Source organism: Pantherophis guttatus, chromosome 1 (genome assembly GCF_059756535.1).
Source record: "Pantherophis guttatus breed Tessera chromosome 1, ASM5975653v1, whole genome shotgun sequence".
NCBI classification, from domain to species: domain Eukaryota; kingdom Metazoa; phylum Chordata; class Lepidosauria; order Squamata; family Colubridae; genus Pantherophis; species Pantherophis guttatus.
The window spans coordinates 96,961,993-97,538,708 of NC_142063.1; the positions used below are offsets into that span (position 1 = coordinate 96,961,993).

The following is a 576,716-nucleotide window of genomic DNA, read 5'->3' on the forward strand; positions in this document are numbered from 1 at the left end:
CATTTTCTATTATTGAAATGTTTTCTTAACCATCTTTTATCCACTGGAGTTTTCAGTTAATAAAGTATGAAAATGATTGATGCAATCATATAAATAAAATACAATGGAATTAATAATTGCATGCAAAAATATTCAATTTAATAACAATTAAACAAAAGTAGATGATGCATGTAGTTTTCTCCATTTAACATCTGCTCTCTTCATGGACCACACCAGGAAGGCAGATCTATAGTGAGCACTTATTCCTGGCTTTTTAGGACTAATTAGACAGAATCTCAGATGAAGCTTTCTGTGAAGGAAAAGTAAATGGGAGTATTGATGTAATGAAGCCCATTAAACCACCCAGTAAAAAAAAAAAAAAGAAAAATCAGCAAAAATGTTGGCTCATAAAGTTCATGGCCTTGATTGTTTATACAGTAATGCTCAGAATCTGAGAAATAAACAAGATGAGCTGGAATCTTAGATAGGAAGGTTAATGTAATTTGGTAAGACCAAAAGACTTGCTAAGACATTTCCTAGGACTAGAATATTAAAAACTGAAACATAGAATCTGTTCAGAAGAAATAGAAATAATGGGGGTGGGGTGAGGTGCAGAAGTCATGATAAAAGTTTGCATGCCTGATCAGAAATCCAAGTGAATGAGTGACACAAGGTCTGTAAATTAAAAAAACTGGAGGAATGAATGAAATCAATGGTATTATTAGTGTCTAGTATTACCTGCCCTGGTTTATACTTTCAGAAACAAAAGTAAAGTGTTTAAGTGGGCATGAAGTAATAATAATAATAATAATAATAATAATAATAATAATAATAATAATAATAATAATAGTAATAGTAATAATAATAATAATAATAATAATAATAATAATAATAATAATAATAATGGATAAGTATGACTAGTATGACTTGATTGCTTATTTGTACCCTATGACTATCATTAAGTGTTGTACTTTATGATTCTTGAAGAATGTATCTTTTCTTTTTATGTATACTGAGAGCATATGCACCAAAGACAAATTCCTTGTGTGTCCAATCACACTTGGCCAAGAAAGAATTCTATTCTATTCTACTCTGTAATCCATCTTGATGTAGTGGTTAGAAACTGGATAGAAACTGGGAGAGTGTGAATTCTAGTCCTGCTTCTGGCATGAAGCCAGCTGATTGACTTGGGCCAGTCACTCTGTTGTAACCCTAGGAAGGAGGAAATGACAGACTACTTCCAAATCCTACCAGTAAACTTCATGGAATTATCTAGGCAATTGAGACTGACTCAAAGGCTATGTGTATGTACTGTATACATTTTGTTCAGAAGGCAAAGGAAGGCACAAAAAGATCAACTGTTCTTGCATTGATATTAACCAATAATTAAGAATTAGTCAAGTAAGGGAAAATAGCAGTACATTAGGAGTAAGTGATTGTATTATGCTAGAATTATTGATCTTAAGTTAAAAAAAAGCTGAGTATAGATGAATGTATACCTTGGACTTCAGAATTTTTTTTTCTAATGAACTCAGAACAAGGACAAGTATCAGCCCATGGCAGGAAATGGTTGTCAGCAGCACGGGCTATTTGTTTGTTTATACACATATATACACAGTAAGTGTTAATCTCTGCAAGCATGCAACTCTGAGTGGTACACAACAGCACAAAAACAAGACACCTGGTTCATACTATCGTATGTTGTGGACAGGTCAAAAAGCGAAAAAATATTGGACAAAAACACATACATGGCTGGAAAAAATGATAAAACAACATATAGATTTGAAACCAGAGACATTTTTGTTGGGCATTTTACCAGACAAGTATAACAAAGGGAATGTATATCTGATTTTGCAGGTATTGACTTCACCGGGAATAGTATTTACACAAAAATGGAAAAGTGAAGAGATCCCAACAGATGAAGATATGATTAGAAAAATATTAGAATGTGCAGAAATGGAAAGCTAACACTTACAATTAAGGAAAAGAAAGAATTAATATTTTTTGACTTGGGACTTATTTTATCAATGGCTAGCTGACAAAAAACAGGAGCTAGAAACAGGGAAATATATATATGGAAGGATCAGTGATATAAGGAAGATATGTTAACTTGATTAAACAAATATTATGATTATTATTACTATCAATATTATTATAATTGATATTAATGCAATGAATATTGTTGTAAACACTTTGATTATTATTTCCTAAAATGATTTGTACTCAGACAACACGCTGTTCAATTGAAATTGGAATTTTTGTACGTTATAAAATAAAATAAAATTTAAAAAACCAAAGAAAATATAAGTAATAAAATAATAATGAAACACAAAGATATACATATGGTGGAATAGCTATTTGAGGAAGGAGAAAAGAGGGAATGGGTTAAGGGGATTTCCAGTCAGTCTTTTCAATCAGATTAGAGCTGGATGAGACCTTGGGGGTCTTCTCGTTCAGCTGCCTGCTCGAGCAGGAGACACTATACCCGTGATGGCAAACCTATGGCACGCGTGCCACAGGTAGCACGTGGAGCCATATTGGTGGGCACCTGAGCGTTGCCCTAGCTCAGCTCCAGCACGCATGTGCGCATTGGCCAGCTGATTTTTGGGCCTTTTGGGCCCAATGGAAGTCGGCAAACAGGCTTTTCTGGCCTCCGGAGGGCCTCCGGGGAGGTGGGGAAGGCTGTTTTTGCCCTCCCCAGGCTTCTAGAAAGCCTCTGGAGCCTGGGGAGGGCAAAAAACAGGCCTACCGAGCCCACCATACCATCACATGCCAAAAGCAGGGGGAGCATGGGGGGGCCACGCACGCATGCGTGGGGGGGGCAGGGCGCATAGAATTATGGGTGTGGGCACGCACGTGCGTGACCATCCCACACTCCCCCAGCTTTTGGCATGCGATGGCAAAAAGGTTAGCCATCACTGCACTATACCATTTCAGACAACTGACTGTCTAGTCTCTTCTTAAAAACCTCCAGTGACGAAGCACCCACAACTTTTTTTTTCCCAAAAAAGCTTTTATTTTTATTTCTCATAAACACATTTACAGTCATTTATCCATCATTTTTCATTCATCTTATCTTTTAACTTTCATTTTTCATTTTTACTTTTTCGAGGCTGCTCTTTTACCATTTACCTTTACCACAACCTTTCTTCTTCTCCTCCCCTTCTCTTCCTTTCTCTTCCTCTTTGTACTTTCTTCATTCTTCCTCTCCTTCTCTTTCCTACTTCCCCTTCCCTTCCCCCACTCCTCTCTTCTTCTCCCCTTCTAGCCTTCTCTTCTGCTCCTCTTTCCCCTCCCTTTTCTTCCTCTCCTTTTCCCTTTCTTCTTTCTCCCCTTCTCCTCTCTTCTCCCTTCCTCTCTCTTGTTGTTTCCCTTTTCAGTTCAATCTAAAATGGTATTCGAGCAGCCCCGATTTTCTATTTATCTTTATTCTCATTTCAATTTCATATTTGATTTGATTAATATTTATTTTTATTTCCTCATTTGTGTACATTTTTATAACATCTCACTTTTTTCCCTTTTAAACCTCCTCCCTTTCTCCTTTTATTTGGCATCATCTTGGTGTCTCTACAATTTCTGAAGGAAAGCCATTCCGCTGATTAATTGTTCTCACTGTTAAGAAGTTTCTCCTTAATTCTTGGTTGCTTCTCTCCATCCATTGTCTTGGCTTCTGGTGCTTTGCTAAATAAGTTAACTGCCTCTTTGTGGCAGCCCCTGAAATACTGGAATACTGCTATTATGTCACCCATAGTCCTTCTTTTTTCTAGGCTAGCCATATCCAATTCCTACAACTGTTCTTCACATGTTTTAGTCTCCAGGCCTTTAATCAGCCTAGCTGCTCTTCTCTTTCTTGTTCCTCTTTTCTTTGTAGTTGCTCTTCTCTTTCATTGATGCCTATGAAGATTCAAAAACAGATCATGAAGTGATTGATATGCGAGCAACTTGAAACCAAGGTGGTAATTAGTGAATTCAGCATGCCAGATTAACTTTGAGTTTTGATCAGATAGCTTCTGTTTGTAGATATTTCGTAAATATAGTGTTTAATTTTTTTTTATACAGTATTATATTTCAGCAAAGGATTTGACAGCATACCTCATGACATTCTAATAAGAAGCTAGATAAGTGTGGGTTGAATGACATGGCAATGCAGTGGAAAGCCAGCTGGCTCAAAGAAGGCTCATTGATGGTTCCTTGTCAAATTTGAGTGAGTTATTGAGAAGGAGGCCCCAAGTGAGCTGAAGGCTGAAATGATCTTTCCACTCTGCAGGGCCCTTCCAACTTTCTATGATTCCATGGTTTTTAGTTTTTAAAGTTTTGCCAAAATGAACATCCTATAGATCAGCATTGAAATAAGATGCAGTAAATAAAATAATACAACCATGTAGATAGAGCAGTAGACCTTTTTTCTTGCAAATAACTCTCATAGAACTACATGTTTTCAAATTCTTGGTATTAGGAAGGGAATAATTTTCCTTCACACTGACCTAAACTTTTCCTCTTTTTAAATGGAATTTTAAATTTGGTTTTAATTTATTGGGGTTTTAAAATGTCTCAGCCAAATTTATTTAACTAGTTTTATTTCTATTTTAAATTTTGTATCTATATGTTTTATTTATGGCTGTTCACCGCCCTGAGTCCTTCGGGAGTAGGGCGGTATACAAATTTAATAAAATGAAAATGAAAAATGAAATGAAATTTACAGTATGGAGAAAAAGATGGAGAAAAAAGATAAAGTTAAAGATTTCCTTTGATTCTTTATACAACAGATAGACAGGTAGTTTTCTCTATCAACAGTACGGAAGTTACTAATTGGAGAGAATACCTGTGGCTCAGGATGGAACATGGAGTCCTTCATGCTCTTTGAGCTTGGTTGTTTTCTTACAGACATTTCATTATCCAGCTAGGTAACATCTTCAGTGTCAAGTTCAGAATGGAGCAAAGACTCCACGGTATGGAAGTTGTTTAATGTTGCCTTTTTCTAAGATTTTTAGCAATTTCCAGTCTGGTTTATAACCCTAGGATTTCCTAGTCACATCCTATTCTAGTACTATTCTAGTACTATTTAGGTCCACTCCTGGTTAGCTTTTTGATTGCCTAGGTTGGGTGACAGCAACCTGCAGCTCTGGAGCCGCATGTAGCTCTTTGGGCCCTCTGCTGTGGCTCCCTGTTGGGTGATCCCACCACTGGCTGCCCCCTCTCCTCGCCTTTCCCTCCTAGTCACTGCTCACCTGGCCTGAGAAGATAAGGGCGACGGTGGGGGATGGAGAAGCGGCTGGGGCAAATAAAGAGAGACAGGGAGAGAGAGAGACATACAGAGAGATGGGGAGAGAGAGAGGGAGAGGGGGGGAGGGAGAGAGAGAGAGAGATGTCAAAAGGGTTTTGTGGTTCCCAGTGCTTTTTAACAACCGGTTCTCTGCCCTAATGACCTGCTGGGTAGGCGTAGCTAGGGGTGGAAGTGAGTGACAAAACCCACCCAGGTTTTGTGGCTCCCAATGTTTTCTTTTCTGTGGGAAATGGGTCCAAATGGCTCTTTGAGTGTTTAAGATTGCAGACCCCTGGCCTAGGTGCTGGGACTTATAGGGAATGGACAATTTCAAATAGTTTTTCAGCAGTAGAGGATATTAAATATATCTGGAAATAGGATTGACCCCATATATTTGGAAAATAACAATATGGAAAAATGCACATCTTCTGGACTAATAAATATTGATATCCTTTACTTTCTCTAAATATTTTCTACAAAAAGGGCAACTTACATTTTTATACAGTAAGTACTGTATTTTTCGCTCCATAAGATGCACTTCTCCCCCCCCAAAAGTGGGTGGAAATGTCTGTGAGTCTTTGGTGAATAGCATCCAGGCTGCGGCGGTGGGGTCCTTTTATAGTGTTGAACTCTGCCTCTTCTGTCTTTGTCATTGCCCACCTCTTCTGTCTCTTTTCTGCAGTGTAGGAGTCAATAGGCAGAGCTGGCACATGAGAAGACACCTATCTTCTCAGGTCCTCTCAGGCTCCACCTGAATTTTTTTTTGGTCTTGTTTTCCTCCTCTAAACCTCGGTGCGTCTTATGGTCAGGTGCGTCTTATGGAATGAAAAATACGATACATTATAAATACAAATAGAAATTCCATCTAACATGACATTTCATGTATATGTGGTTTTCTCTTCAGGCTAAATAACTGTGATATTTTAGAATTCTTTTTAAAACTAGTAAAATTATCAAGGGATTTCATGTTTCTATATGTGGTGAATTCAGAGGTTTTTCTATAACCCAAGATGAATAGTGCAATTTTCAACAAGGTCAAAGAGCCATTATTAACTGAATGAAATTTCTGCTCTGGTCGAAGGAGAGTTTGAACATCCCTTACTGTTATAATGCCTGTTGCTTTTCAAAATTTATCATTCAGCCTTCAAAATTAAACTGCACATAATCAGTCTCCTTTCTTTTAGTGGTTCAGTCTTAATTTTACAGAACTTCAGGTATCTTGCTGTTAGTCATCTTAATACTTCATCAGAATAAATATGTTATCAGATTTTAGTTTCAGGAAAAGGAAAAGTATGCAGAATGCCTGCATTTTGGTTTCAATAGATGAAGATGACAAAAATAGTAGAAAACTCCGTGAGCTGTCAGATTCAATGAAGGATTGAATTATTTTTCTATATCTTTTTACCATCTGGAAGTATGTATGACTGTAGAACGCAAATCTTTCTCAATGAGCTCAATAATATTGATAGTTTTCAAAATGCCACCTTGAAAACTAAATAATAGATGAGCTAAAATTATAGTCTTAAATTCAATCTTCAGATAAAAAACCATTACCTGCATTCCCATTTTGAGTATATAATGCTTTCTTCACTCAGTTCTTCAAGCCATTTAAAACACCCAATCTAAAGTAATGTTGCTTAACATTTGATCTAATACGTTCCCAGGGATTGAAGGTGGAAATGGCTGGCTATGGAAATTGGGTTAACTCATTTGGAACTAAGTGGAATTATCAGAAGGAGCAGGTTAAATGCTTTGGGATTCACTGTCTTTCGGGTGGCACCTCTTTTATCAGCAGTTCTATAACCTATTGAAAGTTCCTATTCTTATGCTATATTTATGGGGGAGGGGGTTAGGTTGCTGATTTTTGTTTGGTCCTCTGTTTTAAGAAGTTCAGGTCAGAGCCCTCAGAATAATGCATAAATGGATGCTGGTTTTAAGAATAAAATCGGAACAGAGTTGAAGTTGAAATCAGCAGGTAGAAATCAGAGGCAAAGAAAGACATTATGGACCCATATGAATCTGGAAAGAGACATGACAGAGAATGTACTATTTGCCATAAAATCGCAAGTGAAAATTTCCCATTTCTTAAAAATTGTTATGGGGTATTTAAAGGAGTTGTTTAAGGACAAAAAAAAAACCACTTTTCTGCCTCCCCCACCCCCCAAAAAAGAGAGAAGCCAATGCAATTGGAACTCATTGTCTTAAAAAAAAACCTATATTGTTACTGATGGATTTCACTTTGCCAATAACTTAACAACAGTGTAAATCAGTTAAGTCAATGAAATTCTATTGCACTTGAGTCAGTAGTAAATCAGGACCCATTATCTCCTGAAATAACTTGGTTTCATAATTACAAGAGAAACAGGAACATCTACACAAGTGAAATTAAAATGTAAAAGAACCGAACCACCAATGAGAGTTTTCAAACAGTAGCACAGTAAGTAACAGCATCCAAGGTTAAAATTGGCAATATAAAAAATGTTGTATACTACAGAACCAAATTATTGTTTACCTTCAGGTTTACTCAAACAAATTTAAAACATATCCAACTCAATTAAATATCTCTCCAGAGTAGATCTATAATTTATATACACAATGTGCTCATTGTTTATTCATTCTTACAAAAACCTTTATTGTAAGTTAACGAAGTGATTGCTGATTCACTACTATTTTTCTGTACCCACAAAGAGCCAAGTGCTCTGTCTTCTCAGTTCTGCTTCCATAAGGGTGATGATGATGAAGATGAAGATGATGGAAAAAGAGAAAATATAAAAGAGAGAGACCTGACAATTAAAAGAGGGAGATGGAAAAGATCTTGCGAATCATTCCTGTAGTTATTGGTGCAGTAGACAAAATATCAATAGCTTAAATAAAAATTTACAAGAACTTAATATTCTAGCTGTATCAGCTGCAGATTTACAGAAAACTGATTTTGCAGAGTGTATGTTATGTCTTATGACATTATTTGGATAATTTCTGGGCTAGAAATTTCCAAAAACACCAGTCAAATATTTGATTTTTTTTTGGTGTGAATACAAGATAGTGAAGGAGGAGGAAGAGGAGGAGGAGGAATAAAACAAACTGATAAACTTTGAGCCCATAATAAACCAAAAATACTGTACGTTGTTACAAAGAAACAAGTTTGGGTAGTTTGACATTGCAAAAGGAGGATACAGAAAGGTCCATGTCCCAAAGGTGCTTTTTCAAGAGGCAGTTGGACTTTCTGGTTTTTCTTTGAAGACATTTCACTTCTCATCCAAGAAGCTTCTTCAGCTCTGACTGCATGGTGGGGAATGGAAGGAAAATCCTTCCATTTTCCTTCCATCCTTCCATCCAGTCAGAGTTGAAGAAGCTTCTTCGATGAGCAGCGAAACATCTTCGAAGAAAAACCAGAAAGTCCAACTGCTCTTGAAAAAACTTCTTTGGGACAACCATAACTTGGATGACTGAGAATCTCCATAGACAGAAAGGTCAATGAGAAAGAACTAAAAAAGTATGAAACATGTGCTCAATCTCTATTTGAAAAAAATTATATTTTCAGATAGAGATTGAGAGAGAGTGGGGGGAAAAAGTCACATTAATGTCAGTAGTGGTCAGTGTGTTTGGTACCATACCAAAAGTTCTTGGAGAAGCACTTGGACACAATAAGAATAGAATTTTTGCTTATCATTTACAAAATGTTGTATACCTCGGAACCACACATTTATTATGACAATATTTTTAAATATCCCAGATCCTGGGAAAAGAGTTTGATAGTTAAAAGTACCAAATTTTGTCTGACGTGGTGTAGGGTTTCCTGCCTAAGCAGGGAGTTGGACTAGAAGACCTCCAAGGTCCCTTCCAACTATTCTATTCTATTCTATTCTGTTCTGTTCTGTTCTATTCTATTCTATTCTATTCTATTCTATTCTATTCTATTCTATTCTATTCTATTCTATTCTATTCTATTCTATTCTATTCTATTCTATTCTATTTTCCAGTCAGAACTATTTGGTAGGCTGTGTGTAAACTGTAATATAACAATGACAATAAAAGTAAGATAGCTATCGTCAACTTTGTTGGAGATTACAACTTCAAACAATCTGAATCAGCATAGCCATAGAACAAAGGTAAGAAAATGGTGGCTGGAATAATATCTGCTCTTTTAAGTTGATTATTTCTTACAAGATAATGACCATCCCAGATAAGAGTGCACAGGTCAAAGGTAAACTCATAAATCCATAAATGATTGGTTCACAATCTATAGGCTCATTACATGTGAGGAAAACCCACATATGCATAGGAAAAGGAAAAGGGTTGTACAGCCTACTCTTCAGTCTGCCTTTAGCCTACCCTTCAGTCAAGGATATATGATAGATGTGTTCCCCTGATAGACTCTTCAGTCAAGCTCAAATCTGCTCTTCTGATTATGAGAATAGACTTTCTGAAACTTGGTTACTAAAAATTACATACCGTATTTTTTGTCCATAAGACACACTCCCCCCCTCCCAAAAGTGGTGCCGGTCCTTTGGTGAATAGCAGCCAGGCCGTGGCAGTAAAGTCCTTTTACAGTGCTGAACCCCGCCTCTTCTTTGTCATTGCCCGCCTCTTCTGTCTCTTTCCTGCAGTGCAGGAGTCAATAGGCAGAGCTGGCACATGAGAGGACACCTATCTGGGGTCCTCTCAGGCTCTGCCTGATATTTTTTGTCTTGTTTTCCTCCTCTAAACCTAGGTGCGTCTTATGGTCTGGTGCGTTTTATGGAGCAAAAAATATGGTAATCCCTGAACCAAAGAGAATAGAAGAAACTCATCTATATTATCATAATTATCATCTACAATGTAAATCAAAGCAATGTTGGCCTCTTACACATTTTCCTTTAAAAAAAAAAGGAGTCAAAATTCAGTCAATTAAAGTCCAGAAATGGAGATCAGACAGCTAATAAGAGGAATGAGCAGAAGGCATTAGCAAGAATTAATGCCAAATCTCAGATATTAGAAATCTGAACATGAACTTTCCAGTAAGCTGCGGAATACAACATTGTGACTTCCATGGTGTTAGATGAACATGGATATCAAAACAACCTTGAAAGGGATTTGAAATAGGGACTGTTTTGGGGGGATAAGCAAGAGCCAGACAAGAAACATGCTTTGTATGTGAAATTAAAATGTAGCAAATTGATAGAGTTAGATTAACAAGCCAGGTCCTAAAATAATGCTATCAAATCTGTACTGCAAAAATCAAGTGGCTGTCAGATGACAGCAATGTTAAAGAGGTTTGTCTGCTTTTAAAGAAGCTGTCATCTAGTGGTCATCAGGATTTTTGCAGTATCCATTGGATACTAGCCCAGGCCTGTCAAACTCGCAGCCTGCAGGCCAGATGCGTCACGTGCTGGCCACACCCATGACTGGTTTAACTAAGGGGGAAAAAGTTACGATACATCATGTGATGACCCCATGACGATGCGAGTTTCACACCTCTGCGCTAGCCTGAAAGTTAATTAGTTATTAATTGATTGATGAAATGATTACCTGAAGGCTTATTAGCTGCTACTAATTTACAGATGAAATATTTGTCTTGCAACTAAGTGGCTGATTAATAATTCAGTTATGCATTGATTTGTAGCTACTAACATTTCTATTATGAAAAGAAGAATTTAAAAATGTTTGGGTCTGTAAACTTCTAACACTTTGGGAAGGAAAGAATGTCTGTGAAATATGAAGCCTATTCTAGATAGATGACTGTTCGTGCCACTTCCTACTTTTGAAGTCATTCTAAATCTTGTCTTACCAGCACAATTCCAGGTAATCAACTTTAAGACTATTAAATTCAGCAACAGAATGATAATTTGGGGAAGTCTGCAGCTCAAGGATGAAGCCAATCAGTTGAGGCATCTTCCCAGACCCTAAACCCATTCTTTCTTCAACTGAGCACAGGGGTCTAGGATAATTCTCCTCTGGGTTCTGCCAGATTGGTGGCAGAAGGTGAAAATGGAATTGAAAATTTAAGTACATGTTTTATTCCATTTTACTTATTTAGATTTCTATGGATTCTTCTTACTTTATCTACAACAACACTGAGCAGCTCACAGCAATAACGCCTGTGTCTTTTCCTTTGTTGGAAATACAATAAAAATCATGGCAGGGCTGTATCAGATGGTTTGCTATTTATCTTTCTTGTTGAAAACAAATCTTCAGATGAGATTACTGTACTGTGTTGTGGACTAGCTTTAATAATGATTTGGGAACTCATGTAGAATGGGCAGCAATAAGACTTTCAGCGTTCATCAAGTGAAACACATTTCATGGCCTTTATACTTGTTTTACTGGTTGCCTGATGGTTTATAGCATCTATTTAAAGTTTTAAACTTGGTTTTTGTAGTGGAATCAGACAGAAAATGAACTGTAGTGGAGTGTGCCTCTTTTCCTATGCATATGCGGGTTTTCCCCACACATATTGAGCCTATAGACTGCAAAACAATCATTTAGAGATTTATGGGTTATAGTTTGTGAGTTAATGTTAACTTAAATTCTTAATCTCAAGGATCGCCAAGTGGTATAGAAAATTAGACTGTCAGGTGTGTTGTCTTCATTTATGTATATTCTTTATCTTTAGATTGTCCTTCACATATATACCAGTGCCTCAAAATTGGCCGTATCTTTTACTTTCTTATATGTTCTGCTTGTAGTTGCTTTAAAAATGATTTGGTCATTGATGTAGAATAGGCAACAAGGAGACTTGCAGGTGCTCATCGCATTAATTGTTGATATTACAGAGGAAAGAGTGTAAAATAACATTATTATATAATTATACTTTTATAATATGTCCTGCAAGATAATCAAAATCATTCAATAAAGAAAGATAAGCTGATAATTTTTTTAAAAAATCATTTTTCATCTGTATCTAAAACTTGAGTAGAAAAACCTAGAATTCTACTACCTCATTTTGCACAAGGGTCAGATCATCCTAACCCAAATTTAAGTATTCTGTAACTGCATTCTTTTCTTAATTTTAATATACATGTGTAAATATTTTAATCACCCATCTCAAGTATTCTGCAATGGTGGGATCTGCTTACCAGCAATCTGGCCACTGCATTTTCTACTAGCTACAATGTCCAGGTTCTAATCAAAGGCTGTGCCACACAGAGCACACTGCAGTAACCCAGCTGTGTGCTCATCAAGGAATCAGTCACTTTTGCCAAAGACTCTTGAATGCAGGTAAAGATGGATTCTTTATCCCAGCCATAGCACCCACTTGCTACATAAGCAAGAGTTGTCAGTCCAACAGTACCTTGGACACAGACTGGTCTTTCAGGGGAGTGTGATCCTGTATTTCGTGTAAGGCAAGATGTTTGTGCATGAACAACAGCACCATGTTGCTAGGGTTTAGTGTGAGATTATTCCTTTTTGGGTAGATCCTAGCAGCATCCATGGACCAATACAAGACTGTTCCAAGCCATGGTGGAGATATAGAACTAAGTATCATCAGTATACTTATACAGAATTTGAAAAGAAATGGGCATTAATTTATCCATTTTTGTAGAATATCAATATTGCCACAGAAGTCAAGCGAAGGAGTAAAGAAGGACTAGTGGAAGTTAGTAAAGACTAAGTAAGTTTTTTGGATACTAACATTACTAATACTAACATTTAGTAAAGATATTCTTCCTTCAAAAATATTCCATCAAGTTGTTAAATTTTCTAAAAAGGTTAATATTATTCCAATGCCACAGTCTCCCCATCCACCCTCCCCCCACCCCTCCATTCCATAAATCCACCAGTGAGTTGCTTTCAAACTGATTTAAGCTCGGTATGTCAAATTCATTGATCATTCTCTTAAGCACAGAAGGAGACTAGAGTTAGATTACATGACCATGAGATATTTCACTGGATTGCTCTAGAGGAGGAAGAAAATGGCTAGAGTAAGTGTCATCTCCCATCTGGAACAAATGATGAAGGGAGAAGTACTGGGAAGTTTGAAGGTCATAATACAGGAAAGGATGCCATAGTTATTTCAGATAAAGTTGCAAAATTCTAAAAACATTGATATCTAGGTATAAAACCCAACACCATCATGAATGTTTAAGAAATAAAAAAATCAGAAAAGTATAAGCTGATTGTGAGCTTGACTAATTATAACTATAGCCGACCTCTCTTCTTTGAGTTATAAATCTTGCACTTTCTGTTGTTAACCCCAATACCTTGTGTTTGAATCCTCATCCTTTGTGCTCTCTACTTTGTAATGATACTCCCATGTAATTATTTTATTTCGCAGAATTGATGTCATGATCAAATGTCGAGTTCTGCTCCTGCATCTGGATTTGGGATTTGTGGAGCTTTCTGACTGTAATAAATTTGGTCTGGATTAGACAGATCTGATTGGAGAGTTCTTGTAGCTTTCTGAGTTTGCTTATTCAGTCACAGACTTTTTATTCATCAGTGTGAGTGAATGTGAGGTTTGTAACCTGTTTATATATAGTAGCTTGCCCTGCCAGTTTTGGTGGGAGTATGGTTTCCTTCTGACTGATTTCTTAATTAAACTGTTGTTTTCTGCCTCTTTTATTATCTGGTGTTGTTTGCTACTTATTTGAGTAGTGCTTGCCGGAGGAGATGTATTCTAGTCTTTTTGTTTCCTTATTAGGTTTTTTATTGTTTCTTTGAAGGCAATATTAATGTGGTTTATTCCTATGCATCTGTTGATGGTTGATTTGCCTGACTACCAAGTTTCCAGGATTTCCTAGGCATATTTGGACTTGATCTAAAATGCTAATGGTTTCCTGGTTGAAACTGTGCTTTATTTTGTCAGTACGTTGTGAGTCATGTCTTCTGATTGCTAGTTGATGTTTATGGATGGGTTATGCTAGTCTTTTGTTTACCCGGCCTACATAGTTGGTGTTACAGTACTTTCATTGTATATTTTAGATGACTCCTGTTTCATTTTTTTCCAGGTTACCAAGTCTTTTGGTTGGCTTAAGATGTTTTAGAGGGCTTCAGTTGATTTGTGTGCTGCAGCCATTATGATAGTCTATTAGTTATTTCTGTGATGTTTTTGATGTATGGGAGTGTTTTGTTTCATAGGTTGTACTACTTGTGCTGTAGCAGGTTTTGTAGTAAAGCTCTTTTTGATAAAGTTGTGTGGATATCCATTTTGTTGGAATATATTGTATTGGTGATCTGTTTCCTTTTTCCATTGTTCTGGGTTGATGCAGTGCATTGTCTGAATAATGTTCTTAAACACTTCCTTTTGTGTAAGATTGAGTTATTGCTTTGGTCATGGAGGATTTGGTTGTTGTGGGGGTTTTTTCTGATTGTCTTGGGTTTCTAATTTATCATCATTTCATCTGCTATTGAGGAAGGTCTGATTGCCTATTGATCACCAATGACCTGAATAGGAGATAAGGGTTACAAATGAAACATGGGAACGGAGATCAAATACCATCTATCAATCTGGATTCCTGTCCCCTTCTTCACTATACTCAGATTTCATGCCAGGCATGCCGATATATTCTGACTCTGAAGATACTTAGCTCTACAGTCAGGAAATTGCTTACATGAAGAACTCATAGGCATAACAAGACTAGATTAATTGCTTTATTGCAGACAAGATGGAAGCCATATTTATGCAGAAATTTAGCCTATTGCAGAGCACAGAAAGCAGCTCTTTGCATATGTAAAGTTTAAATTCCAGTCTCTTCCATCTCTTTGAGTGAATAGAAATTTGGCTGGCCTTGAGATTTGGGTACATCTACACAATGTTTACACAATTATTCTGCCTAGCTTAACAACTGATGTTTCTTCTCTCCCCAGCTTCAGGGTTACATTTATGCAGCAAAGTCATACAAGTCTTAAAAAGCAGGGCTTAATCATAATAGCTCATCACATTCATAGATATATGAGTGAACTTTAGCTATTCAAGAGCCATTCCACATTATAGTTATTTTATGATCAAATGTATCTGTCTGTATATCATAGGCAACCATCCGCTATACCATTCATTAGTTACTTAAATAATATTTAATCATTTTGCCAGAGTCTTAATTTTACCTTTTTAATTAATTATGAGACAGTATGAACAAATCTTGCAGATACTTCCTTGTCGTGTATTATTTAAACCCTAATTATAGCCATTTTGTATTTTGCTCTGATAAGACAGTGACTCAGCTTCTGACAGCTTCTTTCAGAGCCTGGGTTTTTATGATTTCATTCTTTGAACTGTATCTTTTGAAACACCATTATGAATGCAAGTTAGTGTCTTGTGGAAAACGTCTGATGAATTTGATGTAAAAAGAAGGAGGTGGGGTAAAAAAGCTACCTGTGAAAGGGAAAAAAGAGAGCTAGAAAGAAAAAAAGAGAATGTTTTCAAGGTACAGGGGGGAAAAACATTGTCTTTCCCTACCGACCAAAGGGTTGAAGGGTTGAAACCCACATCCAACTTTGCTGTTGTCTTTATTTAAGATTCTTTAGTTGCCTGCAATCATTATGAAAGCAATCATCTAAAAAGAAAACTTGATAAAAATATACCAGTGTCTCAAAATGGCTATGACTGACTCATCAGGACTAATCAAATTGCTATGAGTCATCACTACAGTAACAACATCATTGTCTGATATGCATTCATTAAAATAAATAATTAGTACAAAAATGTAAGTAAACAATGGAGTTGGCTTAAGAATACTAGAATTTTTATATTTATCTCATTGTTAAAATGTTGTGAGCAACATTTGTTTATCTAGCCATTTATCTATCAATCATAGAAAAATCTGTAGCACAAAATGTTTTCTTTCACATCGGTGTCTTATGTCATACTTTCTAAGTTTGATTCTTAAATAAATATTTATAGACCTTGAAGAGTTTACTTAAGTTAGTGTTTTAATAAAATGGATGTTTTAAAAAGCCAGCTCCTTCAATTTTTGTCGGAGGATATTATTTGATAAGGTTATGCAGCATTTTGAGGACAAAAATATTGCTTGGAACATGTTACAGCGCTCACATCCCATCTCTTTGTAACCTCATAAACCTAATGTATTGTTCTGTCCCCCTTCCCCACACAGGCAAATACACAACCAGGCACGCCTGCCAAGATTTTATTAAGCAATCAGACTAGAAACCCTTGCAGATAAGAGTTTTGGCAGTAAACTGCGAAAACTGCCTGCCAAGTCAGTTTTCACTCACAGTAAGCAAGAGAGAGTTTATCCTCAGTCCGGTTCAGTAGCAAAAATTAATCCACGAAGCAAAAGTTAGCCAAGGTCCAATCCAAATATGCACAAGTCAGATTTCAGGCAAAGCGATGTGACTCTCAGGTTTTTAACTTTGACCGTTACAAAGCCTGAAGAGCAATCACACCCACTTTTATTCCTTGTGGGATGTGGCTCAGTGACTCAGCTCAATCTCTGGCCCTCCCACACTCTTTCGTTGCTGTGCACGCTTCTCCCTCCGATGCTGCCTGGGATCAAGCCAGGATTCACCATCCTCGCTCCCTATCTGTTGTTGTTCCTATATGCTTTCCTCCTGGCATATCCCAGGCTGTTCCTCTTGGCCTTCGGATGGAACCTGAGGCATTGCCAGAGAGGAGGGTTCTGGAGAGGGAGGCCTTATCAGTTCCTCCCCATCACCTTCTGATTCCTCTTCCTCTGTTAGGAAAGGCTCGGGAGTCGGGGTCACAACATGTATCTTTTCTCAGGTTCAAAATAACACTGCAGAGTGCCCTAACCTATCCCAGAAAGAGGCAGCTTATAAACCTTATAAACCTCCAAGTGGCCTCAACGATTCTCAGAAAGAATGCTAACAACCAGATGACTGCAAGGAATATAAATCCTTCCATCTTCCACCATTCAGTCAAAACTGAAGAAGTTTTTGGGATGAGAAGCGAAACGTCTTCAAGCAAAGACAAAGTCCAGTTGCTTTTTGAAAAAGCACCTTTGAGACAACCTTGACCTGGATGACTGAGAATCTCCATAGACATTTAACCTCATGATGATGCTACATGAGATCCAAAGCATTGCTTATTATTTGATGTTGTCATTTGGTTATTTAATGTTATTCCACAGGAAGCCAAAATCAAGGCAAAGCGACATCCAGTATGTCATGACAAACAAAATAAAAGTTTATTTTTAGGACATTTCCTCCTGATCTTGTAAACATGACAGGGGCCAGATTCAGTTTTTCACATTTTATTATTTTATTTTATTTTATTTTATTTTATTTTATTTTATTTTATTTTATTTTATTTTATTATTTTATTTTATTTTATTTTATTTTATTTTATTTTATTTTATTTTATTTTATTTTATTTTATTTATTTTATTTTATTTTATTTTATTTTATTTTATTTTATTTTATTTTATTTTATTATTTTATTTTATTTTATTTTATTTTATTTTATTTTATTATTTTATTTATTTTATTGTTTTATTTATTTTATTGTTTTATTTTATTTTATTTTATTTTATTTTATTTTATTTTATTTTATTTTATTTTATTTTATTTTATTTTATTTTATTTTATTTTTTAATTCATTCAGTTCTGACCCCAAACAGAGGAATGTGAAAAACACCTTAAAAAAACAAATTGAAACTGACCAAAGGTAGCAAAGAATTCACCCCATGTTATTGTCCAACTGCAGACCTGGTGAAGAAATTGCAGTAATGTTACTAGGCAAACCCCACAAACATTCCATTCCAAATTTAGGACTCATGTCTAAACCTATCAACATTCCATGGCTTGTTAACATAGGAACGATGTGCATTTACAATAGCATTGCCACTTGGAAAAGTGTAGCCTTTCCTAACAACGAACATGACTCTATTTACATAAGCAAAAACAATCTTAGGATCCTTACATCTCTTAAGATCCCCAAAGATTGTCAGTAAATCAGTGGCCTAGAACTTCCTGCTCTGCAAAGTCCTTATCTTTCTATGATTCTCTGCTCCTCTTATTTTGAAAAGTGGAACCCAACAATCCTTGTTTCGGTATAATTTTTCTCCTTGGAGTTGCTCTTCGTTCTTTGCCATCCATAACAAGAAAAATATTTTTTCTGATTATCTCAGAGCATATAGGGACTGATGTTCCATCAGGTTTTTCATAATGCAGAAGTGACTGATAAGTCCCTTACCTGTCTTGGTGGCAGATCTTGCTCTTCCTTCAGGCTATTCTTGGGCTGCTCCAATCTTTGTACATAATCAAGTTGTTTTTTCTAACTGTCAGGTACATTTTTATTTTTTATGACAGGGGCCTTGGTTCTGCAGAAACACTTTTAAAATTTAGTTAAGTATAATGAGTTTTTTTTTATTAAAAAAGTATGATACGGAGGTTTACATATAATGTACCATGAATTATGACTGAAGCATCTGTAAGAGATATTGTAAGTCTTAAAATACACACACACACACACACACACACACACACACACACACACACACACACTTATCACACATACTTCCAGGGATTCCCCCCTCCCATTGGATAATAGAGTGATCTGGCAGTTCAACCATTCTCCATGATTTCTTAAAGTAATACAAATGGGGTTTGGCCACATCATCAAGTAGTTCCATATAAAGTCTGTAGTCCTCTAGGTATTGTTGCACTGTGACCTCAATCCTTGAGCTAGTCCTGAGACAGTTGGGTTTAAGCTCCTCACTATCCAACTAAGATGGCAAGAATCAAATGTGTGAAAGCAGGAAAAAATGAGGCATGAAGAATGTGTAGCCCGCCAGGTACTGTCAGAGCACAGTTTCCACATCAAATGTCCAGGCTGACTGGGACTGACAAGAATTGAATTTCAGCATTGTTTGGAAGTCCACAAGTTCCCTGTCCCTGTTGCAATAGATTCAAGAGTAGATCATTTATTATTAGCACGAATGCATTTTTTCCCAATTGGCAAATGAGCTTGCCTAGTTCATCAGTCTGATTTCTTTGTAACAAAAGAAGACATCTGGCAGGAGATGATGGATACAGTGAATCGAGACCATTTTTAATGCACTGTTTCTCATTCTCAAAAACCACATGTTCAACCACAGCTGTCAGAAACCTGCCATATCAGCCTGTGACAGATTCATGCTTACAGCTTTCCTTTGGTTATTCAGAGAGCTATGGCAAGATTAGAACTGAAAAAAGGCAGCCCTTTTAAGATGACAGTCTAGAAGCAATTTATTTGGGACAGCATCTACTAAAGAGATCCATCAATGCTAACTGCTTTGTTTTTGGAAAGGATTCTCTGCGTTTGTGTTTTCTTCTAGTGATCACTGACTGTTACGAGTTTAAATCACACTGAGACCTGCCTATCTCTTCGATTCTCTCCCATCAAGAATTTGGAGAGATGCTGTGTTGTAGAAAAAGGGGGCATCATTAGAACTTGCAATGTTTTTAAAGAGTTGTCATTCCCAGTCTTTCTTTCAAAGCACCCCATCTATAAAATAGATTTAAGGATGCTTCAAAGTATGTAGTGTAAGTGTGGGTGCAAATTTCTCTAGGCATGAAGATGAGAGGCCTTTGTTATTTCCAAGCAACTAGGGAAGACGCTGAATAAAAAACAGAGTGCCACTAGGCACCTTTTTATACAGTATTTGCATTGCGCCAGGATCAATTCTGCACTCCTGTGATCTCATGCCATTATCTTAATTGGACAACTGAACCAATTTATTGTTGATTTAGCTGTAGTGCCACAAAAATCATATCAGCCTCAATGGAGCAAATCACAGGCTTATCTAACCCACCATTGGCCAACTGGGTGCATTTGCGAAGCTCACAGCCTTGGACAGAAGGGCAATGGCTCTGTTTATTGTCTTTTTCCAGCAAATAGCATTTAAAGCAGCCTGCTTATAATTTAGGAGATTTTTCATTTAAAACCCTGGAGTCTGTAGAATTGAAAGATAAGCCATTTAGCAGAAAATTCCCAGTTTCTGTGCTCTTCCTCTTCCTGTAAAAGTTTAGTCAAAGTGAAAGCATACTTTTATTACTTTTATTACACTTATTTCTTTTCATTGGACCAAAAAGGATGCTGTTCATGTTGATAGTCCATCATAATTATACTGATTTTTTTGTTTTGTTACCTATCACCAAACAAGCAAACACAACAGGATGGTAGAAGTTGTATGATGGATACTGGATATAATTTTTACCCTCTTCCATTGATTAGTAAGAAAGAGCTCTGATTGGCTCAGGAAGAGTTCTCGAAGTTTCATAGTTGGCTGTGATGCTGATTGTCAGAAACAGTTTGGGAAACAGTGCTGTGGAATAAATAAATGGATGGATAGATATAGATTGAGATCAAGATCAAATGGGAAAGCTAGGGACTGGGAAACATGAGTCCTAGTCTCATCTTAGACACAAAACTAGATGGGTGACTTTGATCCACTCACTGTCTCTCAGCTCTAGGAAAGTGCCAATGGCAAATAACTTTTGAAAAACTTTGCCAAAAAACCCTTGCATGGACTTGTCTAGGCAGTCTCCAAGGATTGAACATGATTGAATGGGGGGGAAAATAGAGATATAGATAGACAGATAAGATCAATATGTTTAAGGAGTTTATTCCTGGCCTCCTTAATTTCTCTAATTGTGTTTCATGTCATTTCCTCAATAGTGAAGCTGCAATATAATCAAAGTAATTTGATTTAATTACTTTTGTTTGAAAAACAGCTTCAGGGTGTTTGTCCCAAAGTAGTAGGGAATCTTCCCAAACTGTGTGTTGGATTTCATCCTTGGAACTCCTGGATTAAGTTTGTCAACAAAACCAATTCTCCACAGCAGTGCCTCCCAAACCTAGGTAAATTACCCAACATTGGGTCAAAGTTATTTTGTCTTTGCGTAACAACACACAAACCCATTACTCAATTACAACAGGGACAATTAAATTGACTTAAAGTGCTTTACCTAATGTACTTTGGGTAAAAAGCACTTTCTGATAAGTAGTTTTGGATAATGAAGAAAAAAGTTTGGGAAGCACTACCTTACAGACTTCTGCCTGAACTGTTACTAAGGAAGACTCCATGCTGAGTGAGGGTTCTGCTATTTTATTACAAGAGAATTCCACAGAGGTAGTGAACAATACACAAAGACAGGCCTGCTTTCTGGAAAACTAGCATTCAGGATTTTCTAATGCAGCCCCCCCCAAAAAAAAGTTAGATGACTTATTCCCACCCCCCTTTTGACAGGACTATCATTCATTATTTAATTTATTCATTAAATTAAATATTAAATTAAATATTCCTTAAATATTAAGGTAGAGTTGTCATTCATGTGAGTAAGGGAACCTCTTCAGACAGTTTAAAGACACAGAAAAAGCATATAATAAACACGTTTTTGAACTCTTCCAGTTCAGATGGCAAGACCACATTGCAATGTTCTTCTACATGCAAATAAAACCAGAAAATCCTCCTCTCTGACATGCTAATTTTGCAAGTAAATGCAGACTACTTGCTTGGAGCATTCAAGCATTCCACTTCTGCCTTTGAAGTGGTATGTTCCAGAAACTGTTGAATTGTGCCTTTGTTTTGAAAGCATGTTTCAAAAAAATTCTCAAAACAGACAGAAAATGACTGTGTTTTTCCCCCCAAGTCATTTTAACTATATTTAATGTTCAACTATGTTCATGATGACATTAAATTCATTAGTGGTTCATAATTTAGGTTGATCAAGAAACCAATAACATTTTCCAATTTAAAAAAACCCAGTGAAAGCGCTTCTATATGACATTCGTAACTTCTATTTTGCCCATGCACAAATGCAGAAACTTAGTTACCAGTTTACTATATCAATCATCCGTTTATCCATGTCTAGCATAAAAATCTGTTCCATCAGCTGAAACAAAATACTCATTAAACACTTGTTATGGTGTTCTACTGAAAGAACATTTAGCCTGCAATTAAAATAATAAATAAAGTCCAAGCAGCTTCCAGCTGTGTCTGCCATGGTGGTGAATACTGATCACCTCTTTGGAGGAAAAAGAATGAAATAAATAATCCAAATGTGAAACATTTGGCCCACCTTTCATTTTGTAAAAGACACACTATCTCCCATGGCTATCTATGGATTTTCCAGTTCAGTTTATTTGTTTTGAGATAAAATATCCATGAGTATTGCTATCTCAGCATTGGAACTAATATGAAGTATCATGAAAGCAAAGGAATTTTCCTAAGAGAGTTTTAAATGTTCCATTGCATTTGAACAAAAACAATAACATCAACCAAAAAAAAAAAAAAGAAGAAGAGCTAAATGTAAGAGCCATATCCCAGTTGTTATGCTAGTGTTATGTCACTGAACCAAATGGTCCCAGAAATCCTCTGGTTATTGATGAGCCAGAGTTTAATGTTTTATGACTGGGTCTCATCTCTGTTTGGAAATTAGTGCCTAAATATGTGCATACATACAGTATATGGTGCCTAGAATATATCTTTCTTTCTGACTTTCTATTAGAATAATGGCTCTATCAGAGACATTGTCTGTTGCCCATAAATGCCAGAGAGAAAACATGATAGAAGGAAAACTCAATGTTAGTATAATTTGTAAGATCTGGCATAGAGTCAGGGTGAAAAAATAAGACTCAAGATTAAAGATGGAGCAGCATTAGATCTGAACTGATGAGCATTAACAGAATGTCACATAAAAAAACTGAAGAAGGGTTTCTTCTGTTCTTCCCCACCTGTGAGGACCGGGTGGGAGGCCGAATCCAGTCAGTCAGAAACAGTGAATAAGCTTTTTGAGAACTTGGGAATTTGCTAATTTATTTTGTGACCTTTAGTTGGTGTGTTTTGAAATATTAAAAATAACTTAATCATAAAAGGTGTCTCTGTGCCAGTCTGTGACAGGACACTCTGTTTTTTATGGCATGAGAAAAGGAACCAATTCAGCTGGAGCAGCTCTGTGGATGATTGATGACATAAATTGAGTTCTCCCTTTCAAACAGACACTTCTGTTATGTGCTTCTTGATTCCTCCTGTCCTCTGTAGCACACACACCAGAGAAGACTTTTCAGCATGTGTGGGTTGGAATATTCCAGTTGCACTCAAAGAAATGCACATTTAAGCAACTGAAGCTATCCTGGCTGCATGAGCTGGCATTAAATCTGTCATTCTTTTCCCAACTCATGCCATCTAGTGGATTGAGGCTGGATACAGATTGAGTAGATTGAGAAAGAGTGTGAAAGAGGCCAAAACTTTCTTAACCAATCTAAATTTCTGTTAAACTCTGAACATACAAGTACACTTTCACAACTATCAAAAATGGGAATATGAAAAATGATCTGTGCATCAACCATCTCATGTATTGTACCTGAGCATTAACCATCTCATGCACTGTACTTTTCTGTATTTTGTTGAACCTTGGAACAATCAAAATGTTCAAGGCTTCAGTTCAGCTGGACCACAACTCATCTGGACTGGTTTGGTCAAACTTCTGAGTCATGAAAGAAAACATATTTCCAGTTTGTTTACACCTTTAATAAAAACATACAGACATAAAAGAAGCTTTGTTGGTTTAAGCTATCATACCCTGCCCATTTCTACATGGTTTTCCACTGCCCTTTGATTTCCAGGATGCTTGCACCTCTCAAACGTTTAAAGGAACTATCCATCTGGGCCTTTATTAGTACAGGGTGTATGCTGAAGCTATCCTTGGTCTGAGACTGCACTGAACTCATTCCTGTTTTCAAGAATTCTCTTCTTGATGATTCCCAGCACTTCTGGTTCCTTTCTATTGGAAACCTTTGACATCTGAAGCCAGTACTATTGCCATATGTGTCCCTGACCTCCAGATGAATCTCCTCTGTCTTCTTCACTGGCCCATGTATCCCCAAATGCTCTTCTCTTCACTGCAGTGTTGCTGCAGAATTCTTTGGCTTTTTCTAAAGACAGTTGAGCTTCTCTTCTATTGGATGCTTCCAACATCATCCATAGAGGAAACAACGAATAATGCAAGCAACATTGTGACATTATAACACAACCCCAGCCATTTTCTACATGTGTCACAACATTGCACGCATGCCCCAAAGGGAGGCATGCAATGGTGTGATGCTGCTATTGTCAAAATGTTGAAAGTAACACAAACCTATGGATGCCACTTATTTATTTTTATTTATTTATTTATTTTATTTTGTCGAGTACATATTAGATAATATATATAAGTATAAGCATGAATTGAATACATAAAATGAATATAATTAAAGGGAACATTAGGACAGGGATGGTAGGCAAGCTGGTGCTCTTATGCAGACATTTTAGGAATGGGGTGAGGTCAACAACAGAGAGTTTTAGGTTAAAGTTTTGGGGGTTTTGGGATGAGACCACAGAGTCTCGTAGTGCATTCCAGGCATTAACAACTCTGTTACTGAAGTCATATTTTCTGCAATTGAGTTTGGAGTGGTTCACTTTAAGTTTGTATCAATTGTGTGGTCATGTATTGTTGTGGTTGAATCTGAAGTAGAAAGGGCTTTTCTTTTGTTCTTCTTTGTACTAAGTCCTCTTCTTTCAGCTTTTTTCTCCGGCTCTTTAGTTTTTTCTTGCACCACCAGCAATCCAAACCAGTACTTCCTGTTCATTCACACTCTTTCTGGTGTAAATCTAGTTCCACAATGTTCTGATGTTAGCTTTGTCTCTAATTAAAGCATTGTCTCCTTAGGATGCCTCATATATCAATAGCATGACTTATCAATGACTTTCTATACCATCCATAATAATATTCTTCTGGATTAGGGAAACTAGGGAAATTCTGGATTAGGAAATTCTGGAGAGAGGGAAACATGGCGTTGCAGAGCTACTCCTCCTTCTCTCAGGCTACTCCAAACAGAATGGAAGTGGTGGTGAGGGAGGTGCTTTTTGGTGCTCCATCTGCAGGGTGCCTCAAGGCTCAACACTTTTGCCTCTCCTATTGAGCATCTTAATGAAACCTCTGAGTGAGGTCATCTACCAACATAGGATCCAATGTCATCAGTGTATCAATGATACTCAGTTATATATGTCAACCTGGAACCAATCAATTTATGATATCAAGATCATGTCCTAGTGACTAGAAACTGCAGAAATCTATACAGGAAGGAACAAGCTTAGATCCTGACAATGCAAACAATACTCTAGTTCTTGGTTGCTTCAGTATCAAGGATTTGACATTTTTAATTTTGGATGGCGTAGAATGTCTCCAGCCAGAATTGATGTGCAATTTGGGGGTCTTTCAGATTCTCAGCTTCTGCTTGAAGAAGCAGGTAGCAATTGTCACTTGAAGGACTTTTGCCCAGATTCAACTCACAATGCATTCTATAAGGGACTGCTTACTCAACCCACTCAAGAGGCTGCAACTAAGCCTAAATGCAGCCATGTAGGCACTTGTGTGACTGCCATGTGGACCTTCTGCCATGTGTCTTATATTGGTTGCTGGTGTGTTTCCAGATGTGATTCAGAAGCTGCAGCTGATTCAGAATGCTTCAAATCAAAGGTGATACAAATGGTGTGGCTCATAATAATACAGACTTCTTCCCTTTTGCTATTTTCTTGATGTAAATGATCCTTCCTCAAGTAATCTCTGTTCTCAGTAGAGGAGATTTTGTAAATGTATCACGACTAACCTCTTTTTTTACTTTTCAGCTGTGATGCAAAGTGAATTTGAGATAGCAAATTAGTTCAGGGGAATGGCAACCTTGAGAAATGTTTGAAGGAGAGAGTAAACTGCCCAAACAAATATATGAATAATTGACCTACAGGAATCTCCCATGATATATATTATGGGCATTCTAGTAACATGCTGTGAAAAGAGAAGCAGAGTTGGGTTTCATGACTTAATAAATGAAAGAGCTCTTTGCATCATGTATGGTGTTTGGATTTCTGTTACTGCATTCCCAGTCCTTCTACACTTTGATATTCCTTCTGAAGATACTGTGAATTTCAGAATTATTTTTTCCATTGTGAATATGTTTTAAGTCTCATCATTAGGAAAGGCCAGAAATTCTTGTAAAGCAGTAAAGGCTGCTTTAGTGTAATGGTTGATATGCCAGGCTAGAAACCAAAAAAACCATGAGTTCTGACATGCTTTAGGAACAAAGCCAGCTGTGAAACCTCAGGCCAATCACTCTCTCACAGCCGTAGGAAGAAGAAAGCAATGGCAAACCATTTCTGAAATCTTGCCAAGAACACTTGCAGGGATTAATCCAGGCAGTAGCTAGGAGTCAATAATAATTTATTAGACTTGCATGCTGCCTGAATCTGTGTGTCTCAGTACAATCAAACAAAGAAATTACAATGAAATCAATAAAAGGCAGAAGAGAAAGGCAGACCAGATGCAATGAAACGAGAACTCTCACTCACGCTCACCAAAGGTGTAGGTCTTCACAGCCTTTCTTAATAGCTAGATCTTCACAGCCTTTCTTAATAACAGCAGAATTTGGGTCATTCAGATCTTGGGAGGAGATCACTCCAGAGAGCAGGCACTGGTACAGAGACATTGCATTTCTGGGGGGTTCCTATAGATTTAATTGTTTAATTGATGGAACCTGGAGCACACCAACTCTGCAGGATTGAATTAGGCTGGCAGATACTATGGGAGACAGGTAGTCCTTCAAGGACCCAGGCTCTATGTCATGTAGAGCTTTATAGTTAACAACCAGCAATTTGAATTGTACCTGGAGCTTGCAAAACAGAGGCATTACATATTGCATCATTGCTGACACTCTACATTATGGACTAGTTGAAGCTTTTGGATTGTCTTCAATGGCAGCCTGATCTGGAGTGCATTGTAGCGGTCAAGCCATGAAATGACAAGGGCATGAACAATTTGAAGGGCCGCCCCCAATCCAGGAATCAGCACAACTGGTTACCAGATGGAATTGTGCAAAAGCCTTCCTGGCCATAGCTGACACCTGTTCTTCAAGCAGGAGGTATGATCCAGAAAGACCCCCACAGACCTTGAAGGGGAAAGTGCTACTGCATCCAAGGTCAGAGATATGGAGTAACCCAGATCTGGGTGGCCCAAACATCTACAGTCACTTGACCTTGGTACGACTGAGTCAGACACTGACTCAAAGAACCCACCTGTTCTGCCCCAGCTCCGGATTTCCGAGGATATTGACATACACCAACAGTCCTTATCAAATTTATTAAGTAGCAAGAATAAACAAGACCGGCAAAGGTTGGCAACCAGCCCAGAAAACAAGATATGATAAACCAAAATACTCTGATAATAAAATACGAGTTGTTTCCAGCAAGAACGCACTAGCTGTATGCGACTTAAATAGGCTAAGGGAGTGGCCAATTATCCTCAAGCCCTACTCTCGAGTAGACCTCCTCCTCCTGAGTAGCCACTCCTGCCTTTTGGCAGTCCTGCGTGCTCGAGCATTGAGGAGAGGCTCCTCCACTTCACTCTCTCCACTTGAAGGAGCCTCTGGAGGTTCTGAAGGCCCTGGCTGAGTCTCTGCCTCTGGCACCACATCCTCTTCAGCCTCCTTGCTGTCCGACGCGAGCGCCGGCTGTGCAGGCTGCTGGCGCGACCCCACACCAGCCTCCTCTTCGTTGGGATCAGCCACGATCCGCGCAGGCCGCTGGCGGGCCACAACAACCTTCAAGTCTCTCAATGCCTTTTAAAAAAAATAAAACATTGCTCTCAAAAATGCCTACACCATTCAAAAAAAATATCTACCTGAATTAAAGAAGTACAAGGGGTAAGTGCATGAGTTTATTTCCAAGCATATATTCCATAGTTATGATTACAAGTCCAGAAAATGGCTGATTTATAAAGCCTTTTAACCACCATTTGTTTCCTGAATTATCCCCAAGGGCTCCATATATCTCACACAATACTAATGATCGAAAAATTTGTGTAGGTCATTGGTCACAAATGCATTCCAAAGCAGCAGCAAATCAGAAACTTTACAATTCCACTGAGGTCTATTTACATAAGCAAACACAACAAATGCCAAGGGAAATGGTTCTTGAGGGCTAGATGTTTCTTCAGGTATTCAAAACAAGGTAAAGCTACATCTAATCACAACAGTAACATTTGGCATAGCAAAGCAAAGAGAAATATACTGTAGAACTTTAAAAAAAGAATGGCAATCAAAATGGATCAGCCAGAAAGGAGATGATATGGTTTACAACATACCAAAGTTATTTTGTGGTCAGATTTATTGCATTCTCTGAACGTGCTTACATCAATCATGGCTCTGCAGGTTACTGAAACCCAAATAGTTTGGATAGTTTGGATATAAAATTGCTGATAGAAGCAGACACAACATGGAACCTTTTGCAGAAATATTTGTGAAAAGAAGCTAGGGAAAGACACAACATTATTTAGTTCTGTGAAGGGTGAGCTATTAAATGACTGTATTTTTGTTTGGCAGTTAAAAATATAAACCAGTCACTGCAAAGTTAGCTGAGATGTTGACTAGAAAGATGGAGATGCATAAAACTCTCTCATTTGCATTATTGTTTGGAAGGTGTGTAATGTCCCCTTCTCCCCCCTTCCCAATTAACATTTAAGCTTGTGAACGCATTCAGTGTGCAGAGCCCTAATGCTTTTGGGTAAGCAGAGATTTCAAAAAAAAAAAAAAAAGATATACTAAGACATTGCAAGGTGTGAAAAAATTGGTGAGATGGATTTTTCTCCCTTCCTCAGAGTCTTAGAATCTGGGGCCTCTAATCAGGGGTGGAATACTTCCGGTTCGGACCAGCTCGAGCGAGTAGGTAGCGATAGATGCGGGCAGTTCGGAGAACCAGTAGCAAAAATCCCTGCCCCAGCCCCCCATGCCCAGCTGAGCCAGGTGATCATCAGAGGCTTTTTTTCTTTTAAATGCCTCTGACGATCCAAGCTCTGACGATCCAAGCTCTGACAATCCCAGCTGAGTTGCCTGCCGATCAGGCAACTCAGCTTGGATTGTCAGAGCCATTTAAAAGAAAAAAAACTTTTTTTCTTTTAAATGGCTCTGACGATCCAAGCTCTGACGATCCCAGCTGAGTTGCCTGCTAATCAGGCAACTCAGCTTGGATCGTCAGAGCCTTTTGAAAGCATTTTTTAACATGGTTTTACATGTAAAAAATGGTTTTAAAAGTAAAAAAAAATTGGCCACGCCCACCCAGTCACATTCCCCCCCCCACTAAGCCACGCCCACAGAACTGGTAGTAACAAATTTTAGATTTCATCACTGCCTCTAATCAAGTTGAGAGCTCATAGGTTCAGGAGAAACAAAAAATAACACGGCTTTTACACAATCTAGAGCACAGGTGTCAAATTTGTGTCATCACCTTGTCACATGATGTATCGTGATGTTTTCCCCCTTCACAGAGCTGGGGTGGGCGTGGCCTGCATGAGACGCATCCGGCCCACGGGCCACCAGTTTGACATCCCTTTGCTTCATCAGGGTGTGACATTGACCACCGAGCTGAGGAAGGGATTAGACAAATTCATGAAGAATCTTGCTATTAATGATAGCTCATTAGCTGCTGTGAAATGCTGTCTTCTTACTTTGCATGTCTCCTTCCATAGCCATCCAATCAGTTGTCTATAAAAAACAAAATGGGTTAAAAACACAGCAAATCTAGTCCATGCATTTAAAGGTAACTTGATGTTCTGCTTACTATCACTTCTGCCATATTACTTCATGGATACTTGGTTACTTATAGTTTATCGCAGGATCTATTTTTCTTCTTTCCAACTGCACATCCTACTAATTACAAGAGTAGCCAAGTATCTGACTTTAAGAGATATTTAGACTATTCCACTGTTACTGGGTTTTTTTTCTTTTAAAAATATTGGCTTCTCACAAGCTTAATAAAAAAAAATCCATACTCAGTTTGAAATTGAAGCTTTTTGTTATATGGAATGGGACACTTCATCTTTGAATTAACCAAAAAAACCCAGAAAAAAAAATAATTTGGCTGTTTCTTCCCATATGTGAATAGCAGTAGTAAATGGGAGCTTGTCTTGAATAGAAAAATCTCATGCCAAATCTGAAAAGACAGATTCAATTTTATTCAGGGGTTTCATATTTTTTCCGCCAATTGTTTTCAGCAATACTTTAACCTCTAGTTCGATGAAGCAGAGAAGAATCTTTATCTTTATTTTGGGAGATGGAAGGATAAGTCAATGCGTTACTAAGTATGCAAGATACGCCTTCAGGAATTGTTCAACTGTTTATTTTAGAGTCCATTTCAAAATTAGATATTCTGGACAGCCAAATAATTTATTTTTAATTAGGACAGTTAAATCCTTTAAAATCCTATTAACAGAAATGGGAAAATTATAGAGTTTACGTATCATTATCAGCATCGGCCAAGGGCATGGAGGGAGTCAGATAGGCCAAAGTAGCACCAAAATGTTGGAATGGAAGCTCTACCTTTCTTTTACATCCATTGTGACATCTGCCTAAAAGGAATGTCACACCATGCTGCCACCCTGCTTTCATTATCCTGAGGAAAGCAACAGGTTCTTATGATATTCTATGGCACTCAGTTCTCACACTGAAATGACTTTACAATTTTCAAGAAGCCTGGCAAGGCGCAGAACTGATGAGTCTTGGTGGCTCAGCAGACTAAAGTGATGTTAAGTAACCCCAGCTGCCTGCAATTACTGCAAGTTCAAATCTTACCAGGCTCAAGGTTGACTCAGCCTTCCATCCTTTCAAGGTAGGTAAAATGAAGACCCGGATTTTACAAAAGTATGAAGGCTATTGCTTAACGCATTGTAAGCCGCCCTGAGTCTCTGGAGAAGGGTGGCATATAAATCGAACCAATAAATAAATAAATAAATAAATTGCCCTTATTGGTCCACTTTCATTTCCCAACACTTTGCAGTTAACAGTGTCTTTATTTTTAACTCAGGAAAAAGAATATCTCTGCCACGAGAACCTTAAGAAACACAAAGCTTCAGTAGAACCAGTGGTGAATTTCAAAATATTTTACTACCGGTTCTGTGGGTGTGGCTTGTTGGGCGTGGCATGGCTTGTTGGGCATGGCTTGTTGGGCATGGCAGGGGAAGAATACTGCAAAATCCCCCTTTCCTTCTGATCAGCTGGGACTTGGGAGGCAGAGAATAGATGGAGACGGGGCCAGTCAGAATTTTTACTACCGGTTCTCCGAACTACTCAAAATTTCTGTTACTGGTTCTCCAGAACTGGTCAGAACCTACTGAAACCCACCTCTGAGTAGAACCATAGGGATACAACCATATTTTATTTATTCATTTGGTTTTTATCCCACCTTTATTACTCTTTGTAGTGATTCAAGGTAGTGAAAACTATTTACTAAATTTATATGCTGCCCATCTCACTTGGGTGGCCCACAGCAGCAAACCTGTAAGGAGATTGAGCTATTTTATTTTATTTTATTTTATTTATTTATTATTTTATTTTAGCTAATGCTAGTTTGGAATGATATTTTCCTCTTGTTTTTGAAAGGGAGAGTTGTATATTCTAGCTAGATCTAACAGAGCAGTTGTTAATAAGCAAAATATAAATGGCTTTAAAATATGATCAGTCTTTAAGAAGCAGAATTATGTTGACTTCAGTCCTACGTAGGGGATAAAAAACAGCAAATCCCATTAAATGTACTAGAATAAATGGGCTAAAGTGTATTAATTACAGCAAGGCAATAACTCTTGTAGCATTTCCATGAACAGAGTACCTGCTAAGCCTCTTACTTGATGGACTGCTCCGGATCAGTATCCTTTCAGCCTTTGCTACTGCACATTATATAATCTTCCATCTCCATCTGAAGTCAGGATCTCAAATTTATGCAGTCCTTCTCATCTCAAAGGAAGATTAAGATGTAAGAAATGACAGAAGGGCAACAGAAGGGAAAAGAGGAAATCAGTGATTGTATATACTGGAATCTGGCAGCTGCTTTGATTGGCTGGATTTCTGAGTTGTTTGCAGGGCTGGCCAATCACAATTGTATAATGAATGGAATAGAAGATAAAATAAAGCTGTGGGTGTCAACAAATCACCCTGAGCCACCATCACAATAGAAGTAAGGAACAAGGACAGAGGGCAGGAGCCAGACTGGGGAAGGAAGATGGGCACCCAGGAGTCAGATTGCTGGACTGCATCAGTCCAACGCATTGCTGGATGTGCAACAATGCACATTCTATCCCCTGTATGGCATATTCTGAGATGGTACATCATGGAAAACACATCCATTTCAGCGTATAAGTACAGAATTGGATAACTTGCCATAGCCAGCTTGCTGCAGCCAACTTGCTGTGGCCAACTCACCACTAACTCATCGCAGAACAACTCACCACAGCCAAGTCGCCCAGGAACAACTTGCTGTGGGATAATTTAACAATTCAATTTAATTATTTAAAATAAATTTAAAAACTATTTTAATTTTTGTCATTCACAGTGCATTTTGTCCCTCCTTTTGCATGGTTCTGTTCCACCATTTCTTTGATATTAGTGTAACTCTTGTCCCTCAGCAAGTTGTCCTGTGGAGAGTGGGCCATGGCGAGTGGGCCATGGTGAGTTGGCCATGGCAAGTTGGCTGTGGTGAATTGTCATAGACCCATATGGGTGTGCCACTTGAAAATGCCTCCCCCATTCCAGGTAAGAGGGACTGTACATTTACCCTAGGAGAGCAGTTGTCCCTAAGACTGCTCTTCCTGGACATGGAGCCATTTTCTTCTCAGCCTGGATCCACAGGGCCAGTGAAATCAGGGGTGGGTTGTACTTACCTTTACTACCGGTTTGCAATGGGGCCACGCGCACGTGCTTATTTTGCATGCACAAAAGCTTCCTGATGACGTCAGGGTTGGTGGGTGGAGCCTCCCGCCGGTTTTACTACCGGTTCTTACGAACCAATCTGAACCGGGGGCAACCCACCACTTAGTGAATTCCGCAACTTCTTTTGGTTATTATCCTACTGTGTATTCAACAAATGAGTCACTTTCTATTGTTCTGGGACACCTCCAAAGCAGCCTCCTTCTTTTCTTTTGCTCTTTGGCTGCATCAGGCACGTATTTTAATTGTAGATCCCTGAAGATGCACTTCTGTTTTCTCCTGATCCATTGAAGAGCAAGTTGGCAGTTAATAAGCAGGTCTTAGCTTTTCGATTTCTTTTATGCATCTTTCTTTCTTTAAAAATAAAACTTTAACCATTGAGGAATTTATACAAAGATCTCTGCTATTATATATTTGGCAGACAAAACCAAGAAGCTTCCTCCTCCATTATTCATTTCTTTGCCATTATACGTTATCTTACTTTCCTTTCAAACACATGGCAAACAGCTTTTTTAAAAATAAAAATAAAGTATGACATTAGTCTTCAATAAGACATGGGTAGCAAGCTGCTGCATATATTGAATTCAGTAGGTTTCACAAATATTTCCCAAACAGCTCTGCAGAGTCCACTGTATCAAACAGTAGCCTAGTAGCATATTTATGGCATCAAAACCAGGTGTGAAATCCAGCAGGGTCTGACAGGTTCTGGAGAACCGGTAGCAAAAATTTTGAGCAGTTCAGAGAACTGGTAGTGGAAATTTTGAGTAGTTCGGAGAACCGGCAAATACCACCTCTGGCTGGCCCCAGAGTGGGGAGGGAATGGGGATTTTTCAGTATCCTTCCCCCGGAGTGGGGTGGGAATGGAGATTTTGCAGTATCCTTCCCCAGCCATGCCCACCAAGCCACACCATGCCCACCAAGAACCGGTAGTAAAAAAATTTGGATTTCACCACTGATCAAAATAATTTATTGGGAAGAAATCAAGTTATGTGGGAAAGTGTATTAAAGGTCTGGACTCTAATTAGAAGAGCTGAACAGTTAAAAAAATATGCCAACTGAGAGCCCCAAACTTCAATTTTAGACTCAAATCTTAAACATGTTTCCAACCCCCATGATGTGTAAACCTAGTCTATCATGAAATAAATCATAATGGTTGAGGGACTGTTTTAATTACCTAGCTGAAGATGGCTATGCTGAGGGGAAAAATAAAAATCAGAGCTATGAAGCTGAAAGAAATTGAGATGTGCAAAGATAAACAGGAGATAGCTAAACTGGCACAAAAATAAAGCAATATTCTTGCCTTTTGTCAATAAGTTTTTGCTATTTATTTGTTTACAAGGAGGAAAAAATTCACTCACTCCTAAAGATTAGAAAGGGCTTAAGCACTTCTGTAATTTTAATAGCCCGAGGCATTTCCTGGTTTTGTAGAATACACACACACATGCATACATAAGTCCATCAACAAGCATACTTCAAAAAATGGCTTTAGAAATATACAAAAGCAGGGACTTGCAAAATGCTGGAAAATGAGTGGCAGTGTTCTTTTACAAGGAACCAGACTACAAAAGTAAAAAGAAAAAATGTCAAAGTAAAAGAAGAGTTCAGTTCTAGTTCATTTGACATCATGACTCATATTGGTCCAATGAAAACACAAAAGTGTCAGTAAATAGGCTAATATGTTGATGATTTAACCTAAAATTGAGACAGAAAAAAATTGATTAGGACTTTCTAAGTTCTCTCTCTTTTTTTCTCTATTTCATCTACCACCTATTCTTTCTTTCATTCCCCCCCCTCTCTCTCGTCTATCATCAATCTATCCAGTGGTGAAATCCAATTGTTTTAACTACTGGTTCTGTGGGCGTGGCTGGGTGGGGGTGGCAGGGGAAGGATACTGCAAAATCTCCATTCTCACCCCACTCTGGGGCCAGCCAGAGGTGGTATTTGCCTGTTCTCTGAACTACTCAAAATTTCCACTACCGGTTCTCCAGAACCTGGAAGAACCTGCTGGGTTTCACTCCTGATTCGATCTACTTACAGCCAGGAAGTGTAAGAAACACTGAGCCTGTTTTATAAGATAAGAGTGAAATTTCTGGTAATTCAGATAACTAAACTTTCTCAGGATGCACTCAAGAAGCCAGTGTTGGATTTCAACAACAGTAAATATGGGGTCAGCTGTGTAGATGCCAAGAAAACTGCTGATGCCAAGGTATCATGTCCTTTGGTTTATTAGACAGCAAAAGGTCAGTTTGCTAGAACAATTCCTAAATTTTCAGTTACCTAGATAACAGGGGTGTTATCTAAAATTTTTTACTACCGGTTCTGTGGGCATGGCTTATTTTGTGGGTGTGGCTTGATGGTCATGTGACAATTATTTAGGATTTAGTAGAGGTATTGGTCTACCAGGCTTTTAACTGCTTGCAGAGCTGTACTGATCTACCCATTTATTTTTGCAGGCACTGATCTACTCATGTATTTTGGCAGGCACCGGTCTACTCATTTGTTTTCTTTTAACACTGATCAGCTGTAGGGCGGCCCTTTGAAGCTCCCGGCAAAAGTTTAAACAGTTTTTTTCCCTCTAGCCATCAGCTGGGACTCAGGAGGCAGCAATAGATTGTGGGGTGGGGACAAATAAAAGGTAAGAATAATGCGGGGGGTGGGGGGCGGGGGCCAAGGGGGCGGGGGGCAGTTCGATGACATCATATCATCACCGCTACCGGCTCGGGGGAACCGGGCCGAACCGGGAGGAACCCACCACTGCTAGATAACTAATCTTTTCTCGTAGGGATTCAGAGTAGCATCCTGAACAAAACCACATCCCCTTTCTCTTTTCATTCCCAGGCAAATAAGGGGCATGCATAAAAGCACCAGCATGCCTACCGTCCCTGTCCTAATGTTTCCTCTATTGTTTAACAAAATCCCCTCTGCCTATGCTTTGTTCAGTAGGTTATGTTCCTAGACATAAAGTATCACCTACACAATAATTCTCTAGACTTTAAATCATGGCTCAGTCTGAGCCCGAACAATCTGATATAAAAAAAATTGGTAACACAAAAACTAATTTTCCAGGTTTTTTAAAAAAACTCTTCAAAAAATTATATCAAAATAACAGTATATTCTTCTGTTAAGGAATGAAGGAAAGCTGGCCGGCAAGCAGCTGGCAAGCATGGCCTCTGTGAGGATATAAAATTATGCATCTACAATTCCACAATATGTTATCAGAGAAAAGAGGACATGGCTTTAAAATATGGCCCACAAGGAAATGTATAAATAATCAATGAGTATAAAGATTGAATGTATTCAGTTTTGGATCAACTGAATGTATATTCAGTTGATCCAAAAAGCTGCCCCTGTACCTGTGGGAAAAATGCTAGGAAGAATGTGTGTATAGGTATAGGTATATATGTATATCTATATGTCTGTATAGGTATATGAATGCACATACACATATACAGTATATACAAACACACATACACAGATACCTATACGCATACATACTGTATAATAGTTAATTCTCATGTGCTGATTTTTGCAGAATAAATCTCATTTTTAGTTAAAAAACTAAAGTAGCTATTATTGCACTAGGAGATTAACCACACACAGTGTAATATTTTAATAACAATATTAGATATATAATGTGCTTTTGGTTCGGTACAACCAGAGGTGGGTTTCAGCAGGTTCTGACCAGTTCTGGAGAACCGGTAGCGGAAATTTTGAGTAGTTCAGAGAACCGGTAAATACCACCTCTGACTGGCCCCGCCCCCATCTATTCTTTGCCTCCTGAGCACCAGCTGATCGGGAGGAAATGGGGATTTTGCAGTAACCTTCCCCTGGTGTGGGAAGGGAATGGAGATTTTACAGTATCCTTTCCCTGGAGTGGGGTGGGAATGGAGATGTTACAGTATCCTTCCCCTGCCACGCCCACCCAGCTATGCTCACAGAACCAGTAGTAAAAAATTTTGAATCCTACCACTGGGTACAACTGTTTCAAAATTTGTCATTTGTTATTTCTTTCTTGAAGTCACTATCAGCCCTGGAGGCCATCTTTTTTTGGGGGGGATCTTCAGGGCTGCCACATTTAGGGCTGTGGAAACGGGGAGGAGGGATTGCATGGAGTGGTGGAGATATCTAGCCATAATAACATTCCTTTCTTTGAGAGTAAAGGACTTTTGGACTGCACCTGGAGTGGTGTGAGTGGGAGGCATCTTCAGTTGGGACAGTGCATTGATTGGACCATGTGATGGACATGTGGGTGCAGGGGAAGGGACTTGGACTTTCTTTTGGGTGGGGAAAACCTCGAAGCTTTCAGATTCAGGTTTTCCCACATGTATCAATATGACATCTCTAATCAAATGGAACTTTGAGGAACTTCTAGCCTTGGAGTTTTCTTTCATTGGAGGTGTTACTTGGAACCCTGACAGTCGCTTTTTATTCTTCCAGTAATCTGTAAACACATGAACTGTGAAAGATTTCGGCCTTCACCTGATAAGGCTTGTGCTGTCTTTAATCTGTTTCTGAAGTCTAGATTCACTATATCCGCATATACAATTACATTTTTCTTGTAATAATTATCTTCAGAATAAAAAGTATTTGAGTGTGAGGTTCAAGGTGAGATTGCTAGACTTATTATTATTATTTTTTTGTAGAATTCCATGTTTTCATCAAGCTCTGTCTTATAAAATGTCCTTCCATGTCTTTGTCTTCTTTTGCATCCTTATCTCATAAATACCTGTGAAGACCTAGGTTGACACTTTCTAATATTGACATTCTGCTATCTGGAGATTTTATCTATTCAATTATCCATGTCAAACAACCTGCACAATAATATAATTTAAAATCTGGAAGAGCAAGTCCACCTCTATCTTCTGAACCTTTTAACATTTTTTATTTTACTCTGTTTTCCTCCCTTTCCAAATAAATTTATTAACTGTCCTCTCCCAATCTTGAAAGTTTTTTTTTGTCTTGGATTGAAATTGATGCCATTTGAAATACAAGAATTGTCTTAGGTAATATATTCTTTGGTAATATATTTTAACAGCTGCAATTAATGGTTACCAGGAGAGTTTAATTTTTTTCCACCTTTCAAAATCTTTTCTCTCTCTCTCTCTGTAATTTGGTATAATTATTTTTAATTATTTTAAACATTGATGGATGATAGCTGGTTTTTGGAAGATGACTTCTACAATCTAATAATAGTGTATGAAGTTGCAAGATTACCTGTAATTATTTTATAATTTGTCTTGGCCCAAGGTGTTTCTCTATTTGAAAAATATTGGAAGAAAAAGGTATTTTGAGCAAAAATCTTATATATGAGGAAATCATCTGTTTATTTTAGTTGTTTATTTTAATCCTGGGTTTATCTATTTCCCCACTTCTGAGTCACATCTGAAACCAATTCTGTCTCAACTTCTTACCTTCCATTTGGTTAGCACTTCAGAAATGATAGTGGCAAACTAGTCTACAAGATTTAAAGGCATGATGCTATACATACACTTTACTTCAACTGAGTCAGTTGGTTGTGCTCACATGCCAAGCCAAGCAAAACCAAACTATGTTTGGGATAAATAGTTTAGTGTTAGAACACAGCAACTGTATGTCTTCAAGCAGGATTAATTTTTCTTGGTCATATGAGTTACCAGGACTAGCTATCAGTAACGGCTTCTTTGAATTCTTGTAATTTCATGCTTGTGATATCAGTGATAGAATTTAATCCCCTTATATTATGCTTTTGTTTCGCTTTCAGTTTTTCCAAGCACAAAGGTCTTCCCCAAAGGCTTTTGCTTCTGACATTATATATATTAACTTCATAATGAATGCTTATAATGTGCTGCATAGTATTATTTCATCAATTACAGGTAGTCCTCAATTTACGTCACAATTGAGCCCTAAATTTACGTTGCTATGTGACAAATTTGTTAAGTGAGTTTTGCCCCATTTTACAACTTTCCTTGCCACGTTTGCTAAATGTAGTTCTTAAATTAGTAACAGTTATTAAGTGAATCTGGTTTCCCATTGACTTTGCTTGTCAAAAGGTCGCAAAAGGAGATCACATGATTCCAGGACACTGCAATCCTCATAGGTATGAACCAATCGCCATGTAAACCACGTGACTATGGGGATGCTGCAAAGATCATAAGTGTGAGAAATGGCCATAAGTCACTTTTTCAGTGCCATTGTAACTTTGAACTGTCACTAAATGACCTGTTGTAAGTTGAGGCCTACCTATTTCATTATTATTATTTGTTCTTGCTGTCCAAAATATTCTCCTTGCATTTCTTCAGCATCTCAATTCAGAGGCATCAACTTTCCTTCATTCAGCCATTCTGATAGTCACCTTGCACAGCCAATGGTCATTAAGAGAAAAACCAGGGCCTTAATGATACCTACCTTTTTTTTGGCAATGTGATATATCTCTATTGTTTAATATTTTGTCTAAATTTGCCATAATCTTTTTCTCAAGAAGCAGAATCACCTTTTCCATGGTTATTGACCAGTGGTAGGTTTCAATTTTTTTTACTATCGGTTCTGTGGGTATGGCTTGGTGGGCAGGGCATGGTTTGGGCATGGCTTGGTGGGCGTGGCAGGGGAAGGATACTGCAAAATTCCCATTTCCGCCAGATCAGCTGGGAGGCAGAAAATAGATGGGGGCGGGGCCAGTCAGAGGTGGTATTTACCAGTTCTCCAAACTACTCAAAATTTCCGCTACCGGTTCTCCAGAACTGATCAGAACCTATTGAAACCCACCTTGTGTTATTGACCAATCTTATTGAAGTTTGAGCCCCAAAAGATTAAGTCTATTTCTACATCCTCTTTTGTTCACTTATTTGATTTGTCCTAACAGCTGACATAGATATAATTTATCTATGTCTATTTTTTCCTTTTTATCATCCTGTAGTCCCTTCATTTGGGATAGAGTCAGGGTGACTGAATGGAGCTGAGTATTTATTGGCCAAATGTCCTTGCTGATGCCCATGTAATGTACATCGACATATCCAAATCTTCTATATGTCATCTATATTATATATATATTAATATATAGGTATGTGTTTGTGCATGAATCTGCATTATTATTGTTTGTCTTCCAACAAAAATTCCTTAATTTTTTTTTACTAGCATATCTGAGATTGTTAATATCTTTTTTCAGCTTTAATTGTAGCTTCTGTTTCCTCTAGTTTAGCATTTCTCATGGCCTGTTCTGCATATCAAAGCAATTTCTCAACAATATGAAAGATGTTTCACATTGCTGAATATGTAAACATTTAATTACTTCAAATTACATTTAAAGATCTTTTGGTAATTATTCTGATTAGATTTCTGTGGAAAATTCAGAGACAAGCCATGAAAAAGAAATTGATCTGATACTGTGAATAAAGGAAATGATTTAAAGGGTTTTCTATTCAAAAAGAATTATTAAATATAATTTTTTTCTTGCTTCAACAAGTTCAAATGGCCAACCTCACAGGGGGCCATGGAAGTGGCTTTAATGATTGTGTAACCAACAACAGATAAACATTCCTGTTTATGATAAATTTAGTACTTCTAGTGAGTGATTTTCCTCTTATACTAAATTAATGACATGCTAAAATATTGTTTAGAACAAGATTTGTGAATACATTGAATAAAGCAACATTTTCATTAATATTTTTTGATGTTTTCCAGCTGAAAGAGTGTGAGTGTGTAGAAGTTCCATGAGCAATTTTCTTGAAGAAGTTCAACATTTAGAGTGCAATCATATTCACACTTACTGATGATTAATTCCCACTAAACACATAGGGAAGTATTTTTGAATTAATCAGCCTAATATTCTCCATTCTCTATGAAATGGCTGATTACTATAACAGATAGGGCAATGTACTCCATATTTACTCAGAAATATGCCCCCAATATGTTTAATGATTCTTACATGTGACAGCTGCATTTAGGATTACAGCAATTGTGAAGTCCCAAGCATAATTATTGGAATGAGTTCTTAAATTCTATGACTACTAATCAGAGACAGTTCCATTATTATGACTGTGGACTCTTTCCTATTCCTGAAGAAGTTGGACTTCTGCTGTTTGCTGTTTCATCCCTTTCTCTTACTCACCCTTATTGTCACTGGGGCAAGGAAGTATTATGTATTTCTGTAATAATTAGCTTGGAGGGATTCAATTTCTATACCTACTGTTTATTGAAAAAGTTCAACTTGGTATCAACTCTTGCAACCACATAGAGTTGGCCTTAAATTGTGCCAATCTTCTGGAGATGTTGGATGCCCAGTTTTGTCAGATACCTGAGCTGAGTATGATATTGTGATTCTGAAAAAGTGGATAGGCCATTGAGATTCTGAGTTCTGCCACCTGTGTGTTAGGCAAATGCTCCTCCCCCCCGGGGGGTTTTCAAGACCGCCCAGTAAATCCCATACAGAGGAGTCCAAGCAGTGGTAAATGCTTATTTGACTTTGAAGGAAATGGGGTTTGCTCCCTCCTCAAGAGGCATTCCTTGACCCAACAGTACTAGACAATTTCTGTCCAGTCTCTAACATTGTTTTCTTGGGAATGCTGTTGAGAATACAGTAGGCTTGTAGCCCCAAATGACTCTGGAGGATGTGGATAACTGGGATCTGTTGCAATCAGGTTTCAGAGCAGGATATAATACTGAAATGGGACTAATTTTGCTCAAGGATAATGTCCAGTGGGCTCAGGATGGATATAGTATATGGTTCTCCTTGATAGCTTTTGAAATAATTGATTACAGTATCTTTTTGGATCAGCTGAATGGGTTGGTAGTCTGATAGCTGATCCAAGTTAAACCTATGTATATATACTTTTAGTATATACTACAATAATTTGGCCCTTGAAGTCAAACTAATGCCATATCCTAATTACCAAAGAAAAAGGTTAGTTGGTCTACCAAAACAAGTTGGGTTTTGATGGACAAAACAACTATTGTTCAAAATAAAATCTCAATTTAAATACTATTTATATACTACATAACATAATACCGTAAGGCAGGGGTGTCAAACTCACATCGTCACGGCAGCATTGTGTGATGTATCGTGACTTTTTCCCTCCTTGCTAAACCGGATTTGGTTTAGATTTGGCTCCCATGTTAGATTTATTGTGTGCGTCCAAAGGAAAGCATGCAATCTTTTAAATGGCTCTGCTAAACCAAGAGGAAATGATCATAGGGATTAGTAGTATTAAGCCACTCCGGTGGCCATCTGTGGGGTTTTTCCTTAAACCTCTTCTTTGCATTTTCCAGCAAATGGAAAATTAATTCATATTCAGTAATACTTTGCACCAGGTTCCATCCAAAATGGTATTAAGTCATATTTGAATCAAAAGAAAATGTTATCTTGTTGTGTGTCCCAATATTCACTATAGGTATCTTGTTTTTATTTATGTATTATCACATGGATGTCAGTGAATGTATGCCTGTTATATAACTCAAGAAGTCCTTGACATATTTTAGGTTTAGTCATGTTTAGAAATATTTGCTTAAGCCTCTTATCCTAGAAGAGAGAAGAGGTAGCTTGGCAACCTATCGTGCATGTTAATACATAATCATCCAAACTAAGCTTTGCTTTTTTTTTTTAACTGTTGCTTTAACTTGAGATGAATGTAAGTGAAAATTCAAAGGACAAAATATTTGCTGCCTGAGATGAAGAGCAGAAAATGAATGCCTGTCCTGGGACTGTTGAGGAAACTCTGCTATTTGAAAGAATTGAAAATAAAGGGGAAGTGCCTAGCTCTTATCAGAATGTGATTGACCAGAGAATCGCACTCAAGAACTGTCTCTATCTGATCTAAGAACACCTAGACAAGATGCTGTCTTACACTGATTTCAGCCTGGTCAGGCAAAAAAATCTAGGATGCCCTGGATGTATAAATAGGTATGTATAAATGGGTTGACACTCAGTATTCGGATCTAAGGTAGGGGAAAATGGCCCCCTTGCCTTTCCTGACACAGTTTTATACCTGTGAGGTTCAGAACACAGGAAGTAAAGGAAGTAGGGGCTGGTTTTTCCTGTTTATTTCTTGAATAGGTAGACAAACTATTTCTTAGCAAAGGTTGAATGATACTTAAAGAAATGAAATTTATTGAACATCACAGAAAAACCGAAACAACTAATGAATAAATAGATCTATAACAATAAAGAAAGCTTTTGAAGCTATACTAAATGCCAAAATAAGGTAACTGTCTGGACCAGATGGTTTACCAGCTTCTTATTATAAACATTTTGAAGGCAAACTACAATTTTTGCTAGACATAATGAATTGTATTTTATCGACTGAAAAGATATCAAACAGTTGGACAGAGGCTAATACATTTATATCTAAAGAAGGTTAAGATTACTGCCTGATATCATTACTGAATAATGATTGTAAATTATTTACCAGGGTTTTAGCTGAGAGACTGAAGATGGTTCTATTGGACTTTATTCATGAAGATCAGTGTGGGTTTTTACCTAAAAGACAGCTAAAGGATAATATTAGAAATATGTTCAGAACATTCCATACATGGAACAATATAATGTAAAAATGAGCATTGGTTTTTCTTGATGCAGAAAGACCTTTGACAGATTGAACTGGACTTTCTTGTTTAAAATTTTGGAGGATATGGACTTTGATGAGAATTTTAACAAATGGGTAAAATCAATTTACACTTCACAAAGACACAGATAATTGGGAATGGGGAATTACCAAAAGCTTGTGAGATACACAAAGGGACTAGACAAAGACCTCCCTTGTAACCATTCCTATTTATTTCCGCTGTGGAAGTATTGAATAGAAATATAAGATGAGATGATAGAATTTCACTATTTTTTTCTTTTATGTCTTTTACTTTGTTAAAAAATGTCTTCACTAAAATACATAAAAATAGATAAACTACATTGCATAGATTTTTAGCATTACTCATTCATTTATTAATCACATCCTTAGGATATATTTTTTTTAATTTTCTGAAAGAAAAATGGAAATAGAAAAATTTACTCTGTGAAAGAACAGAAATTCTGCCAAAGATAAACATCATTAATTGTTTCTACTTAAATTAAAAGCTTTCAGAAGTTCTAGTAGATATAGATAATTTTCTTGATAATTCTAAACACTGGCCCAATCCAACTGGCATTTTCTATACCAAATGAAAGTCACTACTGGCCAGTATTTTATTCCATTTTTTGCTTTACACCAGGGGTGAAATCCAGCAGGTTCTGACAGGTTCTGGAGAACTGGTAGTGAAAATTTTGAGCAGTTCGGAGAACCAGCAGCAGAAATATTGAGTAGTTCGGAGAACTGGCAAATACCACCTCTGGCTGGCCCCAGAGTGGGGTGGGAATGGAGATTTTGCAATATACTTCCCCTGGAGTGGGGTGGGAATGGAGATCTTGCAGTATCTTTCCCTGCCATGCCCACCAAGCCACACCCACCAAGCCACGCCCACAGAACCGGCAGTAAAAAAAATGGATTTCACTACTGCCTTACACAGTATAGATCACAGAGAGTACCAGATTTCTTTAGGATACATTTCATCTTTGGAATAAAACGGATGAAAATAATTTCCCCATAAATATAGATTTGTTTTGCAGTGCTGGTAATGTAGTTCAAAAGCCATATCATTACACCTGTCAGCCTTTTGCAGCTTAACTTAATGAGTAGTGAATTCTGAATTATATATTTTGCAGGATAGTCAACTGCGAGATGACTGACATGGTTATGCATCATGATTGCCTTGAATGCAAGTGCTCAGAAAGGAAATGAAGCATATCATGAATATGATTTATAGAACGCTAAAGAGACAAAAGACCAAATGTTGTCACTATCAAGGCCAATAAGGGGATGGAGGCCACCAAAGTGTTTTAGAAAAAAAATGGTCTGATGAGTGTCAGAAGACAGGTGGTTTTTTTTAAAAAATCAATGAATATTGTTGTTGGATCTCTAAATCTGATAACCGCTGTTCAGTCAGAAGACTCCCCGAGGGCTTTGCAATAAAATAAAAACTACAATGAAATCAATGCAATGAAATCAATGCAATACTGCAAAACAGATCAATCATAATAAAGCCTGCAATATAGCAACAATTAAAATTGGTTTAAGACACAGAATATTAAAAGCCCGAAAGAACAGGAAATGTGTATGCTTGTCTAGTGCTTAAAAGGTATCAAAGGAGATGTATTTAAATAGCCCAGCATTTAATGGCTGGAAATGGAGACTGAAATCTAATGATTCACAGAAAGCAGAAACCCATGGTACTGGGAATCCTGTAGCTGAGGGATTTAGAGGGCTGTTACCAAGACAAATACACCAAAAGTTTTCCATCTACTAAAAGAAGTCACAATGAATTTAATCAGTGCTGTCACAGAACATGAAAGAACCTAATTTGACCAGTGGTGAAATCCAAATTTTTTTTACTGCCAGTTCTGTGGGCGTGGCTTGGTGGGGGTGGTGTGGCTTGATGTGGTGTGGCAGGGGAAGGATACTGCAAAATCTCCATTCCCACCCAACTCCAGGGGAAAGATATTGCAAAATATCCATTCCCACCCAACTCCAGGGGAAAGATATTGCAAAATCTCCACTCCTTCATCACTCTGGGGCCATCCAGAAGTGGTATTTGTCGGTTCTCCGAACTCAAAATTTCCACTACCAGTCCTCCAGAACCTGTCAGAACCTGCTGGATTTCAACCTTGAATTTGACCCAATTCTTCATATACACATGCACATCTTGGCATAGAAATTTGTTGATGATCACTTAGGATCACTTTTATGACTTGTGGACTTCAGCTCACAGAATTCTGGGCGTTGAACTGCTCAAGTCATAGTGGGGCCATCGTTCCCCACCCCGACTTAAGAAATAGGCAAGATATGACCCTTTTCTCATTTTAATCACTACTTTTCATGGCAAAGTTATTTACTACTTTATGTTGCCATATCTATCATTACTGCAGCTAAGACAGTAGTGCAACCTTGCAACAACTTTCAAGGGCCTGCAGTCCAGGGATCTTTTAGAGTGGCAGGTGATAGAACAACAGCAAACAAATTCAGTGATAGCATTTGAGCCAGTAGGAGTACGAAACAAATAACCAGATTTCACCATAATATCATCTCTTCAGGTTTAACATAAACACCTGAGCCCAATTACAGATAATTCTTTCATTATTTTATTATTCCAAATACAAAAATGATGCTTATGTTCCTTCTTTAGCTTCCAGATAGCAGAAAGCAACCCCTTTTTATACTAATTTTTAAAAATGCATTTATAAGTGAAAGTGCACATATTTGGAATCTTTGTTATTTTTATTCCCTTTATTCCACCCAGCCCAATTTCAAGAATGCAGAGTGGCTGTAGAATAAAGAATCGAAGAAGGGAAGAGGAGAGATAAATGATAATTACATGCATCACAACTGAAATAGCACCCATGGGCATCTAAATAGGACGGTGATGGTAGTGCATAAAACCATTCAGGCCAAAGTGTTAAATTAACTAGCTCTATTGTTTGCGATCCACACATTTAGAAGCTCTTCATAGAAATAACACTTTGTGGTTGACCTTTTAAAACAACCTCCAATAAAATCCAAACGACTCGTTTGCTTTCTGAATTTATTTATCTCAGTTTATCCACTTATAACCTCTTATTAAAAAAAAAAGCAAAATATTGAGAAGGGTACTTTTTGCAAAAAGCATTGAAATGTTGGATGTTAGGAAATAATATATTGTGATGCAAAGTAACTTTTAGATTAAAAAGAAAAAGAAAGAAAAAATCCCTACTGGATCAGAAAAAGAATCTTTCCGAATCTTGTTTTCCCTGTGGCTCAGAGATGCTTATAGGAAACTAGAAAGCAGGAAAAAATTCTCCATCTGCTCCACTGACCCCAGCAATAATGGCCAGATGTTTTTGCAAGAACCACAAAATATAGGGAAATGGGGGAAAATATAGTTACCCAACAATGCTTGTTGAAGCTTTGTTCACTGTTTTCCTCACTTTCTGGTAACCAAAGGTGTACCTATGAACGGGGAACCCCATTTAGTAATTGCAGCTAATAACTGTTGACAAGCTTAAACTCCTCTGTGAATTTCTATAATCAGTTTTTAAAAGCTATCTCAGCCAGTGGTTGTCATCACTACATCTTGTAGGAGTCATTTCCACAAACTAATTAGATTTTAGAAGAAGTTGTTTCTTCTGTCTCCTGAAAATCGGTTTCACTGGAAGATCCTGATTTTTATTATTATGAAGAAAAAGAGTCAGTGAAAGAGTGTATCTCCTTAATCCTGTCTCCTATACTGATAATTTTACAAGTCTTCTATTATTTCATCATGTCATAATTATTTTCGTTCTAAACCGAAAACCCCCAAATACCGGTATATACCAAATCTGAGTAAGGGTACGGCTAGCTGATGAAAGCTAAAAAGCTTGAAATAGATCTATACTACTCTCCCTTTATTTCTTTATCAGCAAAATATAAATTTGGTATAAAATGGTTTGTCGTGAATGCGACTGCTTGAGGGCTCCTGGATTGGAGCTGAAAGGCGAAAAGGAGCAGAATGCCCCCTCCCACATGTTGGGGTAAACCAGATGTCTCGATAGAAAAACACTTAATCTTTCCCCTGGCTCAAGCTGATGAAGGGAGGAGAATTTGTGGCTCAGAAGGTTAATTCAACTGCCTAACATGCAGGAAGCCAAAGTTTGAATCTGAGTAAGGGTATGGCTAGCTGATGAAAGCTAAAAAGCTTGAAATAGATCTATACTAGTCTCCCTTTATTTCTTTATCAGCAAAATATAAATTTGCATCTGTATATATATTCTAACTTTATTCTAACTTTAAAACCATATTTCTATCAGTTCTTCATTTAAAATCTGTTTTTTCCTTATTACAGGTATATGAAACAAAAGAAGGTTGGAAAATATTGCTTCTTCTTGACCAAGAGCAAGAATTGCTTCTAATTAGCACTAATAATCAGGCTGGGCAAACACAACAAAATTATATCCTGTTTTCATTTGTAAAAATGCTACTTCTCCATACTAGTCTAATATTTTGTAGTGGAATAGTGAAATATTAAACTTCTATTAATTTCATTTCATTATTTCATTATTTTATTTTAATTTATGTTTTGCTATAAACGAATACTCTAGGCTTCAGCTGACTAACTAAAAATTTATCTTAATGGAACTGAAGCCCAATACCAAGCTTTTACGAACTTATACAATCACATAAAATAACATAGACAGAGGGATAGTAATATAAAAGCAGAACTGTATGAGCTAAAGCAATCATCCTGGAATTAGCAGTAATGAAAAGCATGATCAAGACCTCAGGTATTAAAATAACAGCATCTTAAAAGACCCAGGAGACTGAAAAGAAGAAATGAAATCTCACATGATGGTGCCATTATAACAATATGGATACCAAGTGAGTTTTTCTAGACAAGGACCTTCTTTCCCAAAAATTTTTTCATATGTAGACGATCCCCAAACTTCAGTCTGAGAGAGCACAGAGAACAATGCTGACTGGAAATTTGGGGGGGGGGCGCTTATTTTGTACTTATTTATTTTGTTCATTCCAACATTCAAGGCGATTTACAATAAAAAATAGAGTATAAATGTTTTAAAAATATATAGAGTGATGCAGTGGTGGGTTCCTCCCGGTTCAGCCCGGTTCTCCTGAGCCGGTAGTGGTGACGATATGACGTCACTGAAATGGTTCTGCCCCCCTGCCCCCACACCCCCACATTATTCTTACCTTTTATTTGGTCCCACCCCCAATCTATTGCTGCCTCCTGAGTCCCAGCTGATGGCTAGAGGGAAAAAAACTGTTTAAACTCTTGCAATGGGGCTTCAAAGGGCCGCCCTACAGCTGATCAGTGTTAAAAGAAAACAAATGAGTAGACCGGTGCCTGCAAAAATACATGAGTGCATCAGTGCCTGCAAAAATACATGAGTAGATCAGTGCCTGCAAAAAATAAATGGGTAGATCGGTACAGCTCTGCAAGCAGTTAAAGGCCTGGTAGACCAGTACCTCTGCTAAATCCTAAATAATTGTCACATGACCATCAAGCCACGCCCACAAAATAAGCCATGCCCACAGAACCGGTAGTAAAAAAATTTAGAACCCACCCCTGGAGTGATGATTTCTTAAACTATATTTTAACCTGCCTTTATTATTTATTTACGTGTTAAACTTTACTGTCGCCCATCTCACTGGTGAGTCTAAATGGCTTACAGTCACTCAGTAAGTATCCTGTTTTTCTGAAAATAAGACATCCCCTGATAATAAGCCCAATCGGGCTTTTGAGCGCATGTGCTAAAATAAGTCCCCCACCAAAATAAGTCCTCCCCAAAAATATTTAAATGCATGTGCAGCCAGTCCCCGCCATTTCTTCTGGTTAGGGTTAGGGAGACAGAGCTGGAAATCAGGTAAGACGGCAAGAGGAGCCCCATCTTGCTCAACGTCCCCCAAAATAATAAGACCTCCCCGAAAATAAGGCCAAGCGCTTATTTCGGGGTTCAAAAAAATATAAGACAGGGTCTTATTTTCAGGGAAACATGGTATATCATATAAAACATTAAAACAATGAAGACCATAAATTCAAAAATCAGTTAAAATTGAATGGACCAAGATGGAGAGGAAGGAAATAAAGTGTGCACAGGGAGGAGGTGGGGTCTGTTAGTCCATTAACCATCACCAGGATGCTACTCCCTTATTGGGGAGCCAGGCCAATTGGCACAGCCAAATCTTCATGCCCTTTCAGAAGGCCAAAAGGAGGATCTCACCTTGGGGGTACAATGTTTTAGAGCAGGGATGTAAAACTCAAGGTTTGGGGGCCAATCTGGCCCACAGGGTACTTAGATCTGGCCCTGGGGCCACCCTGGAAACAGTGAAGGACTGGCCTGCAGTGCTTCTGCCAGTGATAACGGAGCTCGGGAGCGCCACATTTTCACTGGCAGAGGGTAGCAGGAGGCCGTAGCAGCAGAAAACAGAGTTTGGGAGCCCTTTTTCACTGACAGAGCACTCAAGCTACCACAGGTGCCCCTGACATGAGTGATGTTGAGCTGGACACGCCCACCCTGGCCACACCCACCCTGGCCCCCGGAGGTCAAACAACCCTGATGTGACCCTCAATGAAATTGAGTTTGACACCCCTGTTTTAGGGGATGAGCACCATGGCAGAAAAGGTTCTTCTCCTGGACCCCACCAACAAAACTTCCTTGACTGATGGGGGTCCATTGCATGCCTCTTCTGGTATGGGGGGGGCAGACTGATCCCATTAGGGTGAGATGGTTTCTCAGATAACCTGGACCCATATCATGAAGGGCTTTAAAAGTGATAATCAACACTTTGAATTGAACTTGGAAGCAACCTGGCAACCTGTGCAGCTTGCAGGACAGCAGTGTTCCCAGGCTACCCTGGGAACTCCAAGAACTGCCCACATGTTTGTGTTCTTACCAGCTGATGTTCCTTCAAGGGAAGCTCCATGTAGAGTGCTTCGTAAGAGTATAAATAACTCAAGGCAGTGGGCATACCTAATAGTCCTTCTTCCTCCTATTTTTCCCACAACAATAACCTGCATAATGAGTTAAACTGAGAAAGAATGAGTGCCCCAAAGTCACCCAGCTGGCTTTCTTGGCTTAGGCAGGGTACAACTCTCAGTTTCCCGATTTCTAGCATGGTGCCTTAACTACTAGATGAAACTCGATTAAATCAAATCATTCAAAACCAAAATCAACAAAAACCAACATTAAGATAAACCCTTGACAGCCAATATAGGTTTGTTTTTACTATAGCCATCATATAATCCAGCGTTCTATAGCCTGGGTATTGCATTTTGCACCAACTGCAATTTTTAGACCCTTTTCAAGAGAAGTCATCATATAAAGCACACTGAAGTAGTCAGAAGTACTATAACAAGGCATTGATAAATGTTGCTAAGTTTAATTCAGAAAGGGTGGCAGTTTATTTACTTTTACTACTACAATGGCAAACATGCTCCCTGACATAGATGCCACTGAAACTTCAGTGAACATATTCCCAAAAATGAACTTTTGGGGAGAGTACAACCCTATCCAGAACAAGATTTACCTCAAATCCCTACATCCAACTTTCTCTTTATGAAGAGTATCTCCATATTCTGTCCATGCTAATTTCAGCTTGTTCTCCTTTATCCAGCCATTACTGAGGCAAGCATTTTCAAGAATACTGATTGCTCTTTAGAGCCTGAAAGAATGCAGCAGTAGAGCTGGCTTTCCATCACATACTGATGTTATCCTTCCGTGAAGCTGTCAGTGACCTCCTCAAATGGCTTCAGGTACAAGTAATCATTGTTTAACAACTGCCTCATTAAATGACTATTTGCAAATACAAGAGTAATAGTACAGGTAATCCTCTATGTACAACAGTTTGTTTAGTTTGAAGTTACAATGGCACTGAAAAAGTGACATGACCATTTTTCACACTTATGAGCATTACAGGTCTTTCTTTTTTTAAAAATTAGATTTTTATACCGCCCTTCTCCTACTGGACTCAGGGCAGTGAACAGCCAAGAATAAAAACATCACATGCAAAATTTAAGATTAATTTTAAAAGAATTAAACAAGGTCATGTGATTTTGAGTAGTTCGGAGAACCGGTAGTAAAAATTCTGACTGGCCCCGCCCCATTTATTCTATGCCTTCCAAGTCCCAGCTGATCAAGAGGAAATGGGGATTTTGCAGTAACCTTCCCCTGGATTGGGGATGGAATGGAGATTTTACAGTATCCTTCCCCTGCCACGCCCACCAAGCCCTGCCATGCCCACCAAGCCACACCCACAGAACTGATAGTAAAATTTTTTGAAACCCACCACTGATCACAACCTATATTATGTGTGAAGATCTGAAATAATATGCTGATAATTTTGGTCCTATTAGTATTGTCTCTGCCTTATTCAGTGTATGAGGGGCCACCTTTGAGACAAACTCCGGAAACTTCAGTTGATGCAGAAAAATGCAGGAAATAAAAAAAGATTGAAATGATTATGCTCTTGATGAAAATTATCCACAGGGTGACTAAGGTTGTTATGGTGTTAAAATCATGCCTACATTCCAACTGAAATGGGTACTGAAGGTAATTTTTATTTATGAAATATAGTTCAGATTAACTATCATGTACTCAAGTACCTACCAATTTACAATTGCCAAAAGATTCTGAAGCCAAAGTAGGCTAGTTTTGTGGTTAATGATAAGCCATTGTCTTTTCCTTGAGAAATATAAAACATAATTAATTCAAAAGAAAACAAAAAAACAAAAATTCAAAGAACAGACTCAGTTTTCTATGTTTTTGTTATGTAGTCAGGTTCAATGAACAAACCAAAAAACCAACCAACCAACCAACAAATCACTGGCCAAATTCTAGCAAGCAGTTTCTCATCTTCACACAACATAAAATGAAAGTCATTCATTATATTGAATAATTTATAAATTTTAAAGAATCAGAAATTGTTCTGGATAGCTATATTGACAAGAAATGTATGAATACATGAGATAGATAGATAGATATACGTTATATGCATCCGTCTTGCCTCCAGACTGTATGTGACATCAAATAAGTTTAAAAACCTTATAAGAAAAAACTCAGTTCAAATCTTCAGTAGAAGCAGACAACACATTAATAATTCAGTATGGAAACTGCTAAGTGTAATTGATGCTACATCATAAATATATACCACTTGTCATCTGTAATATGGATGATCAAATAAGTGACTAATACCTAAAAATCAGATAGAATATTTTTCAAGCCACAGAAATCAATGGCACAATGTAAAGATGGAAGATTCTTCCAGAAACTAGTATCTAACTTTACTTTACAAATTGCATAGTTTCTCAGCTGCATACAATATTATTTATTTTTTTAAAAAAAACTTCCTTCCTGTTTCTTAGGCTGAAGGTTTAATAGTGAGAATATCATTGTCATAGAACATAACTTCTAAACCCATTCCCAGGTTCACTATGTCTATAATAAGGAAGAGAGTTTTAGTCAAACACATTACATGTTCTGATAGACTGCAGTTTTGGTGAATCTTCTAGTCAAATTTTGTTGCCCACCCCAGAATTCCCATTCGTCAAGAGATTGGGGAAATTGTGGTTTTAAATAATCTTAGGCATTATTTCAACTTCTGTTTAACTATTTTAGCTTCCATTTCATTTTGTGAAAAAAGATACATTGTATGATGCTGTATATATATTGTATGTATGTATATATTGTATGATTCAACTCATTGGGAATTATTGGCATATTTTTAAGGAACCAAATATTACTGGAAATATTTTAAAGACATAACAATGGCATTTGTACACTACGCTAAGTTTGATTAATTTAATCCTTATCCTGTTATCCAAAGGTAGACTAGTATATAGTGAGAGTCCAAAGATTTGAGTACTGTAATAGACAAGTTAAGCATGTTGTATGAAAACAATATCTGTTATCTGGAAATCTCCAGGGCAAATAACTTGGATACTTGAGATGATTTTTTTTAAAAAGTTGAATGTAAACTTTGCTATTATTTCTTGTTTTCATTTTTTCATTTCATTGTTTTCATTTCATTGTTTTCATTTGTAAACTCATTTAAGTCTTCAGAGACACAAGATGATAATAAATGAAATAAATAAATAATTACATTTGGAAAATAGCAACAGCACTACTGTATAAGCACTCAAAGAATTTGAACATTATGAATATAGAGTGAAGAATTCAACCCAACTCACCTCAGCCAATAAAATTATTAGCTGTCCAGTGTATAATAGAGAGAGAGAGAGACCAAATAAACAATTTAGGATACTTTCATTGGCAGTACAATCTTGAAATTTTTGACATTATGAAAACAATAGATTAGAACTTGTCCTAGACATTAGTTAACTATATTGGTTAACTACAATGTTAACTAACCCTTGCGAAGGGGTGTAACTGAGAAAAACACTCAGAAGATCCCTTACCATTGAGATTCCTGCTGCTATTGATCTCTTCGGATAGACTCCCACCCAAAACACGTTTGCTGAAATCAGGGCAAATCCTGTTTGAAGGACTGAATATTCAAGCACCTAAGCATTTTTTTTTCCTGGTACAGAATGATATTTAAACTACCTTGAAACAGGTCAATTTAATAAATAAAATTCCTACTTGTTCATGCAATTCGTTGGCATGCATTCACCAAAGCTAAATTCTGCAATACATTTATGTAAGCTTAAAGCCATAAACAGAAATGCCAAATTTAGGATTTTCCTGTTTTTGTGCAGTGCACTAATAGGTTAGCCAAGCCTAAAGGTTCAGACTAATAAGGTACATATCTGTCCACTCTAAAGTGAAAAGCTTATTGTTCCATTTTTGACACTGATTGGCTTTCGGTTTGCATTTCCTCTGTCAGTACTTGTATCCCAGAGAAAGTATTGCTGTTCATAATAAATATCTCCAATGACTTAAAATATACGATCTTGTTTTTCTCTCTCACACCAGCTTGTACTCTTCAAATTATCTAGAAAGCATGGTTTGTCGCTTCAAGATTATCCACATTTAGATGTTCAGTGTGTGGACTCAGAACAGATTGAATTTTTGGGGGGGTGGGGGGAGGGAGGGAGGGAAGGACTTTGTTTTTCCCCAAGGCAGGGCAACTTAGTCAATTTAACAGAGAGTATCTCATTATTCAGCAACTATAAATACTCTTTAGGCCTTCAAATAGCATGCATGCATGTGCCCTTACAGACAGATGTTCAGAATGGCCTACATTCTGCAATCAGGAAAAGGATTAATTCTGATAAGTAAGAGATTTATGAACATTTCAGAAAACGTGCAGGTATATATGCTTGCAAATTTCCTTAGATATAGATTAAAATGAAGAAAAACCAATCTCCAACCCTTAGAATTTCAGAGCTGAATAGTAATTGAATCTTTGGGGCTGGCTGACCCACTTCAATTATTTTTTAATCAGTTGTTCCAATACTATCCTGGGAAAACAAATATTTTGAAAAAGTAAGTTTTCCTTACTAAGAAAATCCTATAGCCTAAACCAGGGACGGGCAAATATGGCCCCTTTATGACCTGTGGACTTCAACTCCCAGAATTCCTGAGCCAGCTTGGCTGTCTCAGGAATTCTGGGAGTTGAAGTCCACAGGTTGTAAAAGGGCCACAGTTGCCCACCCCTGGCCTAGACCGCACGCTATTTTTATCCAATACAAAAGCAAAGTGCAGGTAGTTCTCAACTTATGACCACAATTGAGCCAAAAATTTACGTTGCTATGCGAAACATTTGTTAAGTCAGGTTTTTTTTCAATTTTATGACTTTTCTTGCCAGAGTTGTTAAGCAAATCATTGCAGTTGTTAAGTTAGTAACATGGTTGTTAAGTGAATCAGGCTTCTCTATTGACTTTGCTTGCCAAAAGGCCGCAAAAGGTGATCATGTGACCCCTGGACACTGCAACCATCATAAATATAGATAAAGAGCCTTGGTAGCACAGTGGACTAATGCACTGTTATTAACATCTGCTGCTTGCAATTACTGGAAGTTCAAATCCCACCAGGTTCAAGGTTGACTCAGCCTTCCATCCTTTCAAAGGTAGGTAAAATGAGGACCCAGATTGTGGGGGCAATAAGCTGACTTTGTATAAAAAATACAAAAGTATGAAGGCTATTGCTTAACGCATTGTAAACCTCCCTGAGTCTCCGGAGAAGGGCGGCATATAAATTAAAGCAATATATATATATATATGAACGAGTTGACAAGCATCTGAATTTTGATCATGTGACCTGAGGGAAGCTGCAATGGTTGTAAGCGTAAAAAACAGTCGTTAAGTCACTTTTTTCACTGCTGTTGTAACTTTGAACAGTCACTAAATGAACAGTTGTAAGTCGAGGACTACCTGTATATGGAAGGCTCTTTGCCAACTCAGATCAGGTTTTTCATACCATTTGTTACTGTATCATTTACTTATTTTTAATCATATTTATGTGGCTGCCCATTTCATGCAATGTTACCACTGACAGGATACAGTAGTTTGTTGCCATGGAAAAAATAAATAAAGATAATAATTAAGAAAAACACACTGAATGCAGCATGTATTCCAAAAATACAATTCCCAAGTCTTGTCTTAAAACATGTTAAAACTGGAATAGAAACTTTATTCAATACTAAAGATATCCTAAATCTTTGTCAGAAATCTATCTCAGCAGATGCAAAAGATACTTCTGTTAATCATTTGGATGCATAAGGTAATTGGGCTATTGATCCCATCTAAGCCCATTCACTCTTAGACGTGCAATTAAATGAGCAACAAATGAAGCACAAATGGACCATTTTAAACCAATCTCTGTCAGCAAATTTAACTGGGGAAGAAAATGATTCACATGAAATGGTATCTGCACACACTCTATTGATAGGAAAATTAGTGAGGAATCTTTTCTACAAGGTAAAAGTTATTAAGTAAATGGTATCCAACATCAGAACTCAAGCAGTCAATTTAATAATTGAATTAGAAATACTAAAGAGTAAATGAGAAAGCCTGTTAGAAAAAATCAGCTATCTCAAGATGAGTCCAATGTAAAGAATTGTCCATCAGGCATTTCTTGGCTGGCATGGCAAAATATTGCAAGAATATATTTCCCAGGGCACAGATTCAGATAAACAGATTTATCATATGAAGCCATTTAAAAGAATTACAGCAACTGTTCTATACCAAATAGAAGCTCTATTTATTCTATAACCAATGCTAATTTTTTTGTGTTTCTTTCTCTTTTCCACTGTATCTAACAGGCTAGAAATAATTCTCTTTGGGCAGGAGGTATAGGCTATTCATTTCTTGTTTGCTAATAGCCTGAACTAATATCAGTTTGCTTACTTTTGACCATGGGAGTAATCACTGTATATTATTCATTCAAATTAAAACTTAGTTTTATTTCTCCCCAAATTAGGACATCATTTTAAGGAGACTAAGTACTAGATTGTCATGGCAATGTAGTCTTGGTAAAGTAGAGTTGGGACAAACTCTTTAGTTGAGTCCAGCAAATTGAAAATTCCTTTGTGTGTGTGAGAGAGAGGAATTCAAGCTTCTTTAAAAGAGGCAGTGTCAAGATTCTCTCGGCTAATAATAGAATTGGAAATTGTGCAGGGAGTAATTCAAGGAGGCAGATACTCTGACAAGCAAGTTTACTGCAAGAACTAGGAAAGCTGGTGAGAAAGAATTCCAGTGATTTCCAAGTATATAGACAACATAGGCTTAATAGTTGATGCTCTTTCTTCTGCCTATACAATGCAACAGGGTTAAAATCTCTCATTTTTGGGTGGGAATAAGAATTGCCATCTGTCCCTATTTATGGCAAAAGCATTCTCTGGCTTCAGGTTGTTTGTTTCAGGACTTGCCAAAAGTAGCTCTCACAAGACATCATCACACTGCTGAAGAAATCAAATCTGGACCTAGAAAATGACAATAGCTATTACTCAGTCATTTAACTTCCTCTTCCTGGACAACATACTTAATCATTTTCTTGCTGATAGATAGTAGGTTCTTAAATGAAAAACGTTTGTCTAGATTAATTTCAGTCTGGTTGCAGGCCTAATTTTGGAACCAAAATGCTCTATGGGATGACCTTTTTGAAAAATAGGTATTCAAAATGTAATGTTCAAAAGGGATAGAGTTTGCATCATGATATCAACTATTTTACTTATTTTTATTCACACCCGCCACAGTCCCTTCTAATTCTTCCTTAAAAATCAGTGACAAAATATTGAGAACTATTAGCATGGTATTTTGTGTTATTTTGATATTCTAGAATAGAGAATTAAAAAATAGAATATAATTAAAATACTTGTTACAACATTCCCTTTCAAAGCCTAAAATGAATTTTAAAAGGCCCAAATCACAAGTTTGCTCACTTATTCAGAGTGTGAGCCCTTCCTACCCTTGAATGCAAAATATATGGCCTATCCGTGATCCTGTGCTCAAAAATGAAAAAAATAAGTCCCAGTCACTTAGTAACTACTTTTTAAAAAAGGAAACAATTATACAAATTATAACTTATCTAATAGATTTTTTAATTTGTATCATTAAAGTTAAAGGTACTGTCCATGGGGTCCGTGGCAAAGATGCTGGAGTGGGTTGCCATTTCCTTCCCAGTTGCAATGTATGGCTGTGAAAGTTGGACCATAAGGAAGGCTGAGCGCTGAAGAATTGAGGCCTTTGAACTAGGACGCTGGAGAAGACTCCTGCGAGTCCCTTGGACTGCAAGGCAGTCAAACCGGTCAGTCCTAGAGGAGCTCAACCCTGACTGCTCTTTAGAAGGCCAGATCCTGAAGATGAAACTCAAATACTCTGGCCATCTAATGAGAAGGAAGGACTCACTGGAGAAGAGCCTAATGCTGGGAACAATTGAGGACAAAAGAAGAAAGGGACAACAGAGAATGAGGTTCCTGGATGGAGTCACTGAAGCAGTCGGCGTGAGCTTAAATGGACTCTGGGGGATGGTAGAGGACAGGAAGGCCTGGAGGAACATTGTCCTCATGATGGGTCGGACACGACTTCACGACTAAGAACAAAAGTTAAAGGAAAATACTGTTTCTAAGCTTGGAAGTGAAGAAATAATATATTCTACATCTTTTCTTATAAATCTGTAAGGAACTGTCAGATAATGTTGTCAGAATTCTAAATAAAATAAATAAATAAAACCACATATTACAGATTACAGATTTTCATAAGCTGGGTTTGCAGAGAAAATTGACCTTGTCTGCTTCTGTCTCTGCTAGGTTTGTTCTGGTTTTTACTCAGAGTGGAAAAATAAAGTGAAACTTTTTTTTTTGAACTTTTTTTTATTTATTTTTAAACATAAAACATAAAACAGCATCTTTTTAGAGTAAGGGTTTGATCCGGTATAAAATAAGTATAAATTCCAAATTTCATCAGTTAACATCTTAAAGGAAAAAAAAGAAAAAAAGAACAAATCTAAACCCAATTTTTATAATTCAATCTAACATATTATTCTAATATTTAATATTTTATTATGTAATCACCCTAAATTTTAAACTTCAAATCTAAACATCTCTATAATATTCATTTATCATTTTAACAATCAGTATTTCATATATTTTCCTTACTTCAAAGACCCAAATCAAGTCAATGTTTCTTTTAACTCACATCTAATAATCAACATAAAGTATTTTATTCCTCTCTTAAGAACATTTCAAAATCAGTAACCATTCTTCAAAAATATCCCCTTCACTCCTCCTAGGTTTATTTTTGACTGGATAACAACTTTTCAGCTGTTTTCCAGGGATGCTTCCCTTCACTCCTAACCTATATTTCGCTGGTTCACAGTTTAGCTTTAACTGCTCCCCAGTATTGTCTCCTCCTCTCCTCCTAAGTTTATTTTTAACTGGTTCACAGCATAATTTGCTGTTTTACAGGGATGCTTTCCTCCATTCCTTACCTTATATTTAGCTGGTTCACAGTTTAGCTTTAACTAGTCCCCAGCATTGTCTCCTCCACTCCTCCTAAGTTTATTTTTGGCTGGTTCACAGCTTAATTAGCTGTCTTCCAGGGATGCTTTCCTCCACTCCTTACCCTATATTTGACTGGTTCGCAGTTTGGCTCTCACTACTCTCCAGCATTGCCTCCTCCGGTCCTCCTAGGTTTATTTTTGGCTGGTTCACAACCTAATCAGCTGTTCTCCAGAAATGCTTTCCTCTGCTCCTAACCTTATATTTGACTAATTCACAATTTAGCTTTAATCATCTGATCCCCAAAATCACACTTCTTTGCCAATTTAAACTAATAATGTGTTTTAGTATATATCTTCTCTCCTACTCTCTCCTGAACTATTAATTTTCTTTAAATTTCTCCCATTTCTTATTTGTTTCTTGTTTTTCTATGTAAAACAACATTTTAAACCATTTTAAAAACCCATTTACCATAGTTATAAAATCTATAAACCAGTCTTATTAATATTCAAAAATTCATTCCCATTCTCTTATTTACTGTAGAAAAACAACATTTTAAACCACTTTCAAATCCATTTTCTGTAACCATTGGAACGCTTAAAAAAAATAAAAATAAAGCGAAACTTTTAAGTCACTGGGAAGGGTCCCCATCTCCTTTTTACCCTACATCACCTCCCTGCATAGTTTGTTGGCACTAAGACAGACTATCTACAGAAATTACTAGTCTCATGCCTCTATTTCTGGCAGCTGGAGAGAGATATATTAAAAGTAAATATTTCCTCACAAAAAAACCCATCTTCTGTAACTACTTGTACGTATCTCAGTAGCTTTCTTGCAATAAAACAGAATCTTTTGGGATTTTTCTTCAATTTCCGAAGATAGCCTGCAGCTTTAGTATTTCCTGGTGGCCTCTCCAGATAGTAACTAGATCTAATGCTGTTTACCTCCTTTTGAGATCAGTTAAGGTCATACAATACTGTCACTTGTAAGTCAGGTGCTGCATTAAGCTATATTAATACACTTTTTCATGTTCACACTAATATGGCAGACTAGGGAAATGCTGTTATACCAAAACAAGACCTTTACTATCTTATCTAGTAATCCATTGTTAAGGAAAACCTATGCCCATTTATGTGGAAGAAAACTTGATAACGATTGCAGCTTGATCCGTTATAAACAGAGGTGGGTTTCAGCAGGTTCTGACCAGTTCTGGAGAACCAGCAGCGGAAATTTTGAGTAGTTTGGAGAACTGTAGTAAAAATTCTGACTGGCCCCACCCCCATCTATTCTCTGCCTCCCAAATCCCAGCTGATCGGGAGGAAATGGGGATTTTGCAGTAACCTTCTCCTGGATTGGGGTGGGAATGGACATTTTACAGTATCCTTCCCCTGCCATGCCCACCAAGCCACACCCACAAAGCCATGCCATGCCCACAAAGTCACACCCACAGAACCGGTAGTAAAAATTTTTGAAACCCACCACTGGTTATAAGTCTTGGAACCAAATAAACAGAGACTTGGGAAATGGAAACCAAAAATGGAGAAATGTATTTTATGAGGAATATTGAGTTGAGGTATCAAGCCCTGATGTAGGAGATCAGGTTTCATTTTTCAAATGCTGGAGGAGGCTGTTCTGTAACTGGTTCACAGAAAAGGATGAATGCAAGCAGAGAAGCCTTTCCCAACATCACATCATCCAGTAATATTGGAAGTACAATTCCCAGGAATGCTAAAAGTTGTGGCCTTGAAGCATCTGGAAACTGCCAAATTGGGAAGACTATTGAGAAAATCAAAATTCATTTTAATTATAGAAAGGAATTAAAATGAATTTTGATTTTCTGAATTTAGGTGAAAAGTTGTTACCAGAAGCTATCAAGTCCAGTAGAAGACGTTGTGACATTTTATACAAGAGAATGATTTTTCCCTCATGTTTTCAGAAATTAGGGAAGCTGTGGTGGGATTTTATGTGCACTGGACTCTTCAGAGGCTTAACAAACTTATTTTCTTTCATTACTCTCAAAAAAACCCCAATGACTTTTTTCAGGAATGAGCAACTAGCTAAGAGCCTTGGTGGCACAGCAGACTAAAGTGCTGTTAAGTAGCACCAGCTGCCTGCAATTACTGCAAGTTCAAATCTCACCAGGCTCAAGTTGACTCAGCCTTCCATCCTTTCGAGGTAGGTAAAATGAAGACCCAGATTTTGGGGGCAATAAGCTGACTTCGTATATATATAAAAAAAGAACACTGCTTAGAGGGGGCTGAAAGCCCTACTAAGCAGGTATATACAAAAAGTATGAAGGCTATTGCTTAACGCATTGTAAGCCGCCCTGAGTCTCCGGAGAAGGGCGGCATATAAATCGAACAAATAAATAAGTAAATAAATAAATAAATAAATAATAAAGTATCATGATGAGCTACAGAATGTACTATTTATTAGTCCTTTAGGGTAAGTAACACCAAAACACAGGACATCATGACAGGGTATTTTGATTTTCTTTCTATCTTCTCATGCTTTTCTCTTTTTCAAGGCCATGTCATCTTTTCTGAAACTCCTTCCTTCCTTCCTTCCTTCCTTCCTTCCTTCCTTCCTTCCTTCCTTCCTTCCTTCCTTCCTTCCTTCCTTCCTTCCTTCCTTCCCCCTACCAAAAAGATTGAGGCCATCCATATATCTCAGGGGAGGCAAGCACCATGACAGAGAAAACACTAAGTTAAATATACAGTATTTCTATTAAACAAAACTTCCCATTCTGAAGCATCAGTAGAAATTAAAGAACAACAAGTGAGGAATAGCTACTACAGTATTGTCTCCCATTTACTTAACTTTATGTACATTATATCCATCATGAATTCCAATAAAAGCAAATTTTTCAGCGTATATATTTTCATATGAATTCCATTTTAATGTATCTTGATGGCATAGTCTACTGTCTGCCATGCAAATTGGATTGAAATAGTTTTTATGGGATTATGGAGTCATTTATCAGACAGAAAACCGACTTATAATCTACAATAAGAGCAAAAAAAATTAAACATGGAAATTGCCCACTATGTCATTAGTAATCAGTTACAAGTAATGGAACAAATCCAGAGTTTTAATAACTTGGGTAGCCTTATTTCATGGGTGTCAAACTCACCGTGTCACATTGCTGTCACGTGACGTTTTGTGACATTTTCCCCCTTCACAGAGCTGGGGTGGGCATAGCCTGCATGTGACGCATCTGGCCCATGGTACGCCACTTTGACACCCTGCCTTATTTGATGAACTGTTGCAGCTAGTTGAAAACAATATAGTTGGAATTAAGTCAAGCTAAAAAAGAGGGAGATGTACTTGGCAATTTTTTTCTTCATACTGATCAAGAAATTTTTTTTAGATGGAATCAACCATTTGGCAATTTGTGCAATTTTCTTAAAAGTAATTCCAACAGGAAGGCTAAAATAAGTCTAGATGATTATTGCAGCTTCATGATTGAAGTCCCCCATCTTTGTATCTGTGTATGACATCAACACAAATGCAAAAGCACTGAGGCTTTGATTGCATCGTCCTGATTGCATCTTTCTTTAGCCTCCTGTTTTCCTCCAAACCAAAGCATCCACTTTTCATATACGGTAAATGTGCACTGAGTCCATCCCTAATATTCATTCACTGAGTGGGAAAGTATAAAGGAACATTTTAGTTGCAATGGAGCAAACATGATTTATTACCATCCTTGTCTGGTCAGGTTTCCTATTTTCTCTACCTATGTTTAGTCGAAAGAATTACAGCTTCTGCTGTGCCTGGGGACACTTGGGCTTTCCAGCTGAGGAGGCCCTTTTTGAGACAAATGTGATTATACTCTCCCTTCAGGCTTACTGTGATGGAGACATTTGTGTTTCCATCTCCTTGTATAGTTACAATTTATGACTCCCAATTGAGACTTTTGTATACATGACTCAGAGCTGAAGAACTGAACCATTGCTTAACTTATTGCCCCAGATTTGCTGAAAGAAACAAGAAATTGACATCTAGATTAAAGCCATATTTGAAATGTCAGTGATTAGTACTTGCATTAGTCAGATGTATCCTATCTAAATTAGAGGAGTAACACAGATGTTAAGGAGAATGTTGGAAGGTCTAGTGAAATAATGATTAACATACCTTCTGTCTAGAGACCATGTTAAGCTTCAGTGTGGCTCTTGCAATTTTTGTTTTGCTTTATGGGCCTGCTACTACAATACCTGTTTGGAATATGAAATAAAAGTGTTAGGAGCCATGGTGGCGCAGTGGTTAGAATGCAGTATTGCAGGTAAATTCAGCTCACTGCCAGGAGTTCAATCCTGACCAGCTCAAAGTTGACTCACCCTTCCATCCTTCTTGGATCGGTAAAATGAGGACTCAAGTTGTTGGGGTCAATATGCCAACTCTATAAATTGCTTAGAGAGGGCTGTAAAAGCACTATGAAGTGATATATAAGTGTAAGTGCTAGAGCTATTGCTATAATTATGGACTATGAAATGATATTAGTAATGACTGCAATCACAAATATTTATAACTCATTCTTGTCCAGCAGTCGTGGGTTTCAAAATTTTTTACTACTGGTTCTGTGGGCGTGGCATGGTGGGCGTGCATGGCTTGGTGGGTGTTGCTTGGTGGGCGTGGCAGGGGAAGGATATTGTAAAATCTCAATTCCCTCCCCACTCCAGGGGAAGGTTACTGCAAAATCCCCATTTCCTCCCAATCAGCTGGGATTCGGGAGGCAGAGAATAGATGGGGGTGGGGCCAGTCAGAATTTTTACTACCGGTTCTCCGAACTACTCAAAATTTCCACTACCGGTTCTCCCGAACTGGTCAGAACCTGCTGAAACCCAACTCTGTTGTCCACCTGTTTAACTCAGCAAATGCTCAGTCTATTTGTTTAATAACAGTCCTATTAGGACTTCCTTTAAAGAAAAACACGGTTCTTATGTTCCTTTTGCAGTTTCTTTGCGGCAGAAATAGTCAGATGTCCCAAGAGGAGCATTAAGTACAGAGTCAAATTTCCACACCTAGTACCCTGGGCAGGCCTGGGCAGAAACACAAATCAATTGCAACTTCAGAATACAGATATGGAAGTCGCAGGTCAGGAGTGGAGAGTTTGGAAACGTAACAAAACTGCAGCTGTACGACTAGACTGAGCTATTTGTTAGGTGCATTTTGAGAATGCCGTGGATGGAATTTATCCTGATTGATCCCGATATGACATTTTAATTGAGTTAAATTTGAGCTAGCTAATGAAGACCATCAAGTGGTTCTGTGGTTGGAAAAATGATACTAGTTACTATGTAACTGGAGAGAAGGCTGTTCAATGATTTGTATTCTTCAATATTCTTTAATTAAGGAATTATTAAGAATGGGGGAGATGTATTGTTTCTGCAAATGGAACAGAACTGTATCCAATTGACACAAAAAATAGTTTTTTAAAAATTATTTTGAAAAATAGAAAGTAAAGCTGATACTAATCTAATACTCATACAAATACTAATACAAAAATCAACAAATACTACATATAGGAAAAAATCATCAGTTCAAGTGCACTGGTCAAGGATAGGCTATGTCTAGCTTGGTGTTTGTAGAAAACAAAGTAGTACTGAGTTTTTAGTAATAAGTAGAATTATCTGTATGTGAAAAAAGCAGTCTACAGTTTAGGCTAAATTAACAGAACTATTGCTTTCTAATCAGGGGCAATAAATCTCCTTCAGGCATTGAGCAGAACATCTGGAGGGGTTCAGTTTGCTCTGCCCCTTTTCTCTCAGAGCTCCCTGCATTCAGCCAAAGTTTTATTCACATACCGCTAACTGCAGAATCGTATTTTATAGCAGCCCTTGATCACATGGAGAGCAGCACTCAAGTTAAAACAAATATAAGTATGAATTTGGGACTGAATTTGTGAAGTGGGATAGGAGAGTGCAAAGTAACATTATTTACGTTCCTGTTCTCTAGTTGTCTGAAACCCTTCGTGCATTCATGTGAAAAAAGGCCATAACTTCATTTTATTACGCACTAGCCAGCTGTTACCTAAAGGACTGTGTCCTGTTCTGAGAGTCATATTAAAAAAATATCTAGATAAATCAGAATGGATTCAAATGTGTACAACAAAAGTAACTAGAAGTTAGGAATATAAATCCTGCATAGAAGAACTGAAGGAACTTGGTTTACTTAACTTGAGAAACCTAAAGACTAAACCAAAACAATAAACAATGTATTGTGCAGATCAACCAATTTTCTTTTACACCAGAATAAATAAGCAAGGGCATGATCTTTATATGGACCACAGCTTATAGAAAAGATAGGGAGAGGCCATTTTTTTTTCTTTCTAGCTCTTCATGTATAAACCTTTCTGCATGATTCTTTGTTAGCATTGATGAGATTTTTAGTTTTAAAAACTAAAAACCTCAATTAGAGACAATAGTGGTGAGGTTTTGACAAATAAAGGGCCTAGGTAAAGGACTATTCTTCTTCCCTGTAGATGGACATCATTGTTTATATGTAGAGGGGTTCATCTTCCCTGAATAAGAGCCTAATTACATTGAATAAATAAAAGCCAGTCAGAAATGTTGCTACACAGGGTTAGGGAGGGCTAGGGAGGACGGGAAGTTTGGGGAGGGAGGTGGGGGGGTGAAAAAAAGGGGTGAAAATGTAATTGTAAAACTTTTGCAATTAAAAAAAAAAAAAAAGAAATGTTGCTACATAAAAATATGTTACTGTGTATTTTCCTCCAAAAAAAATGATATGATTTCAGCCTTTCAGTTCAAAATGAGTTGGTACTTGGAGAACAAAATTATTTGTTCTATCCAGTGGTGGGTTTCAAAATTTTTTACTACCGGTTCTGTGGGTGTGGCTTGGTGGGCATTGCACGGTTTGGTGAGTGTGGCAGGGGAAGGATACTGTAAAATCTCCATTCCCACCCCACTCCAGGGGAAGATTACTGCAAAATCCCCAATCCCTCTCCGATCAGCTGGGACTTGGGAGGCAGAGGATAGATGGGAGTGGGGCCAGTCAGAATTTTTACTACCGGTTCTCCAATCTACTAAAAATTTCCACTACCGGTTCTCCAGAACTGGTCAGAACCTGCTGAAACCCACCTCTGGTTCTATCTCAGAAAGCAAGAATACAGTATATCTAATAGATATAACTTTCATAAGAGATTTTATTAGAACCTTAGGAGAAATTTCTTCAAAGGCTGCTGGAATGAAATACTTGCCTTTCCAGTTGGCTTTCTAGGTATGCAGATCTTTTGGAGATGGTATTCTAGAGATCAAGTCATGAGAGAAAAGATGTCTGGGATCCTTCTAGTCAGCACTATTTGGCTAAGGGAATCTTCAGCACCCCCACTCTGTCTGAACTTGTTGGAAGAAATATCCTTCAAGGTTCTGCTCCAAGTGGGGAAAAAGATACTGGAAACGTGGAGACTGCTTGGAAAGATGGTTTAATGGTGGACAGGATCACATGGCTTGAGTTCCTGAACAGAAAAGTGCAGATACAGTAAATCCTCGGGTTTTTATGCTCTCTCTGGCTTTACATTTCCTGGGCCCCCGAAAGAGTATCCTGATTGGTTGTCAGACTCCCAGGGGGTGGGGGTCTTAGCTAGCCTTGCTGGCTGATGTAATCTTCCCAGGTGCCATGTGGTGAGTTTCTGTTGCTAGATGGGTAGAGGGCTAATCCTATCTTTGTTGGATCTTTGGCAATTCCTACTATGGCTCTGCCTGAAGGAGGTAGATCTTTGTTATGTAGAATAGATTGGCCCAGGCCTTAATGGCCCATTGACAAAGGGTGGGGGCAGGAAGATGGGAGCTGCTTCAAACTATGCTTATCCATTTCTCATCCAGGGAAATATAATATTCTGCTTTTTTCATATTTCCTAAAATATTTCACTCTTCCAGGAAAGGGGTGGGTGCTAACGTCCTACAAACTCACTGATCTAGTAGAAACCACCAGAGACAGGCTGTCCTTAAAATATGTTATGGAGAACTTTATAGTGTGCAACCTCCAGCTGGAAGGCAACTGGCCACCGATGAAGCTCGAGGTATGCCCATTACTACCTGTGTGGCTGCATTTGGAACAACTGTATTTTCCCACTGTGGTCTTCCAGGACAGCCTCAGGTAGAATGCGTTGCAATAATTACTCATATTAGGCTGCTGTTCAACAGACAAGAATGCAGGTATGGAGATTTAATCAGTAGCAGAAGAAATCATTACTCTGAAATTTATGACAGTTTGAAATGAGCATGGAAGACAATTTATTTTATTTTATTTACTTATTTTAGGAAATTTATATTGCCTCCTCCTCGCACACGTCGACTCAAGGCGGCTTACATGAATATATAAACTTCATATAAAAATAAAAATAATAAAAGAAAATAATAAAAGAATCGGTAGGCAAATGTAGAATTGGAATACATGCAATATATTAAAAAGTAAGTGTTAAATTAAAATGGTGCAGCCACTTAATATAAGTAAGATTAAATATGAAGGATTCTGTCAACTGCTGTTACCTTCATCCCATGCAATTGAGCTTCTAGAAATATCTGGTCAGTCATCAAGGAAACAGAATAGTGGCTCTGTTTGAATCTGAGTAAAATGGTGTTATGTAATTTTCAGCTATGAAACAAGGGTTGTGATCCAGCACAAGCCAATGAGTGAAACTGTAAGACTGAGGCTTCTAATATTTATTGTTAAGGTGTATACAGGTAATCCTTGATTTACAATCATTCATTTAGCAACTGTTCAAAGTTACAACAGCACTGAAAAAAATGATTTATGACTGGTCCTTGCTCTTTTCACTCTCATAGCATCCCCATAGTCATATGATCAACGTTTGGGCGTTTGGCCAATCAGGATGTATTTATGATGGTTGCAGTATCTTGGAGTCATGTGATCACCGTTTGCGACCTTCCCAGCCCAGTTTTAAAAAGCAAAGTCAACAGGGAAAGCTGGGTTTGGTTAACAGTCTTGTGATTCACTTACAACTGTGGCCAAAAAGGTCATAAAATCAGGCATACCTCACTTCCAACTGCCTTGCTTAGCAATAGAAATTGTGGTCTCATATATTAGAGTTGTAAATATAAAACATAACAATAATCCTAATGCATCAGATCAAGGCACATTGTAACCCAGAATTTTGTTTTTCTTAATGGCCAACCAGATCCCTCTGGTGTGCTCACAAATGACTGATGGAAGCAGTGGTGAAATCCAAATTTTTTTACTACTGGCTCTGTGGGCGTGGCTTGATGGGCATAGCAGGGGAAGGATACTGCAAACTCTCCATTCCCACCCCACTCCAGGGGAAGGATACTGCAAAATCCACATTCTCTCCCCACTCCTGGGGGAAGGATATTGCAAAATCTCCATTACCACCCCACTCCGAGGCCAGCCAGAGGTGGCATTTGCCTGTTCTCCGAACTACTCAAAATTTCCGCTACCAGTTCTCCAAATTGCTCAAAATTTCCGCTACTGGTTCTCCAGAACCTGTCAGAACCTGCTGGATTTCACCCCTGGATGGAAGTATACTCTCCCATTGCTGTTCCAATGCAACTGGTATTTGAAGTTATACTGCCCTGAATCCAGCAATAACATTTACCTTTTAAAGACAAACAGCCTTTGACTGACATCCTACATACCTATCACATTATTCTACTTTGGAATGAGAAAATTTTTGCAAAGCACAGAACAATAGTAAATATTAACAGAAAAATAGTAAATATTAACAGAAAAAATATTTTAAGAAAAAGAAAATGGAGGCTAGTAATGAGTTTAAACCACAGCACTCTCTGTATCATGTCTTTCTGACCTTGAAAATGATTGTTGCTTCCATCACATCCATTTACCAAGTTATACAATTTGTTTTGCCTTTAAAAACATGTCATTCTTCTCTTTTTAGTATCTTATCAACACATTCAAACCCAGAATTTTAGATCTCCTCCTGCCACCTTATTTATTTCAAATGGCTACATTTTTATATTTCTGATACACCCAACTCTTTCATTCTCACAATGAAGTGGCCAGAAGTGCACTCTTATACACATATTGTTTACTACTTTCTTTCATTCCTCCCAAGAGGAATGAAACTTACGCCACTTACCGTACTAATTTATTACTTTTCTATCAATATTTAAAATTTCTTCCTTTTCTTTAATAAACATGTTATTAATATACACAAATTAATGTAGTTACTCTAGGTTTTTTTGCCATTTATATTTAAGCTGCAATTGTTCACTCCATCTCCCTGTCAAACTAAGTACTTTGATGCTTGGTAGATTTAATTTTCAGCTCTGTACTCTCAGTGCCTCATACAGTGTAACTTTCCCTGAAAATCATTTCATATGTCTGCCAACAACAAAGCATTTTCTGAATAAAAACAACAAAGCAAATAGGAATCATTTATTATAAATGATTGTAATATTATAGTTTTAAAATTGTAATATATGGGATGACATTATTACATACCAGAGTTTATTGAACAGCAACATTCCAAAGAAGAACAGCAAAAAGAAATATTAAGCCATACACTAAATAACTAATTATTGGGTCTCTAATGGTACCTAATTTTCTTTTATCTATTTATAGGTCTAGCCATGAGCATCTGACAGTATTAAGCATAATATAATGAATAAGCCTGTTCACCTTGGTATTTGTTCAACTGTTTTTTGCTATGTAGAACAGATTACCACTTTTTAAAATTTCAGACAGAATTTGAAACTGCCACAATTGTAAAATATCCTCTAGTATCCTCAGATGCCATTATGTATATTATGTTATTTCATTATTAGTTTTAACCTTATGTTAGCTGTCCAGAATTGCTTTTGCAAGATGGGTGACCATATAAAATGTGAATGATGATAAGAATGATGAGGATGACGATGAGGAAGATGATGATAGACAAAAAAGCATATTAAAATACAAACAGTATTTGTGTCATATCCAGTACTGGAACTTTCTATCTTCTATTACATGTTTTTATCTCACAAGCATCAACTCAATACAGCTTGAAAGTAGCATTTATATTTTGTCTGGACAGCACACAAGCAGTCTTTGCTTGTAGAAATCAGCAGAATCTGGTAGAATTATATCAGAATCTATCAACAGTAATCATGAGCCCAACAATGCTTCCTGTACCTTTCTAAATTCTGTTCAGTTTCAATTCAACTCTTACTGACCTAGGTATAAACTAAAAAGGTAAAGGTTCCCCTCGCACATATGTGCTAGTTGTTCCTGACTCCGTTTTAAAGCCGAAGTGCCAGACGCTGTCCAAAGGTGTCTTCATGGTCATGTGACTGGCATGACTAAATGGCAAAGGCACACGGAACGCTATTACCTTCCCACCAAAGGTGGTCCCTATTTTTTTTATTTGCATTTTTTATGTGCTTTTGAACTGCTAGGTTGGCAGAAGCTGGGACAAGTAACGGGAGCTCGCCCTGTTACACGGCACTAGGGATTCGAACCGCTGAACTGCCGACCTTTCGATCGACAAGCTCAGCATCTTAGCCACTGAGCCACCACATCCCTCTAATATAAACTACATGTTTATACAAGTATAAACTACATGGTGTCCAATTCCCAGAAGAAAATACAACCAAATTTAACAAAAAAGATAGTCCACAGTTGAAAGTTCAAAAGTTGTTTTTGCTATTTTCCTCACTATTCAGTTTTTTAAAGGCTAAGTATGAAAAGGCCTTCATATGCTTTGGGCATTTATGCAGTTGCTTTACTGTGGAGCCAGTGCACAGAGTTCTTCGGAACAAGAGATGAGCCAAAAGAGTGTTTAACCTTTCCCTACCAGTTGTTTCTCACTGAAGATTTATTCCAGAAACTTTTAACTATCCTGTTCAGGCTTTTGTGTATCTTTTAAACATGGCAAGAAGATAAAGGTTAAAGGAACTGAAAGGGCAGGAGGAGAACATTTGAGGTGGAAATAACTGGCAGCATGGAATGAAGCACATTCTTCCTGCTTGTTTTCTCTCCAAAGTGAATTGTATAAGCCCGAGGATACTTTAGAAGGGAAAAGTTAATCATGGAACATTTTTAGAGCTGAATAAAATGTATTTTGCACTGAAGCTAAAAATATAAAGAAGACAAAAAAAAAAAAAAAAAAAAAAAGAACAAACCCAAATCCCAAACCAAGCTTCTCTTCTATCAGGGTTTTTTTGAGGCATTGCCTGGTTTTCAGATTAAGCAGTAAAGCACAAAAACAGGTTCAGGAAAGTCTTGGATTTTTTGAAATGCTGTTTTGTTAATATAGAGGATGTAATAAGTGACGTGCACAATGAGGTTTCTCACTCAAACCTCCCAGCTTTAACAGTTTATGGAGTCTGACACAGGAACAGACAAGCAGAAACTATGGAGCCTGCCAGGACGATGTGCATGATGCATAAGTTATTAATTTATACCCTAGCAGATATCCACAACTCCGTATAACACATGTCAAAACATGCATTTCAGGGGTATCTCTTTCCACTTCAGGGAAACTCAGTCTTCTCCTAAGAACAGAGTGTATGCTACAGGGTTGCACACTGCCAACTGTTACACAAAATTATGTGCCACAGAGATTGTCAAATTGCTAAGTTAAGATTGGCTTTAGTATAGTTATTGCCAAAAATAATAGTAATAATACGAAGAACAAAAAGTCCACCACATACATACACATATTAAAATGCATAAAAATAATAACATGCAGTATTAAAAATTCATCTAATGGTATTTATGCATTCTTATAATTCTGTAGAGCTACTTTTTCAAACAGCCTAATTCTACCATCTGAATAATTCATAGGGGTCCAATTTGCAGTAGTCGTCAGCTTATCAGCTTTGGGAGGTGGTTCTTATTCTTTTTTCAGTTATGACAGACTTGGCATATCATTCATATAGCAAAATGATTTTAATCTTGCCCTTACGCTAGAGTATGTATTGAAAATCAAATCCTCTTGAAAGGTATATTGTTTTCTCTGAAACATTCACTGCTTTCTGTTCTGTGCAGACTAGTTTTAACAATTAGTTTCTGTAAATCTAGTTCCAACTGCACGAGATATACGAACAATGAATGTAGATTTGTTTATTCATGCTTTTGACCAAAATTTTAATGTGATTCAGAACATCTTACATTTTGTGTTTTTTTTCTCTTTTATATACAAAGGGGTGGAAAATAAGGCAAAATACACAAAAGGATCCAAAAGAGAGAGAGAGAGAAAAAAAATGAGTGTGTGAGCAAGGGGGGAGAATCCCCACCCGATGAATACTATATAATATGGTAGTCCTCTGAGTTTGAAGAAAACACTGTTGTGCAGTTCTTTGGTAAACACAGAGGGGTCTCTGAAGCAAGTACAGAGTCTAGACAGTGGGGGCACTGGAAGTCCATTATTGTAATGGATGCTATTCTATGACACTGCTCATGTTTTGAGGGGCACTTGTCTTCAAAGTCTGTGGAGGCTTCTTAGCAGAGAGTTCTCCAGAAGGTTCTTTCAGCAGCTCCAGCTTCTAGTTCCCTTGGCTAGATGTTACACTGGTATAGGATTTCTTTCACAGTGTCTTTGTAGCGCTGATGTGGTCAATTTTGAGGCTTTTCCCCAGGCTTCAGTACACTATAGAGCAACTGGTGAATCAGCCATTCTGATGAAATTTCTGGGCTCTGAAAACCAGAGACTCAATGCTGGTGGACTCTGCACTATCCAAGATCGCCAAGCTAGAGACATGGTCTTAGCCAAGGAATGCCAAAGATGGAATGGGGTGTGCACATTTGAAATTTTTCCAGTTGTTTGATGAGCAGAGTCAAGACTACATCCTTACAGGAGATAGCTGTATAGCTCTGTAGACGTTAGCTTTATGGAGATATGGATGTTGTGTTGATTGAACAATCTGGTATGCAGCTGCCCCTGTGCATGGTTGGCTTTGCTGATCCTGGAATCAATTTCTTTCCAAAGACCCATCACTTGAGATGCTTCCCAAGTATTTGAAGCTGTTCACATTTGTCAGTTGGATGCCATCAACAGTGATTTTTTTGTTCTAAAGACTTCGTATTTTCTATGAACTGGTAAAATACTTCAGTTTTGTTGAGGCTGATATATGAAAATACATTCTGTGTTAAATAAACATGAAAATAATATTTTGTTTAATCAATAATTTAAGGTCATAAGAATTAATATTTTTAAGCTCTTTTATTGTTGATCCATTAATGTGGGATATTCTCACTTCTAATTTCAGAATTCTTGCGAATATCTAATATTCAGTTTATTGCTCCTATTTAATTTATTTTTGAGAGTCTCTGGTTTGTAGTGAAGTACAAATGTAATAAATACATATATGTTTACTTTACAGCTGTACACTTAGACTCATCTAGAGTACTATACAGTATGTTCTCATACGGTAATTTGAAAGTTGCTGACATTGCTAAATCATCTGGACTAATTTCTGAAATCAGGAATTGTTATACAAAATCATATTTTTCTAAATGTAGCTTGCCACTTTTAATGGAGGAAATATAATAAAGCTGTGCTAAAAACAGAAGCCAATTTCTGCCATGATTATAAAAGAATCATATAATAAATCTTTTTTTTAACTTGGTCACTTGTGCTCCTTAAATAAATTCAAGTTATTATGTATGGTTGATGTGGTATTGAAAATCAGAAAGTATAAGCCCTTATAATATCATAATCATAATTTAGACAAAGAAATTGTAGAGTTCATCCTTTTAAAAAGAAACAAAAGTGATATTGTCACTATGCTTGAAAAATAATGTAAAGATACAGTATTGATACAGAAATAACTCTAGATATATTAATTTTGACAATATGCATTTTTAATACTTTCTGCCATAAAAAGTGAGGTTTTCAGTCATCCGCGTGTCAATTTCAATCTGTTTTAATAATATATTTGTAGCTATAAATGGAGAAATCTTTAGAACTACTTCCAAATTGTTTTTAAAAATTCAAATAGTGATAAATTCTCCATTTATTATATGCTTTCATAAATCATTAGAGCCTACATGAGACTTATTCAAATAATCTGGTAGATTATCAAATGGTTGTACAAAATCAATAACAATAAATTTTGATACAGAATATACGAAATAGACATACTATATTATCAGCATAAAATAAACATCTGTGTTCAGTTCCAGCTACTATTATACCCAGAATATCTCTCATTTGTCAAATAAAATAAGCCAATGATTCCTATATGAGATTAAAAACAAGTGTCAATAAGGATATCAATGATGAGTTCCACTAGGCAGTTTAATAGATGAAGAAATAATTTCATTTATAATTATCCTAGCAGAGGGATTAATATGTTCACTGTAGCTGATTTAATTTTTCTGAATCTGTATCCATAATATAAATTAATAGTCTAATATTATCAGATGCATGGCATTTTTTATTAAAAAGTTTTTATTTAAAAAGTTTGTGTGGGATGGATAATTGAAGATATTATCTGCAGGCTATAAACTGGGTGTGATAACAAGGATATTGGATAATTGCTTAGGCAATAAGTAGAATATAGGGTAGGGTAGGGTAGGGTAGGGTAGGGTAGGGTAGGGTAGGATAGGACAGGATAGGATAAGATAACAGAGTTGCAAGGGACTTTGGAGGTCTTCTAGTCTAGTCCAACCCCCTGCTTAGGCAGGAAACCCAATACCATTTCAGACAAAATATATACCAGCCTTTAAAATTATAATTATGTAGGGCTCACCAAAGGAGGCTAAAAATAAAAATAAAAAAGGCTTAATTGTACATTTCCAGAATAGTGGGGAAATCCTCAGAATATGCTTTATTCCACTCCATAGGACAACTACATTAACTGGGATTTTTTTTCTTTCTATGGATTTAATAGTATCTACTTTTTACATACTTTGGATATGTCTTAATGAGTTTAAAATGGGACTTAATTGCATCTGAGAGATTTAATTAACATTAATTAGAGGTTAGAATACTAAATCCATTTCATATAGCACTGCTGTACCTCTTAAAGCACAAGTTAATTCGGTCCTATAAGAGATAAATCTAGTCCTTGCGGCAGTCAAACGATGCTAAAATCTGTCTTTACAATTTCAAATAATTTATTTGTGAACTGATTGGCCCAATTATAAACAGAGATCAGTTTATCAAATAAAAGTGATCATAGATTTATGTCACAATCCAAAGGTGATTAAGGTCCAATCCATCCTTCTGATAATTCTAGTACCCTGTATTATGACTTAGAAGCTCTTCTGAAATCTTTGGTGCAAAACTGGGTTTGCCAGAATACAGCCTGGTCCAGACAGTTCCAAAAGGATGCCATTCCTACAATAAAATTGTAAGGGCTTGCAGAGATATAGTTAGAGCTATGAGAGTGTTGGCAGTGGAATCATCAACATCTGGAATATTGTGTACAGTTCTGGTCACTCTCAAAAAGGTTATAGCAGAACTGGAAAAGGTTCAGAGAGAGAAACTGGGATGATTCGGTGGGAGAGGGAGCAACTTCCATATAAAAAAAGGCTATGACATTTGTGGCTTTCTAATTTAGAAAGGAGGCAAATGAGTGTACAAAATTATACATGGTGTGGATAAAATGGACAAGAAGCTATTTTCCCCTTTTCCAAAATACTACAACCAGAGGTTAGCCAGTGAAATTGAACCTTGGAAAAATTGAGATATACAAAAGGTAAATTTTTACACAGCACATAATTTTCTAGCATCCAAAACTTAAGAATGATAGTTGAATACATCGTTGGTCTGTACTATCCTTGCTGGTTCAACATCAAAGTAAAACATTCCTGGATTGAAGCCCACATCAGGTATTGTTCCAGTTGCAGCAAGTCAAACTGGGAAAGAAGGCTGTAGTAGATGCTGTTTTACCAACCATTCAGCGCTCAGCATGGTACACTTTCAGTGAAATGATAGTCCAGATACTCTTGTGTTCAGATGACATTCAAGAGAGGACAGCTGGTGTGCAAAATATCATTGACTTGAGGGGTGCAGATTATGAAATGCTGGGAGATTTTTCTGTACATGCAAGAAAAATGCCTTTAATCAATGCCAGGGCATTTATTCTGCTGGAGTTTATTGACTGGTCTGAAGGTTTATATGAGCCACCTTTAACCTTCTGCAAACTGACTATAGCAGAAATAAAGAAGTTCACTGATGAACCAATGCAAGTACCACGGTGGCCCTGTCATGCCCAATCAATAGAGAGATGTGTGAAACAGGTCACAGAAGCAGCAAGCAGAGAGTATACACATGAGAAACATGAGGGTTATATCAGAGGCCAAGAAGCAAATCAGCAGCCGATGTAGAAGAACGGATCAAAACAAGACTTGATAGAACTCACTTAAACATTTTTGTAACTCAGATAATTGCTTTCTGATGTTAGTTTATGATTGCATGGATTCTTTTTTTTTTTTCTTAGCTAAATAAGATTCATGCAGAAAAAAACCTTTAATTTTTGTAGCACAAAGGTGTAATTTTGTGAAGATAAAGTTAATAGTATTTGGATTAGAAGAGACTTTTCTGGGGTATATGATCAGATGTGGATTTACCATAACAAGCTAAACATCGTACAATTGCAAAAATAACCACAGATTTGAATTCTTGGTGTAAAAACACATATTTTTATCCCTCACTGGAAAAAAAATGCAAAAATTAATTTTCACCCCATTAAATGACATGCCCTTCATGCTTGGTCGTACACAACAACTGTGAATGTGCAGGTCACACTGTATCATATTACCCAGATGTTGGAACTGCATTCATTTTTGTGGCAAAGTAACCAACTCAGGTACTGATGTGGAGCACAATATTCTGGGAGCTCTTGTAGAACTGGTCCGAACATGCCACTGGGTTGTTGTCTAGGGATAACAAGTTGAGCACAACTTAAAAGGGTTTTAATTCCGTATTTTCCAGTTTTCAGTTTCAAGGCTGTGGTGTGCAATGTCAAGTTATAACCTTGACATTCAAATGCGCACATCTTGTTTTCTGGCCCATTGCCTTTGCATTCCAACAGCCCACCCACATGAGTTTCCCACAATAGCAAAATTGTTTCTAGACAAGCAGGTATCTTGGATTTTTGCTATTCTATTTTGGAACTTTTTGTGCCTTCCTACTTGAAGGTTATTCCTTCCTAGCTTTTTTTTTTTAATGTGCTGCACATTGTCCTACCATTTTATCATTTACACTTGCTACAATTGCAAAGGACCATGTTGAAAAAACACAACTCCAGAATAAAGAATTTTGGTTTGAATGCCTGACCATGGCTTCATTGCATGATTGCTGAGAATCACCTGGCTGAATTTTATCTGCCTGGTGACTTTAACCTTTCAATGACAGAGCCACTCTATAGGTAGTTAAACATACATGGCACACAAAAGGTAGTTAGTGATAACCTGCTGATGTTTTTAATTTTGCTCCATATCCATCTCTGTTTCTTTGTGTGCCATGTATGTTTAACTGTGGGTAGGGATTGGTCTGTGAAATTTGTGTGGCCAAATGTTCTGTGTTGCCTCAGGGATGGAAAACAAAATGAGATCAGAATTTGGGAAGTGATGTTTTCTATGGACCTTGGATGGTGATGTTGTACCATGCTTGGGGGTGATTCTGACATTGTTAACTATTACAGTAGACATTTGGTATCTATATATCTACAGAGATTCTCAGTCATTCAGGTCACGGTATCTATATGGAATCTATGGTTTTATTTCAATAGCTATTGCTTTTATAGCCGTTTTTATGTCTATATTTGCCAGGGACACAGGAATTTGTAAGGAATTCTGAAAAAAAGCAGTGTTAATGGTACTAGATTGACTCCCAAACACACTTAGGGCTGATGAACAAAGTGACCGGTGCATTGTCTAATTTGCCTTTGATACACTGCTTACATATGAATTATGGACACAGGGGAAAGGAGTAAACACACTTGATTATGACCAAGTTCTATTGGAGTGGCATTTGTGGCCTTCTCTTCCTGACTGGTTCATACCACTTGGAAAATCCAGACAAAATCCAGAAACCCCAAGATCCAGAGGAGCTATTGCTCCTTCCTCCCCACCACCATGCTAATAGACCCTATAATTGGGTCAAGGTGCACTACTTATATTTTGATGCAGGGCAGGGCAGTGGTGGAATTCAATTTTTTTTACTACCAGTTCTGTGGGCGTGACTTGGTGGGGGTGGCAGAGGAAGGATACTGCAAAATCTCCATTCCCACCCCACTCCAGAGGAAGGTTACTACAAAATTCCCATTCCCTTCCCACTCCTGGGGGAAGGAGATTGCAAAAACTCCATTCCCACCCCACTCTGGGGCCAGCCAGAGGTGGTATATGCCGGTTCTCTGAACTGTTCAAAATTTCCATTACCGGTTCTCCAGAACCTGTCAGAACCTGCTGAATTTCAGCCTGATCCAGGGCTGTAGGCAGGATAAAATGTCCCAAAACTGAAACCAGGGCTGCACTGGGTGCTGCATTTTAACTCCAGTCAGAGTCTTCTGTCCTGTCTTGAAGGATATCTTCAGTAGGTCTATATCAGGATTAATAAGGCCATGTGTTTTCCATTCCTAGATATTGTACCATTGATACCATGCAGTAGAATGTTGTCTCTGCCCTTAAGAGTTACTGTGTAATATTTGGATAAGGGAGACTTCCCCCTCCTCCCGCCACCTTACCGGCATGATATAATGATTTGAACTTGGGATCCTTTGTATATGAAGGAGGATCTCTGTCTTTCAGCTATGGTTTGCTGTGTGAGAGTATGTGAAGACATACCAGAATGCCCTGGTTTGAAACAGTACATTGAAGTTTATTTTATTGAAATCTCTTGGTAGCAAAAATATAGCTACCCCTGCTTTACATACTTAGTGTGCTTTGCTCTGAAGCTTTTAAATAGGTTTGAGTACAGGAATCAAATTCAGTGAGTCATGTGATTTACAAACTTAACAGAAGGTTGGATTGCCACACAAGAAAATAAGTCATTACAATATTAGCTGCCAGATTTTCTCTAAGAAACCACTGGGAAAGTAAAGTTCATCTCTCTTTGAACCAATATTTATTCCAAGTCTGGGAGACGGCATTGGCCAAAAAATATAACTTAGCAAAAAAAGAACAAGAAATAACTTTTAAAGAAAATATTGTTTTATTCAGATGTTGTCTATGTTCTTTCGTTACATTGACCCAGCAAATCTCAATACATTATCTGTATCCATAAATGCATTTTTGTACCTAGAAATGTTCAATGGTTACAAGAGACTATTCCCAAGTTAAGATTTCAGAGCAGTTTATCAGAAAAATACCATAATTTTATTGCTAGTGGTATGTTTAAAAACTGTACATAAGTCAAATAAAATAAAGGCAGTGTTGTTCATTTTGAGAAACTTCTGTGTTAAAATCTGAGGTTCTCAAAGATTTACTTGGAAATTATTTTTGTATAATTATGTACGATAAATTCAGTTAAGACATGGACATGGAAGCCTCTCCATGCAGGCATCTTCCTTACTGTTTCTTCCTTAGTGTTTCTCTTGCTTCCAGATTTGCTGGATAAATTGTATCCTCTCTGAGCCAACACTTAAAAGGCCACTCAGTTTGGTTACTTTGAATCGAATCAGACTAGAGCTGGATGGGGCCTTGGAGGTCTTCTAGTCCAGCCCCCTGCTCAAGCAGGAGATCCTATACTTGACTTACCCTTTCTTAGAACAATAACAAGAGGAAGCATATGAACTTACTATATGTACCAGCTGGCGTTTCCAAATTATTGATTAGAAAAACAAAAATTGGGTTTAAGATTTGATTTATGTAGTTTCCATTTTTTCTTTCACAGTTGACTTCTATTATATACAAAATATAAAGTCAGTTTTTAATAATTTAACTCGTATTCCATTCAAAGCTATCCTAAAACATATTATAATGACTACATTCCATTGCAAAGCACAATTCTATGAGGGTACTGTTTTAAACAAAATCATAAACAGCATACGGTTTTAATCATGGTTTATCAAACTAACTCTGCTTGGATGGCACAAGCGCTGATATACAAGGAAGTCTATTATATACCTTGGGCCCAGTTCTTATTTTCATATATGATGAGATAACAGTGTACATACCTTCAGCTCTTTGTCCCAATCATGGGTTACAGCAATTTGTGATCATAATCCCAATCTGGATCTACTCCCTCAGTTGGGAAACTAACTGGTGTGAAATTCAATGTACACCTATATCAGATCTTATACCAGGCATAGCAACAAATCCTGACACCCTGTGTGCAGTCCATAAATTAATGTAGTGGGAACACAGGGAGCTATTACCACAGTCAATTACACACTCTCTCAAGGATTCCACCCCAGCCGTGAACTGAGCCATGCTGTGCTAAGCGATGGCATCACTAGCCAATAAAGCCCAGCCATGAATGCCTTCTCCAGATGGTAGGTCAGCAATGCAAAAGCTGCTGTCTTTGGCTTCCGAAGGTGGGCTGTCATTATTTCTTCTTCTTCTTCTTTTTTTTTTAATTTGATTTATATGCCGCCCTTCTCCGAAGACTCAGGGCGGCTTACAATGTGCTCAGCAATAGCCTTCATCCTTTTGTATATTTATACAAAGTCAGCTTATTGCCCCCACAACTGGGTCCTCAATTTATCTACCTTAGAAAGGATGGAAGGCTGAGTCAACCTTGAGCCTTGGCGAGAAGAGAGCCTCTTCTCTCTTCCCCAACAGTAATGGTGGCCATTCCACTTGGATGGAAATGAAACCAGAGCTTTACCTATCTTTCATGCTTAAGGTATTTATTTAAAAAGCAAGTGGCTACATGTGCAGAACATCTTGCACCTAGTCAGTTTAAACAATGCAGGATTTATTTTGTAGGGGAGTTAAGACAGTTATGGGAAAAGAGCGCATTTGGTCAGTTAATGGTGCTGTGTATTGGCTGATCCCAATGGCTATCAATCTCTGAAAGAAAGGGAAGTGGAAATTGTACTGCAGTACAGGCTGCTAACAATCTGTGCCAGAACTACTTGTCTGAATACAGGGTGATGTTCTCTCTGAAGGTACTACCATAAAGAAACATGAGTTAGAGGAGGGTCTGGAAAGTCTCTAAAAGTCTACTTTTGGTGGGTATCCATCACTATCCTGAACTAGGGTGGTTTCATGAGATAACAACCATAAACAAGCATGTCCTGGACTAGATACTTGAATGTATCTTGAACTGTACAACTACTCCCCACAACTAATGTTGTATCTGGTGAATACAACAGCAAAAGGAAGCTGTTGCTATGGGTAAGAATTTTTGGATGGTTGAGAAACTAGCACCAAAAGGGACTATGCCTCATCATGACATGGCTCAGCTGTTGGCAGCCTGCCAATATCCAGGTTTGACTGTTTCTTCAAGGAGAGCTGGTATTTGGAGCTGTCTATCATTAAAGCTGGGTTGTGTCAGTGGTTATATATTAGTGCTAATAGAAGCGCAGCTCAACCCTACTGATCTGGCTGGTCCACCACAGCATAGCTGACTGGCCCACCAGAGCAGCTTCAGAGATGCTATCACTCTCCTGTCTCCTCGCTCTTCATGAAGTTTGGATGAAATAGATGTGGGTTGAACCACTACTAAAGGAAGAAGTGGAAGGACTGGCTGGCAGGAGAGGGCTAAACTTTGAGAAACTTTAGCAGTTTTGTTTGGAAAGTGTTAACAGTGATTAAACTCTAGAGATTCTACCTGGCATATATAACAACTGAACTTGGCAAGAATGCCAAGCATTAAAAAAATCCACAATGTGGTAGGGAAAGATCCTCTGTGAATAGAAGGTATAAGTGTAGCCAGAAACAAAGCATACGTTAATTAATGAGGATCATGTGAACCATACAGAATAGCTTAATTAATGGAGACTTTGCAGTATGAAATGATAATGAAACTGTAACAAGTGAAAAGAAAACTGAAATTTTGAGAGGCCCCTTTGGACTATGAGACCCCAATGAGACCCTAAACTGTAACTTGCTTAGCTTGTGCCTAAATCTGGCACGGTCAGCAGGTTGCCACGGGAACAGTAAGAAAGTGGTAACTGCTGGTGCCCATATGGTACTTTCTGTAAGGTTTAGCCCCAGCAGTGGAACTCTAGCAAATGCCCCTCTTAGGCTTACCAGAATGAGGTAAATTCTTGGCCCAGCATTTTCCACCTCCTCTCACTGCTCTTCTTTCTCTTCCTACTCCTCGCAGTTCAGTAGAGTTTATGGCCCATGAAGCTGGTATGACACAAGACAAAAAAGCATGCCAGGCTGTAGCAATAACAAGATCTTACAGCAGCACAGCAATTCTATGCAGAATCCTCCTCCAGCGACCACTCTGTGTTAGGTAGATGAGAACCTGCTCCAAAGAGAGGAAAGGAAGAGAAGGAAGAGGTTGGAAGGGAGCACAAAGTTAAAACATCCAGAAGCCCATGGAAAGTAAGTGCCACCTGTGAATATGGCATAGAGAACTATTTGTCTTCCAGGGACAATTTCATGGCTGGGGCTGCAGGAAAGGCTGCTCCAGTCATTTATTGTCTGAAGTAGCGATGGGGGAGGGGAGGAGGAAGGAGATTTCAGTGGTCCCGCCCTCAATTGTTGGAGGAATACATAGTAGAGAATCTCTGCCTCGGGGAAGAGAAATGAGCACAAACCACACATCATCCATGAACTTCAAGCAGCAGGTAACGTGCATTGGGTCTCATGGGCGGCTCTAGCAGGAAAGGCATCTGCAACAGATGAGATTGCCCAAGGATATGCCTGGCTCCTTGCCATATCTGGGCTCCCTGCCAAAAAACGCCTGGCCAGCATTGTTGTCATTCCAGAGCAAGCGAACGGGAACCCTGACTACAATTCCTTGATCTGGCTTAATTTGACACTATTACACTATAAGAGATGCATAGGTTAGGTTGCATTCAGTTATATAGCTCAGGAAGGCTCAGCAACCTTAATTCCATACATGTAAAAATGGAACATTACAGAACACAGATAATGGAGCTAATACACTGGCCTGGCAGGGGAATGAACACAAAAGTACTTCCTCTTTTTTTTTCCTTACAATAAAACAGCAGGCTAAGACAGCTCCCATTAAAATCTTTTCTCCGGTGACTTTATAGCTATCGCTAGGCTTTTAACACTGAAGACCTGCCTATTGAATACTTGGGAGTCAAGCCACCAAGCGTTTACAGGAGCAAGGAAGGCGGGCGGTTGGATTTTCCCCCTCCCCACGTTTTGAATCCATCAGGCTCTCTTTGATCGTTCCTAATCGACTACTAGACCATACAAGGAAAAGCTTTAAAACACCTTTACAGAATCTATGGGGATTCTCAGTCATCCAGAGCTGAAGAAGCTTCTTGGATGAGAAGCGAAACGTCTTCAAAGAAAAAAAACCCAGAAAGTCCAGTTGCCTCTCGAAAAAGAAAAGCCCCTTTGGGACACCTTACAGAATCGATGGTGGTATTGTGGGCGGCTGATAACAAATAGGAACAGATACTATACTAATAGCGAGGGATAAAAGAGGGAAGAATATGGAAGGAAAGCCAGACGTGGTAAATTACCTGTGGAATTTATCCACGCAATTTTCGCTGCCTCCTTTGACCTCCGCTGCAGATTCCCCCGGGAGCCGCCGATTTACACGGACACAAACACACTCGCCCAACGGGAGCCTGACGGCTAGAGAAAGCCGGATCGGCGAGCAGGTGGGCCTCCACTGAAGCTCTCCCCTCCGAAGTCCCCCGTTGGCCAACCGCTTGGCGATGCCGCGGAACTCTGGACCAGCTCTTTCTCTTTATTGGACGAGAGGCTTGTCAATCCGCCCCCATAACACACCCGACTCGCCTGCTTGCGGCTTCTAAGGGGCGGCTTAAGGAGCGGCGGCTGCTGTGAGCTGTGCGAGGCGGCACGGCGGAGAAGAAAGTTTTTGCAACACTTGGGCACCTGACTCTCCGCATCTCTCGCCCGTGCGCGCTCTGGAGTGAGGCTGACCAAAGGGAAGCAGCCGAGCCTGGGAGCGGACAAAGCTTCGGAGACAAAAGTTTTCTGCTTCTTTCCTTTGGTTTTTCTTGGATTGGTTTACAGCCGGGAAGATCCCAGCAACCGAATCAAGCTCTCGTCTTCACCTTTGCTTTTTGGCCGGGGGAAGAAAATGTCCCTTGTCTGTGAAACAGGTCGCGATTTAGATGGAAATTCGCTGACTTGAGCCTCGACCCTTTTTTTTTGCAGAAAGTGAGAGAAGGGTGTTTAATTACGCACCTAATTATTGACTTTTTCTTTCTTTCTTCTTTCTTTTTCTTTTTTCTTTTTTTCTTGTGCTGCCGCCTGCTCTTCTCCCACCCCGCTTCTTCTTCTACCGGAGCCCCAGGTTTTTGTTTTGGAGCTATATGGAGGGATCTCAGAATGGTTTGCAACAGGAAAACCAAAACTTTAGTGTCCACATGCGTGATTCTCAGCGGGATGACTAACATCATCTGCTTGCTCTACGTGGGCTGGGTAACCAACTACATTGCCACGGTTTCTGTGAAAGTTCAGGAGCCGATCTCGGAGAAAAAGTTAGAGGAAGACAAAGGAGACACTCTAAGGATTATAGAAAGGCTGGACCACTTGGAAAGTGTCATCAAGCAGCACATCCAAGGTACAGCTCTCTCGCTTCCGCGGTCCCGTTTCTCTCCTTCGACAGATCGTCTTCCCCATTTTCCAAGTCTCTCTTACTCCCTAACACCCCCCCCTTTAAAAAAAAAAACCCCAAAAACCAAACGTTGCACAGGTTCCGTTTATGTGGAACATGGGTGTTTTGAGGTCACATTCCTGCTGCCAGAGGCGGGATGGTGGACTCTGGTCCGAGGGGAGGATGCGCGGGCAGGGAGGAGGTGGGGGGTGGGGGGGAGAAAGAAAGAGCGGATAGTTAAAGGGGAAAAGAGATTCGTTGAGGAGAAGAATCGGGAGCTTTGTTAGGGACGGGCTCTCCTGGATCGGGCGAAGGTTCTTGCTTCCTGGCTGCCTCCTTCCCTCTCAGCTAAGTCGCTGGGTGCTGCCGGCTAAGTCGCTGCCTGCCTGCCTGCCTGCCTGGCTGGAGCGAGAAGCTGAGGCGGTGGGGGCAGCGCCCACTGCTTGCTAGTTTCCTTCCTCCGTGTAGCTCGGTAATTTTGAAGCCTTGGGGAGGGGGGGCGGCGAACGAGCGACAGGCAATTCCTGACAGGAGGCGGTTTGACGGTGTGTGTGTGTGTGTGTGTGTGTGTGTGTCCCCTCCGTTTCCCGCCTTTCCGAGAGAACCGGCGATTGCGAAGAAGCGGCTGGTGCCCCCCAGGCAGAAGCTCTGCCGGTGGCTGTGGGTAATCTGGCGCTTGACAGCTGGCAGTTTCGCCCGAGGGAGGGAAGAGGATATCGGGGAACCTCTTTGCTCGGCCAGAAGCCCGATCCCGGCGGAGGATCTAACCCGATTCTCGGCGTCCGAGGAACGGCGTCTCCTGAGCGGGTGGGTTGGGCTCTCGCTGCCTCCATCGGTGTAATAACCAAACCGGCTTTCGAGCCTGTTGAAGTTGCTCCGTCGAAAGAGACCTCGGGAGATCTTCTCTTGGGAAGATCTTGGCACGATTCGCTGGCATCGGATTAAGCGTCTGATCTTAGTTTTCGTTCCCACCAGCACTTCGGGTTGTGCTATGGCTATTTATTTTTTTTTTATGTGTCGTGTTCCCGCCCCCACCCCCCCTTCTCTATCTCCATCTCTGCTCCTAAAAAAGCCTGGCCTAGTTGTGTTAATTGCCTTTGTATATATAGATTGCAGTTTATTTCGGCGTTTTGTTTCCTCCCTGCTCCGACTGGGAGGAGAATAGTTTGGGAAGACAATCTGAGATGATTCTCAATCTGGGTAATGGCATTTTAATTTGGTCGCTGTTTGACTGCTTCTGCTTTAGAAAGGGATGCTGGGGAAGAATAAGCAACATCATTTCCTTGCCAGATGTGGTTCTGGACCATCTCTTCCTTTTTGCTTCTTAATACGTTATTAGTTACAGAAGGCATGATATATTGTCTTTGTTTATCCTCTGATGGAGATGGGAGAGGACCACATGCCTTCAAAATGTTTTAAGGGCTCATGGCCAAGTGGGGGTTACATTATTTCTGTCTTCCCTCTTTCCCATTTTTTAAAAATGAATTTCCTGGAGGGGAAGCCCTTGGCACATTTTCAGAGTCCACACTGCTTTTGTTTCTCAATATTTTGCCCAGTTTTAATCAGATAAAGAGACCAGGTTCTGTTATTAGATTTATGCAGAGTTTGTCCATAGGGCGATCACAATGAACAGTTTTATTCTTATTTTTGTAATTGTGACATCTTTTCTAAGGGGAAAAAAAGGTCTATGAAAAATAAGAATGTTTGATAACTTTGGTTACCAATCTTTTGGGCTGAGGTCCTGCAGTATTCAACTCCTCAGTCCATCCAGACAGAATTTAGCTAGTTTGCGACAGCTGGCAAATGGATTCCTTTTCTCCTAAATCAATTTTGCCAGTCTGACAGAATGCTCCAGTTAAAAGCATGAACTTCAGTGGAAACATATTAAAGGCATACACAGCACACATTCATTAGCAGATTTCTATGTATAAAGGAGGCTTTCCGAAGTCCTTCTGGTTCCTTGGTGTAATATGAATGTAAATACAATGTAGACTTCTTCCCCTTCTGTCTATTTACTGGCTACACCTGTGCAAAGGTATTTCTTTTTCAGAAGGTGGAAATATCAGTCCTAAACTCCCCCCCCCATCTTGGAATATGGCCTTGTTATAGAACTTGTGCTACTAAAATGTTAAGCCCACTGTAAGTATGATGTTTGTATTCTGGTTATGGCTGTTTAGAAGTAGAATTCATTCCTTGGTTTTCCCAGGCTTTCCCAGAAGAAGCCAAGTTAATGGAAGTTTTGATGACATCACAAAGTTTTCTTTCACCGTTGACCTGGCCTTTATTCAGCAGCACAAGTTGAAGTCATGATTTTTGATACCTTGTTTGTGCAAAGATTGGGCAGACTCCATGATAGAAAAAGTGCTTTGCATGTAGGATTTTCAGCTGGCGCTCTCAGATGTTAAAGAATCTATTGACAACAAAATTGAGAGTTCCAGCCATAGCTTAGAACTGCCCTGATTTTTATTTATTTATTAAACAAATATATATAGTGCATAATGTCATAAGGGCACCTTATAAGTTATGTGCTATTGAAAATGTAGGAAAATATAAAATGGGTCTTTATTGAGATGAGCCCTAAATAAATATGCAATGCAGATCTCAAAGCAACAGCCATGTTGCTCTTGGCTTAAAATTCTGAATGGGGATTAACTAATGACTTGACAAACTTGGGTTGGAATTCAGACATGACATCTGATAACTGCTTAAATTCCTTTTGCCTATTTTTTTAAAAATGTGTCGTCTTAAGAGGGAATCATTAAAATTAATTAGCTGAATATAATTTTTTAAAAGTAAATCAAGACAGATAACATTGTAGTGTGACTAAGTGGATGATCTTCAAATACTGCAAGTTTTTACTGTGAATTTGTTAAATACAGTAATTATAACTGTAGGCGACCACTTGCTAAAAAAGTGGTTTACTAAATAAAGTACAGCGGGCTTGGTTGTGCCACACCATTGAAATTGAAAGCAAGAATGACTAGGTTCACGCAAAATACAAAATCATGTTTGGTTGTTTTCAGTTTAAGGAGGTGTACAAATCCATCTAGAGACTAGGTACTTCAGTCTTCCTATTTGTAGGGTGGGGGTTATAAGATCTGGGCTTTGATTTCCATGGTGTTATTAGAGTTAAAGCTGAGAAATAGCAACCTATCTATAGCTCTCTAGAGTAGCCAGTAATATGGTACCTTTCCAATATGGTGGTTGGGAATTCACCTGAAGAGCAGTGATTTAGGGGGAACAGATCTAAGGAATTGATAGGTTAGCTGCTTTGGTTCGGTTTTTGTTTTGGTATGTGTGTACCTAACTTAAAAAGTTATTGACAAGGTTTTTCAGTAGGCATTTATGCAAGTTGAATTGGACTTCATTTAAGTCAGAGTGGAGATATGAAATTTGGAGAAAGTACTTTGATATTTAAGGATGAGTCAATGACCTTTCAATATTTTGTTTTAAATTATCCATAGGTTAGAATAAGGAATTGTCAAAACACCTGCATCTGCTTCATTGTGGAACAAAAGTCTATGAACAAAGCAGGAATTTTATTTATTTATTTGTGTTCACCTTTATTTTTTTTAATAAATAACTCAATGTGGCAAACACACACAATACTCCTTCCTCCTCCTATTTTCCCCACAACAACAACCCTGTGATGTGTCTGGGCTGAGAGAGAATGACTGGCTCAAAATCACCCAGCCAACTTTCATGCCTAAGGCAGGATTAGAATTTATTATCTTATTTCTAGCCTGGTCTTAACTGCTTTACCAAACTAGCTATGAATGAATGAATGAATGAATGAATGAATGAATGAATGAATGAATGAATGTTAGATTCATCATGATACATTATCCTTGCCAAGGATTTCATTGCAATGCTTTAAAAAAATACTTCTACTGCTTTTAAGGCAGAGATATCAGGCTTAACCAAAGGTCTGAATAGCAGCTTCCAAGTTATCCACCAAAGTTGTGCTTACTGAATCAGTGTAGTAGAGTATTGTAAAATAATTTAGAACTGTTTAAAAAAATTCGTATGCTGTTTTCCATTTGTTTTCCTATATTTCCAAGTCATTGAAGAATGACTTGCTCCTGAGGTTGATCCAGCTTTGGTTCTTCGGTGCAGTGCAAAAGAAGGTTGATACAGCTAGTTGATCATTGCAGTTAACATTTTGAATTTTTGAACCACACTGCATATTCCCTTGCCTGGAATCAGATCAGAACTTGTTCTCTGCTTTGCTTGGATGGAGCTATCAGGCCTGTGTACATTACAGAATAAAATCCCAAACCCTGATTTACCTCTTTTTTCCAACTCTGCTGCCACCATCACTGCTGTTCTTTGTTCAGTCAGCAAAATAATGAGAAGAACAGAAAGTGGAAAAAGCAGCTGAGGGGAAAAAAATAAGCCAAAATAATTATCACACTGCCCCATTGCACTCAAATTTGCTTGTTACTTCTTGGCCTTATGACTTGAGATTGAGAAACTATATTGAGTAGATAATACTATGGATGGATTCACATTATCATGTAAAGCCATGATGCACTGAGTAGTATTTTGGATTAGCATGCTTGTTTAATCATGTAATTAGTTTGTAGGGCACTCAGTTACTAAAGTGGCTTTAGGCAAAGTATTATATATTAATACTTAACACCCCCCCGAAAAATAAAAAAACTGATAAAAAATAGCATATTAAATTTTCGGGGAAAAACCAGGGGTGGGTTCTACTTACCTTTACTACCGGTTCACAATGGGGCTGCACGCATGCGCAGAAGCATTTTGATGACGTTGGGGTGGGAGGGTGGAGCCTCCTTCTGGTTTTACTACCGGTTCTATAGAACCGGTCCAAACCGGGGGCAACCCACCACTGGGAAAAACATGAATACCATGGAATTAGATTACCGAGTAAGAATATCAGTGAGATGAGTTGCATCAACTCTGCTAATAAGATTTCTGAAATATAATTTATGGGTTCACTTATTTATTAATCAAATATACATAGTGGCCCATCTCAATATATGACTCTAGGCAGCTCACAAACAATTAAAAACAATATAAAAACAGCAAAAAGTACAATTTAAAAAATAAAAACAAAATGAATCACAAAACCATACCGCAAAATTCACAGTCAAAGTGAGTGCACCTATGTATAACAGACAATGCAGCCACTTCACAGGCCCTTCCACACTGCCTGTTGGCAAAACAGGGCTTTGTGAAAAGCCAACAGAGTGGGACCACTTTCTTCTCCAGAGGGATGATGTTCCAGAATGAGGGAGCCATGACAGGAAAGGCTCTCTTCCTGAACCCCGGTGAGATGGCACTCCTTGGCTGACAGGACCTGGAGCATGCTGCTCCAGCTGGACCTGATATAGAGGTAATAGGAGAGAGGCAGTCCCTCAGATGGAGTTAGTGTTGTGTGAACCTAGTCTGTGCCCTTTTTTATATTCTCATGTAAAAGTGAAAATATTTTTGATTTTAATTTAAAAGTAGTTCCTCTATGTAATATGGGAGGGAATCAGTGGTGGGATTCAACTGGTGTAACAACTGGTTCGCTGAGCACTATAGGTCAGTATAGTGCAGGGGCAGGTGGGGGGCACCTGATCGTTGGAGCGAACCGGTTCACTCTCAGCTGATCATTGGAGCTACCGGTTCGCCTGAACCGGTCTGAATAGACTGAATCCCACTCCTAGAGGGAATCCATGGATTGAGAGGGAGGAGGAGGAGACTATCATCAACTGACCTATTGAGGCAACCAAAGTGAAATTTATTCACAAGTATCAGCAGCTTAAATCCACAGTAATGAATGAAATTGACACAAATTATCTGTTGGAGTTCTGAATAGCTATATTTTAAAATAAAAGAAAACCAGAGTTTGATTTTTAAAATATCTGAAAGGAGATTTTCCTACGATGAGCTTTAGTGAAGTTACCTAGTTTGATAATAAAACATCTGCAAGAAAACAAGTTCAGAGAGTACCAAGGACCCCGCAGTTCAACTCTGAGCTCATATATTTTGATTCAAAGCACAATTTAGTGATTATCAGTTGCCAAAAAGAAATTTTCTCTTCAGATATAAATTATGTGAGCAAAGAAATAGGCTGGGGCATGGTGTTCCTCATATAATGAAATGTATTTTATTGGTAACTGTAAGTAATTATTGTTTGCTTATTTTGCTTTAATTTTCCCACTTTTATCTATTTTAAAAGCATTGCAGTTAAAGTGGTGTGCAATTATGTACAAATAAAGAGAAGGGAAAAAATAACAATCAGGCACCCAAGCTGTAAGCTTGAAAAGAAGAAAAGACTACTTGAACATGTTAATAGTGTGTGCAAATGTTAAAATAGATGTAAATCTGTTTTGCAAAACAGATCTTTGATACAAATTAAAGTGTGTTTGTAAGAAAAAGAGAGGGGAGTCCAGTTCCAGTGATACAAAATCAAAGGGATGCAAAATCTATGAAATTAATTATCCCTCCATAATAGAGGCTAATATAATAGAGACTTCCAATGGTTTTCTAATGCTACTTAGCATGCTGATCTCTCTACTCCACCTTTCTCATTTCTCATTTTCCATTCTCCCGTGATAGCCACTGTGACTAGAGCAATGCCAAACCCAGTCTGTTTTTTAAAGATTGTGGATGCTGCTTATCAACCTTCCCATAGGGCTAGTGGACTTTAGGAAATTTGGAGGCTGGCAAAGGTCACCATGTCTTGAGGGAATCTACACTGTTCAATATATTCCAACTGTAATCTTTCCTATATTACTAGTCCTTTTAAAGCCTTCTGTGAGACTCTGCTTTTTCAGAGTCCGACTTTTTTCCATAAAGCCTTTAATAGAATCCCCTATTTGTCATGTTCTCCATAACTGACTCTGTAACTAAGACTAAGGACATTTAACTGTCTCAATGGTGTATTATTTCATTGCTTCTATTTACGTTTGCTTCCCCTGTTATATTTCTTGTGTCAAATGTTGGGATTGGAAGAGCCTAAGGAATACCTGTCCCCTCGTATTCTCTGGAAGTGCACATTGACAGCACTGACGGAATAAAATAAACATGAGGTTGATCCGGTTGTGAAGCATCCTTTTATGAGTGATAAAATGTTGGAATTGTTTTGTATATTAACTTGGAATGACTTGGATAAAAGGCTGCCTAATATATGAACTGAAAAACAGTCCCCATTGGATTTCTTCAATTTTATTTGTTCTCCGTGCGGTATTAGTCTGTTTTTACTTCTAGCAGCAAAACTAGAATGTCAAGTGAAGTTTACAACCTAGTTAGAATTTTTAGTAACAAGGGAGTTTTTCCCCACATTCTAAAGATGTAAAATGTCTCAACGTCCTTCTCTTCCCTCACACCTCACATTTCGACATTTTTAGGCAAGCGGGCAGATCAAGATTTGCTTTAATAACGTGAAGCACGATCCAGACAAAGATACTTTGGAACCTGATGGATTTCTCTGTGACAGAGGAGTGCCTGCCAGTAAAATAAATTATCTTTAAAATAAATTGCCTTTTTTGTTGCAGCTGCAGTAATGGAATCTAAATGTTATTACCTACCTGCAGGGATGTGAAATTCAAGGTATCTGTACATTAATGACATAAAAACCTTTTAGTGTTTTCACTGAGTACGTGTAGAAGAACTTTGTGTCAGAGGTAGGTCTGCAAGCTATGTTCAGCTGTTCTGTGTTGCATGTATGTGACTTTGAATCAGTATTGACTCCCAGTGACTGCCTGGACTAGTTAGTCCCTGTAATTTTCTTGGCATGGTTTTTCAAAAGTGGTTTGTCACTTCCTCCTTTCCAAGGCTGAGAGAGAGTGACTGGCCCAAAGACACCAAGCTGGCTTAGTGCTTAAGGCAGGACTAGCATTCTTAGCCAATTTACAACCTGGTACCTTAACTTCTACACCAAACTAGTTTTCTTTTTGCCTGTTAACATAAATTATTATACATTCTTTAAGCTGGTTTGCAAGTTTGAGAGATGCGTTTGTTTCAAAAATGTATGACTTTATTAAAAGAAGAAATTGCTACAATGTTTTCAGATTTTCAGTGTTTTTGTGTTAGGTTTATGTGACAATTGAGAGAAAAGGGTATTTAGGCTGTTGGTTTGAGCTCAGAGCTTGGCAATTTGGTTGCAAACATTTCATCACTATTCGAGGAGACATCGTTAAGTGTGTTTTGAATTGTGCTTCTCTGTCAGAATACAGGTCTTTAAATACCTTTTTCTGAGATGCAAATTAATCTGAATGTTGTTTGTTCAGGTATTTCTGAGTCATGGTCTGATTTCAGAGGTTTGATTGGCTGGCTGTTGTTGCTGGGCTGTAGTTAAGTACCATCTGTGTGATGCAGATTGGGATTAGAATTGTTATCTAATGCTTCTGAGTCATGGTCTGGTTTCAGCTTGTTTGATAGTTTGAGTGGCTAGCTGTTGCTACTGAGACATGGTTTGATCAACAGTCCAAAATCAGACCATGACTCAGAAATATCCGAACAAACAACATTCAGACTAATTTGCATCTCATAAAAAGGTATTTAAGGACCTGTGTTCAAAACAAAGCACAATTCAAAACACACTGATGATGTCTCCTCGAATGGTGATGAAACATTTGCAACCAAATTGCCAAACTCAGACCTCAAACTAACAGCCTAACTACCAACCCAAGCTACTAATATTCAAACACATTTCAGAAAAAGGTATATTTTTTATAAACTGTTCTCCTTGGTCAGTCCTTTTTGTCTTTATCTGAATCTCTTTGTTCCGAATAACTCGTCTTGTTAGGACATGACAGCCTAAATAAATTAAATGGCAACTATGAAATCCTAACCAGTTTGTTAACAAATGCTGATTAATCATGAACACTACTGTTACAAGTGTGTTCCCCCTGCCAGTAAGATTAAACAAACTCAGTTTTGTCTGTAATTTACCTCATGCTATATATGAAAACTCTGGGGTGTTTTCAGGTTAATCTGAATCATGACAAATTTAGCTTTTGATTTTCTTGTTCAGTGGTTTGTTTTCTGATAATTGTAAATTCCTTTATGACAATTTACTTGTGTGGAGAAATACTGATCTGAAAATACTTTTAATTTACCAGGTTTTGAATATTGGATGGATATATGTACAAATATTTTCCTGTGCTAGTATTTAACAATAAACCCTTGAGTCGTGAAAAACCCAAAAGTATAATAGTGATTTCTAGCCATGTTTGCACGTCACAGTAATCCATAGTTTAATAAACTGTGATTTATTATATTTAGCCAATTTTCTGAGTTTGACCTTTGACCTTTGAATTTTACACATACATTTCAAATATAAAATGCAGCTGATTAGTTTGTTGTTTCCTGTGAATCTAACTATGAATAGATTAACACTGAATAACAGGAAGACGGTTTGTTTAGGTTTTCATTACCTAGTGCTCTTTTATCTTTTTGCTTGCATACTGTGCTTTTAATAGCAATGTAAGAAGGATTTATGAAGCATTAATCTAGGAAAATGAACCACCTGGTGCAGAGACAACATAGTTTTTAAAGCTTTTCAACTAGTCTATCAAGTCATAACTTGTCATAGACATGTAAGAAGATCTGGCAGTCCCAATATAAAACGGATGTATTCCCTTCTATCTTTAGCCTGGAAATATCCTTCAGACTCTGCCTGTGCACAGTAGATCAACAAATTGGCTCTCTTACCAATGTTTTACAAATATTTAATTAAATTTACATGCCACCCATTTCGCTGTTTGAGGAGACTCTTGATAGTGCATTCAGCATATTCAAGGAATACCAAATACTGAAGTAAATTCATATTGTACAATTCTTTTAGTGCTTCTTACAATTACTCTGTTCAGCTTCTGTGTCTCTAACCAGTGTTTGTTATGCAAAAAGCAGGTATGAAAACATGTCTGGAAATGTAAATTTCATTACAGGTAGTCCTTGACTTATGATCACAATTGACCCAAAATTTCTGTTGTTAAGTGAGACATTTGTTAGGTGAGTTTAGCCCCATTTTACGATCTTTCTTGGCACAGTTGTTAAGTGAATCACTGCAGCTGATAAGTTAGTAACCCGGTTGTTAAGTGAGTCTGGCTTCCCCATAGACTTTGGTTGTCAGAAGGTTGCAAAAGCGATCACATGACTCTAGGACACAGCAACGGTCATAAATATGTGGCCAAGCATCCGAATTTTGATCACATGATCATAGGGATGGTGTAAAGTTCGTAAATTTGAAAAACAGTCATAAGTCACATTTTGCAGTGCCATTGTAACTTTGAATGGTCACTAAATGAACTGTTGTAAGTTGAGGAGTACCTGTATCTACCAACAGCTACATGAGATGGTATAACTAATATAGATGGGCTGGTTCATAGGATGAGAATGTTAAGTGGGCTGTTTATTTTCCTGCATTAAAGAGGCAACATACCATTTAGACACAGTCCCATGTCCTCCCATTACCTGTTATTTGCATCCTAATAACCATAAAATCATATGCTAACACAACAGACCAAGAACAGTCTAAGAGAGCAGTGAAAGCTATGGAAAAGTAAAAATGTATTTAGGTAAATATCTTATTCAGTACAGGTAATCCTCGATTTACAACCATTTGTTTAGTGACTGAAAAAAGAGACTTATTCACACTTATTACCATTGCACTGGGGGTGAAATGCTCCTGGTTCAGACCGGATCGCCCGATCCAGTAGCGATGGTGGCGGGTGGTTCGGAGAACCAGTAGCAAAAATCCCTGCACCCCCCCTATGCTCAGCTGAGTCGCACGATCATCAGAGGCTTTTTTTTTTTACTTTTAAAAGCATTTTTTCTACAACCTCTTCTGACGAAAAAAAAAGCCTCTGATGATCGCGCGGCTCAGCTGGGATCCTCAGAGGCTTTTCAAAGCATTTTTTTCTGCAACCTCTTGGCCGAAGCGTTTGGTCAAAAAAATGCTTTGAAAAGTCTCTGATGATCCCAGCTGAGTTGCCTGATCGCCAGAGGCTTTTCAAAGCATTAGAAAAAATGCTTTGAAAAGTTAAAAAAAAAAAGTTGGCCACGCCCACCCAGTCACATTACCCCCCCCCCAAGCCACACCCATAGAACCGGTAGTAACACATTTTACATTTCACCCCTGCATCGCACCATTCCTATGGTCTTGGGATCAAAATTTGAAGGTTTGGCAACTGGGTCATATTTATGATAGTTGCAATGCCTTGGGGTCATGTGGTCCCCTTTTGTGCCTTTCTGAGAAGAAAAGTCAATGGGAAGCCAGATTTACTTTGCAACCACTTTGCAGCCATAGTAGTTACAGTATGGTAATTGAATTACTAACTGAACAACTGCAGCAATTCAATTACTGTAAATACTATGGCAAGAAAGGTTGTAAAATGGGACAAAACTCACTTAACAACTGAGCTCATTTTGGGCTCAATTGTGGTCGTACTTAGAGGACTATCTGTATCATGTTTTGGACAGCTTTCTAAAACAAGGATTACTTCCCCCCCCCACCCAATTTTTCTCAGGGACAGTAGAAGCAAAATAGTTCTGATTTAAGTTTTAGCCTTAAAATTAGGATGTTGTTGTCAGTTAAAATATGCTATCATTTGAAAATGTCTCAAGTTTGGCAGGGCATGGAATCTTCTCTTTAATACAATGCCTTGGTTCATACCCACAACCATGTTTTGTTTAATTGTGGCATATTGAATAACGGACGAATACAAAAATTTAAAGAGCATTTTAAGCCATAAACATGGTTTGGAAATTGAATCTGCTGGATTCACCAAACATGCTAAAGTCAAAGTCAAACAAACTAGAGTACTTTTGTTAGTTTATTGTATTTATGCTATAGATGGTTGTTTTGCCCATAATTAAGTAAATGGGGGAATGTTTGGGGATGAGATTGCTAAACAATTTGAAGAACAAAAATAGCCCTATTGTGAGACAGTGCTAAACAGCATGTATTTAAAGAAAAGCAAATGTAATTATAACAATTCCAATTCTTTGCACACTAATATCGATATATTTTTGTTTTTGGACAATACTTAGAAAGTCTCTTTTTTTTAAAAAAAAAAGAAAAATGTAATTCCTTGCCATTTTTCTTCATTGTATTGATTAAAGCTTTTTTGCTTCATCTGAAGTAGTCAAGTAGAAACCCATCTGCTAAAAGCAGATGGCAGATTTCTGACAATTCTCTCTCTTAATATTAAAAAGAACAAAAATTATTTTCTAAACATCCTTCTTTTTGTAGTTGTTTTTCAAAGGTCATAAAGGGTACAAAAACCTAGGATATTTCAGCTGTAGATATTGACACACAAAAAGCAGTGCAACCAATAACACGGAGTTAAGAACTATTTCTACAAATATTAGCACAGCCATCTCAACCTCTTTGTACTTGTAGAAATACAACATCCACCATTACTATCCAGTTTGGGCAACAGTCAGACTTGATGGTATTGATGTAATGCAAGTATCTGGGCTGTACTAACCATTTCTTCCTGAACAACCATTAAGAGTTGGGTCATCAGTTAAGATTAGTTCAGTGGCTATTTCCTTCAAGATCAAGATAATTGCATACTACTAAAAGATAAGCCTTAGGTGCTAATAGTTCTGTGTGAGAATAGAAGGTGATAAATTCTTTAATGGTAAAGGATAGGCCTATAATTCATTGGTAAAAGCATTGGGCAGGCAAAACCATCCAGGTTCAGCTCCTGGCATCTCCACTTTAATAAAATTTGGGGTAGCACCATTGCCAAACATCTTATTATGCCATGGTTTAAATAAACCATGATTGATTGGGTTCGCACACCACACTAAATGGAACCAAACCACATTTCAGTTTATGGTCTGTGGATTGCAGACAATGCAACCCAATCCAGTTGAATTAGTGATTTTGGTGTTATAAAAGCATCTCTGCTCAGAGCTGGTCTTCTGTCAGTCTATAGGAAAGGCCTTGTGGACAATTAAAATTTGCCCCCTACCCTGGGGTCAAAAATAACCCAGACTGGAATTACACTACTTTTTGGGTGTACAATATTGGAATAGTTAGCAAGGTGGGCTGTTGGTGAAACAGATATTTAGGATGTTTTAAAAGCCAAAAATCCAGTATGCTTAAGGGCAATAATAAGAGAGTATATGAGTAGACAGCACAGGAAATGGTGCTTGCTCTTTAAGAATAATTTTTCACTTTAGACCATGGCTGTCAAACTCCTGGCCCATGGGCCGGATGCGTCATGCGCTGGCCACACTCATGCCCGGTTTAGTGAAGGGGAAAAAAGTCCTGATACATGATGTGACACTGCCGTAACGACGTGAGTTGGACACCCCTGCTTTAGACTCTCTCAACCCTTCTTATCTCACAGAGAAATAAGGAGGAAGAAAGTATATTAGACATATTCACTGACTTGAATTAGTTATAAAAATAATAAAGGAGGGAAATGAATGAATCTAAAGATGGCTTGTTCATATTACAGTTGTATCCCATGAATTTAAATATTGGATCTGCTGACATATTGCTAATAAGTACATATTACATAAGTAATATGTACTTATAGGTACATCTGCTCATAAGTCAGCTTTTGTCAGCTTTACCTTTGGTAAAGGAATGTTTATAGGCAGCATTAATTCTCTTAAAGGAACTCACTTCTGAGAAAACAGGTGGAGAATCTGCTTAGAATGCTGGAGTGCTGCATAAAATTAGGATGCTTACATCTTCTTAATTTCATTTCATGAAAATTAAATCATACAACCTTTCCTAAACATAAAGCTGGGAGCTGGGATTTTTCACAAAATCATATTGCGAATAATACTTTCATGATCCAGTATTGTTGAATAATGTAATGGAGACTTTCTGGAAAAGTAGATGGCTTAAAACCATCTTGAAATATTTGTATGATCAGTTTAAAGGAACTATAAATATGTGTGTCAGAGATTGGAGAATGCCAAGAGGCAGCTTTTTTTGTATGTTTGACATGTTTTGTAATTCTTGCTCTTCTGACTGTTAAATAACCTTATGTTTGCAACCTCCATTTAGTTCTTGCTGTGCCTCCGGGAACAGAGAAATTTCAGTCATTGGACAGCACTGCATAGCCTCTCTGTGACTGTTTGATTTAGTCAGGGCCAGGTTAAGATACCATTATGTTCCTGGAGTGACTAAGAGTGACTGTCCACTTTGCAAATGATTTTCAGCACGGAAGCTACAATTCCAAGTGTCAGCATATATTCTGACTTTGTTAATAGGAAATGCATTTTCATTTCATTGGCATAGGTAAGAGTTGCATAACTCTTTCTGCTTTCTCTGATGAAAATTGGTGTTTGATGAGGGAGTGGAATGGAGAACTCTCTCCTCAACTGGAGAGGAATTCTGAGAAAAAATATTAAAAGCACTCAGGGCAAATGACCAAAAGTTTTCTTTATTTGGTGGACAATTTAGGGCTGGTTGATATATACCGTGTTTTCCCGAAAATAACACAGGGTCTTATTTTCTTTTGACCCCCCAAATAAGAGCTTGGCCTTATTATCGGGGGGGGGGTGTCTTATTATTTTGGGGGTGCAGGAGGCAGTGAGCGTTGGACTGGATGTCCTGTCGCTGCCGTCGCCTCCCCTCCCTGTTCTTCATGCCGGCCAAGCGGCCCAACACGTTCCACCCCACCCCAATGGCAACAGCTGCTTCCCTTCCCCACCATCTCTTTATCGAGAGGGGTGGCAGGTGGGGTGGGACGCGTGGAGCAAGACATGGCTCCCCTTGCCATCTCTTCCTCCCCCTCACTGTGCATTGCTTAGCCACCCGCCCCCTTTAGGGATACAATTTGGGGGTGGCAGGTGGGGCAGGCGAGAAGCGGGATGCAGGTCTTAACTCTGTCGCTTTCCTTGCCATTGTGTCCAGGGAAACACGCTGTAAAAGAAAACCTTCTCGTGAGTTTAGTCAAACTTCTTGAAGAGATGGCAAGGGGCGCCACATCTCGCGCTATGCATCTTGCTTCTCCCTTGCCCCACCTTCCACCCCTCTCGATAAAGAGACAGCAGGGAAGGGAAGCAGCCAGGCTGTTGTTGCCATTAGGGTGGGGTGGACATGTTGGGCCGCTCAGCCGGTGCAAAGAACAGGGAGGGCATTTCCCCCCTTCCCCCGCTCTGGCCTCACCTCCTCACATCATGTTGTTTGCATGGCACGCAACCAGAGGAAATGGTGGGCCGGCTGCACATGCGTGTAAGTTGTTCGTGGGGGGGCTTATTTTGTGGGGATTGCTTATATTTTCGCATGCTCTGAAAAGCCCGATTGCGATTATTATCCGGACATGTCTCATTTTCGGGAAAACACGGTAGAGATATAAAAATTGGAAGTTAAAGAGAATATACATCATTTTCTGAAAAACATACTATACATCCTTTTCAAGAACAGATGTGATTTAGATGTTAAAGAATGTGACTGGTAAGGTTTCTGAAGACTTTTCAAGTTTGGTTTACCAAAGGAAATCTAATTCTTTTAGATGAAGACTAAATGAAATATTGCTGAACCGGTAGAAAGAAGCAACAATGAAGGATTCTAAACAGAAATTCAATTTTTAAAGAAAAATAACTTAGGTAAAGACACTGAATTTAACAATGGTTTGGGATGGAAGTAAAGCTTTTATTAAAAGTTATTTTACACAGCATAATAGTTATCTTAGAAGAGTCAAGAGAAAATTATATGAAATAAAGAGAAAAGAAGAATTAAATTTGCAGAGAAAATAAATATTTCTCAACAAATCAAACTATTATAACAACAAGTATTTATGTTGACAGTAAGAGAAATGGAAATAAAAATGAATTATGTAAAGAAAAAAAATGAGTTTGGAAATAAACTAGGAAATTCCCAATTTATAAATTACAAAAATAAAAATAAGAAAACAAGATGATATTGAAATTACAAGAGGGAGGTACTGTACTAATGGACAATATGGCCATACAAAAAAGCATTTCATCCATATTAGGAAATGACTTCTATTTAGACAAAATAGATGAATATATTAAAAAAAACACAAAAATTTTCTTACAGATGAACAGAGAGAAATTATGACTTGATCTATAACAATAATGGATGTTTCTGATGCCATAAAAAAAGATTAAACTAGGAAAGCTGCCTGGACCAGGTGGATTTCTAGGTTGTTATTATTAATGTTTGAAGATGAACTTTTACAATCTTTATAAAACACAATGAAATCAATTCTACAGGGAGTGGCCAATAAAGCATTAATACCAAAAGAGGGCCAAGATTTTATTTTAACAAGAAACTATAGGTTGATACCATTATTGAATGATAACTAGTTGTTCACAATGAGTCTAACTAAAAATAATTTTGCAAGAATTTATTCATGAAGATCAATGTGGAATTTTACCTAAAAGACAGTTAAAGGTCAATGTTAAAATGTTAAAAACGTGTTGGACATTTTGGAATATTTGGAGCAACGTAATAAAAGCCAAGCTACTTTGAACTCAACTTTCTTGTTCAAGGTATTGGAAGATACAAATTTTGGAGAGGATGTTATAAAATGGTAAAACTAATCTACACTTCACAGAAAGTTCAAATAACAGTTAATGGAGACTTCACAAAATCCTACGGGGTACAAAAAGAAACAAAATAAGGATATACATTTCTTGGGGGGAGGTTGGTTCTTGAAATACTGAATAGAGATATAAGACAAGATGAGGGGATTGTGGAAGTAAAGATTAAAAACAGCTATGATAAATTAAATGCTTTTTGCAGATGACTTGTATTGGTTCTAGAAGATCCATTAAAGCAGTTTAATCTACTTACCTTCCTTACTGGTTCGGAAGCGCACGTGCCCATGCGTTACATGCATATGCAGACCTTCTGTGCATGCGCAGAAGATAAAAAACACATTACTTCCTGGTTAAAACCAGGAAGTAATGACACTTGGGCGGGTGGGCGGAGCTTTGCTCCACCATTGCTACCAGATCACCGAACCACTGGCCAAGATCGCTACCAGATCGGGCAATCCAGTCCGATCCGGGAGCAATTCACCTCTGCTTTAAAGGTTTTTTTTAAATACCTTTAAAGGTATTTTTTGATGCACTAGCAGGTTTCAGTATTCATAAACAAAAGACAAAGATGTTAACAAAAATGTGACAATAGAAGATCAAACAGAATTAATGAATAAAACAGGTTTTAAGATTGAGAGGTGGGTAAAATATCTAAGTCTCACTATGACAAATACGAATTGTATGTTATTTTAAATAATGATGTCAGGATATGGAATGCAGTTAAAAGATATGTTAAGATGGGCGAATTACAACTGCCATTGCAGAGGAGAATTTTTGTCATAAATATCTTGCCTAAAATGATGTGTTTATTTCAGACAATACCTGTTTTGACAATTGATGCACCATTTAAATAGTGGCAGAAAGATACATCTAAATTTGTGTGGCAGAGGGGGAAAAAAATCCAGAAATTAAATATAAGCTGTTACAAAATGCAAAGGAAAGAGGAGGATTGTGTTTACCTGATTTGAAATTGTATTTTGCAGCTTTCAACTACAAGAGGAAGCAGAGAGATAAACAGTAAATATATTTGTGATAAAATGTTATAATTAAGTAAGTCTTATCCAAATTTTTCAGTACTGGAGATAGTAGCAAGACAGAAGCATTTGTATATTTTTAGTATAATCCAAACATTGTTATTTGTAGATCAACTGAGATTTTGCTTTATTTCAAGTTTGGGATTATTTCTTGTTCTCTTTTGCAGTTTATTGGACCCTGGCTCAAGTGTATGTATTTTTAGGTTCTGCAGCTGCTCAGACCGAAGTTGAAGCAGACAGGATATTAAATATAGTCTGCTCTTCTTTTTGTGTCCCAAATCTTGAATGGCTGCCAATGGTAAAATGCTACTGTTCTCCATATTGCTGGAAATAGTTGTGGCAGGAGAGCTTGTCCTGTGGCAGCGGATAAAAAGAATGTGGATGTGGTGCACTTATGTGTTCTACATCCAGGCTCTTTGGCTGACATGCTTTTTGTGTAGACAATTGGGGTAAAAACGATCTAATGCAGCAAGCAACAAGTTACATGTATGATGCAGTATTTTATGGAATGGGATAATGCCTTGAATTGTCCATTAACTCTTATAAATCCATCTAAATAATTTGCAATAAGATACGGAGTTATTCAAAAGATTGTAAACATAGTTTATGGAATCACCACGCTCTTCAGAAGAGTTCAATCTATTTTAAACTATCCTGACAAGTAAAAATGGACATACATGCTGCTGAACTTGTATTCAATTACAGTAATATAATTGCCTGACCTTCGCTGCTGCTTGATATACCATATATCTAGGCTATACAAGGTCAGCTCAACACAGAAATCGGGTACATGCAAAATATGTTGCATTATTAGTTCCTGAAAAGCTTTTGCAAATATGTCTGCAGTCGAAGTCTATTATACTTTGTACTGACTTTTGAATCTGGAATAATGAAAGATAAATTTCCATGCATTTCTACCATTTTTCAGGAAAGATCCATGTAAGTGAGGCATCCGACCATATATATGTTTCTTTAGCTTTCCTGTTGCTTCCACACAAAGTTTTAAATGGGCAATTTCCCTGCCTCATTAATGGAATTCGATCAGAACTACAGACAATGTTATCTTCCATTTTTAGTATTTCAGTGTTTCCACCAGGATTAATGTCTTCATTGCGCAAATGTCTGTTTTAAGAAGAAAGCTATCTTTCTCCAGCTCTCAGCCAGTTACTCAGGATTATCCGGGAATGAAGTACATGCACATAGTTGCACAGGTTCTGTTATTTTCCTCTCAGTTTTTGCAGAGAGATCTACTTACAGGGTTTAGGGACAGAGTACTGTACCTTCATGTATAACATTGCCCTACTTGGCAAGGTAAACAGAGTTCAGCATCACACATCTGCTTTGGAAAATAAGACATAAGAGTAAAAGGTATGTGGAAATTCCAGGTCATTGATGCTAAGTATAAGACATTGACACAATTTTTTCAGCCTTCCTTCCTTCCAGTATAAAAGAAACTAATGCATTTTGGATTCAGAGCAATTCTACAGGAAAAAAAAAATCATATATAAAATATCAGCAAAAGAAAATCTTTTGAAGATTTCCTGGCTGTCAGCAGCTTATTTTTCAGAAACTCAGAAGTGGACATTCTTCTCCATTGTATATTTTTAATTTTTTGTGTTTCATAAAACTGTTTATGTTTTAAAATTCTGTTTAAAATTCACCCAAACTGATCAGTGAAACAGAAAGTCTGATATACATACAGTATGTATATCTATATATCTAGATCTATAATTCATCTGACTTTATCTGTAACCATTTTTATGGTCATCCATAATATTTTTTGTCTTAAAAAGATGCCAATAGTATAAAGAATCTTTAATAGTTCTAGTCATATTAGCTTTCATGTATCGGGGCCAGATATTTAACTAATTCCCCATCTTTTAATTGAACCATGGAGTTCTGGATTTTATATTAACTTATTTATGTTTTTAAATTATATAGTTTCTATTTTTTATGATTGCAAGTCGCCCAGAGTTACCTTGAGGTAAGATGGGTGGCCTATACATTAATTAATTAATTAATTAATTAAATAAATAAATAAATAAATAAATAAATAAATAAAAGAATGATTTGCTCTCAATCTAGTCTAGCAATATGTTTTACCTTATAAAAGTGTTAATTTTAAATCATAATATATTGTTCACTGTTAGGCGGAAGTTGTGTCAGCTAATAGCTGTATTTTTGCTTATTTGGGATTTTTTTTTTAAATAAATGGTTGAACTTGAAAATTTGTATAAAATTCATATCCTGGAGAATTCTTGAAAATTAGTTATTTGTCTGAAGTTTGGGATGTTAGGCTGGGTTGATAAGGTGATAGTTCTTTAATGTCAATCTAGATAGAGAAATTATTTCATATTATCAATGTTGTTCTTGTATTGGTATTTTATTGATAGCACCTTTCCCACCATTTGGATCTGAAGTGAGGGTCCGGTGCTTCTCCAGATGTTTTGAACTACAGCTTCCAACAATCTCACCATTGGCTGGGACTGCTGGCAATTGTCACTCAACAATCTCTGAAAGACAGTAGATTTCAGATTTACCCAGATTTATATTTAAAACACCTCTGTAGTATTCTTGGCTTTAATCCATCTTGCATTAAGTGATTTAGGAATATACTTGAGGATGAACTGTGGTTTTGATTCAGATGTGATCCAGGGGTGGGTTCTAATTTTTTTTACTACCGGTTCTGTGGACGTGGCTTATTTTGTGGGTGTAGCTTGGAGGTCATGTGACTAGATGGGCGTGGCTAGCTGGTCAGAGTCATTTCTGGAAGGTCCTCGCACTTACGACCAGTCCTCGCACTTACAACCCGACTCATTTGTTTGCTTTTAACACTGATCAGCTGTAGGCCGGCCCTTTGAAGCCCTGCGGCAAGAGTTTAAACAGTTTTTTTCCCTCTAGTCATCAGCTGGGACTCGGGAGGCAGCAATAGATTGGGGGTGGGACCAAATAAAAGGTAAGAATAACGTGGGTGGGTGGGTGGGTGGGAGGGCGGGGGGAGAACCGGTTCGGTGACGTTATATCGTCACCGCTACCGGCTCGGCCGAACCGGACCGAACCAGGAGGAACCCACCACTGATGTGATCCTGAAAAGAAATCAAATTATTTTAGAATTTTAATTAAAAATGTAAGAGACTCATTTTCCCCACCAGTTTTTATATTAGAGCTATTACCAATACATAGTATTCTATGTATATTTAAATGACACATGAGCTAAACTCTCCTAGGTTTGTTTAGAGTTTGGATTATTTTAGATGTTCACCATCCCCTAATAAATTTACCTCTAGTTGTTGAAAATAAAACAGGTTTATAACTTGTAGAAACAATGATACAACCATTTGGCAGCTTACTGATTTGATGTAGCCAACAACAAAATCTTAATTGGTTCTCAAGAGACCTACCTGATTGTATATGACAAAGTTTAAAAAATTGCCGGAGCTCCAGTAACTATAGCTTAGCAAAGCATGAGTAGATATCAACGAGAAAATGAAACATAATTTGTGTATAAGCCTTTGGATCCCTGAAGAAAAACATCATGGAAGAATAGTTCAGAGAACAGGCAAATACCACCTCTGGCTGGCCCCAGAGTGGGGTGGGAATGGAGATTTTGCAATATCCTTTCCCCAGGAGCGGGGAGGGAATGGAGATTTTGCAGTATCCTTCCCCTGCCACGCCCATCAAGCCACACCATGCCCACCAAGCCACGCCCACAGAACCGGTAGTAAAAAATTTGGATTTCACCACTGGGAAAACATGTAATGGTAATTTGACACCGCAAGTTTGACATCCATAATCTAAAATATTCTTTGGAAATAGTTATAGGAGACAATAATGTTGCATTGTTCAAGACTTGTAGATAGAATAACTTACTGTTGCAACACGTGTACGAAAGCTTATTTTTCTGTACCATACTCCGTGACCCCCCACCCTCCCCCCTGATCCAACAATACCATGTTCTATCAGATAGATAATATTGGGAAAGAATAGAATCAGCAACAAAATATTTGATAGCATAAGAATTTACAGATATTTTACTTGGTAGAAGTGGAACAGCTGAAAAATGCTCATGTTCAAAGTATAGAACTTCACTGTATCCATTTCAGTAACTTGGAAGGAGTAGTATTTATTTTTGTTGGGTATCAAATCAGATAACTTTCTACATATGACATAGGGCACTGTTGAAGAGCCTTGGTGGCGCAGCAGACTAAAGTGCTGTTAAGTAACACCAGCTGCCTGTAATTACTGCAAGTTCAAATCTCACCAGGCTCAAAGTTCCATCCTTCCATCCTTTTGAGGTAGGTAAAATGAGGACCCGGATTGTGGGGGCAATAAGCTGACTTTGTTTAAAAAAAAAACACCGCTGCAGGGGGGGGGGGAGAAAGCCCTACTAAGCAGTATATACAAAAGTATGAAGGCTAATGCTTAAGGCATTGTAAGCCGCCCTGAGTCTCCGGAGAAGGGCAGCATATAAATCAAATCAAATCAATCAATCAATCAATCAATCAATCAATCAATCAATCAATAATCCTCTAGGAATCAGGTAGATGGATGGCCCTATTTGGTTAAATGTGATTAAAACAAGAGCTATGCCTTCCTTCCATATTGATTTGTCTGTCAATATTGTCTTCCCAATATAATTTATATTATTAATAATACAAATAAAAAAATCACAAAATATAAAAACCTGCAAATAGAGGTAGAAGGACTATGGCAAAAGAAAACAAAGGTAGTTGCAATTCTAATTGGTGGCTTTGGTACAACCCCAAAACACCTGGCGTACCACTTGAATACTATTGGCATTGAGGAAACCTTGCTTGGAACAGCTTACATTCTGTGACAACACCTTTAAAACCATCAAACAAGCACATCTGCCTATCCCAGCTCTTTGGGAAGGATTTGATAGGTTGATGAAATCCAATGTAAATCTCTGGCTGACTTGCAACCAACCATATGTATATATTATAATATATATAATATAAATAAGTGTTTGAAAATGCATAGATTTATATAAAATGCCGATCTAGAATGTTGGGTTTTATCTTACTTTTTATGAACTTAAAAGTATTTACCAGATTCACATATACAACGAATATTATATGTACATTGTAAAATGAGATTATCTGTCAGGTATGTTTGGCTGCTAGTGGTGATCCTGCTCACACGTCTGTAGTTTTCTTAAGCACAATTTGTTCAATAAGCCACAGTTGGCTTGGTTACTATACACACTTAAGCCAAAAATTAAGATTTAATATGCTGTGTAAACTTTTTCCCTGTTGGCAAGCTCCAGACATGCTTTCCAGAAATCCAGAGTTTTCATCAGAGAGATAGAAAAATATATCCCTTTAGAGCCATGGGCCAGTGAATGGCAATTATTAATCATAGTCTTCTGGTATTTTATAACTGGCACAAAAAGAAATGGTTCAATTATTTTAAACAAAACCCCAAGGTAGTATTTCTGCCTTAATCCTTCGAAGGAAATAACCTAGAATACATTCTTGTTTTCTCAGTAGCTGGGTCTCTCCAGGGCCAGCATTTCACAATGTAATGAATGAAAGAAAGAATGGGGAGGGGGAAGGCTCTCGATGAAGCTTCATTGTATTTTCAAGGAAATTGAAATCATGCAGCCCAGATGTTTTTCAGTTGTGGAAGATACTAGTTTCCGTTCACTTGATTATGAACAGCAGTTTTACAACCTCATACTGAACATGATTGAGAGGCTATCAATTTTTTTCTCAGGTAGAACAGGTAAATCTTTGAACAAGAGAAAAAAGTTAGCATCCCATATGCTTCTTCTGCACATCATTTTGCACTGTACGTTGTATAGTTATTAGCAATAAAAATAGTGGTAGTAGTAGTAGTGGTAAGTGGAGCATTGAAGCAATCCTGACAAAAATATCTGAAAATAAAGAGCAAAACATACATCATATGGACTTATGAAAAAAATTATCGTAATATGGAAGTGTACATGGGCATTGATAGAACTTTGTATGAAATTAAACTTGCTGTAATATGCTGGGTAGGTTGTCCCGATGGTGCTTTTTCCAAAAGACAACTGGACTTTCTTGATTTTTTTATCTTTGAAAATTTTTCTGGACTGAAGAACTGAAGAAGCCTCTTAGACGAGAAGCGAAACATTTTCAAAGGAAAAAGAACACAAGAAAATCCAGTTGCCTTTTGGATAAAGCACCTTTGAACGGGATGATTGACAATCTCCATAGACATCCTGGGTAGATGCCACCACAAAGTGCACAACCATTTCCATGCCTTATATCTAGTCCTGGAACACACCAGTAACTTCTACCGAGGTTTATTTCCTGCCCCTCCCCCTCCCATGCACATTTGGGATAACAGTTGAATCCCACCTCTTGCTATGTTGGTTCACGACAGTTCCATTTTCTCCTGACAAAACCCCCCATTTTCTTCTTTTAGCTAGCACTTGGGTGACGGCCTGATTTCCCTTTGATTTTTCTATATTATTTTTAGTTCCTTGACAGCATTATAACATCCAGGCTTCAGACGTAGCATGCATTTACTGCTGTTTGTCTCTTGACAACTGCAATATCAAGTATCAGCTTTGGTTTGAGAATGATCTGTCAGAAAGACAAGCTTTGCATCTTCCGAAGCAAGAAGTTTGTGGAAGGGATGCACATATCCACAGTGCAATGTGCATATTGTCAGGCTTGATTTGTGTGAATCAAGTCCCCCATAGTCCTCTCAGATATTCATATTAGAGTGCTATATCACAAAGAAAGCTACATGTTCATTTCTGATCTGCATGCTGTTATCCCTGACTATAGGTCTGCAATAAAATGCAAGATTCAGCTTTGAGCTAGCATCAATAATTTAAAATGTACTTATTTAATGTCAGGAAATTCAAAAGTAAGAATAAAAGATGAGCATTATGGAATACAGATATACGGTGAAAAGAATGTTAATTTTCGTAAAATGCAGGGTAGATGAGCTTTAGTTTTTACCTAGCATGTGATATGTGGGTGCAGAACTGAGATGGTCATAGCTTAAGAAATCAGGAACCCTATTCACATGAGAGGAAAGGGATGGGGAGACTAAATGCAATTTGTTAGTTTTAATGGTATTTCTTGATAGCTTTGATTTATGGATCATTTTTTTCTAATACATTTTTAAACAAAAACTCTGGAATATTTCGCATTTGGAATATTTATTATTTATTTTTATTTATTTTGTCGCATTTCTATGCTGCCCCACTCCCAAGGGACTCTGGGCAGCTATTTGACTGTTTCTTGCAATCATTTATCCGTTCTTGGTTATGATCCCAGTGCTTTAGCTATGGATCTACTTCTCTGCTATTCGTTTTTTGGGGTTTTAATGAGGATTTGAGGAGATCAAGGTCATACTTCTAACAATTTGTTCCATCAAAATACATAGTTGTTTTCTTTTGGCTGGTTTTTTTTTTTTATTTCAACCTGCATGTGGCTTTTAAAAATAATTTTCTTGAAAGGAAATGAAAAATGTTTTTAGGCAGTTCAACATGGGTACATATCAACAATGTGCCATCTACTGGAAAGATTTTTTTTTTATCAATCAGTATGGTCAGGGCTGAGAAAGAAGAAAGAAATCATATGAAAAAATTCACAGTGCAATTCATATTCATCAGATATTGGGAGATTATTTTAGTCCTTTTTATCAGGCACAATGCAAACTACATAGTAGCTCAGTTTGTCAAGAAACATTCCTTATCCCAAAGACCCATTAATGTGTAAACATTTCAATACAATATCTATTGAGAAGCGGTATACACTTTTACCTTCTGCTTTTTCTTAGCTAAACAGAGGATTGAAACTGGCTTGTCTCACTTGAAAAACATTTCCATTTCTTTTGAAAGATTAGCTGCGCGTATATGTATATTTATGTTTTGAATGTGCTTCTTTGTGCCTTTAAAACTGCTGCAGTTCCAGACGAGGGTTCAGACTGTGCTTTTTCTTGCAACACAAGCCAAGTGTGCCATCAGGTTCTCACTCCATTGCCGCCAAGCTGTAACAGAGGAATAAGATCGAAAGCAGGACTGTTCCATCTGTATTTCTGAAAGATCAGCTTGTTCAGATCCATCTTCTTTCTGAACTATTTTCATTTAATTCATGTTTACCTATGGATGACAGCTAAACTGAGCTGCCTCACTGAAGACATACACAAGATTCTATCCCTCCCCTTCTTATTCAGATGTGTATGCATTTGAGAGCCTTTATGGTGCAGTGATTAGGGTGTTGGACAAGACCCAAGTCTGCAGTTCACTGCAGCCAAGGCAGTTTACTGAATGACTTTGGGCCTGTGGTTCTCTCTCAGTCCAATAGGCAGTGGTGGGATTCACCGGTTGTAACAACTGGTTCGCTGTGTATGTGCTGCGCGCGTGCACATTACACACTTCTGTGTATGCACATTACGATCGAAAGTTACCTTCTACTGAATCCAGAGTGAGTAAAACAGCTGAGGCGCAGCAATCCGCTCTGCCGTGCCTATCAGTTGGGCTTAAAACAAAAGAAATATAGTTAGGTTATAGCGCATCTGATCATTGGAATGAACCGGTTCGCTCTCAGCTGATTGTCGGAGCTACTGGTATGCCCGAACCGGTCAGAACCGGCTGAATCCCACCCCTGCCAATAGGTCTTACAGTTTTGCTGCTGTGGAAACAATTAGGAGGGAGCACTATATATTCAGCCTTGAGTTCCTGTAGAAAAGGCAGGATATAAATCTAATAAATAAATAATTATTCACATATCAAAAGTTCCATACAGCAAGAATCCCATGAGTAAGAGGGTTTCGGCTGTGTTGAACATCTCCAGCCCTATCTAGGTACATGCTATACACATAGGGCTCCTTGGTATAGCCTATTTCTGAGTTCTTTGTTTGAAATAATGCCTGAATAGTCTCTGGCCATAATAAGAGCCACTATGCAATTTAAGAACTTGTAGTTAAATTTCCATTTCTTCCCTTTTTAATTTCTTGTTCCTTGTTTCTTTTGTGTTATGGCACAGTCTTTCTGCATCTGGCATCTTGAAGGTTGTATACATAATTCCCATGTCTATAAAACGTTAACTGTGAAATAAAATGTCAATAGTTTGGCAAATGGGAGACAATAGAAATTCCAAACTATGAATTGAAAATTGCCAGCTTTTTGTGCGCTTCTGAAAAATATGGCATTAGTCGCACTTCCTTCCCTTAACATTAACAAATACTGTACAGGTAGTAATATCTATTCTGTTCTGTTGAAAGCCTAATCTCTGTGTTGTTACATTTCAGTCAAAGCCATAAAAACAATTATTGGCTGAAAACTTTGAAATACCATTTAAACTATGCAGTGAGAAGAAATAAATGTCTTTTAAAAATCCAACATACTGTGCCCAATAGCTTAATTTATCCATTACATAGCATCACACTGACAGGTTCCCAGTTCCCAATATGGTACAGGCTGGAATTATTTTGAGTTCAGCAGTTAGGCAATTTCTCTCAGTCCACATGTTTTCCTTCCAACCTCTTCTATGTTACAAAGTACCAACACTCTATTTAATCCTACATATTCCGAAAAGCATAGTTTGAGAGGCATAGATTGTTTTTATTTAGGTCTGTCTGACATCTTGATAAAGAATAATATTTTTGTTATTCTTTAATATATCTGCAAACTATGCCTTCCTGGATTCTATAGGATTGAATAGAAGAAAAATTGTTTGTCAACTGAATATATTTGATTTTGGGATTATTTTGTACAGTTTACACACACACACACACAAATAAATTAGTGTCAAGTGCCTCTTTTGTCCCTCCTATTTCCATCTTAATTTTCTTAATTCAGAACAGAACCTGGAGTTTATTTATTTATTAGATTTATATGCCACACATTGAGAGCCTTAATATATACCTTTGACAAACAAAGCATCTTTCTTCTGTAGGCCAGACTGCACTTTCATAATACAGGTAGTCCTCGACTTACGACCGCAATTGAGCTCAAAATTTCTGTTCTTAAGTGAGACAGTTGTGAAGTGAATTTTGCCCCATTTTATGACCTTTATTGCGACAGTTGTTAAGTGAATCACTGCAGTTGATAAATTAGTAACATGGTTGTTAAGTGAATCTAGCTTCCCCATTGACTTTGCTTGTCAGAAAGTCGCAAAAGATGATCACATGATCTTAAGACACAGCCACCATCATAAATATGAAACAATTGCCAAACTTCTGAATTTTGATCACATGATCATGGGGATCCTGGAAAGATCGTAACTGTGAAAAATTATCATAAGACACTTTTTTCCAGTGTTGTTGTAACTTTGAATGGTCATCAAATGAACTGTTGTAAGTCGAGGACTACCTGTACATATTTTGACCATGGGAGAGAAGAATAAAAAAGACAAGTTGAATCTTTTTTTTTCTTCCAGCGGCTGGAAACTTAGTCTATGGTTTCTTGTCTAACCTCTTATTCAGGAGTTAGTGAATTGAACAAATGATGATCAGCTTTAATTTGACATGCCACAGGTTGTGGCTGGTGTCTTCAAGACAGTTTGGACCATTTATTTTCATAGTCAAATCATTTAAAAGAAATGCATCGTAGCGCATGAAAACATGAGTGTTGCCCCCATCTCTGAATTGTTAAAGTAGCCATGTAGTTATTCCAGGTCAAAATAGAAAGTGGTGAGACGTACACTTAGATAAGTCACTGCTTAGAGCAGAGATGGCTAACCTTTTTGCCATCGTGTGCCAGGAAGGGGGGGAGGTTCACATGTGTGCATGCCCACACCCATAATTCTATGCACCCCACCCTGTGCATGCGCATGCGACCCTCCCCTCGCCCCCTCTCTAGGAGTCTCTGGAGGCTGGGGACAGCAAAAAACGTAATTTTGTGTCCAACCGGAAGTTAGGAAATGGGCCTCCGGAGGGCGTCCAAGGGAGTGGGAAAGGCTGTTTTCGCCCTCCCCAGATGCAGGATCTGGAACCAGGTGAAAAACAAAAACGGGCCTCCCCCCACCCCCCAGGCCCTTCAGAGGCAGGAAACAGCCTGTTTTCCTACTTCTGGTGGGCCCAGAAGGCTCGAAAATCATCTGGCCAGCGTGCACATGCGCACCAGAGCTGAACAGGTATGCCCATTTATATGGCTACATGTGCCACTTGTGGCACGCGTGCCATAGGTTTGCCATCACGGGTTTAGAGAATATTTAAAAAATGTGTCAGCATAATAGCATAGTGTTGTAGTTACATCTCTGCTAATCCCCTGCTTTCGTTAAGAAATTAATTATAGCTGCCATAATGAGCTGTGGAGCTGGGACACCAAGACTTATATAAGCCCACTTATACATAAGTATTAGATTCATAATGTATCACATTTGTAATAACTCAACAGGCTCAGGTCAGGCTGCGATGCGTAAAGTAGTATTATCCAAGTAAGCAAGAAGGATACTTCCATTCAGATTGGGAGTTATTAATTTGTATGCTTTTGCTCTAAAGAAGTAGAGCAAATGATTCTTTTACCAGTTGGGAATACTGAGCAATAAGCCATTATGAGCACACAAAAAGCAATTTATATGAATACTACACTTCTTGCCTTCTCTTTAAGCCCCTGGCTCTGTCGGGTATTGGAATATTAAATTGGTTTCATTCATTTAGTGAAGATTTCATTGAGTTCTTTTAGAGAACTGAAGCAGACCATATTCCCAGCATGTCCTTGTAAGCGTCTTGCATTTCCATACAGAAAACTGGAAATGTGTGAATGGCATTGGAACAAATTATCTTTTCTTCATAATGCCAGAGGCTTGCTCAGTACATATACTAAAAAAAAAATGCTATGCTTCTACAGCAGTTAGTGAAATGGAGGATGTATTTTTGCATTGCAATTCTTATTGTTGGAACATCATTCAATTAGAATGGCCACCTATGCCTTGTCCAAAAAGATGATAAAAAGTCATATATGTGGGGAATTACAGGTACAGTATTGCTGCACATTTTAAAATAATCACTATTACTACAAATCTATAACATTATTCTGTGGCAGGAAAGCCTGTGACCAGGGACCAGGAATTTTTCATTTTACGTATCTATCTGAATTGGACAATAATTAAAAAAAAAAAAAAGATGTTGAGACTTTGAAAAAAGTGCAAAGAAGAACAACTAAGATGATTAAAGGCCTGGAGACAAAAACATATGAAGAATGGTTGCAGGATTTGGGTTTGGCTAGTCTAGAGAAAAGAAGGACTAGGGGGACATGATAGCAGTATTCCAGGGCTCCCATGTAACACCTCTCCTGCGCGAGCTGTGCGAGCTGCACTGGCTCCCGGTGGTCTTCCGGGTGCGCTTCAAGATATTGGTTCTCATCTTTAAAGCGCTCCATGGCTTAGGGCCCGGATATTTACAAGACCACCTTTTGGCACTGATAACCTCCCACCAGCCAATCTGCTCCCACAGAGAGGGTCTCCTCAGGGTGCCGTCGGTCAAGCAATGTCGACTGACGACCCCCAGGGGGAGAGCCTTCTCTGTGGGGGCACCCGCCCTCTGGAACAAGCAACCCCCAGGAATACGACTGATCCTGGACCTCCCTACTTTCCGCCGAGCATTGAAGACCTTCTTATTTCAGCAAGCCGGGCTGTCTTAAAATTTTAATGGGCTATTTTATGGGTAAAGGGTTTTTAAATTTAGGGAAGCCAAACTGATCTAATTCTGTTTTAATTTATTTTAATTTTTATACTGAATGTATTTTAATTTTGGCTGTTCACCGCCCTGAGTCCTTCGGGAGAAGGGCGGTATACAAATTTAATAAACCAAACCAACCAACCAGTATTGCCACAAAGAGGAGGGGGTCAACCAGGGGTGAAATGCTCCAGGTTCGGACCGGTTCGGTAGCACCCGATCTGGTAGCAATGGCGGCGGGTGCTTCGGAGAATCGGTAGCAAAAATCCCTGCCCCCCCCCCATGCCCAGCTGAGCCGCACGATCATCAGAGGCTTTTTTTTTTAACTTTTAAAAGCATTTTTTCTACAATCTCTTCTGATGAAAAAATGCTTTTAAAAGTAAAAAAAAGAGCCTCTGATGATCACGTGGCTCAGCTGGGATCATCAGAGGCTTTTCAAAGCATTTTTTTCTGCAACCTCTTGGCCGAAGAGGTGGTAAAAAAAATGCTTTGAAAAGTCTCTGACGTTCCCAGCTAAGTTCCCTGATCGGCAGAGAGGCATTTCTCTGATGATCCCAGCTGAGTTCCCTGATTGGCAGAGAGGCATTTTTAAAAAAGCCTCTCTGATAATTCCAGCTGAGTTCCCTGATTGGCAGAGAGGCATTTTTAAAAAAGCCTCTCTGATAATTCCAGCTGAGTTCCCTGATCGGCAGAGAGGCATTTTTAAAAAAGCCTCTCTGACCTTCCCAGCTGACTTCCTGATCGGCAGAGTGGCTTTTCAAAGCATTAGAAAAAATGCTTTGAAAAGTTAAAAAAAAAAAAAGTTGGCCACGCCCACCCAGTCACATTACCCCCACCCCTACCAAGCCACGCCCACGGAACCAGTAGTAACAGATTTTACATTTCATGCCTGGGGTCAACTTCTTTTCCAAAGCACAAGAAGGCAAGACAAGAAACAATAGATGGAAACTAATCAAGGATAGAAGCAAGCTGGAATTAAGGAGAAACTTCCTAACAGTGAGAACAGTTAACCAGTGGAACAGCTTAACATCAGAAGTTGTGGGTGCTTCATCACTGGAGGTTTTTAAGAAGAGACTGGACAGTCACTTGTCTGAAATGGTATAGGGCAGGGGTGTCAAACTCAAGGCCCGGGGACTGGATCCGGCCTGCGGGGTGCTTAGATCTGGCCCGTGGGGCCACCCTAGAAACAGCAAAGGACCGCCCTGCAGTGCCTCTGCCAGTGGAAATGGAGCTTGGGGGGCACACACAGGCCCTCCCAAGTTCCATTTTCACTGGCAGAGAGCGGTAGGAGACTGTCGCAGTTGAAAATGGAGTTCTGGAGATTGTTTTCACTGACAGAGCTCTTGGACCACCACAGATGCCCCCGACACGAGTGATGTCAAGCTGGCCACACCCAGCCTGGCCATGGCCACCCCGGCCCCCGAAGTCAAACACAACCCTGATGCAGCCCTCAATGAAATCGAGTTTGACACCCCTGATATAGAGTCTCCTGCTTGAGCAGGGGGTTGGACTAGAAGACCTCAAAGGTCCCTTCCAGCTTTATTCTGATTGGTTAAAGGAGTGCCTCCTTTAGCAGAGAAAGTAGGGATTGGAAAATAGTAGTCCTCCAGTAGTTGCTGAATTCCCTCTTCATTGGCTGGGCTACTGAGTGGTAGAATCCAAGAATCTCTGACAAATGGATGCTTTTAAATAAAGTCCTCCCTAAATTAGGACGTCCTCAAATTCTGTTTCTCTTTCTGTCTCTGTTTTACTGCAGAATGTTTCTCAGTGATAAATATTTGATTGATTAAGAAGATGAGAGTCTTAGCTGTAGATCTTAAACTGAATGTGGGGATATTTCAGTCAAAGAGGTCCAGACACATAAAAGGAAAAAGGAAAGTTAGCTGAATGGTCCAGGAGACTGGGAGGGCCAAATTATGGGGAAATGAGTTTCTCTCCTAAGGCAGGCTTTGGAGAAAAAAAAAGGAGAGAGTAATCTTGATTTTATCTTTGTTGGGGTTTGAATTGTCTCCTAATTAACAAGAGGAGGGGAAAGGCCAGCAGCCACAGAGCTGGATCCCCAGATAGTCCAGTTGTTTATCAATCATTCAAAGAAGTAGCTGCAGGCTACTTCTGCTGACTGCCAGCTGCCAGCAGTTTGGCAGTTCAAATCTCACCAGGCTCAAGGTTGACTCAGCCTTCCATCTTTCCGAGGTGGGTAAAATGAAGACTCAGATTGTTGGGGGCAATATGCTAACTCTGTAAACCACTTAGAGAGGGCTGTAAAGCACTGTGAAGTGGTATATAAGTCTAAGTGCTACTGCTATTGCTAATGACCACAGTGATCACAACCACATGTTTGCTTAACAACCACTGCAAAAAAAAAAAAAAAAAAGCTGGAAATTTACTTCTGGTCTTGTGAATGCGTCAGCTTATGACCATAATGACTTAGGACCATAATTCCGTGGTCAGTTACAGTCGTGAGTCGAGGACTAACTGCAATAATTTAGTCTGGAATTTAGGATGAATGAAATTAGTTGTGCCACAAATTCTGCTTTATTTCATGCACTGAGATCTGGGCTGCATGCACTTATTTAGTGTGTTGCGTTTGTGAGACATCCTGGGACCATGGAAGCACACAGTCCCTGGCTGATCATGACTAAAATCAATTTCATCAGCAAGCAATTGTTCCTTATTCTAGCCTTTAAAAAAAAAACAACCCAACAACAACTTTCCTCTATCTGATTTATTATATGGAAGAAAGATTTAACTACAAAGGTGCTTATTTTGGGAAGGAATCTAGCCTCCATGTCTTCCTGCCAAGTCGAAACCACTGCCACCTACCTCTTTCTTGGAAAATAGGTGGCAGGGCCAGTTTTCCTGTAATGAAGGGCCTGATTATAGGCTACTTAACTGCATTTCCTTAATTTTGATTTAGACTTGTCCACACAGTGGTGGGTTTCTACTGGGTCACGTTGGTTTGGGTGAACCGGTAGCGGTAATTTGGCCTGGGTTGCCAAACCAGTAGCAACCGCTGGCTGGCCACCCCCCTGAACAGGTAGCCCGGTTGCCGCTCACTTGCCCTGCCCACTTGCACGACTGCCGGGAGGCTTCTCGCAGTCGCATCGAAAAAGAAAAAGCCTCCCACAGGCTGCCGAAAACTACCGGAGGTCACTGAAAAAGTTGCTGCCATCGTATCCCATTGCCTACTGTGTCGTACTCAGACTGACGCATCCCATTGCCTGCTGTGTCAGTCTGAGCATGATGCAGCAGGCAATGGGATGTGCATGTGTGGCTGGCACAAAGAACAGGGCAACGACAGCAGCGGCCTTATTGACAACTCTGGTAGTTTTTGGCTGCCTGCGGCCAGCTGCCTCCTCTTTGAGAGCCGCTTCCTGCCTGCTGCAGCGATGCAGCAGGCAGTGGAATGCGATGGCAGCAGCTTTTTCGGCACCCTCCGGTAGTTTTCGGCAGCCTGCGGGAGGCTTTTTCTTTTTCGATGCGACTACGAGAAGCCTCCCAGCCGCTGGCTCTTTGCCAACCGCTTCCCAGCAGCAGCAGCTGTCTGGAGGCCGCTGAAAACTACCACTGCCACTGTGGGAGGAAGGTAAGCAGCCCAAAGAAAGAGATGGTGGTGGGGGAGGAAGTGGTGCTAGGGCCTGGGCTGCTGAAGGAGGGTAAATGGGGTGACATGTGCGACTGGCAAAGGGAGGGCAGGGCGGCATGCAGGAGGAGACCTTTGATAGATTAGGCCAGGCCTGGGTAGAAAATAAGTAGGTAGGTAGAAATTCAAAAAAAATTTCCTACTTTTTTCTGGGGGCGTGGCTAGGTGGGGGGGGGTCATGTGACTGAGTGGCCGTGGCTATGAGTGAAGTCAAGTTGGCCACATCCACTCAGTCACATGACCACCAAGCCACACCCATCAAGCAAGCCACACCCACAAAACTGGTAGTAAAAAATTTGAAACCCATCACTGTGTCCACAACTGTGTGTAGGCATTGACACATACCTACAGTGCAAAGGGATTGATGGGTAAGTGTAGGTTTTAGATGGCTGCAGGCGGGCTAATGTGCACACCTTCCAAATCTCTATACATTGTGAGGAGATGCACGTCTCCCAGGCTGACTGTTAATGTCTTCTACGTTTTCTGTTTTTGTTGTTTGAGTGCACATTAAGACTGAGTACATGTTAACATTCGCAACAGCTATGTAACTGTCTCTGGATGACAGAAGCATTCGGATATACAGTGACACAGAAGTCTAAATCAAGCTTTAGGGGAAAGTAATTTCCTACAGGTACAGTAGAACTGAGGATGCAAACTATGGGAAGCAGTGGAAGTCTCCAAAGTACCATACTTCATGTATGAGTTCTCTGAAATTAAGAATCAGTCTAAAGATTTTGCAAAGGAAATTGTGATTAGGCTTTGGAATTATTGCTCTCACAATGTTCTCTGGGTTTCTTAGACATTGCCCAGCTTTCCATGTCCAATTTGTACATTATCAAATTGCTGTTTGGTTCCTAGTATTTTATTGGAGTTTTACAAGGACGAATATTATATTGGTTCACTCCTGCAGATGGAACCAATTCTCACCTTCAGTTAATGCAGAATTTCTCAGTTTATTCTTTCCTGGGTGGGAATTAAAATGCAAAGGCCAGATCCCCTCTTAACTAAATCCCAAGGACAAAGTAGCGCTGTAGTTAGAGACAGGCTTTAACAACTTGTTAAATGTAACATGCATATGAAAGTTTTAGGAACCTTAGTGCACATATCATAAATGTAGGTCCTCTGCTATATAAATATGCTGACATAAAATGGCTTCACAGTGAAAGACACTGAAAAATTAATGTGTTGGCTTTTTTTGGATCAGAGGATTTCATTCTAAATTAAATAATCCTGGAAGATATAATACATTATAAAATGGATGAATTAAAATTTAACTGAATAGGTCTTGCTAGGGACCAATAGGATTTGACTAAGCAGCTGGAAGTTTTTGTAGAGCCTGAATATATACTGTGTTTTCCCCAAAATAAGATCCTGTCTTATATTTTTTTGAACCCTGAAATAAGCGCTTAGCCTTATTGCCATGCGCTCAAAAGCCCAATTGGACTTATTATCAGGGGATGTCTTATTCTGGGGGAAACAGGGTAGGATATGTGTCTTGCTGTAATTCCGTTTTATCAACCCTGGTTATACCTAAGGTTATTTCATTTTAGTAAATTACCACTCAGGTTTCTGCTAATAGAAATAAACATTTAGGAAAAAACGCTATTGTCTGGTGGTGTACATTATTATACTGCTAGATAGTGTTTGTTATTATTGTGAAATTTCAGATTGATATGTATACAGAACTATTTGTTACAACAAATCTGTCACATTTCTCATTAGACATCCATTTCTGTACTTTGTATGATACAAAGCACAGTATTCTTTTGTGTGACACAGAACTAATCAGATCGAGATTTTCTGTGAAAAGAGTATACAGACCGAAATAGATGAATAGGACCTGAAATCAGCAACCAGGAAGCTGATAATAGTGTATGGTGCAAAGAGAAACTGTGACTAAGAGTCAGTAAAGCCAGGATTTTGCATTCACGTGGATATGTTGTGGAATTTATGTTTAAATTCCTTGTTTGCAGTATTACTGAAAGTTATGATGTGGTTTGATGACTTCCAAGAAGTTTTTAGCTAGTTCATTTGTATGTTATATATAGCTATTTTATACAGTATTTGCTTTGAATTCAAAGCAAGCAGAGATGCTCACATTAGTAACGACTTAGAACAGAGTCATTTTTTTTCTGGGATTGCATGGCTATTTCTGTAGGTGCAATACAATCCAGAAACAGATGCACATGTTGTTTGTGGTCCTCAACACATGTGTGCCCACATATGCTCCTAAGTAGCTTGACAGCCATGTGTCAAATTAACATTATACGTAAATCCAAATGGGGGATACAGGCTTTTGGCGGCTTAGTGGTTAGACATGCACCTTATATTTCAAATACAGTTGCATCGTTCCTAAAGACTCCTAGCTTGAAATTTGCCCTTGAACTTCTCTACAATACAGTAGCTGCACTCTGGGCCATTTTCATTAAGCTATTTACTGTTCTGGGCAGGAATGATGGGAAAGTAAGTCTAATGCATCTGGAGGATTTCAGTTTAGGCAAAAGCTGATCAACTATTTGCTGTGATATACGATGTCATTTCGGCTTGAGTTGAGAAGGAGAAGTGCCTGGAAATTAGAGCCACTGTGCTATATAGTTAGAGACTTTTTAGAGGAGAAATAACTTACAGTTAGAAGTGCACAGAAGAATACAGGTAGTCTTCAATTTACATCAGTTGTTTAGTGACCGTTCGAAATTACAATGGCACTGAAAAAAAGTGACTTATGACCGAAAGTGACTATAGGTAGTCTATGACTTTCAAGGCCTGGCAGTTACGATCGTAAGTTGTGATGGTTGTAAAGAAGGTGGCCAACCCAAATTTATTATCTGTTTTGTGGCCATCGTTAAGCAAACACCACGGTCATAAAGCAGACACCACAGGTGTAAAGCAAACATTCTTAAGCAAATCCATTGTTTGCTATGGATGTTTCTTTTCTAGAAACTGCAGGTAAATGCTGCTTCTCAGCAAAAATGTCATAAATTGCAGTCATATGACCATGGGATGCTGCAGATGGCTGCCACTGTGGATTGGTTGCCAAGATCTCAAATTGCGGTCACGTGACCATGGGGGGGGAGATGGTGGCCATTGCAACTTTGAACCTGGGATATAAGTATCTTTGTGGGGGGGGGAAACCATCATAACTTTGAACGGTCAAGGACTTTCTACATAAAACAGAGTCCAGAACAATCTGTTTCAAGGTTGGCCATGGAGCATTTCCAGAAAAGTCAGAATGATTGTTGAAATGTTGGAATACTGTTCCAAGATGCTTTGGATTTGATAAATTTTTACCTGAAAATGTTTTGTATCGCAATGGAAATGGGATGAGATGAAAAGAGGGGTTGAAGGAGGAGACTGGGGTCAGAGTTTCTTCCCATTCTTCTCCATCTCTTCATGTAAGATTTGCAAATGAACACTAAAAATATTGGGACGCCAAAGTTACCTCCTGCCTTCTCCAAGGCTTTAGTTGTTCTCTTCTCTGTCGGCAAAATGCCTAAAAACTGACAGCTTTTGAGATGCTGTAGTTACCTTGTTTTTATAACATGATACAACATGAAGAAAAGGGATTTTGCAGACAGATTAAACCGAATCATTTTATGCAGTGGATTTTTCTGTGGTTTTATTTTTCCATCTTCCACCCTCCTGCATAATAATTAGAATGCCTTAGGCTAATGTGTCTGTGCGTGTGCACGCAATCACATGTGCATGCAGGCGAGAGGAAGGAAGAAAGCAGAAAGGAATTTTCTGCAGATAATGCTTTTACCTTATCCCTTTCCCCCTTACCTTCTGCTCGCCTCTTGTCACTTTCTAGCAGTTATTGCAGCAAAATATTTGATGGCAAACCAAGTCTCAACCATCGGAAAGTTAAAGACTTTGAGTTTCTCTACTGATGTGAAAAAGGTGTCCTGCAGATAAAAGACAAGCCAAGGTGAATTCTGTTTTGGGGGTCTTCTGAAGGAACAGGAACATCCTTCCTGTTCCCAAACTAGTCACCCTTTCTCAGCCCGATCACTTCAAAGGGTGGTGTGAGGTGATTGGTGTGGGAAAGAATAGGAGGAGGAAGGAGCATTAAATATGTTCACCCACTTGTGTTACTTATAAAAACCATAAAAGTGTGATTTAAAAAAATCTGTTAAAATCTATTATTAAATATATTTTTAAAATATAAATATATTATTAAAAACTATTTTGTAGATGTTTTTATAAAATGGAACATACTGTAATACAATAATTAAGTGCCCGCTATTTGATTGTTTTCAAATTAAACAACTTGCATTCATTCACCGGTAGAAGCAAACTTTCCAATATGAGACATTTTTAAAATACAGTTAGTCCAAATTTACCATCACAATTGAGCCCAAAATTTATGTTATTAACTGAGAAAGTTAACTAAGACATTTCTTAAGTGAGTTTTGCCCCATTTTATGTCTTTTCTTGCCATATTTGTTAAGTGAATCACTGCAGTTCTTAAATCAGTAACATCAGTGGTGGGATTCAATTTTTTTTACTACCGATTCTGTGGGCGTGGCTTGGTGGGCGTGGAAGGATACTGCAAAATCCCCATTTCCTCCCGATCATCTGGGACTTGGGGAGTGGGGCCAGTCAGAGGTGGTATTTACCAGTTCTCCGAACTACTCAAAATTTCCACTACCGGTTCTCCAGAACTGGTCAGAACCTGCTGAATACCACCTCTGAGTAACATGATTGTTAAGTGAATCTGGTTTCCCCATTGACTTTCCTTGTCAGAAGGTCACTGCAACCATCATAAATGTGAGTCTGTTGTCAAGCTTCCGAATGTAAATCACGTGACCATGGGGATGCTGCAAAGATCATAAGTGTGAAAAATGGTTATAAGTCACTTTTTTCAGTGAATGGTCACTAAATGAACTCTTGTAAATCAAGGACTACCTGTATTGCACACCAAGTTATTATTATTAGTCATATTTCTATGCCGCCCACTCTCTGAGGACTCTGGGCGGCTTACACCAAAGACAGTATACTAAATAGCATATTGCCTCCTAACAATCTGGGTCCTCATTTTACCCACCTCGGAAGGATGGAAGGCTGAGTCAACCTTGAGCCAGTGAGATTTGATCTGCTGATCTGCTGAACTAGCAGTCAGCTGAAGTAGCTGCGGTACTGCATTCTAACCACTGCACCATAAATTGAAAGTCCCTGTAAAAAAAAAGAAGAAGAAACAGTACATATACAGGAATATCCTGCATGATTTTTTTTTCAAGCGTGGCACATCAATCAAAGATGATTGCATATTTTATGTGGATTATTACTAAAGCAAGATAAATAAATACCATTTTCATTTAATTTGGGATTGAAATTGTTTGTCTGGAAAATCTTTGTGGTCACTTATAATGAGAACATAATACTGGGCAGATTACAACTCAGGCATCTGGAGGATACAGAAAATGCTAATTATAAATATTTGTCTGATTTTATCTAATTAACTCTAAAATTATACATTTTGGACTGTTTATTTTACTCATTAGCTTCTAAAATCCCATTGTAATGAAATCTCTTAAGACATGTTTTACTAAATTTCCTCAAATCCATAATCTTCCCCATCTGATCAATTAGGGTTATCCATAGGGAAGGGTTAAAAAAAATCAAGATGGCTGCCATAACTATGTGACCAAGCTCCTGATTCCCTTTATGTTTGTCATGTACAAAAAGTTGGGTCTTTGTTAACATGGTTGTGGCTGCCATCTTTATTTTTTTTGTACTCTTCTTTTTGGATAAACTTGTGGTTTGCCATTGGACTACCATAATCATCCCCTTAGAAAAAACCTGAGATAAACATTTATGAAAATTGGTCTGCATAAGTTGAAGGTAAATATATTTAGAGCATATATAATCAAGTAACAAAAAAAAGGTGGGTTTTTTTTTTAAAAAAAACTGTTTTTAGAAAAGAAAAAAAGATTTATTTGCTCAAAAAAATTAAAAGTTAATGGTGGTGCAGAGAATATTACCCAGGTTATCAGTAAGTTGGAGCAAGTCTCCTTATGTACTTAAAATATAGGAAAGTATATGATTGGAACTGGTAATAAGAGAGAAATAAAATACAGAAGAATTCATAACATTGGCATCCAGGACCATCCACTGAAATTAACTGGCAGGCTGTTCAAAGCAGATAAAGAAACCATTTTTCTCTGTATCTACTATGAAATGTAATGACTTTTAAGGAAGAACAAATTCATAGAGGATAGCATTGGTATTAATGTGATAAATTCTCTCATGATAAAAGTTCTAAGAGGTAATATAGCATCTCTGTATTATCAGGGAAACTCTATATATTGTTTTGATTGGTGCCTTGGACAAATTAATAAATAATCAAGATTTGAAAGATTGTTCATCAATGAGTCCTTATCAAGTAGGAGTGAGAGAGTGTCTGGAAAGCTGCAAGCTTCATCCTTGGTCATTCTACTTTTCAACATTTTTATTAGCCAGTGGGATGAAAAGGTGAAGGAATGCTTATTTCATTCAGGGGTACAAAATTGCACAGAAAAATTTATACCCAGAACATAGAAATAAAATTCAGAATGACCTTGATAAACTGTCATAACAACATGAATTTTAATTGAAACAGGTTCAAAATTCCTTTCTTAGGGAGCAAAGATCAAATGTTTAAATTAGTCTGGGGATTATATGAAAACAGTGCCTGGCAAGAGTAATTGATGGCAAATTAAATATAGGTTAGTTGAATAATAGGTCTCCAAAAAGGTACTTTTAGGCTGCAACAACAGAAGTATAATGTCTTAATCACAGGAAGTAAGAGTTCCCCTTTATTCTACTTTAATTAGATCCTACATCCAGTTCTGGCCACCACATTTTAAAAACACTTTAGAAAACTGACAGAATGTTACAGAGTAGAAGGTCAGGATTTGTTTTTAATCATTCCAGAAAGCAAGGCATGGATTAATGGATTAAAATTACAGGAAGGCAGATTCTGAAAGAATATTAGAAAAAAAACAATTAACTTTTTTATTACAGTGAAACCAAAGAGCAAATGAAACAAAGGGCTTCAATGTACTGGATGTTTTCAAGTAGAGGCTAGACAGTGTATTTGGATTTAATTTGAATTCTTGCACTGAGCAAGGGATTGGACTAGATCTAAATACTCCTTTCAGTTCTATAATATCAGTCACTTCAGATTTCGGTGCCATATATTGTGACAATTTGACGAGCATAGAAGAAAATTTAGGGTGCATGACTATCCTGAAATGGGTTAAAACAATTTCCCAGGGGGGAAAAACCCCAAAGGAACATCTTGGATTAAAAAAAAATGAATAAGCTTTTGTGATGAGAAGTAGTATTTAAAGAAACATTTATTAATTTGTTCATGTGTATTTCATGCAAAAGACAAAAAGGTGATTCAGGTAAAAGGATGTGCATGTGGATAAGAGGTTACTGAGAATCATGAATTAAAATGGAAAGTTGCAGTGAGAATAGAATAGAATAGAATAGAATAGAATAGAATAGAATAGAATAGAATAGAATAGAATAGAATAGAATAACTTTATTTGGCAAGTGTGATTAGACACACAAGGATTTTTTCTGATGCAGACGCTCTCAATCAGTGGTGGAATTCAGCCAGTTCTATCCGGCTTGGGCGAATTGGTAGCAGCGGCTGCAGGAGGCTCCGCCCACCCACCCGGATGTCATCACATCTTGTTTTTGACGATCTGCGCATGCGCCAAAGGCCCATGTGCGCACGCTCATATTTGCGAACCGGTAGTGAAGGTAAGCGAATACCACCCCTGCTCTCAATGTACATGCAAAGCAACAGAGTAATAATAATCATAATATGATACCAGTAAGAGTAGGAAGTAGAGAAGATTAGAAAGATAATAATACTACAGCCATACAACATGGGTAAATATACTTAGACAGAAAACAATACTGTGAGGATTAGATATTCAGCAGAGTAATGGCACAAGGGCAGTGGTGGGTTTCAAATTTTTTTACTACCGGTTCTGTGGGTGTGGTTTGGTGGGCGTGGCATGGCATGGCTTGGTGGGCATGGCTTGGTGGGCATGGCAGGGGAAGGATACTGTAAAATCTCCATTCCCACCCCACTCCAGGGGAAGGTTACTGCAAAATCCCCACTCCCTCCCGATCAGCTGGGACTTGGGAGGCAGAGAATAGATGGGGGTGGGGCCAGTCAGAATTTTTACTACCGGTTCTCCGAATTACTCAAAATTTCTGCTACCGGTTCTCCAGAACTGGTCAGAACCTGCTGAAACCCACCTCTGCACAAGGGGACAAAACTGTCCCTGTGTCTAATTGTTTTGGCATGCAATGCCAAAAGTTAAGAAGTGGGTTTTCATTAGGATCTGAGGGTCAATAGGCAGGCATATTTGTGGGTATTCTGAATAGAAGCCTCCATTTTTCTAACCTCTTTATGCTGTCGATTGAATTGAATCTCGGTTTTGCAAAGATGACTGGGGATAATCTACTATCAGGAATAACTGTCTTGTGTCTGTCTGCCCATCTCTTTTCAGATGTTCTGAAAAACAACCAGCTGCAGTTTAAATAAAACATTAAAAAATGCTTTGTGTCCCAGATCTAAAAGTTACCTTAACCATATTTTGATAGTTCTTAACTGTTCAAATCAGATTTGTAGTGAAGGAGAAGCATGACTAGACACTGACAATGTTATTATCATCTTGGTCTAGTTATGTTGCTAGCCTGATATCTATCTGTCTGTTTATCTATGATCTGCCTATCTGTCATCTGTCTATCATTATATATACTTAGATATCATTTAGGGATGTGGGGTTTTTAGTTTTGTTTAATTGCTTAACTGGATTTAATTTTTAATTTTCCAAGATCTTTAATTTTCTTTGTTATTTTCTGCTCTTCACCTCCCTTCCCCCTCTTTAGGTAGTTACCTTAAACTTTTTTTCTCTTTTTTCACTATATTTTGTTATATAACATGCTAGAGTTTTTTTAAAACTCAAATGGAAAGATGCTCAGCTGTCCTGTTTAACTTTATCTAGAGATTTTCTTAAATCCCAGGTATCCTGAAACCAGCTTTTAATTGGTAGGTTTTGTGTCTTAACTATTTGAAAATATTCAAATTTGTTAGCAGAAGTAGACCATGTATCAAGCTGTTAAGATGCTGTTATGTGTTTGGATTGTACTTGAATTGTTATAATTTATATTGCATTGGTCTTGGATCATAATAAAGAATAGTGATAATAATGATGATGGCAATGATGATAAAGAACAAAAAGGATAAAAATATTCTCCACAAAGTAGAATATTGAGATAGCACAAATAATTGACATATGAAGACTTTGATACCTCCTACCAATTCATAAATCCTGAAGCTATAAATTTTAAGTCTAATACCACTGTAACAGGCATATAGGTTTTACACAGATGAGCACATCCATGGAGTTTTAGGGGGAAGAACAATTTCTGAGTGTGTTTCTCTCATTGTTTCTTTCCTTCCTAGAGAATGTGCATATGCTTGCACAGGAATTCTTATGAGTTTTTTCTAGTTTGATGAACATGTGTTAGCATGTTTTACAGAAATAGCAAGAATGGGATAGCTATTGGCCAGATGTTTACACCTTACTTCTCTCTCAGATATTTATGTCTTAAGGTAAATATAAAAACATCAGGTTGTCAAGAGGTCTTCTCAGAGATATTGTTTATTCCAAGAAATACCATAGCAATAGCACTTAGACTTATATACTGCTTTACGGTGCTTTACAGCCTTCTCTAAGCGGTTTACAGTGTCAGCATATTGCCCCAACAATCTGGGTCCTCATTTTTCTGACCTCGGAAGAATGGAAGGCTGAGCCAATCTTGAGCTGGTGAGACTCAAACTGGCAAATTGCGGGCAGCCAGCAGTCAGGAGAAGTAGCCCTCAGTACTGCATTCTAACCACTGCGCCACCACAGCTCATATGGTGACCTCTTATCTCTAGCTGAGGAAACCAAGATGGCTTAAGAGTTGTTCTTTTAGTGTTCTCATCTGGTCCAACTAAGAAAGTCCAATAAATTGTCTTTTTCAAAAATGTATCCTGACTTTGCAAAATATAAAATCAGTTATATCAAATACAGCAGTACCCAATCAAGAAGCATTACCAGTCCCTAATCAAGTAGCCAACCTAACTTAAGTCCCTAACCCTAACATTAGTTAGCCCCTTTTGTGAAAGTTATATTTCCTTGAATCATAACTTGCTTATGCTATATATACAAAAGCAATCTAGCTGCATTTTTATTTTTATATTTTTAAATTTTTTTTAAATTTTGGGGGCCCTTTCTCAGAAAGAAGCAGCGTGTTTGTTCTGGACTGGAATGTTAATGCTGGATATGAGTGCTTTAAATGTGTGCTCTTCCTTGGTGCATGTTGGTTACATTGCTGAAAAGGTAAACAATAGTATCTGCTAAGTGTGGCTTGTGAGCAGGCTACGTCTCATTCCTTTTTTGCCAAAACTGTTCAACAGAACAGTCACTGTTGTATCCTGACTGTTGAACTGTCCAGATAAATGTTTATCTTTCGTTTTTGTTTGATACAGAAAAGAGAAACTTACATTTGCAAAACTGTTCTGAAATTAGACCTGAATAGCAAGCAGATGCAGTAAACTTGCATTGCGGCGCTATTGGCTTAGCCCTTTGAAGAGAAGGCTGCGGAAGAAACACATTTTCTTGGCTTTTCTATAATGGCCAGAGGCTTATTCTCATTAATGCTTGTGCAGAACTGGGAATTTCACAAACTGCAGAAATGCCATTTCCTGGATAAATATTAATGATCAGGAGCCCTGATCTTCTTTGCCTTTAGCCACCCTCTAACTCCCAATTCATGTCCCCCCATTTGTGTTTCATGTATATTTAAATCATTTTTCCCCCTTGGTGGCTGGGTACCAATAATATACTTCTTTTTCCCAGCATAGTCTCATGATTTACAGAGCTGTATGGTAGATTTAGGTTGGGTTAGCAATGTGATATTTCATTATCTCATGTGGGTTTTTTTTTTTTCTAAAAAAAATACATTTGATGAAAAAGTATTAAATAAGACCTTGACATGCCTGCTACAACACCAAGAATCTTAGTGGTTTGCAGGGATTTATTTATCTGCCTTCAGTAAGATCCCACTGAAATGACAGAGACCTAGTTTGACTTCTGGTAAATGAGTGGTTGGTGACTGGACTTGCATTCCATGACAGACATTGTGTGAATTGGCAACACACACCGATTGTTTTGTGAGTAGGGCCACCATCTGCTGTTCACTTTTCAAATCTGCCCCTGGCTCAGAAGGGTTGTCTATTATGTTTAGGCTGTTGGTTTGAAATAAATGGCAGTGTTGTTGCAGCACAGGGACAAAGGGACAATAGCAGCTGCTACTGTAGCCTCCGTTCTCTTGCTCACCAGCCCTCTTTCATTTACCCTTTGGAAGACAAACAGGGCTATGAGAAAAAGTAGCCGATCGTACCCGTATTCTGTGGGACTAGAATGTGCAAGGAACGGCAAACCATCATGACTGCAGTTGTTCTTGCAAATTGAGCTGAAGTCGTATATTGCGGATGGAGAAAGAGATGGAGAAGGGGCCTAAAGGAAAAGAGCAGCTGCGGTTTGATAAGGGGAACTTGGATATGATGCACTTAACATGGTAGGACCTTTGCAGCAGGAGTGGGTTCTAATTTTTTTTACTACTGGTTCTGTGGGCGTGGCTTATTTGGTGGGTGTGGCTTGGTGGGGAGTAATGTGACTGGGTGGGCGTGGCCAACTTTTTTTTTTAACTTTTAAAAGCATTTTTTCTACAACCTTAAGAGGTTGCAAAAAAAAAAAATGCTTTCAGGAGCCTCTGACGATCAGGCAACTTAGCTGGGATCGCCAGAGGCTTTTAAAGGCATTTTTTCCCCTACAACCTCTTCGGCCAAAGAGGTTGCAGAAAAAAATGCTTTCAGGAGCCTCTGGCGATCAGGCAACACAGCTGGGATCGCCAGAGGCTTTTAAAGGCATTTTTTTTCTACAACCTCTTCGGCCGAAGAGGTTGCCGAAAAAATGCTTTCAGAAGCCTCTGACGATCCCAGCTGAGCCGCGCGATCATCAGAGGCTTTTTTTTTTAACCTTTAAAAGCATTTTTTCGGCCGAAGAGGTTGTAGAAAAAATGCTTTCAAAAGGGGGGAAAAAGCCTCTGATGAGGTGGGCAGGGTAAGCGAGCAGCGACGGGCCGGGGACCGGTTTGGGGGCATTGCCAGCCAATGTTATTACCGGTTCTCTGAACTACTACAAATTTTTACTACCGGTTCTTGTGAACCGGTGCGAACTGGGAGTAACCAACCACTGCTTTGCAGGTGTAAGACTTTAGAGCTTGTATCCATCTAGTGCTGGATTATTCAATCTGCAGATCCAGGGTTGTGTGTATTCCCTTCCCCTCCCAGATAAGCTTTGGGTCTAGCCCATAGTTTTTGTTTTTAATGTTCCAATAGGAATATTATTAAATATATGAAGAACAATCCCATTGACTGTATTTTAATTTTGATTAACCTTAAATTAGGTTTGGTCTGTATCTCTTCCGTTTTGAATACTATTCTTGGCATACTATTCAAGGGGTAAGTTCTGAACAGCCAGAAAATTTCTGTAAAATGTCAAATATTTATTTAGAACCGTGACCTTCCTTCAATCTGGCACCCATCAAATGTGTTGGATCAGTGTGCGGATAATTCCCAATTGGTTCAGAAAATCTGGGAATAGTTGAAGAATTTTGCAGTTTCATGGAGGAACCTGGACTGAATTTCAGTGCTGTGGAAAGCTCTGGTTTATTTAACTACAGTTTATTAAATGAATTATATCATCTGGGTTAACACAAACTAAAACATAAGCAATAATTTACCAGCTGTAAAGATTATTCATATTACATATTTGGCAAAAACAAACAAACAAAATTAACAGGTTTCTCCTTCTCTTTTTACTGCTATTACTGCAGGATAAGCTATTATCTGAGAACTTCTAAAAATTGAAATACAAGCCATCTAGTTGTGGAGTTCAACCGCAACTACTTATCAAGTGCAGACTATTTATATCCTTAGAAAAAAATATACCTGTGTGCTTGTTAGATGAGGGCAAAGTATTTTTATTCATCAAAGGCCTTATCAAGATTCATATTTGGGAAACAACAGTGAATGAACAGAGGCATGTTCTGCTAACTATATATTGTATTGTTGGCAGGCAAACAGTATACTGTATTATATTCTGTTTCCAAATTTTGCTCTTTTCTAAACCAAATTTGGCAGGGCCGTTGGATGTAAAATACCGGGTGGGAAGTTATTGACATATCCCAGGTAGTGAAATTTGCTAAACCATTAATACTGTTAAGTCTTTATTTCCATTCTACATATATAGTTACAGATTGTCAGTTATAACTACAAGTGTAAAAATATCCAGGGGAAAATATGTGGGTTCCCAGAAAAATGTGTAATTTTTCTGCAGTTAACTGTGGAGTTCCTTGCAACCAAAATAGATGATAGCTGTGAAGGCTGAACAAGTAATGAGCCAACATACTGCAGTATTGTTCAATTAGATATAGTCAAGTTTGTAAAGTGCCATCAAATTTAGATATAAAGAAAAGAATCAAAAGGAATCCAAATCTGTATCCAGTCCAGTCCAATCTGACTGAAAATGCTTTGGGAGGATTTTAAATATTTTACTATACTTCTTTAACTCAGTTTACCAACTACTAAAGTTATTTATTTTATTTATTTATGTAGTGTATTGCATCTACAGAGGTCATGCAATCACTGATATACAAATTTAGTTTAAATACAGTATGTCAGCATAGATAGATGATATAGATAGATAAATAGATAGATAGATAGATGGATAGATAGGACAATATAATATAGGAGATAATATATTAAATTAAGATAAAACCATAATAAAATCACTATATTATGGAGCCATGGAATTACAATTGGAGAGATGTTATAATTCAGTATCTAGGGAAGCAAACCATTAACTGCTTCTGGTATGGATGCAATGAGATGTTCCCAGGTGCATTGAAATTTCCTGAGGAGACATTCTTGAATTATATGAGCCATGGTGGCGCAGTGGTTAGAGTGCAGTACTGCAGGCTACTTCTGCTGACTGCCGGCTGCCTGCAATTTGAATCTCATCAGGCTTAGACTCAGACTTCCATCCTTCTGAGGACCCAGATTGTTGGGGGCAATGTGCTGACTCTGTAAACTGCTTAGAGAGGGTATATAAGTCTAACTGCTATTGCTTTAGCAACTGAAGTGTTATAGTTTGGCCACATACACTAAGTCATATACTATGGTCCTATTAAATAATGTTATTTCAGAGTTTTTTTGTACTATTATTTTTCAAACTGAAATTTAAGTTGTAAGCCACATTATAAAGATACTGCCCCTGAAAAATAGGATCACATACTTTATCTATAAAATAATACATCTCAGTACAACTTATAGGTGTCCTTATAAGGAGTCACTACATCAACAACCTCCCCTTGTTTAAATGCTCAGTTTGTCAATTTTTCTTCTCCACACTCTTCCCTTATCCCACAATGTTTCATTTCTTGGCTATCTGAGGAAGGTGATTCACTTTGGAAAAATAGATTATGAGCCACAAAACATGTTCTTTTTTAATTTACATATTAGAATGAGGCACTTCAATGAATTTTTTTATATTTGTGAACTTAATTTCACCCTTAAAACTGTCTGAACTGCTATCTGTGGATAATTGGGATAATTAAATAAAATGGAACAGCAATGTTTTTCTCCAGGATCAATCTATGTTTTTCTTTGAATCCTGTGTTATATCCAATCCCCCCCAAATCGCTTTTAAAAATCCTATAATTGTAATTTTAAATTTATTTCACCTCTTTAATACTATTTGATTTTTTATGTAAGCACTAAGGACAAAATAAAATGCTAGTGCTCTGCTCATGAAATTGCTTCCATTAATATAACCAAGAGCAGAATTCCTCCCATTTCACTTGTTTTCAAATCTATTTTAGATGATTAATTCCTATCCGAAACAGGACCCTGTAAAGCAGATTTAAGCGAGGGATGCAGAGTTGCAGGAGAAAGTGAATGGAGGAGTCCATACAGCAGGGTGTCAAACCTGTGTCGTCATGATGTCGTCACGTGATGTATCACAACTTTTTCCCCCTTCACTAAACTGAGCGTGGGAATGGCCAGTATGTGATGCATCCAGCCCGCAAACTGTGAGTTTGACACTCCTGCCATACAGTAATGGGTTCCATTTTATTATTGATTCTAATTTACAAAGTTTCATCGTGCAAGATGGATTTCAATTTATGCTAGACTTTTTAAAACTTACATTATTTATTTCATAGTCCTGAAAACTTGTTTAGGTTTTTTTTTCCACTTTTAACTCTTAACAGAATGAATTATATCTGCCACAGATAAAGGCATCTTTGTGTGTGTGTGAAATATCCCATCAATAGATCACATTTCAGCATTGGGATATTTTGATGAGAAAAAGTTCAAACAAATTCAAATTCAAATCTTTATTTTCAATGCACAACGTATTTCCAATGAGATTGGTTGAGCTTCTGGAAAGTAAGCTCCTCCTTACTGGATATGTTCCAGTGTTGCAATCACTGAGGTTGGCCTTGCTGAGGTGAAGATCCAAATCCAATAGCACAAATTCTCCATCACCTCATGATCTATTGACCAAAAGGAATGGATATGATAGTTAGGAATTTGTTCTATAACTTTTTGAGAAAGTTCAGGCAGTGTGACAGACAATGAGACTGCTAATTTGAGGTCACTTCCTTCTGACTTCCTTCCCAGGCTCAAACACATGGAGTTCACATTCTTTGATCACTTTATGATAAGATGTAATCAGGGGCGGGTTTCAAAACCCATCACTACCGGTTTGCTCATGGATGCTTGTGTGCTTGTGCTTGCGCACAACACTTATGCACATGCTCAGAAGCTTCCAGGTGAGTGGGTGGAGCCTCCTGCCGCCACTACTACCGGTTCACCCAATCTGGGGCGAGCCAGTAGCAACCCAGCACTGGATGTAATTAGCTAGATGATAGGCATTGCCTATTTCAATAATCCTTGATCAGGTTAGATTCCTGCTTTCAAAAATGTTCACATGTATACACAAACTATTTACATCCTCAGCATCAAAATATACTGGCAGAAATGGACTGGTCTGAATTTGAACCAAGTTTTCTGAAATTGCATAACATTTTGGAATCAGTTTGATTCAAACGCAAAATATTTTGCATACCCCTAATGTGCATAGAATCTGAAGGAGCAAAACCTTCCTTCTTGTATAATTTTTTTTCTAAAATTCAGCATGGCACTTCCACATTTGTTTTTTCAATCTTTATTAACATAAGTACAAACTGTGTTTAACAAGTCAGTCCATCAAATTCTTACTATGAGCAATATATAAGTTCAGAGTAGTATTAATGTTAAGATTCACAATAGCTACCTTATTGATTATATCTTATATCTTATTATTCTGGTTCTGTGAACATTCAGGGAAATAGAGAAAAAAGAAAAATAAATCATTAAAATATCGCACAAAGCTATGTTCCAGAGTTAGTCTTTCCAGAATATGTTAATAATTCTTGTATATTGTATGTTCTGTCTGGAACATTGCACCCTTGCTCTGTATTATTATATAAAACCGCTTTGAGGTATCTCTTAAAATAAATTTATTTTGACTGACAAAATGGGCACTAGCAACAAGAGAAGAGTATAGATTTAGTGTGTTGCTACTTTTGTAATTTATTCTAACAAGTTTCACATTGCTCATCGTTTTTCAAATGTTCAGTGATTCAGAAAAAAGTAGTTAAATTCAACACCTCATAATGCAAGCACACAATTGTAAACAGAATATCCAAAGCAGGCTCTATTACCAGGATCTGAAGCAAAGACACTTATATACTCTACATATGTCAACAATTCCAAAACAGATTTATGTTGTGCAGTGCATTTGAGAAGGCTATATGAAATGCTGAAGGGAAACGCAAAAGTGATAGAAAGTTAAATAATGCAGTGATTTTGCATAACTTTTTAGAAACCAGGGATTGTATTATTTCCTGAAATGGCTTCAAAGGAGTGCTTTGCCCAAAAATCATTGAAGTGAATCACCTCTTTGAAGTTTTGACTACCCTAACTCATGTTATTCAAATATGACTGCAACATAAATTTGCATTATGGTATTTTATTCCATCCTTTCCCTAATGATCCCTAACATGGGATTTGCCTTTTTTATATAGCAATCACATTTTTGATATCCTAGATTGTGGTTGAGCTTTCATGGTAATTTATTAATTAATGAAGCTGAATTCCTTAGTAAATGTGGCCACCTTTCTGTTCACTCTAACCCCAGATCATTTGTAAATGTGCTAGTAAATATTGCTCTAATTCTAGTCCTTGAGGAAATTAACTGGTTACACATTTCCACTGCTAGAGTTCATCATGTATTCCCTTTCCCCATTTCCTGTTTGTTGAGTAGTTACTCAATCCATGAAAAAGAATATTTTTGTCACTACTTGCTTAGGAATTTTAAGTCAGAGACATTATTGAAAGCCTTCGAACTTCCAACTGTATATTCTCAGCCACTACAACTTGATGTTGATTGACTAATTAGATGCCATTGTGGGAAGCCCTCCCCCTAGAAGAATGAAATATTTTGAGGAATATTAAAAAGGCAGGATATTATATTTCCCCAAAGGGAGAAATGGAGAAAAATGCTCTTAAGGGAGACAGAAACCAGCCCCAGTCTCCCTGCCCCCAAGCAGAAACTGAGGAGGCCAGCTTTTGGAAATGCAGATTTGGCAATCCATCCAAGACAGGATATTTTGAAACTCCTTGGCAGAATGGTAGAATTAGAAAGCAGCCCCTTACCCAAAATCCAACCCAGAACAAAAACCATTAGCCACAATAGGAATTGCCCAACACCCTTTCAGAACACAAGGCCCTTCATTGCATCACCCCCAGAACAATCCAAACAGAAACCTATGAAGATCTATCCACTCATTCAACCATTTTGTCAGCTGCCCAGAATCACATGTGGTTGGCGGCTCTGCTTCATCAATAAACCCTTCTTTCCAATCAGCCTCCATGTTTCCAGTGTCTTTCTCCCAGCTTGGAACTGAACCAGACTGATTTTCCTTCCGACACCATCAAATAGTTTTCGGATACTAGTGACCACACAGATAGATTATACTTATTAACTAAGGAGTCTAAAATATTCTTCAGATAGCATCCAAATTCTTTTCATCAAGGCTTGTCCTTCCATATGCTTTATATTTTAATATTTAATAATGTTTTGGACTGTACTTTGTAAATAGCTGGTTCTCAATCTTTAAGTGTTACGACTTGCCTTCTCCCCACCTGTGCCTTCTTGATACATTTCAGAAGGCAAGTTTTATTTTCAGGTCAATGATCAGACTGAACGAGTTAACTGCATGCCTTTCTTGTTCTTTCCCATGTCCTCCTGGTGAAGTAATCTTTTAATAGTCAGCCTGTGAAGTGTCCTTAGAAAACCATATTTCTCTGGGGGACAGCTAGAAAATAAGCTGCATGGACAGTACATCCTACTGAATATACTTTACTCCGGTATATGAAAAATACATATCTATTTAGAGAGGAAAGAAGACCAAACTCTCCTCTAGTGGAACACATTGTTCCAGGCCTGTTCTGAGGCATGTCTCTATTCAAAGGGTAGGCTGAGCGCCAAAGAATTGAGGCCTTTGAACTATGGTGCTGGAGAAGACTTCTGCGAGTCCCTTGGACTGCAAGGCGATCAAACCGGTCAGTCCTAGAGGAGATCAACCCTGATTGCTCTTTAGAAGGCCAGATCCTGAAGATGAAACTCAAATACTTTGGCCACCTAATGAGAAAGAAGGAATCACTGGAGAAGAGCCTAATGCTGGGAAAGATTGAGGGCAAAAGAAGAAGGGGATGATAGAGAACGAGGTGGCTGGATGGAGTCAGTGAAGCAGTAGGCGTGAGCTTAAATGGACTCCAGAGGCTGGTAGAGGACAGGAAAGCCTGGAGGAATGTTGTCCATGGGGTTGCGATTGGTCAGACACGACTTCGCAACTAACAACAACAAAAAAAGTAGCATAAGAGGGTTCGGACCACTGCTCTCCACTGTCAGAAATCACCACATGGGACTAATCTCTATTAGTCAAAGGCATCTTTCCATTTTCCTATGGTAGCAATGGTGAACTGCAATATCCCTTCATTTAAAGAATGTGTAGCTAGGAAATATTTTGTGGGTAACTAATACAGAATGGGAAGCCTAGTCAAGTTTTCATCTGATCTTTTCTTTTATATATAAAAAGTAAACTATTACTTTTGTTGTTGATCTTAGTTCAGTTTTTATTTGTTTCCTGGTTTTCTTCTTACAACTGAAAATGGCACACATCATAATCCCTCCTCCTATTTTCCGCATGACAATCCTGTGAGGTGGGTTGGGCTTAGAAAGAGTGACCGGCACAAACATTGCCACCTGTGTCTATGTCTAAGGGAATGCTAGAACACAATTTCTAGTCCAGCACCTTAGCGGCTATATCAAACTGGCTCTCAATTTATATTTAACAAGTGGAAACAGATTTAAGATTGGCATGTGCGTATGTCTGAAGAATCTTCTTCTAGATCCTTCAAACCCTTCTACTGCCTTATAACCCCAAAAACACAGTGACTTTGTAGTCAGCTGCCTTGTGACCGTAGCTCAGCTTGTCTTCATTCTGGGTTGGTTTCAATCTGTACTGTGTGGGTGGCAAGCTGAACTTGGCTGGCAGCGTGGTTTTGAAGGTGCTTTGAATTCTCAAGTAGCAGCGGTTGTTTGATTGCTATTCTCGGCTCTCCTAGCCCAGCAGGACTCTTGGAATGTAGATTGGTGGGCCAGCATGCTGAAGAAGAACAAAATGTTGGCACTGTTTTCTATGTGCTATTAGCCTCTACCTCTGGATTCCTGCTCTGTGCCAATTCATGCATTTTAGCGGTAGTTGGAAAAGTCATCTCCACTCCATGGGATAAGTTAAACAACAGAGCTGCTTTAAAATATGGCCACTTCCTGAAAAGCAGTTATTATTTTTTGTTTCACTGAAGACCGCACATTGGAAATTAGAAATACTGTTTGTTTCCTGATTTCATTTATAGTGTAGGCAGGTAGCCATATTCAACACCTCTAAAAAGAAATTAGGGATAATAAGGTGGGAAGCAGAGTGGGCCCAGGAAAAAGCATCTTTGCATGGGCAACTCCATGGGCTCTAAACCCTCTTTTCCCCTTCAGATCCCAAGCACTGCACAGCCCTAGTTATAATATAAGCAAATTAAAGCTACCAGGAGCAAAGCCTAGCTGGTCTTGTGCTCCATTTGCTCTTGGCTCTCTTGGGCATTTGTGTCAGGAAAGCGAAGGCAGTTTTGAGAAGCTGTTGGGTTTTATTGACAAGTTTCTGTGCTGCAATTATGACATTATAACTGCGCAGCAGCCAATCTCCCAAGCAGCGATGACACATGGAAATTGTAAGGCAAAATATACTGACAGCGAATTAAAAATAGTAAATGTCTTCCAAGATGCATACTGACATAATTGGAAACACAAAGGCATTCACAGATTCATCTGGAATTTTACAGCCAAAATCTTGAATGCAGTGATTTTTTTTTTTTTTTGGGATGAGTTGACTTTGATGATTTCTGAAACACAAAGATAGATGAATGTCAAATCTTATTTTTACTTTGGATCTGGAGGGTATTGCTATAACTTTTTTTTGTCATGGGTCAATCAATTCCTGATTCAAATGCAATTGAGGTCCATCCATAGTTCCAAGCCATTTGAAGGTCTGTCCCAGGCTCCTTATGGATCAAAATGGTTTCCAGAAAGCATTTGGGAAATACCCTCAAAACCTGAGGGATATATCTGTTGCAGGCCTAGTTCCTCATTGGCAACAAAAGACTACAATAAACCAGACCTTGATGGAATTACTTCTGAGCTCCCTCGCTATAAGCAGCTAATCCTGGAGGGCTCTTTGATTGACCAAGGGAGTCTGGGAGATAAAACAGGAAAAGCAACATTTAGAGAATTGGTGAAGAAAGACAAAAAGTGAATAAGTGTAGATACGTGCCATGTTTGGGCTTACTCCATGGCAGCAAGAGAGGCAAAGCATCTCACCATCTCCCTCTCCCTGCCACTCCTTTATAGGGAAGAGCTGACTGCAAGAGCTCCCATCTGCTGCTGTGACTACATAATCTTGAGTGCAGAAAGTCACTCAGATTTGCTTAAATCTTGACTCCACATGGGCAGGGCCAAAGAAGGGAAATGGGACATTCTTTTACCAGTATACTTGGGATTCTTTTTTGTTTTCTTCTTTGATCTGTGGCCTCTGATGGATAGTGTGCTCACTAAAATGTGCTCTGCCTTCTATTGGACAGACCTTTGTCACTCCTTGGTTCTTCAGGAAGTCAGAGGTAGGTGGGGAACAGACAGTGGAGGTATTCAGCCAGTTCTATCCGGTTTGGGTGAACCAGTAGCAGTTGTGGGAGGCTCCACCCACCCGCCCAGACGACATCACATCCTGTTTTTGACACTCTATGCATGTGTGGAAGGCCCTGGGCATGCATGGAGGTGGCGCATGTGAGTGAAGAGAGAGAGTGCACGCACTCACATTTGCAAACCAGTAGCGAAGGTAAGTGATTACCATCCCTGGGTACAGAATGCTAATTTTCTGAATCTGAGAGAATGTTAACTTCCTCCTTAGAGGAGGAGGTATTTGTTTATTTATTTTTCATTTCGGTTTATAAAGATTCCAATCTTAAATATGTGTTTCTGGACAGCTCCCAGCAATTAAAAACAATATAACAAAACAAAATGATGCAATCCCCCCTTAGTATAAAAACAATAGAAAAATAATCATATAAAAAGTGGGCAGTGATGCAATCAATAGTTGCTAGCCCTCTAAAGGAGGTTACGGTGCTACTCTTCCTTAAGAGGTCTGGATGCAGAGATGATAGATGGACCCTCATCGCCTCATCTCTAGCCTTCATTTTTGGAGAGAACATTGTGAATACAGTGGTGGGATCAATTAGAGAGCACTTTAGAGGAAATGGATGGGACATGGTGGCTCAGTGGCTAAGACGCTGACCTTGTCGATCAAAAGGTGGGCAGTTCAGTGGTTCAAATCCCTAGTGCCGTGTAACGGGGTGAGCTCCCGTTACTTGTCCCAGCTTCTGCCAACCTAGCAGTTTGAAACCGCATAAAAAATGCAAGTAGAAAAATAGGGACCAGCTTTGGTGGGAAGGTAACAGCGTTCCGTGTGCATTTGGCGTTTAGTCATGCCGGCCATATGACCATGGAGATGTCTTCGTACAGTGCTGGCTCTTTGGCTTTGAAATGAAGATGAGCACTGCCCCCTAGAGTCAGGAACGACTAGCACATATGTGCGAGGGGAACCTTCACCTTTCACTTGAGGAAATGGATTGTCCGGACCCTCACTTTGGTTAGTACATGATTTGTATTAGATGAGAAGACTGTACTATCGACCATGGTATCCTTCTGAACATCTATGGGGATTGGGGATTGGAGGCACTATTTTGTAATAGCTCCACTCCTTCCTCAATGGATGAGATAGTTGCGGAGGGTGGATGAAAGGTTGGCCTGGCGGCTGCCCTTTTATAATAACAGAACGTTGCAAATCTGATTGTTTTGTACCTCTCTTCCTTGTTTTACTCCAGTAAATCCTACAGGCATTTGCTGAAGCAACTTACAAATATTATTTTGCTTTTGCATATTTTTGTCAAGATCACCTTTTTTACCCTCTAAACCTCCTCTGTACTCTTTAATATGAGGCAACTGAGAGAGATCATCCAATCATTCAGGGTTTAATACTATTTCAGCCATCCGAAGTTCTACTGGAGCTATGGCTGAAGTCTTGTCCTGGTGCCTGGTGGCTTGAGGGTCTGGATAGAAGAAACTGGTTAAAAACTGAACGCTATGAAGACCAAGTGACTGGTGTCTGTCAAGGTTCTCTGTCTACTCCAGTAGTTTCTCTTGATGTAGAAGTACTGGATTGGAAGTCTTTCTGGATTTGTGGCCTTCTGGAGCAGCAGGCAGAAGCTTCAAGGGATGGAGGGAGGCTGCCAGGTTTCAGCAGGCATGCCAGTTATGGCCCTAAAGTCTTTTGATTTCCTGCTGGGCTTCATATAAAAGCTTTAAATGTTGCTTCTCATAGTGGGATTTAATGAGTAAACTGTAGTTAAAGCTAGTAAAAAACTATCTAGTTTTATTGATAGAAATCTTTATCTTTTAAATCTTCTTAAGCCGTCTTTTCTCAGAATTAAGTCAGTAGAGCTTAAATATTGAAGTTCTCCTTATTGTTGTTGTAATTACAAGAAATTGGTTGCTTCTTCCTATTGTACTTGACCCCATAAATGAAGTGCTTCAAACTGAAACCATTTGAAGAATATTTCAAGAAACTCTTCAGGTAATATATTCGATGTGCTGAAAATAGATACATGTGCATGTATAGTAATCAAGGGAATAAAACTATTTGAATGGGATTAAATTGACAGGAAGATAAAGTAACTGTTAACACTGGTACCATTCTCTCTTCCTAGCGTATTGGGACTCACGTGTAACAGTAATAGCTGAAGTTTGAGTATATTTGTCTAAGAAGACATTAAGAATGTGAGGGAAAAAAATCAAACCCCCCCTCCTTCATAAATTAAGCTGCTGCATGAGGATGATAGCCATAATTTTTATGAAAAAAAAAAACAGAAGTATTTTTGGAGTAATTGTATTCCTAGTGTTTCATGCAGTGGAAACCTGATTCAGTCTAGTTCTGTTCAATAGATCAGGCATCGTAGCTTCTGTGTTTGTCTCAGAACACATATTGGGACTTACTTGTTTTTCATGTTCAGGCTTTACATTCTCTTAAAGGAGTACCTCATACGTCTTTTCCAGCTTTCATACATTCTTTTAGAGAAAGTTACAGAGAAAATCATTTTACAAGTTTTGTAATTTTGGCAGAATTCTAAATTAATTTCTGAGGTGTATTTCTGTTCTCTCCCACTCCTTCTCTCCCTCCTCCTCCTCCTCTCTCCATGTGTGTGTGTGAGTTGACATCTTCTCTACAGTTAAAGCATAATAGGATTGATGGCTTTTAATAGCATCTTGTCTTTTGCTTGCCCAAGTAATAAGTTTTCAAATTTTGGGGGAAATACTGACCTTGTAGAATTTTTTTTGTTTGCATCCCACTTTTGTTATTTTTACAAATAGCTCAAGGCAGCAAATGTATCCAATACACCTTCCTCCGCCGAATTTCCCCACAACAGCCCTCTCAGGTGGGTTGGGCTGAGACAATGTGATTGGGTCAAATCACTCATCTGGCTTTTGTGGCGAAGGTGGGACTTGAATTCACAGTCTCCTGCTTTCTAGCCTTGTGCCTAGACCAAACTGGCTGAACTACAAATTACATGAAATACATGGAAATATTAAAATTGTCCTGGACTTTACGTCTTCTTCCACACACTCCAGACTTAGATTATTATTTCAAGATGATTCATTCATTGTATAACTGTCTTGCTGCATCCATTAGTTTCCTAAAAGATATCCTTTTTGTCCAAAGGGAAGACTGGACCCATTTTAGTTGTTGATACCTAAGAATGTGTAAGTCTTATGATTCAGATGTTGCTTTCCAAATGGGACAATGCCGAAAACAAAAACTCAGCTGGCTTGTTTTGTAAAATAGATATAGAGCTGGGTAGCTTAATTAATCTTATTTTTTTCAGGTGTTAATACTACAACCTCGTTTGGATCCATTGTGCTATAAAAAGTACTATAGTCTATTTTGTACTCTCTGTTACTGTAACCAGGATAATTTTTCTTCCTCTGTGTTCCAATGCCTCAAGTCTTTCCCAGATGTTTTCTCTGATGTGAAGGCTACTTGATGGGTATTTGGGTAAGAACATGAAGGAAAGTAATAGTGCTAGGTGATTGCAACTTAACAGGAGATTGATTTAGCTGACACACTACAATGAAGTCTTTTTGTGCTTATTAGGATTTCAATGGCCTGTAGTAGAAAACAAGAGTGGTAATCAATTTATAATTATACAAAACATTGGGCAGCAAGAATTGGATAGTACATTCTGCAGAACATATCAACATTTTGAGGTTCATTGCAATTCTGCTAATATACTTCATTGCAAATACATTTTGGGGACATAAGGGATGTTCCACAGAAACTTGAAAGAAAAATAAAATTGCTAAGAGGTAATTTCTATGTTTCATCCTGGGTTGACTTCCAGTTAAAAAATAGTTTGCTCTGTGAGGAGATGAAATTTGTGTGGGCAATCTCTGTCAAAGTACAGCTGGAAGTAAAAGAAAATTCAAGGCAAATTTTAGAAGCCTATTACTCATAAGCTTAAATATTCTGCAATCATTCTGCAACTTGACAGGAATATGATGTAGATTCTATTCAGAATCTGCAGAAATGGACTCTGAAATGGCCTGAGTTGCAGGTAGCTAGAATGATTCTTTCTGCCCTGGCACTCCATGACAATATGCAAAGGTAAGTGGTATGGTTTGGTCTGCTGTTAAATATTTCAATGTGTATGTTTGCCTGCAAGCTGGTATCTTAAAGTTGACCAATTCTTCTGGCTTAAAGGGGAACTGTATACAAATATCAATTAGCATTAAAGTGCAATAATAAGATCAGGACCATGGCATGAGGACATACTGTATTTTTCAGAGTATAAGACGCACCTTTTCCCCCCAAAAAAGAGGGTGAAAATCTGGGTGTGTCTTATACTCTGAATGTAGCCCCACCCAGTTTCTCAAACGAAGGTTCCAGAGGCTGAAAAAAGCATCAGAAACGAAACTTCAGAAAAGAAGCCTCCAAACAGAACTTCAGAGGCTTTTTTTTTTTTTGAAGCTCTGTTTTGGAGCTTCAGAAGCTCTGTTTCAGAGGCTTTCAGAGGCAGAAAAAAAAGTTTTTTCTGAAATAGAGTTTCAGAAGTTTCAGAGGCAGAAAAAAAAAAGCAAAAAAAAAAAAAAAAAAGCAAGACACAGAGCTCACAACCAAGGAACCTGTTGCCAAAATTCACCTCTGGGAACAGCTGATTGGGGGTATTCCCTGCGGCTAATCCACCTGCCAATCAGCTTTTTTCTTATTTTCCTCCCCAAAAACTAAGGTGCGTCTTATACTCTGGTACATTTTATACTCAAAAAAATATGGTATGTCATAGAATGGTTGCTAGTTCCTTGATTAAGGTATTGTTTTCTGCATTGTCCTGTGCTAATCCCTGTTTAGCACTGGATTTATAGATGTAAATAATGCTATGACATTGAATGAAGCCATCATTTCATCATCATCATCATCTTCATCTATTTTCAGGTCTGATTTTTCTGGAGGCACTGTAATGGGGAGCCACCATTGCATTCCTTTCAATGTGTATTCCCCATTGTGTGCCTGCTTGTGTGCCTTTGTAATCCCTTTCTCTCCAAATAATGTACATACAGATATTAATTCCGTTCTTACCAATTATCCCAGCACTGCCAGAATGAGCATTCCAAAGGTTGGGGGAGTGAAGAAATGGAAAGCAGAGTCATGGTCATATGATTTCCCACTTAGCAACCCTTTTAATAACAGAGCTGCAGGACACAATTGTGGTTGCTAAACACAGACCACTTGTACTTTATTTAATTGCCTCTCTCTCTGTTCTGGGGCATTAGAAAAACTTAAAATGCTTCTATTTCTCTTTCATTATCAACAGTTCTACAAACTATTAGTTTGCTTGGCTTTAAGAAATAGAGGGGCTTAGTGATATTCTTTGCTTCATTCCTAGGTCAATGTGCAATTATCTAAACTTGAATGGCAACTATAAGTAAACAATTCTTGAAATTCCTGTTTTACCTCCAGTTTGCTATGGGCTACGCAAGGAAGATTAAGTGCCTGAAATGAAATCTAACTGCCAAGTAAGAGCTTTCCATGTGCAGCTAAGAGAAATTAGGCTTACTCAGCTCACTCTCGGCATGCCACTGTGAATTCTAAATTTATGATTCAAATCTGCACAACTTTCCATCATGGTTTGCTTTCCTGTGCTGAAATTCTGTTTACTAATGGTTATAGTTAAAATGGAGAAAGTTCACTTCTGTCCTCAGTCCAAAAGTTTTCTCTTTTAAAACTTTTTATTAAAGTTGACATCTCCAGTGAACATTGGTATATATGTACTTTGTCAGGTGCATTTGGTCTGAAGCTGGGTTCTTGCACATCACATTTTGTGTTCCTTTGAGCTAAGTCTTCAGCGCTTAATCAGTGTCATTTAATCAGTGGAAAGGTTTGCCTCCAAAAATTGTGGAGGTGTAACCATCATTAGAGGTTTTCAAGAAGAGACTGGACAGCCATTTGTCCAGTATAGTATAGGGCAGTGATGGCTAACCTTTTTGCCATCATGTGCCAAAAGCGAGGGGAGCGCAGGGGTGTCGTGCGCACGCGTACCCACACCCATAATTCAATGTCCCCCGCACATGCACGTGCGACCCCCCCATATGTGACTCTTGCTTTTGGCACGCGATGGCATGGTGGGCCCGATAGGCCCGTTTTTTGCCCTCCCCAGGCTTCATAGGCTTTCTTGGAGGTTGGTGAGGGTGAAAATGGCCTTCCCCATCCCCCCGGAGGCCCTCCGGAGACTGGAAATGGCCCATTTCCTGACTTCCGGTGGGCCCCAAAGGCCCAAAAATCAGCTGGCCAGTGCGCACATGTGCACTGGAGCTGAGCTAGGGCAATGCTCACGTGCCCAGAGATATGGCTCCGTGTGCCACCCGTGGCACTCGTGCCATAGGTTCACCATCACGGGTATAGGGTCTCCTTCTTGAGCAGGAAATTGGACTAGAAGATCTCCAAGGCCTCTTCCAACTCTGTTATTCTATATTTTATGTTAACAATTTGGTGCCTTAGCAAATGAAGGGAAATTCTGTTTTTCATATGACTTTTATTTTGGAAGTTTTCAATCACAATGTGAACTTGGGGGAAAAAAAAGTGATTCTTCAGCAATTTTATCTCAAAGGGAGATTCAGAAGGTTGTCTATAGATTATTCTTGAAATGCTTTCACAGCCTGAAGCCAAGGGTTCAATGTATATACACATACTGATTATATGACTTTCAGTCTGGAAACGTTCAGCTGTAATTGCCATCTGGAATCACATTTACTGTAGATACATTCCTGCAGATTGCATACTATGTAAATTAAAGATACACATGATGATGAAAGATCTAAGGAAAGTCTTATACCTTGAAAGATCACAAAGAAAGCTCCAAAAAGTAGTGATTTCTTACAGAACTTAAACAAGATCAGAACTTACATTCAGAGGAATTATACAATACATTACAGATATTACTAAATTAGGGGCATTAGAATCGTACATAAAATTCAGTAGCATTGAAAAATGCAATAATGCAGCTAAATTTGGTGAAAGGAACACCGAATTTATTTGGTGTTCTCAAGTATTTGAGAGAACGTTTGGCTAGAAATCTCTGCTTATAACAGGGGTCTGCAACAGGGGTGGGTTCTACTTACCTTTACTACTGGTTCACAACAGGGAGGGGCCCCGTTGAGCCACAAAACCTGAGTGGGCATGGCCAACTCGATGTCACTCACTTCCACCAATCACATGACCCCCTAGCCACGCCTACCCAGCTGGTCATTAGGGCAGAGAACCAGTTGTTAAAAAACACTGAGAACCACAAAATCCTTTTGACATATCTCCCTCCCCCCTCCCTCCCTCCCTTCCCCCACATCTCTGTATCTCTCTATGTCTCTCTCTTTTTCCCTCTCTCTGTATCTCTCTGTCTCTGCCCTGGCTGCTTCTCCATCCCCCACCATCCCCCTTTCCTTCTCAGGCCAGGCGAGGAGTGACTGGGAGGGGAGGGTGAGGGGCGGCCAGCCAGTGGTGGGATCACCTGACAGGGAGCCACAGCAGGGGGCCCAAAGAGCCACATGCAGCTCTGGAGCTGCAGGTTGCTGACCCCTGGTCTATAACATTCCTAGTAATGTTTTTCATCTGACTCCTTTTGAAAACCAAAGAGTTATAGAAAAGAGAATTGCACAGCCAAGAATTGTCAAATTTTGTGAAAGAGATGAGAAAAAAAAAAAAGAAAGCCTGGGAGTAACCTACAAGCAGGCTGGAGAAGAACAAAGGGAAAGAATTGAGAATAAATATCAAATGTAAGCCTTGGAAAAATTTGCAAATGTTTTGTTCATAGCAGAAACTTAAGAAAAAGTCACAGAGTTAATTTTATTTATAGGTCAATTAAGAAAAAAAAAAAAGACTTTACTTTCAAATATACCTTGTTCTTGTTTGCTCATCTGGATCCAACCAAAGCTTTCTTAAGCTTCTGCTGATGAAAAAGGAAGAGAAAAAGGAGAGCTGCTTATGAAACAGCAAATGTGAAGATTACCTCTTGAATTAAGGTTATCAGATGTCCTGCAATAAGAGGACATGTCCCGAAATAATCTCCTCCTTTTTGTCCTCTTATCTTCTGCCGAGTAGACTCAGCCTGAACGTCGAATATTGTCCAGCATTTTGGGTGTCTTTTTAAAATGCTTTTATTTTGGACAGCTTTCACAACAGCGGTCACTGAAACTTTCATGTATTGTGACCTTGTAAACTGTCTGCTTCTTTTTTCCCCTTGTCAGTTGTCAGCCTTGACAGCTTAGATTTATGTTATTTGATTTATTCCCCGATTCCGGCAATTGGCTTCAATCCAGCCCTTCCAATCACTGTAGTTTGTACATCATATGACTCGTCAGACATTTCAATGGTGAAATTTGAAAAGTGCACCATGCATTCTATATTTTCGTTAGCATGTGTTCTTGAAAAAAAAAAAGATTTGTTGGAAAAATATTGTGATTGACAACATACATCATCATCTCAGAGAGCTCCAAGGACTCCACGGACCGGAGCTCTCAAAGATTAGCATAATAGCAATAACCATAGCACTTAGACTTATATACCGTCCCATAATTCTTTACAGCATTCTCTGGGCAGTTTACACTGTAAGTATATTGCCTCCAACAATCTGGGTCCTCATTTTACTGACCTTGGAAGGAAGGAAGGCTGAATCAACCATGAGCCCCATCGGAATTGAACTCCAGGTTGTGGGCAGAGTTTGCCTGCAATGCTGCATTCTAACCACTGCGCCGCCCGGGCTCAGTTTATTACTGTAAACAAAGGTGACCAGATTTGACTATATTAGATTTGGATATAAAAGACTGGATTTTAGAATAATAAACCATATTCCAATTTCTTAATATGTGATTTTTCAAATTAACATCAGAAAAGTATAAAAATTACGTTTTTACACGCGCATGCACACACGTGTGTATACTACATAACATACAGAATAAAATTAACATATAACTTATCCTAAATGTTGACCTAAATGGGAAATTTCCAATCAACATAGATATTAGGGGGGTATTTTTTATAGCTTTTACAGACTTCCTGCATCAAAATACCCACTACTCATCTTGAGTCAGTTGTAAACTGTAGTGGACTAAGACTTGTTATCACTGTTGCTATTCTTATCCTGCATTTATTTTTGTTTTGGCTTCTTGCCACATTGTGGTGATCTGCTTTTACAGGTGCAAAGTGTCTCACTCAAGGTTAAAACATTCCTGGTTTTATTTACCATCAAGTGACATCATTGCCTGGCAGGACACTATCCATCAATGATGTGAGATGGGACTTGGGAATAGAGATGAGTTTTTATAGATGGCTGATCCATCTCTCCTACTCTGTTGCATGCTGTAAAATCTGACAAAATGTTTTAACTCGAAAACCAAGCAGATTCCTTTAGCATGTGGCACAACTGTTGGTACAATGCTACAAGTAATTGCCACACTGAGTTTGCTGGTTTTTCCGACTACACTGGTGAGCTGAGGGTACTTTGCGGTAGAAGTCTGCTTGGCTTCTTGCAAAACTGAGTTGCCTAATCACATACCAACAATTAATCCACAGAATTCTAAATCTTCATTAACTTACTGGATTGTGAAATATAGTTTCATCCAGTAGGTTTATAGTAAGAGATAAGGTCCCTTAAATTAGGGGTCCCTAACTCCCGGGCACCGTGGCCCATTCAGAACCAGGCCCCAGAAGTGGCGGGTGAGCTCACGTGCATGCATGCAGCTTCACTTGCATGTGCAGCGGGTGCGCACACACAGCTCCATTTGAGAGAAGGGTGAGTATGCATGCCCACCACTTGTGCAAATGGAGCTGTGTGTGTGCGTGCTTGCTGGCCACTTGCACAGAACTATCCATTCTCCCCCTCACCCCCGCCAATCCGCAAAGCCAGAAAGTTTGGAGACGTCTGCCTTAAATACTCTGGCCTTACAATGTCAATATCTTAGATCAGTGATGGTGAGCCTTTTCGGCATCGAGTGCCCAAACTGAAACACGTGTCCATGTGCACTCGTTGGAGTGCCGGAAACCCAAAGACTAGCTGGCCAGTGTGCATGGGCGTGCCGGCCAATTGGTCTTCGGGTTTCCAGCATGCGCATGAGTGCAGGCCAGCTGGTTTTCACATGCACCGAAGCACCGGAAATCCAAACACCAGCTGGCCGGCACACACATTTCTATTTTTTTGGCCATTTTTGGCCATTTTTCAGGCTGTTTTAGACCATTTTGAGGCCATTTTCAGGCTGTTTTTCAGACCATAAACAGTCCGAAAATGGGCGGGTAAACAGCTCAAAAACTGACCTGAAACCAGCCTGAAAACAACCCGAAACCCACCCAAAAAACAGTCCGTTTTTCACAGCTGCTCTTCTGGTTTCCTGTTTTTGGAGTTGCTTTTTGGCACTCCAGTGCCCACAAAGATCAGCTGGCTGGCGCGCTTGTGCGGGCCAGAAACCAGAGGAGCAGCTGGCGATGGAGCATGTGCCCACAGAGAGGGCTCTGTGTGCCACCTCTGGCACGCGTGCCATAGGTTCCCCATCATGGTCTTAGATGATGGCCTGTCAACAAAAGGGCAATCAGTTCAGTTCTTTTGTATAGGCATCATCTGATTCCTATATTTTATACCAAGTAATCGTTGGACTATCACATTTTCACTAACTTACCACATTCAGACACTTTGCAAAGGAAGATTCTCTAGATCATGTTTCATTTGCTGTGATGGCTGACCCAGGTTAGTAACAAATTGAAACTCATCAAGAATTGGAGAGCTTCCAGGTTCCTGACTTTACATAATTCATGACTTGAATTCCTATAAATACACCATCCTCTTACCGAAAAGCCCTAACCCCTTTTCTTTTAAGCTTCAATGCTACTTCTGCAACCTTCCAGCATGTTTTTTATGGAGAAGTAAACTGATGTATCTGCTGTATTTGATATGCGGATTGTGGCTACACTTTGGACTTTGATAAATGTAGGAAGAAATTGATGTAATAATTAGAATCATGCTCAACTTTATTTTTTATTATTTGTTTGTTTGTTTTTGTGCTCATCTCTTCAATAAGCTCTATTATGAGCTAACATAAATGCTGCACAATAACTTGGCAGACACTGAAAATGCTAACATAATACCTCTTCCCCTTGTTATGTCGTCAACCTCACTATGTTCCTTTTTATCTCACAACACTGTTGCATTGAGCAAAGAGATATTGCAGCAATTCATTCAGCAATTCATCTGAATTATATTTGGCACTTCAGAAAAGAACTGGTAGTCCTCAAGAACTGGTAAAGCATTTGTTTAGCTACCAAATTACAACAACACTGAGAAAGGTGACTTATGTTCAATCTTTGAACCTACAACCATGGCTGTATTTCTGCAGTCACATGATCAAAATTTGAGCACTTGGCAATATATCTACCCATGTTTCCATGAAAATAAGACCGGGTCTTATATTAATTTTTGCTCCAAAAGACGCATTAGGGCTTATTTTCTGGTTAGGTCTTATTTTTGGGGAAATACAGTGCTAAATGCACCCATCTGGCTGACAGTCTTAACAGGGGCTAATTTGGGGGGTAGGGCTTATATTATGAGCATCCTGAAAAATCATGCTAGGACTTATTTTCTGGTTGGGTCTTATTTTCGGGGAAATGGGGTACAATGTTTACAGTGTCCGTGGGTCATATGAACACCATTTATGACATTCCCTGCCTGCTTCTGACAAGCAAATCAACGGGGGAAGCCAAATTCACTTAACAACCACAGCAAAAAGGTAATAAAATTGGGCACGACTCTCTTAATGACCACCTTCCTTAGCTACAGAATTTCCTTATAATCATGGTTGTAAGTTGAGGAATAGGTGTTCCAGTTTTTTTTCGCATCATGTTATTTCCTTCATTTTTTTTGTAACGCTAATACATTTATAGTTGCTCTTTATGTAGTTATTATTTTGTATTGCTTGAGAATTCAGAATTTTATTTTTGTAAAAGATAAGAGGTATAGAATTAGGCATAATTAATACATGTGGGTGGTTTGTACTGTTAACATTTAAGTTTTAGCCCTTCAGTTGCAGTTTCTAAAAGCTTGGAATAAAATGATATATCTGATCGAATTGTAAGAAAACATGGTGCTACAAGCATTTTTTGGTATATAGACATTTTCTCCTGCAAAGTTGCCTTTGTGATTAATTGGAACTTGGATTTTTTATTTGCAAATCTTGCATCCCTGAATATTGGTACCTCATAAATCAGACTGAGCTCTTTTCCAAATTCTAAGCAAGCGCTGATACTTCATGGACATCAGCACCAATCAATCTGGATTTACATGCCAGCTTTATTGTAGTGTATAAATCTCTCTCTCCTTCTCCTTCTCCTTCTCCCTCTCCCTCTCCCTCCCTCCCTCCCTCCCTCCCTCCCTCCCTCTCTCTCTCTCTCTCTCTCTCTCTCTCCATCCCTCCGTCCCTCCCTCTGTCCCTCCCTCCCTCCCTTTTCACCTGTCAGAAGACAGCAGAGCAATCTGAAGTTTTTCACACCACTAATCTAGTATGACAGTGTCAAATATGTCCCTGAGCTTTCCTTTATGAATTCCAGTGCTTTGAATTAATGGCTGTTACCTCTTTCCTTTATTGCTTGATTTTTTTCTTATATCTTAAAGTGCAATAATTTGCACTTGGAACTTGAAAAGATGAAAAGAAATGATTGCAGGTATAAAGTATTTTCTGAATGTGTAGGCATTTCAGATGTATACAGTTATGTATTTTATTTCATTTCATTTCATAGACATGTAACGGTATTCATTATGTCCTGATTGCTAACCCTGAGACATGCTACTTTCCCTATTAGTATCGATTTCTTTATCTATTAGGTCTAGGGGATCTGAAGAATGATGGAACTCAGCAATTCAGGATCCATATCACTCATGAGAAAGGAGAGTGTTCAGAAATAAAATGTACAAGGTTTTAGAAAGTAAGGGTAAATTACTGTTAGATTGCAAAAATGGAAAATTATAGTTTTTGCTTTTGGTGTCTGCATCTAAAAGTGGAATTCAAATTAGACTTTTTTTTTTGTAACCAAAATAGATTCTTTCTTAATGCCACCCTAATCTAAAGGTAAAGGTTCCCCTTGCACATATGTGCTAGTCTTTCCCGACTTTGGGGGACGGTGCTCATCTTCGTTTCAAAGCCAAAGAGCCAGCACTGTCCGACGACGTCTCCGTGGTCATGTGGCTGGCATGACTAAACACCAAAGGTGCACGGAATGTTGTTACCTTCCCACCAAAGGTGGTCCCTATTTTTCTACTTGCATTTTTTACGTGCTTTCGAACACCTAGGTTGGCAGAAGCTGGGACAAGTAACGGGAGCTCACCCCGTTATGCAGCACTAGGGATTCGAACTGCTGAACTGCCAACCTTTCGATCGACAAGCTCAGCATCTTAGCCACTGAGCCACCCCGTCCCTAATCTAGCATTGATTAATTTAGTAAATGTGATAAAACTGAAAATCTCTGGGTTAAGTTTCAACTCATTAACAGCTCATTAATTGATATACATTTTGAACCATGTGGATTTTTTAAACTTGATAGTTTACAGCAGATTAAATGGAGGCAGGCTAAAGAGTTGTCAGTTGCAAGTAATTGCTTTTGCCTTAGTTTCTCAAAGCTGCACATTATGTAATCCAATCCTATCTTATCAGAAAGCCTGTTATTTCCTGGTCAACATAGTCAGACAGACTGTATTTTTCTAAAAGTGTGATCTTTTCTTTATGGAGAACATTATATCATTTACACTTGTATTTGGTTTGTTTTTTTCCCCCCCTCAGATGGTGCACAGAATCCATCTAGGATATTACGTCTACTGTAAGATGTGATGATTGCATTGATGAGGATGTGATTTTGGAAGAGCCAGCACAATTTAGTTGTTGTAGCCTTCTCTAGAATTAACTGGTAGGACAAACTTGTTAGCTTGTCCATCAAATTTCCCCAACCCAGCACTTCTAAGGCACTTTGTACTTCAGGCCCTATCATTCAGAGCCACCATGGGAGGGGCTGAACCACAGCCGTACGGTGGGAAGATGGATGGCCTGAATTAGAAACTCCTGCTTAACTTGGTTTCATTTATTTAAGACTAGAAAATGATGAACTGCAGTGTGTTGCTAAATCAGCCTGTATCCCATTGCCTGCTGCAAGGGCTTTCTTGTGTGCCAATCCAATTGCTTATCCCTCAGATGCCCGTGCAAATGGATTAGACAGCAGGCAGATGGTGCTGATTCCCCCCCTCCCCCAAGGCAGACAAGATAAGCTCTATTGTCAGCTAAACTTTTCTAGAGATAGCCGAGTTTCTGCTCAGGGAACACCACGGTACAAATTTCTGAATAGTTCATTGATCTTGATAAGTTATGATCACATCCTAGCCTTTCTTATATGCTGATATACCCTTGAGAGTCCTCACTATTCTGCCACCTTGGAAGAATAGCTGTAGGCTTTCCATTTTTTGGGGGGGGGGGGGGCTGGTTAAAAAAACAATCACATCCCTGTGCATAGAAACATTTGCTTTGTTCTCCAATTCCATTCAAATATCACAGATGGTATCCAGATAGTTGAGTTTCCCTCCCGGTTTGGAAATATTTCAGTAATTCGCATCAAGTTGGCATTGATTTATTGTTTTCACCATCAAGAACAGTGCTCCAGAGGAACCTGAACAAACATCATTTGCTGCTCAAGGCTGGAAGGAAAATGTTTAACCCCTCTTTTCTGTTGATTCACAGAGCAGAACACAGAAATACTGTACTTGAAGTTGGTCTGATAGGAAAAATGCATGAATTATCACCATATTTCAGTTGACTGTTCACATGTACATCAGTTTGCTTTATATACCATAATGTGAACATTGTGCATACAGTATGCATACAAGATTGATGCATAGCACTGCCAACTATTAAGGAAGCTTTACAAAACGATTGACTCAAAACTTCCCCTGAATCTTTTGTTGTTCAGTTCTTATTTTTGCTATAAACTATACAATACTATGTGATTTTAATATTTGAGTATTTAATTGTTGTCTTTATTTGGTATTCTACTATGATTTAATTTTTCTAAAAAAAATTTCTTAAGGTGCTATAGGAGGGTCATTGTTCTAAAATGAAACTGACATACTGTATATTATGTAATACTCTCAGCATTCAGTACTGGGATGCTGAATATCAGTAGCATATGTTTACCTCTTACCTGGTAGGATTCAAGAACCTAGAATCTGCATAAAATAGCATAAATATTTTTAAATATTTATTAATATTATATATTTGTTAAATATGTAAAACTGTGTTGTGGTCTGCCAGCAGCCTGCGGAGCTGGCAGCGGAGTCGGACAGTGAGGGGGCTGGGGAGGAACATGGGCCAGTCCTGGAGTCTGGGAAAGGCCCAGATGAGGGCTCTGCGTCAGAGGCAGAGATGGGGCCAGGGCCATCTGGGATTGATGTGCAGACTCCGGAGCTCCCAGAGTTGGACAGCAGAGAGGCAGGGGAACAGGAGGAGCCTGTTCCCAGTGAATGCATGCACAGAGCTGCCAGAAGGCAAGAGCAGCTAAAGCAAAAGGGATGACTCGGGAGTAAAGCCAGGAGATGATTGGCCCCTCCCATAAGGCTTAAAAGAGAAACAAAGGCACTTGGGCCTTTTTGCAGGAAAGCAACGTTGCTAACTCTGTTTCCAGTCGGCATCTTTTGTTTGTTTCTGAACTTCGTGGGTCTTTGCCAAGTAAGGCCTTTGGCAGGGTGTCAAAGAAGATAAAGGTTGGTGATTATCCCAAAGGACTTCTTCCAAAGGACTTGTTTTGCAACTAATTGGGACTCAGCTGGGAATGAACATAATTTGCAGTTGTTACAATAAAATAGGTTTATTTGGGACTAATTGTGTCTTGTCCTTCCTTGTACATGAATAATGATTTACTCTTGAATCACGTATTCATTTCTAAGCAGATATTCACCAAACTGCCATTATTATTTTCTCTGCAATGATCCAGTCCCATCTTCTTCCTCCAATCTACTCATCCATATCGTCCAGTAGAACAATTTTTCTACAATGTAATACCATGTACAATGTATTACATTCATTCAGACTGTTTGTTCCATGCCTCTGATTCTTTAATTAGGAGCATTCACATTCAACCACCACAGCCTATTAATCCCTCCACTTCCCCTTTTTCGCTTTCTAATAATTGATTTGGCAACTCCATTCAACTCTATTACATCCTTTTGCTTTTTCTTACTTTCACAAACACACAGGATAGCTATTTTCTTTGAATTTGTTAATCCATGCACTTTATTATGCATTCCTTCTAGTCAAAGTTGCTACCTTCTATATGCAATGACCATTATCTGGTGCACCCATAAATATGGACCTCCACTGGCCATCATGGGGTTGATCACAAAGGATTTCAAATGTTGTTTTTGGGGGAGCCTTTTTGACCAGTATGTCACCAGCACAAGCAACCCAGTTTGTTGTGACCTAGGCTTACTGAGTCAATAATAAGAACACGAGAGATTTTATGATTTATGATGAGTGACTGAAGAATTAGGAGGACATAAGGGAGGCAAGAGTTTCTGAAGGCAGGGACATCATTTGGTAGTATCAAGAGAGGATTTTGAAAAAAAACGAATGAAAGAAAAATAAATTGAAAAACATTAGAGTGTTTACTATTCCATATTATTTTTCTGAGTTTATCTTGAAAAGAAATAATATGATTGGTGTAGCATATGATGATTTTATGTAAAAAAACACAGGTATCTCTAAGCATTTCCTCTTGAAAAGATTCAGTTTAATAAATCTGTCAATTTTTACAGAGACTCCAGAGTCCAGTCAGCCAGGATTCTTATCTCCTAATTTAATGATTCAACCTATGAGGAGAGAAGGCTGAAGAACTGTTTTTCTAGGAATCAATTGAAACCCTAACAAACAGAATATTGTATGTAATTGGAGTGCTTTGTCAATGTAATCTATCTCTTCCTGAAAGCATTTCTTTTTTTGAATTAACCTCTTAATTTGAGAATAAATGGATGTATATAACTTTGTGTGTGTGTGTGTGTGTGCATGCGCACTCATATTCATGTGTGGACTTTGTTGACAGAAATTGCTTTCATGACTATTTTTATTTATTTATTTTATTTATTTATTTTATTCAATTTGTATACCGCCCTTCTCCTAGTGGACTCAGGGCGGTGCACAGCCAGAACTAAAACACAAACCAATGCAAAATTTAAAATTTTTAAAAGAATTACATGACTTTGGCCCAAAATTTAAAACATTCAAAACCCATTGACAATTTAAAAAGCTAATTTTTTTTTAACTCCAATGAATGCAACAAGGAAGAAATTTAAGATGCTGCGCCTTTATATCTCCCCATATTGAATTATTATGTATCTGTATCATTTTCTCTATCACAAGAAAAGTTTTAAGTGATATGTACCCTCAACAACGCACATGCGCTTTTACAATAGTTTGTGTGGGAATTATAATGTGAGTATTCTGGTCGGATAAGCATCAATAATGGCAGACAGAGGGTCAAAAGTATCCTTTGTTTCTAAAGTGTTATTAATCAGAGTGTCAGGTAGAAGTAGGAAGGGTCTCTCTGATGCACATTGGGGGGTGTTAAGAGATTAGAGGCATGAAGAAGTGGAGTGGTTTGCCTCCAGAAACTGTGCATGCTCTAACACTGGAGATTTTTAAGAAGAGATTGGGCAACCATTTAATCTGGTTTAATTGCTATTAGGGTTTCCTGTTTGAGCAGGGTTTGGATTAGAAGACCTCCAAGGTCCCTTCCAACTATGAGTGAGACATTTGTGGTCTTTCTGTTTCTTCTTAATTTGTCCCAGGCCATTTTCAGAAAGTGATATAATTTTATGCAATGAAAAATTATGAGACCTACATACAGGGGTGGGCTTCAAAAATTTTAGCAATGGGTGCTCTGCCTGGTTGCTGGGTGGGCATGGCCATGGTGGGCATGGCCTAGTCGGCCACCTGCATCACAGCAGGGGGGCGTTTTTGCCCTCCACGGGCTCCAGGCTCTCCAGGCTCCAGAGGCCTGTTTTTCACCCTCCCCGAGCCTCCGTGCATGCCCTGCACTTACCTGCATCCAAAACAGAGCCGAGGTGGCTCAGTGGTTAGAGTGCAGTACTGCAGCTACTTCAGCTGACTGCTAGTTCAGCAGATCAGCGGATCAAATCTCACCAGCTCAAGATTGACTCAGCCTTCCATCCTTCCGAGGTGGGTAAAATGAGAACCCAGGTTGTTGGGGGCAATATGCTATTTAGTATACTGTTGATTGTTGTAAGCCGCCCAGAGTCCTCGGAGTGTGGGCGGCATAGAAATATGATTAATAATAAAAATAAGAAATAAATCAGGCCGCTTGGGGACTCCTGGGAAGGGTAGGTTGGAGTGGGCGGGGCCAGCCAGGAGGGGGATTTGTGGGTTCTCTTAGCTAGAGGTTCTCCCGAACCCCTGCGAACTCCCAGCAGCTCACACCTGCCTACCTATATGAATAGGTAAATTTATTTATTTACTTATTTACTTACTTATTTATTTATTTAATTATTTAATTAATTTATTAATTTATTTATATGCCGCCCTTCTCCGGAGACTTTATGATACTTTTGTATTTTCTTTTTTTGTATCAGCTGTAGCTTAAAAGTGAGAAACACTAGCAAAGTGTTATTCAGTTATCTTCAGGAATGGCTGGAAACACCACCTACTTTGCTTTGAGTTCCTTTTTAATCATTGTAAATGTCTCTTATGTGTGGGATAAAGGAAAAAAGAGCCCTCTCTTATAAATATTACACTTGGCAAATGACAGGCTGCCATGCTAACTTTTAAAGGTAGAGATGTGACAGGATGACATCTGTATTTATAGCCTCTTTAAAAACAGTATATTTTAAAGAACTGGTGTAAAGAATATACTGCTGTCTATTCCAAAGTGTTTGTAGGTTACAGAAAGCAGAGATAATGCCAGTTTTATATTATAAAAGCTTTGAATTATCTTGCTACTATATCTGAGATTTCCAAAGGAAATTAAATAAAAAGTAGGTGCATAATTTGCATATTTATGGCCATATCTTTTTTATCTGAGCAAAGCCCATCCTTTGATGTCAGCTAAACCTAAAGTTGGGTGACCTTTTGCTGAATATGATTCATACAGTAGGCAAAAATAAACATTTTAAGTAATACTTTGATTGCTGGCTCTAGAGTCCAAATCAAAGCTCTTAAATGTTTCTTTAATTTGAAGCGTACACGTTGTCATAGCAACAGCTGCAGGATGCTTATATGCACAGAGGGATGAGAATATGTTCAATTATTTTAAAAAACATTATGTATAGGGTCATGTCAAAGTGATTGCAAACAACTATCCAAGGCAGTGTCTCTTAAAGTTTCTACCATTAATAAACTTGTTTCATATACATTTAGATCAAGTGATGTAAGCAAAAGACTTACATCTTTTGCTGAGCTGTGGTCTTCTATTGATGGTACATATATATATATATATATATATATATATATATATATATATATATATATATATATATATATATATATATATATATATATATATATATATATATATATATATATGTGGGGAATAGGCAAAATGTCTCAAAAATCACAGAAGGAGTACATATAATAGATGAAACTGCTATTAGAACAATCTTTTTCAATATACAGTACAGAAATTTCATGCATTGTTCTTAGCCATAATGCAGCTTATTGTACAAATATTGTCACTGTAGTATATAAGCAATGATTTATGGTTGAACATATTGTGCAAATTCATCTAGCCATGGTTTATTCAGTACACCATAGCTTAGGGTGATACATGAATTCTATCACAATGTCAGTCTCAGTATGTTTCGTAATTGAATTTTCAAGTACCTGACCACTGGCCTTTAAATTTAGAGGGGAATAAGGATGAAATAACCATTGCATCAAATCATTAGTGCACTTCCCCAGCCTTAAAGTTTCCCCCTACTTCAGCCTTTTGTCAGTTTTGGAAGTCATATAAGCCCGGAAGCTCCCATGCGGCAACCTTCTCATGTGTGGGAAAGTAGGAGGGAGGATTTAGTAGAGGGGTTGTCTTTAGACATAATAGCATTCTTCCTGTAAGCTAAGGTCAGACCGATCCTGCATCTGGAGAAGGAGTGGTCAGAGTGCTGTCTCGAGATGGGACGCCTGGTGATTGGAGCATGTGATCGACTGAGGAGTGGGGGGATGGTTTTGAGGTTTTTGATTTACTGAGGGAAAACCCAGACCTCTCAGATTTGGGTTTACCCAGATGTGTCAGTTTACCTATTCTGGTAAATAGAACTTTGAAAAATGCTTGCTTCAGAGTTTTTACTTAGAGTTGCAGGGTTTTCTGGAACACTGACACCTTTCTCAGTCTGGGTACTCTGCTGATATGTGGTCCACAGGTCCTACACTTCCCAGCTATCACTGGGTGTCATTCATTTTGATACAAATAACAATCTGCCTATCTCTCCTGTCTTCCTTTTGAAAGTATCATCCTGCCTATCCCAATCCATTTTTAAGTTTCTTAAAATACTTTTTCCTTGCTTTATTTCATCAGTTATTTTTATCTTTATTGTCTTCTCCTTCTTGTCTTCTTGTTTTTTTTGCTGATTTGTCTGTTCTGTCTGTTCCTCCATTCTTTCTGCTGTCTTCTCCCTTTCCTGGACAAAGTGATCTTTATTCATTGTCACTTGTTAAATGTTTTCTATTTTCCCATCTTTATCTCTCTACAGTTTTTTGTCATAATGTCTTTAATGTTTTGAAACATCAATGCCATTTCTTTGAAAAATCCACTCATTTTCCCCTGATGGAGCATCTCGTCTTGTTTTAGCAAGTCCCACTCTTGCTCAATAGTCCGAAAACCATATATTCAGGCCTAACATTGCTTCTCAGAGAGTACAGTAGTCATCATTCTTTGTAGCCCACAGTTAATCAATCAGTTCCATTTAAGTAGTCCAGAAAGCTCTCCAAGTGTCTCCTTAAATCCACTTTATAAGTTTAGTCATATGTCTTAACATTCAAAGGTCGCTTTAGTTAGATCTCTTCCTTGGTCTCACAGTTGAGCCTCCAATAATCATAGAGTAGATAAATATAAAACCCTAAGTATCACTACAGATCTCCAGATAGATGTTGTTTATTTCCCTTATCAGAAATTTTCCCAGGCTTGTAGGGGTATGTTAAATTTTCCATTCAACAGTAGGTGGCACCCTTGGCTTAGGTTTCAGCATTGTCTCAATTCTAACTGGTATTTAATCCAATTTTAATTTGATTTATAGAAACAAAGTAAGTTGTTTAAGTAAAAAATTAAGCATTTTAAAATGCTTTTCCAAACAGCACCTACCCAGCTTAGAAGTCCAATTTTCTATATTTTATTTTATTATATTTTATTTTATTTATTTTTATTTTATTTTTGCTTTTCTCCCCTTAGTTTCTTTCTTTTGGGTCTGAGATTTTTCTCTGAATAATTGTTCTCTGCCTTAACAAATAGTTTTAAGAGTATCTTTCCTGGATATTTTTCCCTTTTAGGGTTACATTTTAGATAGCAAAAGGATCATCTCACCTGGTTCCAATCACTGTTTATTTATACCACTTCTGCACTTTCTTTGTTGCCTTGGTTGTCCCAGCTTCACAGCAGCCATGATGGCTGCCTCTTCTCCTTGTTGAGAGTAAGAGGGCAGAATCCTGGATCAAGCAGGAGAGTTGCAACTCTCCCTGTGACCTACAGGGCACCCCTCTTTCCTTCACCACACCTACAGGGTGGCTTTAGCTCCTTTTGGAGCCCTCCAATGGGGAAAATTCGGAGCGGGATCATGGAGATCGGCTCCTTATGTCCGATCTTGCCACAACATCAGCCGGAAGTCTCTGTTTACCTGCTTTACTTGTTTACCTCTGTTTACCAGCAACACATTATATTCAAAGTTCCTTGCCCACTGAATCATACAATGTTTCACATGTTCATTTTCCAAATTCAATTTCAGTAGCATTAAACTCTACGTTTAATCCCTTTTTTAAAAAAACCTTTCTTGTACCCTGGTCAGAGTCCATTATGACTGAGATGGGCAATAAAACTAGCTACATTTACAATTTCTTTAACACCTGATTATCCATCATGAACCTTCCCCTATATTGCATTGCTGTCCAGATACTGGTGGAGAGAGAAATCAGTACAGCATACATATGCCTCATATATACTTTATAGAACACAGATAGTCTTTACAGAATGGCATCCTAAGTACACAATACAAATACACAGTGGAGGACCAGGGTAAACAATGAGGACTGCTGGCAAGGTCTCTCTTTTCTCTTTAAATATCTGAATATTGTGAGAAGAAACAATCAGATAATGAAAGGTTACCTTTCTATAATCTTAAGTGCTTAGAAATAAATATAGAAACACTACTTGATTTTTCTTAATCATAAATAATTACTACTGTATGTACATCTATAAAAAGAAGCATTTTTAGGTCTCTGATCCAGACAGATCAGAGTCAGCTTTGCCCAAGTTCATTTGAAGTTGTGGAGCAAATTATAGGTAACTAACTAGAGAATCTTTAATTGTAATGAGATTCATATGTGCTCCATTTTATTTGATTTGGGTGCCAACAGGTCTATAACTGAGAGTACAAAACTACATAGTATTCCCTAAAATAAATTTTGTTTCTTGCTTGTCAAAAGTTGAAGTTCAAAATTCCTACAGGCTGGATACCAGTAGTAATCAGGGTGAATAAAAATCAATTATTTTTTAAATTTTTTAAAAAAAAAAACAGATTTTTTTTTATTTAAATTGGATTTTTTTTTATTTTTATCCAATTTATTTTAATAAAAAACTTTTGGGGTAAAAATCTATCGTAAGATAGTTTTCTATTTAAGATACATAAATAATTTAGTTTATTCAGCATGAAATGGAGCTTAGTTATGTAGCATGAGGCTGTATATTCTGCAACACTGGGACTATCGGTGAGTCAACAGTGGGTCAAAGGAGTAGCAGAGATGACACTTGCTCTTTAAAAATTATGATTTAAATCGAGTTGATTTAAATCAAGCCATTTTACTAGTGATTTAAATCATGATTTAAATTGTGATTTAAATCAACTTGATTTAAATCAAATCCACCCTGGTAGTAATGTAATAATTATATAATAAAGTAATAATAATTTTAATGTTATAAGATACTCAGAGTCACCTATATGTAATTTGGGCAACTATATATATTTATAAAATGAAGCAAAATAAAATAAAGATAGATTTATACAACTCTTTACTTACTACTTTAATATTTCTTTAAAGTATTGTAAACAGATGCCAATTTGTGCACATTTGGAAGCAACTTATGGAGAATGAAATCTGAAGAATTTCAGATCTTCCCTGGTGGAACAGGGTCTGTTACTATCACACAAACCATGCTAAAGAAAAAAAAAACACCTTAATTTGTGAGCATTTGGGGGAAAAAACCTTTTGAGTAATGCACTACAAAGTTTTGAAATTCCCACTGAAATAGCAGATGATCACACTGGCATAATTTAAACGCAGCAGGCAACTATTACCTTTTAACTTCTTTCTGTTAGGGTTTCAAATGAGGAAGATTCCAAATGTGCTAGAGATCAATGACAGAAGATGGACAGAAGAAGTGGAATTGCCTTATTTTGTCCTGTATCTGGATATTTTGACTGTCTCAATATTTAAATTTTGCCTCAATTTTCTGCCAAAAAATAGCATTCAAGGGAGTGTAGAATGAAGCACAAATTAAACACAGAATTTTATTTATTGATAACTCCTCACTCTTCTCTCCCAATGTATAATGTTCGAGGTAACATATGTAACAAACAATAACAGTTTAGATTGACAGTAGATGGGGAATATAAATGGAGTTAAATTTCCTTTGGCAGGAAAACTGGGAGTCAACAAAAGGTCTTCTCCCATGACCTAACCAAGTCTGTTTCTATTGATAGTGGGCCTCTTCCAAGAATCTTAGCTCTCATGACAAGCTTATATATGGGAATGCCAAAAAAGATCTGCATAGCGTGGTCCCAAGGGCTTTGTAAATCAGAACCAGCATTTTGAATTGGGCTTGGAAAAGATTTATAGTTGGTGAAGCTGTGTCTAGCAGGAGTTATGTGATGCCTATAACTGTGCCTAACTTATAATGATTCAACTGCAGCATTCTGGACCATCTGATATTTCCACATACTTTTCACAAGTAGTTCCACATAAAATATAATATGATAGTTCAAAAGAGAGGTGTAATTCCTGTAAGGCATGTGTTACTATGTTCTTATCAAATATATCAAGAAATGGGCACAATCTGAATTCTAGATAACTGTGCAAACATGTTGCTAGCTGCTATCAAAACTTGAGAAACTTCAGGAATCAAACCAAGTATGTGTGAAGGAGACTTTGGGGGAGGAAAAGCTAGTTCCATCCAGCAAAATTAAATTTAATTTTTCTGCATTACCTGCATTCAATTGAGATGCGCTTCTGTAATTTCTGGATTAAGTTTCAAATCATTGCCCCATTTAGGTATCAGATATTGGGTTAGAACTTCTGTGGATTCAGAGTTTCTTTTCTTTTTTTTTTGAAATTTTTATTTTATAAACAAACAAACAAACATGCAATACATAATTAATCATTCAGTGCTTCATCTGAGTACAACTTCTGTGACTTCTTGTTACCCTATATATATTTCTTCTCTAACCAATGGTAAAATTGTCTCCATATCTTGATTCAGAGTTTCTGAAGAGAAACATTTTTGTGAGACTGAATTCCTCAGACTTTGCCTGTGGTTTCATTTTTATGTAAATAGTATGAGGGGAGGGTGAAGTAAAACCTTGAAAGCTGGTGGTCATATGTCAAATATGATTCCACCAAATATGCCTTCTGAAATTATCTACCCATGATAGACCAGGTCCATCTTTGTCTTCTTAGCCCAAGTTAGATGAGACAGGTCATCATCTAATGAAAGTTGTCAGGAAAACCAACAGAAAAATGTTGTTTCTATTTATTTGCAACTATAGGTTATTGATGAAAATGCTCCAAATTAGACTTCATGATAGGCTAAATGAAGGCAGAGAATTCATCTGACATGGAAACCTTGCAGCTGGGATGCTTCTACATGCTCCAGTGGCTTGCTCAGAAATGGAGTATCAGCTGGAAATTATGCAATAAATTGGGTTTGGGTTATAAGCATAATTGAGCTATCCTGCTCAGCTTAAATTTCTGAAGCACAAAACAGTTTCTTCAAAACAATCTCCCTGGGCTAATACAGGGTGATAAAAGCTTTTAGTAACATGCTGTGATTATTTGAAAGCGAAATACCCTGGACCTCTTCAGCAGGCAGTTCCAATACACAAAGTAATAAACCCCAACCGTTTCGTCTGGTAGAGCAGATCAAGTTGTTTAGTGTATGTGTTTCTTTTACAAACTGGGGAGGGGGGGATAGTTAATAATTTATAGCCTTCCTGGCAGAGTGCCTCTTCTAAGCATTTCCCAATAAACCATACTTGGGATGAGAAGCAGTTTAGTAGAGCACAAGGCAAGAGACAGAGCCTGTGAGTCCTCGTCCTGCCTTAGGCACAAAGCCAGCAGGAGACCTTGGGCCAGTCGCTACCTCTCAGCCCTAGAAAGAAGACAATGGCAAATCACTTTTGAAAATCTTCGCAAGAAAAACTGCAAACACTTGTCCAGGCAATGGCCAGGAACATGGACACACAAGCACCTTGTGACAGACACACACCAATCATTGTGAACCTTCTGGCACATCCTGACCTGACTAACTAGAGGCAGGTCAGGACTCTAGACTGACTAGAGTCTAGCTTTTCTCCAAGGATTTCTCTCCTGTCAGCTGAAGAAAAATTAGGAAAATACTTTCTGACCAACGCTCAGAAATACAGAACTTAAGAAATCTTTTCTCATGCAAGCCTGCACATCTATTTCTTTTGTCAAACCCTTGTCAGCGCAAGAGGTAGCTGTACAGTCATGCAGGCTTGCACGAGGGAAAGGTTGAAGGAGAGATTTCCCCTTGTTAAACCGATGAAGCCAAATCTACCTGTATAAAAAGGAGGTAATTGGGAAACAAGAGAAAGCATAACCACAGAATTCCAGACAAAACCAATACACTCAAATGTAATAAAGCAATTACTACAGCTCACTTGTCTGAGTTTTGTCATAAGTTCATGGAACATTGGAAAGGATTCACCTGTGTCTTCTGCTTGGATGTTAGTAAGCAGTCCTCCTTTATTATTTTCTTCTGACCACATCCTCAGATTTATAGAATGGATTAGCCAGTTTCTTTGGAGAGTCTGACTGTTGCCTTGCCTAAAGAAGAACAATCTGTGATGTCCTGGTCAAGCCAGAACAAAACAGTGTTGGCTACACCCACTTTCCCTACATCTCTTGATGGAATTAAAAAGGAGGTTGTTTTTTAATCCTGGTTTTTCACCAGATTGAAGGTGGTGTTGATGATGGGGAAACAAAAAGTGAATTGCTTTTGTTCAGGTTTCTCTGCAGAGAATTGATCAGACATTTTACAGGGTGGGGGCAGGATTTTTCACACGTATGCCATCTGAGGATGTCTGCATATGTCCTGAAGGTAGGTACCTTTTCATAAGCATTTCCAATGTGGCAATAAGTGCCTTCCTTGTGCTTTTGTGGCCTCTTGTATCTACATGGAGAGAATCAAAGGTGGATGGTAGATAGCAGAGTTCCGTTATTCTTAAAAAGAAATAACAAAAGGTTAAAAGATAATGTTGTTACACTACTAATAAAGAGAGTAGAAATGGCAAAAGACTAGGCTAATACATAAAGAGATGCCACTGGGATTTGAGAGCTCCTGGGAAGGGTTTAAGGGTTTATGCATGGCTCTCCGCTTCAATTAAAGTTGGCGAGATGGAAGTCAGGAATCATCAACATCTCACAGAATGAGGTCTTTATTAGTGACTTCAGCTGGAAGTTGGAGTAAATAGCATCCCATTATCTTTTCCTTTGCTTTCTGGTCAGCTGTTATGCTTCTTCCGTGTACATTGGGCATACAGTTATGCTAAAATCTGAATAAAAATGCAGCAGGGATTTTATTTCTGGAAGAGCTTTGCTCTTTTAGATCTATTAATGATGATAATGCTTTCTGTGTCCAATTCTTAGCAATTCTGTGGACTAGCTTCATCATTTACTTGCTTCGTTTCATTAATGTCAACCATCAAAACTTCATGTTTGAGGCTTAACTGCAATACGTCTGTCATTTTTTTTTGGCTCCAATTGCCTGGTGTATAACAAATACAGATAATAATAAGAGAAATTTAATAGGATGGACTATTGTGCTTCAGTATATTAGGTAGTTCAGTTTTAATGGCAGCTGGTTGAAGAGGATTATTCAGAGTACTTCTACCTGATCTTTGGTTGATGTTGTAATGACATTCATGTCCCATCTTTTAAGAGGCTTGCAGGAGTACCTGCTAATATTCTAGAGCAGGGGTGTCAAACTCACGTTGTCACGGCGGCATCACATGACGTATTGGGACTTTTTCCCCCTTTGCTAAACTGGGCGTAGGTGTGGCCAGCGTGTGACACATCCAGCCCATGGGCCAGGAGTTTGACAGCCCTGTTCTAGAGTTTAACACCATCAGTTAACAGCAGAAGAAGGAGAACCCAAGATCAGATCATTCTTTCCTTGCTTTGGGTCATTTTCCCCCAAAGCCCTCTTTTTCATTCAGAATACAACCACCTCCATTTCTCCTTACACTGCTGCTATTGTTTAAGGGAAAAGGAGGAAAGTAATGAGCATATAATTTGGCTAGTTGCTGATTAGTGCTGGAGGTGGCTGTGGAAACGATAGGAGATGTCTACATTTGTGTTTTCAACACCGAGAAGTTTGGGCACTTTCCATTTAATGTTGGAGCCTGCAAATCCTCAGGCTGTGACAGCAAACTGTTCTCAGATGGTCTTATTTGTTTTGCATTCTTTTTGTTCTTGCTGAAAAGACCTTCTGGTAGCTTGGAAATCTAGTTCTCCACGTTTCCATTCAGAAGCTTCCCCCCCACCCCCCACCCCCATTACAATGCAGCTTTATGCATTTTTGCTATACATTTCTATAGGTTGGTTTAATATATGTCTTAGCAATGGTATTCATTTTCTAAGGCTTATCAAGGAGCTCCTGTTAAGGGGATTTGAGAAATCTGGGGCAGGAAATGACCTTAGATTTCATATTCTTCTTCTCTATGTAGCAAAATTAACATATTGTAGCATTTGATCTGACATAAGCACTTTTCCCTGCCCTTTGGGATTCCATGAGGCTTTTGCTGAGTCTTAGTAAGCAAGCCAGGAGGGTAGGAAGAACTGCCAATGGCAAAGTATGATGATTCTTGTTCCTTTGACCTGGCAGAAATCCTGAGGTAGAAGTCATCAATAGTCTCCAGCAGTGGAAATCTACTAGAGGGGGGGGGGAAATGCCCTTATTTATTGAAAAATAGTCTATATTGCTAACTTTGTAGCAGAGTTACCATCCCACAATTTAAAATGCCCACTGTTTGGTACACTCTGTGCTGAGTTGAATAGGCATGACATACACATTAATTTTGGAAATGCTGAATTGTGTACTGTGTAATAGCTTAATGTCCTTGTATTTTATGCGGTTGGCATATTTAAAGCTGGTAGATGACTCACTACAATTGCTTCTGTTGAATAAGGTGGAGGAAATAAACCTTTATTTCAATACATGTGTGGGGTTTTTTTTTTCTTTTAAACAGCAGTGATTCTTAATATAATTTGTAACAGTGTGTGAAACATATAATTAAAATGGTCATATTCCTCTTCCTTTCCACTTTGCCTTTATGCTGTGAAGCTGCTACAGATAAATCCCTAAGTGATATTCTGTCCTCTTGTGCTTTGTTCTATGTGCCGGATAAAATATCTTTACTATTAATAGATTCTTGAACATACTTAAGAATGGCTACATCAGACTATTGCTTGTTTTAATTCCCAGTCCGGTAAGAATCTTTTTAGTCTACTTTCCATATTAAGATACATTCCAATATTCCTTTAAAAAGATAAAGATATTCCTTAATGATCCTTTTAAATATTTCTGTCTAGACATTTCCTTCTTAATGCACATTTTAGGAGCATTTTTCCTTGAAATATGCAGCTTTTGTATTTTTAAAATTTAATTCAAGAAATGTATAAAAATAACATAGGTCCTTTAATCTCTAATTATATGAGTACAATGTAAGGATATAGTTCCTTTAATCTATAAACAAATAAAAGGATTTTCATGTACTAAAATGCCAAATGGTTCTAAAATGTTATAATCTTACATTGACATTCACCCAGCTTTGTTAGTGCCATTAACAGGATTTGAAATTAGCACAAGGATTGCTTGCCAGATCGGTTGCATTTGCTGGAACATACTATGGTATTATTAAGTTTAATGGTATTATTTTCCTTCTTCCCGGAACTGCTCAGGATTAAGAGCACTTTGTTTTTTTAAAGAGATGCCATCCAATTTCAAAGGGCATTAATGTGAAAGGCCTGAGAGAAGTAATTGTTGAACATTGAGGCAAATAGAACTCCTTGATATTGCTGCTAAACTACACAATGTCCATGGAATTCAACATAGAATTTGTTGTTCCTGGCCAGAGATGTGAGTGGTAAAAACAGAAGTGGTTCTCAGAAGTTTAGATTATAAAAGACTAGGACAGACCCGGGAATGGATGGAATTAAATGGAATCAAATTCATCATTGTTCTAAACTGTGATACAACCATGTTCATAAACTTTATTCCCTTATGAATGACAGCATATACATATGAATTTTGATACATAATTATGACAGTTAAAATATATTTATTAAATTGATATTCTGTTTTTCATTCGGGAGCTCAGAGAGAGGCATTCACAGCAAAATTTTGGAGAGAGTTTCTGAGATTCCTGAGCTTCCAGGCCTGACAGGCATACCCAAGAGTTATAAGTATAGGGAGATATGCCCTGCTGAGTTTTATGTGGGGTACTAGCCACAACTCTGGGGCCACAGCAGGATTGTAATTATTGTCATCTGAGAAATTGACAGTTTCCATGGGCACATTTTATAAAATAGAACAATGAGGAGGGAAAAAAAAATAAGAGACTAACACAATAATGAGACCAATAAGGACCATTTTCAGAAGCTTCCTGAAGTTAATGGTTTTGGCTAATCATAATCTTCTGTGAATGATTTTGCAATTTCTGTAAAGGATTTTATAGTTTGTATCTAGATGAAAGGTTAAATCTACAAAATTGGCCGGGTTAAATATCTGTGTCAAATTAGGTAGAACTGATGCATGTGTTGGTCAATTGATTGAAATCAGGGGTGAATTGTGTTTGTGTCTGACACATATGGTAGATGTTAATGCACATTCACACACATGGGCAACTGGTATAAAGAAAAGGAGTTTGGAAAAGCAGTTGCCACTCGTAGTCTAGCCTAGTCAGCTTCAACGTGGATGAATAAATGTGACAAAAGGACAAGCAGAAAATTGATTAGATTCATTCTGAGCTTCTGCTTCATTGTAGGGGGAAAAAAGACAATAAATGAGGAAGTAGACATGCAGGAAAATTGTGTATTCAGCCTGGCAGATAGGTTTTGTCATCTCTTTGCAATTAGGTGATGGATGGATTTCAGACTTCCTTGCCTTGTCAACGAAGGCTGGTGTCTTTATAGTCTTTTTCTGGGCTTGTCAGTTTGCAGGCTTAACACAGTCTGACTATACAATGTTCTTATTTCTAGCCAAACAGACCACATTAGTGTGAACCAGTCTGAAGGGATTTAATGAAGGACAATTGCCTCTGTTTCCTAAACTCAGCCCTATGCACATGGATGTTACTTGTCAGGTGCATTTTGAAATGTTTTACAGTTAATGTTAATTTTGTTTCAGTACATTCATCTGTTAGTGGTGGTGTTCATTGAATTGGATAACATAGACTTCTACTGATTGTACAGCATCTCCCATTCAAGTATGCATTCAGTACTGTAGCTTTATGTTTTGGCTTTTGTCAATAAATAATAGTAATGTTATCCTCTTCCATTCATATGTTCCTGAAAGTCGTTTAAACTAGCTGTTGTGTGTAATGCAAGCTTTCGATGGTGAGCCTCAACTCACTCTAGTAACAAATCAATAAAGAGCCTTTGTGCATTTAACCACGCTTGGAAACATCTTCTAAAATTGCCTCGTGCCAGTTCTAACTTTTCTTTTTGTTAGCTGTAGCATTAATTAGTTAAGTGTTGGCACTGTCGCTGTATTCTACAAATATTTCATTCTTTTGAAGACTACCATTGAATTCCTGGATATTCCTTTGCATTTAGCAGCTCATGATCCAACCTGATATTGGCATTCTTTTGAAGGGTTATTTTCCTTCCTCTCTCTATCTGGAAATCTGTGGCTGGTTTAGAACTCCATAGGGGTGTGTGTGTGTGTGTGTGTGTGTGTGTGTGTGAACGTGTACTTGTTTATAAGGATAATTATCAGTTTGAATAAAATGTTTCACTTCTATGGAGTCCATTTTATCCTGGATAGCAATGAATTAGTCAGTTGTGGGGGGGTGGGGAGGAGAAGTAATTTGTTCCTATCTGTGTGAGAAATGGTGGGAGCTTGCCTTCCTCAGGACAGGAATGTAGAAAATGTCAATAAGCAACTGTCTCTCAGTGCAGTTTGTGCTGTCTGTAACTTTGTGGAAAAGGTTTCAAAATTAAAGCCAAGAGGTCATGACATGGAGCAAGGGCAAGATTGTCAGAGTCAATCGATCATTGGAAAATACTTTAGTTCTGGTGTTACCATTAAAATTCATTCATAGTTTTTTTTTCCTCCCCCCCTTTTTCTTTTTGCAAAGGAAAACTTTGAATGCTTTTCTTAGAGACTCCCCCATCACCTGTTACATATTTATCAATTACTGTTGAAGTCTGGAATCAACCTGTTTCCCCTTCCTTTCCCCCCCACTGTCTCATCCCGTATATTTAATCATTCATCAGTTAAGCCACACCACACATCTGAAGCTGAAGCTACAGCTCCCAAATCTTTATAATAAAAATGTGTTAGACATCAAAGGTACTACTAGACCCTTTCGATTTTTGGCTGTAGATTAACACAACTCTTCTACAATGAAATCATATTGATGTATACGTGAGATCACTGCAAACTCTCATGTTGTGGGAATGCGTTCAGGCATGCACTGTTTCTGTTTGCTGAGCACATGGCCTGAGATCTCAAAGCTGTACTTTGTTCCCTGATCAACTGGTGGATGGAGCTGCATCCACCAACTAACAGCTCTATCTAGGCTTGAAAGTAGATAAGTATCTTGGAAGTGTGATGCAATGAGAGTGAATAAAAAGAAGGCAAAGTGGAACAGAGGAGTCTAGCTGGGTAGGGAGATGTTGAAATCATGATGAGATTTGTTGAGAGATACCGGTATTTGAGATTCATTGAAGACATTTTCATCATTTGGACCCATTAAATGATTCTCTCATCCAATTCCATTATAACTTCAACAACTTCAACCCCACCATCAACCTTAGTCTAGAACTATCTACAGAACAAATCCACCTTCTTGACGTCACTGTTAAACTACACAATGGATATTTTAAGTGCCACGTAGTACAGGAAAGTTACAAATAAATTTGTATGGCAACATGCTTCCAGCTTTCAGTCAGAACACAACCACATCTGTCATCTATAATCAGGCTCTACACTACAATTACATTTGTTTTGACCCATTTGACATAGATGCTTAATTGAGAGATTAAACCAGGCATTCAGGAAACTGAACTACATAACCAATGAGATCAATAGGCAAATCAATAATGCTAGATCGATTCCCAGAAGGGTCCTATTAGAAGACAGATCACAGAAAGAGAACAACAGTGACTGTCATTTACAGCTCAAACTGCTCAAAAGCATTGTAAATAAACTGAACAATGACATTGTATTTTCTCTAGCACTGGCAGGCCCATACTTTCATGTAGACAACCACCCAATCTGAAACAGATGCTCACAAGAAACAGCAAGGCACTGATACCAACTTGAAAATCAAACTCTACAACAAACCTTTTTTACCTCCATATTTTATACCAACATTACAGGGCTCAGCAAGTACGCACACTGGATTAGAGAGCCTTGATGGCGCAGCAGACTAAAGTGCTGTTAAGTAGCACCAGCTGCCTGCAATTACTGCAAATTCAAATCTCACCAGGCTCAAGGTTGACTCAGCCTTCCATCCTTTCAAGGTAGGTAAAATGAGGACCCGGATTGTGGGGGCAATAAGCTGACTTTGTATAAAAAAGAACACCGCTTAGGGGCCCCCAAAAACCTTACTAAGTTGGTATATACAAAAGTATGAAGGCTATTGCTTAACGCATTGTAAACCGCCTTGAGTCTCCGGAGAATTCTGGAGGGAATTCCTACGGTCCATAGGGTCATCCCAAGGCCTCAGCTCAGCATTTCACCTGAGCACCAATGGGGGGGCGGAGAGACTGAATGCCATGATAGAGCAATACCTGAGGTGCTACGTTGACTACCAACAGTCTAATTGGGCGGACCTCCTATCTTTTGCGGAGGTTGCGTATAATAATGCTGTCCTGAGTCTCCGGAGAAGGGCAACGTATAAATCGAACCAATAAATAAATAAATAATAAATAAATAAATAAACAAATAAACATATAAATAATAACAACTTCATATGCCCTTCCTGCAATGTGATATATGCCATTATTTACCAACAAGGTTCTATACAGGACAAACAATGTGATATTTTTGTGCAAAAAGACCTAAAGGACACCTTTTTGATATCAGAACTCAAACCAAAGAAAAACATAACATTTCAATCTCCCAGGACATTCTATAGCAGTTTTAGAAAAAAAAAGAAAAAGGTTTTAACAAAATTGAATAAGAGATTGCTGCTTTTACACTCATCAACAAGTTTCAAGCAATCTCACAAAGTCTTGACAAGCACAATGTTTTTTTTTAACACAATTGTCAATGGATTAGGTGCTGCAATCTGCATCACATTCATCAGCACCTGCATAACCAGAGACCTCTCCTTTTCTTAACACCCCCCCCCCCACTTTATCCCAATTTAAATTATAGTTCAATCTAACCACTTTGCCAAAGTTGTTTAGGCACATCTCAAAAAATATAAGCCATTTAATCAAATGTGTTAGTCTGAAGAGGTGCATACTCCTTATTTTACAGAAGGACACACCTTCACACAGAGAGAGGAACTTTGGCTTAAGATACACTGCTCTATTTCTAAATACTGTACTGTTTTATTTAGAGCTAAAAAGAGGCTAAATAAGACTGAGGCGGCTTTCTCTATCTCTCAGACTTTAGTAGCAGTTTTTGGTTGGTAGAATGAGGTCTTCTCTCTTTTCTGGCTCTTTAGAGGCCTCTCTGCTGCGGAGTTTTATCCCACAGTATTTACAAGTTCTTCAGTGTATCTTCAGATTTTCCCAGTCCTGAACACTTCAAGAATCTTTCCCTGGGATCTCTTTGAAGACATCACTGTTATCACTGCCCAATCCAATTATGGATTGGGCAGTTATCACAGAGTTATCACTGCCCAATCCAATCATGATGGATCATCATTTTTTTTGTCTAAAGCCAATATCAAATCTTCAGCAGCCAGTGCTAGATCTAGATCTGTCTGGAATTGTCAGCTATCATACCTCCTCTCCAGAGGTGGTATTCAGGCAGTTTGGACCGGTTCACCCAAACCGGTAGCGGAAATCACAGGTGAGCCTGCCCATCCACTCCGTCTCTATGCCATCCTATTTAGGTACATTTTTGAGGCTGGGCGTATGCGTGGAAGGTGCAAGCGCGAGCAAAGAGCATGCACAGAAGGCTGGGTGCATGTGCGGAAGGTAGTCATGTGCGCGAACTGGGCATGCACAGGGCAAACTGGTAGTAACATAGTGTGAATCCCACCACTGCTCTTCTCTGTTCTTTCACTCCAGCAAACTTGTTTTTTTAAATCACTGCCTTCATTGCCAGCTCAGAAGCCAGGTTCTCTTTCCCTATGAGAAACATCATTCTGGAAAACTGAGTTATATTTCTACTCAACAGTTAAATTAGAGCATTGGGCTCCTTATGGACGTGTTTGAGGACATGACAGCTCTATCAGAAGTTTCAACTCCTATGTAGGTTAGATTTTAATGAACTTAGATGAGAAGTGAGGAGGATAAATATGACTTGACATCCTAAAGAGCAAACAAGCTGGAGAGATCCTGAAATGAGATATTGAAAACACAGTAAAAAAAATTCTTATGAAAAGGAAACAGGGGAAAGGTTTAAAGATGCTATCTAGATGAATAGTGAACAGAAAGAGATGTATAGGCAAATAGAAATAATGGCTGATAACTACAGAGGAACTATTATGATGATAGCTTAGTTCTGTAAAGAGGGAGTCAGGAATGCTAAAACTCATAATGAGATGAGGCTGAAAAAGATTCAAAACAGGATTAGGAGAGTCAAAGGAGGCAATTGGCTCACTGCAGAGGAAAAGTGGAGAAGGAATAAAGGTGAACAGGAAAAGGCCAAACTTCTGGAAGGATACTGTAAAATTTCCATTCTCTCCCCACTCTAGGGGAAGGTTACTGCAAAATCCCCATTTCCTCCCAATCAGCTGGGACACTCTGCTTCTCGGGAAGTAAAGAATAGATGGGGGCAGGGCCAGTCAGAGATGGTATTTACCGGTTCTCCAAACTACTCAAAATTTCCACTACCGGTTCTCCAGAACTGGTCAAAACCTGCTGAATACCACCTCTGCCTATGACTATCATTAAGTGTTGTACCTTATGATTCTTGACGAATGTATCTTGTCTTTTTATGTACACTGAGAGCGTATGCACCAAAGACAAATTCCTTTTGTGTTCAATCACACTTGGCCAATAAAGAATTCTGTTCTATTTTATTCTGCCTTCTCTCAAAAGAGGGAAGGACCCCTTTCTATTATGATTAAGAAAACGGTGCAGGGAATGCCTCCCAGGATTGATAAGACGGTACCTTCGAGACCGTCTTCTGCCACCAATAGCCTCCCACTGGCCAGTCCGCTCCCACAGAGAGGGTCTCCTCAGGGTGCCATCGGCCAAGTCATGTCGGCTGGCGACACCCAGGGGGAGGGCCTTCTCTGTGGGAGCCCCAGCCCTGTGGAATGAACTGCCCCCGGAAATTCGTAAGATTTCTGACCTCCGGGTATTTCGCTGTGCACTCAAGACCCTATTGTTCCGCCAGGCTGGGTTAGCAACATAATTTTAAATTGGATGTTTTAAATTTTGGGGGTTTTAAATTAAGCCAAATTTATTTAATACTTTTAAATTATTTTAAATTGATGTCTATTCTGTTTTTAAATAGGCTGTACACCGCCCTGAGTCCTTCAGGAGAAGGGCGGTATAGAAATAAAATAATAATAATAATAATAATAATAATAATAATAATAATAATAATAATAATAATAATAATAATAATAATAATAATAATAATAATTATTATTATTATTATTATTATTATTATTATTATTATTATTATTATTATTATTATTATTATTATTATTATTATTATTATTATTATGGTATTGCGAGCATCCATTTCATCACTTTAAGCAAAGTTTCCAGGAATAGCTACCAGATTTTGCCTTCACAAATCCAGATGACTATCAAGAGGACAGAAAAGAAATGCAGAAAGCTCTCAGCTCCTCAGTGCCAATATAAAATCATCCAGATTTGTAGCCCAGATCTGACAGTCCCAGGTAAATTATCTCCTAAGGAATAGAATCATTAGCCATGATTTTCAAAAAATTTCAAACATCATTCTAACCATTTTTAAAAAGATACCTGGGCAACTACAAATGTTCAGGTAAGAAGGTAGAACGTATTGTCAAACAGCAGGTTTGGCAAGAAACAAATTCTACAATTATCAGGAGGCAGGATGGGTTTGTCAAGAACAACTTATGTCAAACCAACTTTGTTTCTTTTTAAGATTAAGTGATTAATTGGATGGACTATATTGTTTTGGGAATGGCACGCTTTTGAATTTAGTAAAAGTCTCAAGCTCAATCAACATGAGGAGCAGATCATTATTCTAAAGCCTGCAACTCTGAAGTCTTTTCATATATTGATATACAGTTTCCAGTAAGTTAAAAATGAAGAAAACGAAGAGTATCTTTATTTGTGTAGAGGAGTTCAGAGCTAACCTTGAAGAAGGAATGCAAGAACGGTTAGAAAAACATCCACTTAGCCCTGGGAAGAAGAGGCAGAAAATGAAACTCAAGATAACCCTGTTTTGATTTTCTTTACTATAACAGGGCACAGGGGAAACTCTGACAGGCTTTCAAGGTTCTCTTATTATATCCTGAAACAATAAAGTAGTCTTCCAGTGGTCCTTGTAGGGCTGATAGTATGTATTGTAAGGTAGTGATAGAAGTTAAAAAGCCTCTGATCTGTCCCCTCCCCCCCCCAAATTCCTTTTAACAGTCTTCTGATCTGGAGTCAGAGAAACCCTTCTCCATTCATAACATCTAATGTTTCCTTAAAGGTAATAGAATTCTGACAAGCAGCTCTGGAATTGATCAACGGCATGGGAATTTTAACACCTTATGCCCGTGCTCTTTACACATGTGTCTGGCCAGGAAGATCTTTTCTGATAAAGGAAATAACAAGCAAAATATTTCCTCTAATCATAAAAAGCCATGTATTTCCTGCTTTTTCTTTCTCCGGTCATAGAACCATATGTTTTACTCAGGCATGTCTTGGAATCATATTAAATTCCTGCCGGTGTACCAGTCTAAGGCCAGCTGCCTCAAAAGCAAACCTTGTATTGTTTTTGGACCAAATAAAGAAACCTTTTTTCCAACGGCTTGCTTCCGCATCTTGATTGCTTCCTAGCTTGGAAGAAAAGAACCCAGGGAAATTCTCTCAACAGTAGCAAATGTATGGATTGGAAAAAAAATTGCCAAACTATTGGCAACTTATCTGGCTACTTATCTGGCAGCATTTTTCATTAATCAGGATACCAGTCAACAAGATTGGGATCGCTAGTCAGTTCCTGCACTGAAATGAAGTTAGTTTGGATATCTGGAATGTCCCTTATAGCTCCAATATACTATAAAATGTTCTCAGATATGTCCATCATTGCCCCACCTGTCCTTCGTATTTTAAGAATTGCATTATTTTTAAATGAACTGGAATAATGCCAAACAAATCATGTGATCTGTTTTGCAATAAAGTCCCTAGAGTTAGATCAGGGATGTCAAACTCGGGACAACACATTGTCACGTGACGTATCACAACTTTTTCTCCTTCGCTAAACTGGAGGTGGGCGTGGCCAGCACATGACACATCCAGCCTGCAGGCTGCAAGTTTGAGACCCCAGGGTAATTCCTACAAATACCTTAAAGGCATTTAAGATGAAGATGAATATTGAACAAGACTCAGGAGGTTAATGGGGAGCAACATGGGTCTTTTGTGACTGTTGTTCTGCCTGCCATAGCACTAGGTTCCGACAACATATTTGCACAACATTTTGAATTTTTCAAATATGTCCACTGGCTTAAAAAATGTCAAGCTTTAAAAATCAAGTATAACGAACAACACCATTTTCTTCTGAATGTTTTCTGCACAAATACCACTCTCACAGGCAAAACTGGGAAACTTACAGGTCACATTGCTCTGCTATGACAAGTCATTGATTTTTAGAAGGTTAGCTAAAATAACCTTGGGTTTTTCTGGCTTCTAAGCTATCCTAAGACTTCTAATCTTTCACTGATATGCCGTTTCCTTTGGTATGCACCATGCAAGAATCACTGGAGTGAACGAAAGCTGTTTATCTGACCTTTAAGTCTGATCTTGGAATATCATTTTTCCAAATCTAATTACCAAATACATTAAGGTTTCCTCTTTCTTGAGCACTTGCTGTGATCCGCTTAACAGTAAGCAGAGGACAAAGATCAGCTCTCTCTCTCCCCCCTTTCTTTTGACCTGATTTATACTTCAAAGCTGCCAAGGTGCTGACAGTTCAGGCTGTTTTCATTAAGTCAAAAGCTGCAGAAGAAGATCTGTGGTAATTACAGACAGCATTATCTGATGGGAGATAAAACTATATTTTTATTCTCTTCATAAAGATGAAAGAAAGTCGTCTTTTATTTCCTTTACTCTGCTGTCATTTTGGAAGACTATCTAGATCTGTTTCTTTCTTGGCTAAATTTACAGACTTCCCACATAAAGGACTGCAGGGAGAAACATACCCATTGGCAATTTAAGGGCCTGATTTGGTAAACCAGTCATTCCTTTGTAAATTTCCACAGTGCAATTTCAGCAATGTAAATACTATCCAAAGCCATAAGTCGTTTTAAACAGTGGATTAAATATTGGCTAAAATTTCATATCACAAATGATGGTTTATAAGCTGCAATAACTTTGTTTATGTGTTATATTCAGCCAATAAGTTATATTCAGCCAATAAGTTAGCAAGTGAAGGCTTTGTGTGAGCATGAGATTTGATGCAGATTTTTTCACAAAAGCATCTGTCGTGGATGCTTTTCCTGCAGATATCAACTTTCTGAGTTTTAAGTCTAGTCAAGAAAAGATACCACTGCAGGGAATCCAAGAATGTCATCCCTGGAGGCCAACTTTCTCTTTGGATCTTCAGGGCTGCCACATTTAGTGCATAGGCCTGCCGTGGGAAACTGGGAGGGGGGCTGCTTGAAGTGGGTAGAGATAGGTAGCCACAATAACATTCTTTCTCTGGGAGTCAAGGACGTTTAGCCTGCACCTGGAGAAGGTGTGACTGAGAAATATCTCCAGCTGGGATGGTGGATTGATTGGACCATGTGATGGACATGTGGGTGCAGGGGAAGGGACATTGACTTTCCTTTGGGTGGGGAAAACCCAGAGGCTTTCAAGTTCGGGTTTTCCCAGATATGCCAATATGACATCTCTAATAAAATGGAACTTTGAGGAATTGCCTGCCTCGGAGTCTTACTTGGTTGGGGGTGTTACTTGGAACCATGACAGCTAATTTATTAACAGAATAATAACATTATTAATAGAATCTTGAAAACTTATCCAAATTCTTCATTCATGCCCCCTGTTCAAGGACAACAAGGTGGGACATTCTGATTCTTTTTCTCACACCTTTATTTCCCCACTATGGAACAACCCTTCATCTCTTTCTCAAGGGTAGACCTAGAGTAAAGTTGCTAGGCTGTAGACTCATTTTGCCAAAAGGAGGGTGAAAGATTCTTTGTACACTGCCTAATCTAATTTCTCTGAGCATGAAATCAAACAGATCTTGGGTGCCTGTCTACTGGTCTGTGAATAGGGCTCATTTCATTTGAGCCCCTAGCGATATAATTACATTAACTTCCCTTGTAGCTTTAGCACAAGCTGCCTATCATTACAGTTTTACAACGCTGTAGTTTATTCACACATTTTAACATCTTAAAACATAATGCTCTCTGGTTACAAACCCCTAAAGGAGGACGGGGTAGTCTTTTTACTCTCACTCCTTAGGCGGTGATGGTTGGAAAGAGTATCTGTGTCTAGGTAGACCAAGTTGAACAAGCATTACTGCCTTTATGCTTCTTTTGCTTCATTTATCCTGAACAGTTAGTCCTCAACTAACAACAGTTCATTTACTGAACGTTCAAAGTTACAATGGCACTGAAAAAGTGACTTATGACAATTTTTCACAATTATGATCGCTACAGCATCCCCATGGTCATGTGATCAAAAGTCAGATGCTTGGCAACTGACTCATATTTATGACAGTTGCAATGTCCCAGGGTCACCTTTTGCTACCTTCTCACCAGCAAAGTTAACGGGGAAATCCAGGTTCACTTAACCAACCCTGTTACCAGTGGTGAAATCCAAATTTTTTTTACTACCGGTTCTGTGGGTGTGGCTTGGTAGGTGTGGTGTGGCTTGGTGGGCATGGCTTGGTGGGTGTGGCAGGGGAAGGATAGTGCAAAATCTCTGTTCCCACCCCATTCTGGGGCCAGCCAGAGGTGGTATTTTGCCAGTTCTCTGAACTACTCAAAATTTCCGCTACCAGTTCTCCAGAACCTGTCAGAACCTGCTGGATTTTACCCCTACTTATTACTAATTTAACATATGCAATGATTCACTTAATAACTATGTCAAGAAATGGGGCAAACTCACTTAACTAATGTTTTACTTAGTAACATAAATGTTGGGCTCAATTGTGGTTGTAAGTCAAGGACTACCTGTATTATATTCCTGTAATATTCCACACAATTTCCTCTTGCATGTACTGAGCAATCACTCATCCTGAAGAATTGAAGTTATTTACACGTAGAACTTTGTAGCAGTGTGTCTCAAGTATAGGTGCTCATGTCCCATCCTTGGTAATGGGGAGTAATAGCAGGCAGGCACTCACGCTGAACCATAAATGGCAAATGAGAGAGAGGCTCCCCAAGCCGTTCCTGGTCTCGGGGTGGCTATGTGGCTATGTTGAATACTCAACATTAGTTACTGATATTTATCTGCTGGCTCTGGGCATTGCTTGATACTAATAGTTATTTCAGGACCTTTACTGGAATCTGTTCCGTTTATAGCCTTCTTTCCCCGATTTATCAATATTAATTTGCTAACTTGGTTTGTGGTAATCTGCTAATGAGATGGAATTGGAATGAGAAGTTAATTTATTAAAATCTGACTTTGGGCCAGTCATTCTTTCTCAACCCCACTAACTTCACAGGGTTGTTGTGGGGTAAATAAGAGGAAAGAATATATTAGATATTCTTATTACATATATTTGTTGCTTTGAATTATTGATAAAAGCAATAAAGGTGAGATTTTTTTTTTAAGTGTGATTCTAGTTCCTAGGTCGACAGGAAATTGGGAACATGTTACTTTTTAGTTCCGCCAATGATGATTGAAGGTACACAGAAATCTTATTAGTGATTAGTGCAGTTTCTTACCTAAAGCCCAATTATGTTTTGAAATGTATAATTAAATCATGCTATATAAGGTGATACTAGAACTCATGCTGAGCACTCTGCTATTGAAGAGTGCACTAACAAAAATATTTTGTAACAGCTCCACAATAAAGATGCATACTCAGCCACAAATGATATTATCTATGATTCTCAAACTTTTATCAAGCTGTGATGTCATGTGTTATTTTATCTTAATTGTAGGATTTGGGCATAATGCTTAAACTTGCTTGCGAATAACAAACCAAGGTAAACATGAGGTGTCCTGTTATTGAATTCAAACTTACCTTCCTTACGGGTTTGGAAGTGCGCGCGCATGCTTCACATTCATGTACAGACCTTCTGCGCATGCACAGAAGGTTAAAACCAGGAAGTAACGACACCAGGGTGGGTGGGCGGTACCGGATCGCCGAACCACACACCACGATCACTACTGGATCGCCCAATCCAGTCCAAACCGGGAGCATTTCACCCCTGCTTGGTTCCCATTTCATACTAAAATAGTTCATTTAACCAGAGTCTACTAAACAAATGGCATTCAATTGAGCTCCCACAGCAGTGGTAGGGTTGTTTCAGTATGCTGAACTGAAACTTTGACTGGGTTCAGTATGCTGAAGTACACTATGTCAGTAAATGGTGAATCATGCACGTGTGTCTAGCACAATTTGCCACACTCAACTTGCTGCGGCCAACTTGCCATGGTCAACTCACCATGGCCAACTTGCCGCAGCCAAGTCTCCATGGCCAATTCACTGCGGGACAATTTTACAATTCTATTGAATTATTTAAATAAATAAATAAATAAATAAATATTTTAAGTTTTGCCATTCACATTTCCTTCTGTCTCTCCTTTTGCATCCTTTCTTTAATGATTCTATTCCATTATTTCTTTGATATTAGTATAACTCTTGTCCCATAGCAAGTTGTCCTGCAGCGAGTTGGCTGTGTTGAGTTGTCCTGCACTGAGTTGGCCACGGCAAGTTAGCTGTGGCAAGTTGGCTCTGGTGAGTTGGACATGGCAAATTGTCATAGACCCCTCTAGCTTTAGTTGATTTTCAAATTCAAAGTTAAACATATTATCTTATTTGCGGAGTAAGTACTATTTGAATTTAGGTGGTTGGAAATGCAGAGAAACAGTAGATATGTCAAAAAAACAAAATCAAACTACCCATGGACTTTCCAGTTGTGTCTGTGTCAGAGGTGGTATTTAGCAGGTTCTGACCAGTTCTGGAGAACCGGTAGTGGAAATTTTGAGTAGTTCAGAGAACCAGTAAATGCCACCTCTGACTGGCCCCGCCCCCATCTATTCTCTGCCTCCTGAGTCCCAGCTGATCGGGATGAAATGTGGATTTTGCAGTAGCCTTCTGGATTGGGGAGGGAATGGAGATTTTACAGTATCCTTCCTCTGGAGCGGGGTGGGAATGGAGATTTTACAGTATCCTTCCCCTGCCATGCCCACCAAGCCACGCCCACAGAACCGGTAGTAAAAATTTTTGAATCCCACCACTGGTCTGTGTGTTCAATAAGATAATATTCTATATATTATATAATCTCTATTTATTTTGTAATTGCATCTTCATTAGAAATCGTTGGTCAATGTTACATCAGTGGCATACAGCCTTTGCACCAGTTACTGCAAAGTTAAACAATTGCTCACACACAATTGCTGCGCTCTAACCAGGCAATGATCAGTTTAAGGTAGGCTGATTTGAATATGTCACTTCAAAAAAGTGGGAAATACTGTGGTCCATTCTAATAATAAACTCCATTGGATATGTGGAAGAAAAATGCTATAAAAGCAAGGAAATTAAGTGATAATTAAATCCTGAAGGCAGATAGGGCAATTAAAGCAATCAGAGGCTTTAAAAAATTTTTTTTCTTAATTGATAATCACAAAACACAGTTCACATTAAAGTCTACCAGTTCATTCTAGAATAATTGCTCTTAGTAATAAACTTTGATCCTCACAGAATCAAAGCATTTCTCAAAATAGGAATTGCTTACTGTTCATTCTTGTTACCTGGATTTTTGAAGGATTAATCCTAGATCACAAGTGGGTATGTCAAGCAGATTCCTGCCTGCAAGGTTTCCTACAGTTTCTACAGTAGTTTAGTAAATACATAAATTGAGTGGCTGCATAAAAACCAACCAACACGAGATGCCCCATGTAAGGAAGTTGGGACAATCTAGCTGGTATCTCAAAACAGGAGATGGGTCCAGAGCATGGGTCTCCAACTTTGGCAACTTTAAGCCTGGAAGACTTCAACTCCCAGAATTCCCCAGCCAGCAAAGCTTTGAAGTCCTCCAGGCTTAAAGTTGCCAAGGTTGGAGATCCCTGGTGCAGAGTATGAAGACCTTGGGGAGAAGAAATTTGAAGACTTCTATCCTTCTTCTCTATAATTTCAAATGGTTCTGTTACAGCCATTTGAGATTCGTGGAGAATACAGTACCAGAGGCAGGCAATTATTTTTCCTGTCTAATCTTTCTTGTTTGGAAGGGATAGAAGGAGAATTATATTAAATTCAAAGTTGTTTTACTTTCTGGTAAATATATTATTTCTAGTAGTATACAGGAGAAAAAGAGATGCTCGCATACTTCTTCTGGCAATCAATGATAAATTTGTTTCTATTTTCAGAATGATAGCTATGAGGAGCCTGGCTGTGAGCTTTCTGCCTGATTTGAAATTTCTCATGCCTTTACAGTCTCTTGTATCTGCTAGAAAATCCATCTGTGGGACTCAGAACACCTTTTGAGAGGCTTCCAGCTCAGAATAAGTAGAAGTTGCAGTGGGAAGGAAAAAGAGGGTGACTTCCTTTGTGCTTGTGCATAGACATACAGAACTTTGAATTTTTAGTTAAGGAAACTATTCCACTTATAAAATTTAAGGAGTCTTTTTCTGAATTAATTAGCCTAGTTAAACTGGTATTTTTGATTGCTAACAAGTGCAATCCAGTTGAAACTTCAGTTGTATACGGAACTTCTTACTGGAAGCCTAGCAGTTAAGATGCTGGGTTTGTCAACCAGAAGTTGGCAGTTCAAGACCCAAGCACTGTGTGATGGGATGAACTTCCATTCTTGCCCCAGCTCCTACCAACCTAGCAATTCGAAAGCATGCAAATGCAAGTAAATAAATAGGTAACTTTGGTAGAATTGTATTTGCACAGCAAAGGAAAAATGATGAGATTCTGTCAGAGGGGAATGTAATTAGAAAAATATTAGAATGCGCAGAAATGGATAGATTAACACTCACTATTAAGGATAAAGAAGAAACTGAATATTTTTTGATATGAGAAAGTTAGAAAGGACATAAAAAGAGGAAATGTTAATGTGGAGAGTCGTTAAAAGAGATGATGTTAAGTATTATTGTTACTATATAATTATATTATTAATATTATTGTGATGAATAATACAACAAATATGTGGATTATGATTGTTTAAAAATAACTATACCCAGATCACACACTGTTTGATGGAAATTGAATGTTAAATAAAATAAAACAAATAAAACATAAAACATAAAAAATAAAAAAAAATAGGTACCACTTTGGTGGGAAGGCAACAGCATTCTGTGGGCCTTGGTGTACACTCATGCTGGCCTTATGATCAGGGAAACATCTTCAGACAACACTGGCTCTCTTGGCTAGGAAATGGAGATGAGCACCCCACCACTAGAGTTGGACATGACTGGACAAGAAACCTTTTCAGTAGGAATAATTTTGTGAGCACTTTTTTCTTCATTCTGCCAGGACTATCTATTCTATGAGCTTTAAAGACTGAATGCAATACTGTCACCTTTAAAATATCATAAAAACACTAATGTCAATAACTTTGCCCAACCTGGCTCATTGTTAGGCTGGCTAGGATTTATAAGAATTGGAGTTCTTTTGGGGGTTTTGGAGTTTATTTGGGAGACACCTAATTGGAAAAGGTTGTGTAAAAAACTAGGGGGGTGGGGTTTAGTATATTTTGATGTTTGTAGGATGGCATCTTAGGTCAAGTTTTGTTTCTGTCTTCCATTTCTGCTGATAGCAGCTGTTCAGTGCCAAAAAAACATTTGGAGGTAGAGCTGGCTTTTCATATTCCTGATGCTTTCTGACAGTTTGTATGTGGGACGCATACAACATATTTCAATTAGCTGGCCCATCTGCGGTGTCAGTCCTCGAGAAGATTGCTTTAGCATTTTGCCATATTTTTCAAAAGCACAATTCATTTCAGGCCTATTATGCCAAAGTGATGATGTCATAAGCCTGCTGAAAGCTCCCCAGGTGACAAGAGAGGTGTCTGGATGTGAAAAATGTCCAGATATGAAAAGACCCTTCGTGGAGATCACGATGCTCTGGGGTAGAGAAGATAAAACATTTAAAAGACAACATTCCATTTTAAGGGGCAAGACAGCGGGAGTTGCAGTGTTTCTGCTGTTACATTTATAAATATGACATTTTAGGAAGCTTAACGAACCTGAAGGGGAAGAGAAATCTGTCACTGTTTGTATGGTAATGAAATACGTCCTTCCTTTCTGAAGAATGTATGAAGTAAAGACAAAATAATTCACGGAAAGGGAATGAACAATTGTTAATGTTTCTTTTGAACACTCTGCCTGAGTTCATATCCTGTACTGAGTTTCAAACTAGCTTGCTATATTTTACTCTAATTCAGCGTTTCTCAACCTTAGCAACTTTAAGCTGTGCGGACTTCAACTCCCAGAATTCTGGAAGCTGAAGTCCAGACAGCCTAAAGTTGCCAAGGTTGAGAAACACTGCTCTAACCTGTTGCTAAACTCAGCCATTGTTATGGTTATGGATATATCTGTACAACCCACCGAGCCAAGATGGCTGAATACATTTTGATCTTTTATTTTATGTACACTGAGAGCATATGCACCAAGACAAATTCCTTGTGTGTCCAATTACACTTGGCCAATAAAAATTCTATTCTATTTTATTCTATCTGGCATACAGTGCAGATCTAGGCTATTTGGTTAGTTTGTGGTACAGCATGTTGGGCAAAATTGGGTTCAAGAAATCATGAGTAAGTCATAATAACGCTACATAATAACAGTGTCTCTACAGTGTAATTCTACCATACTCCAACTTTTCTTTGGATTATTTAGAATATATTGGTGCTTTCCTTTTCTTATTTTTTTAAAGGTATGAAATGTGTTTATATATATACAACCATATGTACACACCTTGTTCCCCTTATAGGTGTCAAAAACTGTGTAAAGAGCATCTAAAGAATTGTTTAAAATCATTTTCTATGCACCATGTTCCAAATATTTTCTATGCACCATGTTCCAAACACCATGTTCCAAATATTTACAAAAACCCAGTTAATGGATTCTACAACATGACTGGCATAAGGCAATATGTTTAGCATTCAAGATGAGAATTTGGACTTGTGAACATTGCCTACAACACTTTTTCTTAAAACAGAAACAGTGTTTAAATAAAAGTAAACTGAAGGTAGCTTCTGATCTGAGGTTGTGATAATACAGGAATTCGACAGAACCTTTTTTTTCAAATATGAACCTTATACAGGTAGTCCTCAATTTATGACCATCATCTCCTGGGGTGGTGCGGTTCCCGCGGCTTTGCCCCACAGGGAAAGATCCGGTTGAGCGGTATGCCCGGGTGCTGGCTCTTTGGGCCAGGCACCCAGCTGGCGCTCTGCTTCTGCAGCATCTGCTGCCTTCACCGCACCTTTGGAAGGAGAGTAGATGGTTTTGACATAAACCATAGAACCAGCCCCTGTGGTTCCCTCTGTGGTCGCTTTGTCTTTCTCCATCTTCCCTGAGTCTTCACGCCGCCTGGTGTCAGGTTGATGTTTGGGGCTCAGGACCCTGGACAGCACCCTGGAGTCCAAGGAGCTGATTGAAGTTTTAAAGCAGATTCGGGTTAATGTCAGGGCTCCAAGTAACACCCCCAATGAAAGAAGAAGTTCCTCAAAGAAGTTCTTCAAAGTTCCATTTTATTAGAGATGTCATATTAGCACATCTGGGAAAACCCGAATCTGAAAGCTTCCAGGTTTCCCCCACCCAAAGGAAAGTCCAAGTCCCTGCCCAGCACCCACATGTCTATTACATGCCCCAATCAATGCACTGTCCCAACTGGAGATGCCTCTCAGTCACACCCCTCCACACCTTGCGATCCATAAAAAAAGGCCAAACCCTCCTGCCAGATATTTGCTTTGGATTTAGTGTGGTTAGATAATCCCAGGTTAATTCTGCCGACTGCCAGGAGTTCGATTCTGACCAGCTCAAGGTTGACTCAGACTTCCATCCTTCTGAGGTCATTAAAATGAGGACCCAGATTGTTGTCATATGCTGACTCTGTAACCCATTTAGAGAGGGCTGTAAAGCACTATGAAGCTGTATATAAGTCTAAGTGCTACTGCTATTGCTATATGCCTCTTTTCCATATTAACTGTATGCCGTACCCAAAGTGGGATACTTTCTGTCTAGCTTTCTTAGGAGTTGGGTCTTTGCAGGCATATACTCCTTGCCCACCTGCCTGTCAACCCTTCCAGCCACCCAGAAATTTGCAAGCAACTTCCAATTGCATGCAAATCTCCAGGAGGGCACAACCCACAGTTAGAGAACCTCTGCATTGTACCAGAATCAGATCTTTTGGCTATTAAGCCATGCAACTGCCATAGAGCCTCTTCTTCCAATTAAAGTTCTACACTATGCATTGTGTAAAAATTTATGTACGGTAATCAGGTTATGCTTTGGAAACATTTGAATGCATAAAGGGTTATGCACACCAGATACACAATTACATGATGTATTTTTTTTCTAAATCATGGAAATTAGGCCAAAAGAATAAAGTGTACTTCTACTTAATGAAAAGTGCAAGGTAAAGTGAACACAACAGAAAACAAATTGCACTTTTGTGTTTTCACCTTGGCGAAGCTAGAGGAGCAATTAAATACGGGAGATGCAATGTTTATACAATTGTTGGAGTGCTTCCTGTTTGCCACTGTAGATTACAATGTCTGCTAAAGTAAAGAGTCTATATAAAGGAAAGACTAATTTCAAGCATGTTGCAGAAACCATTTAGAGGAATGCATCCTCAGTGTTACGTGAGTTGCTTTTTTTATTCAGAAATTAAACTATAGTGGAAAAGATGTTAATTTATCCTGTGATGGTAGTTTTGTCAAGGATCTGAGAACTCTAAAATGGTTGTTCAGCCAGACATAGCCGCAACAGCTGTCAAGGTTATAGCTGAAGAAAAATATTCCAGCCTCATTTAGATGCACCCCCAAGGAATTATCATTTCTTTCTCTTAGTGTTATGTATTTCCTTAGATATTTGACCTATTTTTATATATATATTTCTAAATCAGATTTAGATTTGATTTGATTTAGATTCAGGTTTAGGGGTGGGGAATTGTAGTGGGTGGGAGTGTGTTTGGGGATTGTCATGTGTGTTGGACCTGGTCTTTAGGTGTTAAGTGAATTTCGTTGTATGGGTATACTGTGTATACACGTACAATGACAATAAAGTTATTATTATTATCAGATATGAAAGTGAATACAGGTGGTCCGTTTATGTGACCGTTCAAAGTTATGTCCCTGAAAAAAGTGACTTATGACCATTTTTCATACTTACCATCCTTGCAGCATCCCCATGGTCATGTGATCAAAATTTGGATGCTGGGCAACTGGTTCATATTTATGATGGATGCAGTGTTCCTGGGATCATGTGATCATTTTTTGTGAACTTCTGACAAGCAAAGTCAATGGGGAAACCAGAATCCCTTAACAACCCTGTTACTAACATAATAACTGCGGTGATTCACTTAACAACTGTGGCAAGAAAGGTCATATAATGGGGGCAAAATTAACTTAACTGTCTCACTTAGCAACCAAAATGTTGTGCTCAATTCTGATCATAAGTCGAGGACTACCTGTATTCACTTTCATATGTGATTTATTGGCTTGAGTGGAAGAACTGAAATTGGCATTGTGCTTGTGATCTAAATCAGCCTTCTCTAACCTACTGTGCTTGATATGTTGACCCTCATCTTCCATGGTCTCCAGCCAATAGGTATCTTATCCAAGATCTCAAGCACTGCTGCCCATTGGCTAAATGATCTAAATATCCGGCCATAGGTTTAGCCACCCCAGCAGCTGCTTATACATAATTTAATTTCATTCATAATTTTATTCATCACCCATGCTGTGTGTTTTTAAAATGGTTCACTGCTCTGATGTTTTATATTTTGATACACATTGTATATGCCAGTGTTGGCAAACCTTTTCAGCACTGAGTGCCGAAATGGGAGCTACACGCATGGGGAGAGCACTGGAAACTGGAAGAGCAGCTCCCCAGTGCGGATGTGCGGGAATACCAGAAACTGGAAGATTAGCTCCCTGGCGTGCACACGTGGGCACGCCAGAAACCAGAAGAGCAGTTTCCCAGCACGCATGTGCGCACCAGGAAACTGAGCTTCCAGTTTCTGGCATGCGCTCACCAATCAGCTGCTTTTCTGGTTTCTGGCGCGTGCAAAGACCATCTGGAACCCAGAAGAGCAACAGGTGATGGCTGGCATGCCCAGAGGGATGGCTCTGCATGCTACTTCCTGCACACGTGCCATAGGTTCGCCATCATGGGTATATGCTCTTTTTGTGAGTTTTTATGCATTAATCCTGTATTCTGCTACACCATATGAAATAATAATAATAATACACAACTCCCCAAGAAGGACTGGAAAACCGTAGATCAAGTGGTCCCCAACTCTTGGTCTATGGACCAGCACCAGGCCACGGCATGTCAGAAACCGGGCTGCACAAACAAGCATAGCTCCATCTGTGGGGCGCTGGCAGCATATGAACGAATCAGAACCTGCTGGATTTCACCCCTGGGTTGGGGGCTGCTTCCCTAGTTCATACATACCCCATTTTCAACCACCCAACATAAGAAGAAAGCTTTTTCTTTTCTAACAACTAGGACTTGGAGGAGAACATCTGTATAATTTTGTCATCTCTTATGCATACTTGAATTCAAAACAGGGGTGAAATGCTCCCGGTTTGGACCAGCTCAGGAAAGTAGGTAGCGATGGCGGCAGACAGTTCGGAGAACCGGTAGCAAAAATCCCTTCTCCCCCCCCCCCAGCCTCCAGCTTGCTTACCTTCGCACGCCTGCCTTGCTTCGCTTGCTGTAATCCCTGCAATCCATTGCATCAGCAAGCAACTGAATCTCTCTGCCTGCAATCAAGCTTATTGGTGAGCAGCTCTATCTGCCTGCTTGCCTGCCTGTAAGTTTTTTTCCCCTTTGGGAGCTTTAAAAAAATAGTTAATTGGAGGTTTTTTTAGTTGTTCTTTTTTTAGACCTAGCCATTTAAAGTTTAGGAAGTTTTAAATTTACCTGCTTTTATATTACAATAAAAATAAAATAAAATAATATTTGTGCAGCTTTCTGAGATTTTGTGTGTTTCTGTAGTGTTTCACTCTAACTACACAAATACACAAAATCTCACAAAGTTGTATGTGGAATTCTGTATGTGTAAAGTGTGAAAGTTGGTTTTTTGGACTTTTTGTGGCTGTGTGAAGTTCCTGCTTGTTGCAGGGGCCATTTTGCTCCTGCTTTTACATCGTGGGTGAGCCAGTTGTGTTGTGTTGTGTTGTGTTGTGTTGTGCTGTGTGTGTATAAAGTGTGAAAGTTGATTTTTTGGGCTTTTTGTGCCTGTGTGAGGTTCCTGCTTGTTGCAGGGGCCATTTTGGGTCTAGCACAGCTGCTTTTACATTGTGGGTGAGCCAGTTGTGTTGTGTTGTGTTTTGTAGGTTAAAAAAGGGCAAAGAAGTGACGTTGACTTGGCCATGCCCACCTGACCAACAAGTCATGCCCACCCAGTCACCTGACCATCAAGCCCCACCCAGTTTTTAGATTTCACCCCTGATTCAAAGGTTAAGATGGGCGATGGGTTCTTAAATCTAGAATTATCAGCAACCAGAAATGGAGTCATGGACTTAGTCCAACTCTGAGGTCTGTGGTGTCAGTTGGCCAGAGTTGGGAAAACACTTCTGGTTTTTTTTATTATTATAAAAGTTTTTTATTTTTTTTAAACAAACAAACATATACACAAACAGTACATTTTTTCTGAATAGAGTATTGACCGAGTCAAAATTTATACAGCTTATTTTTCCCAAATTTAATTTATATATTTCAATTTCTTCCATACTATTCTACTTTTTTATTTTTCATCTCTATTTAATATTTAATATTTAATATATAGTCAATGTTGCCATCTGTCCTGACCTCCTAATCTTAATCTTATTTCATTTCATTCTATTATTTCTCCCTTTATCACATATATGTGATAAGAGCCTGTAGTACAGTGGACTAAAGGACTGTTATTAACAGATTAACATCTGCTGCTTGCAATTACTGCAAGTTCAAATCTCACCAGGCTCAAGGTTGACTCAGTCTTCCATCCTTTCAAAGGTAGGTGAAATGAGGACCCAGATTGTGGGGGCAATAAGCTGTTTAGTTTGATACTTCACAATTATTTATTAACATCAATTATTTTCTAGGGTGGACCAATTTATCATGTCTTACTTCCTTATTGATCATTTTACCATTTTATCAAAAACAAGAGCCTTGGTAGTACAGTGGTCTAAAGCACCCTGTTATTAAGACCAGCTGCCTGCAATTACTGCAGGTTCGAATCTTGCCAGGCTCAAGGTTGACTCAGCCTTCCATCCTTTCTAAGGTAGGTAAATTGAGGACCCAGTTGTGGGGGCAATAAGCTGACTTTGTATAAAAATGTACAAACGGATGAAGGCTATTGCTTAGCACATTGTAAGCCACCCTGAGTCTCCGGAGAAGGGCGGCATATAAATCAAATTAAAAAAATTATATATATATATATATATATATATATATATATTTCTTCAAATTTAATTTTCACACCACCTTTTTAAAATAGAAATATTTTATTCCATTTCAATTTCATTTCAATTTCCATTTCTTAACCCCTTCTAAATTGAACATTTTATATTTCACGATTTATATCCTTTCCATTTATCTTCCCCTCTAAATAAATACTTTCAATCATCAGTTTGCATTACTTGAATTCAGTTTTTACAGTACTAATATTAATATTATATTCCTTCATTCTCCCATTCATATTAAACCATGTATTTCATCTTTTTTTTTTATTGAAAAAGTTTTCAAATACAAATTTTTCCCCCTTTTTTTCCCCTCTCCCTCCCCCTCCCTAGCCCCCCCTCCCCACCCATCCCCCCTGTGACTTCTTCATAACAAAAAAAACCTAATTCATAACAGCTTACTTACTCCCTCTTCTAGATCTTGACCTTTACTTACTAAAAATATTATTAATATTATAACATCCCCCTTTATCCATACATTTCAGAAAAGAGAAAAGAAAGGGAAAAAAAAGACATTATACTATGACATTATAGAATAACTTCTCCACTTTAAAACTATACGATAAGTCCTACTTTAACATTTAATCTTCTATATATATTACTATAACATTTCAAAGCGGCCTTCCCCATAAAATCTAGTTTAACATTTATTCCACTCTATCCATTTCCTCCACTCCCCTAAATATATCACTTAAAAATCCCTTTTCTTAGACTAATCAATCTACTAACTAGCTTATTCACCCACTATCATGCAAAATTACCATACACAACATTTCTTAATATCTTTGATTCACTGCCCACACTACTTAAAAATATATGTCTATATTTTCCATTATATCTAAATAAAAAAAAAAGAAAAGACAATGACTTTAAATTTATAATCCATATAGTATCTTCTTTGAGGTCTTTCCACTGGATTGGTAAAACCAACATCCATAATCGGGTAACATAGCTTGCTGGTGCAACAGTTTATTCAGGATCTTCAATCATATCTGCCCCCATCAGTAGTAAATATCTTCTTATATGTATAAAAGTAAAAACAACCACCCGAGTGACATTATAATTATATTCCATATAGTAATAATTGTGGGTTTCATCAGGATTATTAATTCCCATCATCGTAGTGGGTAACAACCCGATCTTCTGCATGCCCCAGCATAATTCTCTTGCCATGTGATTCAAGATAATATAATATGTTTATCAACACAAAAAGAAATTCCAAAATAGATAATTCAAATCCATCAGTTTAAGGCTCATTTCACGTCCCCAAATTACGGCCATGCAGAGATCTGCCACAATCCTCAGGATGATATTAACCAATACGTCGCCTCTTGTGTGTTTACACATAATCATTCTTATTTTAAAGTCACTGGCTTCACTGTTGCCTGATTTAGAAATTTCTATTTTTATGCCACCTATTTCTTTTTTTCTTTTCTTTTTGTGGGTTTGGTTTCCATCCTGGTTTCCTTTCTACAAATTGTGTATCATCTGGTCGGTTTTTATTCTGCTTTGTAGATTGGTCTTGTTGGTTTTGTTCTTGTATCTCATGTTTCTTTTTTATCCCTTGTATATCCCCTAATTGGTTTCCATGCTTATCCTTGCCTTGATAAGTCATCACATTAAGGTTAGATGCCACTTCTCTCAAATTTGTAGATAGTCCAGCTGCGGTATCCAATAAATCCAAAGGCAATTCATCTGGTACAGTCTCTGTAATTCGATATTTTACCTTTATTTCCGGCTCCTTCTGCTTATCCTGTATTATACCTGAAGATGTTAAGTTCATTTTCAACCATGTATTTCATCTTATTCAACTATTACAACCACCAATGTTAATAGTGATACCATTCACTTACTATCATATTAATACAATTCATTCAAATCTATAAATATCCTTTCCTCCTTTCCATTATTTTTCTTCATTCTACCATTCATATTAAACAATATATTTCATCTTGTTCAAATATTACAATCACCAAAATTAATAATAATACAATTCACTTATTACCATGAGTATATATCATATTACCCTTCCTTCTTTCCATTAATTACTCCTTTTTCCCATTTTCTCGTGGTCCATCCAACAAACCAACTCTTAAAGTTCCCCTCCTTTTATCCAATTCTCCCATTTTCTTTTTTTCCTTTTTTTCCTTTTTATAGTTGTTATGTCTTTTCTCCTGTATCCTTCCTTTGACTTTTAAATCCATTACTCGCTTATTTTTCCCTATATTCCCATCTGATCTATTCCCCTTTTCTCCTCTCACCTTTCTTATTTCCCCACTGTTAATCTCAGTGTAATCATTTGGGGTTTTTTTGTCTCTAATCTCTTCTCCTTTTCTTGTCTCTCCTGCTTCTTTCTACCCTCTCTATTTTTGCCACTGTTAATCCCAGTGTAATAATTGCAAATCTTTTTCTCTAATCTTTTCCTTTCCTTCCCTTAATTTGCTTCTTTTTTATTGGTTGTTTCCTCTTAACCCTTCTCTTTTTTTCATTGTTACTCCCAATTTAATCATTTAATTTTTCATCAATGTCTTTATCTTCTGTGCTGTTTTCTTGCTTCTCATTCATAGCCTGTTTATCCAATTGAATATGTTCTGACAAAATTCTTGGGTTTTTTTCTGTCCAAATCGAATGATACACGCACCATTTTAACCATCTCAATTAGTTCCTGCCACATTTTGACGTTCTGGTTTATTTTTAAATCCGTTTAAAAAATTTTTTTATTTTCAACCTCCTTTGGATATCAAAGTCAAACAGCTAAAGAGAAAACAAATCCTCCTTAAAACTTCTCACGGCTCTTGTAGATCAAGGTCACTGTAATTTTTTTCAGATTTCAAAGTGTTCAATGTAGTGCTATTTTTCCACCACTAGATATCTCTCTCCAATCCATAAGTTTCAAATCAGCAACTTAACAAAATATCCAATTTGTGTATTAAATCTGCTTATCAAATGTTTTTCAAATTTCTTCTTTCTCTTCTTAATTTTTATATATCCCAAATTCAAGTTTACACTCCAATTTCAAATCCAATTAAAATATCCTTTATGGGACTTTTCTATTTTAAGCTTTTCTTTATTCTTCCTTCAAAGTTCAGAATTTTCATTAAAGATTATGTCCAATCCTATTCAGAAACTATTTTCTTTCAGGTTTCTCTTTCTTGTAATACTTTTAATATCCCCAAATCCAATTCCAAATATCAAACTCTGTTTTGGGCTTTAGTGCTTTAACTTCCGCTTTGTTCTTCTCCCTCCATTAACATTCCCTGATGCTAATTAGCTGCTGTTTCCATGCCGGGACTCCTTTTAAGACTTTTAAAGTGTTTCTTTTTTACCTGTGATTTGGCCAATCACTCACCTGGTACCAATACTCCATCCAAAACACCACTCCTGCACAAATCTTATTCTGGTTGCCCCAGCTTCATGATGGTCGCAATGGCCGCCACTCCCACCGCCGGATTGAAGAGTTTCCTCTGATCCCCTGAGGAACTTGCCTGTTCCTCTTGGTCATCCAAGGTGCCTCTCCTTATTCACCTACATAGACGGATCTGGTCCAAAGACTCCCTGACAGCGGTTTGTCTGGCTGGATTTTCGCCAGGCTCGTCACAGCCCACTATTTTCCAGACAGTCTCACCACAACGCTTCTGGTTCTCTCCGGAAGCTCTCCGGAACAACACTTCTGTTGTTAAGGGTTAATTCTGTCTATAATCTTTGGTCCTCTGGAACAGGAGTCCCAACCCCCAGGTTGTGGCCCAGTACTGGGCTGTGGCCTATTCAGGACTAGGTCGCACAAGCAGCACACTGCTGCACATGTGCGCACGCATAGCTCAACTTGCACAAGATTAGCTGCACATGCATGTATGCCAGCCCACCGCTTGTGCAAGTCAAGCTGCACACACACACACATGCATGTGCTGACCTGCCACTCATGATACCTGATTCCCCTCTCCCCTACCCCCCCCCAAAGCCGGGCTACCAAGCCGCAAAGGTTGGGGACCACTGCTCTAGAATCCTGACAACTGGAGAGCCTGCAGTTCTTTTGATGTTCCTATTCTATAAGTATCATATCTTAATAGTAGCTATGCTGATATATGGAGAATACAAGTTTCCCCCCCCCCAAAAAAAATTGTTTATATATGCACATCAAATGTGTGTGCATGTTTTCCTATATACGTGTGTGCATGGAGAATACAAGTTTCCCCAATCCTAAAATAAAAGTTTGTTTATATATGTACGTGCAAGTTTGTGTGTGTGTGTGTGTGTGTGTGTGTGTGTTATTTGTGTGTGTGTGGTTTGCAGCTGGATTTCATTTAATTACTGTTGTTAAGCAATGTCTCAAGATAGTGTCCAATCTCCCATTTACAGAAATGCTCCAAGATTACCTTTAACCTGCACTTTTATCACATTGGCTGCAGTATGAATAAATCATATTAAATTCAGTAGGATTTACCTCTAAATAGATGTATACAGACTTACACCAACTCCATGTATTGGCTATCACCTATATAATCAGCTAAAAAGACATGAGCTCCCAAGGATCCATAAAGCATTAGTAGTATAGGAGTTAATATATGCATATCAATGTATGTCTTCCGTAGTAATTCATAATGTGTTTTAATCTACCATGTATCTTAGTTCTGTGGTAAAAATAGCAGCATAATTAGTTTGATAACCAATTATTACTAGCAAGCTAATTATCAGCATAAAGGAACTAAAGAGAGGCATCTGCAGCCAACCAAGATTACATCAAAATGACACATGCAGTGAGATCATAACACATTCTCTACCATTAAGTACTTGTGTCCCATCTTCTGACATAAATTATAGTTTTGGTGTTATGACACTATGACATATCCCCGCCTTCCATATTATGATGCCTGTGGCTGGTGCACTGATCTTATATTTTTGCATTTATATATCTAGAACAAATTTACTATATAAATATCAAGTCATTAATTCAGAACTAAATTAAACCCAAAATCTACCTAAAGGAACAGTCATTGATTCCGCTGACGGTTGCAAATAACGTAATAGGTAGTTCTATGTTAGTCTGGGATCCTGCAGTCCAGATGGGCCCCCCAAAAGACTTTTGAGCCAAAGACAAGTAGGCATTTCAAGCAGAAAAACGTCCACATCTTAAACGCAGGAAACAATAACAGATACCTGAATGAATCAGATGCTCTTTTGGGATGTGCACTTAATGATGAGACTAGAAAGCAAGCTTATCGCTGGTCTGGGATCCTCACTAAAGATTCTCAATCTTTAATTGGATCAAATACTCAGCTGCCTGCAACTTGCACTTTGTAAAATACTTGCACTGAAAATGAGATGCAGCACAGAGCAGAGGTGCTGAAGGAATGACTGGTTGCTTCATCACCTAGTGTTTTTATTCTGCATGCTAGATAATTGTTTGCACCTGGAAGGAAAAAATAAAGAAAAAATGCCAAGGAGGAGGTAATGAACGTATTGGCACAGTGATTGCTGGGTAACAGCAGGTAGTCTGGGCAATATGGAGAATCACTGGGGAAGGAGAACTAGAAAGCACTTTGCCGAAGTCCTTCAGACCTGACAATCCCTCTGAAGATGTATATTTTTCTGTCAAATATTTAACAAGCTTCATCTTGCATTATACCTTTGGTGTACAGAAGTCTTGGAAAGGAAACAGGGCGTGAGATGGGGAGAAAAATTAGAATGCAGAAGAAAAGCTATTGTGTTCATTAGTTTAATACACATAAATATAAATTCTACTGTAAGGGCTATTAACTTGGTGGTTACATTACTCTTCTCCTTCTAATTTCCCTTTGACAATTTGCATTCTTATTATCTCATGTAAAAATGAGGCAGCAAAGAACCTTTGCAGCACCTTTCATCATGCGGAGAGCCTCACTGGTAAAATAAACTTCAGTTATTCTGGAAGCATTCAAATACTGGTCACATGAGACATAACATCCCTTCAGATACTGAGAGATGAATGCAGTTGAATATATTTTTCGGTTGCAAGATGCACAACGATGCAGCTTCCCTTCCAGGGTGAATCTGGCAGCATCTGATACTTGACTTCTGGAATCATCAAAATCCCATTCAAATCTGCTGAAACGTTCCTGCATCTTTTAATGGATCTTGGATTCGGCTCTTGGCAGTTGGACTGCAATTCATAACTTATCCTGCTGCCTCTTGGTTTAGTAGCGGTTTGCTCCAAGCATGAGACAGCCATGTCCTCTGGACAAACAATGTCAGTTGTGTTCCTCTTCTCCTGTTCACTAGCAGCATTTTGTGCTGAGTGTCTGTCCTCAGAACATATGTTGATTTACTATTGACATGCATGGCGGAGATAGACTGTAACACAAGGAGAGCTGACTACATACCCTGAGTAAGCACCAGCTTGGTAAATTCTCCATAAAGATTTAATGAGGTTCATCCAAAGTAGTGCCCGTTCTCCAACAGGGTAGGATAGAAATAAGCTTCATGTTATTTCTGTGCTTGAATTCCTCCAAATTACTGTAAATAATGACTTGCCATCTTGACTTGCAGTTGGCACATAAAAAGTCAACTTTATTAAGGGCTTATTATATCAGTCGTCGTCAAATCTCTCCGTTTTTGGTAATTTTTCCCCTATCAGTTTGCCTCTATAGAAGCAGAAGTGTTCTAGAGCCGCCTTCTGTTTTCCCCAGCGATGGCCACTAACCTTGAAGGTAATATATAGGTTTCCGGGAACACATAGAAAAAAGTCCTGTGATGTATAAATAAAGTACATTTTGTAATTTTATACTATTTCTTTGAATGTGCTGTGGACAGAGGATATGAGCTTTGTGCTTTTGCTTATTGACATTAGACTATTTCTAGGTGAACATTTCCCAGAAAGGCTTGCTAGTACTTACTACAGTTTGCCTTATGAATAAACATAGATAATATTGCATACATGAGAGTTTTGAAGGTCATCTAATCCAACCCCTTCACAGGCAGAAAATGGAGAATAGAGAACCTGCCCCAAGATCGTTGACAAGGAGAGCTCTTTGTATTATGTTACTCACATTATCAAGAATCTTTTTATTGTGAATTGAAATCTAACCTCATTGGGTTTCTTTCAGTGTTCAGGCTTACACAGAAAGAATTTTCATCCTTCCACTTTCATCTTTTAACAATGACCTTCCAGAAAAAGATCTGGGAACATGTAAGACATGTCATGGATTCATTTGGGAGGGGTTTAGACTTTTTGACCCCACTGCTCTTCACTCCGAAACAAACTCAATCCGCATCATTTATTCTCTCCCAGCAAAAGCTGCAAAAAACCAAATGTGCAAATCTAAAGAAGTAGTGATGGCATTAGTTGCATACAAACAACAGTAGCAACTTTTTAAAATAGAAGCTCTCATTACACGCCAGTTTTAAAGGACATTGCAAGCCAAAGAACAGATATTCTCAGCACATTGTAAGCCGCCCTGAGTCTCCGGAGAAGGGTGGCATATAAATCAAATTAAAATATATATATATATCAACCCTAAAACATAAAAAACTGATGAGAACTGATCATCATTAGATGATCAACCATCAGAACTGATGAAGCTTCTTGGATGAGAAGCAAAACATTTTTCTTCTTCCTCTTTAAGGAAAAAAACAGTTGCCTTTTGAAGAAAAAAGTACTTTTGAGAAAACTGTGACTTCTGGGTGACTGAGAATCTCCACAGACATAAAGGTCCCAGGCTATTTTTGATTAGAGCTACACAAGTTAGTGACAGATGCAGACATGATGTTCGTTAAAATACAAGCCATTATATACTTGTTAAAAAAAAAAACCAGCAAAGTTAAACGATCTCTAAAAAAAAAAGTCTCTTAAAGAAACTGTATAGATTTGAATATTGCCTGACTAATGCAGAAAAGGCAATGGCCTGAAATGTTACTGAATTGCATATCCCCTAGGAAGGCACTGACAAAAACCACTTCTGAAAAACCTTGCCAAGAAAACTGCTGGGACTTGTCCAGGCAGTCTTGGAGAATCAGACATGATTGAATGGAATAAAAAAACAACACACTGCATCCTCTAGTTTTCTCGCAGCATTTCTCAACCTCATCATTTTTAAGACATGTGGACTTCCAGAATTCCCCAGCCAGCATGACACACTGTAATTGTGTAAAGCAGGTGTGTCAAACACAAGGCCCGCAGGCCAGGTCCAGCCTGCAATGTGGTCAAATCCGGCACATGGGGTCAACGTGGAAAATATAAGGGGCTGGCCCACGTCGCTTTGGCCCAGTCTACCCAATGCAAAGAGGAAACATCGGGCCAGCAGTTTGGGGAATGGCTTCAAGCTAGCCACGCCCACCCAGTTGGCTACATCCACCCAGTCGTCCATGCCCAGTGAGTGGAGTCAAGCTAGCCATGCCCACTCAGTTGACCACACCCATCCAGTCAACCATACCCACATGGCCCCGAGGTCAACCACAGCCCTGATGCAGCCCTCAATGAAATTGAGTTTGACACCCCTGGTGTAAAGTTTCCTGTTCCAGTCTGTTCATTCTTCTGGCAGTTGAATACAATGGAACTAGGTCCATTGATGATTAGACTCAAATCCAGTTGTACCTCTAGAAAAGGACTTGGCAAGATAGACAAAACCTGTCCGTGGAATGGAATATTGCATTCACTGCTTTGTGATCTTACTTTCTTCCTGGAATGGTCATCTTCTCAGTCTGTTACAACAATTATTGAAGTGGTTCACAGAAAACTGAGTTCTTTGTAAGGTTTTAGATGCTGGCTTTCTGTTTTCATATGCTGCTCCACCGTATTTGTGAAGCAGGACACATTAAAAATAACAATAGAATGTGCACATGGACGTATAAGCCTGTGAACCTTGAGGTTTTGAAGAATACAACATTTGCAAGTGAATGCAAATTAATTTGAGTCATGGATTGCTTCTGAGAAGGATTTACCTTACTTTTTAAAAATTTGCTTTGGCTAAAACCCATAATAGGTCACAGTTTTTTTCCCCATACAAATAACCAATTTGAATTGTTTTACCTCTGGTTGTGCCAAAGGATTGTAAAAGCTTTTTCTACATCATTGTAATATGAATTAAACAGAAGGAGCTGATTAAAAGTTCCTCCTTAGTAGCAATTATTCTTTAGGTAATTATTTTAACTAACTACTTAGATGATAGGTACAAGCAGAACATAAACCTCCCTTTAAAAGTGGCTAGAATTATTTTACAAAGGAACTGTTTAACACTGGATGACTGGTTGATTCAATAGGTAAATAAATCTGGATCCATTCTGGGTCTGCAAATAGTGTGGTTTGGTTCAAGAAAAGTCCACTCTGTGTGTGTGTGTGTGTAGGAAAACAGTCACAGACATTCTCCATCAGTAAAGCCAATAGTTCATGGAGAACATAAAATTTACTTACAGCACAGCTTGTAACTTTAATTATGCCATCTGCTTTGAGTATACACTAGTTTCTTATAGCCTATGACTTTAGGATTATTTTCCCAGGACAACCAAAGTTTGATATATTGAGTAAATTGTAGTTCATAAAATAGCAAAAGCACAAAAAATGCAGTACATAGTTCATAAACAGACTTTCGTTTCCATTTGCTAGTATTTTAGTACTGTGAATAGCTACATATTGTAATTAACAGATTAACTCACCTATTCCGCCTCCTTTTTTTTAAGATTAAATGATCTAGCCCAACATTTGAAAGTACAGCAAATCAAGTTCTGGGTACAACTGAAGTGGCACAATTGAAGCATAACAATTTTCTCCTTCATTGTATCATTTTAAGTGCTGCAGAGCTTCACAATCATTTTGTGTTGTTGTTGCTGTTTATTTGTTTCCTCACAATTTAGTTAGAAACCATTTTAGGCCAGTTCTTAAGTATTATCAACAAGAGCTAGTACTTTACAATTTTGTAAAACAAACATATGACATTGCCCATTCTCTTTAACTCTAAATCAAGTCATCAGGAGTGCCCTTTCTCTGTCTTCTGGCCAAGATCATAACTGTTCGCAGAGAATACGTGCTCGTTAACCTAACCATTTCTTTCCATGTTACATTGTTGGCATTCAGTGAAGATTTTGTTTTGTTTATAGGTAGTGACTCACCCAGAGCTCCAGTCTGTTAGGCCTGGGGTTCATGGGAATTCACACCCAGAAAGCATGAGATCAGAAATGAGGTATAGACAGGGCCTTGTATTTCTCATGTCTGTATTCTACAAAATGATTTTCATCCTCCACTGAAAGAATATTCAATGGCAGAATTAATGTAGCACTTTAGGGATGATCTTAACTTTAAAATAGCCACTTTGAGATTAATTTGAGTTGACCAAAACTATCAAAATACTGTCAATAATTGTAGAAAGTACAGTTGGATTTTCTCTAAAATAACATAGTGGACAATTTTTTGATCCAGGATTGGGCATATTGAACAACACTGTCTCTCACTTAACAAACTGTTTTTGACAAGTCATTGCTCTGCAGTAAGTTTACACAAACTCTTCTGACCAAAAAGGGAACTGTTTGCATAAGACAGCAGTTGTTTGAAATGTGGGACTTCAGAGCAGATAGAATAGAAAGGCGTGTATGTGTGGTTAAGCCATTTCATATGTCTAAAATCAGAGGGAGAATCTATTTGAAAAAAGAAGCACACCACTTAGAATAACCTGACCTAGGCTCAGGCAATTTGAATAAAATTAAGGTCAAATGAAAACAGCATACATGAGAACTATTATTATAGGTCCATTTGATTAGTATAGAAGAGGAAATTTCATGTGAATCTTTTACCATTCATGGAAAGCTTACGCAGTGATGTGCCATAGGCATGTAAGTTCTTTTAACATTTATTATAAGGTTTTGACAACCAGTAGGATACGTTGTGTGTAATATGTTCCTTTCACTTACTTGCATGTATGAATTTATTATACACTGCATCAGTCTTCAGGGCACTAGATGATCTCAAATTTCTTCTCTTAAATTTAAATCAAAATAAATCATATAAATATAAATAAAAATTTTTAATAAGATAGAGGAGGGGTTGTGAATGTTATTTGATTTTTATTGTCTTTACACTGTAAGATAACTAATCTTACAGTGGATGGGTTCGGAAATATGCATCATTAGGTTTGATAGCAAACTCAGTTAAAGTTTTGTTTTGAGCTAGACAACTCTTGCCCCATTGGATCATCATTTCAGAGATTATTTTTATTATTTTGCCTAAAGAGAGAAACAGAATGACCAAGGGTGGGCAAAAAAATACTAGGGATGACTTGTGACTTCCTGCTGGTTTCCCCATTGGGTTTCCTTGTGGTAAGCTGGCACAGAGCATCAGGAATCTTCCTTCTTGCTCCCTCCCTTCCCCTTCTTTCTTTCCCTTCTTCCCTGTTCCTCTCTCCCTTCTCTCTCCTTTCTTAGGAAAGAACAACAAGATCTGGACCACACAGGTTATTCTAGAGGTAAGAGGCTTTCATAGAAATGACACACTTCTGGGGTCCTGTAGGATAGGATTTCTTTCAGTAATGGGACCTGGAGCTGGTCCACCATGGCAAATCTTACTGGATGAGCAGAAATAATTAAAAGTAGTCCTGGAGACCCACACATATCACATTGATTTTTTAAACCAGTTGTAAACCAGACAAAACATGGCATGTCCAGTTTTTATTAAAATATAAAGCCTTTGCATGTACAAATCTAAGTGAAGAACTATGGATGTGGAAGCCAAACAGTATTGTATGTATTGTCCATTGATCAATGCTGTAATCTACTTTTGGCTCAGTCTTGAAAAATCCTGTTCCTTTGACAGAAACTACATCATAGCTTGTTGCCCAGTTGACATTCTGCCATAACATATAAAATTATTGGTTGTGTTTCAGTTTATCTCAGTGTAAGCATTATTTTTTAAAGTTTTGTTTTCTCTACTTATATATCATCTGGTGTATCTGTTCTGACATGCCAGATGTCAAATATTTATTAGCTAGAGCATCTGAAATCGGCTCAGAAGAAAGTTATCTTCTACTTTTGAGTAGATTAATTGCTTATTTATATACATTGTTGGAAATAATACAGTTCTATTCTTCTGTTGTTTTCTTGCTCAAAAATATCCTGTTACAGGAAGAGGAAGAACTGATGCCTTTCAGATGTAGTTGAACGATAGTTCCCAGCAGTTCTACCCATTATCAGCAACAGTAAAAAAAATACTAGATGTTGTAATTATGCAACCTATAAAGGGCCACAGATTCTCCAATATTTTAATTTTTTTACATGATATTAAATAGCTAGACACTTACTGTATGGTAAGGTGGTTCTGAGAAAAACCAATAGGTTTTGAATAATACCAGATAAATGAGAGGACTACTGAGTGTTGGAGAAAGAAAAGCCATCTTAATCAGGTTTCAGCACTGGGGAAAGTTTCCTAAATTGAAAGATTTAATTTTCTTTAAACAAATATTATTTAAATATAACATACGTTTCAAAATTATTAGTTGTAATGTTTTAATTTATAGCTACTGTATAATAATATCCATATCAGATCACTGTTAAAGAAATAAAAAGAATGTTGGCTAAAGTTCCTTCTTTTGTAGAGGAACAGCTAATTATTATTTGCTTCATGTTTTTGCACGAGCATCAAAAATATTCTTTTTCATTATAGGGAATTTTATGCAGCTTTCGTAAGCCTTAAAATTCACCCATGTAAATATCTGTGGCTGTAAGGCCTTGTTGAAATTGCTAGAATTTGCTACTGGTCAAACAGTGTTATAGTTACAAAGATTCCTTTGTTGTTATTGTTAGGCAATCTAGAAATATTTTGAATTTTTACAAAAGTTTTGTGACTGCCAATTTTAATTAAAGTTGTTTTTTTCTATTCATGGAGCATTTTTTTTTATATCCACTGCTGATGGAAGCTTCAGCAGGAGGCCAATATGATGGCACCTTGCAGTTTCCATGTTGCCTTGGACTTCTTTTCATGACAAACATGCTTGTCTGAGAGTTCCATCTGTTTGCTCCCTGTGAAATGGGTATTATGATAGAAAATTGTGAGTTTATGTTTTCAGATGTTCATTTTTTTAAAAAATTATTCCTATCACATGAGAATTGACATCTGGACAAAGAAGTGGATTTTTGGTATCTTACAGCTAAAAGATTTAGTGTTCAGCACTAGAAGGACAAACAACATATGGATCCAACTGTTCAGTAGTCTGCAGAATTGATGCTATCAGCAATTTACAGATGTTGCTTTTTTAGCCTGACTAGTTTGTCTTCTGGCAAAGTAATATTTGCTGACCAGCCACACTCATTTGATGATTGGGAAGTCAAGTCCTTAGCACTTGCCATTAATTTTGTAAAAGTGTCCAGATAAGTGCTCAAGAGCCCTAATATACTAGACACCACCAAACGGTTAACACTGTTCTACTATATGGTAAATAAGGAGATGCGGTGGCTCAGTGGCTAAGACACTGAGCTTGTCGATCAGAAAGGTTGGTAGTTCGGCAGTTCGAATCCCTAGCGCTGGATAATGGAGTGAATTCCCATTACTTTCCCCAGTTTCTGCCAACCTAGCAGTTCGAAAGCATGTAAAAATGCAAGTAGAAAACTAGGGACCACCTTGGTGGGAAGGTGACAGCGTTCCGTGCGCCTTCGGCGTTTAGTCATGCCAGCCACATGACCACGGAATTGTCATCAGACAGTGCTGGCTCTTCATCTTAGAAACGGAGATGAGCACCGCCCCCTAGAGTCAGCAACGACTAGCACATATGTGCAAGGGGAACCTTTACCTTTTACTATATGGTATTTACTTCTTCTGGTTGAGCATCTAAAAATATGAAGCCAAACTATTTACCAGGATCACATGTCTCTAGTGGCCTGGTGCAGGAGTAAAAGTCAGAGAGGCGGTTATAGTAAAAGTAGCACAAGCAGAAATCTACTCTTGCAAAAATCAATTCACCCTTGAGCTGTTCTCATCTCTTAGTGACTATGGATATATTTGTGTAGCTTGCTTGGCAACAATGTGGAAGTGGGTTACCTTTGCAACTGTCTTTTCTTCTGGGATTATATTTGATTTTTCAGTCTAGCCTGCAGCCCTAGAGGAATCCTATCCATGTACAGGCTTGTCACAACCAAACTTAGGTATCTGGAACAACTAAGTTTACCTCCTGATGCAAAGTCTGCATCTCTCCTCATCTGACAAAAGTATATTAGTTAAAATTCTTCCACCCTGATATCATGAGAAATATTGCTTCATTTGTCTTTCTTGCTCCCCATCATGCTTATGAATCAGGTCCTGCCACAAATTGGGATACTTACATCTTGGAGTATGTGTATCATCTGATGCAGGAGTGTCAAAATCGCGGCCCACAGGCCGGATGCGTCATGCGCTGGCCACGCCCACCCATTTTAGCGAAGGGGGAAAAGTTGTGATACGTCATGTGATGACAACATGACGCTGCAAGTTTGACATCCCTGATCTAATGATTAATTAATCTGATCACCCCTGATATAATTAATCACCCCTGATCTAATGATTAATCCTAAGGATTAATCCTCAACTGAATTTTTAAACAGTTATGCAGTTTTAATCTAAGTCCCAGATTCATCCTCCACTTCTTTGTCTGAAAAAAGTTATCTTTTTTGTACATAGTAGGAAGCAAACGGTTAGATAATTAAAGCAAATGTAAAGCCTGTACCAGTTAAGAGGCATCAGCTACAATCCTAAATTAAGTTCTATTAAAATTTAAATCCCAGTGTTTTCAGTGCAATGAAACCTAACACATAAACTCACATTTTTTTATGCTGGTAAAGCTGCCTTTCCACAAAACCCGAAGTGTGATCCTGATTGCTTCCTACTATGTACGAATGAGTTTATGTGTTAGGTTTCATTGATGGATGTGCTGTAACTGTAGATGTAGAGATAAAAAGATTTATAGGAATCTATTTACTTCTGTAGGACTTTGGACATAAAACATCAATCCAGTTCTAAACAGAAGTAGGACCAATTAATTTAGGATTATAGCTGATGCCTCTTAACTGGTACAGGCTTTACATTTACATTGCTTTAATTATCTAACTGTGTGCCATATAGCAATATTAAAAGGAAAGGAAGCTAAATAAAGGAAAATGGTAAGTGTACATAACTTTCATTATCCATGCTCAAGAGGGATATTAAGTCATTTCTCCTTATGTTTTCAGTTTTCTGAATAAAGCAACCAGGACCACATTTTCCAATCTTTTATTATCAACAAACAACCATCTAAATGAAGATAATGCTTTATATTGGAAGGGTTTTTTCCTGTTTTGCCATAGTGTTTTGAACACCATTGTAATGGCATCAAAACACTCTTTTTTAAATCTTTGTTGAAATAATTTGGCATTTTAAAGACCATTGGTATGCCTGCTTAACTACTTCAATATTTCTTATTTGAAGGGCTAATATGATAGTTATTTTGGTAACAATGGCAATACCCCTGCTCCAAATCGTTGTGCCATTTTCTTTTCTTTTTTTTTTTAAATAATTTTTATTCAACATTTACATCTTTAACATCCTTGTTACATTTTTACAGTTTTCCGATACCGGCATCTTTGATAATATCTATAACCAAGTATATATACATATATTTTATATATTACTTACTAATTTCTATATTCTCTACAATTTATACCTATCTATTACACAATAACTATTTTGTTACTATTTTGTGCCATTTTCTTTCCTACTGAAATTCCCAGCAGCTTTTTTTTTCCCTTTAAGAGATAATTCTTGGATTTGCACAGAACTGCAGAAATGGGAGTTAATTTGGGAATTTGGTGGAAGCATCATGCTGTTTATCAATCTGGCTGAAACAAATGTCTGTGGAGGAGAGGTTAAAGGTCCTTATGTCTATCACAAATTTGGGGTTATAATTTTCTTAATTCTTTGTTACCAGCCATGCTAGTCCATGCCACACATATTATTATTATTATTATTATTTATTGAATTTCTATACCGCCCTACTCCCGAAGGACTCAGGGCGGTGCACAGCCATGAAATAAAACACATAAATATACAAAATTTAAAATCGAATAAAATGAATTAAATAAATTTGGCTGAATTAATACCCAATTTAAAATACCCATATTTTAAAATCCATTAAAAATTTAGAATTTACACTTAAAAGGGAGAAGATTTAGGCGAGGCCAGCTTGATGCCCCCCTGTCAACACAGACTGCGACCGGTCAGAGAGAAAGGAGGAGAACCACCGTAAAACGGTGCCTCCCACCCCCAACCCTTCCAGCCGGTGCAGCATGATACCATGGTCGATGGTATCAAAAGCCGCTGAGAGGTCTAACAGGACCAGGACAGAGGAACAACCCCTGTCCCGAGCCCTCCAGAGATCATCAACCAACGCGACCAATGCCATTTCCGTGCTGTACCCAGGCCTGAAGCCCGACTGGAACGGATCTAGATACGACGATCTCAATTAAATCAACCTGGTTAGGCACAGTGAACTCTTGCAAATACTATAATGTTGAATGTAGAATTTGAAGGTCTCTTTAATAAACATTTATGATATATGGTATCCAGATAGTAATAAGAGGTTAGTAGGAAAAAATAATTAGACACACCAATATACATACATGCATGCATGCATACATACATCTCTCTCTCTCTCTCTCTCTCTGTGTATCTGTATATATATATATATATATATATATATATATATATATATATATATATATATATATATATATATATATATATATATACAGATACACAGAGAGAGAGAGAGAGAGATGTATGTATGCATGCATGCATGTATGTATATTGGTGTGTCTAATTATATATATATATATATAATTATATATATATATATAATTATATATATATATATATATAATTATATATATATATATATATATATATATATATATATATATATATATATATATATATATATATATATATATATATATATATATATATATATATATATATATATATATATATATATATATATATATAAAATCCAAAAAGAATTTATATTTACCCAAGAGAAAAATCATATGAATATTGACAGGACCTTTTAATTTTGATTTATTGAATAAGCTACAGTGGCAACATTTGAACATAATACTAAATCATAACATGATGGATAATGTTATGAGGCGTTTCAAATATAATTTGCTAATCTAAAATCAAGTAACTTTATGTCTTGATACTGAGAAGCAATTAAAAAAGAATAGGATCCACAGTTGTTGGGACTTAGTAGTCAACTATGGCTACTATATCTGGACTGCAAAAATCCATATAAGGGCCAGAGAATACAAAAGGGAATTCAGAAAACTTGCATTCTTTCCTACCATCCAGTAACAATTTGGATTTTCACTGCCCAGATACAGTAACCTTTTAAAACATGTATTGGATGTTAAGCTTCCATTAAAATTTCTTTCTTTCTTTCTTTCTTTCTTTCTTTCTTTCTTTCTTTCTTTCTTTCTTTCTTTCTTTCTTTCTTTCTTTCTTTCTTTCTTTCTTTCTTTTTTATTTATTTATTATTAAAATTTATATGCCGCCCTTCCCCCGTAGGACTCGGGGCGGCTCACACAATAAAAACCACAACAATAAAATACTAAAAACCAACCCAAATTTAAAATCCCCAAAGTTAAAAGCCTCATAGTTGGTCAGGGAATTTGCTGAAAAAGCCATGTCTTCAGGCCAGCGCGGAAAGTGCGGAGATTGGGAGCCGTCCGGAACTCGGTGGGTAACCCATTCCAGAGGGTCGGTGCGGCCACAGAGAATGCCCTCATCCTGGGGGTCGCCAGCCGACATTGTCTGGCCGACGGCACCCGGAAGAGGGCAGCTCTATGAGAACGCACTGGGCGGTGGGAGGCCGGTAGGAGGTGGTCCTGCAAGTACCTTGGGCCCATGCCATGAAGGCTTTATAGGTAAGTATCAGCACCTTGAAGAGGATCCGGAAGGCCACCGGCAGCCAGTGCAGCACGCGCAGGAGAGGTGTTGCATGGGAGTAATGGGAAGCTCCTGTAACAACCTACGTGGCTGCATTCTGGACCAGCTGGAGCCTCCGGGTGCACCCCAAGGGCAACCCCATGTAGAGGGCGTTGAAGTAATCCAACTGAGAGATGATGAGAGCTTGAGTGACTGTGCGGAGGGCATCCCTGTCTAGGAAAGGCCGCAACTGGTGCACTAGGTGAACCTGTGCAAAAGCCCCCCTTGTCACGGCCGTTAGATGATCCACCAAGGACAGCCGTGAATCATGGAGGACGCCAAGATTGCGAGCCCTTTCAGAGGGAGTAAGCAACTCCCCTCCCATCAAAAGTAATGGGGTGACTAGATCAGGAGATGCCGAGATCCACAGCCACTCGGTCTTGGAAGGGTTGAGTCTGAGCCTGTTTCTACCCATCCAGACCCGTACCGCCTCCAGGCACTTAGACATCACAGAAAGGGCATCCCTGGGTTGATCCGGGGTGGAGATGTACAATTGGGTATCATCAGTGTATTGATGATACCTCACCCCGAAACTATGAATGATCTCACCCAGTGGCTTCATATAGATGTTAAAGAGCAGGAGGGAGAGAACCGACCCCTGTGGTACCTCACAAGTGAGGGGTCTCGGAGAGGATCTCTGACCCCCCACCCAAACAAACTGCGTACGGTCTGAGAGGTAGGAGGAGAACCACTATAAAACAGTGCCCCCCACTCCCAACCCCCAGAGCCGTCGCAGTAGGATACCATGGTTGATGGTATCAAAAGCTGCTGAGAGGTTAAGTAGCACCAGAATGGAGGAACAACCCCCATCCCGGGCCTGCCAGAGATCATTCACCAGGGCGACCAATGCCACTTCCGTGCTGTGGCAGCGCCTGAAACCCGATTGGTACAGTTCTAGGTAATCAGTTTCCTCCAGGAATTGTGGAAGTTGGTAGGCTACCACGGCCTCAACAACCTTCACTACAAAGCGAAGGTTGGAGACGGGACGAAAATTGTTTAAGGAGGCCGGATCCAGCATTGGCTTCTTGAGGAGGGGATGAACCACCGCCTCCTTAAGTACGGCAGGGAAGACCCCATCCCTCAAAGAAGCGTTAGTAATCGCCCGGATCCAGTCTCCAGTCCACTCTCTGGTTGCCACAACAAGCCATGGGTCCAACAGACATGTGGAGGCTCCCAATCTACCCACGATCCTGTCCACTTCATCTATGGAAACAGAGTCAAACTCAACCCAGATGTCACCTTCAAGACTTGTTCCCATTTCCCCGTCGGATTCTGCCCAGTCAGAGTCTAACCCCGTCCGGATCTGAGCGACTTTGTCTTGCAGAAATTGTACAAAATCCTCAGCACTGCCTTTTAAAGGGTCCTCCCTCACTCCCTGATTGAGAAGAGAGCGGGACACTCGAAACAAGGCTGCTGGGCTCTTTTTCTTTCTTTCTTTCTTTCTTTCTTTCTTTCTTTCTTTCTTTCTTTCTTTCTTTCTTTCTTTCTTTCTTTCTTTCTCTTTCTCTCTCTCTCTCTCTCTCTCTCTCTCTCTCTCTCTCTCTCTCTCTCTCTCTCTCTCTCTTTCTTTCTTTCTTTCTTTCTTTGTTTGATTTATGTGCCACACATCTCATATAGAGGCAATTAAGTGCTGACTGAGAGCTTACATTTTATGTAGAAAGTTTGGGCTGATAGAAGGATATACTTGCAGTCCATTTGGTGAAAAGGCCAAATTTAAAAAAGCGACATAAAACAATAAATGATACAGACATGTTCCCTGCTAGGAAATGTGGTTATTAACTACTCTCTGTTACTATCCTGTCTTGTGTCTTCAGATTCTGATTCTGTGGCATCCTGACTTTTGTATGGCGATATGTGAATTGAGAATGTCATCTGTCGGATCAAAATTCTAAGAATTATATGACCTTTGGCATTTCCTATTCTAATTAACATTGTTGTGCCTATAAAAAAAATTATAAGAATGATTAAGGAAGGGTTAATTGTTATTTACTAATATTTTCCCTAATTTTCCTTTAAAAAAGAAAGGTATTTGACAGCCTGTATTAATTTTCAAATTACCTGAAGGCTTCAGATGCTTAAAATGCCACATTATTTTTAGCTACAGCTGTCAGACAAAAATAAATGTCTTGAACTTTGGCATCTGTGTATACATTTATAAGAACAACTCTGCTTCAGTTGTTTCCCTAAAGATTAGAATATCAAGTACTCTCAGCTATTCCTAGTTTCTTTTGAATGATACAACAGAAAACCAGCCTTATGGAATAAGAAACTGAGTAACTGGTCAAATCATGACAAGGTTGCATAATCCATTCACATAATTAGTATTGCATGGTAGAGAGTATTTATTGATAAAAGGATGCAAACTGATATGAATTCAACTAAAAATGAAAAAAAAACCTCCATATAGATAGTCCTCGACTTTACGACCACAATTGAGCCCAAAATTTCTTTTGCTAAGTGAGATGTTAAGTGAATGTTTCTCTGTCTTACGAGCTGCAGTTAAGTGAATCACTGCAGTTATGAAGTTAGTAACATCGTTGTTAAGTGAATCTGGATTCCCCATTGACTTTGCCTGTCAGAAGTCGCAAAAAATGATTCCATGACCCTGGGATACTGCAACTGTCCTAAATATGAGTCAGTTGCCAAGCATTTGAATTTTGATCATGTGACCATGAGGATGGTTCAATGGTTGTAAGTGTGAAAAATGGACATAAGTCACTTTTTTCAGTGCTGTTGCAACTTCAAATGGTCATTAAATGAACTGTTGTAAGTAGAGGTCTACCTGTATTGTTAATTTCATGGACCCCAGGTTTCTGAAAAGTAAACAAGTAGCATTCCATAATTAAAATGAAATGAAGTAAACTCTATTGAAGGTGTTCAGAATGCAGACTTGAACACCACAAGTAAAATAGGAGTGACAGAGTACCCCAAAATTCTTTCATGTCTTGGAAACATTTGACATTATGACTATTGCTGACCATAGCTACAAGTGGCTCATTTTGTTGTATTTTTTTTTTTTTAGTTACAGCTATAGCACAGTCAGAATAAACCAAAGAGGGAAGCTCTGAACGTATAACTAGCCATTGATTTTCTCTGATTTATTTCAACCTGGATTTATTCCTCATGTTTCTTTATATGCTATTAATTCAATAAGATAGATAGTAAAATCAAATTACAAGTGGTGTCTTCTGGGGCAGTATAATTTACATGAAATATTCTGCCTGGGCATTAAATATCTGGTTTGGGTTTTTTTTTTTTCCCTATCAGAGAACCATACAGAAATCATGATGGGTATATTAGCAGATAATGAAGATCAATCAGAATGATTCAGAATGTAGATAACTTGTGGGAACCAATTATATTTGTGCTTCCAAAGAATTACAGTATCTGTCAAACTCGTTCTGTATCAATGATTGCTTATTCTTTTGAATGATCCTCCAAATGCAGCTCAAAGAAGTGTTTGTAAATGCTTTCCACAAGTTTATTATTGATATTGAATATATTATTATGATTGGTTGTATAGTCAGCCAGATGTTTAGACTGTATTTGGCAATTTTATCCACTTACTGATGCCTTTCCAAAGACCTGTGATAGGCAGATGTTGTTTGATGGTATTGTTGCAAGGTGTAAGCTGTTGCAAGTACAGTTGCTTTTTTTGCAATTGACTGATGGTGATTTTGTCAATGCCGATGGCATTCAAATGGTGCTCCAGATGTTTTGGATTTCACCTAAGCAGTCTATTACTATTGATACTATCTTTGCTTTCTTTTGCCACAGTCATTCAATTTCTATTTGGTATTTTATGAGGTCCTTCATTCCTTTAAAAGATGAAATGAATAGCTAAAGTTTAACAATACTACGTGTAAAAGAATGATAAAAAAACCCCTCTGAAGTACAGGTAGTCCATTTTAACCATTCATTTAGCAACCATTCAAAATTATAACAACACTGAAAAAAGTGACTTATGATTCATCTCTACACTTAAAGCCATCACAACATTCTCACAGTCAATGATCAAAATTGAGGAGATTGGCAACTGGCATCTATTTACAACCGTTGTGGCATCCTGGGGTCAGGTGATCATCATTCATGACCTTCCTAGCCAGCTTCTGAGAAGCAAAATTGATGGAGGAAGCAGGAGTTACTGAATGATCACAGGATTCACTGAACTGCAGTGATCCGCTTAACAACCCTAGCCAAAAAAAAAAAAAAAAAAGATTGTAAAATCAGGCAGGATTCTCTTAGCAGCTGCCTTGGTTAGCAACAGAAATTCTGGTTTCAGCTATTGTCGTAAACCAAGGATTACCTGTAAAATGGAAGCGTCAGACAAAGATGGAAATATTTGCAATTCTCTTTCTCTGTTGACCAAGGAAGAAACATGCTGGTAAGCATCAAAGGGAAGCTCCGGGAAAGCTTTTAAAAGCCTTCCTACGAGAGTTTGTATTGCATTAGCCTCTGCATGAATTATCAGTAAGCCTTGGAAGGAGGGCAGTGACAGGTGAAGAAAATTGTTACAGCTACTGCACAGTAGGAACCTATTAAGCTTCCTTGTCTGTAATTACCTCTGGTTTCTCCACAGTATTGGTCTTGTATAATACAGCACTGTAATATTACCGCAGCAGCTGCTGATTTAAAGAAAATACATCAAAAGTTTTTTTAAAAAATAAATAAAAAGGGTTCCCCCCCCCCATGACATTCCCTCTTGATATGCAGATTACTTCAGTTGATAATAAGCCCCATGTAACAAACTTGTTATTTGCCCTGGAGTTCATAGGCTTTACACAGCAAGACAATGATACCAGCATTGTAGAGAATGACACTGAGCAAATGTTACATGATTTGAACTAACTGGAAAAAAAAACTTGGACATTAATAATATTGCAAGAGTGTTCATTAAACCTGGGAAATTCTTAAGTAAAGAAATCTTTAATTGAAAGTGCCAAAGGTGGCCCAGGTTTGCGTTACAGTTTTCTTATCCATTGATTGTTTCTTCTGTAATTTATTGAATAAACTACAATACGGTCAGGCCTTTTACCACTAAAAAAATAAGTGCTTCTATTAACAAAAGTCATCCTAGTTGGAAAGCTCGGGATCCATTCTTATTTTGTTTTATTTTTATATAATAGCAATTGGAGAGTCGTGATGCAAGTTACAAGCGCCTTTGTTTTCCCAATTCACATCTGGAGCTAGCTTACCCAGTTAGCTTTCTTTTTTAAAAAAACTTTTTAAAATTAATTTTACAACAACAACACAACACAATATACAAAACACAAAAACACAATATGTGTTTCTTTTTATGTATCAGTTTTGTTCCTCTTATTTTCTACTTTCTACATTCCCCATTTTACTCATTCGTTATTATTTTTATCTTTATCGTCCCTTTATTTCTAGATTTATTCATTTACAGTATTTTACACATTTGTCACATCATTTGTTCACTTTTACTTTCCTTAGTCTCGAGCCAATCATACCACTTAGTCCATATTGGATAATATTCTTTCTGGTTGGTACTGGCAGCTGCTAGATCTGCTTGGAGCTCCCAAAACCTAACTGTGTGGAGCAATCAAGCATCAGGGTAGCACTAATCCTTCAGAAGCTGGGCTCAACTCATCCCATGTAGAATTCTTCCATATAGGGTTTCTAGAGCATTCCAAAAGCAGCTCTGCATCTTTTGCTCTGCACAATATCAGAAACGTTGGGAGAGCTGATCTGATCCATTTTCAGCTTAACCGTGGTGTAACTGAAACTAAGCTTCTATTGTTCTTGTTGAGATGGGCTGTTTGTGATGGGCAAGACAACCTTTGTCTTCCTGGCTGTTGAACTTCAAGTCAGGTAAGGAAATTTCTAAGATGACAAAGTTAAGCAGGACTAAAATTACTATAGAATGTGGATAAAATCAAATTTCTTCGCTCTGCACCAAGAAGACTATAAAATACTTAACACATTTTTCTTTCTTTGCTTTTTTGCATGGATGCGATAATTTTTGTTTTATGCCATAGAAGCAGACTCAGTCATTTTGGACTTGTTTTCAACATCTCAAATTGTCAGAAGTAAAAGATAATTATAAAATGCTACCCAACTAATTCTGCAAATTGGAGAGTGACAATCTAGTGTGGAAACTCCTAAGCTAAAGATGTGCAACTTTTTGAGGATGAGAATTTGATCTTTAGCATCGGGGGTGGGGGCAGGACTCCCAAAAAAGAACAAAAACAATGAGAAGGTCCTGGACAAATATTACATTTGATTTCATTTTTAATAAATTTCAATTGACTGAATATTATTAATAAGATTACTATCAAGTCCCACATAGCTGGCAAGCTAGTAAAGATGATATGGATCTCAGGAAAATGTCTTTAATGCAGCAAGAGCAGAATCTTAAAAACTGATAAAACCTAGCATAAAAAAGCATAAAAACCTAGGAAGCAACTAAATTAAGCCAGCCTCTTGGAAAACACCTGTATTCCCAGAGTCTCACATCTGAACTGTGTTGTCTCTTCTTACATAAATGTAGTTCAACATTTTCTTCCCACAGATTCTTCCTATAATGTACTCCCTACTATAGCACTACAATGTTCTCCACATAGTCTTTAAAGAATTCACGGCAGTATTCGTAACCTTGGTTTTCTTAAGCTCCATCTGTGGATACGTTGGTGGAAAGTATCAGAAATGTTAGCTTTCCTAGCTGCCTGATTTTATCCACTACATTTTAGTAGTGCATTCTGCTCAGAGTATGGTTCAAGCTTCTTTGTTAACCTGAATTAAACATGTGTAGAATTTAATTATATTCTATTTGAAACCATTTCATTTTTAAAATTAACATGCTTTCGCTCACCTGCGGTGGTTAATTTTTGATGAAAATTTTAAAAGTGAATTAATCTACATGTGAAAGAAACAAGTATATCTAATTCTTCTTTGATCCTTTAGAATTCAGAAGGTTGTATCCACATAATTCCCCAGAAATAAGGTCGACTCAAGGGAATCTGTTTTTTTATTTAGCAATATGCTGATTTTATAGATTGTATTAAGTCATAACTTCTTAACTAGTATTTTGCTGAATAAGAAATTATCAGCTGGATTTAACACAGTAAAGTAAAACTAAATTCCTCTGGGACTTAAAGAGCGATATTGAAACAGGTTAGGAGACTAACCTGCTTCACTAGAATGCCTGATTAGGTGGCTCAGTGGCTAAAACACTGAGCTTGTCGATCAGAAAAGTCGGCAGTTCGGCGGTTCAAATCCCTAGTACAGGTCTCCTGCATGAGCAGGGGGTTGGACTAGATGACCTCCAAGATCCCTTCCAACTCTGTTACTGTTACTGAGACTGTGATTGCCACATCATCAGATTCTGGGCCAAGAGTAACAAATGATGAAAGCAACATTGTGATGCAAATTCTGCCCTTTTCATACATGCATCACAATGTCACACATACCCTGGAAAGGGGTGGAGCTTGCACTATGTTTGTCATTTTAAGAAAATGCTGGATCTTGTGGACACCCCTGGTTCAGTCTGAAACATTAAGATAGAGAATGCCTCTGTGTCTCATTAGGAGACTTCAGGATCATATGGAATATTTGCTTTCTAATAAAAGAATAGGCTGCTTTTAGGGAAGAGCAATTGGGATTATATTGACAAAATAAATATGCTGTGTTAGTGTGTTGCTCATCCTTTGATTTTAATCAAGAAGTTCCATGATTAGTGAAAGCATTTTGTTATACTTTGTGATGAGCTTTAAATATCAACCTCTCAGTTTTTAATAGAAATGCCTGTGAAATTTTGAAGCTATCGAAAAACGCATTTCTTCTCTTGCCCCCCTCCTCTTTACACGTGGACTCAAGCTCTTTCCCATCTTAATTTATACAAATACAATCATTTTGATTTAGAAATGGCTTGAAGGTCAGAAAAAAGCTTTCAAAATCATTGTAATGTTTTCTGAAAAGAACATAGCTAACTCAAATTTGTTCTGATTTTCCATAGTTAACAGATTCTTCTGAATGAAGTTGGAAGGCAAAGATACCAAGCATTTTCCTTAATTTAAATACATATAGATAATTGTTTAAAAACAAAACATTGTGAACAGAATGGGAATTTCCTCCATTTCAAGGCGCCAAATGGGAAACTTTCTTCCAGTAAACATGATTATTAGAAGAACAGCCGATTGAAATTAGATTTTCTCTAGATTACAAACCTATAAAATTATCCACTGTTTTGTTGATCTGATACAACTCTAATGGAGGCTTCACTATTCAGAAATCGAGGTCAGGTCCCCTGCACATTTCTTGCTATTTTCAAGCTGAGTAATTCTCAACTTGGAGAAAATAGCTGTAATATAACAACAGTTGAAAGAGAAATACACAAGTGGGGTTTCTTTGTATTAGAAAGGTCAGCAGTGCTAAAAACTGAAATGCAACCAGAAATTAAACCTCCCCCTTCAAAAAAAAATTTTTTTTTTAAATCAAAAAGACTGTTAATATTTTAATGAAATTATTTGTTAGAATTAAAGCTGCTCTGAAAAAAATATCCAGGATTGCTTTAGTTGTACCCTGTTCTTTTGCAAATTATATTGGCAAGTTGCCTCAGCAATTTCCACTTGAAATGTGGGATCCTATCTACCCACATGACCACCTTATATTTTAAAACTTTTTTTTTTAATGGATCGAATCTAACTTGGCTTCCATCTGCTTTGTCTAATTTGAACCAAGTTCACTTTTCTGTTCTATCTATCCTTTGCCTGGTGTACCATCTCAAACTGTGGTGGTTTCACTTACAGTATTGCACTACACCAAGACGTAGGATACTTGGTTTTAGCTTTTAGTGGCTCTGTGAATCCAGCCAAGTTTGTGTGAACCCATCTGATATTAATAAATTGAGGTTAAACCACCCTTTGTCAGGTATGAACAACCAGGCCCACACCTGCAGTGTTTGAATGATCTATTATATTCTACCTGTAATACAGGAATCTCCTTTGTCTACAGCCTACTTCTGGGAATAGTTGGTTAAGGCTCCAAGGAACTTGGCAGGGAGGTTTCACCCTTTTGCAGATACACAGTCAGCTAGATCTATGCTTGATCCTTCCTCCCTGCCAGGCTGGGTTCTTCCCAAACACTTAATAGTTTGTGATTTTTATTATTCAAAAATTTCAAGTGTTGGTAATTCCACTCAGGACTTGTGGGGATAATATGATTTGATTGCTTTGAGTTTAATGGTCAGCCTAACCACTGTGATTTTAAACTATCATTTATAGCCTTGTGTGTTATGGAAATTTAGCCAGTTGTAGCTTATTTAGTAAATTCTTTGTGTGTGTTTAATGTTAAAGTATGCTTCACTTTCCTTAGGCATCTTGGCTTTATGTCTTACACAATATATAATTAAACTTGAGCAATGCAGTTCAATGTATCTGAAGAGCACGGGGGTAGGATAACAGACTGAGTCACCTAAAGAGAAAGAATATGGTAAAACAAAAATACTTCGAAATGTATAATTAACAGTTGGTAGTACACATAGATGCATTCAGCATCTTGAGTAAATGAGTGGCCAGAATAATTTTTTAAATTTGGGAAAATCCTTGAAGTATCTTGAAGTATTTTCTGCAGCCTCTTTTTGACCCATGAGATTCTTGATCAGTATTCATTTGGAGGACACTGAAGCAAATGTGCTCCACAGGGCAGGACAGGATAGTTTGGAAAAGCTAAGCGAATTCTCAGCTTAGACTGAAAAAGTTGCATGGAATCACAGAGTAATAACTAAACCACCCATTTTTATAATACCATGGCAATATGATTTGATAAATTCCCATTATCAAAAGACCAGAAAGCTTATTAGAGAATATAGAAAAGCTATATAGCCCAGTAGCAGAATGCATAGTGTGCATTTAGCAATTTCCTGTCTGGATTCTTGCTATTCCTGGCAAACTCTGCCAGTCAGATAAATGTTACCGTGTTTCCCCGAAAATAAGCCCTCCCCCGAAAATATTTAATATTTAAACACATGCGCAGCTGGTTTGGTATATTGCTCCAGCAATCTGGGTCCTCATTTTACTGACCTCGGAAGGATGGAAGACTGAGTCAACCTTGATCTGGTCAGGGTCGAACTCCTGGCAGTGGGTAGAGTTAGCCTGCAATACTGCATTCTAACTGCTGTGACACCACAGTTCTAAATGTAAATGTAATATAAAATTAAGTACATTAAATGATTTAGGAACCATATCTATAAACCAGAAATCAGATCATTAACTTTGGTAATTCCCCATTTTCTTTTTACTCTTGTTCTGCAGATTGAACCATAATGCCATTTGGGGTAATTCAGGAGGCTGCACAGATAGAAAAAACTGCATAAGATATTCTAGCATTACTGGGCTTCTTTAACTTAGGCCAAAGGAACCCATGTGCTTTTCTTAGTTTCTTGTGGCTCTGAGCCTAATTTCCAAAACCCTCTTCAAGCAATCAGTTCAGGATCTTGACAAGAACCATATGTCCTCATTTGGCAGGGAGGGAGAAAGAGAAAAGGTTTGCAGAAAGTCAGGCTCCAGCAATTTACAGTCTTCTGAGAGACTATGTTCCTCAGCAAGGATTCCTTGCTCCTGCTGTAAGTGATTGCAAGGGTGATATATTCAATCAAAGCTTCTTCTTTTTTTTTTTTGTGATTTCCAGGAAAACTTGGTCTAGTGATTAAGACACCCGGCTATAAACTAGGAGAGAGTGAATTCTAGTCTTGCCTTAGGCATGAAAACTGCCTGAGTGTCTTTGGGCCAGTTACTTTCCCTTATCCCAACCCACCTCTCAGGGTTATTTGCTGGGAGGGAAATAGGAGGAGAAAGGTATGTATGATTCCTTGCATTATTTTTCAAGTCATAAAACAGGTTTTTTTAAAAAAAACCCTTCCTGAAATTCACATTTCATGACAGCTAATTATTTAATTTGAGAAAGAGTCTCCTTTTCTGGATTGTTATGGGTGAAGTCAGCTATGCATTGCAGACAAATACTGAGAACATATTAATTTATTCTCGGAGCTAGTTGAGGTTCATCAAGGTTCTGTTGAAATACCAAACAAATCCGAGGCAATTAAAAAGAGCTAAAATGGTTCAGCCCCCTTTTAAAACCATTGATTGCTGTTGCCAGAGCAGTGAAAGGTGATATTTCAGGGATGTGTGGTTCTGTAAAGTTTTGCAGATGTTCAACGGGAATGCTTCTTAGAGCAAATGATTGCATTATTTCAACTTGTGGTGCTTCATTCCACTTTGCAGCCTCCTGTGGCATTTGAAGTAGCCAGAAGAGGCTTCCAAATGTGTCTGTGTCTGTATAGAAACCTCTTTCGACAATGCCAATCAGTGAGGCAAAACCTGTTTTATTTCTCCTAAAATTAATACCTCCACCACTGCCACATTATCGTTATTGCTGCTGCTTCTCAGCCTAATTTTGAAACCATTCAATAATTGAACTGCTGTGGATATTTTATTAGTTAGCTTTGACAGACTGGTACTGTTTTTCCTACGATATTTTTTTCCCCTTTTGTTTACCATATGTATTGTGCTCTTTTTGAATTACAATTTTTCATATTGTGTGCTCTGTGCTTTGAGCAAAGTATTGAATTATGGTAAAATATATATATAGTAAAGCTTCCAGTTATGGCTCTCTTTCCTGGCAGGTCTTGGCATAACCTGAAATCTGTTCATACCAAATGAAAAATTGTTGTAATCAAGACAATAGTCTTATGATAGATAGATGGTTAGATAGATAGAATGTATATGAAATTACACACACACACATACACACACACACACACACACACACATATAATTTATATTTCGCTGATAAAGAAATAAAGGGAGATTAGTATAGATCTATTTCAAGCTATTTAGCTCTCATCAGCTAGCCATACCCTTACTTGGATTTGAATTTGGGCTGCCTGCATGTTAGGCAGTTGTATTAACCTCTGAGCCACAAGTTCTCCTCCTTTCATCAGTTTGAGCCAGTGGAGAGATTAAGTGTTTTTCTATCGTGAATGCGATTACTTGAGGCTTCCTGGATTGGAGCTGAAAGGCGAAAGATGCAGTATGCTCCCTCCCACATCACATGCTGGGGTAGACCAGGTGTCTCGTTCGTGGTCGTGCCACATCTTCATGGTGGGTGTCACTTTGCTTCATGTATGGATTGGAGGGGTTTAAAGTGGCTAATAATGCAGCTGTGGTCTGGCTTCTGGTTTGTGGTCGTGCCTCATCATCGGTGTGGGTTTGAGTTTGCTTTTTGCGTGGAAGTGTGGTAGTGACATCCTGTGTGGTTTTCGTGAGTGTGGGTCTGGGGTCATTCTTTGTGTTAGAGACTCGTTTGTCAATAAGGGCGGGTTTCCAAATGGCTGCTGGCAGAAGGTATCATCTCATTTATTCATGCTGTGTGGGCGTTTTTCTATCTTGATGGCTTCTCTGATTATTCTGTTGTTAAAGTGTTCAGTTTTGGCAATAGTTCTGGTCTTTTTAAAGTCAATTTCATGTCCTGTGTCTTTAAGGTGTTCGACCAGGGAAGAAGTTGTTTCCTCTTTTCTGACTGAGTTCTTGTGTTCTTCAATGCATGCACTTATTCTTCTGTTGGTTTGTCCGATGTATGTGGTGGGGCAGGCGGTGCATGGGATTTCATATACTCCTTGATTTTCTAACTCAATTTTGTCTTTGGGGTTTCTTAGGATGGTGGATATTTTTTGGTTTGTGCAGAATGCTGTCTTGATGTTGTGTTTGTGGAGGATCTTGCTGATTCTGTCTGTGGTGCCTTTTATGTATGGGAGGAGGGCTTTGCCGTTTTCTTGTTCTCTGTCTTGGATTTTAGTGAGGGTTTCTTTTTGGATTAGGTTGGTAATTTTATTTCTTTGGAATCCATTGGATGTTAGTACGTTAGTGAGAGTGTGTAGTTCATTTTTTAGGTGTTGTTCGTCAGCTAAGCATTTTGTTCTGGAGATGAGTGTCTTGGCTACGGAGTTGATCTGTGCTGGGTGGTGGTGGGAAGAAGTTGGTTCCTCAACTTCTTCCCTGGTCCAACACCTTAAAGCCACAGGACATGATATTGACTTTAAAAAGACCAGAACTATCGCCAAAACTGAACACTTTAACAACAGAATAATCAGAGAAGCCATCAAGATAGAAAAACACCCACACAGCATGAATAAATGAGATGATACCTCCCACCTACCATCCATTTGGAAACCCGTCCTGATTGACAAATGAGTCCCTAACACAGAGAATGACACCAGACCCACACTCACGAAAACCACACAGGATATCACCACCACACATCCACGCAAAAAGCAAACCCACACCGATGAGGCATGACCACAAACCAGAAGCCAGACCACAGCTGCATCATTAGCCACTTTAAACCCCTCCAATCCATACATGAAGCAAACTGACACCCACCATGAAGATGTGGCATGACCATGAACGTGAAGCCAAACAACAGCAACACAGCTCACCAGCTCAAATCCCCCTGCAACTCAGACTAACCTGAGTGGAAACCAAGCCCCCACCCAAACAGAACACACCCCCATCCAATCAGAGCACAGCCAACCTCCCATCCAATCAGAGCATAGCCAAGTCCCCAACCAATCAGAACACACCTCCAGCCAATCAGAACACAGCCAAGCTCCCACCCAATCAGTTCACACCCCCACTGGCAGTTAAAAGGAAGAAACAGCTGCGATCTCACATTGCTCCTAGAAGCACGAAGCTGAAAACACCAGCCTGAAGATGATGAATGAGACTTCGTCGAAACGTCGCCAAGACACTTCCAATTTTATGTGGGAGAAAACCCGAATAACCAAAGACCTACATACAAACACCCGCGAAAACCTCAGAAAACACACACACACACACACACACATATATATATACACACACACACACATACATACATACATACATACATACATACATACATACATACATAAATGGGAATGCCAGGGAGTGTAAGAGCATAACTTTATCCTTCTAGTAAATGAGTGGTTTCTTATTGTCCAGATTCACCATGTGAGAATATGCATTGTTTTGCTGTCACAACTGCAAAACCCCAAAATATTATCTATTCAATCTTCCAATCGTAGAGAATTTATGTTCCTTAGGGTTAAACTATTAGGTTATTGGTGTTCTCTGAGTTTATTTTCCCTTAGGTATTTAATTACTAGGCTAAATTAATTCATTCTACTCTCCCATGCACTGATGATGTTGCCAAGATCCCAACTGTTCTTTACAACATTTTTTTAAAGATTAAGACTCTTGTATTATCTAGGCCTAACTAAAATGCAGGAAGACTGAATTTATGATTGACAGCATTTTTTGTTCTATATGGGTCTTTCAGTGCTATAGATTCTAGTGTGCAGGCAGTCTTTGTTTAGCGACTGACTCATCTAGCTGTTCGATGGTATATCAATGATTAAAAAGTAACTTTACAACCTTCACAAAACAAAGGAAAGCTGAGGTAAAATTGTGATGTTTCATTTAGCAACTGCTTTGTTTAATGGTCAAGTTGGTGGTCCCCAAAATTGTGGTTACTAAACAAAAAATACTTGCAATGGCTTCACTTTATGCTGAAGGCTTTTTAATGAAATTGTTAGTGAACATGGTAATGGCCCAAAGAAAATCTCCTTGAGGCTTTATGTGATCAGAAAGATGTTAAGTGATTCTTTTAAAATGCAATGAAACCAATCCATTTAGAGGGTACAAATATTTTTGGAGGAATGGCAGAAAGTTCTGCTTGTATAGTTTATGTTTAATCACATTACTTTCCCTTTCTGAAAGAGAAATGTTGGGGTGACATCATTGCTAGCCAGGATCTCTCTCCACAGCTGTTTTCAGTTCTAAACTGGCTAAAATTTAGCTACTAAATATTTTCCTCTGTGAATAGGCATTATGAAAAGAGGACCAGCATTCTTTTAAATGACCAAATATTTTATGTATGTTGCTGCAAAATACATTTGTAAATACCTATATGCACATTCTGAAATAATACAGTTTAAATAGAAATACAGTTAGTTTCACCCTAAATTAAAATGAGATTCAACATTCTCAGGAAAACAATGTCTCTGGGAAGTGCAAAGTAAAATAATCATTCACAACCATGGGACACTTGGATTCCAAACTGTTGCAAATTAAATATTGAAAAATCAATGCCTCTCCTCCCTTGCTCCTCCAGGAACAATTCATAAACATAAACACAAAAATAGAATTACAGGAAGTCTAAAAAACAAAATACTCTGAGAAGTACCACTGTTTAAAAAAAAAACATAAAGGAAACATATTGCATTTAAACTGTCTCTACCCTAGCTTGAATTAGTAGCCTAATTTAACAGAACAAGCAGTACAATTAAGTATGCAAGCAGACACCATGGAAGGAAAATCTTTAGGTTACCTGATTTAAGATTCTAGTGATAAAATTTTTTATGTAAATTATTTCCCTTCTGGCCTCTGGAAGCTGGCTAAGCTAAAAGTAAATAAGAAATCTATTTTTCTTTAGCATTTAAATGTTTTGCACTCTTAACATCTCCTTTATTCTCTGGCTGCCCTCTGCAGTGGGCTTCCTCTGCAGCGGTAACCAAATATTATTATTGCTAAAAAGCAGCACCCCCAACCAATTGCATTGTGGATGGAAAGAGGGTCGAAATTAAGAGAAGAGAATTCCATCTCCCAGAATGCAGTTCAGTCTCCATCTGTACCTCATTATCATTGCCTTGGTATACTTTATACCACATCAGCATCCCAATAAGCAATTGCTGAGTTTTGGAGAACAAGTAAGGAATTGTATATAAAAGCAGACATGACTATAAATAGAGGGCCATTCTGATGTACCTGGAGCCAGCCTGTTCAGTTTCAGAATTGCAGAATTGAGTTATGCTTGTTTTCTTGGTAGTTGAGAGTTCAAACTGATGAAAGGAAATATATAGATTGATTTAATTCATTTTGGATGTCTTCCAATAGATCTTCTTCACCTTGGAAGCATACAAGCATACAAGCATATATCTGTGAGTAAAAGTTTATCACGATATGTAGCTTTATCTATTTCTGGAATCTCATTGGCCGCAAAATTGTTGGGCCAGGAGGGGGGAGTTCCCCTCGTGGATATGTGCCCACCAGGCGTCCGTGCATTTCATCAGCCGAGGGCTTAGGGCAGGGGCGGAGGGGTGGTGGTGGTTATTATAAAGGAAGGTCTGGATCCAAGGGAGACCACTGTTCCACAGATAGCCGGATGTGAGTCCCTTTTTGTGAAGTGGAGCCGTGGAGTACAGATGGGCTTGTTGATCACGTACCTGGCTTCCTGCCACATGGCAATGGCCCTGCCCGAACTGCTCAACGTCATAGCCGAGGTGGTGGTTGATACCCCCAGACTTGTAGTCATGGGGGATTTCAACCTGCCATCCATCGGCAAAACGTCTGAGATGGCTCGAGAGTTCATGGCTTCCATGACGGCCATGGACCTTACTCAGTTAATTCATGACCCCACTCACATGGGCGGACACACTCTGGACTTAGTTTTTGTCTCTGGTTAGTGGTCGAGTGGCCTTGATACAGGGGATATAGTCATCGAACCCTTGTCATGGTCTGACCACTCGCTCCTTCCATTGGACTTTCTAACCGCTGCACCCCACCGCAGGGAGGCGGGACTGGGACCTGCCAGGTGGTTCTGCCCCAGGCGCCTGATGGATCCTGATAGGTTCCAGATGGAGCGTGGGCCATTCCCTGAAACTCTGGCTCATGCCTCAGCTGAAGATCTGGTGGCCGCCTGGGATAGTGCAGCTGCCGGGGCCTTGGACTGCGTCGTGCCTTTGCAGCCTCTGACCCGGCACCGAACTCACCTAGCTCCTTGGTTCTCCAAGGAGCTGAGGGAGATGAAGTGCTGGAAAAGATGCCTAGAGAGCAATTGGAGGACCAGCCGCTCCAAATCCGACTGAACACTGGTGAGGTCTCATATTAAGACCTACCTAGTGGTGATAAAAGCGGCAAAATCCAGCTATTTTGCCGCTCTTATCGTGTCATCAGATAATCGCTCAGCCACCCTGTTTAGGGTGACCCGCTCCCTCCTCCATCTGGGAGCGCGGGATGACCCCTTGCAGAGTTGAGCTGAGGATTTTGTGCAGTATCTGCATGACAAGATCGCTCAGATTCGGGAAGGACTGGCCTCTGACTGGTTATGTCCAGATGGGATGACTGAGGCAGGTCTTGAGAGCGTTATCTGGGAGGAGTTTGATCCTGTGGCTCCTGAGGACATGGGCAGGATTCTGGGACGGCTGAACGTGACCACATGTTTATTGGACCCGTGTCCCTCCTGGTTGGTACTGGCTTCCCAGAAGGTTACACAAGGCTGGCTCCAGAGGATTGTTAACGCTTCTCTGAGTAAGGGGGTCCTGCCAGCTGCTTTGAAAGAAGCAGTGGTGAGGCCCCTCCTCAAGAAGCCTGCTCTGGATCCGGCTGTTTTGGCTAACTATTGTCTAGTCTCCAACCTTTGCTTCATTGCGAAGGTTGTTGAGAGTGTGGTGGTGCGGCAGCTTCCCCAGTACCTGGATGAAGCTGTCTATTTAGGCCCGCTCCAGTCCGGCTTCCGGCCCTGGCACAGCACGGAAACGGCATTGGTCGCGTTGGTGGATGATCTCTGGAGGGCTCGGGATAGGGGTTGCTCCTCTATCCTGGTCCTGTTAGATCTCTCAGCGGCTTTTGATACCATCGACCATGGTATCATGTTGCACCGGTTGAAGGGGCTGGGGGTGGGGGGCACCATTCTGCGGTGGTTCTCCTCCTACCTCTCTGACCGGTCGCAATCTGTGTTGAAGGGGGCAGCGGTTGACCCCGAGGCGCCTTGCTTGTGGGGTGCCACAAGGGTCGGTCCTCTCGCCCCTTCTGTTCAACATTTATGTAAAGCCGCTGGGTGAGATCATCCGTGGCTTCAGGGTGGAGTTCCATCAGTACGCTGACTACACCCAGCTGTACATCTCCACCCCAGGCCACTCCAACGATGCCCTTGAAGTGATGTCCCAGTGCCTGGAGGCCATGTGGGCCTGGATGGGGAGAAACATGCTCCGACTCAACCCTTCCAAGACCGAGTGGCTGTGGCTTCCGGTGTCCCGATATAGCCAGCTGGTGCCAACGCTGGCTATTGGCGGCGAATTACTGGCCCCCACGGAGAGGGCTCGCAACTTGGGCATCCTCCTGGATGCACGGCTGTCTTTAGAAGAGCATATGACGGCCGTGGCCAGGGGGGCTTTTTATCAGGTTCGCCTGATACGCCAGTTGTGTCCCTTTCTAGATTGGGACTCCCTACGCACGGTCACTCAGGCACTCGTCACCTCCCGCCTGGACTACTGTAATGCTCTCTACATGGGGCTCCCCCTAGGGTGCACCCGGAGGCTCCAGCTGGTCCAGAATGCGGCTGCGCAGGGGATTATGGGAGCGACGGGGCGCTCCCATGTGACACCTCTCCTGCACGAGCTGCACTGGCTCCCGGTGGTCTTCCGGGTGCACTTCAAGGTATTGGTGACCACCTTTAAAGCGCTCCATGGCTTAGGGCCGGGGTATTTATGAGACCGCCTTCTGCCACCAATAGCCTCCCACCGGCCAGTACGCTCGCACAGAGAGGGCCTCTTCAGGGTGCCGTCCGCCAGACAGTGTTGGCTGGCGACCCCCAGGGGAAGAGCCTTCTCTGTGGCGGCGCCCACCCTCTGGAACAACCTCCCCCCAGAGATATGTACAATACCAGACCTATGGACTTTTTGTCGGGCCCTGAAAACTTATTTATTTCACCTAGCCGGGCTGGCTTGATCCCACAGTTTTGGTTAAATTTAATTGATTTTAATTGGGTTTGTTTTAAATTGTGGCCAAAAATATTTAATTATTTTTAAACTGTTTTTAAATTTTGTATGTTCTGTTTTATTCTGGCTGTTCACCGCCCCGAGTCCTGCTGGAGAAGGTCGGTATACAAATTAAAACAAATAAATAAATAAAAATACAAGGACTTGCTTCTCCCCTCTCCCTACACCAAATACTGTATTTTTAACCTTATGAAGATTGAGAAGCTTGGCTGCGAGAAAAATAAAGGGTCATTCATCAAGTTGAGTTAGAATAAAATATTTTTCATGTTTCAATTCTCAGATCAAATCTCCATAGACTCTCAGATCAAATATTTCAGATTGTTTATTTGAAATAAGTCTAGCCCCACCTTAAAGATAGGAGCTGCCCCAGGCATCTTCCAATGAATTATTTCATTTACCTCAAAGGTGCTTTTTTCTTCAAAAGGTAACTGGGCTGATTTTTCCTTGAGGAAGAAGAAAATATTTCACTTCTCATCCAAGAAGCTTCATCAGTTCCGATGGCAGGAGGAAAGATGACAGCATACAATAGAACAAAAAGCAAACACAGACGAAGCTCACAAACTCAGAACAGTTTAAACAGCTTGCCATAGTCTTAAATTCAAGCACATGTCAGGGAAAGCTACAGAAAATAAATTGGTGCTGGGAGCTTTTTAATAATACTGCAGAGACAGAGCCTGCAGGATTCAAGATAGCAACTTATTTCAAGCCACTAAGGAAAATATCCTTTATTTTGTATCAGTCATCTTAATCACAAAGAAGGGCAGACAAATTGATGAATGCTAAGGTCTGTACAGTATATCCCACTGACTTAATACATTTCATTAACTAAAGTTGGATAAATTGGCCCGTAATTGTGCCAAGGGGCTGAACAGGCAACCTCTTTTTGTATCTATATTTGAAATATGCATATTTTGATGATTGAAGCTTCACACAGTCCCCTAAAAAATCACCTCCAAGTAACATCTCTGTTTGCTTTCTGGCAGTGCTAGTTGGAGAGCTATTGAATAGGTCTGTTTCCATTTTATAGTTGAAGATTATGATTTGCATTTTTCTTGGTAAAAGGCAAAAACAAAAAGCAGAAAGCCAATTTCTGCTAGTTTACCAGGTTTTATTTGCTCTTTGGTTTTTAGCATTTGGTTACTATTGTGAAAGGCCCATTTGGCTAATCAATGTGAAAGATGCCTTTCTCTAATGCAAAATTCTTCAGAAAATGTATACAATAAGCAATCTAGGACAGCAGGCAGGTGCACCGCACAGATATTGCTATAAAGGCAGTGGGAAGATACCTTCTTTTATGCAGCTGTTTAGCTGCAGTGTCAAAAAGTTCCGTGCAACCCTTTAAAGAGCTTGATGATTGTAAGTTTAATCTTGAAAGCTTTGTCATCAGAACAAACCTGTGCTGCTCTAAATGTATAAGTCCATTTGTAAGAGAAATGCAAAAATCAGTCCTATTGTGTTGTGAAATGGGCTGACCACTCTTAACTAACTTAGAGATAAATGGTCCACTCTCTTACAATCCATCAACAGACAGTTTTTTAAAATACCAAAATTCTCATAAGATTTCTAAGGGACCCGTGTACTGAACTGTGAAATGCAACAAGAAAGTTATAATTATATGCATTTGTCGTACAATCAGCATAACAATATAGATTCCCTTAATATGGACCCATATTGATCCAATAGTTGTTTTTAAGTTTGTACCTCACGCATTTGACTATTCCCATTTTATAGTCAGTTTGTGGCAACAGGTTCCATCAAACATGGTGTGAAGTAATTCTAGAATGCCATGTATCATTTTATAAATCTCTATAATGTCTCTTATATCTTTACTTTTTAAAGCCACAAGTGTTATGATTTCTCCTCCTGTGATTGGGCTCCAGGCTTCTTGATTTTTTTGTTTGCCTATTTCAATTTTTTTTTTGTATCTGACTGTGTATGTGTTGTATGTGTGTGTTTGAGAGAGAGAGAGAGAAAGACAGAGGAGGTGGGGGGAAGAGAGAGACTTAATGACTAAAACTAGATGTGGTATTACTAAGGTGGGAACATTTAGATTGTGTAAAGGCATTATAACATGGACAGTTTTGTCTACAGTCTGTTTTGTTATATGCCATCAAGCCAGGTATCATTATGATGCCTTACTTGCCATTTTATTCTTTGGGGACATTTCATGTTTATTTTCTGTTTATCACTTCTCGTAATTTGATGCTAGCAAGAGTCTTGGCCCTCCCTCTAACTGTATTTCTTTGACATTAAAAAAGGGTTATAAAAGTTCTGTGGGAAAGTTTCTCCATTCAGAGAACAGTGTGTGTTTGAGAGAGAGAGAGAAAGACAGAGGAGGTGGGGGGAAGAGAGAGACTTAATGACTAAAACTAGATGTGGTATTACTAAGGTGGGAACATTTAGATTGTGTAAAGGCATTATAACATGGACAGTTTTGTCTACAGTCTGTTTTGTTATATGCCATCAAGCCAGGTATCATTATGATGCCTTACTTGCCATTTTATTCTTTGGGGACATTTCATGTTTATTTTCTGTTTATCACTTCTCGTAATTTGATGCTAGCAAGAGTCTTGGCCCTCCCTCTAACTGTATTTCTTTGACATTAAAAAAGGGTTATAAAAGTTCTGTGGGAAAGTTTCTCCATTCAGAGAACAATCCCCTTAGTCTTAAACTGTTTCCCTTTCTTTAGGCAATCACTGATTCATAAAGAGTTGGTAGCTGCTTTAGTCTTTTGTAGCAAAATAATAAAGACTCCTCTAGAACCTTAATGACTAATGCATTTATTGTCTCATAAACTTTTGTTGACCACAGTCCATCCCATTAGAACATGTCCCAAATATCACCAATCACATATTGCTCCAGAATTTCACTTCCAGAAAGTCCTTGTATTATCCTAGAATGGCCAGGACCTGGAATAAAAGTAGAATATTCTGGTTTTCCCAGTATTTTATCTTCCTTGGCATATTTACATCTTTTTTGCACATACTTATATCCAATAAAGTAACCTATGATCCATAAAAGCTTCCATGATGGCACAGAAAATTGTTTCTTAAATGGAGGATCATTCCTTTTATTATATAATTGCTACGTTTTCTCAAGAACTTAAAAGAGTTTCTGAAGGAAAAAATGCTACATGAAACATAATGAATTCATCTATCATTAGAAGTATAATAAAATATACACAACTGTCTTCAGAATGTATGTGCTTGAGTGAAATATAATGTGATATCATAGTGAGAACAAATGAAGGAATATATTGGTAGACTTTATACTATATTCTCATGAAGATATGAAAAAATTCTGAAAAGCTCAAAACAAATGAAATTGGATTGTTCTGATTTTGCCATCCAGTCAAACAATGCAATTATTTGAACCTGAAACATGCTTTGAATAGGTCTGTACTAAAATTCCCTGAGCTTGGAAATTAAATCCCTCTTGCTGTTAATACTGGGAGATCTGAAGCTTCTAAAACTCATGATGAATGAACACTTTCAAATCTTCTGAACTAAAAATGAAATATTTGTTCAGGTTTATGAAATCATAAATTCATAACACCTCTTCAGGCAACAGGATATCTATTATGCTTGGATCCTTCTCACAATGCTAAATGTTAATATCTCACCAGGCTCAAGGTTGACTCAGCCTTCCATCCTTCCGAGGTAGGTAAAATGAGGACCCGGATTGTGGGGGCAATAAGCTGACTTTGTATAAAAAAGAACACTGTTTAGGGAGGCCCGAAAGCCCTACTAAGCAGGTATATACAAAAGTATGAAGGCTATTGCTTAACGCATTGTAAGCCGCCCTGAGTCTCCTGAGAAGGGCGGCATATAAATCGAACCAATAAATAAATACAATAAATAAATTTTCATTGCAGACTTATTCTGTTGCCTTAGGCCTCCATTTTCTTTCAATGTTTTGGCTACCTAATGTCTGAATCAGGCTACCATAGTTCAAAGGAACCACAAGGCTTTTACTGCTCCTTTCTAGCCGTTAAGAATATATGAATCTACTTAGTCTGCCAGGCATTTCTAATCTGTAAAGAGAGGAAGAAGACATCAAAAGCTATCTTTGAACATCATCTCCAATTGAAAACAGCCTGGACACATTGCTCAGAATAGTGAGGACATGGTGGTAGACAAGAATAAATCCTTTATTTTTACTATTTAAATTAAATTATCTTTGACACAATTTGACTGTTCCTAAATGTTCATGCTGTACTTCCTTCTTCAGTGTAGTATCTGTGATTCCCCAATTTACTGCATAGCAAAGCCCATTTATTCATTCTATTAGATTGTTTTACTGACCATTAAAATAAAGGTTTTGTACGTTCAATTTGATGATTAATCTGTGGAAGTATTTTAATCTGAGCAGCAAATCTTTTGTGGAATTAGGCAATATTGTATTGCCTCTGAAATTCAACATTGTACTACTCAAAAGTATTCAAGGAAACAATTGTTGCATATGCTGTTTCCATTTAAAGCTTTTATTATATAATTGCCCTTGATTATTAACAGAATTTTACAGGATGAGGACAGTCCTAATATTGTCTTTCATTTGTAGCCATCTTGTGCTTAACTATTCTTTTTTTTATCATGTATGTCTTTGTGTGTGTGAGAGAGGGGGGGAAGGGAGGGGGGAGAGAATCCACTAAGGAGAAAAATATAGAACAAATCATCAATATTTTATGAATGAAAGTCTTAGGAGTTGTTTAGATACAATCTCCTATAGGCTCTCTTGCCTTTATATATCACAGTCCTATTCTTTATGGATTATGAAAACTTTCTATTTGTTGAAATATTTACTGGATATTTTTCTGAATTTACAATTAGGACACCTGACAGTGCAAAATTTTCCTTTCCTCTCATTTTTTTTTTGGATTTTTATTAAATATCTTCTTCTGCCTAAACATTTTTTCTGTTATACTCTAAATTTTATTTCAGCCTGCCTTGGCCTATAAGGGGTTGAGTTTAGGTTAGGATAATAGATGAAAATAGCTAAGAAAAGCTGTACAGTTATTCAAGTCCAGGATCAAATGAAACAGGTTGAAAGATAAACCAGATAAAATCATCAAGTCCAGGCAAGGATCAGATTCTGTGGGTCTGAAATTGCTAGGAAACACAGCAATGGAACACTCAAGACAGGCTGTAATGGGAAGATATTTCAGCGTCAAATAATCTCTGATATATAAAATATCGTATTTTAAAATATAGGTAGTCCTCGATTTACGGTCACAATTGAGCCCATTATTTCTGTTACTAAGTGAAACATTTGTAAAGTGAATTTTGCCCCATTTTATAATCTTTCTTGCCACAGTTAAGTGAATCACTGCAATTAGTATAAGTTAGTACCATAGTTAAGTGAATCTGGCTTCCCCATTGACTGTGCTTGTAAAAAAGTCACAAAAGGTGATCATATGACCTTGACACACTGCAACCATCATAAATACATTTGGAGTTGCCAAATGTCCAATATTTGATCATGTGACTATGGGGATGCTGCAATGGTTGCAGGTCTGAAAAATGGTCATAAGTCAATTTTTTCAGGGCTGTTGTAACTTTTGATGGTCGCTAAATGAACTGTTGTAAGTCAAAGATTCCCTATATTCTTCTCCCTCTCCCCTTGTCATTGAAAAATCATGAATTATTCTTAAAACTGGATTTTGCTAGCAAATTTGTCCATTGACAATAGAGAAAAAAGCTAAATATCAGTCATTTTGTCATACAAAAGTTACTAAAGATACAAGGTCCTATTTTCATTATGGTTTTGTGTATTTAATTTTCTAGCTAGTTACTGCATAGCCAGACATAAACATATAAATTGCCCTTTATTCCAAAGTACTATATATGGAATTAAAGTAGTTTCAAGATGATCTAATTCAGAATGTATAATTCATTTTCAATTTTCTTTACTTTTAAACAAGTCTCTTCTTTTTATCTTTCCCATCAAGTCATCATGAAAGAAATTCTGTTTTCTGCATGAGTTCATGGAAAGATGTGCCCAGAGGTGACTTATATGATAATGAAGCTCCAGAAATGGAATTATATTCCTGTTCCTTGGAAAATCTCAACAATTATTAAAAGGAAAAGAAAGGTCTCAATTTAACTGTCAGGCAGAGCATCTCTGAGGGATTGCAGTTTTATTGAGTGTTAAATGTCAGCATCGATGTAATAAAGATGTTACATGGTAAGTAATAAGTGGTTTTCAGATGAAGAATTGCTATCCATGAGTTGGTAACCTGTTGAGTGTTGTAAATTATTAAAAGAAGAAAGAAAGAAGAAAGGAAGAAAGAAAGAAAGAAAGAAAGAGGGAGGAAAGAAGGAAGGAAGAAAGGAAGGAAGGAAAAAAGACATGGGAGGTGGGAGCAGGTGGGACCCATTCCTAGGCACTTAACATTAACAAAAGGAATGCAGATTTTTTCCCTATATGCCTATTTGCTATTATCTCAGAAACTTATAATATTTTATAGTTTAATACTTGAATAGGCAATCACAAGGTAGAGACTAAGGTAAGACTAAGAATCTGGAGGGGTGGAGGGAAAGCTTTCTGGAAAAAGACAATGGTAAACTCACTTTCATATCATTACCAGAAACTCCTCCATGAAACTGTCTGAGCTCAAATGAGATTTTATCACTACTTTTTTTTCCCTCTCTGCTAGTGTCCTGGCAAGCTCTAAAGTTTTTAATAAGTTCCCGGTGTTCATCTAACACTAAAAACCCGGTTGTTTCCATCAACAAAGGTTTACCCAAAATATGTTCAAGTGTGAGCAGATTTCCAGTACTTTATATATCATTCTGGCATGGTTTATTGTATACATTGATGTAAGTGTAAGTAATTTTAAACTGAGAGGGCCTTAAAATAAAATCTGTGAATAAACATATTGGCAATTTAGCAGACTGCTATGCCAAGCATTTTAATTATTCTCAAAGAATCATTCTCAAAGGCCTTTGCAATGGCAGCTTATTAATTTTTTTTCAGAACATGTCTTGCAAATCTTTCATAAAATGGACCAATAATTTAAAACAGTGAAAGATCTATGATCTTCCAGATGTTTCCTGACACTAGTTCTATCAGCTGCAGCCTGGATGGCCAAGTTATCATGAATTATGGGAATTATTCCTAAATATCAATGTATAAATATGCATTCCACACAAGTTTTACTCAAACGTTTCTATCAAAGTTTATTCTGCATTCTTCCTTGAGTACAGTGTAACAGCTTTACTTAGCAGATGGTATCAGCTTGGCTTTGGACCTTGGAGATGCTGGAGAATCATGATATAAGACTTTCTTTTTTATGATCTTGCCAGACTGTAGTGGCCATGGAACAACAGTTTCCTTGTTCCCGAAATGTGTAATCAAGGCCCTTTCTGTTCTTATTTTGCAGAAGTCCTCCATATAGACCATTCAGCAAACACAGACTTCTTTCAGATTTAGCTTTGATCAAAATAAAGTGCCAGATGATAAGGAAGGGAAGATTAGGCAAGTGTTCATCAATCTCTGTGATTTCTTCTTTCAAGTGTAATACGAGTAGCATGTTGTGTAGATCAGATCAGAATCTTTTGTGGCTCCCAGGAGATGGGGATTATAAAGAGGGGAGGGGAAACCACTCCTTAAAAGCCCTGAACCTCTAGTGAAGGTGGGCCCTGGCCAACTCCATTTTGGAGTATAACTCTTGACACGCCATATCAAGCCTTATAGTCAGGTCAAAAGAGATTCTGATGTAGCTGTTGTAGCAAAGACTTTCCTGTGTTATGAAGTTTTTCATATCTTGAACTTGTGAAAAGAAAATGTTTGTTACTATGTTCTGAGCCTGCATCATTTAGAGTTATCATTCACTATATAGTCTCTATAGATTTGGGTATGTCTATGAAAAGTGGCATTGAATACCTAGTGGTACATTAGACTTCATCTTTTTCTTCCATATTATGTGTGTGTTTGTATATAATCAGAACTTCATGCCAGATATGGCCATTCATTGATTTTTATGCACTCCCTATAATTGTTTATTTTTAAAATGCATTTAATTTAAAGGACTGGAGCCATCATGGCCCCTAGAAAACTCTGGGAGCTTATAAAACATAAAATAAAAGTTCAAATAATAATAAAAATAAAATAAAATAAAATAAACAATAATCTTCCTAATAATAGTTGCTGCATTTCTTGACAAACATTGGGACATCTATTCAAAAGATTATGTAGCTATGCCTTCCTTCTTTTTCTTAACTGATTCTTCTTTTTCTCGTAAATAAAAACTGGTGTAGTAATGGGAAAATATGAGAAAGTCACAAGTGGAAGATTAAATCTAAACTTTGTGAGAAAACCTTCACTGAAGTATCAAAATTGGGATCTACAACTGCAAGATGCATTAAAGCTGTCTGAAACAACAACGATTTGCTACAGTGAATTGAATTGGACTGTGAAAGCAACATGAAGAGGCCATATGCTTTACCTTAGTGAAACAATCCGGGTGGTTTTAAATCACTTCAGGCCATCAATCAATACTGTGGGAGCTTTTCTTGGTGTTCAGGTCTCTGAATTGATGAATGGCTTCCAAGATCAATAACCTTTTATTGTTCACCAAAGCTAATTTGATTCACCAAAACTACATATGTTGATGTAGTTGTACGCTGGACATTTTAGCATCTACTGCAAGGAATCCTATATTGTTTGCTGTGCCTGTTCAGATCTGAATAGGGGCCTTAAGTTCAGCTTGTCATAAGTGCTACATGAATATTCATTTTTCTAAAGGCCACAACCCTGAAGTTTTTGCATGCGTCAGTACAAAAGTCCCTGGCAAGTAAAAAAAAAAGTCTAGATCAATTTATTATTATTTTTAAAAAACCTCACTTTACTCTGCAGCTATCTTTTCTTTTTTTTTTTTTATTGCAAAAGTTTTACAATTACATTTTCACCGCATTTCCCCCCCCATCCCACCCCCCGCTCCCCACCCTAACCCCCCCAAACCCCCCCTAACCCTCCCCCCCTGACTTCCATGAAGTATAATCCCATCAAAGTCCCCTTTTTACAAAACTTGAACCCCTCAAACCCCCTTAGAAAAAAAAATAAAAAAATCCCCCCCCCCTCACAGTATTCATACATTTCTATTTTTATATAATACTTTCAATGAAAAGCTATTTGGTATTTCCTAACTTGATATTTGTTCTGCACATAATCTATCCACTTTTTCCATTCCCATTCATAAGTCTCTTGTGGGCGATCTTTTAAAAATGCTGAAATCTTCGCCATCTCCGCAAAACTGGCCATCTTCAAAGTCCATTCTTCAATAGTGGGTAAAGACTCATTTTTCCAATATTTACCTATCAATAACCTCGCTGCTGTGATCATGTACAATATCAACTTAATTTCATCCAGTGTAAAACCCTTTACTATACCCAATAAGAACAATTGTGGGGAAAATGGAATTTTTCTCTTCAAAACATTCTGCATAACCCACCATATTTTAATCCAAAAAGCCTTAACTTTCTTACAATTCCACCAAACATGATAATATGTAGCATCTAAACAATCACATCTCCAACATTTTGGCTGAACATTAGGATACATACAGGATAATTTCTTGGGATCTAAATGCCATCTGTAAAACATCTTATAAAAATTTTCCCTCAAATTCTGCGATTGTGTAAATTTAACATTCTGAACCCATATCTTTTCCCATGTTTCTAACATCACTGGTTCTTCAAAATTTTGTGCCCACTTAATCATACAATCTTTAACCAATTCAGTTTCTGAATCCCTTTCTAACAAAACATTATAAAGCCTTTTAATATGCATTGGACCTTTCTCTTTTATATGTCTGACCAATTCTTCCTCATGCAACATAATACCAGTTTTTTGGTCCTCTTTCCATCTCAATTGTAGTTGATTATATTGTAACCAAGTTAAATTAATTCCTTCATCCAACAGTGTCTGTAATGTCTTCAACTGCCATCTGCCCGCATCTGTAAAAAGAATCTCTTTATATAAAACCCCCCCGAGTGACATTATATTTGTATTCCACATAGTATGACCAAGATCCAGCCATAACGGTATTTTGTAATCCCATTTGAGTCGGTGCTTCTTCCAAACTCTCATCAAAGAGTCTCTAAGTATATGGCTTTTAAATACTTTATCCACTTTGTTATCATAAAATAAATAAGCATGCCATCCAAATTCAAGATCAAAACTTTCTATATTCAATATTCCAGTCTTTTTCCTTCCAAACCAGTCACTTGCTTGAGTCAAAGCTGCTGCTTCATAATATAACTGTAGGTTTGGAAGTTTAAGACCTCCCCTTTCTGGAACATCTTGCATAATTTTCAATTTCACTCTCGGTTTTTTCTCATTCCAGACAAACTTATTCAGTCCTCTTTGCCACTCTTTCAGTTGTTTATCACTTTTAAGCACCGGAATCATTTGAAACAGAAATAGAAATCTTGGCAAAATATTCATCTTTACTGCTGCTATTCTTCCAAGTAAAGAAAGCTGCAGTTTTTTCCATGTCTCCATGTCTTTTTGCACCTCTCGCCACAAAACCTCATAATTATTTTGAATCAGTTTCATATTAGATTCTGCAACCTGAACTCCTAAATATTTAACCTTTGACACAATCTCAAAACCTGCCCTCCTTTCAAGTTCATATTTTCGTTCTTGTGTCATATTTTTGACTATCATCTTAGTTTTTTTCTGGTTCAGTCTGAATCCTGATACTGCACCATAATCTCTTATAATGTCTTTCATCAGGATTATTGATTCCACCGGTTGTGTTAGGGTAACAACCAGATCATCTGCAAATGCCCTTATTCTGTAATCTTCTTGCCTTATCACTATACCTTTCAAGCTAATCGAATCCCTTATTATATTCAACAAGACTTCTAATGTTAAAATAAAAAGCAATGGGGATAACGGACAACCTTGTCTTGTTCCTTTTTCAATTTTGAAATCTGTTGTCAAACTTCCATTAATAATAATCTGTGCCTTTTGCTCTTGATAAATTGCTGAAACCGCCAATATAAATTGATCCCCAAAGTCCATTTTTTTCAAAGTCTTTAATAGAAAATTCCAATCCACTCTATCAAAGGCTTTCTCCGCATCCAAAAAAGCCAGCACTGCAGGGATCTGTTTATTCTTCTCAAGATATTCCAGTAAATCTATCACTTGCCTTACATTGTCCTTCATATATCTACCCTCTATAAATCCCGCTTGATCTTCATGAATCACCTCTTGAATCACTGGCATCAACCTGTTGGCTAATACTTTTGCATAAATTTTGTAGTCATTATTCAGAAGAGATATTGGCCTATAATTTTCCGGTTTTTTAGGACCCGCTTGCTCTTTTGGTATCAAAGAAATATAAGCTGTTTTCCATGATGGGGGTATTTTACCCCCTTGTTGTATATTACAAAATAAGTCTCTAAGTTGTTCCACCATTTCTGCTTGCAAAGTTTTATAATACACTGCAGTCAAACCATCTGTTCCCGGAGCTTTGGCAGTTTTCAGTTGTTTTATTGCTACAATTATCTCCTCAGCTGTTATAGGGTGATTCAGTCTTTCCTTTTGTAAGTTAGTAACTTTTGTAACTCTTTTATTTTCTAGATATTTTTCTATAAGTCCATTCTGTATGTCATCTTTAGCATATAGTTTAGTATAGTAATCTACAAAAACTTCTTTAATTAATTTTTGTTGATAAATTTCTGTCCCTCCAATGTCAATACAGTCGATGGTCCGCATACTCTGCTTCTTCCTTAGGGTGTAAGCCAGCCATCTGCCCGGTTTATTGGCATTACAAAATGTGTTATGCTTTGCATATTGTAAATTTGTTGCAACCTGGTCCGCCATAAGCATTTGGAATTGGTCTTTCAAGAGTTTTATAGCACTATGTGTTCTTTTATCTGTTGGATTTTTAATAAGTAACTGTTCTTTTTTCTTTATTTCTGCTTCAATTTCAATTCTTTTCTTTTGTCTATTCAATTTGTGCTTAGAGTTCATGTAAATGAGTACCCCTCTCATATATGCTTTACTCGCATCCCATACAATTTCAATAGGGGTACCCTTGTTCAAATTAATTTCAAAAAATTCTTTCATCTGCTTCTTAAGTTCTATTATATTTTTTTCATATCTAAACAGATTTTCATTTAGTCTCCATGATCTTCTCTCAATTTTTGCAGTCTCAATTTCTATCCATACTGGACTATGATCAGATAAAGTTCTTGGAAAAATTTTTGTTCTTTTTGTTTTGACAAGTAAATCATTTGATACTAAAATAAAATCAATCCTTGAAAAAGATCTATGTCTGTCAGAAAAGAAAGTATAATCCAAGTCTTTTAAGTTATGTATTCTCCAGACATCCTTTAGTTCCAAATCTTCTTTCATTTCAAAAAAAGTTTGTGGTAGTCTAATCTTTGACTTCGCCAGACTTCTTTTATCTAGCTTGGAATCAATTACTCCATTCCAATCTCCCATAATCAAAATTAATCTATAGTCCCATTGCAACATTTTAGTATGCAAAGTTTTATAAAAGTGATCCTGCTGTTGGTTGGGAGCATAAAGCCCAATCACAAGAATTTGACCATATGGAGTACACAGTTCAATTGCTACAAATCTACCACCTTCATCCGCTTCTATAATTTTAGCTGAAAATCTTTTGTTTATATAAATAACCACGCCATTCTTTTTTTCCAAATTTGATGCTATGAAATGTATTCCTAACTTTAAGTTTATCAAATATTTTTGATCTTGCGTTCTGATATGAGTTTCTTGTAAACAAATTATATCATTATTAAATTGTTGTAAATATGTAAATATTTTCTTTCTTTTCTGTGGCGAATTCAGTCCATTCACATTCCAAGACAAAAACTTAACCATCATGTATACCTTTTTGAAGCGACGAGCAGAATTGCCGGATGTCTTCCGAGGCCACCGACGTTGCTCTCCCCATGGCTTCCCTTTGATCTGTAGTACTCTTAGCTCCTTTTTTATATTGTTGTGCCGTAGCTCTTTCTTGCAGTTGTTTTTCTTTAAGTTGTTTTGAAACTGCACGAGTTATTCACTGGTCTTTAGCTTCAGCCATACGCTTTAGGTCCAGTGCCACATCTCTTGTAGTCAGAATTGGAGAAGATTCTAACAGGGGCTCATCCAGAAAACCTCCTTCAGCACCCTGCGCTTCCGTTGGATCTAGTTCAATCTGCTTAAGCTGCGCTTCCAATTCTTGCTGGGGTTGCTTCTCCTTCTCACTCTCCTTTATCTCCAGTACAGTAGATGAGCGTGGGGATGGTGACCTCTCTTTAAAAACATTGTAGTAAAAATATTCCGCTTTTTCAACAGTATTCAGTCGGTGTTTTTCCCCCTGGTACTTCAGAATTATACCCGTTGGGGCATCCCACCGAAATGGAATCTGTAATTTGTTTAATTCCTTTACTAGAAAACCAAAATCTTTTCTATCTTTCAGCATCTTTGGCGGTAACTCTTTATAAATTCCAACTTGAGTTCCCTCAACTTGCACAGAGGAAAGAAAAGATTTTTGCAGAATATCATTTCTCATTCTTCTGTCTGTGAAATAAATCACCACGTCTCTTGGTAATTGTCTTTGTCTGGCCACACACGAGTTCACTCTGTAAATTTTATCTATTTTGCATAAAATCTCATCAGGATCAATTTTTAACAACACAGCCAAGGCATCAGCACAAACCTGTCTCAGATCTTGCCGGTCACTCTCCTTAATACCTCTAATTCTTATAGCAAATTCCATGGACCGGAATTTCATCATCGTGATTTCATCTTCAACTCTCTGCACTTTATTATCCACATCAGAAATTTTAAAATCAGTATCTTTTATTTTAACATTCACTTCTGATTTAAATTCTTCCAATTTAGAGTCCACTTTAATGATAACTTCTGACAGGCCAGAAACTGCATTTGATAATTTATCAGTCACCTTGTCATAATTCTCTTTCACCAAATTTTTCATTTCAGTAATTTCCTGCTTAATTTCCTGTTGGGATTTTTGAAATTTATCATCCAAAGCCTGCGTGATAAATTTTTTTAAACTTTCAAAATCAAACTGCTCTTCAGGCTTATGTGTGGGAGATCCCCCCCCTGCTGCCTTGCTTTCCTGTTTTTTAGAGGCCATTTTACCTCGTGAGTTAGATTTTCTAAAAAAAGAAATCCTTTTTCTTCTTCCAGCACCACAAAGTCCTCTTAGAAAATCCCCCAGTTTTAATCAGGTTAGAAGTAAGTAAATTTAAACTTGTGTGAAGTCAGCTTGTTTTAGAAAGGGATTTTTTTTTTCTCACCCCTCTTCTCCTGTACTCGCAACAAACAGCGCTACAATGTAACTTGTTAGAATAGCTTCAAAGAGTCACTTTCCCTTTCAGCTTGTTAACTTGTTAGCGCTGGAGCGGCGCCATCTTTTCAAGCCACTCCCACTCACTTCAGTTTTTAGTCAGATCAAAAAGTCACAAAGAAAGGGAAATACTTGCAATTCCTTGGTTTCAGGGTTCGGGTTTTTTTTTTTCTCCGTTAATTAGTAAGGTTAAATTCAATCGGCTGTGTTTGCTGCTGCCGGCTTGCTCTGCAATAAACAGAGTCGTCCCACGCCGCCCGGAGTCTTTGCAAGTTGAAAGGGAGCCACGCCTGTTTCCTCCCCAGTAGCAAATTCCTGGGGGCTCACAGGGGCTCAACCTGCGCCTTGCCAACTCTCTCCTTCAAATCCTACAGATTCTGGAGTTTTCAAGCCGCTTCTCACGATCGAAGCGGCTCTACAAACGGCGGGGCTGGCGGACCTTAAAAAGGCACCGTCTTCACCGGAGCCAGCAAAACCCGGAAGTCCCCTCTGCAGCTATCTTTTCATCATGTCACTTATTTCGCAGTATTTTTTGTTAATTAGAACACCAATATTTGGTGAATATTGGTGAAGTTATTTTGATGAAAATAACTTCAAACTCTTGAACGTAATCATCTGAAACTTGGCAAGGTTTATCCCTCAGAAGGATCAACTGTTTGAAAATTATTTCCAATTCTGCCAAGAACTAAAAATTACACTGGCAGTCCTTTGGGATGACAAAAATCTGATTTTTCCCCTTTAATTTGGCATGTGTTGTCCTCTCATTCCTGCAGATTTTAATGGGAAGCAGGCTAAAATGATTAAATAAGTACAATTTGTCACACAGAAAAATATGGGTAGCCATCTGTTATATTCCTGTCATAATTAACTGGGAGACATGGAGATTTGGGGACTAGAATCAAGTTTAAGAATTGATCCAGTCTTTGTCATCCAAATCATCAAACCCCAATCATCTGATATACTTTCTTAGATACTTAGACACTTGTATCCAGCTGCGGTGTTATATACTGAACTCAGTAGGACTGATTTAATATTTATGGAGTCCAATATATATAATACACTATTTATTTAGTTTATTAATTTTTTATCCCACCTTTATAACAGTCCTTTATAGGTAAATCAAGGTGGTGAACATATAATACTTCCCCCTCCTATTTTCCCTAAAAGGAAAATATTTCCCTATTTTTCCTAAAAGGAAAATCCTGTGAAGCAGGTTGGACTAAGAGAGAATGACTGGCTCAAGGGCACCCCGCTGGCTTTCATGCATAAGGCAGGATTAAAATTCACAGCTTTTTGGTTTATAGCCTGGTACTTTAACCACTGGACCAAATATGACTTATGTCATATTTATTTTATTAAAAATATTTATCATGAGTTTGAAGGGAAATTGAATTTATTTACAGTGGCAAATGAAAAATAACGGAGCAGGAAAATCCTTGATTTTGGTTTGTAAAATCCATCATAGTGACAATTTTTTTTTTTTTGCATTTCTGATGGAAAAGAGCTTTTTTTAAAAAAGCAAGAAAGTTGCATAATAGGAATTGAGAAAGGAAGAGTTCTTTTTGAATCGCCATTTTGCCCTTCAACAGATCAAGAATAAACAGAAGTACATCTAAAATTAAAATCTGTGTGACTGATGGAAACAAAAAGGGAAAAAAAGGAGGAGGCTGCCCCTCTGGGCTCCTAGAACAATAGAAAACCCTTCTCTGCATATTCAGCAGGATAATAACTGCTTGAACAAAAATTTCAGCTTCCAACCTCACCAGCCACCGAGGAATGTATGTGTGTGTGTGTGTGTGTGTGTGTGTGTATGTATGTGTGTGTGTGTGTGTGTATATATATATATTGAGGGCTCCAATCCAGGAGCCCTCAAGCAGTCGCATTCATGACAAACCATTTTATACCAAATTTATATTTTGCTGATAAAGAAATAAAGGGAGACTAGTATTTTAAGCTTTTTAGCTTTCATCAGCTAGCCATACCCTTACTTGGATTCGAACTTGGGCTTCCTGCATATTAGGCAGTTGAATTAACCTTCTGAGCCACAAGTTTTCTTATCAAGCCACAAGTAGTGGCTTATCAAGATGTTTCTGGTAGCTGGTAGGAATATGGTTCTGGTGTGAGACTGGTTGTTATGGGGTCTCAATAGTTAGGAAAGAAGTCTAACTGCTTTCAACTTTCTTCATTGAAGTATGGAGCTAATCTTTTTTTCTATAAGGATCCTTAATGGTAGAAAGTCAAAAAGATATGCTTGAAGAAAAGAGAGAAGAGTCATTGCCAAGAAAATGAATTGAAATATTGCTTAAGCCCAGAAAAGGGAGGAGGGAGATGAAAGCATCTCAGACACACACAAAGATATGCAGGAAGAGAGAGAGACAGAGGGAGGGAGGGGAATTGGAGCCCTTATAGCTGTAGTGAAATCTAATGCTCCCCAGTATGTTCATAGAGGAAACTTTGTTCTGGTGTAGGTAGTTTATAGAGGCTTATAGAATTTTCCTAACTATCCCAGGAATAATAACAACAATAATAATGAAAAAATACAGCTTGACTCTCAGTGATTTTGGTGGTTCAATGAATACCACTGCTATTATTCAGTGAGGTGAAATATTATTTTACTCCTGATAGTATTTTTTAAATATTGAACAGATTCTCTTTCCCATCTTCTATGGAATTTTCTAACAAATTTTATTCCACATAGTCACTATTTTTTTTTCTTGCAGCACAGGGTGTTTAAAAGAGCAGGTTAGGTGCTATAAATATTAACCTTACTATGGTGGTTTTCAGAAACAAAACTTTAACTGTAAAAATGGAGAAGATGGTTACTAAACAGTGAATTTATGATTTAGTGTAGAGTAAATCTAAAATGAGGACGCTAATGCTGGCATTAACTAAAAAGACACAGAATGTGAATATATTCTTATATTCTGATCATTGCTACATCACTTGATAGTATTGAATAAATTGCTGGAATATAACATCTTTAGGTTGAGAGACACATCAGAGGGCTGATCCAGACATTACCTTTGATGGAAGCTAAAGGAAAAGCTAAAGGAAAAGGAAAAGCTAAAGGAAAAACTATAGCTAAAGGAAAAGATCCGGCCAATCTCAGTAAAATGGTCCCAGTGTAAATGATCCAGACAACACAGTTCTATTACAACAGTTCCTGTGTCAGAATCTGGTATTCCTTTTCGGCACTGTAGCTAAACAGGTGGCTTGCACAGCCTGACAGCAATACTAGAATAGTGACAGCTAAGCAGGGGGGTTGACAGCACTGCAGGGACTGCACAACATGACTTACTGACACAGCAGCCATGTTAATTTCCCTCATGGCAGTTTGGGACAATTAAAATAGTGGCCAAATCAGGAGCCAGGTGCTTGGAGCCAGCATTCGGGGACTAAAATTCGAAACATTGAAATGACCCACTGTCAGTTCCTGCCTCGCAGTCTTTGCTGAGTAGACTGGATGCCAGTTCCAAGCCTATGGGAAGAAATTATTGGCTGCAGTATGACAGCTTATTATTAGAATGTAAGCCAGGAAGATTCCGTTCATATTTGAGATTCAATATTCAAGGGCAATTAGGTTCAATTTGAACCAATTTCAAGGTTCAATTCGTTAAAAAAAAAATCCCCATAGCTTACAATGGGGAAGCTTTTGAATGCCTGCAGTTGGTCCCTTTTTGACAGAATGGGATGAAAATGGTAGAAATGGTGAAACCATTTAGAAGATATTAACGCAGAAAAATTTCAGTCAAATAGCTTCTTGGGTTTCCTAGCAGTACATTTTGTTTCCTTTAAAGCAAAGATAGCAAGGTTAAGGAAAGGAGAACACAAACAGCTTTCAATTTGTGCAGTAAAAAGTCGCCGAAGAAGCTGAGCGGAGCCAGTTCAGAGAACATCCGACTCTAACCTAAAAACTTCGAAAAACTGTTTAAGAAGTAAGCTCTTGCTAGATACAGAAGATCTATCATCCTGCGATCAGTTGTTTGTCGGAGCTGGTAATCCTCTAGTGGGGCTGAGGAAGCGGGGAAGTCTGTCGTACGAATGAAGCTTAATCAGTTGCTTCTGTAACAGGATGTTATGTGCCAAAAAATATCAAAGGTGTGTTTTAGCATTGTTTCATACCTGTTATAGAAATACAACAGGTATAACAATGTAAAGAAATATGTGTTACATCCAATCTTCTAACAACAATTATGCTTTCTCAGTCTGCTTACCCAACAAAGAAGAAGCACTGAATGCATTACTCAAGGCAAGGCAAGGTAGAGCCAAAGAGGTAACAGAAAGAAAAAAGGATATGTTTTAATAAAAAGGGAGAATATGGAGAAAGAAAAGACACTGAAGGGGCACTAAAATAACTAAGAAATGTGCATAGTAAAATAAGGACCAACAGGGATCATATCATGGGTCAGAGTTGATAGACTTATAGAATAGAATAGAATAGAATAGAATAGAATAGAATAGAATAGAATAGAATAGAATAGAATAGAATAGAATAGAATTCTTTATTGGCCAAGTGTGATTGGACACACAAGGAATTTGTCTTTGGTGCATATGCTGTCAGTGTATATAAAAAGAAAATATACTAATAAAGGATAAGAATATACTACAGTATTAGCATCAGGGGTGAAATGCTCCCGGTTCCGACTGGATCGCCCGATCCGGTAGTGATGGAAGCGGGTGGTTTGGAGAACCGGTAGCAAAAATCCCTGCGCCCCCTCCCCCCGCCATGCCCAGCTGAGCCGCACGATCATCAGAGGCTTTTTTTTTTAACTTTTAAAGGCATTTTTTCTACAACTTCTTCCCCTGAAAAAATGCTTTTAAAAGTAAAAAAAAAGCCTCTGATGATCGTGCGGCTCAGCTGGGATCTCAGAGGCGTTTCAAAGCATTTTTTTCTGTAACCCCTTCCGGGGAAGAGGTGGTTTAAAAAATGCTTTGAAAAGGTTCTGACAATCCCAGCCGTGTTCCTGATCGACAGAGGCTTTTCAAAGCATTTTTTTTTTGCATTTGCAGAAAAAATGCTTTGAAAAGTTTAAAAAAAAAAAGTTGGCCACGCCCACCCAGTCACATTACCCCCCCACACACCAAGCCACACCCACAGAACCGGTAGTAACAAATTTTACATTTCATCCCTGATTAGCATGTGGATTTTGAGAAATTTCCCACCCCCAAGCACTCTGATAGGATTGGTGAAGTTGATAAAGCCTATTGGCCAGATCCTGATATAAATATCAGAGAGCCGACACAAATCCGTAAATTCTCAGCTCTTTCCAAATATGGAAGGAAAGGTGTAATTTTGAAAGGAAACTCTGCAAAGCGGAAAAGACTCCCCAGTCTCTGAGTTGCCTTCAGTTAACTTCAGAGATGTAGTTTGAACGTGAGGTTCAAACTTCTTTCATCCAGGAAAGATAGCTTCAAAATTTAAACACCTCAAAATCCATAATCCTCATGGCAATCCCAAGAGGTTGTCAGACTCTTGTCTGCAGCCCTTTTTGGCCTGGTTTGAAGTAGAACTGACAGAGACTGACTGCCCTCGGAAGCTACTAATTCCATTAATGGCATAAGTTTCTTTTTATTATTATTATGAAAATCAGATAGGCAGGAAATACATAGGAAAAGCTTAACCTTGAAAGCCTCCCTCCTCCTTTACGGTGAGATCTCCCCCTCCTTTGAGCGGGGTTGAACTATCTGTGCCAACAGGTCTTCTGTTGTACAGATTTATCAGCAGATTTACCAGTCGGGAAGATTGTTTCCTTGGACATGTTCCAGTTAATTTCTCCTACATCTTTGTGCCAGCATTTCTTCTCTGCAATTTGGTTACACAGTGCTTCATGATTCAGAGAGAGCGATGATTAGAAGCTGAGCAGAAGCAACGTAGGTAGTAATATATGCTTCCCTCCCACACACACCCGGTACCATAGAAGTAGCTATATATTTAAAAGGCAAAAAATGTCAATAACAGTTCCTCAATGCATTTTTCCAGTGTGTCACAATTATTTTTTATTCCATACCATCCTTTATGCAAGAAGTCTTGAGATAGCTGAGGGACTATTAATAGGCCCTGCTGAGTTTTCAGACCTGCCTGCTATTCAGGAGGGTAAATTAAATTTGACACTAACCAAATCAGAGGTATGGTCTCATTTAGTAATCTTTCCCACTAGGCAAAGTGAAGTAGCAGATTTTAGAAATCACTAGAACAAAAGAAATACAAAAAAAGAAATACAATATTTGATAATACACATTCTTACAGCAGCCAGAATTACTTTCGCACAAATGTGGAAATTGGAAGACACGCCATCAGAAGAGAGAACAATACAAAAAACATTGGAATGTGCGGAGATGGACAGACTTACCAAAGAAATTCAAGAAAAAGAAGACTCAGATTACTATTTGATTTGGCAAAAATGGTACGATTGGTTAGAGAAAAAGAAGATGAAATAAGGGAATACCACTCAAGAACACAAAAATGAGGAACCAGAATTAATATCATTACATAAATATCGTTATATAATGAAGGATATAGATGATAGATAGATAGATAGATAGATGATAGATGATAGATAGATAGATAGATAGATAGATAGATAGATAGATAGATAGATAGATAGATAGATGGATGGATATACAAATTACCGATATAGCTCCATTCACAAAGCTCAAGTTGCATGACTTGATTTTAGTGTACAGTTCATGTATAGTTTGTTTTTATGTGTGTGTGTTTGTATACGTATGTTTGTTTATCGTTAATAGAAAAAAAAGAAAAAAAAGAAAAAAAGAAAACCATTGACAAGTATATCTTTCTGTTGTCAAATCATCACTTGGTTTGATGTTTTTTATTTTCCTGTGACTTCTGACTTTTCATTAGGAAGAATCACAATGTAATTTTTTCTTAGTTACGAAGAAAAAATTGAGGTAACCTAACATGATTATAATATGCTGAACATGATAGTGTATATAATAAAGTTATAGCCATCAGGAAAAAAAAAAGAAAAAGAAATCACTAGAACAAATGGTCATCTCTCAGTTATCTCTCTGTGTGTATCTTCCAGTTGGAAATATCATTTGGAGTTTGCTACTCCCAGGGAAATTAGGCATAGGTAGTCCTCGAGTTACAACTACAGTTGGAATAAGGATTGCTGCTGCTAAAGGATGTGGTCATAAAGCATGATGTTACTTGTGGCCACATCATTTGATGATGGCAATCTAGGCAATCATAGCCCAAGATGTATTGACTCTTGTGCAGGAAATGGAGGGAGTCCCAGGTAAGACATGCACAGGTACTGCAGAAGGGTGGGGAGGCATGGTGCAGGACATGTGTGAGTTGGAGGTGTGCTGCTGCAGTGCGATGGAGGCCTGAGAAAGAGAGAGCTGGTGGGTGCATGCATGTATGCATGTGGGAGAGAGATTTCAGGGAGGCCAGGGGAAGAGGCCATGGTGTGCATGTGATTACAGTGAGGTCATGGGTGGGTGTAATTGCCAAAGGCCAAGAAAAGAGAGTGCCGAATATGTGTGAGCGAAGAGGGGAAGGAAAGCATGTTGCATAGTAGAAAAGAAAGGCCAGGTGGAGGATATTTACCCAAGTGACTTGCAATCTTCCTTGATGGCTTTCCCATTAGTTTTGCTTGTGAAAGCTGACATAAGATGAAGATTGCAAATGACGATCAGGCTGAATGCTGCAAGTGCAAACAGGTTGCAAGTACCCAAGTTTTGTTCATGCGATGGTGGGGGTGCTGCAGTGGCCAAACCTTCGATTGTAAGTCTCTTCATTCAGCACTTGTAATTTTGAAGAGTCACTAAACAAATGGTCATTACTTGAGGATTATCTGTACAATATTTGAAAGTAGCTTGATGAACAGTTACAGTTGTCTGTTGACATGAGGTTGGGTCAATTAATCTAGGAAAGCTTCCTGTTTATCTCCTGGCTTTTCTTCTGGCACAGGTACAAAGAGTTTGGAAACCTCCACTTTAATTTTACAGTAACCACAATGGACCATGTTATCCAATGACTGAGGATAAGAGAAGGTTAAAACTCATTCTCAAAATACTAAAACATTATCAATCCATTGTACTTATAATTTAGGTCAATATTGTTATTGTTTGGTAAGTCTTAAGGAGTTCTTGGTGTGCTCTGAGCTTGGATCTTTGCTTGCAGACCTTTCATTACCAAACTAGGTAACATCATCTGTATTAGTGAGTCCTCCAACAACAATGGCAAGGCAAACTACTGCATACAAACAGGGAGCACCTGAATTTTGATCATGTGACTGCAGCAGTGGTGGGTTCCTCCCGGTTTGGCCCAGTTCTGCTGAGCCGGTAGCGGTGACGATATGACATCACCAAACCGGTTCTCTTTGTTCAGAAGCTGCCCGCCACCGCGTTACTCTTACCTTTTATTTGACCCCACCCCCAATCTATTTGCTGCCCCAGTTGATTGGCTAGAAGGAACAAAAACTGTTTAAACTCTTGCCATAGGGCTTCAAAGGGCCGCCCTACAGCTGATCAGTGTTAAAAGGCAGTGTGGTGGTAAACTGGTGCCTCCAAAAACAAATGAGTAGACCTCCAAAAACAAATAGGTAGACCGGTGCCTGATAGACCGGTGCCTCCAAAAACAAATGAGTAGACCAGTGCCTCCAAAAACAAATGGGTAGACCGGTACAGCTCTGCAAGCAGTTAAAAGCCTGGTAGACCAGTACCTCTGCTAAATCCTAAAGAATTGTCACATGACCATCAAGCCATGCCCACAAAATAAGCCACGCCCACAGAACCGGTAGTAAAAAAATTTAGAACCCACCCCTGGACTGCAGGAATGTTGCAATGGTAGTAAGTGTAATGACCCATGATAAGTCATTGCTAATAAGTAATAAGTCATTTTTCACTGGTGATGTCACTTTGAACAATCATTAAACAAATGTTTGTAAATTGAGCACTACTTCTATATCCCTTTTTTATTTTCCTCAGGAATCTCAGGGGCAGTATGGGGGAAAAAAAATCAAGAGCTAATTGTATGTCACTGGATATTTTCTGCAAGTTCTCAAACCTGAGTCTAGAGTCTCATGAATTCTATTAAAAAGCAGAATAGATTACATAATTAAGCTCACAGAAGATGCATTTTACAATATGCATAAATCATGTTTACTTTAACAGAGCCCCCCAAAGATGCCTTCTCTTTTTCACTTGAGCTCCATTTCAATTCTTAGAATGTCTGGCTTACATAAATATAATGCTTGGTGAGCATCACAGCAATCCGTAATCCCTGTAGAAGATCAGTTGGGAGGTCAATGGACATAGAGCAGAACTGTTCTGCAAGCAGAGAGGAATCCTTGCTAGCAAGGGAGTGAGTCTTCAAATGTCTCCTGGCACGCTTATGGCAAGATTCATAGTCCGCTCATTTCCCTGATGTTTTCATGGACTGGATTTCCCAAATTGTACCAGATGGTACAATTTGGTGTCAGTTGATAGAAAAAAATGTTCAAATAAAACAAAATTTACTTCTGGCTGCAGTGATCTACCTAACTTATTCTTTATGATATAAACCAATGTGTCAGGGTTACAAGTAACCCCCCCCCAATGAAAGAAGACACTGAGGCTTGAAGTTCCTCAAAGTTCCATTTTATTAGAGATGTCGCATTGGCACATCTGGGAAAACCCGAATCTGAAAGCTTCCAGGTTTTCCCCACCCAAAGGAAAGTCCAAGTCCCTGCCCAGCACCCACATGTCCATCACATGGTCCAATCAAAACACTGTCCCAACTGGAGATGCCTCCCAGTTCCAGCCCTCCAGGTGCAGGGCAAGATTGTCCTTGACTCTCCAAGAAAGGAATGTTATTATGACTATATATTACCCATTCGTATAATCCCCCCTCCCAATTTCCCACAGTAGTAAATGTGGAAGGCCTGAAGGCCCAATGCAAAAGATGGCTTCCAGACCTGACACAATGATTGTATAAAAAGGGTCTAATTTCAGATATGATGAAGCACATTTTTTAAATCCCTCAAGTCACATTTTCTTCTTTCCAAGGGTTTGCAAATTCAACTCCAGTACTGAATAATGAATTTCAGTGTGAGAAATTCAACTGCTAAAAATCTGCTAACCTCACCCAGTTCTTCTGGGAACCAGTTCAGGTCAGATGTGTATGTAATTCATGAAACTGGAGGATTGATTAATACCTCTTTATTAGAAATCGTCCTAAACAGATTTACTCCAGATTGCACTGTAGCCAATGGAGCTAAATTTCTTCTGTTCAGATACAGTAACTCAGCTCCACTGCTGTCAAATTTGTTTCCAAAAAAAGCATGCCAGGTCTAAATATAACACCTATTGGCAACTTGCTAAAACTGCTTTGCCTGTGGAAAAACTGTGGAAAATATTCTTGATTGCAGAAAATACGACTTCAGCAACAGAGTGGTCAATGCCTGGAATGCACTACCTGACTCTGTGATTTCTTCCCCAAACCCCCAAAACTTTAACCTTAAACTGTCTACTGTTGACCTCACCCCATTCCTAAGCGGTCTGTAAGGGGTGTGCATAAGTGCACCAGCGTGCCTACCGTCCCTGTCCTAATATTCCTTTTTACTCTTATTCTTTTCATGTATTCAAATTATATTTATACTTTTACCTGTTATCTTATATATGCTTGACAAATTAAAAATAAATAAATAAATAGCTGCTTTAAAGAGTTGTTGCATTCATGATTGTTATGAACCACCATATTGGAACGGAACTTAAGCCCTGCATAGCTTTATTAAGTTCTATGGGAAAATCCCAACAAAATTTACTTCAGTGTAAATTTATTTCTGCACAAATGCACTAACACCAATTAGGCCAAGATTTCACTACTCCCCCCTCCCCAAAGCTACAGATGTCAAATAGATTTTTCTTACTTTGAAGAATGTAGCATTTCAATGTGTTCATTGTGGATTTTTTTTTTAAATAATGGACCATTAAAACACTCGTAGAGCCTTAATGGTATTTTAAGAAATCAATCTAATGGAGTCGCAGGAGAAGTGTGGGAAATCAATATAAACATCTTTTCTTAAAAGATTTAAAGTCCTCCAGCAGATCTGTATACCCATGTAATTTCTGCTTGTTGCATAACTGTCTGGGATAGCTGGCAAAGTACACCTAAATGGTCATACTTTGTTTATAGCTGTTGTGTAAGTGCTTTATTCCATAGTAATTCCTTGGCAATAAAAAAAAACTATAAATGACTTTAAATTGCTTACAATAACTAATAAGTGCAGCTGTGTTGTGGTAGTAAAGCTTTCTAAACCATTTAAAATGCTTTGACTGCTTTGGTAGCACTGCTCTTTCAACTCTTAATGAAAGTCCATTTGTGGAGGCCAAGCTAGAAACACAACTTTCTTAAGATGAGTGTATGGTACAAACAGATGTACTTAAAAATAATACTATTAGGATGTTTTAAGCAATGATGCCCAAAGGTTCAATAGACCCTCTAGTCCAGTGGCCAGGTGGACCAATTCCTCTTTTGTCTGCTTGAAGTTCAGGTAGACTGATTCTGCCCTAGCCCCTTAGAGATTGGTAGATCAGTCCCACCATTGGCTGCCAGAAGAAATGCAAATCCAGGAGCCTGGATAGCTCAACAGACTAAAAGCCTGTTATTAACATTCAGCTGCCTGCAATTATTGCAAGTTCGAATCTCCCCAGGCTCAAGGTTGACTCAGCCTTCCATCCTTTCTAAGGTAGGTAAATTGAGGACCCAGTTTGTGGGGGCAATAAGCTGACTTTGTATAAAATATACAAAAAGTATGAAGGCTATTGCTTAATGCATTGTAAGCCATCCCGAGTCTCCGGAGAAGGGCGGCATATAAATCTAATTAAAAAAAAAATTAAGTTCATAGCAGCCTTAAACAAGTTGCCTCTTAAAATTCATAGTACACCCTAAACTCCTAACCTGGCCCACTTATGTAATGAACATAGCTCAGCATTCATTTCAGTGAGGCTTCCCAATGCACTAGAAATCTCCATTTATCGTCCTCAGTCTACACAGCCAGAAGCTATTGTTCTTGGGGGTGAAAGGGTGTTCCCCAAGCTCTATGAAAGAGATACTACTTTGGGAAGGGTGAAAAGATTGTGAAAAGGGTAAGATGTTAAGCAATACTATGAAAAGTGACCGTACCTTTTTGTTTTTTTACTGGAAAAGAACACAGTGTAGACTTACCCATAGTCCTAATTAAGAGAAACTAAACTATTTCTCCATAGGTTAGAAACACGGTTCTATTATTTCACCCTGCTTTTTTGCTTCCTCCACCCCCATTCCCTGTCCCTGAGCACCTAGAAATAAACAGGACTTGATGGAAGGTTGGGTGTGGGAGGTAAATGGGATGCTATATCACTGTTCTGAAAAGTGATGATTATTAGCAAATTGAAATTCAGATGCCGTTGCACAATAACACTGAAAGAGAAATGACTTGAAATAGAATTCTTTGGGGGGGGGAAAGGATATAATCTCATTTAGTTATCTTTCTGCTTCTTTCAGGCAGCTGCATTTTCAATAAGCAAGCAGAAATGTGCATTCACCAAATAGATCTTTGTTGAAAACATTTTTCATTCTCAAATAATTAGTTTTATTTGGGAAAATTATGCTATTAGACAAACAACCGAACTTTAGTTCACTGCAGATGTAGATCATCATGAGAAACTGAAGAAAATGTATTGAAGCCACAAAGTCACTAACAATTACATGGGACAATACAATAGTAATAAAGAATAAACACAAGCAAGATTATATTAGGGCAAATGGAACATGGCTTCCTTAAATATTTCTCTTACTCCCTCAGCAATGCTCTTCAGTTCATGAAAAATAAAATCTGTATTATATATTTTGGAATGGTATTTTTCAGTCCTTCAGATCTTCTGGAAGGAGCCTGATCAATCCAAATGCTGATGTTTGTTATAGGATGTCAAATTCTGGTCCTTGTTAAAGAATTCTGGAGCTTTTGAAAGTCAGACCTATAGAGGAGAGAAGAAGCGAAAGAAGTCAATTGCAGGATGAGGGAATGATCCACCAGGTTAGAGTGAATGGTTAGAGTCAATTGATGAGGCAATTGCTTTCATGAAGGTGAGTTGCTGTTTCTCAACGACTATTGACTGAACCAAAGCAGTACAACAATTCTGGCAATTAGAAGCAAAGTGCTACTTTACTATACAGTTTCACTTCAAAAGGGCACTTTGATTGAGACTTCAATGAACTGAAGCATTCCTTCTACACCAGACAATTTGAATGTGTTTGGTTAGGGAAATACATAGTTGGGAGTGTCCCAAAGGTGCTTTTTCAAGAGGCAACTGGACTTTCTTTGTTTTTCCTTGAAGACATTTTGCTTCTCATCCAAGAAGCTTCTTTAGTTGAGTCTGATTGAACTGAAGAAGCTTCTTGGATGAGAAGCGAAAAGTCTTCAAGAAAAAACAAAGAAAAAAAGTCCAGTCGCATCTTGAAAAAGCACCTTTGACACAATCATGACCTGATTGACTGAAAATCTCCATAGACGTCATTGGGAATGAATTTACATAATGGTAAGAGAAAAATAGCAACACAAAGTGAGAGTTTAGGATAATGAGATTATTTAGGAGCTTCCTGTACAATAGCAAAGAAATTATGGGCTAAAGTGTGAATCTAAAATCAGCAAAGTATTTGGATACATTATATTAGAGCAGTAACAATATAAGTAATAGCAGGTATGAATATGCTGTAGTAAACATGTCCTCAGTTAATTGTCATATTAGGGAGGTAAAAGAATTCGGTATTAACTGCAATATTTTAATTACAATGCTGGGCTCAGTGCAGTTATGTTTCATTTATGACTTATTTTGTTAGGAGAACTTAATCACATGCACATAATGCATAAAATTAGTTACTTTAAATGGAAATAGGATTAATTTTTAAAGGTAGAATTTGCTAAAGAGTAGAAAATGGAATGAGAAGGAAGGACTCACTGGAGAAGAGCCTAATGCTGGGAACAATTGAGGGCAAAAGAAGAAAGGGACGAACGAGAACGAGGTGGCTGGATGGAGTCACTGAAGCAGTCGGCGTGAGTTTAAATGGACTCCAGAGGATGGTAGAGGACAGGAAGGCCTGGAGGAACGTTGTCCAGGGAGTCGCGATGGGTCGGACACGACTTCACAACTAACAAGAAGAAGAAGAAAATGGAATTGTAGTGTTCTAAGTTGCTAGGATACAGCATATAACAAAAAACAAAGCAAATAAATACATTTAAGATTTTCTTTTTCTGATGAAAAGTATTGGTCTAGTTTTCCTAAATTAGTACTGTCTGAATATGTTAAAATCTTAATACGCCACATTCTCTTCTTTTATGAACTAGATACATTTTGACTCCAAAACATCAAGTTGATTGGACCATTGTTTATTTAACTTAACCACTACACCAAGTTGGTAATAAATTACAATACAATCATACATATTTGCACGTGGGTTGTCTTCAGACTATCAAGGAATATGTGTTTGCTATTGGCATTGATTACTGGGTTTTCAAGAATGCCCTTAAAAAGTCAAATTATACTTTGTCCACTGAGAGTGCTGGATATATAAAGCTTTTATATATAAAATGAGAAATCCAGTTACATTTCTTTTATTCATTAAAGTGTCTATAGCACAATGAAATATACCCATCCTTCTTCCACTAGGTTTATTTTGCTTCCTTGGCAATAATTTTTTTCACCTAGTCTTCTTCTGAAGCTTTTCAAGTAGATGGCGCTCCCATCAAATTATCTAAATAATTGATCAATTTTATGTGGGTGGGTGGGTGAAGAACATATGCATTTCTTTCTTGATAGGGTTATTGATTATTATATGACAGTTTTTAAATTAAGACTTCATGTTTTACTTTTTAACCATCATTAACATCTCCATTCATGAACAACGCACTAGGCAACGTTAATGATATGTGTGCTAAATTTACAATTCCCTTGTCAAAGAAGATAATGTTATATCTACTTATCCTTCACAAGATTGTAAGTTCTGTCAGAAAGAACCATCCCTATGGAAGGTGAGGAGCAGGGGTGAAATCCAGAAGGTTCTGACAGGTTCTGGAGAACTGGTAGCGGAAATTTTGAGTAGTTCAGAGAACCAGCAAATACCACCTCTGGCTGGCCCCAGAGTGGGGTGGGAGGGATGGGGATTTTGCAGTATCCTTCCCCTGGAGTGGGGTGGGAATGGAGATTTTGCAATATCCTTCCCCTGCCACGCCCACCAAGCCACACCCACAGAACCGGTAGGGAAACATTTTGGATTTCACCCCTGGTGAGGAGCATTATATGTCACTTGAAAATGCAAACCAAGTTTTTACATTTTAAAACATTTTCTTTTCAGCAGTCACTCCTTAGACCACTATATATTTTGACAAATGACAAAATATAAAATTGACCAGTTTTCCAAAGTGGTTGATGATTTTATTGTTATATGAGAAAGCTGAAATTAAAGTCCCTTAAATTCAGGACCTATTTGGAATATGTTTCTAAAAAAAGATTAGGAATATTTAGAAAAATGGAGAAATTATAGTGTCACAATGATAATAAGTTGACATCACAATTTCTAGCCTCAAGTTAGTAAAGATATGACATGACTGTGTGTGGGTATATGAGCTTTTATGTACATGCTGAAATCAGTTCATAATTAAAATGTAGCATGTCCACTTTAATATATTTTCAGTTTCTTCTGTATTACACTTACCATGTGAAAGCAGAGAAATGGAAATTATTTTATACCTTATATAATGGAAGTTCCATGCTATTAAAAAAATACAGTAATTTATCAATAAAAAGTAATCTCTAAGTTAAACTCAACTCTGATGACTTCATGGATATAGTTTTCTAGGTTTACTATTTTCTTTTTCCTGGGTTTTGTCTCTATGTGTTCCCATCCTAGCCAATGGTTCTAGGCTTTCCTGATGATCTCTCACCTGTCTTGCTAGTTTTTTCAAGAGCAGCTAAGGCAGGGGATGAATTGTCACCTAGTTGAACAATTAATCAGGGTAGTATAGTTCAACCCTGAGCTACACATATTCTCCACTAGTTAACATCAGTAACCAATGCAACAATTTTTTGACACTGAATTTCCAGATGAGGAAGAAGCCAGTTCTTCTAATTTATCTGAAATGGGCAAATATTGCATTTTAGATTAAACTAAAGCCAAATAGGGTAGCTCTGGGTTCATGGCATTATGGGAATTTAGCCATTGTCTGAGCATAATTTTTGATCTTGTTCATCACATTAAATTGTAATACAGCTGGGTTTTTTTGTTGTTGATTTTTGTGATAGCCTGATATGTGATTGTAGGTGTCAGGTTCCAAACAGAAAGAAATAAAAGGAGACAAATCTGGATGGCTGCTACCTTAGTTTAATCACTTCTTGGCACTCACTGACAATCACAGATGAAAATCTTGTTAGGGCTACTGCCCTGTGCTTCCCACCACATTTATCCATTAGTTATCACCACCCACCCAATCATGCGCGCTGCTCCCTCCCATGTGACCCAGAAGTTGGCTTATGTTTAATTCTTGAGTATTTACAACCAACATCTTGAGTATTTACAACCAGCATCTCAACAGTTAATCCACTTGTTATTTCCGGCTGGCCATGATGATGTCATCTCCCAGCTATTCCCTCCCATCAATCCTATGAGTTCCTGGGAGGCTCGATGAAGCATATGCTGGACTGAAACGAGGTTTGTGCGTTCCTCCCTCCAAGAATGGCAGCTCCATGCTGACAGCACGCTGGAGCTGACAGTAGGAACATATTTGTTGTTCAAATCTACCCTCTTCTTAATTTCTCCTTCCCTGCTCTGAATAAAAAAAGGATGCCATTAAAATTAACAAAATTGAGCAAACCAAGAGGTATTTTCAAATAATTGTCAGATGGGAGGTGTGACAAATAAAAGTCATGTTCATGTCCAGGGAATTTCTTCAGGATAGGATGGATGAAAATTATCCGGCTTCCTTGTGGATAGAATAGTAAAGGAGCACATAACTCAAGGAGCCGACAAGGTCATCATATCCCTACCAGACCCCGACAGAACAATAGAAAGCAATGCATCCAGTCTGGCCAAGGCAATGGCTTGATGAAATGTCAAAACAGTGATGGAAGAGAGATAGGAAGCTGGCACATAGCTGGTTGAAAAAGCCCCACAAACTGCAAGGCTGAAAACTAGACTTAGATTGATTTGAAGATCAATATCTCAGATGTAATGCTGTTGGCATTTTAAAAACCTAATAGGCACAGACTTTCCAATGAGAATCTTAGGCAGTGAAGCTTGCCAGCAACTTCTTTGAGACACATTGACTCATAGTAGCCTCTACTTTAAGAGCCAATAGGGCCGGACCCATTAGGTAAAAATTAACTCTAGCCAAGGATTGTTTGTTTGGTTTTTTTTTTTTTAAGTACCAAGCTCTAGCTTCCATAGAGGCCAAGCCCATTCTAAATGTAATGTAGTTTATTTATCTTGGAACAGCAAGAATAACTGTAGTAAACATAGACTGAGCAGTTTCAAGTATGTCAAGTTTTTAGGTGCAGACTTTGATACCTTAGAGGAGCCCAGAAATGACTCTGGTTATAAAGGCCATGCAAGATGCAGGAATAAGATGATACATTCATTTATATATTTCTCTATCATTTATGTAACATTTGCCTTGTGATTTAACAAAACAATAGAGTTGGAAAGGACCTTGGAGGTCTTCTGGTGCAACCCCTTGCTCAAGCATTTACCATTTCAGACAAATGATTGTCCAATCTCTTCCTAAAAACTTCTAGTGTTGGAGCACCCACAACTTCCGGAGGCAAGTATTCCACTGATTAATTTGGGAGATATGAAATCACGGTGCCCTTTTACTTGTCTCTTCTCCCCGTGGACCCTAGAAATCTGGAATTCAGTTTTGGCAATGCTTACAATATGATGGAATTAAAATAAATTTAGCATTATAGACGTCCGAGCAAGAATTACAGTGACTTGTGGATGAGGAGACTATTTTAGTAGTGTCTTCAAAATCATAGTAAAAGTCATGTTTCAGTTTGTATCTGAGACTATATTCCATAAAACAACTTAATATTTTCAGTGTATACTTGAAGCATCTTTCAAACTTATAGCTGTCTGTATGAAGGCACTCTCAAAGATTTCAGGGTTTGGACGTTATGAACACACAGACATGAATATAAATCATTGGGACATATATCTGCAAGTCAGCGATGGTGATTTAAAGCAACTGTAGGTATCAGCTACATACAGCTGATACTGGATATAATATACATACTTACATTCACAATATAAAAGGTTGCAACTTAATTTAATAAGCAAAATTTGGCTTCTATCTCTCAGAGGCAAACATCTGAATAGTCACCAGATGGCAGGAAAAGGATATAGGAAACAAAGGATATCCTTCGCTGTCATTTAGTGGTGGTCTGGATTTTTTTGCAACCCAACTATGGTAGCTTTAGGGCTGTGATGGTGAACCTATGGCACGCATGCCCAAAGTGGCACACAAAGCCATGTTGCCCAGCATGCACAGCCTTGCCTGTTTGCCTGTCAGGTTTCTGGTGTGCATGCACACGCAATGATCAGCTGTCCTTCACGTGCGTGGCAGTGCCGAAAGCTGGCCTGTGCATACATGCTGGCCAGCTGATTGTCAGGCTTGCATGCGCACTAGAACCCAGAAGTTTGGCTTTTCCAGAGTGCGGCCCCAACGAGCCTGCGTGTGATGTTTCCACAAGACCTTTTCGGCACCGAGGTTTGCCATCACTGCTTTAGGAGTTTCTGTGTCTGCATCTGAAATTATTCCCGTAAACCTCAGAGTTCTATATTTTAATCCTTGCTGTAAGCAGTAATCAGTAGCTGGACTGGCAAGTGAATTGTCATTGTGAATTGATCTGCAGGAGCTATTTATTTAGCCAGGAATGCAAAACTGGAAGTGATAAAAAGATTTGGTTGAGAAACAAGATAGGCAAAACTTTCTTTGTTCATTTGGCTATTCAGAGGAATGTAAGGCTGAAGAGCCATCAGATTATATGCCAGATCATATTGTGTAAGACATGACCCCTGCGATGTCACATCCTTTTTTCTAACATCCTTTCAGGTTCTTGTCTACTGCTTCCTAAACTAAACTGATGATGAATGGTGTCCTAGAAACTTTTTTAAAAGCTCTGTAAATTGTTCGGTTTCACAGTCAGGAAGATTTATTTTGTGTTCTCTTATTTTTTATTTCAAGGAGAGTTATAAGGATTTCTTGATTTCTTTTCTCATTTATATGTATAAATCTTATGAATTAGTAAAAACAAACTCTTCCTATATAACATTGTTGTACTACAGTATATTTAATTTTGAATTCAGATTGCACTGGTTTTAAATAAGTTAGTTATTTTCCACTCTTCCCCATGCTTGCTTATCTATTTCCTTTTGAATATAAAAAATTAAGTAGGAAAGAGAGATCACTTGTATTGCAGGCATCATTAAGTCAGATGTCTTGAGTATATATTCAAGTAAAACCCCCAGAAATATGCTTTGGACATTCGTGATCTGTATGGATCCCTTTATATGCCTTACAGAACATAATTTAATGTTTTAAAAGAGGAAATGTGTATTTTTTTCACTGTTTTTAATTTTGCGTATTGCATACTAAAATCCTCAATAAGAATGGCAAAGGAGAAGTCAGGACAATAACCGATAAAGGAAAAATCAAGCATTCAAAGGGAAATAAGGAAATGCTTGTGGGCACAGTTCAGGGATGGGTTCTACTTACCTTTACTACTGGTTTGCAATGGGAGCGTGCACGCAGAAGCTTCTGCGCATGCACAGATTGTCAATAATGACCTCCGGGCAGGTGGGCAGAGCCTCCTGCCACTTTTACTATCGGTTCTAAAGAACCAGACAGAACTGGGAGCAACCCACAACTGGCACAGTTGAAATTCTCCCTCCCTCCCTCCCTTTCTCTCTCTCTCTCTCTCTCTCTCTCTCTCTCTCTCTCTCCCCATCCATCATCATCCATCTATCTATCTATCTATCTATCTATCTATCTATCTATCTATCTATCTATCTATCTATCTATCATCTATCTATCTATCATCTACCTACCTACCCATTTATCATCTATCTACTTATCTCAAATACAGCTACTATATAACGAATAAACCAATAATTTTAGGTGCCAAAATGCACCCAAAAATTGGGTTTGACTTATCCATGACTGTGCTTATTCCAAGAATATACACTTGCAAATGATCCTATCAACAGATAATTCTTGAATTTTTTTGATCAAAATACCCTGAAACTGGAAAATCTAAACTGGATTATCCGTGGATAAGCTAACTGTGAAAATTAAAGGCTCAATGTATTCAATGAGTAGTGTATTTTTCAAAGTATTTTGATTGAAAGTTTGAGGGTTGATGTTTCTCTCTCTCTCTCTCATTGCTATCCACATATTTCTAGCAAAACCAACCGAACGTTGTTGTTTTTCTTTTATCGTTGTATGTCACCCAGAGTTCCTTTTTGTGAGCTGGGCATGCAATATAAATTTGATTAATAAATACAAATGCATCACAAAATGACTGAGATGGTAGGTGTAGCCACTTAAAGAAATACCTATTTATTATGATATAAACAGATGGAGCTACTCCCAGGTGCCTTCTTGTTCCCCAAAATACCATTTACAGGTCATGTAATTTTGGGCAAAGCACATCCTTCTAGGCCACAGATATTCCTGATTTTTTGTAGAGCAGGGGTGTCAAACTCTCATCGTGACGTCATCATGTGACGTATTGTGACTTTTTCCTCCTTCGCTAAATCGGAGGTGGGTGTGGTCAGCCCGTGACGCATCCAGCCCATGGACCGCGAGTTTGTCATCCCTGCTGTAGACTGAAATAGTAAATTAGTAAATATTTGGTGCAGAGAGATTGTTCACCTTGCATCAAGGACCCTTCATCGTGTATTAGTCTTCCTTGGCTTTGCACTAATTGGGAAAAAAAACCATAGCCTTTGGTGCAGCAATGGATGCTGTCGTGTTTGATTTTATGCTGCTCTCTTTACTCTTTACAATCACAGTACACAAGAACTCCCCTTTGATCCACAGTATGTCTTTCTGCTGCCCTGCAATCCTCTTTAAGTAAGTTCTTCACTCCTTTCCTTGATTCAGTTAGACACAGAAAAGGGGACAGAGATATAGAAGAAAGGATCAACTCTTTGCAAATCAGTGGTGGGTTGCTACTGGTTTAGGCCTGTTTGGGCGAACCGGTAGTAGCAGTGGCGTAGGCTCCGCCTACCAGTCCGGACATCATCAAATATGCTTTGCACATGTGCAGAAGCTTTGGTGAACCGGTAAGTGAGCGAACCAGTAGCAAAGATAAGTGAAACTCATCACTGTTGCAAATGCTCCTTTGCCCTGCATTCATTTTATCATAGTACTCCCATCAGTACAGGATGCTTACTGTAGATTTTCCAGGTTACAGTGTAATTTTGTTCTTGACAGCAATTACTTAAGTGGGTGAAAGGGCAGGAAAATATTTTGTAACTGATTGTAATTATTATGGGTGCGGGGAGGTAGAAAAGTAACAGCTATGCTGGGAAGTGGGATGTCTTAAGTACCATTCTTTACATGAGGTAAAATGCCATTTCTTATAACAAAACACATTCAGGCTTCAAAAGAAGTGTTTTGTGTAGTGTGATGCTGACAATATCTCTAGTTGTGATCGTTGCCTTTGACATCTCTTAGCCTGCCTTGGGTATTCATTAAGTGACTTAATGAATACTGGTGACTTTAAGCACTGCGCCCTGGTAGTGCAGTGGTTAGAATGCAGTGTTGCAGGCAAACTCTGTCCACAGTCTGGAGTTCGATCCTGACAGAGCTCAAGTTTGACTCAGCCTTCCATCCTCCCAAGGTTGGTAAAATGAGGACCCAGATTGTTGGGGGCAATATGCAAATAGTGCTTACATTGTAAACCACCCAGAGAGTGCTGCAAAGTAGTATATAAGTCTAAATGCTATTGCTATGCTACATTGCAGGGCTATCAAACTCCTGGCGCACGGGCCGGATGCATCATGTGCTGTCCATGCCCACATCTGGTTTAAAGAAGGGGGGGAAAGTCCCAATACGTCATGTGATGCCTGTCAGGGTGGCAATTAATCCCATTCCACTTTGAGGTAATTGCACCTTGATTAGAGATGGGACTGTAGCCTTTCCTTGGAGTATTTTTTTTTTAAAAAAAATAAAACCCGAGATATATTCTAATAAAACACATTTTATTATAAAGAAGTAAAAAAACTACCTTACTAGCTAATGATTACATCTTGGCAGCATTCCTGCCTTACCGGCAGAAGTTCTGGCAGACGAACAAAGAAAGTTAGAAGAAAGTGAAAGAATGTGGACATGCGCAGTGGTTTAGAGATAAGGTGCCCAGCATCTACTGTAAGTCTTAGAATTCAAGCACAGCTGGCAAACACAAAAAACGCAGTGACAATGCCGCTGTGATGACATGAGTTTGACACCTCTGCTATACTGTATGTGTGCCTTGGTTATATTCAAAGCCACTGAAGAAAGGTGTAAGCCTCAGTATGTCAACTGTGAACAAAATTGAACCATTGTCTCCCATTGCATGTTCTAGTTATGCCTGCAGAGAAAGCCTTATGCCAAAAAATGATGCTAGGATAAAAATGTGTGGACAATTTGTTATAATATCATTTATTATCAATCCACTTTATCATATTGTTTCTTTCCCATAATATAGTTTGCATAGCCACAGAGATTTAAAAAAAAAAAAAAAGTTGGAGGGAAGGCCAGCATTTTCTTTCCTGCTAGCTATTCCAGAAGTATAGGCTAGTTTGTGTACGGGTTTTGTCCCCAAAGTTTCAAGATAACTTATGCACAAACTAGCCTCCACTACTGATCTAGTTGATTTATTTAATAGTGGGTCTATTTTATGTGTAAACTAGGAGCATTAATACTTTGGATTAACTCAGTTGTACAGAAGTTATTTTGATAAAGAAGAGTTTTAAAAATAAGCTTGCTTCATCTCAAAGTGTTTCTTACTAGTTTATTCATTGTAAGTATTTGTTATTTGCTCCATTTCATCCATTTAGCATGACTGCTGCTAAAATTCCACAGTGATTAGAGATTTTTGTTGAATTCTTGGTAACTATTAAAAGTGGATGAAATTGAGATTATTAATTTATGCAGCGTCCAGAATAATGAGCTTGAATGTTCTGTCCTAGTAAGCAAATTGAGATTTGTTTTAAATAATATAAAATTAGTTTCCTAAGATCTTAAAGTGAAGTTAATGAAACAAAATCAATTACTTGTATAGTGGGTACCTCAATGAATGTTTTATAATGTCTGGTTGCAATTGCCTTGCTTTTGCAAATGAAATTCAGGAGTTGAAACATTAAGTCATATAGTTTTGATTTGTCCTATTATTGGCAGATTTTGAGGTAAAATCAGCAGGCTTGTTAATAATACCATAGATCTATGTTTGTTAAAGATATGCATTTCTTATTAGCTACAGTACATCAATAGTATTTGGAACCTATCTTTGTATCAAGAACTTCAGAGTTTTGAGACATGGAAGCTGGATAAAATTATTACTGTACATCAGATGAAAGAGAAACCTGCCTATCACTTTTAACAGTAGATTGCTGATATGCACTGCTTGAGTTAGTTTTGACAAATGGATAAATTTGAAGACTTTTGAGAGTTAAATTTGGTTATAATATTTGGTTATTATATAATTTTTCAAACATTGTTTCTTTTTATTGTGTCTGTCATTTGTACCTCTATAGCTATCTGGTTTGGTACAGAAATCAAACAGGATAGATACATATTTCAACAGATACGACTGTAGAAAAACACTTGCAACCAGCCGGTCTTCCATTAAGGACCTGTATATTGCACAGGTCAGAAGGAAGCTTAAGAAAATATCTACAGACCCTTCACATCTTGGACTCCTCTCCTTGGGATGCTGCTACAGGATATTGCATGTCAAAGCAACTAGACACAAATATAGTTTTTTATCCCCATGCCAACTCCCACAGCACTGTTTTATGTTTAAGGATATTTACCCATGTAGTAGGGCTATATTATTAATATCTTTCTCATCTTTCCTAGTACCTTCTCCTATTGGTATCTTATGTTTATATTACTTTGTTGTTTGTATGTACACTGAGAGCTTATGCACCGGAGACAAATTCCTCAGACTTGGCCAATAAAGAATATTCTATTCTATTCTATTCTATTCTATTCTATTCTATTCTATTCTATTCTATTCTATTCTATTCTATTCTATTCTATTCTATTCTATTCTACCCTACCCTACCCTACCCTACCCTACCCTACCCTACCCTACCCTACCCTACTCTACTCTATTCTATTCTATTCTATTCTATTCTATTCTATCCTATTCTATTCTATTCTTAATATTAATGTTAGGTATATTCATATTATTGTATGTATGTGTATTTTTTCTTCTGTTCCTTTGATTGATTTTTACACACACACACACACACACACACAGAGGTGGGGGGAGGGAGAGATGGAGAAATTAGATGAATTTGACATTAATTTGGCCCTCATATAAAATTAGAGAAAAAGGAAGCAGTGATCATGACATAAAAAAGATTGAATGTTCTTAAATCAGTCTTTGAGTGAGAAATAATTTCTGCTTCTCCAAATTACTATTATGAAATGAAAATCCTGTATTTTTTTTTGAATCTTATTTCTAACACCTAATAGCAGTTTTCTAGACAAGAGCATAGACAACTTAACATTTTCTGAGAAAATTGGAGGTTCCCTTTGTGAAGTAAAGAAAGCAAACTAATTTTCTCCTCCCCGTCTCCTTTTATGTTAAAAGCTCAGTATTTATGTGATTTCCTTTGTTCTCTGAGACAAGTACACTGAAAGAGATACATGTTAAAGAGGAAATATAAATACAAAGATAGTATTTATAGAACTCATAAGTCAGGATGAGGTCTAAAGATGGGAAGCCATGGTGATGAGAGGCCTGGTGGAAAAGAAAACATAGGAGAAACAGTTGGAGATATTAGGTACATTTACCCTAGAGAAGAGAAGATTACAGAAAGATATGATAGTTGTCTTCAAGTATTCAAAGATTGTCAAGTAGAGAAGGGGAAGAATTATTAAGAGTTCTTTCAGAAGTAGAACATTTTGTAAGATACCTGCACAAAATCTATTTCTTTAAATGCTACCACAGCTGTTTAATAATGGATTTTCCTCTGTAAGCACTTAGCACTTAGACTTATATACCGCTTCACAGTGCTTTTACAGCCCTCTCTAAGCAGTTTACAGAGTCAGCATATTGCCCCCAACAATCTGGGTCCTCATTTTACCCACCTCAGAAGGATGGAAGGCTGAGTCAACCTTGAGCCTGGTGAGATTTGAATTGCCAAACTGCAGCTAGCAGTCAGCTGAAGTAGCCTGCAGTGCTACACTCTAACCACTGCACCACCTCGGTAGAGCCGTGGCGCAGTGGTTAGAGTGCAGTACTGCAAGCTACTTCTGCTGATCACCGACTGGCAGCAGTTTGGCAGATCGAATCTCACCAGGCTCAAGGTTGACTCAGCCTTCCATCCTTCCAAAGTGGGTAAAATGAGGACCCAGATTGTTGGGGGTCATATGCTGACATTTGTAAACTGCTCAGAGAGTGCTGTAAAACCCTATGGAGTGGTTTATAAACCTAAGTGCTATTGTTACTCTGAAGGGAGCCAAATTGATTAGAGCATTTCAGAAGGAAATATTGGTTGTTACTGTAGAAAAACAAAGAGGTTCTTCAATACGATGAATCAATTTAGCCAATGTAATATACACAGAGAAAAATAATACAATGTGCAATTTAAGCAAATAAATAAGAACATTCTAAAAGAAAAGTAATTAACAAGATTGAATGTTTACAAAGCACAGAGCCAAAAGCTGTGGGAGATTTTGAACTTGCTTGCTCAATGCTGTTTATTCAAGGTTCTATCTGCAGTTCCTTTAAGTAGCAATTTCTTTACTATATTATAATGATAGGATCTGGAGTTTCATGCTAATAAATCACAAACTGTGTATCAGAAATTATCAACCTATGCCTCATTTTAACTGTTTGTATTACTGCTTACTCTCACATCCTTTCACCATGTTCTTTCTATCCTGTGATTGAGAACAGCCTACAAAAGCATTTTTTGTAAAAACTTAAAGACCACTCAAAATAAATGATTATTGGGTCACCATGTGGAATTATAGTACTTTGTTAACAATTAGGAAGAGAAAAAGCTTTCCTAAGGATGTGGTAAGAAGGTAGGCTAGCCTGTTTCAAATCTGACATACTGGACAAGGAATTCTAAAACCTGTAATCCAATATATCTGCATTGGGCCAAACTAGGGGGGAAAAGATGCAGTCTCTCTTCCGAAGACTGCTGATAGAGATCTCTCTAAGTAAAACCCATGTATGTCAACTCTGTGGTATGAAATATGTAGGAGTATTTCTTTACAAAATGATTACAATGCTTGTGAATTCTGAACACATCACTGCTATCCTTGCTTCAGCAGACAGGATTTTTTTCATTGCCTAGAGTGTATTTGCTTGGGCACTGAACAGAAAATTGAGAGTGGAATGCCGATGTAAATATTCCATCTCACATTCCAAAGCAACAACTATAGACTGGAGATGGAAAATTGAAACTAGCATGAACTACTCATGAGTGCAGTGCAGGCTAGAGAGTGGAATTCAAATTTCTGCAATCATATTCTTTCAACAAAGATGTCTATGAAAGTCTATGGTTGTGTTATAAGCATATAGGCTTAGCATAAGTAATATCTTATAGGATCAGTCCTTATTTTAAATCAAATTTAGATGCAAGGGAGGATATTGTTCTGACCTAGGCTTCCCAAGAGCATGAAGCAGGCTCCTTGTCCCGACAAAAAACCCCTTTTTATTAAGTTACTGTGAATTCTTCTCATTCACATCTAGCTAAGTCTTTCAAGGGAGAATTTACAATCGCAGACCTTATCTGGCTTGGAGAGCTGCCAGGCCGATATCTTCAAAACTTGGCAAGGAGTCATGAACCAATTAAGTGAACTAATTGTCTCCTGCAAACTCCACTTCCCTTTCACTCCTCTTTTATTCCCTCTGGGAGGGGCCATTCATCGTCCACCTGTGGCCTTACTCCCTAGTCGTCCCTTGTTCTTTAGCTGTTCCCCTCGTCTGGCAACTCTGCGCATGCGCACACTGGGAACAGGCTCCAGCTGTTTGTCTACCTCACTGATGTCTGACTCCGAAGGCAGCTGATAACTGGCATACCGCTCTGGCCCCCTCTCTGCTGCCGACACAGAGCCCTCATCAGAGCCTTCCCCAGACTCCAGGACTGGCCCATGTTCCTACCCAATCTCCTCATTGTCCAAATGTGCTGCCAGCTCTGCTGGCGGGCCACAACAGATATTTAGATGTATAAATCTAGGTGAGATAGGAGGCACATAAGTTTAATAAATAAATAAAAAGAGAACGAAGCTTTTTCAAATTTGTCTTGATCCAAATAGGGAACCATATAGACATAAATCTGGGCTATCTATCTATCTATCTATCTATCTATCTATCTATCTATCTATCTATCTATCTATCTATCATCTATCTATCTTTGTAAATTTCCAAAATAAAACATATTTTCTTAATCTGAGGCAGTATATTTTTAAATACTAACTATTGGGACAGTTACAGATGTTATTATCTTTGCATCCTGTTTAAAGATTGACCAATTTGTGAGAATAGGAAACTAGTTTATGTGGATCTTTGCTCTCATCTAATAAAATTATTTATAAAGATCAGATGTGTTTTTCCTTTCAGAAGGCAGACTGTATGCATGCAGCATAGTAACACAGAAAAATAATAAGATTTCTGTGTATTAAACTGCTGGTGTTGGGCAAACAGCCCTAGAATTTAGTTAGGGCTTTTCAGTGTTTCTGTCAATTGTTTGCAACTCCACCTTGAATAATGCCTGCATATTTTTTTTTTAAAAAAAAAAGAATCTGAAAAAACCTGAAAAACAGCAATTCTCTGCCAGCTAATACTTTCTGCAGAGTCAGAGATCATCTCGTCTGGGGGTAATAGGAATTGGAGTACATAGTTTACAAACCAAATTGAGGTGAAGGGCATAACTTAAGTTACTGTATGTGGTTGTTATAGTCTCAGGCAGAAATATCAGGTTAAGGAAGGCTTAGGTTAAATATTGTCCCTCAAAGTCTATCTCTAGTACTGAATGACCCTACTGAATGTAGGGTATATGTAAATGATGCCCACTTGAGAGCATTTGTCAGAAATGGTATAGGACTGTGATGGCGAACCTATGGCACAAGCGTTGCCCTAGCTCAGCTCCAGCACACATGTGATGTAACAGATTGTGGGAAAGCTAAAGTTTAGACTGGTTATCTCAGAAAAGGCAGCTCAAATGCCCAGATGCTGAAGAGTGTGCAAAATATGCTTCAAAGACATATTTTTTCTTAAAATGAAAATGAAAATTGAAGCAGGGAAATTATTATCACATTTTTTAAGATTCTGTATTTACCTGAAATTAACATTAAGTAAACTTAACTATAATTCATTTTATTCTTGCTTTCTTGGTCCTGCCAATCAAATAGGGTCTTATCTACCCATTGGCTCACTTTATTCTGCTGTAATGTACCCTTTCAATGAAAGAAAAAATGAAATGGCTTCTATTTGACATAGACTTCACAATAACAAAGTCATAACAAGAGTTGGAACAATCAGCTCTGAGAGTTTGTCAGTTCTTTAAGATTAGTTAGTTTAAACCTAGCTTGCACAAGGGTTAATTGTACCAAGGGTTTATCAGTTATGCTAGGAATGGTAATCTCCAAATAAAATGCTCATTTTAAGAAGCCTATTAGAAACATATGTAAAGCAACACCATTTAAAAGCAGCCATTATGGCTTATATATGGCACTCTAAGCATTGCTAGTTGTTTAAAAAAAAGCAAATGTTGGCTGTTTCATTGGGCTTTGCTGAAACCCACTCCATGTTCATAACTTAGTGATTTCCACATAATTTACAGTCCTTATGGATACACAACAGCAATAAATCTATCTTTTTCTTCAACATTGATTATCCTAACAATATTGGCAGAACAGATAATGAAACAAACACAACTCTCCCTGACAAAACAGATTTAATTATTATACCCTTTGCACAAACAGCAGTGCTTATTTGAGTTGACTAGTTTCCATGGGGAAAAAAATTTAAAAGGCACAGTCTAAAACAGTGTTGGTGAATCCAGGGATGGGTTCTACTTACCTTTACTACCTTTTCGCAATGGGGCCACACACACGCGCTCACTTCGCTTGCGTTCATGTGCGCTCTTCTGCGCATGCACAGAAGCGTTCTGATGACGTTGGGGTTGGTGGGCGGAGCCTCCTGCCAGTTTTACTACCAGTTCTATAGAACCGGTGCGAACTCACTGGGTGAATCTTTTTGGCACCAAAAGCTGAAACGGGAGCGCGCACACACCGGAAACCGGAAGAGCAGCTGCCTAGCACGTGCATGCTCACCAGGTGGTTGCTCTTCCAGTTTCCGGCACTCCCGTGCATGTGAAGACCAGCTGGCCAGTGGGCCGGATCCTGGAAGAGCAACAGGCGACAGCTCACGTGCCCAGAGAGATGGCTCTGCATGCCACTTCCAGCACATATGCCATAGGTTCGTCATCACAGGTCTAAAACCATGTCTCAGAGTTTAAAGCTTCAGATTAGCGCAATCTCTCTTTATAAATGTCAGTGTTAGGATAGAAATGATCAGTTTAATGGTGCAACTTCCAAAACACTTTTTAAAGCTTTGAAATTTTTTTACAGCTTTTGCAGTCTATCTCTCTTATGTTCATTTAAAGAATTTTTTTGAATTCATTGGAAAAAATGCCGAAGAATCAATTGTGTTACTAAGCTTAACAGTGCCACCTTTTAGACATGTTAACACCATTCCTATATCTCTCTGGAGAAAGTTCTTGTCACTTTTTCTACAACTGGGATTTATTTTTCTATAGAATTGCCCAGTTAATATCCTCATGATTGGCATTTGACTTCTGTAGAAATGTAGTAATATAAACTTCTCTTGCTAAAACAGTGGAATAGGTTGAGCCAAGTTTTATATAACTTCCTGTTTTGCAGACCACGATCGTTTATGCTACTTAAAGTAGATTTATTGCTAAATAAATTTATTCCTTGGATGCTGTCTAATATGCACTCCTGTATAACAGCAGTACCTCCTTTTGGAAGTTTTATTGATCAGTCTTTGACCTCAAGTAACTTGCAACATAGCTGGTTTGAAGAATCAGTGCTAGATTTGTTTTATAAATCAGAATGTTTGGCTGAAAATGTCTGCTTTGGGAGTGAAAAAGAGACAGAGAAAGATATCTGTTTCATAAAGATGAATGTTGTCTGAAGCAAAAATGGGAAGTGAAAGGATGGTTGCCAGCTTCAGCCTATTTGTTTAAACTCTCCTCTTTTCATAATAGGTATAAATATCTACATTTTATGTTTTCTGGACTGTTTTTAAACACAGGTCTAATTTCAGAATCAGAATTAGAACAGAGTTGGAAGGGACCTTGGAGGTCTTCTAGTCCAGCCCCCTGCTCAAGCTCCTATACCATTTCAGACAAGTGACCGTCCAGTCTCTTTTTAAAAACCTCCAGTGATGAAGCACCTACAACTTCTGAAGGCAAAGCTGTTCCACTGGTTAATTGTCCTCACTGTTAGGAAGTTTCACCTTTATTCCCGGTTGCTTCTCTCCTTGTTTAGTTTCCATCCATTGTTTCTTGTCCTGCCCTCTGGTGCTTTGGAAAATAAATTGACCCCCTCCACATTGTGGCACCCTCTCAAATACTGGAATGCTGCTATCGTGTCCCTCCTAGTCCTTCTTTTCTCTAGACAAGCCAAACCCAAATCCTGCAACCATTCTTCATTTGTTTTAGTCTCCAGACCTTTAATCATCTTAGTTGCTCTTCTTTGCACTTTTTCCAAAGTCTATATTTCAGATTAGGTCTGTTGCCTTCTCATGCATTTAAATGTATAGATGTAGTAAAGAACTTACTTGAGTTGGCTAGTGTAATGACAATTCCATGCCCAATGAAAAGAGGAGGCCAACAGGTAAAGGGAACATTTATTTATCAATGCTCATTGGATCCATCCTGCAGAAACAGATATCAGCATTGTTTATAACATTTATACACATACATAGCACAATGTGTCCATTGCTTACTGGTTTAATGCACATTTTCTCTCTATATAGATAAAGTTTTATTTATTTATTTTTTTGGCCTCTCTCATTATTACTATTATTATTTTTCTGATTGGTCACACAGTGAACAATTTAGACTGGATTTGCATTTTTATCCACCTATTGAGTCCTAATCAAGGATTTGGGATAGGCAAATATTGTTGGTATCATCACAGCTATTCCAAGTAACACTGCCTTTTGCAATTGGTTAATGGGAGTTTGGTCAATGCTGATGATATTCAAGTCATGCTCCAGATGTTTTGGGATTACACCCAAAGTACCTATTATTGGTACTATCTTGCTTTCTTTTGCCATAATCTTCTACTTCTATTTGCAGGTTTTTCTATTTTGTGATTTTCTCCAGTTCTTTCTGTTCTCCTCTGTTACCTTCGGGTCCACTATTCAGACATTTTTGTCTTTCTTATCAACAATTGTTAAGATTAAGATGTCATGTGGCAGGTGCTTCTCTGTTTGAATTCTAAAGTCCCAGAGCATTTTAGCTTCTTTATTTTCTATTACTTTTTCTATTTTATGGTTCCACCAGTTCTTTCTTGCAGGCCAATATTATTTCTTGCAGATATTCCAGTTTACCATTGTTACTCCTTTATCATGTGGTTATCCCAAAGGTTCTTGTTTCAAGAGGCAACTGGACTTTCTGGTTTTTCTTCGAAGATGTTTCACTTCTCATCCAAGAAGCTTCTTGATCTCTGATGGATGGTGGGGAATGGAAGAATTTATACTCCTTGCAGACAGCTGGTCATTTGTATTCTTTTAGCAAGTTGTTAAGGCCACCTGGAGGTTTATCTGGGTTGTCAGGATCACCTGAGTGGTGAAAATAGGCATGGAGCATTCTTGGAACTGTAGACTGGAGATAGATGATACCATATCCCTCCCCCGCTGTTGAGAGAGAGCTGTTCAATTTTGATTTAGATGGCCTCTTTGATCCCTCTTTCAAACCAGTGGTCCTCTCTGTCCAAAATGTGGACTTTCCTGTCTACAAAAGAATGTCCTTTGTTTTTTAAATGCAAATGGACTGCTGATTCTTGTCCTGATGGGTTTGTTCTCCTATGTTGTGTCATGCATTTATGAAGTGGTTGTTTTGTTTCCCCAATCTACAGATCTGCACATAGCTCACTGCATTGTACTGCATATGCCACTTTGCTCAGTTTGTGTCCCGGTGTTTTACCCTTGGGATGGACAAGCTTCTGCCTTAGTGTATTCTTGGGTTTAAAGTGTGCACGTATGTTGTGTTGACAAGATGCTCCTGAGTTTCTCCGCTATTCCTGCAACATATAGAATGATGACATTGATTCATTTATTGTTCTCTGTGTTGTTTGTTATGGAGGAGTTCCTCTAGACTCTTTTTTGAGATTTGATGAATGCCCACTTAAGATAGCCACACGTTCTGATGACCAGCTGTCTGTAAGGAGTATAAATCCTTCCATTCCCCACCATCCAGTCAGAGCTGAAGAAGCTTCTTGGATGAGAAGCGAAGCGTCTTGAAAGAAAAATCAGAAAGTCCAGTTGCCTCTTGAAAAAAGCACTTTCGGGACAGTGATGGTCTGGATGTCTGAGAATTTCCAGAGACATTTATCATGCAATTGTTTATAGTTATCTTCTTGCAGCAGCTGACTACTGTAGATGGTCCAATGTTTCTTCAGCTTCTTTGCAGAGGCAGCATTTGCTATCTGTTGCTTTCTTTTCAATTCTAGATTGGTATGCATTTGTTCTTAAGACTTGGTCTTCTGCAACCAGAATTAGCCCCTGTTATCGCTTTCTTCATCTTTCCTACTCTTGCCCATTGCCAGTTCTTTTTATTATCTGCTTTGCCAGCTATTTTTTGTATGTATTGTCCATGTAATATTTTGCCTTGCCATGTCTCTTTTCTCTTCTTCATTTTCATTTCTTTTTTTCATCCTTCTCCATCTCCTTTATCCAAGCTGCATTTTATTGTATTTCTTTGTGATATCCCATAGGTATACCTAAAATTGCATTGTTTCTTCTTTATCAGTTGTTGGCTGATTCATTGCAGTCTCTCCATTGATGGATACATAGAAACATTTCTGGTCCAGCCGAAATTGGAGATTCTGCCAATAATGTGCAATTTGATCTTAATAGCTACTGATTTTCTTGGCTATGACTGTTACTTTTCTATTTTCCAGTGCTGCAAGTTATTATTTCCAGAATTGGTTCATTCTTTTTTAGATATCCTCTGCTTGTTGGACTTGATCTTTAATAACAGATCATTACTGTTTTCAATCCCTGTATATTTGTGACAAATAGTTTCCAGTAGTTCTGCAGCTGCTGGCCCTGTTTGCTCAGCCAACAGTTGTGAGTTCTGTAACTCATTTGTCTCCTGATGTTCAGAAACTCCAACTCCTAGTACAGTACTTGTTGACCTGAACAATGATTTGATTGCACACAATCCATCCATCCATTCATCCATCAATCAACTAATCAGTATTGTCTAGTACAGTTGACTGATTGGTCTGCTAAGATATAAAAAAATGACTAAGTAATACAATATATGTGTGGCATGGACTGTTATTTGCACACCTGGATCAGCATACATTACACCTCTGCTCTCTGAGTTTCATTGGTTGCCAGTTTACTTCTGGGTTCAGTTCAGGATGCTTGTTATGATCTATGAAGCTGAGCAAAGTATGAAGCCAAGTTATTTGAAGGACTGCCTCTCCCCAGTTACATCTACTCATCCCACCAGGTCTGTCAGAAAATGCATGTTATGGATGCTGTCTACCAAAAAATGTCATCCAACAAGTCCCTTTCTGTTGCAGCATCCACCATTTAGAACAGGGGTGTCAAACTCAAGGCCCGGGGGCCAAATCCGCCCGTGGAGTGCTTAGATATGGCCCACAGGGCCACCATGGAAACAGCAAAGGATCAGCCCGCAGTGCCTCTGCCAGCAAAAATGGAGTTCGGGAGGGCCATATTTGCTGGCAGAGGGTTGCAGGAAGCCGAAGAGCACTCAGGCCACCACAGGCACCTCGGACACAAGTGACGAGCTGGCCATGCCCACCCTGGCCAAACCCACTCTGGCCCTCCCAAAGTCAAACACCACCCTGATGCGGCCCTCAATGAAATTGAGTTTGACACCCATGATTTAGAATATGATTCTTCCTGAAGTACATTGGCTCCTGCCCTGCTAGATTTTGGAAGGCCCTTAGCACACGGTTTTGCCATTGCACTTTGGGATCCAGAGGTGGTATGGAGTCTGTCAGTTCTATTGTTAGCAATAGTATAGGCTGTACTCTGCTGCAAGTTAAGTGTTATGGATTTATAATGTTTTGATTGTTTTTAGCAGTTTTTATTGTAGTTGCCTTTTAGTATATATTTTGTTTTGTTTTTTATTGTGAGAGCCACCATAAGTCATGTTTGTGAGATAGGCAGCTATATCAGTAGTGGATTCCACTTACCTTCACTACCAGTTCAGAACTGTGAGCGTGCGCGGGGTGCTTCTGTGCATGCACAGAACCTTCTGCACATGCGCAGAGCATCCATGATGATGTCTGGGTGGGTGGGCGGAGCCTCCCACTGCCGCCACTACCAGTTTGCCTGAACCGGGGAGAATTGATAGAAACCCACCACTGAGCTGTATATATCAACTAAAAATGTATTTATGGTCATTATTTGTGGTATCCATGCCTCTGAAGAATTCAGAAGCTTATTTATACATTTATTTATTTATTTATTTATTTATTTATTTATTTATTTATTTATTTATTTATTTATTTAATCAAATTTATATGCCACCCTTCTCCCGAAGGACTCGGGGCGGCTCACAAAAATAAAAAGCATTGCACAATAAAATAATAAATTAATTTTAGTTAATTAAAATACTCCAATTAAAACCCCTTAGAAAAACTAAAAACTAAAAAACTCCCAGCAGATCAGGCGATTTGTTTAAGGAGCCACGTCTTCAGGTCCCTACGGAAGGAGCAGAGATCGGGGGCCGTGCGGAGCCTGGTGGGTAAACCATTCCAGAGGGTTGGCGCGCCCACAGAGAAACATACCAGAGAGTTTTATTCAAAGAAAAGATGAAATGAAATATACTTTGTTTTCATACTTTGAATGAAAAAGCAGCACATAGGAGAGAATGAATTAGTCTGAGTCATTTGGGAAGAAGCCATCATCTTATCTAATACGCTTTCCGCTTGCTGACCTTATTCTGTGGGCAGGAATGAAGAATGGATACAAATATTAAACTGCACTGTAAGCTTAGGACTGTTAGAGTTAGTTCAGCATTTTCAGAGTCACTTTGTGGTATGAATACTTTGTTAGTGATCTGTAGCATCGGTACAATTTGACCTGAATCGACCTGGATATTGATGAGCCATTCAAACTTTGCAATAGTACATAGTTTTTGTTGAAAACTATTTTTTTGACAAAGGATTTGATACAGGATTTTGGCTCCAGTGTATTAGTTGTGTGCAAATTGGAATGTGTGACTGCCCTATGTTTACTGTGATCTTTTCCTGAAGCAAGAGGGGAAGTATGTGAATTGTTGTTTTCTAGACTTGATTTAATATGGCTCAGTGGCTAAGATACTGAGCTTGTCGATCGAAAGGTCGGCAGTTCAGTGGTTCAAATCCCTAGTGCCATGTAATGGGGTGAGCTCCCATTACTTGTCCCAGCTTCTGCCAACCTATCAGTTCACAAGCACGTAAAAAATGCAAGTAGAAAAATAGGGACCACCTTTGGTGGGAAGGTAACAGTGTTCCGTGCAACTTTGCCATTTAGTCATGCTGGCCACATGACCACGGAGATGTCTTCAGACAGCGCTGGCTCTTTGGCTTTGAAACGGAGATGAGCACCGCCCACTAGAGTCGGGAATGACTAGCACATATGTGCGAGGGGAACCTTTATCTTTACCTTTAGACTTGATTTCTTCTGCAAATGTAAAGTCCCAGTTTAGCAGAGAATTGTAGAGAATTTGAAGGACATCTAGTCAGACTCTCAGCTTAGTGCTTGCTATGAACTGAAGAGTGCAACTGATTAAAAACACCTCCAAACTAGATATCTTGGTTGTCTTCCCCTGAATATAGTCCAAGTTTTTAATGTCAATCTACAATGTGCTCCTGATATTGCAAGAGGAAAAATTTTAGAGAATTCTAATGCATAAAAAGCAGTAGATAAAGAGTGCTTCTTACCTAAATCAAGAAAGAGGGAAGCTTGGAAGGAGGAGAATTTGCCAATAAAAGTTAAACCATTGCTCTGGAATTGCGTTCCTGGCCAATGCAATATAAAAGATTCTCTACTTTTTTTTATTTAACAAGGTAGATGGTGCAGACAGTTCAGCACAGGTATAGTTTGTATGAACAGTATCTGCACTAAGCTAAAGTGAGATAACCTTGGCTGAATATGTCTGCTCCATATTAAAATCAAAGAGGCTGTGAAAGACAAGCTGGTTAGCTTATCTTGCTTGGAATGGCCATCAAAGCACGCTGGTGTTTTTTTGTTTTTTTTTTTTTGTGCTACATTGCATTTACAATGCATGCTTTGATTTTCAAAACAGCAGGCATTTTTCTGTGTACTTTTCTGAATAAATTCATTATTACCATCATAGTCATCATCATTTTGATGTGCCTGTCGAATAGGCCAGCCTGGTTAACTTCCTGCCCCCAGTTTTCATCCAGAAGTGAAATGGAGCTGATCTTCATAGCAGAATTCCACAACAAATTAAGCAGTGCTACCAATTTAGGACAACTGAAAGCCAACATATTTATCTCTTGTGGGAGGTGTGGGTGGGAGGATGAAGGAACCCCTGCAGAAGTGCCATTATTGGCAAAACATGTTTTCTTCATTTTTATTTTTAATTTTCTTCATATTTATTTATAATGTGAATCTGTTGTTTGGACCTATGGATGAATTGCTAGGGGAAGCAGAGAAGATCTAAAAATTCCACAAAAAGATGAAATATGAAAATATTTCATATTTTCAGACACAGTATAGAATTACTAAAATTGGCTATTTTGTCTGTGCCAGAGAAGAGCTTGCTAATATTTGGTGACCTCTTGAGTTTTGTATTTTCTTGGGAGAAATGCATAAATATATGTATAAGGATAGTTTGGGAGGCAGTGAGCATGTTTGAAGTTTTGACAACATACCATGTAGTGTCACAAAATGCCTTCTCTGGGGGAGAGTTTCCTGATACGCAAATGACTGCTGTTACCATTGATAAAATTACCCAAAAGGCAAATTGCTGAAGTTGGTCCTTGTTATTGGCTCTATCTGAAGCAATTGAAAGAGGAGCTTTGTCAAGCATTTGAGGACAAATGTCGCTGTGGCTGCCATCTTGATTTTTTTAACTTCTCTCCAAACATCTCTAGGTCTTTGGCTGCCTCCATATGTATATACAGGTAATCTTCAACCCAGTGGTGAAATCCAAATTCTTTTACTACCGGTTCTGTGGGTGTGGCTTGGTGGGCGTGGTGTAGTGTAGTGTGGCTTGGTAGGTGTGGCTTGGTGGATGTGGCAAGGGAAGGATACTGCAAAATCTCCGTTCCCACCTCACTCTGGGGCCAGCCAGAGGTGGTATTTTCCGGTTCTCTGAACTACTCAAAATTTCTGCTACCGGTTCTCCAGAACCTGTCAGAACCTGTTGGATTTCACCCCTGCTTCAACCTAAAACCACAATTGAGCCTAAAATTTCCATTCTTGCTTAGCAAGAGAAATGTTAAGTGAATTTGACTCATTTTATGATCTTTCTTGCCACAGTTGTTAAGTGAATCACTGAACTTGTTAAGTGAATAACATGGCTGTTATGTGAATCTGGCTTCCCCATTGAGTTTGCTTGTCAGAAGGTTGCAAAAGCTGATCACATGACTTCCGGGACACTGTAACCATCATAAATATGAATCAGTTGCCAAGCATCTGAATTTTGATCATATGACCACAGGGATGCTGTGACAGCCGTAAATGTGAAAAATTGTCATTTTCTTCATTGCTGTTGCAACTTCAAACAGTCACTAAACGTATGGTTATAAATTGAGGACTACCTGTATTACAGAAAGTCTCTGGTCATCTTTTTTTTTCTTAATTGTATTTGAGATGTGTGAATTTAGGGTGTTTGCAGGAGCTGAAGCCTTTACACTGTATTTTGTGTACTGTTTTTCGCCTCTGCAGCTGGGAAAATTAGGCTGTTTCTTTTAGAATATATACCTCATGGAAGATTTATAAAGATCCTTCAAGTGGCTTACACCATAGCATTAGACCACGAATCCACAATAAATAAAATTGAAAGCCCCTTAACACAGCATGGCCCTTCCAAAGAGCAAACCACAACACAACAATGAAAAGAAAAACAATGTGCAAGCAGCAGGTAGCATAGCAATTAAAAGCCCATCATATCCCCACAAATGTTTGCTGGAATGAGAAATAGAAGAGAACTGCTGCTTCTAAAATAGAGCAAAAGAGATAGCTGATCAAGGTGGCAATTTCCAAACACCAGTATTGCTCTGTTGGGAATGTTATTCTTTGTCCGTTTGACAAGGTGTACAAACAAATGAGATAACCTGATGACTGAACATCTTGAAAAATTAAATGCTTGCTGTGATTAGAGTCATTGCTCTAATTTGAATCTTGATGTGTCTGATGTCTAGGTCCAAAAATGCTGTTCATGAGCGTTATGCTAAGACCTGGGAAATCCGAAGAACTATTTAAATAAATTAATTTCTGCTACAGTCCGAAAAAAACTTAAAAAATTTCTGAATGGAACTACACGCATCTTCTCTCATTCATTATTTATTGTGTCCCTGGATTAGACTGACAGCTCCGGTTTTATACCCTGTCTCCGCAGCACTGGCCTCATCTTATCCTCAGGCTGCTATTGAGGCAACCTTATCCTGTTGTTTTCCAACACCTGCCAGCTAGAAAAACAGTGCAGAGGGAGCCTGTCAAGCTCATAATTATGCTGGCAGCTTTTCTATCACCGTAAAGAGGCTGGATTGTACTAAGGATTGCTCTTTGAAAGAGTTCTACATGAGTCCCAACCCATCACTGGATGGCCATTTTAACAGTGGGTTACACTTCTGGGCTGCAATATTTTATTCTCTCAACAACCTCTTGACCTGTACAACTACCTTGCTGCATGTTTTCATGCTGCATAACAATCCCTTTATATATGGAGAAACTATAAACACCTGTTAACATACTGAAAGATTTAGTAGTGGTCTAGGATGTGTGCTTCTGGATTAAACCAACAAGCAGCAACAGAACAATATCTGTCTTAATAAAAAATAGTGTTGAGAGTAGGAAAGAGACGAAAACACAATTGTCTAGCTATGTAAGAGCCCTATTTTCCCACCACTGTGTTGTAGCCTGTCAGCGGCCTGGGCAGCTAGTAGCGACACATTCCGACAGCGAGGAGGCTGGTGTGGTGCTGCGCCAGCAGCCTGTGCAGCTGGTACTCGAGTCAAACAATGAGGAGGCTGGAGAAGATGTGGTGCCAGAGGCGGGGATTCAGCCATAGCCTTCAGAACCTCCAGAAGCTCCCATAAGTGAAGAGGAAGAAAAGGAGGAGCCTCTTCTAGATGCATGAGCACGCAGAGCTGCCAAAAGCAGGAGTGGCTCCTCAGGAGGAGGTCTCGAGAGTAAGGCTTGGGGTTAATTGGCCACTCCCCTAGCCTATTTAAGGAAGGAAGATGACTGAGGCAATTTGCAGGAAACAACTTCGTTCGTATTCCTTTGCGTCTTGATTCCAGAAACATCTGATCAGCTCTTGCTCCTTTCTTGTCAGTTTTCCTGCAAATTGCTTCTTGTCATTCTGCCAACTACAGTAAGATTACAGCTATCTGAAATACTGTGTTTCAGAATTGAGTTATTATTCTTTGGATTCTTGTTGGCTGTTAATGAAGTTAAATTAACAGGTTTAGAAAAGACATTAGTAGTCCTTAAGAAAACTCATTTGTAGTCCTTAATTAGTAAACTAAGGTTTGTACGGACTTCGTGTGTGCTGCATTCTTTGGGGTCCATAGCTGAGGTCCACATCGTCAGCAGGGGGTTTCACATTTTGTTACCACTGGTTCACCATATGTGTGTGCGCGTGCCTCACACGCATGTGCCCGGACTTCCACACATGCACTTTGCTCACACGCGGGTCTTCCACACATGTGCCCGGCCTCAAAAACATGCCTAAATAGGACAGCATAGAGGCGGATGGGCAGAGCCACCCATGATTTCCGCTACCAGTTTGCCCGAACCGGTCCGAACTAGCTGAATAACACCTCTGGCCACCATGATCATTGTGTTAACTATAACCCTTCCTAAAAGAGCAGTTTCAGACAAGGATGGGGAAAGGTGACAGGGCTGTAGGTTCCTCTGTGTGAGGTGCTGTGTGGTTCAAGAGTCTCCTTGATTGTATTCAATACCTAGATTAAGGCACTTGGTGACGTTATTTACCAATATGGGATCAAGTGTTGCCAGTGCTTTAGATGTCAACCAGGGTCAATAAAATGATGATGTTAAAATGTGCTTGGAGACAGAGGTGGGTTTCAGCAGGTTTTGACCAGTTCTGGAGAACCGGTAAATACCACCTCTGACTGGCCCCGCCCACATCTATTCTCTGCCTCCTGAGTCCCAGCTGATCAGGAGGAAATGACGATTTTGCAGTAACCTTCCCCTGCCATGCCCACCAAGCCACACCCACCAAGCCATGGCACACCCACCAAGCCCCACTCACAGAACTGGTAGTAAAAAAAATTGTAATCCACCACTGCTTGGAAGATGTTTGGGCCTGAAGGAAGAGGAGCAGGCTGAGCCTTAATCCCAGAAGACGAATTAGCTTCATGTAGCGGTATGTGTGAATGACCTTGGGAGGCAGGAAGAAGACTTGCATTTTAGGCAACAGTCTAATAAGAGGCTGGAAGTGAGGAAAAAGCATGAAAAGTGTTTATGAAGGTTTTCTGGACTCTCCCTAGTTTTCCAGAAAATAAAGAGAAAGGTCAGGGGAGGCATACTTTCAGTGTTGCAGGATTCTGTTAATGTAATCTTATAACAAGATAGGATTAGTTCATCTGGGTATGCTTCTTTTCTGGTCTGCTTCACAAGGCTGACTATAAGCTATCAGATTCTGAGGTAAAACTGTCTTTAGTTCTGGATGGATTGCATTTTTATATATATATATATTCTTACATTAATTTAGTTTCTAGTTGAAATTTATAAGACGGGGTAATGCTGTGCCATTGAGTTGGTGTTTATTGGAGGTTTGTCCAGGTAGTAGCCAGGAGTCAAAATTGATTCAAAGTTATCTCCCACTAAAGAACTCGACCCTTTAATTAATGACTCACCTCAGGTAGTAAGTAGCACTTAGCCAATGGCTGATCTCAGAAAGGTAGGACAGAATCAGGGGTGAAATGCTCCCAGTTTGGACCGGATCGCCCGATTCGGTAGCAATGGCGGCGGGTGGTTCAGAGAACCGGTAGCAAAAATCCCTGCAGCCCCCCCCCCCCCATGCCCAGCTGAGCCACACAATCATCAGAGGCTTTTTTTTTTAACTTTTAAAAGCATTTTTTCTACAACCTCTTCCAACGAAAAAATGCTTTTAAAAGTAAAAAAATAAAAGCCTCTGATGATCGCACGGCTCAGCTGGGATCGTCAGAGACTTTTCAAAGCATTTTTTTTCTGCAACCTCTTGGCTGAAGAGGTGGTAAAAAAATGATTTGAAAAGTCTCTGACGATCCCAGCTGAGTTGCCTAATCAGCAGAGGCTTTTCAAAGCATTAGAAAAAATGCTTTGAAAAGTTAAAAAAAAAAAAGTTGGCCACTCTCACCCAGTCACATTCCCCCCCACACACACCAAGCCACGCCCACAAAACCAGTAGTAACAAATTTTACATTTCACCCTGGAAAGAATCATGAACTGGAGACCACAATGAAATTAGACCCAAATATTTCCTATATTGTTGTCAGAAAACTACATGGATGTTATTCATAGATTTGCAAGGGCTGAAGCTATGTGGCAAGAACTAGTGGGCTTCAGATCAGAGAGAACCATTGCATAAACATTAAGCAAGTACTTCAGCCTCAAGGCTGTGAAAAGAATATCTGACTCAATCTGCTGACTCAGAAAGGCTGAAAGAAACATCTTAGGAATTGAGTGTGTGTGTGTGTTTGTATGGGTTTCTACACATGACTTGATCTTTTCCGTAATAATGATAAACTGATAATTATCTATATAAAATAAAGGGCATTTGCTTTTATTTACATCACTAGAATCAATTTTAAAATAAGAACAAAAATGAAAATTTATTTATTTCATTACAAGCTTGATGAATCCACTTGTATTTAATCCTTGCAGAAATAAAATATTATAGTTCTCATTTCTGTCTTCCATGGATATAATTTCTCAGTGTGAATGTTAAAATGATCTATCTGGATCTATCTTAAATGAGCTCTCGATCCATTTTACTTTGGGTCTCTTCTTGGTTGTCTCTTGAGTGTTTTTTAGGCCCCAACAGCTCTTCAGTCTATATGCCAAATGATCATAATCAACAGGATCAGACTTCCTGGAGTAGGTTGCTTGCTTGCTGCACATACTAAAAATCATTATGTGTTGTCACTTTATAAAAATCAGCTTAGCTAAGTATAGACAGATTTAGATTTCTACTGAAAGGTTTTTGTGCTAATTAACATGAGATTGATTGCATCACCAGCAACGTCCACATATACCCTTGCAGTATGTTGATCCGGTATGTCAAAAGATCTTACAGTTCTTGAAATAAATTATGAGGAATGACTCAACTTGTGACATGTGAAGTCATAATAAAGCCTTGCATCTGAATAACATCTCAGTGATTATCCATGACCTGACACAGATCTTGCATTTCAAGCCCCTTCCGCACTCCCCCACTTTTTAAAAATATATCAACCCTTTCTGATAGCTCATCCACAGGGGATTGAAGCATACATTTTTTTCCCTCATCTTTTCTTGCAGTGAAATGCACGGAGGGATGAGTTTAGAAGGTGATAATATCTGCTTATATAATTTACTTTTTGAAATAATAGTTTCATAATTTTTAAAAATTAGATATCTTGGTTCTTTATTCAGCAGTGGGAAATGTAGTGTGGAAGCAAAACCCCTCTGAATTTTCCTTATTAGAGAAGGCTTCAAAGGGAATGCAAATTTGTACCTGCTTTTGCTTCTCAAATACTCTAATCTAATAATTGATCTTGTGAATATATAACACTGTGGATATTTCTTTATTCTGAATTGATTGGTCATGCCATCCAGCAGTGAGCCTTTCATCTTTTCTTGCCTTGCTTATATTTCCAGTTATTTTGATTGCCTTTAAATACCTTTCGTCAAAATGACCTCCATTTTAAAAATGGACATCAATGTATCTAATGCCTACATTATTGCATTTCATGAAACCTTTCTTAAGAAAATATATGGGATTTCTAGAAAATTAAAATTTTATCCCATATTGAATATTAATTACCTACATTCCCTGGTTAAATTAAAAAGTATCTGAGTGGTTATCTTCAGATTGCTAGATAATTTTAACACAAAGATTGCTACACCATTACTCTAGATCCAAGATTCACCTTGTGGCAAGATGCTGCAAATTAACTCAATAAATAAATAAATAAATAAATAATAGCAATAGTAATAGTAATAGCACTTAGATTTATATACTGCTCCATACTGTTTTACAGCACCCTCTGAATGGTTTATAATGTCGGCATATTGCCACCAACAATCTGGGTCCTCATTTTACCGACCTCAGAAGGATGGAAGGCTGAGTCAACCTAGATCCGGTCAGGATCAAAGTCCTAGAAGTGGGCAGAGTTAGCCTGCAATACTGCCTTCTAACCCTTGGGCCATCATGGCTCATAATAAAGTACAACACATTCCTAGTAAACCATAAAATTTGCACTAAGTAACCATTTTAAATTCTGACTAAAATGGTCTTCCTTACATCAATGCATTTGTTTTTGTGTTTTTACAGAAGCACCATTGAAACCAGAAGAAAATCCTGCAGATGCATTCATTGATTCATCCCTCTTTGCTCATTGGGGCCAGGATTTGAGCCCTGAGAACCAACGAACTGCCCTTAAACAGTTCCAGTATTATGGTTACAATGCTTATCTGAGTGATCGCTTGCCACTGGACAGACCCTTGCCTGACTTTAGACCTACTGGGTAAGAAGCAACTTTTGGAAGTCACTTGATATATTTTATCTAAAGAAGGAGGTAAAAATGGCCTAGATAACATTCTATTTTAATGGAAATTTATGAAGAATTGCAGGTATAATCTAGTCAAAATGTATTGTGTTTGGAAACTATGGCTTTCAGAAAACTAAATTTATGAAATTTGGTGTAATGAAATTAGCATTATTAAAAGCTAGCTATGTTTATTTTCTAAAGTAAATGCAATAATAAGTGCTAGCAGAACTGGTAATTTGCTTTTTCTTCTTCTTTTTAAAATATTGCACATCATCTTTCAAAGCTGAAGGAGGATATTTCCAGGGCTTTTGAAAATGGTTTATTTTTTAAAAAAAGTCTAAAACAATAATAAAAACATATACAGTATTTTAGTTTTAGTGACAGCTGTATGATGATTCTGATTAAAAATGACCAAGCCATGGGTTAGTGAAGCAAGTTTTTTTGCGTTCAGGTAGAATGATACAAGCTGATAGAAGACATTTTATAATCTCTAAGCTTTGATCTTTTAGAATATGTGCAATCCTTTTTAGAGACCACAAATGATAAATAATATAATGACAGCAATTCTTTCCTGTTTGAGCAGATCTTCAGGTTTTGGCTCTCAGACAAGCATTAAATCATTATTCCTCCTCCTCCTCCTCCTCCTCCTCCTCCTCCTCCTCCTCCTCCTCCTCCTCCTCCTCCTCCTCCTCCTCCTCCTCCTCCTCCTCCTCCTCCTCCCCCCTTTTGTATTTGATAAAATGGAGAGGTGCAGTGACACCTTATTAGCATACTGATGACACTAAATCTCTGGATGGTTTCACTCAGCTATTTTGTGAAGTTATCATTTTGGAATAAAATAGAATCTTGTGTGGAATTCCACAGTATAAATGCCACAGGGCTGAGCAGAAATCTCATCTTTTGGGAGAAAGCTTTCTAAATTGAAACATTGCAAAGTTCTTCCATCCGCACCTAATTTAGACAGTCTCTCCAAAAAGATAACTATGGACAAGGTACTGAAAGCTGCTGAGAACAGTAGAAGAATAATAAAGAAGTACAATTTTCCACCTCTTAACTTCAAGCACAATGTGACTATGCAAATAGAACAATACATTATAATTAATCAAAACCAAAAATAAAATTCTATACTTCATAGGAAAATAGGAATATATCAACTCAAAGCTTCCTTAGAATATTAATGTAAAGGCTCTTGTGAATAAAACTTAACTTCTAATAACTGCGTGGACACATAGACTAGACTAGACTAGACTAGACTAGACTAGATTAGATTAGACTAGACTAGACTAGACTAGACTAGACTAGACTAGACTAGACTAGACTAGACTAGACTAGACTAGACTAGACTAGACTAGACCAGAACAGAACAGAACAGAACAGAACAGAACAGAACAGAACAGAATAGAATAGAATAGAATAGAATAGAATAGAATAGAATAGAATTCTTTATTGGCCAACTGTGATTGGACACACAAGGAATTTGTCTTTGGTGCATATGCTCTCAGTGTACATAAAAAGACAAGATACACCCATCAAGAATCACAAGGCGCAACATCCAGTGACATCCAGGGACAATTGGTTTGCTATTGCCTTCTTAAAGCTATCTATGGTAAAGAGTTTGTAACAGGGCTCTCTTCCTTTATGGAAAGAGAGTGACTTAGTCAGAACTTGATCCATGCAGGTCAGAGATAATAGAATAAAGACAAGAACTTAACTGAAAAGAAACATAAATGGTGGTAGCCCAGTCTAGAAGGCATGTTATATATAGGATAGATCTTTCATGTACTGTATCTCTTTTAAATGAGGGAGGAAGAGCAAAGTCTTTCAGATATCTCCATATCTATTGTCCTAGGGGTCAGCAGATGTCTTGGTGCAGGAAGCAGTGCATGGAAAATTGCATTCCAACACATCCTACCACCAACGTTTGTAGCAAGTAGCTATTTTTAGTTAGTTTGATTTTTCTGTTCATTTTTTTAAAATAAAAAAAATGTAAAGTACCATAGGTATGTCCAGCTCTTTCTGCAAAAAAAGCTTCAATATGCTGACCCTACTCTCTTCAGTGGCATAATCCTGCATTGTCCGACAATCCTTGGAGGTCTTAACAACAGGCAATCTTCTCAGCCATAGCTAGCTTTCCAGCTTATAATTAATTACAATGTTGAATTCATGTCTATGTTTTTCTATTAAAAGTTAGTGCTGTAATTCTGGTATCTTTTTCTTTCTGAGGGAATTCTAAAAATTCTAGAATGCAATGAAACTGAAATATTTTGGCCACTTAATGAGAAGGAAGGACTCAGTAGAGAAGAGCCTAATGCTGGGAATGATTGAGGGCAAAAGTAGAAAGGGATGGCAGAGAATGAGTTGACTGGATGCAGTCAGTGAAGCAGTCAGCGTGAGCTTAAATGGTCTCCGGGGAATGGTAGAGGACATGAAGTCCATGGGGTCACGATGGGTCAGACACGACTTCACAACTAACAACAACAACAACTGCACTATTAAAAAAAGTGCAGTAGTAGTACTGCAGTACTACTGCAGTAGTAGCCCATCTTATCTCAAAAAGTTAATTTTTGATTTAAAAATATCAACAACTTTTTACATTAGTTTACAGTGCGGCTAAAAGGATATTTCCTCTTGATATCCCATATCTAGCTGATACAGTGTTTTAATTGCTAATAAGTTCATACTCTTTAACTGTGCTAAATCTCTTATTAATATATCTGTTTCATATACCCACATAGAAAACTGATACCTTATATGATGAAAAATACAACTTAATGGGTGTTGCAAATGAAAGTTTCTGTGTCCATGAAGGGCAATGGTGAGAAAGTGAATTCCTGGTGGGCACTTGTGCTGATCTAGATCGAATCTACTCTCTCACCATTGCTCTTCATTCTCTGTTTGGACCCTGTGACCAGAAACAATCAATGATAATACATATGGATGCTAGTATAATCAGTCTTGAGCAACTAATATAGGAATGGAAGATGTGTCTTAATGATATTATAATGAAGCTCGATATAATGAAGACTAAATACCTTGAATGTAGTGTCAAGACATATGGTTCAGTCTAAACTGAAGTCAAATAAGATGAAGTACTGAGTCAAATAAGATGATCCAGTTCAAATACCCATTCATGACTTCTAATCCCTGCTGGATGCCCAAATATTGGCCCAAATGGGTCAATATTAGTGCCTAGATGGAATGGCACTAGGCAAAATAACAACAACTGTCTGCATCTGAAATTTCAGGTCTGTTGAAAAGTCATCTGATCCAAAACAATGCATGAAGTAGAATGTTGGCTAGTGATGAAGATCACATGAATGTTGGCTAGTGAAGATCACATGAGTAGGGTTAGTAGTCACATAACCAGACTAAATCATGTGGCAAATGAGGATATGGAGAAAACTTTTAGTTTTGCTTCATAGTTGAGAAAAATGCAATAATCATGCCTAGCAGCAACAATTCCATAGCAAAAAAAAATTCTTCTATTAAGTGTAGAAAATTGCTGGCCAAAGAAACAACCAAAACTGTGCTAACGTGACCGATTAAAAGATGATGCATGCTTTGTGAAGCTCAACTGTAGAGACGCTGCAGGCTGTGTGAAATGGCATGCAGACTGGAAATGAGCAGATGTGTAATCAAGAAGGACAAACCCTAAGAGGAAATAGAAGACAATGACAACTTTGTTTCTGTGATTATCACACTATGGAATTGAGAAGAATCTGTGTATCTAATGCATGCAGTAGTATTGCTTCTGTTATACAGGTAAAATCATTGAAAGAAACTACCTTTTGTTCAAGGGTGAGCTGCTGCTCATATCTCAAGTAAAGTAGAAGTATTGGTCTACTTGAGAATAGATTAAAAGAAAAGATATTTGAAACATGCTATACCTGTTAGATATTCATTCCAGTCTGAATCTGTTTAACAGCATGTTTCAGCATGTTTCTGAACAATCTGTCTTCTCTTAAAAATGTAAATTAATTGAGAAAAAGCCTAGTGTTAACAAAACATCTGTGCTTCCATTATCAAATTACGATACCCAAGATTTTCAGTTTTTAGGTTTTATAGTTCTCAATGTAAAAAAATTAGACTGGAAGAAGAAACGACACAATATTATGGGAGAAAAATGTAATAAAGAAACTGTAATAAAGACTGCAACTAAGTCTGCATGTAATTTGATAAAAATCCTCTCTGTAAAGGAACTGGAAAAAAAAATTAAACAAAATAACATACTTACTGATAGTAGCCAGTTTGGTGTAATGGTTAAGGAATCAAATGAGACCGTGAGTTCTAGTCCCACATTAGGCATGAAGCCATCTTGGGCCAGTCACTTTCTTGTAGCCCTAAAAGCAGGCAATGGCATACTACTTCCAAAATATTGCCAAGAAAACTGCAAGGATTTGTCCACGTAGTCAGCAGGGATCAAGACCGACTTGAAGATACAAAAATCAAAAAACAAAATATATACAATGAGTTTCAAGTAAGTATGAAACACATACATGGTACCCATTAGACAATCATAAAATAATACTTTGAGTAAGTGAAAATGTGTTACAAGTACCCTCAAGTAATTCTTTCTTTAAGATTCCTATGGTAGATCCCAAATGTGCAGTCAAACATTGATGTATTTCTGTGGCTGAGTCAAGATCACACATACTAATCACATTTAATGACATGGCTCTAGGTAACTTATTATACAAATATGTAAACCTTAAAAGCCACATGTAAACAACTGTGAAACAGCAGCATAGATCTCTAAAATCCTTGAGTCAAAATGATAGAGGAAAGGGCTTGCTTCAGTTCCAGCAGCTGTTTGTTCAAAATGTAAATCCCTATATGTTTCCATTCTTGAAAAAGCAGAATTGGCTGGCATTTTAAATGTACACAACCTGGGACCTTTAAAAAGTACTCCACAGAATATCTAAATACATGCAATAGGCTTTAGGAGAGAAGGTGGATCTCCAGAAATCCTACAACTAAGCCATGGAAGCCTTTGTATACCAGGACAAACTTTCTAATTGAGCTTGGAAAGCAACCAGTGACTAGTAGCTCTTTTCACTTAAGGATAATACGATGCCGCTGAGAATCAGTTCTCATTTCCTATGCCTGCTGCCCGAATCATAAGGGACTTACATGGAGCATGAGATAGGGGTTAAAGATGTAATTTAAAAATCCACTTTGAGTCATACAAATTATTTGTATCATTATAGCATATAAGAAAGTCAAAGTCCAAAGTGATGCGGCAACATTAATTTTAACCTCTTTTGGGGGGTGGGGGGGATAATGGCCAACAAATTGTGGAAGCTCTGTGAGACAAATCTGTTTTTTTCTTTTTTTGCTTTAATTTATATCAAGTTTGATAAAACTTGAGAGGTTTGATAAATGTCACGATGTGAGTAAAACAACCTCTCTATTCATTATGAAATTAGATGCCAGCCCAGCAATGCGAACTCATGTACAAGCTTGACACAGGAAGTTTGTGGTGTAGGAAATGAGGTTATCTAGATTTCATCTTGAAGAAAATGTTGCAAAGTATTAATTGTAGAGTTAAGAATCTACATTTGGCCAGAAGCACACTTATTATTTTAGTTCAGCTGGATAATAACTCTCTGTTCCTGATTGGATTCCCTATAGTGCATCTGTATGGTAGAGATAACATTTTCAACTAACATACATTTTGGAGAAATGCTGTAGTTGAAGAGAACAAAGGGAAGAGAACGAGGCATATGATCCATTCCCAGTGAGGATGTATGGAATAAAGAGACAAGCCAACATAAACTTCTCTTTTTCCATCACAGAGACTTGGTTTTTCCCCCCACTAATGTTTACCTTTGCATTTGAAATGAAATGCAACATTTGCATATAAAGCCGGTTTGCTACATAAACTAAAATAGGTCTTTGCTCCTCTAGGATTTGCTACATGGCTAGAATACGGTTCAGAAAGTTCTGATATTTCTTTTTTCAAAACTTTTTTTTTTAAATTGTTTTCAAAAGAGCTCACTTTTGCAACCTGAATCAATACAAATGTGTCTGAAGACAAACAAAATTTGCTTTTGGGCTGGTTGCAAGTATGGGAATTGGTTGATGGGTTGGCTGGGAAGTGGGCCAGAGGTGGGTTCTAAAATTTTTTTACTACCGGTTCTATGGGCATGGCTTATTTTGTGGGCGTGGCTTGATGGTCATATGACAATACTTTAGGATTTAGCAGAGGTACTGGTCTACCAGGCTTTTAACTGCTTGCAGAGCTGTACCAATCTACTCATGTATTTTTTCAGGAACTGGTCTACCCATTTATTTTTGCAGGCATCGGTCTACTCATTTGTTTTCTTTTAACAGTGATCAGCTGTAGGGCGGCCCTTTGAAGTCCCGCGGCAAGAGTTTAAACAGTTTTTTTCCCTCTAGCCATCAGCTGGGACTCAGGAGGCAGCAATAGATTGGGGGTGGGGCCAAATAAAAGGTAAGAATAACGCGGCGGGTGGGTGGGGGGCAGAGGTGGGGGGGAGAACCGGTTCGGTGATGTCATATTGTCACCTCTACCGGCTTGGCGGAACGGGGCCGAACTGGGAGGAACCCACCACTGAAGTGGGCATCCTGAGCCATTTTCAGAATGCCTTAACTTCTATTGCAAAGGGGAAACTCAGGAAGTTTGAGCTGGATGTGGTGGGCCTTTATGCATCAAGACCTATAAGTAATCTACAACTATTAGGTTTGACTGGATTAACCAGCTAAGAAACTTGTTCCAGAGGAATGGGGCTATAAAAGATTAACGGTGACACTGATTTTAGTTCTGCTGTCCTTCATATTTTAATGCTAAGCTTATTTTATTGCTATTTTAAGATTAGCATTTGAATTAATTTAAAATTTAATTAATTTTAATTTCAAAAACAATGAAGGGACAAAAGGGACATAGCAACTGCATTCAGCTTCATTCAGAATGTATGAGAAGAATTCACACTCCAATAATCTGCACCTCTTTCACCATTATAATACAGTAAATCTTTGATTTAATGGAACTGGATTTAGTAGACTTTGGAATTTTGTCTGATCTTCCGGGAACAACAGATTTCAATCTAAATCACAATTTCATGGTGTCTGATGAATCATTTCTAGAGATTGTTTACTGTTTCCCCTCAAAACAGGTACTCCCTGATATCAGGAAAATAAGTTTTCTTAAATGTGAGTGCTTTGTGAGCTCATGATGTTATTGAGTGTGCTTTAACAGCTCCCTCTCCCTACTACTAATCTGTTTTCTCCTAAGTTTTACTATATACCAAAGGAACTGTGTTTAGTCCAAATTAGCCCAATATTGTACAGGAAGAAGACATGGGTATATTTCTCCCCAGACAAAACTCCTTAAATTCCTTAAAAATAAAGGGCTCCAAACAGCCTTAAATGGTATTGAAAAATAGGCTAATAAACAATTTAGATGCTATAACAAGAATTCATTTATTGTTAGGATAAGTTCCTATTTTCCTTAATTTCATTCTCACATTATTCAGTCAAAAATTATACTTTGCTTTCAATCCATTTGTACCATTTCTCCCATGATACATAATACTCCAAGTCTGTCATTCCTTTCAATTCCAATGTTAGTTTGTCCATTTCAGCGCAATCAAAGATTTTTTTGATTAATAAGTCCTCGGACTTTTATATATAAGATTTAAGGCAATAAATCCTGCCTTAACCATGAAAGTCAGCTGGGTGACTTTGGGCCAGTCACTCTCTCTCTCAGTCCAACCCATCTCACAGTTTATTTTATTTTTATTTTTTATTTTATCTCGAATTTATATACCGCACCTTCTCCCGAGGGACTCAGGGCAGTGTACAGCCAGATAAAAACATACAATACAAACATTAAAAACAATTAAAAGGATATATATTAATTTGGCCCCAATTTAAGATAACAAACCAATTAAAACCCATCTTTTCCAGCAAGCCGGGCTGTCTTAAGAAGAAATTTTTAAATTCTTTTAATCAGTTTGTAACTTCTTATCTTTCGGGCTAAATTTATATATATATTTAACTGTTTTTAATATTTGTATTCTATGTTCTTATCTTGGCTGTACACCGCCCTGAGTCCTCAGGGAGAAGGGCGGTATATAAATTGGAAATTAAATTAAATTAAATTAAATTAAATTAAATTAAATTAAATTAAATTAAATTAAATTAAATTAAATTAAATTAAATTAAATTAAATTATTAAATTAAATTAAATTAAATTAAATTAAATTAAATTATTAAATTAAATTAAATTAAATTAAATTAAAAATTAAAAAAATATGAAAAAAAAATATGTTAAGCCAGCCCGGCTGGTTTAACATAGTTGTTGTTGTTATTGTGAGGAACATAAGGGTGTTGGATATGTTTACCACTTTGAGTTATTTGTAAAAATAATAAAGGCAAGACACAAATAAATAAATATGCAACTGATTTAGGATAAAAATGTTCTTTATTTAAAAAAAAAAGTTGATATTCATTAGAGACTTTTGTGTGGATGTATAAAATCCCTGACTTGTAACCATAAAAAAAGAACAGGAGAAGAGTATCTTGTTCAGTCTTCTGTGGACAAAATTCATAATCTGCTGAAACCATTCCCTATTCCCTGTTGATACTTATCCAATCGCCTCTTAAAACACTTAAGAGAAATAAATGTTTTAACTCTCCTGTGCCATTTATTCTCCATAATCCCCCTTCTGACTCATAGGCAATAACTTTTGTACTGTATATTCAACATGTTTTGTTGAATAATCCTCACCCTTTAATGGTGCTAGTATATCATTTTCTTTCTGTTTTTTTTTAAACTTTTAAAATCAAGCTGCTATCCTATTTCATCTTAATATTATCTCAGAGTTACTTCAATGACACCAATTTCTTCTTTCTTTCTATCTATATTAGAAGCTGCATTTGATCTATCTCAGCTGAAATGTAAACTGTTTCTGTCTTACTTAAAATGCACTGTAAATTTTACATAATTCATTAGGGAAATATACAGTGGTATTTAATATAATTTTTGCCCTTAGTATTATATTTTGGGCTCATATTTTTTCAGCTCATCTAGAGTTTTGCCTTTAATTGGCAGGGGAAACCTTTATCTTTTAAATGTATTTCAGTTCAATATGTATGTTTTATTTCATTCTACCAAGGTAACATATAGCATTTTTTATACTATAACTTATAATATAAGATATTGTTTGCATCTTCCACTTGAAATTTGTACAAATGAATACAGTAAATGGTATAGAGAAGTAGACTATTGGGAATGTATTAAAGATTAGATGAAGATTTGTTTCTATAAATGCTGGCTGTCACAAAGAGAGGGTAATAAGTTGTAGCTATAAGGTTAAACAGGATAATAGTATAGGCTACAGATAAAAGACTCTGGTGGATAGAATAAGATGACTGGATGGGTGCTAAAGAAGTTGTTAGAACCGTTGCTATAAGAATAAACTCAAAATAAATTATAAAGTAATAAGGCTATAGGGAATAAGAAAAATATCTATAAAGAAAGAGATTTGAACATCCTATTTGAATGTAAGCATTTTATTTGAGGATCATTTGATAAATGATCTTATTCATGAAGATACTGTCACCTCCTGCCTGATGTTGTCACGATCCCCAGTCTGAACATAAGTTACTTTCTTTTCCTGGATTCTGCATTCTATACACGTTTCAGCTAATATATCTTGCTCTAAACATATATGATATATGAGTTCAGTGAAGGCAGCATCTTGGTTTCTCCTGTACAGTGCAAACAAAGCAGAAAATTTATATCATCCCTTGTTTCACGGAAATATCCTAAAGCCACATTTTAGAGTCATGCAACGCTTCAAATTAGATTTTCAAAATGCATGTAGAACACAGAAGTAGTCAAAAATAGTACCAGTATAAGCAGCTCTTTAAAGCAGCTACATCTTTTTTCTGGGATCATATAGCAGTTTTGAAATTAAGCTGCACAATGCTGGGGAATGGTACAACTGCTTTCAAGAGTTGCAGACAGATGCTATATTCCCAGCTTTTCTCCCAAGAACCCTTTTTGAAACTGAATATTGAAGCACTGAATAGGCCAACACCATTTACTGGCAGAAAGAAAAAAAATTAAGTTAAACAATTAAGCTAAGAAATCATTGTTCTTCAATTACAACTTATAACTGTGTATGTGTGTGTGTGTGTTTTCTTTTCTTTTCGTAGGCCTTTATGTGTATTTCTCTTTAGCCAGGTTCTTCCTACGTAAACCAAGATTTTTATGCAGCCCTAGTTCAGTGAAATCCCAATCCACTAGTTTCTAGGGTTTTTTTTTTCTGCCAGCCAGCAAGCACCCTGCTGCCCATTGGGAGACTAAGGAGACTAAGATAGATCTATTTCGGATTTATAAGCCCTCATCAGTTAGCCACACCTTCATCCCATGTATCCTCCCTGTAAAGGTACAGTATTTGTTTTGTTTTCTTTTCGGAGGCCTTTATGTGTATTTTTCTTTAGCCAGATTCTTCCTACGTAAACCAAGATTTTTATGCAGCCCTAGTTCAGTGAAATCTCCTTAGTCTCCCAATGGGCAGCAGGGTGCTTGCTGGCTGCCAGAAAAAAAAAAAGCCTAGAAACTAGTGGATTGGGATTTCACTGAACTAGGGCTGCATAAAAATCTTGGTTTACGTAGGAAGAACCTGGCTAAAGAGAAATACATATATATATCAGGCACCAGAAACCAAGAGCAGGATTGAGTTCAAAAGCACTGTGAGTTTATTTCATGCAACCCATAAACAAGAATCTGTTCTACTACTAATGGTCAAGTCAGATAAGACTTCAAGGGGAGTGGACTTAAATCTCTTTTGGGCACATCGGAACTCCAGAATGATGATGCATTTGACACCATTCTTGGGCTCAGCTGGTCTTCTCCTACAAATGTGGCATTTTATGAACTAACATTCATTGTTTTAGATGAAATGGAGAACTGGATTACTACAAATTTCCTAGTTCAAGTGAATATGTAGTTCCTAGTACTACATATTTCCATAGGTCAAGTGAAAAGAGTAGCAGATAGGCCTCAGATACTGTCCAAAGCATGGCCTTTAAAATGTACATGTGCAAGAGGATGGGGGTTACTTATGCACTAAAAAAATACAAGTGGTCCTCATTTAAAAATATGATGGCAATGAATGAGTGATAGTTACAACTGGTTCTTGGAGTTCTGCCATTGCAAGCACCCCCACAATTATGTAATTGCAATTTTTGGCACTCAACACCCAGCTTACAATTATGATGTTGCAGAGCCGTAGTTACATGATTATTTCTAACATTTCCTGCCAGTTTCCCATAAGCAAAGTCACAGTCGCATGAGGTCTAACTTAATGACCCCTGCTCTTTCCCTCTAATACCCTATCTGACCCTAAAATAGCAGTTCATGTAGAGTGGGGCTACCTAATGTGATGCTGCAGATGAGTGGCATAGTTGTCTATTGGTGAAGACTCTTGCCTCCCACTTGGAAGGTTGAGAGTTCAATTCTAGGTAGCAACAGATATTTCTCTCCTAGGGCGCAAAGAAAAAATATCTACTCTGAATTCTGTGTGGCATCAGGAAGGGCATCCATCCAGTAAATGCTCAGCTCCATCCACTGAACAATTAAGATTACAGGGTCGTAAAAAGGGAGATTTAATGTGATGCTCCAGGTGTTGTTGAGTTTCAATACCTATAATCTCAAACCAGCATGAACAGTGTAAGGGATGATGGAATTCAGACTAATACTTTTGGATGGAAGACAAAGTCTTCATTGTTGTTGTAAAAGAATAAATGTAATTTATATGCAATTCTTGTCTTGGCTTTCAATAAAGTGTATTAACATTTAAATGGCAAAGATAATGTTACAGGTTAATGTTTTGTCTGAGAATGAAAAGAAAAAAGAAATCAGAAATATTATTAATTCTATACTAGAAGATACTTAAACAACAATGTGAAATCATTATACCTGCATTATGCTTTGACCTTTTGTCAATATTCTTAATATTCATTTTTTTTCATTTTTAAAATCATGTGGGTAATCTAAATCTTATGTTCTTTACTTATGCACTGATATTGACAAATGAAGGCATATTAAAAGTTGGTTTCTTACTTACTGAGTTGAACATATAGCAGTAGCCTGATTAGCTTATTGATTCATTGAATAATATTCAGTAGCCTACTATTAAGCAAACTGATAATATAATGGACATGCAACATTTTTTTTTTGCAGTATGTTAAACATGAGTAAAATTTACACTGCAATATCTCATCCCTCATGAGTTTTATTGAGTAGCCTTGGCTTCTTTGCAGCATGTTGAATCTTAATAAAAGTTAGCCTTCAAATTATTTTAATTTATCCTGTGGAATTTTATTTTATATTTCACTTGTAATAAATTTCCTTCCAGCATAGTTGGAAGGAAAAAGAAAGAGGTGTATGTAAAGAAAATGTAGAGTGTATCCAAAAGAACCCATTTCTTCCTGCTAAAATGTTTTAGAGTTTCTTTATTGACTATCTGTTCTCTGTCTGTTATGTGGCCTACAGCAGTGATGGGTTCGCACTGGTTCTCTAGAACTGGTAGTAAAACTGATGGGAGGTGCCGCCCACTGACCCCGCCGTCATCAAAATGCTTCTGCGCATGCGCAGAAGCTTCTGTGCTTGTGCAGAAGAGCTCACACATGCGCAAGCAAACCAATTGCGCATGCGCGGCCCCATTGAGAACCGGTAGTAAAGGTAAGTAGAACCCACCACTGGCCTATAGCTATATTAGACTGTTGAGCTCTTTGTGGGCTGTTTTCTCTTCATAATGATTATATCTGTATTATTTAGATGGATAATAGCCCAATCTGAGAGAGAGCTGCCCAGAATCTCTGAGAGTTAGGATGGCATATACATTTCCTAAATTATCATTTTGATAAATGTTATAACCAGAATCATAGAGAGTCTGTTCTCGTTATTCTACTGTTTCCAGTTGCAAAAATTGGACTAACCTGTAGCATTAAAAGCATTGCTGCTATCGGGTAGGTCCAGATGCCTTCCTGAAGGTTGTTGCTTTCACTGCTCAACAACTTGTTATTGGGTAGGAACATGTAATATATGATCTCGGAGGACAAATCTCTTTTACAGAGAAAGAGCTACATACTGAACATTCTCTGGGTCTTAGCCTCTTTCACCCAGAGCATCCTCTTCTACTTGCCCATCTAGTGCAGGCAGCGTTTACCTGAAGAAGATGCTCCTAAAAGTAAGGCCCAAGCCGTCCTTATGAGGGGGTGGTTAATTGATGGTAGCAGTCATGTATCCTTCATTGTTACCACCGCACTTCATTATGCAGTGCCTTGTTTTTGTAATTATTTGTAATATTTTATCCTGCTTTTCTATTAAAAATAGTTAAAGGCATGAATTGATGCCTTTTTCTCTTTTCGCTGTAGCCCACTTCATACTCTTCTCTTAGCGTCTGGCGCCAGTCCTTACATCCACTTCCTAGTACTTGCCTGCATGATGGCTCTCATTGCTAATTTGTTTTGTTGTTGCCATTGTTGTTGTTTATCTTGCTTTGCTTTGCTCTGCTTTATTCTCTTTCTATTATGAAATTATCCTCAGTGTTTCCTGACATGTTGCCCCTTTCCCTAACCAGTACCTCATTTGATGTCTCTCCTCCCAAAAACTGACTGCAGACTTATTCTTTAATTTCTTCTCTGACTCTGATATTATTGAGCAGTTTCAATTAGATCAGCAAACACAGAAGAGCATTAAAAAAAATAGTAAACAGCAAGCACAACACTATGCATTAAAGGAACACATTAAAAATTGCACGTAGTAAATCATATATACCTGAATTGGAAAATATGATCCTCCTCCCTATTCTTGTCATTTAAAAAGTGCCTTTATCCGAACGGAAAAGGCTTAGGATGCCAAATAGCTTTGCCACATCTATAGTGTTTGGGAGCTTTGCATTTTAATAGAAAGCAAAATGGAATTCAGTATTTTTGTGATGGAAATGCATTTGACAACAGATTGCAAATGGTTAGCTTAATATGGAAGAATAATTTCTCATTATTCTAAGCGAACTATCTGCATGCCGCCTACTATACTCCTTCTATTATGAGGAACAACAGCAATACCATCCTGAACACATTTGATTTATATATGAATACTTACGAAATGACCTTCTGAGGACTTTCCCCTTTGCTGCCAATTGTGTTGAAATAGAATATGAACAGTATCCTTTTGCATGCATTTTTTCTGGCAATCGTAACAACAGTTCATTTGAATTTGCACATTATTTTGAGAATCATCACATAGACACAAGTAAAAGTTGTTAGGGAGATTATAGATATAGGAGGTACTCTTATTTTAATATATTATACCTCCACAAATACAGTAATACTGAAAATATATTTGGTAATCTCTGTTTAGAGATTTGCTCCAAAGAGATGGCTTTGAGATTGCATGTTAATAAGTACATTAAAATCAACTAGCTATAACAAGCCAAACACTTCACAAAATTAGGGTCACGATTAAGATATGCAGCATTACATTCAGGTTAAATAACTTAATTTGGGTTAATAAGGAGAAAAGTGTGTATAAGAACCCATCAAATGATCATACCTAAGCTTTAATCTTTTTTACCCTTGTTTTGAAATGCTGCCATTTGACAGTTTCAAGTTATGCATGACCAGCTGTTTTAAAGATCATTTTTGAGAATTTTCTTTTCAAGCTGTGGAGAATGATGAGTTTCCAGAAAATCAACTTCTGTTTGGGGACAAAGATCTAGTTGACCGGGGGTAATTAATACTGTTTTGTAATCTGTTTGAAGTAGGATGACATTGGTGAAAAGTACTACTTCAGCTCAGCCATGACAATCTTTAGGGATCTAACAGTGAGATAGTTGAAAGATTGTCATACAGTTTAAAGAACCAAAGTAAAATATGTACTGTATGCCTTTTCCAGCAGCTAGTCAGGAACCAATCAGGATTGAAATAATATTTCATGAGGCAAGAAAATTGAATGTTTGGGTGTATGTGGCATCTGAGAGATCCTTGTTCATCAATATATTTCTCAAATGCTTAAGTATATATTCAATAAAGAAACATATGCCCAGCTTTGGGTGAGCCACTGACTCTGAATATCTTTATACTGTTGTTATGGGATTTATTCAAATTAAGCTTCATATCACCTGGAGTTTCTCAACTATGGGTACAAATTTGCAATTTTAAATATTTCAATCAAAAATTTAGACAAAAAACTCTTTTCCTTTCCCAAAGGTGCAAGAACCTCACCTTTCCAGAGAGTCTTCCTGAGGTCAGCATTGTTTTCATATTTGTGAATGAAGCCCTTTCGGTGATTCTACGTTCCATTCATTCTGCAATCAACAGGACTCCTGCTCATTTGTTGAAAGAGATTATTTTAGTGGATGACAATAGTAACAACGGTGAGTAGCATGTACCAAATATACTGTATGGCATGCGTTCCGATGCATTCTTAATGAAATCATTCTGTATTCAAGATGACTTTGATGCTGTAGTTGACAAGATGCTGTGAAGAACAAAGTTAGTCAAGATCTTTTATTCCCCAGTATTTTTTTTTCTCCTTTTATATCTGCGCTAAATGCATTATTTCATAAAAGGAACTCTTTTTCAGGCTATTAGGCCCATCTGGTCCACATTCTGTCTCACAGTGGCCAACTGGATGCATTTGGGAAGCTCATAAGACTGAGCAGCAGGTTGTTGATAGCCTCCTTCAGATTCCATTTCCCAGCAACCAGTATTTACATCATACTGCATATGATTTAGGAAGTAATGAACAATTACCAGTATTAGCCACTGATAGTCTGATACTCCATGAACCGATCCATTCCCTTTTAAAAACCATCCCAGTTGCTTGTCCTTTCTATAGCTTTTATCACAGTTTAATTACATGCCATGTTAAAAAAAAAAGTATTTTCCTTTTTCTTTTTCTCATGCTCGGTTCCAGAACTTACATGGCAGTGGTCAGATCCTAAACTTAAACTCAGAAATTCTATAGACACAGCTCAGATGTACAAAAAAACCATTACTGTCCTGTCAGAGGCAATTAGCCCCGTTACCTTCCTGGGGTAATTGCCTGGATCATGGCAGTTTCCTTGTGTATACTCTTGAAAAATAAAACTGGAATACATCTTCTAATTAAACTCATATTTATTGTAAAGAAGAAAATAAAACATCTTACTGATCTAAATAATTAAATTGTTACATTTTGGTAAAGTTCCTACTGGCTACATCTCTGCAGCCGGACTTCTCTTGAAGAAGAGAACAAAGAAACAAAGAGAACAAAGAAAAGTGTGAAGTGGAAAGAAAAGAATGCGGATATACATAGTTAGCTTACTGATAACAAAATTGGCAAGCTACGGAAAGTCTGATAGTCCAGAAATATGAGCTCAGCTGGTAAATCCAAAAACGCAGTGACATGCCCCCCCCCTCCAAAATGAAATAAGTACAATCAAATTGTAAGCTCTTTGAGGTCCAGTTTAGGTAAAATTAGAGGAAGAGAATAGGAAGACTATTGGAAAAAGCACTTAGGGAAACAAAATAAAATTGGAGAACTGCTTGGTCAGTTTTTGAGGTTCCAGTCATTCTGTATTGGGTCCTGAGAAACCCCATAATCATTAATAGTTTCAACCCTAAAAACCATTGAACAGGCAGCAATCATGTGACCAGGTAGTCAATGGAGAAGTCGGCAGGGATGGTTGTAAGCTGCTACCTGCTGAAGGATTTCCTCTCCCCTCTGTACATGAGGGTAAGGGGTGATTCTGGCAGTGGGCTGGAAAAAGGAAGTTCAAATCATGAAGATCCAAGCTTATTTTCTCCAGTGCAGCACTGGATTTCTCTTCCGTGCACAGAGGGGAGGGCAACTCCTTCAGGGGGCTGGAAAAAAAGAAGATCTTAAAGTTCCCTTGTGCACATATAGAGGAGCTGTCTGCTCTCCTTTGGCAGGCAACTCTTTCACACTATCCACTTAATAACTGCCTGTAGTCACTCAATGACTGCAACTTGGGGAACCATAGGGATTATGGTTCTGGGTTGAAGTGCTCCTCTTGCTTAATGACTGTTTTGTTCAATGACTGAAATTCTGTTTCCAAATTAATTGTAAATTGATATCTACCTGGAGTGGTGTCTTCCATTCACGTTTCAACTCTCTAGAGATTCCTTGACTTTTCAATCTAGTCATGATGTCTGAGTAACTTAATAAATGTACTTCTTGTATGTTTCACCTGATAGCCCATCTTTGAACTGGTTGATTAAAGCCTTTTTTGTTTTAACTGATATGCTGTGTTGGCTGTTGAAACTCAACAACATAATTCTGTACTAACCACAAATTATATCCTTATAGGCTAATTATAAATTATATGAGGTTCTCGTGGGGAATCAACTAGTCCCAGAGATATAGTAGACACCGAGCAAGAATGAAGTTAAATTTATTTGGATTCTATCATATTTTTCTAACTGAAAAGTCTTAGGGTCAGTTTGGGTCCCCCTAATTGTGATAATTAGTTCTGTTCTATCTGTTAAGCAAATGGTTCCATCTGTTAGCAAGCTAGGTAGTACATCAAGGTAGCCATTTGGTTCTGTTACTGAAGAAAGTCATTGGTCACTAGATCAAAAGTCAACAGTAGCCATCATGTCAATTATTGATCTTTATACAATGCCTTTCCTCTCATATAGTCGTCATATACTGTAGTCATGTCGTAGCGAATTTGGGCATTGAGGTAGTTGGACCTAAGTGACCAAAACTGAGCAGTAAATTGTAAATCTCCAGACTTTACATGGCAAAATCCAGATCCTAGGCTAGAAATCAGGAGATGTCTCAAAGACAGCCCTAGATTAAAAAAAAATATTGTCAGCAAGGAGGAAGCTAAATGAGCAGCTGCTTATCCATTGCTGTGTGAATATGTCTGTCCCTCTGATTCCCATGGTGATTCAAACTCTTAATTTTCTATTTACCATCTGTCTCATTGAGTAATTGACTTTCTTAACGGTGCTTGGTTATCCTGAAGCTGAGTAGTTGTTGTGTTTACATAGTTTCTAACTCTAGCCTAAAAACTGCTGACTTTTGCCTTACTCAGTAAATGATCTGTCTTGAATCTCTCTCCATTTAGATTAAATGTGTATTTTCTCTACCATTATTTCGGTGATTTCTGTTTATCCAAGTTATCTATGCCATGTAAAATATCTATCATCTCTCTCTCTCTCTCTCTCTCTCTCTCTCTCTCTCTCTCTCTCTCTCTCTCTCTCTCCCTCCCTCCCTCCCTCCCTCCCTCCCTCCCTCCCTCCCCCCCCTCTCTCTTTCTCTCTCTCTCTCTCTCTCTCCTTCATTCCAGTCTAAGATTTTTCATTGCTATACCCATCCTTATAATGGAAGTCCTGTAATCAATGCTAGTCCCTAATCATCTTTTTTTTTATTGAAAAAGTTTTCAAATACAAATTTTTCCCCCTTTTTTCCTTCCCCCCTCCTCCCTAACCCCCCCTCGCCACCCGTCCCCCCGTGACTTCTTCACACCAAAAACCTAATTCATAACAGATTACATAATATTTTAACATCGCCTTACTCCCTCCTCTATATACTGACCCTTACTTACTAAAAATATTATTAATATTGTTACTTTCCCCTTTTACCATACATTTCAAAAAAAAAAGCAGTCTGCTATAACATTGTATGATAACTTCTAGTTTAGCATAATATTATTATAACTCCCAATTTAGCAATAATCTGCCCTTTTTGTCCTCCCCAAAACTTATATCTATATATTATTACAACATTTCAAAGCAACCTTCCACTTTAAGACTGTATAATAGATCCTACTTTAACATTTATTCTTTGTGTATATTAATATAACATTTCAAAGCAGCCTTCCCCATAAATCCTAATTTAACATTTATTCAACTCTATCCATTTCCTCCACTGCCCTAAATATATCACTTAAACATCCCTTTTCTTAAGCTAATCCATCAGTAGACTAACATATTTCCACCCACTTTCCTACAAAATTACCATGCACAACAATTCTTAATATCTTTAATCCACTGCCCACTCTGCTAATATATATATATATATATATATATGTATATATTCCATTATTTAAAAAAAGAAAAGACAATAACTTTAAATTTATAATCCATATAATATCTTCTTTGATGTCTTTCCACTGGATTGTTGAGTCCCTCATCCATAATTGGGTAACGTAGCATCCTGGTGCAACAGTTTGTTCAAAGTCTTCAGTCATCATCTGCCCCCATCAGTAATGAATATCCTCATATATATATAAAAGTAAAAACAACCACCCGAGTGACATTATGATTATATTCCATATAGTTGTAATTGTGGCTTTCATCAGGATTATTAATTCCCATCATCCTAATGGGTAACAACCAGATCTTCTGCATGCCCCAACGTAGCTCTCTTGCCTTGTAGCTCAGAATAGTTATAATATATTTATCAATACAAGAAAGAAATCCAAAATAGATAATTCAAATCCAACAGTTTAAGGCTCTTTTCACATCCCAAAATTACGGCATTGCAGAGGTCTGTCACTGTCCTCAGGATGATATTAACCAATACTTCGCCTCCACTATCTTTTCACATATTCATTCATTTTTTTAAAATCACTGGCTTCACCGTTGCTTAATTTAGAAATTTCTGTTTTTATGAGACCTATTTCTTTTTTTCTTTTCTTTTTGTGGGTTTAATTTCCATCCTGTTTTCCTTTCTACAAGTTGTATATCAACTGATCGGTTTTCATTCTGCTTTATAAGTTGATCTTGTTGGTTTTGTTTTTGTATCTCATATTTCTTTTTTGCCAATTGTATATCAGCTAATTGATTTCCATACTTGTCTTTAACTTGGTGAATCATCACGTTGAAATCAGATGCCGCTTCTCTCATATTTGTAGATAATCCAGCTGGGGTATCGAGAGAATCCAAAGGCAATTTGTCTACCGCAACCTCTGTAATTCGATGTTTTCCCTTTATTTCCAACTCCTTCTGCTTATCCTGTATTGTGCCTATAGATGTTAAGTTCATTTTCAAAATTTTTTGATAAAATTCTTCCGCTTTTTCAACAGTATCTAATTGGTATCTTTCTCCTTGATATCTCAATATTATGCCAACTGCGGCATCCCACCTAAATGGAATATTTCTGTATTTTAACTCAGTCACCAGAAAACCAAATTTCTTCCTTTCCGTTAACATCTTGGGGGGGAGCTCTTTGTAGATCCATATCTTTCTTCCATACAATTGCAAAGTAGAATTGAAGGAATTTTGCACAACATTATTCCTAATTTCTTTATCTGTAAAATAAATCACCACATCTCTAGGCAATTGCCTTTGCTTTGCAATCCAGGAGTTTATTCTGAACACTCTGTCAATCCTACAAAACACTTCCTCAGGTTGAACCTTTAAAATCCCAGCCAGAATTTCAGAAGATATTTTCCTTAAATCATCTCTGTTATTTTCCTGCAAACCTCTGAGTCTAATCGCATATTCTGTAAAATTGTAATGCACCATTAGGACCTCTCTTTCAATCCGTTGTTGTAAATTTTCTGCATTACAAGACTTTTGTTCAACCTCCATTTTAGGTTTTTCTTCTGAGCTATTGTCTTGAATGTTTGTCAAATCATTTTCAATTTTTTGTATTTTATTATCCAAATTGTCCTCAATTTCTTCCACTTTAGACTCTAATAAGTTAGTATTTTCATCCAACTTAATCATAAATTCTACAAAGCCATTAGCCATTTTTATAATCTTTCGATCCAGAATATCAAACTTTAATTGCACTAATTCTTTAATTTCCTGCTTAAATTTTTCAAAGTTCTGATTCACAATCTCATCCCTTCTTACAATCTCCTCCAAAAGAAATTCAATTATATTAAAATCAGTTTTCTGAGACTGGAGCTTTAAAACTTGGTCACGTAATTTGTTAATGGGGGAATCCCCCCCCCATTGCTTGTTTGTCCGGCTTTAATGCCATATTTCAACACAGACAAACTATTTTTAAAAAAAAAAAAGAAAAGAGAGGCAGCAGAGAAAAAAAAACTTCTTTCCAACCAAGATCAATATCAAATCTCCAGGAAGAGAAAAAACACAAAAGTAGAGCTTTATTTTCAAGTGTAGCCAAAAATATTTATTCAGCTACTTTGTATCTCAATAGGAAACGGAAGGACTCTCCCTTTCAGCCCCTTCTCAAGCCTCGGCAATCGCCCTTTTTAAAGATTCTTTTTTCCTTTTCCTTTTCCTTCTTCAATAATTGTTATAAAATAAATGAGATACTTGCAATTCAGGGTCACAGGTCCAGCTCATATCCCTTCAAATGTAGCCAGGAGCATTTATTCTGCTACTTTGTAACTTAATAAGAAACGGAAGGACTTTCTCTTTTCAGCTTCCCTGCTCCAGTTTCGGCAATCGCCATTTTAAAAGGTCTTTTTTACTTTGTTGAATATCCTTTGCGAAATAAGTATTAATACTTGCAATTTAGGGTCACAGGTCCAGATCCAAATCTCATCATCTTTAGTTAATCTGTTAAATATCTTAAAAAGCTTGTCTTCGTAGCCTTGTTCTGCAAAAAGGCAGAAGTCTCCCAACGCCCGGAGCGGGCGGCGAGTGCTATAGGGAGCTTCCTCCGCCCGCCCCCAAGAGTAAAAAAAAAAAAACCTGGGGGCTACGGAGAGCTCTACCTACACTCACCTGCTCTATCCCACATTTCCTCCTGGAAATGGGGTTTTTCGAGCCGCCTTTGCGCTGTACAGAGAGACCGTCTGGTGGCTACGAAGAGCAAACTGGAAGCCGCTAGTCCCTAATCATCTTGATTGCTATTTTTTGCATTTTTTTTCTACTGCTGTATGTACAGTGACAGGACAGTGACAAAAGTATGTCATATTCCAAGGGTGGTTTCACCATATATATTTATAAGGGCATTGTTATATCAGCAGTCCTATTTTCATTTCCCTTCCTAATAATTTCAATCAGGGAACTTACCTTGTTTTACAGCAGCTGCATACAGGGTTGACATTTTCATTGAGCTCTCTACCATGACTCTGGGTCCCTCTCTGACACTTTAGATCCCATTAATATACAGATAAACTTTGAATTATCTATATCAACATGCATCATTTCACATTGTTTACACTGAGCTACATTTGCCATTTTGAAATCCATTTTTATGGTCTGGAGAGATTCTTTTTGAAAACCTCACAATCTCTTTTTTATTTTACCATGTTGAACAGTTTGGTAACATCAGCAAACCACTTCACTAATTCTTGATCATTTATTTATATAAAAATTAGAAAGCATTGGTTCCATCACAAATTTACAGCGAACCATACTTTGTACTTTTCAACAGTATCAGAGCTGGCCATTTACTTATTTATCCTTACAGTACAGTCATTTACCAAGTAAGTCACTTAAGCCTGAATTTGCCTATATGTTGTCAAATATTTATTTTGCTTTTGCCGGCAGCACTTCAGCAAAAAGCTGCCTAATTATTTATTGCAAATAGGCCTGAAAATATTATGCTTTCTGTGAAGAAAATCTCTACAGGGGACGTTGTAAATGAAATTAAAACCCTCCACAATTGTTAGATAAAATTCCTCAAACAATAAGATCATTTTCAGATGCTTTCATAAATCACCAGATGTAGATTATCCAGTTTTGAAACTCCAGTTCACAGTTTACAGAAAGGCATTGAAGCAAAAGTCTTTTCATTTCCAATTATTACTTTTTTTTTATGATGATTTGGTCTGCCGTTGTGATTTTATTGTTTATAATTTGTTTTTATATTTGATTGTTTAAACATATTTCAATGTAGATCCAAGAGTCCTATGGGTTGAAGAAGTGGGATGTAAACAAATAACTTATGCTATCTCTGTAGTAAGACTGATATTGTTTAAAATGTGATGACATCTTTGTTTAAATGTGTCCCTTAAGTATTCTACAATATGTTCCGGATGAAAAAAGATGTCATACTTAAAGCATACATGATACCCCTTTTCTCTTGTAAATCCATAGCAGCATTTTTAAATATTGAATCAGCAAGAATGCATAACATTTCTGCTTTGAGTAGCTGCTGCAGTGTTTATGTTTTGATTTTTTTATTATGTGGCATTAACTTCTAGTGACCATATAGATAGATTTTCTCTGTAATGGTCAGTCCTTAACCTGGTTTTTCAGGTCTTCCAACAATGCACTTCCAACAATTTTATTGTAACTGAGTCTATTCTTCCAGTTGTAAAAGATGGCTTCCAAGTCTGACATTCTTATTGGTTATCCTTCCTCCTTCCTTCCTTCCTTCCTTCCTTCCTTCCTTCCTTCCTTCCTTCCTTCCTTCCTTTTATATTTTTCATTTTATCCTTATAATTTTGACACAAGCCTTGCTTCTGGTTTAATAAAAATCTGCTCCAGAATAATGGTGTTCATCTAAATTTTGTGAGAAGACCAACCTGAATTTAAAAGAAATAAGCACTTCTATATTATTTTATACATGGTCGCTCATCCAGTGAAATTTACAACGGTACTACGTATGGCCGTTGCAGCATCCCCATGGTCATGTGAATGTTATCTGGACATTTAGCGACCAGCTTGCAATTCTGCTGTTGCAGCATTCACACTCTTGTGATTGCCGTTTGCAACATTCACTTCCAACCATCAAAGTCAATGGGAAGGCTGGCAGGAGGTCATAAATGCTGACTATGTGATGTCACACTGAACAATGTTGCAGAGTTTGCTCAACAACAGCAACCAGAAGTGACGGAAGTGCCATGACTAAGTGGTGCAGTCATGTATTGTCACACTTTACAATCATATTTCTTAGCAATGGAAAATTCTGGTCATTAACTGAGGTCTACCTGGATTCCATTAGGAAAATCTTGAAATCCAAATTCTGATTAATGCACACATTATGTATAAACTTGTTCTATATCTAAAGCCCCATAGAAATATTCTTTCCTTCATTCAACTGCTGCAAATGTTTCTTTAAAAATTCCACAAGAGATAATCACAAAGAAGACAGCTTCCAAAATTAATGTCCTTGTTTTCATCCTTTTATTCTTCATCCTTTGATTCACAGGATATTGCAGAGAACTGGTTGCCTGAAAGCTTAACGTGAAGGAGCTTAGTAGCACCTTTGGTGATTAATGTATTTTATTAAATGCAGCTGCAGTTCAAGAAAATGCATGCCTTTTAATAAAATGCATTAGTCAGAAAAGGTGCTACTAAATAACCAGATTCTCCCTTGGATCAAGCTTCTTGGATGAGAAGGAAAACTTTTTTCTTCTTCCTCAGGGAAAAAACAGTCCAGTTGCCTTTTGAAAAAGCACTTTTGAGACAGATTCTCCCTGATTTTTAAGCTGCAAGGGACTGTCTTGACTCTTCTCCTACAATGAAAAATTATAGATGATCAAAACAAATTGTTAGCAAAGCAAAGGAAATAAGTGAATTAAGCAAGTTGAAGAATGCAACGACACCAGTGGTGGGTTGCTCCTGGTTCAGCCCGGTTCGCCGAGCCGGTAGTGGTGACGATGTGACGCCACCGAACCGGTTCTCTTTGACTGAGAGCTGGGCCCTCCCACCCGCCCCCGCTTTATTCCTACCCTAATTTCATGTTTTTTAGCCCAGCTGATAGGCGCGACAGAGTGCATTGCCGCACCTCAGCTGGGCAGAAACCTAATGCGCTTGCGCAGGGCACCAGTTTGGCACGTGTGCGAGTGAAGCGAGCATGCTTGCGGTGATCGCACGCAAAGCTCGTGCGCGAAGAGACCCGGTGGTAACACCAGTTGGAACCCACCATTGAACGACACGTCCAGCTGAATCTTAATACAAGAAAAGTTAAGCAATTATGAGAAAACTATGGCTTTTGAAGCTTATAATCAGTCAAAGTTTGAAATCTGGAGACTGACCCTGTATCTTGATACAGATTTAAGGAGGGGAGATTTTCAGTTACAACTGACCCATTAGAATGGCATTTCTTAAGTTGTTGTTCTCTTGGTGTCTTTAAGTTTTTAAAGTACTTAAAGTCTTTAAGCCATTTTGTGGGCCAGAACAGTTTTGTGATTTGTAGAAGGAAGGGTTAAGGTCTACCCCTCATTTTCTTTGCAACAGCACCTTTCCAAAAAAGATTCCCTTTGTACTACCAATGGCATCAATGAATGAAGACTGATTTTTTTCCTCTTCTGTGAGAAATATAATAGCAAGGGTCATTCCAAGTGCAGTCCTAACTGGAAAATCTATTTAGCAGATTGTGCAGTGCTTTGATTCGTTTCAGGGGGGAAAATACTTTGAAAGGTGTGGGAGTGCAAATACAGCACTTCCAAAATGAATTGTAGCATTACACACTCATACTATTTCACACCTTGTTGCTAAGATATATATTTAGGATTTTCTGGAGTTAACATTGAGCACATCTTCTGTTAAAAAGAAAAGACCAAATATGTCTTTTACTGTTTTTATTCAACTGTACGGTAAATCTCAATTTTTCATTGCTTTGAAATCTTTGAGCCTACTTTGCTTTAGAACAAATGAAGATTTTGTTTATCAACCTGCTAAACTAAACTACTTCTGTTATTCAAATACTGTGCCAATACTCCTTGATTCGGAAGGAAATGCTTCACTTTGTTTAACACCTTCTCTTTTAAAAATAGTTGGGCTTATTAGATGCCCCTACAAACCAGAAAAGGCAGTGTAAAGAATCATTTCTGTATGTTTATGGTTAACAGCATTTGTTTATATTTATCGACGAGAACCCTAATTTTGGTCAATGTTTATGTTATAGTTCATAGGAGAGAAACAGTTCATGGTAGCATGGTAACAGTATTGGTTAAAAACTGATTACAAATTCCATATTCTCTCCCCCCCTCTCTCTTCCCCTTTCTCTCCCTCTCCCTCCCTCCCCCTCTCTCTCTCTCTCCCTCTCCCTCTCCCTCCCTCCCTCCCTCTATCTCTCACACACACACATACACACACACACTGACTAGGTGGCTCAGTGGCCAAGACACTGAGCTTGTTGATCAGAAAGATTGGCTGTTCAGCAGTTTGAATCCCTAGTACAGGTCTCCTGCATGAGCAGGGGGTTGGACTAGATGACCTCCAACATCCCTTCCAACTCTGTTAGTGTTACTGTAAACACACCGAAACACACAGAGACACTATCTGACTTACTTGGCCACCTATCTTATACAATAAATGTAGGTGGCTACTCTGCAAAATCAATAAAGCACCAACATAAAAACATTTCATAATCAAGTTTTTAAGAAGCTGCTTATGTTAAATACAAGTTCTTGAATTATCTTATTTTTTAAAAAAGCTGTCTTGATTATTTGGTATGAAATTGATGGTATGTTCATGTATCATTTCTTCACATATTTATCTTGAGAGATGTACCCAGCACTAACTTATTCATGCGGGTTGACATGTGTCTGGCAAATTATCTTTGATTCCCGCTAAACCCTAGAACACTTTTCTTCCAATTACAGTTGTGGAGTCTCCACTTAATCATCTTTGAAGTCCTCTTAAAAAATTGTTTGAGGTGGCAAAACCATAAAGATGCCATTGTATGAATGCCACTAAAATGATGGGAAGCATTTTAGGAATGTGCAAATTCTAGCTTAATGAAGCATTTTTGGTGCTTTTGAAATGCTTTATTTAAGCATTTCATCTGTCAGATTTTCCTTGGGAGATTTGGTAAAAATAATTTGAAAAGAAAAATGCCTCATCTGTTTTAAAAGATTTATGTATATTTTATACTTTAATCTTCCAAGTTTATGTGCCGTGTATCCAAAATCAATCTAAGTTTATGATAAGGCTAATTATATGCCACTCTTAATAAGACATTTCTAGGGCTAACAAACTCATTGTAAAATTACTATGCTAAACCTTAATCTTTTTCCCCCTTACATCTTTTCCAGTCTTCAGTTGAACTACTTTTAATTAGTTCAGAAGAAAGTAAACTGTTTAATACATGACTTTTGATCTTCTCCATCTTGGTAGCTTTTGGATACTATTGGATGTGTTTGAACTAGATTTCTTACAATCCCCAGTTAGCATGACATCTGTCTTTCTTTTCAAATTTGCCAAAAGTAGATAAAAATTTATTGAACTTGATATTGGTTAGCAGAAACAAACTATCTTATAGGCCATTGTCTGTAGTTGATTACTTCACTGCGATCAGACTAAAATGGATTGCAGAGTTCCAGCTGTCAAGCAAAAACTCTTTTTTTTTTTTTTTTTTTTTTTAGTTCAAAAGAACTTGGAAAATAATATTCTGTGATTACTAATGGATTCCTGCCCGGAAACCTTATATCTGCTAAATAATGAAAAATACATCACTATTATTTGTAATTGTCAGCTGAGACCATCTTGACAGAATTACTAAGGGTTATTTATTTTCTCATGATTGCTTAGAACCAGCTACTGCATGGTTCTGTTGCTGTTAAATTTTGGCCCAGCACCTCACAATTGTTGCTCAATGCTTCAAAATAGCATCTTACATTTGAGACAAACTTTCCAACCAGTAACAGATTTGCACATGGTGGAAATAACTGGGAAAATAAAAAGGCAGGATGAAATAACAGGTGGGGAACACTCTGCTTTAGGAAGTTGAAAAAAAATACCAGATTCCTAAATGAAATTACAGATTGAATCTGTGAACAATTAAATATCTTCATATAGTAAAGCACATTGTTGGTCAGGTTTATATTATAAAGAATTGTGATTTACTGAAGTGTCATGACATTTTGTTGGGAAAAAAATATAGAGAGAAAATGGTAAGCAAAGTTAAGATTTTAAAAGCAAATGTATTCATTTTCCAGTCATAAAATTCCAAATTTTGAAGAGACTAAAAGTTGCAGTAAAACAATATATACTAATCTGAACAGATCATTCAATCTGGTCCCAGTCAATATGAAAGTTAATTGAATGCAGTGGGAATGAGTTAGTTAAATTTGATGGTTGAAAGAAGAAGAAGGAGAAGAGATAGGGTCAACATCTCAAGAATGAATGGGTATGAAATCAGTGTAGATTGTATACAAAAGTGTATGACGAGTATAAAAGAAATATATTAATAAAGATTATGGTTAATGAGAAAATACAGTTAACAAGGATTATATTGAAAAAATGGGTGAGAGAGAGAAAGAAAAAATAAAATAAAAATAAAAATAAGATAGGATAATGGTTTGAGAGAAAGAAGAAAAGAAAGGGATATTTGTCAAAAGAAGTGAATATGATTTTTATAATAGTGGGCTTCTGCCCATTATGTTATATGGAAGTGAGAATTTTGCATGTCAGGGAAAATAAAAAGTAACTTGAAGGCAATGGAAATGGACTACTTAAAAATGTATGTGATAGGAATGAACTGGTGCTGAATGAATATGGACTAAATATGAAAAGTAACTCTTATTACTGTTCCATCTATAGGAAAAAAAAATGCATTTACTACCGGTACCTTATTTGTGCAATATGTTGGCATATCCTTGAAGGCACCAAGTAAACTGATAGCACAAGGCAGTGTACTGCTTTAAGGCTAAGAGAATTACAAATTCATAACAGACATTCCCTATCAAGACAGAGAGAATGGGTGTTAGTCTCAGTTTCCATTCCATCCCCTACTGTATCAGAATGACTGAAGAACTGTCTTGTGCCATAATGGGGAACTGACAGGGGTGAAATCTACTTACCTTCCCAACTGGTTAGGAAGTGCACGCGCCGTGCACTTGGACCCTCCGAACATGCGCAAACCCTTCTGCACATGCACAGAGGGTATAAAACAGGTTACTTCCTGGTTAAAACCAGGAAGTAACGATGACCAGGTGGGTGGGCGGAGCCTCGCGCCACCATCGCTACCAGTTCTCTGAACCGGTCTGAACCAGGAACATTTCATCCCTGGGAACTGATATCTCAGATTATCCAAGTGAGACAAGACTCTGGTTTCAGTAAAAGTGAAAGAAAAACACTTTGGGTTTTTTTTTTCTTCTCCTTAAAAATAATTACAGCACATTAAATACTTGAATTTCATAATGAGACTTTGAAGCCTAAGGCAATAGTGCCCAAAAGGCCTAACGCAATAGGTCAATAAAACTATTGTTGCAGGACTGCCCTGGACCCTTGAAGCTCCCAGAGTCTGCCTTCAAAGCAGTATTTATGCATTAAAACCAAGCATTGAAATATAATGCACATTACAAAAGTGTTACATAGGCAGCTTTCAGATTAGATGCTATGTTCCAATGGAGGGAAGTTTTCTAAATTTATAAAACTCCTGATTTCTTTCTCTCTTTTTTTATTGAAAAGACATCCACTCCTGAAACAAGTAATAAAGGCAAAAGTCATTTCAAATCTAATTGACAGTTCCTGTTAAGTTTGGCGATAAATCCCATTCCAAAATTTAAGATTTTGCTATCAATGCTAAAGAAATTAATCTGTATAATATGGGGGGATTTGAGAAAAAGCCATTTTCTTTCACTTTCCCAGATTTAATATGCTTTAAAGTAGTGCTGAAAAATTCATCCATTCTCCTCTCCATCTGTATACCATACTGAAGTCCTGAAACTACTTTTTCTTGGGCAGACATTTGTAAAAGAAGCAATTTAAAATAATATGGATAATGGCTTTTTTTAATCTATAAGCCCTTTCCCTGGGCTTATAAATAAAGAAGAAAAGATCCAATGAAATTCTAGGTTTTATTGTCATGTTAATGACAATGAATTATATATGCCATATATAGTGATTCCTTTTACCACCACTTTTGTGCAGGTATGAGCCTTTTTTTCCTTGTTAAATCAAGACAAAATACCAGGGGTGAAATCCAGCAGGTTCTAACAGGTTCTGGAGAACTGGTAGCGGAAATTTTGAGTAGTTCAGAGAACCGGCAAATACCAGCTCTGGCTGGCCCCAGAGTGGGATGAGAATGGAGATTTTGCAGTATCCTTCCCCTGCCACGCCCACCAAGCCACGCCCACAGAACCAGTAGGAAAAATTTTTGGATTTCACCCCTGCAAGTATTTTTGGTTCTCCAAATCAAGCCAAAATGCAAGAACAGAACAGCCTTTAAAAAACCAAACACAAACACTTTCCAAGAGCTACCTTTGGACCTATAAATTATCAGAACAGTTTATTAAACTCCATTTAATGATTGTAAAGGAAGCACATTGAGAAGAAGATTTGACTTAGAATTAATTGGATGCAAAGGCAAGTCACTGGAAAGCTTTCCATCGAAAAGAAAGTACTGCAGAATAACATTTCTATTTCATCAGAAAGTATCAAACTGAGTTTAATCAGATGCAGACTACAGCACATTCCCATCACATTGTGGAGAAGTATACAGAGAAATTGCTCATGGAGACTTCAGGAAATTAAACACTTTGTTTGTGTTTAAAAATGTAGATGATTATTTAAATAAAATCTGACAAGTTTATATATTTTAGTTAAAGTTTGGATTAGTTTGATTTTGTTTATGAAAGATCCCAGAAGCTGGGCTTATAAATCAAATCATATCATAAACAATCAAAGCATAATCTGTGATGTATTGAAAAAATTGCTGCTAGCTGAATTCTCAAAGCATTCTGAACCATAAATTTCAGTTTACAAACCACAACAGCCGAGTTCATTAAAGAATTGCTAAGAGAAAACCAAACTGCATTTTACGTTAGTGTGATCCCTTTTAGAAAATAACTTTGCAGAAACTCCCAAGGATATTTATAAAATGATCACGGCCATATGCTATTTTATTACTACTGGAGGAGAAACTCTATGCAGTTTGGGACAGAAAGTTAGCAGGTATGCTTCCTATTAATCAGAGAAAGCTTTTCAGTGAGACGCTTTTCAGCAATGAAAATCTCTATCTTCATAACGCATAACTATATTTCAAATGAGAGAGGAGAGAAAAACACTGTAATGTTCTGCTCATCATAGCCAAAAATGTTTTATAGAATAAAAGCTGAGCACAGTATAGATCAATATAGTTTCTTGGTAAAAGCCAAAGGCAAAGAAATTAATAGTGAATCTTTTCTGGTTTGCTGATGTTTAGTCTTGTTTGACTTCAGCTTCCTGAATTGGGAAGGAATTCTAGAATCCTTTCACAAACTTAGTTTCATTTAATATAGAGTGGCACCTTACAGGCTTCACATTTTATTTTTCCAACCTTTGAAGCCTTTTAAAGGATAATTGCTAAAATTGAAAAGCCCAGTGCTACACCATTTTGACATGGGATTCACACATGAGAACTGTGGTTTAATTCTTAAAATAGACTGAAGCATTTTCTCTTCCACAAATTCTGCCTTGTCCATGTGGGTGATGGTTCTATATATGTTGTTTTTAGCTTCCCTAAAATGTCAAATGAAGCTCTTCTCAAATGCTTATCCTGAAGTAGAAGGACATTGCAGTATGAACTCTCTTCATCCCTCTCTAATGTCTTTTTATTTATATATTTATTTATTTATTTATTTAACTAATCAATCACCCTTCATACTTTACATAAATGACCTTTGTGATCATATTAAAAGCAACTATGTTCTCTTCGCTGATGATGTTAAACTGTTCAACACCACCAACAATGCAACTACCCTTCAAAAAGACCTTGACTATGTGTCAGATTGGTCTAACAAGTGGCAACTTCAAATCTCAACCAACAAATGCTCTGTCTTGCACATTGGCAAAAAAAAAATCGAAACATAAAATATAAATTAGATGGACATGACCTTGTAGATGACCCTCACTCAGTCAAGGACCTTGGAGTACTCATTTCTAAAGATCTAAGTGCCTGAACCCACTGTAACAACATTGCCAAAAAGGCATTAAGAGTTGTTAACCTAATCTTGCGTAGCTTCTTCTCTGGTAATGTTGTACTACTAACTAGAGCATACAAAACATTTGCTAGACCAATTCTTGAATACAGCTCATCTGTCTGGAACCCGCACTGCATATCGGATATAAATACAATAGAGAGAGTCCAGAGATATTTTACGAGAAGAGTCCTCCATTCCTCTACCACAATAAAATACCATATGCCACCAGACTCCAAATTTGGGCTTAGACAACTTAAAACTACGCTGACTTGAGTCTGACCTAAGCATAGTACATAAAATTATCTGCCACAATGTCCTTCCTGTCAATGACTACTTCAGCTTCAACCCCAACAATACACGAGCAAATAATAGATACAAACTCAAGGTAAACCGTTCCAAACTCGATTGCAGAAAATATGACTTCAGTAACAGAGTGGTCAATGCCTGGAATGCACTACCTGACTCTGTGGTTTCTTCCCCAAACCCCCAAAACTTTAACCTTAAACTGTCTACTGTTGACCTCACCCCATTCCTAAGAGGTCTGTAAGGGCCGTGCAAAGTGCACCAGCATGCCTACCGTCCCTGTCCAAATATCCCTTTTTACTTACTCTTTTCATGTATTCAAATTATGTTTATACCTGTTTTTACCTGTTATCTTATATATGCTTGACAAATAAACTTATGATTATGGTTAAAACTGGCAAAGATGATGAGGAAGGTAGCAAGGTACACAGGGGATGAAAGTACAACTTTCTTTTAGTCCATTAGCCACCTCCAGTTTAGCACTTAGCACTTAGATTTATATACCTCTTCCACAGTACTTTACAGCGCTCTCTAAGCAGTTTACAGAGTCAGCGTATTGCCCCCAACAATCTGGGTCCTCATTTTACCAACCTTGGAAGGATGGAAGGCTGAGTCAACCTTGAGCTGATCAGGATCGAACTGCTGTCAGTCAGCAGAATTAGCCTGCAATACTGCATTCTAACCGCTGCACTACTGTGGCTCTTATGATGCACTCACCAGCAAGGCCCCAGGCCAATTGGCAAAGCCAATTATATAGCAGAACCATTTTATGATTTTGGAAGACAACTCTAAAATTATGGGATATACATTTCAAATGATTTAACTTGTCAACATTTTTGTTTTTCTTTGAATCGTGCCTGTAATTCTGAAATGTTTGTCTTTTAAAATTGTTTCTGCATACTATCAACTGTACCTTAATGTGTAAAGATAATATCTTTTGAGATATTTTCTAATGCAAACATAGGGGGGAAAAGAAACATTTTTCATCTGTGTCCCTTATAATTTGATACTGTTCTTGTGATTCTCTGGTTCATAAAGTGACAATGTTCACATTCTATTCCAGATTGGACAAATTGAACCAAATAGGTCGCCAACAAAGATCAAACAAATTTAATCAAATCAAATTTAGCAAGTTGCAGAAATATGTGTGGGTGTGTTTGTGTGCATATCATTAGAACAGCCCTTAGTCATTAAATGCAAGAGTATTTTGTTTGAACATTATCAGCATTGAGGATGTTTTAGAAGTTGCCTTCATCTAGGACAATTTGTTTAAGGCTTTAAATCTGTTAGAATTTCTAAAGTGACCTTCTATCCCAGACAGAAAAAAATAAGGAAAAAAGGAAATGCGTAAGTCCCATAAGAAAAGGAGGCTCAAAGTCTGGAAAGCAATCAGTTCTGCTGTGTGGCTTAACATTTCAGTGACTTAAAGTACACTGAATTGGTAGCAAGGTGCATTAAGCAGCAAATTGCATCAGCCTAAAATTGTGCATAGTATTACTAAGAGGGCTGAGGGACCTAGAGGAATAATTCTGTGGCTGAAAACTTGTTGCCTATTCTGTTACAGAGACAGTCATGATTCTTTACTGGAAACCGTGGAAACAGTTTTGTTTTGTTGGTGCTACTCTTGCAGGAAAGAGCAATCTCTTCCCTCATTTTCCTTAGATGTTTCAGTAACAATTTACTCAGATATTGTGTGTCTTCCGGGGAACAAATGGTGAACTGAAGACAACTCTGTAAAAAACAAAGCTGATCACTGAGTGGAATGAAGAGCCAGGAGTAGCCTGGCTCTTCATAATTTCTCTGCAGATAAGGAGAGGACTTGAGATCACCCACAAGTGCTCTAGGGGGGAAATGCGGTGAAAAAAAAAACAATGAGATCACCCACAAGTGCTCCAGACAGTCCCTCCTGATGAGGAGACTACAAAACAGTGATCTTCAGTGGGTTTGGAGTTCTGGGAAATGAGAGAATAGCCATCTTGCTAAAATCACTGAGCCTTTAAAAAGACACTGGGTTCACATATTTCTTTCTCTAATCACTTTTGAAGCACTCACAAATAGACTTAGGGTCCAAATAGATTTGAAATAAGATGTTGATATTCATTATAAAGAACTGTTCCTATGGGGAAAGTTTTTTTGTTTTGAAGTCTTTAAAAAAACAAGACTTTAGAAATTGAACACTAAAGGAAATTATAAGGAACTAAAGGTTACAACTGAAGGATACTCAATCCAGAGATGGGTTTCAGCAGGTTCTGACCAGTTCTGGAGAACTGGTAGCGGAAATTTTGAGTAGTTCGGAGAAGCGGTAGTAAAAATTCTGACTGGCCCCACCCCCATCTATTCTCTGCCTCCCAAATCCCAGCTGATCGGGAGGAAATGGGGATTTTGCAGTAACGTTCCCCTGGATTGGGGAGGGAATGGAGATTTTACAGTATCCTTTCCCTGGAATGGGGTGGGAATGGAGATTTTACAGTATCTTTCCCCGCCACGCCCACCAAGCCATGCTCACCAAATCAGGCCACACCCACCAAGCCACACCCAGAGAACCGGTAGTAAAAAATTTTGAAACCCACCACTGACTCCATCCTGACTTCCTAATAAAGAATGATATTTTAATTGTTAATATTGTTAATATGTTAATATTTTAACATTACACATATCGAATGGAGCCGGAAGTGAATTTTAAGAACGTCTGCTTCTAAAGATAGGCTATGTTTAAAAGATGCTATAGAAGAAGGACAAGTTTTATCTGAAATAATTAAAACTGATTTGAAAGTAGATTTAAAAATGACAGACTGCAAGAATGACATAGAAAGAAACGTTACACTGGATATACAAAAGAAACTGGCTTAATATTTAACAGGATATAGAGAGACATAACAAACCAAAAGAATGGCCTGGATAATTTTTCTATGTCAGATTCACAAAGAGACTTGTTAAAGCTTTGAAGAATTTTGTGAGAAGGGACAAAGAAAAAATAAAAATAAATCAAAATCTAGTCCATTATTTGAAGGAACTAAAATCAAGATTGTTAGAAGTAAAAGGAACGAAAATAAGATTGGCCTATTTGGTCATGCTTAAAATAGCAATGTTGTTATATCTGGACATTTGCTGCCATCAGAACTGAAATAAGGTTTTATTGATTCATGTATAGATAAGAGTTGAGATAAGGGAACAAGAGATTATTTGTTGAGAGAAGAATAATAAATTAGTAAAATTGTCTATACTTGTGACAAAGGGGGAAGTTACCATTTTATATATTTTCTATTACTTTCTCATATTTTCATTTTTATTTCTTTTCTATTTTTTTTCTTTTCTGCACTTCTATTTTTTTTCCCTTTTTTAGTTGGTATTAGTTTCTATTGTTGCAAGTTGTAATCTTTAATAAAATAACTATTTAAAAATGTTGTGTACATATAAATGAGACATTGTGACTTGGTTCTTTTGTTGCTAACACAATGTATCTCCTCAACCTCAGACTTCAAATTATGTTTTGAAAGACTTTTAATACTTCATTTATATTCATGGAGGTGATGTCAAAACTGTGTGTTTACTGTCTGTCCAGAATTATGCTGCGTTTTTATTCTGTACACAAACCGGAATGTAATTAGAAGTATTTCATAATTTATAACAAATACTTTATTAATCTATAAAATCACAGTATTTGTATGTGTAAAGATTATATTAAAAACAGCATTGCATTTATGAGCTATCACTTTATGTACATAAATAAAATATAAATGATGAAACTATCAATATAAAGACAGTTGGAAAACTTGATATTCTCAGTGGGATTCTAGACTGATATATGCCACATGCAAGCAAAATTGAAGTGTGAAATTCATCATGTGCCTCTAGCAATTATTATGAAATTGGATGGTAATAAGTAGCTGAAGCTCACTAATTACTTGATCCATTTTCACAGACACTTTCCTTATTTATCAAAGGAAGAGAGTAATCAAAGAACATCAGAGAACTAAAGAGAACTTCCCTAACCATCATCCCAGTCTTGTATATTTTCAAAACAATGTGTACATTTAGCATGATAGTAATTAGGTTGTGTTTCAGGTCCTAGAACAGGAGGATGAGACTTCTTAATCTTATATTAAATTCTAAAGATGTACCAGTCTTTTTGTACCAATATTAGCTAACAAATATAGGCTATGCATTTTCTTGGATTAATTTTCAGTCCATCAAATCTATAGATTATACACCATGTAGCTCATTAAACGGACTATGATCTGCAAATCTTTTGCAATAAAAAATGTGAAACTCTTTAAGGTGCCACAAGATAATTTATTATTTTTGCTGCAAAACACTAATGGAACTATTCTCTGGAAATTATTATAAAGTAGCAGTGATTAGCATTCATCTGAGGAAATGACCATGTAACCAGTATGCATTCTAAAAAGTCAGGTAGTACATCTAATATCAATGTACTTAATGATGTATGGAGTTCATTTTCAAGCATTAATACAGAACTTTATGCCCGTTCCCCATTTTACTCTTTCTTTTAATTTGTTTTGCAAAATAAATTTCCAAAGCTTCCAAAAACTAACTGGGTGGGAGCCATCTGGATCTCAGGACTGTAGGGTCGTTATGAAGAATATTCCTGCCTTTTCTTTACAGGTGGCAGGTTGTAGAGTGGATGGGGATTTACCCAATCATCATTGGCTTTTTCTGATTCACTTCCAGAATTACTAAATGAACTATAGAAGTTCTCTCAAGGTTTTGGCTTAGGTGAAGAAAACTGAAGAATAAATCAAATCATAGTTAAGCAAGAAATAAATAAATGGTACGAAGTGACATAAGAAAAAGAAGAAAAAAGAACAGTTTAACATATCCTTCAATGCTTTATTATGCATTTGAGAAATCTATCCTTTGCAAAACTAAATATTTCTTTTGGACATTTTTTGTAATTGTTCAAAGTATCTCTTACTCTAAAACCAACCCCAAAATATCCCTGATGTGATGCCAAACCATGATACAGTGTTAAATTTCAAGTGAACCTTGGCTAGTTTTAAATGAATGAAAAGGATTTTAATTTTTCCTGCAAGTTTAATAAGAAACAGCAAATTCAAATAAAATTGTATTCACCTAGCTAATTTTTAAAGAACTGGGCACAAGCTTTTGAGTTACCAAATGAAAAAAAATCAGTAAAATTTACCTGGGGTCTTTTGGGGAATTTAATATGTATGAAGATTGTAATTCTTATTGATAATACTCCCCCTTCCAAACTACAGATTTAATAGCAGATATGGCTTGAACAACTGATACAGCTACTTCAATAGTATAAGGATCCGTTACTTGAAAAGAAGTGGAGTCCTTCCTTTTTTTAGAAGTTGGAAGCCAAAAGTATAAAGCAAAGAACTATCTTCTTCACACAGCAGGAAACACTAGTATCTTAGAGTCTATTCAGAATAAGGGAGGCAGGGAATGATGAAAGATAAAAAAGCTTCTTGGACTTTGCATGTAGACTTCAAAACTTTTCACGCCAGGAATTTGTTTCCAGGAAGCCAGGTGGGAATGAATTTTCACATGTTCCAAAGCAAACAGCTGGATACCAGATCTGGCAGGTACCCAAAGAAGGACTAGATTCAGAAGTGGGTTTCAGCAGGTTCTGACCAGTTCTGGAGAACCGGTAGCGGAAATTTTGAGTAGTTCGGAGAACCGGTAAATACCACCTCTGACTGGCCCCGCCCCCATCTCTTCTCTGCCTCCCGAGTCCCAGTTGATCGGGAGGAAATGGGGTTTTTGCAGTAACCTTCCCCTGGATTGTGGAGGGAATTGAGATTTTACAGTATCCTTCCCCTGCCACGCCCACCAAGCCATGTCCACCAAGCCACACCCACCAAGCCATACCCATACAACCGGTAGTAAAAATTTTTGAAACCCACCACTGACTAGATTGTTATTTTCTCCTGCTCAAAACAGAAGCACTTATAGACCCATACATTGCTGGGATGGGAGAAAGAGGCATAAGAATTTGGACACTTATTTCATTGTAAATAGAGTTGGCATTTGATACATAGCAGCCCCTGGAATTCTTTTGCACAGGTTTCTTAGCTTTTCTACAATATTTATTTGTTTGTCAAATGTCTACATCGCCCATTTCACCTAAATGACTCTGGAATGGTTGACAAATAAAAACATTAAAACTTATAAACAGCAATGTAAAAAACCAATAAAAACAAGGTTAAAAAAATTACAAGACTTTAAAAAGGTGAGGGGAACCACCCTCGAGCTACCAACCACCTCCAAGCTTGTGTGACAGTCTTTGAACCCTATGCCAGTTGAAGCATACTTTAAATTTACTTATCAGAAATTCTCTCAGATTCCTGTTGATTTGGTTTTCCTGCCAATCTGGAGGAGAGACCTGAGAGGGCTGTTTTGATCACTTACAAAACAGGATTCCAAGCAGTTTTTGAGAGGGATGTCAGATGTGTGACCTCCTTAAAATGAATTACTGGCAGAGTTCATGTGCCCCTTGTGGGGGGGGAAGGGACAGAACTTTGCTCTCTTCTCAAGTGAGAAGACTGGCTGCGTTGTAGCCATCCAAGATCCTTCCAAAATATTTCCTGAACTCCTGGATTCCAGGAAAGTCATACAGAGCCAGCTGCATGTTTGGTGGTTTAGGCTTACCTGCAGACGGAATGAGACATTTTTGAAGGAAAATTTTAGAATTATGATATAACATTGAAATATGAAAAAGCAATGATTAGACAGAGTGAAGGTATGTCTAAGCATTAAAGAAAACCACATGCAAATCAAGATCCCAATCTTCCAGTCTTTCTCTGGATATTTATTTTATTAATTTGTATGATGACTGACTTGCTTCCAAATCACTTGGAGCTGATATTGGACTTAAAAACATGAAAATAGAAGGTAACCAAAATAAGTAATGAAAAACAAACATACTTGAGAAAAACTGCAAACATTCTCTTAATCCTTATAGAACAGGCTCATCTGATGCCCTAGGCCAGAGGTCTTCAAGCTTGGCAGCTTTAAGACTTGTGGACTTCAACTCCCAGAATTCTCCAGCCAGCATGGCTGAAGTCCACAAGTCTTAAAGCTGCCAGGTTTGAAGACCTCTGCCCTAGGCCAATGACCAAGAAAAGAGTGGAGTTTCTAGTACTTCTAAAAGGGAGAATGTGTTGATCTTACAAGGCTGTTATCACAAATCCGGAGTGCCATCTGATTGTATTGTTTCATGGAAAAGACCCAGAGCATCCCATCCCCTGGGATGGGAAAGGATAGGCATGGCCACAAAGAATCTGGCTTTGTGCAATGAAGGACAATGATAACTAGCATCTTAAATTGTACCAGGAGGCTTCCAGTGTAGCTTGTGAAATAGTGGAATTACAAGGGCAAATTGCGATGTAACCATAATTGTGCCACTCCTCACACCCTGGTCAGTGCTTCTTTATTCTCCTTCCATTGGGAAGGAGATATAGAAACATAGGCAGCGGCACAAATAGACTGAAGAATAGGTTTTATCAGTGGGCTATCAGGCTTCTGAATGGAAAATAACTTTACAACAACATAGTACGATTGACTTGCGGGGCCGGCGCGATGTGCAATAAGTTCGCATGGTGCTGTAGGATTGCGTGTTTGTTAGTAGGACTCACTGGGTTAGGGATTTTTTTTTCTTTTACTGTCTTTCACTGTGAGTTGTATTGGGTTGGGGGTGCACATGAAGGAAGGCTCAGCCAATCTCATTGTACACATGTTGTACTCTGACAATAAAGGTTTGAAAAACTGTATTCTGAATCTGTTACAGCTTCTATGTGGTCCTCAATCAAGAACAGCTCCAAGTGAAACATGTTGTATTCTCTATTTTTTTTTTAATTTGATTTATATGCCGCCCTTCTCCGGAGACTCAGGGTGGCTTACAATGCATTAAGCAATAGCCTTCATACTTTTGTATATTTATACAAAGTCAGCTTATTGCCCCCACAAACTGGGTCCTCAATTTACCTACCTTAGAAAGGATGGAAGGCTGAGTCAACCTTGATCCTGGTGAGATTCGAACTTACAGTAATTGCAGACAGCTGGTGTTAATCACAATGCTATTAGTCTGCTGAGCCACCAGGCCCCTAAATGGGATGTAACCAAGGCTGACTGTGAGCATAGCCTCCCTTTGTATTTGTGCATGTCCTCCTGGCCACTGAGCCAAGAGTTTGCATACTCATGCTGTCTGGGATAATGCTAATACATACGAACTAATAAATGGATGATCCTCAGATTCTAAAACTCAAAGCTACTGAGTCTTACTAGAGTTAAACTGAAGGCTATTCTTTGTCATAGCCCAAGGAAAAGACTCAGAAATGTTGATGGATTAGGAAATATCAGGCATTTGGAAGCCCTCCATTCACTCAGATGCAGTGCTGCCAGACCTTGCCTCTACCACGAAAGACTTCCCCAACAACATAGATACCAAGTAGGTCAAAGGATGACATCTCTGTGCTTTATACGCAAACAACACACAAATACAAAATCCACAGCAGATATCTGAATAGGGCTGAAGTCCTCCATGGCTGGTCAAAATAGCTAGCTAGCTGATAATCATTCACAGACATTCATTAGTACCAGTAAAAAGAAAGGTGGCCTGTTTATAAAAAACATGGAAATCATCCAAATTTGCTGGTTGTCAGATCCTTTTTAAAGAGGAGTGGGGGGGAGGAAAATATGAAGATATGACAGTTGGAAAGGAAATATATTTTGTAAAATATAGAAAAAAATGACACAAAAATCTTAAATATCTCAGTCAAAATGGTGTCAGAGGGCAAAGGGATGGAAAGACTCAAAAATCTGTTTTCCACTGGAGCTTGAACAGATTTTTGATTTGTTACTAATTTTGGTGATTAGAAAAAAATGGAAATCAGAACATGAATTATTCATGCAATTTTGATTATAAATGAAAAGGGAAAGGGGGAGAATGGATGAGTTTATGACACTATCCAGGATCAGTTTGACACCTGATAAAGTAGTTCTGATATGTATGACTCATATGATGTCTTTTCCTTTTTAAATGTAATGTAAGGTAGAAAGCATCAATTCACTATCTCTTTCCCAAATTACATTCATTTTTAAAGTTCCATAGAAATATGACCGTATAGTAGTACCCGGCACATCCGTGATGAAAGGCAAAAATATCTCTTACAGGTGAACAGGATTTCACTTCACCTGTTATGTAGCATCCAGTTAACTTTGGCTCTGTCCTAATCAGTTGTTTGTAATCAGAAGCAACAGAGATTTACATACTGTATTTTTTGGAGTATAAGACGAACCTTTTTTCCCAAAAAGAAGAGGGTGAAAATCTGGGTGTGTCTTATACTCCGAATGTAGCCCCGCCCAGATTCTCAAACAGAGGTTTCAGAGGCTGAAAAAAGCATCAGAAACTAAGCTTCAGAAAAGAAGCCCCCAAACAGAGCTTCACAAAAGCAGCCCCCAAACAGAGCTTCAGAGGCTTTTTTTCTGAAGCTCTGTTTTGGAGGCTTTCAGAGGCAGAAAAGGAAGTTTTTTCTGAAATGGAGGTTCAGAAGTTTCAGAGGCAGGAAAAAAAAGCAAAAAAAAAAAAAAAGCAAGGCACAGAACTCACAACTAAGGAACCTGTTGCTAAAATTCACCTCTGAGAACAGCTGATTGGGGGTATTCCGGGAGGCCGATCCACCTGCCAGTCAGCCTTTTTCTTATTTTTCTCCCCCAAAACTAAGTGTGTCTTATACTCCCGTTGCGTCTTATACTCCAAAAAATATGGTAATTTCTGGATAGAACCGGAAAGGCGCCTAATGATTTGTCCATATAGGAAACTCCTGCTTGTTCATCCTGTGCTCCAATATTCTCAGCTTTGCATTCCAGAGAATATTAGAAGCATAATCATAAGAGAGAACTTAGGAGTGGTCGGAGAGTTTAGCTTGCTGACATCTCCTACTTAGTGTTTGATTTATGGCACACTTACCATGTCTAGTTGCCAATGAATTATACGGCATTATTCGCAAATCCTTGTGTACATGTTGTCTTCTCAATTCTAATAATTATTATTTAATTGGAAATGACAGAAAGTCTGTAGCTTTGCCATCAAGCCCAGTAAACTCTTCAAGTCTTATTTATTACCATTTGGAGGATGCACATTTTTATTAGCTATCTGCTCTTCTTAAAAGTCTTGTGAAGTACTGCAGGCTTGGCTTGATTGATGTTTATTAGTAAGTACAAGGAATGGTCAACTGTAATGATTGCACAGAAAAGCTGCTCAAGATTGGACATCAGAGCTGCAGGAACAAGCTAAGCAGAAACACCCTAATAGAATCTGACTGAGATATGGAGAATAGCCACCCCTCTTTTCCATTTGTCTTAGGTTAGAAACTTCTCAGTATGAGAAGCGGCAGTGATTAGCTCATTGTCAGTCACTGCATTCCTTTATCCTTTCTTTGCTAAGACATGTGGAATGAATCTGGCACATAATAAAACAATGCTTAGGTTGTCAAAAGTACATAATCAAATCGGAGGCTGAAAAGTTTCATTTCAGGTTAAGGATGGCTGTCAAAAGAATTAGACAGAAGAACGAGCTAAGGCTGCAATTGATTTGCTTTCACACAAATGGAGCTCTCTTTTTTTCCTTTTCAGCCTTGCAGCCCCTTTGTGTACAACTTCCAGATTTATTTCAGAAGATCTTTTAATACTCTAGATTTGTTGATATACAAAGAATGCAATAAGAACAGGAGACTCAATTTTGCCATGAAAAGGAAACACAATACTTTATTCTGTTTATAATTATATTAAATTAATTGAAAGAGGAATCTCAAACATGTTTTTAACCTTTCTCCATATAGATCTAACATCTTTTTTCTTAGATGGCTTCACCACTGCTTTCAGAAATACCAGAAGCTAAGCATCAGAACTATCTATTTTCCTGGCAACCATTCCAATCTCTGAACTAAATTTAGCTATTATGGTTAAAATATGTTTGTATATGCATTTTCAGTTTGTTTATTACTGTAGTCTCACCTTCTGATTGTTAAAATTAAGTGATCAATTAAGTGATAGGAGTCGTGGTGGTGCAATGGTTAGAATGCAGTACTATAGGCTATTTCTGCTGACTGCCAGCTGCCTGCAATTTGGCAGTTCGAGTCTTACCGGTTCAAGGTTGAGTCAGCTTTCCGTCCTTCTGAGGTCGGTCAAATGAGGGCCCAGATTTTTAGGGACAATATGCTGACTCTGTAAACTGTTTAGAGAGTGCTGTAAAGCACTGTGGAGTGGTCTATAAGTGTAAGTGCTATTGCTATCGGGCTAATAGGACAGCAGCTAAAACATGGAAGGGCCAGAATGTCAGAGGAAATCCTCAAAATTAAATCCACACCCCCTATCTCAAAAGAAGAGCGTCTCCCAAGCTTAGAAGATAATTGTCTTTCATCTTATTCAGTTAACATGAGATGAGTTAACATGAGATTTTTCAACCAGGGTTCAAAACCACATACTCTTGAAAGTAACTACCCAAAATTGTGTGTGTGTATATAGTGTGAAGAAGAGTCATTGAGGTGAAAGCTTTAAAGTCTTGTAGAAAGACTAGATATGCTTTCAATTGATTACATGCTATCCTCTCTTTTTTTAGCTTCTCCCCACAAGCTCACACAAACAACATCTGCAATTAAATAACCCTTCTGGGAAAATTTTGGAAATGCATAATATTTGCAGTGTGGGAAAGAGAATCATCACCACTTTCCCATTCCACCCATAGATGCTTTTGGTGAATGTTCAAGACACTAGGGATATATCACTCAAAGTCTGTAGTGATGCTAATATGGAGAGACAGAAGGAGACAAAGTGAGTGGATGGGTGGATTTTCCCATCCATTATGATAAGATACTGTATCTTAAAGGCATAATTCTGAGTTTAATACTTTCCAACATGGATTTAAGTTTGGACAAATTAGCATGGGCTGAAATAGTTCCAGAAAATTATGTATTATTTTATCTCTCTCTGTCTCTTTCTGCATGTCTAGGCTAAGAAACAGCAGAGAATGTTAATTAAAATGCTCTCATTTTAATCATGCCTAAATAAACAGAAAATGAATTTAAGAGTCTCAAGAGCATTTTTTGAAAAAACCACAGTGCGCTAGCATAGTTTTCCATAAAATGAACATTTCCAAAGGTACAATGTTTATGCACAAAATTATGTTCACAGTGCAGAAAGGCTCGCTTGTGCCCTGAAGAATTTTACATCTTCTTTGAATGACATCCCCAAAGCTACTTTACAAAGTTTCTCATGTTTAAAATCATCTTACAAGTAGTAGCAGTCTGCACTTGGGAGAAAAGTCAAAATCTACCCTTAGATTTCATTATATTGAGGATAATTGAGAATTACCGTTTTGCAGCACATGTCCATACAACCTTACAAATCTTTCCAAATCTTTTTTTTCAATACATAGCAGCATTACATTCTATTTTGAACATACACACATTCAGTTCCACATTTGTGTGTGTGTTTGTGTGTAATCATGCACACATCCACATAAAATAACATTTTAAAACAGTAATCAAATTTGATTGAAGAATATATCCAATGTTTGACTGTGAAATACCCATAATTCTGCTTATACAGTTTTTAATGTATGTATATCATGAGCATGTCCCAACAGATTTGGAACCCAGCAACTTGGGAAAGATTCCTTGGAGTAAATAAAGCAGGTTCTGGGAGTGAGAGGTTCTGATGGAAGAAATTGCAATTCTATTGGTCCCTACCTTGATTGCTTCTCAACTAAATTATTGTAATAGTCTCCTGGCTGACATCCCTGATTTCTAGTTTTGCTCTGGTTTTGAGTATGAAACAGTGTAATTTGGATTGCTCTGTACCTTCCACACAACCATCAATTATTAATAAATCACAGAGCTATGGTTTTTGTGTGTAAAGGCTTGCAATATCAAAGTAAAGTATAAACCTGACCTTATTTTAGCTATGGTCCCTTTTACTCTTTACCTCCCTCTGAGCAGAACTTCTTTCTGGGTTTTTGTTTTTGTTTTGGCTCTTAGGTCATGGTTTCAGGTTTCTAAGCTGTTAAAGACCTGGAATTACTCCTTCCTTCCCTTCATCCTGTGAAAGTTTGATTACCTTTAAAGGTAATAAGTATAAACTTATTTTTTTATTATTATTAGTGGAATATTCAACATTTGGATCATATCCTAGAGAAATTAAGTGAGGAATTTTTTAATAGCATCATGGCAGTAAACAAAATATGTCCATTGAATATCATCACAAGGTATCATCTGAAAACCAAAACGAAAATCCAGACTCCAGCACAAAAACTCATGTTTTATTGGTATACAAACTGTTATTTACATGATTGTTGTTGAACCCAGTACCATTCAGAGTACTACACTGTAGCATTCAGAACTTTGAAATGATTCAAATTAGTCCAGAAGGAAAAAGAAATTTTGTGGCAACTTCATAATGTTAGCTTTCACACCTCATGAACTACCAAACGGGCAATTGTGAAGTTGGATTTCACAATCTTATTTCATATCCCATATGAAATTAGACAATCCAAGCTTCATTCCAATATATATAAATACCATATAGTCCAGACTTAGCACCATGAGATTTTCACTTTTGCCAAAAATTAAAGTAATACATTTGTGGGGATCTGTTTGACTCAAACAAAGTGGAAATGAATACCAGGACATGGTTGAAGAGACTAAGTGTGGAGTACTTTTGTGATGGCTTTAAGAATCTTGTCTATCATTGGCAAAAGTATGTAGCAAATGATGGTAATTATGTGGAGAAATAAATGCAGGTAACAAAAGATCTGATTTTCAAGGATTATTTTCTGCTTTATTTATTAAAATATCCATATTTATAGTAAAGTGGTAGAACTGGAGTTATTACTTTTCACTCAACAATATATTAAAAGTTGTAGTTTCCCTGAGGAAAAAAAAACTAAGGACAAACTTAACCACACAAAATCAAACACAATATTTGTAATTAGGTTAAATAATACTAGAAAATTATGCAAAGCCACACAGCCCTAAGGCTATTGTCAATATTGAGGCTGAGGCATCTTATATGGTAGTCTGCATGTGATATCTGTACAATAAGTCAAGAGGATGAATTCAGCTTTAAAATGATCAATTGTGACCTCATCTATCATGTATGTTATCAGCGGGAACTCTCAATTCCCAGACTAGTGCTAACTAGTAGATTAATACATCCAGACATAAAATAAATTGCATTTTGAAATTGAATTCAGGCAGCAGGAAATGTTTCTCTGTGTGTCCTTGAATGCTAGCAAGTAATGATTTTTCCTTAATCATGACTGAAAAAACAAAAACTCAAACTTACAGTAGATGGATTGGGGTTTCTGATTACTTACTGCCAATTATTTTTCAATTTCTAGCTGATCTGTGCATCCAAGACTTCGATACTTAGTTATTTGCTTTGAAACATATAAATGAATTACATTCAAATGCAAACCATGGGAAAAGAGCTTCATTTGTACTATAAAAGCTATTACTGTACTTTTTTAGTACCTTCCATTAATAATAATGAAAATCACCATATATTCTGATACATTAATAACTATTGTTAAAAAACAGTTTCTGCAAAAAGCAAATAATTTACAATATGTCTTTATAAAAATTGGTTCAATATTGCCACAGAGATTTTCTAAATTAAGTCTTTTCATTATAACCCTTAAACCTGTTAAAGTAGACAGTCTGGCCTTAAAGCTATTTACTTCCATTTCATTTCTAGATTAGCTTTTGTTCAAGTACATTTAACAAGATTTTGAAGAGACCTTCATAAATAAATGCCTTCAGGGTATGTTAAACAAGTTCCCAGAATTCTCATCTAGCAGCTTATCATGATGATAATTCACACCCATGAATATGTTGAATTAGGTTGAATTAGGTTTTCATTTCCCTGAGATAATTTGGACAATTCAAGCTTCATTCCAATTTTGGGACTACTTAGAAAGATAAAGAAAAATAAACATAAATTACCAATATGGCAGCTATAATAGAAACAAGAACAAAAGCTAGTCATATAATATACTGTAGAGAAGGAGAATAGAATAATATAACACAGTTGGAAGGGACTTTGGAGGTCTTCTAGTCCAACCCTCTGCTTAGGCAGGAAGCCCTATACCCATGATGGCGAACCTATGGCACGGGTGCCACAGGTGGCACATGGAGCCATATCTGTGGGCACACGAGTGTTGCCCTACCTCAGTCCAGCACCCACGTGTGTGCTGGCCAGCTGATTTTCAGGCCTTCCTTTCCCACTGTAAAATGGGAAACGGGCTGTTTCTGGGCTTCCGGAGGGCCTCCGGGGGAGTGGGGAAGGCTGTTTTCGCCCTCCCCAGGCTTCTAGAAAGGCTCTGGACCCTGGGGAGGGGAAAAAAATGGGCCTACTGGGCCCACTGTGCCATTGCGTGCCAAAAGCCGGGGGGAGAGGGGGGGTCACATGCTCATGTGGGGGGGAACGGGGCGCATTGAATTATGGGTGTGGGCATGCATGCACACAATCCCCCCCACTACACCCGCTTTTGGCACACAACAGCAAAAAGGTTAGCCATCACTGCCCTATACCATTTCAGACAAATGGTTATCCAATCTCTTCTTAAAAAGTTCCAGTGTTGGAGCATTTACAACTTCTGGAGGCAAGTTGTTCCACTGATTAATTGTTCTAACGGTCAGGAAATTCTAAGCTGCTTCTCTCCTTGATTAGTTTCCACCCATTGAGAGTTTAACAAATAACAGTTGCTCTTAAATTGCTTTCCGCAATCAGACCACTATTCCTTGGCAGAACTGGATTATCTTCAAGAGGATTAAAACATTTTGTGAAATTTTCCTTTGAAATCTATCAGAAATTTGGAAAGATAATGCTTTAGATAAAAAAAAAATGTATCTGGCAGCATAGAACATAATGTAGCATAGGTTGGACCCTAATTCTGAATGCATAGAAATGCTTTGTAGGCTCCTGTATCCTTCATGTCAATTAAGCCTAAAGTGAAGATTTGAGTAGTAAAGGGTGAAATATACTATTGTAGTACATTGAAGTATATACTAAATATACTATAAGTCCTTGTAGGTATCATGAGAGACTCTTTACAACAACTCAGGAATTTTTTTCTGTCATGATTACTCCAAAGCCTATTCCTTGCTTCGATAGGAAAACTGTCTTCCAAGTACATGATAACATTGTCATACTTTTAAGTGTTTGTTTGAATTGTAACTGATAAAAATACAAAGATTGGTGCTTCTTTTCAGGAACATTGAAGTGATGGTCATTTCTTAAAATTCAGGTAATGTAGAACTGAAACCATAGGATTTTTTCCCCTCCACAATCAAAAAATTGCATAGAAGCTTCAGTTTAATTACAATCCTAGACCAATGTACCATTGAGTGTGTAATAACTGTACTTGACAGAATTGGATTTCATATCATTTTTGTGTAGAAGATGAATTTCACTGATCCTAAAATGAGTAATCCAAGAATTGCAACTACTAAATGTTAATGTTAGCCTTCTCAAAAATCAACAAAAACAATTCCGCTGGGTTAATCTACTAGCAGATGAGAAATGTTTTACCCCTTCATGCAGCAATTATTTGCTTAACCTTAGATCAATGTTTTTCAATCTCAGCAACCTTAAGATGTATAGACTTCAACTTCCAGAATTCCCCAGACAGCATGAGGAAGAGTTACTAGGTTGAGATATACTGTCCTAGATTGTGAAATGAAAAAAAGTGACCTTCTCAGGTTGCAGCTGGGAATCTCATGCATGTTGTTTTTTAAAAAAGAGAAATAAATAGTAATCTCTTTATTTAAATTCAATAACTTCATCATTCTGATTGTAGATTGGAATGTAGAGTAACCCTTTTACCTGGATGTTTTCATACGGCAGCTTGATATGTCTGTTCAAAATTTAGGCACTTGCAGGGTTTTTAAAAATTCTGATTAATATTATTTCATTTTACTTTTTGAATTTTGGGATTTTATTTGGAGTTCTAAAAATATATAAGAATAGAATAGATAAAATAGAATTCTTTATTGGCCAAGTGTGATTAGACACACAAGGAATTTGTCTTTGGTGCATATGCTCTCAGTATACATAAATAAAAAATAAAATATATTCAAGAATCATAAGATACAACACAGTGATAGTCATAGGATACTAATAAGCAATCAAATCATACTAGGAAACAATAACACAATATAAATTGTAAAGATACAAGCAACATGGTTATAGCCATAAGTACTAGGAAGGATGAGAAGAATAATAGTAATACAGTCTTAGTAAATGATTTGACAGTGTTGTGGGAATTAGTTGTTTAGCAGAGTGATGGCATTTGGGGGAAAAAACTGTCCTTGTGTCTAGTTGTTCTGGTGTACAGTGCCCTATAGCGTCGTTTTGAGGTAGAAGTTGAAACAGTTTATGTCCAGGAAGTTAGGAGTCTGTAGATATTTTCACAGCCCTCTTTTTGACTCGTGCAGTATACAGGTCCTCAATGGAAGGCAGGTTGGTAGCAATTGTTTTTTCTGCAGTTCTAATTATCCGTTGAAGTCTGTGTCTGTCTTGTTTGGTTGCAGAGCCAAACCAGACAGTTATAGAGGTGCAGATGACAGACTCAATAATTCCTCTGTGGAACTGTATCAGCAGCTCTTAAGAATAAGAATTTTATTATGAAGCATTGAATTTTTAAAGTTATCTATGGAGATTCTCAGTCATGGTTGTTTCCAAAGGTGTTTTTTTTAAAAAGGCAACTGGACTTTCTTTGTTTTGCTTGAAGATATTTCACTTCTCATCCAAGAATCTTCTTCAGTTCTGACAGAATGAAATGTCTGGGACAATTCTCTTGGATGAGCAATGAAATGTCTGGGACAATTTTTAAAGTTAAATCTGTCTCTATTTATTGAATATAATATCTAGTTTTTTATCTGGCTACTGAGTATATTGATATATTATTTTAATAAATATTTTAAAGAAAGAAAGGTACAGTTAAAAGAAAACATAATAAACAAGAAAACTACAAACATCGTTAAACTAAATACAACTGAATATGTTAAATGGGATTTTTTAAAATATTAGTTTCATTTTATATGGCTAAAACTCTTGTGTTATTTTAAAATTTGCAGGTTTATTATTAAAGACAAATTATTGTACAAGTATTAACAGTAATCAATGCAACATAAAATATGAAACAAAATAAGACGTTACAATAATTTGCATTTTCTCAGCAAAAGCTCTGTCTTGACTTAACTTTATCAGAGGAGAAACCCAATTTTGGATGTGGTATAAATCCATGTACAAAATTATAATCTAAAAATGTCTTTCATTATGAATTAAATTCTGGGACAATTTTGTTTTTCAAATATGAAGTTATTTCAGACATTGAAGCATTTTTATTTTTTTTTAAATTTGATTTATATGCCGCCCTTCTCCGGAGACTCAGAGTGGCTTACAATGCGTTAAGCAATTGTTTATACAACTTATTTGCATTCTTCTACAGAAGGAATTGTACATTATTTCCAGTGAGAAGTATGAAATATCCTTGCAGTGGTAAATTCATTGTACTTTGTGGAAATGTAAAGTTTAGTGTAGGTTTTTTTAAAAAAAAATGGAAAGAAAGTTCAACTTTTAGTGTTGGTTTCATTCTTTGTAAATCATTTTTCAAAACTGTTCAGCTGTATAGGATAGCCACCAAACATAGAAGATGAGAAAATGATGGGTTTAAAAAAAATATGAGACTTTCAAATTGACAGTCTTATGCTGACAATTTGGTTTTAATCTTACAGGACCCTCTAAAAGAAATTGAACTTTTGGTGAAAAAAAATTGAAAGATTTTGGTGTGCTAGCAGGTTTTAAGATTAATACACAGAAAATAAAGATGTTGGCTAAAAATAGATGCATCAGATCAAGATGTTTTGATGAAGAAATCTCGTTTCAAAATTGAGAAAAAGGTTAAATGTTGTATCAGAATAATTATGTTAAGGTATGGAATGAAGTTAAAAAAGATATAATGGGATGGGGAAATTACAATTGTCATTGTTAGAAAGAATTTCTGCAATCAAGATAATGTTTTACTTAGAATGTTATTTTTCTTTCAGACAAATGGAAAAAATATATTTCTAAATTTGTTTGGCAAAGCAAGAAATCAAGAATTAAATGTAAATCGAATCGAATCGAATCGAATCGAATCGAATCGAATCGAATCGAATCGAATAGAATAGAATAGAATAGAATAGAATAGAATAGAATTCTTTATTGGCCAAGTGAAGTCTCTGTGGTCATGTGGCTGGCATGACTAAAAGTTGAAGGCGCACAGAGCACTGTTACCTTCCCACCAAAGTAGTTCCTATTTTTCTACTTGCATTTTTTACATGCTTTCGAACTGCTAGGTTGGCAGAAGCTGGGACAAGTAACGGGAGTTCACTCTGTTACGCAGTGCTAGGGATTTGAACTGCTGAACTGCCGACCTTCTGATTGACAAGCTCAGCATCTTAGCCACTGAGCCATGTGTCCCATAGAGTTAGGGTTATCAAACGTGAAATTATTTTTTTCAGTATGTTGTCTAGTTTGGATGAAAGAGTGGGTGATTTTAAGAAATAGGAGACTATAGGCATTGGAAGGACATGACTTAAAGTTTGGATGGCATGGTTATTTCTGATACGATAAAGTCAAAGTGAGTGTGGATTTTAAATATCATTTTGTTAGTTCTACCCCAAGAAGCCTTTTTTAGAAGGGAAATAATAATTAAATAAAAATGGTTAACCTATGCTGATTAGTTGATTTTTTTTCTCAAAGACAATTCAACTTAAAAACAAGCTAAAATAGAGTTAAAAGATTTTACATGCCACTGGGTTTTCTTATACTCAGTTAATGGAAAGATTTAAGTTGGATAAGAAGAAATGTGAATATGAAAAAGTTGAAAGTGAATTTGATGTAGGACTCTGTAAAATGATGATCATATTATTGCTAAGACATGTAAACCTTTATTAAAAATGGAAACTGAGGACAAATTAAATATACAATTGAAATCAGAGATAATTCTTTGGGGCTTAGTGGACCAATGAATAAAAACATTTTATGGAATTTTGGTTTTATATATGATAAAGGCAGCTTTTATATGTTCAAAGTTTGAAGAACTTAAAAATATCCACAATGGAAGAATGGATGGTTAAACTGGTAGAATTGGCAGAGATGGTAAAATTGACAGCCTTGATAGCAGAAAAGATTTAACAAATTTTATTTCTACTTAAAAACCACATTGGACTTTTTGCAAAAAACTGAAAGAAATGAAAAGCTGTTTTTGGAATTTGATTATTAGTATTATATGGGATTATCAAAATAATGTAGACAGGTATTAACCTTAGAGCAAGAGTTAGATGCATTCTTATATCTCTATATCTGTACCAAAGAAAACAAGAAGTCATTCTTTTTCTGTGTTTCTTACTTTTTTCTTCTTTTCCTTTCTCTGTGCTTTTCCTTTTATTCTTTTCTGAGCCATTTTCCAATTTCTACTTCTGTTTGTTTATGTTAAAACTTTGTATTGTTTTTTTAAATCTATTAGGTTATGTTTTTAAAAAATGGATTCTTCAATAGGAATTAGCTCTCTTTCAAGCAAATTTCACCATGCATAGCGAAACATTCTAAATTTAGTATTTGGAATTTAATTTGGTAGACATATAGCAGTATCTGATCTCCTGAAAATAAGAGTATATGTAGTATCACAACTGTATTCCATGTTTCCCTGAAACTAAGATTATCCGGATTATCTCCGGATAATAAACCCAACTGGGCTTTTGAGCGCATATGCTAAAATAAGCCCTCCCCAAAAAATAAGGCATTTGAAGCACCTGCACAGCCAGTCCCGCCATTTCCTGGGGGGAAGGGGGGAACATGCCCCATGCATCTCACATGCACCTGCCATCCACGTGGAATGGCCTCATGGAGGCTGCTCCCACAAACCCTAGCTACTGCACCCCTTCTCTTAGTGGCAGCTGAAAAAAGAACGGCAGCAGCCTGCTGATGAGCAGCTGGCCGGCACTGTCCTGACGTGTCTCACTGCCACAGCCTTGCTCATCATTGGACTCGCCAGCTCCATAGTTGCAACTCTGTGGCCCCACCACCACCCCCAGGTCTGGTGAGCTCGCGCCTCCTGCACCTGAAAAAAAATAAGATCTCCCCCAAAATAAGGCCAAGTGCTTATTTCGGAGGTCAAAAGAAAATAAGACCCTGTCTTATTTTGGGGGAAACACAGTATTTATATCAGACCATACACCTTTTATGCTAGTCATTGTTCTTTAATGATTTAAGATGGTAACTAACTATGACAAAATGAAGATTTGCAGGCTGTTAACCAATTAAAAGAAGATTTGGAAGTATTTTTTGACATTAGTAGACAGTCAGCAAAACACTGATCCTTTCAGGTCACTAATTCTTTCAAAGCTTATATTGCACATACTTTATGAATGAGAACAAAATTTCAATGCAATACTTTTAAAGAAATAGGTTAAGGAACTTCTAAGTGCCTATGTGAGAAATGCTACTCAGGAACTTTATGAACTATTTGTATCTGGTAAATTGAAACTGGATCATTTATTTGTGTGCTTTAGATACTGAATACTTATTAAATCATTAATAAGAATGAATTATTAAAACAGAATTATTGGAAATGAGGGCAAAAACTTTATAAAACAGTGGCTTCAAGGCTGAAAGAAAAGCAGCAATAAAATATTATTCCTATATTTCAACAATTCTCTGGGTATGTACAGGGGTCAGGTTTAATAAAAAAAAGTTTATATTTTTATATTAGATGCTGTAGTGCTGATTAGATGGACTGTGATGATTTTTTGCATAAGATTAATCTTTTGATGATCTCACAAGTGCAAACTGTTAATACAGTGGCTCAGTTATTCCTACAAGAATTAATATATATAATATTAAATTCATGAGAACAGGGAAAGCATGTAGTTCAAACAATTTTCTTGAAGAATGGTATTAGGTTTTTTTTAACATGGATTTGTTTGGGGTTTTTTTTTTTACTCCTATAATGTGAAGGTACATAATAAACGTTTTTGACTGAAATGCTATCTATCTCTTTTTATAAAATGTATACAATGTCATGGGTTCTTTTTTCAAACTGCACCTTGACCCAGAGTCAAAAGAAACACAAAAGCACTGGACCCTGAACAAGTAGCTTTTCTTTATTTCCCTATAAGGGTTGCGGAGAAGTTTTAGTTTGGAAAAAAAAAACAAGATATAAAAGTGAAGTGTAAACCTTATAAATCTATATGTGAGTGCTTTCCATTGTCTGTATCTGTCAGGCACAAAGGATCAGGACCAGAGGTGAAATCCAGCAGGTTCTGACAGGTTCTGGAGAACCGGTAGTGGAAATTTTGAGTAGTTTGGAGAACCGGCAAATACCACCTCTGGCTGGCCCCAAAGTGGGGTGGGAATGGAGATTTTGCAATATCCTTCCCCCAGGAGTGGGGAGGGGAGGGGGATTTTGCAGTATCCTTCCCCTGAAGTGGGGTGGGAATGGAGATTTTGCAGTATCCTTTCCCCGCCATGCCCACCAAGCCATGCCCACAGAACCGGTAGTAGAAAACATTGGATTTCACCACTGATCAGGACCATGCGTTAATTGACAGTTCGGAAGATGCATTGCTCAAGCCTGTACAGAAGAATCTAGTCAAAGTTCATTGATAAATTGGTTCCAGATAAGGGTCAGCAGAATTTAAGAGGGGTTGGACTTGGACCAATTGTGAGAACATAATGACTCTAAACTGATATCGTGCTTCACTCTACCCACTCCAGCTCTACCTGCTCTTCTCCTACACAATCTTATATTCTATACTATTACTATTCTTTTTATATTACTATGCTACTTAAAATTACTATAACAATTACTATACTCTTTTATACTACTATTGGATTATTACTACAATATTTCCTTATTACTGTTTAGGTAGTCTTCAATTTACAACCATAATTGAGCCCAGAATCTCAGTCAGTCTGGGTGAGATATCATGTGATTGCCCAGTTGATTATTCTGATCAACAATTGCAATTCTGGCTCTCCCAGTTTCAGTCATTAAGCAAGTGTGTGAGTCATTAAGTGGACATAGACTCAAATACAAGTGGAGGGTGCCTGGGAGTAGGATGGAGGGGACCAGAGGTGGTATTCAGCAGGTTCTGACCAGTTCTGGAGAACTGGTAGTGGAAATTTTGAGTAGTTCGGAGAACCGGTAAATTCCACCTCTGACTGGCCCCACCTCCATCTATTCTCTGCCTCCCAAGTCCCAGCTGATCAGGAGGAAATGGGGATTTTGCAGTATTTTTCTGGTAGATAACCTGCAGCCAGCAACAGCTCCCCATCTGTTGTGGCTCCGTTACCGGAGCCTGTGTCATCGTCAGGAGAGGACACCAAGAGTGAAGGGGAGGAGTTGGCAAGGCCTCCCTCTCCAGGACCCTCCTCTCTGGCAATGCCTTCGGTGTCCGCTGAAGGGCAAGAGATAGGGCCAGGGCCAAGCACATCCACGTAGCCACAGATGGACATTGATGAGGGTAATGAGTCTTGGCTGGACCCACACCAGCATCGCAGAGATAAGTGCGTGCAACAGAAGAAAGGGCGTGCCCGAGATTAGGCTGAGTCACTGAACCACACCCCGCAGGATATAAAAGGGAGCGTGGTGGCCAGTCAAACCTTGTGACGAACAAAGCTGAAAGCTTCCATGCCATTCTGCATTGCCAGACTTTTGCTTTAAGACTTTGCTGTAGTATCTCTGGACTTGATTTAATTCTGTAATTATTGAGCTACTTTCCTTTGTTGTATCAGAAGTGGGGAGAAGTTATCTCTCCTCTTTGTAAATAATAAACTCTTGGCAGGCAGCCACTAGGTTGTTGCCAAGTTCCGTTATCATAAGGAAAAGGATTTTGCCGGCTGGTTTGGTCTTTAACTCCTGAACGTCTGTTGGTGTGTGTGCGTGGGGTTGGGGACAGAACACCATCGCCCGGTGTGCTCACACAGAGAGGGCCTACTTGGGGTTCCGTCAGCCAAGCAATGTCGGCTGACGGCCCCTAGAGAATGAGCTTTCTCTGTAGGCACGCCTACCCTCTGGAATCAGCTCCCCTTGGAGCTCCGGGTGGCCCCCGACCTTCGCTCTTTCTGCCATGACCTTAAAACATGGTTGTTTCACCAGGCTGGCCTGGACTGAAGGGGTTTTAATGGGAATTTTAGATTCTTTTATTGTTTAAATTTTAATTTGGATTTGTTGTTGCTTATTGCTGTGAGCCACCCTGAGTCCTTATGGAGAAAGGGAGGCATATAAGTCCGATAAATAAATAATTTTTTTCCCTGGAGTGGGGAGGGAATGGAGATTTTACAGTATCTGTCGAGAGTCAGCCTTCCCCAACCTTACCAAATGGGAGGGGCATCCAAGTGTGACGCCAGCTGGCAGAACATATTGATGCCATAATGATGGGCATGGGGGTTGGTGATGGTGGCAGAGATGCAGCGGTGTAGGTGGTGGGATTAGTGGGGCTCGGTAAGGCTGACTTTCGGCTGCTTGGGATAGGAATCCTTTATTGGAGCTGAGGACGTCCTGGCAGACACGGACCGACAATGTCATACGCCCACGACCCGAGCAATGCTTCAGTGGCAGATACAAAGCGGCAAAAGTCAAACCGCATAGCAGCTGACACCGATTAAAGGGAAGCAGCAGGAAGACCTATAAAGAGGAGCTGAGTAGCGGATGCTCTCAGCTCCAACTTTATTTCTGCATAGCGGTCCGGCATTTGCTGAAGAGCTGTCGAGTAGCTGCCATTAAATTGAGTTAAATCCACGTTTGAGTCATGTGTTTAACTCGTCCAGCACAGGCAGTCAAGAATAGCCGAGAGTATCCTTCCCCTGCCAGGCCCACAAAGTCACACCCACAAGGCCACCTCCACAAAGCCACACCCACAGAACCAGTAGTAAAAAAATTTGAATCCCACCACTGGAGGGGATCCAGGAAGGCTAGGCTCAGGGTCTGTAAAGCCTCTCTGACAAACTCCAAGCAAAATTGCTTTGCTGTGCCTCTATACTTCTTTTTCTTCTGGACCATCCATTCCCTTTGAAGAAAAAAAATTCCTTGTTTTAGTTGGCTGCTTTTCTCTGCTGGTAGCTGTAGAGCTTCCAAGAGCACGCCTCCTCTGTTCCCCTCCCATGTCTTCCCACACCTGTTTCAAGGTTGCAGCTTTATTGGCTTTATTTATTTATTGCTGACACTGGGGCAAAGACTCAGAGGGGAAGGGTGGCAGGCAGCACAGATGCCTGTATTTTTTTTCTAAGCAGACTGCTCTTCCAGATACAACTCTAATATTAAAGCCAGGAAAAAATTCAGTAGACTATGCAAGCTATTGCCTGATTGCTTTGTTAAATGCAGATGCTAAAATTTTGACAGCAACTTTTTTTTTACAAAGCTTGCAAAGTATATTACCTTCATTAATTTATTCCGTATAATCTAGCCATAAGGTTCTTGGCCTCTGCCACAAGCCAAAGTAATTTCTTTTCCCAGCATGATTCTCACAGTCTCTTTAGCAATACTTTATTAAAAAAAAGGGGTTAGGTTACAGTAATACAAGTGAAATTCTTCTCAAACTATAGCTAATATAGCCCAACAAATATTACGGCAGAGTCATATTCTCTCTCTCTCTTTCTTTCTCTCTTTTTCCTTTTGTGTTGATAAGAGAACAGGTAAGTGTTTTCACTAATAACAAAACTAATCATCACCGTAATTCTTAGTCATCTAAAAATTGATCATTACATTGGCTATACAGGAAGTCTAAGACTCAGCACCACAATTTTTGTTGCTAAGCGAGACATTTGTTCAGTGAGTTTTGCCCCATTGTACAACCTTTCTTGCACATTTGTTAAGTGAAGCACTGCAGTAATTCAATTGTTAAGTGAATCTGGCTTCCTCATTGACTTTGCTAGTCAGAAGATTGCAAAAGGTGATCACATGACCCTGGAACATTGCAACAGACATAAATTGCCAAGCATCTGAATTCTTACAAATGACCTGCAATGGTCATAAGTGTGAAATCAGTCATAAGTCACTTTTTTTCAGTGCCGTTGTAACTTTGAACAGTCACTAAATGGACTTTTGTAGGCTGAGGCCTTTATAAAAAAAGGCAACAACCGTTGATCTCTATTTTAAAAATATAGTTGAAGACATGAGAACTGGCAGTAGTTAGTGGCTTAATTAGACATGGCGAAAACTGATGCTATGTTATTTATTATTTACTTATTTATTTATTTTATTGGATTTCTATAACCGCCTACTCCCAAAGGACTCAGGGCGGTGAACAGCCACAGAATAAAACACAAAAATTTAAAATAGAATAAAAACGAATTAAATAATTTGGCTGAGACAAATTTAAAATACCCAATAATTTAAAAACAAATTAAAATTTACATTTAAAAGCGGAGAAGATTTAGGCCAGGCCAGCTTGATGAAATAAGAAAGTCTTGAGTCTTGAGCGCTTGTTGTATATTAAATTGTTAGAGGTACTCTATTATTTAAAAATTATTGATTTGCTATTGAGGAACCTTAGATTCGATATGATAAAATTGAGTAGAAAAATAAAAAGAATTATTCATTTGAAAGATGGGAAACATTATATACTTTCCCCTGAGCTAAAAATAATATTACTTTGTTGTTGCTGTTTCAATCAAGTGGTGAATAATTTATCAGGTTTTTCTCCTTGCTTCCAATATTTTTACTGTATAAGTTTCAATGAAAATTCTGTTTCTCATGCATCAATAGCATTTAAGGCCCAGGTTAACAAAACTAATAGCTTTATATACTTGTATTTCTGGCAGAGTATAGCTTGCCTTTGTACTGAAAGAATCACATGCAAGCTGCGTTTATTTGGAAAATATGCATTAGAATTAAGAAGCGATTAAGACTGTCACAACAGGATCCAACCCATGACACTCTACTGTTGCCAGCTCCTTAATGCCAACAAATATTTTCATATTTTTCATAACTCAAACTCATATTTTATACATACATGGTTTTTAAAGATTATATACTTAATTTTAAGAAAGAAGAAAGAAGTTTTAAGAAAAGATTTAAAATTCTAATAGAAAGTAAAAAAGGGAAGGGAAGGGAAATGAAATGAAATGAGGAAGGGAAGGAAAGGGAAGGGAAGGGAAGAGAAGGAAAGGAAAGGAAAGGAAAGGAAAGGAAAGGAAAGGAAAGGAAAGGAAAGGAAAGGAAAGGAAAGGAAAGGGCTTCCAAATAATAATAATTATTGGTACCATTATAAATTTACATCTTGTTCTGTAGTTGCAAAATATAGATAGTCCTCAATTTATGACTTAACCCAGTTTTAAAGTGGGCCAGTAAATGGCCAGGCCCAATTTTAATATCTTTTTTGAGGCAGTTGTTAAGTGAATTACCAGTTACCAGTTAAGCAAGTGCGGCAGTTTTTAAGCAAATCCATTGTCCATAATGGTCTGGAAATAAAAACCAATTTCCAGCAAACAAAAATTGTAATCATGTTCATGTGACCACTAACCACTGCAAAGAACTGTAAATGCAGGTTGGTTTCAAGCACCTAAAATGGGATCTCGTGACCTTCACACTTCAAATCCAGGTCATAAGTCGTCCTGGGGAGGTCTGTCATAACTTTGAACAGTCACTACGTGAAGAGTGAGCACATTTAATTAATATGTTAAACAAAATGGATTTTATTGAAAATAGAGGATTCAAGCAACATTCAGGATCTTATTCTTTTTGATCCTTTATGTTTCACAAAACCAGTTCCAAATATAAACACAGAGTGTGTCAAGGTTCCATAGGAAGGTCAATAGGTATTGAATTGTTGTGTGCAGCAAGGTGGTTAATTTTAATATGTATAATTTTACATCTCACACATGTAAAAAGTAAACTCACACATTACAGTCTCACAATGTAATTTTAAAATGTATAATTTTACATCTCACACATGTAATTGTTCCAGGTGCCCCCGCCATTTTGACACTGTTAGTCTTCCTCTGTAGATAGACCTTTATAGATATTGGGAGCATGACAGATGTTGTTAACCATCTTTGTCTTTATGCAGAAGAGCTGAAAGAGAAGCTAAAAGAATATGTTGATGAATTGAACACGCGAAAACCGGGGTTCATTAAGATGGTCCGCCACAGCAAGCAAGAGGGGCTGATTCGATCTCGTGTTAGTGGCTGGAGGGCAGCTACTGCTCCAGTAGTTGCACTCTTTGATGCACATGTAGAATTCAACGTGGGCTGGTACGTCTTGCTATTTCTAGATCTGTGTCATTTCTTGTAGACTTGTGATTAAAAAGGATGCAACATGAGAAAGACCTTCTAATTGTGTATGGGGTAATGATACTGGGTAAATTGGCTTAAATATTAGTGGACAAAGTCCTTTTGATTGTCCGTTATGCAGTGTTAAAAATCCACTATCAATTGGCCATTGGTTTCAATCAGATGTGGGTTTCAGCAGATTCTGACCAGTTCTGGAGAACCGGTAGCGGAAATTTTGAGTAGTTCGGAGAACCGGTAGTAAAAATTCTGACTGGCCCCGCCCCCATCTATTCTCTGCCTCCCAAGTCCCAGCTGATCGGGAGGAAATGGGGATTTTGCAGTAACCTTCCCCTGGATTGGGGACAGAATGGAGATTTCAGTATCCTTCCCCTGCCATGCCCACCAAGCCATGCCACGCCCACCAAGCCATTCCCCCAGAACTGGTAGTAAAAAAATTTGAAACCCACCACTGGTTTCAGTGCAGTATTAATGTAAGGAAAAACTAAATTTGAAGCCTCACTAATTTTGATGTGTTGAAAACAGTGTTTTTATTCATGAAGAATAAGAATATAGACTTCAGCCTTTATGAAATGGTTTTGTTGATATTGGATTTAATCAAAATTACATTATATTATGACATCATTTAATTGTCTATTTTCACCAATTGGATGGTAAGATGTAGCCAGAAATAAGGTTACACATATACTGTAAACACAGACAGACAGACGTATCCAAAGGACAGATATATCCAAGGCCACAATTATCAGAGCTACAAATATGCTGAAGTAAGCTACCTACAGAAAGATCCGAAAATATAAGCAGGTGAAGAATGTGAATATAATTTCCAGTATTAACTTAGTTTAAGAAGTAAACATATTATAGATGTTTAAAGTGTAGCACTGTCACATGTGTACATCTCCACTAATAGCAGAGCAGCTAGTTACAGTAGGTGAAATCTAGTGCTAATGTAAAACTTCAGACTTTTAAATAATTAATTGTAACATTGCCTAGCCAGATGGTATAAAGTGCAATGCTGCAGACTTTCCTTGCAATATTCTGATTGGAATTCCCATCAGGAACATGGTAAATAGCATTAGGAGAATTTTCATCCCAAGGGGTATTATAAGAGTTCCAATTCAAAACACTTGGTGCATTCTCACTTTTATTTTTAAGTACTTCTGTAAAATAGAACCAGTCTGAATACAATGATGAAGAATGTTTTGAAACATTTAGAATGCTGAAGCATCTGTTCTAAGGCTTATTTGACTGATACAGTTCAGATAAATGTACACTTGTGACTCAGGAAATTACTATGTGTGGGCTATTCTATTAATGTTCTCCATTTTCACTTCCATCCAATGCCTGAGAGAACTATAAAAGATCATTGTTCTTCAGGCATTAAATTGAACTTCAGTTGAGTTGAAAAGACAATGGCCAGAGGTATTTTAACCTGAGGGTTCATGAACTTTCTGAATTGCTTCTCTGAACAATTTGAACTGCCTTATTCAGAAGAACTTTCTTCATCTTCCATGGGAAACTATGCATGCTTCTTCATCTGTATAGAGAAAACTTCCTTGGGTTCCATATAATTTAATTGAGCATCAGATAGATCTTTGTAAGCATCATTAGGTTATCAAATTAAAGACAATATATGTTTTGGAAATCAATAGAGTTGCAAAGTGAAACACTGAATAGGCTGGGCCCGTGCTTTTGGAATATTTTAAAGGTAGGATATTTGCATGAACATTCAATGACTGACACTGCTATATGTCGATATATAGATAAGAGGAATCTTTGGTGGCAAATGAGGAGCTTCATGTATACAGTGGAAGTATGCCTAGAAACTGCACTGTCCTATCATATGAACACAATAGATGGTTTAGCCCAGTGGTGGGATTCAGCCAGTTTGTGCCACTTCGGGAGAACCGGTTGTTAACTTTCTGAGCAGTTTCGCAAACTGGTTGTTGGAAGAAATCATTAGGGAAGAGAACCGGTTGTTAAATTACTTGAATCCCACCACTGTTTTAGCTTCCTAATTCATAATGCATTCATCAGCATTCACCCCCATATACAGACACTGGGGGACAAATACAGGATGTTCGGGTTGACTGCATAAAGCTAAGAAAGAATAGATGAGTTCATTCCAGGGATGGGTTCTACTTACCTTTACTACCGGTTTGCAACGGGTCTACCCGTGCGTGCTCTTCTGCGCAAGTGCAGAAGCTTCTGCGCATGTGCAGAAGCATTTTGGTGACATGGGGTCGGTGGGCGGAGCCTCCCACTGGTTTTACTACTGGTTCTATAGAACCGGTGCGAACCAGGGACAACCCACCACTGATTCATTCTATAGGTTCATTGCATTGTGCAATGCTGCCTGTTTTTCTCTCATTCAGTGTTGCTGCTTCAGTCCTTATTTAACCTTCTGTGAAGAGCAATTTAAATTAAAAACCCTAGATGAGTGCATATTATAAATTTCTTAAACAACAGTACACAATTTTGAGGGGGTGATTATGGCACCATATTGCATAATTCCTAGAATGAGAAGACTTGATAGTTGGTGTGACTGGTCATGTAAACTTAAGGCTATCATACCTGGACTTCAAAAATCCTAATAGCAAAAAGAGTTCTGTATCTCCTGGCTGCCATCTAGTGGCTATCCAGACATTTACAAACTTAGCAAATGGTCAGAATGTCCAGAGTTTACTTTCCAAAAATTATCTTGCACTTTTTTTTCCAAGCATATTTTTATGATTATTTAGAACTTGACTATAGCTTTTAAAACTGGGAGGTAGACTTCCTGGGCTATAAACATAATAATGGTTCATGGTTGCCCCTTTAAGAGAAATTTTCCTCCCACCAATATGAGACACCATTTTTATTTCTTTATTACATTTTTTTATGCTACCACATTCCTCAGCTAAGAGACAGGATTAGATGACAAACGATGGAACCATCTAACAGGATCACCATTCTCTTTGATTCCCAGATCTTTTAACATAACCATGTTTTAAGGGATTTCAATAAGATTAGTGTATTTGGTAGTTTATACTTCAAAGCTTTTATACATAGAGCAACATAAATTAAAATATCCATTAAAAATAATAATTTATTCAGCATAATTTCAAACAAAATCATTTTTATTGAAATATATCTATATATATCTATTTAAATGATTCTTGAGTTTTTGACATTCATGCCACTGTTTGTATTATTAGTATATATCGTTATATATTAACAATACTAGCAGTATATTAATATGTTAGTCATGAGTCATATGAGCCATAGTGGCACAGTGGTTAAAGTGCAGTACTGCAGGCTACTTCTGCTGACTGCCGGGTGCCTGAAATTTGGCAGTTCCAATCTCAACAGGCTCAAGGTTGACTCAGCCTTCCATCCTTCTGAGATGGGTAAAATGAGGACCCAAATTGTTGGGGGCAAAATGCTGACTCTGTAAACTGCTTAGAGAGGGCTGTAAAGCACTGTACGATATATAAATCTAAGTGCCATTGCTATTGCTATGTTATAGAAGGTTCATCTTTTCATGTCTTTTTAACCAGAAATCTCTTGATCTCTCCTAGGGTCAGATGGATAAAAATACAATACAGTAGATTAAGAGTGCATTAAACAAAACTGGCAAAGACTCCCGAGAGTACAATTTTCTAATATCTGCAGCCATCAGATAGGGCTATTAGAAAAGGGAGTGAGGGCAATTTACAGTCCATACAAAATTTGTGGTTGCAAGGGAATTCAGCTCCAAGAAGGGGACCCTTGCTTTCTACTGCAGCTGTTTGCCAGGGATAGGGCCAGTTGCTGCTTCCAGACAGAGGTAACTAGATCTTATGCTGTGAGTAACTCAGGAGAATCGGCAACAATAACATTTTATTAATTCACAGTTTGTAAAAAGCAAAACCAAGCAAACATACATTCACTTACACACATCCAACATATATACTTCCCCTTAGCTAGGCTGGACCGGCTGGGCTGTAGCCTGCTTACAAGGAAGACAGCTGTTATCACACCGGTCAAGCTGTTTATTCTAGTCTGCTTTTATATTCCTCCAGTTGTGACTTCCTAGTTCCAGGTGTCAGTACGTCAGTATAATAGGTACACAACTGCTGACTTTATTCTCCCATTCTCAGGTGGTGATAAAGTTGTTTTTCTTTACATATTCTCCCGTGTCCCTTTACATATTTCATAGTTCAACTCTCAGTGGTGCCAGGCTGCATATCTTTAGAAATAACCACCAACCAAAAAAAAAACAAAAAAAAAACAGAAGCCTCTGAATAATATATCTGAAATGGCACCAAGCTGGGAAATATGCTTGAATAATTCTCAAAGGCTTCTGACAGAAGCTATGTTGATGTTACGAGTATAAGGACATAATTATGCAAATCCTCCAGTTATGTCATTTGTGCCAGTTGCAGTCTGGCAAATGCAAAATTACATAATTTTTGTCATTTGCATGATGACATCAGTGCACTTTTGGCATCACGGTCCCCCTTGCCCATCTATGCTGAACCCCTTTTTTTGACCATCTCTAATGGATTAAAACAGACTCTTAATCTGAGTTCATCCGGAGTACCCTTTCCCCATGGAGGTAGGATAGTTTGCAAAATACGCTTTCTTTTTCACCATAAGTGGTCCAGACAAATGCAATGCTTAAGTCATAATGTTCCATCTATGAACATTCTAAACATTATTTCTGGCTGCATCAGTAAATATTTCCTGTATATTTGTCCATTCAGGCTATAGTTTTAGAAATAGTCCAGAAGCAGGATTTTAGTAAACAAAATATCTCCTGATGTCCAAATTAAACAAAGCCTTCAGTCTTTCCAAATGCAGTACCTATTGTCTATCTTCTTCATTAAAAGCTCCAATTATACTGTATTTTGCATTTTGTATTAAAATAACGTCAAGGGAGACATTTGCTACATAGAATCTAGTGTTCCATTGCTATGGAAACTTTGAAACAGCTTGTAATTAAGTTTCTGCTGTTTAGAACCTGAAAGTCCAACACTGATTACTGTTGCAATGTTGAGTCCATTAGCATCTATCAGTTACCTTTAATTATTTGTGTCCTTCCCATCTGTTATTGAAGACATCTTAATTAACAGCTTCCCTTTCCCCCACCTTCGTTTCTATTTTGATATAAGACTTTAAGAGGATAGAAGTATTTATATAGTAAATAATTACTTATTTCTCACATATATATGTATATGTATGTTGAGGAGGTGCTTGGATCAAAGGTAAGAATCACCTGCTACCTATCACTGTTGAAACAAACTGATCATCTTCCTTTTTTTAAGGGCTGAGCCAGTACTCACCAGGATAAAAGAAAACAGAAGACGAGTGATATCTCCATCATTTGATAATATCAAATATGACAACTTTGAACTAGAAGAATACCCACTATCTGCCCAAGGATTTGATTGGGAATTATGGTGTCGATATCTAAATCCACCAAAATCATGGTGGAAATTGGAAAACACTACGGCTCCTATAAGGTAATGTGCATATGTCAGCAAATTTTCATGAAAAGCAAAATTAAAAGGCCAAAAATAATCAAAGAAAATACCAGGTTTTGGTCCTCTAATACAGTTATATACTGTATCATGTAGAGTAAGGCAACATCTATAAGCACCACATGATTGTCATGCACATAGACTCCAGAATGAAATTGAAATAATTGAAAATTGTTAAAAAGGCTAAAATCTTATGATATCAGTACTGCTTATAAGGTTTATGGTCTCCAGAGATTTAGGCAGAGAGCACCCAGGCCATCACATGAGATTGTGATAGCTTTTGCCGTGATGGCGAACTTATGGCATGTGTGCCCAAAGTGGCATACAAAGCCATGTTACCCGGCATGCATGGTCTTGCCTGTTTGTCTTCTGGGTTTCTGGCGCACATGTGCACACAATAATCAGCTGTCCTTTACATGCACAGCAGTGCCAAAAACCAGTGTGCGCATGCTCATTGGCCAGCTGATTGTTGGATGCTCATTCGTGCCACAACCCAGAAGTTCAGCTTTTCCAGAACATGATCCCTTCACGTGCTGGACAGTGTCAAAAAACGGCCTGCATATGCATGCTGCCTAGTTGATTGTCGGTGCGCATGCACGCTAGAACCAGGAAGTTTGGCTTTTCCGGAGCATGATCCCTTCACACGTGCAACAGTGCTGAAAACCGGCCTGCGCATGCCCACCAGCCAGCTGATTGTCGAGTGTGCATGCGTACTAGAGCCTGGAAGTTCAGCTTTTACAGAGCGTGGCCCTGACAAGTTGTTTCTGCAACAATCTCTAGACTTTGTGTAAATGTTATGAAAACGTAAATGTTAAGAGAAGAGTGAATTTGTCATCAACCATATGCTGATCACTAACTCTACAATCTTGATAATTCTTTTGTCCACTTACAACATTATATTATAAGGAGGAAAGTCAACTCTGCAGTTGAAGCATTCTAAAAGAATCCACATTTGAAATGCTAGTTTCCCAATTATGGCAGAAAATGCTATAAAAATATGTTTCTATCTTGAAGACACCTGGAACAGATTCCTGCCAATATTTAAATGAGATAACTGGAGCCACTCTACAGCATAGTACTATATATCCCTATATAGACAGTATCGTGAAGAAAAACTACATATGTGATCATTTTTAATTTCAATTTCATGAAAAAAAATGTGTTTATTTTGTTTGCAAAAGAGAAGAGTATTTTATGAAATTTGCATGGATGGAAAATTTTGTTCTAGTTCCAGTTTAGCTGTACAAGATGTGCATGTGGGTGATCTGGCTTTTCCAGCAGTCTTCTTATATTTCCATTAAATCTCAAGGGAAGCATCATAAGGAATCACCTTCTTAAGGACTTTCTTACTTTAGGAAGTTTGAGCATCTGGGGAAGCTTCAGCCTGATAGGAAAACATATAACAAAAAACATCAGTATTAGCCTCCTGCCAGCAGTAAAGTAAGCTCCAAAATTCTTATCGAGAGAAACTCAAAATGAATTCTAAGCATCCTGGGAATAAAGTAGCAAAATCTTTCACTGTGGCAGAAAACTTTGAAATACTGCAGGACAAAATTTGCCATCGTATTAAAAGTCAATAAGAAATAAGATTACTGTTCTGTACTTGTATCAGTGCCTGTGGCTCTTCTGGGTTTCATACAGAGAGGTCCACAGAGGGTTAGGTACGAATGAAAAAAGCACCATCATGATAGTGTGACAGAACCTTCATACCTTTTGTATATACATCATGATGTTGCATGCATGAAAGTGGCAGAGCTTATGGCACAGCGCTCCTTATCATTTTGAAGAAAGTTTTCAATCCTGTGGACAACTCTGATTTGTAGTGCTAACTTATAGATCACAAGGGAGATTAAAGGGAGATCAATCACGTAGATGACCGAGGGATACTACATAAAGTCTAGAAACTCACTCCAGGATCTGAAAAAATGAAATGTGAAAGGTTGGAAGCATATGGCATAAGGTAGTTGTTAATGCCCTGTGGCTGTCTACTGAGACATTTTCACTTCTAGTAAAAACATATTTACGTCATGACAAATTGGGATAATTTTCATGTCATGGTCAGCTAAACCATATTCCCCCATAATAGTGATCTAACTATGATTAGTGGCTCTTTGATAGTTCAGTGTGCTGGCCAAACGTAAAACTAGTTTCAAATTGCAGTCATGCTAACTAGAAATGGTAGCTGCTTACATTTCAATTGGATGTATATGTGGAACAACCATTAACTGTGATTTAATATTGTCACATGAATGAAGACTAGGAGGTGATAGACATGTTCATCTTAAACAGCAGGAATTGTTTAACGCTGTTTATGTTTTTCCTATCAAAATTCAATTACAGTAGTAGAGTAATTTAATTATTTCTAAGTAAAGGGAAGGACACATTAATGGAATAAACAGAATAAAAATATGAATATGGCATTAGCATTCTTCAGAATATTCTTCAAGATACTTTATTGTACGGTAAAAGAAATCAGAAAAGGGCTCATTACAGATCCGAAGGATAATATTAGTGATTGACAGGTGTTTTCTTCATTCCAGCCTCCTATAGTTTTGTTATCATCGCAGAGAGTATGATCTGCATAAGGAGAAAAGGGAAATTTTAGGACTTGTGATTTTGGAAATCTTATGATCACATCAAGAACAGATGCCTCACCTTATTACAGCTTGATCATCATTGTCACAATGAATGCTAAATTGTTTCTTCTCTTCTCTAACAACCCTTGAACTTTAGTTAGAATCCAACAACCCTTTAGTTAGAATCCAATTGTCCCCCATGCTCCTCTCCTGCTCACATAATGATAATAGTGACATTTCTCTTTGTCTCTGCATGTCAAAGTATTCACTAGGATTTTTTTAAAAATGAATTAACGCTCTTTTCTTCCTTGCTATATAAATACCCTGGGGCCCTGTCTCCCACTTTTGCTGACTTCATCAGACTGGTTGCCAAATTGTCTGGTCTTTCCCTGAAGATATGTTCGGGCATTGCATGGCAGTATAATTGAAATGGCCGCAAAAGGGTGGAAGCACAATGCAATGAGTTGCTGAAGGCCATAAGTAGTGGATACACCACGTTGGGTTCAAGCTGTGTTGAATACGTACATCAGTCTTATATTTTGATAGCATTGGCATCCAATATGTGTTACCAAGTGTTACTAGTTTTAATAGGAGAGAGAGAGAGAGGGAAAGAGAGAGAGAGAGAGAGAGAGAGAGAGAGAGAGAGAGAGAGAGAGAGAGAGAGAGAGAGAGAGAGAATGAGAGAACGAACAGTGTAGCACATCAGATTCAAAAGCAGATGATGCTTTTGAATGCAGAAGAATGGACAAATTGGACCAGTCTGCAACTCTTTCAACCAAATGCATACTTTCCAGGAAATTACACAACAGCTGCAAAGGGCACTTGTTTATTTTAAGGAGTTGCAAAACAAGTGTCCCATGTGCTCCAAAGTACCGGTATCTTTTGAATCTGAAGTGCTACATTGATCTATCACATGTATAGGAAAGACCCATTGCAGTTTTCATACATATAACAGTGTGTACATGTTAGCACGTAAATGCTAATCCTGTGCTATTTTCATTCTCAGTCATGTGAAAGTCAAGTATGCATAATGAAGTTTGTCCTTCCTACTTTTTTTATTGCTTTCCTGATCGTTTAAACATAAGGAGGATGAAAGCTCAAAATAGAAAGGAGGTAAAGTAAAATCTTGGACAGAAGAGAGCAAGATTGTGATTGCCCGATAGCTTTCCAGTCTCTTATCCATTCTTTTATTGAAAATTGTGAACATAACACGCACAGAGAGAGACACATATATAAATTGTGGATATAAATTTGGTTGCTGCTTCCAATACAGTCACATTTCTGTTCATGTCATCTTAGTGAAGGATTTGCATGACATTCACAATTAAGGCAAACATTCTGGAGAGCTATTGATTCTGTTACTTTGGAACTATTGGAAAGACTGGAGTTTAATTGGTGTTTACCTAGGAATTTTTGAAGAAAAATGAGACTTCCAAAGGAAAATTACAATCGGAACCTTGACAAGGACATAAGAAAACTATCTGCCTGTTGTTGAAAAGGGATTGGGATGGAGATCTTAATGCAGTTTCCCCAACGGATTTTCCTTTAATTGTATTGGATTCCAATTTTCTTTTCATGTGCTTTGAGGATTTGAGAAATAGAGACCAAAGAGTAGAATTCTTTAGTAGTTTTGTCATTATTTATATGTTTCTGTGCTTAAGTCCTAGCAAGGGATGAGAGGCTACAGCATATAAATTGATGAAATTAATAAATAAATACCACAATGTGGAACATTTTACTAGTATTAAAAATGAGTAAGAATTTTTAACTAGCTGAGAAAGGAACAACTTCGTTAATGTAAAAAAGCAAAGCTTTTTTTTATAACGTTCATGTTAATTTATCTTATAGCTGAAGATGAGACAATGAACTTCTCTGAGTTCATGAAATTGCCTTAAATGATATACATCCAAAATCAATTTGTATGTTTCCATTGTTGCTTTTTTTTCAGGAGTCCGGCACTGATCGGATGTTTCATAGTAGACAGGGAGTATTTCCAAGAAATTGGTCTACTAGATGAAGGCATGGAGATCTATGGAGGTGAAAACGTGGAACTTGGGATCAGAGTAAGGAATCATCAAAATAAACAAATTCTTTTTATTTATTTGGTATACGTAAGCATCACAAACGATAAAAACAAAGGCTTAGAAACATGCATTTTTACAGGATTTAGTGATTTTTGATAAAATTAACCTTCAATTTTAATGTTGACAATAATATTGTTTATGTATTGGAAAGCTGAAGAACGCAATATTACTGAATGTAAATAATATATTCCTGAGCTGTCTCTTTGCATATTTGGTTCCTTACATGGAAAAAGTCAAAAACTATATTACCAAACTTATTTAAATGTTAGCAAAAACTGTTACTGTTATATAGGAGATCTTTTCAAAAGATACCTGATTAAGTTTTGGATTATGTCTTCGAATATTCCAATCCACAGTCATGTACTCATAAGATTTACATACATAACTACACATACAGTATTACCATTTTAGTCTACACTAATTCTGGATCATTGCATTGTCCTCTAATATGTAGTGACTGCCTTTCAAAAGCTGAACTTGGCACCAGTTTTATATATTTTTTATTTTTATGATATTAATAGTTTTATTACGGTTTTCATTTTGTTTTATTATTGATATTATTTTAATTCTTAATTGGGTGTGCCAGAGTTTGGTATAAGATGGGGAGCTATTTAAATATGTTAAATAAATAAATAGTATAATTGTGTTTAGCAGAATATGCACTTCCATCGGTTGGGAATTTTCCGCTAAAAACTGTAATCCTCCAGTTCTTTTGATCTATGTAAATTACTTGAAGTCATCAACATATTTATAATACCATATTTATCAGCACAGGTAAATTTTGAACATCTCATATTTCCTTGTTCAGACAGGAAAACTGGGTAATTGTTTTCTTTGTAGCCATTTTATTTAGAAGTATGTTTGCACCCACAGCACCACTGAGCAGATGTACTGAGATACATGGGTTTGAATATCACTTAGACGTTATCTTGTATAGCCTTGAAAATAAAATTTACTGCAAAATCAAAGTGTAGAATTATTTACACATTTTAAAAAGGGGTGAACCTATAAACTTTTATTGTTGTGCAGGAAAAAATGTTTCTCCAAGATACCCTTGCTTGTTTAAGATAGTGGAACTATTTTAGAATCAGACAAACGATGAGATGGATAATATGTCATTCCTTCTCTCGCTTTGCTGTATCATAATGATACAATTTCTATTCCACAGATAAGACATATAGATTAGTCACAGTCTATATGATTTTGGTATCTCAACATTTTCCTCACAAAATATAATCTTGTTGACTTTTTAGCAGTCCAGCTGATTTTTATAGTGAGTAAAAATATTCCTAGGAAGATAGCGGGTCGGTTTTTTTTTTCCAAATCACTGTATTTAAAAAAATGGGACCATGTTTTTTAGTTCAAAAACTTATTCCCTCAGTGGGTTGGTTTGAACTAGAGACAGAGACATACTTATTTAGAAACATGCATTGATTTATTGACTTTTATGGTTAGCCCGAGGTAGGAAAGATGTGGGGGTTACAGAACCTCTTTATAGACATTTAAAAATCAAGGCATTCATTGGATTGGGTATATTGCAATTATACTGGGTAAGGAAAAAATATTGGTTAATTTTCTCTGCAACCGGTATATTTGATTATTCTTTTGGCTTCTGCGAGTAGTCTATAGAATGCAAGGTAAATTAAATCAACACGTTAAAAAAAATAGAGGTTCTTTAGTGCAAGAGGCCTTTTACATTATTCCCCTTCAGATATTTCTCTAGAAGAGATTGGTTCCCCGCACTGCCACCATAATTCTTTTCCCTGTTAATCTCTGAGCAGCTGCTTTACATTCTTGTGGACAACACTTTCACTTATCTTGTTAGCACCTTGTTATTTTAACAATGGCTTCAAATTCCAGATGGCTGCCTGCTTGGCTGCCTGCTTCATAAAGTCTTCTAAATAGTATGTCTGTTCCTAGATTCATTGTTATTCTTATGACTAATGTTTTTGGGCAGGGGTGAAATCCAATTTTTTTCCCTACCAGTTCTGTGGGTGTGGCTTGGTGGGCATGGCAGGGGAAGGAAATTGCAAAATCTCCATTCCCACTCCACTCCAGGGGAAGGATACTGCAAAATCTCCATTCCCTCCCCTCCTGGGGCAAGGATATTGCAAAATCTCCATTCCCACCCCACTCTGGGGCCAGCCAGAAGTGATATTTGCTGGTTCTCTGAACTACTCAAAATTTCTGCTACTGATTCTCCAGAATCTGTTAAAACTTGCTGGATTTCACCCCTGGTTTTGGGGTTCCATCCATAACACACACATCCCAAAGTATTTAATGGCAGGATTATTTCAATCATTTTACTAAAGGTGGGGGTAACATTATATAAAATTTAATTGCACGCATTGCATCTTCCCCTTCAGTGGCTTTTATTATCTTAATTTATAGTAATTGTCTAAAAACCACAGTGCATTTCAAGGCATGGCTGACTGGGATGAGTTTAAGAGAAATAGGCTTTTGATATATCTTATCATTCTTGGTTGGTCAGAAGCTTGTGCTTGGGAACTTATGGTGTATCCCACGGGCCAGATGCATCACGCACAGGCCACACCCACCCCAGCTCCGGGAAGGGAAAACACATCGCAATATGTCACGTGATGACAACATGATGCCATGAGTTTGACGCCCGGGCTGTATCCCATAATCTTATATCTAACATAATAGTCTACATTGCATCCTTTGTCATTTCTCCCCATGTTTTATTTATTTTATTTATATAACATTAAAAAATTCAATTTCCATCAAATAGTGTGTTGTCTAGGTACAATTGTTTTTAGGCAATCAGCATCTTTTGTCATTAATCATCTGCTTGCAACCATTGCACAGAGTTATCTGAAAGCATGAGGGGCAGTATCCCCAGACCACCCCAATGATGCCCTTGATGTGATGTCCCGCTGCCTGGAGGCCGTGAGGGTCTGGATGGGGAGAAATAGGCTCAGACTCAACCCTTCCAAGACCGAATGGCTGTGGCTTCCGGCATCCCGATATAGTCAGCTGGTGCCATCGCTGACTATTGGGGGTGAATTTTTACCCCCCACAGAGAGGGCTCGCAATCTGGGTGTCCTCCTGGATCCACAGCTGTCTTTAGAAGAACATATGACGGCCGTGGCCAGGGGGCTTTTTATCAGGTTCGCCTGATCCACCAGTTGCGGCCCTTTTTGGACTGGGATGCCTTATGTACGGTCACTCACTCCCTTGTCACCTCCCGGTTGGACTACTGTAATGCTCTCTACATGGGGCTCCCCTTGAAGAGCACTTGGAAGCTCCAACTGGTCCAGAATGCGGCTGTGCAGGTGGTTATGGGCGCAACTCATTGCGCCCATGTGACACCTCTCCTGCGCGAGCTGCACTGGCTCCTCTTCCTGGTGCGATTCAAGGTGTTGGTTACCACCTTTAAAGTGCTCTATGGCTTAGGACCTGGGTACCTTCGAGACCGTCTTCTACCACCAGTAGCCTCCCACCGGCCAATTCGCTCCCACAGAGAGGGACTCCTCAGGGTGCCATCGGCCAAGTTATGTCGGCTGGTGACACCCAGGGGAAGGGCCTTCTCTGTGGGAGCTCCTGCCCTGTGGAACAAACTGCCCCCGGAAATACACAAGATCTCTGACCTCCGTGTGTTTCGCTGTGCCCTTAAGACCCTGCTGTTCCGTCAGGCTGGGCTATCTATGTAATTGATTTTAAATTGGGTGTTTTAAATTTTGGGTTTTAAATTTGGGCTGAAATTGTTTAATACTTTTAACTATTTTAAAACTGTTGTTTGTGTCTTATGTTTTAATTGGCTGTACACTGCCCTGAGTCCTTCGGGAGAAGGGCGGTATATAAATTAAATTATAAATAAATAAAATAAATCAATCAATGTGAAAACAACATACAGTTCTATATGATTTCCACACAGTAATCCTCTAGAACAGGGGTGGGCAACTATGGCCCCTTTACAGCGTATGGACTTCAACTCCCAGAATTCCTACATTTCTAGAAAGGGACAAAAAGGTTGGGTAATGTTCTTAGCTGGATAGAAGAATATAATTTTTTTCCTTCTGAAAAGCCAAGTCGGAGGTTATTCTAATCTTCCTTTGAGGTTTTTCCTCTCTGTATTAACAAAATACAATTGGTAGAAGTCTTAATTAATGTCTTTTATCAACTTTGTTTAGCATGTGGCTATATATGGGGAAAGCTGAACTAGAATTGATTAGGCATGCTTTAATTTTTTTCAGATCTTATTCTGAATTTACTCCTTGTAGGGAACAAACATCACTTTTTCCAGAATGTGGCTATATCATCACTGTAGCAAAGTTATTGAGTTATATTATAATATATTAGCTAGCTGTGCATTTCTGGGCTCATTTCAAAAGTTGGTACTGGCTTTTAAATTTTCCACAGATTAGACCCAGCTGAATCGAAGGACTGTCCACTCATATGGTTCTGTTTTGGATGGCCTTCTTTTTGGCCCATTACTAAATACCATAACATATTAATTAGCCCTTCTAGCAGATCTTCTACACTGCTTGCCCATATTTAGGATGTTGTCAAAGTCCTTTTCCGATGTTGTGCTTATGATGTTTAAAGCTGAGAAAATTTTAATTTTAATTTTATTATTATTATTTATTTATTTTTGCTTCCATTCAGTCATATCTAATTCCTGAACACATCCCTGCAATTTTCTCAGAAATGGTTTGCCATTTCCTCCATTTTCCTAGGGCTGAGAGAAATGATTGGCCCAAGGTCACCCAGGTGGCTTTCTACCTAAGATGGGACTAGAACTCAAAATTTTCTAATCTGATGCCTCAATCAATAATCAAACTGGCTCTCAAAAGAAGACACAATTGTCTATGTAAAACTTCATACATAGTGAAGGCAACAAAAAAACTCTATAATCACTTTTATTCTATATTCACTAATCCTTGTTTTTCCTCAGATTAATAAATGTCAACAGATGAAAGGGCAAATTCTTTACAAAAATGTATTACAGGCAAGAGATGGCTACATCTTCCATAGCAGCCATCAGTGAGTCAAGACAGAATTGGAACAGCTCCACAGAAAGCTGGCTTTCTTTTCGAAATTGTGCAATGTTTGTTGAGCTGAATGACTTGATAGTCCTGTTCACTGGCAAGGAATTTAATCAATCATCCTTATGAGACCTTCCTAATAATTTTCATGACAGAATATGGCTGCAAATCTCCCAAGTAATATGCTGGGCAGACAATTCAGCTTGCCCAGTAATGACGTTAACACTGATGGACAGGGCAAGATAAAGGCACATGATTTTGTGCTGGATCATTAAAAAAAATTAGAAATTCTTTTTCTAATCACTCCACAGATGCCCAACCTTAGCTATATAAAAATATATTCCCAGTTGAAACTCCATAGTATGCAAGGGTAGCAATTTTTCCCCCTTTTAGCTGCATCAAAATACACTACAGTGCTTTAATAGCATCAAAATAAACTACAGCACTATAATGGATAATTCCAACAATATATCTAGCATTTCACATAGTGTTCATAACTAACCTTAGTTATAACTGAATATAAATAAATGAATATTTATAATGCAATCTTATGAGAAGCAATAGTACCATAGTTGTTAGACAATGCAAATGTCTTTTGTTTTTGTCCCCTATGTAGAATAGATTTGCAACTAAGAAATGAATCTTGGGAAAGTTAACAAGATGCTTATGAAAATTTGCTCCATTTGCTTATGAAAAATACCTTCCAAAATAAAGGGAAAAGATCACTACATACGCCATAATTTTAAGATACAGTTAGATTAAAAGTCTAACTGTACGTTGATGTTTGTACGTTGAAAATTTTCCCCTGCGAAATAGTCCAAAGAACACACACACACAAAAGTAAGAGTTATGATGAACATGAAAACAAAGTGACTTTAAAAATAGAGATTTAAATTCCTTGCTCCTGGCTCAAAATGCACAAGAGGAAAAGTGTCTGGAGATTTTAAAAAGTTTTAAATTGCTCAATAAATTTGAGTGATAGTTTTAGAATTTTCAAATAAATCTGAAGTTTATGAAGGCCAAAGCTTCCCATATTTATAGAAATGCATGTAGTCGCTTTTGAGCTGCATCCCTTTAAAAAATTTTTTGTCCTTTTCAAATGCTTATTCATTTGTTTAGATACAGATGCAATGATAATTGGCAATATTGTTTCTCTTGCTGTGGGCAACACAGGTAGCACCATCAAATAGGCTGAGGGGGGAGGGGGAGGGGGCAGGTGGGCAATAGAAAAAGGTGTCCGTACAAAGAGGTGTCCATAAGGATTAATATGTCCTTTTTTAAAAAAAGAAATGGAGCTGACTGTACTAAGGTGAAACAATCAGGGATTAATTTGCTGGTCTTCTTCCATAAAAATGGATCATGTCAAGTCCCAATGCACTCAAAAACAATTGTCACAGGGCCTTTACAGATTAGAGGTGAGAAACTATGAAGCATAACTACATTGTAAAGAAAATGGTAAAAAATGATCTCTTTCTTCACCTTCATCTGGTGTTTTCCGACCACCACTTACTAGGAACTCAGAGGTTGCCTGAAAGCAAAGGTTGATTTGCTCAGGAAGATAAATCTATCTCAGCATCTACTTCTGTCCTCCTAACGCAGCACCATTGAGAGTGTCCCGACACACTTGCATGGTATGGGAGTAGCTCTGTAATGGACAAAAAAGCTCTACAGAGAATCATTAAAACTGCCCAGAATATCATCGGACTCCAGCTACCAGCCCTGGACGACATCTTCGAATCTCGCTGTTTGAGAAAGTTGCATAACATTCTCAGAGACTCTTCCCATCCTGCTTACAATCTTTTTGGACTGTTGTCTTCTGGACCACATATTTTCTGAATAGTTTTTATCCCAGAGCTATAATTGCACTCAACAATGAACTAAAGAGCCACCATCAGTGAGTGTTGGACAATATTACTTGGTCTGTTGTGTGGATGTTTGGGCGGTTTAGGGGTGGAGAATTGTGGTGGGTGGGAGTGTGTTTGGGGATTGTTATGTGTGTTGACCTGATCTTTGGATGTTAAGTAAATTTCGTTGTATGGGTATACTGTGTATACACATACAATGACAATAAAGTTATTTATTTATTTATTTGATGTGATTTGAAGGCAGTCATTGTGAAGTAGTGTTGGATGAAGAGAAGGGAGACTGGGCCAGTCTCTCTCTTTGTCTCTCACTCTACCTTTCCCTCTCCCTCCCTCTCCCTGTCCCTCTCCCTCCCTCCCTCTCTCTCCATAAAAAATAATAATGCTCCCCCTTTCGTTTCCATTCTGTCATTTTATGCAAAAAGTTAATTTCCTGCCAAGGCTGCAGGGTATCATAACTTTGTAGATGCCCACCTTGAAAAAGTTCAGACCTACCTGCTTCAGCACAGAAAAAAGAAAATCCATTCTGAATTATCCTATTCTGTTTTGGGAACTGGGATTCAGCCAAACTGATGAATACCTTTAGCCAAAGGTTCATCTAGTTCAATATCAAGTATCATATACTCAGCAATCTAATGTGCTAAGGAAGTTCATAAGAATCAGCAGGAGGGTAATAGTGCTTTTCTACTTTTGCTTCTTATCAACTATTACCTAATATATTCAACTTAATCATTCTGAAAGCCAGTTTGGTTTAATGGTTAGTGCTGGACAATGGGTGGAGAACATTGGTCTAATATTGGTTTGGGCATAAAGTTAGCTAGGTGACTTTGGACCATTCATTCCCTCTCAGCCCTAGGAAGATGGCAGAGGCAAATTACTTCCAAAAAGATGCCTGGAAAACCACATGGACATTGCCAGGTGTCTAGTCTGATTTTCGGACAAACAACAAAAATAAATCCCCATGTTTCCAGAAACAGTATACATCTATCAAGACCAACAGTCATTAATGTTCCATGACTTTGTCTGTCTCCTCTTAAAAATATTTAAACTTTAAACTAAGGTGAACAATTTTTTTAGTTGCTGGGAGGGCTCCCAAACCTTTATCTGCAGAAGACCAAAAAAAATTACTTGGATTTTCTGTTTTGGTGAAAAAGAGTTGTTTTTATTCATATTCATCTTTTTGTAAGGTTTAGTATGTAGCTGTCTTGTATTTCTTGCCTTAAATGATGCTAATGTCTTTTGGACAGAGAGGAAAAAGAAATTTGCAGGCAGTTCTACAGAGACAAATTTTCCGCCCCTGTTTTAAACCATGCAAAGCTTGTGTATAGGAGAAAATATTGAATTGGAAAAATTGAATTGACCTCCCTACCATTGCTTTGTAAATCTGATTAAAATAAATCATATTTCAGTCCTAAATTGGATTATGGATTTCTGTCTGGCCTCTCTCAGAGGGTCAGATTAGGTAATCATATCTCTTCAGCCCTTATTCTTAACACTGGTACACCACAGGGTTGTGCATTGAGTTCCTTACTCTATACTCTTTATGTGCATGACTGCATTCCCACTCACACTAGTAATACTATTACTAAAGTTGCAGATGATTCAACAATGGTGGAACTCATCTCCGGGGGGTGGGATGAGTCTGCCTATTGGGATCAGATGGACCGGTTGCTTTTGTGGTGTGGAGACAATAACTTGGTCCTTAACACCAATAAGACCAAGGAGCTTATAGTGGACTATAGAAGGAATAGATCAAACATCCAGCCCTTGCTTTTCAATGGAGACCAAGTGGAGCAAGTGGCCAGTTTTAAGTTTCTGGGTGTTATCATAAAAGAGGACCTGACCTGGGGCACTCACATTGCAGCACTGGTCAAAAGGGCCCAGCAGAGATTATACTACCTGAGACTTCTCAGGAAACAACAACTGAATGAAAAACTGCTGGTGACCTTCTACCACTGCACCATAGAGAATATTTTAACTTAGTGCATCTGTATATGGTTTGCCAATTGCACAGTGGCAGATAGGACAGCACTACAGAGGGTTAACATCATTGCCCAGAGGATAATTGGTTGCCCTCTCCCCTCTTTGGAAGAGCTTTTATAGCTCTCACTGCCTTAAGAAATTTCAAAACATTCTTAAAGATCCATCTCATCCTGGGCACCCTTTTTTTTTTTAACTTTTATCATCTGGCAGACGGTACAGGATAATAAAAACAAGGACAAATAGGCTGAAAAACAGCTTCTATCCCAGGGCAGCAACTATATTGAATTCTACTGTATAGTGTAATACTAATGCAATATCGGGTTTTCAATTCAATTGTATAGAATGTGAAGGATGTTTGTTTGTGTTTTATGTTTATAGTTATAATGTACACTGAAAATGGCATTTAATTTCGTTGTACGAGGTGCAATGACAATAAAGTAAACTTAACTTAAATAAATGTGCTTAGGAAAATGCTAGTGATAGCTCTTTAACTACTTGAATGTTGTGCCTGTTCTTGGTGTTTCTGGGTTGCTAAGGAAAAGACAATCCAATCAACACATGAATGAGCTCAATGAAATGATGAGCCCCTAAGGAACCTTAATCCATAAGGAAAAAAGAAAAAATAAGAATATTTTATTGTTTTTTTTTTTAATATGTAGAAGAACATTTACTGGACATCATGAAATGTCCTTTTGTCTATTTACTATAGTTCCCATATATACATTATTTTTTAATAAATGTGATTGTGGTGGAATCATTTTATTTGTTCTATTATTTTACTGTTGTCATATGGTATAACACATGTCAGAGGTTGTTCACAATTGCAGCTCCAGAGGTACCCTGTTTTCCCCAAAATAAGACATCCCCTGATAATAAGCCCAATTGGGCTTTTGAGCACATGGCAATAAGGCCAAGCGCTTATTTCAGGGTTCAAAAAAATATAAGACAGGGTCTTATTTTCAGGGAAAAACAGTAGCTTCATTGTTCTAGAATGGTTCCAATCTACTAAAATGATATATGCATTTACAAAACATTTGGTAGGCATGTGGCATCAGTGACTTGCAGCATTTATGAATAATAATTACTCTTCAAGGTAAACAGCCAATACATCCTTTATAACTGCATAATTATAACATGGATATTAACCTGCTTTGATTACTCTTATTTCTAGCTTATGAAAATGAGAGTTCCAAGGCTTTTTAGACTTGCAAATGTAACTACAACAGAAATGCAGATAACCATAAAATGAGTTGCATGTTGCATCAATTTGTCAGAGAAAAGCACTATACCACAATCTTAAGTTAATTTTATAGAAAGTCATAAAAACAATGTTCTTTGCAAAGAACTGAGTTTATAAATAAATCATTGTAACAAGAAGTCCATCCATTATAAACTGCATCGTAGAACATTAGAATTTCTTCTGCAAAATCTTAACTTCAGTAGCAGGGCACTGCAACTTTCTGATACTTTGGTCATTTATCTTTCATCCTTTCACCTTTTGCTTCAGATACATGTCTCTTGCCTCATTGCTGTAACAGAAACCACTCCATCTTTATTATTACTTGTTATAATTCCTTGGCACTTAATTACTTCTCCCATGCCTCATTGTACTTCAGAATTCCTCTGCTCTCTAGTCTACTGGGTAACGGGCAGGAGAAAAATAATATTGCAATGTTAAGTTTTTGTCCTTCTCGTGGACTAACTAGCATTTCACAGCAGTAATTCCTGAGCCGCTGTGGCGCAGTGGTTAGAGTGCAGTACTGCAGGCTACTTCTACTGATCACTGGTTGCCAGAAGTTTGGCAGATCGAATCTCATCAGGCTCAAGGTTGACTCAGCCTTCCATCCTTCCAAGGTGGGTAAAATGAGGACCCAGATTGTTGGGAGCAATATGCTGACTCTGTAAACCGCTTAGAGTGGGCTGTAAAGCACTATGAAGCAGTGCATAAGTCTAAGTGCTATTGCTATTGCTATTCCTAAAATGAACAATAGAAATCCAGCAGTCTTCTATTCACATAAGGTAGGGAGGAAAGGTCTCTTCCTGATTCTCCCATCCTACCCACCCATCTAGAATGAGCCTATTGCCTAAACAGAGCAAATTCAGAAGCCAAAAAGCATGGCACAGGTTTGCATAAAATGTACACATGCTAGTATTCTCTGTTGTGATGAGCTGTTTTGGATGTCTATTCAAATTATTGTAATTATTTCTCAGCCTGCATCTGTGGATTTAAAAAACAAAACAATGTGATCCATTCAGCGAGGATCCATTCAAAGCAGGCACTCATATGACAGAGTGCCTGCTTTGTCTCCCTAACTGTTGATGAACAATTAGAGAACTCTGTTCTGATGGTGAAGTGTTTTGCTTCTCACTGACTGCTAGCCACTCTAGATCAGGGGTGTCAAACTGGTGGCCCGCAGGCCCATCCGGGTCACCCGCAGGCCATGCCCACCCCAGCTCCACAAAGGCAAAAACCGTCATGATAGGTTACAATACGTCACATGATGCGATCAAGTTTGATCCCTGTGCTCTAGAGATTCAAACAGGGTTCTTTGCTTTTTGCATTGGAGATCTGTTTCAGTATATAGATTTTGATATATTCAGTATATATCTGGATGTTAAGAAAGATCAAACAAAGGTTTCATATGTTACTGTCATAAATAAGATTGCCAACTATGCACCCTCCTGTACAAGGCTGTAATTGCTAGATATTAAGAAGCAGGCAAAGGTTGTTTTTTTTTCCCCTCAGCATGTTGATAGACTGGTGGGGAAAAACTTCATCCGCAGCCTTTTTTCTGTTAATGAGATAGAGCAGAAGTTTGACATCTGAAATATTTGCTAGGATTTAGCTGACGTTTCCTCAGTATATTTCCATGGGATTAGAATAATTACAGAAGTGCTTCGTGGCCTGAATATCATGAACTCTATTGCCTGAAGGATTGGGAAGATATGATTTTAAAATTATTGGCATTTCATGACAGAAACAGCCCTATTTTGAAAGTAGTGCAAGAATTATTTTTCTGTCACTGTGTTTCCAATTGCTTTTTTCTCTGTGCAAAGTTGATTCCAGTGACCAGCTCAATTTGTCTGTGTCATGCCTCCAGTGGCACAATTTTCTGTTCTTTTCCTTTCCCCATGAATGCCTTAGTAGGCTTCCTGTAGCTACAGCAGGCATAATTTTACATAGTAGCAACATTATCCATTGTCTATGAATCATCTTTATGATCTCAGTGTTTGCGGAAAAGAAAGCACATTACTTAAAAGCTCTGCAAGCGAGAAAAGGTGAGTAACACAACTAGTTCACATCTGATCCAAATACTAGTTTGACGCACTGAAAGAAAAGGGGCATCGTTCATTTTTTTTTTTTTTTTTGCCAATTTCTTTTCTTATCATCGTGATCAGTGAATTATCTGGGGGTTACAGTGGGAGAGAGATGAGTATATATTCATGTACCAAATGAGATGAGTATCCTTTAATGTACCAAATCCAGACCCTTTCACTGAAAATTGCATACTAATGATCATAGACTGAAACTGAGGAAGGCAATTGGAAGGGTGTCAAATTCATCATGAAATAAATTCAGCAAAATTTATCATGAAGCTACTCAGCAAAATTGTTGGTGAACAAGCTCAGCAGACAAATATTAGGCAAGCATGCGACTATCTGGTATTTTAAAGAGTTCTCTAACTTCAATTCTTCTTTTTCCATTTCCCTTTCATCTATGATCATTCTATCCTTGCTCTTCTATTCCTCTTCTCTGTCTTAGTTCATGCAATCTCCAGTTCCCTTAATAATAATAATAACTGATTTTTAAGAGAAAGAGAAATAGGATATACTCATTGTTTTTTCTTAACCCATTATTTTTTCTTTACATTGCTTCCATGTCTGGACACAATGAAGACTACTACTTCTGATGAGAATGGTGGCCTGAAATCTGTACTCTCCAAAGATCCCAATAATTTCCCCTAAAAATACAGTATTATTAACAGTTAATTAGATTAACAGTTCTGATTCAGACACTGATTTATGTCCTGTTCAATTATTTAAACTAGACTGGCCTCTCTAAATAAACCTCTACCCAGCTCCACTGATGTCACTCAGATGACGTTGGCTTCCTATAGGCAGTTGGGTCTTAGTTGCAACCATTTTCGGAAAGAAAGCTAGTCCTTTGTGGAATTAAACCTAGTTCTAAAAGAGCACCAAATTGAAGCCCTATAAAAGATGAAAGAAGCAGACTGAGAAGAAAAGCATGGAAAAAGCTATTACCATGCATATGAAGCTTAGGATATTATGCTATGTCCATGCTTGAGTTATATTTAGCGTGGAATAAAAGACTATACCTACATGGTGGTAAGAGGTTTATACAAAAGCCATTACTTTACTGTTTAGAGTCCTCCTTTCATATTGAATTCCTGGATTTTTTTTTTCTAGAAGGTAGATTATTTCATCTATGTATTATAACCATAGTTAGATGGAGTTTTTGAAAACTTCTGAGCATATGCAGGCCTTTGGAAAAGTATGAAATATATTTTCCAAATGTGGTTCAACTCTATTTGCTCTAGGCTTTATACAGAAATATCCATAGCTTTTGCAAAGACTGAGTTAAATGGATTCCACTGGGCATAAGGCACATGTGGCCACAGAAATGTTGCTAGACTATAGTTCTCACCTGCCTAGAGAGTCATAGTTTGCCTGTGTCAAGCTGTGAGCACACAGCAAAGGCAGGAGCTGACTCAACATCTTCCTAGGTTATTTTCTCACCCACAATATACAGTATATACAATATACAGCCACAATAGTTCAGCCCCAAACCAGCCTGTTCTCCCCATCCAATATAAATTCTTAGCTGCTTTTATTGTCTTTATCATATATATCATGGGGTCAAGCAATGGATAATAAGCATGTGCTTTTGTTTTACTTTTAGTTTATTTTAGAAAGCTGGATGCGTTTAGGCCAATATTTGTAAAACATTAGTTGCATTAATCCTTATAAATAATTAGACTGGATTTTGATTCTGCTCTGTGCAGCCAGCTAGTTGTATCAGCCCTTGCCTTGACAGCTTCTGCTTAACATTTAAGATCTGAAATGAATTCATGCTTCTTGAAGCAGTGTAATTAATGAGACTGCAGAAATAGAACAAAGACTGACAGTGTTTAGACAAGAAAGAGAAGACCCACAGGTTTGATTAATTGGAGTGTGCCAAGGAACTGAGTAATTGCTGTTTACAAACCATATTGTAGCACATGTTAAATCAGGCCAATTGTGTACTTGTGTGTGTTATAAGCAGGTGCAGTTTATTTTTGCAGTTAAATGATAGAATTATTACCAAAATCAAAGATATGATGAAATGGAATCTTAAATGATGCCTCCTTATTTCAAATTCATTAAAAAGTTCAGGACTGTTCAGCACCAAGAGTTGTCGTTCAGCCCCCCCTTGTACAGATTCACACTTCACTGGGCTTCAAAAATTAACAGTAGCATAATTTGACATTTTATGTATGAAGAAAAATACAATGTCTACACAATATACTGATGTGTAAAAATGGGGAAACACCATACAGTTGTGTTAAACTAGTTCCTAGGCAACTTGACATCTTCCCCCCATTATCTTGAGAATAACAGATTAAGGAATGTAAAACAATAGAAAACAGAAAAGAAAAACTGCAATCTTTTGAATTACTATGCATGAGGCATAGTAATGGGTCAATGAGGCAAGCCATCATTTATGAACCCATCTGCTGACAGACAATCCAATAGGTGGGAATTCAAAGAAATGAGGTTCATGGTACCAAGGATGTCTTCAGGTTTCTAACTTAGTTCCGATGCCAAACTTAGTCTCATATTACTTTCAGAGTTGTTAGTCATTGGTACAAAACAACCTTATTATGCATCTTAATGTGAGAAATAGTAACTGTGATCCACACATCTGTGAAATTCCAATGTTTGGAAGAAACAGAACTTGTAGCTAGCATAATCTCTCTGTATTGTATATAATAGTATTATTGTATAGGTGAAAATGATTTTTAAAAATGCAGGTTTTGTTCATGTCAGTTTTATGAGATTGGACCGCTGCTTTTCAGACAAATGTGTGTCCTAGCTCTTCTTAAAAATTTCACATAAAAGCAATTTTATGGCAATTACAGCAGCTTGTTAAAAAACAGCATAGAAACCAAAGGAATAAAAGTCAAAGAAAATTCCACCTCAATATGGCACATAACTTGAGATTTTTCACTGTGTATTCACATTTAATTTGGGGAGGGATGTCAAATGTGTCATGTAACAGTCAATACATAAGAGGCAGCTAGAGAATTAAAACTCCAAATGTAATATGCTACTTTAAAGAAATGGTGAAAGGGATAAATTTATTGTTCCTCCTACTTTTAATAACAGCATCTAAGATTAGTTCTGCAAACCTGTGAAGCACCAAAACCATCCTAACATATGGACCGAGTAGAAAAATATGGACTTTAGCATTGTTGGTGAAATTTACTGTGTTGGAAGCCAATAAAACCTAAACAAAAATGGATCTTATTCATAAACTTTTGGGATGTTATGTTTCAGGATAGAAACTTTTATCCATTTTCTCCTTATAATTGCATATTTTGTATTTTCTGTCTCTATTTTCTGTTAAAAATCTATGAACCTATTGTAGTGTTCTGTATTATTTTAAAAAAATGAAAACAAATGACATGTACTGCCAGAGGAAAATCTATTAACATCCACAAGCATCATTTATTCATTATGGTTTTATTAATGCAAAACAGTTTATAGGTACTTTTTAAAACATTCTTCACAAATGTATATGATATTAATAATATCTTATTGCTTTCCTTAATAGCTTGATATCCCTGAGATGAAAAGTACCCCATTTTTCTTTTCACTATATAGGAAAATTCTAGACATAAAAAAGAGCCTTTTAGCAGCATAAATGATGAAGTCAATATAAGGTAGAGGATCAATGCAGCTGCATGAAGCTTTTGTCTTCTAGCATATGCTGGGTATAATTAGGGAATGACTCAAAAAAAAAACCCTCCCCGAAATATAAACATCCTGACCTTTTTCCATATTCATCTAGTGTTTAATGTTATCAAATATCTATCTTAGTGTTTCTCAATCTTAGCAACTTTAAAATATATGGCCTTCAATTCCCAGAATTTCCCAGCCAGTGTGCTGGTCTATTGTATTGTAGCCAAATGGTCTAAATCAGTGGTGGAATTCAAATATTTTTACTACCAGTTCTGTGGGCATGGCTTGGTGAGTGTGGTGTGACTTGGTGGGCGTGGCTTGGTGGGCGTGGCATTCCCTCCCCACTCCTGGAGAAGGATATTGCAAAATCTCCATTCCAACTGGCCATTCCCTCTGGGGCCAGCCAGAGGTGATATTTGTCAGTTCTCCAAACTACTCAAAATTTCTGCTATCAGTTCTCCAGAACCTGTCAGAACCTGCTGAATTTCACCCCTGGTCTAAATATATAAAATAGGTCACTGAACATGGCATAACAGATGAATGGAAAGAAAAGGCTTCCATCTGAGTTGGACTTCTCATGGATTTCTTTGGCAACAATATGGAAATGGTTCATCATTGCCTTTTTTGGCTTCTTAATTTATTCTACTAACCTCATATTCATTCCTTGGTTTTCTCTCATCCAAGGACTAAAAAGGACAGTTTAATAGCTCATAGAAGTTATTCAAGGTATTGTCACTTATTATGAATAGGAAATAAACAAACCTGACAAAGTTAATTTTCATTTTTTGATTAAATGGTTCAGCTGACTTACTTCAGCCAATATGAGATAAAAGATTAATTTAAAATAAAACAGTCCAGAAAGCTGACATCCAGATTTCATAGTACGGCTGAAAGAAAATAGGCTCCCAAAATTCAACCCAACAGTAATATTTTGCAGAGAGGATTTATTTAAGGAGATGAGGTAGAATTCTTCAGTTAGGAAGGCCTTATGTTAATGTACTTAAGATGGTATCTTATCCTCTCATTTTTGCCTAAAACATAATTTGCACAAAATTACTTAAAATGGGTACTAGAAGTCAAAAGTAGGCAAGTTCAGCCTTGTAGGAGTTACTTGATTTTTTTCTTTTTACTTTCCTGAGGTTCAGATACCCAGATTTAAAGGGGACAAATATATCTCTAAAATTAAGAAACCACTTATATTTAATACCAGAAGTGAATGTATAACTTGTGTTCATACACTATGAGTTGTAGTGTGTATACTACCAGGAGAGATTCCTATACATTGTGAAATCTGGTCAAGGGACTATTGGACAGTTGGTAGAATGAATCTATCCAATATAGCAAAATATTTGTTTTTTTCTAGGTCTGGCAGTGTGGTGGCAGCGTTGAAGTCCTACCTTGCTCTAGGATTGCCCATATTGAACGAGCCCATAAGCCATACACAGAAGATCTAACATCCCATGTCCGAAGAAATGCATTAAGAGTGGCTGAGGTTTGGATGGACGAATTCAAAAGCCACGTTTACATGGCATGGAATATTCCTCAGGAGGTAGGCTACAAATGGACATCAGTATGACCATATAGCCTTGTGCTACAAAACAATATCCATTTCAATTTCATAAATTTCTTCAAGAATCTGTCTTGTGAGACAAGTGATAACCGATAATCACCAAAACTTATATTGCTAAATTGAGTAGTCTGCCAAGAGAAACATATAAATCCAAGACAATATGTCCTTTAGACAAGCCTAAAAGGATTATCAGTTAGAAACAGTCATTTTACAATTGTAGTAGTACCGCAGTTACATTTAATTATTTCAGCAACTTGGTACAGCCACTTGTATCTGGTTCAAGTACAAGAACCAGATTAGGATAATTGTATCATAAAAATATGATCAAATAGGCTCAATCTGGTTCAGTAATGAACGTTCATCACATGATTTATTTATTGGTTCAATTTATATGCCGCCCTTCTCCGGAGATTCAGGGCGGCTTACAATGCGTTAAGCACTTTTGTATATACCTGCTTAGTAGTGCTTCCCCCCCCCCAAAGCGGTGTTCTTTTTTATACAAAGTCAGCTTATTGCCCCCACAATCCGGGTCCTCATTTTACCTACCTCGAAAGGATGGAAGGCTGAGTCAACCTTGAGCCTGGTGAGATTTGAACTTGCAGTAATTGCAGGCAGCTGGTGTTACTTAACAGCACTTTAGTCTGCTGCGCCACCAAGGCTCTTTGTGTCACCGGAAACTTTGCTCAGTTGTACTTCTAACTGATTTTGATAAGACTGGTTTTCTGCAGGAACAATACTCAGAACACCATAAATATTGGCTGAACATTAAAAATCAATTTCAGTCATCAATTATTCCATAGCAGTATATCAAGGTCATAGAGAAAGAAATTGAGAGTATTGAAATAAAAGAACAATCTCCAGACCTGAATTCTAATACAGGACTGATTTGTTTGGCGACCCCCCCCCCACACACATACACAACACATTTTTAGCAATAGCAACAGCACTTAGACTTATATACCACTTCATAGGGCTTTACAGCCCACTCTAAGCAGTTTAGAGTCAACATATTGCCCCAACAATCGGGGTGCTCATTTTACTGACCTCAGAAGAATGGAAGGCTGAACCAACCTTTACCTCCATAATGTCGTTAATTTTATTAGCTTACATCATGTAGCAGAAGATAATGTTCTATTAAAATACAGGAAAGAAATCTATTTAAATGCAAGACATCTCTTATTTCATTGTTACCTCCACACACCCCACTTCCGTGAAAACAAAAGATGGGCTTTTTCTGCTTCAGACTTCCCTGTGTGATGAAATCCTGTAAAATATTTATTATGATATGCCTTGAAATATTTTTATTCCCCACCAAAAAAAATCAATACACTAAAACCAGCCCTTTACGAGCCTTCACTCAATCCAAAAGTAACCTTATGACAAGACAGAGTCAAGCATTTTTCTTCCATCTATTGCCCCTTTCCTTCATCCATTCTTATCACCTATGCTGTTCAGGTACCATCAACGCTGGATCCACATAAATATTTATTGAGTGACAGCAATGTTTTACAGTTCACTTTAAAAAGTGTGATCTCTTTCCTAAGAGTAACAAAAGCTGTACTTTGTTTATTCTGGGATTTGAGGACATAATCATATATATATATAAAATTTGGGTTTCTATCAAAAACTGTTTTGCTCCTGAATTTCTGTGTAGCTGTGTCTCTCCAAAACTACAGTTTCTACAGGCTGTAATGAGATAGTTAAGTGATTTCAATTTACGGGGTTTTTATGGAACATGGCTGTCTTAAACTCCAGGAATCTATGTTAGCAGCAGCAAAGCTTAGCTATAAAAATATAATAAAAAGTTAAACAATCTTTGCAAAAGCTTCTAATGAAAAGGCCATCAAAACTCTCAAAACGACACTATAGAGCACTGCACACCAGAACAACTAGACACAAGAACAGTTTTTTCCCTGAACGCCATCACTCTGCTAAACAATTAATTCCCTCAGCACTTTCAAACAATTCACTAAGTGTGCATTACTATTACTATTAATCTTCTCATCGTTCCTTTCACCCATCTCCTCCCACTTATGACTGTATGACTGTAACTTTGTTGCTTGTATCCTTACGATTTATATTGATTGTTTCCTAGTATGATTTGATTGCTTATTTGTACCCTATGACTATCATTAAGTGTTGTACCTTATGATTCTTGATGAAGGTATCTTTTCTTTTTATGTACACTGAGAGCATATGCACCAAAGACAAATTCCTTGTATGTCCAATCACTCTTGGCCAATAAAGAATTCTAATTCTAATGTTTACATTCATATGTGAACAAGAAAAAGATGGGCTGAAAAATCGAGTCTGTGCATTGATAAAGCCACCCTTCAGTTTCGGCAAGCTAGTAATGTCTGGAAAATGTTCCTGATTTTGTTGACGGAAATGTTTTCCACACCATCTGGCTATTTGGTTTCAATTGTTTTGGAATCTGGAAATTGTGTTGTCATTGAGAAACTGATTAAACATCCTTCAAAACCTGTGGGAAGTTTTCTCTTGATCACTAAAGTTGAAATGTTAATTAAATAAATGGTCTGTGTATGGCAAGTACGACTTTGATATTTCTGACCTTCCTTCTGGCATTCATGTGCAGGATTCTGGAATTGACATTGGGGATATCTCAGAGAGGAAGGCCTTGAGGAAAAAGCTGCAGTGCAAGACCTTCCGGTGGTATCTTGTCAATGTCTATCCCGAGATGAGAATGTACTCTGACACTGTCGCTTATGGGGTGGTAAGAGACATTTTATTTGGTTGAGCAGTCCTAGGAAAGAAATAGGGACAAGCGGTTTCCTGCAGGTGGACTGAGCATGGCTCTCAAAGAAAAGCCTTAAGAACGAAATGTGTCTGTTTATAATAGCAATAGACTTATATACCACTTACAGCATTCCCTGGGCATTTTGCAATGTCAGCATATTGCCCCCAAAAATCTGGGATTTCATTTTACTCACCTTGAAAAAATGGAAGGCTGAGTCAACCTTGAGCTGGTCAAGATTGAACTTCAGGCTGTGGGCAGAATTAGCCTGCAATACTGCATTCTAACCACTGCACCACCAGGGCTCTGGTGTTGCAATCACAACCGAGAGTGTTGTGATTAATCAGCACTGGATAATAGTGTTCATGGTGACATAAGCATTGCCCTGATGGATCAAATCCCTAACTCATCTACTCCAGCAGTCTTCCCTTACAGTGCCCAACCAACTGCATTAGGAAGCTTACTAGTCATTCAATAGATAACCTTCAGAAGCAGTCACACTGCTATTAAGCCACATTGATTCCCATGACTTCCATAAGTTGGTCTACCTCTTTTTTGAAGCCAGTTATGTCAGTAGTCAGCACCAAATCTCACGGTAGCAAATTCCAGTTTGTATAAAAAATATTTTGGCCTTAATAAAAAGCCAAATTATGTGAATGTTGTATTTCTGGACTGTTATATACAAAACAGTAATATTTAAAGTACTGTGAAACAAGTTGGATATTAAAAAATTGAATCCAAGGCACTGGGAAGATATATTGAACACAATTTACATTGTATCATTTGATAATAATTACTTTATAAGGGGTTTTTTGGGGTTTTTTTTGGAAAATGCACATTGATGATCTGAAGTTCGGCCAAACCTGAACAAACCTCCATTTACTACATTTACTGAGCGAGATTAATTGTTGGAATCCTAGTGAATTTTGAAATTCTTTTTCTAATTGAAATTATTTGATCATTAATTGAAATTCTTTTTTAATTATTATTTTATTCCAAGTTGTCTGTAAGGTCTTGAAGACCTGGTTGTTTTCCCAGGGATGGATGGATGGACGGAGCTCCTTGTTGGATGCGATTTATCTATGTTTTTGTATAGAGGGACCACAACCCATCTTCCTTTGCTTTCATAGTTTATTATACTGTAAATTGTACAGAGACAGGTGTGGTGCCTATTAATTAATTAATTAATTTAATTAATTAATTCAAAGGTGTATTACAGACTATGCTGAAGTTTCACACTATGCATTCCTACTTAATTTAAACAATTACTTACCCCTCTTCTCTATATTTTCTAGCTACAGAATTCCCTAAAAAGTGATCTGTGCCTTGATCAGGGACCAGATACAGAAAACATTCCAATCATGTACATCTGCCATGGAATGACACCACAGGTTAGTAAGATTAATCTTGCACTTTATTCTCACCCATATGCAGAAAGAACCGTACTGTAACTAGCAATTATTTTTTCTACTACAATACTTTCTAAGACGGTTAATAATAAATGGAAATAATATTTGTTCCCAATGTTAAGTATTATGAATCTCTTAATTAGTGCCTTGTCAAAAAGTCACAATGGAAAATTAAAAATGCAAAGAATTGTTGGCATAGACTTTTACTATTCTTCCTAGAAAAAATAGGATCCCAAGTGTGAATGCAACATTAATTATTTCAGGGACAATTATTTTCTCTATATTTCTACGTCTCACATATTAATGCCATTTAAAACACACATGTGCACACCCACTTGTTCTTCCAGTAAGTATGCTTGAGTTTATAATAAATGAGTAGAGATTTATAGTTCTTTTGGCTTTTCAAGAAACAATCAGTCATGGAAATCCCACGGTTTAATTTTGGCCTTTGTTATAGAAGCATTACGTAGAATAGAATAGAATAGAATAGAATAGAATAGAATAGAATAGAATAGAATAGAATAGAATAGAATAGAATAGAATAGAATAGAATAGAATAGAATAGAATTCTTTATTGGCCAAGTGTGATTGGACACACAAGGAATTTGTCTTGATGGATATGCTCTCGGAGTACATAAAAGAAAAGATACATTTGTCAAGAATCATAAGGTACAACACTTAATGATAGTCATAGGGAAACAGTCAATACCAGAAACAAGGTTATAGTCATACAGTCATAAGTGGGAGGAGATGGGTGATGGGAACGATGAGAAGATTAATAGTAGTGCTGACTTAGTAAATAGTTTGACAATGTTGAGGGAATTATTTGTTTAGCAGAGTGATGGAATTTGGGAAAAAACTGTTCTTGTGTCTAGTTGTTCTGGTGTGCAGTGCTCTATAGCATCGTTTTGAGGGTAGGAGTTGAAACAGTTTATGTTCAGGATGTGAGGGGTCTGTAAATATTTTCACAGCCCTCTTTTTGACTCGTGCAGTATACAGATCCTCAATGGAAGGCAGGTTGGTAGTAATTGTTTTTTCTGCAGTTCTAATTATCCTCTGAAGTCTGTGTCTGTCTTGTTGGGTTGCAGAACCAACATAGCATCATAGTGATCATTTCAAATATTGCTATCCGAGTTTTATTTTAGAGCTATCTATTGTGATTTTCTAGAAGAGTCTGTTTTCTAGGTAATACAAGATGAACCAGGAATAAAGAGATCCAGAGACCATTAGAAACTGGAGAGCTGCATTTGTACTAAATAATAAATTTTTTTGCCTCCCAGTTTAGTTCCTTTAGAGATGAGACAGAAAAGCAGCCACCGAAAGGAGAACGTTTTCTGTGTGTGATCTATTGAGTTGATTGGAATCTTAAAAATCCTACACGAAATTCCTAGTGGCTTACATTCCCATATTAAATATACATGTATCACTGGATGTCATCTATTAGTTGTCTTCAGAAGCTTTAATTGTAGAATGTCAAATAGTAATAGAAGTGAATTTGTATGATTCGATGCTATCTAAAACTGTATTGTTAATCAAATTACTGGAACTATGTAATTGTGAATTGATAAATATTCATATTGTCCTTAAGGTTTTTTTCAAAGATCTTTATCACATTCTTTTTATTTTTGAGACGCTTATATGTTGCCCATACATTGCATATATCGTGATCTACATATTTTATGAAGCGGATGCATAATATTTGACTGAAGAACCAACATCTAACAGGAAAAGATTTCTTTAAATTGAGAAATATTGGAAAGTTGATTGTCTTTGCTCAGTTTTTGTTTCTATATAACCATGAAAAGATATTCAGCCTCTATTTTCACATCTAGTAAAATTGGTTTTCCTGTATAAGATGTATTTAATATTGATTGTACCAGTGAGGGCACACTAGAGTAAATTATGAATGATGAAGAGAAATTTTCAGAGTCTACTTAGACACTGCATAGGCTAACACTTTTTCTCTTCTCCTCAACCTTATTTTAATAACTATCATTTGCCAAGGTTGCCAATTCTAACAAAATTCAGTGTTCTTCAAGTAACCGAGTCCTTCTTCCGTTAATCATAAGTTATTAAAAGTCTTTCTTCTTTACCTTCTGGAATTATTTTATAACATGTTTTGATGTATCCTTTATCTGCTGTAGTATTTTAAAAAGACTCTGTTGCAAATTCAGACTGAAAAAATGTGATTACGAGTATATTATGGAACACATAAAAGGTTTTATTATTCGCAACCTTTTTTTTTTGTATTTGATTAAGCTGTTTTGTACTACAACAAATGAGTTCCTGCATAAATGTCCTGTTAGTGTTGTAACTTTTCCCAGAAACTCAGGATTAGCACTATACTTTCATTAATTAGACTTGATGCAGATTAATGTTGATTGTACAGAAAAAATTATGATCTGAACTAGATGAGTTTCTCCAAAATTGACTTTGATATATTTTGGCATTTGCAAGGAACTCCTAATTTTATGTCTTTATTAGCCTATAATTCTGTTTACCAAATTTTCTTGTGGCGATAATATCAACATGAAGATATGTAGGAAAAGTTTTAATTTCCAACTATGTTTTCTGGTTCATCAAGTTTGAATAAAGATGAGTAGATAGACATGGACCACGTGCAACCCTCCAGATGTTATTGATCTGCATCTCACATAATCCGTTATCATATAGTTCCAGTTATTGAAAACTTGACTGTTGCCTACCCATGTCCTAGAGGTTATACATTTATTTTTTATTTTATTTTTATTTATTTTTATTATTCATATTTCTATGCCACCCACTCTCTGAGGACTCTGGGCGACTTACACCAAAGACAGTATACTAAATAGCATATTGCCCCCTAACAATTTGGGTCCTCATTTTACCCACCTTGGAAGGATGGAAGGTTGAGTCAACCTTGAGCCGGTGAGATTTGATCCGCTGATCTGCTGAACTAGCAGTCAGCTGAAGTAGCTGCAGTACTGCACTCTAACCATTGCGCCACCTCAGCTTATTTGGCAAAAATGTTTCTGAATCAGAAAATATGTAGACATACCTATCAGGGGTGGGTTCTACTTACCTTTACTACCAGTTCACAACAGGACCACATGTGCACACTTGCTTCGCTCGCATGCACACGCGCTTCTGCGCATGCACAGATCATCCATGATGACATCGTGGCAGGTGGGCAGAGCCTCCCGCTGGTTTTACTACCAGTTCTATAGAACTGAACCGAACCGAACCGGGAGTAACCCACCACTGATACCTATCATGGTCTTAGCCTGTCTAGACCAGACCTGTCCAGGGAAATGAAAAGCCAGGACACTCAGCTGCTCGTAGTCTCACAGAGCCTTTATTCCTGATTACAAGCCGGATTCATAGCAAATGTTGAGTTCCTGCCAAAGCCAGCACTGGGAGCTTCTGCCTTCCAGCGCCCTTTATTCAGTTAGTCCAGATATTCAGTTAGTCCATGCCCTCCATCCAATCACCATCCAGTGGTTGGCTGTATTCCTTCCGCGCTTGTCCCACAAGGATTTTTGGCCGCTGCCATTTGGAACCAGGCATTGACTATCACATCCATGAAGCAGGACGCCGTCAGTACTGAGCCAGTGCTGCCACCACCATGTGGGTTGCTGCCGGCCGTGCCCCCGCTGCCTCTCCCCCTCCCCCAGAAATGGCGAGCCCCAGACTGGGGCTCGACTCATGGTTTATGTCATGAAGATGTGATAAAACTTCTGCCATTGTTTTTTAAATTGCAACTAGCTGTATCTATAAATAGCTTCTTTTATGTTGACTTTTGCCCAGAGGCCATGATTAGACATGGTTTCAACTATCTGATGTTGCTGCCTTCACCTTCCAGAATTAGAGGATGAACAAAGCAATTATTGTTGAAGCTTAAATATCCACCAGGCAGATATATATCATGCTTGCAGCTTCCAACATTTGTTTCAATATTTTTCTATTGCTTTTTATTTTAAAAAAATCAACATGGTTAACATAATTAATGTATTTAAAAAATGAAACAGAAAAAAGTTATAAACTAGTATATATCCTACAATGAACACAATAAAGAAACAAATAAAAATAAATTAAGAAGATGTATAGCAGCTGATAAGAAACTATAAGAATAGATAAAGACGATAAAGAAATAAGGAGATATTAAAAGAAAATTTGGCCAAGGACAAGTTAAGATGGCTTATGCATTAGGGCATCTTAACAAATGGCCATAGCATAGCTGACATTTGTTCAATCTAGAAATTGCATTAGATGAAGCACACTTCAATAGTTCAACAAGATGAATATACTGAAACTGGGATGTAATCCACAAATCTTCCATATGAAAACATATAGACTAGGGTAGGCTTGTAAGAAAGCAGGTGGTCACAAGCTCTTTAAAGCTAGATGTGACCTCCTGAGGGTGATATATACCGTATTTTTCTGAGTATAAGACACTCCGGAGTATAAGATGCAGCTTATTTTCGGGGGAGGAAAATAAGAAAAAAAATTCTCCCTTTGCCTACCAGCATCCATTGGTATTTATCTTTCTAGCATCCTTAGCAAACAGCCTGGTCAGCTTCAATACATTAGCCTGATTCAGCACGAGCAGCTGATTGGCGGGTGGATCGCCTCCCGGAATACCCCCAAACAGCTGTTCCCAGAAATGAACTTTAGCAACAGGCTCGCTGGATGTGAGCGCGCATGCACAGCTTCAAAAATGCAGCTAATCGTCACAGGGCACTCCAATGAGTACAGCAGGGGAAGTGGGGAACCGGTCCAGCAAGGCAGTAGCTGTTCCGGATTGCCATTTTGGCCTCTGTGCCTTGCTTTTTCACTCTCTGAAAGCTCCATTTGAGAGGCTGCCTTTGCAAAGAAAAGCTCCTTTGCAAACAGAGCTTTTGGAGCTTTTGGAGGCTGTTTGAGAGGCTCGCTGTTTGAGAGGATGCATTTGCAGCCTCCAAGAGCTCCAAAAGCTCCGTTTGAGAGGATACGCAGAGGCTGAAGGGTGGGGGCCAGCATGTGGGCGGCTATAAGTATATAAGTAGATATATATAAGTATACATTCGGTGTATAAGACGCACCCAAATTTTCACCCTCTTTTGGTGGGAGGGGGGAAGGTGCATCTTATACTCCAAAAAATATGGTATATATAAACTGTGATATCCTAGCACATTCTAGGGCATGTCTAGAGTATGCTTGGAAACTGTATTCCATGCTGAAAGATTCCAGATGGAAAGAAAAATACCAAATGCTCACAGTATCAGAGAATCACTGGGATGTTAAATAGAAAGCTTGGGTATTCTGTTTTTGCAGTATTTAATCCAGATGGATGCTCCATTTGCAGCTGTATTGCTTATTTTACAAAATTACAAAATATTTTACAAAGACCATTTTATTGTATGTTTGTCAGATTTCTTTAATATGCGGTTCTTTTTTGCTGTTGTTTTCAAGCAGTGTTCAGACATTTAAATTACACAAAACAATATCATGTGAAACTATGGAGTCAATAAAAGTTGTTGGTTTTTTTAGATAGAGAGAGACACAGGTCCAAGGCCAAGAATTTGGAAGAACATTTGAGAAAAGATTGAAGAATATTTTGCATAATTGTTGTGTCTACACTGTCAGCCAAATTTTAAAGCATCTGTTAATTACTTGATCCATTAAATGTCAAGTAGTAGCTGGAATGTTATTATGAATTTGGATATAATTCTGCCATTAACTTGGGTTTTATAGAAACAAGTGTCTGAACAGAAAGACCATTGAATGTTGCTTCCCTGAATCATGTTCTTTTCAAAAATAATTAGCTCTGGTTTCATTAGAAAGTAAGATACTTTAATTCTATCATTATGTTTTCTCTTCTTTGCCTATAGAGGACATTTTTTAAAAAGTATTTATAGAAATAACATTACAGGATCAAGTTAATGGAAGTTAATGGAATGAAAAGTTGCAATTTTTTTTCTGTGGAAATGACCTGCAGTTAATGAGCTGAACCTTTCTGCTATAAACTTTGGCACTGTTATCAATAGAACTGTCTTTATTTTCAGTTAAGAATATGTCGCTCCCTTTGTGAAATACAATTGCAAATTCAAATATTAAAAAGTATGCATTGTTAGTGTTCTATCCCCATTACTTTCTAGTTCTGTACAATCATATTTCTCAAAGTGTTTGCAACAGCACCACAATGTCTAACTAGCCTTTGACATGACCCTGAATCAGATTTCTTTTTCTGGATGATTATGTTTTCCTTCCATTCCATCTAGTATTAAATACCATTGATTTAATGGTAGGAAACCCTCCCCCCCCACACACCTCTATTCAAGCACAGCAGGGGACTGCTTTTTCCCATCAAAGGCAAGATAGACTTTGGAATGGAGCTCTCAGATATATTCTTTTCCTCTTTAGGTGGGGAAGGGGCTGCCCGCCCTTCCAACCAAAAGTAAATGCTTACATGGAGCCTCCAGCCACATGCTCCTAAACGTGGTAGGGTCTGTGCTAATTAGAACAGTCAATAATGCAATAATTGGACTTAGGTTATAAGACTGGCCAGCAAATATTAGGAAGTGATTTAGTGCTTATGTTGCTAGTGCCATTCTTTGTTTTATTATCCCACCTTATACCCTTACCTATAGACAAAATCTTGCCAAACTAAAGCAAACTACTTGCATCATTAAAGAATCAGAACTTCTAGGGAAGAGCTGGCTTGATCGTCTTCCTCCCAACCACACTATCTAAATTTCACCGTCTCTTATTCCTCTGGAATGCACTCCCTTGCTCCCGGGAATCTAGATTACATTCCACCACAAATCAAAGCATGAGGATTATGCCAAATCCTGTAGGTTTGGGGCAACTTTAAAAAGAAAAAGTTGTTTATTTAAAAAAAAAATTGGGGGGGGAGGTGAGCAGAAACTATAGTAAGGCACCAAATTTGAAACATAAGGTAATTTTTTATTTTATCATATGTGTGAATTATCATTTTTAAAGATCCTTTGAAACAAAAATCACTGAGGTAACGCCAAATTTCAGCTTTTTGTAATTCAGGTATGACACAGTCGTTTTAACAGAACACTACTAAACAAAGTACTCTTGTTACTGAGAATTTCTTTAAAAAACAGCTCATCTGCATCAAATCAGCATTTGTTTTCTGAAAACAAAAAATGAGCAGGTAATCAAATTAGCAGTCTTTCTGCGGTTGGCCATTTAAGCTTATACTTTCATAATCAACTTTGACACAGATAATCTATCATTTGAAAGTAGGGAAGGGTGGACTCTAAAAGCTCTTTAAACAGTGTCTTTGCAGGGACCAGCAAGTTCTGGATATTTCCATAAGCAGAGGAAGAGATTTTTCTCAGATAAATTGGTTCATTTATTAGGGATTAGAGATATTAAGGAGATATATTTTCTCTTAGGGCAGAGTCTATCCTTGGCAACAGATGGAAAGGTCAGTGGACTTCTACAAAACACTGGAATAAATTGTACATGAATGTGTTAATGAGAATTTTATTTTTATATTTTGATCTTTCAGATTGCATATCTCCTCTTTTACTCTCTGTAATTAAGCATACACCTACAAAGACTCCGACATCAGGTCAGGTACAGCTATAAATATCTATCCTGCCTGAAACTCAATCTCAGAAAAAAAAAACAAAAAAACAGCAGAAACTTTAAGGATTCAATTCTGCTAGACAAGTTGCTTTGCTGGAGACAGAAAATAAGCAATTTATATGACATACATACATACATGATTTGCCTATTGCAAACACAGGACATAGAATCATGTTCTATGCATTAGTAGGTCCCATAGCTAAACTTGGCTACCTTCCCACATTTTCAGGTCAACAAACTTTGGGCCAGGTTATTTGGGGAACCACCTATCTCTAATATTTTGTATTACCCATTTAATAAGTTTCAGCAGAATGGAAGCAATTGGAATCTAGATAATGCCATCTAAGAGGGTCTTGGAAACATGCCTCCTCTATCATGGTGCCTGCCCTATATTCCCCCAGAGATCCATATGGTTCCCACCCTTACAATGTTCTGAAAGGCACTGAAAATTTCGCCCAGATTCTGGGAGAAATGTTAGTTGGTAAGCCCTTATAAAATGTCTTTTCTTTTTCTGGACAGCTATCATTTCATTTCGGTATATAATCATTTCGGTATATAAAAAATTTAATAAATAAATAAATAAACAAATAAATAAATAAATAAATTTCATTTATTAAATTTTTTATACCGCCTCTCTCCTGAAGGACTCAGGGCGGTGAACAGCCAGGATTAAAAAACATACAATATAAACATTAAAATACTTTAAAACATAATTAAATCTATATTGGCTTCCCCCAATTTAAAACCCCTTACCCATAAAATTAACCAATTAAAAATTTTTAAGCCAGCCCGGCTTGCTGAAATAAAAAAGTCTTCAGAGCCCGGCGAAAGGTCCGGAGGTCCGGGATCAGTCGTATCCCTGGGGATAGCTCATTCCAGAGCTCTTTTTGATTGTTTTGGCTTGTTATTACGTAAGGTGTCCAGAGTTGGTTGGAATGAAACATTATTTAAATCTATGTAAATAAATACATAAAACTTTCTCCTTTGTCACTGGATCTAGGAGGTACCAGGTATGTCTCCTGTCCATCCCTAGTTGTGAGTGACTTGGAGGACATTCTATTTCACTTGCTATTTCCATTTCCATATTAGCTGGAATTTACAAATTCCCCCCTCCTTTACAATCTCTCTTATCTCTCTTTCATCCTGCCTGGGAATCTCAGAAGTGAGCGCTGGAGTTACCAGGTGTCATGCAAAAAAAAAAAAAAAGGCATATTCTCTTTTTTGCCCTCATGTCTTCCTTCCAATTCCACTTCATCATTTGTATATGTTCTTGAAAATGAAGATCGTTGGGGAAATGATGCAGTTGAAAAACCAGACTCTCTAATGTTGGAAAAAGCAATTTCATGTACTGTATGCAACAGTGGTGAAATCCAATTTTTTTTACTACCGGTTCTGTGGGTGTGGCTTGATGGGTGTGGTGTGGTTTGGTGGGTGTGGCTTAGTGGGCATGGCAGGGGAAGGATACTGCAAAATTTCCATTCCCACCCTACTCCATGGGAAGGATACTGCAAAATCCCCATTCCCTCCCCACTCCTGGGGGAAGGATATTGCAAAATCTCCATTCCCACCCCACTCTGGGGCCAGCCAGAGGTGGTATTTGCCAGTTCTCTGAACTGCTCAAAATTCCCACTACCGGTTCTCTAGAACCTGTCAGAACCTGCTGGACTTCACCCCTGGTATGCAAGCCAACTACATTTTTTGCAGCTCTTTGCTCTAATTTTTGTTATGGATAGCTAGAAATCAAAAAGTATGTTCTTTTTTCCCCCCATTTGTCCTTCTTTCCAATTGTCCATGTCCTCTTTTTCTTATTCAGATGTCCAGCAATCCTTTATTTGGTTGAAATTGGAGAGGTTTGTCTTCCAACCCGCTCTTCTGCCTCCTTTTTTTTTTTCTTGATACCAGACAATAGGAAGCTCTTATCTCCATCTAGAGATTGCTCAATTCAGGCCTCTCCTTTTCAACTTGGAGGACATGTATTTTTCATTCTTAGTGGTTTTATAATTTTCTGTGTTCCTTTCTCCAAATCAGTCTCCCTTTTCGTTGGAGTCAAAACTACTAGCAGACTCTGAAGCCAGAATCTACAGTGTGTGAAATGGTTTATACCCCTGAGGGTATAGCAAATGGAACTGTCAAAAGAGGTTAGCAGTGTCAATATCTTCTGCTACTTCCCTATGATTTTTTCATATCTAGGTGACCCTTTTAGTGAATTAAATATTCCAGCCTGCCCCTTCTGCACTAGGAATCTAAATATACTATTTGTAAACTTTTTTAGGTGAGAAGGGCAGTATAGAAATGTGATGAATAAATAAATAAAAATATAGTCCACTGTTGGAAGAAACATCCTTCTAGGTTCTGCTCCAAGTGGGGAAACAGACACTGGAAACATAGAGACTGCTTGGAAAGATGGTTTAATGGTGGACAGGATCACATGGCTTGAGTTCCTGAACAGAAAAAGAGGCAGATACAGCGAGTTTTTCAGGTTTTATGCTCTCTCTGGCTTTGAACTTCCTGGGGCCCAGAAAGAGTACTCTGATTGGTTGTCAGACTCCCAGGGGGTGGGGGTCTTGCTGGCTGATGGTCACATGTGCTTCCCAGGTTACATGTGGTGAGTTTCTGCTGCTATTGTGTAGAGGGCTAATCCTATCTTTGTTGGAACTTTGGCAATTCCTACTTTGGCTCTGCCTGAAGGAGGTAGATCTTTGTTATGTAGAATAGACTGGCCCAGGCCTTAATGGCCCATTGACAAAGGGTGGGGGCAGGAAGATGGGAGCTGCTTCAAAACATGCTTATCCCAGGGAAATATAATATTCTGCCTTTTTCATATTTCCTAAAATATTTCACTCTTCCAGGAAAGGGGTGGGTGCTAACTTCCTACACCACCTTGAATTCTTCCTCTCCATCCCCCAAACAAGATAGGGGAGATGGCAAGGCAGAAGTGCACAAATGGCAATTTGGGATGGGAGAAGCTTCCAAAAGCAAGAACAAGAACAAACTAAATATGTTTTCAATATAGCCTGAAGCTTCAGGCAAACAAGTATAGATCTGCTCTGTGCAAGTAGAGGAAATAGTCTAATGAATTTAGCATTCAATTTTTTTTTAAAAAAAAAAAGTTGCATGGAGGAAAGAAACTTTATAGAAAATCAGACATGCTTCTCAACATTAATGGGGGGGGCTGCATGGTGCAATAATAAAATTTATGGCACTTAAATGAAGCTTTGAGGCAATCTAGCTGATCCTTGAGGAGGCTTTAACCAGCTTTACAATTTCTTTGAGAAAGCATAGCCTGTAAGGCAGGGGAAAGCTGGGAAGCATTTGGCCACAAGTTTGGATTCTAGCTATGATTGACTTGAATTAATGAACTGGGTTATTACAAGCAATTTTGACTACAATAAAAAATGAGTAGGGCAATGGTTTGGATGGTGGTTCCATTAAGAATGGAAGAATTGCTATAAGGGAGCATTTGTCCTCTCACCATCTGACTATGGATGATGGGCAGCAGACAGATGGTGCTTTATATCCAAGAGCAGGAAAAGGCCTTTCAAAAAACATGCTCCAAGTGTTGGCCTTTTATCAGAAAGGAGATGGTTGGTCAAGCCAGATTTCCACAAAAATTAGTTGAGTGATCTGAAGTAGAGAAGGGAGGTGAAAGAATGAAATGAGCCCTCTTACAAAAGTGGTTAGGGATCATCGGCATGGCATTTAGACTGTTGATTCATGGCAGATTTATATTAAACGCCATGGCTTCCCCTATAGGGAGGGCATGAAAAAATTTAGTTGACATGTTGGTGAGTGGCATTGACAATGACAAACAAAGGCTTTAGATGCATTAGATAAACTGCAAACAAGATAGAAGTTTTACCTATATAGGGAAATTCAATTGGAGTTGGGTGGTTTAAATAAATAATCATACATAAGTAATAAGAAAGAGATGCGGTAGCTCACTGGCTAAGACACTGAGCTTGTTGGTCGAAAGATTGGCAGTTCAGCGGTTCGAATCCCTAGTGCCACATAATGGGGTGAGCTCCCATTACTTGTCCCAGCTTCTGCCAACCTAGCAGTTCGAAAGAACATAAAAAATGCAGGTAGAAAAATAGGGACCACCTTTGGTGGGAAGGTAACAGCGTTCCGTGCGCCTTTGGCATTTAGTCATGCCAGCCACATAACCACAGAGACATTTTGGGACAGCGCTGGCTCTTCGGCTTTAGGAAACGGAGATGAGCACCACCCCCTAGAGTTGGGAACAACTAGCACATATGTGCGAGGGGAACCTTTACCTTTACCTAAATAATAAGATCTGCCAGCAGTAGAACATAGCAAGCAAGTCCTCTCTATTTATCAGCCCCTGATTTTAAATCTTACGCCTATTCCTCCCAATGTTTTGACCAAGATTGTTGTGGGCAATATGCTGACACTGTAAAGTGCATAGAGAGGGCTGTAAAGCACTGTGGAGTGGTATATAAGTTTTAGTGCTATTGCTATTGCTATAGAATTCCAATGTCTCCCATTTCTTGTTTTCAACTGTTCAAGTGTCCTACAATTTCAGACGACAGCCAAAAAGAAAATGACACATCAGTTTTGAAGAGAATATGTAGAATCATCATTCTAAAGATTTGAGAGCAAAGCCAATCACTTTTTCTGTTCCACTTTGATAAGAAAGATATAAAAACGACATTATTCCAGATCTTAGGAAATCTATTCCATGCTTGTTAATTTCAAAACCATTTTAAGGATATATTGACTTATTTTTCTTGTTCTTTTTGCATCTGCAGAAGCAATGAAAAAGAATATTAGTGTGAAACCTAGTTTATAATCATACATAATAGCAGAGAAGCAGCAGAATGCTCTAAGACAGATACATTGATTTAGTGTTTCAGAAGCATTGTTTTTATGTGGTTTGTAAATTATACATTAGGGCAGCAGATTCCAATTTATTTACTTTGGGACATTTGTGCTCTTCCGTATATTTTAATAGATCCTATGAATCATAACATCTAAAACACATATGGAAGTAGTTTGGTTGTCTAAAACAGGATATTACTTTCTATTGTGCTGGTAATTGCTAAAGGTTAGAGTAGCTTATGGCGGTGATTAGAGAAACATTATGAGCTTTTCCTCAAATTAGTATGCAGCAATGAGCATTTGGGCACTTCAATTCTCAGACAGTCATTCACAAACTGGTACATAGTATAAGTTAAAGACATTTTAAAAATTCTGAGCTTCAATTATATATGATGGATGTGGGGTGATGGTGGTAAACGCACTGATTATTCACTTATTTTATGGAAGTTTTAAATCCAGTAATGCCTCCCCCTCCCTCTTTTTAAACTTCTATTATCACCTGTAGGATTTTCAGACATAAGTCACATAAGATAATCATTTTAAACATACTGTCCCTTGTGCATAGCCCTTGAAAGCCAGTAATCCATTTTTTCAGGATTGTCATGTTTTAACCATAAGTGGGCACAAAATGAGTCAGTTCATAATGATGCATCACAAAAAAAAACCCCATTAGTGTTTAAATTCAGAGGATGTTGCATTACGCAAAGGCATTGCTGAAGCAAATTTCATTGTGCCATTGTGACAGTTATAGAGGTGCAGATGAAAGACTCAATAATTCCTCTGTAGAACTAAATCAGCAGCTCCTTGAGCAGTTTGAGCTTTCTGAGTTGGCGCAGAAAGAACATTCTTTGTTGTGCTTTTTTGATGACATTTTTTATCTTAGGTGTCCATTGTAGGTCTTGAGATATGGTAGAATCTAGAAATTTGAAGGTCTCTACTGTTGATACTGTGTTGCCTAGTATTGTAAAAGGTAGTAGTATGGGAGGGTTTCTCCTAAAGTCCACCATCATTTCTACAGTTTTGAGTGTGTTCAGTTCCAGATTGTTCTGGTTGCACCACAAGGCTAGTTGTTCAACCTTCTGTTCAACCTCATAGTGTTCAACCTGTTCAACTTCATAGTGAATATCCTAGACAGCTAGATGGATGATCATGAGCAACTTTATCGGTCTGCCTTCTGATAGATTGGCATTTTGTGATCAGCCATTTCTTCTATTGCAAACCCTTTTATGAATGAGCAAGCTGCTCTTCTCTGTAGAAACTCCCTGTGGAAACTCCCCACCCCACCCCATGGAAACCCCCTGAATCACAATCTTCTCTCAAAATTCCAAATGTATTCACTGTCCTAAAAGGATAGGGACTTTAATTGTAAATAACTGCAAAAGCAGCACTGGATTATTTCTCTTGTGGTGTGTGGTATAGATAAATACGCATTGTACATAGTGTGATAAAGCATACAACCAGGCTGTGACAATACAAATGTTCTTCTTTATGCTTATCAAGACAGCAGTATGATGCAGCCTTTAACTAAATACAATTCCAAGTATTCTCTCATATTTATATAATGAAATGTTATGCTAATATTTATAATCTGCGGGGAAAATTTATGCAGCTCTGTGTATGTTACAATCATAGGTTGAAAGAAGAAAAAGAAAACTATTCTTGCCTTTCAAAATTTAAAACTAACAAAGGAAAACAATTATCTAAATAGCATGCAAAAGGCTATTTTTATGCTTGCTCTGGCTTATAACATTTTAATAAAGCATTTATAAAAATACTATAGAAACTAGGATAAGGATTCAGTTGAGGATATCATGCATCTGGCTTTTTTTTTTAACTCAAAGAAAGCTGTCAATATCTGACTGGACAAAAGATGAATATATCATGTTGACAGCTGCAACTGAAGACTAAAGAAAACAAGTACAAGCAAAAATAGCAAGTGAAGGATTGCTACTTGGGTTGCAGTCCTGTGCTGCAGATTCATGAGAATTTCTTTACAAGTACCTATGCATGCAATTACAGTATTGTAATGCCATTTAATTGCTTTTAGGATAAATTTTCTCTGATGCCATTTTATAATAGGAATTGATTTTCTGAAAAAAAAAATCAGGCAAGTGAAAATGAAAGGGGTGGAAGAGAGGGTGAAGGGGAAGGAGAAGTAGAAGAGGAGGAGGAAGAAAAGGAAGCTAATTTGGTGGGTTCTTTTCCTTGCTTGAAATGGGATAGAGGAGTATTGCTTCCCAAATACTTTTAAAGGTATGCTTTGCATAAACAACATTGAATGAATCACACCCCTTCCAAATTTGGTACCCTTTAATTTTTATCCAGTTCAAGTCATTTCACACATTCTGAAGGTACTATGGTGCTGAATGAGTGATAAGTTACAATTGATCCTTCATGTTCTGGCCAAATCAGCACCTTCACAGTGATTGAGAGAGCCTGGTGGCGCAGTGGACTAAGTGCTGTTAAAGTAGCACTTAGTTGCCAGCTGCCTGCAATTACTGCGAGTTCAATTCTCACCAGGCTCAAGGTTGACTCGGCCTTCCATCCTTCCGAGGTAGGTAAAATGAGGACCCGGATTGTGGGGGCAATAAGCTGACTTTGTATAAAAAAGAACACCGCTGGGGGGGGGGCGAAAGCCCTACTAAGCAGATATATACAAAAGTATGAAGGCTATGCTTAATGCATTGTAAGCCGCCCTGAGTCTCCGGAGAAGGGCGGCATATAAATCGAACTAATAAATAAATATAAATTGAACTAATAAATATGACCATGTTCTGGATCAGGGGTGGGTTCTACTTACCTTTACTACCGGTTCGCAATGGGGCTGTGCAATGGGGCTGCACAATGGCAGAAGCATTTTGATGATGTTGGGGTCGGTGGGCGGAGCCTCACGCTGGTTTTACTACCAATTTTATAGAACCAGTGCGAACCGGGGCAACCCACCACTGTTCTGGATGCTTGGCAACCAATTTGCATTGATACTATATGTAGCAGTAAGGATACTGAAGGGTTTTCATAGTTCCTGCCATCTTACTTTCCCTTCAGAGCAGAACAAGTATAACATCAAGCACCCTTTTGTGGCACTGCTAAATACCTGGGAGGGCAATACATAGAATCTGAAAAGTAAGATTTATCACCCTAGCAGCTTGACATCTAGTATATATTGTTGTGTTTAAGATGCTTGACTCAGACTAGAGATATGCAGGTTTAATCCCCACTTGACCTATGAAGTTCATGGCTGACTTGGGCCAAGTTACTGTTTCTCAGTACAACATATCCCACAGTGTGGATGTAGTGGGCTAAGCCATCATGAATGTCCTGAGGAAAGATAGGTTTATTGGTGAAATAAATAAATGCTATGAAAAAAATGTTACAAATAAGCATTTCTTGCATTCACTCATCAAATCAACCTTTATTACAGCCATACTCCAGCATACCATTAAGTTACTTATGTTTTTTTCTCCTTAGAAGTTTTTGTGGGACTCTAAGATGAACATGGCACTTCTGAGTCCGCAGTGTTTTACACGTACATTGAGCCAATTTGCCATCCACAAAGTTATTCTGAAATGCATACAATGTGCATTTTAATTGTATATGGAGATAAACATTTCTGCAGATTTTTTTTAAAAAAAGAAATCATTAGGTAAAACTATGGTATCTAGCCACAATAATGCCACATTAACATAGACTTGATTTTTACCAATTCACATTTGCACAATACGGTTTAGGAAGTGTTGTTCTACATTTGCTCTAAGCCAAGAAAAGTGGAAGTGATTTGAAAAAGAATAATTAAATACTAAAAAGAGAAAGTTCTTTGGACACAGTGGCTTTTGTTTTGCTGCTGCTGCTGTGTATTACAGCCATGATGAAGCTTTGCTTGCAATGTTGTGGCCCACCAGCAGCCAGTGGAGCTGGCAGCAGAGTCGGACAGTGAGGAGGTTGGGGAGGAACTTGGGCCAGTCCTGGGGGCTGGGGAAAGCTTGGACGAGGGCCTTGCGTCGGAGGCAGAGAGGGAGTTAGACAGCAGCGAGGCAGAGAAACAGCTGGAGCCCATTTCCAGTGTGCGCATGTGCAGAGCTGTCAGAAGACAAGAACAATTAAGAAAGCAGGGTAGACTCAGGAGTACGGCCACACCTTGGAGATGATTGGCCCCTCCCATAGGACATAAAAGAGGAGCGAACAGGATGTGGACTTTTGCAGGAAACAATTAGTTTATCTCGTTTCAATATTGGAAAGTTCTGTTGGTGACTCTAATAGACTCGGTGCCAAGTTTGGCCTTGCTCTGCATTTGGAAATTGGTTCTCTGGCAGTGTTCCAAGTGAGATAAGGTGGGAGTTGATAAACATTCCTCTGAAAGACTGTTCGCCAAAGCCTTGTTGAGTGTGAATGAATGGAATTCACAGTTGTGTTAATAAAAGAGGTTTTACCAGGATTAAGACTTTGCTTCATGCTTTCTAAGGAAGCCTAGGTCAGAACATGCAAGGATCAGCTAGGGTGAAAGATTAGTAATACAGAGTCAAACTCCTTTTTTGACTTTGACAATCTGACACAGATTGATATAAGGCTTGGTTGGTTGGTTGGTTTGTGTGCATTTTGAACAGGGTGTTGTATACAAAGCTATGCTAGCGTGAACAAAACTACAAACTCTGTGATTGTGCCTGCTTTCCTAGATTTTAGCCTCTTGCCACTTTGTGCAGATTTGTATCTTACTCATTTCACATTCAGCAGAATTCTGCACACTGCAAACTTTGTTTATAGGATGAAGAGGAATATGGGTGACGTTTCATTCTGTGGCTGAAAAGTAGTGGAATCATGTACTGTATTTTTCGGCGTATAAGACGAACCAGAGTATAAGACGCACCTTAGTTTAGGGGAGGAAAATAAGAAAAAGGCTGATTGGTGGGTGGATCGGCCTCCCTGAATATCCCAAATCACCTGTTCCCAGAAGTGAATTTTAACAATAGGTTCGTTGGTTGTAAGCTCTGTGCCTTGCTTTTTTTTTCTGCCTCTGAAACTTCTGAAATTCTGTTTCAGAAAAAACTTTTTTTTCTGCCTCTGAAAGCCTCCAAAACAGAGCTTCAGAAAAAAAGGCTTTTTTCCCTAAAGCTCTGTTTGGAGGCTTTTTTTCTGAAGCTTCTTTCAGAGGCTTTTTTTCTGAAGAACTATCTGTACCAGTGGTGGGTTCCTCCCGGTTCCACCTGGTTCCGCCGAGCCGGTAGTGGTGACGATATGACATCACTGAACTGGTTCTGCCCCCCCTCCCCTCCCCACCCCCCACCCCCTGCATTATTCTTACCGTTTGTTTGGCCCCACCCCCAATCGATTGCTGCCTCCTGAGTCCCAGCTGATGGCTAGAGGGAAAAAAACTGTTTAAACTCTTGCCATGGGGCTTCAAAGGGCCGCCCTACAGCTGATCAGTGTTAAAAGAAAACAAATGAGTAGACCGGTACCTGCAAAAATAAATGGGTAGACCAGTGCCTGCAAAAATAATCGGTACAGCTCTGCAAGCAGTTAAAAGCCTGGTAGACCAGTACCTCTGCTAAATCTTAAATAATTGTCACATGACCATCAAGCCACACCCACAAAATAAGCCACGCCCACAGAACCGGTAGTAAAAAAATTTAGAACCCACCCCTGATCTGTACTCTGCTTAATCTCCTTTCTTTGGTATTGTTATATAGATTAACCTCTTCCGATCTGTTGGTTATTATATCATTCTCCAGATTTGTTAGTATAGTTTGGTTAGAACCTTTACTGATTCTTCTTTTGTTGCTTGCCATATTATTTTAGATAAAAGCCTTTCAGAGGCTTTTTTCTGAATCTTTGTTTCTGAGGCTTTTTTTCTGAAGCTTCTTTCAGAGGCTTCTTTCAGCCTCTGAAATCTCTGTTTGTGAGGCTGGGTGGGGCTACATTCAGAGTATAAGACGCACCCAGATTTTCATCCTCTTTTTGGGGGGAAAAGGGTGTGTCTTATACTCCAAAAATACAGTAATTTAATTAGATCTTGCTTTTATACTATGTTTTTCTGTGTATGCATTTTTGTAATTTTATCCACAGTTTCACTTGATCACCTTGTTTATTTTCCACATACGTTTAAACTTGCACATGCATAAATATACAGTGTGTTATATAAACTGACACAAAATATGAAATCCATATGTGGTGTGTAACTAATGTACATAAATACACATTCAAAAGGACCACACAAATTAGGACAATTTATGATGAAGATTCACAGAGACAAACATGTTTTCTTTTGGTTTTTTTTAGTTTCCTTAACTCTATGCAGTTGTCTTTCATTCTAAAAAAAAGTATATCATGTTGATGCCGTTACCTTGCTTCCTTTCATCCTTGCGCTGACTTGCTGCTGTTTCACATTTTATATTCTTGCACTGCTGAGCTGTTGAAAATGTAAAGCTAGGTGCGCACTTACAAATCAGAGCAGGTTAATTATTCACTCTCACACTTTTAAATGTACAAGTAGTCGTTATTTACAGGTAGTCCTATATATTATATTATATATTATATCATATATCCAAGATATAAGACCTATCACTTCGTTGTTTGTATGTACACTGAGACCTTAAGCACCCGAGACAAATTCCTTGTGTGTCCAATCACACGTAGCCAATAAAGAATTATATTCTAAAGATTTCTATTCTATTTAGTAACTACAGTTAAAACTAGCACTCAGTTGTTAAGCAAATTGGTTGCTAAGTGAAACTACAACTGTGTTTATGATCTTATGTCAACTTTCCTTTGCTTTATGGACCTGCAGAGATCATAGCAATAGCAGTATCACTTAGACTTATATACCGCTTTACAGTGCTTTACAGTCCACTCTAAGCAGTTTACAGAGTCAGCATATTGCCCCCAACAATCTGGGTCCTCATTTTACTGACCTCGGAAGGATGGAAGGCTGTCAATCCTGAGCCAATGAGACTCGAACTGCCGAACTGTAGGCCAGCAGCCAGCAGAAGTAGTCTCAGTACTGCATTCTAACCATTGTGCCACTTCAGCTCATCAATGCGGGGATGGGTTGCAAAGTTATTATTTCATCACCATTGTAACTGCAAATGATCACTAAACCATACAATCACTAAATGAGGACTACCTGTACATTTAAAAGTGTGAGGATGAATAACTTAACCTACTCTGAATCTAAGCAGCTGGAAAGGCAGAATTCCTATGTGAAGTTTCATCATAACATGATTTTTTTTATAAACATGTTTTATTGAATAAACTATATTAAACTAAGTGACACACCATGATTTTCAGACTGGGTTCATAAAACACATGTATTGCAAATCAAGTCAAACACATTTTGATAAAGTGTTGTATATTGTGTGAGCCCAGCTATAATCAGTGCGTTTTCCTTGTCAAGAATAATCCCAGGACTAGGAGAAGACCTAGAGAAATACACTTATGTCTATGAGAAAGGAGCTAGAAATGAGTACAGATGAGTACAGATGAATGTACATTTTGTCATCCGGGTTTTTGAAAAGAAATGACTAGCTAGCATGCAAGTTCTTTCTGAATTCTGTGTGAAAATACATAGCATGAATGTGCTTAAGAGCACAATACAAATGCCTGGTTCACACAGAACATTCAATTGTAAGGCAACTTTGTTTTAGATCATCACAATTGTGGAATACACTTACTCCACCTTTTCTGTTTCAAGAAGCTTTTGGACTTCAATGTTAAACCAAATAAAGCAAACTGTATTATGTGTTTCTGTAGCATGCAAATAAGGGCAAAATAATTAGTTGGTGAGTTATCTATTGTTGTCAATGATTAGATCATATAGTACATGTTTAGTATCCTCTTTGCAGGACCCAGTACTATGGAAAGCAATCTCCAGATATTTGAAATGCTGACTTCATTAATACATTTTTAAAGATCTTTTTTTTTTCAAATGTTAAGATTTTTTTTTTCTGCTTATTGATTTCCATTTTGGATAAAATGTTCCTTTGCTGGGACCCACAGTGCTCACCTCAGGCTCACTTTTGTCCCAGAACAGATTGTTACATATCCACACTGTAGTAAACCTGCTAGGTGCTTGTTCTCAAACTCAAGTGAGTGGCTATACTGAGTAAATTGTTCAACTGAAGAGGGAATATGTATTTATTTATTATTTATTTTTATCCCACCTTCATTAAAGGAGTTGAAGAGCAACAACGCTGAAATATACCGTGATTTTCCATTTCTCAGTGTTAGTTCAGAACAAATAATGTCCGTTGATGCTTTATCTTACTCTGAAGAGGTATTATGATAGAGACCTTTTATTAGAGATACCCGACAAAAATCAATAATCATGTCTCTCAATTTGTCTCAGAGTTTAGGGTTGGAATTATATCAAAGGAGGCTTTAAATACGATAAACATCATAGAGAACATCCCTGTGGAGATACTGGTATATTTCTCAACTGAATGTTGAAAATTATATATCTATAGTTGTTATTTAGACTGCTATTTCTATGCCACTTCAATCAAATCTTATTTCTGAAAATCCTGCCAGTTCTCCATTGATTAGCAGTGCAGATGTTTGCTGGTGGTATGTAAGAGTCTGGTGGAAGATTGTTAAATTGTTCTCTCCTATTCCCTTTCTTAAGCATTGATGCAGTAATGGCCTCTTCCCATGGTTGTTTGATTTACACTAGTAAAAGGAAAATCAAGACTTCTGTAATTGGCTTGCCATGGACTGCTCTTGAAGCTCATGAGAAATTCTAATTGGTGCAAAATTAGGGGACTGGATTAGGGGACTGGAGGCTAAAACATATAAAGAATGGTTGCTGGAATTGGGTATGTCTAGTTCAGAGGTCGGCAACCTTAAATGCTCAAAGAGTCACAAAGGCCCTAACCGGAAGCCCCTGTTCAATTCTGGAGCCAACCAGAAGTCTGGTTCCCCCATCATAGTTTCCTCCTAGCACAGCGTCCTTTTCCCTCTGCTGACTGGAAGTCCGATCCCCCCACCATAGAGTCTCCTCCTAGCATGTTGTCCTTTTTCCTCTGCCGACCGGAAGTCCGATTTCCCCCACCATAGAGTCTTCTCCTAGTGGGGCATCCTTTTTCCTCTCCTAATAGAAAGTCCTATCAATTGTGGAGTTGACCAGCAACAGGGAGCCTCAGCAGAGGGATGAAAGCAGAGGGATGAACATGCGGCTCCAGAGCCACAGGTTGCTGACCCCTGGTCTAGTTTAATGTAAAGAAGAATGAGGGGTGACATGATAGCAGTGTTCCAATATCTCAGGGGTTGCCACAAAGAAGAGGGAGTCAAGCTATTCTCCAAAGAACCTGAGGGCAGGACAAGAAGCAATGGATGGAAACTAATCAAGGAGAAAAGTAACCTAGAACTAAGAAGAAATTTCCTGACAGTTAGAACAATTAACCAATGGAACAACTTACCTCCAGAAGTTGCGAATTCTCCAACACTGGAAGTTTTTAAGAAGAGATTGGACGACCATTTGTCTGAAATGGTATAGGGTTTCCTGCCTGAGCAGGGGGTTGGACTAGAAGACCTCCAATGCTCCTGTTATTCCAATTCTGTTATTCCAATTCTACTATATTCTAAATGCAATTACCTGCATATTAATGGTGCAAAATACAATTACCTGCATGTTTATAGGACAGTCTTCTTCCTTTCATTTAACACTTGTGCTGCAGAGATGCATATTATTTAAGATGCTGGTTGTTAAGCCTTCAGTGCATAGGGATCTATAAAATCAGACAGTTTTTTGCTGCCTAATCTAAGCAGAGAACGTCTGTTGGAGTTCCCATCTACTGAGAGAAATCTCAGAAAGGAATTCGAAAAGAGGTATTCTGTGTAGGAATTCCCATCTTCTGCAGCAAGGATTCCAGAGAAAGAGAGCTCCCATATAGAAAATCCCCTTTCAAGTGTAGGCTCCCACTTTCCCAGCCTTCCAGAAACTTGTAAAACTTTGCTATTTGAAAGACCTTTGGGATCTGGTTATATAATGTTACCGTGTAACTGTCAATCATAACCATAATGCATCATAGTATGATATTCTTGTGTACCCATTGCTTTTCACTATCTTGTGGCTGTGGCTTCTACCTATTATCTAGAGTCTATTAAGGCTGAGGTTTTTTAAAGTTTAGAAACAATTAAAGAATAGCAATAACCAAATAAATTACTGATTTATTCCTAACTCAGGATAAATATATTGCTAACCTAACATTCATTCATAACTTTGGTGTTCAAGTCTGTCAACCTCAAGGCTGACACTGTCTTGAGGTGCTCTTTGGAAACTTGGCTTTTCCCACAGGCACTGAGTTCAGCTGAATGGGTGATCTCTTTTAATTAGAAATGATAACAAGTCTTTGTTTTACGGATATGTATCAGGGGTGAAATGCTCCCAGTTCAGACCAGATCGCCCGATTCGGTAGTGATGGTGGTGGATGGTTCGGAGAACCAGTAGCAAAAATCCCTGCCTCCCCCATGCCCAACTGAGCTGCGCAATCATCAGAGGCTTTTTAGGTTGTAGAAAAAATGGTTTTAAAAGTAAAAAAAAAAAAAAGGTGGCCATGCCCACTCAGTCACATTACCCCCCCCAAGCCACGCCCACAGAACCGGTAGTAACAAATTTTACATTTCAGCACTGATATATATTGTTTTATAGAATTGTCCTTTTAACTTTGTAAAGCCACCCAGAGTTGCTTGGATTTGGGGTGACCTCAAAAATTTAAACAAAAAAATACAGGTAATCCTTGTTTAACCGTTGGGACTACAAACTTCATGGCTAAGCAATGCAGTCATAAAAGTGAACAATCATGTGACCATGCCAATTTACAAATTCTTGAATAGAATAAAGTATAAAAAACAAGAAGATCTCTCCTTCCAAATTAAAAATTATATCCAAAAGAGTTAAGGAGGTATATATTGTAAATACTGACAAAATAAAAGTTAATGCTATAAGTCTAGAGAAAGGACATTTTTCTATGATATACTTATTAAACTGTCCAAAACATACTAGAAATGGAACAGTGTATTAGTTAAAAGCAATTTAATCTTATTCTAATTTGCAACCCCCACCCTCAGCACATAAGTAATCGATTTTTAAAAGCTTCTCTTTTTTTAAATATTTCCAGTCATGGAATAAAAGAATTATAGATTAGTGAGTGGTTAAGAATAGACACAGAAATGAGGCAGGAGAAAATGATGAATTTTATAACTGAAGAAGTACTAGGGTATTAAATATCCCAAAGGATATTTACAGGGATTTAAGCTATTTAAATAATCTGGAACTACTGGTGGGTAGTGAAGGAACTAAGCTTTCCAATGACATCAAATTATTAATAAAGGAGAAATTGAAGCAATGAAGAACTGGATGAGTGGACTAGAAAATTACAAATAGTATGGAATGATTCACACTGGGGCAAAAAAAAAAAAAACCCAATTAAGCAAATATAATGTAATAGATGCACTACAAGAATCTAAACCATGTGTGCATTTGTGAGCCTTGAAGGTGGGTAATTCATTGAAAACCTTAAGCTAATTTATAATTGTGTTGTGATAGTCATTCAGCAAAAAGCCATGTTGATGATTATAGCAGAAGGATGACGTATAAATAAAGAAAAGTACGGTACAGTACATATAAAAAGAGCTCATAATATTATGTAAACTCTGTGATTCTTCAACCATTGATAGTTACCTTATCTCAAAAAAAGCATATTGTAAAGTTGAAAAGAGGCATGAATGCAACTGAAAATCAAAATAAATGAACAATCCACTGCATCTGGGATAAACTGGGCAAGGAAGTTATATTCACCATATATTAATTTTACTTCAATTTTACAAGATTCATGGTGATTGGTGTCATTTAAGCAATGGCTTCATTATACAAATGATGTCATTTCATAAACACACACTTACATCAATGGTATTGCATGATTTCATGTAATCATGAAAATGACATCATTTGTATTACTGCAAGTTAATGATGTCATAACACAAATGAGGCCAATTTCATATTTTTAACTTTAACAGGTAGTCAGGGATACATTTCTTAACCCCCCCCCCCTTCTTCTCACTCTCTCTCAGTCCACCTAACAGGGTTGTTGTTATGAGGAAAATAGGAAGAGGAAAGAGTATTGGGGTATGTTCACTGCCTTGAGTTATTTATAAAAATAATAAAGGCAGGATTAAATAATTAATTAAATTGAGGGAGGGAGGATAACAATAGGAAGCCAATGAAATTGCTGGATGCCTAGAAGTGTGTTCCAGAAACCCATTGCCAGTAGGAACTTTACATTTCAGTTCAGTAGTTTATTCAAAATACATGCAGTTTCTGATTCTCTCTGGCAGAGAGAAGCAGAAAGCAGGTTCCATCTACATGAATAGCATTATCTCTACAGAGCAAGAAATTTCTCTTTTGCTTCATTATTGTTCAGCTCTCTGCATGTGTATCTCCCTTCAGACTTGATGATCAAGAGTCTCTCTAGAGAGGTGTGTCACAGCAGACTGGTGTCAAGCGCTGTTACAGAGTGAACAATCAGAGATGAAAGAATCCTACAGATTTCAATCAAGTGTTTTAGTGCCAGAATCTTGGAAACAATGATAGAGACCTCCAGCTTTAATAGTGAGTTCATCAAATGGACTCTCCTGGACTGTTTTGAATCTTTTCTTCCTTACCAATTTTTTTCAGCCTGAAGTGCTCCTTATTAATTAATTTTCAGATTGTCCTTCTTATTCTCTTCAGAATTTCTCCTTTTGTTGAACCTTCAGCTGGGAGAAGAGAGCCATAAAAAAACTCCACTAAGTCATCTTCTGAGAGGACACTCACCACAACCTGCTGATGCCCTTGTGTTGACACTCATGTCTATATAAGGAAGCATGCATAGCAGAGGTGGGTTTCAGCAGATTCTGACCAGTTCTGGAGAACTGGTAGCGGAAATTATAGTAGTTTGGAGAACCGGTAGTAAAAATAATGACTGGCCCCACCCCATCTATTCTCTGCCTCCCAAGTCCCAGCTGATCGGGAGGAAATGGGGATTTTGCAGTAACCTTCCCCTGGATTGGGGACGGAATGGAGATTTTACAGTATCCTTCCCTTGGAGTGGGGTGGGAATGGAGATTTTACAGTATCCTTCCCCTGCCATGCCCAAGCCATGCCCACCAAGCCATACCACACCCATCAAGCCACACCCACAGAACCGGTAGTAAAAAATTTTGAAACCTACCACTGATGAATATATGTTATCTACATAGCTATCCAGATCAACAGTGTCCTGATATTCTGAGCCTGGCTAAGCTCTTCTGCCCTCTTAGTTGAACACTGTCTCTAGACATGACAATGAATTAACAATGCTTTATATGGAAACTGAAGAGGGAAAAGAAATATCAGCTCTCCTGAGAATTAAATAGATTTTTGTGTACAAAAGCTTTCCTAAACACTGAATAGCTGGGGTTTAAAGAAGAGCTTTCACAATCTCATTATATACTTTCTATAAAGGTCATTTTTAGAAAATCAGGTGCACAGGAATCTCACAATGCTTTTGAAAGTCTTCAGAAAAAATATTCAAATGTTGGCTTATATATTATCCTTCACTTCCCATCTTTTACTGAAACATGAAACCTTTGTTTCTTTGAATTAGAATTGTATGGTATTTATAATAGCATTTCAATGCTGGAAAATTAAATTCAAAGGTATGGAAATTGCAGATCTCTTGACTTCAGTACTAAGTGTGCTTATACGAAAGGAGGTGCTTCTAAAAAATCGATACAACTTGTTTCCAAATAAAATGTTTAGGGCTATATTTTAAGTATAGTAAACTATTACTACTAAAAAGGCTTTGTATACTAGAAATGCATATATATATAGGCAGACACATGCATACATATATACATACATTTCTTTAAATATAACAATTGAAATCCATTGAGATTTGCCTTTTAAGTAGATATTTAAAAACTAGAGTAAATTACACTTATTATTTTTAAGCCTGGGTTTTTTCAAATTTTACTTGTTAACTTTCAAGCAGTTTTATACCTACATATAAAGATGAAAAGATAATTTTTTTATAGAATGCACTGGGCAGAGGATCGAGAGAACATACAAGAAATGTATTCTTTCATAAAGGAATTTCCCTTATTTTATTTAAACTGAAGAGTTATGTTGCTTTGTCATAATTCAAAGACTGTATAGTTTTCTTGTTCTCTTGTCTAGAAGAAGTGCTTTGGATCTCATACAGCCATTCACACAACAGCCCTCTAGTATTCATTAAAGTAGCCCAATCTTTTTGAGATTGAAAAAAGTTGCTGCTGGAGTCCAACTCCATAAAGCTATTAGTATTCCTAAACTGGCAGTACTTCTGAACTTACATAGAGGCCTGAGGGAAAAAAATCTTCCTTCCTTCTCTTTCTTTCTTTCTTTCTTTCTTTTTCTTTCTTTCTTATTTCTTCACCTCTTTGTTATTATTTTTATTTAAATTTATTAGCTGCCCAAATCCAACAGACTATTTTAGTAGCAAAAGATTGATTTACTTTTTGGAATTGTTTTTTGAAGTGTTTACACTATATAGTGTAAATCCTTACTGTAATTGTATTACTTACATGGAGGAGGTATGAAACCCATTAGCTTTCAGTACTTGAACAAAAAAAACCACAGGAGGACTTTTCTCAATTTCATGTAATCTGCTTAACATTGTGATGAAAAAGAACCCTCTTTTGTCAAATGTAACCATATAAAATTTCTTGAAAATTCTGACCTGCTCTCTAGTGGCCATTCTCCAAAGCGTAATTGTGTAGTGCAGATTTAAAGCTAAGACACAATCATATTTTTTAATGTAAACAGTAAAAATCTAAGAACACTGAAAAACATTTCAGTAGTTAGCCTTAGGCATTTGCAACTAACTTTGAAGATACAAAGATGATAACATTTGCTTTTTTTTTTCTTTCTTTCTTTTTTTTTCAAATTTCTATACCGCCCTTCTCCTTTCGGACTCAGGGCGGTGAACAGCCAAAATAAAACATTTGTACACAAAAGTTAAAATAGGTTTAAAATAATTAAATAAGGTTTGGCCCGTAATTTAAAACATTTCAATTAAAATCAATATCAAAATTTTAAAAACCAACCATAAAATCAGGACAGCCCGGCTACCCGGAAAAAAAAGGTTTTAAGGGCCCGACGAAAAGTCAGAGGTCTGGGATCACTCATATCTCTGGGGTAGATTATTCCAGAGGATAGGTGCTACCACAGAGAAGGCTTTCCCCCTGGGGGTCGCCAGCTGACATTCCCTGGCCGATGGCACCCTGAGCAGGCCCTCTCTGTGGGAGCGAACTGGCCGGTGGGAGGCAATTGGTGGCAGAAGGCGGTCCCGTAAGTACCCCGGCCCTAAGCCATGGAGCGCTTTAAAGGTGATCACCAACACCTTGAAGCGCACCTGGAAGTCCAACGGGAGCCACTGCAGCTCGCGCAGGAGAGGAGTCACATGGGAGCGCCCCGTCGCTCCCATAATCCCCCGCGTGGCCGCATTCCGCATTCTCAGTTGGAGCCTCCAGGTGCACCCCAAGGGGAGCCCCATGTAGAGAGTGTTACAAAAGTCCAGACGAGAAGTGACGAGCGCTTGAGTGACCGTGCATAGGGAGTCCTGATCCAGAAAGGGGCACAACTGGCGTATCAGGCAAACCTGATAGAAGGCCCTCCTGGCCACGGCCATCATATGCTCTTCTAAAGACAGCAGTGCATCCAGGAGGACACCCAAGTTGCAGGCCCTTTCCGTGAGGGCCAATGATTCGCCCCCAATAACCAGCGATGGCGCCAGCTGGCTATACCAGGACGCCGGCAGCCACAACCACTCGGTCTTGGAAGGATTGAGTCAAAGCCTGTTTCTCCCCATCCAGACCCGCACGGCCTCCAGGCACTGGGACATCACTTCCAAGGCATCATTGGGATGGTCTGGGATGGAGATGTACAGCTGAGTATCATCAGCGTACTGATGGAGCTCCACCCCAAAACCACGGATAATCTCACCCAGCGGCTTCACATAAATGTTGAACAGGAGGGGCGAGAGGACCGACCCTTGTGGCACCCCACAAACAAGGCGCCTTGGGGTCGACCGCTGCCCCCCTGTCAACACAGATTGCAACCAGTTGGAGAGATAGGAGGAGAACCACCCCCAATCCCTCCAGCCGGCGCAACATGATACCATGGTCGATGGTATCAAAAGCCGCTGAGAGATCTAACAGGACCAGGATAGAGGAATAAGAGAACAAACTACTTAACTACTCCAGATAAAAAGCAGTTGTTACACTTTGAGTATTGGGGAATTATTAGTTTATTAGTAAAATTCCACTAATGAACATATAAATAAACAAAAAACCCTTTGTCCAATATAACAAATGAACAAATTGCTCCTAATATGATTTGGAAATGGGTCTTTCTATTTTCAAAAATATCTTTGAGTTTCTTCAGTATCCAAGCCAAACAGACATAAAATGCACAAGGAAAAACGCATGATCTGTATTATTAATCAACTCTTTTCATATGTTATGCCAGCAGAAAGCAGCAGGAAAGCCACATTTTATTGGAATGATTTCCAAGAGCCTTTTTCTATGTGATGACAGGCAGAATGTAAGAAACTCATAAATACACATGTTTTGCTTATGGCTTTAGACAGGGAGAAAAAAACCCACATCCTGATGTATTTCTTTGGATTTTGTCTCAAAATTTAGGGCTAAAAATACTTGTTGTCTTCATTTTAATTTAAATACCAGATATAAAGTCTCAAGAATTAGTTTAATTTATATGCTGCAATTAGTTTAATTTATATACTACAATTTCTTTCTCCAGTGTGCTACCTGAAAGATGCTCAATTACAACACCACCTATGCCTATATATGCACACATGTACACACATACACACATCTCGTTTGAAATAACCTAAAGAAAATGCCATATATCTTATTACTTTTATTGTTATAAAGATGACGTAGGTATAAATTGCAGAAATAGATGAAGTGGTTGTGATCACACTTGTCATGGAGTGCCAGGTTATTACTAAGGCAGGCTTGCTTTCATGCCTATTTTTAACATTTAAAATAATTAAATGTTATATTACTGTAATATATTCTAACTTAAATACTGGTTTGCATTCATTAAAAATATTGCTTCAAAGGACTGACATTTTAAAAATAATTAAAATAGTACTTTAAAGTATTATTAAATTGTTAATTCAAAATAATCCAAATGTGATGGTCATTTAAAACTCAGAATAAATTCCACACACCCACATACCTTCTACATCACTGTGTTGTATTATTCTTTGGTACAGGAAATTTACACATTTCTACAGAGTCTGGTTTAATCAGACATGGAAGGAGAAGACAGAGGCCTAGAGAAAATGTAGGGTGTGATTCCATAATGTGAAAGACAAAGATTTCTTTAAAAAATAGATCTGTTTTTCTTCAAAAAAGAAATGTAAATGCTAAACGTCTGGTTATAGAGTATTGTATTGATAGCAAAAGGTTTATAATACTTGGAAAGCCACAGCCTCATTGGTGTATTACAGCTATAGAAATAATTTTACCTTGTTAGTGGTTCTGCTTGTGACTGGAGCGGTGAGATTGCAGCAGCAAAGAAACCCGGTAGTTCTAAACTGAAGAAAAGGAATTGGTTTTGATTTTGTTTTACTTTGTTCATCAAATCACTATTATAGTTAGGCAGTGCTTCAAGTTCAAAGTACCGTCCAGTCTCCAACCTCCGCTTCGTGGCGAAGGTTGTTGAGAGTGTGGTGGCGCGACAGTTCCTCCAGTACCTGGACGAAGCGGTTTATCTTGATCCATTCCAGTCGGGCTTCAGACCTAGGTACAGCACGGAAACGGCATTGGTCGCATTGGTTGATGTTCTCTGGAGGGTTCGGGACAGAGGTTGTTCCTGTGTCCTGCTCCTATTAGATATCTCAGTATCTTTTGATACCATCGACCATGGTATCATGTTGCGCCGGTTGGAGAAGTTAGAGGTGGGGGGCACCGTGTTGCGGTGGTTCTACTCCTTTCTCTCTGACCAGTCACAGTTTGTGTTGACGGGGGGGCAGAGGTCGACCTCGAGGCGCCTTGTATGTGGGGTGCCGCAGGCGTCAGTCCTCTCACACTTTCTGTTCAACATTTATGTGAAGCTGCTGGGTGAGATCATCCGTGGTTTCGGGGTGAAGTTTCATCAGTACGCTGATGACACTCAGTTGTACATCTCCACCCCAGACCACCCCAATGATGCCCTTGATGTGATGTCCCGGTGTCTGGAGGCCGTGCGGATCTGGATGGGGAAAAACAGGCTCAAGCTCAACCCATCCAAGACCGAGTGGCTGTGGTTCCTGGCATCCCGATATAGTCAGTTGGTGCCATCTCTGACTATTGGGGTCGAGTTATTGCCCCCCACGGAAAGGGCTCGCAACTTGGGTGTCCTCCTGGATGCATGGCTGTCCTTAGAAGAACATGTGACGGCCGTGGCCAGGGGAACTTTCTATCAGGTTCACCTGATTTGCCAGTTGCGTCCCTTTCTGGATCGGGACTCCTTGCACATGGTCACTCATGCCCTCATCACTTCCCACCTGGACTACTGTAATGCTCTCTACATGGGGCTTCCCTTGAAGAGCACCCAGAGGCTCCAACTGGTCCAGAATGCGGCCGCACGCATGATTATGGGAGTGTCATGGCGCTCCCATGTAACACCTCTCCTGCGCGAGCTGCACTGGCTTCCGGTGGTCCTCCGGAAGCGATTCAAGGTGTTGGTGACCACCTTTAGAGCACTCCATGGCTTAGGACTTGGATATCTACGAGACCGCCTTCTGCCACCGAGAGCCTCCCACCAGCCAGTACGCTCCCACAGAGAGGGGTTCCTCGGGGTGCTGTCGGTCAAACAATGTTGACTGGCAGCCCCCAGTCAACATTGAGTGGGAGAGCTTTCTCTGTGGGAGCACCTGCCCTCTGGAACGAGCTCCCCTCAGAGATACGGACGATTTTGGATTTACGTACTTTCCGCCGGCCCTCAAGACTTTTTTATTTCAACAAGCTGGGCTGGCCTAACTTCTCCAATTGTTTAATTTGAATTTGAATTTTAAATGGGGTATTTTAATTATTGGGCCAAATTGTTTAATATATTTTAAATTGCTTTTAAATTTTTGTATTCTATGTTTTTTACCTTTGGCTGTTCACTGCCCTGAGTCCTTCGGGAGAAGGGCAGTATATAAATTTAAATATAAATAAAATAAATAAAATAAAAGCAAAGGGGTGCTTCAAATTACACAGCAGCATGAATGAAGCACTTGTAGACAACTCTGTAAACCAAATACACCTTTTGAGGTGCTGCCACAGCACTTCAAATAGGGCTGACCTATTCTCCAAAGTACCTGAGGGCAAGAGAAGAAGTAAAGGGAGATCCAACCTAGAACTAAGGAGAAATTTCCTGACAGTGATAACAATTAATCAGTGGAATGATTTGCCTGCAGAAATTGTGGGTACTCCATCACTGGAGGTTTTCAAGAAGAGACTGGACAGAATGGCATAGGACAATGATGGCTAACCTTTTTGCCGCCACATGCCAAAAGCAGGGGGAGCGTGGGGGGGTCACACGCACGCGTGCCCATACCCATAATTCAATGTGCCCCACCCCCCCACACATGTGCGCACAACCCCTCCACGCTCCCCACACTTTTGGCACTTTTGGCACATGATGGCCTGGTGGGCACAGTAGGCCTGTTTTTCGCCCTCACCAGGCTTTCTAGAGCACAGGTGCTCTGTTCACATCCTTGTATGCTCCATGGGCCTTTTTACTCTCAGAACTGAAGAAATGCCCAATCCTAATAAAATCCATTTCAGAACAAATTAGCAATATGCACTCCTGTTAAAATCGCAACATAAACTGTTATATTAAAGTTATAGGAAGTAGAGCTTGGAGATCAACTGCAGGTTCTTCCCTATCTCTTAAAAATTCTGAAAATCATCCTAAAACAGACTCTGCCCTGCCTTCAACATTCAGTTCTCAAATTGACATGGATTGTGCACCCCTGCTTTAAAGGACTAAAGAAATGAAAGAAAATGGATTATAACGTTTGCTCTTGTTTTGGCAGCTCGTGGTATACTCTTTCATTACAAATGGATCAATGAGAATAATTTTGAAAAATTGATTCAGCAAAGAGAAGAAAGCAAAGGAATCTTAAGAGCTCAATTTTTAATTACTCAGGAATAAATTCAGGGTAATCCAGCCAATTAGTTGGAGAAATCCAAAGGGCAAAGAAATCACCTTAGCAAAAACTGTGTGAGATCATAAACTGAACTGGACAACCAGAAGAGAAAGAAGAAAGAATAAAATCTGTTTTCCTTTATCTTTTAATGAGATATTAACTATGCTACTTCCAGGATTTTTCCCTCACACCATTTTGGAGCATTTCAAGGACATAAAAGGTTTCAGATCCTGAGGTTCTGTACTCAAGGAAAGACATTCCCTAAATCAGGGTGGGCTTGAGATCCTTTAGCAAAGGGTTCACTGCCCCATTGCTGAGTGGGCATGGCCATGGTGGGCATGGCCTAGTTGGCCACCTGCACCACAAGGGGGAGTGCATTTTTCGCCGTCCCTAGCTCTGGAGGCTTTCCTTGAGTCTCCGGGAGGATGAAAACTGCTTCCCCCAGGGTCTGGAGGCCCTCCAGAGGCCGGAAACAGGCCCGTTTCTGGACTTCCGGAATCTCCGGTAGGCCCATTTTTTCCCCTCCCAGACCCTCCGTGCAGCCCCTGCACTTACCTGGAATGATGAATGGGCCACATGGAGACTCCTGGGAGTGGTGGGGTGGGGTGGGCATGGCCAGCCAGGGTGGCATTTGGGGATTCACCAAATCCTGGCAATCCTTGGAGCCCCCAGGAGCCCACCCCTGCCCTAAATGTAAATTGATTGAACATAATGAGACTTACATCTGGGTAGAAATAATTTTCAGTTTTCCATGACCATTTAAAAATGAAGAAAAAGCAAATCAAGAGTTCTGTCAGACTCTTGATACCTTCTGATCTTTTTTCAGGTAGTTGCATATGACCTAAACTTTCACACCACTTTGAAGTTCCTTAAAATGAAAAGAATTAAAACATAAAATTGTCTGGTATTAATTCTTTATCAAAAATATTATTAATGTAAAATTGTTCAAAAATATAACAGTCCAAACTTTTACAGTATCACACTAGCAAAATAGTTGAACACTACCCCAAATATCATTTAATTCATTCATTCCAAATGCATAGCTAGACTATGTTCCAATATGGGTTTCATCTGACAAGGTTGGCCTAATAAGACACAGCTTTTTTGATTGGAAATTAGTATATTCCTTGTAAACTGGCCACTTATCTAATTATCTTGCATTAAGTTAGACATTTTACTTTAATTTTTTGCTACATCAAGCCTAAGTGAATCATTTGTGGTGATGTCAGCATTCTTCACCCAATGATGTCTTTATCGGTGACAATGAGTTTTCAACATTTCTGATTAACTTCGTGTCAAATCTTTGCAACTTTATCATTAACATTAATGAAGCTAGAGTGTTTTGTTTGAAGAAGATGCTAGTTCCTCAGGCAGAATTATAGATCTTAAGATAACGTGGTTAAAAATGTACAAATGGTTCAGGAAGTATGACTGCCAGATGGAGGCATGAATACAAGAAGAAACTGATTGGAGCGATAACATGGTTGTGAAATTGGACTGGTTGTGAAATTGGACTGCTGGAAGCAGGTGGAAGGTAGTAAATAGCTACCAGTTACTAGATGCAAAAAAAAAAAATGCATACCAGATATGGTAGTGCTATGTAATAGGGAAATATTATGATAATTAATGTAGCCTAATGTACTAATTTTGGTGTGATTGTCTGTATCAGTGTTTCTCAGTGGCAGATTAAGGCTCACTGGTGCCCTAAGCACTGACAAATCTTGGTGCCCCTCTCCTTTGTACATACAGTACAAATGAAACCAATCTTCATTGGGTTTTTTTTCTTTCTCAACTTTGTGATGCCCCCTTTGGGCCTGGTGCCCTAAGCACGTGTTTAGTCTGCTAAATGATTAATACACCACTGGTATTTCCAACCTCAGCATGTGGTTTTAGATATGTAGGTTCCATCTGCTAGTATTTCCCGGCCATGCTGGGGATTCTGGGATTTGAATCCCCACAGCTAAAAATTTCAGAGGTTGAGAAATACTAGTCTTCACCAAAGAGAGTTCAGCCAGACTTCAAAGTAAATTTGGGACCCTTCAGCTGAATATTTCAAGGTGTTCTTCTGAATCAAGCTAAGAACGTGAAGAAAGAAATATTTTAGATCAAAGGTTGGCTGACAACTCCCACAGTTGCTTGTTATAAAACTTGCTGCCTAAGGCCTAGGAAAAAATGTTAAAGTCCAGTACACTGAAAGAACAGTATGTGCTAGATACGTAACAAATGAACAAATTCAAAATATGCATTTAATCTTTAATTAAAAACAATGCATGTCAATTCTTAGAGGACATGACCCGGTGTCTACCCACACTCTTGCTCCAACAACTTTGTCATTGTGTTCCAAGGGTAAAAGCAGTATGTAGCATGTAAGGAAGGCCTTGCACAACTTTGAAGTCTAATATATAAGCAAATGAAATATGTAGTATGAAAATATAGCATCAGCAGATATAATTGATTCTAGTGTTATTTTATATGAAAGACCAAAAGACTTGTATTTAATATGTTCCAACGATAAGGAGAGCTACTTAGGGTAAGTCCATTGTCATCGCTGTAAAATCAATATATGTATATACAATGAGGTAAGTCAGACATAACTGATTGAAGAGACAGATCATTTCATCATATTAGCAAATCTTGATCCAGTCATTTATAATCTGAAATCCTAGCTAGAGATTTCCCTGGTTATCCTTCCTTTGTAATGAAAAGAACAGGCTACAGAGAATTATGATATTCTCCATTTTAACATACTATTATCTTTTAGTTCCTTTTTAAAGGAAAAGTATAGGTTGGTTATCTTCTATACCCAAACAATATTCATTTCATTAACTTATCTTAAAATATACTACAATATTGTTCCTGTAGGCTGGTCTAGGTCTATGTCTATATCTATGACTAGGTGGGTGTATCAACTTTGAGGCAATGCCCCAATACAAAAGAGCAAGGAACACTGTCTTGATGCCTCACTTGAGACATAAAGATGAGATGCATCATTTCCACCAGGGTTAGGTTCTACTTACCTTTACTACTGGTTTGCAATGGGAGCACGCACAGGCTTCTGAGCATGCGCAGAAGCCCCTTGATGATGTCGGGGATGGGAGTGGGCAGAGCCTCCCGCCAGTTTTACTACCAGTTCTATAGAACTGGACAGAACCGGGAGCAACCCACCACTGATTTCCATTAGCCTTCTGTTCAGTGTAGATGCTGGTAAAAATGCCTGCCCAGGAGGCAATGAGAAGGCAGCAAAGCTTCTGCTTTGATAAGGTTTAACAACCACGCTGTGCCTCCTGTAGCAAATGTGAGCAGTTTTCTTTTCAGAGAAGGCTCACAAAGATATTTGTAAACAAGGTTACATGGGTGCAAAACAACTTTTTTGGCTTTACACAGTTCGTTTGTCCTGCCTTTATGAATTTTGAATAGCCTTTTAGTTATATATCTGTTTCATATAATTTATCTTCTGATTATTCAATTTTGAGAGATGTCCATCTATTATATTTCTTATTTTTTAATCTTAAAATCATGAGTAATGCATATTCATCCTCATTTGCAGGATTCATCTGTTATATGAGCTTTTTATCCTTGTAATTCATGTTATGTTGAATTTTGAAAAGAGATATTTTTATTATTAAACATGTAAACCAGCTGTTGGTTATATAAACTATAATTATAATAAATAGATTTTAAAAAAACAATACCAAATCTCGTGAAGTGACATTTTCCTCAAATGTTTCAAAAAGATAGTCTGGAGTATAAAGATTGACATGGTTCCCGTGTTTAAGATCTGTTGATGGAACCAGATTAAGATCATGCAATCACCTTCTTATCTACCACCCACTTCCTTGGCTGCTTCTCAGAGCCTCATCTTACATCCTATAGAATTCTGTATGATTGAACGAGTCTGACATAAGTGTGATAATATGCTTATCAGCAGTCATGCTGGGTAGATTGTGCCGGGAATTCCATCTGTTGCAATCTAAAGTTGGAAGCTGAGTCAAGGGAGCAGTATATGATATCTGATTGAATGGCATTTGATTGATGATATGTCAAGCAGTAGAGAAGACTTAAAATAAAATGTCATAATGAATTTGAAGAGATTGTTTTTTATATCAGCAAAATTATCAAGCAGCATAAAAGATTATATGGAAGGTAGAGAGGATTTAAAACTAAACAATTTTCATCTTTGCAGCTTAATATCAAAACCATTCATTGTACCGAGCTATCTTGATTTAGTTTGCCACATTTATATGAATGGAATTGGATGTGGTATGTTAAATATCAAGATAGTTGGTTATATCTAAGAATTTGTTCCGTGACAAAATGGGCTATATCGTAATTGAACTTACAGTACAAGTGGACATAGTACACTTTTCTAGCTTATATCTAATCAGAATGGAGAAATCTAGACATTAAATCTCTGCAAATGTTTTCTTTTCCAATGGAAAAAAGAAATAAGTGTCATTATAGCACCACCTCTGTTGAGAGCTCAAGATTTGGATCAAAATCTAATGAAAGCTACAGCAATTTTTTCTCCTCCTCCTCCTTAAGAAAAGACTAGACTGTACCCAAAAAAGAGAAAAACATGGCTTCAAAATCTAAGGGACTAGTTTGGACAAAACCCCAAACTAGAAATTAGATTATTGGGAAGGTTTGGGATCTCTTCACCCAACTTCCGCATTTGGAATACAGTCAAGGTTTTCTAAGAGAATGGAGGAGACATAATAATGAAGAGTAAGCAAAATATTGAACAGCATCTCCTAATGGAGAAGAATGGTATCAGGTAGAGAGAGGAATAAAGTTCTAAGTGAGCTCTGCAAGGCTCAGTTGTCAGAAGGAGTAGACTCTTCAGGAACATCAGGTGCTGGATGTTTCCCAATCTACTCAGAGAAGAATTAGGGAAGGAAAAATATAACAGGTTTTCCATTTTTGCTTCATACTTAATTTTTTCCTCCCACTTATCAAAATACTACAGACTGACAATCTATAGCTTACTCACTAGGCTAAATGAGTTAATGGTTTTCAAAATTTTCTACATATGTATCCCTCAGTAGGTCCTTCAGACACTTTCTTACTTCTTGATTTGACATTGTGTTACACTCAGATTTTGTGTTTGCCTTTTCTTGAATTATTGGAGAACCTCTTTTATATGATTAAGTTTCTGTTCTGGTGTCAGAATTTGTCTTGTGTCAAATTCCTGAAACCCAATTGTGCTCCTTTCTTCTTGGATGTTCAGGGTAGTGTAATGCTCAAATTCTGTTACTCTACTCAAAATGACACTTCTATAAATGAACCTTCCAGACTGTCTACCATTTATAATCACTGCTTTTTTCTTTACAATAAGAACAATATAAGTAACACATAAAAGATCTGCCTGCTTTGAAAAAGAGGCAGCTCTTTCATAGCTCCTCAGAAAAAAGGACCAAAAATGGATTGTAAGTATTACCCCTCTTCCTGCTGAAAGAAATGATGTTTTCAAGTCAAATCCAACTGTATCTTCAGTATTCATATCTTTATGAAATTAATGATGCAGTTCTCCAATCATAGGGCGTACAACTATGCCTGTATTAGACAAAACAATATTATAAATGTATTATCTTCAAGAAAGTTGCTGTAAACATATGCATATTAGGAAAAACTGTTTCATCGCTGTTTAAGACTAGCACTGATGATGTTATTATCATGAAACATCTGCAAGAAAACAAGGAAGCTCAGAGAGTATCAAGGACCCCCCTTGTTTCATTACTAGTAGATAAAAGCTTGATAATGGGCTATAGTTTTCATGCCAACTTAAAACTGAACAGATAGAGTGCAAAATCTCCTTTTCTACTTACGACTATAACCTTGTTGCTTGTATCTTTATGATTTATATTGTTTTATTTAGTTTCCTAGTATGATTTTGATACTAGGAATGTATGATTTTGATTGCTTATTTAGTATTCTATGACTATCACTAAGTATTGTATCTTATGATTCATGATGAATGTATTTGTGATGACTATGATCATGATTTATCACTTACATCTTTTATGTACACTGAGAGCTTATGCACCAAAGACAAATTCCTTGTGTGTTCAATCACATTTGGCCAATAAAGAATTGTATTCTATTCTATAAAAACCATGAGGGATGGATGAAACTGTCCCAATATGTCAATTTCCTGATACCTCCTATTATCTTTTATCATCAGTTTCTGGTGGAAGATCTATCTTCTGCTTTCTTCTTTCAGAATGTCTACTATACAGGTAACCAACAGATCCATGTGGGTGTTCTTAGTCCTACCATTGATGATGATGACAACAGATGCCTGGTCGATGTGAACAGCAGGCCAAGACTTATTGAATGTAGTTATGCCAAAGCCAAAAGGATGAAGCTTTATTGGCAATTTACTCAGGTATTTTTTTTCATCTCCTCCCTTTTCTCTCCTTTCACCTCCCCTAAAAAAAAATCAACATGGATTAAAAAAATCTAAGGAAAAGGGTTCTTGGGGTTCTTTACAACTGCTGGTGGAAAGTGCTTCCAGTCATAAAGCTCAGTATAACAAATAGTGGTTGTTGTTGTTTTTTTAACAAACCCTCAAAAGTGACTCTTAGTCTGGACAAACAGGAACCTATCTTGGATGACATGGAAAGTGAGACTATGCTTCTAGACTCATTCTTTGCATGGGATCGGCTATCTATGTCCAGCATTCCACAGGTGTCAAAGAAAGAAAGAAAGCCGGAAGTTTAATCTCTGTATCTCCAGGCTTCCCTGACTGCCTCCAGCTTCCTCGTGTAATTTACAAATCTGGGCAAAGAAGGATTTAATCCAGGGGAAGCTTAGCCTGATAAAAGCAGATTCCCTACTTTAGACATTTCTGTGCTGCATAGAAGACACTATGATGCAATAGATGGAAGCAGGCCAGTGATAAAGGAAGATGGCAAACTAAATTGTAGATGATCAGTAAACTTTTGTATTGTATCATTTTAGATTACCAGGAGGCCTAACAAGAGAGAATACTCTCAAATGAAGGAAAATTGGCACCACAGGAGGTGGGAAAGGGGTAGAAATCTGATTTGAACACACTGGCCATGACACTTTCCTTTTGAATTTTTATTAGTGTTATTACAATGTAGTGGATTATGTGAAGTATCACTACAGATCAAAAGAAATGTCTGGAAGCTCTCCATCTTCCTAATATTCCCAGACAAAAGGCCTGAAGAGAAAATGAAGCTCCTTCCTTTGTGTCCTGGTGATAAATTAAAAGGCAACGGAATAATTGAAGTCACGCTATTCAGAAAGGATTGTTTTGTTAATATGCAGGGTAATTAAAATATTGTTGCTTCCGTAGATTCAATGGGATGCAAATGGGCTTGCATGTGGCAAGCTGCAAAGAAACTGATGAGAGTAATCAAAGGCTAAGAAGGAAATGTGTACACTGTGCTTTTGTGTCATCTAATAAAAGAAATACATCTCTCTTAAAAATAGGGCATCCCTCTTTTCTATATCCCAACCCTCCAGTAATGATTCTAGGTTAGAGGGTAGGAGAGAAGAGGATGAGAAATGGCTGTGGGCTTTACAGATCTTCCCAACAAGTTGACATTGGATTCTATCCACAGATTATTATTTTTTTCATTCATTCATTCGTTTGTTAACTTTTGTGTTATTTCAGACAATATACTCTGCATTATAGCTGATTTTTTCCAGCACAATTAAGATTTTAGCTGGTGTTAATTAATATGAAACCTATCGATGTTGGATTTCACTCTCTATTTTCCAAACTGGCCGTGATTTTGTTTTACTTGAGTTTTTAAGAATTAATAAGTAATCTAATTTGTGCTTCCAGAAAGCAATTCACTCAAAGAACATAGGTATCCATCCAGGGGTGGGTTCTACTTACCTTTACTACCGGTTTGCAATGGGGCTGCGTGCGCGCTCTTGCTTCGCTCACACGTGCTTCTGCACATGTGCAGAAGCTTCTGTGCATGCACAGAAGTTTCCTGATGATGTCGGGGTCAGTGGGCAGAACCGGTTTTACTACCGGTTCTATAGAACTGGTCTGAACTGGGGGCAACCCACCACTGTATCCATCCCTGTTTGCACTTCTCAGAACTTTGCAATGTGCTGCTCTGTTTAGCAAAATAACATGCAGTTAATGTACCCATATTAGGGAAACCACAAAGCATCAAATTGCAAGTAATAGGGATAACAGTCAAAATGCATGTATTAGAGAAAAATGCATAGAAAAATATATGAATTCGGGAAAATCATGATGTATTTTTGTCCTATCCATCTCTGTATGTACAAAAATAGTGTAGATATGAAAATGGAATGTAGGATATAAAGTAGGAGAAACTTAGGAATATACAAAATATTTCAGCCTCAAACCAACTGAGCCTCAAGTCTTCTGAGATTTACACTCTTGAAAAACCATGCCCTCTCTCTCAAGACTTGGACAAAATATACTGAAATAAATCTTGATTATTTTGAGCAATTCTGGGTTTGTGAGTCCTGATTGATCCAATTGGCTGTTTTGTAACTTATGCTTGGGCTGTTTTTACTCAGGCTTCTTCCATCTAGCCCAGGGGCCTGCAACCTTAAACACTCGAAGAGCCATTTGGACCTGTTTCCCACCGAAAAGAAAACACCGGGAGCCACAAAACCCTTCCTTGCCTCACTATTTCTTGAGCAGCCACAAAACCAGCATATGTAGTTGAATTAAACCTTCTGTTTTCTTCTGAAACTTTTCTTTTCTTGGATTTATCCATGGTTGGTCTACCAGGGGTTGAAAAGCTCAATACATTGTGTGCCAGCGGGTGTTACACATTGGTGGTTGTGACGCATATTTTGAGGGACAGGGAGCCACAGCAGAGGAGTAAAAGAGACACATGCAGCTCCAGAGCCACAGGTTGCTGATCCCTGATTTAGGCAGTACAATAAGTGGGATCAATCATACCTCTCCTGCTTTGGGGTTAGATTCAGTGGTGGTATTCAGTCGGTTATATCCAGTTTGGGCAAACCGGTAGTGGCAGCTGTGAGAGGCTCCGCCCACCCGCCCGGACATCATCACATCCCGTTTTTGACAATCTGCGCATGCTCAGAAGGTCCTGCGCATGCACAGAGGTGGCACATGCACTCAAATTTGCAAACCGGTAGCGAAGGTAAATGAATACCACCCCTGGTTAGATTGGTCAGGGTAATGTGAAAGTGGAAGGTTGAGAGGAAAGCAAAAGTTAAGCATCAGAAAAGTTGGTGGTAGCCACCAATCTACCACTATTTTGTGTTAGTCTTTTATTTATTTATATTCCACCTTTATTATTCTTACAAATAATTTAAGATGTCAAACACATCCAACACTTTCCTCCTCCTATTCAGTGGTGGGTTCCTCCCGGTTCGGCCCGGTTCCCCGAGCGGGTAGCAGTGATGATATGACATCACCGAACCGGTTCTGACACCACCCCCGCCATCCCGCCCCACCCACCCATCCCCGTGTTATTTTTACCTTTTATTTGGCCCCACCCCCCATCTATTGCTGCCTCCTGAGTCCCAGCTGATGGCTAGAGGGAAAAAAACTGTTTAAACTCTTGCCGCGGGACTTCAAAGGGCCGCCCTACAGCTGATCAGTGTTAAAAGAAAACAAATGAGTAGACCGGTGCCTCAACCGTTGGGCTGAGAAAGAGTGACTGGCTCAAAGTCACCAAGCTGGCTTTCATGCCTAAGGCAGGACTAGAACTCAAAGTCTTCTGTTTTCTAGCCTCGAAATATATATATTTCTGCAAAGCAGCTCTGTCAGTGGCTTTGCAAAGTCCTAAGGTGTATGTGCTGCAGTGCTTTGTAACCAAAGATTGCTATTGCTTTCCTTATTGTGTAAAAGCAAGGCCTAGTAATACAGTGTTGGTTTAGCTAGCTTGACATTTGGGGTGTATGTGCAGTCATTAAATGCTCTTGTTCAGAATCCATTTTAAAATATCAAAATGAATAACTGTGTTGGCATTAGGTGGTCGTAGATCTTTGCTCAGGCTGTTGGAGCTTATTTTATATTTAAGTTGGAGTCTCAAGTTCTGAGTATGTATTTAGTGTGTGATATGAGCAGTATGTGATATGTTTCACTGTTTTTTCCCCTTTAAATAGCATGATAAAATATAGCAGTTAAAGTACATGCTTGGGTGCAACACAGAGATATTAACTATTATTTGTTAGCTCTTAAAAAGTAACTTTCTTAGTAACAAGTACAATTTCTAATGGCTGGGTGGGTTTTACTTTCCAGGACTTAGCAGCCCTACTATTATTAAAGTGCTTAAGTGCCCCATTACAGCCAAAGTAGCTGTTAACGAAAAGCATGTAGTGTTGAATTATATTTGTTCTTTGTACACAGTGTAATGATATGTGGGAAAGATCTTGACATTGGGCAAAGAGATACTGCCAACAGAACAGTCAGATAAGAGACAGGATAGCTTGCAACTAAATAAATAGGTGCTGCAAAAGGCTTAGAAGAGATCCTCCTTAGTATCTTAGGCCAGTGATGGCGAACCTATAGCACGCATGCCACAGGTGGCATGCAGAGCCTTATCAGTGGGCATGCGAGCTCAGCTCCGCCAGCTGATTTTCCGGCCTCTGGAGAGCTTCCGGGGGCTGGGGAAGGCCGTTTTCACTCTCCCTAGGCTCCTAGAAAGGCTCTGGAGCCTGGGAAGAGTGAAAAACGGGCCTACCGGGTCCACTGTGCCATCATGTGCTAAAAGTGGGGGGGGAGCCAGGGGGTGGGTCATGCGCACATGCGTGGGGGGCATTGAATTATGGGTGTGGACATGCACACGCATGACCCCCTCCCTGTGCTCCCCCCACTTTTGGCACATGATGGCAAAAAGGTTAGCCATCACTGTCTTAGGCTGTAAAGGAGACAGGTAGATTGTACTTTCAGACTTGCAAAATTCTGATACTGTAGAATTTATACTATCCCTCAGGCAGGGGTGGGCTGCTAGGGGTTCTCAGGGGTTTGGGAGAACCCCTAGCTAAGATTCTGTGCAGTTCAAAGAATCCCCAAATCCCACTCCTGGCTGGCCCTGCCCACCCACCCCGCCCCTCCCAGGAGTCCCCATATGGCCCATTTTGGATGCAAGTAGATCAGGGAGGGTGAAAAACAGGCCTACTGGAAGTTCGGGAAGGCCAGAAATGGGCCCATTTCTGGCCTACCCAAACCCTGGGTAGGCCGATTTCACCTTCCCGGAGGCTCGAGAAAAACCTCAGGAGCCCAGGGAGGACAAAACCACCGCCCCACCCCCACCATGATGCAGGAGACTGACTAGGCCACGCGTACTATGGCCACACCCACCCAGCAACTGGGCAGAGAACTCCTTACTAAAATTTTTGAAGCCCACCCATGCCCTCAGGGCTAACATCAGTCTTGCAAGTCTGGACAATACAATCCTCCTCCCTGAAGTCAGAGAAAACATTGGTATGTATATTTAAATGTTCTACTGCAATGTTTGTTATTTATTTGCACATATTCCATTACCTAACTAGATAACATCATCAATCTCACAACACATGGAAAATCTCATAGTTTTAACTGGGAAACTGTATATAAACAGAGAGCAAACCTCACACCTGCTAGTACAATGATGTTACTTGGTCAGGTAATGAAATATTTTCACACAAACAACCAAGCTCAAAGACACCAAGGAGTCCACAATTCAAAATGTTTCACCAATTTAGAAACAACCTGTCAAAGCTGAAATATTGTTCATCTCTTTCTAATTTAAGAGTTAGATAATAGAAATACGAGGTTTAAGACTAAAAATGAAGGGATAAGGTGTGCTTTCAATTTATTTTCTCTCAGGCTCTTTAGAGATGTTATCCCAGTGCATCTTGTAGTCATCAGATTGGGAAAGGCTGGTCAATTTTAACATATGGCACTTACTGCTTCTCCCCCAAGCATTCAGGCTATATTGGAGCTGGGTAAATGCCAAATATTTGTTAATCACATTTGGTTTCTGAAGTTATTTCTACAACATCATTTCCTTTGTTCACTGCCTCTTACATGCTGAGATTATATTTGAATTGCCCTTGCTAGAACTGATTGCAGAAAAATTTAAAATTGAAACAATGCCAGCAAAGTTTATTTTAAGTTATATGGGAGATTTCAGGGAAATCACTGTGAACAATTAATGTGACATAAACAAAGGCATGTTAGCTGTTTTTGTTATTTCTTGTTTCACAGTTTTTGACACACTTTAGGGGTGTTTCTAAAATCTAAATAATCTAACGTTAGACTTTGATTGGCATCATAAAACATTCTTGCTGAAGTCATCTCTAACTCTTTCCATGTCTAAAACTTGAGAAGGATAGATGCTTTGTAGCGTGTTTATGTCACCTAAGAATTCATGCTCTACAAAGTGTTTTAGGCTTTAATGGATAAGACTGATTTGGGAGCCAGATGTTCACAAGCATCTGTTTGACAACTCATGCTTCAAGGAAAAGCTTTGTGTCTAATGTTTCAGCTCAGAGTGCGGTCTCTCTTGAGAATTCAGGCCATGGTCATGGCAGAAGAAACTCAACATTTTCAGGCAGTTTCAGGCCATGGCAGCATTTTAGGGGGGGAAAGGGAGGGGGGGAAGAAAACAGAGAGATACCTATCCAATAAACAACTTATCCAACCAGATATTTTTTATCATATATCCCATTTTAAAAAAAATAGTAAAGTAAGAAGTAACATACTGCATAATATTGCAGCTGTTTAAATTCAAAACAACTAAAAATATAAAAGCATTTAAATGGTTAACAAGTTAATAGACATACCCATATAAACATATGCTCAAAGCTCAGAGAAAGAAGAGATGGCGAAGAGAAATTTTAAGAAAGCCAAGTAAAAACTTCTGCCGTACTGTGGTGTAGAACTATCCACATTGGTGTCTCATAGATTAATTATAGAAAGTGGTTGAAGCACTTGAGGGTATTACTTATTTGATTTGGCCTGGTTGCAGCAAACCAGCTGTTAAATTCTTTTTCTTTCTCTGAGACATAGCAGGATGAGGTTGAGATGAGAGTTCCCAATGCCCACCAGCAGGCTCACTTGCCTGCATTCCTGCAAGCTGCCTCTTCTACTGGCATGTTATGATTCAGGAACAAGGCAAGTCCAGTTCCTGTAGGAAAATTAATATGGGTAATTTCCAGTTTAGTTTGTAATCCAGCATAATTCCACTCAATTCCTGTATCCAGATAACAGCACACCCACTGTTCAGTTCAATTAGGAAAAAAAGAAGGAAGGAAGGGAGGAAGGAAGAGGAGAGAAAGAAGAGAAAGAAAGAGAGAAAGAAAAGTTGATATTTATTCATTTATTTACCATTAGTAAACATCAAAATATTAAATGGCAAAACCATAACACAGAAAGCATGCAAAACTGATAAAAAGGCAGATGACTCAATAACAGCTATCTACATTATCTATATCCAACCTTATCCCTTTTATGTGTATAATATGGCAAAATTGAGATGGAAAGTATGGTATTAGTCTAGCCTTCCTTTTATTCTGCATATGAAGAAAAAAGCAAATTTGAAGGAAGCAAATTTGGTGGACAGAAATGATGTATCCGACAGTTCCGTTGCTAGAAAAGATTTAGGATGATGGGCTGGCTAAGCTGAAGAGGAAGAGGGCCAGGCAGCCTGTGGCCAGTTGCCTAGAATCAAATCAAGAGATGCAGAAGTGGGCCAGGATGAAGCCCGTGATGTGAGTGCAATGTAGATAGCTAGGGAAACATGGGGGCTCAAGAAAAAATATTTCCATTCTGCAGCATAGTTTTCCATCTCAAAAAACAAACAAAAAAAAAAGGTAAAGAAAGTTTCTTTCTTTACTAATTGCAGGGCCAAGACATAACATTGCACAGAGGCTCCCAGAGAACATTATATGGGAATTAAATGCTGGGTGGGGGGTGAGGGGTGGGAGAGAGAGTGCTATGGGCTTATATATTATGGAATTTTAAAGTTGTAAACCACCCAGAATAACCATGTGCGAATTGGGTTGTCATATAAATTTGTTTAATAAATAAATAAAATTGTATCTATAGCAAATTCCTGACTTAAAGGACTAATGGAGGAAGGGAGGTCGAGTAAAGCAGAATGCCTATTGAATCATTATTGGATTTACACATATTTATAGGGTGCATTTTATGCACATATTAAATACCAGTTTTAACTTGCTGAGAAGTATAGTGTATGAATCTGTTGCATTTGAAATCTATTAAGCTAAAGTCCATTAAATTTAGAGCTTATTGTATTGGTTCTTCAGTGTTTTGAGAAGGTTTCTGTTCTTAGTGAACAAGCAACTCTTTTTCACTACAGATCACCTTCTTGCTAGATCATGGTGATAATGATATATTAGTAATGGAAATCCATGCAAGCATTAGAAAAGCGTAGAAAAATAACCAGTACTTCAGACCAGTTCAGCCTTTTGATCACATGGCTCAATATAGAATCATAGGGCTGGAAGGAACCTTAGAAATCTTCCAATCCAATCCCCTGATCAAGGGTTAGGGTTAGTGTCCTTATACCATCCTGGACAAATAGTTGTGCAATCTGTTCGTGAAAAACTACAGCGATGGAATACCTACAACTCCAGAAGGCAAGCTATTCCTTTGATTAATTCTTGTCAGGAAATTCCTCCTTAGTTTTTAGTTGGAAGTCATTCTGACAAGCTTCCATCCATTGCTTTTTAGCCTGTCCTCAGATGTTATCTAAAATAAATCAACCCCCTATTCTCTAGACAGCCCTTCAAGTTTTGGAAGGCAGCAATCATGTCATCCCTAAGCCTTGTCTTAATTAAGCTAAACATACCTAGTTCTCTTCATTGTACAAGTTACCATCTTATCATCTTTATTGCTCTTCTCTGCACTCTTTCTAGAGGCCCAGCATCTTTTTTTTTTGTATCGTGGTGACCAGAACTGGATACAGTATTCCAAGTGTGACCTCACTAGTATACTATAGAAGGGCACTATCACTTCCTGTGATCTTGATGCTATGCTATCTCTTATGTTCATGCAATCTAGGACTGCATTGGCTTTTTTGGCAGCTACAACACACTGTTGACTCATACTTAAGTGGTGGTCCACCAGGACTTCTGTTGAGCCAGGTTCTGCCTATTCGATATCTATACATTTGGTTTTTCCTGCCTAAACGCAGGACCTTACTTTTCTCAGCACTACACTGCATCTTGTTGGAATTTGGCCCAATGCTCACCCCTGTCAAGATATTTCTGAATCTTGAGTCCATCTTCCATACTGTCCTCTGCCTGAATATCCCACTGGTAAAGGAAAATATAATTTTAACTGCTTCTTGTTCCTTTTTAAACTCTCTTTGCCACTTTTCTTACATTTCTTTACCCCCTTCTCTACTTTTCCTGCAGCACAGGTATTCCATGTGTGACATTTTAATTACAAGATGTTTGAATGCACATCTGGCACTTCGAATTATTGGTTATTGCAAAGGCATCTGGAAGAACTGAGTTCTACAGAATTCATCTGCAGTTGTTAAATATCTGGTAGAATGGGAGGATGAGTCTAACTTGCAAACTTGCCATCTTTCTTCGATACAGAAACATCTAGCAAATTATTAAACTAAATTGAGGATCTATTTAATATATTTCTATACTACACATAATAGGCTTCTTGTGGATATATGGTGACAACTCCTTAGTTGCATAATAAAGAAATACTTATAATATCTTGAAATAGTGCAGAAGGTTAAATCTGATAATTACAGCCTTTCACTTGATTTCTTGATTGTGGTATAACTTTAACCTAAATTCTTCAGTAAGGCAAGCTGGGAAAAAAAAGAATTATTTGAGTCTATACAAGTATTCAGTGAGATAATTTCACAGTTGCTTTCATCACCCACATCCACCAAAATAATCAACCAAAATGCAGTTTGTAATTTATATTTGATCAGTCCATCTCTTCTTCATGTCTGTCCAATGGGTATGAGATAGCTAGTGCTATCTAGCTATGGTAATAAATATAAAACCAAACAGTTATGGATAATGCTGCAAACAAAAATATGAAGTTAAGATATTCCACAAGTTATTCCTTTGACACAGTCAAATATAGAAATATATACTATGCACAATTGCACGCCATCATTTTTTAAAGTATTCAACATTAATGCAACTTCATCTTTTTTATCTCCCTTTATCTTTTCATCTATAGAGCAGCTTTTGTCTTAATAATGAATAATACTTCAGACTCAACCTTGAGAATCTGACCCCTATTTAATAGAAGGGAGAGGGAGTGTACTTTTCTCTCTTTTTCTGAAAATGGGGAGGGAAAGGAAGATTAAAATTAATATTATATTAATAATAATATTATTATTAATATATCTAACTTAAAATAATAGCAGAATATTCAGTTTAACTAACAATTTAGGGTAAGATCAATAGTTCTTTTCCCAGATAAATAACTGACTTTTTCCTTTGTTCCACAAGTCATCCATATTCCCTCTAGCTATGATACAAACTCCTACCAACTCCTTTTATATGACATGGCATCATGGTGCTTTCTTCATCTCATTTGTAGCCCATACTAAAAGCAGCTGAAAATTTCTTTAGCTGCTCCAGTTTTAAAATAGTGCTTTCCCTCTTCTCCTGACCTAGTTTCCTTCTTTCATTGAAGACCTCTCCCTTTCTATCACTAACTATTTTTCTTGGGCTGCAGGAAAGACTAGGTAGCTGACTTCCATAGACTGGTTGAATCAGATATGTCTTTAAAAAACCTTGCCCATTCTAACATGGTGTCCTTATGTTCAATAATTTAGCAGACTTTTGAGAGATAGATCTGGGTTGTACAACTTGATTTCCATTGCTTCGCTCCTCGGAATCCCACATTTATTTGCTTATTTATTAGTTTGTCAAACATGTACAAGATAGCAGGTATGAACATGAACATGGACATGAATAAGGGAAATGAATACAAATAAATGGGGACAGTAGGACAGGGACGGTAGGCACGCTGGTGCCCTTATGCACGCCCCCTTAACGGACCTGTTAGGAATGGGGTGAGGTCCATGGTAGACAGTTTAAGGTTGAAGCTGTGAGGGTTTGAGGATGTAACAACGAAGTCGGGTAGAGCATTCCAGGCATTGACCATTCTGTTGCTGAAATTGTATTTTCTGCAATCGAGTTTGGAGCAGTTTACCTTGAGTTTGTATTGATTGTTTGCCCGTGTATTATTGAGGTTGAAGCTGAAGAAGTCATTGACAGGTAAGATGATGTAGCAGACAATTTTGTGTACTATGCTTAGATCAAACCATAGATGGCGCAGTTCCAGATTGTCCAAGCCCAAAATTTCAAGCCTGGTGGTATAAAGGATTCTATTGTAAGTAGAGTACTCTTCTCGTGAAATACCTCTGAACACGCTCAATCGTATTAATGTCTGATATACAGTGTGGATTCCAGGCAGATGAGCTGTATTCGAAAATTGGTCTGGCAAAGGTTTTGTATGCCCTAGTTAGCAATACAATGTTACCGGAGAAGAAGCTTCGCAAAATTAGGTTAACAATTCTTAATGCCTTTTTGACAATGCTGTTACAGTGAGCTCTGGGGCTTAGATTGTTTGAGAAGAGTACTCCTAGGTCCTTGACAGAATGAGGCTCGTCTACAAGGTCGTTTCCGCCCATTTATATTTGGTATTCAGATTTTTATTGCCAATGTATAGGACAGAGCATTTATTAGTTGAAATTTGGATTTGCCAAATGTGCGACCATTCTGACACATGGTCAAGGTTGCTTTGTAGCAGAGCAGCATTGTCAGTGGTGTTAAATAATTTTTTTTTATTGAAAAGTTTTATGAAAAATACAAACATTTTCACCCCCCACCCTTCCCCCCTCAACCCCCCTCCCTAGACTTCCCAGAACGAGCACAGGGTATAGCATTCACAAACCAAGAACTAAAATGTGCTAACAAATTATTACATTTCATGTTCTCCCTAGGTCCTTAACTCCTTATAACTCAGAAAAAAAAACATAAACTACTTAATATTATTTCATTCATAAGCTATATGAATCTTCTTATTCGGATACTTCTTCTGTATGTAATCAATCCATTTTCTCCATTCCGATATATATCTCTCATTTGAATGGTCTTTAAGGTATGATGAAATTTTTGCCATTTCCGCCAAATGCACAACTTTTAATGTCCATTCATCAATAGTAGGTGGATCTTCCTTCTTCCAGTACTGTGCCACCAGTAACCTGGCAGCTGTTATTAAGTTCAAAACCAGCTTAGTCTCTATTACAGTACAATCCGTAACTATTCCCAACAGAAAAAACTGTGGTGTAAATTTAATTTTTTTTGTTCAAAATATTTTGAATAATCCACCATATTTTTATCCAAAAAGCCTTAATCTTTTTACATGTCCACCATATATGAAAATATGTAGCATTTTCACACTCACATCGCCAACACTTGGGTTGTAAATTTGGATACACACAAGCTAGTTTTTTTGGGTCTAAATGCCATCTATAAAACATTTTGTAAAAATTCTCCCTTAAATTTTGTGCTTGTGTAAATCTTACATTTCTAACCCATATCTTTTCCCATGTTTCCATCATTATTGGTTCACCTACATTTTATGCCCATTTTATCATACAATCCTTGACTAAGTCTGTTTCTGAATCTATTTCCAATAATGCATTGTACAACCTTTTTATGTGCATTTGACCTTCATCTCTTATTTGCTTTATCAAATTCTCATCCTGCTACAAAATACCAATTTTTTGATCTTCTCTCCATCTGGCCAGCAGCTGTCCATATTGAAACCAAGTCTTAATAATCCCTTCTTCTTTTAATTGTTCCATGGATTTTAACTGTAGTCTGACTCCTTCCTTATAAAGGAGTTCCTTATATGTAATCTTATCTTGCTTTTGCTCTAAATTTATGTTCTCTATCGCGTGTCTGGGTACTGTCCATATTGGTAACCTATCATTTAGTTTATATTTATACTTTTTCCAGACACGCAATAGAGCATTTCTTAATATATGACTTTTAAAAGTCTTATCTACTTTCTTATCATACACTAAGTAAGCATGCCAGCCATAAACCAAACCATATCCTTCAATATTCAATATCTTTTCCTCCATTAAGTTTATCCAATCTGTGATTGCTGAGAGGGCAGCAGCTTCATAATACAATCTTAAATTGGGCATCTTAAGACCACCTCTTTCTCTAGTATCTTGCAATATCTTTTGTTTGACTCGTGGTTTCTTCCCTGCCCACACAAACTTATTTATGCCCTTCTGCCATTCCTTCAAGTTCTCATCTTTTTTAAGTATAGGTATCATTTGAAAGAGAAATAGAAATTTTGGTAAAATATTCATTTTTACAGCAGCTATCCTTCCCACCAAAGACAGTTGTAGTTTTTTCCAGTTATCCAACTCTTTCTGTATTTTGTGCCATAATGGTACATAGTTATACTGATATAATTTCGTATTTGCAGTCATAATATAGACCCCCAGATATTTAACCTTCTTAACTACTTCAAATCCTGTTAACCTTTCTATCTCTTCTTTTTGGCTCCTAACCATATTTTTAGCTATTATTTTTGTTTTAGCTGCATTTATTTTAAAACCAGATACTTGTCCATATAAGCAGGTTATATCCATCAAGGCTGTAATCAATTGTACCAGTTGGGTTAAGGTAACAACCAGGTCATCCGCAAATGCTCGTACCTTGTATTCATGCTGTCTAATTTTAATTCCCTTAATTGTATTCATCTCGCGTATCTTGTTTAATAAAATTTCCAGCGTCAAAATAAACAATAACGGGGACAAGGGACAGCCTTGCCTTGTTCCTTTTTCTATGTTAAAAACATCTGTTAAACCACCATTAACTATTATTTGTGCTGTTTGTTTTTGATATATTGCCTTAATAGATTGTACAAATTGTTCTCCAAATTGCATCCTTTCTATTAGTTTTAGTAAAAATTGCCAATTCAATCTATCAAAGGCTTTCTCAGCATCCAAGAACACAAGCACTGCGGGGACCTGGTTGTTCCTTCCCAAATACTCTAATAAGTTAACAATTTGCCTTACATTACCCTTCATTTGTCTACCATTTATAAAACCAGTTTGATCATGGTGAATCATTTGCTGCATGACTGTCATTAATCTATTTGCCAAAATTTTTGCAAATATCTTATAGTCTGTATTTAATAATGAAATTGGCCTATAATTTTTAGGATCTGTATCGTCATGCCCTTCTTTTGGGATCAACGAAATAAATGCTGTCTTCCAAGTTGGAGGTACCTCTCCTCCCTGTTGTATATTGTTAAATAATTCTTTCAGCGGTTCTATCATTTCCTCCTGTAAGGTTTTATAGTAAATAGCCGTCAAACCGTCCGTCCCAGGAGCTTTACCCACTTTCAACTGCTTAATTGCTAACGCAATTTCCTCAGAAGTTATCGATTGATTTAAACTATCCCTCTGCTCATTTGGGTGTTAAATAATTTTATGTCATCAGCAAAGAGGACACAGCTGCTTTTAATATGATTGCATAGGTCGTTGATGTATAGCAGAAAGAGTGTGGATCCTAAAATGTTGCCCTGGGGGACACCGCTGTTAACTGGTGACAAATGTCACGTGTGACATTTTGAGAAAGAAGACTTGGCAAGTTCTGTCCACTGCTTGGGCGCTTCCCCCTTCCCAACCTCTCCCAGGAACAAGCCCAGGAAAGCTGTGATGCAATCCTGCTTCATAGATCATTAGGGGTAGGAAGTGAAAGTGGAACTCTACTTTTATCTTTGTGTTGATGTCTCAACATAGCAATCCAAATCGAGCACTGATGGACAGGATCACATGAAGGAAAAAGAAGAACAGCTTTGCGTTGCATGTTGCTTGCACTCTTGTGGCTTGCTTAGCAGAATATTGGTATTAAAGTATTGTTTAATCATAGTCTTTCACATTGGAATGTTGTTTCCATAAAACAGTCTTCCACTAGTGTGCAATGTTTTAAATCAATTATTTTGAGCCGTTGGTCTTTTAAAATAAGTATCAGAAGAATTACACATTGCTAACTCAATGCCAGCCACCAACATTGTTTTTTTTTTAAGAATACCCAACATAGACCTATAGCTGTTCTTTGAGTAATGGCAGTTTAGAACTCTCTCTGTTCATGTGTTTTAAAAAAAGGCAGAAAGAGAAAAAAAATCAGTAAAATGAAAAGGATCACTGGATTCATTGGAAGACTATAGATGAGATGGAGAACATCTAGAGCCGTGATGGCGAACCTATGGCACGTGTGCCCAAAGTGGCACGTGGAGCCATGTCACCTGGCACGCACAGTGTCACCTGTTCCTCTTCCGGGTTTCTGGTGCGCATCCACACATGATGATCAGCTGACCTTTTTGCATGTGGCAGTGCTGGAAACTAGAAGAGCTGGTCATCTTTTTTCCTGCGTGAGTATGCGTGTCGGCCAGCTGATCGTCGTGTGCGCATGTGCACCAGAAACATGGAAGAGTAGCTGGCTGAAACCCAAAGTTCAGTAGCTGAAACCGGAAGTTCATTTTCGGGGGTGCGCATGTCCCTGGGCAGCTCCTCTTCCGAGTTACGGCCCAGATGCGCATAGATTCGACATCACTGATCTAGAGGATTCAAGATGCAGAGGGGTGATAGGGTCCATCCAACTTTAAAACTCTCCCCAAATTGCTTACAGTACATAAACAAAAGCTTGGAATCTCTTTGATTAAGTAACTAGAACCATCATGAGTTGAAAACTGATTTTTAACTTAAATATTGACTCTATTTTCTCTTTCTCCACTTTTAAAAGGGAGGTCCAATCCAGAACAGAAAATCCAAACGTTGCCTGGAGTTGCAGGAAAACAGCGACAATGAATTTGGATTCCAACTAGTTCTCCAGAAATGTTCTGGCCAGCACTGGTCTATAACAAACATCCTGAAAAGCTTGCCAACATAGACTTTTGAGTGGGAGAGGAGATCTTCTCATTACTCTTCTTGCTACTGTGTAGCAAACGTTTTGCAACGACACCTGCAGTTTCCCTCCTTGTTTCATTTTTGTGTGAGTGTGTGAGTGTCCGCTTGACGGCTGAGAACGGACACTTTTATTTCATAATGGCATTTTCATGTGATTTATAGATTGATTCTGAATGGCAGGTGATGGTAGAATATGTTAAAGTATTTTGCAATTGTACATAGGGGGAAAATGGAAAATATTTATAATTCAGACAATAAAATTTTATTGAATAAAAACACAATAGTCTCTTTGTTTATTTAACCTGGGTAAGCCAGCTATCTATCATAAGAGCAATCTATGCACTTAATGGATATCCAGTTTGGTTTTTCTTTTACTTTTTCATAAGAGCATTTAGAATTTTATATTCCTTTTAGTCCCTCTTTGCTTTAAGTATTTCCCCATTTGTTGTCTCTTCTTTCTAAGTACAATTTACCAATATTAGTGCATCATTCTTTTAAACCTATACAAAAGCACACAGAGTTCCTGCATCAATTCTGTAGATTCATTAAGGGAAAAGGAAGAATCCCTTAGCATTCATAGAGTTTCAGTTAAGTACTGAGCGTATAACTTATCTGATTTTAAAAAATACATTTGACTAATTACATGTCATTTCCTTTTACTTAAAAGTCTTATATTAATTACTAGAACTTTCATAGTACTCAAGAGACTCACTTTACCCAAAGCATGGATTTGCCTGCTGGTTTTTGGTGTTAGAAGCTGGTTTCCACAGAGAAATCATTATGCTAAGACTGTAACTTGAAATACAAAATGTAGAGTAGGAACATTTTATATCCTCTTCCTGTAGGCAGAGTGGAGGAATATAGTTATACTTGTCTAAATAAATGTAGCAGAACACATTTACTTTCTATCAAAGCATGGTACAATTTTACACAAACCTATTTTGAAGTAAATCCAATCAATTTAATCATCTTTTCTTCCTAGGTAAGTGTGCTAGGATTGCTAATCCGTTTTTTAAAAAAAATAGTTTTATTCAAAGTAAATCGTACTGAAACAAATTTCATCAATATTCTTATTCCAATTTCTATTCATTTTTCTCCCTAAGTAATTCTTGCATCTTTTTCTTAAAACATTTGCATTTTTTATAACTGTTCCAAATATTAAGTTTATAAATTTATAACTTTGAGAACGATCTTTTCAGTTATTCTGGTTTTTTTTTTTTTAATTACAGTAAATAATTAAATTCTGTTAAAAGTTTGGTACCTTATTTTGGTATTTCCTTATGAAAAAAACTGCAATGTTCCTTTGTCTTCTATGTAATCATTGGCAATTATTTAATTCATTTTTCTCCTGCAACTGCTTTTAAAAGTTTCCCATTTAATACTTGGTTATGTTAAGATCTATCAAAAAGGTAAATAGCTTGCTTTAGCATTTCAGTGCTTCGGAATTTTTTCACAGAACTAAATAAACATTTCACTATTAGGTATGTCTATAATTGATTACTCACTGTAATTCACATTCCACTGGTAGATGATCTCTTACTTTAATCAGCTCTGTCCATATAACTTGCACCGTTTTGTAATTTTGGTGATTGGTTACAGTATGTGCTATCAAGTTAACACTTAGTGCCTATGTAGATAGACCTTCTCCAGGATGATCATAATATGAGGTGAACTTGTGAGTAGCTAGTCTAAAAAAAAAAAAAAAAAAACCAGTTGTGATTTATTTGAAACATAAAATACTAGGGGAACCCTAATCCCATATAATATCTCTGTATTTTCAAATAATATTGAAGTAGCCTGATGCAATAGAAATTCCTCTGGATTTGGAAGACCATTAAGTCTCAAAGTGTTTTCCCAATCAAGACTATAAGTTTTTTGTGATGTGGCTTCATATCTTTTATAAATGAACACATATAGATGTTAATTAACTATCCTTTTTACACTTAATGTAACTACTTTTATCCCTTGAATTAGTAATGATTCAATCCACCTCCCCCAACATTCTCTTTATGTAATACTACTTCAAAAATGATAATCTCACTTCTCAAACTGGAACTAAATCACTCAATATTATATAGATGTCTGTCTTAATCTTTAAAAAATATTTGGTATGTTGGAGGGTGCAATAAGGGATAGTAATGTTCCACATACATTAATGTTGTTCTTCTCTAAAGTCTACAGAATGAATGAATGAATGAATGAATGAATTAGTGTATTACTTGTTTTCTCTTCATAATGTCTAATCTCTCCTTCCCTCCCCCATCTTTCTCTCCCTCTCCCCCCTCTCCCTCTCCCCCCCTCAACTATAGCCAATAGGTATTAAAGATTCACCCTGAGTTCATTTCTTTACTCTTCTTCATAGATCAAGTTGTCTATCTGAAAATAAAATCCTTAATTTTGAGCTGTTTATCGTACTACATCATCAGAATGAGCTCGGCTTTCCTGCATCTCTACACTGCTGCCACCTCTCCCATTAATTTCTTCTTTTGATCTTCCAAGTGATAGTTCAGTTTTAAGAGCCATAAACTGTGCAATCAGCTCCTACTTACTGAAACTGCAAATCTTTTATCTTCTTAATCATTCTGTTGGAAAAGGAATCCATCCATGTTTAATGTCCTGTAATTTTGAAGTAAAAGTAAAAGGATATAAATCTTGTTTCATAGGATTTTTTAAATGAAACAATTATTTCTGACTTATTAAATTGAAGTGCAGGAAGATTTTTCAAAGTTGCTACCAGCTTAGGGGTATGTGTGTGCTTGTTTATATTATAAAACCAACAAGAACACATCTGGGCTTCATTAAGTTTAGTCCTCCTTTGTCTTGGCAGATGGTGAACCCATTTGGTGTTATATTTATCTAACTAAAAATCCAACAAAATACTTCTAATCCAAATCAAACTCCAAGCCAAAAATAGTTCTTTTAAATCACCCTCTGCAAATTCATACATTTTTAACTTCTGAATATAATTGTCATCATTTTTCCCATTTTATTTTAATGTCCTGAATTTTCATAAGTAAGGCATTATTTCTCACCTTATCCCACTGCTTTAGAAGTTGCCATCTCAATTACTCATCCATTTCTGTTAATTTAGTTTCTATAGTTAACTTTCCCCAGGATTAATTGAGCTCTTCTTTCGAACCAGGCTAGGATTTACTCATCTGTTCATTAACTAAGAGAACATAAAGAAGACATTTCTTATTTCCCAGAAACCTCCTCCCTCAGGTTGTATTTTTTTTTTTGTTACTATTTGGGAGAGGGCTTACCATTTTTCTTGTTCCTGAAAACCATATGGAATCAAGGCACTTCTTTCTCCTTGAGTTTAAACTATTATGCAAATGGTTTCTTCTTATTTCTTTACATTCAATAAATCTTGCAGTCTCATTTTACAGTAAATTTTAAAGACTATTTGTAGTCATGGCCAGCAAAAATTACATTAAGTCAGAGCCAGGACAGAGCTTGAGTTTTAAGCAGCTCTTCTGCTCAGCATCCAGGCCTGCTAGATTAATCGAAGCGTTAGTTCTACTCATTAAAATACATTGCCAACAGTTGTTAAATGAGCCAGAAAATCATGATGCAATTTTTAATCTCAGAGTTATTATAAAAATTGTAAAGCTACTACACAAAATCTTAAATTTTTTTAGGAGGAATTGAAAATAGCCTATATTCTGTGAAAAATGAATCATCACTAAATGGATAAAAGATGTATTGGCATTAATTATGCTAGTTTGAAAAATTCGGTGATTAAAGCAGTGTTCTCTAGGAAAATGAGGAAATTTAAAATTCTGACATTCAGCTAAATTCAAAATTACATTCCTACCTGTAATGTAAAATATTCTAGCATTTCTCCCTACTGAGGGGAGGAACAGGATTTAAAATTACTCAAAGTGTTTACAATGCTAAAGCAAAGGCAACATCAATAGGTTTTCTCAAGACTTTTGAATCTGTACAGTTTGTACAACAATGAAAAACATCACAGGATTTTACAGTTTTCTGAAGTTAAAAATACAAAAGTGGGCAACAGAAATCCAAACAATTGGATAGCAGCTAAGAGTTGTTCACATTTTGGTAGTCCGAATTAATACTGTACCTTTTCTCAGCATATTTATTTATTATCATTTAAATTTCTAGAAGTTCCAATTCACCAATGATGCCATTAGACTTGTGTATTTTGTTAATAAGGAAAATGACAGAACTTCTCTGTGAAGAGAAAGAAAAAGAATCAGTACAATGTAGCACAAAATATAATTTTTAAAGACAAAGGAGCTAGATGAAGTAAAATGGCACTGAACCTATTGAAAAGAGAGCGACAACATTGTGAAATCAGTTGGGGCATCATTCTGCAGTGGTTCTCCTTCATCCTCTAATCCCTAGGCACTATTCTGTGGGTTCTCGCTCCTTAAGGGCTGTCTCCTTCTCCTCCCAAACCCATAGCCAGTCAGCAAGGTCAAACCATAACCAGGTTCTCACAATCTCGAGACACTTGGAAATGACCTTGACTGCTTTACTTAGATGGCCGAAGACAGAGATATTTATTTATTTATTTATTTATTATTATTATTATTATTGCTTTATTGCTTATTGCTTTAATTTATATGCCGCCCTTCTCCGGAGACTCAGAGCAGCTTACAATGCGTTAAGCAATAGCCTTCATACTTTTGTATATTTATACAAAGTCAGCTTATTGCCTCCACAATCTGGGTCCTTATTTCACCTACCTTTGAAAGAATGGAAGGCTGAGTCAACCTTGAGCCTGGTGAGATTTGAACTTGCAGTAATTGCAAGCAGCAGATGTTAATAACAGTGCTTTAGTCCACTGTATTACAGGCTCTTGTACAGGCCAATTTTGATTGGCATATTAATCCCAAACCAAGAGATAACCTCCCCCAGCATCTTCAAGTGGATATGGAAAAGGAGGGAGAAGGGGAGAGCCCACAAAGGGGCAGAACCCACAGAATAGTGCCTAGCGATCAACCATACCCCTCCCACCAATACCAACTGGGACCGGCCTTGCAAGGAGAACCACTGAAGAATTATGTCCCCACTATCATGTCTGTGTTGTTCATTAAGCTCAAAGACGCATGGATGTTTTCAAACAAAACGTACGCCAAATGGCAAAGAAATGTGATTTGGTTTATTTCCAGAATTGTGTTTATATTCAAGATTGTCAGTAAGTGCTATTTTACATGAATTTGGATTATGCATAATAATCAGAAGGAGCCAAATTGTGATGAAACACCCAAAATTCTCTTTTCAAGCCACTCCAGTTACATTTTCACTGCCATTTGTGTCTTTATTCTGGATAGACCAGTTAAACATGGTATGTGATTAAAATCTAGTATTTGAAATCTGAATTCACTATGCCCATTTGAACATATGAGCTATCTATTGTATAACTTCAAATTACACTGAAAAACATTTGCAGAGCTTTACGCAAACTCCAGACTGTAGTAATAATTTCTTGTTCTCTCTCCAAGGCAGGCTTAAGGCATCACATACATTAGCTTCCACTCCCTGATTTTGAGCTTTTCTAGTGCAGTTACATAACCATATTTTAATGGTAATATAAGCAGAAATCCTGTAACATGCAGGAACATTAATTACCAGGATTTTCCTCCTTAAACTGGAAAAAATAATAGGTGACTTCATTATTAATAGATGGCAGATAAAAGGAAGCAGCATTTACTAGCAAGATGTTCAGCTAAATTTTATTTCATATTTTAAGAAAGTTATCTCATAAATAGCTAATTGAAGTATTAGAAGCAAAATGCTCAAAATTAGGCTAAATCTACAATGTAAAATGAATTTCTCTCTCTCTTCCTCTCCTCCTCCTCCACAGGAGACAGATGATCTGTGAAGGAATAAAAAAATGGTTTGTTTGAACAGTGTATGTCCTGTTATATCATTCAAGCATACATCTTTTTCCTAGATGTACTTACAAAAATAAAATATGAATCAGGAAATCACAGTTTTAGGATCGCAGAGACACATTTTCCAGCCTGATATCTGTGAATTTGACAGCTGAGATTAATTCATAAGAATGGAGCAGGAACACCCATATTACAACTCAGCTTAACTGTAGAGGTTTGTGCAATGTAACATATCGTAAATACTAAGATTTTTCCAGGAAATACAGAGAAAAGGAAGGAGGTTTTCTACAAACAGAACTACTCTGTTGATTGGGAGAGGTGAATAAGCATAGAACTGAATATTGATCAGAATTCTTTTACATCCTTATCTGCAACTTATTGCTAGGATTTTACAACTACCGGTAGCTTCAACCACTTGCCATTTCATTGTGCTTAATGAAACAACCATTACCCTAAGTATCATTATAAGCCAGAACAACCTGAATGATAATGTATCAGAATAAGATAACTCGAGTGTTAGTTTAAATAATGGCAAAAAAAGGATAATGTCTTTATAACTTTGTGGTTTTTGAAAGAAACTTGGTAATAAGAAATGAACATAATGATTGACTCATACGGTCCTCACTAATTTGCTTCTGCTTGGAAGTATTCTTAGTGCCATAAAGCTTTCCAATTTTGATGGTACCACCCTAGAGTTATCCTGTGTGATTATGAAGTCAACACAGTAGATCCATAAAAGCATTACTTTTTCTCATTGTGAAGTCATGCCCCCAAAGAATTTAAATTAGTCCCTAAACTAAAATTTTTGCTGATGTTTCAGCTGATTTCTGAAGCTTTGGAAATAACTAAAAGATGCAGTCTGACAGCTTCTCATTAAAGAATGATAAAACTTTTCATTTCATTTTTAAAAAATTATTATGCAAGTTAGATTTTTAATCAGTTTTTAAATACATATTGGAAGCCTGAGCAGAGAGTGTTGTTACAGCTCCATCGGCACATTAATGCACTATACAATATTTTAATGTGGGCACTACACAATTAGGACTCCTAAATGGAAACTATCCACCTTGACATTTTCAGAGAACAGTGAAATGCAGGACTTGCAGATGCTATAAGCCCAGAACGTTACAACTTTTCCCAATTTCAAATAGAAATTCTTTAAAGGATAAAAATCAGCTTAATCATCAGAGAACAAGGAGGTAGAATGGTAGGTGATAATCAAGTCAGCTGTGAACTAGTTTTGATCAATTAGTTTATTGCTTCTATGCCACTTTTTTTAGATCAAAACAATATCATTACAGCACAATCAAAAATAAGCAATGAGATGAGATGGAATAGAAATATCTATCTGAATATGTATCTGTATGTGTATAAAGATATTTGTCTTGTTCTTATTGCTGCATGCTACTTCTGTGTACCTTGTTTTAATAAATAGATGAGATATCACTTATGTATATTAAATTGTTATCTTCCACGTGTCTTTGGCTCTAATTATAGGAAATATACAATCAGATCCTGGATTTAAAATCTGGATCAAATCTAAATATAGAGACAATAGAAGAGTATATATGTAGCTAGGGTTGAATTGTGGAGTCCTTGGTGCTCTCTGAGCTCTGAAATTCAGAATCAGATTTATTTAATCAAAGATATTCAAACATCTAAGAGCAAAATTGAAAATAAATAATTTTTAATATCAGATCATAGAAAATGGAAAAGTCCCAGCAAGTGTCATAAGGCTAGGTGTCAGATCTTGGAAGCAAAACATAATTGGATCAGAGTAGTACTGAATGACAGATTACCAGGGAATAACAAGCTCTAAGGCCAGGTATGCAATCTGAAAAAGTGTTTTGAGAGAAAGTAGTTGAAGCCAATTCCATGTCACCAGGAGTCAAAAAATAGCTTGAAGGAAGATTTGTCAATTTAATAGTAAACAGGAACGTAGCAGCCTATAGAAATTCCAAAACTGTATTAAATGTTGCTGCTAGAGGATTGAACTTTATTTCTTTATAAAGGTAACACCTCCTTTAATGTCAATATCTTCTTGAATGCAACCTGTCCAGTTAGGCAAGAATCATCCACCTTCCCACCCACTCCCACAAACAAAAAATGAGACATTTCATGAATTTCTTTTCAGTTCAATTACAAATGTTGATTTGCTTTCTGTTTCTTGGAATTGTGGTTAACAAAAAAATCCTTAAAAAAAACCCTATAGTATAATATAGGAATTGGCACTGTAGCTCCAGACAGATGCACAACAAATACTCCCCCATTCCTGCAATGTCTCACAAGTGTACATCTTTGTGCAGTCTTTTCCTTACCCCAATGCCATCTTGCACGAGTCCACACTAGGACAGGAAAGAGTGTTTGAATTTTGACAACTTAGTAAGACTGGAAATGTTTATGGGAGCCTTCCCTGTCTGTTTCCAGACCCAAGTCATTAAAAACTGCAAACAAAAAGAGTATGCGAACATAACACAAAATAAAAAATTACCAGGCATCTAATAACTGCTTTGACAGAATGAGCAGACATGAAAGATTGATAGCTGTTTTTCAAGCAATTTACATCCAGGAGCCTGTTCCAGCTTCTTAGGAAGAGTTCTGTCTGGCTTACCATCAATAACTACTGCCAGCATGGGTGACTGAAATGGCTCAGCTTCTTAAAAGCTATGTTTCCTAGTATTAAACCCCCTGCCTGAAGCCTCTCTTGAGATGTAAGATCTCACAGCTTGGTTCGCCTGGAGATGACTTTGGCCTTCACACTTCAGCAAGGAGGTTTGCTCTGCAGGTTTGGGAATCAATTTGCCTCAAAGCAGATGCTCAGTAGGGGCAGACCCTTTCCATTTTCTCATAAGCAGATAGAAGATTATTTGTAAGCCATGGGTATAAAGCTAGAGTGAAGATAAAGCACAACAGAAAACCATTGAATTGACCTCTTCCATGGCATTCCAAAAAAACCAAGGCAACAGCCAACCTTTCCTTTGAAAAGCTTCCATCTTTTCAAAGATCAGGGATGTAAGACACTCCTACACTTTTCAGTAATACAACAAAGAAAAAAGGTGAACTAGACCCTATGTCCTTGTCTAAGAGTACTGATGCTATTGTTGAAAATTTGGTGTTTTTGTCTCTCTGTGTGCATGTATGTGTGACCATGTCTGTGTCTGTGTGCATGCACATGTGCATCTTTGAATTAGTATTGACTCCTGATTACTGCCTAGACAAGTCCCTGCAGTTTTTCTTGGCAAGTGGTTTTTGAAAGTGGTTGCCGCCTTTCCCACACTGAGAAAGAGTGAATAACTCAAAATCATCCAATTGATAAAAGACACTGCTATATAAGTCTTCAAATAGTTACCTGAGTTTATCAAGAAGACTCAAAAACTCAAGTTTCCAAAATGTGTATACATATGGATTTAAGATTTACATGTGTTCCCACCAATAGTTTTCAACTCTGTTGTTGAGGGGTCCTTGGTTCTCTATGAGCTTGCTTGTTTTCTTGTAGACATTTCATTACTCAAATTAGGTAACATCAACAGTGCTAGTGTTACCTAGTTTAGGTACTGAAACATCTGCAAGAAAACAAGCAAGGTTTTGTGGCCCACCAGTGGCTAGCAGAGCTGGCAGCAGAGTCAGACAGTGAGGAGGTTGGGGAGGAATGTGGGCCAGTCCTGGAGTCTGAGGAAGGCTCAGATAAAGGCTCTGAGTTGGAGGCAGAGAGGGGGGCAAGGCCATCTGGTAGTTCTTTGCTGCCTCTGAAGTCTCCGGAGTCTGACATCAGCAAGGCAGAAGAACAGTGTGAACCTGTTCCCAGTGTGCGCATGTGCAGAACTGCCAGAAGACAGGAACAATTAAGGAAACAGGGTCGACTTGGGAGTAAGGCTTGGAGATGATTGGCTCCTCCCATAAGACATAAAAGAGAAGTGAACGGGATGTGAGCTTTTGCAGGAAGCAATTAGTTCATCTGGTCGGTAGAAGCTCTGGAAAAGCTCTGTTTGACTCTGTGCTAAATTTGGCCTTGCCCTGCATTTGGCAATTAGTTCTCTGGCAGCATTCAAAGGGAGATAAGTGTTCATAAACACTCCCCTGACAGACTGTTTGAGAAGCCTTTTGGACAGGGAATGACAATAATTCACAGCTGTTTGAATTAAAGAGGTTTGCTGGGACTAAGTTTGTGCTGTATACTTTCTAAGGAAGCCTAGGTCAGAACACAAGATCAGAGAGCATGGGTGAGCACCAAGGAACCTTCGTATCTACCCTGAGCTACAAATACTCTCTTTTATTAAATCTTTTGTTTAAAAAATATGCCCTGCAACAGTTGTAATCCCAAGAGTGTTTTGGACTTGATTAAATGGGATACAATTTGTGGGACATCTAGAAGTTTTTGAAGGGATTGATATTTCTAAATGTAATTGACTTTCTTTTTCAAAAAGCAACAGGACTTCCTTTGTTTTTTCCTTGAAGATGTTTCACTTCTCAGCAAATAAGTTCAACTGAAGAAGATTTTTGGATGAGAAGCAAAATATCTTCAAGGGGAAAAAAGCCCAGTTGCCTTTTGAAAAGCACCTTTGGGATAAGAGCTTGATGCCGGATGACTTGGAGAGGTAGCTCAACAGCAGTTGTTGGTGTATTTTCATATGTATATGAAATGTATATATGAAAACATATTTAATTTTCCAGTCTAGGAATTTCCCTGTCTAGGGAACCATGGGGTTTCATACTAGGATTAACCAGGTATACCTGGTCACCATTTCAAGATCAGTCAGGGACCATCATTAATATACAGTAAGATTAATAACAATTACATATATTACAATAATTGCATATATACTCAAATAAATAGTGAAACCTACAAAACATGACTTGCCTTCTACAACAGAAATCAGTATAATGAAATCAGTTGTGATAAAGATACCAATAACCATCCAAGCTAAACAAGATATTGAGATGACTTTGCTGATACCATCATCATAATCTTCATTAGCAACAGAATATGTAATGTAACAAACAACAGAAAGCTTAGGAACAAGATATTGACTGAAAGAAGGAAAGAAAGATCATGAAATTATTTTATATCAGTATTTTTTCAATACACAAATAAAAAAAAGCCCAAAGGAAGAAGCAGCAAACTACAGAACAATTTTTAACAATTGTTTGACACAGCAAGCCAAAACATTTATCAGACAGTAGGAACCACTCAGTATAAGAATTTGCCAAGCGGGAATTGGCAGAGTTAAATGGAGAAAAAATTACAATTTTTGTAATCCTCATAATGTAAATTTCAGTGTGGTCCTTTATTGATTGCTAGGAACTTTCTGAGCCAGAGACAGCTTTCAGTCATTGAAATCCAGCTATTATCTTTTCCATTGTTTCCTCTCTTTCCACACTTTATTGATTGTTCAAAAAGCGGCCTTTGAAAGAACTGCTGTCATAATATTACAAAGCTCTGAAAGTACAGATCAGAAAATTAAATATGTGTTTGTGGCAACCCAAATCTGGATATAAACTGGCTTGGGTGATATGCCTAAATCATTTTGCTTTGGCTCTGAAGTTCATCAGAATCTGAAGAATTTCCCTAATTTAATATAAGTAATTCACAGACCAAAAGAGATTAAAAGCTTTTTTTTTTTTTTTATGATTTGGGATGGGCTATCTAGTGTGATTTGTTTTAGTTTGCCTGAAAATAGCTGGAATGTACCTTGAAATTGATTAGCTGATTAGCACCTAACTAGTTATTTAGTTGTCATTGACTTGAGCACTATTCTTGATGTCTGTGTATCACATCCTGTGTATCACAGGATGGTGATCACCATCCTGATCGGTCTCAGGCAACAATACATTGGTCTTCCAAGGACATTCCAATAATCTCTTGGAATGCATCTCTCTTATTCTTTGTCTAGCTGGAATAGAGCTACTTATATATGGCTGCAAGCCACAAAACAAATGCTGGATTTTCCTGGCAGAAAAGGCATGGTCACATGAGGGCACCCTTTTAGATACACTCACAGAGAAGAAAACCAACTCTTCCTTCATTGCTTTCCTATAATTAACTGTGAATGTCAGGGGGTTCCTTGTCTCTCAATTTATTCTTTCAATTTATACTCTACCTTCCTTACCCAGAGAACACTAAAGGTTGCTATCAGTATAAAATAAAATATAAACAATTTAAAGCTGTCCAAAACAATGGAAGTTATTAGTAGTATTACAGTGGAAATAATAAATCTCATCTTCTTCCCCAAAAATGAGGTCTAGAAAGTAATTCTCAGAGATGGTCTTGGTGATTAGTTGTTCTAATTAAAGTTTGCAGGTTATAAGACTTCAGGCAGGAAATCCTGAAATAATATGTGACCTTTGTGACATGGTGAGCAAAACAGCAAAATCTACCTTCAGGCAGCTGTAACACAGTCATCCATCTGTTTCCTTGTAGCTGCCTGGAGCAAGGCAGAAGCACCTGTCTTTGTTAATAACCTATATGCCACTATGTTCCCCTTCCCAGACTGTACTAAAGAGAAGCAGCCTTCAGAATATCACCACCATATAGTTACATTTTTGCTTGGAGAACTATTTAATACCATTTCTTCAATAATGGCTGCCAGTACATTCATTAAGCATTCAAGTGTAGGTAATCCTCAACGTATGACCACAATGGAGCCCAAAATATATGTTGCGAAGTGAGAAATTTGTTAAGTGAGTCTTGCCCCATTTTACGACTTTTCTTGTTAAGTGAATCATTACAATTGTTAAATTAGTAAGAATCTGGTTTCCCCATTGACTTGGCTTCTCAAGAAGGTTGCAGAAGGGGATCACGTGACCCCAGGACACTGCCACAGTCCTAAGTGTGAATCAGTTGTCAAGCATCCAAATGTAAATTATGTACTCATGGGGATGCTGCGACAGTCATAAGTGTGAAAAATGGTCATCAGTAACTTTTTTCAGGGCTGTTGAAATTTCAGACGGTCACTAAACGAACTGTTGTAGGTCGATGACTACCTGTATATGCTGTATATCATCATGGAAAGGATATTAATAGGCGCGGGCCTTATGCGCCATTATAAGACAATTCCACATCTGAGAACTAAAGAAAGATAAAATAATGAAATATATTTGAATATAAGTAGCTCGGGTTGGTAGCTGGGTTGTTGGTCTGAGCTCCAAGTTTGGCAATTCGGTTGCAAACATTTCATCACCATTTGAGGAGACATCATGTTTTGAATTGTGCTTGTCTGTCAGAGCAAAAAGGTCTTTAAATACCTTTTTATGTGATGCAAATTAGTGTGGATGTTGTTTGTTTGGTTACTTCTGAGTCATGGACTGACTTCAGACTGTTTGATTGGCTGGCTGTTGTTATTGTTGTTACTGAGCTCATCCCAAAGATAACAATGGCAGCCTATATTCATCCTCTTTACCCAAGACAAGAGATATATGTCAACATCACACCAGTTCATCCCACTTCCTTTCCTCCAGCCATCAAATGATTATCCTTAGCTACTGGTATGATGATATGTCTACTATGTGGCTGTTATCCTTGTTTGCCCTTACATACTGCATCCTAACAGGCATCAAGTCTTTAACTCAGATGCAGCACTTGAGTTGTGTTGGCATTTAAACTCAAGCAGAAACCCCTTAGGCACAATATGTGCTAGAAATTCTAGATAACTACAATCTCATTCGATACTGATTTACAGAGCATCTTTCTCACCCATCAATGTTCAGGAAAAAATAATAATCTTAAACCCATAAAAACCACTGCTGTCACGCAATAGTATTCTCAATAGCAACAGCAATATAAGCCTTTGCAATAACTAGAGGAGTGCAAAGATTTTAATGAAACCCCAAAGCAATGCAAAACAGAATTAGGTCATAAACTATAAACAGAAAAATAAAGAGCAGAAACCTAAGAACATTAATCCTGGGTATTAAAATTCATTCTTCAAGAGACTTTTTAAACTGTCAGAGGGCCAATTTAAATATTATGGATGCCAAATGGAGATCATTTAAAACCTATCTTTGTGGGATTGCTTGGCCCTGAGCCCACAAACTTTAAAAGCTGTTTGGGGATGCTGGTCAAGTGACGGCAAGGATGGGACCTATTTGCATAAACTGTAGGTTTCAAATCTGCCCCCATGTAAAATCACTTTAGGTCATAACCTTCCATAGGGCCGGCTACCCCTTCAGTGGTCCTTGCAGAATATATTAATATTTGGAATAATCACTCATATCCCATGTGCATGTAAAATAGTAGACTATTTTCTGAAAGAACCAGAACTTTTATAAAGTTTCAAATTTGCATCTGCTGTAGCTCAATAAGGACGTCAACACTGTTGACAAGGAAGTTACAGGAAATCATCAGTGCCCAAAACATCATGGTGGAGTTTCTCAGACAGCTTCTTTCCTTCTTTTTGTATTGCTTTGTAATATCCAAAAATGGTTTGCCAATCTGATATTGCTAAAACTGCAATCCCGAACCCTTCTAGGGCTTCCAAATAGGGTAAGCTGGCAATTCATACATAAAAGAATCTTGGTTTTTTTTTTTTCTCAACTATTTACGATTAATTCAAAGAAAATTAGCCCAGTGTATACTGTTGGAAAACTAACTCACCACCCAAAAAAGACTGAGATATACAAAAGAAATATGGGTTGCCATTCGCTTGGAAATGTCCAAAGCTCAGTACTCACTGCACTTCTTGATTTAAAATCCCAAAAATCTAAATTATCCCTGACATTAATTCTATATTCTATAAATACCATCCTTTTACCTCTTTGTACATAATCATCTTTGTTTTTTAAAAAAATCCATGTATACTTTGCTATAATATCTCTTACAGTTCTCTACAGATGAACATAACAGCAGTCCTTCTCTGTTGTGGTGTTGACAAGTAACGGGATTACAAAAGAGTGCATCTTGGCCCTCCTAACTGGTAAATAAGCTAATATCTAAATTATTTTACAGCAGATGTACTATAATACATAGGCATCAGTAGTCCTCATAATAGTTACAAGACCACTGGCCCATTTAGAATAGAATAACAGAGTTGGAAGGGACCTTGGAGGTCTTCTAGTCCAACCCCCTGCTTAGGCAGGGAACCCTACACTATTTCAGACAAATGGTTATCCAACATCTTCTTAAAAACTTCCAGTGTTGGAGCATTCACAACTTCTGGAGGCAAGTTGTTCCACTGATGGTGAAATGTTCCACCATTTCTTATTACATATTAACATGAGAATACAAAGGTCATGTGTTTTGTGAGAGGCTTTTGAAAAATAACTTGGGCATTTGAGGGATACAAAATAGAACAGTTTTCCTGTTTTAAGTGTTTGGGCTTTGTATTGAAAATACTCAGAGGAACAACACACCTCACACTATCCAGGTTACTGTGAATTCCTGAAGGATTTCAGCAGGAATTCTTTCTTTTTCTCTAGAGGTGCTCAATATATACCAGATATATTGAAACTTCCCAATGGTATAATACTGGCACATCTAAATCCAGGCATCAGTTATAATAAATGAGAGAGAGAGAGAGAAACCAAACCAGCTTGCTAAGAAAATTATTCCTAGGGGTGAAATATGTGGCAATATTGTCATACATCTGGAGTCATGGCTCATAAAATTCCGGAACAAGGATGTGGTTATGAATGTCCTACTGACTAAAATGTCACTTTTAATCTCAAGACTTGACACATCTTCTTCCCACAGATAACTATTATTCTTCCTGAAAACATCACATAGAAGTTAAATTACAAAATTGGGATTTTTGCTGAAAGACTTTCCAGTGTGAAGACAAGTACTGAATTGCATTAAATTATGTTTTACTTTTACCAAAATACTCATAATGAATTAATGTTTAATTTTTAGGTTATTTGCTGGATGAAAAGAAACATTCCACACCCAGCTTCTTTAGGCACATAAAGATCCTAAAATATCTTTTGCTGTTGCTCAGTTTGCAATTGTAGCTTCAGAACCTGATAGTGGAGTAGATCATTTGCCTTTTTAGAAGATATATTATATTTTATTTTTGTGTTCTTTCGCATGACCTGCAATAAAATTTGTAATGATAATACATTTTATGCTACCCAACTCTCAATGACTATGGGCATCTCACAACAATCAGAAAAAGAAATTACAATAAAACCACTAAACGATAAAAAGTTAAACATACAAGATGGCAAATACAATGAAGCAAGGGGTCTCTCTTTCACAAAGGCCTTAATGAAGAGCTATGTTTAAAAAATCTGGGGCAGATTGAGGGCCATTTGAATCTTAGGAGGAGGTGATGGTGATGATGATGACATTGATGATTATGATATTAAATATTCACAACAGTTTTAAATTTGTACTAAAACCATCTATATAATCAAGATCAGGGTTGTCAAACTCCCGGCCCATGGGCCAGATGCGTCACATGCTGGCCATGCCCCCACCCAGTTTAGTGGAGGGGGGAAAGTCCCGATATGTCACGTGACGCCACCGTGACAATGTGAGTTTGACACCCCTGATCAAGATCATTCATAAAATCTACCAAAGCATTAGCTTGTGGCAGTTGCATTGCACAGTGGGAATTAATGGAAGGCAATAGGCATTACTTTCAACTTTTATTGAAGAGAATGCTGCAGAAATACTTTTGCAGGTATATTTCACTTGAGTTTACCTCAGGTGTTGTTTCTCTTTCCATTTAATATAAATGAAACCTGAATCCCCAAGCATTCTGCATGTTAGATTATTTCCTTCAATTATTCCATTCTTGCCTTATTTAGATACCTCAGACTTTTTCTCTTAAGAAATCACTGCAATACCTAGAAGCAAAATCCAGAGAAGATTTACAGATACCTAAACTTTTTTATATGAATTTTTATTGTTCGTATTTCTTTTTCCACAGCTTTTACCTGAGGAGTATGAATACTTTGTAAATTATACTAGTTCAGACTCTGTGTTACTTTTTCTGGAAGTTTCTCCAGTGCAAACATCTAGCGAGACTATTTCAAAATTTTACAACCTCCCCCCTCAAAAAAAGCATTATCTCCTCATTAACATTATTGTTTCAAAAACATTATTACCTCAGCATTCAAGGCCTCATTTTCCTTCACTGTGAAAACAACTAGCAAGTTTCTTATTTATATTAATGCACAAAAAGGTAATTCTTACATGAGCAGCACTTTTTTCTTAAAGAAAAAAGCAAATTTATACAGAAAACAGCATGATGTACTTGTTTCAAATTTACATGCACTTTAGTTCTTAAATATTTATGGTTAAGGTTCATAGTTACAGAAAGGAAAAAAAATATTACATTCAAATTCATTAGCTTTCTTTTTATCACCATGATCCCATAAAGCAAAATTACTTGCTGCCTTCTCAAGTGAATAGCTTCTGAATAATCAGCTACTAGACAGCAGCAGCAATCTAAGGCAAAGAGCTATCCCATCACAAATCTAATTGACATTATATTTAAATAATAGTTTGCATTAATTTCAGGAAGACTTACTGAAGCAATGTTGTTTAAAAGCAAACAGATTGTTAGAAGTTATTTCCATTCAGATTTTTTCCCCAAAATTGTGCATGAAAGAAATCTGAGGGACAAGCTATAAGTTACTATGAAGAAAGTGGGGGGGGGGTCAGTTTTGAGTGCAAAGAACATGCTTTGGATCAGACTTAGAGCATAGTTAACCTTATCCCCCACTCATACTGTAGTACATATTAACTCATCTGTTCTTCAAGAAAAATGGGAATAGGAAAAAGATATTGCCCATTTTATATTTAAAATAATTTGTTATCCAACTTTCGGTCCCTAAGAAAAGCCAGTGTCTAGGCATTCCTAGATCATCAGCTGTCTAGAAAATAATAATTCAGCGTGAAATGCTTGTTTTCAAACCAGTAAAAGTTAGTATTGAGCTCCACTTGTAGCCCCAAATGTCTAGAGGAAATCAAAGCCCAAGTAGCTGTATGCTAGTTCATTAATATTGTAGTTACTCAGTGTTTGGAGAGAATAATTGAAAGCACCACTAAGTTCATTGATTTGAGCCATTGCCCAAGTTCCATGTGCCAAGATGTTGTCCAAATCTAATAAAATCTTATTTCACTAGCTTGAGACCGGCCACCCTCGCGAAAGCTTCACTGGATAATAGCCATCTGTAACACAGATGTGTCAGACTATGAATCAGAAAGTTTCTTTTGTTTCTGTTCCCACTCAAGGCTGCCTATATTACCTAGTCTTTAATTATCCATTCATAATATTGCCATTATATTTTATGTTAAATTGCAAATTGACAAACTGCACAATCCATTAAACATATATACCATAGGCATTTTTCCCCTTCTGTTCAATTGTGTCCAATTCTTGAAGATTGCCTGAAGTCCCTGAAGTTTTCTTAGCAAGATTTTTCAGAGGTAGTTTGCCATTATTTCAGTGGTTAAAGATGCTGAATTTGTCAGCTGGAAAGTTGACAGTCCTGATTTGAGATCTGAGCTCCACACAATGGGGTGAGCTCCCATTCCTTGCCCCAGCAACTGCCCACCTAGCAGTTCACCTAGCAGTTCAAAAGCATGCAAATGCGAGTAGATTAATAGGTACCACTTCAGTGGGATGGTAACAGTGTGCTGTGCACCTTTGGCATATAGCCATGCTGGCCATATGCCCATGGAAAATGTCTTCAGACAACACTGGCTCCCTCAGCGGTGATGACACCATGTCCTAGAGTCAGACATAATTGGATAGGAAAAGCTTTATCTTTATGTTCTTAGAGCTAAGAGAAAGTGATCAGCCTAAGGCTTTGTGTCTAAGGCAGGACTACAACCCATAGTTTCCCAATTTCTGCCACAGCACCAACCTGGCTCTCATCATAGGCTTTACCACTAAATAAGAACAATGCTTGAAAGAGAGACACAGAGAGACACGAGAGTTTCAGAAGGAGAAAAAGAGGTGTGGGGTAGAACAGCATCCATAACAATTTCTACTCTGGCTCAATCAATAGCTTCCACCCATTATATAAATTCTTAACAGATTATTTTTGAGGAAACTTGTCCCTCAAAATTAGAAATAGATTGCCTATTTCAGCTCTGAAGTAATGATTTAGTGACCTAATCTAGATCAGGCTGTGATATTGGTAAATTAACTGTTACTCATGGGTCCTTGTTTAGTAGGATTCACTCCTGAAGTTTTTTTTTTAAATTCCATGCCCATATAAAGGAAAGTGAAGATTAAATAAGGGCTGGATAAGAAGGATTATTGGATGGTCCCCAGCCAATTTGGATCTCTGAGACCTTCCTTACAATAGAGATGGGCAATCATTTTTTCCATCAAAGTACAGAATCCCCATGATAATCTTTTCAGCTACTGCCCACCAGTTCACAATTTCACATATGGATACACACCTCCCCCCCAAAAAAACCTTTGTAAAAAAGTAATTTTTGAAGAATGGCCCAAATTCCATGAGATCACCAATTCTATTATTTAGCTCAAGAACATGGTATCTTCTGCTTTGGAGACAATGATCCCACTAGAAAGTCACTGTGTATCTGAAGCTACTTTTCTAATTATTGTATGTTTACCTATAAAAAATTGTACAGATAAAGATACATAAAACTCCACAAATTTTGGATGGGAATAGAAATGCAAATAGGTTTTTAGACACAGCCACATTGTATCAGAAGAGAAGGATTTGTCATAGACACCTGCTATCCATTCAAAAGGCTAATGAATGTTATTGCTTTCCTGATAATGTAATGCTTTCAATGCCACTTCACCATCTAATACTATCAGTACATGTTGTTTCCTATACTTCTACATTGTTTAAATTTCATCCCAATCTTTGCAGCAGGTTATAGTAAATGAAAACTGTTACAACTCAGAACATGCAATTATACTAAAACGAGTCAATCCAACTAAAAATATATAATATACTTAAACTCTGAAAACCCAGTCAAAATGGTTGGTTTTAAATTCCATTTTAAACATAAACAGGGAGAGATCCAGGCTTACTTCATGGAGAAACTCTTCAATCAGTCTGGAATAGAAATAGAAAATAGAGCAATAGGGAAGAAATAGAGCCATAGAGAATTCGAAAAGAGTCACCCGTTTTTAAGAACCACCGTATACAGTGACGTGCAAATATGCTGTGCTGTTGCCTGAAGATATGAATGATTTTGCAGAAAATGTTTGCAGTGAGAATTATGGATCTGAAAACCAAAATCCAAGGTGGTTGTATTTGATAGGGAATATGGAATGAATTACTTCAAGTAGAATGTTTACTAAAGATGGCATGGAAAAAATTTAAGACATGCAAAAACTAGTAAAAAGCAGTGGGCGGTAAGTAGTTTTTTTAAAAGAAAAATGTTCATGAAATAAGTGAAAATGGCTATGATAAGAATGTGCTTCTACCCATTTGTTATATGGAAATGAAAACCAGTTGTGTCAGGAGAAATATAAATATTGAATGTTGTAAAAATGGAATACTTAAGAAGCATTTGTGGTGAAATAAGAAGAAGTAGAAGAACAAATGAGTAGAGAATGAACATGACTGAATAGAAAACTACATTAAAGTGGGTTGAGATGTATAAAGAGAATGAATGATGACTCAGTCACAAAAAGAGATATAGAAAGAATGAGTTGAGAGGAGCAAGAAGAGAAAGTCATGCTTGGGTGGACTTGATGAGATCTTGTAAAAGAGACAAGCGGGAAGCCTAAAGAATCAAAAACAATATGTGGAACACCGTTAAGGTGAAAAAAAATTGAAAGGTTTGATGAATGGGAGTTGGGAGTTGTTTGTTTGTTTGTTTCTTATTTGATGCCTTTATACCTGTTTCTTTGGCTTTAATTCTTATTCCTGCTCAATACTGTTTAAATAAAAAGGAAAAACATGATGGATATTCATGTATATATCCAATTTGGTGTAGTATTAAAAGCACCAGATACTATGAATTCTAGTCCTGTATTAGGCACAGATCCCTCTCAGCCTTAGGAATAAGGCAATGGCACACCAGTTCTGAAAATCTTGCCAAGCAAATTGCATGTTCTTGACCCAGAAGACAAGTTTGACTGAAAAGCATGAACACAATCATAAATGAGCTTTGAAAATCAGGAACAGATCATACAGAATCTTCTGCAATCTCCATTTTTTGCAATACAACATGGGAGAAGTACTAACGAACCATTTATTATCTCCATCATTCCCCCTCCTCCCTCCAGGTCTTTCTCTGTTTCTCACACAGTGAGTTTCTTATACAAAATGCAGATTGTGTGACAAGCAAATATTTCTAATACAAATAAGCACATTTTATTAAATTTAACATACACCGTGGATAATAAAACAACAGCCTGATGAAAAATAAAAGTATCAGAGAAAAATACAGTTGTTAAAATGAAGTTACAGAAAAGGTATAAATTATATTGAGAATGTAGCTGCAAAATTAATAATCATGATAATAAAAAAGAAATTGAGAAGACAAGGAGTGAAATTCTTGGAAAATAATATGAAGAGGATTCCCACCCCCTCCCCAAACTGTACTTCTTTGCTGCTGTGTCAAAGGTAAAATGTTGAAAATCAACACACATCAACAATTCTTTCTTTATTGTCCCAACATAAGACAATATTAGTTCTGCAGTATATCCTGGTAGCAGGGATAGGCTTCAAAAATTTTAGAAAGGGGTCTCTGCCCGGTTGCTGGATGGGCATGGCCATAGTGGCGTGGCCTAGTTGGCCTCCTGCACCATGGTGTGTGGGGGGATTTTTGCTCTCCCTGGGCTCCAGAGGGTTTCCTCGCACCTCTGGGAGGGTGAAAACGCCTTCCCCATACTCCGGAGGCCCTCTGGAGGCCAGAAACAGGCCTGTTTCCAGCCTTCCCAAACTTCTGGTAGGTCCATTTTTTGCCCTCCCTGAGCCTCCATGTGCCCCCTGCACTTACCCGCATCCAAAACAGGACGCATGGGGACTCCTGGGAGGGGAGGCGGGGAGAGGCCAGCCAGGAATGGGATTTGGAGGTTCTCTGAACTGCACTGAATCTTAGGTAAAGGTTCTCCTGAACTCCTGCGAACCAGGAGTGAAATCCAGCAGGTTCTAACAGGTTCTGGAAAACCGGTAGTGGAAATTTTGAGTAGTTCAGAGAACTGGCACTTACCGCCTCTGGCTGGTCCCAGAGTGGGGTGGGAATGGAGATTTTGCAATATCCTTTCCCTGCCACGCTCACCAAGCCACGCCCACAGAATAGGGAAAAAATTTTAATTTCACCCCTGCTGCATATCCCCAGCAGGCCTCCCCTGCCTAGTGGTCAGTGTAACTCCTGTGAAGAGATTCCAATACTTGCCTGAATTTAAGTGGAATCAGATTTTAACTTTCTACCTGAGCTCAAAGAGGAGCTGATCTCTGTATTCGGAGGGCAGAAATCTAACCTTAGCAAGGACTATTGAAATAATAATATATGGAGGATGGAAGGCAAAGCTTCGCTATCCAAACCCTATCAGACAGGGATCAGAGGGCATGTGTACTCGAGAAGACAAAGGTGAAAAGAAAGCATCTTGAGATTAGCAATGTCACAGACAAAGAGCAGGCAGAGTTAAAAATAGAGAAGGAACCCAGAGGAAATTTCTAACTACTTACCCTCATGGCCCTTTCTGATCAGTAGTTTGGAGAAGGTGAAGCATCATGGTGATGAAAGTGACATTTTCACTGCTCTGAAGTTCCTTATTCCAGCCAGTAAATGCACCTCTGATAAATGATAAGTCTGAAACTATGGAAAATTACTTTCACTTTTCTTAATAGATACTTATAGTTTGCATAAAGAAAATGTCCTGGTCAAAGAAATGCATTTAGTGCCCTGTGTAATAATGCTATGGAATAAATATAAATCAATCCTGGAGTTCAGTTTAATTTATTTTATTGTATTTTACCCCCACTAAATCAAAAATATTCTACATAATCTATGTAGAAGAGAGGCTAAATATTTACACAAATACTGCAAGCTTGCTTCATTACCCTGATAGCCTACTGCAAGCATTAACCCAGATCTGGGCACCCAGAATGATTCAGACTACAGCATGTACAGAAAAGGGCAATAAAGCTGACCAGGAGACTAAAATAAATGTCCAAGGAAGAGAGAGAAGGAACTTGTATGTTTAACTTGCAGAAGAGTAGATGGGGAAAAATATTTATGTATTATTTGTCTGTTTGTTTGTTGAACAATATTTATAAGTTGCCTTGAAGGGTGCAGAAGAAAGCAATGATAGGATGTATGAAACAAACAAACTCTGGTTTAATAGTAAGAGCTGAGGTGGCACAGTGGTTAGAATGCAGTACTGCAGGCTACTTCTGCTGCCTGCCGGCTGCCTGGAATTTGGCAGTTCAAATCTCACCAGGCTCAAGGTTGACTCATCCTTCCATCCTTCCGAGGTCAGTAAAATGAGGACCCAGATTGTTAGGGAAATATGCTGACTCTGTAAACCACTTAGAGAGGGCTGAAAAGCACCGTGAAGTGGTATATAAGTCTAAGTACTATTATTAAGTGCTATTAGGAAAAAGTTCCTAATAAACACGGGAAAGCCATCTATTGAAAATTGTTTTATCTGCTTTCCCAGATGGAGCAGGGGATTGGGCTTGATGGTCTAAAGGGGTCAACGCAAACTAAATTTATTTTTATTGTGTTAACGTTTATGTACAACATGCATTTTCTTTATGCTTTTATTGTGTTGTTTTTAATTCATGTTCAAATGTTTTATGTTGTTGATCCTGAATATCCTGGTTTGTTGGATGGAAAGGGGATAGTCTACACCAGAGGTGTCAAACTGGCAGCCTGCAAGCCGGATGCATCACGTGCAGGCCATGCTCACCCCAGCTCTGTGAAATGAAAAAAACATTGCAATACATCACGTGACGGCAATGTGATGCCACACGTTTGACACCCATGGTCTATACAATATACCCAGTTTTTTGTCTGAGCACACATTGATCTGGGTTACCTTTCTTGACCTTGTCCTCTCTCTCCAGCCCTTGCAAACCAACTGAACTCTTATAAGTTTTGTTGTATGTTGTTTTTCTCAGCATTTGTCTCGTGTGTTGTGGACTCCACTCAGTTGCATTGTGCTCACTTCATTCTTGCAGCAAAATCTAACTGGATATGATCTAATAAGAAGTTTTGTTTGTCAGCCAGCTTGTTGGAGAACCTAAAGGAACACAAAAACCTTCCTGCCCCTGATCCAGCACCTTAATAAGTACGTTGTGGTGGCTCTCTGAAGATGAAATACACAGGCAGAATAAATACTATATTTATGAAGCTAACAACTTAATTGTTTGTTCAATACAAAGGGAAATGTTCCCAAAGACCAACTTACCTTTTCTCTTTCCCGTATATGCCTGCTAAGAAAACTGAGCAGTGGCCAAATATTAAGTCACACTTCTATGAGCTGATATTGTGAGTAATTAACTGCTTGGATTCTACTCTAAACACTCTCCAAACTCCTTTCACCCTTTGCTTGGGATGCAGCATCTTTTGCTATGGATAGCAAATTCAAATTGTTAGTCTACACAGCTTTTTGTCTAAACACACATTGATCTGGTTCACATTTCTTAACCTTGGGTGATGTCCACTCTCCACAGCCTTGCAGACCAACTGAATTCCTTTAAATCAAGATGGGCAGAGGACATTTGGTTGCCCCTCCATTGTCTTGCCATGGGTCACACCCCCAGCAAACAAAATAAGGGATTCTAAAAATAGGTTCACCAGAGGGATTTGAGTCAAGGCACATGGAAACTGTTCCAGGAAAATAGGGGAAAGGTAGCTAGCTGGCTTTTTTTTCCTCCTATCACCCTTTATAATACACACACACACACACATATCTACACATACGCACACACATACACAGATATCTATACACATGCGTATACATGCATATGCGTACATTGGGCTTATGTGTTACAAGGATTGCAATTGTAGTAGGCCCAGAATCAGAATAGAGCTGGAAGGGACCTTGAAGGTCTTCTAGTCCAGCCCCCTGCTCAAGCAGGAGATCCTATACCCATGATGGCGAACCTATGGCACGTGTGCCAGAGGTGGCATGCAGAGCCCTCTCTGTGGGCACACGTGCAATTACCAGCTTCTCTTCTGGTTTCCAGTACACGCATGCATGCCAGCCAGCTGATCTTTGTGCGTGCCAGAGCCCCAGAAACCCGAAGACCAGGTGGCCGGTGCACATATGCACATTCCAGTTTGGGCACTCAGTGCCGAAAAGGTTCACCATTACTGTCCTATACCATTTCAGACAAGTGACTGTCCAGTCTCTTCTTAAAAATCTCCAGTAATGAAGCACAAAGCTGTTCCATTGGTTAATTGTCCTCACTGTTAGGAAGTTTCTCCTTAATTCCAGGTTGCTTCTCTCCTTAAAAAAGAGAATCTACAAATCTAAAATGGTTGTCATAACAACTGTTCTGAAATGGTTTTAATGTTTGTAATGAACTAAATTCCAGTACTGCCCATATATATACACTGATAAATATGAAACTGCTTTACAGAAGAAATTGCTTTTTTAACCCTACCGTGTATCTTTTAAACATATACAAGATATCTAAGAGAAAAGCTTGTCACTGTGCAGAACAATAAAATCCTAATTAATACCTCAGGCTCTAGTGCTGGCTCCTCAGTTTCCAGCCCACACACACTGATGTTGAAACAGTTCATCCTTTCAGAAACAAACAAACCAAAAAAAAAGAACATTAATTTCAATAGGAGAAGACTGTATTCTGGTCTTAATTACTTATTTTGATTTCTTGGGCTTATGTGCATGTGTGTATGATTTTTTTAAAATAAATAAAATGTAGTGTAATTAAAATATCCATAATTGAAACCAGGGGGGGGGAGCCTTCCTTTTGCAATAAGATGCTGTACTGAATAGGTTAAAACTGTGAGTATTAAACATTTTACTGTCATTTCAATGTAAATCTACATTTTCATATTCCTTTTAAGGTTTCAATTGCTATATGGTGCTCACTTAACCTCAATGAATTTGGAGGAGGGGGAATAGTTATTTTCACAGTTGTTGAAATGAATTATATCTCTATTAGCTTCTGAGAGAACTGAAATACAATTTCTACCAAGTCAAAATAATTTTTACATATGATTTAATTTTCACATTTCACTGAAAGAACTGCACAGAAGGTGAAGAAAAGTTATTCAATATTTTTTTAATTTCAGATTTGTGTTTGTTTTCTATTTTTAGTGACAATTGTTACTACCATTTTCTTAACATCTATACAGAGCTGTGGCCACACTTGCATGAGCTGATGCTGTGAATACTTAACTACTTGGACTTTACCCTAAACATCTCAAAAGTGATCCGCAGTGCTCTAGAGATATTTTAAAGGGCGGGGGACCTCTTTACCAACCTTCTTTTTAAAAATGTTTTTCTAATCTCTGAACAGAGAAAAGCTGAATTTTCCCCATATCACACTTATTTGCAAAATTATGCAAGATTATCCATTCTTCTTTAGGAGTAATTTTAACTCCCATAACTTCTTGTGCCAAATGAGAATGTTACAATTGATGAACAATTACAGCTATTCAGTAGACTAATGATAGTACAGGCATCTGTGACCAGATGGTCTCAATATAACATTTCGAAATGCATGTGTGTTATGTCAAATTGTAGTGAGTAATTCCACCAACATCAACACAAAATATAATGGGCATGGTCTGTTTCAATGCGGATATTATTCGGAAATGGAACACCTCACAGTGGATATGTTTTTCTATTACATTTGCATTTACAGTTGATTAAATCTTAGGCTGAATCTTGGGGCATTGCCAACCTAGTAAAACTGTCTAAGAATGACAAAAGAAGATGTATCTTGGTGGATGTCACAGAAATCAGCCACAGAGAATAATAATTGGAGGGAGCTTGAAGGTATCTCATCTATTCCTCTGTTCAATACATGATCTACTGCTTCCGGTTTCCTTGTCTTCGGCGACGGCGGTGCCTTTTGAAGCTCCGCCAGCCCCGCCGCCTGTAGAGCTGCTTCGCGAACCAGAAGCGGCTCAAAAACTTCAAAATCCTCAGGATTGCTGAAGCAGAGATCGCAGGGCACAGGTCGAGCCCCTGTAACCCCCCAGGGAATTGTTTCTGGGGAGAGAACAGGCGCGGCTCCCTCCCAACCTGTTGAAACTCCGGGCGACGTGGGACGATTCTGCTTTTGCAGAACAAGCCGGCTGCAGGAAACTCAAAGCGAAAAGAACTAGCTTTAATAAACAGCGAAACTATCTGAACCCTGAAACTTGGAAACGCAAGTATTAGCGCTTTGTTGACTTTTTAATCTGAGAAAAATGCGAATGAGTGAAAGTGCTTTGAAAAAACATGGCGCTCAGCCTTAGAGTTAACGAGCCAGCGAGTGTGGATTGGTGAAGTTATCTTGCTTTGTTACAAAGTTTCCAAGCTGCTACAAAGTTGCCTTGTTTGTAATAAGAGAAACAAGTGAAAAATTTCTCCCTTTTCAATACTTGACTTTGCTTTACTTCAGCTTTTACCTGATTAAATCTGGGGGATTTTTTTAGAAGTCTTTGTGCAGGAGGGAAAGGAAAAGGAACTTCCCTCTTTAGAAAAACTAGACTACGTGGCAGGATGGCTTCAAAGAAGCAGGAAGGGAAGGCAACAGGGGGGGGATCCCCCACACACAAACATGAAACGCAGCTTCCCCCTGCTCAACAGCTACAGACTCAGAAAAAAGAATTTGATGTGGGAGATTTAAAATAATTTATTTCTAAAACTTTGGATGATAAATTTCAAAAATCTCAACAGGAGATAGATGATAAACTTCAAAAATCACATCAGGAATTTATGCAGGAAATTAATGAAGTTAAAGATATGGTGAAACAGAACCAAAACAAGGTGACCAAAAAAATATCAGAAGTGGCATCTGGCCTGGCAGAATTTATTAGGAAAGTTGATTTTAAAGTTGAAGAACTTAAATCAGAAGTTAATGTTAAGATGAAAGACAATGATTATAAAATTGCTGATGTTGACAATAAAATGCAAAGAGTTGAAAACGAGATTGTCATGATACAATTCAGGGCAATGGAGTTTGCTATACGGCTTCGAGGAATTCGAGAGGAGGAAAGACAGGATCTGAGACAAGTTTGTTCTGAGGCCCTGGCCAAGATTATACAAGCTAATCCTGATGTGGTTTTTCACAAAATAGACAAAATTTACAGAGTGAATTCTTGGGTGGCCAGACAAAGACAATTACCTAGAGATGTGGTCATATATTTTACAGATAGAGAAATAAGAAACGATATCCTGCAAAAATCCTTTTATACTTCTGTGCAAGTGGGGGGTTCACGAATTGGAATTTATAAAGAATTACCTCCTAAAATGCTGAAAGCTAGAAAAGAATTTGGCTTTCTTGTTAAGGAATTGCAAAATTTACAGATACCTTTCCGGTGGGACGCCCCAGTTGGTATAATTTTCAGATATAAGGGAGAAAGATATCGTTTGAATACCGTGGAGAAGGCACAGCACTTCTACACTACTACTCTTAAGGAAAGAACACCATCTCCACGTACATCTACAGTTTTGGAGATTAAGGAGAGTGAAGAGAAGCAACCTCAACGAGAATTGCAAGAACAGTCTAAGCAGGAATTAGAGGGAATGCAAGGTGCAGAAGGAGGTTTTCTGGATGAGCCTTTGCTGGAATCTTCTCCAATCTTGGACCCGACTCGGATGATTGAAGTTAAGGACCAACGTATAACTCGAGCTCAATCTAAGTTACTTAAACAAAAGCAACAACAACAACAGGAAAGACAAGACAAGGAGGCAGTTAAGAGTACTGCACAAGAGACTGGAGCCATGGGGGGAGCGAGATCGAAGCTTTCGGATGACCTTCAATTATTCTGCTCTTTGCTCCAGAAAGAGGGAGATGATGTTTAAGTGTTTATCTTGGAATGTTAATGGGCTGAATTCAGCACAGAAAAGGAAGAAATTATTTGCATATTTGAAACAATTTAATAATGATATAATTTGTTTACAAGAAACGCATATCACAACTCAAGATCAAAAATATTTGATAAACTCCAAACTAGGAACACATTTTATATCTTCAACTTCGCAAAAAAAGAATGGTGTGGTTATTTATGTAAATAAAAAGTTAACAGCTAAAGTTATAGAAGCAGATGAAGATGGTAGGTTTGTAGCAATTGAATTGCTTACAGCAAATGGCCAAATTCTTCTGATTGGAATTTATGCTCCCAATCAACAACAGGACCATTTCTATAAGATGTTACATACTAAAATACTGCAATGGGATTACAGATCTATTTTAATTATGGGAGACTGGAATGGAGTAATTGATTCTAAATTAGATAAAAAGAGTTTGGCAAAGTCTAGGATCAGATTACCACAGACCTTTTTTGACATGAAAGAAGATATGGAACTAAAAGATGTTTGGAGAATACATAATCCAAAAGAATTGGACTACACTTTTTTTTCTGACAGACACAGATCCTTCTCTAGGATTGACTTCATTTTGTTGACAGATGACTTACTTGTTAAGACAAAAAGAACAAAGATCTTTCCAAGAACTTTGACTGACCATAGCCCAGTATGGATAGAAATTGAGATGGATAAGGTTGAGAGGCGTTCTTGGAGATTAAATGAGAATTTGTTTAGATATGAAAAAAATACAACAGAACTTAAAAAGCATTTGAAAGAATTTTTTGAAATAAATTTGAATAAAGGTACCCCAATTGAAATTGTGTGGGACGCAAGTAAAGCTTATATGAGAGGGGTACTTATCTACATGAACTCTAAACATAGACTGTTTCGACAAAAGAAAAGATCTGAATTGGAAACAGAAATAAAGAATAAAGAACAGTTACTTATTAAAAATCCAACAGATGAAAGAATACGTAGTGCTATAAAACTTTTGAAAGACCAATTTCAAATGCTTATGGCGGAACAAGCTGCAACAAATTTACAATATGCGAAGCATAACACATTTTGTAACGCTAATAAACTGGGCAGATGGTTGGCCTACACATTGAGGAAAAAACAAAGTATACGGACTATTGATAGTATTGATATTGGAGGGAAAGAAATCTTTCAACAAAAATTAATTAAAGAAGCTTTTGTGGACTATTACACCAAATTATATGCCAAAGAGGAGATGCAGAATGGACTTACAGAAAAATATTTAAACGATAAAAGAGTTACAAAAATTACTGATCAACAAAAGGAAAGAATGAATTATCCTATAAGAGAGGAGGAGATAATAGTAGCAATTAAACAGTTAAAAACAGCCAAAGCTCCTGGCACGGATGGTTTGACCGCAGTGTATTACAAAACTTTGCAAGCTGAAATGGTGGAACAACTTAGAGATTTATTTTGCAATATTCAACAAGGGAGTAAAATACCCCCATCATGGACAACAGCTTACATATCTTTGATACCAAAAGAACAAATTGGTCCTAAAAAACCAGAGAACTATAGACCAATATCTCTTTTGAATACAGATTATAAAATCTTTGCGAAAATATTAGCCAACAGGTTGATGCCAGTAATCCAAAAGGTGATTCATGATGATCAAGCGGGATTCATCGAGGGCAGATACATGAAGGATAATGTAAGGCAAGTAATAGATTTATTGGAATATCTTGAGAAGAATAAACAGATTCCTGCAGTGCTGGTCTTCTTGGATGCAGAGAAGGCCTTTGATAGAGTGGATTGGAATTTTCTACTAAAGACTTTAAAAAAGATGGACTTTGGGGATCAATTTATACAGGCGATTTCAGCAATTTATCAAGAGCAAAAGGCACAGATCATTATTAATGGAAGTCTGACAACAGAGTTTAAAATTGAAAAAGGAACAAGACAGGGATGTCCGTTGTCCCCACTTTTATTTATTTTAACACTAGAAGTCTTGTTAAATACAATAGGGGACTCTAATATCTTGAAAGGTATAAAGATTAGGCAAGAGGATTACAGAATAAAGGCATTTGCAGATGATCTGGTTGTTACCCTAACACAACCAATGGAATCAATAATCTTGATGAAGGACATTATACAAGACTATGGTAAAGTTTCAGGTTTTAGACTGAATCCAAAAAAGACTAAAATGATAGCTAAAAATATGACACAAGATCGTAAACATGAGCTTGAAAGGAGGGCAGGTTTTGAGACTGTACCTAAGGTAAAATATCTAGGAGTTCAGGTTGCAGAATCAAACATGAAATTGTTTCAAAATAACTATGAGGTGTTGTGGCGAGAGGTGCAGAAAGATATGGAGACTTGGAAAAAACTGCAGCTGTCTCTACTTGGAAGAATAGCAGCAGTTAAGATGAATATTTTGCCAAGATTTCTTTTTTTGTTTCAAATGATTCCGGTGCTTAAAAGTGATAAACAATTGAAAGTTTGGCAAACTGGAGTGAATAAGTTCGTCTGGAACGAGAAGAAGCCGAGAGTGAAATTGAAAATTATGCAAGATGTTCCAGAAAGAGGAGGTCTTAAACTTCCAAACATACAGCTATATTATGATGCAGCAGCTTTAACTTTAACAAGTGATTGGTTTGGAAGTAAAAAGGCTGGAATATTGAATGCAGAAAGTTTTGATCTTGAATTTGGATGGCATGCTTACTTATTTTATGATGACAAAGTTGATAAAGTATTTAAAAGTCATATACTTAGAGACTCTTTGATGAGAGTTTGGAAGAAGCACCGACTCAAATGGGATTATAAAATACCGCTATGGCTGGATCTTGGTCATACTTTGTGGAATACAAATATAATGTCACTCGGGGGGTTTTTATACAAAGAGGTTCTTTTTACAGATGCGGGCAGATGGCAGCTGAAGACATTGCAGACACTGTTGGACGAAGGGATTAATTTAACTTGGTTACAATATAATCAATTACAATTGAGATGGAAAGAGGACCAAAAAACTGGTATTATGTTGCACGAGGAAGAATTGGTTAGACATATAAGAGAGAAAGGTCCAATGCATATCAAAAGGCTTTAGAATGTTTTGCTAGAAAGGGACTCAGAAACTGAATTAGTTAAAGACTGTATGATTAAGTGGGCACAAAATTTTGAAGAACCAGTGATGTTGGAAACATGGGAAAAAATTTGGGTTCAGAATGTTAAATTTACACAGTCGCAGAACCTGAGGGAAAATTTCTATAAAATGTTTTATAGATGGCATTTAGATCCCAAAAAGTTGTCATGTATGTACCCTAATGTTCAGCCAAAATGTTGGAGATGTGAATGTTTGGATGCTACGTATTATCATGTTTGGTGGACCTGTAGGAAAGTTAAGGCTTTTTGGATAAAAATTTGGTGGGTCATGCAGAATGTTTTGAAGAAAAAAATTCAATTCTCTCCACAATTGTTTTTATTGGGTATAGTTAAGGGTTTTACATCGGGTGAAACAAAATTGATATTGTATATGATAACAGCAGCAAGATTGTTGATAGGCAAATATTGGAAAAATGAAGCCTTGCCCACTATTGAAGAATGGACTTTGAAGATGGCCAGTTTTGCAGAGATGGCGAAGATTTCAGCATACTTAAAAGATTGTTCACAAGAGACTTATGAATGGGAATGGAAAAGATGGATAGAATATGTTCAGAACAAATATCAAACTAGAAAGTATCAAATAGCTTTTACTTGAAAATAATGTATTAGAAATATTTTAATGTAATGAGGTAAAGAGAAAAATTATACAGGGGAGGGAGGGGTTCAAGTTTATATATAAGTGTCATATTAAGGGTTTTTTTTATGTGTTTTTTTTTTACGAGTTATGAGTATATTATAGGGAAGTCTGGGGGGAGGGGAGGGTTAGGGAGGGTTAGGGAGGTTGGGAAGTTTGGGGGGGTGGAGGGGGGGGAAAAGGGGTGAAAATGTAATTGTAAAACTTTTGCAATAAAAAAAAATACATGATCTACTAAATGCAAGTATGGTCAATAACTCTGAAAAATGACTAGCATGCCTTTTATTTCCTAGTAGTGTGCCCACTCTTTGTATGCTCCATTATCAAAGAGCCTGGATAGCTCTGCAGACAAAAGCACTGTAATTTAACACCAGCTGTCTGCAATTAAAGTAAGTTTGAATCTTGCCAGGCTCAAGGTTGACTCAACCTTCCATCCTTTCTAAGGTACGTAAATTGAGGACCCAGTTTGTGGGGGCAATAAGCTGACTTTGTATAAAATATACAAAAGTATGAAGGCTATTGCTTAACGCACTGTAAGCCGCCCTGAGTCTCCGGAGAAGGGCGGCATATAAATCATTTTTTTTTAAAAAAGGGACCTTTTAAGAAATTTCCCCAAATATTTAATTGGGATCTGGTGCAATGAATCTTTCACCCATTTAGGCCTATCTCCAGTTCTTAGGAACAATTTGCTTCCATTGACTTCATGGTCAAACTTCAGATGTTTTTATCTTAATGTGCTTTTGAAAGTTGTTGTTGAATCTAAGGGAACTGAGCATGGGTAGGTCAACTTATTCATTCCAATGAGGCATCTGAAACTTATTTCAAAATTTTTGTAAGTTCTTCTGAAGCATCTTTGAAGGTGCTACAAAAAATCAGAAGATGAATAAATGTGAATCATGCTTTTTTTCCCCCTATGTGGAAATGCTTTCTATAAAGAAATACCACTACATGTTCAACATATGACATATAAAGAAGTGATCATGTTTCTATCAAGTTAACAGTCCTATTGTTGGATTGATGTGTGGGCACAACATGCCAAGATATAGCATGTTCTCTACTTAAAATCAAGAACTGTAGAAATATGTAATTTTTCTCCTCCAAAAAGCAATAAATAAATGAGATGAATTGGCTGGAGGAATAAAATACCTTTATTGCCATGCTATTTTTCTTATTCATAGATAAAGTAACCTTTCTTAACCTAAACCATCAATTAGTAGAACAGGATTTGGAGAAAAAGATACATGAGAAGATTATAACGATTCAAGCTATTCTAAAATGAGTAAAACTGAAGAAATATTCTTGGAAACTCTTTTCATCTTTCAGAGAAAGCGATTAGGGTAGTCATATTCCCAACCCATTAAAACACGACAAATTTGCATAACAATGTATCTATTAATCTACCAACATAGCTACAAATTCAGAAGTGGATTCTCATTGAAGTAGAAATACATTTTATAATTAAAATGTATGTCTTCTGTAATCTGTTTCCTAACTGTCAATTTGGAGTCAAAAAACTGAGACAGAAGACTATTGTCTTCTGCCTCTTCCTGGATAATTCCAAAATGCCCAATTTTTATTATTTTTTTAAGAGTTGATATGATATTGTTTTATAAGCTAAGATATAAGACAAAATAAGCAAACAGTATCCAGTTTCAATCATATAGAATGTCTCCAGAAGAGAAGGTGGTTCTAAATTAATATTCTTCTCTGTTTTTAATTTTCCCAGTAAGAAGAGATTTTAGCATCATGTTAAAAAATAAGGAAATCATTTGCTTGGTGAGGTTTATTTATTTATTTATTTATTTTTCACATTTCTGAACTGTCCATCTCCCTCAGATGGGTTGCCTTTGAACTATAGTGTAACTATCTCCAAAGAAAAAAATAAAAGGAAAGAAAGAAATTAGTAATATCTTCAACTCAAAACATATTTTTAAAATCATAGATACAGTGAATTTCTAAACATTTAAAAAATTACTTTGCATATATGTACAGATAAAACCCATTACTTCTTACATAGATGTTGCAAAAAGCCAGATATTATGCTGTCATGGTGGAAAAAAAGAATAATGTGTGACATCCTAGAAAATCCCTACCATACTGTTATCTAAACTCTTAGCATGTTGACCGTGTTTTCTTGTTTAGAAATATAGTGGGCAAAATAGAAAAATATAATACAAACTAAACCTAAAGAAAGGAGAATAGAAAGAAGGGGGGAAAAATTCAAGAAAAAAAGAAGAGAAAAGAAAGATAAAATTAGGAATATAGTGGGGAAAAAGAAATATATAAAGAAATTACTTCAAATCTTCAACATCATACTGTACGTATAAAGAAATTTAGTGATTCTTCATGTCCTACAAGTATTTATCACTTCATTCCATACCCCATTTCTTACCAACAAATTGATAAAACATTATCTTTTCAGTCTTAGTATTAGCAGTCCATAAAGAGTTTCAAGAGATTTAAAACAAATCTTGTTTTTAAATAAACCAACTTTTGTTTCCTTCCTTTTGCTGCTAACAACCTTAATCTTAATTTGTTCAAATATTATCATAGATTTCTCTTCATTTCTTCTTTGTCCCATCACACAGAGTTCTTCAAGACTTTATCAAGTCTCTTTTATAAATCCAGTAGGAAAAAATTATCCAGGTCAATCTCTTGATGTATCATTTGTATTTCCCTTTTAAATTTTAGAATTTTAGTCAATTTATTTTGTAGATTCATCATGAAGAGCACCTGTCTGGAACACATTTGGTCAATCTTCTGTCCTCTCTTTATCCAGAGAGCTTCTAAGGAATCAATCTACTTACCTGTTCCTTGGTCATTCTGTAGTTGTCAGCTCTATTTTTGTAGAGACATCTTTAAGTCTCCATACCTTCCCCTGAACTTCCTTCATAACAGCCATTTCAAAGCAAAACAAATTACCCTACAGAGCAATTTTGAGTACAAAGTAGCCTTTTATCCATAGCTACTCACAGCTGCTTAAGAGTAGAAGTTAAAAGCAACATTCAGTTCTCTGGTGTTTGTGCCACTTATGCTGCCTGTTTCTAAGCTTGTGCCTTCTCCTACTAATACATAAGTTTCCATATGGTGATGTTCTTTTAGGATATGTATATTTACTATCTTGTACACTGTATATTGTGCAAAGGTTTTAGCATGGTCAACCTGCTTGTTAAACTAATATTTATTTTTACATCTAAAACAGAAAAGCTGGATATAATTTTACTAACTAGGATCTTAAACTAGGATTGAGTTCAGGACATGATTAATCAACCAAAGAATCAAACCTCTTTAGTTCATTAATGTATATTTACATTCAACTTTTCTTTCCATTTAAAACAAATTACCTGCTACTGCAAGTACTTAAGTTATTAGCAATAAGATTGTTTTAGCTTCTTGTGGAATTGCTAATCTCTGAATCTACACACCTTACTTCTGAATAAATTAAATTCGGTTTTCATCATCCACAATCTATTTTGTGATGATGACTTGAATCTGTGTTATAGAAAATCAAAGTCAACTCTTAGTCAGTTTTATGTAACTCACATTTTTGTCCTGACATAAAATTGACTCAGAGTTAATAAATATGTGGTAATAAAATCGAGTGCAAGAAGCTTTCATTTAGCTGAATGTTTTACAGAATTTGATCTATAATTTCTATGATTTATGAAATCCCAGTAAATCCGATGAGTGTCTTAGAATCCAGCAAAGTCTATTCTTCATGAAAATCTGGAAACAGAACTTTAGGTCAAGTGTCCTGATTCTCAAAAAGTGTCTTTAAAATTGAACTCTATGGCAAAAAGTAAATAATAATATAAGGCTTGCCTATTTCTCAGAGATAAATTGATCTGGCATATTCATCAGGTTGGTGAGGAAGTGAGAGAGAAGAAAATGCTAATGTGGTCCAAGCTTTTTAAAGTGTAATATATAATCTAAACTGAGATAAACTAATATAAACTAACTAAACTAATATATAATCTAAACTGAGACAACGGTGGGAAAGCTAGGAGAAAACATCAAAGTTAAGTAAAAATATTAGAAGAAATATGAACAACTGAGAATGGAAAAAGTAACCTAAGACTAAAACTGGAAAATGTGCATTTCATCTCCATAATCTTTCACTCAGATGAGTGACACCCTATCTTCCTGGTACATTTTCTGTGTCTATCTGCCCATTCCTCTGCTCAGGAAACAGAGATGACCTGTATCTGAAGTCAGAAGAGAAGGAAACATAATATTAATACAAGAACAAGAAAGCTAACAGAGACAAATATCAACATGGGAAAGCATATGTGGGAGAAGGGGAAGCCAAATGAAAGACAGAATCAGCATTTATGAGAGGGCTAAATAATGAAAAAGAGGAAGAAGAACATGGATGAAGCATCAGAAATTTGTTTGAGTGGGAAAAAAAAACAAAGAAAAACTTGGGAAAAGATGTGGGAGAGTGAAACATTAAAAATTCATCTCATTCACTTGATTACAGAGTGCAGCACTAAAAACATGGTGTCTATATTAAAGACTCTGGGGGAGGCAGAGTTCAAGACATTTCTAGTATAAACCTATATAAAAGTTTAAAATAAAGTAAATAAAATAAGTAAATAGAACACATGAAACCAATAAATGTTTGTTTTGTATATATTCATGACCTTTCCCCATTTTCTTTCCTGTTATTGGTATTTGCATATTTTCCTTTGGTTTTATATTCAGCTCCAAAATTCTTTGTGTTTCCCAACAGGTTTTGCCATTCTTTCTGGTTTTTTTTTCCAGCAGCCGGTAGAGTTAAGCAAATCCCCCATTCAAAAGATTGGCAAATTTGAAGCATTCCAAAAGAACAACAGATGGGAAGTTATTTAATTTACTATTCTTTTCACTGCCAGGGAAGAGAAAGAAAGTTGTTCTCCATTCATTGTTCATTCTTTCAGATCCCTTGTCTCAATTTGTTCTATCAACTACATTTTCTCTTCCAGATTTTATCCTTTTCTGCCCATTTCTGTCCCATGTACCTCCAGTTTCTTTGTTTTTAGTTCCTAACAAATAGTTATATAGACAGTACATTTCAATAATGTTCCTCTTCTAAGAGGAGATTGAGGATATTATTTTAACCCAATGTTCTTCCTACATATTAAAACATCAGAAGAGTTTGTATAAGTCTAAACAGATATTATCATCTCTTGTTCAATATAATAACTTCATTTCACTCCAGTGAGGGGCCATGTACTGATAGCATGGAATAAGACAGAGTAATCGTGCATTCTTCTGTCAATCAGTGAGTACACAATGAATAACATTCATATTTTAATGGAAATCCCCCCCCAATAATGCTACCTTCAGAATTCATGCAACTGTTGTGAAGACATCTCTTTAATTGTCATAGACCAAATAGATTTCTGTTCACTAAACACACAAATCTCATCTATAAATTAAAATATGTCATTTGTCATCCCCTACAGCTGTTACATGTAAGAAGCTGTAACCACTGAAGAAGTGGTATACATTTGAATTAGGAATATCTGTTATGGATGGATTTTCAAGGACAAAGTCAGTTTCTGCCAGTGAATAGCCATGAAATATATACAAAATTATTTTACTCTTCTGAAGTTCACAGTTGCAAAATTATTGTTCCAAAGTAGACATAGTTCCTCAACTTAAAGGTCAACCTGTTTTTTAAAAAATCTGTCATGAAAAGTTGGCATTATTAATACACCAAGATGGTTCATGTTGTTCCCTAACTGGAGTTAGATCACTATCTCAATTAAGATCAAAGATCAACATTCAAGGAGTTCTGAAAATAGAAAGGAGGACAAAAATGGCTTAGACATGTTTCTAAAAAGCAAGAAAATACAAGTAAGAAAGTCACAAGAAACACAGAAAGGATACTTGTTACATTCTAGACAAATTTAAGTGTATTTTTTCAGTGATGTTTATTTATTTCTTCTGAGAATACGGTGGACAGCTAAGAAAGCAAACAAATGGATCATTGAACAAATCAACCCAGAGCTCTCACTCGGGTACAAATGACCAGGCTCAAATTACCCTATTTCTGACACATTATACAAAAATCTAAATCTCTGGAAAAGGCTCTAATCCTGGGAAAGATGGAAGGAAAGAGAAGAAGAGAATGACCACTACCAGCAATAAGTCACAGTGGCAATGAGTGCACCATTGGGAGATCTGAAAGAACAGGTTAGTGTTGTGGCCTGCCAGCAGAACTGGCAGCAGATTTGGACAGTGAGGAGGTTGGACAGATTTGGCCAGTGAGAACATGAGCCAGTCCTGGAGTCTGGGGAAGGCTCTGACGAGTGCTCTGTGTCGGAGGCAGAGATGGGGCCAGGGCCATCTGACAGTTATCAGCTGCCTTCAGAGTGGGACATCAGTGGGGCAGAAGAACAGCTGGAGCCTGTTCCCAGTGTGCGCATGTGCAGAACTGCCAGGAGAAGGGAACAGCTAAGGAACAAGGATCAACTCAGGAGTAAAGCCACAGGTGGATGGTGAATGGCCCCTCCCATAGGGAATAAAGAGTGAAAAGGGAGGGGAGTTTGCAGGAGACAATTAGTCCACTTAATTGGTTCATGACTCTCGGAGACTTCTTGCCAAGTTTTGAAGATATCAGCCTGGCAGCTCTCCAAGCCAGATAAGGTCAGTGACTGTAAATTCTTCCTTGAAAGACTTTGCTGAATGTGAATGAGAGGAATTCATAGTAACTTAATAAAAAGGGTTTTTTGTCAGGACAAGGAGTCTGCTTCATGCTCTTGGGAAGCTTAGGTCAGAACAGTTAGGGATTGATAGTCATGGGGGGAAAAAACTATTTTTGTAGTTGTTGGGAGATGAAAACTTGATGGCACATAATCTATCAATCATTTTAAAAGATTTCTATCTGAGTCCAGACTTCAAAATATCTTACAAAGGTAAAAGCTAAGCATCAAAACCCTAAAACCACACATTCAATAATAAAACTAGCAATAGCACTTAGACTTATATACTGCTTTATAGTGCTTTACAACCCTCTCTAAGCAGTTTACAGAGTCAGCATATTTCCCCCAACAATTTGGGTCCTTATTTTACCCACCTCGGAAGGATGGAAGGCTGAGTCAACCTTGAGCCTGTTGAGATTTGAACTGCCAAATTGTAGGCAGCCGGCAGGCAGTAGAAGTAGCCTGCAGTACTGCATTCTAACCACTGCGCCATCATGGCTCATAGTATAATAAAATAGTATAATAAAAATTATAAATAACCAATATTATAACTATAATGGGCTATAAGAGTGACTTTTGCAGACAGGAGAAAGAGCTGCAATCAGGCCACTTGTATATAAATCCCTATTTTGATTGCCATTTGTTATTTCTTTCTTTATTATTCCAAACACCTTCCTGTTTTAATAAAAAAAAAAACCCTTTTATTCCTTTAGGCTTTTAAGCATTACATTTCAATTTAATTACATTTAGTTTAAATCTATTTTGTTTCTTCTTTTTCTTGTCTGTCCACATGTTCCACTTCAAAGTTCATCTATTAAAATTAAAAGTTCTATATATCACTTTAATGCTCTTATAATGTCTGCTCCAAGCGTGATGTATCCACTTCCTGTCTTGTGTTCGTGCACCACACCTTCTTTTTGCCAAGTCTGTAAGTTTCCATTATAGAAAAAGTCCAAGATCTTTCTTCTTAAAATCACCCAGAACAGGATAAAAACTTCCAAAATCCATTAGTCTAATGTTAATTCCAAAGTAATCATAATAATCCAAAGTAGAAAGCCATTTAGGATGTTTCTTTTCCAAGCAGAAAGTAAAATCTCTTCAATCCACTCTCCTGCTTAGTCACCGCAGACTTCATGGCAATTTTGTAGCCATCCGTCTGTCAATCTTCATTAACTTCATTAACTTTCACAAGTTTAGATTCCCAAAGAAACATTTCTTCAATCCACTCCAAACAAACAAACAAAAAAAAAGAGTCCAATTTTCCAAATTATTAAAAACAAATTCTTCTAAGCCAAATTAATTAATGCAAAGTTTGTCTTGGCTCTCCATTTCCCCCCCCTTTCTTTTAAATCTTCAAGCCCCACGGATCTGTAGCTGCTGTTTAAGGTTGGGGTCTTAGTTTAAAAAATACTCCAAGTAATCCCGTTGTTTGCCTGGGTTGGTGTCACTCACCCGGCTTCGAAATGCTCGTTCTTTCTTCTTCCGTGTATTTCGCTGTGCCCTCAAGACCCTGCTGTTCCGCCAAGCCGGACTATCAATTTAATGATTTTTAAATTGGGTTTTAAATTTTGGGGGTTTTAAATTTCAGCCGAATTATGTAATAATTTTAATTATTTTTAACTGATGTTTGTCTTTGTGTTTTTTAATAGGCTGTACACCGCCCTGAGTCCTTCGGGAGAAGGGCGGTATAGAAATAAAATTATTTATTTATTTATTTATTTCCTCCTGCACGATCTTGTGTCCCAGTCTACCGCGGCTTTGTGGCAGCTGCCATGGCTGCCTACTCCCGCTGCCGACTTTGAGGATTCCCTCTGGCCTCCGAGGAACTTGCCTGTTCCTCTTGGCCCTCCGAGGCGCTCCTCTTCACCCCCCATCCCTGCAAGATGGGGGTCGGTCCAAAGACCAGTCGGACAGCGGTTTGTCAGATGGGGTTTCCGCGGGCTCGTTAGAGCCCGCTAATTCCCCGACTGTGGTGCCGTGGCTCCAGACCAGAAGACGGGGTTTGCTATCCTTATAACAAGGGATAGCTGGTTCCATAAGTGTGGTGCAGCCACAAATATAAACCATTTTGCAGCTACAGTACATTTCCTCTTTTCACAAATACAGTTTGCTTTCCTAATGCAGGCTTTGTTAATACCAGTGTTGTGTGCTTGGCTTGACCCTTCTTCTAGCAGTTTGGTATAATGGCTTTGCAGTTAAGCTTTACTGTCAGAGCACAAAATCTTAGTTCTGGGCAGATGAAACTAAATGTTCCCTGGATCAGAAATAATAGAAATGAAAATGGCATTTGGCATTCAGTTCCCCTGTTGTCAGCTGTGCCCTAACCAAGAAAGTCACAAGAACAAAATATACATGTAGTGTATTGTATTTGTCAACCCTGTGAGCCTGGTGGCTCAGCAGACTGATAGCATTGTGATTAACACCAGCTGCCTGCAATTACTGTAAATTTGAATCTCACCAGGCTCAAGATTGACTCAGCCTTCCATCCTTTCTAAGGTAGGTAAATTGAGGACCCAGTTTGTGGGGGCAATAAGCTGACTTTGTATAAATATATAAAAGTATGAAGGCTATTGCTTAACGCATTGTAAGCCGCCCTGAGTCCCCGGAGAAGGGCGGCATATAAATCAAATTAAAAAAAAAAAGATTGCTAGAGATAAGTTGCATATTGAGGTATGGCAAGTTTAGATTTTGTGCCTTTTTCATCCTGTTCTGTTATGATACTTAAGATAAAGAAAAGAGTCAGAGACTTTACTCCCAGCCATGGAAATTAAAGAATTTGCTCCAGTTAAAATCTTTGCATACTCTATTATATTCTATGGTCCCATAAAAGTGACACATGGGTATGTCCTATTTCTATTAGGTGATACTTTCCCATCAAGTCCCAGCTGACTCCTGGTGACTTCTTCAATAAAAGCACTTTTTATTTGTGATCCTCTGCGGGTTCATATTATACATGGCTGTCATAATGTTTCTTGTCATGTGACTTGTGATACCAAGCTATCCATTATGATATCTTGATAAACGAAGTAGCATCTGACAGCTTTATTTATGAATATTTTACTCTGTCTCTCCTTCACTGATTTTAATGGGCCATTGGGAGCCAAATCAAGTGAACTATGTTTGATTAATGCTATCCACTTTGTCAACTCTTAAACAATCTAAAAACTTTAAAGAATAACATAATTCAGCTGTTGTCAACCTGAATCAGTCCAATTTTGCATGAACAGGCTAGATAGGCTTCACGGAATGGTGAGATAGGAAAGTGATTTATGTTGACTGTGTTCCTTGTGGTGGAAAATGAGAATCTTGTTCATAATTAGAGTACATGAACTTTGAATTACAGTCCTTGTCAGTTTAGCTGCAAATATATTCATAAGAACTTAATAAGTTCTCCAGAGTCTGAAGACAGGCCAATGTTTTGATTTTTAAATAAAAGTACTCTCTGACTGTCAATATAGCCCAAATTGAAAAATCCAAGAATTGTTCCATAAATGTTGATATATCGCTGTAGGGATCATCAGAGTTTAAAATCCTATGAACTTCATGTGACTGTTATAAAATAAATAGTCCTTTCATTCAAGCTCAACTCTCTGATTTCAAGGACACATGCATTCAGATATCTTGGCAACAATATAGAGGTGTCTTACCACTGTCCTCCTTAGAAATATTTATCAAGTTCCCTGTCTGCTTGTCTATGGACGTTCTCAGTTATCCAGGTCATGGTTGTCCCAAAAGTGCTTTCCCAAAAGGCAACTGGACTGTTAAGGATAGAGCAAATGCACAGAGAAATGGTACTGAGAGCAATGAATACAATACATACAAACTGGTTTAACAAAGCTTTTACTTTGTAGTGAAAAACAATTGCATAGTCTTTTAGTCAATCCAAGTCTTTAGCCATTCAAATCAGTCCAAAGTTACAGGTATCTTCTTACCATACAAACAGCAGTAGTTAATAAACAGCAATTCAACGCTGGTAACAAATCCTGATGGTAGCAGATCCATCCACTTCTTCACACGACAGTAAAGTTCCAACCAACAAGTCAAGCAACAAGTCAAGCAACAATGACTATAGCTCGGCTCTCTCCTTATATACAGTTTACACTAGTAATTATCCACTTAAGATAAGTGGAGTCAGCAGTGCAATGACTCAACAGTACAATTAGGATAATTGCAGTCAGCAATCAGTCAGTTACAATGACTCATCAGTACAATTACTCAGCATTACATCTTAAAGTTACAGAATACATTTAAAGTTATAGAACTCATATATAGCCTGGACAACCTATTAGGCTTATACCATATCCTAACGTGGACTTTCTTAGTTTTTTCCTTGAAAACATTTCATTTCTCATCCAAGAAGTTCCTTCAGAACTATCCACCAGTTTTTGATAAGAAATGAGGACTGAGATTCCAATCCCACCATCATTTTTCTCAAAAACGTTATTTAGTAGTATCTGACCATTCTGGAAATCATTTATCTAAATAATCTAAAATAGATTTTATAACACTCTTTTTAAAAAAACCTTAAAAATAAGATTTGAGAAAACATCTTGCTTTGCACATCTCCAAAACACCCCAAAAGAGTTGTGATGGCATTTAAAAATAAATGATTTCAGTATCAGATATAAAGGAACAGTTCAGCAATATTATGTTTTAATGTTGTATCCTGATCAGTTATATTTAAACATTTTTTCTTGCAATAAAAACTTTAATAACTCCATAATATTCTTCACTATTTAAAAATAGGAATATTATAACATTTTTTTTTGAGTTTATGAGCATTTATTTGAATTTTTGTGATTGACAAAATTGAGTTTAAAAGGAAAGAAGTGAAATCTTACAACCACAACTTTCCTTGGTTACCATTTCATAAAAACATTCTCTTTCCTGTCTTGAAACAATTATAGGAAACTACTCTTCAAAAGAAGGGATTTTTTTATTGAGGACTATATAGTGAATACAAAAGCTAAGCTTCTTTAGTGATAATAAAAATAATACCCAAAATAAAGATTCCCTAGTGTTATATAAAACACAAATTCTGATGACTGTTTTATTTTAGCACAAAATTTGGAAATGGAACAAATGTGGAATTAACCATACAACAGTTATAAAAGCTTTCTTACAATGGGGGAGGGGAGGGGGCAACCGATTCCTTTGGAATAAAATACTTAAGTTTCATCCATATCTTGTGTAACTGCTGTCACTGGACTTCCTCTGTCTAAGATATAATGCAGAACCATATTCACAAGTTCTTTCTTTCTCCATTGCTAAAGGTTTCAAAATTAGCAATGCTTTGGTGAACACATTCAGTACTGTTTGTGCTTTCCTACCTATGCAAATATGTTCTGCAGAAAGATGAATTGATTACTAATGTTAATTGCTAAGGCTCCTCAAAAATTCTGCTCAACTATTTCACAATGTAGTCAGTCTTCCCCCTCAGTGTTATAAAGAGTTGAAAATTTTCCCATCTATTTTTTTTTTATATTCCTATTTCAGATGTCACTTATTCCTTCATATTGAAACGATTCAATGGCACTGAACTTTTGAAGAATATAATAGAACTAGAGATGCTTTATAAGAAAGCATCTTATAAAGGGGGACTAGTTCCCTTAGAAGAAAAGACTACTGCCATTGGGGTTCTTTACTTAGCATATATGGCACCAATCTCTCTGAAAGTTTTAGTAAACTGTTGCTTAAAATAATAGCATCCCTTTGTTTTATCTTCTGGGGCTGTCTTAGAGAACATTTTTGTTTTGTTTTGTGCCTTTGCGTTACTGTTGACTCATGACAACTGCCTGCTATCATCCCTGCAGTTTATTTGGCAAAATTTTGGGAGTAATTTACCATTGCCTCCTTCCAAGGGCTGAAATAGAGTGACTGGCCCAAGGTCACCTGGCTGGCTTTGTAGCTCAGGCAGGACTAGAATTCAGGGTCTCCCAGTTTCTAGCCTGGTGCCTTAAGCACTACACCCGTGATGGCGAACCTATGGCACACGTGCCACAGGTGGTACGCGGAGCCATATTAGTGGGCACACCAGCTCAGCTCTGAGGCGCATGCACGCGCCGGCCAGCTGATTTTCGGGCCTTCTGGGCCCACCAGAAGTAGGGAAATAGGCTGTTTCCTGCCTCTGGAGGGCCTGTGGGGGGGGGGGGGAGGCCTGTTTTTTTTTCTTACCTGGCTCCAGATCCTCTCTATGTATCTGGGAACGGCAAAAATAGCCTTTCCCACTTTCTTGGAAGCCCTATGGAAGCTCAAAGGGCCCATTTCCCCACTCCCAGTGGGATAGGAAGTGACGTTTTTTCCTGTCCCCAGCCTCCAGAGACTCCTAGAGAGGCTCCTACAGACTCCTAGAGAGGTTCCTACAGACTCCTAGAGAGGTTCTGGAGGCTGGGGACAGCAAAAAATGTCACTTCCTGTCCCACCGGGAGTTGGGAAATGGGCTTTTTCAGCCTCCGTAGGGCCTCCAAGGGAGTGGGAAAGGCTGTTTTCGCCCTTCCCAGATACACAGAGAGGATCTGGAACCAGGTAAGAAAGAAAAACGGGCCTACCAGGCCATCATGTGCCAGGAGTGGAGGGGAGGGGGTTGCGCACACATGCGCGTGGGCACGTGTGCGCGTGACCCTCCCCCGCCCTCCCCCTCTCCTGGAACGCGATGGCAAAAAGGTTAGCCATCACTGCACTACACCAAACTGGCTCATTAGAGTATCAGAACAGAATCTATCTAGGAAATCAATTGATTGGCCCACCTATGCATGTGTCGAGCTTCCAGCTAGAAAAAATCCATATTTGGAGCAACCAAACTCTACCTGCAGCCATACTTGTACAGATCCACCTGATAGAGATTCTATAGAGATAGAGATTCACAAATAAGAGATTTAGACACATATATTTTTCATATTATAGTTTCTACAGGAAAAAAAGATCAACAGTGTCATACTGTTTTAGAGTAGATTATCCCAGTGAAACCATATGACACAGTTGATCCATTTTAATGTATTAGTCTTCCATATTTCTCAGGAGGAACCAGTGGTGGGATTCAAAATTTTTTACTACCAGTTCTGTGGGCGTGGCTTGGTGGGCATGGCATGGCTTGGTGGGTGTGGCTTGGTGTAGGTATGGGTGTGGCTGTGGCTCCCTCTGGCAGGGGAAGGATACTGTAAAATCTCCATTCCCTCCCTACTCCAGGGGAAGGTTACTGCAAAATCCCCATTTCCGCCTGATCAGCTGGGACTTGGGAGGCAGAGAATAGATGGGGCAGGGCCAGTCAGAGGTGGTATTTACTGGTTCTCCAAAATACTCAAATTTCCGCTTTGTTCTCCAGGAACAAAATCAGAAGCTTCTGAATACCACCTCTGGTAGGAACAATGGGTTGGATTTATAAATGGGAACTGTAGGGTGTGAATAAGTATTCTCAGGAATTTCAAGAACTGAACTGCAATCATATACATGTAAAGTTTGTATCCCATCATGTCATCAATAACTTTAGCTTTTGCCCATATTTAGAATTAGTTTGTCTTACAATTAATTGGAGAAAAAGTCTTCAGTTTGGATTTATTGTCCAATGCTATAAGGCTGGATAGAATAAAAACATATTGTTCCAGTTTGAATCAATTTGTCAAGTGCAATGAACTGACAGACAAAAGGGAATTGTCAAAATTCTTGTACTTCAGCAGCCATTCTAAATGCTTCAGCACTCCAGGCTGAAAGAATTTAATATGTTACAGGAAGAAAAGGAACAGAGGATGATGAAAAATTCTGGCTATTTTCTTGACCAGCATTCCCTTGACACTTTCTAAATGTGTTGCATTAAAACTCTAGCCATTCCAATCCCTTTTGACCATTTGGGCTGAGGACTATAGAAGTTGTAGTCCCAGACATTTGTAAATTGCCAGAAAGGAGAAAAATTCCCTTTGCTTCTCTCCCTCTAACCATGCTGTCCTATTTCTCTTCTTAAACCCAAGATCAGAGAAAAATACTAAAAATTGACAAATGTTCAGATTATTTTTAAAAAAATCAGAAGTATAATAGAAAATAGAAACACTTTCTTGGATTTACAGACTATAATCCTATGAAAAGCTAGGAATGATAAGCAATATCTTTATTTGGTTATTCAAGGGCATTAACTGTATGCTGTTAAAATTTTTAAGAGAAAAAAAATGGTACATTCTAACAGCTGAACAGAGGACTATGATTTGAAAACATGACACGTTATGGAGATTAATGATACTAAGAAACTGAGGTTGATTTGTGAAATTAACAGCGACATTACACATCTGTGTAACAGCAAAAGGTGAAGAAGGGCATGCACAATTAAACACCAACAAAAAGAAACTTCAAAGTGCTTGAGGAAAGAAGTATTACTGGCACAGCTATATTGGATAAAAATACATTGGATAAAAATCCTCTTTCAAGGGCATGGAGAAAAATCTATCCTGGTTATTAGTAAATTTGTCTACAGCCTTGATAAATGAATGACCTTCAATAACTTTTTTAACAGTTTTGAAGATCATCCCTATTTTCTCATTGTTTTGTTTTTATATCTTTCCAACAGCAAAATACCAGAGTATATATATTCATAACAAGAGATTTCAGAACTAGTCATAAACAATAGGCAGAATTCTCACTGAACTTTTTTTAAAAAGAGTATTCATTCAATGCAGTCCATTCCACTGTGTTATGAGTCTCAAATATAGTTAGAGTAGAATCCCCCATTTTGAAGATTGTGCAACGGAGTGCCCACAGGCACTGGGAATAGTGTCTGATCTGCTTCGCTATAAATCCAGGTTGTCAATGAGGCCTGCATGAAGCTGGATATTGATTCTTCTAGTACAGTGATGGCAAACCTTTTCAGCATCGAGTGCCGAAAAGGTCACTCAGAAACGTCGCTCTCATGTTCTCATTAGGCGAACTTCCACTTTCTAATGTGCATGTGCATCTGATGATCACCTGACTGGCACGCATGCTCAGGCCAGTTTTCAGCACTGCCGCATGCATGAAGGGATCATACATCAGAAAAGCTGAACTTTTGGGTTCTAGCATGCATGCATGCCCGACAATTAGCTGGCCGGTGCACAGGCCGGTTTTTGGCATTGCCGCACGCACAAAGGGATCATGATCCAGAAAAGCCTAACTTCCGGGTTCTGGCATGTGGTTTTCAGCACTGCCGTGCACACGAAGGACATTGCATGCACACGCATGCCAGAAACCAAAAGACACAGGCAAGGCTTCGTGTGCCACTTTGGGCACGCGCGCCATAGGTTCGCCATCATGATTCTAGTATGTTCTTCTGCATGATCAAACTATCCTTTTGCAATGATTCTTTGCATTCTTCTTTATTGGGGGGCAGAGGTCGACCTCGAGGCCTCTGATATGTGGAGTGCCTCAGGGGTCGGTCCTCTCGCCCCTCCTGTTCAACATTTATGTGAAGCCGCTGGGCGAAATCATCCGTAGCTTTGGGGTGAGATACCATCAGTACACTGATGACACTCAGCTGTACATCTCCACCCCAGGCCACCCCAACGATGCCCTTGAAGTGATGTCCCAGTGCCTGGAGGCTGTACGGATCTGGATGGGGAGGAACAGGCTCAGGCTCAACCCTTCCAAGACTGAGTGGCTGTGGTTCCCGGCATCCCGATATAGTCAGTTGACTCCATCACTGACTATTGGGGGTGAGTCTTTGGCCCCCACAGAGAGGGCTCGCAATCTGGGAGTCCTCCTGGATAGGCAGCTGTCCTTGGAGAAACATCTGACGGCTGTAACCAGGGGGACCTTTTGTCAGGTTCGCCTGATCCGCCAGTTGCGGCCCTTTCTTGATCGGGATTCCCTGTGCACAGTCACTCATGCCCTTGTAACCTCTCGCCTTGATTACTGCAATGCTCTCTACATGGGGCTCCCCTTGAAGAGCACCCGGAGGCTCCAACTGGTCCAGAACGCAGCAGCGCGGGTAGTGACGGGAGCAGCGTGGCGCTCCCATGTAACACCGCTCCTGCGTGAACTGCACTGGTTCCCGGTGGTCTTCCAGGTGCGCTTCAAGGTGTTGGTTATCACCTTTAAAGCGCTCCATGGCATAGGGCCTAGCTATCTTCGAGACCGCCTGCTGCCACCGACGACCTCCCATCGACCCGTGTGCTCCCACAGAGAGCCAAACAATGTAGGCAGGTGACTCCCAGGGGGAGGGCCTTCTCTGTGGGGGCACCCACCCTCTGGAATCAGTTGCCCCCAGAGATAAGGAGAATCCATGACCTCAGTGCCTTCCGCCGTGCCCTTAAAACCTTCTTTTTCCAAAAAGCTGGGCTGGCCTAATTCTTTTTAAGTCTTTTTAATTGTTTTGTTTATCGTTTTAATTAATGGGGCCAAATTTATATATATATTTTAACTGTATTTTAATATTTGTATTTGATGTTTTTATTTGGCTGTTCACCACCCTGAGTCCTCAGGGAGAAGGGCGGTATACAAATTCAAAATAAAATAAAAATAAAATAAAATAAAATAAAATAAAAAAATAAATATTATATTACAGAATTATTATTCCTTAGGGAATCAATCCAGAAATGGTCTTTGATACTGATCAATGAGGGATGTGGAAATGTTTTCAGCCTGGGGTTTCAGTCCCTGGTAAATAAACTTCAGGAGTACAAACTTTGAGCCACAATCCAAAGGTATGTGAGATTGAAAATAAATTATTCAAAGGGATGCAATCTTGTGTGGAAAAATAATCCTAAAACCCAAATTCAATAACCATTGCCAGGGGAGATTGCAATATCCAGAGAAAGGAAGTTAGTGATTTATTATGTGTATGCATATGTAGATATGGAGGTATTCGTATATACAGTACATATTTCCCTTACCATGGAGAAAATCTATCCATGTGGTCGCTAGGAGTCAACATTGACTTGATGGTCATAATCAATCAAAATCAATTTCCCATATCTGAAATTTAATTGTATTGTAATCAGTATATAATTACCAGTATTTAATACCAGTGTAACTGTATTTAATATAATATCTGTATTTAATATAGTTTTTACAAAAGATAATTTCATGATTTCAAAGAGGAATAAGTGATTTTCCTATAAGTAATTATTATAACTTCACATATAGTGAGGTTTTCTTAATAAAATAATCAAACAAGCTTCTCTCAAATATATTAACTTTAAGAATGACCCAAATATTTTGTTTCAATGAACAAAATAATAATTAAATAAATAAGGAGGAATCCCAAAATTTTAGATTTATCCATGATCCACTGCTTCCTAAAGATGCTCTAAGTATGGGTTATTGTTCAATATCAAGCTAATTGATTAGGAAAAACCTTTCATTAAGTAAATGGTGTCCACCATAAAACTTCTGAGAAATTAGGTAATAATGAGACTAAGAAGAATGCTTGCTCTTAACAGAACTCCACAGAGAGCAGCAGACAAAGCTAACTTAATATAAAATACTTCCAGAGAAATGCTTTTAAACAAACAACAAAACTAGTTAGGTTTTTCAATTTCAACCATTAGAAGTTTGGAGAATCCAGTTTGCTCCACATTTTAAATCAAACCAGCCTTATTAACATGTTCTGAACATGTAGAGAGATACAATATCTTTGGATTTCTAATTTTTGTAATACCATGTTCATATCAAACATTCCATACAATTGGAATGTGCACAAATCTGAAGCCTACATACTGACATGCATAAATGCATGAAACTGGCATAAGAAAATTCCTATTGAATTTTATTCAATAGACTTTTTAAAACAGCATTTTTTTTTTGCAAAAATTGAATGAAACTGATTCTATGAGATCCTACTCTAGACCAAAATTAGAATGATTCTTCCATCTCTGTTTAGTAGTTCCAATCAATAGCTTGGTTGTAGCCCATCAATGCTTAAGTATGCACCCTTTCTAAACTATCATAAAACTCTGCTATTTTATTGGGATAAGATTAGCATAACTACTTCTCACATTTGATTATTGATGCTTAACAAACAAACATGTAGGGTTTCCATGAAACTAACTCCTTTAAAAGGTGAGCTAGAAGGGACTAGTTTTTGCATCTATTCCCATGTTGCTGACCGTAGCATCAGCAAAACAGCCATCTTATTATATCCCCCTTAAATATAACATTCTAAAACTTCCCTCTTTAGAGGACTATTAACTATAGGGGTAGGTGGGGATGGGGGTGAAGGGTGAAGGGTGAAGGGTGAAGACAAATGACGGCCTGAAAAAATGACCTGTTGTTCCTGCTTGGATTTGACACTGCATCGTCAAGATTTCTGCATTCCCAAAAAACTGTAACCATGAGTTTTCCTGCCAAATCCTGAGTATTGAATTATTATTTCTCAGGTGAGCATAATGACATTCCATGGACTGACACTTTTTTTAAACTGAATCCAATTAATGAGCCTATGGTTTTCTGGCTGTCAAAATGCTGTAAAGCATATCGTTGCTCATCACCTTCCTTGTAGAGTGATAGTTACACTGTTCAAAAAAAAAAAACCGATGCAATTCATAATTTTTAATGTAACATAAAGTAGTATGTATGTAAGCATGAATTGTAATCAATTGACTTAATCTGAGGTAATTTAATTCAAAACATTGTTAGCTTTGTTCTGGTTCTATCCACTTTGTCAAACTGACTTTATTTTGGCATTTCATTAAAAAGCCACAACTGGCCTTCTTCATAAAAAAGGATGTGTTCCTCTGATATAAAGAAAAATCATGTTCTACTATTGGATGAATGTTTATTTCACATTGATGTACTATATCATTATTAATTTATGTAAAGAGTATTTATTTTCCTCACTTGGCCTATTTTACTCTCTTCCTAATGGATGACTGATTGCCAGAGACCAGAGACCATAGCAATAAGACTGATTTCTCAAGTATATCCCAAGTGTTTCAGTATCCCAATTACCATTTTCCCTTCCAGAACATCCCAGAATAATCCAATGCTACCTTTTGGGAAAATAAAATGTCAGTAAGATCAGCTGATGCTAAACATGATCTCTAAAGATCTCATTAATTAGTTCAGAAATGCAAACAGAACATAAAAATGGAATAAATTCAAATGTATTTCGCAGTCATGTGGGGCATACAGTTCTTTTCCAAGGAATGAAACATACTTTTAAAAATACTGACTTAAAATAGAATATTTAGATACAAAATTAAGATACAAATTAGGAGACTGGAAGCTAAAACATGTGTGAGGAACTGTTGTAGGAATTGGATATGTCTAGTCTAATGAAGAGAAGGACTAGATATGATAGCTGTCTTCTAATACCTAAGGGGCTGCCACAGAGAAGAGAGGATTAATCTATTTTCTAAAGCACCTGAAAGCAGGACAAGCAGCAATGGATGGAAATTTATCAAGGAGAGATCCAAGCCAGAAATAAGAATTTCCTGACAGTTAGAACAATTAATCTCAGTGGAATGGTTTGCCTTCAGAAATTGTGGGTGCTCCATCACTGGAGGCTTTTAAGAAGAGATTGGACATCCATTTGTCTGAAGTGGTATAGGGTGTCCTGCTTGACCAGGGGGTTGGAATACTAGAAGACCTCCAAGGTCTCTTCCAATACTTTTATTCTGTTATTGTTAAAATTCCTCAGTAGAAAATATCTCACTGGCAAAGTCTGCCTTTTTAAGTGGAAGCAAGCATGAGACAAATCTTAACCCTTACGCCACCAAATTGCTAATAATATCAATCCTGGAAAGACTTATTCAGCATTGTCTCAGATGGATCACTTCATATATTTCAAGGAATCTATTCCAACTATGATAATAAAATTGTTTTGTTGAAGATATAATATGGTTTCTGCTTTATTCTTTATTTTTGTTGGTCATGAAATACTAAAACACATTCTTTTCACCTTTTATTCAAGGTATACTTACAGAACAATAATTTTACTACATGACACAAAGGAGAAGATGGAAACTGTCTGTACAGCAGTTGATCAGATTAACTTTATTAAATTAATATTCCAGTGCCACAAGGGCAGAACTTTCCATTGCATTCGAATCAGCCTAACAACTTTGACTAAACAGGGCAGACACAAATATGTCCTTCAACAACTTGTCAATACTTCCTTACTGCCAGCATCTGCAATCAGAAGCAATTACTCTAATTTGCAAAAAGTAATTTGCTTTACTCTGATACTAGGCTCAATCTGCAAACTAGAAATGTTTTAAGCCTGCCTACTTGTATTTTGTTTTCTCCTATTGTTTCCTCAAAATATAGGTAAAGAATGATCCCAGATATTCCAAACTTACTTCTTCCTTACTTATTCAAGTCCACCAGCATATTCCCTTTAAAAATCTATCACACAGAAAAAGATGCCATGTTACAATAACATACCTGTCACACAAGAGCCAGTTAAATGTATTGGTTAAGACATCTGACTAGAAACCAGGAGACTGTGAGTTCTAGGCCCTTTTTAAGCACAAAGCCATCTGGAAGATCTCAGGTCAGTCATCTTTTTCAGTCCTGGGAAGTAGTTTTTCAAACCACTTTTGAAAGACCTTGCCAAGGACAGTGCAAGGACTAGCATAGGCAGTCGTCAGGTGTCAAGAGTGTCTCAAAGGCACACAGTCATCTATTGCAAAATACACATAGTTTTCCTGAATATTCCTATACTATAGTAGCTGGCCACTTCTAAGGGGTCATAGTCCTTCTCTTGGCTGAGAAGAGAAGGGGAGACAGCTTCCAGGGAAAGGTAGCAAATGATTAGAACATTTGGTTGTTGGGTTGGTTGGCAATTGATAAAGTTCAAAGGAATTTAGACCAAGGATGCCATGCTACAATAGTATATCTATTACACAAGAGCCAGTTAGATGTAGTGGTCAAGGTTTAGGTTTAGGTTTAGGTTTAGGTTTAGGTTTAGGTTTAGGTTTAGGTTTAGGTTTAGGTTTAGGTTTAGAACAAGCAATTCCCAGTGAAGAAAATAATAGGAACAGTTATTCCACATATTGTATTTAGGCTGTCATGTTATCTTTTTGGTTCAAATATGCACAGTTAGTCTTGTACATTTACATTGGCCTATGTCATCGTCCTTTTCATATTTGTATAATTATTTTTCTTGAAGGCTGGACAAAAAAAGCTCATTTAGGATAAGAAGTGATCATTCAGTATTTGAAATTGGAGCCCTAATCTAAAAAAGGAAATTATAAAAAAAAAATATCCAGTTTTGTCCAGGAACCACACAACTAAACAGGTTGTAACAGAATAATACTGTTGCATCAGGAAGGGACAACTGTGATTTTTTGTTGTTGTTGTTATTACCTGGCAGAAAAGCTCTAAAATTGTCTGGAGAAGGGTGAGGTGATAGCCGAATCATACAGAGCTCACCTCAAAGAACTAAAGACATACTTAATTTGTAGTAGAATTGTATGACACCACAGAACTCTTAACAGTTAATCCACTGGTTATGATCATGATTTAAAATTGTTTGCCCCACATCCACAAACCAACTGCTAAAGAGTGTAATAGAGATATTGTTAAGAAAAATGGGTGCTTTTCTTTATCCAAGAAGGAAAGATCATTTGATATAGGTGTCAGAATTAGTGCCGAAGAGACCCACCAGAAATTGGTACAACTAAGGTGGAGATGAAGCTATGGGCAAGTATTTTTCTTTATTGATCAGAAATCTTTTTTTTTTTTCTCTTTAGCTGACAGGTTTGTCTCAAGATGGAAAGGTTCTTCTAGCAGAAACTACACTCTCATGGATTTTCATAGAAGGCTATATTAGCAATGGGCTCTGAGCAGGCTAAGCTAATACTTGAATAAACAATTATGGAAATGGAAGAGCAGTTTGACCAATCTTGATTCCCAAGAGATATACTTTAGGGCAATCAATATTTTAGTCTGAAGCTAGCTGGCAAGATATTTAAATCAACCTACAGGGCTAAAAAATTAAAAATACTGTATGATGACATATTGAGAGGAAAATTCAAGAATATTCTGCATTGTCTGGTTTTGTCCATGAGCTATGATTATTATTTATACAAGAGCCAATTTTCATATATATTGCAATTTGTTAAGATATTCATACACTGTATTATTCCATTTAATTATTTTTTTGATTCATTTTATCTTCAGTTTTAATTGTTCAATCAGAAAGATTTAATTTCCTGAAATGTTGCATAATGTTATTACATCATTTATAGAATTCAAATATGAGTTGACTGTGTAATCTTAGTTTTGTAAGTTTATTTCTTGTTTTATTTGTCCTTATTGTGTTCATTCTTTATTAATTGTTGTATTAGTCATTATTCTAAAAAAGCCTTCACCACTTCCTCCTCCTCCTCCTCCTTCCTCTTCTTCCTCCCCCTCTTCCTCTTCCTCAGAAACTCCAACAACAGTAAACTCAATGGCATTAAATACTATTATTTCATTCCAATATTATCCATTTAGTTGAGTTGCAGAAAAGTGGACCCTGTGCTTGTTGGAAAATACTAGAAAGAAAATCAAAGAATTATCCATTTAATCTCTTGTTTATGTTTCTGAACAATGAAATTGCATGACTTGGGGTCCTTTTGGGGGATTATAGACATTGATCCTAAACACCCTTCTTGCTACCTCACCTTGTATTTGTGACTGTTTTCTTGTCATTTATTTTGGATAGCGACATAATTTTTCAGAAAGTTGGAACAGTATATACCTACTTGTCATTTGCTGTTTGGCTCCCTTGCCACTGGCTGACTTCATGAATATTTTCAATGAAAGAGAAGTAATAGAATCTTGATGAAATATGAAGTTTGAACATACAGTAAAAGGTAAATAAGGGTGGGAAATATTTATACTCAATTTCTTCTGTTTTGTCTGTCCTATTAAGAGGACCTACTGGAATATAAAAGTCTTCAGGCTACAGAGAATAGATGCTGTGAAAAGTTAAATATACACATGAGATTGTGAAATAAATCCACAACTCTTTTGGCTGATCACTTTAGTAAAAGGGTTGTACTGCAGTGTCCTGAGTGAAACCAAAAAAAGAAGAAAAAAAATTAATGATGATGACCTCGAGGTTTACTAGCAGTTGCTAATTTATTCAAATGAGAGGACAGGTTCATGGAGGACCAATAGCAAGAAATAGAGATCTAAAAAATAAATACTACCAGCATTTACTTTGCCAAAGCCTCAGACTAAAAACATTTCATTTCTGTTAACTTTTTTGTTAGTTCACTGGTATAGAAAAAGATGTATTCAAAGTACATGGACTGTGTAAATTTCTTCCTAACCTCTGGTCTGTAAGCAGGGATTATTTTCCCAAAACATTCAAAATGCTGTGATACAATTTTCATCATATCTTTTCCATGTTAAAAGATGTTGTTAGGCTTGATGAAAACTCACATTTGAATTTTCTCAAATAGCCTAGCTGATATGGTGATTAGTGAGGCAATTATTATTTTTTTCTGAGATACAGGAAGAAGTCATGTGTCTTTTTTCCTCTTTATTATTTCAATAACCACATAGATTTATGATTCTAAAGTGGTCCAGAGTCAGTTGGACAGTGAGATGGGTGGCATATAAATTTAATAAATAAATAAATGAATACATTTTATTGAAATGGCAGCCTACATTATGAGTTTTCTGTTTTTGCTACTTACCCTCCAATATAAATAGTACACAAGAAGAACAATTTTCAAACAGAAGATTTTATTTGTTAAACAACATAGTACCTAAGTAAGACTCCTGGGAGAAAAATGGAATGAAAACTGAAGATAATGATAACAATTAACATCAATCAATAAAACTGCCTATTGCTGGTCCTTAGAAAGGACTCAGTGGGTGGATAAAAGTACCAAATCCAGTCTAAACATCTGGCGTACTGTGCAATGAACTATAATAATAATTTTAAAAATGCACAAATGACTACAAACAATGGCATGACAAAATAACGGTGCAATGGAATATTTAAAAGAAATATAATTTGCCTGCAAGCAAGAACTGGTGGGACCACAAAATAGAGTGTAATATTCTTCTAATACAAAGTAATAGAAAAGGAACAGACTAAGGTGTTCTGGGACCTTAGAATTCAAACAAACAAGCATCAGCCACATAACACCAGACTTAACAATTGTCGATAAGAAAGACAAGTATGAGAGTGGATGTGCAATACCTGGAGACAGCAAGGTAGAAGAGAAACAACTGTAGAAAATCACAAAATATAAAGACCTGCAAATAGAAGTAGAATGATGAAGTAAAGCAAAGATAATACCGATAATAATAGGTGCCTTGAATCCAATTTCAAAGCACCTGCCGATCCCAGATCCTTTGGATGGAGCCAATAGTGTACAAAAATACCAACTCTAGTATAAACATCTGAGTGACTGTGTTACCAACCATAATAATACAGTCAAGTACATACACTTATTGTTGGAAAAGGACTAGGAAATCTCCTGTTTAGTTTGTACCCCAATCTCACACCCCAGTCAGTCCCTATTTCTAGATCCAAACAAGCACACAAGCAACTCAATTCAGTTAGCCAAAAAAAAAAATGTTCAAGATAAAAACACAGCAAATGGAAAGAGGTTGCATATTACTCCCTCCTCCATTCTTTCAGTTACAAATCTGGGAATTTGAGAGTTTTGCTCAATATCTTGGCTATTCCTAGCACTGCACTCTTCTGAACAGAATACTTTGATGTTTTCCCTGGGACCTGTTGGAGCCACTCTTCCAACTTAGGAGTCAGAGCCCCAAGAGACCACTTTGGCTTTACTTTTGACCCCCTTTCTAGTTTCTCCTTTAGGCCTTGGTACTTCTCCAGCTTCTCATCCTCCTACTTTCTGATGTTGTTGTCACTTGTCACCATTACATCTATCACCACCAATGTCTTCTGGTTCTTGACTATCTACTATGTTGTCTGGTTGAAATATGCTTGTCTGTCTGGATCTGGAATCCCACAAGATCTTTATTTATGAGATCTACATGACCATCTAACTATAATTCCAGGCACCCAACTACATAATTCCATACCACATCCAGAAATCTCAATGAGAAAAGCAACCAAGAATCAAGGAACACAAAAGGCATGTCAATGTATGTTGTACCAGTGTTTTTCAAATTTAGCAACTGTACTATGTATGGACTTCAACTTCCAAAATTCTTCAACCAGCATACTGGCTAGGAAATTCTGGTAGTTAAATCCATATATCTTAACTTTTATAAGGTTGAGAAACATTGTGCTACACCTTCATGGATCAGTTCTCTAATGCCCAAAGCCTGAGGGAACAGCTGGGAATCCTTCACTGAAGGTTAATGAAATTGGGATAGTTTAACCTCCCAGGGGAGATCATTCCCCAGGATAGGTGCCATAACCAAGAAGCACCTATTAGATGACATTGTTTCAAAGAAGGGACTTGGAGCATACCAATTCTGTTGCAGTATGTGGGATAGGCTGAAATGGAGGCAGGCAGTCTGCAAATAGGAGCTTCACAGAATATACAAAGACTATGGAGGTGAATAAAATGACATAACATGACATGATGTGGTATGACATAAAACCTCTATCTCTACTGCCAGAATAAAAATACTGAAGTCAACACATTTTTAACAGCTAAAGCACCTGAAGACCATTATATTTTCAGTAGTTAATTTCTGGAGGCTTATTCTTGCTATCTTAAAAATAATCTCCTTGAGTTAGCTAAAATGACTGTGCACACTTTGAAAAAAGTTGGAGCCTGTGGGGGGAGATGGAGCTGCTTTAAGATATCCATGCATTAAAATAGCAGCATGGTTTTTTTTATCTTTATCTTTCAGCAAGTGTTGATTAGCAGACAAGAACAAAATATGGAGAAGGGGAAAAGTGCTTCTTCCAAATCATTTTCAAAATGCATATAGCCTGTTCTATACAATAGTGTTCAGGTCTATCTTATTTATTTGTTTATTTATTAATTTTTCTCCCACCTTTATTACTTTATAAGTAACTCAAGGCAGTGAACATCCTCCTATTTTCACCACAACAACATAAATTGGGCTGAGAGAAAGTGAATGGCCTAAGGTCATCCAGATGGCTTTCATGCCTAAAGTGAGACTAGAACTCACAGTCTTCTGGTTTCTAGGCTAGCATCTTAACCACTAGACTAGACTGGTTATTAGTGTTTTATATTGCTTTACTTGACTATGGCATCAAGAACCACATTCATTTAACTCATTGCACATGTGATTCCAACAGCAGTCCTATGTGGAAATAGTCTTGCAACAGTTATTCATACTCTTGCAAGCTTTGATTGGACTATTATGATGGAGTTGCCTTTGAAATAGTGCAGAACTTTCTGCAAGACCAAAATAGTATATCTTGATTGGCAGGTGTGAATGAATCAGGCAGTTTTCTATTATGAAAGTACTTTACCATCTGCATTGGCTACTAATCCAGTTCCAAAACTAATTCAGAGTGCATTCAGAGTGTCGGCTTTAACATTTAGAGCTTTAAATAGCTTGGAGTTGGATTACATGATGGTATATGTCAACCTTTTTCTACCTGCTGAAAATATGTAGTAATACAGAGGTGTTTTTTTTAGCTTTGACCATGTGAATGCTCAGCAAGATTCATATAGCATCCAAATAATGGTATATAAGTACTACATAAACATTCATATGTTTTTAGTTCCTTCAGAGAGTTCCTGTAGATCTTCACTGTTGCTTCTCTGATTTTTTTATTTTATTAAATGCTTAAAGGTAAAGGTTCCCCTCACACATATGTGCTAGTCATTCCCAACTCTAGGGGGCGGTGCTCATCTCTGTTTCAAAGTCGAAGAGCCAGTGCTGTCCAAAGACGTTTCTGTGGTCATGTGGCCAGCATGACTAAATGCCAAAGGCGCATGGAACGCTGTTACCTTCCCACCAAAGGTGGTCCCTATTTTTCTACTTGCATTTTTTACGTGCTTTCGAACTGCTAGGGTGGCAGAAGCTGGGACAAGTAACGGGAGCTCACCCTGTTACGCGGCACTAGGGATTCGCACCGATGAATTGCTGACCTTTTGATCGACAAGCTCAGCGTCTTAGCCAATGAGCCACCATGTCCCTTTTTAAATGCTTACACTGGTTTTATTAAGATTTCTCTCTTGATTCATTATTGTATTGTTGTCACTGCTGTGTTATACATTTTCAGGTTCTACATTAGTTCTCTCATAAACACACGGGGACACACACACAGATCCCAATGTACAAACATACCTATATACATGTATAGGATACTCTTTTGGGGATTCCAATTCATATTAAGAGTCAGAATATTGCACTGCATTTGAGGAACCACATTTATTTTTAACACCCCAAAGTAATTTTGACTTTCCAGCAAAGTGCAGGAAAACCAATTCAATATTAATAAAACATGAACATTCTATCTCCGCAAAATCAAAATGAATCTTATTTGCCTCTTTAAAGTAAATCACTAGATTTCAAAATTCTCTAAATTCTCTCTATTATTTACCCAATTTTCACATGCACAAACACATACACATATATGAATTTTCTACAAACCTTATATGTTTAAAATACATAATAACCTTAACATAAAGTACACTTAAAGACACATATTAATATGTATGAAAATGTAAATTTGGGATTAGTGTTTTAAAATGCAAATTAAAGTAAGGGTGGAATGAAATAGATTTTTGAATGAACAAATGCAAACATGATACAAAATTAAAAACAGCAGAATGTTTTAATTCTTAGTTAAGATACATTTATTGGTTTGATTTATTGGTTCGATTTATATGTCGCCCTTTTCCGGAGACTCAGGGCGGCTTACAACGGTGTTCTTTTTTATACAAAGTCAGCTTATTGCCCCCACAAACCGGGTCCTCATTTTACCTACCTCAAAAGGATGGGAGGCTGAATCCACCTTGAGCCTGGTGAGATTTGAACTTGCAGTAATTGCAGGCAGCTGGTGTTACTTAACATTTACTCCCTCACTCAGATTTTGAAAATTATGTAATATATATTTGGTTTAGGAGTTAAGGCACCAGGCTAGAAACTGGTTCTAGTCCCTCCTTAGATATGAAAGCTGGTTAGGTGGCTTTGGGCTAGTTGGCCCAATTCACCTCACAGGTTGTTACTGAGGGGGAAGCAGGATGAAAGAATATTAAATATATTTGCTACCTTATTTATTAAGTTGGGATATAAATAAATAAATAGGGATGGTACCTAATATTATCATCCATGTAATACAATAAAGGAGAGCCAATTTGGTGTAGTGATTAAGGTATCTGGATAGAGACTGGAGTCTTTAAATTTTAATCCTGCGTTAGGCATGAAGTCAACTGGTTGACCTTGGTCCAATCACGCCCTCTCAGTCCTGTTTCAGAATTATTAGTCTCCCAAATAGTAGTTACAGTACTACTGTACTGTACATTATACAGTACAGTACACTATACAGTACAGTACACTATACAGTACTACAGCAATAAGGTGTACGAGGTACAAAACATCCTGTTTAAATCAGAATCAAAATGCATGAGACCTGATTCATTTATGCATGTAGCCTTGAAACTCAATTCAAATGCATTAAATTTGGGGTCCCCAACCTCTGGGCCGCAGCCCACTACTGGGCATGGCCTATTCGGAATTGGGCTGTGTGAGTGGCTGGCTGGAGCACATGCATGTGTGTGCATGTGCAGCACAACTTGCCCAAGCAGCAGGCCGGCAGATACTTACCTGCCATTTGCACAAGGGCTGTTTGCATGCATATACACAGTAACGCAACCTACTTCGCCTCTCCCCCCTCCCAGCCGGGCTACCAAGCCGCAAAGGTTGGGGACATCTATATTAAAGCCTTATGCAACAATGGATTTATAAATTATACCCCCCACACACAAAAAAACCCATATATCTAGTCACTAACACAGGACCATGAGATAATATGATACTTCCACACTCATGATTGTTGTAATTCTTTAAAGAATTATATAATACTTGCTTCTTTTATGGCTCTTAGAAGCTTACAACAATCAGCATTACTAATACAGCAGTTTTCCAAGATAGAGTTTAGAAACTTTAGATGAGATCTTTAAAAGCTTGTTATTAACAGTACTACATAGGTTATCACACTGGGAGCTTTTTCTGGCCTCCTTATTTATTACAATTTATGAGTGATGTCTTAGTCATGCTTCATCCATGTGACTTTTTTCTAAACACCTGTTTTGAATGATGGAGAACAGTTGGGAAACACTAGACAAGCATATGAATCTTTGAGCTGGTAATTGCATTTTAATTTCTCTTCTTATAACAATCTGTTGTGAAAAGCATTTATATTTTACTAGAGGAATCTATCTCTCTCAGGTTTGTGGAATCTTCATACAAGAAGCTCCATCTGAGTTTGACAAGAAATGTTATTTTTCCCCCTAAGCAAGTTTGCCACATTCTTTGTAGTTATTGTGACTGTTAATTAACGAGGAGCCTTAACTGAGGGAGATAATGTAAAATGCCATTTAATTTCATTTTATATTAAAATTTAGATTAAAATTATTTCTGGAAAATGATATGCCTAAAAATATGATCAAACTAAAAGAAGAATGGGAATAAGCAAGCATATAAAACATATAGAGAAATTAGAGCAATGTTTAGTATTACAGCTAAACTCTCACATATTTTCTTGGGGGGGAACGCCTTAATTTGTTTGGAGAAGGCAAAACTTCAAGTAGAGAAAGGGTTTGTGTATACTTTCCCTCTTTTCTCCAGGAAATTTCCTCACACAAATACCTGGGTGGATCTTCTTTTAAAAACAACAACAGTATGTGCCTTAGATAGGTATATATTCTTTAGAAAACGTGCAGTTAAATCATCCTTTTTGAAGATGAGAATACTAAACTGAATTGCAGTGCAGCTACAACAATAACAACTTTGAATTACCCTGGCAACATTTTGCATTGTTGAAGATGAGAGAGATCCTCCTTCCTGCGCCCACACCACACTCTCCACTTAACTATGACCCACCCAACCACTCCAACCACCTTCAGGAAAAAGGGAAGGATGACAAATGGGAGGTGTGTTCTTTCCTAACTTAGATTAAAATCTGAATTTAAAAAGATCTCAGCACTGCAGTGCTCACCCTTGGATCAAAGGTAAGTGTTACATGCCATCAAAATTTGTATTCCCCTCATCTAGGAATCTGTGCAGCAGCATCTTTAGTGATTTTCTAACCTTAGAATCTATGTAATAGCTTTTGCCTGAAAGATATTAAAGACATCAGAACAGTCATATTGTATCAAAGCAAAATTCCATCTACTGTAGTAAGCTGTATATGTCACACACAAAAACCTAGTCAGAGAAATGAGTGTTATTTTTTTTCCCCCTGATGGGCTCTTCTTCTGCATTTAAAAATGCATGACTGTAAGAATTTCCGCTGCTGTAACTTCTTTTCTAACCAGGCTTCTCTGTGTTGTATCTGTTCAACTCTGGTTTGCCTTGTAAATGTTAAAGGCTGTCCCAGTGTTCTGTAAAAGATTAGAGAGAGGGAATCTGGCAGGATAGGAAAATTATACAATGTCAAAATGTCAGTTAATACAATTGCTCATGGCTCATCCTTGAATTCAGACTTATGGCTCTGATCAAACACAATGTTGTAGAAGTGGAGATTGAAAAAGAACAAAAGTACACTTTCATAACTGGGAATAAGAAATTAAATGTCATCCTGCATGGCACAGAGTTAGTTTAAACATTAGTTTTATTTTATTTTACTTTCTTTCAGACTACATTACTGGATAACTACTCTATCTGATAATAGCAGATCTGAGCCCCAAAACCTGAAGGTAGAAAAGATATACTGTATATGGACACTAACTTTGTGTTGGCGGCTAGTAGTTGTTAGGAATTTTAAAACCCAGAGCTGGAAACCCCTAGAAATAGTTCAGTGGTGAAATATGAACCAGTTTGCCACCGGTTCACAAGCTGTACATGCGCAGTGAGTGCCAAACATGCGCAGTGCACACCAAACACATGCTGCACGCATGTACATGCGCAGTATGCACCAGATGAGCACTTCATGGAAAAAGGAGGCTTGGGAATGTAAGTAGAACAGTGAGGGGGGAACAGCCGTGCCGCACGATTTAGATTCATTAGAAAGCAGGATTTCCTGCTTTCCAGCGATTTTAAATCATGCAGCACAGCTGATCATCAGAAATACCGGTTCGGAGGAACTAGTAGCTTTTTTTTACTACCGGTTCGCCCGAACTGGAGCGAACCGGTAGCATTTCACCACTGGCACAGTTCTTCCATAGAGTTCCAATATGCAGGCTTCAATATTTATACCCTTTCATCATTCCTTTCACCATCCACGTTTTTCACAAAACTCTAGTATTTAAAAAATGCAATCCATAGCAACATGCAAGATCTTGTCCCTTTCCAAATGGTACATCCAAATCTATTCAGAAGCATGGAAGTATATTACAGTTTCTGTCAGATTCTTTTGTGTAATTAACATCATGAGACATGAGGCTTGGAATTCAGTATATCCCTCTCCCGTGGTGGGATTTAAGTAATTTAACAACTGGTTCTCTGCCCTAATGATTTCTTCCAACAACCAGTTTGCCAAACTGCTCAGAAAGTTAACAACCGGTTCTCCCGAAGTAGTGCGAACTGGCTGAATCCCACCACTGCCCCTTTCTCTAGATAATGTAGGATCTAATAGGCTTCAAAGGCTTCAAAGAAGAATACTGTCATGTTATACTGACAGTTCTCCTGACAGTTAAAACTCTGTGCAGGTACAAAGGGCATTGCTGGCATCAAGGCATTATCATTATTTTAGAGAGCGTAGATATGACAAAATGGATATCAGTGAGCCCCGAATGGCCTTTCTACAGTTCACCATCTCAATTGAAAGCAAAGCACCCTGCATCCTTGAAGCAAGAGTAAAAACATAGGATTTTGCGATCCCAGTACGTAGACACAGAAGGACATTACATTCTTCCAGACAGAAGACTTAAGTGTGAAGCATTTTTAAGAGAGTTCATCTGATGAACACATGAGATAATACAAACTACATCACACATTTTAATGACTATCTGAAGTCATTAAAGTATATGGGATTAAACCAGTAGTGGGCTGCTGCCGGTTCAGGAGAACCAGTAGTTCCAACTATCAGCTAACTCCGCCCACCCGCCCCCGTCCTATCCTGTCCTATATTTCCTTCTTTCTGGGTCAGCTGATTCACGCGGCACAGCTGATTTCCACGCCTCCACTGTTCTGCTTACCGGGGCTGCCTTAGAAGGTAAGCAGCTGAGCTTCAAATTGCTGTATTTTGAACGCTACGCGCAAGTGCATTCGGTGCACGTGCATGCGCGAAGCTCACACTCACTGAACCAGTTGTTAAACCGGTTGCAGCCCACCACTGGATTCAACCTTCATTCTGAGCTTCTGCGCCAGGCTCATCTGATTTTGCATCTAACTGACGGAGAGGCTGCACTTATTCAGCATATTTAAACTGGCTTCTGCATTAATTTATTTGCTGGCTTCAGCTTACACTGAAGCTTAAACTATCCAAATGGGATGGATTTGCACAGCAAAATAAAAGGAAAGGAAAAAGGAGGAGGAGGAGGAGGAGGAGGAGGAGGAGGAGGAGGAGGAGGAGGAGGAGGAGGAGGAGGAGGCTAACACCAACCAAACATAGTATGCTATGTGAATGTAAGCCATTAGTTCTTTAACTGGCCTAGTTAAGAGGGTTGTCTGAAGATAGCCAAAAGGTGCTTGCTTTTCTATTTAGAACAGCCAAACCATATGGATTCCTCCATATTTCTGAGCAGAGCAATTCATAAATTGTTATACACTGCTCAAAAAAATAAAGGGAACACAAGCAGAAGACATCCGAGATCTGAATGAATGAAATAGCCTTATTAAATACTTTGTTCATTACATACAGTAGTTTTGTGTTCCCTTTAGTTGTTTGAGCAGTGTATAAACTACTGTATGTAAAGAACAAAGTATTTAATAAGGCTATTTCATTCATTCAGATCTCGGATGTCTTCTGCTTGTGTTCCCTTTATTTTTTTGAGCAGTATATTATCATATGAGTCACTTGAGCAATCAGTTGGAAATAAAGCCTAAATCACATTGCTGGAACAAATAGTCTTTAAATGTAAATCTCATCCCTTCAAACAGGATTTGGCATATGTGGAAATTTGACCCCCTATTAGGGCCACTAATCTATAACCTTCTTATGGACAAGGTGCTTGAACATCCCAATGGCACTCTGAACTGTTGTGAATGATCCCCCAAGAGGGTCATTCACAAGGGTTGGGTCATAAAAACGGAGTCAGGTTAAATAAGACTCATTTGGAGAAGGAAATAGCAAGCCCTTCTGCAAGCAGCAAAACCACCTCATGAGTCCAGACAATGTGCACCATAGATCAAAAGATCCCAAGAAGCCATTGGAGGAAAGCTGAGGGCAATTGAGTCACCTCAATTGAATTAAAGCTAAAAGGACATTCAGTTGCTGATGTGGGCAGAGGCAAAAAGAAAGCATGATGCTGCAAAGATTTATTCCCCTTTTGTATATAAAAGTCAGAACTATGAATCAAAGCAGATTTGATGTTGCCAAAGCAGAAACGTTCTGACAATCGGTATATTGAAATGAATTGAAATGAATCACCATATCAAAGGAGGATCAGATATTTTATTGTAGAAAAGAAAAGAAAAGAGTAACCGTCATTACTGTATTAACAAGAGTGTTGCTATTATGAACCATGATAAATAAATAATGTGGCTGCTACACATTATCTGTTCTAAGCAAAGGTTCCTAATGTTAGCATTTTTCTATGTAATGCTCATATTTATATGCTTTTTTTCTACTCAACTTTAGGATCCTGTATTTAAAAGTAATTTGATTTTAACACATATATTTTAGTGAAGCTTTTTAAAATGGATATTGAATTTCAAATAGTTTTCCAAATGTGTTGATTTTTTTTAATGTTGCTTTTGTCTCTGGCAATCTCAGCATTTTAAGAAAAAAAAATCTATGTCGGAAAAATGTTCCAAGGATGTGATCCAAGAATCATTTGGAAGATACCTAATATGGTCATCCAAAACTGATTGCTCAGTTTGAATGTCCCTCTATGGAAGTTTCTCTCACTTTCCAGGAAATCACCTTGTTAGGTGAACCAATTTTATGTTCCAGGGACTTTGCAGAGAGTAGAGAGAGAAAGTGCTGGAGAGTTCTAGAAAATTCCCTTCTGTAATGAAAAATTAACTTTCCTGGTCAATTTAGATAACAAAGTCTGAAATTTTCACTCGTAAAATCTATGAGGTCATCACAGGGGTGAAATCCAAAATTTTTCCCTACCTGTTCTGTGGGCGTGGCTTGGTGGGTGTGGCAGGGGAAGGATATTGCAAAATCTCCATTCCCACCCCACTCTGGGGCCCGCCAGAGGTGGTATTTGCCAGTTCTCTGAACTACGCAAAATTTCCGCTACTGATTCTCCAGAACCTATTAGAACCTGCTGGATTTCACCCCTGGGTCATCAGCACAGCTGTTTTGCTATGGTTTCCTCTCATCCTGCAGATGGGAAGAATCATGTCAGCATTAATTGTACTGTCCTGATTAAAAAATCCAGAAAAGTTCATGCTGTATCCCACCATGAGGTATTATAATGGCAGCAATAGGTATTATAGTGGCAGCATAGATATTATAGTGGCAGCAATAGATACTATAGTGGCAGCAATTATAATGGCAACAATTCCCTGGCTGTAATCACAAACCATAAGCAAAACTGCCATCAATCATGGAGTAGGGTGCCAGCCTGGTGTTTGTAACATTCAGGTGGGCAGAAGGAGTAATCTTAAGGAACAGGGGGAAGAGCTTCAACCAAGACAATGGTCAGATAAAAGAAATTTGAGCCTGGGATAGAAAAGCATCTCAGAAAAGATCATCTCTGGACGGGGGGGATCCAGTCATATTTGCAGAATAGGAAGTGATCTTATCCGTATGAGAAGCTTCTGGATATATTATACTGGATATGCCTACCTGATTCTTAAGAATAAAAAAAAATTAAAAGATCTAAAAAAGGAGTTTGTTTTTCATGAAAAAGCCAGATGTTATACCTGGATTTTGTGTATTCAGGCTGAGGTCTCTTAGCTGCTGTAGGGCAAACAAATGCTGGCAGTATATCTTAGAAATGTGTAACAAAGGGCTTCTGGTAGCTAATCCTATTTTGCAGGACTGTCACAAAGGCCATAAGATGCAAAAGTTGTTTTAGTAGATTTCAATCCTGTGTTTGCCTTGATTTTAGCTGTGTTTTTTCTGTATATTGCTTTCGAGGCTGTTGTTTTAGGAAGCCTAGCCATTTAAAAATCATCATCATCATCATCACAACAACAACAACAACAACGACGACAACAGACTCTAGGATGAACAAATAAAAATAAATGCTATTCAATTTTTTTGAAACAATGGAAAAGGCTTTAATTAGATTTCAATGTTCCTTCCAAATAATGACCTAGTTGAATAAACAAGGTAAGTTTACTGCTGCTTCTATTTAAAATTTGCTTCCTTTACTTATTAAACAAAATTTTAGGAACCCCGTTTGAATTGAGTTTTTAGTATGAAAAAGTAAGGGGACCTAGTTATTTGCATGCATCCTGCTCTCCTAGAGTGTTACTTTAAAGCTATGAAGGTCCCAATTATTCATGCCTTAAGATTTCTACCATCAAACTGTTGTTAGCGCAAAGATAATTTTATATTGCATAATGCCTTTTTTTTCAAAATTAAATCAGCAACTAAGAAATTCTCAAAATTAGTCATAAGTCATAAGTTTATTTGTCAAGTATATATAAGATAACAGGTAAAAGTATAAACATAATTTGAATGCATGAAAAAAGTAAAAAGGGATATTAGGACAGGGACATTGGCACGCTGGTGTATTTATGCACGCCCCTTATAGACCTCTTAGGAATAGGGTGAGGTCAACAGTAGACAGTTTAAGGTTAAAGTTTTGGGGCTTTGGGGAAGAAACTACAGAGTCAGGTAGTGCATTCCAGGCATTGACCACTCTTTACTGAAGTCATATTTTCTGCAATTGAGTTTGGAATGGTTTACCTTGAGTTTGTATCTATTATTTGCTCGTGTATTGTTGTGGTTGAAGCTGAAGTAGTCATTTACAGGAAGGACATTATGGCAGATAATTTTATGTACTATGCTTAGATCAGACTGAACGCGGTGTAGTTTTAAGTTGTCTAAGCCCAAAATTTGGAGTCTGGTGGCATAAGGTATTTTATTGCGGTTAGAGGAATGGAGGACTCTTCTCGTAAAATATCTCTGGACTCTCTCAATTGTATTTATGTCTGATATGCAGGGCGGGTTCCAGACAGATGAGCTGTATGCAAGGATTGGTCTACAAATGAATTGGATCCACCCAAAATGGAATGACCACGCAGATTTGCTTTTCGCTACTCACACTGCAAAATATTGGTATAAATTGTGGCTTGTGAACAGATGAAGTGATGATATTTTTAGAGTTTGCAATTCTGTTATATATTTTCATTCTAGTGCTTACCACTAACATTAAAAAAAACTGTTCTTGAAAATTATTGCCTTCTCAGTAATCTGACATATCAGCCTTAACAATGGATGACTAGAGATGACGGACCTAGTCATTTCTAGGAATCATTTAGTAACTACTATGATAAGCCAGCACCAAGATTAGTTTTCTTATAGCAAAATGTTATTTCAAAATCCTCCTTTGTATTGGCTGCAGAAAATGAATGAAAAGAGGAAGGAGGAAGAAGGGAGGTGTGCAGTAGAAAAGCAGCTCTTTCCTCCTTTTTGTGTTATGACCGAATTGCTATTATCAGAACGGTTATCAGCAAAACCACCAATAGCCTTACCAACTCCATCTTAAACTAAAGTATGATTGGTATATGTGTTTCACATGCATAATTCTCCACACCACAACCTTTGGATTCCCTCTTTCTAATCCAGGCTTCTCAAATAAGACCTGAGGAATTAGTTTGATGTAGGTTATTAAACAAATATCATGGTCTGTGCTACCCAAAAAATGCACAAATCTAATACAACTGTCTATTGCTTGTTACATTTCTGTGAAATTTGTAATTCCAAAATCTGCCCTAAAATATATATTTTAAATACTAAATGTGCAATGGGGAGAGGAAAGAAATAAAAGGTATATTGTTGTGGCCCACCAACAGCCAGTGAGGCTGGCAGCAGAGTCAGAAAATGAGGAGGTTGGGGAGGAACTTGAGCCAGTTCTGGGGGCTGGGGAAAGCTCAGATGTGGGCTCTGCATCAGAGGCAGGGAGGGGGCCAAGGCTATCTGATAGTTGTGTGCAGCCTCCGGAGTCTGACAGCAGCGAGGCAGAAGAACAGCGGGAGCCTGTTCCCAGTGGGTGCATGCACAGAGCTGCCAGATGACAAGAACAATTAAGAAAACAGGGTCAACTTGGTAGTAAGACTTAGAGATGATTGGTTCCTCCCATAAGACATAAAAGAAAAGCGAACGGGACATGGCTGATTCAACTTTCATTTGAAAGTTCTGTTTGTGACTCTGTACTAAGTTTGGCCTTACCCTGCATCTAGAAATTAGCTCTCTGACAGTGTTCCACATGAGATAGGTGGGTGTTGATAACCTTCCTATGAAAGACTGTTTATCAAGCCTTTATAGACTGTAAATGAAAGTAATTTACAGTCATTTAAATAAAAGAGGTTTTGAGGGACTAAGATTGTGCTTTATACTTTCTAAGGAAGCCTAGGTCAGAACATATATTTGTATTCATATGCCATGTCCTTTTTTGTACAGGCTGGATAGAACCAAGGCTGAAAAGGTCTTAGGAGGTTGACATGGCCTAGAAATTGACTGATCTGTCCATTCCTGGTTGCACGTTCCACTCTAGTTGGGCTTTCCATATCTGTAACCTGCTTTTAAAATAAAATTTAATTTAAAAAAAAATTAAAATGTTTAAAAATCCACTGCTGAATTTTCAGGAGAAAAGCACAGCCATTTTTCTTCCTGGTACAGATTGCAATATGAAACATATACTTGGCGTTCTTTAAATATCTATAATCTATATACACCCAAGGTCATGTTTTGCGTGATGGGCAGCCATATAAATAGAAGGCATAAATAAATAAATGTAAATGTAAAATCTAATATAATGTATAATAATCTCTGTATTTGCTACCTATGCACCTTGGAGGAGGTGCTTCAAAGTGAGGCCCTACATTACATTGCCTGGTGGAGATGTCAGGAAAGGAATCTGGTCATTGCTTTGTGGTCGGTAGATGTTCTCCTCACAGCAAGTGTCTACTTTCCAAAAAGTTCACGATAGCTGCAGTTATCGCTTTTGGGACTACACATTGCTCTGAGGCACCCACATTGCTGTTTCATAGCGCCAAGCGGCTGGGGTCTGTAAACTTACCTCTCAGCATTACAGCATAACCTAGATTGTAACTGAAGCCATTATTGACTTCCTCTGCCCATTTTAAGTGTCACTTCTTAGCTTCACACTCTCAGGAATTGTCATCCATTCGTAGCTTTCCTGTTAATAGAACAATCAGAGATGAGAAAGGAGAAATAACACTCAATTAAATTAGATCATTCAAAGGAAGCTAGGAAAAAATAGATATTCTGAAGGGCTGGGCTTTTTAAGATATTCTGAAGGGCTGTATGTCTCTTAAAAATAGAGCCATCTCACATAATGTTCCATGATGCTAAACTACTGCAAAGGTATCATTCTTGTCAACAGAATGAGTCAACCAGGTTTGAGTCCGCTTAGGTTTTCTGAGATCAAGCAAGGTTATCTATGTGCTGCCACTTGGGAATATAAATTGATATATTTACTGCATATTTAGTCGCTAATACTTCCATAAGTAAGGTACATATTGGAAAGAAAAAGTGGAGTATAAAAATAAGGGAAAAATAGAAGAGGGAGCGTAAAAATAAAAATATTTTTCTTTTCTTTCTACAATAGAAACGATGAGCTGTTCAGAAAACAAGAGCAAGCAATTCTTATTGCAATATCTGGAAGCTCATGAACAGAAACATGCAAGAAAGGAAGAAAGCAATGGACATTGTGAATGCCTATTTAACCTGAAATAGTTCTTAATCCTGAGATAATCTTATCCTATTTTGTAATAGGCTCCAGGAAGAAATACTTTATTGGGTTTCTCCAACGTGCACATTTCAACTTCATTCCATCATTTGGTAAGAAGGTGAACCAACAGGTATGGATATCTCAGAAACAACTAGGGTAAGGCCTAAAAGCTGTGCCTGTGCTGCAGAAACACAGGAACGTGGTAATATATTACATCTCACAAGTTATATTGCAGGTCTAAGTTCTCCCATGTCAGTGTAGGATTCAGGTGCCTCATGACTGGGTAAGGTGTCAAGGAGATCACATGTGGCTAGATATGGACAATGATGAATGCATCTTTGAGAGAGGGGACAGTTCCCCCATCCATTAAGGTGGTCAACCTCTCCCCAAGAAGCCATCTCTAGACCTGACTATTTTAGAAAACATTCTCCCTGTCTTCAACATCTTTGTGGGAAAGGTGGGTGAAGCAGATTATCTGGACCCCTTCCAGCCAGGTTGCAGGCTGGAATATGGGACTGAAATTATCTTGGTTGCACGTGTGGATATGTGGTGTGCTCTGGAGGGAGGATGATTGGGACATTGCTTATTTGGAGGAGAAAATCATAGTTCCTCTTCTATATGGTAAGGTAAACAAGTCATAAATTGCTCGGGTTCTTCGACAGAAGCAACAAAGCAGGATACTCATGGTAAAGCAGAATATCTCACTGTTTTGCTTTTCTGTAGCATGTAAATGCTGCCATTGAGTAATTTCTTCATTACCATATATTATTTCAGCTCTTTTATGCAGTTCATGTAAGTGAACATTTGATTTCTTTCTGTCTAATGAAATTATATTTTAAGAGTTGATTAAACCAAAGAAGTCATTCTGAATGTAAAATGAAGGAGCTAGTGTATATTTCAAAGGTTCTTGAAAAACAAGCAAGTCTTATTTTTATGAGACTCAGCATAACTGTTCTTGGTCTTCCTGCTTATTGATTCCGAGATGATAAGTTCCCATTGCTCTCACTTTAATATTTTTATCTCTGCAAAAATTCCCAGATGCCATTGTTATGAGGACAAAATTCCTGTTTTCCATTAAGGAAAGCTTCATTTTTATTCAGTTACATTACCTAGAAGTAATGTACAAACTGAAGCAATGAAATAAGTAAGGATGTTGTTTCAGTAAGGATGTAAGTAAGTAAATTCCAGGTCTAACAGCAGGCCTTCGTATTCACAAGGAAAATGATAATGATTCTCAAAACAGGGATTAATCCCAGGTCTCAACATTTTTAGTGTGATCCCCAAGGAACGATCACATTAAATTGGGGGCAGGGGAATATGTTGGATTAGAAAAGGCTTCAAAGTCAATTTTGACAGTTGTGAAATATTAAACCAAAGTATTCTCCAAAGGCTGTTGAATTTGGAAAAGCTGCTTTGAGAAGTTCCTTTATTTCATGTTGCCTTGGTGGAATGACAGCAAATATTATCAATAACAGTGTAAAAACACCCACAGTTTAATAGGCCTCTTTTGTGTTCATTAAAACAGGCAATATAGCATCTGCTTAGATAATAATCATTATTATTCTCATTATTTTTCATGTTTTAACACTTCATGAATCTGTGTGACAATTAATTATGCTGATCTTTTCTCTATGGTTCCAAGACAATCAGATTGGGGCCAGCAACAAAAATCTTTCATTTGAATTAATTTAAATTAAATTAAGCTAGCAATATTATTTCACATGTTTGGTAACATTATGGTTATGATTTTCAGGAGCTGTTCATGCATCATTCAGATGAATACCAATGACTATTTTGCATTACATTTCTGCTTTAACAATCAAATGTGTCTTTTTTCCCTAAAAAAAAAAAAACCCAACCCCAAACCATTGTTTTCACCTTTTGAATCATTTTGGATGGTTATTATAGCAATGTACCTCTAGTGAATTAGGAATGATAGAAAACACTGAATATATTTTAGTTTACTGTACCTTTGTTTATTGTACCAAGTCCATTATACCTTTTCTATTGTATTTTCCAGGTGGATCAAAGCAATTTCATATTTTCTTCTGCTGTCAGACAAAAATAACATCATTACAAATGATGCTGCACAGTGTTGTGTGATAGCATATAAAGTTTGACACGAATTAACATTTAAGCCACCTTTGTGAATAAGCCATTTCACTGTTAGCTGATCACAATTTAATGTCTATCTTGTAGGTCCTGGAGTGCTTTTTAAATTGTAAATTGTATTTATCAGTATGTGTACAGCTTGATTATGGACTATTCCCTAATATGTGTTTTACTGGTTATATAACATTACTTAATATTGTAAACATCTATCTGTTTGGCTTATTAGTCTGGCTAACTGAATGAATATATTTTCCTAATCTTAATAACGATAAACATTTTCAGGGTTCCAGCAAAAAACATATACAACTTTCTGTAGTTCTGAAGCTGGAAAGTGATGTTCAATCACATTAATAAATGGTACCTCCATTTTGTTCTTCTTCTTCATTTCACAGAATGGTGACATTTGAAAAACAGCCTGGAGAATGACAGTTACAAGAAAAATGTTCAGATAGCTTCTATTGAAAATCCTCATATGACACAAACACAGAGAAGTTGGCCTCCTGTGACAGGAATATAAAAATAAGAGACTCACATCTGAGGGTTGGCAGGATCCAAAAAGCAGCTAAAGAGACAGACTAACCAGGCAGATATTAAAAAATAGCTCTGGGCCTAACTTTACATATCTGAACATGGAAGTCATTAACCAGTGTTCTTTGTTCCTACAATGATAATTCCTAACTAGAAGTTTCAATTTAGGTGAAGCTTACATTTTATTTGCAGATTTTGCCTTAAACCATGGTTTTAGAAGATGGGCCTAGAATATTTATGAAAGCCTTTATCTCACCTGCTTATACTGAAAATATGAGCCATTGGTTGGTACCAAGGGATGGGGAAATATTTGCCCCAGTGCTTGGCCAGAAATGCAGAGGCAGAATAACCACTCTCCATTTCTTTGGAAATTGCAGCCCAGATGCCTGACTTTGAAGACAGCTCTCCATCCCCAAGCCCATGAAAACTCTGTTACTGCTATATTGCAGAACAGTAATCAGAACAATATTGTGCACTTCATAGGATGGATTACTTAAAAATAAAAGGTTACCTGAGATGCAGGCATTTCTTTTAAGCTGACCATACACTATGAACCAACGAACCCTGGCTGAAAATGAGTAAAGTCTTCTATCATTTCTGAATGTAAATTCTGAGCAGAGTATCTATCTCCAATTTGGCCCTGGATTCTTGAACCTGTGCCTGGATTTTGTTTTATAATGGTTTATTTGGATCTCTGCTTTTGCCTGGATTGGACTACTGTGATTGCCTTCTCCATATTGTCCATGACTTCTGTGTTTGTAATGTTGACCTTCCAAGCTCAATTCTGCTTACATTTCTTTGAATGGATCAGCAACTGCCTTAGGTGGCAGATGTAGAGGCACTAGCCATGCTCAGCTATTGCTTCTGAATCTCCAGCCAGTTCTGTTTCTTGTGGGCATCGTGTCCATTTTGTGCATGACACAGAAAACATTTTGTAGCTCTCAAGCTTGCCTGTTGCCTTCAGTTGTTGTGGGAGTTCAGTTGTGTGGGAGAATCTGTTCTACTTTCAGCACTGAAAGTAAGTATGATAGGGAGCACCAGCTGCCTTGAATAACAAAATGTCTTGGGCCATCCCAGAATAGGTCTCAGCCCCCAAACATATGGAATAATAACCTGAAATGCCTCTAAGCCTGTTAGAAATATCTGATTACTCATTGACCATCTGCATCAGTACTCGTTCATTAAGGATGAGTAAAAACAAATACCAAGTTGTTGAGTTTCTGAAAGGGTGGACAGATCTTAAGATAGCAGCATTGATAAGGACCATAATCACTTTTATCAAAGTTAACACTTCAAACAAAAATCAAAGCCTTCTATCTTCTCTCCTGGATTTATTTTAATAAATGGGGAGAGTTGGAGGTTTCACCCTGGTCTTTCTCCTGACACTCATAAAAATGCTTGATAAAAAGAACCATGACAGATACAGAATGTTTTAATTTTGAAAACCGTTGATCTGTTTTACAGTGACAAACTGTGTTGCCTGTCTAAATAAAGTTACGCGTTTATCTTGCCTTTGTCATCAGGGTCCTTATACTCCATTCCTGTGGATGGTTCTCAGCCATTTTATCAGACACTCTTTCTGAGTCACAGACTAGAACTAATGCTTCACACAAGAATAAATGCATTGAGTTCAATAAAATTCCATAGCAATAGAGGATAATATTTGTAGCTCGGAGTTGAGATGAGGGGTCCTTGGTGCTCTCTGAGCTTGGTTGCTTTCTTGTCAACTGGCTAATGGGAGTGGGCTTTATGGTTCTTTGGTTGGGCTGTTTACTGTTAGCTTGTTTTGCAGTTCCTTGATTGGGGTACTGTTTGCTGCTTGTCTGTTAGAAAACGCTCTCATTCCAATCACCTTGGACCATGAAGTTTCCCAGCGACACAGGCTGTGAGCACTAAAATTAATCTGGTAATGAAATATTTGTTTCAATTAACTTTACTGACATCAGTGTTTCTATGGACCCAATGGGGTCAACCATAAAAGGATGTTAATTATACTGTGTTCAAAGCATCTAGGCTTAAAGTAATGTTGCACAAAGATATCTGAGTGGGAATTTAAATTTGGTTCATCGTTCCGTATTAAAGATTAACAAATAGAAGTAGAAAGCCACATGTATACAGACCTGTGACAGACAGAAGCCTATTTAAGCTTGTCTCTAGAGCTTCTCTATATGACATGCATGGAGACACTGCGGTCCTTGCAGCTTACTGATTTCCCCAGTGTATCCTCTTGCTTTACATTTTTCAGCAAAAGAGAAGTTCATCCCTATGATGAGTTTGATTTTTCTGGTCAGATGATGACTAGCAGCTAGTTACTCTCAGAGAAGCAGTCACAAAAAAATACTGTTGCTAGAGCAATATTCAGCTGTCGGGCCCATGAGGTAGGCTAACTCCACAGGAAAAATAGAGCTCTGCTTTATTGAGAGAGGCTCTAGTAATGGAATCTTGCAAATCTGCCTATGTTTTCCCTTCACACCCTCTTATACCCTATGGAGTCAACGAAAAGCAACTCTGAGTCTTATTTCTAATATTTCCCTCCCCGGGCTTAACATGTCTTTTTGTCCTTGTTGCTGTTGGGTGGCTTCTCCAAGGTCATCTCCAGGGCTGTCTACACCAACTCAAAGGCTAGGTTTACATGGACTGGATTGGACAGATAATTGGCCATCAGTTACAGTGCAAGAGGCATCAGGATTGATAGAATCACTTAAGGTCAATCATGCTTCTGGTGCTGATTGTGTTATGCCCAAATTAATTAAAAGAATTCTAGTTAGCATCTCTCTTCACATTTATAGATCAGACGTGTTATATTCTAAAGGATTGGGAGATGGTAATTATTGTCCCAATTATTTAAAAAGGCAGTAAGAATGAGCCACATAACTACAGGCCTATTAACCTTTAGAGTTATTAGCAAGTTATATGCTAAAGACTTAGATTCTAAATTACAAGACTGGATGGAAACGATAGATGCAATCCAATATGAACAGGCAGAAGGGAGATTATTTTGGTCTTATATTATCTTCTACAAAAATATACGTGCAAAAAGAAATATCTATGTATGTGGCTTTCCTTGATTTTAAACAAGCTTTTAATTCAGTATCCAGGAATGTTCTTTTGGATAAATTTAAAAATATAACTATTGATAGGTGCTTCCTCCATTTCACACAAGAATAATATTCTAACTCCACCCTAAGAGTGAAGTGCAAACCCCTTGGAGCTTTCTCTGACACTGTAAAAATGCAGAAAGGAGTGTGACAAGGATGTTTTTTTTTTTTAAATTTATTAAAGAGATTTATATAGCTGTTCAACTCACACACAATATGTTTGGGTGGCACACAACATGAAAAATCAATAATATTTCAGCACCCATCATAGTGGTGATGAACATAGTCAGGCAAATTTCTCCAGAATCCTCTGCAGCTGCTGGACAACCACTTTTTCAGCAACCTTCCCTAAAAATATTGAATGCAGGATAAAAACTGTCCATCAGAGTAGTTTCTAGCAATGGCTTCAGTGTCTTTAAAAGGCTGAGACACACCTCCCCATTGCAGGCAGGGCCGGATTTTCCTATAGGCTAACTAGGCTTCAGCCTAGGGCCTCAAGATCCAGAGGGGCCTACACAGTGTGGGATTCTGGGGGTTCTAGGTGGCTCGGCCGAACCCTTTGTTAAATTGCTGGCTCCCCCGCCCCTCCGCACCACTATTTATTGCCAATAAATAGTGGTGGGCGAGGGGCGGGGGAGCCAGCAATTTAACAAAGGGTTCGGTGTTTTTTTTTGTAATTTTATTGGCCCCCGGAGCTTCAGCAGAGGCTAATTGGCCTCCCAGCTCTCAGCTGATTTGTCTCCGCTGTTTTGCTCAGGGCTCTTCTGCTTCCGTGCAAAGAAACGAAACTGAAACTGCTTTGCTGTTACTGCAAGGTTGGAAAATTAGGCAGGCAGAATTCTTTTCTTTTTCCTCACCAAAAAAGGTACGTGTAAACAATGGGAATTTTAGGGAAAAAGAGAAGAGTTCAGGATTTTAAAACACAAAAGAAAAAAAAGCTGTATTTAACTAGGGAATTGTAATAATTGAGATACTATTAATTGTATATTTCTGAAAGCAGAAATGGTTAAGTTGTGGTTTGGAGGAATATATGGGGGAAATTATTTGGTTTATTATTATTGGTAAATATAATTAATGGATTTGTAAGAAATTGGATTGCATGGAAATAATTGGAATATTCATGTTCATATTGATTAATATACAAAAAAGGTAGTTATATAACTAATTGATTTATATTAAAATGTTGAATTTATATTAAGCAACTAATATTACATAATTAACCAATGTGAGGATGGATATAAAAATAGATGACAATGGGAAGGGGTATAATATAGAATAGAAGGGAAAAATTGAATTTGATTAAGATTAGAGATGAGGATGAGGGTAATATTGGTTTTTTACAAAAATAGATGAGGAATAAATATGGCAAAAAGGAAATATAGAAATTGTAAATTTAATTGAAATGACTAAACACTGTTTAAATTTGTGAACCGGCCAAATACTCTGTTCAAAGAAAATACATTGTATGTTTGTATGTGTGTTTCTAATTATTGTTATTTATTCATATTTGTTCTCTTTTATTCTTTAAAGTTTAACAATTCATTCTTTATCTTAATATCTTTATATTTGTTTGGGGTTGGCTTTCTTCCCTTTCATCTTTTTTATTGTATAGCAATCTTTCTCCTCAAACCTACCACCTCTCTTTTCTTTCCTTCTTACTTTCTCTTCCTCCCCCTCTTCTTCTCCTCCCTACTTCCTCTTCCTTTCTCCTTCTCCTCCTCTCTTCCTCCCTCTCTCTCCTACTCTAATTTCCCTTCCCTTCCTTCATCCCTCTCTATTGCTGTATCCTTTTATGCATATGGACTACTCAGAGGGCTGAAAAAGTTATTTCTGACTGGTCCTTGCACTTTTGACCAGTCCTCGAACTTACGACTGTCCTCACATTTTACGTTTTTGCCCTATCTTGTCACCATGGTGAAGAAAAGCAGTTGTGAAATGAGTGACATGGTTGTTAAGAAAGCTGCACGGGCATAAATGTGAGGATGGTCATAAGTGTGAGGACCGGTTAAAAGTGCGAGGCCCAGTCAGAAATGACTTTTTTCAGCCCTCTGAAAAAAGTCTATGCACATAGCCACGCCCACCCGGTCACATGACGAGCTACCCACGCCTACACAGTCACATGACCAGCTAGCCATGCCCACCCAGTCACATGATTGCCAAGCCACACCCCCAACTAAGCCACGCCCACATAACCTGTTGTTAAAAAATTGAATCCCACCACTGGTGAAAGAGCCTCATAAGTGGAATAGCCTAGGGCCTCTTTCAATCTAAATCCGGCCCTGATTGCAGGATACAACTATCATCAAAATCCTTTTAAATTTATCATTACTTGGGTAGGTAATGTATTCACACAGCAATAGAAGTGTGAATATAATATTATATGATTTATATTTTAGTACATACTATGTTAATTTGCTCCATTTTATTATTGTTCTTTTTTCATTTCCTGATTATTTACCAAATAGATAAATAAATATTACTACTTACATCCTATGGGAATGTTGTGTATCTATGAACAAGGAGAGGAAAAAATGTTTGTAGCATTCAAAAGCTTATGCATGCACCTGAATGCAAAGGATGTATATCTCTACAGAGAACATTTGTTCTGTGAATGTTGCTATCTAAGCCAGATTCCTCAATCATCAGAGGAGCTTTCTACCTGGAAAAAGTTGTCCAGTCTTATTTTAGAAATTCATCTTTATTACCACTGTACTTCTCTTCATTCCGCAATTTGTTAACAGCTGGCCAGATATAGACACCTCTACATTTGACTTGCTGTGTTATTTTTTAAAAAATGTTTTAATTTTTCAGTTTTGAATATAAAAGTTAGCCATTTACAAAGGCCCATGTCGAAAGACAAATCTAACTGGAATATGTGCTGCTTGGACCTAATTCTAAGTATGTGAAAGCTGATTCAACTAAATCACAAGTAAGACTAGTGTATCTTATACCCATCTTCTACTTCTTGTTGGCATAATTTCCTGCAATTAAAGTAATTTGCTTCGAGACATTCATAGCTTCCTGACAATCTGTTTGTTGGGTTATAAAAGCAGTCATAAAAGTAGTCATAAAAGAGCAGACTATAAGGCTTTGTGAACTTTTTGTGGGTTGAGGGGACTCAATGACTTAAAATAACAAAATGTTTTAAATATGTGAAAATTTTATTTATAGGAAAAGTTGCATTGAACGGCTTTATTTCTGCTTGCAAAAAAAAATATTTCTAACATGCAAGTGCGTGTAATTGTTTTTAAAATAGCTGCTGAAGCTCTAAGTATTAAAAAAAAAGCAATTTCACTGTTTAAGGTGACTGGGCTGATTTTAAAGTCCTAGTGAAATAATTATCTGTAATGATGGCACCAACAACCAATAATGAAAGGAAGACTGTTTGCACTACAGTGACAAAGCTTTCCAAAATTCATAGCAGGTTCTCTCTTAAATTCAAAGAGTGTAAGATAAGCCAACATCTTGATATAGATAGGCAAAATTCCTCTTTAACATTACAAAGTTGTTTTCAAGTTCCTAGAAGATGAAACAAAAGTGAACTCTGAATGTCTAAAGAGGATTTGACATTTTAAAATCAATGCTTTTAAAGAGCTCACTTCCCAAATTGAGTCAAGTGATAAATTTATTTGTTGTTAGTTGCGAAGTCATGTCTTAACCCATTGCAAACCAATGGACAACATTCCTCCAGGCCTTGCTGTCCTCTACCATCCTCTGGAGTCCATTTAAACTCACACCGACTGCTTCAGTGACTCCATCCAGCCACCTCGTTCTCTTTTGTCCCCTTCTTCTTTTGCCCTCAATCTTTCCCAGCATTAGGCACTTCTCCAGTGAATCCTTCCTTCTCATTAGGTGGCCAAAGTATTTGAGTTTCATCTTCAGGATCTGGCCTTCTAAAGAGCAGTCAGGGTTGATCTCCTCTAGGACTGACTGGTTTGATCACCTTGCAGTCTAAGGGACCCGCAGGAGTCTTCTCCAGCACCATAGTTCAAAGGCCTCAATTCTTTGGCACTCAGTCTTTCTTATGGTCCAACTTTCACAGCCATAAATTGCAACTGGGAAAACCATAGCCTTGACTATACACACTTTTGTTGGCAGGGTGACGTCTCTGCTTTTTAGTATGCTGTCTAGATTCACCATAGCTTTCCTCCCCAGGAGCAAGGATCTTTTAATTTCTTGGCTGCAGTCCCCCTTGGAGCCAGGAAAATAAAATCTGTCACTACTTCCATTTCTTCCCCATCTATTTGCCAGGAATTGAGAGGGCTGGATGCCATGATCTTAGTTTTCTTAATGTTGAGTTTCAAGCCAACTTTTTTACTCTCTTTCTTCACCCGCATCAAGAGGCTCTTTAGTTCCTCTTCATTTTCTACCATTAGAGTGGTATCATCTGCATATCTGAGATTGCTGATATTTCTCCCGGCAACCTTAATTCCAACTTTTGATTCAACTATCCCCACCTTTCTCATGATGTGCTCTGCATATAAATTATACAGGCAGGGTGACAGAATACAGCCTTGCCAGACTCCTTTCTCAATTTTGAACCAATCACTGGTTCTGTGTCCAGTTCTCACTGTTGCTTCTTGACCTGCATATAGGTTTCTCAAGAGACAAATAAGATGGTCTGGAACTCCCATCTCTTTAAGAACTTGCCACAATTTGTTGTGATCCACACAATCAAAGGCTTTAGCGTAGTCATTGAAGCAGATGTAGATGTTTTTCTGGAACTCCTTAGCTTTCTCCATGATCCAGCGTATGTTGGCAATTTGATCTCTAGTTCCTCTGCCTCTTCGAAATCCTGCCTGTATTTCTGGTAGTTCTCGATCCACATACTGCTGGAGCCTAGCTTGTAGGAAATTTATTAAGGATGTATAATTGAATTACTCTGGATATGCACTAAGTATTTTTGTATTATTTTGCAAATTATTTGTAGCTGCCTTAATTTTCTATACCATCTATGCTTCAATATATCTTCCTTATTTTTCTTTCTATATTTCCCTTAAATTGTGTTTCACATTGGCTTCCAGATTTTACAATTTTTATTGACATAAGAACTATAGCCCCAATCTACAGAAAGTTAATTTTGCATAAAAGAATTTGAAATCAGATTAAATAATTTATAGATTATCGCCCTGTAGATTTCAAAGAAATGCTAAATCTAAGGCTATTGGAACTGAAATCAATAATATTTTTAAAATATTTCATACAATTGGTATACACTGATGTTTCTCCAAAGTATTCTTATTCTGCAAAGAACATTTCTATTTTTTTACATTATTTTCAATTTAAGCATAGTTAGAAATTATGGATATTTTTTTTCTTTTGCCCTTCAATTTTCTTTTCCCATCTTCACCTTATTTCATATTTAGACAATTGCAGGCAATATGTTATTCTTGTAATAGCAAGAAAAAATGTAATCATGGCCTTCTAAAGAAATGACAAAAGCATTCTCAAAAGCATTCTTATTTCTTCAGAAATGATGATTAGGATAAGATTTAACATTGACTTGAAAGCATCTTAGTTAAAGAATTAAAAACATGGAGAATATCTTTGGGAAAAGAAGGGAGGGAGAGGAAGGAAGGAAAACAGAGAGAGAAAGAGAGAGAGAAAGAGAAAAGAGAGAAGAGAGAGACAAATAGAGAGACAAAGAGAAAGAGAGAGAGAGAGACAGAGACAGAGACAGAGACACAGAGAGAGAAAGATATTTCTTTATCTATATAATATATAATATAATCTATAATTATATATAATATAATCTTCACATTATATTAACATCATAAAGATCACATACCTGCTGGTTTTGTGATAAAAAAAATTAAAGGATGTAAGTTAATGAGCATTTTTCATAATATTTAGATTTCCAAGTCCACAGGTAGATGGCCAATCTGTCCAGGGACCTGCTTTGCTTAAGATTTTCCTATATTTAAGAGGTGGGATTACTTCAATGAAATAATTGTGGGTCATATTTCTAAATGGAAAATATTTCCAAATGTGCTTAAGAGAGATAAATATAAGGAGGAGAAAGAAAAGAGAAGAACATTTCAGAGACACATATTTTCTTTGTTTTGTATTGGAATGCCGTGCTTTGCTTTTTATCTGTGTGGCAAAGACTCAAATAAAGCTAGGATATTGTCTGCATTAACATTTCCAATGATAAATTAATCATATGCAATTAGTTACTTAAAGTAGACTTTTTAAAAGTTGAAGCTTAAAACTAATAATTGCCACATTTACATAATGCTACCAAACATGAATAGTGATGATTGTGGTATTAATACCAGCAATTCTTCTTGGAAGCAATTAAATTTGGCACTACTATCATTACCTAATGTGTTTATATCAGCTACTGTAATTGTTTTTTTGAAAGCCATAAATTTCTTGAGTTAATTATAAACAAATTGGCATGCTTAATTAATGGAACCGCTAATAATTCACTCCCTCATACATATTTGAGTGATCTGTAGTAAGCAGCAGAGATATAGTTAAGCTAATGAGGCTAAGTACAGTAACCTTGTTAATAACAAAAGCAGGGCAAGGGTTTTAAAAAGAAGGCAGGTTAAGCGCAAGGCTCCACTGGAATATTTTCTGGGTAATAAGACAAAATCATGTCAGCCCCTAAATTAACTTGTTTACTTGATTTAACAAGGGGGTATTATAAGAGTCAAAAGGCCTGTTGCCATACTAATTTATTAGAAGCCATAATGACATCAATGTTACATCACATGTACAAAATAACACACATCAAAACCTGTTACAAAAATTCCATATGGCGTAAAAGTTTGACAGTTGGAGATATCTTCAGATTTTAAAAGGAAAGCAACAGAAATCAAATCATAAGAAAGCTTGGCTGACTTCACACATTGTATTGAGGTACATTTTTTCATAGCCACAGTTGATTCAATAAATCACAATTGGTTAAGTTTATGCCATAGTCTAATCATTAAAGCAAACAAAATACTTTCACTGTGCTTGAACTCACAGTAATCCCACTCTGGCATTGGAACTACTCTTTTTTTTTTTTTTTTAGGGCATTGTTAGAAAGTCTAAGAGATTTTTAAGCATGTTTGACAGAACACGCTTAGCTCTTTCCTGAAATCTAGAGTATAAATAATGCATGCCTTTCATTATTAGGGATAATAATTCAATCTATTCAGCTGGATATCCAGTGTTTAAGGCACCTCTTGTGACAAAATTGTATTGGAAGAGAAACTACAATTTGTATTTCCATTCCTTTTTCTCTGGTTTTTGAATCAATAAATAGCTAAACAGTCTTGATAAAGGAGATAATTTCATTTTGAAACCTAAGTTTTGTGTGTTTTAAACAAACTTGTTTCCAACTCAATAAACTCAGTGAAGAATCATGTGATTTAAGGCAGTTTTTTAACTTATATAAGGCAGGACAGTGATGTTTAACCATCCTGTCTCTGATCTAAAATCGTCCCAAAGCATCACCATTCATCACCAAAATGTAGTTTGGGAGCTCAACTACTGGAAAGGCACATTCCCACAAAAGAACGTTAAAGAAAAGTACCAGTAGCTTTTGGTTCTTGCTCATGTAATATCCTGGTTTGGAAAGGGGAATATTAGTTCCAGGAATGACAAGTTCAGACAAGGGACAATCAGAATGACCTTTGAAATCAATTGTCTCAATCATAGCTTTTGGGAATGATGGAGAGATTGTGGAAGACTGGAGTTAATTGTATGCATTTTACCACTCTATTATATAATGCTGATATCTTTCGTCTCCTCTGAAAATGAAGTTCTTTTGGGATACATTTTCAGGGTTAATTATAATCTCTTACTATCTCCTTGGAAGTGACTAAAAGGATTAGATGTGAAAATATTGACTATAGAAACTAATTTCTGAAATGGTTGTTGAATTGAAACTATAATTTGATACAAAGCAGTACTATCAAAATTCAGTTGCACATACACAGTCACCTTTAAAATTAATATGCTACTTTATTTAACATTTTCAAACTTCATTTTTATGTAATTTGTTGTACTTAGTGTTATTTTACCTAGGTGAAAACATTTATTCATTTTTAGAATGCTCTCTTGGTTCTGTTACTTGTGCTAGGAACATCTGATCTCTGTTGTAGCCTAATTTATAAAATATGTATGCAACAATATTTCAGCACATAACATCTAATTCTAAAATTTGATTTTGATATAAAATAATTCAAAACATATATCAAGTAGGACTGTGAGGATAGCATCTCATCTGCTATATGGAAATGAAATGCTCTATTTCTGCAAAATATTAGGACATGGTTGATCTGCTTGGAATAGGCATCTTAATTCATTAAGAATGACCTGTGGAGATTAGTGACTTTTCCTAGTTAAATCATGAAAACCTGTTCCACTTTTGAATAAGGGGAACCTATTTCATGAAGTTGTTTTGAAGGATTGCATTGGTAAACTTTGGATCAAAATATAGTTTTCTGCTGGAAATCACTTTAACCGGTTTTGAATAAAGAAGTTAGATATTAGGGAGCAATCAGCTGATTTCTGATAAATGTTCCCACTGAACTCATGGACTTAACCAAGTTAAGAAAGCATCAATTGCACCACTCATAAAGAAACTCTGACTGTATCCAGAGGGCATATTAACAACTGTCAGTCACAATTACCCCTTATGATGGAAACATGCCTGCAAAGAAGATATCTGTCATATGACATTGGAAAACACCAATGATCTCAACATTTTCAGTCTGGCCATAGGCCTTGTTTTGATACAGTTGCACCACTAGAGAAATTCCTGCCAGAGAGCAACACTCAAGTCAAAATCCTGTTTCATCTCTCACTGGCTTTTGATGCTGTGATCATCTTCAGAAGGTTATAGAGCTGTGTTATAGAGGTCCTCTCTTGACTTACAAAGCAATATGGTTTTGTAAGTTGTGCTGTGGGATACCAGGAGATTTATATTTCATCCAAATGTGAATTAACATCCATATGAAACTGCTATAAGCAGGTACTTTGGAGCTAGGTGCTATATAAATATACATATGAAACTCAGCTCTCATTGGCATCCTTCAGTCTTAAGAGACTATGGTATCGTGCTCTGGAAAGAGGTCCTAAAACAGCATCTAGTGTGACTGAAAAGGCCAATTCAAGAGTGGCAATCCCTTCCATACTGAGGGCAGATACATTCTGTCCCCCGCCCAGCCCCCAGATTTCGCTGGTTCCGGGACTGCCTCTTTGCCTCAACCTGCCGAACAAGTGTCTCTTCGAATTGGAGAAAACCGTGCTGCGTCTTTAGCCTCGAAGCTGAATGATCGGAGGTCAAGGTTTCCCAGTTGTTAATGTCCATTCCCATGGCCTCTAGGTCCCTCTTGCAGATATCCTTATATCCGCTCTACTTATATCCTTATATCAGCTCTACTGCTCCATAATATCTGAAAAGACTGTGTAAATCAGTGTCTGGAATTAGTGACAGGTTCGTGGGAAGGTTCGTTCAGCTAAGATGAATCCCAACAGCAGAAAAACTTGTGACTGTTTCCCAGTGTCTGGAAAAGAGCTGAGGAGGGGTGCTACCTATTCTAAATAGAGTTGCAATTCTTTTGAAAAAATAAGTTATCAAGTTTGAAGTAATCATTGACAAAAATCTCAATGACTAGCAATGCCTACTGGTAACTTTGATTGATATACTGCAATCTTATTTCCTGGCATGGATACCCAAGCTACAGTTATTCCTGTGCTGATAACCTTGTGTTAGGTTTATGGAGATTCTCAGACATCCAGGTCAGGAATGAAATCCAGCAGGTTCTGAGAGGTTCTAGAGAACCGGTAGCGGCAATTTTGAGTAGTTTGGAGAACCGGTAGTGGAAATTTTGAGTATTTCGTAGAACCTGCAAATACCACCTCTGGCTGGCGCCAAGGTGGGATGGGAATGGGGATTTTGCAGTATCCTTCCCCTGGAGTGGGGAATGGAGATTTTTGCAATATTCTTCCCCTGCCACACCCACCAAGCCACACTATGCCCACGCCCACCAAGCCACAAGCCCACCCACAGCCCCGGTAGTAAAAAAAAAATTGAATTTCATCACTGATCCAGGTCATACTTGTGCCAAAGGTACTTTTTCAAGAGCCAACTGGACTTCTTTGTTTTTCTTTGAAGACATTTTGCTTCTCATTCAAGAAGCTCCTTCAGTCTTCAAAGAAAAATAAGAAAGTCCACTTGCCTCTTGAAAAAGCACCTTTGAGACTTGTATTAGGTTATTGCAATGTGTTCCACTGGGGACACCAAGAATAAGCTGTGGCTGGTGCAGATTGTGGTAGCCTGAGGTTGCATTTCCTGGTATACAATCACTAACATTATCAAGGAATGTCCTACAATGTTTATCAAGACTTACGAAATGCTATTTGCCAACTATTCACTTTCTATATGATACCCAGATTTGGAATCCCTCGAAGTTCAGCTGGGACCAAGAAACAACTTTTTACATATGCATTGAAAACTTTCTTTTCAACCAACCTTTCAGATGTAATACTGGAAGAATGTCTCCTCTCTCTCTCCCACTCTATAATAAATATGTTTTATTTTTAATTTAATCTTCTTTTCCACTGTTGCAATGCATTATTATGTATTTTATGGTTTAGCATGGGAAACAGAGTGCAATTTTAATAAATGAATACATACATCCTCTTTTAGAGATTTTATTTTATGATACGCACATTTCTAGATGCAGTTTTTACTTAAAATGTGTACTTCTCAATATATTTATTCAGTTAAAGATGTGCTTTAATACTTTGAACAATCCAGAAACTACTTTCAATGTTTGGAAAACTACAAAGGTTAACAATTAGCTATAATAGTTCACACATTAGTCAGGAATTGCTCAATTCTCATTCAGTTTTACAGACCACTTGGTTGATTGCCTTTGATGGGCTTACCAAATGCCTATATTTGACTCATGCTGATTTTTGCTGAAACAGCTGATATTTGCATGTCTTAAAAACTTTATTTCAAATATTTGTTTACCACTTTCCTTTTTAAAAAAAAATTCAAAATAATTTAAAATACTGCTAGATGACACTACGTTTTCAATCTTGTTTGCAGGCAAATTTCAGTAACCTGACTTATTGTATAAGACACATTGGGTAGATTTATATACCAGAATCCACCCACATTATAGTTATCATTACACGCACATCAACTCTTTTGAAGAAACCAGTGGGACCTAACTATGGTAGATGAAATTCCAGATTAAGAACAAAGAGTTCAGCTGTTCAGAATACATAATAATAAATGGCAATTAAAACTTAAATAACCCTATGGTATTTCAAATAGAAATGAAAGCAGCATACTTTGCCTACAAACTTGTAAATATTGAGATATTCTTTCACAAAGAGTGGTGGGATTTATGTTCCATCCTGCCAATCACCAGCATAAAGTGAAGTGAATCTTTGCTTCCTTGCTGATGAAAAGCAGTGGCTGATTTTCACAGCTTCAGTGTTAACTGTCTATCTTCTTATTTTGTGAAATTTGGATCAGCTTCCATAAGTTTGTACTGTACAAATATATTGGACTACAACCCCAGAAAATTACCACTGGTTAGGGCTAAGAGCCAAGAGCATAGCCAAAGGAGTACACTAGATGATGGGAAACTGTGCTGACATATTCATGGATATGAAAATGTGAATGTGTTCTTATTTGTTCCAAAGAAAAAAGGAAGCATTACTGTTTTACAATTGCTATCAATTTGCCTTCCATTGAGGACCTGTATACTGCACAAGTCAAAAAGAGGGCTGTGAAAATATTTACAGACCCCTCACATCCTGGACATAAACTGTTTCAACTCCTACCCTCAAAATGACGCTATAGAGCACCGCACACCAGAACAACTAGACACAAGAACAGATTTTTTTCCCAAATGCCATCACTCTGCTAAACAAATAATTCCCTCAACACCGTCAAACTATTTACTAAGTCTGCACTACTATTAATCTTCTCATCGTTCCTACCACCCATCTTCCCCATAAGAAACTTATGACTGTATGACTGTAATTTTGTTGCTTGTATCCTTACGATTTATATTGATATTGCTTCCTGATTGCTTATTTGTACCCTATGACTATCATTAAGTGTTGTACCTTATGATTCTTGATGAATGTATCTTTTCTTTTATGTACACTGAGAGCATATTCACCAAGACAAATTCCTTGTATGTCCAATCACACTTGGCCAATAAAGAATTCTATTCTATTCTATTCTATTCTATTCTATTCTATTCTATTCTATTCTATTCTATTCTATTCTATTCTATTCTATTCTATTCTATTCTATTCTATTCTGCCTTGTAATCCTCCGCAGGAGAGTCTTCTAATCCTCTATAGGAGAGAGAAATAGAAAAGCTAAAAGATAAATCGACTCTCCTATCTGTTTTATGACATTTTTCAAATAAGCTACCAACACAAATGGCAAAGCCACATAACAAAATTTTGCAAGCTCGTACAAATATGTGAGATATCTCTTATGCTTAAAAACACTGATTTAAAAAGAAAAACAGGTCTACCTACACATACATCCCAGTGTAGTCTTTACCTCTCTGGTCCCAAAGTGGCTGAATGATTTTGGAACATTTACTGACAGCCTAGAATTTCTAGAGTTCATGTAACTTTCACTTTCTCTGGATGAAAGGTCTTTAAAAGGTTCCTTTACTGCCAATAATGCTTTCATGAACTTTTTGGACACCCTTAACAAAACTAATTAATAGATAAATAAGTAGCTGAAAGCTTTTCTCTGCCTGCATATTGATGTTACCAAGGTGCTTAAATTCATTAAAGGGATTAGTATAAGTATAATCCTAACCTTTGGACTCCATAAGCTTCCATATCACTGTGCAAAAAATGCCCAGTTCACCTCCTGTATGTAGAGATCTTTTTCCTGATCTTTTCAAAATATCTTGGATACTCTGACTCTGGAAACTACTGGTATTAGCCATTAGCACCTATTCACCACCTACATCCATAATTTGCAAATAAAACAATTCCTCTTGCCTGCCATACTTTTGTTGACAATCCTGAGATTTGACTTGTCCAGCATTTATATGCTATATTAATAATAAGAACATTAAGATTGCCAAATTACAAATGCTACCTGTGCAACATATTAAAACACCTCAGTATTTCAAAACTTTGCCCGTCATGCTGAATTTACTTCATTCATTTTTTAACTGAAGCAATAATACCTACGTGTTTCCCCGAAAATAAAACCCTGTCTTATTTTTTTTTGATATATATATATATATATATATATATATATATATATATATAATATATATATATAATATATATAATATATATATATATATAATAAAATATATTATTTATTATACAAAATAATAAGACTATAATAGGTCTTATTATTTTGGGGTTCATGGAGCAAAATGGGGCTCCTCTTGCCATCTTATCTGATTTCCAGCTCTGCGTTTAAATATTTTCAGGGCGGGCTTATTTTAGCGCATGCGCTCAAAAGCCCGATTGGGCTTATTATCAGGGGATGTCTTATTTTCAGGGAAACAGGGTATTTACAAATCTATCTTTCACTGAAGAACTGCCTTTTTAAATTAGAGATTCTTCTCTGAGCTTCCGTTCTTGTGGAAATGTTAGATTTTTTTTTTAAGAAGTTAGTTAGAAAGGGAAAGGTCAGGATTGAAAATATAAGTTTAGTAAATCACCTCTTACAGTAATTGAAAGCATGTGCATGAATGATAGCTGTCAAAAATAGAGAACAAAAGGAGCCATATATCAAGACTGCAAATAAAAGGCAGAAGGAGTGAAGGAAGGGGTGCCAAGATGGGGAAATGCCATAGGCAAGAACATGTGAAGGGTAATAGAATATAGTAGTTTCAAGAATGGGGTGGCATATGGACTAAGGAAAAAGGATTAAGAATACAAAGAAAAATGCACTGGAGCATTTGATTGGACAGAGGATTGTTGAATAAGCCAATGATTTATGCAAACAAGCTAATCTAAAAAGAATGTCAATTGGCATGAGAAGCAGTTGGAAAATTGAATTGCTTTAATTTAAAAGAATCCTGATTAATGGTCTTGATGGCTTACAGAAGCTAATCCAAAGTCTTTTGTAATAAATAAAAAGAACAATGTTCAGTTCAATAGTGTTGAAATCAGAAATGCAAAACTGTTATAGCTGTGGGGGGGGGGGAATATAACACTGCATTTGTTTGGAAAGTGCTAATCCTATAGAAGAGTAACATCCTATCTTGCAGTGGTTCAGTAGATAATAATCTCAAGCTTTCTTTCCCTTAAAAGAATATTAACCAAGAATCTTCTATTGTAAAAGTTATCTCTTCTACACCAAGGCATACCGCTCAGTACTTCTGCAGAGTTTTCTGTGTGGTGGACTAGTGAGTTTCATACTATTCGTTATTATGGGATATACGGTAGGTAGTCCTTACTTAATTACCAGTCACTTGGCAACTGTTTGAAGTTCCAACAGACCCATTCCCCCCCCCAAAAAAAATACTTAAGATCCAGATTCAAAGTCCCAATGTTCACAAACACACACACACACACACACGACATGTAATTTCATTTTCAGTACTTGACAACTGGGTCATTTTTACATGCATTGCAGCATCCCGTAGTCACATGACTGCAATTTACTATGTCTTTCACTTGAAATTGGTGTTTACTTTGACATTTCCAAAACAAAATCCACATTGTGAATAATTGGTTGGCTTAACGACTGCCACAAAAATATAATAAAATCAAGTTAGTCACACAATGACCCACTTAATGACTGGCATGACTAACAACCATAATTCTGAGCTCAGTTATGGCCATAACTCAACGATTCCTGGGTTATTGAGGGACTCTACTGTATGATATGAATTTTCAAACACTCTTGTCTTTCAAATCTTATTATTGACTATGCATCAAAACTGAGGAAAAAGAGGTCAATAAGTAACAATGTGGGGCTGTGCGTTTGTCCCACTGTGGGGAAGGTAATAAAGATTGAGTGGATTGTATACAGGAGTGAAAGAGTAAAATAACAGGAGACTGAGTAGAAACACTCATCAGTCACATTGTAAGGGAATTGGGGCTTTTGAAGACAATCAATTAACAATCAAAAAGCCTCAGAAGACTTTTCTGGGTATTTCACTGGAATCTTTGAAGAGCCAAGTTATAGTTGCCAGCCCTCCTTTGTTTACTTACTGCATTTTTTAAAAAAAAAACAAAATTAGGCCATTATTGTCCACCACAGCAATTTTCATCAATAAAAAAGAAAGACAAGCCCATCTGTCAGATTTACAAAGACAAGGCACACAAGGGAAGAGGCATGGAAGGGAAGAGGGGAGGAGAGGAAAGTGATCAATTTTTCAAGGCAAGGATGAAGTGAGGAGTCATAAGTGGACATTTATATGCAGTCTGAGTTGAATGCTCTTCCCTTCCTGTTGTTCTTGCTTTGAATAACAATTGGTGGCTTTGTTTGTTTGGCCTTTCCTTCCGTAACGCCACAGCAACTGATGGTTGGAGAAGGTGAAGGTGCTTTCTGCAGGCCTGGAGAGTAAAACACCTTCAGAAATTGCATCTGGGATGTCCTTTTGGCCCTTCCTGGCAAAGGAAGGTGCAGCTTCCCTGTGGCCCTTTTGCCTTTGCCAAGCAAGAAGCTAAAATGAATGTTTCTTTGGTTGTGCTTCTCTAGTGGAAAATAAACTTGCCATTCATGAGAAAATTATTTATTAATTCATTTTAAAGAAAACCTCTCTCCTTCTTAAAAGAATTCCCTCTCACTTTGAGGACATAGTTTGGACTTTGCCTTCTGACAAGGTATGAACAGAAGAGGTATAATCTTAATTTGAATTCAAGGAGCCTCTTTTCCTATTTCCAAATACTGTGTTTCAAACAATTGCTTTTAAGACAGCCCTGCTGTCAAACTCGTGGCCCGCAGGCCGGATGTGTCACACGCTGGCCATGCCCAGTTTAGCGAAGGGGGGGGTTGTAATATGTCACATGACACTGCCATGACGATGTGAGTTTGACACCCCTGCTTTAAGGGGAAACGCCTGGACCAGCCTTCCATGTTTCTCCTCGTAATGGGAGAAGCGACAATGAATAGAGCCACTGACTTTCTTTTCAACTAACCTGTAATTCTTGATAAGAATTAATTGCTGCTAAAGTGACAGCTTAACTCAGCACATCACATTACCAATGTACAAAATGAAAGGGGAGAACGGCAGGTACTCGTACATATAATGACAACAGTGCATATGCTGGTCTATGATTGTAATAAGTATTTAATTTGATAACTTCTATATAAATCCATACTAGGGTACCTATTCTATTAAACTCTAGTTAAATAACAGGATGCCATTAAGAAGGGCCTATTGGTGGGTAACCTGTGGACTATCAGGTGTTGCTGAATTGTAACTCTCATTATCTTCCATTATTGGAATGATACCTGGGGCTAAATCTGGAGAGCCACTCGTTCCTGAATTCTACTACAAGAGGACATCTTAAGAGACAACAATTCTTTAAATGGGACAAAGCTGAATTCTTCTCCTTCTAACAAGTACGTTTGAGAAGGGGATTGTTTTAATGTTTATGTTTATGTTTTATTTAATTTGTATACCGCCCTACTCCAGAAGGGCTCAGGGCGGTGAACGGGCACAGAATAAAACACGTAAAATACAAAAATTAAGAACAAAAGTAAAATCAAATTAAATCAATTTAGCCCAAGACAAATTTAAAACCCAGGTTAAGAGCAAATTAAAATTTACATTAAAATTTACATTAAAAAAGAATGGGAAAGGTTAGGCCAGACCAGCCTGGTGAAATAAAAAGGTTTTAAGAGCACGGTGGAAGGTGCGTAGATCTATATAGCTATAGAGTTGGGTTAACTTATACTGTATAATGAAATGATTATAATGATCTTTTCTGCTGTATTGTTTTCTCTAAAACTCTTTTTTTCCTTCTTAATAAGCTGGCAGCACACAATTTCAACCAGGACAACATTAATTTAAATGCATGTATGCACATTTAAATTAGATAAGTTAGGGGGCTTTTTTCTTTCTAAATTAATTAAAATTCCATTTACTAATAGTGCTTCTTCTGGCTGGTCATTCATACTCCTTTTTATGCATTGAAACCTCTGAACCTGCAATCCTGGGGAAGCTAAGGTTCTCTAGGACTGCATGGATTTAATTCTGTGATCTTCAAAGGGGGGACTCCATCAAATTGCTGATTTGGTTGTTATAGTCCCTGGCAGTCTTATGGGGCCTCATTAACATAAACTGCTGACTGTTTTGAATTGCGCTTAGCCCATTGTGCAGATTCACAATTTTTCTAAATGATACTTTACATAAAATAACATTTATTTTATTGATGATGCATATTAATGAAGCTATTAAGACTCTTTAGATTTTGAAACATAGTGGTAGGTTGTTCCCATGTGGATTCAAACACCTGCCTCAATTTTTGTAAAGGTCTTACATAATAAAATAAATCATTTTCACTCTTGTTCATATTTCATGGTTTATCAGGTTTCTGATTACTTCTCATACTTCTTTAAGGCAGAGTTTCTCAATTCGTGAAGGCAGAGTTTCTCCCATTCTTGGGGAGATGCAGATGAGATCAGGGGAAGTGTGAAGAGCCCTTTAGTTACTTTGTTACAATCCACTTTCCCCATTGTATTGTTTTAATTGTTCATTTGCTCCATTTTAAAATTCAGATTTTTAGGTGAAGAAGTGTATACATTAAGATTACACTCAAGAGAGGCGTGATGGCAAAAGGTTTAGGAATCCCTGCTTTAAGAAGTGACTATTTTCTAGTTTATGCTAAGAGATAACTCGGTATGGTCATCAAGAATCAATCATCACAAACTGGGAATATAAAACCAACTCAATGTTGGGAAAGCATCATGGAAAAGACAGACAGACCCTTGCAATTTTCTAACTTTGGACTTGTTTTATGAAAATGAAATTGCATGGACTTCCTGTCTGGCTTCCGGCGCCGCCAGACGGTCCCCCGTGACCTTCGCCCCGTTGCCTGTAAAAGAGTCGCCTTTACACCTGAAAGGCGGCTCGAAAAACTCCATTTCCTGACGGAAATGTGAGTCTGAGCAGGCGAGGGCAGGTAGAGCCCTCTGCGAAGTCCCCAGAGGTTTTTTTTAACTCTTGGGGACGAGCAGGTTGAGGCTCCCTATTTCCCCTCGCCGTCGCTCCAGGCATCGGGCGCACTCTGCCTTTTTGCAGAGCTAGGCACTGGAACCGGATTAATCAACGAATCTAACAGATGGATTTATTAAAAAAGATGAGACTTGGACTTGGGACCCTAAATTGCAAGTATCCCTAATGAATTTATAAGCATTTCAGAGTGAAAGAGAAAAAAGAGAAAAAAATTTTAAAATGGCGATCACTGAGGCTTGGGAAGTAGAAGAAAGCCGAAAGTGAGAGTCCTTCCATAATAGATACAAAGTAGCAGAATATATAGTGTTGGCTACAACTTGGAAGAAAATTAGTTATTTTAAGTTCCTCTCTTCTTGGAGATTTGTACTTGATCTTGTTTGGAGAAAGAAAGAAAAAAGTTTGCTGGCAGGATGGCGTTACTAATAAAGCCTGATAGACAAGAAGGGGGGGTGCTCCCCCACTCACAACTGTTTGAACAAGCTCTGAGCTTACAGACTCTGCAGAATGGTTTTAATTTAAAATAATTTATTCAGGAGGAAATGGCAAAATATTATGAGACTGTGAACCAGAAATTTGAAAAATTAAGGCAGGAAATTAAAGAAATGATACAACTAAAGTATGATAATTTGCAACAAAAGAGTGTGACAGTGACTAATGGTTTTTCAGAAATTGTTATAAAGTTGGATACAAATATTAAATTATTAGAGTCTAAAATGGAGAAAATTGATGATAAGATTTGTAATTTGGACAATAAAATATTAAGAATTGAAAAGGATTTAATAAATATTCAAGACAATAGTTTAGAAGTAAAGTCTAAAGAGGAAGCTGGTCACGAGACTTATAATGCAGAAGATATAAAGCAAGGAATTGAAAGAGAAGTTGTAATGATGCAATACAAGTTTACAGAATTTGCAATCAGAATCAGAGGCTTACAGGAAAATAACAGTGATGATCTAAGAAAAATATCCGCTCAAGTTCTGGCTGGGATCTTAAAGGTTCATCCTGAGGAGGTATTCTGTAAAATTGATAAGGCATATCTTAGAGTAAATTCTTGGATTGCTAAGCAAAGGCAACTGCCTAGAGATGTGGTGATTTATTTTATAGATAAAGAAATAAGAAATGATATTGTGCAAAAATCTTTTAATTCTATTCTACAACTGCATGGGAGAAAAATTTGGATATATAAAGAATTGCCGCCTAAGATGTTAAGAGATAGAAAGAAATTTGGACTTTTGGTGACTGAGTTAAGGAAACAAAATATTTCATTCAGGTGGGATGTCCCAGTGGGTATAATATTGAGATATCAAGGAGTAAGATATCAGTTAAATACTGTTGAAAAAGCGGAAGAATTTTACTACAAGGTTCTTAAAAAGCAAAATCAACAAGAGACAGAACCTCAAGAAAAGCAGAAGGAGATGGAAGTAATGAAGAAACAACAAGTTATAGAGGTTTCCACAGATGAGCCGCTTTCGGATTCTTTCTCAGAGCTCTCAGCTGGATTATTTAATATAAGAGAGGCGGTTCCGGACCCTAATGCAATGATGTATCAAGCCACAAATCAGCATGGAAGTCAATCAGTTCACATACAATTTACAGAACCAGAAAGATTTCAGCCACAAAAGCAAAACCAACGAGATCAAGTTATAGATCAGCATGAAAACCAAACAGTCGATACACAATCTACAGAAAGGAATTTAGGATGGAGATCCAACCCACAAAAAGTCAAGAAAAGAAGAAGTAGGTCCCACAAAAACAAAAACTTTTAAACTAAACAACAGTGTAATGCCAGTTACTTATGAGAGAACTGAATATACGAAAAGAAAAGATAATGGGCAAAGTATTGGGTTTTTTTATCCTGAGGAGAGTGACAGATCTCTGCAGTGCTGAAATCTTTGGGATGTGAAAAAGGCCTTAAATCGAATGGTTGGAAATATCTTGTTTGTTTTTTGGATTTCTTGATAAATACATTACGTGTATGCTGAGTTACATGGCAAGAGATTTACTGGATTGGGGCACGCAGAAGATCTGGTTGTTACCCTATTATGGTGGTTGGAATTAATAATCTGGATACAAGACACCTCTATAGACATTATATGGAATATAAATATAAAGTCACTCGGGTGGTTGTTGTGTTCTTTTTTTTTTCTTTTTGCAATATGAAGATATTTGTTACTGATGGGGGCAGATGGTGATTGAAGATACTGAGAATACTGTTGGAATTAGGATGCGATGTTACCCTAACATGGGCGATGGAGTTTATCATCCAGTTGAAAGACATTACAGAAGATATTATATGGATTACAAGTCTAAAGTTTTTTTTCTTTCAGGATTTTATTTACATAAGGGAATATTTTTCTAGTGGGGTGGGCAGAAGAATAAAGATATTAACAACAATTATGGTAGTTTTGTAGGAAAGTGGGTGGAGATAGGTTAGGTTATTGATTGTTTAGTTTAAAAAAAAGGGATATTATGTTTAAATGTGAATATATGTAAAAGATTTGAGCTAAGAGACATAATGATGGGGGGGAAGGAAATGGGTAACTGAACTGAATAAATGTTAAATTAGGACTTATTGTATAGTCTTATAGTGGAAGTATGTTCTGAAATGTTATATCGCATGGGGGGTAGTAAAAGGGTAGATCATGAGTGGAAATCGTTAAATTGGGAGATATAATAACGTTATTATGTTAAATTAGGAGTTATTAGATAATGTTATAATAGAATGTCACTTTGAAATGTATATTATAGTATAGGATAAGGGGGATATGATAATTTTATTAGAAAGAAAGGGTCAGCATATGGAGATGGAGTAAGTGGATAGCAAAGTATGATATAATCTGTTATGAATTTGGGTTTTATTATGAAGAAGTCAAAGGGGAAGGGGAGGGGGAGGGGGGTTAGGGTGGAGGGGGGGAAAAGGGGAAAAAATTGTATTTGAAAAACTTTTTCAATAAAAAAAAAAAGAAAATGAAATTGCATGCAAAATTCTTTCTAGGAGAAAACCCAGAGTAGTTACTTTTACGTGCACACTGCCTACAAACATAGACTTCTGGGTAAGCCTATATTAATTATAGAGGAAATGTTTACAGATTAAACGATATCTCAATGAGGCTAGTGTTGCTGTGGCTGATGTCCTTGTGTTTTGATTTCTTGTAGACATGAGATATTAGTGGTAGTACTTGGTAAAAATATGCACCCAAGCAATATGGAGCTGCTGTTTATACATCAGGTTTCTCTGCCAGTAATGCGGTTATCTCTTGAAAAGAGATAAGTACAGGAAGGAAGGAAGGAAGGAAGGAAGGAAGGAAGGAAGGAAATCATGTCCTTGCCATATCTCAATTATATTTTAGATAAGTAGAAAACTGGCTTTTCACTCTTTTTTAAAAGAAAAGCAGTATCTGGAACTTCTCAGCAAATGTATTGAACTTCCAGCTATTATAGTATAAGACTGGCCAAGAGAACACCTCTGTTTTAAGTGAACTTTATCATTGTAATAAGAAGCTGTTTGGTTAGAAGCAGAGGTGGGTTTCAGCAGGTTCTGACCAGTTCTGGAGAACTGGTAGCGGAAATTTTGAGTAGTTTGGTGAACCGGTAGTAAAAATTCTGACTGGCCCCACCCCCATCTATTCTCTGCCTCCCAATTCCCAACTGATCAGAAGGAATTGGGGATTTTGCAGTAACCTTCCCCTGGAGTGGGGAGGGAATGGAGATTTTACAGTATCCTTCCCCTGCCACGCCCACCAAACCACGCCCACCAAGCCATGCCACTCCCACAGAACCGATAGTAAAAAAATTTGAAACCCACCACTGGTTAGATGGTATATCACAATGCAGTGTAATGCCACAACTTGTTTCTGTGATTACACAATGTTTAAATGTTACTCCCTTCAAAAGTCTGGATATAATGGGTGTTAATGCAACCCTTCACAACAGTTTTTTTTCCTGGACATGTTGGGGTTGCTTGACTTGCTTCTCCCAGAAATCCAAGCCAATAATTTATTTGGAAAATGCCAAATTGGGGCGGGGGGAATATTCTAAATATTTATGACTGTCCTCCAATACGTGTTTATTTTATCTAATCGCCCAACTCAGATTTTGTGACTCTGGGCAGCATTCAAAGTATTAAAAAAAAAATAGATAAACCAATTCTATTAAAATCCACAGTATTAAATGGGCAACCAGGAAATCACATCCACATCCCTCTCCAGATGGAATCTCCAATCATTTTGGCTCCAAAGCTCAATTTAAAAGCCAAGTTTTTACTGAGGCCAGCTGTATCTTGGGGAGGGGGGGGGAACCTTTCCAAAGAGCAGGCCCCACAATGGTCAAGGCACATATGAAAAGCTGAAAGGTTTTTGAATAATTTATAAGGGTTGCTTATTGGTCTCAGAGATTGACATATTTTCCGGGGTATTTAGCTGCCTTAAGAGACTTGCAACTCTGACTGTCAGCACTGTGGCATTTAAAGAAGAGTTGCTTCAGATTATGCACTTGGCCCAACAGCTTCTAACAAAAGATAACAGGATTTTGTCAAAGCTAGTGGGGAATGGAGCAATCAGCCTGTCTTGCTAACTGGGTTTATGTTAGAACATGTTTTATGGTGAAATCTGCTTTGAAGATCCATTGCTACTTTTCATTCTTTTCAGCTTCTGCCCCTGTTTGATGTATAGTTTAACATATTCCCAGTGGCAGGTGACTAATCCCTAGTAATGCATATGCACTACATAAATAAGCTCAAGGATTCAGCAGTGTGAAAAAATAACCGCCCAACTTCTCAGCTGCATTAAAATGCAATGGCATCATCATCGTCATAGTTCGACAGATCACAAAATGTTACAGGATACTATTTAAATGTTAATTAAAAGAAAATGCCATCACTCTAATCAGCTGGCATTAGGTTAAACTAATGTACCAGTTACATGCCATAAATTTATTTTTAATACAGAAATATTTTATGCCAGCTGAATTAAGAGAATTTAATAGGAGCCAATGCCTGCAAACTTTGGAATATAAGAAATGGATTGTGCAGCCCTTTGCAAATGTCTCAGGGCATGTTCTGAAGATGCATAATTCAAAACCTTTCTTAAAATAAGCAGCTGTGGATACCAAATGGCCTGGACAGTCTCTGGGAACTCTGCAAGTTTCTAGACTTATATCACTGAAGAAAGAAAGAACAGAAGCATCAATATAAATAAATAAAATTGTGGCATTTCCTAAATGTTGAGCTGCTTCATTAAAATAAAGTAGTATGGTATTCAGTTTCTAGTATTTCAAGCGGTCATCTCTTTATTTCATAACAGTACCATTAACTCACCAAAGTGCTCAATTCTTCATGCCTTTATGATTCCAAAAATGCTATTTATTTAAAAAAGAAAGAAAGAAACGGGAACTGCTATTCATATGTAGTAGTAGAACATCATGAATATATTTTCATTCCTACTCATACTCTATCTACTCCTGTTAACATAAAACATCAGTAGCCTCAGGAGTAAATATCCTCCTATTAAATGCCCACCCAGTCACTTCTTTCGCACTCTTTTTCTGGCAAGTAAAAGTTGTGTAATAATTTCAGGATTGGACCTAAGAGTTGGGGTTGAATGATATTTCTGCTAAGGAGCAAAGCGCAGCTGGCACAGAGTTCAGGATGTGAAATAATAGCTAAAAATCTCCCAAATCTGTACTGCAATTTCTGAGCAGCTGCCTTGCTTGATACCTGAATAACTAATGTAGATATGCTAATGAGTTACAAAGCCTAAAAAAGGCATACATTTGATATGTGTGTGGCAACATTCCCAAGACTGAGGCACCCATAAACTTTGAGTTGCATGCTGTTTGGCACCTGTCCCTGCCTATGTTTCAGACTGCTCATTCTGCTTGCTTATACTCCCTCAGCTGCTTCTCTCCTCTCCATATCTAGCATATCATGGAACTAAGTCAATCAGAAGCTGCATATGAATGAAGTAAATGAAGACAAAAGAGTGGAGAGTCAGATCCTTATTTTAGTGCCCCAAGGCAGCATCTGCTACAGCCTTACATATTTATGGAAAACACTCTCTCCCTCCCTCCCTCCCTCCCTCCTTCCCTCCCTCTCCCTCCCCCCACCCCCTCTCTCCCTCTCCCTTTCCCCCCTCTCCCTCCGTCTCCCTCTCCTCCCTCTCTCTGTCTCTTTTTCATGTTTGCATTGCAGCCTCCTGGATTAAGAGAGCCAGGCTGAATGTCTATCCTTAAATTTGTGCCTCTGAGGATTTACAGACATCTGGAACTTCTGTTCCAGGCAGATGTATCCAAAAAATGCATTAATTGACATCCTATGTTAAGCACTTTTCCCCTTCTCACTCACTGAAAATTTAAAAGGGTGACATAATGCTGCTGTTTTGTATCTAGCTTTTAATTGCACATATCATTACTTTTCTTAACTGAAAAATAATTATTTGCTATTCCAATTAAATGAACATTCTGTGATTAAATTTCTTGAATGAATCACTTAAATGATCATAGCACATGTGAAAGAACGAATACTGTAAAGTGTAACTATGGCTTAGCAAGACAGTTCTACCTTCAACCTCCCCATGGTGAAAAGGTTTGAAGAGAAAAGAGGTATTTTTTAAAGTTATGAATTATTCTATAACAGCAGCTTTCATATGTATATAAATAATAAATAAACCCATAAATTAAAATAATAAGAGTTGCCAAAAGAGCAGGACTCAAAACAGCAGATCTAAATTTTATGAACATAAAATGAAGCACTAGTGACAAATATAAAAGTACAATCTGAGCTGGTCATTTCTCATATAGGTACCATGATGTATCATGGAAATAACATATTTCAAATAATAAGAATAAAAAAATGCAAAGCTGATAATAGCAAAAAAATTTAAAAAATCAGAAGGTTTCCTATGAAACATAGAATTGTATCAGTATTTAATTCTAAAACTGCAGAAGAAATTATGAGACTGGAAAATATAAGAACAGGTGGATTGATAGAACATCTCATAATATAAAGGTATTTATCCCCAGTCCCATCCCAAAAGAGCAGCTTTTTGTAAAGAAATACTGGAAATTTGTGATTCTTCTCTGCATACATTGAAAATTATCTAAATACATTGACTGGATAGGGCATTAAATAATTACATGTGATATTCCTATACACTCAGTACATGTAGCTATATATTGTAACCTACCTTCCATTCTTATATCTAGAGGAAGAAGTCACTTCCATCAACATCTTATTTAAATGGATGGTTTTTTAAAAAAAATGGCTTGGAATTTAAAGCATTGGAAGTTGGTACTGAAAAAGTAATATGTATGCTGGCAGCTGGCCTCATGCAGTGAATCCTGTGGAGAAATAAAGGAAACATAATGTATAAGCAAAGTCCAGATGTTTGGGAAAAAGTTACATGGATGTTAAAGAAATTTCAGCAGCTGATGGATATAATCTAAAACTAAAATAGCACCTTGGACAGTTCTGTTCTATAGCCAATTTCATTTCAAATGTGAGTACAACTTCTTGTATGGAAGATTAAATTACTCAAGAAACAAGAATTGTGCTAAGGTGTTTTTTCAAGAGGCAACTGGACTTTCCATTTTTTTTTCTCTGAAGACATTTCACTTCTCATCCAAGAAGCTTCTTCAGCTCTGACTGCATGTTGGGGAATGGAAGGATTTTTACTTCTTGCAGACAACTGGTGATTTGCATTCTTTTAGCAAGTCATTAAGCCCCCCCTCCCCCCCGGAAGTTCATCTGTGTTGTCAGGGTCACCTGAGTGGTGCAAATCAGTGTGGAGCCTTCTTGGAACTGCTGAAAGGACTGTGTTGTAGACTGGAGATAGATGAACCTATCCCTCCCCCTATGTTGAGAAAGGGCTGTTCAATTTTAACATAGATGGCCTCTTTGACCCCTCTTTCAAACCAGCAGTCCTCTCTATCCAAAATGTGGACTTTGATGTTTTCAAAAGAGGGTCCATTGTTTTTTAAATGCAGATGGATTGCTGAATCTAGTCCTGATGGGTCTGTTCTCCCATGTTGTGCCATGCATTTATGAAGTAGTTGTTTTGTTTCTCCAATGTACAGATCTGCACATGGCTCACTGCATTGTACTGCATATACCACATTGCTCAGTTTGTGTCTGGGTGTTTTATCCTTGGGATGGATGAGTTTCTCCCTTAGTGTATTCTTGGGTTTGAAGTGTGCACGTATGCTGTGTTGGCTGAAGATCCTCCTGAACTTTTTCAATTTTCCTGCAACGTATGGAATGAGAACATTGCTTAATTATTGTTCTCTTCATTGTTTGTTATTGGAGAAGCTCCTGTAGGGTGTTTTTTGAGATTTGATGAAGGTCCACTTGGAATAGCCACACATTCTGAGGGCTTCCTTGGTGTGTTTTAGTGCTTTTTCTTTCCCATCTCTGCTGGTAGGCAGGCCTTCAGCTCAGTGGTGTAGGGTTCTGATGACTCCCATTTTGTGTTCCAGTGGGTGGTTGGAATCAAAATGTAAATATTGATCTGTGTGTGGTGGTTTTCCATAAACTTAAATGTTAAAGCTTTTGCCTTACTTAATGTGTACGCCAGGTGGCCTTAATGTGTCTCTCCAGGTGACCTTAATGATTTGCTAAATGAATGCAAATGACCAGCTGTCTGCAAGGAGTATAAATCCTTCCATTCCCCACCATCCAGTCAGAAGCTTCTTGGTTGAGAAGCGAAATGTCTTCAAAGAAAAAACCAGAAAGTCCAGTTGCCTCTTGAAAAAGCATCTTTGGGACAACCATAATTTGGATGACTGGCAATCTCCATAGACAAGGATAGTACTAATTTAACAACAGATAATTTTCACCACTAAAAAGAGGGGAGAACACTCAGTCTATAAGTATATTTGCAGATCAGATATATTATCAGTAATTACATTTAATAATAAACAATTAATAATTGTTTCTTTTGGTGCTTTGGAATATAGTTTGACCCTCTTGTTTTTGCTTTTTTTCAGCAAAAAGCCATTAAAACATGATAGATCAGAACTGCTTCAAAATCATATTGGAGGATAGGAAAGAAGATTACACCTCAGCTAAGGGATATCACTGAAAAGGCTTACACTGAACTAGATATATTTGTAGCTTAATATGGTAAGGTATTCAGAGCAGATGAAGAACTTAGTGCCCAAGTAGAATTATATGGGTAAATCTATGTCTAAATATGTTGCCAAGTCATGAAGAGTGCTATAGATTTCTACCAGCCTTTGAAATCAACTTCAGCTATTTATAATCCTTTAAATAAAATATATGATCATGTTGGGGACAGTTAGGTGGAATTCAAGGTCTATCTTGAATTCTATCTACTGTAAGGATGTCAACAAAGCTATTTGGGGTTTTTCCCCTGTTCTCTAAAGAAGATTTTGTACTCATACCTGACGGGATATGTAACTGACTTTCATAAATTTATTTCTGCATATACACATTTGCAATATTTTGTGAAATATATATGTAAAATATGGGAAATCTTGTCCATATGTTAATATTCTCAAAATCAAAAGACATTCAAAGAAAAAGGTTCTGGCACAAACTTTATTTGGAGCTAGTTTAGTCACTTGAGAATTTCCCAGTTTCATTTTTATACTTTGTTACAAAGACTGCCAAATACTTTTCTTATCATATTCTTTCAGAATATTTTCTGAACTCATACTCACTCAGCTGTTAAGGATCTATTTTGTGTATGATTTAAGCCACCAGGCACATAAAATAAAAAATGCATTCTGAAATTGTTATTTTTCTTTTCTTTTTGAAGACATGGATGGATGCCAATTATGTTCCCTGAATATCACTTCAAAGACAATGTTCACCTCTATAAGAGCATGTAAACCTGATGGAGGGAGGGAGGGAGGGAGGGAGGAAGGAAGGAAGGAAGGAAGGAAGAAAGAAAGGAAGGCAGGCAGGCATAAGCTGGGGCAGAAGAGAGTTCCCCTACATTTCCTTTTCAAAATCTACCATTATATTTAATTGAACGGAGCAGATTGACTTATTACTAACATTGCTAGATGTATGTATATATCAGTGTCAACTACAGGTGTCATAATTTAGACTAATTATTAATTGAGTTCAGCATGAGCATTTGAAGGGAAAAAGAATTTGCAGTATCTATTACAGGTTTTTTCTGGAGATTCTGAAGCTTTGGTATGACTTCTTATTGAGAACAAATTTGCTTCTCTCTGAAACTCCAGTCTTTGAAAATGTATCACTAAGAACGGAAGGATAATACTACAATTAATTCAGATTAAAGACCTTCAGATAACTAAGGTTGACCATGCTACCTTGTCCAAAATAGTCCTCTTCTTGTGTACAACCTGCATTTTCAGAAAAATGGTCATTTTGGTATCTCTATTGACCTGCCCCTCAGTGTTAATATACATATTAACATTGATATGCTAATATATATAACCGTTTTTAAAGAGTATTTATTGAAAACACCAACCACATTTGTTTGTTATAATGTTCTCAGGGAGCTTTTGGAAAAGCAAGGAGGGGAAGTATAGAGAGAGTGGTGGGAAGAAACTAAGGCACTCTCTAGCTTTCAAAACATTCCTGTGGGTTTTTTTTTTTTTTTTTTTTGCCAGTTATTGAATCACTTCAATATTGCTGTTTATACTTTCTTTCTTTTTTCTGACAGATTATATATATCTGCAGTCACAGTAAATCCATGTCTGGTTTCTTTATATCTTTATAGATAGTACATTGAAAACATTACGTGCTATTCTTTTAAATATTAGATTCAACATTTAACTTTTTAATGAGATACAGGAATAATTCTGTTTATCATTGTGATCAGTGCACTACCCAGAGACATATTATCTAAGTATTCAATTCTGAATCCCGTAATAAGCACTCAGTGTATTCCTGTGCTTCCCTTTAGTGACACTAGAGACATGAATTTTAACTTTCCACTTTTTTAGATTTTTCTAATTAAATTGCTTTGTAAACACTCAAATATTAATAACTGCTGTGTGTTGCCCATGTTCTCCTATCAGAAGAGAACAATCATCAGTCGCGCACTTGCTTAGGAGATTAAGCTGACTTTTCTACAAAAGGTTTGTGAGTGTAACTTGCCACATATAAGGTGCATAACTTGCTAGTATAAAATGGATTAGCAATAGTGTTATCAATATGGCCAATGACCAAGAATTCTTTGAAGTCTAGTTTAAAGAACCTGAAAGGCACCAGAAGCCAGATGCCTACCCCTGTTGTTAAGTATATACATTTTCCTGATGTCTATTTATTTATTTATTTATTGGTTCGATTTATATGCCCCCCTTCTCCGGAGACTCAGGGCAGCTTACAATGCGTTAAGCAATAGCCTTCATACTTTTGTATATACCTGCTTAGTAGGGCTTTCGGGGCCCCCTTAAGCAATGTTCTTTTTATACAAAGTCAGCTTATTGCCCCCACAATCCGGGTCCTCATTTTACCTATCTCGAAAGGATGGAAGGCTGAGTCAACCTTGAGCCTGGTGAGATTTGAACTTGCAGTAATTGCAGGCAGCTGGTGCTACTTAACAGCACTTTAGTCTGCTGCGCCACCAAGGCGCTTTAGAAATGTATATTCAATCCTCCTTGCTAAGTTAAACATAATAACTAATTCAGGCTTAAGCTAAACTAAACTAAATCTTCACATTTATGTTTGAACATCTTTTGGTATACATGGATCTATGAATTAAAAATTCAGCAAAACCGTATGGTTCACCTTCTTTTTATCCTTTTAGCAAACTGGTTGTTCATTCATTCATTCATTCATTCATTCATTCATTCATTCATTCATTCATTCAAATTAAAAGCTGGCTAACCCCACAAGACTCTAGATAGCTCAGAATATTAAAAGCAAGAAAATAGTAAGGCAGTAAAAACAAAGATTATGCATGTTCAGAAGAAAAGATAGTAACTGAGTAAAATTATACAGGGGCTCTACCATCCTACTCTAAGGATAAAAAAACAGGCAGATTTTCAATGAGCTTTTAAATATTGTTTGGGTAGCAGCCATATGGATCTCTAGCACAATTATGTTGCAAATGGCAGTTGCCACAACAGAGAAGGCATGCTTCTCAGGTCCTGACATTGTTTAATTGAGGAGTATATCTACCCTGATCTATTCTACAGGGCAAACAGAAACTATTGGAGATAAGTGGTTCCTCAGATAACCAGGCCCTATGCCACGAATGGCTTTATAGGCGATAAGTACCTTGATTTACCCCCAGAAACCAAATACCCATCAGTACAATTCATGGAGCCTCGGTGTTCCATGAACATAACGAATCATACCCCTTACTGTCTCCATGCTATATACTAGATCAGTTGTAACTTCCAACTAGTCTTTTTTTTTTTAATATGATTTATATGCCGCCTTTCTCCAGAGACTCAGGGCGGCTTACAATGTGCTCAGCAATAGCCTTCATCCTTTTGTATATTTATACAAAGTCAGCTTATTGCCCCCACAACTGGGTCCTCAAGGGCAACCCCAAGTAGAATACATATAAAGCCATAAAAGGCCTAGATAATTGCAGGACTGTCTTCTCAAACATGAGCTAATTCATCTTACATGATCATCCCAGGAAAAGCTATTGATTATTCTATAACATGGAAGGCGGGGGGGGGGGGGGCTGAGGCCAGGAAGCTCTGTTTCACAGTCATGACTCTGGTTTCTTTCTAATAACATTGGCTCCAACACCACTGACTTTCTCAAAGACTACAAAAACAGATTTTTTTCAGAAAGCATTCTATGACAAATTACTACTGTTAAAAGGGTTGTTAATTTTAATGGCTAAATCATTTAAAGGAATTAAGTTTACATTTTGATTTCATTGAGCATTTCAATTTATTTATTTGTTGTCAGTGTTTTTAGTTATTGTAGTAAAATATTTAGTATCTAGCTGAAAAATGCCACGAGTCTTGATAAATTCAGTAGGATGAAAATATAATAAACAAGCAAGCAAGCCAACACATTCCCAATTCCCTTCCAGAAGCTATAATAGCATGCAACATTGCCAATTATGTCCCTGAACAATGATGAAGATGTCGGTAAAGTGCCCCCACCAACATTGGTTGTTCTCTTGTGTTTAATATAATCCTCTTCACTGTCCTGAATGGAATCCAGCTTTTAGGGGCTTTCCAAATCCTGTATGTTGGAGTGCTTTGACTACAGGAAGAGGATGTATTTTCAAGAATGAATATCCATTTCAATTCATTGATTCATAAAAAATCAGATGGGTCGCACACTCTTTTCTGCCAGTTCTGCTGGCACTCTGATACAGGAAGGCTGAGATATTTGGCCTATTTATTCGGTTTCAGTAGTTCATGGAAGTTTTCCACTGAGGTGATTGAATGAATCTTTTTTGGACTACTCTCAACTTGCACAGATGCTCTTTGCATAAATTCCTTTTGCCTACTATCCTTCTGAAGTTTAGTATGATTTATTCTATACTAGAGATACCCTTGCCAAGATCAGATTCTGTCCATCCCAATATATCGAATGTGACAGGCATTCAAATACCAAAGTCTCTGCACTGATTTCTCTGAAATTTTCTAATCTTTCTCCCTCATGAAAATGTTGTCCCCTTCTGTTGTAAATTACAAAAGTTGAAGCCTTTTGGATTTTTCTATACAGTATTTGTTAAGATCTTTCCTTGGACTGGGCCACAAATTCTTCTACTATCTTCCATATTTCCATTGCTCGTTATGCCCCAAAGGCAAGGGAATGGCTTATTTGATATTTATAGGTATTTCTCTTGTTCTCCTTCCCAGTGGTGCCAATTAACAACATGGCAGTAATACTTTTATTGCATCAAACATCTGCAGTACAGGAAAATATCACCTTCCAGAAATCAGCAATTATTAAAGATGATTTTTTTTTCAGGAGAAAGAAAGTTTACCGCGCCAGAAACAAATGACAAAAGGTGACCTCTGCATATTACCTTTCTTCTTCCTCTTTGAAGTTCTTAAAACAAACACACTCCATGATTCCAAGAGTTGCTCTTGCATAGTTATCTCTTTCAAGCTTGCAAAAGATGTGCAGCCATCAAGATATTTGTCTTCCATAAACAATGGGTACTACCCTAGCCTGCCAACATACAACACAGCACAGCTATCTGCCCATGCCTGTAGCTAATACTGGTGCCAACAGCATGACCTCCAAGATTAACTGCTGTACTTCTTCTGTATGTTTTAAGTTGAGAATAATATATTTTAGCTCAGCTCACTGGCTTGTATAGCCTCACTCATCCAGATTTATGCCCTGCAAGATATGCCTCTCTTTTGAATGGGGATGTCTGAGCAAATCAGAGGACATTTCCTATGGAAAAATGAAGTGGGTCATTTAATTTTCACTGAAGCTCAATCTTGTTGCATAGCTTTTTGCTTACAGTTGACTGTTTTATAGGATATGAGTAAGATAATTAGTCCAAGTTGTTTTTCTTTTTTACTAATTAAACATAAGCAATCTTCTTTCATTTATTCTCTTTCTGCCTTGATCACTGGAACATGTAAATGTGACTAGAGTAGCTAAGAATGGCCTTTAGGGACAAAGAATTTTAAAGAATAGATTGCCCCTGTGACTGTGTAAGGCAGATGGGGAGGAAGCTAACCACCAGACTGCAAAAAACACAAGTGAAGCGACCCAAACTAATTGATAGCCTCACACTGCAATGAACAAGGACATACATTCAATTTCACAGCTACTAAGATTGTTGGTCACGCAGGTACAAAGATAGTCAGGGAAATTTTTGAAGCCTGGGAAACGGGCCCCTTGTCAGTCAACAGGAATGTTGATTTACCACCAGTTTATCAGGTGCTTAGGAGCCAAGGACTTGGCAGCACAAGGAAACAACAGCCAATCGCCAGCCATCAACATACCAATCAACAAATAGGAAGGCACCACATAAATGCAACTCATAGAATAGCCCAAAGCACCTAATCCAGTAGAGAAAAGTTCCTGGAGGATGGGCTCCGGCATGAGTTCAAAAGCTCAGAAGAGTAAACTTCTGGTCCCGATCAGAGCTGGACTTCACAATACTATAGCAACTGGTTCTCCCAGCACCGGAAATGTGAGCACGTGCTTCCATCATATTAAAAATACAAATCATATAATGCAGAAACCATAGTCTATACTTTGATCTACACAGTACATTTATAGGTTCTTAAAATCTGAATTTCACCAGTACATCAAAATAGCCTAGAGGCCTGAGATGTAAATGTAGCCCAAGGCATAGAATAAATGAGCAATGAAACCCTTATTTATACTCTAAGATGTTTGTGATGATCTGGTCATCACTTTGGTTCCTTTATAGGTCCTCAAGGAAAGCACAGTTGTAATAGAGGGCAACACTGCATCAAGCCTATAGAGCCTTCCAATGGATAATATAGTGCTAATTACTTAACTTCACTCGTAGCTTGAGAGTTTAAATGTGCAAGCAGTTATCAACTGGGTTAGCATCTAAAAAATAATCAGTTTCTTGAACATAGATTCTAAAACATATGCTGTACAACTAACAGGAGGATTAATGGAAGACTGTCAAACAATATAAGAGTAGAAACAACCAAAGAGTGAGATTAGATTCAGTATAATCCATTGCAGGTTTTACTTGCATGAATCCAATTAAACTCACCAGACAGATGGCTGAAGAGCCTCTTGAACATAGGCAGTCATGGGAAGCCCACCATCTTTCTAGATTATCTGTTCCATTGTCAAATTGCCATTACTATTAAATAATGACTAACTATTGTTTTTTCTAATATAGTGAAAAGTGTCTTTCCTTTTGTAAAAAAGAAGAGAGGAAATCTCGATCTTTTTCCTGGTGATATCCTCTTCAATCTGCTGGGTTACATATATGACCAATTGTCAAACTTTGTACACATGCCTTTTTTTTTTCTCCCTTGTCCTTTGTTGAACTAGGGGTGGGATTCTACCAGTTAGGACCGGTTCAGGCGAAGCGCATGATCACCGAACTGGTTATTAAACCAGTAGGATCCCACCACTGGTTGGACCTGCTCCAATGTCTCTGAATCCTTCTTAAAGAAGGGTGTCCCAAACAAGACACAATACTTAAGATGGGTTCTGATCAAACTGGAAAAAGCAGAGCTATTACTCTTCAAACTATACTTTGGTTGATACAGCCTACAATGGCTTTCTCTTTTTCTTTTCAGCCACATCACAATGCTTATTCATATTTAGTTTTGAATCATTTACAGTACCACCCCAAGATTTTTTCATAAGTATCATCACCAAAGTATAAATTCCTCATCCTGTAACTTCACATTTTATTTTTGTTTCCTAAAGAATGTGCCATTTTCTTTGTTAAATTTCAGGCTCTCACTTTCATTCCAATTCTTTAAAGTGCCACGATTTCTGTCTTGTAGGATATGCTACATCCCAATTTTGTGCCGTCTGAGATTAGGTAAGCATTTCCTCTGCTGTTTCATCAAGTAGTTTTGGATTGAGATAATTTGATTCATAAGAATGCATTAACTCACCATGTGCAAGATTTATACATTTAAAAAAGTGTTTTATAATATAATAGCTTTGCCAAAGTTTCTAAACAAATGCATGGAATTAATTATCCTAGTTAATATTTTGTACATACATACTGTGATGTAGAAAGAGGATTCAAGTAGACATTCTCTGGGTCATCTCTGATTTATATAAGAGAAGAACAGCAGAGTTTGCTTAATTTTCTTAGACTCAATCTTAAACCATAATTATATTTCATTTATTATTATTATTATTATTATTATTATTATTATTATTATTAGTAGTAGTAGTAGTAGTAGTAGTAGTAGTAGTAGTAGAGTATTCCTTAATATTAAGGGAATACTAGTAGAATACTCAGCAATTTTCCATTCTCCCACCCCAGCCCCATTTATATCCTTATGGAAATGTTTATAGAAAACACTCACACACACACACACAGAGGAATATTAGCTGTGATCACTATGCCTGTACGGTGGGCACTTTAAAAAGATGAGTGAAGCAAACTCAACCTCTACATTCACATTGCACTCGTGTCGGAAGCACTGAGGCACTTCTGGGTTGAAAGGATTAGCCAGTGTCATCACCGGAGGATGCCAGTTGGGGTTCCTTTCATGCCTCCGGTAGGAACTGGAGCAAAGGATGGGAACTCACCCCACCCCACAGCAGCATTCAGGTCTCGGATGCTGGTTTACAGCTTGTCAACCCAACATCCTAACCACATGAGCCACTGTGCTCCTAACCTCTACATTTGAACAAATGGATACATGATTTTCATATGGAAGCTTGCCACATCAATCAGCTGTCTTCACATTAGAGAGAACATCTCTATGGTTTCTATAGCCTTCTATGTAGGTCATACAGAATCTTACAGAAGTAATTGTTAAGTATCTGGGGGAGGAAGCAATTTATTTGTATGTGAGAAGGAAAGGTCGTCTCAGTCTACTGAAATGTCTAAGTCCCATACCTTCTTCTTAAGTTGTACAAATATTTTTTTTTCTGTTTCTCTTTAGAAACAGAAGTAGGGCTGGTATTGAAAATCTACACCATCTCAGATCTTGGTTGATGTGTTTTTGCTGATGTACAATGCATAGAATGAGGTGTACCAGTGAGGTTCCCCAAATGGCTTGTTTCACCCAGATCTTAGACAACATTATCTTGCCAGAGCCTTGGATGAGATAAAAGTATGGGAAGTGTGCTATTGATTTTAAGAATTGTGTTTGTATTTGCTCAAGGCCTGGGAAGTTTTTGTAACTACACATCTGAGATCCATATTGCAGCATGTCAATAACTTTGGCTTTAAATAGTTTAATTGCTGCAGGGACAAAGTTGTTCCCCCACCAACTAGCAAAATTATGGATCGCTAGAGATATTTTTTGACTTTTCATAGCCAACTCTCTTATTTGATGACCCCAGCATTCATGAAAAGTGTATGAATAAATTTACAAATAAGTGTAAACACAGGGAGAAATTAATATAAGGCTGGAAAAATGAAAAATCAAGCAAAAGTACTTGATATGCTGCCTTTTCTATTCCTAACTTTGAATAAACACGCATAAGCTTGCATTCTGAGTAAATAGGTTTAAGCTCTGACCTAATCCATTATCTCTGGTTTTACTGTATTTACTATTTTTAATACAGATGAGAAAATCAATACTATTTATTACTGTCACAGGTCTGCATATATTACTTATTTATCAGACTTATATCCTTCTGCAATTTGACAACTCTCAAGGGCTTACAAAAAACTTAAAATATCTACAGTATGATTAAAAATGAACAATAACATCATAAAACCTCCATCAGGACAGCAAGCAAGAGCAAAAAATAAAAAATTCACAAAAATGCCTAGTATCATCTTTGACCCTGTACCCAATCACAAAAAGACCCCAAATAATCCTTTTCTTCTAGAGTGCTGCCAAGCTGGCCCCATTTTTATTATTTCAACAATCTTCCCTAAAAAAAAGTTACTGAATGGTAATTATCCCAAACCTTGGATCCGGGGATGCATGAAGGGGTGCACCAAGCTACTTTAAGACTGCTACCTGGAGCTGTGGTGGTGCAGTGATTCGAATGTAGTATTGCAGACTAATTCAGCTCACTGCTAGGAGTTTGATCCTCACCGGCTCAAGGTTGACTCAGCCTTCCATCCTTCTGAGGACCCAGTAAAATGAGGACCCAGTTTCTTGGGGGCAATAAGCTGACCCTGTAAACTGCTTTGAGAGGGCTGTAAAGCACTGTGAAGTGGTATATAGGTCTAAATGCTATTGCTATTGCTACCTTGCTTTTGTTTCCTACTAAGAAGGAAACAAACGAACCAGAATACATTTTCTCAAGCAATCAACACCCAGATAAACAGAGATTAACACAAGGAACTCAAGCAGAAAACAATACCTAATCAAGAAATTACCAAGTACCACACTCCCACCAATACTGTCAACGCAAGTTACTGTATATATACAGGGAGAAAAACCCACACTCACTACACGAATGATGTTACTTAGTGGAGTCATGGAATGTCTGCAAGTAAAGAAACACGCTCGGAGAGCACCAAGGATTACACAGTTCCAATCCTGTACTACCCATGTTTTCCTGAAAATAAGACCCTGTCTTATATAATTTTTTTGAACCCTGAAATAAGCATTTGGCCTTATCACCATGCGCTCAAAAGTCTGATTGGGCTTATTATCAGGGGATGTTTTATTTTGGGGAAAACAGGGTACATATAATTTAACAGTAACAGAGTTGGAAGGGACCTTGGAGGTCATCTAGAACAACCCCCTGCTCACGCAGGAGACCTATACTAGGGATTCGAACCGCCGAATTGCTGACCTTTCTGATCGACAAGCTCAGCATCTTAGTGTCTTATTCTCTTCTATTGCATGACTGCATGACTGTAACTTTGTTGCTTGTATCCTTGCGATTTATATTGATATTGTTTCCTAGTATGATTTGACTGCTTATTGTACCGTATGACTGTCACTGGGTGTTGTGCCCTGTGATTCTTGACGAGTGTATCTTGTCTTTTTATGTACACTGAGACTGTATGCACAAAAGACAAATTTCTTATGTGTCCAATCACACTTGGCCAATAAAGAATTCTATTCTATTCTATTCTATTCTATTCTATTCTATTCTATTCTATTCTATTCTATTCTATTCTATTCTATTCTATTCTATTCTATTCTATTCTATTCTATTCTATTCTATTCTATTCTATTCTATTGGATGTTATCAGAATGCCTAGGAAATTCAAAACTTTTTTGTCTGGTATTGAAAAAATAATAAGGGCCATGATAAGGGCCAGGCATGGCTCATGAGGAGGGTTAAGTTGAGGAGGCTACATCTAAAAGCATCTTCTTCCAAGTTGCTCCTCATTACATTTCAGTGTGGGAGGCCAACCATACAAACTAGGGAATGTTACTGTTAGGGTAGGAACAAAGAAGGAAACTGTAGTCCAAGGTCATGAAGATTTTATAAATTAAAAGCAATCCCTTGAATTGAATCTGGACCAAACTGGAAGTGAGTGCAAATCATGAAGCATTGGCATGGCTTCATCGTCAACAGAACCTGGCCACTTTTCTTCTCCTTGTTGCATTAATCCAAAAGCAACTTGAGCAATGCTCTTTCCCAAAACCAAAACATAAAGCTGGCCAGTAAACACTCCTTTGTTTCCTCATTAGCAATATTACTCCACCTTTAATATTTGGAATTAGAAGATTTAATTTAATAATTCTGTATGGGGTTTTTTTTTTCCCTAGCAAGAAGAAAACAAAAAGAAGGTATGTCTTGGAAAATCCACCTGTATGTTATCCGTATCTAGCAAACTAAGTAAATTGGGCACAGAAAACATTTTTTTTCAGATATCATCTGATTAATGATTCATCCTATCTCTGGAGATAATTATTCAGTTAAAACATTGAAAATAATTTCATGCCAGAAAGCATCATGACCTCCTACAAGTTTCCTGTTGTTCTATTACAGTAAATAATTGGATATGTGGGAAGCATTGTAGAAAAAAACATCATGTCCCACCTGACACATGCATTAATCTTGTTCCAAGCCTCAAGAGTCATGATATACAAATGGTTCTATACAAAGGTAGTGTTGTTTAGTTTAAAAAGTTCATTGTGCATGTTAAAATAAAATAAATTTAATCCCTAAAAGGGTCTCTCTAATCCCTTCTCCAGTTATCACCATCAGCCAAGATTGACTTGATGGAATTCAAATTACCATTCAGCAGCTTCTTTAACAAGAGCTTCTCCACCCTCCCATAAAGTTTGGGGCTTCAGATTCTTCATTCTTCTGGATTTTTTTTAAGATTATCAGATCTAGGGGGACAGAAATAGGATCAAGTGTCAGATGGGATTTCTACTATCTTAGGCACCTCTGGATTTCTGCACTCCAAATATGATCCTAAATTTACCAATAAGAAAAGACAAGTGAAACAGAGCTATACTGTAAGATCCTCACATTGAAACACTTGCCCATATGACTCTTGGCCCCTAAAGAGAGGGGAAGAGGCTTTAGGAGAGCAGTTGAATGGGCCGGGTTGGCAAACTGGATCAGGTTGATGGAATAGCCCTCCTGCATTTGCTTCTTTTGCATGGGAAAATCTCTGCTTAGGTGACACCTGCAAGGTTTATTCTGATCTGCTATCTCACTTGAATTGATATGGTACTTCCAAATAAATAAAAGCTGAAATAGCAATAGCATTTAGACCAGGGGCCCCCAAACTTGGCAGCTTTAAGATCTGTGATTTAGACTTATATACCTCCCCATGATGCTCTTATAGCACTCTCTGGGTGGTTTACAATGTCAGCATATTGTCCCCAACAATCTGGGTCCTCATTTTGCTGGCCTCAACCTTGAAAGCTGAGTCAACCTTGAACCCCATCAGGATCAAACTCCAGGCTGTGAGCAGAATCAACCTGCAATACTGCACTTTAATTACTGCTTCACCAGGCTTCCTATACAATGAGACTGTTATCTGTACAGAAGTTTAAAGTGAAAGTACTGCTGTTTAACAAACACACTATAATATCCATGAGTCCAAGTGGGAAAAATATATTTCTCAAATTTTATAGGCAGTCGGGTTCAGATTTTTTCAAGTTTCTTACGTTAGAAGCAACTTTAATTCCAGAATGACTGGATTGCCACAACAGTGCAAACTTATAAATGGAAGCCTTGATGGAATGTTGCCTTCCTACTTTGAGAGGACAGCTTGATTTTAGTCCAGTTTCTCAGAAGAAATTCTAATTAATTTTAATTGTAATTCATTAATCAGAATTCATTCCAATTCTGCTCTGAATAATTTCACCCTTGATGGAACTAGCTAAGTTTTGTTTTCTGAATGCCATCTTCTGGAAATGGACTTTGATATCCTGTTTTATGAAAATCAACATTTTAAAAGATAAAGATGGCTTTATCTCTTGTCCAGATCAACTCCATCTAAATCTCTGCAGCTGGTATCAAACCTCCCTGATCTTCAGACAAGGAACATTGTCAGGATAAACTGAGCCGTCTCGACCCTTAGAAGTCCTTGAACCTCTTCCTAAAATTAAGAAATAAGTTAAACTAATTTGCAAGATTGTCAAATTTCAATATTTCAAACCTTTATTGTCAGAGTACAACATGTGTACAATGAGATTGGCTGAGCCTCCCTTCGTGCACCCCCCCCAATCCAATACAACTCACAGTAAAGGACAGTAAAAGAAAAATCCCTAAGCCAGTGAATCTTACTAACAAACACACAATCCTACTACACCATGTGAACTTATAATAATGCAATATCAATGTTAAGTATTTTTTTTTATTGAAAAAGTTTTACAATTACATTTTCTCCCCATTTCTCCCCCCCCAACCCTCCCTAACCTCCCTACCCTCCCTAACCCTCCCTAACCCCCCCTAACCCCCCCTAGCCCACCCCTCCCCCCCGGACTTCCATAGAATATAATCCAAATCAAAATCCCCTTTTTATAAAACTTGAACCCCTCCATCCCCAATATATTTTTTCCCCATCTTCACAAAATTCAAATATTTCTATCTTTATATCAGTTAAAAGCTATCTGATACTTCCTAGTTTGATATTTGTTCTGCACATAATCTATCCACTTTTTCCACTCCCATTCATAAGTCTCTTGTGAGCGATCTTTTAGATATGCTGAAATCTTCGCCATCTCTGCAAAGCTGGCCATCTTCAAAGTCCATTCTTCAATAGTGGGCATAACTTCATTTTTCCAGTATTGACCTATCAGTAATCTCGCTGCTGTTATCATATACAATATCAACTTTGTTTCACCCAATGTAAAACCCTTAACTATACCCAATAAAAACAATTGTGGAGAAAATTGAATTTTTTTCTTCAAAATATTCTGCATGACCCACCAAATTTTTATCCAAAAAGCCTTCACTTTCTTACAAGTCCACCAAACATGATAATATGTAGCATCTAAGCAGTCACATCTCCAACATTTTGGTTGAACATTAGGGTACATGCGCGACAATTTCTTAGGATCTAAATGCCATCTATAAAACATTTTATAAAAATTTTCCCTCAAATTCTGCGACTGCGTAAATTTAACATTCTGAACCCAAATTTTTTCCCATGTTTCCAACATCACTGGTTCTGCAAAATTTTGTGCCCACTTAATCATGCAATCTTTAACCAATTCAGTTTCTGAATCCCTTTCTAGCAAAACATTGTAAAGCCTTTTAATATGCATTGGACCTTTCTCTTTTATATGTCTAACCAATTCTTCCTCATGCAACATTATACCAATTTTTTGGTCCTCTTTCCATCTCAATTGAAGTTGATTATACTGTAACCAAGTTAGATTAATCCCTTCATCCAACAGTGTTTCTAATGTCTTCAGTTGCCATCTGCCCACATCTGTAAAAAGAACTTCCTTATAAATATATATAAAAACCCCCCGAGTGACATTATATTTGTATTCCACATAATATGACCAAGATCCAGCTATAGCGGTATTTTGTAATCCATTTGAGTCAATGTTAAGTATTGAATAGAAGGGCATGAAGACCAATCAGGAGCCAGTAGCTAGAGCGGGAGAATTAAACGTGCATCAGTGGCTGAAGCCGCGGACAGCTCCATTTAAAAGAGCTGCCACGGCTTGCATTAACATTGCTGTACTGGAACCGAATAAAGCTGTTTAAACAGCCGAATGTGTCCTGCATCCTCTGTCTGCGCCCACTACTCAACAATCAATAATGCAATATCCTCTCAGCACAAGAACTCTTTTTCTCCCACCAAAAGTATTTGCCTATCTTGATTTGTGCCCTAAAATGCCATTGTGTAATACATTTTGAATTACCTGTCAGCTGTTGCCTGTAAAGGCACTGTTGTGGCAATGTGTTAACACAATATTGCTACATGTTGAATCTTGTCACTGAAGTGGCAGGCAGCTTTGTACACTGTTTTCAAAAAGCACTCAGTATCAATATTCTTTAGAATGGTTATCTCTTATCTTTTTTCCCCCAAACATTGGAGTGGCTAAAAATGCCATTAAACCTTTCCCACAATGCTTGAAAGTCACACTGGAGGATTGTTAACAACAACCTAATTCCCTGTTGGATTGAAGTTCACAAGGGGCTTAGATCTTCCTTCACTTTGGGCTGTTTGAAGTGAGATGCCTGAAAATTATTCAGAATGACAATATTAGAAAAAAGAAGATGGCAATATTGCTAAATCTCAGATTAGAATAAAACTATGGGTTTTTAACATTCAGGATATCATAGGGATTCCATTGAAAATGCCAAAAGGCAAATTTGGTTACATGACACTGCATAAATTGGGGGCTCAAAACCTGCAATTGATAAAATCCCTTTTAAATACATATTTATAGGATCCATTCCAGGTATAAGTCAGAGAGAACTAATTATGAAGTTGTTGGTTTTTTAGTTTTTACAATCATATGTGCCTCCATTGAAAATGGAACGACTATAAAGAAATAATTGGGTTTTCTTGAAAATTATATGTTCATTATGGCTGTTCCAATCTGAAAATGCTACTGATATGTTATTGCTATTGGTGTCACTAGCTATATGGAAAATCATTCTAGGATCTGGAGGACTAAAATGACAGAAGCTAAAACAAAAAGCTTAGGAAATATATTTTTAAAAAATCCAAATACTTACTAGAATTTAAAGAATCAGTAGACTATGTGTTTCATGATCACAATACTTGGAATATTCCCATAGTAGAAAGAAAAACCATATATATATTGAGCAAAATAGTATAGAAATGGGATGTTTGAGCTGTATTCAAATTTTAATGAAGTGTTAGCTTTTCATAATGAGTTTCTTTTGCTAAGAAGATATATTGTTAAAGAATTCTTAGTACAATGTATTCCCATTCCTTGTATTTCTTTATCATTCCTGCTCATCTAAGCATTATATAGAACATTCTACTATTTACCAGGCAAGTAGAAACACATTTTTTTACCTGGAAAACAGAGACATAATTTCTAGAGCCACAATGTAAAAACCTTTCAGAATTTGTGACTTAAACCTGAATAACCCATGTTTTCATGGAGATATATATATAAAACATACAGACAGATATGAATAGGTATAGATGGTATAGATATAGATCTACAGTAGGTGACATACAGATATATAGATAGATGATAGATGATACAGTAGATAAATGATAGATAGATAGATAGATAGATAGATAGATAGATAGATAGATAGATAGATAGATAGATAGATACCTACATACATTCATACATACATACATACAGTAAATAGACAATAAATAGATAGATAGGTAGATAGATAGAGACAGACAGACAGACAGACAGACAGACAGACAGACAGACAGTAAATAGACAATAGATAGCTAGATGATAGATAGATAGATAGATAGATAGATAGATAGATAGATAGATAGATAGATAGATAGAGATAGATATATAATAGTTAGATAGAGATAGATAGATGATAATAGATAGATAGATAGATAGATAGATAGATAGATAGATAGATAGATAGATAGATAGATACATACATACATACATACATACATACATACAGTAAATAGACAATAGATAGATGATAGATAGATAGATAGATAGATAGATAGATAGATAGATAGATAGATAGATAGATAGAGAGACAGACAGACAGACAGACGATAGATAGATATAACAATTTGCTCACATGCAGTCAAAGAGCACAGTGAAAAATGAAACAAAAATTAAATATAAAGAAAATCAAACTAATAGCAATAGGTACAACAATCAGCCTTAGAACTGACAATGTTAGGTAGCTTCTGCCTTTTAGAATCAATCTTCAACAATTAGGGAACATGCAGCCAAAAAGCTGCAGAGCAGCCATGAGTACATTGATAAGATATTCAAATGCTGTGAAAATCTATCTATATGGTTACTAGTTTCAACTTGATGGAATCTACTCAGTAAATCAGTCTCATCTACCCTTTCCCAAACTTGCGTTTTAACTTTGGATTCCATCAGCAACTTTATTTGAAAGTACATTATTTTCTTTTTTCCAACTTAGAATTTTATTTTGAAATAGATTAAAAACACAGGCATTCTGAAATACATATAACAATGTCAGCACCAAGAAAAACTACAGTACATTACAATGCATTGACTGCGTAATTAAATAAAAAGAGACTAAACAGAAGCTTCTGCTCTATTTTGAGAATTGAATGCCAAAAATAAAGCCATGCTAAATGGCGCACTCTGTTTGAGCAAATTGGGAAAGCTTCTAAAGAGGTCTACTAAATACAACTTACAATTATTTTATTGCATATATTGCATCTGAAACTTAAATCTGAAATCACAGGTGAATTTTCTAGCTCAACTCCATTACATTCATTACTCAAAATGTTTAAAATTGGACCTTTCACACTATGGACAGCTTATGAGGGAAGGCAAAACATTTTCTACCATGTTAAGTTTCCTCAGTTGACAGGACATTTTTGGGTGCTTGGGAAAAGTTTGTACCTGAATATAACTTCATTCATTTTAAACCATCTGCATATGCCACGTGCAATTCCCTATTAATTTTGTTTGGTATTTTGAAAAACACAGCTGTGATATGAGATGAGATGAGATGAGATGAGATGAGATGAGATGAGATGAGATGAGATGAGATCAGATCAGATCAGATCAGATCAGATCAGATCAGATCAGATCAGATGGATGGATGGATGGATATGAACAGATTAATTTCCTGTTCTCCTTTATAAAGCTTTATAATCCTTTTAGTAGCACTGTCATCTTGTTTAGCTTTTTAGAGTCTGACATAAGATAATTACAACTTTTTTCAAAATGATTTAAAATATAAACCTTTTTAAAAGAAAAGAAAAAGCAAGATAATTCTGCACAAAAAAGCGAGAAGCTAATGATGTATTTGCTAATGGTGTGGCAATTAATATTCACTCTGTTACAAACTGCCTCAACTGAATCCTTGAAATGATGGAATAATTCACCATTAAAAACTCATCAGATTCTGTTTTCATGGTTTATTGCGAACGATATGAATTTAAAAACCAATGTCTTTAATGAAAATATCACTTTGTTTCTCTTGGACCACATACTGTCTCTCAATCAATGAGGCTGTCTGTTTGCTAAAATCTGTATTAGCTAAAAATTTCAAACAGCAATGCATATATTTAGAGAAATAGACAACAAAATATTTAATGCAAAGATTTGTTTTAAAAAAATCTTCACATATGATATATAGAACTCGACAGATCTAAAAAACAAGAAAGTAAATTTGAAATGGACAACTACTTGTAACATGGTTTTGTTTCCTTAAATGAAAACTTTCCAAAGCTTATGAAAAACAATATAATTGATTTTCTCCCATCACAACTAGCCCTCAATTAGGCTATGTTGTGCCCACGTTTAGTTCTATCTTGTACATATTTATTTGAGGGTAGATTTTGTCTTGATCAACAAGATGTATTTCCAGTTAATTATGCTGAGTGGTCTTGTTTCTAAAAAAAAGTGTATTTCAGGAATATATGATGGTTGCATAGCCAAAATTTTCAACTTGTAAAATCCAACTTGTATGCTTATATAATTTGATTTCAAATCAATGGCTATTGCCTTCAGCCAAGTAGACATTGGAGGAAACAGATAGTGCAGCAAATTTCAATAATTCTCTCTGCCTTCTCAGTTATGACAGCCTTCTTATACTGCTCTGGGAGAATAACTCTTTTGAATGACAAAGGAGGTGCAAAAACTCTGGAGGAAAGGAGGAGCTGAGAAATCCTACAATGCACAATTCCTATAGTGGGTACCTCCACTGAATCCTGATACCTGGAATGAATAAAAGAAGTTCTTTTGTTTGTAGAAGAACAAATCTGAAGTAATAAAATGTGTGTAAGATCAATGGGATGGTGCACATTGTACATTCCTCCAACAATCTCCTATGTTCTATGTTGGAAATACTAAACTGTCTCATATACTACTATGGCTTATTTCCTCTTACCCCACTCCTAGTGCCTGACCTTACCATGCTGAGCAGCAGGTTTTCATGCACATTTCTATTTATCTGGACATGAATCAAAATCTTCAAATACTGGGGACCTTACATTATAGAATGAAAAGGGAAAAGGAAACCATTCAAAGCCAATGAAAGTAAAATCCTTCTCTTCAAGTCTAAAACAGTATTTCTGAACCTCAGTAATTTTAATACATGTGGATCAATTTCCAGAATTCCACACATCTTAAAGTTTGTTTGTTTGTATCCCACCTTTATGGTTTTTCCAAATAAACCAAGGTGGTGAAGATACCTTCCTCCTCCTATTTTCCTCACAGCAACAACCCTATGAGGTGAGATGGCCTGAGAGAGAGTGACTGGCCCAAAGTCACCCAGCTGGTTTTCATGGCTATGACAGGACTTTAACTCACATCTCTCACTTTCTAGTCTAGTGCCTTAACCACTAGACCAGGGGTCAGCAACCTGAGGCTCTGGAGCCGCATGTGGCTCTTTCACCCCTCTGTTGCGGCTCCCTTTCACTCAAAATATGCGTCACAACTGCCAATGTGCGACACCCGCCAGCACGTGATTTATTGAGCTTTTCAACCCCTGGTAGGCCAACCATGGATAAAGCCAAGAAAAGAAAACAGAAGAAAACAGAACATTTAATTCAACTACATATGCTAGTTTTGAGGTCGCTCAAGAAATAGTCAGGCACGGGAAGGGTTTTGTGGCTCCCGGTGTTTTCTTTTCTGTGGGAAACAGGTCTGAGTGTTTAAAGTTATAGACCCCTGCACTAAACCAAACTGAAGATGAGAAATATTGGTCTAAAGTGTTAAATTTAAGGGACAGATTTTGTTCATATGTATTGTTAGACATTGTTGAACATACTGTGACCCATAATTGGACAAGAAGGCCATGCGTTTATTTGACTGTAAACAAAACAAAGATGAGGACCTGCATACATTTACAGTTTGCACAATAAATTCTCCTTTCTTTGGCAATGCCTATCACTTTGATTTAAGAAGGAAACAAAACATTTTCCTTGACTAAAACAGCCAGAATGCTCTTTTACCAATTTCTAGTGACCAGCAAACATTTGTGTTTAGATTAGATTTTGTATAAACTATGTGCCACTCAACTGAATTGAATAATCCATTAGATTAAAATAGTTTAACGAATCATAGTTAATCTGTGCCTGTAGTGTAATTTCTCTTCCCCCAAACAATTTTTAATATAGCATATTTGCATTGAAGCTTTCTTGGTAAACATTTTCTGCACTGCAGTTATAATTTTAATAGATGCTATTAATCTGAAAGTTAAAATGGCAACAATTATTTAAATGAGTTATTTTAGTAAAATTAAGGTTAGCTTCTTTCATTCTGAGGTACTGCATCACTGGTGGCTCAACCAATTCATGTAATAGTAATTATGTAATAGTTGCATAAAATTGTGGTGGCACAGTGGTTAGAATGCAGCGTTGCAGGTTAATTTTGGTGACTGCTGACTGCCAGCAGTTAGAGTCTCACTGGCTCAAGATTGACTCAGCCTTCCATCCTTCTGAGGTCAGTAAACTGAAGACCTAGATTGTTGGGGGCAATGTGCTTAGAGAGGGCTGTAAAGCACTGTGAAGTGGTATATAAGCCTAAGTGCTATTGCAGTTAATACATGTGCTTTGAAGAAGAATATGAGAGGCAGAAATACATACTTTTGATAGAATGAAATGACTAGGAAGGATCTTATGAGGATCACCATGTCCAACTTCCTGCATGGAGAAGTAGTGAGAGAATCCACTAACCATTCTCTGCAGGTGGCCTCCAGCCCCTCTTTGAAAAGCTTTAGCAAGGCAAAATTCACTGTTCCTCAAGCTATCCTACTGCTTAACAGCCTCATTGTCAAATATTTTCCTAATATTCAGCCCAAACTGCCTCTTTTTAAAAAAATTCAATCCATTATTTCTTGCAGTTTGATTATGTTGCTGGAAGTTTCAATAGAGGACAAATCAGTACTCTCTTGCCTATGATAATCTTCTCAATATTTATGAATTGCTATTATATTTCTGAGAAGGCTCCTTTGCAACTTTCATCTTCTGGGTTTGGTGTGTGTCCATTGGATTTGTCTTCTGCTAAGATATTAACCCATCTGGTTAGTTTCAAAGCCATATTTGTTTGCTGCCATGATTGTTCTTATTCTCCATGATTGCTTCTTCAGCTGTTTTTTTTTCCCCAAAAAAATCCAGTTTTCAGTTATAGTCAAGTCAAATGTACTGATTCTTTTTCCTCGGGATCATGTGTTCATTACCATGAAACAATTTAAATTTCCAAGAAATAACTGATTTTCTCTTGGTTCTGTGATGTTCAGTATTTTTCTTTACAAACTTCAAGTAGTGAATCTTTATTATCTCCGATATAAACATTTAAACTGTTTCTCCTCCTGTTTGCTTTACTTGATGTGATCCCCGCCCACCTTTACTGCTGGTAAAATAAAGCCTGTTAATATTGCTTCTTGGATGGAAAGCATTATTCATGGTCATTAATTTTCTTGCTTTCCTACCAGGTAGGTCTAAGTCAACTTGGGTCCAATCAATTTTACCTGCAGTATATAAAATAATTGGAGCAACCCAAGTGTTTATGGTTTTAATTATATTTCCTGCATTTATTTTTGTTTTCATTTTTTCAGATTTGTTTTATAGAGATAGTTTTCTTTTTAGCTTGCTCTAACTTGTCAGCAGCTTTCATTCATTCTAAGCATTTCTGTCTTTCTTCTAGTGCCAACGCTCTTGTGGCATTTCTGCAACAATTTCACCTCCTTTAATCACCAAAGTTTGTCCGCTTGTCTAGATTAAATTATCTTCAAATATCCTCACTGAATACATGAATAGTATTCAGAAGAGATTTATATTGTACTTTTGATTTTGCAAATAATTTTAGACTATTGCTTTATTTTGAATGGTTCATTTTTGTCCCTTACTTCGTGAGATGTTGGTCATAGTTGATTTTGTTCAAGTGAAATCATTGCTAAAACACATAATAAATGAGACAATGAATCACTTTAGTGTTCCCTCTTCTAATTTTGCCTTTGCCACTATTAGCTATTAGATTTATGTTTTCCAGAGTTCTGGGGAAGAAATTAACTCAAGACAGCTCCATTAAAAGTAGAACCAACAACCATAGTGGAATGAGGAGCCAGGAGGTAGGCCAACTATTTGTAATTCTTCTCTGAACAGTAACAGTACTTGAGAGTACTCACAAGTGCTCCATATAATTACTCCTCATGAGGAGACTGCAAGACAACAATATCTGGTGGATTTGCACCTCTGATAGACAAGGGAATAACCATCTTGTTCAAACCATGGTCAGCATCTTCAAAAGGACATTAAATTCATATACTTCCTTTTCTAATCATTTTCAGAAATTATTTGTTAACAATTTTCAGCTAATGGACCTTTGGATTGACAAGTTATACAGCACAGGTGAATTTCCTTCAAGCCTTGGCAAAAGAAGTTTTAAATACAAATTTAAGAGCTTAAAAATAATCTTTTGTAGTAAAGAGCAAAGGCATTATTAGAACTTGGAAATAAGGTTTTGGAATTAATTATGAGAATTCTTCCCATGGAAAATAACTTTTTTTCTTGAATTTTATTTTTTTTTAAAAAAACATAATAGGAAGAGACTCTGAAGATTGAACACCAGAGGGAACCAGAAGGAGCTAACGATTTCAGTTAAAAGAAAGGAACTCTTAAATTTATGTTACTAACACAGAATGAAGCAAAATATTTTAACATCTGACATATTGAAGCATATTTTTGAATAATGGATCCAGAAGTTAAGAGTACCTGCCCTCATAAATAGTCTATGTCTAAAAGAAGTTATGAAAGAGGAACAAGTTTTACCTGACAATATTGAGAGTAATCTGAAAGTGAATTTAAATATGACAGGCTACAAGAATGATATGGGAAAAATGCTCCACTGGACATATAAAAGATATTGATTGATATCTTCATAGTTAAAAGGGATATACAAATAACAAACCAGGATGGATGTTTTCCTACAAAAGAGATTTGTTAAAGCTTTGAAGAATGTTGTAAGAGGTAATAAATGAAATCAAATTCCAGGACATTATTTGAAGGGACTAAAAATCAAGATAGGAAGGACTACATAAACTTGGTTTATTTGATCAAGGTTATGTTGTTATCTTACGTAACTCTAAATGGATTTTTGTTGACATCAGAACCAAAATAACAAGGTTTCATGAATTCATTTACAGACAAGAGATGGGATATGGGAAGCAAAAATCATTTGTTGTATTTTAAGAGAAGATGATAAAGTTACTAAAATTGTTTATACTTCTTGAGATGAAGTAGAAAGCATTTCTTTTCCTTTTTTATTATAGTCTTATTTTTCTTCTCTTTAATGCATTTTCTCTTTTTCTTTTCATTTTAGTATGTATTAGTTTTTATCTTTATCTAAAATTGCTATTAAAAGAAAGATCTGTGTTTTCTGTGCATTGATCAACACATTCAAGCATCTTTGAATGTTTTTGCTAATCCCAAAAATTTCTAGGCATTTTCTAATCCATCTATGTCAAAATAAATCAAATGCCTTTTTATAGTATCTGCAAAACATTAAAATGTTTCTTTTTTTCTCTTTGAGTTTATAATGATCACCTTGCCAATTAGTAACTGATCTTTTCTGCCTAATGTTTTTTAAAGTTTATTTTTCCTCAAAAAGGAAAGCCTGAAATCACCATTACATTTCTTCTGCTACTGTATATGTGAAAAAATGATCAGGAGATTTGCAATCTATTGCCAATAGAAATGGCCTATTGCTTTTTTTTTCCTAATTGGTAATGGGACCAATGAGATAAGTATGTGTATGTCTATGTTGTTGGATGCTTATCCTATGGTTGGGTAGATAATATATAGAAAACTATGTTCTGTAACTTTAACTGCTACAAAGATGACTAATTGGCTGTGCTAAGCAGACATAAAAGAAGGCAGGAAGTTCATTCACTTCTACTCCTGCTATTAGAAAGTTGAACTGCTGAAAGGAACTGTGTCTGTGTTACTGAAGAGAACTGGAATTGTAAGCAAACTATGTTTTTGTGTTGAACCGTGATTATTTGAAGAAGTGTTATCTTTGTTTAGAGAAGCCAAGTTTGTTTTTCTTACTACAAATAAAGACTGTTTATTTTTCTTTAAGAGTCTGTGAGTATCTGTGTGTTTTGCTAAGCAACGTATCTATTCGCTGTCTGGTCCGTTGCATCACCTTGCAGAGGGCAGTTTTACCCTCAACATATGTCTCTATGTTTGTGTTTGTGTTGTGTGTGGGTGTGTATCACTTCCATGAGAAGGATTCCTCTGTTCCTAAAGAAAACAGTGGTGCACCCTCTTCTTAAGAGGCCAATTTTGGATCCAATAAACACAGATGTTTTTCAATCTATCTCCAATCTTCTCTTTTTAGGGAAGATTGTTGAAAAGATGGTTAGGCAACAGCTTCGGAATCTCTTGGGCAAAACAAACTATATGGACTCATTTCAGTTAGGTTTAGGACACAGCATGGATATGCCATTGATTGTGAATGCTAGCATTTGGTAAATCTGGTATGGGAGTGGTATATCCATCAGTATGCTTATAATATTCAAGTTTACATTTTAACCAGGCTGTCCAAATGATGTTGCTGATGCTCTGTGCTTGTGTTTGAAAGTTTATGGGTCTGGTTAGGAAGGAACAGGCTCAATCTTAAAAACACCAAGAAGCCATAGCTATTTGGGCTTTCTGGTCCTGGACATTTTCCATCTCTTGTTTTTGGTGGGGTAGCAATTCCACTTGCAACTGGTACACAATCTGGGTGTCTTGTTGAATTGAATTGAGTTTTATCATCTATTCAAAAGATGATAAGATGTTGTAATACAACACCCAACAACAAAAACTTTGCCTAGAAATATATGTTAGCATTGAGCAAAGGCATAGATTTTTATGGATGTTAAATAGTGGATAGTGGAAACTAGTCAATGCCAATGAGAGAATGCACAACTTACATATATGCTAAGATAAACAAAAATGGAATTGGATAATTTATGGTACAGTATGCTATAGGAATGTTGCCATTGTCTGAATCTTAGGTGAATGAAGCCATCATATTAATCCAGAATGTGACTAGATTTATATCAGTGGTGGGTTTCAAATTTTTTTACTACCAGTTCTGCAGGCATGGCTTGGTGGCATGGCAGGGAAGAATACTGCAAAATCCCCATTGTCTCCCGATCAGCAGGGACTTGGGAGGCAGAGAATAGACAGGGGCGGGGCCAGTCAGAATTTTTACTACCGGTTCTCCGAACTACTCAAAATTTCCGCTACCAGTTCTCCAGAACTGGTCAGAACCTACTGAAATCCACCTCTGGTTTATATGCTTGGGCATAGCATGACACAGCAAATTGCTTTTTTTTCCTAACAGAGTTTACACTGAGCAAAGGTAATCATAGTAAACCAGATTATCCTAATAGCCAGCATTTATTGTCAAATCACCGCTTGACAATAAAGATGATTTGGGACTAGTCATCATTCTCACTTGAGATTCTTCATGCTGTCTTAAATTCCTTAGAAAGAAAGATGATAGGCAAAATAAATAATTAAACCAATTTTAGTAAGTGCAGGTCACATAAACAAAAAGAGAAACAAACCAATTCCTAATTAACTACAGGAAAGAATGGTATTTACAAACTAAATGTTTGATCGCTGACAATACAATTTCGTAGCAGTAAATCTCAAGGTAAGATTACTCCCAGGAAAATCACTACAGGACTACAGCATAGGAAAAAAATAGCAACTTTAAGAGAATATCATATTCAAAATAAAAGGCATTAGTATATTATGTGTATAGTACTGTATTATCATAGGAAACCCCTAAAAAGACATTTGTTTTTGCTTTTTAAGTCTATAACTAGATGCAATTCACAGTACTGGTAGTTACCATTAAAGCCCTTCATGGCTTCAGGATGGGTTATTTATGAGGCATCCCTCCACACTGATGCCTTCCCATCTTGTTAGATCTAGCAAGAGAGGGGTGCTTCAGGTCCCATATGCAAGAAAATGTTACCTGCCAGGAGAAGAACCTTTTCTACAATGGGACCTACCCTCTGGGTCATCACCCCCCTCCCCTCCCCTGAAATTTAAACTTTCTGGCTTTTTGCAAAGCACAATAAACCTGGTTTCACCACCACACCTGGGGACCTGATAGCATGGGTGAGCCTTGGTGGCACAGCAGACTAAAGTGCTGTTAAATAGCACCAGCTGCCTGCAATTACTGCAAGTTCAAATCCCACCAGGCTCAAGGTTGACTCAGCCTTCCATCCTTTCGAGGTAGGTAAAATGAGGACCCGGTTTGTGGGGGCAATAAGCTGACTTTGTATAAAAAAAGAACACCGCTTGGGGCGGGGGCGAAAGCCCTACTAAGCAGGTATATACAAAAGTATGAAGGCTATTGCTTAATGCATTGTAAGCTGCCCTGAGTCTCTGGAGAAGGACGGCATATAAATCGAACCAATAAATAAATAAATAAATGTTTTTGGTTAGTATTTTTATGTCACTTCTATTTATATATATTTTTTGTATAATTCTAGAATTTGTTTTTACTTTGTCTTAATTACAGTGGTCTAAAATCATGAGATAGGTAACCTATACATTTACTTAATAAATAAATAAGATTCCACATCTTCAGTTATGATTAAAAGAAGAAAAGGAAATTCACATATGCTTATCCACATAAGGGAGCCCTTTAAACAGAAGGGCATATTGGCGATATAGGGTTGTAATTACCCTGAAACTGAGCAAGAAGGAAAAGTTTTAAGAAGTCTCCTGATAGGAGAGTCATTTTCGTCAAACAAAACCTGTTGGTAATCTAACAATCAAAGTGAAGACAGATTTCTAGGCTGCTGTAACTGTTCTTGGTAGTCCGATTATGAGAGTTACACAATTCCCCTTGTCTTTCTCAGTGTCTCCAGCTAAGGTTTGCAACAGGCATTTCCGAAAGTGTATAGAATGGAGGGAAATTGCCATGCAATGTCCTGAATAATTAACAACCTCCTGCACTGCTCATTGGGTGTGTGTGTGTGTGTGTGTGTGTGTGTGTGGTGCCACCCTGTCCAGGGAGCAATAGAAGAGATGGAGCAGCCAAGTTATTCTTTAAAAACCAATCATATAAGATCAGCCAGTCTCTCAAGAGCTGCTTGAAAAAGCTCAAGAGAGAAAATGAGATCTCGTTCTATGAATAATGAAAAATAACTAGTAGAATTCCCACTATTCAATTCATCATGCTTAGCTAGTCCAAGATCCAGCTGGTTAGTGGGCTGAAATGCATATTAGGAAAACACTTATGATGAATAAAAATGTTGAACTCTGTCAAGTCTTTTGGCTTTTTGTCAGGAAAACCTATGACCTTATGCCTAGTGCTATAAAAGAAAATCACCTCTTCTTTATTGCCACAAAATGCTTTTGATCTCCTGGGGAAAGGATATCAACGACCATCATCCTCTCCTCTCCTTTCAGTCTTTAGTTCAGTTAGAAGTGTTATTTTTCTAGTACAATACTTGCTGCCTCTATTTAGCAAGAATCAGTCAAAAGTTAGCAGGGAAAGCTTTTATGACTGCACTATACGTATGCCAGGAAAGGGTTCCTATTGTTGTTAAGGCTATTGTGTTGTTGTTTTTGAAGATGGAGATGCATGTTTCTGTATGATACATCCTGATCAGTATTCATCAGATTAACAAGCAGATCAGAACTCGGCTATCTATTTCATTTCACACTTCTTTAAGCACTGCATTGCACTTGTCAGCAGTTGAATACATCTTTTAAAAATAAGCTTTATATGTGTGACAGAGAAATATGTAGTTTAAATATAGGTTTGAATTCCTATTAATGGGTATATTTTTTATTTTCTTACTGTGCAAAAATGGAATGGAAGGGAGCTCTTGGGAGAAACACGGAAATCTACTATCCTTAATACACATACAGGAACTCTTTCAGAAATAATACTATTCTGATTCAGTTCAGAATACAGTATATCACAGAAGTGAGTACACCCCCTCACATTTTGTAAATATTTAAGTATATTTTTTCATGTGACAACATTGAAAAAATGACACTTAGCTACAATGTAAAGTAGTGATTGTACAGCTTGTATAACAATGTAAATGTGTTGTCCCCTCAAAATAACGCAACACACAGCCATTAATGTCTAAATGTTGTTTTGTTGCTGGCAACAAAAGTGAGTACACCCCTAAGTGATAATGCCCAAATGGGGCCCAAAGTGTCAATATTTTGTGTGGCCACCATTATTTTCCAGCACTGCCTTAACCCATTTGGGCATAGAGTTCACCAGAGCTTTACAGGCTGCCACTGTAGTCCTCTTCCACTCCTCCACGATGACGTCACAGAGCTGGTGGATGTTAGAGACCTTGCGCGCCTCCATCTTCCATTTCAGGATGCCCCAAAGATGCTCAATGGTCTAGAGACATGCTTGGCCAGTCCATCACCTTTACCCTCAGCTTCTTTAGCAAGGCAGTGGTCATTTTAGAGGTGTGTTTGCAGTCATTATCATGTTGGAATATTGCACTACAGCCCAGTCTCCGAAGGGAGGGGATCATGCTCTGCTTCAGTATGTCACAGTACATGTTGGCATTCATGATTCCCTCAATGAATTGTAGCTCCCCATGCCGGCAGCACTCATGCAGCCCCAGACCGTGACATTCCCACCACTATGCTTGACTGTAGGCAAGACACACTTGTCTTTCTACTCCTCATCTGGTTGCCGCCACACATGCTTGACACCAAATAAGTTTATCTTTGTCTCATCAGACCACAGGACATGGTTCCAGAAATCCATGTCCTTAGTCTGCTTATCTGCAGCAAACCATTTGCGGGCTTTTTTGTGCATCATATTTAGAAGAGGCTTCCTTCTGGGATGACAGCCCTGCAGACCAATTTGATGCAGCCTACGGCATATCATCTGAGCACTGACAGGATGGCCCCCACCCCACCCCTTCAACTTCTGCAGCAATACTGCAGGCAGCACTCATACATCTATTTCCCAAAGCCAACTTCTGGATATGAAGCTGAGCACGGGCACTCAACTTCTTTGTTGGTGAACATGGCGAGGCCTGTTCTGAGTGGAACCTGTTCTGTTAAACTGTTGTATGGTCTTGGCCACTGTGCTACAGCTCAGTTTCAGGATCTTGGCAATCTTCTTATAGCCTAGGCCATCTTTAAGTAGAGCAACAATTTGTTTTTTCAGATCCTCAAAGAGTTCATTGCCATGAGATGCCATATAAGATTTTAAGGGATTCTGGGAGGGGGGTAGATTACATGGGTTCGGGGGAAGACCCGCGGGGGAGGGTATCTGGGCCAGCCGTAGGGCATGGCATGGGAGGTGTGAACACTGGGGTCAAGGAGATGATTAGATCTTACGATACAGATGCCCATAACATCGATACTGTAGGTGGGAGGGGCAGATATGGCGGGAGCAGGGGGCCACATCATCCTACAGGAGTGCGTCCTCGCTGTTTACAAGCGGTGGCACGCTCCGACCCTCAAAGCTCTTCTCGTTCCCCAGGTTGTACAGAACCTCGGGCCCCAGGCCTTCGGCTGATGCTGTGCAACGCCAGGTCCGTGGTAAATAAAGCCCCCCTCATTTGTGATCTTATTCAGGAGGGGGGTGCGGACCTGGCGGGTATTACGGAGACCTGGTTGGGCCAGGAAGGGGGAGCCCCCCTTGTTGATATGTGCCCACCAGGTTTCCGTGCTTTCCATCAGCCAAGGTCTCAGGGGAGGGGCGGAGGGGTGGCAGTTGTTATTAACGAGGGTCTTGGACCAAGGGAGGCCACTGTTCCTCAGACGGCTGGATGTGAGTCCCTTCTTGTGAAGTGGGGTCATAGGGTGCAGTTGGGCTTGCTAGTCACGTACCTGGCTCCCTGCCATGTGGCAGCAGCCCTGCCTGAGCTGCTTGATGTTATAGCCGCGGTGGCTGTTGACACCCCCAGGCTTATGGTCATGGGGGATTTTAACCTGTCATCAGTTGGCGAGACATCTGAGGTGGCTCGGGAGTTCATGGCTTCCATGACGGCTATGGACCTGACCCAGTTAATTTATGGCTCTACTCATATGGGGGGACACACACTGGACCTTGTTTTTGTCTCTGGACAGTGGTTGAGTGATCTCGAGATAGGGGATATAGTGATTGAACCCTTGTCATGGTCAGATCACTCCCTCCTTCGCCTGGACCTTCGAACCGCCACACCCCACCGCAGGGAGGCGGAACCGACCAGGTGGTTCCGCCCCAAGCGCCTGATGGATCCTGAGAGATTCCAGATGGAGCTTGGGCCATTTCCTGAGGTTCTAGCACACGACTCGGCTGAGGACTTAGTGGCCGCCTGGGATAGGGCGGCGGCTGATGCTTTAGACCGAGTCGTGCCTTTGCGGCCTCTGACCCGGCGCCGGTCTCACCTGGCTCCTTGGTATACTGAGGAGCTGAGGGAGATGAAGCGCCGGAAAAGACGCCTAGAGAGCAGTTGGAGGGCTAGTCGTTCTGAATCCGACCGAACACTGGTAAGATCTCATATTAAGAATTACCTAGTGGCGATAAGAGTAGAGAAGAGTAACTACTTTTCTACTCTTATTGCGTCATCAGATAATCGCCCAGCCGCCCTGTTTAGGGTGACCCGCTCTCTGCTCCATCAAGAGATGCGGGAAGACCCCTTGGAGGGTAGAGCTGAGGATTTTGTACAATATCTGTATGACAAAATTGCTCAGATTCGTGAACAGCTAGACTCTGACTGGATTGATCCAGAGGAGATGACAGGTCCTGAGAATATTATTTGGGAAGAGTTTGATCCTGTGACTCCCAAAAGCGTGGACAGGATACTGAACAGACTAAATGCGACCACATGTTTATTGGACCCGTGTCCATCCTGGTTGGTACTGGCCTCCCGGGAGGTGACACGAGGCTGGCTCCAGGAGATTATAAATGCTTCTTTGAGTGAGGGTGTCTTTCCCACCGTCTTGAAAGAGGCGGTGGTGAGGCCCCTCCTCAAGAAGCCCTCCCTGGACCCAGCTGTGTTAGCAAATTATCATCCTGTCTCCAACCTTCGCTTTGTTGCAAAGGTTGTTGAGAGTGTGGTTGCACGACAACTGCCTCAGTACCTGGATGAATCTAATTATCTAGATCCGTTCCAGTCGGGATTCAGGCCCGAGTACAGCACAGAGACAGCATTGGTCGCATTGGTTGATGATCTCTGGAGGGCTCGAGACAGGGGTTGCTCCTCAGTCCTTGTCCTATTAGACCTCTCAGCGGCTTTTGATACCATCGATCATGATATCATGCTGCACCGGTTGGAAGGGTTGGGGGTGGGGGGCACTGTTCTACAGTGGTTCTCCTCCTTTCTCTCTGACCGGTCGCAGTCTGTGTTGACAGGGGGGCAGAGGTCGACCCCGAGGCCCCTTATATGTGGGGTGCCACAAGGATCGGTCCTCTCGCCCCTTCTATTCAACATTTATGTGAAGCCGCTGGGTGAGATCATCCATGGTTTTGGGGTGAAGTACCATCAGTACGCTGATGACACCCAGCTGTACATCTCCACCTCAGACCACCCCAATGATGCCCTCGAGGTGATGTCCCGGTGCCTGGAGGCCGTACGGATCTGGATGGGGAGGAACAAACTCAGACTCAACCCATCCAAGACCGAGTGGCTGTGGTTTCCGTCGTCCCGATATAGTCAGTTGGCGCCATCTCTGACTATTGGAGGCAAGTCGTTGGCCCCCACAGATGGGGTTCGCAACTTGGGCATCCTCCTGGACTCACGGCTGTCTTTTGAAGAGCATATGACGGCCGTAGCCAGGAGGACTTTTTTTCAGGTTCACCTGATTCACCAGTTGAATCCCTTTCTGGATCGGGACTCGTTACGCACGGTCACTCACGCCCTTGTCACCTCACGCCTGGATTATTGTAATGCTCTCTACATGGGGCTCCCCTTGAGAAGCACCCGAAGGCTCCAACTGGTCCAGAATGCGGCCGCGCGGGTGGTAATGGGAGCAATGTGGCACTCTCATGTAACCCCCCTCCTGCGCGAGCTGCACTGGCTCCCAGTGGTCTTCCAGGTGCGCTTCAAGGTTTTGGTTACTATCTTTAGAGCGCTCCATGGCTCAGGACCAGGGTACTTACGAGACCGCCTCCTGCCACCAATAGCCTCTCACTGACCAGTTCGCTCCCATAGAGAGGGACTCCTCAGGGTGCCGTCGGCCAAACAATGTCGACTGACGGCCCCCAGGAGGAGAGCCTTTTCTGTGGGGGCACCTACCATCTGGAACGGGCTTCCCCCGGAGTTACGAAACATCCAAGACTTACGCATATTTCACCGTGCCCTGAAAACATTTCTATTCCAACAAGCTGGTCTGGCCTAACTCTTCCTTTTTAATTGGCTTTTAAACTGGCTTTTAAATTGGGTTTTAAACCTCTTTAGATAAATTTGGATGTTTTTTAATCTTTGAGCCTAAATTACTTAATCTGTTTCTTAATAGTTTTTAACTTCTATATGTATTTGTATTTATTATGGCTGTTCACCGCCCTGAGTCCTTCGGGAGTAGGGCGGTATACAAATATGAAAAATAAATAAATAAATAAATAAATATTGAACTTCCAGTGACAAGTATGAGAGAGTGAGAGTGATAACACCAAATTTAACACACCTGCTCCTCACACCTGCTCCTCACACCTGACCCACTAACACGTCACATGACACCAGGGAGGGAAAATGGCTACTTGGGCCCCATTTGGACATTATCACTTAGAGGTGTACTCACTTTTGTTGCCAGCAGTTTAGACATTAATGGCTGTGTGTTGCGTTATTTTGAGGGGATATTTACACTGTTATACAAGCTGTATACTCACTACTTTACATTGTAGCCAAGTGTCATTTCTTCAGTGTTGTCACATGAAAAGATATACTTAAATATTTACAAAATGTGAGGGGGTATACTCACTTCTGTGATATACTGTATATAATTTTGGTCCACCTACAGATGTAAAATAGTTCAATAGTCCACCCAATCCCATACTACCCAATCTGGTACATTACACCAACCTGGTACCTTTCATTCATTAGAATATTGGCCAATGGAATTGTAGTCAAAGAAAGTAGAAAGTTATCAACTTCTTGCTTGGTTTCTTAATGGTCTATGTGTTTTCATTATTTATGGGATTTTTTAAATCAGAGAAGCCATGATTGACTTGGGAATTCTCTATTACTAAGCTATGAATATTTTTCAAGGCATGTCTCTGATTAATAGAATCTGTTGATGAGAGAAACCATCCAGATGTTCTAGTGTCAGAAGTCTCTCCAGTCTACCAGACGATCCTGCCAACAAAACAGGGATTCTCATTTAAGCATTCTCATCTTTGATCAGTCCATGTGCATTCCCCACACTATTTCAAAAAATTGCCAATCTTCTGAGACAGTGGTTACAGAAGGCTTCTGGGTATGATGGAAAACTAATCTAATAAAGGCCAACCAATGGAGATAATCTAAAGCAGGGGTGTCAAACTCACATCATCACATTGTTGTCACATGACGTATTGTGATTTTTTTTTCTCCTTCACTAAAATGGGGGTGAGCGTGGCCAGTGTGTGATGCATCCGGACTGCAGGCTGCAAGTTTGACATCCCAGATCTAAAGGATTGATTTATTTTCTAAAACTAGCAGGTTGTTACTGGATTACTGGTATCAAATGAGTCAAAAGCAAGAGCCACAAAGTTACCTTGTACTTCTGTAGAACTGTTTGATTCAATGTGCTTTGAGCAGACATATATTTTAATGGCACATCCAAAGAAAGAAAATTGTTTTTCAATATTACTGATAAGAAAGCAGAAATAATCAAAAGGGAAACACAGATATCCTTATTGTGTGAAAACATTACAGGCACATTCTTTGAAATGCAACATATAGGAGAGACATCTAAGCATTATTCTAACAAGCTGACCCTATGTTTTACTGTGGAAGGAAGGAGGGATTAAATAAACACAGTGGTGCACATCCTTGAATCTACTGCTTCATCTGGCATGGAGCAAGGAAGAATTTGTGGGGTTTTTTAGGGAAATTTTTTAAGATTTTAAGGGGTTCTGGGAGGGGGGTTTGTAATGATCTTTCTAGAGAAATTGGGAAGAAGACTCTGGGGGATGGGGGGGGAAATCCACCAGGGTCAGAGCCGAGCCCGGCACAGGGTAACGATTTGGGAGGTGTTGGTCGAGGGACTGGGAAAGGGATGGGGGACGATACCTATGAGGTTTGTACCATCAGCACGGTAGATGGGAGGGACAGATATGGCGGGAGCAGGGGACCATATCATGTGTTGGGGGCTCGCACTCGCTGTTTGAGAGCAATTGCTTGCCCCGGTCCCCATGGCTCCTCTTGGAGACTAGGTGGCTTAGATACTCAGGATCTGGGCCTTCGGCTGATGTTATGCAATGCCAGGTCCGTGGTTAATAAGGCCCCCCTCATTCACGATCTTATACAGGAGGGAGGAGCGGACCTGGCGGGTATTACGGAGACCTGGTTGGGCCCGGAGGGTGGCGTCCCTCTGGTTGAAATGTGCCCACCAGGCTTCAGAGCATTCCATCAGCCGAGGGCCCAGGGGAGGGGCGGGGGGGTGGCGGTTATTATTAACGAGGATCTGGATCCGAGGGAGACCACTGTGCCTCAGATAGCCGGATGTGAGTCCCTCCTTGTGAGGTGGGGCCGTGGGGTTCAGATGGGCTTGTTGCTTACGTACCTGGCTCCCTGCCGCGTGGCAACAGCCCTTCCTGAGCTACTCGACGTGATAGCCACGGTGGCAGTAGATACACCCAGGCTTTTAGTCATGGGTGATTTCAACTTGCCATCTGTCGGTGAAACGTCGGAGGTGGCTCGGGAGTTCATGGCTTCCATGACGGCCATGGACCTGACCCAGTTAGTTCATGGCCCTACTCACAGGGGAGGTCACACTCTGGATCTGATTTTTGTCTCTGGCCAGTGGTTGAGTGGTCTTGTTATAGGGGATATAGACATGGAACCCTTGTCATGGACTGACCACTCACTCCTTCGCCTAGATCTTCGAACCGCGACCCCTCGCCGCAGGGAGGCGGATCCAATTAGATGGATCCGCCCCAGGCGCCTGATGGATCCTGATAGGTTCCAGACGGAGCTTGGGCCATTTCCTGAGGATCTAGCACATGACTCGGCCGAGGACCTGGTAGCCGCCTGGGATCGGGCGGCTGGTGGGGCCTTGGACCGAGTTGTGCCTTTGCGGCCTCTGACCCGATGCCGATCCCGGGTGGCTCCTTGGTTTACTGAGGAGCTGAGGGAAATGAAGCGCCGGAAAAGACGCCTGGAGAGCGGTTGGAGGGCCAGTCTCGCTGAATCTGATCGAACACTGGTAAGGTCGCATATTAAGACCTACCTAGTGGCGATAAAGACGGCAAAGTCTAACTACTTTTCCGCCTCTATTGCGTCATCAGGGAATCGTCCGGCCGCCCTGTTTAGGGTGACCCGCGCCCTGCTCCATCTGGGAGTGCGGGAGGATCCCTTAGAAGGCAGGGCGGAGGATTTCGGACAATACCTGTATGACAAAATCGCTCAGATCCGGGGGGATTTGGACTCTGACTGGGTAGATCAGGGCAGGGTGACGAGGAACAGTCTTGAGAATGTTATCTGGGAGGAGTTTGATGCTGTGACTCCCGATGATGTGGACAGGATTTTGGGGAGACTTAGTGCGGCCACATGTTTACTGGACCCGTGTCCCTCCTGGTTGGTACTGGCTTCCCGGGAGGTTACACGAGGCTGGCTCCAGGGCGTTATTAATGCTTCCTTGAGTGAGGGTCACTTCCCCGCTGCCCTGAAAGAGGCGGTGGTGAGGCCTCTCCTCAAGAAGCCGTCCCTGGACCCAGCAATATTGGCTAACTATCGTCCTGTCTCCAACCTTCGCTTCATTGCGAAGGTTGTTGAGAGTGTGGTCGCGCAACAGTTTCCACAATTCCTGGAGGAAACATCCTATCTGGATCCGTTCCAGTCAGGTTTCAGGTCTGGGCACAGCACGGAAACGGCATTGGTCGCGCTGGTTGATGATCTCTGGAGGGCTCGGGACAGGGGTTATTCCTCTGTTCTGGTCCTATTAGATCTCTCAGCGGCTTTTGATACCATCGACCATGGTATCATGCTGCACCGGCTGGAAGAGTTGGGGGTGGGAGGCACCGTGTTACGGTGGTTCTCCTCCTTTCTCTCCGACCGGTCGCAGTTTGTGTTGGCAGGGGGGCAGA

General features: G+C 37.9%; 1 protein-coding gene and 3 long non-coding RNA genes across 7 annotated transcripts; 2 read left to right on the forward strand and 2 right to left on the reverse strand.

Annotated features, from left to right (window-relative positions):
• The first annotated feature begins 42,379 nt into the window (after window positions 1-42,379).
• Window positions 42,380-73,886, forward strand: LOC132710722 (uncharacterized). Of its 2 annotated transcripts, none has more exons than XR_009621447.1 (4): window positions 42,380-42,774; window positions 47,754-48,286; window positions 51,041-51,179; window positions 72,464-73,886. It is a non-coding gene; the product is annotated as an uncharacterized LOC132710722 (long non-coding RNA). The 2 variants fall into 2 exon arrangements; XR_009621448.2 differs by lacking the exon at window positions 72,464-73,886 and adding an exon at window positions 57,944-58,558.
• Window positions 73,887-79,402: 5,516 nt separating this feature from the next.
• Window positions 79,403-84,029, reverse strand: LOC117665337 (uncharacterized). Its single transcript, XR_004591315.2, has 2 exons — window positions 83,830-84,029; window positions 79,403-82,631 (listed from the first exon to the last, which is right to left on the reverse strand). It is a non-coding gene; the product is annotated as an uncharacterized LOC117665337 (long non-coding RNA).
• A 67-nt stretch (window positions 84,030-84,096) lies between these two features.
• Window positions 84,097-435,568, forward strand: GALNT18 (polypeptide N-acetylgalactosaminyltransferase 18). Of its 3 annotated transcripts, none has more exons than XM_034417086.3 (11): window positions 84,097-84,902; window positions 288,407-288,599; window positions 303,873-304,039; window positions 348,808-348,991; window positions 354,316-354,513; window positions 359,056-359,170; window positions 376,372-376,557; window positions 379,175-379,312; window positions 380,629-380,724; window positions 419,578-419,742; window positions 435,129-435,568. In XM_034417086.3, the coding sequence occupies exons 1-11, from the start codon at window positions 84,668-84,670 to the stop codon at window positions 435,273-435,275; spliced, it is 1,824 nt and encodes a 607-aa protein (XP_034272977.1). In that variant the 5' UTR covers window positions 84,097-84,667; the 3' UTR covers window positions 435,276-435,568. The 3 variants fall into 3 exon arrangements, with proteins under 3 accessions (XP_034272977.1, XP_034272978.1, XP_087734876.1); XM_034417087.3 differs by having other exon boundaries at window positions 84,119-84,902; window positions 348,811-348,991; XM_087878750.1 differs by lacking the exon at window positions 84,097-84,902 and adding an exon at window positions 123,388-126,509.
• A 63,181-nt stretch (window positions 435,569-498,749) lies between these two features.
• Window positions 498,750-510,067, reverse strand: LOC117666074 (uncharacterized). Its single transcript, XR_004591595.2, has 4 exons — window positions 509,994-510,067; window positions 509,491-509,571; window positions 506,846-506,965; window positions 498,750-498,919 (listed from the first exon to the last, which is right to left on the reverse strand). It is a non-coding gene; the product is annotated as an uncharacterized LOC117666074 (long non-coding RNA).
• Window positions 510,068-576,716: the final 66,649 nt, after the last annotated feature.

What these genes read in the sequence shown, in the direction of transcription:
- GALNT18 (XM_034417086.3), top strand. Translation starts at nt 84,668, where the DNA reads ATGGTTTGCAACAGGAAAACCAAAACTTTAGTGTCCACATGCGTGATT. An exon ending in AACACTACGGCTCCTATAAG is followed by an intron (nt 354,514 to 359,055) that starts GTAATGTGCATA and finishes CTTTTTTTTCAG; the next exon opens with GAGTCCGGCACTGATCGGAT. An exon ending in GCCATGGAATGACACCACAG is followed by an intron (nt 380,725 to 419,577) that starts GTTAGTAAGATT and finishes TTCTTCTTTCAG; the next exon opens with AATGTCTACTATACAGGTAA.